The following is a 479,434-nucleotide window of genomic DNA, read 5'->3' as shown; positions in this document are numbered from 1 at the left end:
TACAAAAAATTCAAAAAAATGCAATCCAAACAAAGATTCTATATTTCAAAAGAAGAACAATTTTCCATCACGACCATATCATTCTTGGTAATTTGGTTCCATAAATACAAGTAATATGAACAGAAATCGAAGGACATTAGCCCCAAAATTTGTTAATGCACTGTATCTTATTATTGCATCGCAGGCCACAATTTTCCACAACAAACATTTTCTTTCTGAGTAACCCTTTCAAATTCAATATTAACTTCAAAGTTGCAATTATAACTTTTCCATTCTTATGTTGCCCCTTTATGTTACGAGTTATTGTGACCATGCATCATTAATTTGCTATCTCCAAGTTTCCAAAAAGAAAGTCCAGTTATTATTGTTTTTCAACAATCGAAATTACTGGAAATCACACAACAAAATTAGATTAACACTCAGAGGTAATCGAAATCCTGGTGCAAAGCACAATCTAAGGTGGAGTCCACAAACCAACACCATCCAGCCAATTGGTGAAAGTCCAGTTATTGTTAGACTCAATTCAATTGGTAGAGACAATAATAAAATAATTCTTTTCCTCTTCTTCCTTGTATTTTCCCTTAAACAACAACCAAAAAAAAAACAGGAAATTGAACAATTAAATGACACGGAAGTGTGAAGTTATCTTACTAATGCACAGTAGGATTGGAATCATTGACCACCATGCAGGCAGAAAAAAAAAAAAGCAAAAAAAAAACTTGAAAGAAACACCGGACCAATTGAGATGACGCCACTATGGTGGAAGCTAAGATCCTAGGTAAAAAAGTTAAATGAAGCCCCACCTACTCATCCCATATCCGCCATAGTTCATGTTGCCATCCCAGAAATTCAGAACGCTTTCAAAGAAAAACAAAAAAACTTTTCCCCAAAACGAGCAAAACTCCCCAGCCTGCGGGCCATGCCCAATTTACCCACAGTTTTACTAAATTCCAAAAGGTATAAGGAGGTTTCTGATTATATTACTGGTCGCTCTCCATATTTTGAAAATTACACTAATCTCAAAGGAGGTTTATTATCTTATAGTAATATTTAGGTTCAATCAATAATTAAAAAGTGATATTAAAAAAGAGAAGATAATATGATTTCATAATTGTTCCTCATTTATTCAATTGTTTAATTAATCTTATACTAGCTTAAATATTAAAGAAAACACTTAAATTTACTGTTTATCATCAGGGATTAAATCACATATGGTATCAAAAACAGTATATCATTCCATATATTTCACTTAATGCGAGATTTAAATTGTTTTTTTTTTCAATTACAAATCCATTATCAAACGTGATTAATAACAAATAATAAAAAACATCTATAACCAAAATATTACAAAGAGCGAACTTTAATACCATAAAAATCTCATTAACTAATCTTAATATATTGATAAAAATCTTTATGATGTTGAAGTTTGTTATTTTGATTGCAAATTTTTTGATTATTTGTTATCGATCATATTTGACAATAGGTATGTTATCGAAAAAAGTAATTTAAATCTTATATTAAGTGAAAAATATAAAATAATATAATATTTTTTGATGTTATATGTAACTTGATTCCTAGCTAATGATAAATAGCAAAATTTAGTATTTTTCTTTAATGTATGGGTTGATATTAAATTAATTAAATAATGTAGAGATGAGAGGCAATGATAAAATCATACTATTTTCTCTCTCATAATATCACTTTTTAATTATTGAATGAACATAAATGCTACAAGATAATTAACCTCAAAAGAGGTTAGTATAAATTTTAAAATGTGAAGGGAGGCTAGTGAAATATTCGGAAACCTCAGGGGTGGGGAGGTTTCTGAAATTATCTCATTCTCACTCTCTATTTAGCTGCTGCTACTCCTACATTACTTACGGCTACTACAACAGAAAGAAGAGCAAGACTCACGACTCGTACACTCACGCCTTCCATACAAAGCTACACACACTTCACAAATCAAACCCAAACCAGGCACCGAAAAAGGCTTTTGATTTCCCCCATTTCCGTCTTCTACCTATATATTAGGGTTACTAGGGTTTTGAGTTTTCGATTTTGTTAGGAATGGCGGCGACTAGTTCCAAGACGGAAGACCAACCGGCTGCTGCGGCTGGGGGTTTGAGGAAGCCGGTGTTTGTTAAGGTGGACAATCTCAAGCCCGGGACTAACGGCCACACTCTCGTCGTCAAGGTCCTCAGTTCCAAAACAGTTTTGCAAAGAGGTAAGTCGGTGTCTCCGCACCTCAGGAATACTAACATTGCTGAGTGCCTTGTTGGTGATGAGACTGCTTGCATCCTTTTCACCGCCCGCAACGATCAAGGTATATTCACGTCTGGATTTATGTTTAGAAAAATGCATTCAACTGTTTTCTCTTTTTTGGATAATGTGATATGGAAATTGTTGTGTCCGAATATGTCTGAGGTATGTTATATGATTTATTCTTCTTTTTCTTTTTTTCTCCTTCCATTTTGGCTGAAATACTAGTAAGCATGCTTTGGAAATTTGACTATGTGACCCTTTTTATTCAGGTTGATATGTGTTAATCTCTTTTTTTCTTTTCACTCGCATCTTTTTAAAGATTTTTTTTTTGTTTGGATAATGTGATATGGAAATTTTTGTACAAATATATCTGAGACATATTATATGATTTTTTTTCCTTCACATTTTTGCGAAAATACTAGAAAGGTACAATGTGACCTTTTGATTGAGGTTGATATTTTTGGTTTTAAATATTTAGGAAATACCGGTGTCTCTCAAACTTTTTCTCGTATGTGTTTGTCCCCATCAATCCGACAACTCTGATTTGTTGTTGTTTTTGTGTTTTTCTATTTTAAGCATGCTATTAATGTTACTGGAGTTCAAGATGGTTTAATCGAAAGCTCCTTATCAATTGATGCTAATTGCAGAAAGGTCTTTGATTGAGTACAAATTTATGGTATTGTGGTCAGATAGCACTTGATCTGGTTGAAAGGTGCCTTTCATAAATCATCATGGAATACAGGTGTTAATGCGAGTTGATTACAAGCTTCATCTATTATTATGCTTTCAGGGTCAGAAAGTTCTATTCAGTAGAATTTTCTGCTTAAAACCCCTTAGAACCTGGAAACAAGGAGGAAGCGTTTTATATTAGACGTGACTGCATCACTTGTTATCCTGTTGGCTGGTGGCATCTTTTGCTTGATCACTTACTGGGTGGTTTATTTCTATTCCTTTTGTTGCTTAGATTTTGATGAAATATGTGCCTCTGATCATTCATTTCATCGTGTTTAAAAAGTTTTTTAATGTAAAAGCATGCTCAAGTGAGAGGGGAGATATAGGGACAAAAAAATGGAGGAGGATGACAGACAGGTTTGTGTATGTTGAAGCAGAACAAGACCAGGAGGAGGAGAGATGAAAGAGATATAAAGTGGGAAGGAGTTTTAATAAGCAGGAGTTTTATAAGCAAGAGGTGGAGGACCGTAATCGTTCTCTAGTTGTTTCTTAGATGGAAACACTATTGATCAGTTGCAATTTAGGGCATGAAAATGCATAACGCTTTACACATACGTAGTGATACCTATTTGGATTACATGCAACAAAATTTTTTTTTTCGTTTTTCTATGATGACATGATATCAACATGTAGGTAACTTTTGCAGCTTATGATATTCCTAGTTATGTAGACTGTAATAATACCCAATAAGAAGGTAAGTCCATCCAAACTTTTTGAAGCATATTCCAGCTATTCGGATGCAGCCACTTTACATGAAGTAGAATAAGAAGCAAAGAGTAATATGGTTGCCTGAATATCTCTTTTTTTTTCTTCTTTTAGTTTGCAAGAAGTTTCTCTCATTCATTTGCCACTCCACTTCTCTGAATTAACGAAAGTCTTTTATGAGACTTAAAAGTGCAACTTTCCAAGCTTTTGTGTCTATGCTACCTGTCACCTATTTACCCCTTCCTTTGAAACGAGGACCTTTAAGAAACTGCACGCTTTGTAATTTGGAATATTGTTGATACATCTAGATGAAAACATCAAAGAGATTTCAAAGTCAAAGTTTTGCATGCCTGCTAAGGATCCTATGAATGCATTATTGGCAGCCAGCATTCGTTACCATGTTACCAGGGCTTGAGTTTCTTTGGCTGTTGCATGGACTTTACCTGGAACATCTTTAGCCAACAAAATTTTTATTGTGACTAACCCTGATATTATGAATGTTAAAATTTTATGATTTTATATCTTCCACAAATTTCTTTATAAATCTTAAGCATGTTCTTTGTTTTGACAATGTGCTTTGGTAAACTGTATAGAAAATGATATGTTTCATGAAGTTAATCCTACTCATCATCTTTAAACTGATCAGGCCTATCCTCTTTCTGTGGGGCTGTGGGAGAGAAATGGTAAATTTATATTAAGCAACTCTTATTTGAGTTGATTCTTGAAAAAATTGTTAAAAAAATGTTGTAGAATATAAGAAATTTCTCATTCTCAATGTGTACTCAGCAATAAAATTTTCCAAGTTTGGCATGCATGAAGTGTTCAACCCAATTATGCCTCATTGTATCCTTCATCCTTAACTTGAAGAGGTACCAGGATATGATCAATACATCTATATCATTATGTATCAGTAATCCAGGAAAATGTCAAGATTGCTTTTTCTTTTCATTGTGGATCATTTTGTGGACTACTTGGCCAGTAAATCAGATTGACTAGCCAACACAGTACGGTTCATTGGGTGACCATATGTGATGCTTGAAGGAGATCTAAGAGTTACCTGAAAAATAAGATGTGCATTGAAAAGAACAAATTTCTACTGGTAGAGTTTGTTTTTTAGTGGTAATGCCTGTGTCTTCAAGAATAAAACTTGATACTGTCCTATGATATCCTTTTCATTGTTTGATGAGTTTCCTTACACGTGTGATCATAATGAGTTGTTTCTGGTTACAGCGTTCTTTATATCTTCTGGCATTACTCTCATTTATTGATTGAAGATGTACAGCATTCTTTATGTTGTAAATTATGCTAATCTTATTGCGGTACTCTCATTGATTGATTGAAGATGTAACAAAGTTTTGTGGTTGATGTGCTTTCATGTTTAGTATGACCTTGAGTTCTTTATTGGTGTTTGAGATGGTAATTATCTTCGCTCTTCCTAATGTTGTGATTTCTGTACTCGGCTGCGGCTATCCGTCATCTGCACTGCTCAGTTGATGTGATGAAACCTGGTACAACTGTCATCCTGCGAAATGCAAAGATTGACATGTTCAAGGGAACCATGAGGCTAGCTGTTGACAAATGGGGCCGAATTGAGGTCACCCAGCCTGCTGAATTTGATGTGAAAGAGGATAACAATCTCTCTCTTATTGAGTATGAGCTGGTGAATGTTGTTGATGAGGAGTAACAGAGATCTTTCTAAGAGTCAATCTTAAACATGTTAAGGTTACATAGTAGGAGTCATTTTCTTATCTAGTTTAATACAGTTACATCCTTATCTGGATATGACAGTTTCAAGGTGGCAAAAAGTTTCTGGGAATCTTTGGTGAACCATCTTCCTCCTTTATGACTATGGCTGTCATAGCTGGGAGATTGGCAGGCAAACTTTTTATCTGTGGATATGGAACTGTAGAAAAGAAATATTTTGTTGTTATATTATGCTCTCTTAAAATACATTTGTGTTATCTAAACTTGGTTTTTGCATGACCTATCTTTAACGATAGTTGTTTTTTTTTTTTTGGGTTGGGGGCCGGGGAGAGAGGAAGGAAGGGGGTGCAACGGATCTTCTGTCTCACACCCTATGCCACTCCCTGTCCCACTTTTTATTATATTGCTATTTCTCCTACATAACATCATATTTTAGTTCTTTTTTATTTCTAAAGATCCAATAACTAATTGATTCCTAAAGATCAATTAATAGTTATTGGATCTTAAAAAAACAAATAAGAACTAAAACATGATATTTATGAATGAGAAATAGCAATATAATAAAAAGTGGAACAGAAGATTCGTTGCGGTCGTGTAAGGGATAATTTCACAAATTTCCCTTGAAATTTTTGGCAATTTCACTTGGATTTTCTCTAATTTAAAAAATTACATTAACTTCACTTTTCGACTTAATGTCAACATCAAAAGGGATAAACGGACACAAATACCCTCAAGAGAAATAGCTGTAGAAAAACTATAAATCAACAAACACTATTGGGTTTCATTCTTTTGTTAGATATAATAAGTGTAGCTAGTGATGTATAATTGAGAATATCACGCAAGAAAGTTCGAATAAATTAGAAATACATATATTAAATTCTACTCCAATCCAATTAAATTTTGAAGGTGTAAAGTTTTGGTGGAATATTTCAATATTTTGGATGACTTTTGTCGTATATTGATAGTTGGTTAAATATGATATTTAATGGTCAAAGATGGGCACTTGGGCTCCTCGAAATTGATATTATTTATTATTGTTATGAATTTCATAAAATGTTATTTTTCTATTAGTACTTAATAGTTGCAGTTATAGTTGGTTGCTAATAACCTTCTAAAATACGTGTTTATTCGTGAAGAGTGACCTATTTAAAAAGAGATGAAAACTCATTAAAGGATGTCTAAGGTACTACAAATTAAGGGTTTAGAATCATTTTAATACTTCTCGTTCTTCTTCTTTTCTTAATCAAAACAAAACTCTTTTTAGTCATTCTTGGGAAATTTTAGTTTGGCTTTTAAATGATGAAGAATGTCATCATTTATCGAGCAGTAACATAATGGGGACATGAATTGTTAAAAATAGCATCATCACCTGCGAAGTCTAATTTTACATTTTGTTCTTTAAAATTTTTTAAAAATTTTTTTACTAAAACATCATGAAGACTTTACATCTTTGGGTTCGGTTATACAAACCAAAAAATGCCATTTAGCACTTAGCACAGCCAATCCTGCTTCTTATTTTAAGATTTATTCGACGTATTCCTTTGTGAAGATTCGACGGAGCAAAAAGCAAAGTTTTGAAAATCCTTACTTGTAAAATGTTGCTGGAAAATGTGGATCATTAGTGAAATCTTGGCTCCATACAAGCTATACAGGTAAAAAAAAATGGAAACTTTTTGAATTTGATGTTTGCATTTACAAGTAGAATGAGTTCATTTTTTTTAGTTAGAATGAGTATCTAATTTCTTTTGGACTTATAAGGGTAAGCCTGGAATAAAAATTGGGATAATTTCAGAAACCTCCCCTGAGGTTTCTGACATTTACACTTACCTCCCCTGTGGTTTAAACAATTACACTGACCTCCCCTGAGGTTACTAATCCTATACAAATTCAGTCCAAATAATTAAAATATTATTTTAGAGAGTGAAATTAGAATTTTGTACCTGATTTGTGCTTTGTGTTACATGTCCAATGAATGATAAAGTGTTACAAATTAATTAACAATTAATAAACTTTAAGAAGCGTAGTTTATATGCAAATACGTATTACATATTTAAAATATCAACTTTTTACGGGTATTTTACTTTCAAATATTTACTTTATTACGAATATTTATTCTCAAATACAGATTTGTATTTACTCTCAAATATTTAATTTTTGTTAAACACAAAACCTACCAGTTTTTCTTCCGTAGAAATATTAATATAACACTTTTTTAATTTTAGTTATAAATATTTATGTATTTAACATAAATTAAATGATTCAGGATAAAATATCCATAAAGAGCCAATACTTTACTCATGTAATGGATAAAAGTCATAAAAAATTAATATTTTATGAGGCCATTTATTTTTTAAAAAATATTTAATTTATATTAAATAGATAACCTACTGATTTTTTTTGCAAGAATATTACTGTAACACTTTTTAATTTTTAATTACAAATGTTAATATATTTATCATAAATTAAATATTTGAAAATAAAATATCTGTAAAGAGCCGATACTTTAAATAGGATATGCGTATTTGCCTATAAACTACACTATTTAAAGTAAGGAGTATAGTTTATTGATTTAAGTTAAGGAGTGTAGTTTATTGATTTAAGTAAGGAGTGTAGTTTATAGGCAAATACGCATAACTTATTTAAAGTACCGTCTCTTTACAGGTATTTTATTTTTAAATATTTAATTTATAATAAATATATAAAAATTTGTAATTAAAAATTAAAAGGTGTTACAATAATATTCTTGCAAAAATAAAATCGATAGGTTATCTATTTAATATAAATTAAAATTAAAAAAAAAGAAATGGCCTATAAAATGTTAATTTTTTATGGCTTTCATCCATTACATGAGTAAAGTATTAGCTCTTTATGAGTATCTTATTCTGAATCATTTAATTTATGTTAAATACATAAATATTTGTAACTAAAATTGAAAAAATGTTATATTAATATTTCTACGGAAGAAAAACTGGTAGGTTTTGTATTTAACAAAAATTAAATATTTGAGAGTAAATACAAATCTGTATTTGAGAATAAATATTTGTGATAAAGTAAATGTTTGAAAGTAAAATACATGTAAAGAGCTGGTACTTTAAATAGGCAATACGTATTTGCCTATAAACTACGCTCGTTAAAGTTTATTAATTGTTAATTAATTTGTAATACTTTGTCATTCATTGGACATGTGGTACAAAGGACAAATCAGGTACAAAATTCTAATTTCACTCTCTAAAATAATATTTTAATCATTTGGACTGAATTTGTAAAGGATTAGTAACCTCAGGGGAGGTCAGTGTAATTGTTCAAACCACAGGGGAGGTAAGTGTAAATGTCAGAAACCTCAGGGGAGGTTTCTGAAATTATCCCATAAAAATTTGCTAGTATTAATGTCAGCATTTTAGGTGACTCTATCTCATAGGGGCTAGGGGCGTGCAACGAATTCAAATTCGGTAATTCGGAAATTTGAATTCGGAGTTTTGGAATAGGAATTACCGATCGATTTCGATTTCGAATTCACCAGTTCCGATTTCGGTTTCGATTCCGAATTCAATTCAGAATTCGGTAAATTCCTAATTCACCGAATTCGGAAACCTTTTTTCCTTTTTTTGTTCTTTTTGTTAGATGTATTGTTATATATTATAAAAAATATTATTATATATAAATATATATTAATCTAATATATTATAAAACGAAATTGAAATAAAAAATATTATTATAAATATTATATATATTTATAAAATGAAATTGAAATAAAAAAATATTATTATATATATAAATAAATAATATTAATATATATATTTTATAAACGAAATTGAAATCGGAAATTTTCGATCTCGATTTCCAATTTCAAAACTCCATTACCGAATTCGAACCAAATCGCTTAATTCGAATTGGAAATTTCGATGTCAGTGCCGAATTCCGAATTACCAATTTCGAATTTCGAATTCATTTGAATTCGGTCGGTAAATCGAAATTTTTCGATTTTGCATACTCCTAATAGGGGCTGATTTTGTTACTAAACTTGTCAATCAAAGTGAAGTTATTGTAATTTTTCAAATTAGAAAACATTTAAGTGAAATTATCAGAAATTTTAGGAGAGTTATTCTAAAATTACACGGTTTACACCTTAAACTTATTTCTTTATCATGGCATCGAATGAAAGAGTTGAAGGGGGAGGGATTGGGTTGGATGATATAAAGGAAAAAAATATAAGTGAGAGATCTCGATCAAGACTTCAAGACTTTATCTACATTAAAAAAGAGTTGAATGTGACAGTGCATCCAACTTCCAGTGATTATAAGTAAATATGCATATATCCTAGGTATAGGTTTGTTTGTATATGATCATATTTGCTAAAAAAATTTTACTTGTATCGTAAACATGTTTTTTTAAACATTTTTTTTAAATATTTTTAATCATATTTTTATTTCACATATATCACATTATAAAAGTTACTACAGTGTTATTTCAAATAAAATTTCCAAATAATCTCCTATCCAATTACATTACATACTAAACACCAAGACAATGAAAACATTTATGAAGTGCTCAAAACATTTGAAACTTCCCAAAAAACAAACACTCATATCCAATAAGAGCCAAACTTTGCAATTGGCTAGTCATAAATCAAATTCAACTCTATAGTATTTTACTAGTAAAAGTGGCTTGTAAGATCATAATAAACATCAATTACATGTAAAAATCTTTAATATGGCGCAGAGTTCTTCCCTTTTTTTTTTTTTGGTTTAAGTAATATGGAGCAAAGGCGACATACGATAACTTATTAAGAACTCATGTTTAAACTCGAGTACCTTGTTGTTATTCTTGTCATGTTATTACAAGTTGATCTCAATCTTATTTGAAAAGTTCTTACTGATGAATGAATATTATTCCTTTGTTCATAAAAAAAAAATTGAATCATAAAATATGTGTTTTCACTTTTAAGGTACTCAGTAGTTAATCCTACTGATACTAGCCATCCCATTGAAAAGTGTTTTTTTATTTCCAAACGATAACACATTGAAAAGTGTTTACCATGGTCAAATATCAATCTCGATGGCTAAACCCTTTTCAAAATTTCAGTTCTCCAAAATAGGCGCCATTCCAACTTTAATACAACGAACCCCTTTTTTAACTTCCGAGGGCATTATTGTCATTAAACAGTACAACTTCCAGAATCCAAGGGGGGTTAATAATTAAAGATTTAAAGCTGCCTGCTTTGATTTTTTAAATGAGAACAGTTACTTTTTTTTTTTTTTTTTTTTTATTATTCCTTTCTCTCCTTCTTCTTGCCTCCCTTTACTCTCTCTTCACGTCTCTCCGCAGTCCTCTCTCTTAGAAAATGTTATCCGGTTTTTGATTTTTTTCAGAAGGGTTTTTAGGTTAAAGGATAGTAGTCTTGTTTTTGTTTCAGAAAGGGCTTTACTTTCTTCATCGATTGCTACATTCCTTGGGTGAAGTTGAAGAAAGGAAAGAGCTATGGCGAAGTGCAGGCCCTTGGGGTTCTTGATTAGCTTGCCTTTTGCATTGCTTTCATTGATTCTAAGCCTTGTCGGTGCCGTTGTTTGGGTCATCGGGTCCGTTTTTCTCTAACCATTTTTCCTTTATTTCATTGTTTTTAACATTCTTTTTTCATGTTAGTTTCTTGAATTCTCTGCACCATCTCTTCAGTGGGCACATTATTTCAATATGATAAAAAGTTCAATCATTTTTGCTCTTTATACACGATTTTTATTTGATTGATGGCATCTTGTATTCCATTCTAATGTATTTAAAGTAGGTTTCAAGCTATAATTTTGATCTGTAATTGCTGTTTTCTGTTTCTGCATGTTCATGGCTCGAACCCAGCTCCCTTGACTCTGTCTGGCCCCTTCACCAAAAATTAATACCGAAAAGGCTTCCTTGAAATTTGATGAATCCATAGCATTGTCAGTACACATTTAGGAAAAGAGGAGTCCTTTTCCAGCTTTCTTTGGTTTTTCCCTTTCTAGTGTTTATATTGATCTTGAATCTTGATTTTTATATCAGGAAATTTTTGTTACAATACGTTTATTTTTTGTAATGGCAGGTCTTTCTTGAACTGCATTTGCCCTTGTTGCATTTGTTGCACTGGATTTGTCAATATGGCTGTAAGTTTGGTGAAGCTGCCTGTGAAGATCATCAGATGGTTTACTGATCAGATACCTTGCTGATGATTCTTGGTATTCTTGGCGCTTTCCTTAGCTCATTTGGGAACCGCGGGGACATTGGAGTGACCCCTTTATATATATATTATATATATATATATATATATATATATTTACTGATTAGATAAATCAGCATAAGGTAGAGCCAAGAATGCTATTCTTCTTATTAAGAGTTTCATTCCTTGAATCCACTCATGCACAGCATCAGAGTTGTTTGGATATATCCGCAGTAGCAATAAACAGCTTTTAGCGACTTGATTGTAATTGCTTCATGGCATAAATGTTCTACTTGAAGATCTAAAGTGTTAGCGCCATCAAGTTGGTATGAATTTATTTTGTTAAATATCTTTTGAATTCATAGATTCATAATGGTCTGTCCTTAACCATTGTGACATATATGCAAGCCAATTTTTGGGGTGGGCGAATTTGACGGAGGAGAGCTGTGATTTCTTTGGTCTCTTTAAACAGCATTTGAAAATTTCAAACTTTCTTGAGAATTTGACTAATGAGAAGAATGGTTCTAGAAATAGGTAGGTTGAGGTGATGACCAAGGAACAAAAAAATGTATAGGGAAGAACTACAAGAACTCGTAGCAGCGGCAGCTAATGCAGTCCTTCGTCTTGTTGGAGTGATAATTGTAACCTTACACCTCATCTTCCAACCAGTCCTTTTCAGTTTTCGCCACTAAACTCTGATTGATCTTTATCCTATCTATGAGACTGTGGCCTTGTTTTTCTGAAGTGAGGATTTTCATATAGGGCATCTTGTCTCTTGGCATCACCATTTTTTCCAGTGCCAAGGAGGCATGCAAGGACCAAAGAGAAAACTTGATAGAGGAGGTGAAATTGTTACATCTCTCATATGGGTGGCAGGCGCAATTAACTCAGTCCACCGCTGGCATCAAGGTTCACCAAAGAAAAGGAAACTACAGATATGATGAGAACCAAATAAATTATAGGCATCAGATCCCTTACTGTCGCAAAATTAAAGCATCTCCACTCTTTTCCTCTGCTGTATCAGACTATCAGTCATATGTAACAGGTTCAAATTAAAGAGTAGAAAGTCCAAATAAATTTGATAAAAGAAATCTTAACTTAAACCAGATAAGCTAACCAGTGGTTGGACAAAATGATGATAGTATTTTACGTTATCCCATGCAAATTATGAAGGTTGGTCAATGGATACACTATTAGTACCTTGTTCTGGTACATGTAGTGTACCTGCCAAAGTTAATGTATATGTCTTTTTCTGAAAAGAAGACTCGTGATCAGCAGTCTCATTTTTATTTTTGCTTTTGACCCTACCACTCGAACTTTGTTTCCTTTCTATTAATGTTAGTATAGTTGAGGATTTTCTACCAAAAAATTTTTACGTTTTTCGTTAATACATTTTCCAATCATCTTTTACCTCACATACATCAAATCGCTAGAGTATTTTCCTACAAAAAATTCTAAAAATAGCAATCCAAACATGATAGATGTTATGCATCTTGTCATGAACATGCAGAAATCTGAGGATTGAATAGAGCCCTAAGCATGGGTTTGAATTGAAGTCCTAACCGTTTCAAATCTACGATTTGCTTTGATGTGATCAACAATTTACAGAATATTGCTCCTACACCAAGTGCAGATTAGGAAGATTCGACAGACTAGTAGGGAAACCAATCCAATTGCTCATAAATTAGGAAGTCATGGGAGCAATGTTTTTGATTATACAGAGTAGGAGAAGGAGGATCCTAGATTTTTACATGCACTAGTTTATAGCAAGTCCATTGTCTGAAGTAATTTAAACTCATTCCTAGTTATGAAAAAAATTATAGAAAGTTTCCAGAAAAGATTTTTACCATTGGCCAGTTGATATAGCAGGAGTGCAAAAATGTGCATGTCTTGTCGAAATACCTAATTGGATGCTTAATTGTACTTTATTATCACAGGTGCATTGAACAAAGATTTGAGTCTTAAATCATTAAGCATGTGTGGGATCCTTGTGTCCTTCCAACGGTGTACCAAATTGATGTTACTTTGCCATAAAGAAGAAGACGAATAAATTAGAATCAATTTTACTATCTTTCTAGTCTCCGACGGCAACATACTGGAGAAAATTCTAGATTGAAAACTGATAGCTGTAAATTTAGGACAATGGTTGGCCAAAATATTGAAGTCAGCACTCGAACACCTTGCGCCATCGGTACGTTACTATTTACCTTTGACCATTTCAAATGTGACAGGGGAGGATCGGGTTGGGTTGGACGGTGAGGTGGGAGGAATTGTCAACTCAACAGATCTTCTATTCTATGTGGGGTTGGAGGTCAAGGGTTCAAACCTTGCCTTCCATCAATATGCCTCTATATGAGATTTGTTCTAAATCTATACGGGTACGTGATGCACCTGTCGGGTCTGATGGTGGTTCAGTCCCCATCAGGTTCCCCCGACTCAGTTGGACCATCCCTTAGAGTAGGCTCCCCCCAGAAGGAGTAGGAGTAGGTTAGGTTAGGTTAGATGTGCCGTTACATAAAAAAAAAAAGATTGTCTATTCTATTTTCTGTCTCACTTTTTTATTATATTGCTATTTTTTCATTATAAATATAATATTTTAATCCTTTTTCGGGACCGAAAATCCATTGCGGAGTGTAAGTAGGGGGTTTTGATTAAGTATCTCCCATTTACACAAAAAAAAGGAAGAAAAGAAGGACTATTTCAGCTGTGGCACACACTCGTACGAAAGTGAATGTAACAAAAGCAAATCTTACTGCTAGTAAAGCAAGAATATGCATTCCCTTTTGCTTCCACTAATAGCTTAAATTGAATAGGGTCATAAAAGACGACAATCAAATTTACGATACTGTAAACCCTTTTAGAATCAATTGCATAAGATAGGATACGCTAACTGATGACATGTGAAAAAAAGGGAACATATGAAATTTGAGAAGCTAAAGAAAGTGTAGTAGTGAAAGTCTGATTAAGATTTGCATCAAGATTCCAAATAAAAGTGTTGGAAATTTATTCAAAAGTCTTTTGAAACTTTTCTCTTGGAACGACACAGCTCTGTCAAATTTGAAAATTTCTAGTGCCTTTTGTGAGATGATTTTCATTTTTTGGGGGTGAAAATTTGGTGTGAGGTAGAATATTTTCAAATTTAAGGAAACTTGTATTTTGGGTTTCACTTAAAATATAATGTTCCTTTTTATAATAATAATAATATTGCTATTGATAGACAGAAATGATCCTGGTATTCTGGTAATCATTATTCAGCAAGGCTTAATATTATTATCTTTTACCATGTATATATGTCAGGAACATGCATAAAAAATTAACACATAGAACAGAAAATACTCATGTTGCAGAGGGGGTGTGCTTCACCTCGTAAAGAAGCATGCAGTCCCCAAGCATATGGGTTTAGCTTGTGCAAGACATAAATAAGGATGTTGATTTCGACAATAGATTCATAAGATATATATAACAGGATAACAATAGTACAGACTAAGATGTCAAATTCTCCAGCAATGAATATGAATATATGCAAGGGTTGTTTTCAACTTTTAATAGATTCCAAAAATTGGAAAAGAGAAAGAGGTGCTAGCTAGATTTCACTTTTCCCCTTTTTCTTTTCTTTTCTTTTGCATACCAAGAAATAATTATTATTAACTGATTGAAATGGGAACAGAAAAGGTGAAGTTGACAAACAGTCATTAGTCAGTAGTTACTACTCAGAACTCAGAAGTTGTTAAATTATCCTGTAAACCACTCTAAGATGTGCCTATTGTTCCGCAGGTGGATTGAAAATATTAGGCTTGATCCGCTTTGTTAAGGGAACTAATCGTGCCTTCTCAAGACTTATGAGTACTGTTTTTCCATTAGAGCAGCATCCTTTTCTTTATATTAATCCCACCAAATATTGAATGGTCTGGCATCTAATGCAGAACCTGTGATCATTGCGAGCAAAACTTGAAGTTCACTGGAGTTGTGCTCTCTGCAGAGGTGATTAACTGCGTCCATTCTTCCCCAAGTTGCAAAAAGGTCGCCTCAATTGATGGCTTGCTTGACCTCAAGGCCATGCAAGCCAAATTTCAACACATTCATTTCTCAGAACCATTTAAGAAAGGACTAAAAGAGTAGAACAACAGAGATGATTCCGCAAAATGCTGTGTCTGTAACCTGTCATTGTTCAGGATCTGATCTTTTTTTTCACGGAGACGATAAACCTATTATATCCTACACTAAGGGGAGGGGGCGGACCTAAAGAGGTCCAAGGGTAATTCGGAGAGGACTGAACCACCACCGGATCAGATGGGTGCACTACGCACTAAGCTTTAATGCTTTTGTGGTGGCCTGGTGGTTGTGTAGGATCTAATCTGGTCCATATGTATTTTAAACATCCAAAACTCAGCGCCTTTGTGTATATTTTATCCCCATCCAAGCGGGAAGGAAGCTCCAGATCTACGACAATATTCATGTAGTATATTTTGGAACATAGCCAAGTTCATGATCCTAATTTGGTACTTGTTTGTGGATAACGTTATTAATATTGAATATGTGATTCAACTTCTTAATCCAGAACAGATAATCTTTTATACAGGAATATTTACCAAAAACTAAACATTATTCTGTACTTGCATGGTAGGACCAACTCCACGTGAACACCAATTGCAGTTGCATGAGAAGTCAGCAGGCCCCATCTTTCCATTTTCCCCTTTCTTTACCCCATCAAAAATTTCAGAGCCAGCGCCATAAATAGAAAGTCATAAAATAAAAAACACACACATCAAGTATCTTTAAAAAAAAAAGAAAAAAAGAAAAAAAAGAGAAGAAAACACATATCAGAGGACCAAACTTTCAACACTTTGAATCCCTATATAAGCCCACAATAATCCTCATTTTCATCTCAAATTCTCTGATTTCATCACATAGAGCAACTTGCCTCTATCAACATGAGCTCTGCTCAGAACCTGAAAGGCCATTCCTTGAAACATTGCAAGAAAAGATTGAGCCAAGACCAAGTTAGGCTACTAGATGCAAATTTCAGTTCCAACAAGAAGCTTGAACCAGAGAGAAAGCTCCAGCTTGCTCGACAACTAGGCGTTCCACCGAGACAAATCGCGATTTGGTATCAAAACAAGAGAGCCCGGTGGAAGAATCAAAGCCTTGAACTTGACTACGGTGCACTTCAACTGAGGCTAGAAACTGCATTGGCTGAAAAGAGACAACTTGAGAAAGAAGTGGGGCAACTTCAAATTGAGCTGCAGAAGACCAGAGAAAATTTACTTGCTTGTACGAAGCAAGCACAAGAAATTCTTCCATTTTCATCCTTTTCGAGTTGTGGTGACGAAGGTGGAGGCTCTAGTAGCTTGAGCTTGCATGAAGATGTTAGCTGTTCTTGGCAAGATGGCCGTCAGGGCTTGCAACTTGAGGAGCTTTATGCCTGTTTGATGGGATCAGAAGGATCGGCCAGCGGTTCAGTTGGGCAAAATGAAAAAGTATTTCTTGTATAAGACAGAAAAAGTGTATCTTATGTTATGATCATCAAATGGTCAAATAAAAGTTAATTAAATACAATATAGATCACTATATGATTAGCCTTTGCAGGTTGTAGAATCGTGTAAGTGGTGCCCCTAGTGGCTAATGCTGTAGAATATGGAACATGTATTTCCAAACTGAACTTCGTCTGCAAAACTTGTTCTGTTTCATCACTTGATGCACTAATCAAATTTTCTTTAACTTTGTTGCTTTCGAGGTAAAAGGAATAAAAGCTGGACAGGATAGCATACATTTCAGATCAAACAAGAGGGCGAAAAGAGTATAACAGAGGTGTTCTTGCCTGCTAGATCATTCTCTTGTTCCTCAACCTTTTGTTGAAGAGATTTGACAATGTTTAAAATTAATTTGGATCTCATTATTAATTAGCATATCTACCAGCAGATTGCAAGTCATGCAAAAAAATTTCTCCTCCTTTCGGGTGGCAACTAATTAATTTCATGTCAGTTGTCCCATCCCAGTTTCTTGACGATGTAAGACGAAGATATCTGATAATATTTTTATTTGCCAATTGGGCATGCATCTACTGTCATCGATGATATCTTACTGTCTTTTAAAAGCGATTTGGTCTGCATTATTATCAGCATTGATTAGAGCTAAAATGGGAAACATGTTAGATTATGGTAAAACACTTTCCTTTTCTAGTATAGTAGTGAAGACTTAATTAAGCACTTACGCTAATCATCAAAACGTCAATCAACACAAATAGTGAAAATGTCAATCAACAATTTTGCAACTCTTACGGGATCCTACGCATTAGTACCATGCACAGAGGATTGTAGTTTATCGTGATATTGAAAGGGTTCATCGTTTGGACACAGATGTATTATTTGTAACTGGAATTTGTCCCAATAGCCACTCGTTGGATAGATCCAGATCATTTTAGGCTGCTGTCTCGGAAAAGTTCTACCATCACCCGATCTAGTCAAATGCTATGACATTTGAAAGTCACCGGGGACTTTTTATCTCATTTTAGGACAATAAAGACGTTCAATACAAGGACTGATTAAGAGAGGCTCCAGCATATGCAACTTGGTCTCCCTGGCATGCCAATTTGGAACTTTGTCGCCGGTAGCCGCCTGTCCACCGTCAACAGCCCGACTAGTTGGGAAGAAAATGAGTCTCAAGTACATGACAAGATAGCATTAAAGTGGGGGATTTCTTCCCTTGAACAGAGGATGGAGGAGACTTTGGGGGTTAAGGGGTCACAATCACGGTGGCTATGCAACAAATTAAATGGCTATGGCCACCTTCATTTAAGCTTGTTTCACATACATGCAAAGCATGTCATGTGTGGCATGTGTCTATCTTATATTTTGAGTTTTAACGTGTAAGCAAAGATCAAAGGGTAGACAAATTGCAAGTAGCTCTCATGAAGTCGATTAATTTGACAGTGGCCTCAACTGCTACCTAACAGTGGCTCTTAAGAGGTTTGAAGATTTCAAAGTCAGAGCATCCAGCTTAGTTTGCTCTCTTCTTCTTGGTGCAGAAGAATTGAAAGCAGAAGCTATCCTTATAAAATATGGAGCTCTTGAGTCTCGCTCGTATCATTGGCACTAGAAGGAGTAATATTTTATGGTTTAGTGATACGTTTTGCTGTAATGCTGCCCAATTGCACGCTGGCCGGAGGATTCTCTATCCATTCCCATGATTAGATTATTTGGATAAATAACCCTTATGATTAGATAGGCGCTACGACTGGGGGAGACATCCAAAATCTCCATTGGCATATTGCAACAAATATATGACGTAATTAACCACGTTATTAGGTCAACACGAAAATCGAGGCCAAAACTAGACAAAAGCAAGAATCATAAAAAATAGGTTTTAAGTTTCAAAATATCTTCAATGTCTATGAATCGCTATATTGTCCTTGTAGATCTCTGCATGTATTCTCACCATCAAATTGAAAAGAAAAAAAAAAACTGTTTCGAATAGCTTAATCAGCGAGTGATGCTGAATCATCATTGGCAATTCAAAGTTTTATTTTCTCCCGCTCTGGAGAGATTTCAAGCTTTGAAGAAGGTAAAAGTAAAACAAAAGAAAAGGAGGAAGATTTGGAATTAAATTACAAACTTTAGGGGTCACCTGATTAATATTACAAATCAATTTAAACCTCGAGGATGAGAAACTTTCCAGCCTCTATTAAAGGGCCAATGTCTCCGCCAGCCCAATATCAGAGTTCATAGCGCAGTAGGCTGATCTTTACATTTAGGCGGATTGGGCTTTTGACAAAAGCCCAATAATTGAAAAGCCTCATCACAAGCGACGGACTTGACATCAGGTTCGCCTGCAGAATTTGCACCACCTTATGTGTGTGTTTGATAGAACTGAAGTCTGAAAATTAAAATCCGAAAGATGACATATGAAGTTTGAATTTATTAAGTTATTGGATTGTTAAATATTAAATTCAATACATTTGAATGCATAACACATTCAGTGATAAGTGAATAGATTATCACTTACTTTTAGGAGGAAGTTTTGCCTAAAAAATTCAGTGCTATTTAATTAATTCAGATATTCAATTTTTTGTTATCAAATGTATCTAACATGTTAAGATCTGTATCCATTAAGTTTAACTGCTGAATAGAGTTATCAAACAGGGCCTTACAGGAGTTGGGGTTCGAAAAGGTTAACGTCTATGATTTGAACAAAAAAAAAAAAATTTAAAACTCAAATTACATATTGTGCATCCACTTTAATATCATGTATGGGACTTACGAAATTTTGTTATACTTTTACAAGTTATTGAAAATGAATTATACTTTGAACAAAGTGAGTTACATCCGATGAAATTGAAACAAAATCAGTCCAACGATTTTTGACAACGGTTTGGACCCATGGTGCCCCTCTAGTAAAGTAGCAAGTATTGGAAGTGTAACATATCATCAATTCATTAAAACATTTAATCTATTCTAGAGGTTTTAAAACACCGTTCAAGTAATTAACCCTTATTTGTGTAATCATGGGAGTCACTCTAATGATCAGGAAATGGCTGTTAAAGTTTTTTTTTTCCGTTAAATTCAGAGTTCAAATTCAGGGCCTGTTAGTGGTGAAAAAGGTCTGAAGATGATTCCAAAAAAAAAAAACTTTTATTCGAGAAAGGTGTGAGGTTTTTTTTTTTAAAAAACCCCCTTGTTTATATATCATCTCCTCCCTCGTTCAGCTATTGCTTTCCCTCCAAAAAAGAAGCTAGTGAAGCCTGAAAATTGGCACACCCAAATTAAAAAATATATGTAGTAATTATCTTTTGAGTGCGAATTAATTAAAAGATGGCATCGACCTCAGCTCCTCATCGGAGCAACGCCGGCGGCTATAGCAGAATGAAGTCGGCAGCATCCAAGCTTTACAACGACAATCAATCTCTTATAGCTGTAATTACTTCTCAAATTCTCCAAACCCTACTATCAACAGCAACGCCCCCCCTCCCCCCCAAAAAAAACCATTTTTCTTTTCTTATCTGTTTTTCTCCAATATGTAAAGATATTTTCTCAATTTTTTTTTGGTTTTCGTTGCAGGAAATGAGGAGGGCTTTCAATATGATGAAAGAAATTGCGGTTGATTTGGAGAAAGATAAGAAGTCAGATTTGGTACATCTTATTTATAGACCTTAGTTTTTTTTGCTTCTGATGCATATAGAATGTGAATGTCGTTGTTAAACGGTTTAGCTACATAGTTTAATAAAAAAAAATGTAACAGTCCCCCAAATTAATATCAAGTTTTTTTTTTTTAAATTTACATTTAAGCATGTTGAAGCTGCTGGGGAGTTCCATTATAGGTTTCCTTAGCAAATTCACTAAGTTGGATGGCTTAGTTTGCTGATTTCGAACTTCAATAGTGATCTGGTTAACCTTGTCAACAAATGCAAATGCATGGTCGCTGAATGAATTTTAAATGTTGCATAAAACATGATTTAAGGTCTAGTGTTTGGAAAGGTATGATCTGTTGGTGTAATTTATGCATATTAGAGCAGTTGATTTTGAAGCATGTATGTGGCTAAGCGTCAACGAACCCATACAATTCAGAACAATGGGATATAAACATAAGATTCTGAAAAGTTGATGAAGCAGAACAAATTCCAATTACATGATAGGTGCATTTGTGCAAGACGGTGGTCCTTTATTTTTGATATATGATGAAGTCATTTATCGAATGAAACCTTCTTAGAGGTATTTACAAACTTTCTTCTCACAAGTTCTTAGGGAATTGGTTTTCAATATTGACACAGGTTAAAGAGCTTGAAAGTGGAGTAGCAGAACTGTTAGAAGCTTCTGATGACTGCATGCATCTTTCAACTGCTATTCTGTCTGTTGGAAATGAGTACCAACCCAGGCAGGAGGTATATCTCTTGCTCTAATCATAAATCTCCTTTTAAGTCATTGCAGTGACAAAATCTGTTCACTTTTTTTCACTTCACTGGTCATCTATCATGCTCTTTGAAAAGCAGCTAACGGATTTTAAGAAGTTACTGGATGATGAGATTACAAAATCAAAGTCAACTTCATCATCAACTTCACAAAACCATCAGTTTTTACGACAATTTAGGGAAGCTGTCTGGGTATGTCTATTTAGTATAGAATTGTAATCTTAAAGCATTATTTGTATCCACTTTGTGCTATTATCTTCATCTCTTGTTCAATATAACTGCAATTATGAAAGTGTCATGCACTTGATTGTAATTTACATGATTACCAGCCCTTCCTGCAACTGTGTGATATGCAAAATGATGCTCATGCGACATTAAGGTATACTTGTGCAGTCTATCACTCTACAGCACATGCAAATTATGAAGTTAAATTACTTAAAAAATTTTGTTCATTTTTTGGTCTTGTATGACGCTTGGCCTTGCTTCATTGTTGTTTTTCAAAGCGCCCCTAACTGTTAGTCTCTTACAGACGTTTTTCTGCTAGTTTTTAACTCTTCAATACTCTTGGGAATGTCCTACATATGTATATATATTTTCCTTGTCATAGTATAAGCTTTTTTTTTTTTTTTGGCTGGGCAGAATGTTCATCATTCAGGCATCCCAATGCCAGGTGAGGAGCAGGAGGACATTGTGATGACCAGTACCGAAAGCAATATTCTCAATAAAACTTGCCCAGTGACTGGGAAGCCAGTCACTGAACTAGCAGACCCAGTGCGAAGGTCTCTGAGTATACCTCTCTTTTCCGTCTATAGGAGTGGTCAAATATATATAATTATTGTTAAATACTAAGATAAAATAGAAATTTCTATGTTTTGTCTCGCTATCTGTGGTCGGATGAATATGAAGTCTGGGCGAATGCATCTTTACATTTCCACATGTATTCTAACAAAAACTGTTTTTATTTATTTTTGGCTATGATTGTATGACCTGGCTAATTTTTTACTCTTCCTTTGCAATGAGACATTATCTTTGTGTAGCATCTCATGGAAGCAGCATAATATTTGATCCATCCAGCCTTGCTGGTTAAAGGCTGCAGTATTGTTGCAAAATATTGGCATAGCATTCCTATTCTTGCTTGATGAGGGGAGTTATACTGTTGGTATTGCTTCTGTAGTGGAAGTAGTTTTGAAACCAAAGCCATACGGATTCATGGTTAATGAACTGAATGTGTATCAACCAATTACAGCTCTAGTATATTGCACATTTTTGTTTTTGTTATATCATTTTTGAATTACATGCCGAGGGAACCCACATGGACTGAGTAAAAGGAAAAGACAGTGGCAGATGAGATTACAAATTTAGATTGAAGTTGAAGGTTTACCATCTTCTGTGTGTGCCTTGTTAGGAATCTCATGCAAGTGGTCTGGTTCTTATTGCCATAAGTACTCCTTGATTGCAAATCAGCTCCTCAGATTCATAATGAGCGTCAGTGATGGTTTTTGTTATTATTTTCTGAAACTGAATTGTTTTGGCTGCAATAAGACGTGGAGGGCTTATAGTTTTTCCTTGTATTGTTTATTCTGCTACCTATTTGTTTGACTTCATTCTTTTATCCATTGAGGCAGCATGGACTGCAAGCATGTTTATGACAAGAACGCTATCATGTATCACATGAGATCCATGAAATCCAAGTGTCCTTGTCCTGTAGCAGGTATATACTTCCATATCTTATGTTGCAAGTATTATTATGTTACTTTGTTCCTTCGTTCCTTTGTTCTTTATTCATATTCCTTGGGTTTACCTGGATGTTTCTTCTTGCAGGTTGCCCTAAAGAGTTGCAGGTGCATAGATTGATATGTGACCCTCTGCTGTTAGTAGAAATTGAAGAAATGCGCACGATGAGCAAAGGAACTGCTCAACCTGGGGTTATAGAAGATTTTACTGGGTGACGAAACTGACCTATCAAGGTTTGGTAATGGTAGCAAGATTTATTAATTTCAGATATTTCTTCCAAACTCCCTGAAATTTCCCGATCAAATTTTGAAACTGTAACGTAGAATGTTCCTCTGTCACTTTGACAGTGATGGAGGTGTTAAAAACTTAAAGGGCCTTATTTTTCTTGTTTGGTGCTTTTAAATCTGACTAGCAGTTTCAGGATGGGTTACTGAAAGTGTCTTTGGTTGTATTGCCAACTTCATGCACTTCAGTTTGAAAAGAGAGTCTGTCCATCACGGGCACGTTCAAGATCGAGCAATCGGGGTCCGTTGGCTGTTTAGTAAGGAAATGCCACGAATACATTTTCAGCCCTACACTCGAATAATTGTGCCTCTTACTGCTCGGATCAAAGCTACTTTCTATTCGTCATTCAGACTTCTTAGTTAATAAAGACATTAATCTAGATATTGTGTGCACCAGATCCGAATAAGGCAATCCTTTTCTTAAAAAAACCAAAAAAAAAAAAAAATCGTAACCAAATATGAAAGTAAGGATACGTATATATTACTTTGCGTATTTTTAAAAGAAGTGACTGATTTATTCACGACTATATAATATCTTTTTGACTACATCAATGTAAAGACTAAAATAGTTACATATGTATATAGACTTAAATTTGAGGTCACCTCAAAATTGGCTACCATAATTATGGCAGTTATCCGCACAATTTTTAGCAATTTATAGTGATTATTATAATATATTACTATTATAGGTGGGAGTTTTTGACTGTTGGTAGTGAGATTCGAACCTTCATTGATGAAAGCTATAATATGTGATTTGAATGAATGAAACATTTATTTCATCCTAAAAAATGGGATAATATCAGAAACTTCCCTTGAGATTTTTCTTAATATCACATGACACCCGTAAAGTTTTAAAAATATCACTTGCCTTCCTTACTTCTGTTATTTGTGTTACAAAATTTTTAAAAGCCCTAAATGACCCTTTCACTTGCTAAATAAAAATATTCCTAAACTATTTTGTCAATTTTAAGAAACCATCATCTAAAAACTAATCTCTTGTAGTACCATCACATCATAATGCTATACTCCATAAAAATATAAATTTGAAAAATAAAAAAAGATATTTGAAAAGAAATGCACTTGCACTAATTTAATTTTATATGGTCAAAATCAATTTCTTATGAACTTTTATATTTTTTTCAACATCTTCTCAACCCTTGCCCAAATTATCAAATTGTACTAATTATTATAAAAATCAACTTAAAATAAGCAAATAAATCATACCTCACTTTATCACAATCACAAAATAAAAAGATAAACAAAATTGAATTTATTATAATTTACAAATAAAATATTGCATAATCATCAAAAAAATGAGTAATAGAGAATGATGGAGAAAAGGGAAAAAGAAAAAAGTGACTTTAGTTTTTTTTTTTTTAATTTTTGAATTCCATTTATTTGATATGTGAATCATGTGTCAAATGAGGGTTAATATAGTCTTTTTATAATTATTAGGGAAGGTAAGTAATATTTCAAAAATATTAGGCGCGTCAAGTGATATTAGGAGAAACCTCAAGCAAGGTTTCTGATATTATTCCAAAAAAAAAGAAGAAGAGAGACTCTTAATGCCTAGTTTGGGAGATGAGATTTGAGCAGAAAAGAAAAGAAGGGAAGAGAAATGTAGCATTTCCCACGTTTGACAGTTTTAACTGAAATAGAAAGGAAGAGAATCTGACAGATTTGGAAGGAAAAAGAGGCTGCTACAGTTTAAAAAAATTTCCAGCCCAAATCGGGCGGAAAGTAGAGAAAAGCTAAGGAAAGGCTGCAAAAAATTTTTAGATTACCCATTCTATCCTTAAAAAGCTATTGAATGAAATATTTATTGACCAATGTATCCAAAATCACCTCCTTTCTTTCGTAAACTCCCAAACAATACTAAAATCTCTTCTTTTCTTTTCTTATCCTTTCTTTTCTCTTATAACTTAACCTTTCTCTTCTTTTCTTTTCTATCCTCAACTCACAAACTAGCTACGAGGGAGTCCACAAGCTGAGCCACCATTAAAAAGGCAAAAAATGTCCTGAGCCACCCGGCCCTCCCCATGAGCCTGGACCCGTCAAATTGTTCTGGAATTCTGAGACTTCCTCGGCGCTCAGCGGACACTAAATTGACATGGAACTTCTACCGTGAGACTGTGAGAGTCAAATAAAAGGAAAAAGGGCCTTTCCTAAACCCACACTCCCCGGTACTAAAACCCCCCCAATTTGAATAAAACAGGGTCATCATCCAGATGACGTTTCCAAGATTTTCTTCGTTAGTCCGTCGTGCTCCTCTTCTATCTCCCGTACTTCCACCTCTCTCAACACTCCCTTCTCTTCACCCCAAACGCAGCATTAGCCTCGGAGCCTCTGCTTTCATGGAAAAAGAAGAATCCACCTCTTCACCAATCCAAGCTTCTGCTCCCCTCAAAATCAACCGCTGGAAGCCCTTATGTTTGTACTACACCCAAGGTAAGTGTACTAAGGTGAGCCCTTTTGTCCTTTTGCTGCTTTTAGTGTAATAGTTCCCTATGATTTTTCTGTCTTTTATAGTATTTCTGTTTTGTGCTTTATGTGGAAAAATTTTAGTAAATTTTATGGTTCCCCCCCCCCTCCCCTCCCTCCCATTTGGATAGACAGATGACCCTGTTCATTTGGGGAAGTTTAACCATAATCTCTCATCTGGGCTTGGGTTGGAAGCATGTCAGTTGGAGAAGCTGAAGTCCCAGGAGTTCGATTACTTTCTTGTGCTTGATTTGGAGGGCAAAGTGGAGATTCTCGAGTTTCCTGTGCTCTTACTTGATGCCAAAACCATGAATTCCATCGACTTCTTCCACAGGTTTCGTTAAAAAAAATTATAAAAAATTTAATTTACTGCTTTGGAAACATGATCCCGTGTAATGTTGTGGAAATATCCTTCATGTTTTACATTAGTCCCTTTAGGTATTAACTTTACATGAGCTCATTCTAAGGCAGTCTATCAACACTAGAATAGTTGACATGGTTGAAAACCAAAAAAAAATGATCCATTGGTTTATGTACTGCAATAACGAGGAATTTGATTCGGGTAGTGATTTGACTTTGAGTGTAACTGTGAAGAAGTTTGCTTCATACGCCGAAATGATTACTGGATTCATGTTATGGGTGTTTGCATCTAAATGGATTTATTTTCGTACTTGGAGTTTGTCTTTTTGATAAAATGGGTTCTACTGTAACAATAGCTTGATATAGCTGGTAATGTGAGTGGGATACATGTGAAAGTAATTAGAAGGATGTAGGATTTGATATTTGGTATGGAAAACTTTCCTTTGCAGTTAAGGACGTAATATCTTCACCGTCCAAAAAGGGGACTTGGGAAAGTAAATGGTAAACCATGGATGGAGTATATTGTGGCTAGTAAATTTATCTTGACATCTTACGATGCTAATTGCTTGCTTGTTAGCAAAATTTGTTTAATTTTTATGTGATGAGTGTGATTTTAAATGATTAATGCTTCTTCTGGTTTTCCTAAACTTTTGACAGGTTTGTGAGGCCTTCCCAGATGGGTGAGCAAAGAATAAATCAGTACATTGGCGGAAAATACGGAAAACTAGGAGTTGACAGGTACATTACTAATTCTCTGTCCAAGTCGCTAAACTTAGTTTACTTGCTGGCCTGTTTGATTCAGCTGATGCTATTTTATATCCGTTGAATCTATTACCTGGGCTTGTCTGGTGAATCTTGATTCTTGATACTTTTTTTTTTTTGGACTGATGATATACTTGATTCACCAGATGAATGCTCTGTTATCTAAATACTTGATTCACCGGTGAATCTAGTGATTTCACTTGTATATCCATATGCTTTATTTTGGAGTTTACTCATTGTGGATTGATGTATTTGTCAAACTATATTGCAATTGAAGGAAAGGTTGCTATAAATTTGAAAATTCAGTTGCATAACTTGTTCACTTACACATTGGTATTTCTTTTTCAAGGGCACACGTTGGTAGCTTTAGTATTTCATCTTCACATTATAGTTTCCAACTATGAATCTTACTTGGACTTAATTTTTCTTTTCCTAAAGCATGTTTGTCCTATTTTTGATGAGATTAGAATTTCATTTCCCAGAAATTATGCTCCCCCCCCCAACCCCACCCACCAAAAAAAAACCAAAAAAAAGGAAAAAGTATACTATCTTGAGCCATTTCATGGTTCTTTATTTATGCAGGGTTTGGCACGATACTGCCATTCCATTTGATGAAGTGATTCAACAATTTGAAGAGTGGTTGGGTAAGCATCATTTATGGGTCAAAAAGCCAGGTGGTCGTCTAAATAGAGCTGCATTTATAACTTGGTAAGTTGCTTGTCTTAGTGATGTTGACATAACCCTTGAGTCATTTTTATCAATGCCCTACTTCGCTGGATCAAATTGTCATATTTTATCAATGCCTTCTGAGAGGTGTAGAATAAACGCCTATGAATTCTGTTGAATGGATAAACTTTGTTTTTGTACTTTTACTTGTCGTTTTTTATGAACATTCAGATGTTAAAAGTTTGAAACAGTGAGAGCCTAATAACATATGGGTCCTCTGCTGAAATCCAAAAGCTCCTTTTTCACTTAAAAAAAAAAAACTCTGTTTGTAGCATTCTATTTCTCTTTTGATTCCCCTATCATTTAGTTTTAAAGTGTTGATGATATTGTTGAGGCCTACATTACTTAATCAGAAAGGATAAATATGTAATGGCCTTCATTAGATGTAGAATGTGTCTTCATTGTATTTTACTTCTCTGTAAATTGGGGATAGGAATAATAATAATAGTATGATCCTAAACAAAATCATAAAACCACTAGGATTTTGGAGATGGAGAATAAACAGGACTTGATCCAGTCTGAGAAGGAGTTGCAATACTTGTTAGGTTCTGAAAACAAAGCAACAACATTCTTTAGTTTTTTCTAATTAACTATAGTATTGTTGGTTTACATGTACCAGCGGAAATTGGGATTTGAAGACAAAGATCCCTGCGCAGTGCAAAGTATCAAGGATGGCACTTCCATCATATTTCACTGAATGGATCAATCTAAAGGACATTTTTTTGAACTTTTATAATAGAAGGGTGAGTTTGCTGTACTTACACATTTCTGATTTCGAAATGATTCCCTTTGGATTCAGCTGAGTTGATTACACTCTGTGAACCATAGGTTGGCATGATTTAGTTGTGTGACCGCCATGTTACTGTACAATTTACTTTCAGAGTACGTTGCATTAGTGTGAGATTGGTTGTGTGTCTGTGAGTTTATGCATTTTATAGAGTGTTTCATCTCAGCCCAATGCTCCTCGTTTGCAGCTGCTGCTGTTGATTAGACCAAGTTGTGTTATAGTGATAAACTTCTCAGATTGTTGCCATCCTCCTCAAACCTCTCATAGTTTTGCGTTGCCCTTAGTTCCTGTTTTACACAAGTTGGCTTCTTTTTGATTGTCAGGCTCCAGGAATGGTTTCAATGATGAGGGAACTCCGAATTCCACTGCGAGGAAGTCACCATCTTGGAATAGATGATACCAAAAATATTGCAAGAGTGGTACAACACATGCTTATAGATGGTGCTCTTTTGCAAATTACTGCAAGGAGATTATGTGGTTCTCCTGAAAAAGTTGAGTTTCTATTTGAAAATCGTATCTAGTTGCCACTCTACATCTCTTTACGTTCACCTTCCTTGTTATGATCTTCATTTCGGACTAATTTCTTTGTGCTAATTGCATATATATATATATATATTCTTCATGAGCTTTCCTTCTCCAACAACAATTTCAAGAATTCAACCAGTGTGTTGATGGGTTGATCGCTGTTCAAATTATTCCAATTTTACCATTCAAATTGCAATTGAATGGCATGACAACGTCATCTACCAAAACATAATGGGATAACAGAGCGGAAAAAAACTATGCTTTGATTTTTCTGAATTTTTATTTGGGGATGTTTAAAAAAATTGAAAGGTAAGAGAATACAAAATTTATGCAATAATTTTGCGTGTAACATAAAAATGATGTTTTAGGAGAATCAACTTTGTTGTGGTCAGCAAATTGCTGGTTTTCTCCAGATTCAATTTGTTATGGTGATTCAATGATTTATTAGTAACTAATGTTTGTTATGGTCGATCATTAAATCAAATTCCAACACTTTGCTGAATAAGAAAAAGAGAACTCTCGATTCATTTGTAGCTATATATTTATATTTATATATATATCATATGTTCCAATGCTCAGAAAATTATATTAAAATACTTCATCCCACCCACCCAAATAAAGTAGAAAAAAAATTCAGAAAATTAACATCTATTTGGCGGTAAGATTTGGTGGGAAAAAAATAAAATTTAATTTCAATTCCTATTTTCCTCCACAAGCCCCAGCCTCACCCAATTAGCGCGTGTGAACATCAGCACCATCTCCTTCCACGTCAGCAATTCCTCGTGGGACCAAAAGTTTTCCCTTCCTCAAACGAATCCCAATTGACACCGATCCTTCTTCGCGCGTGAAAAAAATAATGTGCCCGAATATCAATTACCTTCACCGGTTCTGATATACATATAACACTCCACCCCTTGAACCCTCTCAACCCCTCCGCCCTAGCATCATTCTTCTGCGCACCCTGTCATTTTAAAGTTTGAAAAATCGAACCCAAAAATCAAATCTCGTTTGTGATTCACGCTCCATAAGCTAAAACTTAGCTCGAAAATTAATCTTTCCAAGGGGCCTTTTTTGGGTTTTTGTTTTTTCTCTGCTTTCGATGATCAGCTGATCAGAGGTAAGTCCCTCCTTTGCCAATTCGTATTAGATGCTTAATCTGGGACAATAAAATTCAAGACCCTTTTGCTGAATTTTTCGGAATCTAAATGCCCTTGACTTGTATTTGAGCAATTAATTTTTATACCACTTAAATTTTTTATACATTGGGAATTAGTGTCATGCGATTTTCGAGGTCGGAATCTGTGGTGGAAAGGAGTGAAGATAATGTTTTGAGAAGTTCTAGGAGTAAGAAAAAGCATAAGAGATTAGATGCAATATGCGAAAATGTTTATACTAGGAACCATAGCGGGGTGGAGAAGAGGGAACTGTTAAATGCGGGTAATGTGGATGGGGATGGAACGGAGCGTCGCCGGAGCACTCGGGTTCGAAGGGCTCCTGAGGTGCTCGATGCTTCGCCTTTGCCACCAAAGAAGAGACGGAGACTTGATAAGAAGGGAAGGGTGAGTAGTGTGCATAAAGGGAAAAGAGTTGTCCGAATCGGGGTGAAGAATGAGAATACGTGTTCTACTTCAAAGGAGTTGGAGGAAGAGGAAGAAAATTTGGGTAGTTGGAGGTCACGGTTGAGAACTAGGGGTAAATCTGTGAGCTTTGGAGAGTATGGAGGAAGGGAGAAGGGGCATTTCTCGCCGAAAGGGAGGAGGAAACTTTTTCAGGATTTTGATGGTGTTAAGGAAGAAGGGGCATTGGAAATTAAGGAGATTGATATTAAGGAGGGATTTCTAGGTGCGGATTCATCTGCTGCAGAGGGGAAGGTTAAAGTTTTGAGTCTTTTAGAGAGTGAGCAGCAACAAGTTGGTTTGGGTGGTGGTATGGTGGATGAGAAAATGTTGGATGAAGAAGAGTTGGCGCAATTGAGTGATAACGGAAATGATTTACTGTTAAAGACTGAAAAAGGATGTGGTAATGATGATGGAACCAAAGATGGCCTTGGATCCTCAAAGTCGGTTGAAAAAGAGCAGATAGAAGTTCAGACTGGTTCACAGTTAGAGAAACATGATAGCAATGACAATGTTCAACTGCAGGTTGATAAGGTAGCATGTGTTATGGAAGAGCACCCAAATAATGCTCTGGAAGTTGATGGAGCAACAACAGACCAGGCAAAAGTTGAAGAAGCTAATTGGAAGCCTCTAGAAGAAGAATATGGAGCCACAGCAGACCAGGCAAAAGTTGAAGAAGCTGATTGGAAACCTCTAGAAGAAGAATATGGAACCATGGTAGACCAAACAAAACTTGAAGAAGCTAATTGGAAGCCTCTAGAAGAAGAATCCTCTGAGAAGTTTGGCATGAAAAATCATGTTTCCAATGGTTTACTTAACAGTAAACTGAAACCAATTCGTATAAAAGAGGGAAGGCATTGTGGTTTGTGTGGAGGAGGTACTGATGGAAAACCACCAAAGAAACTTGTACAAGTTGGCAATGGAACTGACGATGAAGCAAGTAGTGGGGGTTCTGCTTCTGAAGAACCCAACTATGACATTTGGGATGGTTTTGGTGATGAACTTGGCTGGCTTGGACGACTCTTGGGTCCTGTTAATGATCGCTATGGTATAGCTGGAATTTGGGTGCATCAACAGTGTGCTGTCTGGAGTCCAGAGGTATGGTCTATTTTCCATGTTTCTTTTCCCATTTTCATGAGGCCACAACTTTTCTCTCCCTAATAGAACTCTTGTTTATTTATCTCACTTGGAAATGCTCGGTTCAGTTATTCTTTATTCTAGAGATGAGAATGGGGAAGTTTCTTTGGAAAAAAAAGCAGAAAAGATTGTAATTAATCATATTTGGAATGTTTGCATGTTATGATCACTACTGCTACTAATGAATGTAGATTTGAATCATTTCCTAGTTTCTCCTTATTTTCTATTCCTGGTTTATCTACGTGTAGACATATGTATAATAGTCACCATATATATTAGAAGATCTTATTTTAGTTTTGAGTTCATTAATAAAGTTGGAGATGGAAAATTTGCCAGTGAGACTATTTACTTGAAAACTACGAAGTGTTAGCTATGGATTCAATGCACACATTGCCTCTTTGGTAATCTTTCCTGTTCAGTAATGCCTATACAAGCATGGACTGTGCCCACAGTTTAAAGTGAGATGGTGATCAAACCTTTGGTCATTAACGGCCATTACTACATGGCAGTTTGGCTTGAGTCTAGCGTCAGATGCACTTAAGTGAGGTAAGAGGTTATATCTGCAAAGGTCCTAGAGTAACATAGGGAATTTGAGAACAGGACAAAGTTCATGTCTGACTATGCTGCTTAGGTACCACAGAACTCTTTTTTACTTGCACAAAGAGTAGATATCTTTTTCGCTGGTAGATCTATGAAGGTACACCTTTGGTTTTTATTTTTCCATGACACTATGTTGGGAATACTTCACATTCTGAATGAGCAGGCTAATAGTAATTCTTATTGACTAAAGCTTAAAGGTCCTTGAGTTACAGCTAAGCTGAATGTGTAATGGATTATAAGCATCTTGGAAGGTGAAAAACTTCATTTCCATTTATACTGTACACTCCCTCCAACATGTTTTATCTTTTCTTATCTAAACTATACATACATTGAATTAATTTTAGTTCTGAGTTCTGACTAATACTCATTAGCTGGCAACATTTCTTTTACATTGTTGCCTTCAGTTTGGTGTTGGTCTTATTACTAGTATTATTACTTAGGAAGTTGTAACAAGGTTAAGATTGGTAAAAATTTTGTTCTTTTCTTTGAATTTCTAAATCATGAAAACTACTTTGGAACGGACAAATAATAACCATAGCATATAAAGTGGTAGGGGAGTTTTGCCCCTCTTTACTCTCCTGGTAGAATTTGTTCCATTCACTTGTGCTTGTAATTTTGCTGAAGCACCCCGTTAGTTACTGTTGATTTCAGTTTCTTTAGCATTTTCTTCCCTTTTTTAGCTGTATAATTTGTTTGATTTGCTAACTTGAGTGTAAGCCACTCTGCGATCTATGCTTTCCTGTAGTTTTGTTTCTGTGGCTGATGTCCCTCTGTCTTTTTTATTCCTTATTTGATTTCCTTTTCTTCTTTGGTTTGTGGCTATAAATTGTTTGTTTTACTTCATTTACTGATACTGTGTGTTTATAAGGTTATCAGGACTCAACATTTTACCATCTCAGTTCTTGCTATATGATGGAAATTTTTGTAGGAAGTTAGCAACAATAACTGGTTGATTTTATGTACACTTGGATTTTTTCCTTAATATGTATGCTGACTGGCCTTTATGTACTTTCTTCTATGTGGATTTACTGTTGTATTTATCATTCATTCCTTTAATGCGTTTCCTGAGCCTGTCATCATGGTATATTCCCATTCTTGTTTCTGTTTTCAGGTTTATTTTGCTGGCTTGGGTTGCTTGAAAAATGTTAGGGCAGCACTTTACAGGGGAAGGGTTTTGAAGTGCACCCGCTGTGGAAGGCCAGGAGCAACGATCGGGTGCCGTGTTGATCGCTGTCCAAAAACTTACCACCTGGTCAGTTTTCCTTCTTTTCTTCTTTTTCCTAATTAAGGCCCATCTGTGGTCTTTTATGTTTGTTTCTCTAAGTCATTGTCATATGTCCTTTTTCCCTTGATAGTTGTATGTTCCTCGATATAACTCTTCTTCTGCCTCAATTGTGACATTTTGCAGCCATGTGCACGAGCCAGTGGTTGCATCTTTGATCATCGCAAATTTCTGATTGCTTGTACAGATCATCGACATATCTTCCAACCCCAGGGAAGTCAATATTTACTCCGACTGAAGAAAATGAAGTTAAAAAAAATGAAGTTGGAAATTAGAAAGATGTCAAATGATGCATTAAGGAAGGATATTGAATCAGAAGAAAAATGGTTAGAGCAATGTGGGGAGGATGAGGAGTTTCTGAAGCGTGAGGGCAAGAGACTTCATCGGGATTTGCTGAGAATTGCACCCACATATATTGGGGGCTCAAGCGGTGACAGTGAGATTCAGTTTCAGGGTTGGGAATCTGTTGCTGGTCTTCGTGATGTCATACGATGCATGAAGGAAGTGGTCATTCTACCACTGTTATACCCCGAGTTTTTTGGTAGCCTGGGGCTTACACCTCCCAGAGGAGTTCTGTTGCATGGATATCCTGGGACAGGCAAAACTTTGGTTGTACGGGCATTAATTGGTTCATGTTCTCGTGGTGATAAAAGAATTGCATATTTTGCTCGCAAAGGCGCGGATTGTTTGGGAAAATATGTTGGGGATGCTGAGCGTCAGCTGAGACTTCTTTTTCAGGTTGCTGAAAAGTCTCAGCCTTCAATTATTTTCTTTGATGAAATAGATGGCTTGGCCCCTTGCCGTACTAGACAGCAAGACCAGACACATAGTTCAGTTGTTTCTACTTTGCTTGCTTTGATGGATGGTTTAAAATCTCGAGGTTCAGTTGTTGTAATAGGTGCAACAAATCGTCCTGATGCTATTGATCCAGCTTTAAGGCGGCCAGGAAGGTTTGACCGTGAGATTTATTTCCCACTGCCATCGACAGAGGACAGAGGGGCAATTCTGGTACTACACACTCAGAAATGGCCAAAACAAATTAGTGGCTCATTACTTAAGTGGGTAGCAAGGAGAACTGTGGGATTTGCTGGTGCTGATCTGCAGGCTCTTTGCACTCAAGCTGCCATTATTGCTTTGAGGAGGAACTATCCTTTGCATGAACTTCTATCTGGTGCTGGAGACAATGCCTGTTTGGATAAACTCCCTCGTCTCCCATCTTTCACTGTTGAAGAGAGAGATTGGTTAGATGCTCTTTCATCAGCACCACCTCCTTGTTCCCGCAGAGAAGCTGGAATTGCTGCAAATGATTTGGTAACCTCGCCTCTTCCAGCCCATCTTATTCCTTGTCTGCTACAACCACTGTCCAAATTGCTTGTTTCCCTTTATTTGGATGAACATGTGTGGTTGCCACCACCTCTTTATAAAGCTGCAACAGTAATTAAACATGTGGTTCTTTCTGCTTTGGATGAGAAGAAAGTAGTGGGTGATAACTGGTGGTCGCATCTTCATGATTTTCTTCAAGATGCAGATATTGTTGGTAAGATTCAGGATAGCCTGTCAAGTGCTGCCGTTTTAACAGATGCTATGGACTGTTCTGATCCCCTGGAAGATGTTGCCGATGACAGATACTTAAAGTTTAAACCTTCAAGGGCACAGTGTGTATATGCTCACCCTAGCCTGCTTCACACCATGTCCTATCAACCAGGAACTAAATCAGGATTTAGGATTTTGATTTCTGGGGAAGCCAGATGTGGCCAGAGGCATCTTGCTTCTTGTGTTCTCCACTGTTTTTCTGGCAATATTGAAATACGAAAGCTTGACTTGGCTACTTTGTCCCAGGAAGGGCATGGAGATGTGGTTAATGGGCTAACACTAATACTGAGTATGTTTCTTTACTGACATCTTTACTGAAATTTAGGTAAATAGAACTGTATTATGAGATTTTCGGGTCTACTAGATTGAAAATTGCCTTGCCTGTGCATCTTGTGTCTTCACATAGATTAGGAAGCAAATCTGCTACTTTTATTTGTATTAGCTCATTATGAGTTTGCCTTATGGTTGATTTATAGGAAATTTAGGAGGTCAATTATAACCAAAGCTCTAGTAACCAGCTGTCCTGATTGTTTAAAGACCCTCTAGCGCTTGATCGAACCTAGCCTTATTCTCATTCATGTATGATATTGGTTAATTTTTAAGTTTGCAGCTTTAACTATTAATGTTTTAAGGGATGAGGTTTACATGCCTGTAATCCGTTTTGTGCTTGTGGTGGTGTATAAAATTTAACAAATTTGGCCAAATTGCCTGTACTGGAAAACAATGGGATGAACTTATTCATTTTGATGCTTGTGTAACTTTGTCTTTTGAACTTATTCATCTTGATGCAGTGAGATGTGCCAGTTTGGATTCATGCATGTTATTTCTGCCAAGGATTGATTTATGGGCAGTAGAGACATGTATTCAGTCTTGTGAAGGACAAACTGCTTCCCCTTCCTCTAGCCAGAGTGCAACTGTGGAGTTTGCGGGGAATTCAGAGTCCCAAGGTGCTGTCAAAAATGTCTCATGTCTATGGAACTCATTTGTTGAGCAGGTCGAATCTATCTGTGTACGTACACCATTGATGATTCTGGTACGTCTGCTTGTAGTTCTTTAGTTGCTGAATCCCAAGTAAATATCAAATTCTTTTATGTTGATAAAGGCAAAATGTCTTGGTCTAGCTTAAGATCTTGTGAAACAAAGTAGTTACACTGCAATCTTTCAAAGAATAAGTTGGACCTAATCCATATCTCCATGGATGTCACAAGGAAAGAACACGCAATGTAGTGGTCTGTTTTTTATTTAGTATCGTCTATTCACTTTGACTGTCCGTTAAGCTTCTATGTGTATTTCTTAGTCTGCAGTAAATCTCTTCTAGCCGCTAACTTTCAGTCTCTGCATAATGAAGAGCTGGAAAAAGCTCATCTAAATTCTGTATTGTTTTCAAACAGGCTACCTCAGAAGTACCATTTGTAGAGCTTCCTTCTAGAGTGAAGCAATTTTTCAGGTCTGAGATGTTGGATTGTGCTCTGTCCAATCCCTGGAAAGATACAATGCCCCGATTCTTAGTGGAGGTGGATCAACATTTGAATTATGATTCCATAATTGATACCTCTGCAACGAAGTTATTGATGGATCTAGTTCAGTACTTCATTCATTTGAGTCGTCACAGTATTCATGCAAACTCATCCAGTCAGAAGAAATATCACAGTGTTGGTGAACTTAGTCTTAATGCTATACACCAATGTTCAGGTCCAAAGTCAAACTTTGAATCTTCAAGCAAGCATCCGATTGCTCCTGTTCCATCAGTCGCAGCTTGCAATACTGTAAAAGGGAAATCCAACTTGCTTGCAGCAATATCCACATTTGGTTATCAGATTTTGCGATACCCTCATTTTGCTGAGCTTTGTTGGGTCACGTCTAAGATGAAACAAGGTCCCTGTACTCACATAAATGGACCCTGGAAGGGCTGGCCATTTAATTCTTGCATTTTTCGTCCTCTGAACTCAACTGAAGGGGTTGCTGTTGCTTCTAGTTCCAATGCTGCTAAAAATACAGATAAGTCAGGTGTAGTGAGGGGGCTAATTGCTGTTGGTTTATCAGCATATAGAGGTGAATATGCATCCCTTAGGGAATTTTCCTTGGAGATTCGTAAAGTTCTGGAGCTTCTGGTTGCACTTGTTGAAACAAAAATTCAGGCTGGTAAAGATAAATATAAATTCTTCCGTCTACTATCACAAGTGGCATATTTTGAAGATATGGTTATTAGCTGGGCATATACATTACGGAGGTAATCCAATCCTGTCATGAATCTTAGTATCTAGATTCATTTCCGATTTTGTCATCACTTATCATTTACTAAATACTTTCTTTTGTGTCCTTTTTTGTTCTTAAGCTTAGAGGTGGATGCTCAGTCCTTGAATGGAAGTCCTAGTCTAATTGGTGCGGGATCTTTTAGCAATCAAGTTACCTGCAATGACAGTCTTCCTGAAGGTAGTGGTTGCAAACAAACTATTCCCAGTGAAATCTTGCATGAACCAGTGGGGCCGGGAGAAATTTCCCAGGAAGTCAAAGCAAACCATGTTGGTGCCCATACTATGGCAGATGATAATTTAAGTTTGCAGAACGGGGATGATACATCTGTGCATAAGGAGGACTCGTCACAAGGTTTCCTAGATCATTCTTCCTCTGTTGAACGTTTGCAAAGTCATCTGCAAAATGGGATTAGTAATGAGCATTGCATACTTATAGATGCCAAGAATCCTACAGAAATTGTTGAAGATGAGGAGTGCAATAAACATTCTAATGGATTTGTGGAGAGAGATTCTTCTGTTCTTCTTAAGGATGGCCTTGGTGTTTTTGGTGATAAACATGGTATGGAGCTCTCTGATGCTGGGAAAACTGGCAACCAGGAAAGCTGGCCCTTGGCTCCAAATGGTTTGCCATTTGACAATGGGAAGGAAAATTCTTTGGGTTGCTCTTCAAGGATATCTACGGGCTCAAGTGATGCTGTTCTGGTGTGCATTTATCGTTGTTGCACCCAGTGTCTGGTCAATCTTTACCAGTTGTTGCTAAAACTTCTCAATTATGAGTGGAGACTTGAAGGAAGCACTGCAACTGTAGAAGATTTTCATGATTCCATTGCCTCTTTATCAGTTAGTCTTCAATCAGCAGTGAGGAAATTGTTCGCAACTGACAGTTCTAACGATGTCGGTGACGAAAAGCTGGAGGACAGTAAATACAGTCGAAGCACAGAAATGTGCGCTTGCCAACTAAAAAGCCCAGGAAAGAGGTTAGTTGTGCCAATGGAATGTGGTTGTCATCCAGCAAGCGAGAGTTTGACAACGAAAGCAAGATTCTTCCCAAACTCTCGGCATGGTTTTGATTTTAAGTATGTATTCAAGGACGGTGTACTGGTGACAACAATGGACACAGATTACAACGTCCCTTTTCACTGTAAATTTGAGAAATTATGTCTTTGTTCCCTCTTAGAGTGCATAGTGACGACCAAGGATCCTTCGGGTTGAAAGGCAGATTACCATAATCAACATAGAACTGCTTTGCGAATTCTTCTGATCCTTGCGGAATTTTGGATGGACACCTTACTGTAGAGTTGCAAAAAAAAAAAAAAAAAAAAGGAAGTTTGGGATTCGATTTCTGTTTTGCTTTTACTTAAAGATTTTACTGCTGCATTGGCTTCCGAGGCAGAAAGTGAGGATTTATGGTAAATCTGAGCAATCTTCCACTCCATTTTCTGCCGGTGGGTAATTATATGTCTTGTAGGTTATTCAGTACTGTGTCTACTTTGGGATTCAAAGTGTATTTTTTTTTTCACCAGTAAATAATAAACACACACATCCAGAATTTAAGGTAATTTCACAGGTTTACCCAAAAGGCAATTGCTGACTTCTGGGTAAATCCTGAGGACCTTAAATCTTATGGTGAACAAGCTTATCACCGATGTGGGAACAAGCTTATGGGGAGAAAGGGAAGTGGGGAGGCTTAGGAGCCTTGAAGAAGAACTCACCACACACCAATAACTCCTCTCTGGTCTTGCTTGTCTTTTCACCAGTAAAGACTGGACACACACACTTAGAATCTAAGGTAATTTCACAGGTTTATCCAAAAGGCAATTGCTCCTACACACACATACTTATCACCACCGATGTGGGAAACTGTATGATTCTTGGTATTTTGGTTGGCAGAAAACGTTATAGTAGTACTTCACTACTTTTAGCACAGCACAAGTAGACGCGTTCGTTTCTCTGCGACCTTTTAGAAAACCCACCCAACTTCACTAAATTGAGCCAAATGTGAATGTGACTGCATCAATAAATATGCACATGACCTTCAACCGAATCAACATACATAAGCCAAAAATCTATTGTACGTCATTTTTTTAATAATCAGAATCAGAATGTCTTCATCATGGGAGGAGATTCCTCGTCCTGAGGGAAAAAAGCTGCATGTGGCCATGTTTCCATGGCTAGCAACAGGCCATATGACACCATTCCCTCACCTGGCAAGCGAGCTAGCTAAAAGAGGCCACAAAGTCTCTTACTTGTTGACGAAAAAGGCTAAAATTCAGCTCGGATGCGGCAATCTTTATCCTGATCTTGTCACCTTTCATGTCCTTCCAGTCCCTCATGTTGAAGGGCTTCCTCCAGGAACGGAAAACGCTTCTGAAATCCCAATTTTCTTGAACAGTCTTTTTGCATTAGCATTCGACAACATGAGTGATCAAGTTGAAGCTGTGCTGAGTGATCATAACCCTGATGTGGTGTTATATGACACTGCTTTTTGGATCACAGATTTTGCTCCCAAAATTGGGTTTAAAACTGTGTGCTACAATGTTGTTTCTGCGGCATCCATTGCACTTGCACTCGTCCCCGCTCGACAGATGCCCAAAGACAGGCCTTTAACAGAGGAAGAATTGATGGAACCACCTCCTGGCTATTCCATCTTCCTCTGTGGTGCTGAGAAAACACGAGGCAAAGGTTTTGGCCTTTATGTCTTCCGAATTCGGTACCAGGACTTTCTAGAATCGAATCATAACCACCTTAAAAGGTTGTCATGCAATTGCGATAAGGACATGTCAGGAACTGGAGGGACAATTTTGTGACTACATTGGCGGTCAATATCAGAAGCCAGTTTTCCTATCAGGCCCTGTCTTGCCTGAGCAGGAGAAACAACCTCTGGATGGCATGTGGGCTGAGTGGTTTTCTGTGCATTTGGAAGCCAGATAATTCTTGAGAAGCAGCAATTTCAAGAACTTGTTCTGGGATTTGAGTTAACAGGGCTGCCATTTTTTGTTGCCCTGAAGCCACTTCTGGGGACCTGTTCGATAGAGGAAGCTTTGCCTGACGGGTTTGAAGAGAGGGTTGGAGGAAGAGGAGTGGTTTATGGTGGTTGGGTGCAGCAGCCACAGATATTGAGCCATCCATCGGTTGGATGCTTTGTCAATCACTGCGGATTTGGATCCATGTGGGAGTCTTTGATGAGTGATTGCCAGATTGTGCTGGTAACGCATTTAGGTGATCAAATCTTGAATTCCAGATTGCTTTGTGGTGATCTTAAGGTTGCAGTGGAAGTGGAGAGAGACGAAAGTGGTTGGTTCTCTAAGGAGAGTTTAAGCAGCGGGATCAATGCTGTAGTGGGTCCAGACAGTGAAGTGGGGAGTTCGCTCAGGAAGAGTCACTTGAAGGTGAAGGAAATTCTCTCAAGTCCTGGATACATGATTAATTATGTGGAGAGTTTCATTCAAAACCTGTATGAGCTTTAGTTGGAGGGTAATTTTATTTCTGCTGAATGATTTGGAGAGGTTTTCTCTATGTCTTCAATAAAATTGTTAGAACCTTTGGCTCCTTTTCTTGTAGCCGCTGTAGATAGTTTTTTATTCCAAGTGTTAACAGATTACTTTGATGCAGATACCGTGTTACTGTCAATACAGCACAACCAAATAGCAGTTGGTTTCGATTCGAGAAACCCTGCTAACATGCTTTGAATTTACGATGTCTAATTTGTAAGAGAATAAAGAACAATCAGCTTTAAAGAGAGGATACTTCCAGGATAGTACCATTTCAACTACCCTCTCTGTGTTTCTTCCGCTTTAATTACTTGGTAGAGGGCACAATTGTTTTCCATCATTAATCATAGGTCTTGTAAATCTTGTATGAACTTTTCAATATAATCTCCCATAAAGCTTGGACTTGCAAGGACTTCCTTCCACTTTGCATGATTCTCCCTAATTAGGCCACCAACTTCACTGTCTCTATCCATAGCAGACTTGATTGCCCTGCACAGACTCTCCCTAGAAAACCATGTGCTTTTGTTATCCCTCTCTACCTCAACTGCAACCTTCAACTCTTCAGCTAACAACCTAGTGTTCAAGATTTGGTCAGCCAGGTGTGGTACAAGCACAATCTGGCAATCGCTCATCAAAGACTCCCACATTGATCCAAACCCACAATGATTCACAAAGCATCCCACTGATGGATGGCTCAAGATAGCCGGCTGTTGCACCCAACCTCCATAAACAATGCCCCTGCCTCTTATCCTCTCTTCAAATCCTTCAGGAAGAGCCTCTTCGACAGATGTGGTCCCAAATGGTGGTTTTAAAGCTATCAAGAATGGCAGACCAGTTAACTCAAATCCCAGAACAAGTTCTTGAAATTGCTGCTTTTCCAAGACCACTTGGCTTCCAAATGCACAGAACACAACCGTGCCTGGCTCAAATCCCTTCAGCCAATTAGCCCATTTTTCTTGTAAATCTTCCTTCTCAGACTCGGGCAAAACAGGCCCTGTTAGAAATACTGGCTTGTGATACTCTCTTGCTATATAATCGCACAAAGATCCTTCCAATTCTCTACAAGTTCTGATAGAGATCGCATGGCTTCGTTTCATGGCAATTGTGATCCTGTCATAGAAAGTTATGTCCTTTCCAAATTCAAGAAATATAAATGACAATCCCTGAGCTTCGTGCCTGCGCAATAAAACTGTAGATGAAGGGTAACCTTGTGGCGGTTCCATCAGCTCAGCTCCTGTAATTGTCCTGTCTTCAACAGGTTTACGCGACGGAACTAACGCAATGGCAATTGATGCAGCAGATACAACATTGTAATTCACAGTTTTGAAACCAATTTCTGAAGCCAATTCAGGTATCCAATGTGCCATATCATAGAAGACGATGGAGGGCTTCAATTTTTGCAGCAAGTCTTTGACACGATCGCGCATGTTGTCCATGGCAGTTGCCAGTAGACTTGTGAGGAAAATGGGAACATCAGAAGCTGTCTCGGTTCCAGGAGGAAGGCCTTCAACATGAGGAACAGTTAGTGTATAGAATGTGATGAGACTAGGATGAAGATTGAAGTGCTCAAGTTGATGTTTAGCCTTGTTTGGCAACAAGAATGAGATTCTGTGGCCCTTTTCAGCAAGTTTATTGGAGAGGTGGAGGAAAGGAGTCATGTGTCCAGTGGCAAACCATGGAAACATAGCAATGTGAAACCCATTTTCATCAGCCATTTTTGCGTTAGAGTTTCTTGTCAGTAATCAGAGAACTATGGCTTCAAATTTTTTTTTCATGAATTATCAGATTTTCAATCAAGTGAAATACTAGTTTTTTTTAGTAATCCATGATGGTATGTGTTTTCCAATAACGAAATGTTAGGGCTCTTTGACTTGACTAGTTCCTGATCCAAAGAAAACTACAGTGGCTTCCTCACACACACAATCATACTTCACTTTCATGAAGCCAAACTTCTATGAATAGTTTTTTTTTTGGTCCGTTGAATTATACAAGTTATTTTCTTGATTCATTTATCTCTGTTTTTTTTTCCCGCGGTGGTTAAGGTCTCGCTAATTTACTGCGTTGCGGTGATTGGCAAATCGATTGAGTCCGGATCTAAAAACAGGCAAACTTTGTCGGCCTTCGATCCCGATAATGAGGTAGTGGGCCAAATGGGACATCCCTTTCGGGGACGATGGATGTTCTTGTCGATGATTCATCGAATAGTACCAAATGGAAACAAAATGATCCTTTTCGAAGAGTCAAGAGCGATGTCACGCCGCCTTCACCTAGGACAAATGGGTTGCTCAGTACATTACATCAATAATACATTGTTCTGTTCCAGTGAAAACAAAACAAGCTGATGATGTTCCAGTGAGAGACCTGGGCATCTCAACTAAATATGGTGGCTGAATTGTGAAGCAGCATTCGTGATGCAATGGACTCCAGCTTGCACTTGATCATCTCCATGGGGAACCTGATTCACTTGCTGCCATTGCTTTGTTAGACAAAGACCGCTGCTCTCTTGATCCTCACTTTCTTGAACCTCTCATCTTTGACTGCAGGACGCTGATCGAACCGATGTGCGGACGAGCTTGCAAAGATGGTTGGAAATATTTTGTCTATATGTTTTCACTTATAAATTCTTGCCCTCCCCAGATAGGATCTTTTGTTAATGATGATTGTAGAGGGACTAGCTAGCTTCCCTAGAGCCTCTGTAATTGACTCTCAAACTACTGTCTTTTCATTTTGCTTTGTTTTATCCAAAAAAAAAAAAAAAGGACAAGAAGAAGAAGAAGAAGAAGAAGCTGATGATGTTCACAAAGGAAGACTTGACTTGGGTCTATTTCCACTGCAAAAAACGACAATTTTCAAAGTTATTTTTCTACAAAGCACACACAGGGATGATGGCTCCACAATTCGAGAAATATTTGCAAGTGACAACAAAACTTGTAGTAGTAGTAAATTCAAATTGTTTGAATTATTATTACAATCTGAAAGTCATTCTCAATCTTCTCAAAGTCGATCGGTTCTTCAACTCTAAATTATCAGTAGTGTAACATTTGAAGGGCTTCCACATTTATCGTACAATATTTTGTTGAGATAACTATGAATGACAGCAGCAGATGACATGGTTTAAGCAAAGAATGGATGAGGGCATATGTAGCAGTAGCTATACTCGTCCCATCCCACATATTAATTTCGACTTGAATATCTCAATTTGCACTTATTAATGTCTCCATTGACAACTTGTGGTCCTTAGGAATTCATGTAGGAAACTATTATATGACTATGTTAGAGAGCAGCAAACATCTTTTTATTATTATTATTATTTTTTTTTGTCTTCTAGATTTCCTGTTTAGAATGGAAATACCTGCATACGCATGTGCAGAGAAGTCACCTCCAATGTATCGGCAACTACTCCGTTTATGTTAGCTGTTTTTGAAAAATTTTACTGTAACAGTGTATATGAAAAATTTTATTATAAATATTTTTTGATATATTATATGAACGCGATGTTTTTTGAATTATTTTTATTTATGTATTATTATAGCATTGTATTTGAAAATTTTATTTTTAAAAAAATGACTAATCCAAACGGAGTCCTTGTTTTTTTATTTTCTTGTGTCCTTTTTCTCTATTTATCTTTTAAGAGTTAAAACTTAAAATCACCCCGAGCGTGTCCGATAAATGTGCTGCTATCCCAAATCTGATTTGTTTGCATTATAGAATTAATCCCAATTTAAAGAAATTTAAAAAAATGTGTTTCTAGTGATCTGGCCTTCCATTTTTTGTGGGGGGGTTTTTTTTTCCTTCCCATTGATAGTTGAATTGGTTATTGATCCCATTTGAGTTGGAACTCAAATTAATATGCTTAGATTGAGTCAAGCAAGCTGGAGCAGATTGGCTTCATTTGCGCTACATTCGATGGTGGGTACAGATATTCGATGGTGGTTGCAATTAACAGCTCCTCATTTGCGCTAATCAGGACTCATTAAACAAAAAAGATTGATTGGATCAATTAGGAATTAGTATAAATGTGTAATATTATAGCCTCGGCAACACAACGCAACTGGGATCTCCATCTCCTCATAATTATGAAGGCCTCAAATCCTCCACATGGCCCAAAAAAAAAAAAAACAAGGAATTAGGCCTAGGTTCGATTATCATCGGTAGTTGTCAGCATGTAATTACGTATCTAAATCAGTTAGCTGTCTCATAAGTATATAATCTGAAGGAAATTTAACAAAACACTTTTGGACAATCTTCTTTGTCCGTATATAATTAGTGGTGAGCAAATTATTTGGATGGCCACTAAACTTTTAGAATCATTAAAAATTTTGGTTATTGAACTATTAAAAATTTAATTTGGACCACTGAACTATCTAAAGTTTAGGTTCCGTGCCATTCCGTTAAATTTGATCGTTAACTATATCAGATCTGAGTGTCTGCATGATTTACGAGATAAAAGAAAAAGGCATACTTAACGATCAAATCTAACGAAATGACCCGAAACCTAAATTTTAAATAGTTCAGTGACCAAAATTAAACTTTTAATAGTTCAATAGTAAAAATTTGATGATTCTAAAAATTTAGTGACCATCTGAATAATTTGCTCAGTTAGTTATCCATAAACAGAGGGCCAGCACATGGGTTGGGGGGGTCTGTGCTGTCATAAGCTCGTGTTCCATCCTTCCATCCTTCAAGCAATTAAACCCTCTCCATCTGTGCTGACTTGTTCCAATTAAATGTGTCCACCTCCCCTTTCTCATCAAAATATAATTATATTATATTGTCTCCCAGATAATTATTATATTAGTCCAAGACTTCACAGACTTGCGTCCACATTATATTGATTGCGTAACAATCTAATATAGTATAGTATAGCATAATATGCCCAATCCCACATGGCCTTCCCAGTCAGCCCAGACAGCAGCTTTTTCTACAGAAGTCGGATGAAAGATCAAGAAATCCCATGTGGGCTTGCTGCAAGAACTTCTGTTTCTGCAGGTATGGAGGTGATTGATGATTCTTCTTGCGACTCCTCAACTTGTAAGCATCAAGAAATGGCGGAGGAGGAGCCTGGAGATCTCCTTGACAAGTCTTGGTTTTTTGGGAACTTGCTTGACAGAAAAACAACCAGGATGTGTAGATGGTATTCTGATCCTTGTCCTTCCTCTGGCTTAGCTGATGAAGAGATTTTGGTTGGAAAATCATATGAAGAAACCTTCTCATCGTTAAACAAACTACCACAAGGGGATGAGTTAACTCCTTCCGGGTTGATGAGAGCGCCGTCCTTGCCAGAAGAATCGACTTATCATGCAGGAGGAGGTACCTATCCTGCGCGCAGGGGAAGCAAATCAAGACTAGAGAAATCGAGTAACAATCTGTTTCGTGCACCTTCTCTTCCAACTTCTCTAGGAAGAGAAGAAACTCAAGATGAAGAAAGTGATTTTTCGATGAGCAAGTTGATTAGGCAAGCATCTTTGAATCAATCAGGCCTGTTGCCCCCACGGCGGGTTCCGATTCCGAAGGTAGAAATCTTGCTTTTTTTAATCATCAATTTATACCTTGATCTACATGGCAAATCTTGTTCAACCTCTAGAAGGGTCCATGCATGAGCAGTTCATCATTTCATAGGAAATATTAAATCGCTATCATGATTGAGTTCATTGAATTTTGCTGCTGCATAGTTCAGAATCAAACCCGTTCTCTGAACGACTATAATTCCGTCTAACGACTATAATTGCCTTCCAGGGTCTAACACAAAGTTCAAGCACACCTAGGCTGCGGCCGCGAAGAAAACCAGATTCGGAAAGCTGCAAAACAGAGAGCCCCGAAGGGGTGATGATCAGAAGGCAACACCCCCTTAATCAGGCCAAGTTATCAAGAAGCTCGAGTGACCTTATTGTAGAACTTCAAGGTCTTAAGGACTTGAGTATCAAATTTGACGACAAAGATTTAGGTCCAAGTCTGCAAGAAAAGAAGCAGCAACAGTTTTGTCTAAATGAAGGTAAGTTGAGGAAGTCCTATACAGCTGATCAGGCATGGCAGCCTGAGAACCCTGCATCTCCAATGGGCAAGAGGTCGGCAGAAGATATGAAAGCACAGATCAGATTTTGGGCTAGAGCTGTAGCCTCGAATGTGCGCCAGGAATGCTGATAACTAACCATACAATCATACATGTATGCTGATCATCATCTGTGCAACTTTAACTTGAGAATATGGGTTAGATCCTTGGATAGAATCATCGATTTTGGTAAGACTCTGCAATTTCTATCATATATTTACAAGATTACTGCTGTAATTGATCTAAACACATTCTTTGGGTTTGGGTTAAGAAGGATTAAACTTTTGTCATTTATAGCAATAAATTCTGATTCAATCAATCAATCTTTATGCTTATGATTGTTGCTGGGCATTATTGATGTATGAGAAGCTATATAATATAACTCAGCATGTGATGAGAGGATTGCTTTCTTGACTTTTAATTAATGACCTGGAAACTGGCTGCCATCCCTACAAAATGGTAGAAAAATTGTGAATCAAACGAGCCATGATTGCCAATGCCACCCACTTGTCTGGCTAAATTTGCTCCCTTTTTCTGCGACAAAGGCAATAATTTGTCAATTCAGTAGTTATGAAAGAAAGTGGATAAAGACAAAATGACAATTGCAAGTCCAATTGCCAATGATCTGGCCCTTTTTTTTTTTTCTCTTCTCCTCTCTTTTTGTGTAGATTCACATTCTCTGTGTGTGGTTTGCTCTTTTAGTAGGTGAGTTAGTACTGGAGTTTGGATATGGAGTCATAAATGTCACATTAAAGTGCAAAGAAATTGAAGCAGACTCCTCTTTGTATTCAATGATTTCAAGAAGTTGGCCCGTGAAGATGAGAGCATTTCAACTGCTTCGAAAGGCAGGAATCATTCTTTCATCTTGTAATCCAACTGCTGCAACTGCAATGCATATAGGCCTAAGATGTTTGAGGATGAAGAGGTATATTGGTCAGGTTGCTTGTCAACTAGAAGGGTTCAAAGGGAGGATTGGAATTGGATAGAACAACAATTTTTTTTCTTCTTTTTGTTTTGTGGGTGTGCTTCATATCATATGGAGTATAATTCGAGTTCTAAACCGAGTGCTGTATCCCAGACCAAAGCCTAAAGTGAAACCTCTGTTGGGAAATTGGGCTTCGGCCTAGTTGGCAGTCTTCTGGAAGGGAAAGAAAAAACCTTTGTTTGGTACATTGGAATACTCAGAATGTAAAGGTCTTTTCACCAAAAAACGTTTTTCGAGTCAGAATGATATTAAAAAAAATTTCCGTTCCAATGTCTCAGTATTTGGTACAATCAATTTTTAGATGTCGAAATGGAATAAATAAAATTGATTTAATTACCTTGAAATCTGTTATTAAGCATTGCATATTTTTGTTTATTCATGCTATGCTATTTGTTATCTTATATGAGGAACTTTGATTCCTTTTTTTGTACATTATGAATAAATTATGTACTTATTAAAATAATTTGATTTCAACATTTTATTATTTTTAAAATATGATATTCATTTCAAATTTTTTAAAATAACAATATAATTACTAACTTACAAAAAAATAAATCACATGAAGTTAAACATTCATTTTCTGTCTTTATTATTTTTTTCACTGTTTATGTCAAGTGCCAAAACAAATCCATATCCATTTGCACAAAAGTCTAAAAGAACAATATTATAAAATTAGCAAAGGAAAAATATTTAAAACCAACTAGAATGGTTTGTTACAAAATTATGGTAAATTACTGATTAAACTAACAAACAACCTACTAATTGGTAATAGAACATAGAGATGTAAGGATAAACTTGACCCCAGTCATTCGAAGATAAAGGTGGAAAGAACTTTACTTAGAATTTTGCAACGAACGGATTTTAAAAAAAGAAAAAAAAAAGGTTAGAATGACCTTTTCAGTGAAAAAGGTTTTTTTCCAACTCAAAAGGTTCATATCAAACATAACAATGGAATAGACAAACTGGAAAGGTCTCTCCATTTAAGGGAGAAGCGAGAAGATATGAACTTATTTAATATAGTCTGTTCAGGAGGAAAAGAAAAATTGTTCAGAAGATTTAAGGAGATAATAGAAGAAACCATCATATCATGCATATGTTTTACCAGTTGACATATCCTGCATTGACACTATTCATGCTCTTCTCCTCTCATCATCATTTAGAACTGCTAAATGAGTGAAACTCTTTGGCAGGGCTACAAACGAATCGAGCTGCTCACGAGCGGCTCGAGTCAAGCTCGAGCTCAGAATATTAAGCTCGTTAGCTCGCGAGCCGGCTCGTGAGCTTGAGTATATATATATATATTTTTATTTTTATTTTTATTTAATAATAAAATTACGTATATTATATATATATTTTTTTATTTTTTATTTTTATAATAAAATTACGTATATATCCTTAATATTTTATTATTTATTAAGAAAAAAATATTATTTTATTTATTTTTTTCGAGCTCGAGCTCGAAAATTGCCGGCTCGTCGAGCTCGAGTTTGGTAAAATTTAATCGAGGCTCGGTTCGATTAGCTCAAAACTCGATTCGACTCGGCTCGTTTGCAGCCCTACTCTTTGGGACCATACCATCTAAATTATCATGCATGAAAAAGTAACGTATGCTATGACCCTGGTGACTCTCTTAATTCTATTCTAAGTCCTGTATTCTTTGTTGCTAATGATTTAAGGTCAAGTTTAGGGTTCCAAATTCTGGAACTTGGGGGAAAAGTGCAAGTAAAATTCTAAGAAAACCAATTCCCTTTCATATCTTCAAACCAAATAAAAGGAATTATGTAGTAAATTCTGACTAAAACTAACAGGAATAAATCAAGAAAACAAGAAATTGTTAGAATCAAGACATTCATATTCTTTTGCAATGTTCAACTCCATTGCTTTCCTCTACCAATGGGGCATCATGGGACCGCGGAGATTTATCCCTGGTAATACCCAAGGGTTTTTTTCATTAAAAAAAACACAGAAAAAAAATCAAGAGAATGAATTATGATTTTGGTAGTAGATCTCGCATAAAGAAAAAACTGAAAGTACAGAAGCAGAATCAAGAAGCATCACCGTAAACACCTCCTTATCACTCAGGCCTCACCATGCCTACTCTAACTCTAAAATCACCCCATGCTCAAATCTTCCAAACTCCACCACATTGCTTCTTCCCCTTCCCTCAATCTTCCTCTTCCCTCCTCACCTTTTCTCCTCTGCCCATTTCCCTTTCTTCTCTTAACTTCCTCTGTAAGTCCCTCACAGCCACCATTTCCCGCTCTGTCTCAGCCCACAACCACCATACAACCACTGAACCATGGCTGGCCCAACTCCCAGAACAACCCAACACCACTGCCACTGTAGAAGAGGCACCTCCAGAAGAGGGCCCAATAGAAATCCCATCTTCCAGTCCTTCCGTTTTCGCCACCTCCGACAAGCCTACTCCCATCCAAACTGCCACCAGTGTCCTCCTCACTGGCGCCATCACTGTCTTCCTCTTTCGCTCCATCCGCCGACGAGCTAAACGCGCCAAAGAATTGGTATGTCAGTCCAACTATAATTGATGCCCCATTCTGTATGATGAATTTGGTAATTCTTTAACTTTAATTACTAATCCTGTATATTAAACTCTAATTGTTTCTGAATAGCATACGTTTTAATTTGCCAGTGGGATGATTATCGCTGTGTAGCAGCTGATTATTTGGGTGTTCTTGGTTTCTTGAGTATATATTCAGGTGTAAAGTTGGGATTTTTTTGCAGCTTTAGAGGAGTTTTTTAGCTAAAGTGTTGTTACTTTTAGGATTGAGGACTTGATGCATGCACTTTTATGAGAAGATGATGCCTTTCTGATACTGATAGGACGATATATAAGCTTGTATTGCAAGTTGTAATGCGATGAGTAGTTAGAAGAGGCATGTAATGTTTGATTATTTGTATCTTTGGGTGTTCTTAATGTGGAAATTTTGACTAACTCTTGGTGGGATTAGAAACTTAGGTCATCAGGAGCTAAGAAGTCGTTGAAGGAGGAAGCATTGGAGAATTTAAAGGTAATGGTGCCAACACCGATTGATGCTAAGTCTTCACCTTCACCTGTTCAAGCATTGCTGGGAGGTTTAACAGCGGGTGCCATTGCGTTGCTTCTTTACAAGTTCACCACCACTATTGAGGCTGCTCTCAATCAGCAACCACTTTCAGATAACTTCTCAGTTAGTCCTTTGATTAGCTTTAGCTTTATTCACGTAGGTTTGTAATATTGACCTGGTTACGTTTAACATGATATGTGTTGGGAAAAAAAACAGGGGTATGAAAGGTAAGAATTCATGTCCAAATAAGATGCGTTTAAAAAAAAAAAGTCTCAAATGAGATGGTTGCTCAAAACTATTGTACGTGAATTTTGTGACAATTTGCTTTATAGATAGTAGTTTGGTTTAGCTAGTGCATTTTGTCTCATTACATGCAATGAGAGAAAAAAGGAAGGAGTTTCAGTTTTTATTGTGAATAAATAACACACCCATAATCTATTATCACTACTCAAGTTCCCCTATGCAAGTCCAGAGTTGTGGTAAATTTCTGTGTGATACTACTTTTCCAACTCAAGAGTCAGCAATTTTTAGAGAAAATTGTTTGCGATACTAATTTTCTGTCTGATACTATAAGCTAATATAGTTGTGTGCTCAGAAGTGTTTAAATGATGATTCATCATTGAAATGAAACTAGAGAGCAGTGTAACATTGTCATTAAAAGTTGTCCTAATATAGTTGTATGTTCAGGAATGTTTCTGTCTGATACTAGTTCTGGTTCATCTTGTGTCCTGTAATTAAGCATCTCCACAATGTAATAGTGCAATTGCATTATTACTTGCCTTCTAAAACCTTGAATTGTTGTTGACGCTTTAAAACTGATTAATCATGTTGAGATGCAAGCTACAATTATATGTACTCTCAAATTGGCATCCCTGCCATAAGCACTTTCATGGGACCCAAAGGAAAGAAGCACCTCGTTTATCATATTTCTGAACCTTCTTAGTAGCTTGACTCTTTTCTTGATTATTTTTCATCTTCGGGTGTTGAGATTATCTTTCTATGTATTCCAGGTTCGCCAGATAACCATAACCATCAGGTATGCTCTGTATCTGTATTATCTCATACAGCTATGTCCATTTAGCTGAGAGATCTACAAACTCTCCAAGCCACAAAGAAAAAAATGAGGCAAGATCTATAAACTCTTCTTATCATCTGCATGCAGGACTATTGTCAACGGTTTGTGTTACCTTGCTACATTTGTCTTCGGCATAAATTCTGTAGGATTACTTCTTTACTCTGGCCAGCTTGTGATCAACTCCTTTATGGGAGATTCTCCACCAAACGAGTCAAAAAATGGAGGTGAAGCACAGGTAAAATCATCAGATGAATCACCGAAAGGTCCCATTGACAGTTCTGGGATAAGGAGTCTTAATGAGGATCCAAGTTCAGATAGTTCACAATAATTGCAGATTAACAGGTTGGTGGGAACAGTTTCAGTTCCTTATGTGTGCAACAGGCTCTCATATATGTATTAGTTTTTCTGGTAATGATCTACATCTCTGTATAATGCTTTTTATCTCTGCAGTCATTCCTAATTCTATTTTTGGTTATCTTAGTAGTCAATCTTTCTTCTTCTTTCTCTTTTTTTCCTTTTGAGTACAATTTACGTCTGTCTTGTTTATATATGTAGCTAGAGTTTCCAATCATTCTTTTTTCTTCTTTATTTCCTTCTCCCTCCCCCAAAACAAATGAGAAATATTAAGGCAAACTTTCCTTGCCCTATTAACTTGACACTGATATACATGACAAGTTTCATGGTGAAGATCAGTATATGCCATATTGTACATGATCTTCTTCTTGCAAAAATAAAATAATAATAATTATAAGCTGCAAAGCTGGTTTATGTAGCCATTTTTCTTCATTATTTTTTATACTTCTGTGTGACCATTTCCTAACTTGTAGAATTTATCCTTAAGATGAATATCTTCTGTTTAAAACTAATCTGTCAAGAAGCTAAATTCTTCTTTCATATGCAGACACCAAAGCCCTCTAGTAAACGAGATTGAATTTAGACTATAACAGCAGGGCAGAGGTTAGCCATTGATTTTATTCAAGCTGAAGAAGGAAAATGCTGTTCTTAAATAGGTGTGCTGACATTAGTTTCACATGAATTTTCCCAGATGTTGTGTTTTTGAGAAGGTCTATGGAAACGGGGATCCCAGCGGTTGTAGTTAATTTGCCTCGTCTAGAACAGGCAAAAGGAAACTACTGATTCCCTTGTAAGTTACAAATTTGGAAGGAAATGAATGAACTGGAGACAAGGAAACTTCTGATTTGCTTGTATGCATTGTGGATCTTCAATCTTTGTAAAGGTAAAAAAATCTTTGATAAAAACAACTGTGTACAATTGTGAGTTACAATGTAAATTTTTTGGGTAAATTCAGCAAGAAAAAGGAGAGGTCGTGATTACTCTAGGTAATATTGTTGTATAGGACTGAAGAGTTGATTGCGTTTGAGAGATTCTGCATCGTCTGTAGTTGACTAAGCTTTCAGTCAGGAACCATATATCCAACTGGGAATCACCCGACTGTCTACTTCCTTCCTTGTGGTCGTCTTTCATGATGCTCAACAGCTTTGGTGACTTTAGACACGTCCTGACCAATCCGTGGATAGTGATACAAAACTGTTCTATTTGCGTCCAGCCTAAGCAACAATCCCACCATGGTGACAGAGGAAACAAACATTGGAATTGGACCAAAGACCCACAGCAGAAAAGTGGTGGCTAAATAGAGCACCCTCATGCCGAATTCGTAGAAAATACTTCCTGTTATCATTTCCTTTTCAATGTAGCTCATAGGAACATCCGCGTTTGGCATGGTCATGAGAAAACTAGCATTAACCAAGCACCTTGAAGTTTGTACAAATGAGCCAAAGGCCACCAGGAAGCAGACAAGTAAAGCCACATACTTGATAGAAATAACTGAAGGACTTGTGGCTCCATATATAAGGTTGCTCGTAAAGACTGTCCTGTTAGAACTCCCCAGCCATGCTCCAATTAAAGAGCTCAGCACTAGAGAAATTGAAGACAGCGCAGATGCTGCTGACATGGTGTTGGCAATCACTGATAATGCCGGCCTGTCTTTGGCATCAATCTGCAGAACATTTTCAAGGTGCTCATAAATGAATGTGCCATATCAATCTGCAGTTTATTTTCAAGATCCCAGCAGAGAACCAAAAAGGTAAAAACTACTTGCACAAAGAAATCAAGAAAAAGAAAAAAAGGATGTGAAGTTACTGACCTCCATCATTCTTTCAACCCAAACTCTTCTGTTGTGATTCTCATATCCGATGGTTGTGGTGCTTGGATATCTGAGGTACCTATACAGAAGGAAGAGATGGTACCCGAACAAAATGAATAAACTCGCAGGTACCAGAATTACATCCAAGAATTCCTTCCTCCATGCCCCCCACATTCTTCCAGCTATGTCTTCTCCAAGAATACGAGTGTTTTTGCAGACAAAGAAACTATCACTCAACGTCAACCATCACTGCTAGTTATATTCTCCGCCACTCCAATATGGTATAATTGGAAAATGGCAACTCTTATAAGTTCCTCGTATCACCCTCCCGGTATTGAAGGTTTGAGCATGCTTTTGGCTATATTTTATTTCACTTATTTTATTATAGCTACACTCAACTGGAGATGATACTACTAATTAAATTATCATGTCATGTTGCAAAACTGCTATTGGATCAAAATGTTATGCGTTCCTTCACAGATGTTTTGTGAATAGAATATAGGACTGGTTGTTGTTGTTTTCACCATTGATAGACTTTTCCTTATGGTACCTTTTTTTAAAAAAATATATATATATATCAAAGTGGCTATAGAACCCAACCTGATTGGTTCTTTTTTTTTTAGTTGATCAAGCTTGCTCATGCATGAGTCATGAAACGACGTGGTATCCAAATCCAGCTGCTGGAAAGTTATTATGGAGTATGGACGATTCCTTAGCGTGTCAACAAAATATTTCTCCTGTGATGCGTGTGGCGATTTTTCAAGCGTCCACTGCCAGTTTTTTTCCGGAAATAATGGCCATAAAGTCATATTTTTAAAGCTTCGAAGTATTAAACAGAAGTTGAGTTCTCACTCAACACAAAAAGCAAGCCATTCAACGGCCAAAAGGGTGGGGGGTGGGGGAAAGCTACTTTTATCTTTACTGGTTGCTGATGCAAAAAATCACCATATCCTTGATAAAGGATGAACTCAATTGATATCTCTTCATTTCAAATCCACATTTTGTACAAATCTTGAGCATAAGTATGTACAATTTGATGCGTGGCCAATGGTGTGGACTCACTGCGAAGTTAAGAGTGAGTCCAAGAACTGGCTTAAGCATCAAGCACATCAATAATAATTCGAAATACAAGAAAGTTGTAACAAGTCATAGATAAGAGGCCAACACTCAAAAGCCATTGTGAGAGGTAAGAGCCGGTGCTGCGCTTGTAATACTGAAATGAAATAGCTTAGAGCAAGTAATATAGCAACTGAATGATGTGATACTTATTGTTTTCTGCTCTTTGTGTGTGTGTTTTTTTTCTCCCCGCCTTCAAGAAGAGAAAATGTGACAGTTCTTACTTGTGCTTGTGGAGAAGTTCCGTAGTGGTAAATGCATGATGATTCCATATGACTATGCCATGTATAAATACCCACTAATTGTCATTTCTTTCTTGCTCACTATCTTGAGAGAGAGAGAGTTGCTATTCTTCAAGCTTAGCCAAGAAATAAGGATGGTATTTACATCAAGGAATTGAATTATTATTGCTCATTTTTTTAAATGCTACAGTAATACATAAAATTTCAACAACTTCAAAAATACCAAAAACACAAAAAAAAATAACTTCAAAAACAACCTCATCTACAGAAAAAAAAAATTCATCTACATTGCTACAGTAAAATATTTCAAAAGCACCCCTATAACGGAGCCATTTTGTTTTTTTGATTTGATTAATGGGTGCCTAGTAGCATTCATTTAACTAAGATGCATCTCATTTTTTTAATGCAGGGAGAACAATGAATATGAATTTAGACAATCACATAATAAAAAATGTAATTTAAGTACACCGAGTGTTCATAGAGCAACCATTAAAAAATTCTTACTTTTTTATACAGCAAATGTTATATAGGTACCTTGACATGTTAGTAAAGTTTCCTATCTCCATTTTCTCTTCCAATTTTGGAGATAAAACTTACTTTTCTTTTCTCTCCATCCTTGCCTACTAGAACTTCCAAGTAAGAGAAACAATAAATAGAACTCTTTCTTATTGTTCCTTTTCTTTAAAGTTTCTTCCCATTTGTTAACTCCCAAAGGAAACCAAATAAGTTTACAAAGACTTTTGGAAAAGGAAATTTCTTCCTTGTGCTGGAAACCAATCATTCGTTAGTATTTCAGTCTCTCTCTTGTGTAATTTTTTCTTGGTCAACCTTGATTCCCGTTTTGTATGTACTGGGGTGGACAAGGCTGGCAAACAGAAAGTCAACGGCTAACTATGCCAACTGATATACAGACGTACGTAGCTTGTAGTATAAATTTGGGTGCCATTTCCAAATCCAAATTGACAAGAGATCCTTATTATGCAATTAAACGCTAGGGAAAAAAAGGTCTTAATTACATTGAAATTTCAAAACAGCAAATAGTTTAATGAATCTCAGATATGCAAAATCCCATAAATCAAGAAAAAAAGGTATGAATATTGCAAAGATGTTTGAATTGTTACTGAAATTTTGGATGCAAAGACTCAAATAATATTAGAGTATGTACTGAAGTCATTAATCTACTCTGAAATTCCAAAAATATATCTAAAGCCTTGTTTGGGATTGCAGTTTTTCCGCAAAAAAAACTTTTGAGATTCCATGAGAATATTTTTATCGCATTTTTTTGTTACTTCTTTCATAGCAGCACACGTATATCGGAGTCCTACAATATATAAACGGGCCCTAAGCTTCTTTAATCCAAACCTTATGAATATGTGTGGGGGGACTAATCTTGGGCCAATCATTAATCATTTGGATTGCCTATCTGCAATCTGGGTCCAATTTCGGACCATGATTCTTTTACACAAAACTCTCCGTAAATATGTTCGAGCTAGCGTAGCTGCGAGGGAGGTAGGGGAGAAGAGAAGGACCCAACCCATTTAAAGACCCAGAATGACGTCCAAGCAATCTATTGGAGTCAGATTGGGTTGGGCGAGACACGTGTATCATCCAACACAGGTTCTGTCCTCCTCCTTTTCTTTTCTTTTCTTTTCTTTTCTTTTTTTTTCACTATTTGGTTTGTGTGTCGAACAAATAGTTATGATTCTCATATTTATGAGAGAAAGTAGGTTATTGTATATGAATAATTTTTTAATAGACTATCAGTATATATACACACGAATGAATGAGTGGGTGAGATGTATGTCACATAATCTGATTTCAAATTTAAAATTCACTTTATGCATATGACATACATCTGCGTCTATTAATATAAAAAATCGTCCACACTAACAATATATAAAAATGTAACCCAATATTCACCTCTCTTTGCAACAAATGTGATGATTTAGTGGCATAATTTTTAAGTTACTCTCATAATTCTTATGCATTAGTATACGTCAATATAGATATGATAAATTGTTTTGTGGACAATACACACTTGGATAAGATCTCTCCTCGTTCCAACTTGAAGCAATTTGCCAAGAAAAAGAAGAAAAAGTTAAAGTGCATAACTGAAAAGCCAATTGCAAGTCTGACGCAAACTTCACGTGAGGCTTCCCAAAGCACCAATCCTATGTTTGGACGTATGTTGCCATGCATTAATACACAGCAGAAGGTGCCAATTCGTTACTGAGGAGAAAAAGAGAAAAAGGCAGCTTTCAAACTTTTAAGGCTTTAACCCCACCACTGTATATACAGCATTGGCCACTCCGCATTGTAAACCGGCAACAGTCCCTTTCTGCTTTTGCTGGATCTTCACTTTTTCCATCCATGGCCTTCTCCAAAGAGAACGACCCGAAGCATAGCATCAAAGTGAGTAACCTGGGGAAAAAAGGTAATATGGGAATGTAAAGTTAGGATCTTTAGACCTTTTAGAATCTAGGACGAATTGGTGGATAAGACTGGCAATATTGGAAAAGACAGCAATGCTTTGATCCTTTTCACAAAGCAAATTAAAGTTCCGGGGCTTGGAGATATTCATGTCAACAGACTTTTTGGTTAGGTAATAATCTGCTGTCTTGCTAGCTTCTCCACAAACAAATTTCACCACAATTTTACATTAGACTCTGTGTATTGTCGGACCCACTCCAACACATATTCCATGAAAACATAAATTTGTAGTACATTGGTGAACAAAACCTAAGATGTCATATACTACATAATCCACTAATTATTTTACGAACTTGAAAACAAAGGATTTCATTTCTTCTTCTTTTTTTTATGCTTATGTACCATAAACATATATTCTAAGCATGATTTTCATAGCCCATCTACACAATGTAGCAAAAGATCCAAACTCAGATACAAGACTTGCATTTAGTTCCTAATTCACTTTCCAATCGGCTATGCATGAAATGTATGTTGCTTTCTTGATCTGACTCTAGTTTAAGGTTACTTTTGTATAGTTGGCTACCGTTCCGGTGCGATGATGCCTGAGGATCCCTGACCGTTCTTCTGCATGAGATGGCGAGTTCCGGATGGCTGGTACTGATGCAAAGGCGTGGTATTTGTATCTAAATGATGCAAAACTGCCACAGTGATCACCGAAGAAACCAGCATTGGAATCGGACCAAAAATCCACATGAGAAAAGTGATGGCAAAATAGAGAGCCCGCAAGCCAATTGACCAGAAAGTACTTCCTCTGATCACTGCTTTCTCAATCTGGAGCACAGGAATGTCACTATCGGGCGTGGTTATGAGGAAATTTGCAAGAACAAAGAACCCTGCAGTCTGAACAAAGCATCCAAAAGCCACCATGAAGCAGCAAAGAAGAGCTATGTATTTGATGGAAGCAGTTGACGTGCTCGTGTCTCCATAGACGATCCTGCTCTTGGTGATGATGGTGGAATTGCCCCCAAGCCATGCTCCAATAAGAGAGCATAAAACCAGTGAAATTGAAGACAGGGCAGTTGCTGCTGACACTTGGCTGGTGATCACAGATGTTGCCATGCTTTTGTGACGACCTTCAACCTGCAATTCGTTTGCCAAAGTGATCAGTTGTTTTTTAGAATTAATCTTCTATATATTGACAGTGTATGCACTTTCATCATTGGATGCATGACATATAATCTGAATTTGAATTTAAAACTCAAATTTTGCATATGTATCGTGCATCTAACCGTGATAATGTATATACTACCAGTTCATATAAGATTTACTCATATATATATATATATATATATATATGTATGTCGTTAGCATAAAATCAATTCCTCTTGGCTTCAGGTTACAATTTGGCATGTAATGTGATTAGGGCAAATACGGTTGGCTTTCGATGAAATTGATACGGTATATTCATCTCAAAATTAGAAATACACTTAAAGATATATGTTAGGTTTTGTACATGATTTACACGTATAATAAAAATAAAATAACATTAATATACACCAAATCGTATAAAAATACTACAATAAAGGCACAATCACATCAAAATTTCTTGCTATTACAATAGGGGTGTGCATCGAATTCGAATTCGGTAATTCGAGTTTTGAATTCGAATTTTTCGAAATTTTGGTACCTGGTAATTCGACGAATTCGATTCACCAATTCCGAATTCGAATTCGTACCGAATTCAATTCGGAATTCGGTAAATTCCGATTTCACCGATTTCACCGAATTCGGAAAATTTATATATTATTATATAATATAAAATTTATAATATTATATAATATTATATAAATTTTATAAATTTTATATTATATTATATTATATTATATAAATTTTATATAATATTATATAGTATAAATTTTATATTACATGTATAAAAAATATATTTATATATTAAAAACGAATTTGAAATCGAAATCGGAATTCGAATTCCGATTTGAAAAACTCCATTACCGAATTCGAACCAAATTCGAAATATATGAATTCGGAAAATCCGAATTCGATTCCGATTTCCGATTTACCGATTTCGAAAATTCCGAATTCAATTCGAATTCGGTCAGTAAATCGGAATTTTTCGATTTTGCACACCCCTAATTACAAACGAAAAAGTTGTGGGGAAGGGGGTGGATTTATGTCCCTGACCTGTACCATTCGGTCGACCCAAGCTCTCTTGTTGTGATGCTCATAGCCAATGACTGTGGTGTGTGGATATTTTAGGTACCTGAGGAGAAGGAAGAGGTGGTATGCAAACAAGATGAAGAAACCAACTGGCACCAGCACAAAATCCAAGTATTCCTTTCTCCATGTTAGCCCCATCAATCTTCCTGTCTTGCTCCAAAAATCCAAGTCCTCAATCTGTGTGGAGTTTGCGAGTGAAGTGCCAATCAATTTGATAATATACACATTGATTAACATTAGAAGCCTTTTTCTTTTTCTTTTTTTAAGTTTAGTTCGAAGCTAGTGGGTTTGGTAATTTCCAAGGAGTCAAACAAATACTTTACTTAAATGTTTGGTTGAGGAATGATGTAATTGATGTGTTCGTTTGAGTATGAACAAATGGTAACTCCTAAAATATTTCATCACACTGCTTGATCTCTCTCTCTGTGTCCCGGCGGCTAGTGGTTTTTTTGCAAACTTTTCCTCTTTCTTAAACGTTACTGGCTGATAAGGTAAGATTTCAGTTTGGACCTCCTGTGTAGGTGGGGGATACTGCTGAGGAAGCCTGCCTAAATATGATTAGCAAATCAAGAAACCAGTTTAACAGCGTCTAATTACTCTGTTACGGCTAGCTCACACTAAAGAAATGTTAATGCAGATGGGGTATAATATGATTGCTTGGCTTGTTTTCTTGTACTGCTTCTCTGGGCTCTTTTTTATGCTGCTCTGGAGTAAGATATTTGTAATTCTAAACTTGGGAATTGGAGAACATGCCAGCGAAGTTGCTACATATGGTACTAGTCAATTCCCGGTAGTTTAAGTAGAGAGCAGAGAAGATGCCGGAGAAGATTCCCTTGCATGCAGGGTTTATCTGGTAAAAGAAGCTGCAAAGTGCAAAAACACCAACTTAATTGATCCTCATCTCCCGATATAGTTTGAGGGATCCTCAATAAATATATTTTTTTTAAAGGGATCCTCAATTCACTGATGCAATTGTGTTTGGATTGCAAGTTATAAAAAAACAATTACTATGTTTTCGTCGACGTATTTTTCAATTACATTTTTACCTTTTATATATCAAATCGTTACAGAAATTTTTCTATAAAAAATTCAAAAAAATACAATCCAAACAAGAATCTAACTCGGCTAGTCTTCTCTAACCTTCATACACCAGCAAGCAATTGCCATGGTTGAGGGCCATTTACCACGGTTGAAGACAAAAGGGCCGATTGGAGCTTTTAAAAATTTTAGATAAAAGAGAATTATTGTACTGTAAAAATCTCTGTTTGGATAGAGGATTATTAGCCAAAATTTATTTGCTTACATCGTCATTACAATTTCCAACACACCTTTTTATCTTCCCAATTACCTTTTTATCTCACATACATCACATCACAAAAAGTGCTACAGTGAAAATATCTCAAATGTCACTGGACCTTTGGTCCAGTGGTCATCCCAAGCCTTCTTAGGCTTGGTGGTGCGGGAGGTCAAGGGTTCGAATCTTACCTCTCACAAAATTTGTCACATTATGTGACGGTCTTCATTGACCAACTTCGATGGAGTTTCTACTCACATCGAGTCCCCTCCCCCCTCCCCCCTAGAATAGGCTAACTTAGCTTATAGGAATTCTATCGTATCGACAAAAAAAAAAAGAAAATATCTTAAATAATTTACAATCCAAACCGAGCCATGTGTTTTAAAGAAATTTCAAGAAAACTCGCAATCCAATGCTACCATCTTCTGCTGCTGCTGCTGCTGCTATTTGGTCAGCAATAGAATCCGAAGTCATGTCCCAAACATTCATTCCACTCTCCAATGCCAGTTCTATCCATCCATTAATTTCACATATGGCAATTTCATTTCTTTGAAGCTATCATAACCACGTTCGTATTGATTTTACAAACCAGCAAAAATTCAAGGGGTAAAAAAAAGAAAAAGAAAGAAAAGGTGAAAAGATTAATAATTATATTAGTAATTACTACTTTACTACTCAAAAATTCATTACAAACGAAAAAAAAAAACAAAATTGCTAAAAGGGGAACATCTCATGTACAAACATGCTAAATAAAGTACACTACCAAGATACCTGTGCAAAGCAACACTGACTAGAGTTTTCGACTATCATAGAAAAGGAAAAAAAATGAAACTAAAAGAGAGAAAAACACACTAATACAATTTCCAATACCACGCTAACCCACACACTACAGATTCGCTATCCTTTGCCACCTCAGCTTGGCTCGGCTCAGAACCCAACCCCAGCCGCGCCGACCCCGAACGTGGCACTACGATGCGGCTCAAGCTTCCTATTCTTCCAGAAACAAGCCTCCGGCATAAGCTTAGCCGCCGCCGTCCTCATGGGCTCGGACTTACACCTGGTCAGCACAAACGGCTCGTAACCCCCGGCGTTCACCAGCTTCTGTTCAATCATGGCCGCCATGGACACAGCTGCTGCCGCCGGCAGAGAGCAGGAAGACCTCGGTGGCAGAAAAATCTCCGGCTGCTGTTGCTCTTGCTGTTGGGACATAAGCTCCTGCGGCGGTGGGTGTGGTTGTGGTCCCATTGGACGAGGGGGAGGATGATTGGAGTCCGTGCAGCTGACTTCCTTCTGGGGTTCCTGTGGAGCGTTGACAAATTTCTTGTTGGTGACAGCTGCTGCCGGCCGCCTCTCCGGTAACCATCGGACGAAGTCCGTACTGCAGACCCATGTCTCCTTGGAAACTTCCATTGACAGCTTCGGCTCACACATCATCAATAGCAAACATTCCGGCAGCGCATTTGACGATGATGATGAGTTTTCCTTTTCTTTATCCTCCTGGATAGTCTCTTTCTCTATGGTGGTGCCTTTGGCTTCATCATTTTTATCAACTTCCACATCTTCGTCATTCTCCTCTTGAGGCGGTTCTTGGCTTTCTTGCCCATCTGCTGCTTCAATTTGCTCGACCTTTTCACTTTCAGAGGCGTTTTCTGCATCATCAGGTTCAGATAACAAAAAGGTAGTGGTCATCTGTTTTGTTTCATCATTTTCTGTTTCCTCCTCCTCCAAAGATGTAGATGTTTCATGTGGGATTTCTGCCTCGTCTTCGATGTTTGACTCGTCTGTTTTTGCTTCATTTTCTTCTTCCGGAGCAGCTTCTTCTACAGGAAGGAATTCTACCGTTGCTTCTTTCTTCAGTGCTTCGCTTTCAGAACCCTCCTCCTGTCTATCTGAGCTTTCTTCAGAGGACAATGAATCACAAGAAATTGGCATGCTCTGTTCGTCTTTCTCCTCTTCCACAACCTGTCCTTGAATCAGATTTTTCTCCATGTTTTCTGCCATTTCCTCATCCAATAAATCATCTTCAAATGAATGTAAACCTGTTTCTACTTCTTCTTCTTCATCAGCCTCTTCACTTACTATCAATGCCTGCATTTTCCCTTCGCTCACTTCCAATCCCTTGCTGCTATGCTTGCTTGGCTTCTCATCTTCAACTTCTTCTTGAACAAATTCTTGCATTTCATTTGCCAAGATTGCTTCTTTTTCCAGCTCCTCCTCTGCCTCTTCATTGCTCTCAGCTGAAACCAACTGTTCCACCACTTCATCCCTTACTTCCACCTCTATTTTGGCGTCCTCGTTTACAATTTCAAGATCCTGTGCAGGTACTTCCACCAATTCGCCATTTCCTTCACCATTCTCCTCCTCTGCTTCATTTTCATCATCTTTTGGAGCAGGGGACTCCCAGAATCTATTAGCAAGAGTAGCCACCTTCATGGGATCAGATCTACACCTCATCAACAAAAGAGCGTTCTTGGGAGGGACACAAATGCTCACTCTAGCTTTCTCTTCTTCTTCCTCGCCCTTCACTGCAATCATTTCTTCCTTAAACTCCATATCCTCGAAAACATGCCTTCTTGAACTCCTCATTGACGCCCTCTCCCTCGCCTCTGTTCTGACCTCCTCATCTCCACCACCTACAACCAACTCTATTTCCCTACTCTTCCCACCCTCGCAATCCTGCAATGCAACAAACCATCTGGCAAATACAGCCCCACATGAACTCTGCCCACCATTATCATTACCATTATTCCCCTCTTCCCCGTGCCCTTCCTGCCCAATATTACCAGCCTTCTCTTCTCTCTCCCTGTCATTTGTCGAAAAACAAGATGACCGGCAAGGAAACAAGCAGCTAAATTCAGCTCCAAATGCCCTTAAGCCCTCACAAATCGTCACAGGCAAATGCACCCACCTCTGATTCCTCTGTGGTAGACATTCTTGCTGCTGAAAATGGGAGCTCGAGTTCGCCGGTGGTGCATACCTCTGTTGTTGCTGAGTCCTATTAGAAGCACCTAATTCTTCACCACTAATTTTCAAGTCATCGTTCGACAATTGCTCTACTTTCCTAAAACTCGCCTCCCCAGTACTTCGCCTCCTTGACAAACTTCTCGTTTGCTTTACTTTCTTCTTGGTCTTAACTCGCACCTGCCCAATGCAAGTGACCTTTGGGGAAGAAGGTTCCGGGTTTTCGAATGCGCAGCCTCTTTTTTTCCCTCCCGTGGGGAACATTGGAGAAGCTTGGCCGCCCTTGATGCTTCCATTAGTCCTGAGTCTCCTGCTGAGAGATGTAGGCAGAGAAATTGGAGGGTCACGAGCCCGACCTGGGCTTAGAATAGATTTGGCTATTTTCATTGAAGATGAAGCAGAAAGGCGAGATGTGAAGCAGACGAAGAGCTCACTGCTTGTGCTAGCTGTGCCTGGAGTTGTTCTATGATGGGGTCTATCTAGCTCCATTTCTTCGGGTGTTAAATTTTTCTTTTCTTTTCTTTTTTTTTACGGTTTTACCGATCTATCATGTAGCTGGGGGTGGGGGCAAGGAGGTAGAGTTTTTGTGCTGTCTCGGGGGGCATGAAACTGTGAATGAAAGTGATTAAAGCTGCGTGGGATTTTAATGGTGGGATGCCAGAAGTACACAGCAGCAGGCAGAGAAGCGATGAGAGGAAGACTGTGAATTCGTGCGCGTTGTAGTGGACTGTATAGTGAAGTGAAAAGTTGGAAACAGACTCATGATAGATAGAGACATGAAAATCTATCAGAGTGAGTGAATGAGAGAGGAGTAATGAGAAAGAATAGAATAGAACAGAACAGGATAGGCTGTTGATGAGGATGACGATCTGCTCTGTTTGTCTTATAGCTAAAAAGTAAAGATTACGTTAAGGAGCCTTTTAAGGGGCATTCGGGTTTCATCACAAAAATGTAATGGAGTGAGTGATAGATGCCCTTCAACCAACTCATAAATTCGGTTGCCATTCTTCCCTTCTAAGTTCTACTACTAAAATCTGAGGGTTGAGGGGACGAATGGGCAATGCAGGAGGGAAGGAGCTTTCTGAAGATACATACATGCTGACAAGTCACAAAGAACACAATAACAAAGCATGTGATGCAAAATTGCAAATACTACTACTATCAATTATCTCTGCTATCATTAATATTGCATTCTTGGTATCATTATATGCATGAGAATCTTCAATTGCTGTTCACTCAAATGGTTTCATGTAAAGCTCCATTATCATCTGTGTTAACTACAGAAGTGGCAAGATTGCGCAATGTTTTTTATTATTTGGTGGCTTACATGTTACTCAATTTTGAGACCCTCTCGTGCATTTCGCTACACTGAAAAAATGACACTAATAGCTAGTTTGGGAGGAAGGAAATTGATAGAAAAGAATTAATGTAGCGATTTGATATACTGTAGCGATTTGAATTAGTTTGTGTTTGGATTGCATTTTCCGTCATTTTTCATGGAAAAATTACTGTAGCGATTTGATATATGTGAGGGAAAAATGTGATAGGGAAATGTGATCACGGAAAATAATAATATTTTTCGACGGAAACAAGCAATCCAAACAAGGTAAGGCTTTGAAATGATTATAAATTCTTTCCATCGTTTGAGAGCCAAAAAGAGAAGGAAAAGAAAGGATTTGGACTTCCTTCACTTCTCTCTGTGTATTGAAAAACTTTTCACCCAAAGTTGGGCGGAAAAGGAAAGAAGGGAAGGTGCTTTAAGTAATTTTTTCAATATGACAATATTACCCTCAAAATCATGATACAAAAATTTTTAATTTCGGATGAGTCCCTCAGCTTACTTGATTCACATTTATTTTCAAAAAGGGCAATTTTGTAAAATAACTTATTTCAGCATCTTTTCTTTTCATCTGTTTTCAACTCTCAGACAAAAGAAAATCACCTACCTTCTTTTCTTTTTTAAAACTCCCAAACAATTTAGATAGAAACTTAAATCCTTTCCCATCCTTTCTTTTCTTTTCTAACTTACCATTTCTCTTCTTTTCTTTTCTATTCTAAACTCCCAAACTAGCTATAAGGTATATTTCAAAACTCACGAGTCTATACATTTTTTGGCCAAACACTCGATAAATTTCCATGTTATGAAAAAATATGTTGGGTGCCATTGGCCTTTTTGCCTCAAAGTTTAGCTCAAAAGATAAGGCATTCTACCCCTTTCACAACTACTACGGGGGTAAACTCAACAATATTCCTCTTACACATTGGGACCTAGGTTGATTCATTGGACGGGCAAGCAATATTAAAGTGTCTATTGGAAGGAGTTATCATTTAATTGTTTACTAGGATGATTTGTCGTAATCGGGTTTTGATACCAGTATTGGGTGCTGTTAACTTGGTTCTAATACCGGTGTTAAGTGCTATTGAGCCTTCTCGCTCCAGACATTAGCCAAAGGGGTGGTGAGACTATTTTCACATTTATAAATAATCAAGTATCCTATTCATTTCATGATCGATGTGAAATAAATTCAACAAAATATACCGAACCCATTACTTTATGACCACGTACTTGCCCTATTTACAAAAATTGAAACTTGAAGTTAAGTATTACCTAATCATTGATTAAAGCCCTCCTTGGTTTCTTAGGTCATCATCCAATACAGTGTAGTCAATTGGTAAAGCCACTGTATAGTCCACAGAATAGTTGAGTAATGATCAATAGATGATTATGATGGAGAAGCAAGTTGAGGGAGTGACAAGATCATGGAGGCACTTTGCAAAAGGACTAAGGAGTAGCCAATTAATAATTATGTTACTCTAGTAAGATAAGTGGAATGTGATGCAAAATCCTCCATGAACGTGGCCAGGTAATCTCTCATATGGACAATTAGCAACAGGACGAAAATAACAAAAAGATGATAGTGGCCTCTCGTCACTCACGGCTGAACTGGCTGCCCTCTTGGGAATGTCAATCAACACCACCTCCATCCTTTCCTTGTACTATTATTTAGTACTAGTATTAAATTGTGTTTGGGGAGTTCATCCATTCCTCTGATTCTCCTGGTTTTTACAAGATGAATGGCATTTTTGGTATTATGCCCTAAATAGAAGGGTAATTTGGAAGTCAAATCACATGGCTGGTCGATAAGGACGAGGTTGAAAGAGGAAAGAATCCAAGGGTGCACGTGACTGCAGTCCTGTTGGGAAGAAAGAAGCTATATTAAGCTGAATGTTTTACCAAATCATAGACCATGACTTCCTGGACTCACTCGACTTATGTCACGTGCAAAACAATCGCGGCAACGGTTTAATAATTATTACTGCTACTTAACTAGTAAACACGAGTTAATATGACATTAAGCGAATTAAATATTTGACACGCGCTTGACCGGAGAGTTGGTCTGAGGATGTGTCCAAGACCAAATGCGTCGTTGGCAGAAGGGATCTGTTGCTTTGCTAGTTTGCTTCACCCTTCACGCACAGCATGGATAGCTGCGCGGACATGAGCGCGTGAGGTAGAGAAAGTGAGCGCCATCATCATCCTCTACGTCTGTGCCCAACTCTCCTTGTCAAACTTCAATTAATAGCACTTGCCCACGTCAACAATCATTTTTTTAAGGTTGATCTGACGTGGCATTAGCTTATTAGTTGGTCTATTACTTTTAAGGTAGAGGTTGTGCGCAGAGTATTTTAGCACTGGCAGAAGGCAAATGAAACAATAATGGTTAAGAAGAGGGTAAAACATGGGTTCAAACTTCTAAGTGAAATGATGACTGAAATAATAATGTGGGACAAGTGTTCCTTGAAGAAAAGGGCTTTTGACCAAGACCACGGAAAGATGACAAGACCAGTTATGAATTAAGTAAGGGGGCAAAGTGATGGACCAAAAGTTCCTACTTTTGTTAAGGGGGTAAGTACTGCTAATGAGGAGTGGTAGACAGCAAAGGCCATTTTTGGTTCTCTATAAAGAAAGCCCAACTGCCACCAGGACAAAGCAGCCATCTCGCCTTGTGATCACTGCCAAGCACTTCCTTAGGCCTTGTTTGGATGCCGATTTTCGTCGAAAAATTGCGTCGTTTTCCGTGATCACATTTCCGTATTACCTTTTTTTCTCACATACATCAAATCGTTACAGTAATTTTTCTATGAAAAATCACGGAAAATGCAATCCAAACACAACCTTAAGTTTTGATCGTGCTGGGATGTCAAATATTCAAACAATTGTCCATCAATTTGTCATTATATGTTATTATCTTCAGTGACTTTCTTCCATGGAGTTTCTACTTCCATCGGCTCTCCCTTTCCCTAGATTAGGATAGATTAGACTATAGAAATATGCTGTGACAAAAAAATAATAATAATAATAAAGAAAGCCCAACTGTAAGTGAAAAGGGAGTTTTATTCCACTTTAATTAGTTAAGTGAGTGATCAATTCCACCTCACATGGAAAAAAGGATCACGCAGTCCTCACATCACTAAACGATTTTGCTTCATTAAAGATTAAAAATGACTCTTGATGGAGAATAAGGACCAATTGGCAGCATCTGCAAAAGAGAGGGGCTTCAGCAATTCTCAGCCTATTTCCATGCCCAACACTTCATCACCAGGCCGATTCTTTTGCTAACTCAACACGTAGACTCAGGCCCATTGCTTGGAGTGCTCATGCAAGCAAATTGGGCTCTTGGCACTAAACTAATAGAGCCAAAATCTTTTTTTTTTTTTTTTTTTTGGCACTTTTGGTGCAAGGAGAGGGACTTGAAGCATTATAAGAGATAAATGAAGGGTTTCAGTTGGAGACCTGGTCAATTACGGCTTGTTTTTAGTTGGTTATTTTAACTAGTTTTAGATTCTGATTCTAGTTACTAAATTTTTATGATGATCTCGGTTGCTTCTGTATTTTGATTATAGATTTTGTGAATCACTACAAAAGTTAAAATCTATAATCATCAAAACAGTAACTTTTACAGATTCCAATTATTTTTAATAATTATTTACCGATCACTAAAGCAACCGAGAACAAAGTCTTAGTCAGTGCCTCAACCAACTAAAAAGGTAGATAATAAACTAGTGCCTCTCAATGCATTTTGGCATTCGAACAAGTTCAAAGTTAAGTTGAAACTTTTTTGGCTATCTGCTCTTTTGAGAAAAACATCGGACAACACTTGTTTAAGATTAGCTCCATTCAAATTATGGTTCAGGGCCCCAGTTTTAAAGAGGAAGTGGTGGCAACAAACCCGAAAACATTCTCAAGTGTATTTATTATAATTATTATTAGGCCCAGTCCAGTAGCATTTTTCTATGGGTTGGATTGGGTGAGGGTGGTGGGGGGGGGGGGGGGAATAATGACATTGATGAAATAGACGATAGCGCAGAGGCATAGAGACTGAGTATTGATTCTTTTTTTTTTTTTTTTTTGGGCTTTATCTCAACCCAAACTTTGAACTAAATATCATCGGAATATGCAACACAACAGTTGAACATGTGATCAAATTAGTTGCGGCGTAGAAATTTGAGTAGAGTAAAGCAAAACTGGGGACAGTTAAACAAAACAACAATGATCATACCAGTTATTAAGCTTGGAACGCTTGCTCTGAGGACCATCTCAAAGCCAATCGCTAATAGGCTCAAGAAAGATGCCGGTTTGCACCCCAAATTTCGTGATTTCATCATCAACATTGCTCAGGTCTAATTTTTCCAACCCACATCATCTTGATTTCATCCTACTTTTTATGTCATTTAAATATTTGTTTCGGCTTTTTACGTTGGCTCAAGTTTATCGTTTTTTTTCCCTTTTCTTGCTTGCATGTAATTCCAAGACGAAGTATCGATCATTGCTGCATATTGCAATTTCTTTATTAACAAAACCATGGATGGATTTTTTTTCTTTTTAATCAGTAAACCAGAGAAGTACGTACCATCAATTGGTTCGTGTGACTGGCAAGAGGCAGCTGATTAACTAAAACCGAACCCATTGTCCTTTATCTCATGGTTTCCTTTGTAGTTGGAGAATAGATAGGCATTCTACTACTATATACTCTGAGGCTTTTCTTTTCTTGTAGTTTATGATATGAAGGTCCCTTTTCAGTCATAAAAAAAAAACTCATCCAACTGTGGTCTAACAAATATAGGATGGTGTTGACGGAGAACTATAGTATACAACAGAAAATGTGTTCTTTATTTTCAATGTGGTCACTCCTGGTTATACTTTTGGAGAGATGGTTTAGAGTACTTACATTTTCCTTTTATCTTTTATTGGGCTGGGAGGTGTTTTCTTCTATATCCGAGTGCAGTTAGGTTGAGCTTGGAGGGTAATGTCAGATTATTTATGCACATTCTATGCTAATACAACCCCAATGCAGTTTTGATCCTGATTTGTTTTTCTGTTAAATCAGGCAAATCACAGATTCTCGACCATCATGCAAAGGCGAATTTATGGATATTCATCAGATCTTCTGATCCGCCCGCTGAATGAGGAGAGGGCTGTACAAGCAGCCGCAGATATTCTTGGAGAACTCTTCGTCTTCTCAGTAAGTTCTGCAACTGCAATTTGATCATGCTCTTGATGAGATGGCTAATAGACTGATAGTTAGTAGTCGTAACTTGGTAAGATAAGATCCCTAAAAATTCCAGGTATTGTTCATTAGCGTCTTTCACGGGACAGTTATCACAATTTTCAAGTTCGTTAGTACTTCGTTTAGGTAGCAGGACTTGCTTTAGTCTATGAGGTGCAAAGAAGTTCAAGAGCAGAGGCTAGGAAGGAGGAAAAGAGGAAGCAAGAAATGGAGGTGATGTCTTTTAATTCTTGTGTATAATCTTCGCATCACTTGCCAAGGATGGTCACTTTTCAGCTCTTGCTTCTGGAAATTTGAGTCAATGACAATTAACTCGGTAATTTTTTTGATTAGGCGATACAGCAAAAGAACCAAGAACTAGCGAAAGAAGTTGAAACTCTAAAGAATAAGGTGGAAGCAGTTGGAAATTTGCAGCGCAAATTGGAAGAGGTGGAGCAGGCTGCCAAAAGATGCAGTTCCCGGAACTTGTTCAAGTTGTGGAATGCTCAGACACCTGCTTACAGATCGGAAAGCAGACTCAAGCAAGCAACACAGGAGAGTTCATGCACTGACTTGGACACAATTGGATACAATTGACACACAAATGTTGCCGCCTTGTTCGTCAATAGAAACATGCTCTTTGAAAGCTGTACTACAAGTTGCCCTCTGTGTGCACAACTGTTTAGCGTATTTTCCTAGCAATTACTATGGTGTGAAAGTGAAAACTTTTCACCACATTTTGATGAGAGAGGAGAAGTTTTTGCTAGTAATTTGCTGATGCTTGCCCTCCATACTTGAGCTTTCAATCTGTGAAGCTGGTTTCTAAGCTGAATTGATTTTGTTCGGATGGTTACCGAGTATACTTGGGTGAACGTCCGGCATGCAATTTTTTTCTGTTTGTTAAATTCACAAAGCGACATTGCAGTGCCTTTCCTTTAATCATATAACACAAGCACTCTCCTTGGCTTATGTACTTCCAATGATACGTGGGAGCGGGCATTGCCAAGTGAGTTTAAAACTTGAAAGCAAGAAAAATTAGTCACTGGAATTTTGATTCACCAATGTTAAAAGTGCCCCGACGATGCTTGTGAAACTCTTTTATCCCAAAGACCAAGTTTTTTCTTCTTAGAAGCTGAAGGTGCCAGTTCGAGCTTGGGCAAATTGACAACTTGGAGTTTAGCGAAATAAAAATTAAGCTCTAAAGTAAATGACGAACTTAGCAACCCAATCGCATGCCTACTTATTAGTTTCGCCTAAACAACTACAAAATTAAGAACATCCCAATTATCTACATATCCCTTCGGATGATCATTCACAATGTCGTATATAGCATATGCACACTTGCATTTCTGAACAACAATCTTCGAATCACATCTTCCTGTCATATAACGGCAAGAGCAATTAAGTCGGGTAGACTCACTTTCAGTTTCTGCAGCCCTTTCATTTTTCAAGCTCCAGCACAATTTTACCAGGAACATGCCCTTTTCTATCCTTTGCTTGATGGGCCTCTCTAACCTGTGTGATGGAAAACGTTTTTTCAACTGGTATTTTCAACCTTCCAGCCTCAGATAGCCTGCGGATTTCCTCTAAACCTTCAGCATCAGCCCTCATGTAAGTCCACCAGTATTCTGTACCACATCATACCAAAGAATTGGTCAAGTAACCGCAAATGGTTATCTGGAAATTGAATTCTAGGAAACGTTAGTTCCAATGACACAAACTAGTTTTATCTAAACTACCAAAGAACGACGTACAGGTTAATGCTATGAAATTCCAAATGATCATCAAATTCATTATCATATGGGAAGCATCAGTCAGAAACCCAAGCATCATATAATAGGAAGCTGCACTTCATCCATCGACAAAATCCCAAGCGCACATATTTTAGGAACCTTGTGCAATGGGATATCGAGCACATATATGAACTCTTTACCATGAGAATCCCAGTTTTCCCTCTACTGATGTGGTGTAACACACTTCTAGGAAATTGAGTGTCTTCCAAAACAAAGAAGTCTGGCATGAAAGATGATTTTCATCCTCACCGTCCATTTGAGATATAACCATCTCACCACAAGTAGATGAGAAGTTCTCAAAACTCAAAGTGGCTTCTAGAAAACAATTCATGAAAGTTGGCACACATTGATCAAAGAGTTTCATGCCCAAACGAACAACGGGTGATATGGAGCAACTCTTCCAGACAATGCAGAAATCTATCACTAGATATTCTAAAACTTTCTGATGGCACCCTGCTTCTTAGGCCTTTTGTCATACTTATCAAAGAAGTTTTAGTAGAAAAGAAACAGCCATACTGTGGTTTCCCTGATACAAGGTGAATAAGAACTAACTGAATATAAGGTGATGCTCAGGCACACAAATTGATAGATATTGTGCTTAGGCTCAAAAATTGACACAGCATTATAATGTAAACCCACACATAATTATGCTAGAAAAAATTTCAAGTCAGCAAGCGAAATTGATACATATATCTTGCTGTACTTCAATTTGAGCAATAATATCTTCAACACAGATTCTTATCTATTGGAAAACATTACCTATTCCATGAGAATATCGATACTGTATTTGTTTCTTTAACAAAATTCCTGTTGCCAATGGGAGGCCAATAGCTAATCCATACCTATCAGTTAGTGATGCAGCTTCCCCCTATGCAGATAAAAAATAAAAACTTCAATATCATTATGTCCAAAATCAATTAGAAAAGAAAGAAAAAATTTTTTGTCTAAGGAAAACAAAGGACAACTAAAGTATCATAAATCTAATACCTGCAGTGTCATGTAATGTCCTCCCCTCTTTAGAAGATTTATCCCTATTCTTTCAGTCTCAGGCAGACCAATTGTGTCCAGAACAGCATCAAAATAGCCTTTAATTGCTACTTCAAGATCCTGAAACCACCAAAATATCTCAATTTACATAAGGAATTGTGCAAATACTCTAGCCCATCAGAAAAATACATTAAAAGTAGAGATTGATGAAATATATATAATGTAATTGATGTCATCACCTCCATGTTATAGTCAACAGCGTCCTCAGCACCAGCTGCCAGAACACGATCAATACTTTCACCTCCACAAGTGGTTGAAACATGGCAGCCAGCAGCTACTGCGAGCTGAATAGCAGAAAGACCAACTGCACCCCCTCCACCCACCACTAGTACTCTTTGCCTAAAAGATTTGGTACAAGAAAGCTAGTCATGCAGGTATATAGTATTACGAAAATTTTAAGGAACATTTAGTGGCTAGTTTTCTTATGATTTAAGCTTTATTCAATTTCAAACAATGATTATTTGCTTTTAAGTGGAATGAAGTATGTAGACAAAAAGAAGATGATTATTACATCATTAATACAATCACAGGGACCAGTTAAGAGCTTAAAATTCATTGGCAACTTGGGCATACACAAGTAAAAAATCATCAGAGAATGACCTGACATCCCACTCCAAAATTAATGGCTGCTGCCATAGAGTCTAAAGAAAAATAATTACCCCTGTGCAATTCTGGCTGTACTCTTCAATGCACGCCAGGCAGTCAGAGCTGCAAAAGGAATTGCACTTGCTTCCTGTGGGATATTAAAAGAGTATGAATACTTTCCGCTAAGAAACAAAAAATATGAATATAAACATCACAACAGAAGGCAATTAGGATGGGATCAAATGGAGGAAAAATAAAAGAAATGAAAAGCTGGATGAAGCCCGATTAGATTGGAGCAATAGTCAATTATCAAAAACTATATAAGCTCTCAGGAAATTCAAAGAGGAAAAAAGAAAGCACACACGGTAGCTGAAAGATATGCATCATTTTGTTGTTTGAGCACATAGATCAGAGTGCTTAAAGGAACAAAGAGATTTCCATCAATGGATTAAGTAGCATACTAAACAGACAAAAAGACAAGACATACCACATGTGAAATAGGAGCTGGTTTTGGCGCAAGTTCATCTTCTGCAAGAATGGCGTAGTCAGTGTAAGTACCCCTAACAGCGGTTGGGTGCAACGCACCAAACACTTCCTGCCCAATTCCGAGGGAGCGTACAGAGTTTCCTATAGCTGCAACTTCACCACTAATATCACGGCCCAAAATCAAGGGCATGAGTGGCTCAAAAATTGAACGACCATAGCCTGCTCGCATCTGAAAAATAGAAGATTCTGAGAGAGTAAAATTTCTTGTTTAACCTATGAATGAATCAGAGGAAACATGGCTATTAAGAAAAGTTGCTCCAAAATACATCCACATCTTAGATGAATTAAACCATGCAAGGATTTACATAAAACTTCCCCAACATATGTTGAGGCGAGATTGTCTTTATTGCAGAAATCAGAACATCAATGTTTATTAGATGATTTTGAGAATAAACAACTTGTAGTGGATATCTTCCTGTAACCAGTCACTTAACCTTTTAAACAACAAATTTTCACCCAAACAAATCTGCACGAAAGATAATATGCACTCTAAAAGCATCTTTGAGGGAGTCATGACTTGACAACGGGCTACAAAGTCCGACTGATCTTTGTGCAGGTAAATAAATAGATAAATTTTGATGTTGTATCATTTGTCTTTCTTCATTCATAATCTAATTAAATTTATGACATAAACAATCAAGTTCGTCCAAAATGCAATCTAAATCACCAAAAAGCCTAAAATGCCAATCTCAAGCTTATCAGATGAAGTGTGATTCCAGCCATCATTGCATTGTTGTCATGGTAATATTCGTGGCATGCCAGATCCAGAGTGTTGACAAATATCTTTTGCTCCAGTTCTTTGAAATTTTTTACCATTTAACTGCAAGAATCTGTCTTTTTTTTCTCATTAATAGACCCATCCATGAAATTTCAAAATCTTAATGAAGTTCGTCTCTATGAGTTCTCTTGTCTATTCAATGATATTCAACCCAGCCAGATGCTGTAAGCTACAGTTCCTCCCCCCCCCCCCTTCTTTTCTTTCTGAATGACATTGCGACTCTTTCAATCGAGCTGGCAACGATCTAGTATCGTTTTAGCGTCCTCCAAATCCATAACAGGACACGTAATACAGCCCTTCACATTATTATCCACAGACGCGAAATTCCTGACGAGTAAAGCGCATCATCTTACATGCACAAAATTTCATATACCTATACGTGTATAAAACACACCATCTTTTTCTCACGATCCAGACAACAAAACAGTGCTTAAAGGATAAATTAACATTCAGCCTCCAGAAAAAATAAACTAATGAAATAGCGTAAGCAATTCAAGCTTTAACACTGATAGTCGCAATTCATATACTCACTCGAGTGTCGAGCGGATTAATAGAGACGGCGCGAGCGCGAACGAGAACCTCATTAGGCTTCAAATCAGGAACATTAACATTATCACGGAGCTGGAGAACATCGGGACCGCCGAATCGCGGCAACAACACCGCTCTACAGCTGGTCACAATGCTTCTATTACAAGTCTTAAACCCTTGCCTACTCCGTAATGATCCATTTCCAGTAATTCTATCACTAACTTTCGTTATTTCAGGCTTTCGCAGTAGTAACCGCATCCTCCACCTCCGCAATTCGGAGAAGCGCTAATATTGCAGCTAAAATTTTTAAACGAAGCTAAGAAATTGCAATTTACAGGCGGAAATGCGTGATGAACATAGAAATTTTAGGTTTATATTGGAGAAGGTTTATTTGAAAGAAACAGCTAGAGAGAGAAGAGGACGTGTAAGTGTTATCATCCGCAGAAGCGCGAGTTTTGGCATGGCAGCGATGGCAGTCATTCGTGGACGCTTCTCAACTTAGTTCAGTTGTGAGGACTCAGCAGAAGGCTTGCATTCCATTTTTGGTATCTACACCCCCGAGTTTCTCCGAGGTTTACACATCACACGAGGGGTGCTCAACGACGTCGTTTCGAATTGATATTATTTCTTCCTTTTTTTATAGGTTTTTTGCCCTTTTTGGGTTTTTTTGGGGGACTTGGGAAAGGAATAAACGGTTTCAAAATTGTATGGGTTTTAATTAGTTAAAATGTAGAAAGCAGGAATTAACCATGGGGCACTTCGAAGCAATGAATCAAAGAATGGATAGCAAATTGAAGTTTCTTTTTTATCCTTTCTCATGTTAGATTTATGGTGTTTCAAATCTGAAGTCTAACCAACTAATTCTGATAATTTAGCATCACAAAATTCAGGATCTTGACTATACATACAATTAAAAAAAAAAAAAAAACTAAAGAGCTATTTTCCTCATTCTCATCCAGGGTACAACTAAAACAATGTAACCTCTACTTTGTGTTCAAGGCAAGTTTGCCTTTCTCCTGAAGCAGTCCTCAGCAGCAGTATGTTTGAACAACTTCTGCCCCAATCCTATCTCCTCAAAAATCATACTACTACAACAAATTTTTAACACCTTCTAATCCACCTAGAAGAACTTGCATGGTGAAATAGCCCCCAAACACAAGGCCGGAGATTGACAGCTCTAAGTTAAAGAAAAAATGGAAGACTACAAACTGCCAGAACTACCCTTGCAGAGTGTTTTCATCAGAGCTCCCTTCAACCGTACCTGTTGTGGCAGTGTCAGTTGTGCTACTTGTCACAGCAATAGTAGCTTGTGGGGTGCTTGTATTTTCTACACTGTTACTTGCACAAGCCCCAGAAACATTCTCTGGTAAGCCTTTAGGCTCAGTATCTGGAAGAACACCTGAATGACCAATAGGAGCCACACCTGGAGCTCCAGAGAAGTTGGAATCTGCAATAGGGGAAGTGGTAGAGGTTACAGGATTAGCATCTACAGTGTCATTGGAGTTTGTAGCTGAATCCATGGTATTGGCTCCAAAGACATTACTGTTATCCCTCAGAGTTGTGGTAGTCACTACAGAAGAAGTGGCTCCAGAGACATGGGAAGTTGCAACTGGAGCTGCGGTAGAAATAGTGGCTCTAGAGTCATCAGAATTGTCAACTGGAACAGTGGTACTCATTCCTGAAGAAGAGGATCCAGAAACAGAAGAATTTGCAACTGGAGTTGTGGTGGAAACAGAGGCTCCAGAGACATTGGAATAAGTAACAGGAGCTGTAGCTTTGTCTGTTGAAACAGTGGCCTTAGATACACTGGAATGAGAAACTGGACTTGTGTTATTGGCTACAGACATGGTGGCCCCTGGAACATTGGACTGAGCAATTGGAGCAGTGGTTGTGACAACAGGAGCAGTAACATGAGCAACAGGAGCAAAAACAGCAGCTGAAGTTATATTGGCATGAGCATGAGACACTGCAGCTGTTGTTGTGGATAAATTGTCAACAGAAATGGGTGTCGCTGCAGGTCCAGTATTAGCACGCCCCTCATTGTTATGCTGCTGTTCTTTTACTTCAGCTGGAGCCTCTGCCTTATGCTGCTTCTGTGTTGCCTCAGCTGGAAGAGAGACCTTCAAAGTGTTGCCTGTATGAGGTTCGCTCCCTGCTTTATTTTGGTTCCAATTTGCAGATTCAGCATGAAGTTGCTGCAACCTGTAATCAGTTTCTGGCCGACGACAAACCTTTCTCAATGGAACAATTTCCTGCTGACAGCGAAAAGAACCAAATGTTCTTAACTACCTAAATAATGTACCAACACGTAGAAAAAAAGATACTAACCTAAAGAAGAAGACAATATACTCAAAAACATAACTCTACCAAGAAACTTTAAGGAAAACTCTAACAATAATAATTTCTCTTGACAAATACTTCCAGTATGAAGCAAAAAGTTTTGGGCAAAGAACATTCTTATGTATAATTGGATCCAATGGAACCAATCTTCCAAAGTGAAAGCCAAAGGACCAAGATTACCAGTAATTACTTATTGTTCCTCATTTCTATATTTCTTTTAATTTGAGGGGCTGAAAGCATTATCCTATCCACAGAATTTGGACTTCACTATAGTTAATGACAGGTATACAAGCCAAAATAGGAAAATTGCAATTTTCAAGTACCTCTGCTAGTTGTTAAAAAGATATTTTGAAGTCCCATTTCAGAAAAGATTGGGCACAGAGATAGTGATACAGTTCCAGGATAAGGACCCACGGCATCAATAAGAAAAATAACATATAACATGGTCAGGCATGATATCAAAGTTAGGTTCTAAGGAGTAAGAGTATTGTACCTCAGTCTGATCATGATCATAACGCACCAGAAATCGACAGCGGCAACCTCTTACATCATGCCTCCGCCGTTGTGCATCCAGAACATGCGCATCAAAGTAGAGAGCCTGTTCTTTACCTTCCTAATAGTTGTTCAATAGACATCACAAGATGAGTTCAATATCTAAGCAAATATTTACTTCCCCTTGCACCTTATTTCTTTTTCTCTAAAATAGGTGTAGAGCATGAACCTGAAAGCAGAGTATCAAATCTCCAGGAAGCACTGCTACACATTCAGAGGATTCACATGGGAGAGAACGTTGCCTCACATGTTTGCGAACATTGACCCACTCATCCTCCTCCGGTCCAAAACCAGCAAAGCGAACCAGAACTTCCTGAATCAGCAGGACTAATATCACACAAGGTGGAAAATGTAAAACACAGCAGCATAAGATGAATTGACTTGAAAGCAGAATTGCTTAGTGCAGGTGAAGCTGATGAAATCTACAGTACACACACACACACATATATATACACGTGTGTGTGTGTGTAAGAAAAAATGAAGCATAACATAGTCATAGAAAAAGTTCCACTATAATCTATCAGTAGCAGCATGGTAAAAGCATACACTAAATTCTGAATTGCCCACAGAATCAGGTACTGCAAACTAGAACCTAGTAGGTCTGGGATTTGATAATTCAGAGTTGAACCAGCTACTTCCCATGAAACCCACTAGACAATACTAGTCACAGAAACATCAGTATGATGCCATTTATTTAATGCACAGTCAAGTCACAGCCGCAAAAACAAACAAAACAAGTCAGGTTTCCAGAAGTAAACAAAGCCATCTTGGAAGAGACCAACAAGAAAAGAATTGTCAAACAAAAATATCTCCTGGTTTCTAGGTAGTTCAAATTCAGGAATTACCGGATCACTAGTCTCCACCGATCTATGTGATATGAAGGTTGCCACATCATACCTAAGATAGAAACAGCAACTTATCAATGTGTATTTTTATACACAAAATAAACCAGTTTGGTTGGGAAGAAAAGGCCAAAACAAACCAGTTGGCTCCTGTAATTCCTAAACTGGTGTAAATGGAATACTAACCAAGCACCATCTCTTGCAGATTTCGCTTCAAACTCCATCTGTGAGTTATCTGAACCATTTTTGCCAGCACTTTGAACTGTTAAAAACATGTGATCAGGTACACAGAAGACAATCAGCGAAATAAAGCTATGGACAGATTTTTCTTGAGAAAAAGATGAACATCTTCTCAAACCAGGCAATAAACACATGTAGAGCTCAAGAAAAATGTAAGTTCACGCATACATATAGCCTGGATAGATAAAGACAATCAGCAAAATAAAGCAAAAGACATATTTTTCTTGAGAAAAAGATGAATGTCTTCTCAACCAGGCAATAAACACATGTAGAGCTGGAGAAAAATATAAGTTCATGCATACATATAGCCTGTATAGTGATGCTAAAACAGCATGTGTACCTTTTTGTCCAAATATGAGATAAACAAAATGTCACACAGAATTTTGCAGACTATATGAGATAAAGAAAATGTAATACAGAATTTTTAAACTCACTTATCAAGGATGATTAAGCCTTTAAACAAGCAATGGTCGTTAATCTTTGGAAACAAAAGGTGAAACAATATATTCATTAAGGAATTATAATGCTCTGCTTGACAGTTCTACCTGAAGGAGCAGATACAGGTTGTGAAACTTGGGGCACATTCCTGACAATAGCTGAATCAAGAGATGAAGTTACATGTCAAAATATGGCTGGAACTGCACGAAGCCAAATAAGGTGAACAAATGTGTCCAGGTAAGTAGCTACAAGCTACTTCCAGCAGACAAATAAACTGTACCAGGAGGAACAGAAATATGTTGAGGGGCTTGAGGTACATTTCTGGCAGCAGCCAAATCATCACGAGGCACAGGTGATGGACCCACCTTTGCTGGAACCTTAGTTGCTTTGGCTCTAAGAGCATATCTCCTGTTTTGGAACCAATTCCACACCTGCAGTGGATGCTTCAATAGTCATAATTTATCGAAGAAACATCCAGCTGTGGTAAATAAATGCAGTCTTACCTGTTTCATTTGAACAACTACTTTCCCAGATCTTTCAGGTGAATTGCTGGGAAAGGAAAAAGGGGAAAAAAAATTGCATCAAAACCCAACTTTTAGATGCTAATAAGTTCATCAAAATGTTGAACATCCAAGTAATCTGGAAGCAAATGCCAATTAGATACCTGAACTTCTCAGCAAGAGCAAGTAGAATTTCACGTGACGGTACAGCAGTATTATTATGTGCTTGCAAGATAGCTTCCATTTCCGCCACCTATTTTGTTCAACAAAATGACCAGAATTAGTTAAAATCATTCCCAACCAAAGCATAACAAACCTAATCAAGGTAGTACACAGATAATCCAGTTATAAAATGAAATTCCATCACTCAACACGATGCCTCGACCTCGACCTATTTGTCGGAAGATTTGCAACAACTTTCTTAGTCTTCTTAATGGAACAAGAATGAACTTACTCATAAACAATTTGTCAAAGCTTTTCCAAAAATATTTTGGAACTAAAATTTGAGTTAAATTAGTTCAGTATAAGTGTATAATCGTGCCTGCGTAATTTTCTGGATTTGCAACAGCTTTCTTGGTCTTCTTAATGGAACAAGAATGAACTTCCTCATAAACAATCTGTCAAAGCTTTTCCAAAAATGTTTTGGAACTAAAATTTGAGTTAAATTAGTTCAGTATAAGTGTACAATCGTGCCTGCGTAATTTTCTGATATACGTATTTATTAGCTAAGCTTCTTAAAAAAACCCATCTTGAAACAACCCATAAATATTCTGACGAGCCAATAATTGATGATCATCATCATCATAATAAGGTGTTTGACAAGTTTCAAACAACAAATTGTATTACAAGGCATAAAAAATTAAGCTAACACTACAAATACCCGTCATCGAATACAATTATTAGAACTAATTAGAAGAAGAATTCCAGCTTTTAAGCTTCTATATCCACAACCAAATTTTTCATTAGCACGCTGTTATAATTCAGGTATTCTATCTAATATAGGAGAGAAGACTAGTAGTTAAGTTTAATTCGTCGTGTAAAAAATTACAGAGGTTCTTTTAGGCGTGTAATTGTGCCCCAAACTAAAAAGAAAGGGCGGAGAATGATAATTAACCTCAGCAGGGTTGAAGCGGAAGGAAGGGCCGCCATTGCTGGGTGGTCTTCCCATGGAAGAGCCGCTCTTCTATTCTCCTCTCGCGTTTTCAGCTGCTTATTCAAATCTCGGTTTAATTTGGTTTGTCCTCTCGAAAAGTAAAAGACGCGAGGGGAGGAGGAGATAACAAAATAAAAAGAATATGTTACGAAGACAAATAAATAAACAAAAATATTAGCATGAAAGGTTGGTGCTACAAGTATCGAACCCCAGACCTCATAGGAGAATAGACAATTGCAAATTTGATGTTTCTGATTTTTTATTTTTATTTTTTTTAGTTTGTGGTCAGATGCTAAATTCCCATAAATCTCACGTGTACCTTAAAATATTTTTGTACAAAGTGAGAGCATTATTTGGAATTTGGAAAGATATTTAGGAATAACACTATACTTTTGGTGATACAAAAATAAAATTGTGGTTGAAATATAAAAATTGAGTAAAAAAAAAGTGTCTATGACATCACTAATCAATTTTTTTTCACAAATAATAATGAGCACTAATCAATTTTTTTTCACAAATAATAATGAGCGTTGTTAGATAGAGTATTATTTCAGATATTATTTAGAATAATTATTGTATTATATTTTATTATGATATGATATAAGTGAAATATTTAAAAAAATAAAATACATTGAAAAATATATTTGTGATGCAATCAAAAAAATTTTTTTTTTTACAAATAATCTCTCATCTCAACACGCCTATCGTCCAAACACAGATCCAATAGCATCTCGAAACTATAACAGCTCCAAACTTCAAAACTATCTTCTTTCTCAGTTAAAAGACCGAGGGCAGCCGTGGATGTAATGTCTAGCTAGTTGCACGATCAGTTTTCCTAAAGCTGTCAAATTTCTACGTTTAGTAAAAGAGAATAAAAGACTTCCTTAAACTTTTCACACAATCCTTTCGTCAGTTTTTGTTCTCTTCGTTTCCCTGTCAAAGTTTGGATCGAAAAACCAAAACGGTCATCTCATGGCTAATCACTTGTGGTTCTCAATAAGCCACAACAATCTTTTCTTCATTTTTTCGGTTTTAATCATTTGTAGTAGGCCAGAATAACCAGAGCCGAAAATAAAATTCATTCATTAAAACACAAAACAAATTATCCTTGACAAACCACACAGACCAACTTGACACCAATCTACCCGCTTATGCTATATATACATAAACATCTGCGTACATATTGCATCACTAAATTCCCCCTGCCATCCAGAGTTCCCAGTTAGAAGGCTCCACGAATGCCATGATAATACAACAACTTCCAAGCCTTTCTACAAGTCCTCCCACATTACACCAGAACTCAGGAACCTCTGAACTCAACCCTAGGCACCTTCATCTTCAAGGTTATTGACCCGCTCACATTCATCAATCCATTCACTGTAAATATCTATAGGCTCGGTTAATGCTGTCACACTGGTGCTGAAGCTCTCTTGGCAAATCCTGCATACAGCCTCGCCAATCAAGTTCTTCATGTCACTGAAACAAAACAAAGTTCCAAAGTTACCAAAATACTCAGAACAGTATCACAACACAACTCCAAAATAATCCCATGCATCAAAACTGATAGATCAGCTAGAGAACAAAAACTAAAAAAGAAATAACTAAGTACTGACATTCGGCACTCCACGCTTGTGCCATGGTTGCAGAATGGACAACTGAAAACAGTATCAAGCTTGTCCATTCTCTTCTTTGGTGGTGGCTTTGCCCTTGACTTCCTCTTACCCATTCTCTAAGCTACTCTTCTGTTCCTTTCTTTACGTACTGTTCAAAGTATCAACTATCAGCAACTAGTTCAGACATAAAAAATCACAATAAAAAGACATCCAACACAAATTCCAATCAAATTGATGTCCCAGCAGCTGCTTAACAATATATCAAAACAGACAGTCATATAGATCTCATCAATTGCCACTTTGTCTAGATCTTGGAATTGGTCATCACAAGTGCTGGAATGATCCCTCCTTTTAACTTTAGTGCTGTAAATATCACCTAGCTATCAGCACCTCACATCACACAGAAAGAAATACATGCTGAATTGTGTTAAAAGTAATCCAAACAAAACCTCCAATCAAATCCATAGTTGTAAGCAGCTACTTAGCAGTAGATTCACACAGCTAAGACATAGATTTTTACCAATCAAATCAGTTTAGTTTAAATCTTGAAATTAGGCATTGCAAACTTCACAACAATCCTCTTTCTTTGCAAATATCAACTACCAGCACTTCTTGTTTCAGGAAAAATATGAACGATCGGACATCTTTACCACCAAAAAATCCATTTTAAGTCGATTAAATTGACATTTCTCAGTAGCTATTTAACCATTACAAGTCAGGTATCTCGTAGTCAAACAATGGGTTTCATAGCAACCATTAGCCTGAATCTTAGAATCAGCTATTGTAAACGAACATCGTCACTTCACACAATTCTTTTCCTTCATCCTCAAAATTTTTTCCCCTTTGATTGAAGAAAAAAATCCCTAATCTGCGAACTACGAAAAATAACAATCCTGGAAATTAGATTGCTCAAAAAAGCAATTGATGGGCTTAAACTTCAGGAATCGAAGTCAGAAGCTAAAAGCATGCATTCCAAGAAATACAAGAAATCGGGAGGCGAAAAATCTCGTAAAGCTTTTTTTTTTTTTCTTTGAAACACTAACCCTAGAAATACGAATTCCTAATAATTGATCGTATATAAGAAGATGACTAAATTGGACCAAGGTTTGCAATAACATCAAGGAAAAACGGAATCACATCCAGAATAGTATACCCAATTATAAACAACAAATACAAGAAGAGCGATAAAAGGCATACCTTGCAAGAAGAATTCTCCCGTTTTTCGATCGGGTCTCGTCAAAGGAGAGCAGCTACAAAGTGAGTGAACAAAGAGGCACGGGTCCTATTTATAGGCCCTTTTTGGCTATTGGCAGAACAGATTTGCTTTTTCCATGATGCAGTACGACTTTGAGAGCTCGGCCGGCGTGTGAAGTATTGGATGGAGAATTATTTGCCAGAATTTATTTGTTTATATCATCGTTACAATTTTCAATACACCTTTTTATTTTTTCAATTACCTTTTTATCTCACATACATCATATCACAAAAAATGTTACAGTAAAAATATCTCAAATAATTTACAATCCAAACAGAGCCATTATTTGGGCGCGGCATAGTGGTAAGGAAAATGTAGTCGTGGCATCATCCATGGTACAATATCTGGTGCGCATTGTACCAGATCGTGTGTGCAACGGGTGGAACCGCGTTCTATATTTGCACAATTGCACCCTCCCCATTTGAAAATATTACTACATAACAATCTAGAAAAAACTCAATTTTTTGCAAATTACCCTGTAGTTGCATGCAGTAAAATTTTTTAGGGCATACGGTGTATAATCCATCTAATATTTTCCATTCTCAAAAGTAAAATAATTTTTTTCCTCCTTTTTAACACTCAGTTATTTGGTTTTCTTGTTTCTTTTGACACAGATTTTCTTTTAGTTGACCGCCAAATTCGATGGGCATATAATTAGCATGCGAAGTGAATTTGACAATGTTGACAAGGGATTAGTAGATATTTAGAGTTTTAGCCAATCAGTTTTACTCGTAAAGAAAAATCTTTGGTCTTCAAAAGTTGGCAAACATCTTTGTCCTATAGTGTATACATACCCCACCCACTAATCCAGGATGTTGGTATTTCAGATGATTCTGCCAAGACAACATAAAGCAAAAGCGAATACGGAGGATACCATATTGACATATTACCAGAGAGGGTTGCATTTTGTTTTCGATGTAATTGTTTCGGGAATGACATGCATAATTTTCGTTAAGCAAAGGAAGCCGGAAGAGTAGGCGCACCAGCGTTTCTGCAAGCTGCCTCGAGAGGATACACTTGCAACTATGAGGGATATCAGAAAGTTCACAGGAACTACAACCATGCCTGCCTTTGTCAATTGGTGCAACTATATCTCATACTATATATAGAAAATTCAGCCACCATTTTCTTCTTAAAAGTTTTTTTTTTTTTTTAAATGACTCTAATTGGGCTTCCGCTCATTATGAGTACCCCAAGAAAGGGGAAAAAAATGCTCACCAAAAAGAACACTGCTGCATCTGTTGCCTTTGGAGCTCAATTCAGAATAAGATGCAAACTCCTATCTTCTATTAGTCATAGAAAAAATCTGCAACAATTCGAAAAATAGGATCCTTTTGGTGGTTCAGTCCTTGTGTCTGATGATGCTTTTACCTCTTGCTCATCTTGTAATTTCTTGAACTGTTGTCACGACATCTTAGTATCATCAAACACATTCTACAGCTGGCATAGGACGGATGCCGCCTGCGAAGCACTTGCAACTTCTACACATCTGAATCACCTTCGTTCGTCTTACATTTCTGTTTCCTTTTCTTCTGCTTTTTCTTGAGCCTAATGAAATCTTTAATGCTCCTTTCCCATTGTTTCCTGTGCTTCTGGTAAAGGAGCATTGCAGCCCTGGCATCCTCTACCTGAACATACATACCAACATCAGTAACTATAGAGAAGCGTGCGCCAAGGAATGTGCAATGTAGAAAGAAGTAGAACAATTTGCAGGAACAGTAGATACCCTCAATAGAACAATAGTCACATAAGAGATGTATGCAGCTGATATTGTTGGAGAAATTGCTTCACTCGAGCTGTGTTATTTGAAATCTAGGAAAACCGCATGTAAAAGTAGACTTAAAAGTGTTCTTTTTCTTTTTGCACATTGCAATTACATTTCAACATTTGAAATCTTACATACATCATGATGCATGCTGTTGAAGTTAGGGAGATACTTTTTTTTTATTATTATTATTAAAATTCCTACCATTATGATAAAATGAACATCAAGACGAGAATCTTACTCCTGTAATCGAGAGGCATTTATATCTTGCGGACTAATAGAGAATTTATGCTATATTTCAAGCCCACTATCAGTAAACAAACTAATTGAAAAGAAAAAATAAATGTAACAGCAAAAGGAACTAAACTAACCGGGCAATGCTCCCCATTTTGTATTTCCACCCCGAGATAGTCAGCTGCAAGATAACGAAGTGCCCGGCTACGCCCTTCTCTGATTCATCAGTATCAGCATATATTAAACAATGATCAGCGTTCCTGAAGAATGTAATAGCAATTGAAGGAAAAAGGAAATCATACTTTAAAAAGTGTTGATACTCTGATGTATCTCGTATATCTTTCTTCGGATGACTTAAAAGCAATGCCTACACAAAAGCTCCCTAGTGTTTCAGATTCACTCAAACCGGTCAAATATTACATCTACAAGGTGTTGAAGAATTTGATACTAGCCTTAAGATCATTGTGCAAGGCATGGCCAACAAGAATCCTTCCCTTGAGAAACTCCGCCACTTTCCTCTGAACTGAAATAAAGTCCTTTGCTGCAGATGAAATCAGTGTCAAATATTTGATAAAAGACAAAAAAGAAAAGATCAGTAAATATATTTTTAGAATAAAATTACAGGTCATACTTCAACGACTGTTAGAAATATTTATATCCAGAAGTTGGATGTCCAATAGTAACTGAAGTAAAAAAAAGGCTCTTAGCTGAGCACTGCAATAAAAAACTTTCTTTGGAATTCAGTTATTACTCCAAAAGCTTCTGGAGTCCATAACATCTAACAACACATTGCTGATAAAAAAAAATGCAACTAATCATAGGCTTCAGAATTCAAAAATAAAGATTTTGATAATTTAGTTATTTTGCTTTTTAAAAAGTAACTATAAATTCCATTTTGAGAAATGTGCAATCCAGATTCTTACAGCAAAATTTCAAATTTGGCCAAACCTTTCCTCAGATCACGAGGTCGAATTCCGCTAATTTTTGTACGGAAGTCAACAACCTTCTCTACTGGACGGACATATTCATCATATATAACATTGCCCCATTTGTTTACCTGTAAGAAACTGGAAAGCATTAAATAAACATTTACAACCAAAGCGGCCAACATTAAATTGATATGGAAATTATTAGCCTCTTCTAAATCCTACCATGTAAAGCATTTCCTTGGCATTCTTCGCCAAACAAATTTACTACAAAACTTGCTTAATACTGCTACCTTAACCTTCTTCAACTCTTAGATTCTGACCATGACAGAACAAGAACATGTACATGCCAGAAGTAAAACAGGCACAAGCTAAAATCTCTGTTTTAATCTGAAAAGAAAATCTGACCAAATGCTCCAATCCTCCACTTACAAGCATTGATCAACACCCAAATACATCTCGTCACCCCACATTCACAGCATACATGCATAAGATCAAGAAAGCAGTGACTGATTTTCACCCAAATTCACACGCGTGGTTTACACATTTTCAGTCTATTTTCACTTATTCCCAAGGAGCCTGTAAACAGAAATTGGTGATAACTCTATCTTCACACCATATATAATGTATGAGGGACACTTTGACAAAATAACTAGTACTATATGCAGACCTTTCATTTAGAAATATGGATGATGTAAGAAGATAACAACACATCAAGTCGCTAATTTTCAATTCTGATAGCCAAAGCTTCTTTCCTTTTCATGCTATACTGAAAATTTATGTATTTACTATAATTCAACTTGTTCAAGTATATAAAATAAACTTAATAGTAGTTTTCTATTACACACAGCTAAAATGAATATTTCTTACATCAACCTCAAGAGAGAAAATTTAAAAAAGAAAAATCATATAAAAGATCAAAAGGAAAAACTTAATAAATTTTTTTTAAAAAATGCAGTGATACACGCAAAAGTTGTAACCAGGGATACCAGTGTAATTCGTCCAAGAGCACTTTTGTTTCCCATAGAACTGACGCCGACCATTTCGCAATCCATGGCTAAAACATCTGTGACACTGCAATGTGGTTGATAATTGTCAAAAAATAATAACTTTGAACAAGACAAATAAAGTATAAGCATACCATTGAATGAAGTATGCTTCTTAGATCCCACCCCTCCCCTACTACCAAAAAGAAGAAGAAGAAGAAGAAGAATGAAGCGAAAACAAAATGTTACCAACGAACAAATGCCAAAATTGGAACCACTACATAAAGGGCTAACATTTCCTTATTGTTTCTTCTGGATTATTTGAAGATTGAGAATTCATTCACTATCATAACAGCTATAACTCGTTAATTCAAACACATAAGCTCGCTCACATATTCTATAAACATAAATATTAAGAAAACATCCGCACTTCACTTGTTAAGCATGCTGCTATTTCCCACATTACCACATCATAAAGATTATAGTCAGCCATCTTCCCCGCATCACCTACCCCTGCCGTCCCCCCCCCCCCAAAAAAAAACCACATATCAAGCCCAAAAAAGTCCATACACTGTTTAGGAGGATTTTTCAAGTTTATCCTTCTCTTTATGAAATACGGAAACTTTAGCCTAAAAGCTCAAATTAGTCAATACCCGACCTGAATTCCCTTCCTCGACTGAAAAATTCATTTAAACATAAATTTAAGAATAAAAATTATAAATGAATAACTAAATAAATAAACCCCACAAAAGGATACTACAACTTAAAGTAAAAAGCTTTTCCTGCACCTGGAATCAGAGGAGCTTGGGATCAATGGGTTAGGCTTAGAACCATCAGTCTCAGTCACTGGCCTCTCTTTACGCTTCCCTGAGATTATAACCAACATGAGAACATAGAAAAATGCAAACTTTTATCGAACATTACTGTGAATGGACACTGCAATACCTAAAAAACCAGTGAATCAAAAAATTGTGTAGAATCATACTTTAAAGACTAGTATACATCAGACTCAACCACTTAAAGTACCAGCAAAAAAAAAAGTGGGATTGACCTAAAATGGAATTCTGGGATTCTGGTTCTGATTTCTGTTGTTGGCTTCTGGTGGACTGTTTCTTTGGGCCATTGCTCTTTATCAGCTTCTGCATATACGAGTGAATTAACAAAGAAATACAAGCAAAAAAAAAATGGTAGAAGAAAAGAATTAGTATTTGAATAAGTTAATGTGAAAGTGGAGGAACTATAGAGTTGTAGATTACTTGACGGAGCAGCTCCCAGTTGGGGTTGAGCTGATGCTCCTTAGGATTAGGGCTTCGCAGCTTCCCCTTCATCTTTCTCTTCTTCGTTATTTTTTATCAAACAACTTCCCAGGCACATTTATTTCAACACACCGGTTAAGCGACGTCGCTTGGGATGATGACTTTCCAGTTCTCACTCGTAATCCGGCCCCGGTTGGGGAGTCGGCGGGTTTGGTTAGATAGGCGTTTATTTGTATGATTTATTTGAGATAATTACTGTAGCACTTTTTGTGATGTGATGATGTGAGATAAAAAGATAATTGAGAAGATAAAAAGATTGTTGAAATTTGTGAAGCAAATTATTTTATTTGAAATCATGCCAATTATTTTATCACCGTGTAAGAAAATCGTTTGGATTGTAATTTTTTTTAGCATTTTAGCGTGTATATATCTATATATATATATAGTGTGGCACTTTTTTAAACATATGATGCGTTTTAAATGAAAAAATAACAATTAGGAAATGTATTACTATTTTCACATAATCTCAAAAAGAATTTCACAAAAAAATACAATCCAAAAAAGGCAAAGTGTTTGATTTTTTTTAGTTTTGACTTTAAGATAGTTAAGGCTTTAAGCAAATAAAACATTGGGCCTTCAAACACATTTAGGGAGTAGTTTTTTTTTCCTTTTTGAGGACCTTCAAAAATTTAGGGAGTAGTTTGAAATGCTTCCAATGGAATGATTACTGATAACATAATGTGTTTTGGTTTGCTAATTTCACAAGCATTAGTTAGGTTTAGTTAGAGAATTAGTATGTACAACATGGATTGTTGTTGAAAGAAACAATAAAATTGTTCGAGTGCAATGTAAAGTTTACAAATTAAGCTAGATAAAAGTAAAATTTTAATCCTTCTATCTCTCTTCATATTCTTCCTACCTAAATTACCAATTACAAGATTCGAATTCTGAACCTAACAGTTAGACAAAGTTGATACTCCCTCCGTCCCATTTTGATAGTCCGCTTTTCCATTTTCATCTATCTCAAATTGTAGTCCACTTCCCAACTGAATAATATAGTTATCTTTTAATTTTCTAAAATATTCTTATTCAATGTAGGTTATTATTAATATAAACTAACTTATTTACTATAGATTGTTATTGAGTATAACCTATCGCATTTAATACATTTAGATTTTCCAAAACATATTGATATATAGAAATCCAACTTTTGGCACAGCTAAACATAATGTAAAATGAGGATTGATTATTTCTTGACCATCAATCCAAGTTCCCATAAATCATCAATTCAAGTTTCCATGAATAATTAATATAAAGTTGTACTATATTTAATATAAGGGTATTTTAGGAAAATAGCAACCTAAATTTATTTTTTCAATTGAGTTAACTATTTTTTCTTAAATTGTGTGGAAAAAAAAACTATAACTATCAAAATGGGACAGAGAAAATATTATGTAAATGGATAAATATTTCTCGAAGAGACATACATGTAAGTATTCATAATGACCCTTGGTATTAAAAAAATGCATATATCCTTATACTATAAGAACGAGTTTAGGAGTAGATTTCAACCGTAGGGGTGAGGCTATTTTGGGAATGTGAGAGTGTTTGAAGAGTTATTAGAACATTGAGTACAAGTCATTATAGATTTAATTTCACTATAATTACTTATATAACCTTTCAGACATTTAAGGTTAGGGGCATGTTTGGTATGTTACAATGTTTGGTACCAAGTTGAATATCAAGTACAACTGAATAAAACTTGTATTTTGATAGAATTACATAAAAGTCCTTTTAATCATTTGTTATACTAACATCCAAGCCTTCCAATTTCCTGAAACCTTTCTCATCCGTTAAGGAATTAATTGGATGTTTACATAATTGAATTTTAATTAAAATTAATTAACTTTATTATTATCTGAATAATCAATTATCATATTTATGTCCCCATGTTTAGCTGATACCCTTTCTTCTTTTTTGGTTTCACCTCTTTAATTTTATTATGGCTATTAAATATTTGGTGGAATTCATAACTTTTCCTTTAAATTGAGGTGAGTTCTTTGGGTTTGTCTTCTTCGATTGTAGTTTTTTTTTCTGATGATTGATTTATTCAAGAACTCCATATAGTTTGCCTTTTGATACTTCTAATTTCAAAAACTGACTAATTGTATTGTTTTTCTTAGTAGATCCCAGAGATTCTATTTCTGGTCAAAGTACAATTTGAGATAATGTTGTCACTTTCTAAAATAATCAGAAAAGTAATTTTATCATATTCTCCCTCTCAACCAAGGTATTATCTCTTTATTTAAGTCAAATAACCTTATTTTTCATGAACTTTCTCCTATTATTCTTGACTCCAGGGATCTATTGACTACATTCCAACAATTATGGTTCAAGTAGTTATTTTTTCATGTAATATGATTTGAAATTTAGCTTGTGTTTATTTTAATTGGGAATTTTATGATTGTAAAATTTATTAACTTAGAATTTTGTACTTCATTGAAACTAAAAAAGAAAATTAATCATGCTACATAGTACTAAGATGTCATTTGCACTCTATTTGCTTTCCATGTTATGATCTCGTTCTTGTATTATACTGTTTATATAGTTTCAAATACAAAAAATTTATTTTTTATGCTATCTAAAAGAAATTGTAGTGGAACTTGATGAGTTTAAATGCTTTAGCTACACTACCATTTTTATTGCATTGTATTAATTCATTTACTCATAATTGTATGTTGTACAATGATAAATAATGTTTCTTGATTTGATTGAAGCAACTATTATCCATAGTTCAAACGAGTCAATTAAGTAGAGATGTTATATTGAATACTTATACAAGTAAACATTGAAAAAATATCATTAAGCAGTTTCTATCTATAGTTTGCAATTCGAATTCATATGAGAAATTTCTTTTGATTTTAGTTACCATTTTCTACAATTTCAAATTTAGAAAATATTATTTGCACCAATTTTTTATAATCAATATAGTTTCAATTCAGATCTTTAACAATTATGCAGATTTGAACTTATTTATAAGATTATAAAGAAATGCCCCAAGCAAAAAACACCAAATCTGAATAGTTTCTACAAAATTTTGAAAAAGACCACTTAAGTTTCTTATCTATTTATCATTTTTGGGCATTATTATCTCTGTAAGAAACATGTGATTAAGTCGTATTATACCCACCAAATTATATAAATAGTTACTCAAAAATAAAATTATTTTAGATTAGATTGGACGCAAAGTGATTGATGGATAAACTTGACTTGATAATTCAGGTTGAGGTTAAGTCGAGGGAGAAATCAGAAGCATTGCTTGAGGGATCTTTCACGAACATATATAGATTCGAAAGATGAAGGGTCCAATTGATACTTTAAAATGTTTTATCATCTTGGATAAGTTTTAGAAGAGACCTTTGGATACTTTTTAATTGCACTTCAAACATTCTTACATTTTCAAACTACCCTTATCTTTGCAGTTGAAATTCAAACATAACCTTTGATCACAACGGATTCTTATATAGTATAACGATAAGGATGTCTCATTGCACATTATTTTTATTGACTCACTATGTAAGTTATGATTTTTCTATTAAAATCACATGATAAAATCATCATATTTCAGTTCCTATACTACAAAATATTAAACAATAATTATTAATTATCTTGAATCACAAGCACTAAATTCCCGCGCGTCGCGCGGGCTGTCCCTCCATAGTATATATATATATGTGTGTGTGTGTGACTTGGAGTTTAATGTCCTTGCAAGAAATACTTATTTTTGGCTAATTACTCAGAATATGGATCAAAAAAAGAAAAGTCGCACATCTATGGTTCTGACAGAGGCCAACTGCAAAACTATGGGTGCCGGGCTGATACATATATATGTGTGTGTGTGTGACTTGGAGTTTAATGTCCTTGCAAGAAATACTGAGTGCGTTTGGATAGTGGATTATTTGGAATAATTGTGCAAATATTTATTTGTTGACTTTTTGAAAAGTATGGGTGAAAGATAATCGTTTGGATAACATGAGTATATTTCAAATAGGTGTTTGGACACTTTAACAATTATTTGTCGAATTTATTCCAAATAAGTGTTTGGATAGCTTAACAATTATTTGAGTGCAATGGGAACTCATTCCATTCATTTTGGAGCACATTAAGTAAATTGTTTATAAATAAACTTTCAATTTAGGATAAAAGCAGATTAATACAATACAAACCACACACATCTTATCGAATATTACATGGAACTTCCGAAACTTCTATATCTAGGAATGGAAGCTTATTCGTTATACCCTCAATAAAAGCTTGGCAACCACCCATTTCCCTTGCAAAAAACAGAAATGCAACTAGAGCGGCCCCGGTGCAGCCATTATTTAGTATTACGCCGGTCCAAATTATGCCCCTGACTTTCTAACGCCTTCTCCTACGTTGCGCGCCATACATTTCAGTTGCAATCGCATCTCGCCTAGCTTTCCAAGCCATAACCTCAGCTCGGGATGCATTCAATGGCTGCACGTGAGGTAACTCACCGCCACCCTGTTGGTGCTCTAATCCAACATTGCCGTCCTCAGCCAGTTGAAAATGGGCGTCACCTGGTTGGTGTAAGCGAAGAAAGTTGTGCAATGCACAACAAGCTATAACAACATTGACTTGAGTGGTCATATAAAAATTTGGAACCGGTCCCTTCAAAAATTTAAATCTGTTCTTCAGAACTCCAAAGGTTCGTTCAATGACATTTCTAAGTTCCGAGTGGCGCGTATTAAATAAAATTTTTTCTGGACCGGCCCGTGCTGCATTCTTATACGGCGGTAAAAAGCCTGGAACATTCTTATATGCAGCATCTACAAGGTAGTATTTACCTTAAATCGAAAAACGACAGGTGTCAGTTTTATGATGGCAGTTTACCTTTTATTGCTTCAACTTTATAGTACTATATGTTGACCAATAAAATACCACTAAAAAATATACTACCTTGTTTAAAATCCAGCTAATTTAAATAGAACAAACAGAGATTTATAATTGAAAAAATTATCGTCTTACTGAAATATCCGGAATTTTTTTAAAGTTCTAAAATTACTTTTCAAAAATGCTATATTCGTAAGTAGTTGTTAATAGCACAAGCCAAAAAAATAAATCCACTATTTTATGGACTTATGTGTGACAAAAGTGTAGTAAATGATTTATGTACACCATCCAAAAAGTAGCATATACTTAAATAGGTGCAGCAAATATAATACAAGAGAGTTACCTTCAGGTGCCATTGGGAAGTCTGACGGGTGTGACAGAGCATCATCTAACACTCGGGCATCGTGTGCACTTCCCTCCCACCCAGCATATATGTACGTGAATCGCATATCGAAATCACATACTGCCAGTAGATTTTGCGACTGAAATCCATGTCGATTTGTATACGCCATTTGATGACCTGAGGGTGGGCACGCCGGAATGTGAGTGCCATCAATTGCTCCCACTGCATCCTGCATAACAAGAGTTTCCAGATGGAAGATCACTGCCAAAATTTGTCATTTTGAATTTAGATCATTCACAGCTTAACCTTGAACCACGGGTAGTATTTTGTCGAATTCCCGATCCTTGGATGCACCTGATCGTAGTCAAAAGGGCGAATTATTTGTGAAGCAAACATACAAAGACCGCGCAGGACCTCCCTTACATTGCGGTTAATTGTCTCCGTTGATCTATTGAAACGCTCTGCCAAAACTCGTTGTCGGGCACTATGACTTACCATTACCAAAGCCATGGCCAGTGCCTCCTCAATTTCCACTCGTTTTTTTATAGTTTTGAGGTACGTAATTATTGTTCTTTAGTATGTCACAAAGTAGGAGGAAATTGTCAACCGAAATACGACAATTTTCGATAATTCGTCTGTAGTGACCATTGATCAACTCCTCAACCCATTGACGCCCTGTGAGTAAGCCATCATGGTGTGAAATTTTGAGTTTCGGACCTCCATACCTTTCTGCCTCCGGATGTAGAAGTATCAACTCAGCTGCAAGTCCAAGTAGCAAGGCATCCTGGTCATCATCTGATGGTTCGTCATTGCTTGAACTACTATTTCGGAAGCGATTCATATCTCCTGGAGTAAATACACAGCAAGAGAGTATATAGTTACACCAAGTGGGCTTTCTCCTTCGAATATTACAACAACGGAGTTAAGCAAGAACTGAACAAGGGAGCTTTTATTAAAAAAAAACTGAGAGCCGATACTTAAACCTTCTACTCACGGGCGTTCTGTTATGTCGTTCGACGAACGGCAGCTTTGTCTTCAAAGCAGTAGAGTGCTTCTTGCTGCTTTCCCCCAAAGTAGACAATTGTAATGTATGATATGCATAGACACGGGCTCTTGTTAACATATAGAGCTCTAGAGACTTGCTATCTTTTCAAAGCACGGGCGCATTATTGTTCTTGTACCCGGGCCCTTGTTGACAAAATATGCCACCGTTCCAACTTTTGGCCGTTGGTGTCATTCCTTTGGACAATTGTTTCACATGCCAAAGCTTACCAGATATGACCACTCCCACCAGGCTGCTTTTGCTATCATTGTACAGGTTGTCGGCTCTTTTCCCCCAATGTGTATATATTCCTGATTCTCTATGGTGACTACATTGAATTTTGTAGAATAGACAAAACAGTAGTGCTTTTTTTTTCCCCAATGTGTATATATTCCTGACTCTCTATCGTGACTACATTGAATTTTGTAGAATAGACAAAACACTAGTGCTTTACATGCGTGGGACTTTTGGTACGTAGCTTGAGTGCTTTAAGATAAAAGACAAACTAATGTACATTGCCATTTTAAGTTGAGGTTCGTACCTTGAGTGCTTTAAGAAAAAGCACTCATGATTCCCAGACAAGATTTGATCAGGAGTTGTAGTTAATTTGTGGAACACCTTAATTTTTTAGTCTCTTCCCAAAGGGTGAAAAACACATTCAAGAAATGCGTTCTTCCAAATAAAAATGCAACTTTCAAATACGTTATTTTAATTTTCGTAAATTTGTTTAAATATAAAAAATTGGTTAAATAGCGTATTAAATACAAAACCTACTAGTTTCCCATAAAGAGCTGGTATCTTATGAGTAATTTCTTTTTTTTTTTAACTTTCACATATTTAATTTATGTTAAATACAAAACATACTAGTTTTCCTTTGGGCGCTATTTAATCAATTTTTTCCATAAAGAGTTGGTATGTTTTCCATAAAGAGTTGGTACAAAACATACTACAAAACCTGCCAGTTTCCCTTAAAGAGCTGGTATCTTATGGGCAATTTTTTTTTTTTTTAACTCTCACATATTTAATTTATGTTAAATACAAAACATACTAGTTTTCCTTTGGGCACTATTTAATCAATTTTTCCCATAAAGCTGATACAAAACCTGCCAGTTTCCAATAAAGAGCTGGTATCTTATGGGCTATTTAACCAATTTTTCATATTTAAACAAATTTCCAAAACATAAAATAACGTATTTGAAAGTTGCGTTTTTATTTGGAAGAACACATTCCTTGGATGCATTTTTCACCCTTTGAGAAGAGACTCAAAAATCGTCACCTTTTGGGTGATTGTTTAAAAACTCCTTTTTTTGGGAATTTACTCCTTATTAATGCAGCCACTATATTTATTTTCTGGTATTAATTTTTTTATTATTTATGATTTTCTTATGTTTTATCAAAAAGTTAATCAACTATTGTAGTTACAATTATGAAAATGTTAATTTGTCGTATGTGTAATTCTTTTGTTTTAGAAGAATTGTTATATCAGGGGTAAATTTGAAATTTAATTGCATTTAATTCCGAAACACTCATCAAACCAAGCATCAGGAATTGGAATAATGCTAAGTCCAATGTGTGAACCAAGCAAGATATTGGAATGAAAAGTTTTAATTCCAAAACCAGAGTCTATGATTCCAATTACAATTCCAATTCCTAAGCTTGAACCAAGCGCCCCCTTAGATATGCTAAGCAAACAGACAGGAAGAGTGTGCAAAAATAGATATACCAACTTATATCTGCTTGTAGTAGCCTAGTAGGGATCTTGCAGCTGGGAACAGAAAGGGAAGAACTTTTCAGAAACAGAAACTAATGCTTCTTTTTTTTTGTGGGAACTAGCAAGTATCCAGCAATCAGTCAGACCTAAAAATAGTGAATAAAAATCAGACACAAATCAAGAACCTCGAATTCTCACAATAAATTGAAGTTAAAATTGAGAAGGTGTGGGACTTTTGGTGCAATTGTACGATATCTAGCCTTGAAATGTCCTAACACTTGCAACCGTACTTTTGGGATTACACAAATCCTTCCCATGTCCCCTTTATAAAGACCAAGCAAACATAAGCCACGTCACTATTCATTTACCAATTTCACAATTCACTCAAGCACCTGCAATAATACACAACAAGTGGCCGTTCATTCTTTACGAAAAACCTGTACAGAAAATTGGTGGCTACAAGCCTGATGCCACCTATTTATAAAAGTTCAACAAGCTGTCGGCAGCCACCCCATAAGTACACTCAATTGTAAATACATAATAGGATAGTCCACTGCCACCCATTAATTCTACAATGACCGCATTTTGAATAACCAAATAAATACGCTCAATATACACTCATTCAAGAAAGTACACTCATTTGTTTTTAACAAATGCTACATCTCAAGACACAAGTCTAGGAATTGCAGTCCAGAACACATAATAAAGAAGCAACCGATACAGAAGCTAAGTAAAGTTCAGCCACCATTCTAGAAATTTCAAGCAAACAAAGGAAATTGACACAAGCTGACAAAGGAAATACACAGAAGCCGTTGTGCACAGATCTGATGCTTCACTGCGGGGGCTTGCCATAGCGAAGCTCCTCCATAATGAGTTCAATGTAATCATAGCGCTCGGCGTCATCAAAGCGTACGAATGCACATCTTTGTCCCGCATTTCTTCTTTCGGCAAAGTACATTGTCGCTTTCAGCTTAACCGATTTTGGAAGTTGCATATTTTTCACCATGTCTTGAACTACCGGTACACTGTATTCTGCTTCCTCTTCATACCGACTTTGATTAAATTCATGCGAAGCGGTGGTGACGCGAGAGATTTTGCTGATTGCATCATCTAGTCTTTCCCTATCACTAGATGATCTTGTTGATTTAGCACCTCTAGATCCCTCACGATCTCCGGGAGTGCCAAGACTTGAGGCAGGACGCTTTCCAGATGCCGCTCCAGGTACCGGAGGTACGTAGTATACGTCCTCTCCCTCCCAAGGGTACTGCTGGTAGCCAGAGGCAGCTGAACTTGAGGCTGCAGCCTTTCCTTTGCTGTTTTGTGGCTTTCCAACAACTGGCCGTCGGTGTTCGCCCTCGGGGACAGGTTGCTTTGCAGATTGTGCATAGCTCCCTGTTGCAGTTTTTCCCAATGTTGTTGGAGTATACAGATCATATAGGAAGCAACTTCCAGCCAATTTGAAGTCTTTGTACTCTTTGTTCACCTAGACAATGCAAAACAAAAAAGTTAGTTCTCCTTCAACATTTAAATTTATGAGAAGTAGGAGGAATGTACGGCCCTGTAATATGATAGAAGCTTTCTCAAATAATATGCTTATGTTAAAAAAAACGCAACGATACAACACGCTGAAAGTGGTTGGTGAAAGCAATAAACCTGGTTTGATTATTAACTGCCATCATCTAAAAATTGATTAAGTGTTTTTGGTATACACTTCGGCTCAACACTAGTCTGCATAGCTATTAGTATGGCAGCAAGTTGGGCACAAAAAAAAAGAAAGAATAAGCAGCAGGTATTTCAATAAAATATTACCGCTTCCATTTGGGCCCAGTGCTCGTCTGAAGCCGTAAAGCAGTTATTCTCTTCATCCCAGCCAATCCCAGTCTCCGCTTTCGATGACAAACCACGAAGATTGGCAAACACGTTCCACTTCTTCCTAAACCTATACATTCTTGATTGGCATTGGCCTCCGGTGACTTGCATCTCAAATTGTTCCCGCAAACATGTGGCAAGCATATCATAATTCTGGTCATTTGTCTTGTGATTGTCCCATTTCTTCGTTTGCTTCCACTCAACATAGGTGGTGATGAAGTTGAAGTCCATGGTAGAAGTCCACTGCAACTTCTCGTTCATCTGCTACATATAAGCGCACAAATTTTGCCATTAAAAGTTAAAACATGGCAGGTAAATGTGACTAATTCTGCCCCAAAAATTAGTAAATAGAATAGTAGTAGTGTTAAGGGCAAACGTGGTTTACATGTTGATTGTAGTTCTCCATACACAGTTGATAGTTATTTGAAGCGATGGATGAGCTGGAAGACTCAAAGGATGTGCAGCTAGTAGGAGAGGCTACAAATACAAGAATTGATTTCAGTTATACACGATTGGTACGAATATTTGATACTTATAAAGGTTAGAGGGACTTACAATGGGAGTCAAATTTTTTTTTAGCTGCGGTCATTGGTTGAATGAGCGCTGTATTGAGCCAATCGAACACATAGCAACGCAAATTGCAATACCTATATCCAAAACAGGTGCAGCAGATGTCATTTTTTTTTTACTTTTACTACTGAGCCCACTTTTGAACAAAGTCCACACCAAATATCCGTTCAAGCTAAAGAATGAATACAGCAAAGGAAATTTATTTTCATAAGTCCATTTTTTTTCATTTTTCGTTCTGAGTGTAAGCGGAAATGAATGAATGCATTTTAACAGATGCTACAACAGTCTCATTTCTAAGCAACAAAATAATAACTTAGTGCCTCTTCAATTTCAATTAACTTTTAAGCAATTTTAGCTTCAATGACCTGGAACAAATATTTGTGCAGAAATAATAACAAACCGTTCCATCTCGCTACATATACATTTCCAGACCTATGGATCTAAAAACGGGATCTTTCAAGTCTCTTAATTTCTGTTGATATTCGTTCCCTGGCTGCATGCAAATAGAGATGACCCCTCAGACACCCATGCCAATCACACCCATTTACAGGATAAATAAATATTGTACAGGATAAATAATCGGACACCCATGCTACCACAGAGTAGCGTGCAATTTATAAACTCTCTATTAGACAACCAAGCAATCTTGAGCCGTTTGGAGATAAAAAACAGAGCAGCAGTATACAAAAAAATTAAAAAAATATCCGCCACAACCAGAGATAGAATTTACGACCTAGCCTCTCCATTCTCTTAGGAAAAAACTGAGCATAATAAACTAGAGCCACTCCCATTGATGTGTAACATGTACCACTGGCAATCAAAATCCTAATACCACCATATGCCACTTAATAGGTATTTGTTTTTAAGCAGAAATTCTAACATGGGGAACTACTAGTGAAACAGCCATTGGTACTGAAATAAATTATTAGTTTTATCCACATAATATCAGATAAGATTCTATCCAGTTGATTCAACTAATTTGAAAATCTGGCAGCCAAAACACAGAAATAAGTTCAGATATGGCCTACTTCGGATTGTTTTTTCTTTCCTGGTGCAAAACGAAAAAATGCACTACAATGTCAAATCCGTTGATATGTAATTGTTGGTTAATTGCTTTGCGTAACAATTATGAATAGCAGATCTTTTGTTAGATCCAATTATTTTGTTGCTAACTGATGAACTTCAGAGAAATATGAAAAAACTCTAGTACCACGATCCACATTCAAACAAGTTAAACAATTTAAATTATATCCAGAATTTTTAAGGCATCAACAATTAACAGGTCATAAATGACCAACTTAATACAACTACACTAGATGATCAGATCCGCCACTATTTGGATCTAAAAATAGGTTTTTTGGTCTATACTTCATCAGAACATCAGCCCATAACAACAGGTCAAAACATGCAAATCTGGGTCGGTGCAAATTAGTTGTTTCGAAGAGTAACTTCCCAGCAAGCTAAAAGAAGGTCACCTGCAGTGCAGCTATAGAAAATGAAGGCTTCTTGACCCGCGGAGAAAATAAAAGTGAAAGATTGAGGAAATACCTTAGATTTAGCTGGAATTTTTCTGCCAAAACCTTTTTTTCCTTCGCCGAATTAGCAAATTATCCGTCGATCTCGCTAAAAATTTGTTAATTGATCGGTGCTTTGCCTTGAATTGAAGAAATCAACTCTTCGTCCTAAAACTTGAGGCTTGCCAACGCCTGCGAAAGGTACTTCAGATGCACATGCTTTCGACGGCTATGGATATTTGGTGGAGAGAGACGACTGTTCTTTAGTTTTGTAAATGCTCAAGCTGCCGGGTGGTTGATTCGTAAAGAGTAAAGCGTCCTGCAGCTTTGTGTGATTTGCACTGTGGCACAACGTGCATACACAAAGGGACAAAAATAACGGGAAGTAATCTTCAGCCGTTCATCCATTAAGTGTTGAGGTAAAGTACTAAAAAAATGCTTACGTGGCAAGAGTTGGGAAAAAAATCAGGTGTGAGTACATTTGCTGGATTATTTAACCTGTCCAAACATCCTTCGCCGCATTATCAGTAATTTATTCAGATTAGAGCAATCCAAACGCACTCACTTATTTTTGGCTAATTACTCAGAATATGGATCAAAAAAAGAAAAGTCGCACGTCTATGGTTCTGACAGAGGCCAACTGCAAAACTATGGGTACCGGGCAGTATCAGCCCGACACCCAAAAAGACAAAAAAAAAAATTTTTTGACCTCTGACATAGAATTCGATGGCTGCCAGGCTGACAAGCCTGGCAGCCTTCTGCAAAAAACTGACTGCCGGGCTCAGGATTTGTCAGCCCGGCAATTGGTAGCCTTCTGGAAAAAGCTAACTGCCGGGCTCTCTCAGCCCGGCAGCCAGCCCAATTTTTTTTAAAAAAAATTCCAAACGTTGAATCGGTTATATTTTATTTTAAATTGAGTTTCATATTTGAAATAATTGAGGCGTAAATATAAATGAAAGAGTTGGGATATCAAACATGATTAAAAAAAAGCAACATGTGCAATTTTGGTCCCCCCAACGTTTGGTCTATCAGTTAAACTAATCCGTGATATTTTGACCAAAATAATTATGATAGCAAATATTTTATTTTAGCCAAATTTAAGACAACTAATACAAAACTATAATATCAAACGGTCAAATCAAGTTAGAATTAGTCAAAAGTTTGACAAGGTTTATATTTTTTGGTCCCTTATGTTTTAAATAATTATATTTCAAATGAAATAAAATGTGAGTTAGATTGAATGCATAAAAAATGTGGTCTAAATCTCATTAAAATCCTTAAAAGTAATCCACATTATCAAAACATATTAGCCTAAAGAGCATCTTTTCATTAAATTAATTACAAACAAATGATAACACATAAATCATATATAAAAGGATATTTAGTGAAAAAAAGAAAATTTTAATTTGAGTATATAGTAACTTTAGTTGTAAATAGTATGGGGACAAATCGTTATACGACTTGTGGATATGAATTTCAATCGGTTATGATCAGGTATTATGATTATAATAATAAATAAAGGTGATTACCAAAATAAAGGACTCACAAAATTTTCAAAATCTTTATTTCAATTGAAACTTAATTGACAATTAGTTCAAATGCCAAAAAAAGAAAAAAGAAAATATTATTCAATCAACTCAATGACATATATTTGTTTATATTATAATAGAATATTTAATTAACTATTTTAATTTATCAAATATAAGTATTGGGCATTAGATGATGAACAAATTTTTAAGATAATTTTTATTATAATTTTAAAATATATTACATTTTTCATCCATGTATAACCCGCTTTCTCTAGTGATGTCCGGATATCCTTCTTTGTGCATTTCCACATAGTACAATTGGCCTCTTGCATTGCTTCTGCCTATTATGCGCAGAAAAGTGAACTTTCCACCGTAGACGTAATCTATGTTCATTCTCATATCCGCTTTAATTCCGTGGCTTGTTGAATTCAGAAATGCAGGTCTTCTTTTGCCCCATTTGTTTTTCATGTTCATTGAAGCGTATCATTCTACTTGAACAGCCCGGCACGTTCAATGTTTGGAATTTTTTTAAAAAAAATTGGCTCGGCAGTCAGTTTTTTGCAGAAGGCTGCAGTCAACCCGGAAGCAGTGTCAGAGGTCAAGAAAAAAATTTTGATCTTTTTGGGTGCCGGGACTGACACTGCCCGGTACCCATAGTTTTGTAGTTGGCCTCTGTCAGAACGATAAACGTGCGACTTTTCTTTTTTTGATCCATATTCTAAGTAATTAGCTCTTATTTTTCATCCATGTTTGAATTTGAAAACTTATCACTGGCGATAAAATAACTTGTTAGAAAACTCTCAATTACTATTTGGTAATGAAAAGGTAGATTTTCTAACAATTACGGCAATTTGAGAATTTTTTTTCACGTTACTTTGCTGAAAATGAAAATTATGTGGATTGTCATTTTTCATACAAAATTTTTTACATTTTTTAAAACATATTTCTCTATCATTCTATTACCTAACATACATCAAATTATTATAGTACATTTTTTTTATAATAAAACTTAAGATAATCGCAATTCAAATGGGCTCTAAGTAGCCTTCCAACATTGAGAAAAACCAGCTCATACCCTACTAATTTGGGCTTTGGAGTTTAAGAATCTAGTCTCGACCGTTGTATTAACGAAATTGCGACTCTTAATAGGTGGAGAAGCCGAAAGGTGATAAATTTGAACTTTTGTCCCCACGGTAATTACGGTGGATGGCTATAAGTTTTCTGGTGTGTGTATATATATATATATATATATATTTGGTCAACAGAGTATGTAACTCATAATGAGTGCTTGACTCTGAAAAGAAAATTAAGAAGGGTTTGTGAAGTGTCTGGGACAGCTGTTAAGAGAGGTCTCCAAGTATTAATTTCTTATAGGAGAGAAGTTAATTCGGAAAAAATGCCTAAATATAAATATGCAATAGTTGTGAAAAAATATATATATTCATATAATGAGTGCACCTAGAGATGACAAAATGGCGGAATGTGCTTTTGGGTATGAGATGGAAACTAAGCAATAAGGACACAAGTCCAACCCTACCCCTATGTATTTTGATACTTCTTTGGATGAGATCACTTTGAAATGGATTTAACTTGATTTCATACATTATCTAAATCCATTTCATGTGCTCATTTATTTATTTATTTTAGTGTTCTTTTTTGTTTAATTCTTCTTTAGGCTTCATTTGAATCAGGGAATTTGATGGAGGAATTGAACACTACCCAATGACAGGTTGTCGAAACCTGTGCAATAATAAAACCTGCTCAAACTAAAATTAATTTCTGTAGATAGTGGTAAGCAGGGTCGAATCCACAGGGATTGGGAGTAATTGTTTCTTTTTAAATTCACAGTAACAAAGGGGGTGTTTTTATCTCAGGGGTAACAATTTAAGCAATCCAACTAAAAGTAAAATAATAAAAATAAAATAGCCAACTAGAAATTAAATAACAATTTACTAAAATCAGAGGATCTAGCCAAGGAATAACTTCAGCAATGGTTCACCTAGTTGATCATTGAAGCAAAGGCAATTCCAACTATTCATCAATAAATAGGTTATAACTACCAAACAAGCGATGGCAGTCAACCCCTCCTTACTGTGTCGGTGATCAAGGTACGCCCGTTAATCACTGCTCTAATTGAGAAATAATCCTAGGTACGCCCATAGAATTTAATTCCCCAATTACCTTACGTATTAGAGGAGCCCTATTCTAACCAAATAACACACTACCAGGGTTATTTTAGATTAGCCCGCGTACCCCCCTGACACGAATCCAATCATGCCAGTTATCACTATTTTGAGACAATTAAACAATTACGGATTTAACGTCCCAATTGACAATAGATTATCGAATTAACTAATTATCCGGACCCAAGACAATCAATTAATTAAACAATCATGAGCACTGTAACCAGGGAATATGCGAATACCAATAAATAAAGGAAAAAGATTAAATTAAATCGATCTCACAATTTTCAGGCAATCCAGAGCCTTCGTTGCTCCTTGACTAGAATTGGAAAATTAGTTCATAATTGCTGAACTAAATCCACGGGAAATTGAAAAGGGAACAGCGGCCATTGTCCGTTGAAATTCTGGAGAATCCAACTCGTCCGAATGTGAATAAATAGAAAAGCTACGAAAGGCAATTCATAGTTTCACTTCGTCTCACGCACAAAGGAAAAGAAACCAGCATTTAGAGAGGAAAAGTCAAAGCCAGCAATGGCTAAGCTCCTGACATTCGTAAGTCCCAAAAGCAAAAGGTAAAACTTCAAGGAAAAGTCAACAATTTGTGCTAAGCTAAAGACGAAAAACTAAGCATGAAGCCGGCTGCCTCATCCACTGTCTCCCAGGGAAAAGTGAAGATCTGATGCTCAAGAACTGCTCTCCTTGCGCGGCGGCCCCCTTCCGGAGAGGAAGAAGAAGCCTCTCACTTCAGCCCTTCGTTCCTCCTTTTAATGCTGCGCTCTGCGAATTACCAAAAAGACTTGTATCTCCTTGTTCCAAAAATGCCCTGGATGCCTGCTACTTGAACTCTTTCCTGATAACTGTCAAATCGGCACTTATTATGGTATTTTCGTTCTACTCCCTGAAATATATGTAAAATACTAAAAGTGAGTAGAATCTAATAATTAATTCACATTGGGTTAAGTAATAGGGAAAATTAATAATAAAATAAATGATAAAATTGCAACCTATCACCCAAATTGCTCTTGTTGTTTATACTATTTAAGAAATATTATAATTTGTAATTCATAAATTATTAAAATACATTTTAAACACTATAATAATTGATAATTTGCATATTCAAATATCTTATAAATAATATAAACAATTAGAGGAATTTGAAAAGACTTCAAATATTTTGTTAAATCTCTCAATTCAAATGCAACCTTGCTATTTTTCATATATAACTTTTAACATTTTTTATTTATTAAATTTCTTTGGTCTTATTGTAAATTTATATTTTCATGAATTCTCTTTTTCCTCATTTCTTCTTTTACTTGTTTTGTGTGTGTGTATATATACATATATATTATATTTGATTTCCAATGTTGCTAAATTTTTAGTTGAGGAAACACATGTACTATGAAAATGCAAAAAGACTTGTACTTATTATTACTACTAGGAGTAAAAGCCCACGCAACGCGTGGGAGTTTAGTACTTATAATTAAAGATGATTAATAATTATTATTTGGTATTTTGTAGTATAAGAATTGAAGTATGACAATTTTAATATATGATATTAAATAGAAAAATCATAACTTATATATTGAGTTAAAAAATATACTAATATGCAATGAAACAAAATTATAAGATACAATCAACTATTTTGCATCTAACCTAATAAAATAAAAGATCTATTTATATCTGCTCATGCACTTTATGGATATTAAAATCTATTGTTTATTTTGAATTTGATCTTAATATAGGGGCAATCCACCACATTATCTTGTCATATAAGTGAGATTTGAACAATTAGCATATTTGAAGAAAATCATTGCTAGTGGAATTTCAGTTCTTGCAAGCCAAATTCTTCAATTTATATTGATTTCAAGGACATATCATCATGAAATCTCCACATTCACCAATCCATCAATTATGATTTATTGTATGATTTAGAAGATATAGTAAAGCATCTCCTTCTGGATAGGGATTACAATCATTAAACATCAGTTTTTGATCTAGTTGCAAAGATATACAACAACTCAAATGCTAATTTAGAGGAATAACCACGTCAAATAAAGTACTAAAACATCTTAGACCACTCAATTTAAGAAAACAATTAAAAGTAATGAAGTACATACTTTAGATCTGCAGCCAAATAGTTTTAAGTAGATAGTTAAACCTATTGGCAAATCAAATGAAGTGAAAAATTTGCCTAAATGGAATCATCAATAAAATAACAAACAATTTGAAAATTATCATAACTAATAATTAAAACAACAAAAGTAGATGCAATCTGCATATGGACAAATTTATAATGATAAACTTACTTTAAACCACAAATAATAATTAACAAATGCGATCTCCTCCCTATCATGCCTATCTAATATGGACAATTGAATTAAAATACTAAAAAATTATCACACATACAACCTTCAAGATTACAGATTTCTTACAACCAAAAAGTAGATTGGTTAAAGAAAACATACCTATTGAGATTTTTTACAACAAAAAAGTAGATTGGCTAAAGAAAATATACTTATTGAGAAAGGTGTCGCAAAATGGGGAAGAGGAGTAGCTAATATAGCAATATCCAAATTTAATAGGCTACATGATTGTGGTGGAAGAAAGTTGTAAGTAAATGAAATGAATATGAACAGATGGGGGTAACGGCCAAGAAAGCAAACTTCTCTACTAATTGGCATTAATTGTGTCTTAATATCTATATATCATATGTTTGCAGATAACTGATGAGAAATGCTTTGAAAATTAAGAGACTTGGATGTTAATACAATTAAATGATTAGAAGGGCTTTTATGTTATTTCACTAAAACACGAGCTGAATTTAGTTATACCCAATGTTCAATCGGATATCTGTCACCCCTAGTTTTAAATGTCTAAAATGACATCTAAGTAATTACAACAAAACTAAATTAGCTATAGTGACTTGTATTCAATACTCCAATTGCACTTCAAACTCTTACATTCCCAAAATAGCCCTACCCTTACGGTTGAAATCCAAAGAACATCTTTACCCTAAACTCATTCTTATATAGTATAAGGATAATGATACACATTATCAGATTTCTTTTTTTTTTTCAGTATTATGACACAAAAGTACTGGTACTTAATGAAAATTGCACTGCGTATTCTTCTTTTATTAGGCCCGTATTTTTGGTTTGCAAATTGTTCACATAGAAGTTTTTTGGACACTAATTAAATTTATGATGAGATATTTGGGTCCTAATAAGTACCTAAGTATTTCTCAAGAATTCCTATAATTCATGGATGTAAATAGCATTAATCCCATGTCAAGCCCAACCTCAAAATTAATAAACGCATCTCGCTCAAAGTCTCTGTGGACATAGATAGCCCATTGGGATATGGGACATATTACCATGTCTACGTGCACCAGAACACCATTGAAAAAAATATAATTAACAAACTAGTTTCTTCTAATCATGCACTACATTTGGCAAGTCCACTTTATCTATTTTTTTTTCCTCATTCAATACCAAATTGCCAAGTAGTATCCACTTTCAAATTGGTCCATGTAAATGCATAAAGCATAAAATAATCCACTTCTATTAAAACAATATATTTTACAAGCAATCACAATTTAAAAAGATGCAAGTTGTAGTTTGTTTAGACAACTCACCAACCTGAGCTATACTATAATTTTTGTGCAACAGTAATATTAATACCCAATTTGCTTTGCTCTATGACGGACTCAAATACTTGGAAGAAGTGCCATTAGCTCTTTGTTTAATTTCTATGGAAAAGAGAGTTTGGTTATAACTTATAAGCCACAAACAAAATTAATTATGGGAAGTGTCAATTACGGGTTCTTCATTTTGCGGGAGTATAAGCATGAGATTTGTACTACGACCATTTGAGATTTCGAAAAATTATTTCAACTATACCACGGTGGACCGGACACAAAAGAAAATCAGGAGGACCACGTTGACCAATTGTGTAATTTATGAAACGTTGGGGGTGTGCGTTGAACCTGACAGCCTATTTCCCGGCCGCAAACATTTGGAAGTAGGGACCACCCACCTCCCTGGCTGACGGCTGGGTGCACCGCGCACCTCCTCTACATTGAACCTGTTAAGAATATTCCTTTTTATCGAACCATTTGAATATGGCCTTACATGCTATTACCTTTTTAACAATTTTTTTTTTATAGCGGATGTGACATTTAAGAAGTTAAAACCAAGGAACTTCGGTTTAGTGGGTAAGTTTGAAATTTGGAAATCTAAAGTTGTGTTTGGATTGCATTTTCTATTTTTTGTAGAAAAATCACAGATTTTGGATTCAAACAACAATGTGTTTATCACTCCATTCACTTCATAAGTTTCCATGTAAATCCTAGACAAGTAATTATGGCATAGAAAAAATTTCAATATCAAGATAATGATTCTTTGTCTTCTTTGATTGTAATTTGCCAACTCGTCAAATTACTTCTTAGAAGTTTAATGCAATATTAGTTTGTTTTGATAGAAAATTATTTGAAAATTAATTTAAAATAATATTATAAAACAAGTTCTTTATAATTTCTTTTTATAGTAACTCTCTAAAAGTATTTTAAAAATTTTAAAATATACATTCCAAAATATCAAAAAACATTAAAAGTTTTTTTTCTCTTTCCTTTATTCTTCTTCATTATCCTCCCCTGCCTCAGGCCATCACCGTCATCCCAAATTCCATTGGCATCGTCGGTCGGTGCCACCACCATCGACGTGGTTAGGTGGTTGCCGGCGATGGTGGTGGCCAACGGTGGATGGGGGGCATTAGGGGTGTGAGAAGAAAGGAGAAGAGAGGGGATACGAGAAAAAAGGAAAGAAAATAAAAAAAAAATTCCCAAAGCCTAAAATACTGAAAAAATAATCATTGAAACAAAAAGAAGCACCATGTATTGGCGAAAAATTGTAATCAGTATATGGTAAGTTACTGTATGCAAATAATTTAAAACCATTAGATATGATAAGGTTTTGATAAAACAATGAGCTTCCTCCACTGTGTGCTAAAATGTTATCATACCTAGATACACCAGCTGGTCCAATTGAGGATAAGATATCAACATTCTTCAGAATATATAAATTTTTTAAGAATATCCATATTTAAAGCAACATATACTACAAGAACATGCTGAACATTGCCGTAAATTTTCTCCATTATTTAATTGTCTTTTCTAAAGATTTGAGTAATTTTATCTGAAATTTAATTAGTTTGTCCAGCCAAACAAAATGAACAAGAAATTATTCAATTTGTTTAACTTTTTTTTTTTTTTTTTTGTATATACTCGTCTAGTTGGATTCAATTATTGTCTTCCATTAAAATCCTGGAAATAGATAATGAAGTATACCTATGCCAGTTGAAGCAACACTACTTGTTATGTTTGTAGGTAAGTTTAAACAACGCTAATATGCCAATAAACACGTTTGGGATGCAAGAAGTAAGGTAGAACATTGGGTATACAAGAGTCGCAAGTTAATTACAAAGTAGATGATTTATAGGTAGATTGAGGGTTGAATTTCACATATTATAGCCTATTATTATTTTTTCAATTCATGACAACCAATTATTTTAGTTCAGGTGTACTATGCTGATCAATAGATTATTTTACGAAACACTCACCTTTGTTTACATTATAGTGCCCAATAAATAAATAAATAAATAAGAAAAACAAAACTGCAATTAGATAAAACACGTACCTTTCTTCAAAAAAAAAAAAAAGTACACAGAAAATACAACAAAGTACAAAATATATCCCCTAGTGCGAATTTATTTTTTTGGGTATGATCGGGAAATTTCATAAATTTTGCATATTTCTACTGCAATTGTTTATCAAAGAATAGCACGGACGAGTTTGTCAACTAATCAGTGTTTGGATGTTCAAAAATTAAAACCCAAATTAGAACAATAGTTTCTTTTCTTTTTCCTTTTTTTCATACCACTAGTGTTTGCATTAGCCATTATTTGAAAAGTAAAAATTATTTAATTGCATCATGTGCACTTTTTCAAATAATTTATTTAATTTTTTTTGTTGATCTTATATATATCAGTGTACAAAAAAGATCTATAATAATAATTTTTAAAAATTTTCCAAATAATTCTCTATCCTTACACAAAGTGTACCGTGTTTGGACAGAGATTATTAAAAAGGTTTAGATAGAGGTTATTTAGAATCTTTTATTTAAAAATTACTATTTACATTTTTTTTGTGATACAATAAGCATGAAATAAAAAGATAATTAAAAATATAAAAAAATTGTTTAAAAATATATTCATGTTGCAAATAAAATAATATCTGAAATAATTATTGTACACAACCGCAATGGATATTCGTAGCTTGATTTCCATTCCAAATCCTTAAGAATCCAACATAGCAAACGCGGGCGAAACGGATCCTTATTGATTTATTTAGCACAGAAAAAGAAACTCACTCCTTCCTTTTTTTTTTTTTGGAGGGGGGAGGGGGGGTGGGTATTATTTTATTTTCCTTTTATTTTCTGTACTGTTACCAGTGCACATTACAAAGAACACAAACAGGTCAGTATTTTTTCCATTGTAACTCCCAAATTCTCTCTCCCTCCCTCTCTCTCTCTCTCTCTCTCTCTCTCTCTCCGTATTTGCAGAGATATATCTCTCTCTGCCTTTTCTCTTTCTATACTTGATTTCACGATCTCACTCTGATCAACGCCTAATTGGGGTTAGTTTTGATGAAACTTTTTTCTTAATTGTCGCAAAATTCTGAATTTAAATTGACATTTATTTATTAATTCACTTGAAAACATGCAAATGCAAATGCAAATGCATGCACATGCCCTGGAAAGAAAATTTTTTTGGTGGGTTTTTGTTTTGATGATCAATGATGATCAAAATGTTAGTTGTTTTGTTGGGCTCAAATTTAGGGTTCTATTGAATGTATAATGCTTTTTTTTTTTTTGCCTTTTTCTCTGATGATACAGGGCGTGAAGATAATTTATTGAAAGGCTATTCGTGGTAATTATTAAAGGTGAAAGCCTTGGCAGCCCTGGATCTTTTTGATGATAAAAAGGTGAGATTTTGATTATGAATTTGTTTCTTTTTTCCCAGGAATTGCAAGCTTGGCATGAGCTTTTAGGTGACCCACCAAGAAGTTCTGGTGGAATATTGTTTTTTATTGTGTTTCAAGAAATGAGTGTTTAGTTTTTTCTACTATTTTATTACCTGTGTTGATGGACAAAATTAAGGAAATTAAAGTATTTTAAAGCTGTTGTTTGAGAAGAATGTTGGTAAGCAGAATAGTATATTTGTCTACATTTAATGACCTTTAGTAGTAGAATGCATGGAGGCTTATCTCTTTATCTTGTTTTGTAGAAATATTCGAAGTTCAACTGCTTGTTGCATTCATGTTCTACGCCGAAGAACTGCCCTATATGTTTGATATATGGAACAATTTTCCTTGAGTATGATTAAAAGCCTCAATGCATCTCTTGCTATTGTTGGTTCCTTTTTTTTTTTTTTGGTCTTTTTACTTCTTGAAAAATCTGTGAGTTCGTCATAGAGTCTTCACTCTACTTAGGCTGTTTATGAGTCGAATTCCTTTAACAATGTCCGACATCTGCTGGATTGTTTTGGTTACATTGCATGTGCATAGTTTTGAAGGTTATTTTATTAGGCCATTGTGGAGTTTTTTGAAGTTTTGATGGTTCAACAGTTAGGTGCTTTCACAAAATTATGCGTGTTTGGACTTTGATGGCGTCAACATAGTAACGTACTAATTCTGTCTTGATGCTTTGCTCCTTGACTTCAAGGTGTGTGGAAATTTCAGTTAACTTCAAATGTTTTGGGAACTATGCAGCAGAAAAAGGTTAAGACATCGATTTGGCAGTTGTATTTCCCAATAAAGTGTTTCCTATCTGAGATTTGGCTTTATTCGAAGATATGTGTTCGTTTTATTTTTTAGACACCTGCCAGATGTGCAACCTATATGGAGAATACTGATCATAACTTCACTTGCTCCATGGAAGGAAAGCCTTTACATTATTGACGGGTGGCTATTCCATGTGCTGCGGATAGCTTTTGTAAACAGAGCTGCAGAAGTGGGACTCAATGTTTACATTTTGGAATTAACTATGCTGGTTTATGCATTTAAATTTGGATCATAAAAATACATTAGATTTATTTTATATTTTAGACATGTTGTGGAGATACGAGTCATGAAATGTTTATGCAAATTCATTTATTCAATTGAAGGAAAGCCTTGAATTCGTGGTTAAGTGGTTGCTCCGTGCTTTTAGGATGGCTTTTCAGCAAAGAGACCTGCAGATTTGGGAAGTTGATATTTCAATAATATGGCATGTGATTGGATATCCAGAATATTCTATTGTCAAATCCTTTGTAAACGCATCTAGGATTTTGGTGGTTTGTTCTACAGTGTTGAGATTCACGACAAAGAAAGGCTGCTTCTGTCTTTATTCTTAATTGTGATGATGTATTTATTTTATTATTCTTTATTAGTAATGAGGCCTTTGATAATTTGTCTTTGGCTTGTATTTGCTGACTTGAGTGTGACTTAGCAAATAGGATCATCTGAGCTAAATTTTGATACTTTAGATTGAGTTCTATGCTCTCTTTATGCTGTGTGTCTCTTTAGGTTTTGATAATTTGAGTATCATATTCAGTTTCAGACACCTTTGCTCAAATAGGACTTTGGGAGCTTATTTCTCTTGTTGTTACACCAATCTTCCTTTGCTTCAAGAAGACAATCATTAATGTCATAGTGGCTTGCATTTTTGTTCTTCTTTTCCTGCATTCAATTTGTGGGATGTGTTTCAGATTGAGATTTTAATTTTGGATGAGGTAGAATTGCAGTTAGCTGTTGGGATGCTTTTTAATATGCTGAAAATTGAACAAATTTAGTCATTTCTTCTTTGGTACAGCTTTTGATCTTTCTGTATCAAATGTTGGCATATGATAAATGACTAATGTCAATTATCATTTCTTGTTGCAGGCATCAAGGACACAATATTTTTCACGAATATGGGGCAAAGAAATATGCATATGATTGATTTAGAATCAGATCAGCGAGGCCAAGACTACATCCATCCTGAATCATGCGTCTTTTATGGTGCTATGACAAATTATCCACAGCCTAATGTACACACAGTAGTCCCACCTCCAGGAAATGCTAGTAGCTTTAACTTGCATCATCCATCAGAGCATCATGAAGTTGCTTTCTTCTATGGCATGCCACAGTACAATCAATATCCAGCTGCTAATGTTGACCTAGCCGGTGGTTCATCATCCAATCTGTATAATCCCTTTATGATTCCTCCGTCTGCTCCCAGAGATTTCCCTGTCCCAGTAAATCATGGGACACATGATCAGTTTTCGTTCCCAAGTACGCATAGGATGGTTGGAGTTCCTACAGACAGCTATGGGAGGACCAATCCATATGTGGATGGTGTCAGAGGCTCGTTTAAAAGAAAGACTGCTGAAGGCCTTCCATGGAATATCCAGTATTGTGACTCCTTAGCAGGTTCTAGTTCTTCTGTTGCTCCTGTGAGTGCAAGGCCTCTTGAATCTGATGTAACACTCACAGATACTATGCCATTTGTACCACCTGAATATGGAGGGAACGAGACTTCAGCCACCATTGAAAGTGGATCTAATAGAAGTGTGGGGAACAGATCTGGTGTTGTTGGTCCTGATTCCGTATTAGCACATAATTCTAATCATTTGATTCAAGGGAATTTTGTCAGTCAACCCTTCCAGTTACCTAGCAATCCTTGGTTGGGCCCAGATGTCAACAGTGTAACCTGGAATCAAGCATCCTCTGTACCATATCTACATGGTAGTTTGTTATTAGACATAACTTCTTTTAATTTTTAAATGTCTTTGCCAGGTGGCCTTATAGTTCCTAAGATCAAACCCTCCATATTTCTTATGCTCTTGTTTAAGTCAAAACAGTTGAGAAGTTGTCTTTTGTTTAGTTGATTGCTTTAGTTCGTTTTACAATATAGTGCTTTGCTATTAAAGGAAAGACAGAGCATAACCTATGAGACTTGTCATAGCCATTTTTTCAGACTCACTGACTGTTCCTCCATTCCTCCTTCACCCCTGCCGCCCTTCTCCTCTCTCATTGTTCCAGGTAGCATGAATGGAGGTTCTATGGAGATTGGTAACATGGGTTTACATGGCTTTCAGCTGCCAAGTAACAGAAGTTCCACTGGATTTCTGCATACTCCTGTTCCTCAAGGACATCCTGGTATTCATCATCCGCTACCACCTGTGCAAGGGGCGAGAGGCCAGAATATGAATTTCAGTTCACAAGTGGTAACCTCTTCCCGTCGATTTTCAGCAAATGGTACTGCTGTAAGTCCTTTTCAAGGTGTTGTAGAGGCCGGACCTCGATATATGGGTCCTGTTCCGCCAACTGGCTTTCGGCTGTACAGGCCTCATCGGAGAGAAGTTACACCTGAGATGAATACTAGGCACCGCAACCTTCCGAACTTGAGATTGTTGCCAGAAGATGTAACATTTTCTTCAAATTCATTGACTACATTACACCTTTTGTCTCTTTTAATTGTGTTATCTGATTAACTCTATGGTTGTCATATTTAGTATTGTATATGCTTTGTAAATCTGGCTGGATGATGTAGGGGGTTGCCATATTGGAAGTTCCTGGTTTCAATGAAGCAGGGGATCCAATGGATCAGCACAGAGATATGCGCTTGGATATAGATCACATGTCTTATGAGGTAAGTTTATTGGTGGCACTTTGTGATAAATTACAGCTTTTATGGGTGCTTATTTTGCAGCTTGATATGTTGTGCAACCCTCAATGGATTAACCTTCGCTGTAGTAAGAAACACACTGAGATTTTAGAGTTCCATTCCAGGAGCTGCTTGCATTGGGGGAACAGATTGGCAGTGTAGGTACTGGCTTATCAGAAGACGCCATTACAACCAACTTAAAAACAAGATCATTTACTCTATCAGCAACCTGTCTTGATCTGGATGTGGCAGCATCCATGAATCAGGAAGTAGATTTCTGTGTGATATGCCAGGTATTTCAAGCAGAATTCCCTTATTTGCTATGCTTGAATCTCTAGAATAAGGTTCCAAGGATGACACTGTTTATGGCATGACTTGTTATAATTATTGCATTTACCCTTGTATTGTGCGCGTCTTGCTCAAAGAAATCACTTCCACAGGTAACTGTCTGTAAGGTTTTGTTTTTTGTATAAGAATTAGACCCATAACCCTTTTTCATTACACTATGGCTTCTTCCTGCACATGAGAATGTTGTAAAGGTTCTTCAAAACTTGAATGTTAGCTCTCGAAAGGTGTGATTGGTAATTAGGCTGCTATTTCGAGTACTGAGAATGTGTGGTTAACTATTACTCGTTAACCTTATTTGTCAAGGTTTTTTCCTTGCATCAACATCTCCAACTTGGATTGAAACACCCTAGTGCAATTTACAGTTGGCTATTGAGTAATTACATGAAGAACACATCATTTCCTCCCTCACCTCTCATATTCTAGCTATTCCTTTAGTATTATGACTTTTGTTGGTGTTACCTTGGATGAGGCTTGCATCTTTGCTTGCTGATGAAGAAGGCCATTGTCTTGGTCTTTCGGCAGTCCACTTAAGTTCTCGTTTTATTGTTTTTTCCATTTTCAGACTGATTACAAGGATCAAGAAAAGGTTGGAACACTAGATTGTGGTCATGAGTACCATGTAGACTGCATAAAGAAGTGGCTACTTGTGAAGAATACTTGCCCCATTTGCAAATCTGCAGCATTGACCGCGGGAAGGAAGGATCTGCGACACTAGCTAGATGGTGTTCAGAAGATCTAGTTAAATAAGTCACCTTTTGCTCTGTGATCCAGTATTTATTGTCCAAAAAAGAGGGATCTTTTCCTTTTGATGTATTCTATATATATATGTGTATATGCTCGCAGAGATAAGACTGACGGTCAACGTTGTTCCAAACATTTATCTGTTGGCTTTATGTCTCTCTGGAAAATTGTACAGACTTCCTAACTTTTGTTGTTTAATCTTGCATGTGCACTGGATTAGTTTCCGGTCATATATCCCATGTGTACTTAATAGGATATTTATAGCTGAAAGTAAAATATTGCTGTAGTTTGTATGTGACAATTCATTGATTCTTTGTTTTACTGCTGATTTTGAAGACAGAATTATACCATTCTTACTGTTGTGGTGATTTTGCTACTTCACTTGTTATTGCAGAATTGGTCTTTGTTTAAGCTGATAGCAGTGTTTCCCTTTTGGACAAAGTGGTAGTACGGATTTTGGTAGAAAAGCACTAGTTGGTTTTAGGGAAACATCCAAGCATGAGCTGGCATGAATACCTCTCGGATGGAAAGGTACTGAGGGGTGCTTTTACCCTTTTCGAGCAATCAAATGCTACTACTCTTTGGATTAAAAAGTAAAAGAAGAGGTTATGGGACAGTTTGTTGTTGTTCATTTATCCATTCAGTTTTGCTTTTCTAAAACTGTCTGGATGAAGTAGTTCATGGGAATGAGAGATGTGGAGAGGCTTTTTTTGCCACCCTAATCTTGGAGCATTGGAAACTCATCATGGAAGAGCACTTTAGATGCTTTCCGAAATAAAAAGTTCTTAAAACGTAGGTTCAAAATGAATGGAAGGTTAAGTGGCCTCTGATTTTATGGGACTATCCTACATCACCATTTCTTATTAGCTTTGATTATTGATTAAGCATCCAAGCTTCGGTTCCAACCATTCTTTTCAAGTTTGGTTTCTTTTGCGGCTCAACAGGAGGGAGATAGGGGACGATTGAAGAGTCAAAGTGGAACTTTAATACCCGATGTTTAGTACCTGTTTGATTATAGTCCTTAAAAGTTTCGATGAAAACAAATTTGGTCCCTAATGTCTAGCACATGCGCAGTTTTAGTCTCTGTAATTTTGACAAAAATAAATCTAGTCTTCAGTGTATCGGATTTAGAGCAAACGTAGCACATTTGAGGAATTTTTTTTTTCCAATTACTGAAAGAAATTAGTCAGTAAAAAAGAAAAAAGAATTTAATAAACTACAAAATTGAAACCTGAACACTTAATTTTTGCGTATAGTTTAACAAAATTTTACCCGCGTTCCTTAGTTAGTTACGTGCCATTAGATGAGTTATTCTTATTATTTAAAGTTAGTTGTTGTTTTGCTTCTTTTTTTTTTTTTAAAAAAAAAAAATTTAATATAATGAACACCCGATTGCATCTGACTAGGTCTATCAATAATTGAAAAAATCGGTCAATTGTCTTGAATCTGTTTCAAAGGGGAAAAATCAGCTCTTCAAAAGGCAGAATCAGCTCTCCAGATAAATCAAATCGGACAAGAATAATAAGAGCTTCTTTCTTGAGTTAATCAATTGCACTTAATTCATAAACTTTTCTTGCCAATACTAGAATAAAATCCAACAGAATTCCGATCATGCATACGCAAAATAGACAGCGATTCAATATTTTTTTCCCTCCCTAATTGTTCACTAGCTTTAACAACATATCTGAATTCCCGTCCATAGAGATGACATGCAGCCGCTGCCTTGTAGGTTATGAGTTGCAGGTCTCCTGTCACCAGAAGAAAATCATTAACTGAGATTCACACTTGCACTTTCAGTAATAAAATCAACTTGTTAAGAGGTTCATGACTTTTCCATCAGTAGATTAATTTTGACAGCCAAGAGCTGAAAATATTTGGTCGTGTGATGAATACCATGTCTCATTTTGAGTAAAGTTAAAAGAGGAGCTAGTAAACGCAAAGCTAGCAACTAAGAGGTTTAGAAGCTTCAAGCGAGAGAAACGAAAGATGCAACTGATGTATACGATACCTGCTGCAATTTCCGATTCAAGTATCTTTCGACTGTAATGACGTTTCTCCCACCACCTGCACCGTAATCTCCAAGTACATTGGGATTCAGGGTTGGTAAAAATTGCTGGAATTTGAATAACATTGCATGAGAAGTTCTCTTTCTTCCCAGCTTCATTGCTGTCAAAACATGCTGATACTTGATCTCCCACAGTCTGCGAGAGCTCCAGAAAGCAGGAAGCAAACTCTTTCCATGTACTGTACTCTGCAAGCACAGCATCCAAATGCCATGCTATCATCTCAACAAGCTTTTCAGTACCGTAATACCCTGACAATACAACTTTGAGATAGTAAGAGTCTACAAAATAAAATTCGAATATATTGCAGCAAAAGGAAGAACTCCCTGGGGGCTGCCTGCACTATCAATATCATGCCGTCAACGATCAACAGGTTGAGAAAAGTTAAGCAATAGCACCCATACGCAAGGATATATGGATAAAGGATGAAAAAAACAAGCAAAAGTCGATAGATTAAAAATGAACTGAAAAATTATATAATGCTCAGTGTGTGTTATTTGCATGCAAGATGCAGTTAGATTCCTTTTCCCCCTTCCCTTCATTATAAAGAAGGGACAAAAGCAAATGTTTATGACTTGAGAGGAGAGATCAAGAAAACAGCATCATTATAATTTCATAGTGAAAACCGTCTCAAAAACCCGCCAGAAGAGCAGACCACATAAAAAGAATTAAATGAGCAAGTATGACGCATAGAATAGATTGACACCAAATAAGAACCCAGGACGTGAACTTACAAGTGTGACAATGGTGACCAGATAGGCTAGTGCACTAGAGATTTAATTCCCACAATGTCAATTCAAATAAAATCATCAGTTGTACTCTAAAAAGTATACCTATTCGATGCATATTCACAAGTCTAGCCAATGAGTAGCTACATGTAGGGTCCTTCTTCAAGATGTCCTCAAAATGCGTGGGAAGTTTGCCATAGTTGCCATCATTAAAGTATTCCAACAAACTAGTCTTCAATCTGCAACCAAAATAACCAAAAGTAAACACGAATTCTTATTGCAGGATTCTTAGAGCACTAGTCACTGATATCCATGCTCCCTATAGAGCAACAGAAAACAGGCAGCAATTAAGAGGTTATTTTACCATATCTAACAAAGATGTAGTCAGTAACTGGAGCCAAAAAGTATTCCAGACTTTTCAACACACAATATGAACGGTAGACTTTTTGAATTAAAGAGATCTCAACTTAAAGCTTAGGCTCCATTATTTCCGCCAGAAAACAGGTGAAAATGAAAAGAAGTAGATATGGATTATCAGATTTTCGTTTCACTGAAAATTTTGGAGAATTCGGAAAATCTTTTCAACCCCCAAAAAGTGCATTTTTTTTTAACAGCAATTCTGCATTTTATGACTACTTTTTCTTGTTTCAAACGCTTAATGGCATGCCCACATAAAGAAACCACTCCATGTCAAGGTTTTACAGAAGTCATCACCTTAATTGAAGTGCTGTCTCTGGATTACAAGAAAACTTTTCAACCTCATTCAAGGCCTCCTGAACCTGATCTCCAACCAATAGCATCTGGTACAAGAGTGCCACAAAATTAAAGTTTATAGGTATCCGAAACTCAAAATTCTGTAAAAGGATTTCTATTATCAAATCTAGATCTGTATTAAAAACTTAGATGAATTGTGAATTCGCATTTAGTTCACATAATTGCACAAACTTGCAATACCTGTATCAGAGGATGAAAGGCCTCATATGCTGGTGGCTCTGAGTAAAGAGCAGCACGGAAATATTTCAATGCATTCTTGTAGTAGTCATTAAGTGAGTTTCGATGCATATAAATGAAATTCTCCAGATTTTCAGTTGAATGAGGGAGTTGCAAAGGCAATAGCCATGGCGGTAGACCTGATATTTCAACAGATCAATAAAAGCTCAATCTTAATTTTGACCCCATCAAGCACAAAACAAAGCGGGAACTACAGATACTGAAACAATTTAAAGTCAGATCTTTCTTAGAAGCACTTCTAGCAACCAACTGAAACAGTAGAAGAGTAAATCAGGAGGTCCTAGCAGGTTGGTCAACATTATAGTATACATCTTGATTATGAAATTACCAAACTTCTTAAGAAGCATCACAAACATAAAAGTTTTGATCAGACAAAATGGGGAAGTTTAGACTTGTGAAGACAACTATCATTTTCAAAGAAGTTTCTTTGGAATAATTTCTCATCTTCATAGTATAGCATGCATTTTGATTTGGATGGAGGAAGGGCTGGTTTTGGGGGAAATGGAGAGTACTCAATTAACTTCTTCACTTTTCAAGCCATTAGTTGCAATAGCAAATAGTTATCTAGAGCTACTTTCTTAAACTCTTGCAAAAGATCAAGGTACTTAAATAACTTTTTTTAAGTTATATTAACACCAAAAAGAAAGAAATATTAAAGCGCACCACAAGTATAGAAAATGGAGGTCCTAGGTACAACATCACCCTGAAATGGAGATGTAGATTCTTCATCTCCACTTCTTTCCACAGAATGCATGTAAAACCCTAGTGCCTGGAACTGGTGGGGAGATTGTCCGCCCATGTTATCCTCAAAATTCATTGACACTTCTCCATTTTGATCAACATCATCATTTTTTGAATAACCTTTGTAGTTGCCAACAGAGATGTTTGAAGCACATTTGGAAGGAACATTTGTTGCTTGAGATTCAATAGCATTGTGCTCCTCAGAATTCTTAAGTGACATAGAGATTCTACCTCCAGAGATCTCCAATTGCATGGGAGTAGCACACTTACTCAAACGCCCTAATTGCATTTCTTTTGGGATACTTGAATACCATAACTGCGAAAATGTCAATCCGACAACCAAGTTTGAGACCGCATCACTATCAAAACCACATTCCTGCATGAGACTGATCAGAGAAATGTGGTCATGACTTAACTCATCAAACATTCACATACTGGAATACCATAACAATAGATAATTGTGGCCAAAGTTATATCCATCCATAGCACGTGTGGGATATGAACTGGTTTTTCTGCATGCTCTTTTGTGCCTCCCATTAGGTCTCAAGGGAAAGGTGTATATCCTGTTGTGCCTCCAATTATGAACCAAATGAAATTCCAAGTTCAAATTTATGGGTCTAATTTTCACAGTGGCCATTTTCAACTTTATAGAAGCAAAATAAAACAATTCTTTGGAAAAAAAATAATAAGTTGCAAGCGTATGCCTCTGTCATCAGAGAAAACATGCTGAGCAAAGATTTCAAAACACAACCGGACCTTGCAAGCACAGATTAAATATTGACACTCGATAAAGCTGAAGACATTAGGAAGGTGGAAAGTTATAAGGAGTTTGATAACATAAAACAAGTTGCTTTTTCCAACTATATTAGATTTAGATTAAGAACAGTCACGGCATCCCTAAGCTAAATCATTTATTTAAAATCTAGAACAAACAATTTTTAGATCCATTTAAGTGGTTAATTTTCAATTTAGAACAGGACGCAAGTTGCTGGATAAAAATGTTACTACTTGAGAAATGAAAACAACATAGAACCAACAAACATGACATGCATACCAAACAGCAGCCGTGTGTGCATCCTCTGTATCCCCTCGAGTTAGACAGAAAAGTATATATTCCTTTAGAGCAGCAAACCTGTCCTGCCCAAATTTTGAAGATGCTATAATTCAATACCCAAGATAGTCAAACAAAGCCAAGTCTGAAATAAAATGCATATTAAAATAACAATACTAGCAAATAATGGTATTCCGGTCCAAGAAACATTTAAGTAATTAGAAGGATCTTCTGTAAAATGTTCTTCCACATGAGTAATTTCAATGCACATTAACCGAGCCTCTGCCTGGTCGCCTCTGTAGTCTTGGTAGCTACTAATTCCATATTTAAGAAAAAAAGGTTTCCATTTTCCATGTCAACACCAAACACATAATTATTCCAGATTCTCTTCAGCAAGATTCGCTTAAGCTATTTCACATACAAATTTCAATCCAAATTCTTCTGATTGATCTCTTTCTTGTCGGTGAATGTTTACAAAAGGAAGTGAATAAACTTCTTCAATGTTAGATCATTTTTTACAGTAGCACTAGCAGTTCATTTTCAAGTATTCTTTATAGGAATGCATGTTAAACAAAATATCATGGTCAAAAGAAGTCCCAAAAGAAGGCAACAGAAACAATTATTTAACTTGAAATTGTTGTTAACCAAAAAGATGAGCTTCTCTTCTCATGTTGTGTAACAGTGAATAATATCCTACCATTATGTGTTCAAAGCACTGGCTCTTAGCAACAGATCTCACTGCAAGTTAGCCACACAAAAGTAGAAAAAAGAAAGCGAAATCAATGACAGTGTAATTCAGGACCTGGCTTTCTCTTAGGCTTTCCCCTTAAAATTACTCATGTTTAATAATTTCAAAGGTTTCCCTACAAAGAGAGGCACTTCTCGTTGCCTAAATTTCCTTTGTATGGAGACCATTAAATTTCAGATTGATAAGGAACACTTCAACAGAAGAAAGCAACTTAATCAGATAAATGATAAGCAATGCTCATATCTGTACCTCTGCTGGCCGCATTCTCATTGGCCCTAACCTCATCATCCACAAGTCATAAACAGCCTGCATTCTTCTTTTGTTAATGTTATCACCTTTTATACGTTGGAGAAGCTCTAGTGTAGCCTGCAAGGATTGTGTATATGTAATTAGATTACATCAACTCTGATCCATTATTTTCTTATGCTATCCTTAAACTGAACTGAAAAGAACAAGCCAACTCGAAATCTACCAAAGAAACAAGAACTCACAGAATGGACAAGAACACTAACACCAACAGTAAGTAACCGATATACTCTTATAATAGCTTAAAATGGAAATTGATTACCCCCTCCATCACTAACTTTTCTAGGCATCAAAGAGCTTTTAATTAAACATGTTAAGGTGTCCAAACTCTATGAAAAGATTAAAAAAAAGAAAGAAAGACTGTTTCTTTTCCAATGTAACATTATCTGACATATAAAGCTTCTCTTATTTCCTCATTAATGCCTCAAAAACATCATCACTAAGCACCAGAACTATTTCGGTATATTCAACATGACTAAACATTTACAAAAGAAACTTTAAAATCTGCCTACAATTGACGCGAGAGAGAGAGAGAGAGAGAGAGCTCAAGTAGTGAATTCGTACAAAATATTTTATTCGATTTCTCGAAATTGATTTTTCTTTAGCAGTCCCTCTAAGCAAAACACTTAAAACACCACTGGCCTCGGCCCAATTCTGCATTCTCATTAACTTCTTCAGAAGCAACCAGAGTTTTTTCCGGTGATGGTACCGAAGACTTTCACCATCCCGGTTTAAATTCCCAATGCCCATCTCTAAACAGTAACTGGGGTTCGTAACAGCCCGTATAGCTCCCTTAATGCCCCTGAGGTTCTTGGATTTCATGGAGGGAATATCATCGTCGTGATCCCACGGCTTTATACTACGCCTTGGGTTATGATTTTTGGCGCCCTTCCTGGTCTTCTTTGGCGGTTTTTTAGTTGGTTTTTCTGACATGTTTGCTAATCACTGCTGCGTGCTGAACCACTTCAACATATATAAGAAAACGGGGGGAGGGCGGCGGAGGCGGTAGCAGCTGCAGAAGCAGCGGCAGCGAGGCAGAGCTTGCACCCCGTTTAGACGGCCCGCCAGAACCCCTGAGAAAACTTGGGCTTTTATTGGGGCGTCATGTATTGTTGAAAAGTCCCTATATATCCTCAAAATTTTACTTTAGCTCCTATATCTTTTAAAAATAACCTGTCTTATTCTTAACATAGTAGAATTTTACCGATATGGTCCTTATTCTATTACCCCGTTTTCCGTGTTTGACTTTGGGTACTTATTCTGCACATGCTTGTAGTTAATGAAATTTATAGATTGCGAATTGGTGAATGGGATAAATTATGAATAAGAGCATGATTACAAATTCACTAAAATTTATACTCTTGTTAATTTGTTTTTAGAAATGGAAGAAAAATAATTTAGTACTTGTGTGCAAAATAATAGTTTATGTTTATACACCTATGAAAGGCTAGAGAAGTTGCAATAACTCTGGGGTAGTAGTTTTTTTTTTTTTCAGGGACTCTGAGGTAGTTGTTTGAAATTTAAATATTGCATTTTTTTTATTTGAGTGTTCTGGGCACTCATACACTTAAATACCATTTAATTAATCATTTCAATGCATATAGCATGTTTATTGTCTTCTCTTACATTAATGTTTTATTGAATTAGTTTCGCTCTTATAAAAAAAAAACACTCGAAATTATATGATGTGTGTCTTAAAAGCACTTGTTAGCCAAACATTTTATTAATGGTTTGGGCATGATGGTATCAGGTGTTATTTTTTTTCGAAAGAGTACAGTTAGTTTAGAAAAAAGTAATCTGTTTGGATTTGCTGTTTTTTCAAAAACAAGTTTTTCAAATACAATGTTACAGTAATACATAATAACTCAAAAAAGATCTCATTCATACAATATATAAAAATTTTCAAAAATTTTTTATAGTAAAATTTTTTAATATACATTGCTACAGTAAAATTTTTTAAAAACACCCCAAAAAACAACTAATCCAAACGGATAATTATGATTATGTGTATTCAAATAATAATTTAGCCATATTAACTAGTGTTTATTCGAAACTCATGAAAAATTTGTTTTTATCAAATGTGGCTTATTATGTTAGGCAAATGCATATCTGGCTATTCATCTTTAGGTAGTTTAGGTTATATTTAATAATCCAATTCATTATTCAATTTTAATGGATTCAGATCTATCAACCGTCTATGAACATCGTAATATTTTTTGAATGTTTTGTAACTCTGCGTAAACTTTTTATATATTCTTAAAATAGAAGTGTGGTATTTTGTTACTGTTCATGTGGGTTATATATGTAATAATTGTGTCTATGTTATTAAATTTTTATAAGTAGTTAATGTAGAGTTAAACCTTATTCAAAAAATACTATATCGTTCAAAACAGTTGTTGCTAACAACCGTTGGTGCAATTGGTCCCACATACAGATGTGTATGATAACAAAAAATTGAACATCTGAATTAATTAAGTAACACTCAATTTTTTAGACAACATTTGTTTCAAAAAATAAGCGATGAACTATTCACTTATTACATAATACGATATATACTCAAATATATCAAATTTAATACCTAATAATTCAATAATTTAATGAATTCAAATTTTAAATTTTAGAATACAGTTTTATCCAACGTATTGGTAATGAGGCAAAAGTAAGTGAAGTCTAAATTCTAAAGAAGAGAACACGATTAACACGAATTAAACGGCTGCAAAACTGCAAAGTATCCATGGATGACGGTTTAGTTAGTTTAGTGCATGGAAATTGATGATTGAATTTTTTAAGAAAAAATCATTTTCGTCATAAAATGTATTAGATTGGGCGTGTAAATTCTTATCCCTTCACATTAATTTTAGTAATTGCGCATCATTGACCAAACTATATAGGTTTACACCCATATTTTCAAATCTATTTTAAATTAACTTTGGTAAATGTCAGCTTTCAGGTCAATCATTTTACTTGAAATGATCCTCAAGTACGGTTCATTTGGTCACCATCATTGCGTGCTTAAATCGCAATCTTCTACCCAAAACAAAAAGAAACCAAAGAGGACCCATTTTGTTACAAAAATTTGTGGCCACGAAGATGGAAAAGCTTTTAAAAAATACATTTTTATAAAAATTCTAAAAAAATATGCTTTTCTATTTACATCAAATCGATGTACTATATTTTTAAAAATTAAAAAATTATATTTTTATTTCATAAATATCCAATTATTATAATACAGTATCTCAAAAAAAAAAAGAAGCAATATATCTCAGTTTAGTAAACAAATTGAACACTTCCTCGGCCACCTCGAATCCGGTCATATTGATATAATTAAACTCGCATACGTATCTCCAAGCTCAAAAGAGATCACCATGACAGGATGACACTGCCACGTCACTTCCTACTCTTCCATTCGAGACTTGTCTCGCCTACAAAAACATATAATTCATAGCTGCTACTGATCACTACGTATCAGAGGCTAGCAAGAATTTGTCATGGAGAGCAAGAAGGCTACCACCAACGCCGGCGCCGCGGCCGATTTTGAGAATTTGGAGTACGTTTCGGGCTTCGGCAATCACGTGTCGTCGGAGGCCATCGCCGGAGCTTTACCACAAGGGCAGAACAGTCCTCTCATCTGTCCTTATGGTCTATACGCTGAGCAGATCTCTGGCACCTCCTTTACTGCTCCCCGCAAGCTCAATCTCCGCAGGTTTTATTTGATTCTTTACCGCAAAAGTTGTCTTGCCTTTTTTTTTCCTTTTCTTTTCTGATGTTCATTTCTGTTGTGTCAAAATTTGAACTGAATTTGAGTCATATTTCTGAATTTTCTTTTGGAGAAGCTTTCGAGTTTGAATAATTTTTTGGAGGCAGGATATAAAGAAGGCATCCGTTTTCCTTTCCATTTGTGTCTCCTTCACTCTAAATTCATGATTTTTTTTATTTTTTTCTGCGTGGCAATATTTGGATGATTTGGTCTATTTTTTTTAGTCGATACATATTTTCTTATCGTCTTATTAATGTTTTATGCGTGATAGTGAAGTTTGGTGTTTTATATACAATACGGTCGACCAGTGGCATGCAATCCAAACTCCAAAACTCTGGCTTTACATCTTTAAGAGTAGGGATGGACATACCTAAATTTTTATTTATTTGAAATTCCGATCTTTGAGAAGTTATCACATTCTCTTAAAGAGTATTAACATTTGGAGCATCCCTACTCTTATTCTGAATTTTACTGTTGCCGAAAATTTTTTGCATATGACGTTTGAAACATGTAAGATTAGTATTCTAAGTCATATGAATCTGATCGTTGTGATGCTTCATTTGCAACAGTTGGCTATACCGGATTAAGCCATCTGTGACACACGAGCCATTTAAACCTAGAGTTCCGACCCATGGAAAGTTTGTAAGTGAATTTAACCAGTCAAATAGCTCGGCTACACCAACTCAACTACGGTGGAGACCAGTGGATATTCCTGAAGCACCAACAGATTTCATTGATGGTCTGTTCACCGTATGTGGGGCTGGCAGTTCATATCTCCGACATGGTTATGCTATTCACATGTAATTGGTTCTCCTAACCTGATATGTTCTGTTAATTGGTCTAATTGGGCTCCAATAATCAGTATATCTCTTTGGACTGGTGTGGTACATAAAAGTGGAACTATTGAATCCTGTCAAATTACTTATTTTAGGTAGATAATGTTATGTACAATTTGCTCTTCAATAGTTTCTTCGGTATTCCTGTATTATAGGTATACTGCTAATAAATCTATGGAGAATTGTGCATTCTGCAGTGCTGACGGTGACTTCCTTATTGTTCCTCAGAAAGGAAGTAAGTGATAATTTAACTATCTCTCATGTATATTTTGATGTTCAATTGGTGTGCTATCTTTAAAGAAATTGCTTATATAATTGTCGGTGATTTATGATCATCTCTCATTTGTAATAGTATTAGTTTAACATGAATGCCTGTTGAAGGGTACTACAGAATGTGTTCTCTGACATTAACTTGGTTATAGACCTGTCTATTCACTAGAATTACAAGTAAGAGTAATTTATATTTCTCTACCAATTGTCTGACAGATGATGATGTTTCTAAGTGCATCATGGCCTTCTACATTTTGTATCAGTGAAGATCTTCTTTTATCATAGGAACATCTGTTTTTGCCTTATAATATTCTGGTTAGATATAATTGCTGCTTGATGGATTGATGCTTAACATTTTTTTCATTCATACTGCAGGTTTTTATAAAAATAAGTTTTCACGCATACTAAAGGTTGGGATAACTTCCTGAAAAGTAATGTATAGCTAAAGAAAGTTGTCTTCCCTGTTAAAAAGTTACAAGAAAATAAGCTGAATTAAGCCTTCAAAATTTTCCTGCAATCTACGGATAGTTCTTCATGAGACCTCACAATAAATGGAGTGTTTTGCAAACAGGAACCATGGGGCCTCTCTTGATGCGTGAAAAATTCTATTACATCTCTACTTCCTGATAAATATGCACAGATGCCAAAGTAGTTTCATTGCCTAGGCAGTTACCCAACACACTCCAAGTTAACCGTTATTTGTGCGTAGTAATCATCTGGGAAGGTGGTCCAAATGGACAGATTGTAATGGTTTCAGCAGCTTTATCAAGTTGCATAGTTGAATCATGGAACCTTAATCATTCCCATCAATTCTGCCTCTTATATGCCTTTTAGTTGGATTATAATCATTTTCACTTTCATATTTCCAGCTGATATGCATTTTTGTTGTAGATGCTGTTCATTCATTTATATTGAGCATGTTGTCTATGTAGAGTTATGGATCACGACTGAATGTGGGAGATTGCAAGTGGTTCCTGGTGAGATAGTCGTTATACCTCAAGGGTTTCGCTTCGTTGTTGACCTGCCAGATGGGTCTGCACGTGGTTATGTTGCTGAGATTTTTGGAACTCATTTTCAGCTTCCTGATCTTGGGCCAATAGGTGCAGCAAAAATTTTGAAAGTGATTATTTCTTGTGCAATCATTTGGTATTGATTGATTACGGTCTATTGTTATTATGTGTAGGTGCCAATGGTCTTGCTGCTCCAAGGGATTTTGTTGCTCCAGTGGCCTGGTTTGAACAGAGCACCTGTCCAGGTTATACCATTGTACAGAAGTTTGGTGGTGAACTTTTCACTGCAAAGCAGGATTTCTCTCCATTCAATGTGGTTGCTTGGCATGGCAATTATGTTCCTTATAAGGTAGGTAAGCAATAGGCTGGATATTAATCACCTTCAATAAGAAAGAAATTTGTCATCCATCTCTTTCCATCTAAGTATGTGGGTAACATGTTAAGTACCATCTAATGCCTCACCTGGCTAAAAAAAGCAAATTCTTGCTGCTTGCAGTATGATCTAAGCAAGTTCTGCCCTTACAATACTGTTTTAATTGATCACAGTGATCCATCAATAAACACCGGTAAGTGATTGCTTGTATTTCCATAGCTGTCTTTTGTTACCAGAATGGTGCAGTTTTCCTTATTATTCATATGCATTGGGGTAAACATTGAAATTCTTTCTTGTACGTGCAAATGCAGTTCTAACAGCTCCGACTGATAAACCTGGTGTAGCATTACTTGATTTTGTCATCTTCCCTCCCCGATGGGTCGTTGCTGAACATACTTTCCGCCCTCCCTATTACCATCGTAATTGTATGAGTGAATTTATGGGTCTAATTTATGGAGGATATGAGGTAAGGCTCTGTTCTGCACATTTATACTTATTGTGTAATTGCTTTTAAAAGAATGATACGGTAAGAATGTTGAAATTACTACCTTTCTTTATAACGAGGAAACGAGGATCTCATTTACACGTTAATCAATTAGGAAGTGACCATTTCTGACTATCTAAATACCAACATGTCAGAGAGTCATTAGGTCCGGGAAATCTAGTCGGTGGGAATGTTTAACTTTACAGGGTTCTGCTATTGACTTCTAGGCGGCACCTGGAATCTACTAAAAGCTGAATATTAAAGAGCCCAAATGCTAGATTTTACCGTGGGGAAATTGAGTTTTAAGTATGCTGTTTCAGGCAAAAGCTGATGGTTTTCTCCCAGGGGGTGCTAGTCTTCACAGCTGCATGACACCTCATGGTCCTGATACCAAATCGTATGAGGTAGCACACTTTTGATTCTCAAAGAAATCTATCGCTCTGTTTCTACCAACATCTTCCCTTTCTTACTTTTTTTTTATTGTTATTATTATTTTTTTGGGGGGGGGGGGGGGGGGGTGGGGCATGGACATCTCTGCAAACTATTCACCCTACTATTACAGCCATTTGCTGTTCTATTATTTTTTGGTTATACTAAAAACTTTTCCCATGTGGTTGGCAGGCTACAATTGCTCTTGGCAGTCAAGCTGGACCTCAGAAAATAGCTGACACGATGGCTTTCATGTTTGAATCATGTTTAATCCCGCGAGTGTGTCAATGGGCACTTGAATCTCCCAACATGGATCATGACTATTATCAATGCTGGATTGGTTTGAAATCCCATTTTACATGTGAAGCTACAAAGGTGGAGAATACAGACTTGCAGAATGGGCATAATTAGGAGAAGTATGGAAGGCTTTTACTCTCTGATGGATTTCTTAAGAGCAGAAGCAGAAAATGCCATCCCGATAGAACATCGCCTATAAAGGATAATATCTGAACCGTCTCCTTCTTGTGGTATAATATTTTAAATAAGCTGTTGTACATATACTTGATGCTTATAGATGGAAAGGTATTTCGCATATATGTATGTTTAGCTAGTCTACCGAACGTCGGAGCTAATAGAAGTATTACACGTTGAAGTGTTTGTAACTGAAGTAGATGATGGCAATCTTTGAATGAAAAACATGCCATAGCGGGCAGAAAGTTAGAGACATTATACGGGTGTAAGGTAGGCCTTTGTGTTGTGGATGATAAAAGACGCGGAATTTGTTAGGAACACAAGACGTGATCTATGACTCTAGATCAAGGGGATTAAGACGTATTGATTGTTTAAATTCGCGGTTCTATCAGTGGTTTCTTTGTTTAGATTCGCGGTTCTATCGGTGGTTTCTTTAATGCTTATATGAATCTTTTTCTGCAAGCAAAGAGGACAAAGCATGCTGCCTGTAAGAGAAAAAGACTTACCAAAGGTACAATTTTACCATTTATTTTGTGTTCTTGGATATAAAATTATTTGAATAAATTTTTTAAGAATAATATCGTAGCATCTTTTGTAACATAATAATGTATGTGAAATTAAAAAAAAAGTGATCGAATAAAATGAAAAAGTTGATTATAAAATGCATTTAATTACGTAACCAAATTTTCTATTTGGCTCTCAGGTCACCCCTCTTTGTTTGAATGTAAGCATTGATATTTAATGTACCTTTTTTTAGAATTTTACCAAATTAAGATTACGTTTTCAAAAAAAAAAAAAAAAAAAAAAAAACACTTGGAAGCGGCTATGCATTAACATTTAATGCTTAAAAATCCTACTAGTGTTTGAAACATCTGCACAAGGTCATAAAAAATCCAAGAGCCTGTCCAATGGGTGCATAAGGTCATAAAAAATTCAAGACTTTGTCTAACGAGTGCCTATTGAGCACTTGTTAAAATATATTTTTGAAAATATAAAATGAATTAGAAAAAGTAAATAAATATAAGAGAGGAAAGGTAAAATTAAATAGAGAGAGTATATAAATACAAAGAGGGTAATTTTAGATATATTTGGAGCCCGTTAACAAAACTAAAAATCCACTACCATTTTAATCGTTTAAATGCGTGGAGCCCAAGTGGCCTTGTGAAGTCTAGACATTCACATTCAATTAAGGAACTATTACAGTTAGTTAGTTACCTAAAATGTTGAGAAGCTGTTAATTGTGCCTCTTCTTCTATCTCAGACTATGGAATGAATGATGGTGAATTCAATGTAAACCTAGGCTTTGGATAAGCAATTTCATCCAAAATTTTGGCAAGGGTAATTAAAAAAATAGAAAAAAGCTTTGCAAAAAACTATTTTATGCACGCAAAAAAAAATGTATTAGTACTATTGATTATGAAATAGACTACGACAAATTAGGGGTGGTCTATGTGACAGACAGAAAAGACTCTAATAAAAGAAAAAAAAGGAAAAGGTGAAAGGGAAAACAAAATGGAATAGCTCACATTGCTGCCGGCATTGCAATTCACAACTAGGCCCCTTTACTTTGTCTCAATTGTCGACATGCCTCAAAAGCTTCCTTGTAAGTTGTAACCCTTCCCCTCCTATCCCAGCCTTCAAAAATCCCCTCTTCCCTCTCCATCCCATCCAAACCCCCTTCACAAAACCCTACACTACAGACCAGGAAAAAAGGAAAAAAAACTTGAATTTCATTTTCTGGTTGTAATAATCATCAATGGCCAAGGCTACTGATGATTCCATCGATATAGGGAAGCTCTACGGGTACGACCATCGGCTCAGCGAGGCGAAAGACAAGTCTCAAGTTCGTTCCCAACTTCAGCGCTTTCAATTTCATCCTGTTTTGTTTCACTAGGTTTTCTTTTTTTCGTTTGTGCGGAAAAAAATTTGATTTTGGTTTTTTTTTTTTGGGAAAAACAGCATAAGGAGGACTATGAGTGCATTCTCGCGGCAGCGAACGGCTTAGTGAAGGCGAGGCAATTGGCGGCGATGCTAATACCGAAGTTCTTCAAGTATTTTCCTCAGATTTCCGAGCAAGCACTCGATCAGTATTTGTATCTCTGCGAAGATGATGAGCTAGGGGTTAGTTGTTTAACTTTTAGCTGTTGGTGGAAAATTTGGGTGATTTTCGTTGTATTTTGCCACCTGAGGAGATTTCTTAGCCACTCGAATTTACACGGATTAAATTCCTTGAAAATTTGAATTTAAGTTCAAAAGCTTAGAAGAGCTGAGGTGCTAAGGGAACTAATTAAAACGTCAAATGAAATTTTTTTTAAGGAAAGTTGCACGGATTACTCGTGTTTACCTATAGGAGCTAAAGATAGATATGGACGAGAGTGCAAATGTAAATAAAATACTTTTATTTTCCTGTTTGCAATTTTTTTTTTGTGGGGTTGGGGGGGGGGTCGTATCTCTTTGGCTAGACGTTTTAGTCAGCTCTTCTTGTCTTTGGGCGGAAACAGCTAATGGACTTTGCATTGAATACTACTACCAATTAAAGAGAGTTCTGAGTTGTATGTAGAACAAGAAGCCGGGAAAGGAAAGCAATATAGAGGTAGTAGTTCTCTAAATTTGATTTCCGTGGAAAGGTGGAGGGAGAAGGCAAAGATATCATTTCTTGCCTTTTTTTGGGGGAAAAAAGCATTACTGAGAAAATGGCAGAAATTCTACAATTTTGCCACTAGAATGAGATAATGGGTATATCATGTTACAAGTTCATCTGGTGCAGTTCAGTTCAAGATTACATGCTGACTGGCATTTATTTTGGTGAACTTTGGCATTTCACTAGTTAAGTGTAAAATCTCATGCAGGAGTTTATGTAGAATAATGTTGTGCTACTGATTTTCCTTGTATGACATGTATTACTTCTTTGAGAAGATTATCTTAAAGATTACGTGACTATGAACATTGCGTTTATGACTTTTTTGTTTCATAGGTGCGAGTTCAAGCAATCCGTGGGCTACCTCTTTTTTGCAAAGATACACCTGAACATCTGTCTAAAATTGTTGACATTCTTGCTCAGCTTCTAGTGACCGGTAAGTGTCTTTGCAAAGCTCTTTATGTTAATGGATGTCCTGGTTACTCATAAAAGCATCTTCAATATGTTCCGTAGGAGAAATTGTGGAGCGTGATGCAGTAAACAAAGCTCTGATGTCTTTGTTGCGGCAGGATACAAGAAGTAAGAATTCAGCTGTGAAGTTTATTTTTATAATTTTCTTGTTTGTTATCATGCTTCTTGTTTCAAGGCATTATAATTACCATGTACTACTCACTGGAATTTATTATTGCTGTTAGTATTTTACTTGTTCCTTACTTGTTAAAAGAAAGACATTTTCAAGTGCACAACCGTTAGAATTTAAAGGATAATAATGATAGTTCATTCAGTTCTTCTGGTTCTCTTATGGCGCACGTTCTCTTTACTTTGTTTTGATACTGTATCAGGTCTCATGCTAAGGTTCTCACATCAAACTGGGGCTGTAAATTCAGTTGGGGGAATGCTTGCTGTCCTTTATAGTCTTTTCCTTGCTTATGTAGTTTCAATCTTTAAGTTATGTCAAGCTGCCTGTTGACGTGGAAAAATCCCATGTTAAATAACATGATTGACTTCTTCATGACATACATTGTCCTTGAGTTGGTTTTTATAGCTTAGATCATTTACCATGTCTTTCTGTTTTATATAATGTTGGTCAAGCTTTTCACGGATTATTCCTTTTTCCTTTAAGTCTAGGCAGGTGACTCTGTACTCCCAAAAAACAGTAGTGTGGGGTCGTGGGTGAAGTTAGACTTAACCATTTCTATTTTGCAAGAAGCTTCTCAACATTTTGAGTTTCAGTTGAGCTGGCCTTTCTTTATTGGAAATCAGTCAATATGGATGAACATTATTTGTTACCCTTTATGTTGGATAATTGTAAGCTGAGCTACTTGTTTAATGCTTTGATTCGGAGTTTGCAATATGACTTCTCATAATAATGCTATTGCTACTGGAGACCGCAACTTGTACGAAGCTCTTTGTTTCATGGAGTTTGGGCCAAGTTTGTATAAAGTTCTTGGACTGCAAAGGCATCTAAAATTGTGAAGCTTGCATTTGTGTTTCCTAAAATTGTTTTCACATCCTTCATACCATCTGCACGTTTTTGCATTCATGAAGATTTTTGCTGTACTCAACCTAGTGCCAAGATGAGATAAAAGAGTGAAATGTTGAAGTTTAGTGCTTGTTTTCAGTCAGACAAAATTGGGGACTTCATATCTTACTCTTTTGTGCCTTTTATAGCCCTCATTGTTGGTACTGTAATGAATTTTAGTTCTGCTTTGATGGCTAATTTATATCTAAGCAAATGATTTGCTGCAGCATCCTTGACAGCTTTGTTTAAGCATGTTGGAAGCACTGAAGAACGGGGTGCTGAGGAGCCTAGCACATGGGAGAATGTTCGCGAAAAGGTTCTTGGCTTTATCAAAGAAAAGGTGATATTTTTGTAATTTCCCATATCCCAAGTATCTGATATTATGAATTTTTTTTAAAAATGTTCTTCAAAACTGAATGAGACATCAAATTTACGTACCAGGTATTTCCCCTCAAGGCTGAGTTGTTAAAACCACAGGAAGAAATGGAGAGGCATATAGTTAATTTGGTGAAACAGGTATTCAACATTTGTTAGTCCTAGTATTCCCCAAATGTTAGTTATTTTCATCAAGGAAATTGATTGTGTTTCCTGTAGGTGTTGTAAACTTGACTGGATATTTATGTTGACCTTGAAACTATGTTATTTCTTTGCAGAACTTGCAAGATGTGACGGCAGGTGAGTTTAAAATGTTCGTGGACTTTTTGAAGAGCTTGAGCTTATTTGGACAGAATGCTTCGGCTGAACATGTTCAAGAATTGGTTGAGATCATCGAGGGTCAAGCTGATCTAGATGCTATATTTGACGTAAGTGCTTATTTTTAGTTTTGAATTGATTGTTTCAGGTCCATGCTCTATTATCTTTTGTTTTTGCATTATGTAATTTTGGATGTGGTCTATCTTTCATGTGGTTTCATGTGTTTATATTGCAATAAGTTTTGCTTAAAGTTGTGCTGTTCTTTTAGTTTTTTTTTTAATTCCATTAATTTTCTATTTTTGAAGTTTTTACTTTTTTAATGCAAAAGATATCTACTTTGCTGCAAGTATAAATTAAAGGTAATTGTTTGTATTGGTACTGAAGCTATAAATTTGATTTGTCATGGCCTCACACTGCATGTTTGATTTTTTACCCTTGGGATTTTGCTTTCATTTTGATTGTCTGACGATCGCACTACTTAATGTCCTCTTTCATATTCACCCCTTTGAGTGAAATATGTCTTATTTGTGTTTGTAAGCTTTTGCCTTGAATTTTATTTAGGTCCAAATCTGACATGTTTCTTCCTTTTGTCCTCCCTACTCTCTCTATCTCTCAGGTCTCAGATGTTGATCATATAGAACGATTCATATCTTGCCTTCGTATGGCCCTTCCTTTATTCGTTGTATGTACCATGCCTCTATTCTATATGCATTCCACTTTATCATATTCTGAGTACAAATCGTGTTAATCTTACTTTTTATAATAGAGGGGTGCATCAAGCAGCAAGTTCATTAATTATCTGAGCAAACAAATTGTACCTATTTTTGACAAGGTAAGCAGTATGATACAATGGCACAGACTTATCTTTTTTTTGGCTTTGAATGAGCAGCTTATAACATGTCATTCTCCGCCTTTGGTGTCTAGAATGTCTGGAGGGCACTCTTTCTCTCCCTTCAACTTTCTTCTTGTATTTGTCAGAGCATCTTTTGCATCTGTATACTCATTTATCTCTCTCTGTGTGGTTTGTATGTTTTGTTGTTTTCCTTGATTCTGGCTATTCATTCCTCATCACATCACAATCACATCAATAGAAACGAGACAGCCTGCTTTTTATTTTTTATTTTTTCTTGCCATCTACTTGTTTATGAAAGTTTTGGATAAGGACCGTAGCAGCATTCACAATGAATTTTGAGAATGATTTAATTGTGCTTTGTGCTCTCTTTTTCTCTGTTTCATTATTATGAGTTTGAAGCTATCAGTGCAACTAAACAATTGTATTCCTGTCAGCTTCCAGAAAAATGGACGCTGGACCTGCTCAAGACCTTGGCCGAATGCTCACTTTATGCGACACCACAAGATTCTCGTCAATTTCTTCCATCAGTTGTTCAACTTCTTAAGGTACTCTTTTGGATGAGAACCCCTCTTGTAATTGTCATTGATTAGGTTAATTTCATCAGTGAAGTATCAAAGCATTGCTTTGCTGTTACTTGTTCTCACGACAAGCACTTTTTGAAAAATGTTTATATAAATGAAATGTGCTTTTTCATAACAATGCCCTCTTGTTAATTTTCTTTGAGACAAAATACCATTTGAAATATATAAATAGCTATCTTTCATGAACCTGTTTATAAGGCACTTTACAAAAGCTAAAGCTTACTAACACAGACCCAATATGTAATATGTTTTGAGAGATTAAAAATGAATAACTGGACCTTTTGAACCAACCATTACTCATAGATTTTTGTATACATATTGACTCCACCCCTACGGTTTTCCCTCTTAGAAATACATGGTTCGGAGGAAGATTGAAGAGATGAATTTCACATATATTGAGTGCCTGTTGTATGCTTTTCACCATTTTGCTCACAAGGTAAGATAAATTTTGTTTTTGCGTAATGCCTTTTTTTTTTTTCGCTTTAATTGTAAATTGTAGTCAAACTTATTATGATATTACTTTGGTTTCTGTAGACTCCTAATGCCACCAACAGTCTTTGTGGCTACAAGATAGTCACTGGACAGCCATCTGATAGACTTGGGGAAGATTTTTCAGAGCAGTTTAAAGACTTCACAGAAAGGTGCTGTATGGTTATAGCCATATATTGTTCTGTTGCTGTTGTTCATCTAAATATGAAAAGTTTTGGCTGTTAGACTGTTAGAAGAGAAGTATATTGGAATTATATTAGAGTTCCTATGGAGAATTTCAAAAGATTGAGAGTTTTTTTAGCTTATAGCAGTCTGTGTAGGTTGTCTCCTTTATCCCTCAATTCCCCTTCCCACTTCCTCAATCCTCTGCGGAATTAGGTGGGAACATGTGGGTATGATGCTTTTTACATACTTTTTACATATTTGGTCAGTTGATGGGGGTCTTGCTTGGAAGTCAATTTCATGCTCTTAATTTATCTGACACTTACTGCATGGCATCTGAATGGGTAATTTAGGCTTCATTAATTTTTATCATATTTGGGTCTCCATATGGTATGCAAAAATTGGTCGTCTTTACTTGTTATAATTGTCAATAAATCATTATCATCACAATTTATTTTAAGCATGAAAGCGACAAATACTATACTAAATGTTTGTGGTTTATTTATGTATTTTCGTAAAAAGCATGAGATTGACATGTCTAGAGTTGATGATGAGACAGATTGAGCACCATTGAAGATTTAACCAGATCCATGATAAAGAAGTTAACTCAAGGGATGGATGATCAAAACAAAGCAATGAAAGCTGCTAAAACAGAGGAAGAAAAAGATGATATTGTGAGTTTATGTCTGCTCCTCATTCTTTCCTTTAAAAATATTACTGCCACCATGACTGCTTTTTTAACTTACTGGTGGTTCATATACTCTCTAAATTCTCACTTACATCAATTCATCTGCTTGACCATTACCTGCAGAAGACACAAAAGCAGAGTGCTACCTCTGGGCTCAAAAGTTGCAATAACATATTGGCAATGGCTCAGGTGAATGCAATTCCTTTGTCTGCAATTTCTTTTCTGAATTATTGTGTTCTTTGGAGCTAATTTTTTCAACTCTCTAGCCCCTGCATTCCAAATCACCTTCCTTTATTGGGGATCAGAAAATCAACTTGTCATGGAAGGAATTAGCTAAACCATCAGTTTTACCAACTGCTGCTGCTGCTGGGTAAGAGATAACGCACTATTCTGCTTGGAACTGTGGCTATTGCATTACCATTGTTGATTATGCTGAAGCTAATTCTCTCTTCATCTTGTGGTGAATTCAACTTGGTACTGGCAGTCAAAAGCGAACTGCTGCTGCTGTTAATGGAGTCAACACTAGTTCAATGAAAAAGGGTCGAGGAGCTGGTGGCTTTCAGAACCAACTTCTAAACAAGGCATTTGAAGGTTTGTCTAGTGGTGGCAGAGGTGGAAGAAACAGAGGTTGGCAGGGACGTGGCAGAGGAAGGGGTCTTCGCTAAAGAAGCCTTCCTTTTGTAAGATTTATCACCTATCAAAGAACATAATACCATTTTTCTCAGTAGGATCTGGGCTGTTTTTTATCATATCATTGTAGGTTTAAGCTAACTTGCATTTAGTTATAGCTGATCCATTCTGACAAGTCCTTCTTGTTCTCCCTCCCTTCCCACACTTGCAAATACCCTACAAAGTCATCTGTATCTCCTGATTGACGCAGAAATCCTACAGATTAAATGTTGTTTTTTAGTGCTTAGAGATTGACCATATTTTTTTCCCCTGGCTGTTTTTCTGTCTATTTCTGATTCAATACTACTATCTGCTGCACAGTGATTTTCATTTCCAAATTTGTTGAAATGCTGTATGCGATAATAGATTCATAGTCAGTTGTCAATAGTGGTTTAATTGTCTTCGGTTCTACTGGAATTTGTCAACACACTGATGTCGGTAAAGAAATATCCACTTTGACGTCAGATGAGTTTGGCGGTTTTTTTTTTTTTTTTTTTTTTAAAATTTTTTCCTGTGACTACCTTTTTCTCCTTTTTCAATCAGTGTGTGATATTGGTTTGTCAATTACGTGATTGACGTGGGACAAGCACGTTTCATGTTTTAGGCCATTTATAGCTGAAACCCGGACTGGGTGTAAGTGGCTTTAAGTAGTTGTGAGCTACATTTTTCTTATTCTTGAGGAAGGCTTTAAAGAAGCAAGGGAAAACATTGGCTACAGAAGCAATACATAGCTGCAAAGTTGTAATCAAAAGATGTTTCGTGTGGAATCTGGCAGCTGAACCAGGGTTGATGCCCCAAAGCGGTTGCAGGAATTTTTGTAGTTCAGATGGTGAATCAAGGCAGGTGCTTTGGATTGGAAAGTGAGGGATTGAGACTTGCAATCTACGTAGTCATCCTTTATCAAGACCGTTCAGTTCCTTATGCCAGCATTGTAAAATTTTCTCCTTGATAGCAGTGGAGGGGTGGAATTTAAGAAGCGATAAGAAAGAGGGGGAGTTAAAACTCAATACTTGGAAGTTTCGGAATTTCAATTTCAACCATTAGATAAGGTCTTCCTGAGATTGCTACACTTACGGGAAACATCAGGAAATGAAGATGAAGAAATATGGTAAAGCAAGTTGACAGAACACCGAGGGATGAGGACCCTGGTGTCCTCCACCACAAACTACTAGTATTTAATCGTAATGTGTAAGTTGTAGACTTCTAGTCCCCTTTGCTGGGCATTTGCATTGTGGGTTTTTGAAAGCAAAACAGGTAGGGTCTTTCGTGGCTCCTCCCTCCCACGTGCAATAGTTCTTCTCATATTAAGAAAAGTCAGTCCTACAATCTCCTTTATTTCCTGTACGGAACCTTGGAATTTTTTGGGATCCCAAAATTAAGATAAAAGACAATTATGGAGAGTGACATTAGCTGATTTTTGGGTAAGAATCTTTGATTCTTTGTTGCTAATATTGGGTGGTGCCTTGATTGTGATTGTGTCAATGCATTCACATGTTTAATAACCCTTTGGATTGGCATCCACATATTACGGGAGGAACAATGACATGATATGTGGTCCGGTTGGTATTACCCTTAAACGTCCTAATTAGTTACAATAGCATTGGAATGCCCATTACCCAATGATATTTGAGGCCTTGTTTCCATTAATGCAATTTGGTAAATCTATGAGGACCATAAAAAATCAAAACCAGAGGGACTGAAGCAGAATAATGATTGTGCAAGACTGCGGTACTTAGAAGTACTTAAGCTCTCTCGGAACTTTTTCGCTAATCATTAGAATTCTTCGAAGTGTACTTGATTAAGAAAAAAAATCACCATTAATTAATTAATGGCTTGATGGAGGCTACCAAGAACCTTATCAAGGAAGAGAGAGAGAGAGAAGCAAATGGGACCTATGCCCTCCATGTGAGTCTGATTTGGGGACAAAGCGAAGAAAGGTGTTGTTTTTGGGGTTCTTAAAAAGAGTTCACATGGGGGAGGAAGACATTGTGCTCGCTCACACCCTTCCTTTTCTTTCACAGCTCATCCTCCTCTAGATTGCTATTATGCTCCCACTCTTCCACCGTCCATTATTTTTATCCGACTGCCTCCTCCGGCCTTCTCATGGATGGCTCCTGCACGAGCCCATTCAATTGTATAGTTGTAGGCAGCTACAAGAACTTTGCAGAATTTTTTTTTTTTTTTCACGTTCAGTTATTCTAAAGCGAAATTTGCCAGTAATAGTCATCATCAAAGATATTAGTGCAAAAAAAAGGTGAGAAGGCATTTAAACCAAGTTGTATGACTTAGGCCCCGTTTGGCAAATGAGTTTTTTGAGTGTTTGTCTAAAACTTTACTGTAATTTACGGTAGAAATTGTAAGAAAAAATTTTAAAGTGTGTAAATTTTTGGATGTTTTGAAGTGTATAGTTTAAAAATTTTGAGAAATTTTTTGAAATTACTGTAACTAAAGTTGTTAAAAAACTTGTAGCAGACAAACTTGACAAAAAACTTGCTTGCCAAACAGGCCGTTAGTTTGACATTTGATCAAGGAGGAGAACAAAAGATTGAAGTGGATACACGTAATCCACATTTTTATATATAATAACAAAATGTACACCGTAATAACTTCGATCATAATCCAATCTAAACATATTCAATCGAATTTCTAGAGCTCAAAAGTCATCTTTCCTAATCAATGAATAGTAACTTAATAAAAAAAGGATTAATCATCTAATATACTGACAGTGTATACACTTTCACCATTGAATGCATGACACATAATCCAAATGATGAAAGTGTATACACTGTCGGTGTATATAAGATTTACTCGTTAAAAAAAATACCTTCGTCACATATTCAAAGGCTAATATTACAGTTATGAATGGATCTGTGTCTAACAGATGTCTTCATTGATTAAGATGATGTAGTATTGCATGTATTTATCATCTAATTATTGAGAGGCTAAGGGATGATGCGTTGGAACCGCCCAAGAAATAAAAACTCCTATATGAATGATCCTCTCCCCTATCATATGTGATCTTGAATTTGCATGCTAGTAATAATTTTAATGGAGCTGAGGGTCATAGCCCATGGGTCACATTGGCACGTGGTGGCTGATTCCTCCTCCAGTTATTAAACTTACCACTGCGACTTTCGTGTGAAATCCCTCCCAAATAGCTGTAGCTAGCTGTCCCAATCCCACCATCCCATGTGCTTTCCCCGGTCTCAACCTTCCCTACCCATCCCCTCCCCCTCCTTCCCCAACCCCTCCAAAATCTCTGGGCCTTCAAATTAGTACCACCACCAACAGTTAACCAACGTTACCTACAAAAAACCAGAACCATTGCAAAATGTCCTATTATTGCACCACTTTTTGACCTCCCCCTTCGTTCCAAATCCAATCCCAATTCCCAACCCATATATATACCGTTCACCACCCCTTCCTAAATTTTCTCAGGACTCAATCCGTGAATTTCTACCCAAGATCTTGTGTCATCAAATCAGTCCCTAATTGTAGTAATTCGATTCTTTTCTTTCTTTTTTGTTTGGCCAAATTTTACACATTAATGCATGGCGCAGCTTCCGCCAAAAGTTCCATCCATGACACAAAATTGGTATCCTTCCTTCCCTTTCCAGATGATGCCATTGCCTCCTCCTCCAACAACTGCCCAGCAGAATTCTTGGGTTGATGAATTCCTAGACTTCTCGTCCGCTCGGAGGAGCTCTCACCGGAGGTCCGTGAGCGATTCCGTTGCCTTCGTGGAGGCTCCATTCGTCGAAGAATGCAGAAACGCTGATAATCCAACAAACATCAGTGTTACATGCAACGGTCATAATTTTGATGGATTGGATGATGAGCAACTCAGGAACATGTTCTCGGACGATATTGCCACCAAGGAGCTTCCGCCTTTGTCATCATCCGATCCAGCCAGCACTAATCCGTCCACCCCATCTGATCAAAACAGCGAAAATGATGAGAAGAATGCAGCAGCTCAAGAAAACCAAAATTTGCAGCCAAAAAATGAGCCAGGTGAAGTGGACATCTCAACCAAACGGGAAACAGAAACACAAACGGAATCCCCAGCCAATCCTTCCGCAGATGCTATTGTCGATCCGAAGAGAATAAAAAGGTAAATTCTTGACGGCCCTCGTCTTAAAACTACCAAAACGTCATCTCACAATTATGTATATACATCTATATCCAACGTCAAGGTGTAATTTTTATCGTGCATGGACTGTATATTTTCAGATTTTCTTTTACTGTTAACTAAAGTAGCTTTTGTTTGCATTTATAATGATCAGAATTCTTGCTAATCGCCAATCAGCTCAGAGATCAAGAGTAAGGAAGCTGCAATACATTTCAGAGCTTGAAAGGAGTGTCACAACACTGCAGGTATATATATATATATATATCTTTACAATAAAGCTTCAAAATTAGTTCTTTTATCTTCTTATACTGATTGATTAACTTTTGTCGACTTTAATGAGTCTTCTTGTGTATTTCTGGTGGGTTATGCAGACAGAAGTATCGGCATTATCTCCAAGGGTTGCATTCTTGGATCATCAGAGATTGATTCTTAATGTTGATAATAGTGCTCTTAAGCAACGCATTGCTGCTCTAGCTCAAGATAAAATTTTCAAAGATGGTAAGAGCTCAAATTTACCATTTGACTGCCCATTTTCTGCTATGTGATAGCTGATAGTTTCTTATTTTACGAGCCCAACAAAGTTTTCATAATCGATGAAGGTTCCATCTATGCTTTGTAGTAAAGAAGCCAGATGGACTTGCATGTACCCAAGTTAAAAATCCCTCGCACTTTTAACGTCATTAATTAACATATATTACTCTTATTATACTGACACAACAAGTCAATTAATCACATTTTCAATTCAAATTCCAATGAGGAAAATATTGAATAATGCATCATATATATGTAGTAGTTAAGTGACTTAACTTTGACGTGAAGACATCACATATATTTTTTACACACTAAGATAGATCTAGGCTACATGCATATATATAGGTGACACAATACAACAGGATTTTGCTAGTAGTGTAGTTTTTACCTTTCTTGGTTTTGGTAAGAGCGTTTTAGTCAACTTTTTATTGTTGATTAAGAGTAATTTGCTACTGTGTGCACTTACACAGCCCATCAAGAAGCATTGAGGAAAGAGATAGAGAGATTAAGGCACATATATCATGAGCAGAACATGCAGATGATGTCTAAGAAAGCCGCTGATGAAGCATCCCCGCTACCGCTACCACAACCAAACCTTAACAGGAGTGGTGGTACGGACCAAGAATAGTTCCTCTTGTAATTATGGAGAATTGGAGAAGAGGAGGAGATGATAGAGCTTAGTAGAGGACCCAAAGTGATGAGAGGCCATGGTTCAATCAGCCAACCTGCTCAATCACGTGATGTGTTCTACCCTTCCAGTGTTAACAAGTGGACCCTTAGACAAAGCTTGCTGGAGTGGGGATTGGAACTTTTTTTTTTTTTTTGCTTTTCTTCCCACCCTTCTTTCCCTACTTTTGGGTGATTGTGTTAGAGATTTATATGTGTGCGCTCTTAGCTAGGATGGCATGCATGGTGATAAAATGATTTCACAAAATGATTTTGTTCTTTTTTTTTTTTGTTATATACATATATATGTATAACATTAGGAAATGGTCACCACTACCTCAAATTTGTATGGATTTATTTGGGTAGTTGGTCGCTTGCTGAATTGCAAGAAAAAAAAAAAAAAAGTGATGAAAGCTTTGATTGGCTTCGTTTGTGATCCTTAACCCTTTTAAATTGTTCATCATCCGCCTGTTTCCCTTTTCGTTTGTTTCAACTTTTGGGGATAAAGATGATGGATATGTAGGGTTGTAAACTATTATGGGGTTGCAGAAAGAAGTGGGAATGTCAGAGTAGGATTAGAAATTTAGCTTTTGGAGATTATTTTTTTTTTATAAAGAAAAAATTTATTCTGGTATTGTAATCTTGGATGCCTTCTGGTTATTATTTCCACCCTGGTATCATGAAAATAGAAGGGGGGGAAAAATGGAGAAATCTTTTGTTTGCTTGTGAAATTTACAATAATGTATATGTCTTTTTCATTTTTAATACAGTTATCATTAATTCATTGTGCTGAGGATCTCCGCAGATTGTTGGTATTATTTTATTATGCAGGTAACGGATCATCTCCGCATGTTTCTTTGACTCCGTTTAGCCCACCCCTCAAAATCCACTATTAGGCCCTCTTTGAAATCAAGGATGATTTTACGGCCCAATCTGAACCCTTCCCCTTCTCAAACAAATCCTGAATCCAATTCCTGTCGGGCCCGATATGTCGCTTTGTAGTCGTGTTTCATTACAAGTTGCAATGGTGGATAATTTGTGAATACTCCGTAAGTATCCTATAATTTTACAAGGTTGTCATCAGTTCTTAGTGCTAATCATTTTATTGAAAAGAAAATTACAATCATAATTTCCGAGAAAAAAAAACCACAAATTACAGCGTTGATATTTAAACATTGAACGAGATGATGATTGGAAATCTAAAATTACATTAGCAGCACAAACTCTGTACATGAATACTTTCATAACTTTGTATAGTGTATATTGTATGGGGATGGGGCGAGCATATGCTCCCCCACCCGATTTTTTGGCAGGGAAAAAATCCCCATCCCATTTCTATCCCCACAGGAATTTGCCCTGTTCTCATCCCTAAACATGACTTGAAGCATCTACGGGGGTTTCAGCAAGGCTAACATTTCTTGGAAATTGGGCTTTTTTATTCCTCCAGTGTTTCAGCACCAACAGAATTAGCAGCCAGATTCGTTTATGTTCACGCATAGCAGTGTTGTCCACCTTAAATTTGGAATGAACAAAGTATATTGCCAGGGCTGCTGTTGATGTTCCTCCTGTAAACATGAATAGTATGTAGAAGCTGCTGGGGCTTAGCCTTAGAGTTTCACTCTCTGATTCAATCTCCACACATTTCTCAAGAGCTGTCATATTGTCCTCCAATTCTTTTAGCCTCCCGCTTTCAAACACCTTCAGCAACGCTTCATCCATGTCCGCAATCAGTGGAGATCCTTTAGAAAATGCCTGAGACAAACATGTCCACAAACATTGCCCTCAAATTATTTGAATTAACTGTACAGATTATAGAGTATCTTATATAAGATGCTAATTGTCAAGATTTTGAAAGTATGTTCTGCCCTTTAGTATGCCATGTAACCTAAATAGACAGATAGGAAAAGAGCATTACAAATCCATAACCTCCAGCTTTGTATGTTGGACCTGCTGTCATAAAGCTCTTGCAGTATTTGGCAAGGAAAACTTTAGAAGTAGGAACCTCAAGAAATGCTCCAGCAATTCTACCATTCTTAAGATCTTCAGCACATTCTTCGAATGATGAAAAATTCTTGATGTTGTTTGGATTGAAGTGTAAGACATTCAATAGATAAGTTCTGACAAAAGCTTTCGAGGAGTGCCCAATTACTGCATTGCTATTTCTTAGTGTCTCAATGTTTGCCACCTTAGGTTCAAGCCTAGGGAGAGTTAGCATGCTGGTTAGACTTGCCGTGTAGCTTTGTGATATGATAACTGCAACAAACAACCACACCACTGTTGCCATCCGTGACAAGTTGCTATGCAGCCTATCACCTGTGCTTGAGGTGAAAATTTATTACTATCATGAAATTGTTATGTGTTTCTTGTTGCAATCAATTGATTTCAAGAAAGTTACCGTGTAACGAGAATAGTGTCGCAAAGGCCAACCAGAGCAGTGTTCCCATCTGATTCAGAGGGGATCCTTTGAGTTCTGGGCAGTAATTTCGTTCTATCATCCATATGACAAAACCATTATAGATATGTACTAATGCTGTAAGCAGCCACATTGCACTTGTGAACGGCTCCAGGAACAGCCAACCTTTCTTAGATTGTGATTGAGTAGGGACTATCAACACTAGGCCTGATTCAGTGTGAGGTTGAGTGAAGTCTGCATTTACATATCGCTCAGATACAATTGCTATGTCACCGACTGCTGCATCAAAGTTCTGCATGCAAGTGTTGAAATTACTGTTAGATTCTGCCACCAATAAAAGAGAACCTTATTGGAGATAGGAGCAGTTCATTTTTAATGAGTCTAATGTTAATGAATTTTTGTACAGAATTCTGAGTAATTCAAGTATCCAGTTCCGTACAGCTCCTGACATTCTGACTCTGCAATTTCCTCAGTGACACTTTGAAATTTAATACAGTTCCATTTGGGATAACGTTAAAAAAGTTCGTTCTCAATTACAAAGAACAAAAAATTCTTACCTTTAGTCGAACTTGCTCCACCAGAGCATCATAGGTGCCCTCAAAAGGAATGAAATCACAGCCTAGAAAATACGGCAAATTCTTGACAGATTCTCTGAATACATCAATTGAAAAACCTGAGAAAGAGTAACCCTTCGTAATAGGATCAATTTCCACTTTCACAAAATACTTGACAAGGGGTGCACTGGGCACGCCAATTCTTAAATGAGTGGAGGAGACTGTTGGGATGTCCCATCCTTTAGGAGTATCTGGAGGTCCTCCAGGCCAAAATAACTGTCCCAAAACTTCCATAGAGACATTCCATTGGGCTGTCTCATCAACAGACATAGAAAATCCTTTGCCGTATGACCAGAATCCAACTTCTCGATAACTCCTTCCTATAACATTAGTAATTTGAAATACATTTGCCGGAGCTAATCTTTGCTCAGAAAAGTGAATTTTTCCACTTACTCCAGGGAAATCTGCCGTTGAAATTTTGTCAAGAAGAAGTTGGTGATTGATGTTGCCTTCCTGCAGTGCTAAAGCCACTGTCCAGATGGCATCATAGGCTTCCAGTGCAGAATTGCCAGGCTCATGGTTCTTCTCTTCAGGGTGCTTCAAGCCAAATTTGTATTGAAACCTTTGGTAGAAATCCTGATACTTCTGCCCTTTGTCATCATAGTAGCTTTTTATTCCAAGTACACCTTGCATTGATGAAATCGTAGAGGCATCCATGGAATGGACAAGGCTTGTTAGACTGTCTGTAGTGATCCATACATAGCCTCGTTCCATCATCTTCTTCTCCTTGACCATGTTAAATAAGCGTACCCCAAGGGCCAAAGTGACATGAACTACAAAGACTCTACACTGGTCTCTTTTGAGCATATGGAGCTCTTCAGACAGTGTTGAAGCATTAGCAAGAGATGGAAGGGCAGTCAAGTGGCTGATTTGAGCTCCAACTTCTTTCAAGGCATCATAGAGATGAGGTGTAATTCCATCTGCAGAAGAATCTATGTCCTCATATATGACATTAACCCGGCGCCATCCCCAAGATTGGACAATGGCAGCAACTGCTTTCATTTGTAAATTTTTGCTGGGAGAGGCTTGAACTAGGAATGGCCAACGTTTTGTCCCCCATGAAGGACACGAGTCAGCTAAAGATAGAATGGGAACATCAAATTGAGTGCCAACCTCGGCAACTGAGAATGTTTCTTCCCCTGACCCTGGTCCCAAGATAGCTAGGGCTTGCTTCTTCTTGATAAGATGTCGAGCTGCAAACTTAAGATTGTTAATCAAAACTCTATTTAATTATTAGATAGCTGTTCGTTTTGCAATTTGTTTACTTTTTGTCTGAGCTGAACCAATCAATAAGTACAAAAAAAAAAAAATTCAAGATAATCCAAAGTATTACCGGCGAGAACTGCCTGTACAGCTTCTCCTTGAGAATTTTTCAGTAGCAGAGTTAAACGTTGTCTTGTCTGGTTGCGTACATCTTCAGCAGCCATCTGCATTGCTACTGCTTCTTCTTTACCTATTCGAGCACTCAAGTCCACAATGGCACCGACGTCTATGCCTTTGACAGCCTCGACATTTTCTGTTTTCGAATTATGCATACCTCCATTGGCCATGCAAATTTGATCAAGATTGCTAATGGCCAAGGCGGAAAGGAGGAGTAGAAGAAGATCGGCATACGTGGGAGCCATTGAATAGAGCTGGTTTTACCTCAGACTCTACAGTCCACACTTAACATCTCCTATATTTATCCACAGGTATTGGAGAATGATTCGTTTGTTGATTGTTCAAAGGATGCCAGTTTCGCGGAAATTCCCATCAAATTGGAGAGGTAAATACTCACCTCAACATCCCTACTTTCTCCCGAAGACTGGGAAGAACATTTGAAAATCTAAAAATATATACCTTGGTAATATCTAGTGTACAAGTTGAATTAGTGAATACTACTACATTATTTTGATTGCCAAAATTGTCATCGAATTAAGCAAGCAACACGAAGAATAGGAGGCGCTGCGACGTTAAGAGACAATCTAAGACAAAAATTACCTAAGAGAACAGAATATAATTTGTGTTTACAGGAGAATATAATATATATTCAAAGATCATGACCTGTATTTGAGCAAACGTTGAAGAGAAAATTCAATTCAGACGAAATGAAATCGGTTTTTTTTTTCTTTCTTTCTGTTTTCAATTATTTAAACTACTAGACCTTAATTTGGAAAAGAGTTCAAAGATGACCAGTGTGAGTTACATATCGTGTAAAATTCACTGCTTCGGCTTCCAGAAGAAGTAACTGATCGTGTGCAATACTGCAAAGATGAAGCAAAATAAGCATAATCCAATGATCCAAGTCAATATATAGCAGTGACCATAAACAAATGCATGGGAAGTTACATGAGATGTAACGTTCGTAAAAAGCAGAAGCTCAATGAAAGAACTGATGTAGAGAAAATTCCAGGTAGCTTTCCTTGAAGAAGACTGATGTAGAGTAGAGGGGCATATATCATATCCAGACGTGACTTTGACCTACTATTGGTGTTCCTGCAGGAAGCTCGTAGTGAGATGCATAATTAAATCCAAATCGGGTTTATAGGGTTGGTTAGGTAAGTACTACTACTCATTGATATGATGATCCAAAATTTTGGGAAATTAAAAAAAAAAAAGAAGTAGTTTTGATGCTTGTCTTCAATGTATAACATGAAATAACATCACATTCACACCGTTAAAAAATCAAGCTTAGATATTTGATTTCATTGTAGTCAGGCCATGCAACTTTGAAAAGTCAGACACATTAAATCTCTTTCCGTTGTTATTTTATATAATTTCAGATTTTAAAAATTCGGGAAAGTATTTACAGAAGAAAAATTCTCTTTTTCTCTCTTGAACAATTGAAATTTTTTAAGGAAAAAATTCTGCGTAAAACCAAACTTTTGTCCTTGCAAAAAATTTAAAATATTTCAGGTTACATATTTAAGTATTAGTCGAATTAGAGTTCCCCCCCCCCCCTTTCTCTGTGGATGGAATGATAAATATATCATAAACTAGAGGGATAGGAGGTTAGAATAATGATATAGTTGGAAAAACTAGTTTCAAAACAGCAGCATCTGCAATTTGCTTTCCTTTATTATTTCGCTTTCAAAATAAATATTTCCACATAGTAAACACTTGAACATATCAAAGGCCGAGGAAAATGTTGAGCAGACTCAAGAATGAAGAATCTTGTCTGGTTTAGCCAAGACTATCTCTATCCACCAGCACCCAATTTTCTTGTTACAGTCATGAAGTCTCACTGCTAACTACCATGCACGCATCTTTCTCCATTACAGTCAATCTTTTATAGTAGTATTATTTTGCCGCGGAAACAAAAATTCGTAAGCTCATGTTTATCAACCTAGGATAGGATTCGTTCAGTTGACGAAATGAGATCGATTATTAGTCTTGTCAAAGACAAACTTCCCCATTCTACACTCCAGACTGGTTTCACAACTTCTCATCCCAGTTCATCATCTAGTATTTACAAATGGCTCGGGAGAGAGAGAGAGCTGAGAGATTGGCCAAATTTCACCTTTCTTGTTGCTTTTAGAAGATTATTAATTGAATACTTTGGTAAACCTAAATAATTGAACAAAAGCAAAAAGGAATTTAAGATGCTTGGAGGGTCAGTCCCCAACAAACACTTTGGACCACCAAAATTATTGTTGTTTTGTTCCCTTTTGTTTGCTTCTCTCGCTAGATTTAACGTTAAACTTTAAATTTAGAGGACAGGAACTTCAAAGTCGGGACACAGTAAACTCTTGAGAGACCTCGGACTTTCGACAGTAAGAATTGGTCAAAGTCCGCGTTATGCGGAGAAGTAATCACCTCAACGAATATCCCATTTATGGCCAACCTCAAGAGTTTCTAAAACTACAAGAATAAGTCAGTCAACATAAATACGGCCATTCCCCCCCTCTCCTTTCCATACTCAACAACTCATAACTGTTGTTCAAGTACCTTAGTAAAAACCGAAGGGGGAGACACAAGATTAATGCACTCCACACATTTGTGATCGCGTTCATAATGTGCATGAAGTAGGGCATGAGATTTGATCAGGAAAAGCAAAAATCATAGGCTGAGGGCTCAAGCCCATATACATTACGAGAAAATGAAGAAATAATCACAATCCCATGAATGGGATTAGCCCTTCTTCTGAATATTTTCCATATGTAGGCTATGTCCGAGTCATAGACTTGCCAAAAGAAAGCAAAATGGTATTAAAAAAAAAAGATAAGAAAAGATAAGAAAAGTGTGCAACCCTTTGATATCTGAATGAATCTCGTGTGATTTTCGTATGGAATGAGACTAGGTCAGAAGAATTAGGTGGAAGCTGCTTGAATGAAGCGCAAGAAATAAGTTTTACAGGGACAACTTAAGAGCCAGAAATTCAGTCCAATTTATGTCATGACATTGTGGGGAGAAAGGTTTAAGAAGGCGTTAGTAGGTCAAGTCCGGCAACTCTCATCCCGTTTTAGAAAGGTCAGTAATTAACTATGTGTTGTGTTCATATAATTGTAGAAGGCAGTATCTAATATCGTCATCTCTCTTCCCCTTAAAGTTACTTAATACTTGCCACTTGGGAGTGAAATTGTGTTGTACTTATGACATGGAATATCTACATTATTGGAAGACAATATCTACATTAGCAATACAAGGTACACATGCCATCACTTTTGTACAAACTTCTAGTGATGCATCTAATCATGCAAGCATCTATTTTGTACATTACACATATGCATATGTTACAAAACTATACATGGAAGTAGTTTTAATCACACCAAGTTTCGAGGATTGCTTCCTTGAGTGTGATGCAATGGAGAATCTCTGGAACCTTCAGCATGGCCAACTTTTCTTGAAAATTGGCTTTTTTGATTTCTCCAGCTTATCAGTACCATCAGAATTAGCATCCAAAGTCGCTTATGTGCAGGCGTGGATTCTTCCATTTTGTATTTGGAATGAAAAAAATAGATTGCCAGGGCTGCTGTTGATGTGCCTGCAGTAAACAGAAATAGTACACAGAAGCTGCCGGGGCTTAGGCTAAGAATTTCACTGTCTGATTCAAAGTCCTCAACACATGTCTCAGACGCTGTTAATTTGTCCTCCAAATCTTTCAGTGTACCGGTTTCAAACACCTTTAGAAGCGCCTCATCCATATCTGCAACTAGTGGAGATCCTTTTGGGAATGCCTGAGACAAGAATAATCTCGTTATGACGATAATGTTGGATGCAGATCTCAATTTTGCTAATGTACATGTGAGCATCTCATTGAAAAAAAAAAATAAAGGTGATCTAGTCAGGTTTTCAAGGTTGATGTTTCAACATTCAGATAATTGAGCCCATAACCCACCTAGAATTGTTAGGATTAATTGTTACAGATTTTATTATGTACAGTAGGCATGGATCATAGTCTTCTAGGCTAACAAAAATTGTAGTAGGCAGAGAAGGAATGGGAAAAATAGCAAACATATACTTCAATGAAGCTAAATGGGTAGAGAATTACATATCCATAACCTCCAAATTTGTATGTTGGGCCTGTTGTCATAAAGCTCTTGCAGTATTTGGCAAGGAAAACTTTAGAAGTAGGAACCTCAAGAAATGCTCCAGCAATTCTACCATTCTTGAGACAATCGGCACATTCTTCGAATGATGAAAAATTCTTGATGTTGTTTGGATTGAAGTGTAAGACATTCAACAAGTAATCTTTAACAAAAGTTTTTCTCGAGTACCCAATCACTGCATTGCTATTTCTCAGTGTGCCAATGTTTGCAACCTTTGGTTCAAGCCTGGGCACAGTGTGCATGCTTGTAAGACTTGCTGTATAGCTCTGTGATATGATTAGTGCGACAAACAACCGCACCAATGTTGCTGCCCTTGACAGGTTGCTATGCAATTTTTCACCTGTCCTCAAAGCAAAAAGATATGTATTAACATTTTCTTATGTTCTCTCTTTTCTTTCAATTAGCTAAATTAGATTTTGAATGTTTACCTTGTGGTGAAAATAATGTAGCAAAGGCCAACCAGAGTAGAGTTCCAATCTGATTCAAAGGTGATCCTTTCAATTCTGAGCAGTAATTTCGCTCAATCATCCATATGACAAAACCATTGTAAACATTTATGGATGCTATAAGGAACCACATTGCTTTTGTGAACGGCTTCAGGAACAGCCAACTCCTGTTAGATTGTGATTGAATGGCGACTATCAACACAAGCCCTGATTCAGTGTGAGGATGCGTGAAATCTGCATCTACACATCGCTTGGATATTATTGGTATGTCGTCGCCAACTGCTGCATCAAAGTTCTGCATGAAGCATGTCATGTTCAATTGGATCCAAAGATCAATTATATGAACATTAAATAACTATTAGTTCATTTATGATGTCTGGTCTTCCTATTCACGAAGAACCAATGTAATAGGCTGACTGCCTGTGCCTATAAAGAGCTGAAGATTAGTTATGGATCCGAATCATTAACAGGTCCTTCAATGTTGCCTCTGCAATTTGCTCTAGGAGACTATGAAATGTAGTAGTCCAATTTAAGATAAATTGGTCAAAAAACAAAACATTGAACGAAGTTTAAAAAAAAAAAAATAGACTGACCTTTAATCGAACTTGCTCCACTAGAGCATCGTAGGTGCCGTCAAATGGAAACTGTATGGTAGAAAATATGGCAAATAACTTGCAGTTTCTTTAAATACATCAATAGAAAATCCAGACACAGCATAACTCTTTGTCAATAGATCATATTCCACATCAACGAAGCGCTTGATCAGGGATGCATTAGGCACGCCAATTCTCAATGCATTGGCGACAGTTGCGATGTCCCATCCTCTTGGAGCATTCAGAGATCCTCCAGGCCAAAACAACTTTCCGAAAATTTCCATCGAGACATTGTTTTTGGCATTCTCACCAACTTCCACGGAAAATCCTATTCCATCTGACCAGATTCCAAGCTCTAAATAACTCCTTCCAACAACGTTGATTATTCGAAATGTATTCACAGATGGAGCTAATCTTTGCTCAGAAAACTGAATTTTACCACTTAATCCACTGAAATCTGTGCTGGAAAGCTTGTCAAGAAGATGTTAGTGATTGATTTTGCCTTCTTTCATTGCTAAAGCCAAGGACCAGATGGCATCGTAGGCTTCTAGTGCAGAAATTCCAGGCTCGTGGTTCTTTTCTTCGGGGTACTTCAAGCCAAATTCATATTGAAATCTTCCATAGAAATCCTGATACTTCCGCCCTTTATCATGATAATATCTCTCTACTCCAAGTACACCTTGCATCGATGACATCATGGAGAAGTCCATCGAATGGACAAGGCTTGTTACACTGTCTGTGGTGATCCACACATAACCTTGTTCCATCATCTTCATCCCCTTGGCCATTTGAAATATGCGTTCTGCTAAGGCCAAAGAAGCATGAACTACAAAGACTCTACATTGTTCTGCCTTAAGCTTCGCAAGCTCCCCGCACAACATTGAAGCATTCGGAAAAGATGGAAGGGCTGTAAGAGGACTAATTTGAGCTCCAACTTCCTGCAAGGCGTCATACAGATGAGGTGTTATTCCATTTACAGCAGAATCTGTATCCTCATATATGACATTAACCCGGCGCCATCCCCAGGACTGGACCATAGCAGCCACCGCTTTCATTTGCAAATTTTTGCTGGGAGAAGCTTGAATAAAGAATGGCCAACGTTCGGTGGCCCATGAAGGGCATGGATCAGCAAAAGAAAGAGTAGGGATGCCATATTGATTCCCAAGCTCAGCAACTGAGGATGTTTCCTCCCATGATCTTGATCCCAAAATGACTTGGGCCTTCTTCTTGATAAGATCCCTAGCTACAATACGATGGAAACAAGACATTAGTATCGTACTTAATTAATTGCATGGAGTTGTTCTTTTCTCATCGTTGTAGTTTATATATATTCCGGTTACTTTAATCGTATTATAAGATGCTTTAGCTCAAGCAATCATTCAATGTTCACGACAAACACTTCAACAGTATCCAAGGAAAAGAAAATGCATTTATACCAGAAAGAGTCGCCTGGACAGCTTTCCCTCGAGAGTTCTTTACTAGAAGAGTCACCTTTTGTTTTGTCTGGTTGTAGACATCTTCAACAGCCATGTCCATTGCTACTATCTCTTCTTTACCTATGCGGATACTGTGATCAACAATTGCACCTATTATGCCTTTGGCTTTGACAGCCTGAATATTTTTTGTTTTCTCCTCATGCATACTTCCGCTGGCCATTGAAACTTGTTCAAGATTTGAAAATGTGAGGACTCGCAAATTTCTTATATTTTTCTCAAAAATGCCTTTTTATTTAGAAATTATTCATTTATTATAGCCCTGCTACCCAATCATTCCCCAATAAGTGTAAATGAACCTAGAAAGTAGGGTTTCACTTTTCGTTTTCAGTTGGAGCAAGTTAGGGTTTTCGCAATTTTTCGAAGGATGATTTTTCGGTACGGAGCAAGGATTCAAATTTGGTGATTAAGAGTGACTTTTAGGTGAGAAATAATATGTGATTAGGAGCAATGATAAAAAGTTAGTGATTGGGAAGAAAAAACCCTAGTACGTGATTTAAGGAAAAACGGTGCGAACCGACGTGTACCGCGCACTACCGATTGAACGCACCACTGGATCACCACTTTCTTACCACATGAGCTCATTGATATTTGAGCAAAATATCCCCTCATTTCCAGCTGCCTTTGACCGAAATTTGTGGCCAAAAATGCAAGGGAAAGAGAGAAAAATTTCAGCTCTATTTTATCCGGTTTTATTGCACCATGTTAGAGGCCGAATTAGGTTTGGCATAAAACATGAAAGTTGTAGAGAATGGTATTTTATAGGTTCCAACAAAATTTCAGCTCAATCAGAGCAATGTAGCCTATGAAAAGACCAAAATACCCTCGCTGCTCTAGATTAAATTCCAGTGTTCCGCGTAGACAGTTCAGTCTATTTGGCTGTGTTTATTCACTATAATCCGTTCGGATTTAGCCATTTTCCAAAATATGAAAGTTTTAGTAATCTGTCTTAGCTTTTCAACGCCACCAAGAACACCTTAAACGGACCTTGGTAGACTGAGATATGGCCATTGGAATGTAGTACGGTTAAATAGCCGATTAGTTGGAATTAGGTTATGTGAATTGGGAATTTGATTAGGTTACACTGGAAATTGAACTAAGTGATCTTCACGAACATTGGAGCCCTGTGTCTTAGCTTCTAAAGGGTATAAGTTTCACCTCAATTCGATAAGCGTAGCCTCGGATGTGCCCATTCCGCAAGAACCCGTCAAAACTGTCTTTTGTAAACTTCATTTTCACACTCGATATTAGCTTAATTTTTGTTCTTGTATTGTTTTGAGCCTATGGAATGCCTATTGAAATGAAATTGTGTTATGGATAACCTTGGGTTTGATTGAGTAAAAGAATGAAGCCATAAATGGCTGGAAAATAGGAAAATACAAAGGGCATGCTGCCCAAATTTTTGCTCGAGGACTAAGTTTCTATTTGAACGGGTATACTTACGTTTGGTCTATGAAACCCTAGTTATTTTTGTCCACGGGTCCAAATGTCCTTGTTTCACTTTAAAGTCTTTTTGTACGTTCTACTCAATAATTGTCGAGTTTCTTTGATTGCACCTAATTGTTGTGCTAGATGATCTGTAATATTCTTTCTCGTTTAATTTAGGTTTTCTCGGTGACTGAAAATAATATCCGGAAGGATATTTTACTCGTTGTTTTGCGTACATAGGTGAGTATTCCTTGTTTGTTATATTTCCTTGACTTATTGGCTTGTTATTATGGATTGATAATGTGTTAAGTGCTTTCAATGATTGTTAAAACGAGTTTTCTAGGCGAGTGTGTACTTTATCGCACTCGACCTAAATAAATGTGAAACTTTTTTGATTAAATGATTAAACATTAGTTGCGCATAATGTAAGCCTTTTGGCTGAATTGGGCCCTGCCCTTCGTTACCGATCGATTCGAGTCAGAAGCGGACTCGGTCGGGCGATATGGTGACCCTGGGTGAATTTGGTATACTCGAGTATTACCTTGTAGTCCGGCCACGTCCGGATGGGTGGAGTCCGGCCAACGTCCGGATGGGTGGAGTCCGGTCAATGTCCGGAAGGGGATGAATGAACGAACGAAGGCACGAGGGTTTTACTTCTCAAAAAGGAAATTTTCAAATAATTGAAGGAATAAGGGAAAATGTCAGGGGAACGAACGAACGAATAACTCCATGTGAGCTCGTATCCTTTTAATGAATGTGTTACTATCGCTTTCCATTGTAAAATTTCTTGAATTATTGATACTCCATGTTTAACGTATTGAATTGACTGTCTGACTATGTGTTCGGAACCTCACTGAGTTTTTAGCTCACCCATTTAGTTGTGTTTTCCTTAACAGGGGACGGCGAGCAGGATGAGAGCATAGACTAGCCTAGTCTAGTTCTTTTGTTATTCTTTGTAATGGTTCTCGCCCTAGTGTTTGGCATGGGTTGGACGTATGAAGGATTAAGAACCTTTGTATATTCGATCTTTATACTCCTTTTTGGGATGGCAATGTATATAAGTTCCGCTTTAAATTTGGATCGCTGCCCTATTTATTCTTGTGATTTATTCCGATTTTAATTGAGGACTGTAGTGAACGACTGAGTCCCGGCGAGAGTTGGGCAGGCGATCCACCGAACCCTTTGATTCGCCTTAGGTGAAGGTGGAGCCGTCACAGAAAAGGCCAAGGCGGAAAGGAACAGTAGGAGATAAGGAGATATTTCCATTGGGTGGCTGGTTCTAAGTTCCAACTAAAGCCGCCACTTCCTCCTACATACTTATAGAGCACAGACAATGATTGCTTTTTCAACTTTGAATGAATGGAGGGAAGAAAATTTCCTGGAAATTCTACTGTAGATTTAAGTCTTGTTATTAAATTGCACTAAAATTTTGTCCTCGTACTTAGTCCTTTGAACTTTCAAAACTGTACCTATCAGGTGCCATCTCCACTTATTAAACTACTCCATTAAACTCATGAAAAGTAAGAGCACACGCCATGTGTAGATAACTAAATATATTCATGGTATTGAATGGATTAATAGTTGATTTTCGAGAGTTGTAAGAAACTAGGATTAGTGTCAGTGCCAGTAGGTAGATATGCCAGAATAAGAGGCAGTCCAGGATAGAATATTTACCTCATCGAGAAGAGGCGCAAGGAGAACATATTTGAAGTTATTTGGATGCTAAGAGATTAATATGCATACAGATACAATTTTGTGGCGCAAATGAATTTAGTAACTTTGGTGAAGAAAATCTTTTGAGGAAATACATTACTTAAAACGACTGATTAAAGTTCAAGCTGGAGAGCAGTTCGTAGATGAAGGTGTGATGAGTTATATACATATTTGTACAGTTTCAGTGCTTTTGATGCAGGATTCCTAAACTATCAAGCCACAATCAAAGTGAGTGGCATTGATAAGTGAAACAAGGGCCAATAACGTGGAATTTCATAGCAATCCCAAATCAATGAAACTTCTCCTGATCTCCAGAAATTTCCACAAAAAATCCAGTGCTGCAGGCATAATGCAGCACTCCTGCATCAGCAAGATTGTCAGCAAACCAATCTACGCACTCATGTACGTGAGTATGTTTGTTTTTGAAAGCTTAGCTATGAATTTTTAATGGCACATTTTTGTGATATAGCTAGTTCAGATCAGAGGTACAAATACACAATTCATTCTGGCGTTAGGTAGACTTTGCTACGTAAGTTTTATATTATAGATTCTTGTCATTAATGCCATATATAATATACCAACAGTCTTTGTTGGATCAAGACTTTCCTGCACTGAGTTTCCAAGAAAAACTGTTACATTCAGATGCTTCAACTTTGACACTTGAATCAACGTCCGTAATCTATCAATGTCCTCAGCACTTGAATCCAAGTTCAACTTGTTTACTAGCCAAAGTCTGTCTTGATTGCATGCAGTTGCTTGCTTGACATGTTTATACACAACTTCCTAACTAATTGCCATCACTATTCTTTATTCTTCTGCCACGCAGGAAAATTTGGCAGCACATGTTCTTTAACCGCGCATTCTTTTGGTGGCCCAAATGAACTTTTCGTCTCGACAATGACAATCTCAATCTCGCTATTTTACACAATTCAGTGCTTCGACATCTTCCCATCAATTTCTAAAGTGCTGTCGTTCCATATGGGCTAATAAAATTTGACCATTCACACCTCAAAGCATCGTTCATATATTTTTAAGTGTACACATGGACTTGAATGCATACGTATGCTTAAAATTTAGAGTTGAATTTGGATGCATGCCATACGTATAAAATTTAAAGTTTAACATACGCGAATTTGAGTACATATCACATATGTAAAACTTAAAGTTAATATTCAAATTTAACACGTGTCATGTGTGATATATCCTAGATTACTCTTGTATGCGCTATGGGCGTAAGAAAAATTAATCCTCTTTATTTTAATAGTTGTGTACATTATCAAAATAAGAAACATTAATCAAGATGATTAATCTATTTTATAGGGTAAAGAAAGATGAATCTTTTTTTATAGGGCAGCACTTTGTGGGAAAAGTATATATTTGCGATATAAACAAGGTGATTAAAACAAATTTAGAATTTTTTTCTTTAAAACAAGTTTAAAAAAAATCCAATTGATCAATATTTCAATAGATAACTTAGAGGGGATAAATAGAGTTTTATCCATCAAATATCAATTAATTTTAAAAAAAATTTTAATATAAATAAGAGATTTCGAATTCAAAACTTTGATCTTAAGATTTCTGCAGTCTACGGGTTTACACAACTGGTGGATACTTGATTGTCAGCCCATATTAAAACATTCCAATATCACCCTGATCAGGAAAATCGAAGTCTTCTAATTGTTGCTTGACACGGGAGGCAGTCCTGATTCCTGATTAGGCTTTCGAATGGGTAAGGCTCTGGCCTTGACAAAGCTTGGACTTGGACACTAAAAATTACAAGTTTAGGCCCAATTTTTACCACAAAAGGCTTACGAATCTAAAGGCCTAAACTAAACCCATCTAATATCTGAGCTTTATGAGGTCTGAGAGCCCGGACTAAAAGCTAAAAGGTCACCCAGTGGGAATCTTATCCTTCATATATATATTCCCAAGAGTAAAAAATTTGGGGAGTCTTCAAACTATCACCGTTGTCAATTTCTGGCCTCCGATCTAATTTTTATCTTGGATGAGCCCTTAAATAATAAAAAATACATAATTTAAGCGCTTCCGATCATTTTATATGTGAGTCAAGCCAGAAGCAATTGATATTATTGTCCAACCACATTTGAAGTATCAAGAAAAGAATTAAAAGCACATAATTTTCTCTCTCTCCGCTAATGATTTCATCTACAGGTTTTAAGTAATACTAGTTGAAGTAGCAGGAGCTGGATTTATTATTATTATTATTACTCAAACATCTATAGTTATTTTATCATCCACCAAATCCAGACAATCAACATCAATAGCTTGTTCCTTTTTTTTTTTTTGTTCAAAAGTTTAAAGTGAGCTGCAGAAGGAAGACAACAATTCAACTTGTCTGCTTACAACTTCAATGCTTGCAAAACATGAAGAGATCCAAAAATTCACCGATAGGCCATAGTGCTTCCTGAGTTAGATTGTTAATCAGGAGTAGAAGAAGAGGATAGCATTTCCATGAGCTTCTTGTCCCGTCTTTCCACGGCCACATCCCAAACGTCGTTATCGATGTGCTTCGGCCAGCCATGGGTGGCTTTGTGGATAAAGTCCTGAGCATTCGCCATCACGAAAAGCATGCCAACTAGGATTTCCAATGGTACAAATGCTTCCAATACCACCCATGCCATTTCCGCTACCACCACCACCACCAAGCATGGTTCGAAGTCTCGGCCGAGACCGAGACGATTCGGCCGAGTCATCACCGTCTCGGCTCCTACCGATACGATATCGTGACGAAACGATACCGAAATACTTGACTCGCCGAAAAATCGGCCGAGTCGTCACCACGACGGATTGACTCGGCCGAGTCACACCGAGTTATTCCGAGTCAAGACGAGAAATCATCCGAGTCACACCGCGACGGATTGACTTGGCCGTTTCTTTTGCTATTTTTTTAATTATTTTTATTTAGCATACTTTTTTATATTATTAAGAATTTTTAGAATATTAAATACTTTAAAATTTACGTTTCACTGAGACCGCAACCGATATGCCGAGACCGATGTGGAACGTTCCGGGTCACGACCGCGACCGCAACCGTGACTTTGAACCATGCCACCAAGATGCTTGATTGGCTGGGTTGCTAGTCACTGTGTTGTTCCCCACACCGCTGGTAGAGCTTTTGCTTGCAGAGGTTGGATTCTATCTTTAGGTACAAGGAGATTATTGGTAAACGGTTCAAGGTGAAGATGGTCTAATGCTTTTTTATTAGAAATCTGTCTAATGGATCTAAAAGGGTTCAAGGTGAAGATCTAATGCTTTTTTGTGTTAGAATTCTTGTCTAAAGGATCTAATGCTAATTTTGGTCCAGATGTTTCAATTATGGTTGGACGAAATTGCCCTTTAATTCCAGCTTGACTTCGGTATAAAATGACCGGAAGCACTTAAGTTATGCATTTTTAATTGTTTAGTAGCTCATCGGAAATAAAAATTAGATCGGGGACCAGAACTCGACAACGATGGTAATTTAAGGGCTCCTCAAGTTTTTTACTCTATTCTCAACAAATTGTATGTACTTGAGTGATTAGAACAAGTACGAAAAGAGATTGAAAATTTTGTCAACAGATACAGATCATTACGTAATAATTGCGGTTATTAATCATAGGAATATAACCTATATACTTGATTTTAACTCCTGTATATATTGCATGAGGTAACAATTTAATGAACAACCATGATATTAGTCTAGTTACATCTAAATTTGATAAATCTGATTAACCAATTGATCAATTAATTCTCTTCAATTCTTTTTTTTTTTTGGTACGCGAGAGATCTTGAATCCACCCTACTTACATTACCTCTACTCCCAACCCCACAAAATTGTGTTCTCTGTGATTAAAAAAAAAAATTTTTTGAGTTAAGTGACAGATTCGGTTTTATAGACTTGGCCCTAATAAGGTTCGTGGAGGTGTGTTGACAAAATCTAAGGTGACGGGCGGATAAGTTCATCGGTTTCACGACTCTCCGATTCTAACTTTCGGAAAATGATTTACAGAACGTTGAAAAGTATACTGCTAGTGTTGTATATGGATAGTATTAGGAATCTTCCTAGGAGCAATACAGGTAGAAGTTTCAACTTCAAGAAAAAGGCCTGATCAACACATTAACTTGCAAGAAACAAATTACTTGTAGCCTACATATTCAAAATTTTCTAATACCTGTTTCAACAGGCGGCTATCATATGAGCTTCAAACTCGGATTCTGTGAATAGAAGCTCCTCCTGTCCCAGGTCAACTGACCAAAAGTAGGTAGTATTATAAGAACTTGACAAATTCATTGGCTCATCAAACTTCATTTCTAATCAGCATTCCAAGCTGCCAATTCTTGAAGATCAAAAAAAAAAATTTTTTTTAACAGCTGCCTTGCTTCTTTAGGATCAACGGTACTCGTGATATCGATCGGATTAATGGGAAAAACTGCAAGTCTTGTGGATTTTTTTCTTCTATTGCTATTGACAGCCAACGTTGCAGCTGGTAGAGTATTACTAGGCCACGACAACCATCTTGAATTGGTTTCAGATGGCGTTGATGACTTCCGTGAAAAGGAGTCATCATCCTTTATAGCTTTCAAAGGGATGGATTCTTCAGAAGGATGTAAGCAACTGTATGGTTTCTTACCATGCTCAAACACTCTTTTGGGGCATCTCTTCCTTATCGTAGTGTATGAATACCTGCTGTTTCGGGGAGAATCATTAGTTGCTTCTGGAGGGGAACGAATTTTCAAAATTCTAGGCCCTGGCATTTTTGGTGCAAGTGCATTTCATGTTCTAGGATCTCTTCCAGAAGCTCTCATCCTTCTTGGTAAGCAGACCCTTAATCATCTGAGTTCTCGACCAAAATATTCTAGATGAAAGGAGCTAAGCTAACCCTTTGATTTGTCCTGGTTTCTTTTCACGACTGTTTTTATCAGCATCTGGACTGTTGAACAGCAGAGAAACTGCCCAAGAATATGTCCTAACTGGAGCAGGGCTGCTGGCTGGATCAACAATTTTGCTGCTTACAATAGTTTGGGGAACTTGTGTCATCGTTGCCAGTCAAGAATTCCCCAATGGCAAGAAACGTACTTCTTTCGCAAGTTCCAGTACTAGCAATCGAAGCCAATTCAAGAGATTATTTTCCCGATCAAAGGGTTTATTCCTAATTTCATTTTCCACTTGAATAGCTTCTGAGTGCCTTTAACATCTACCTAAACTAGTGCCATATATTTAGCTTAGCATAAATTGTTGCTGTCGCAGGTTATGGCTTGACAATGGATACAAGGACATCGCACACAGCAAGAATTATGGTTCTCTCAGTGATACCCTTTATTACCATCCAAGTTCCAGTAGTCTTTGGTCTATCTTCTTCGGGGGAACTAGCTTTCATCATTATCTCTCTGCTTATTTCTGTCACATTCTTGCTCGTATACTTCTTCTATCAGGTAATTCATTTGAAGCAGAGATTATTGTTTTTTCCCCATTTAACTATGTACATTTCAAATTCAGCTTTCTCTTATCTATTTAGTGCTTAATTTTTGCTACATTATGATAGCGATTAGTTTTCTTCCACAATGTTGTCAACATTTTCGTGGTGATCTTGACTTGGGAATGCTATGCAGATCTTTCGGCCATGGATCCAAAGAAGACGATTAGAATACATAAAACATGAACATTTGGTGGTTGACATCCTGAACCATGTGCAGAATCATGAAATAGGCGCGGTACTTACCCCTAAAGGGGCACCTAATGTAACAGCGATTAGAAGGTGTGATGTCAAATTCAGATGGAAACTGAAATTTCCATCTATTTTGGTTGAAGAAACATTAAAATACTCGTACTGCTCTGCTGCAGGCTATTTCGAAATACGGATCATGATGGGGACAACTTCATCTCTGTTTCTGAGCTACAAGAATTGCTCAAGGAAATCAAATTTAGGAATGTAGAGTTGGACAAGGATGAAGCAACGGCAGAGATGTTGAGGGATTTTGACATGGACGCTGATGAGAAAATTAGCATTGATGAATTTGTCAGTGGCGTTACAAAATGGCTTGATGACACAAAACAGGCATTGGGTAAACGATATCTCTCCAAAAAGTCACTGAAACACTTGTACCAGGTACCATCTTTTGCTACCTGGTTCAAAATATTTCTCATTGCCTCCATAAAAACAAGTTTTAAGTTCATCAAGAGTCTAGCTAAAGCAGATTAATTTGCTAGATCACAGAGATATTCATGAAGGAGTTTTCACTAACTACTTGATTCATCCTCGTTCATGTTCAATACTTGTACTACATAACAGGTCCTCCAACCTTGGATTCAAAAGAAAAGGGAAGAACGCGAAATAATGAAGCATATAGTATCAGAAATTTTGGAACACGTTCAGAGCTCTGCACTAGGAACCCTTTTGACAGAAGATGGAGAACCAGATATAATTGCTATAAAAAGGTCAATTAGTTTCAGATTATACAATTCATTAAGCATTCATTTCACCCCGACCCTTTTTGCTGCAGGCAGTCACTTCCGTAGGAAATAAGTCTGGAATTATAGGTGCTGATGAAATACTTGTGCATTGTTCCCCTTTGTTTTGTATTCCAGGTTGTTTGACAGCATTGATGAGGACAAGGATAGTCGCATATCATTTTCCGAGTTGAAAACACTGTTGACTGAGATCAAATTTGGTCCTACATCTCTAAGTGTGGATGACGCAGTGGCCAAGATGATGGAAGAACTCGATACAGATGGTGATCGTATGCTTAATGAGGAAGAATTTGTTACAGGATTGTCAAAATGGCTGCAAAAGAATGAAAATGCATCTACCAACTCAAAAGAAAGCGAGGATGAAAATTTTCAAGTATGTGGGGGCTCTGATCTTTGAATTGATTACATTTGCTTTAACGTTGACTAAACTAACATAATGGAAAGTTGGAATCAGCCAAGTTTTAGCAAAGTAAAAGGGGACTTTTTTATCTGCTTCGGTTGTGTATAATTTTGGCTTGGCTGGTAATAAATGGCAAACTGTCTATAAAATTGTGCAGAAATCATGGGAGCAGACGGACCAACTATTGGAGGTGAAGAGCATTAACAAATCTCTACTTGCATGGACCAAGGCCATATTTCTTTTGGTGCTTGGCACAGGCATGCTGGGAATTCTAGCTGAACCCCTCATAGAAAGTGTTCAGAATTTTTCGGAAGCCGCAAATATGCCATCATTTTTCATCTCTTTTATCTTAGTCCCACTGGCTACTAATGCTAGGATAGCAATTTCAGCAATCAGCGAGGCACGCAGAAAGAAACCAAGAACCACTTCTTTGACATTTTCAGAGGTTTGTTAATCCAATTCCGATGCTTGATTAAAGCTAAACTTCACACTAAACACCGGATATAAAGAGCTGACGAGGCTTTGGTCTAAAATTGACATTACGAGGTTTTTAAATACATAATGCAATTAGAACAAATAAAAACAAATGAACATGAATTATGTCGTGCTAATTCCAAGTCCATTATAGTTTTGTCAACGTAGCGAAAAAAAAGAAAGAAAATTATATTCAAGTGATGAGTTATTCACTTATCGAGAGAGATTGACATTTTTAAAGGTTTAATAATTAATGCAGATTTATGGCGGAGTTTTCATGAACAACATGCTGGGCTTTTCTGTCCTGCTTTCTCCGAGGAGGCCTGACATGGATTTTCTCAGCTGAAGTACTGATAGTTCTGATAGTCTCGGCTATCGTGGGCTTGATTGCAAGTTTCAGCTCCATCATCCCGCTCTGGACCTCACTCGTGGCCTATTTCCTGTATCCATTATCTTTGGTCCTGGTTTATCTGCTTCACGCATGATATTTGCCCATCGAACCACACTTGATTTTGGCCCTTGGAGACGGATGAATGTTCATGCGCATCATCAAACTGATTGTACGTGTGATTAACTTTAGATCAGTTAGCTGCGAAGTTACGTGTGAATTATGTTTGAATGCCTTAGTGTATATTGTATAGATAAGAAAGATGATATAACTTAGCCTTTGAAATAATTGATTTTTGTAGAATGTATAAAGATTATCAATTTTATGCAGAATCCGCAATTTAACATGCATTTTATTTATACATAGCAAATTTCTAAGTTTCAGGCAGAGCGTTTTCCATACAATGAGCAATATGAAATGTCAAAGAATAAGTATAAAAAAACTACAAAATCATAAGGACTTCTTAAAGATAAAATCAGTATCCCTTAACGGTAAGTTAGTCACGTGATGAGAGTAATGGTCGATTTTCTGATATTGTCGCAGTAGGATTCTTCTTATAATTATTTTGTATTCAATTTGTTGAAAATAAATTTGATAAAGCAAAGCGCATCAATCCACAATATTCAGTGAATTAACCAATTCGTCCGTGGAATGTGGACCAAGAAGCCGACCGAAATTTGTAATCTGTGACCGCGATAAAGTCTTGAGCTTTACTCCCACTGCCATTGGAGCTAACAGCCTGAAACCTTTGGGCTCTTGACCCACAAAACAACTCACAAAATTTGCTTTTTCGTCAATTCAAAGAGCAGGAGGTGGGAACTAAAAGAGTTGTAAGTGGAAAAATTGGAAGAAAAAAAAATAGCCATCTGTTTTATTTTGGCTTTTCAGCTTTTTAAGATCCTTGCCTTTCGGCATCCTTCTGTCTCTCGTTACTTGTCTTCATCAGTCATCACCACCAAGTAGTCTCTTCCCACCAAAGCAAAATCAGCCAAATGGTCAATGAATGGATTATTAGGAAAAGGACTTGGTACGCTTGTTTTGGTGACCTAATCAACTGATGCGACCTTACACCAACAGACCAACCGATGCGTGTTTTAGAACTTAGGAAATATCGCAAAATCAAAAGCTGGGGTCAGGCTTATTTTCCCCTCCCGGCCCCCGCCCCGGGCGGGGCTTCTCTTTTTATGCTTTTACCAAATTGCTAAATAGTTCCCATGGTGAATATTGTTTTAATTCATTCAAGATCCATAATACTTATGCTAAGAAAGTATTAAATTTCGACGTCCTATATGTTGGACCCAAAAGCTAGAAAATCATAACCTGAAAGTTCATGTAATATTTGGCATGCAGAACAATCTTGACTTTGCGATAAAATTAAAATTTGAAAACTGAAACTTGAAATCTAAATCTATTAAATTATTAAATTGATAAATATTAAATTAGATACATTTGAATGTATATCATATTCAGTGATAAGTGAATAACAGCTTATCACTTATTTTTTAAAGCAAATTTTGTTTAGAAAATTCAACGTCATTTAATTAATTCAAATGTTCAATTTTTTGTTATGAAACACATTTATGAATTCATTAAGTTTAAGTGTTGAATTGAGTTAAATAGTAATTATTGTTTTTGTTGCACAGTATTATATAGTTGACTTTTTTCCGATGACATGAGGAGGATAAGATCGTAAAGAGAGTGTTTCATCTGTTACATTGCATTATTAGTGTTTATTGGATCGATGGACATTTTAAAACTGCCCTCTCAAAAATGTCCAACTGTGGGCCCATTTTTGTAATTTTCATCAAATTTTGAATGGAGTTTGTGACGCAAGTCTTTTTTTCATGCATCCAAAAAGGAAATTTGTAAATAAATAGTTTATTCTCTAGACAGCGATAATGTGTCTCATCGTATTTAAACATTTGGCACTTAAAACCAAACATGATTTTGCCGACAGATAAATGGATCAACCCATACTTGACGCAACTTGATACTGGGCCATGCATCCCAACTAACAACTAACGAAAAGGATAAACTTTACGGCGTCCTGGCGCAAGAATGGGCATCCCATTCCTGGGTGGTGGTCCAACGCTTCAAGGCTCCCATGGGCCCCAAGCCCTGAAGCCGTGTTCATCATCGCTGTTCCTCTCCTCAGCACTACACTTGTACGGCCACGCGACCTCACGGGAAAACTTAAAAGGACGAAGGAAGATTTCATCAATCTATCATTCTATTGAGAAAAGAACAGCCGGCTTCGTCATCATGTTCCACATGGCAAAGGATCAGTCATCCCCAGTTGAACTTTGTTTCTTTTTTTTTGTCAATCCAGTATCCCAGCATTGCCGGACTAATTTTTGTCAACCCAGGAACTTTTGTTTCATTCAATCGGGTTATTTGTACAAATATTTAATGAGTAAATTTTATACAGACTATCAGTCAGTGTATACATTATTACGGATGGTACATGAGTAAATTTTGAATTTTAAATTCAAATTTTGTACATGTATCATATATTTTAATGATAATAATGTATATATCGATAATATATACAAGATTAATTTATATTTAATATTATAAAAATATTACTGTAATTTTGGTATAAAGATAAATTTTATTAAATCATTTAACAAATTTACGATTATCATCTTATATTAAAATTGTACGAATTTACGTCGAAATTATACTAAGAATCACAACAAATGAACTGAATTGAATGAAATCATAATAACAAATGACTACGATTCCTTTGGGGAGTTGTCACAACTCGGCGCGGAAAGGAAGATATCGGATCGCCACCTCATAAAAGGACAACCACGGAAGCCTTGCTTTTCAAAAGAATCTTTTTTGTTATTATCTATAATTGTTTTTCTAGTTCTACATTTGAGAACAAACATGCCCTTAGTAATCTATAATTGACGTTTTTCATCATTTGCTCAAATTGGATGACAATTAAAATCATTTATTTATGAATAAGCAAAATAGCAATTCACGTCATTATTGACTTTCCTGTCTCTGTCACCGTTCTTTTCTCCTTCTTTTTTGTTTTTTATTTGGCTAATTGGAAATAGCAGCCTTTGGATAGTGACAATATAATAAGACTATGGGAGCAAGAGACTTCCTTGTTTGATCTTTTCTATGGACAAACTTTCTAGTATGATTCAAAGAAGGTGCTTATTAGTTGACTTTTGTTCTTCTGCTTTTTCCTTGTTGCTGATAGGAGGTGGAGAAGACCATCGACGGAGTATTAATTCATTTCACACACTATGAATAATATGCTTGTTTTATCTCTCTGCAAAAATATAATTAATTGTAACATTAATGTAAAGTTTTCTTTTTTTTTTTTCTTCTTCAAATTTTGCCTAACATATGTTACATACAAATCTTAAGAATCCCGTCAAGAGAATCATATAATAATAGGATTAATTTTCTATACACTGACAGTGCATGCAGTTTCATCATTAGATGCATGACATGTAATACGAATTTGAATTTGAAACTCAAATTTTACATATGTGTCGTATATCTAACCGTAATAATATATATACTGTTAGTGCATATAAGATTTACTCGTAATAATACTTAAACAAATAGGCTGAATTGTCTATTTGAGGATACTCAGTGGACAAATATGAAGAGATACATATAAAATTGCACAAGTTGAATATACTAGTAAAGTAACACTACTACTAATTAAGTAGTAATTAACATTCCTACCCCCACTGCTTTCTCTTTAATTAAACCTGATAATGCCAATCGTCTTCACCAGGAGTCCGTCCAACGTCCACGTAAACTCCTCGCTTCCGACCACGGATCTCACACACATTTTACACACTAAATAATAGTAATGCATACTCACACTTCCCGACAGATATACATTCACAGAATTACACACACCATATATAAATAGATAGGGATAGATATATCTAACATTTTTCATATATAGGAGTAATATTTATTTATGTGTATGTAATATATAGTCAAAAGACATCAAGGGCTTCGTTCCCCCTTAAACCATGGCTCGAAAGCACAAGCCTTCAATTTCTCTCACGCTTTTCATATGCCTGATACTCTGCGGTATAGCGTGCGGTCGTTTCATCGGTGACGACGGTTCAGATCTCGTGTCGGATGGGGTCCACAGTCAGCAGGAGCAGCAGCGGCTTTCGCCAGTTATCCGGATGTTTTCAGCTGCGGAGGAGACGTGTGAGCAGACCTACGGATTCATGCCGTGCACCACCACTATACTTGGAAACCTCTTCTTAATTGTGGTCTACGGCTATCTCATGTTTCTCGCGGCAACTTTTCTTTCCAGCGGGAGTGAGCTTCTGCTGGAAATACTCGGTCCCGGTCTTATCGGCGGACTCTTTCTTCCTATACTTGGTGCTCTTCCTGATGCTATGCTCATTCTCGGTAACAATTCTTACTGTGTTTCTTTTCGTCACTTTTTTTTAAAAAATTTATTTCGAAAATCACAACTTTTATTTATTTATTCCGTTCCTTTTATTGACTTGCTACTTTTTTGATGTTGGTGATCTGGAGTTCTTTATACTTTGTAATTTTTGGGAAATGATTTGGTGTTTATTTGCTTTGAGAAGTGTGGAAGGATAAAGGATAGTTCAAGGATTCAAAGTTGTATCGTGGGTCTAAAAGCTGGTTATCGAGTTGCTTGTCACTCTATGAGGGAAAGTTTGTTTGTATTTAAAAAAAAAAAAAATTTAGGAGCGTGGTGGTGGAAAATACTGAATTCTGATCCTCGTTTGTTTTTTCCCCCCCTTGTTTTGTGTTTTTATTTTTAATTATGATGACTTGGGTGCTAACTGCTGGTTTGATTGAGAGTCAAAAGGAATAAAGGATAAAACTTGCTTTGGAGATGTGAAATCTTGACAAAGTTTAAGCATTGTATTCATGTTATACTACAATAACATGATCTGAACTGAATGTTTGGCAGACTACATGCAGCAGTTGCTTTTGGTTATGTAAATGACTCGAATGTTTGGCAGCCGTTAACTTGTGAGATGTGAAACTTAGATTTCAGGTTGAAGGAAGTTCTGAAGTGAATTCTTTAGATGCACTCATTTATAAATGGAGGTTTCTATTTATTATCGAAACTGCATCTTGGATATTGGTGCAAAACATTTGCAAAGTTGAAGGATAGTTTGAACAATCTGATAAGCGTGTAAACAGAGGTAATCATGATGAAGTGGATAAGAACTTAATTGCCATGGTTATTTTTTGATTCCAAGGGTTGTTGCGCTTCTTACCTCAACTGTCTCAAGTAATCACTGAACATGGTTTTCTCTTGGTGTCTTTAACTAATGAAAAGTCCTTTATGTTATGTTTTGAGCTTTCAGGTCTTCCACCAATAAGTGCTGCATAACTATTTGTGATCTCTACAGCACTTTTTTCTTGTCAATTATTGTGAGACTATTCATGTCTTCCAAAAGCCATTATTAATTCATACCTGTATTGATTTATACCTTTCTCTGGTCAATCTCCTTTTGTCTTTTTTTTTTTTTTTTGCCTTTTTAAGTATCTGGGCTATCTGGAAGCGCTGAAACTGCTCAAAGCCAGGTCTCAGTTGGAATAGGCTTGCTAGCTGGCTCAACAGTCATGCTTCTCACGGTTATATGGGGTGCGTGTGTTACTGTAGGCAAGTGTGACATAGAGAACCATGTTGCCAAAGATTTACAGGATACAAAAGGATTCAGCTTGACTGGTATGTCTCTCGGGCTCTCATTCTTTCTTTCTAATGGCATGTTAAGGAAGGCTTCCTACTTACTTTTGAAGAATGCTATATTGTATTTATTTTCTTGATAAGTAAATTAGACTAAGTTACTGAATTGATTAGAATTTTGCTCCCCCCCCCTGGGTTTACACTTTTGCAACTATAAAGCTGCTTGTCTCAGCGTGTGAGTGAGATCGAGAGAGAGTCTATTTGTGCATGTCCATTCCAATGAGCCTGTGGAGGGATTCATGTTTGCTTGAGCCATTCATTAGCTGCTCTAAATGTTATGTACACTGAACTTTTTCCATAAAGTGGAGGAAGAGTTGGTGTCGAAATAGGAGTTTCTTTTTTCTTGTGGATTGCCTTATTGGACGTGTTTAACATCAAATGTAGCAAATTATGTTGAAGTGAGGTTTGGAAGATGATATGTTGTTTTCTGTTTTTGGTTTATGTTTACTACATTTGCTTTTGCTGTATTTTGGAAATTTGAACTTATGTGTGAAAACAGAAATGTAGTTAAGGTCTATAAGGAGTATGTTTTCAATAGTTTTCCTGACTCTTTAGGCTTGCTATAATGCGACTTTTTGTCAAAATTAGCAGCTGTTATGCTCCTCTTGTATCATTTCATCAGCTTTGATGTGGCTTCAGAAGTAATCCTCCCAAATAGGTCATTGAGTGTGAGATGGTGCTGTATTTGATTTTCTTTGAATTTATTTATACATGCAGGCTCTGGTGTTAGTACTGATATCTGGACATGCTATGCTGCAATCATCATGGCTGTTTCTGTGCTCCCATTTTTAGTAGTTCAACTACCTCAAATGCTCAATTCAAATTCTGGAAGACACTTAGCGGTCTTGATTGCTCTTATTGTCTCCGTTGCACTTCTGATTTCCTATTGCCTATATCAGGTAGTTTTCTTCTTCCTATTTTCTATGGCAGGAGAGGGTTGGGTTATGACTGCATGCTAGCAGTTCTCCTCTACATCCTTGCTTGGTCGAGAAAGATAGTGCATCTTTGTGTGTACTTGAGAGTGCAAAAATCTTGAACTTTTGTGCAAACTTTACACTTGAATTGTCTGATGATGCAAAAAAACTTAATTGTCACCCTTGTCATGAATGCATTTAATGGTCACCCTTGTTGTGAGTTCATAGTAATTAATACTCTGGATTGGGTGCAAAGCAAGCTTAACATGCCTAAGCCCACAATGCATATTAGCAGCTTCTTGTCTTTGTACAGTAGGCTTTTCCAAAATACTGATGAATTGATCTCTGTAAAGATGAGTTCTAATGTGGAAAAGTTGTACTCTACTGCTTGAGAAACAGAATAATTTCTTTTAGGATGCTATGCTATTGGAGACTTGGTATATCCTAACACTACGCAATGAAATTATATGTTAGGGAGCAATTCGTGTCTTGAATTTAATAATTCTGCAGTAGGGCATCAGTATGATAGTTGTAGCCAAGATATCGTCTGTTCTCGGTTGATTTATATTTATATTATTCGATAGAAGTGTAAATAAGTCATTGTTACATACATACATACATATATAGAGTGAAAACATTCAAGGGTGTTTATTTTATTAAAAAAAAAAGGAAAATTTAATGAAAATGCGTCAGTAGAAGTTAAGGTAAAATCATATTTGTAAAGCGAAGAAAGATATTTTAAATGAAATTGTAGCTTACAAATGCTAGTATCAGCCCTTTTTTTTTTTTAACTTGAAACATTACTGGAAGGTAGGAATCTCTGACTCTTTGGAGAGCAGTACTCAATTGCTTTTGCTGCATGTTTAATGACACTTGAGATAGTCTTCATCATTGCCGCTTCAGTCTGTCTGTCTCTTTGTCTCTCTGTCTCTCTCTCTCCACTTTGAAATGATGTCTTTATCTTGAATACCTGATTCTATTTCCTTTTTCCTCAAACGGAGCTTTGCAGGTGTTTCAGCCTTGGATACAGAGGAGACGGCTAGCATTCGCAAAGCATAAGCGTGTGATTTCAGGCATTCTGAAGCATTTGAAAATGCGAGCTTTAGGGAGGCTTTGTAATGATGACGGGACAATTAATACGGAGGTCTTAAAAAAGTATGTGCTGCTTCTGCTGCAGCTGATTTTTAGTTATTGAGCATTCTGTATACCTTTCAATGGCTAAACATCTTTGATTCATTGTCCATTTTCTTTCTGGCTTGATTTATGAAACAGGCTTTTTAACACAATTGATGAGAATAAAGATGGATGCCTCTCTTCTTCTGAATTAAGAGCACTGGTCATAGGAATCCGCTTTGAAGAGATAAATCTGGATGAGAATGATGCCGTAGAAAAGGTGATGAAGGATTTTGACACGTCTCGAGATTCTCTAATTAGTTTCGATGAATTTTTTTATGGTATTTCAAGATGGCTTGATGAAGCCAAGGGTTCCAGAGCTTCTCAGGCTGGTCCCGGTACAATGAAGTATTTGGAAGATTTTCATGAGGTATGTGCTTTTTCCGGCTTTGACCAGGGAGCTTGATCTCCAAAATGATTATGACACTATTGAGACATTTTTGCAGCAAACAAAGAGAGAACATTACTTTTTAGGGGAGCAGAGTGATGAAATTGTTGAGGGTGTTGACAACCCCCGGTGGACCACAATTAAGGCTGTATTACTGTTGTTATTGGGGACTGTTATTGCCGCTGTATTTGCAGATCCCTTGGTTGACGCTGTTGATAATTTTTCAAGTGCTACAAGTATTCCTTCTTTTTTCATCTCATTCATTGCACTGCCACTGGCAACCAACTCTAGTGAGGCAGTATCAGCAATAATATTTGCCACCCGCAAGAAGCTAAGATCTGCTTCTTTGACATTTTCAGAGGTCTGATTTTCCATTTGTTGTTTCTTATTCTGATATTTTACAACTTTTGTCCTATATGAAGGTGCATTCTTATGTCCCTCCCCGACCTACCCCTCTTCCTCCCCCATAAAAGAAGAAGAGCGATTAAGTGCAGATGTTTCCTAGCATACCCATAACATGCTCTGGGCAATTACAAGGTTAAAAACTGAGGTGCTGGAAAAGGGATTGATTAATGGGATGGGAGCTCCTTGCCAGCTTGTGTCTGGTTTATGGTTTTGTTTTCGAAGTGGCTCAATCAGTATGGACATTCTCTACTATTTTTTAGAAAAGAGTGCTTTCTATTAAATTCTAATGATCAAGGATAGTCCTGTCTATTCTCGCACCAGGCTTCAGACACTATGAAGGCTATGAATGCTAGATACAGGCAGCCATTGCAAGCATATAGACAGTCTATATTGCATCAAATGCATGGCCATCCCTACTGATAGTGTATTCCTTCAAGCTTTTCTTCTTGGTTTTTCTGTTTTTGGTGAAAAAAGGGAAGGGGGGTCTCCAAAAGGTGAAAAGAGGGTTCAATATTGGAACAAATGCTCACCAACCTCACAACAGTCACCTCTTTCTTCCTCTTCCTCCTCCTCCTCCTTTCCTTTATTAGTTATTTATATATTTATTTGTTTTTGAATCCCAAGCACGCAACAGTTGCTGTCTTGCTGAAAAACTTTTCATGGTATTTTTGATACTTACAAGTCTATTACTGGTAGATCAATCCCAAGTCTATTCTTGATACTTTTGTGGGTGCTGAAGTTGACTTCGTTGATCTTTCTTGGTTTTCTTTATCTTATCCCCTTCTTTGTGACCTGTCTCTGGTATTTCATTTTCCTTTTGGTAGCATACCCCTAGAAAAGTTGTTCAAATATCTTCTGACTGAAATTCGGCTTTATGTGCAGCTCTTTTATTTCAGATCCTACTTGATAATTCTGATCTCAAACTTATTCTGTCCTTGCAGTTGTATGGAGCTGTGACTATGAACAACGTGTTGTGTCTATCAGTCTTTTTGGCCCTTGTATACGCTAGAGGCCTGACGTGGGACTTCTCATCTGAAGTGTTGGTTATCTTGATCGTTTGCATCGTCATGGGAATCTTCGGCAGTCTTCGCACTACATTTCCTCTTTGGACCAGTCTGATAGCTTTCCTGCTGTACCCATTTTCCCTGGCACTTGTTTACGTTCTTGACTATGTTTTCGGTTGGTCATAGATTGTTGTGCTGGTACCCTCGTTTGGCTCTTAATTGACGAGAATTCTGGGTTTAAATATGTACATCCAGAGTGACTTTTTTTGGATCCTGATCACAAACACACACGCACCGGGAATTTATATGTAGCAATGGCTTTTATACTCTCTATATGAACAGCTGTACCGGCATTACCTTCTCCCCTCTTTGTATTGGGATTGTTCTGTTTTTCAATATCTCCGGACTTCAATCTGATGATATCTTTTTAATAGTATGATTCAATTTCAATAATGTAATGGATAGATTTTATCTAAAGATTTTTATTATGCCATCCGAGTATTGTTCCGGATACCCCTCATTGCAATAAAACTGTCATAAAACTCCTATTTGAAGCTGTCTAGGATAAGTAACTTGAGGGCATTTTTCGGTCGTGTAGACCGAGTTTTGACCTTTTGTATTAAAGTCGTAAGATATTTTGAGGTATCGCTCTTGGTTTTTTGCCTTCCAAGTATTTCAACATATTCTAAGCTGAAAAGGTCGATTTAGAGAAGTAAGTAGTATAATGTGCTGTTAAGATGCTTTTAAATTTTCAAACATCTTTACCATTGTAAACTATAATTTATAGTACGGAGAACGCTCACCCTTTGGTTTAATGTATCTAAATCTTGACGATCTAATGATTGAATAATGACCTATGGGGGACCAGAAATAAATTAGTCTTGAAAGTGTTCAACGAAAGTAATTAATCAATTAAAAACACAGACGAAATGTGTTAAAAACACAATTCGCAACTTTGCCAAATGATTATGAAAATTAGTAGTAACTTACAGGCTCCATGTTTTCATATTACCTCAATATATCCTCGACACTTTCTACAACCTAATTAGATAATTTTTGCCTTGGGGAAGTCGGAAGAAGGGATGGGGGGCGGGGGAAGAAGTTGATTAAAAGCTTTCTGTAGAACAGTAGAAGGCATGATATTCATTTTTTCTCCTATTTAAAATTACTCTCATCTATTTTCACTTCGTTGGAGGAGCTGGTGGGATAAAACAACTTGGAAGCCATCCAAACTTCCACCCCACCAAAAGCCCCCCCAAAAAAGATAAGTCAGCAGAGCCACCAAACTTCCATTGCGTAGAAATTAAAAACTCGAGATGTGGAACCACATCCGAAACTATCTTCATTCTTTTGTCTATCAACGTGCCTTACATATGGAAGTCGAATTACCACTTGGAAGAGTAGATTTCTTCTGTACCAGGTGATCCATCAACAAGGCACTAACAATCGCTGCAAGAAATGAATAGCCATATCAAAGAGCAGAGCAGGGCAAAATGGCCTACAGTTGCGATTCAGCCAAAAACCGGGGATGGCGTCTATAGCCTCAAACTAAGATCAACATTTTCTCCTACATCACCATTGCAGTTGTCTGCTGGGGTTGCCACCTGGCCAACCTGCTTCTTAGCTGCAGGGAAGAAGCTAAAGAAAGGCGGCCGCATCGATTTGCTTGACCCTTGGCCTTGGATGGTATCGTCACTGCTTCCCTACAATATATGACAAACGCAAACTATTCAAAGACGGTCAACTTGAGACCATAAAAACTGAAGGAGAAACCTAAAAGAAGCCACTTAAGTGGAGTATGATCTTGGTCCTCGGGTTTCTTACTTGACTTGGCTGAGATCCAAATTCAGATAAGCTCTGGGGCCCTGAATTCGATAAAAAATGCCTGTACTGTGAATTCAAATTTGGGGCAGCAGCTGCTGGAGGCGCCAATGTAAGAAAATCTCCATCCAGGCCTCCATTTTGTCTGATGTTCACTTCCTTATGGGTTGCTTCAGCCTGGGTGCTTGATCTTGAAGGGCCTTCTCTGAAACTGATACAAGGATACTGTCAGACTATGGTAGTAACTTTTGACTGACGCAGGAAATATTATGCTAGATCAAGGTAGACCTGGTAACTGGAAATTCTGGTTCAGTAGTGGCAGTGCACCTGTTGCTGCATGAAGCAGGTTCATCTAATCGTGGTATGGGAGCAACGTAGCAAGGAGGATATTTGAAGTGAAAAGCAGGGGCTGGTGGAGTTTCCATAGGGAAGGGATATGGCCTCTTCATGCCAATCATCTACATTACATCATAAAAGGATTACAATCATCTACATATGAAACATAGGACTGAACTAAGAAAAGAAATAGCAAAACAGAAATGCCATAAACCTAGACGGAATGATTCTAATGTGCAAACAGGAGGAACATTACATTCAGTTACTCAATTTGGCAAAAGAGGAAAATTTTACTCAATTTGTTCACACGTCACAGGTGCAATCAACACTAAATTACAGAATTTCAATAGCAAAACAAACTAAAAATCTAGAACAACTAAGAAAGCTGTCCTGGGAATCTCATTACTAGATGTTGACATATTCCGCTTGGTTTCAAAAACCCAAAGAATCTATTTTCAACAGTTCATTGAATAAAGGAAAGAAAACTATTACCTTCTCTTCATCTGGCCACAAAGGTGTGTAGTTGCTCGCACAAAAATTTTGGTTTGAAGGGGGCTCCATCTGGAAATTCAGTATAGGTGGAGATGAAATCGCTGATGAGATATTCACCTGCAATTACCAACAAATCATTTTCCTAAATGATCCCTCCAAAGACAAATACAACAGCTGATTACTAACGCAGATGGCAAAAAAAACAACAAAGAGCTTCACCAACCATCGATGAAGAAGATGGTGGCTGAAATTGTTGTGATCTTTGCAACACATTTGGGAGGGACAAAAAGGGAGTGGGATTGCTGGAATCAAAAGGCAAATTCGCATTGGACCGGTACGCGAATCCAAGATGATCCAACCTCTGACTCTCCCCATCAGTACTAAATTCACCGTTCCACACTTTAGGCAGAGCAGGGACAGCGGACCATCCTATCTCACCTCCTCCTTCAACGTTGAACGGTTTCGACAGTGGAACAGAGTTTGTATGCATAATATCAACACTTGGGATTGATGGGGTTGGCCTAAACAAAGAATTCGGCGAAGGAAGATCACCGGGTGATGGCGGTGGCAAAGGCACTGAATGACAAGAAGAAAAACTAGGCCTAAATGCGGGACATTGAGCAGCTAAACATGGAGAAGAATTACTAGGCGATATAATCTGATTAGGTGGCAATACATCGGCAGCTTGTAAAACTACCCCTTTTTTCTGCTGTTCCTCCAATCTAATCTTCTCGAGCTGGGCAACACCTAACCCTCTTTGTGGGACCTTCTTCTGTTTCATCTTCTTCTGAGATCTACCGCTAGTACTACCACCACCAATATTACCACCACTGCCACTTGCCCCACCACCACTACTACTATTGCTATACTTTTGGCCATTGTCTTCTTGAGCCATGGTTGTGGTCAGCCATACAAAAGATCATTTCAGAGTCATTGATAGTAGTAGTACTGAGCAAATTTTAAAGAGAACCCACAAAATAAAAAAGAAAAAAAACCCATTCCCTTTTATACATAGACCATCCAATCCCCATTTGGCAAACAAATCAACGCCCCGTATTCTTGAGATACACAGAATCTTAGAAGAAAAAAAAAAGAACAGAACAGAGAAAATGGAAAATCTTGACAAATTAAAACAAACCCACAAACAGTGAGAAGAACCGAGAAAGAAACAAAATCTGCATAAATAGATTGCATATAATCTCGCAGGTCATGGAGTTATGACCGGCTACTTATATGGAAACAAGAACTTCCCCAAAATTCAGCAAAGATCACAACTTTTTGAAAAAAAAAAATGAAATGTTTTTCTATTTACTTACAGCACATCTTCCCCAAAATGTGCGTAGACAGAGAGAGAAAAAGGCTTTTTGAGAACAGAGAGAATCTGAAAGCTTCGGATTTTTCTCAAAACCCAGTTGGTAGTGTCTGAGAGACAGATCTCAAAGACAATTTAGCTAAATATGTTTCTGGGATTTTTAATAAAAAGTCGAGTACTACTACTACTACTGCTACTACTACAACAACAAAAGAACCCATATTTTCTTTTGCTCGTTTCACAGAGGAGAAAATAATAATAAAATAATACTCAATAATAATAATAATGCCAAATCTAATGCATGGTCTCTTTTCACATTCTTAGTCTAATTAGTCGCCCAAATCCTCGCTCCACTCCTCCTTTTATTCCTAGACCGACTCTCAAGAAGGTACTTTCTCTGAGCTATAGATACCACACCACTGCAGCAGCCACTGCCACTTAATTGTGCTCGCTGCATCTTCCTATCTTAAGACTTTCCTTCCAATTTGTAATTCTTCCACATTCCTTTCTTTACCCTTTGTTTTTTTTTTTTAAATTTACTTTCCATCCTACACGTCAAAATGTGGGTCCATATTTCAGTGGGTAATCATATATATATATTTGTACTATTATAAATAAATCTAAAATCTATGCATGCAATGCAATTCACCAACAAGAGAAATGTCTCTAGTTTAGTCCATGGCAGAAAACTTGGCCATGCTTGGATTGCTTGTTTCCGTCAGAAAATATTATCGTTTTCCGTGATCACATTTCCCTATCACCTTTTTCCCTCACATATATCAAATCGCTATAGTAATTTTTCCATGAAAAATGACGGAAAATGCAATCCAAACACAACCTTCATAATTACAAAATCCCTAGTATTTACAAGATTTAATTAGTTAGGTTGAGTTCTGAAGCCATAATTCTTTAATTAAAGCTAGAATTAAGAAATAATCGTCTGGCTGTAAATTTATTTTACATAGTACAATTTTTTTGGTAAGTTGGAACATTTTTCCCGTCATCAATAGTCGGAATAAATATTAATTGATTTTCTTTCTTAGAATATTTTGAATCAACAGTTGGCATGTCGCAAATTTACTGGAATTGATTAAAAGTTTTCAAGTCTTTCTAGAAAAGAGGTTGGATTTTCCGGAAATCATATAGCCATTACATCATCGGTGGGGATTGGGGACGAGTGCATTCATTTTTACTTTTTCTTTTTTTTTAAAATTTTTTTTTTCTGGTTGATAAGAGTATGATAAGTTTGTTAACATTTCAAAAAAAGGTAGGAAGAAGAGAGAACTTAAAAGCGACAGCCCAAAAGAAGATTCATGCGATCCCTACATTGTCCAATGAGATATAGTAGTATTTGATTGTGGTTTATCTAAGTCAAAAAGGGATGGATTATGGATATAATCTAACGCCTTGAGAATGAAAATCTTCTTCTTGATTTTTGCTAGGTTCATACAAAGAAAAAAAAAAAAATCCATTCTCTTTAGAAAAGAATCCAAACTGCTATTACATACAAATATACACCCCTTGAATTTCTGAATCAGGATTGTGGGATGTGAAAATTTTTAGCCTAGACATGGAAATTGGAATGAAGCTAAGCATGCAAAATGCAGTGATGATTTTTGACACAACATACTAAGTAAGCATGCAAAATGCCTGCAGTGTGTAAAACTCTCTTCTTCTTCTTTTTTTTTACGGCAATGATAATATTTATATAACATAATCTATTCCAATTTAGGGAAAGGAGAGTCTTAAAAGAAAGATCGTATACAAAGGGCTAATAAGTATAAGAACCTACGGCTGGCTGTGTGCGTACAATTCGAAGTTCAACATTTAAACCTGAGTTATCAAATATTTATCCCTGGCCCAATCTATATGTTCCTGCAACAAAATCCTGGTGAGTAACAACTGGCTTTAGATTCAGCAGTTTTACTTGAGTATCAATCTTTTTTTTGAAAAAAAAAAAAAAAAAGGGGAATCATCTCAGAGGTCAAGATAACTGAAAACATCACCAAATCTCCACTAGCTTTTTATGTGCCAATGGATTTGGCTTTCAGAATGGTCCCACCTTAGTCTCAACAAACTGCCTCTAACTTATTGAAAAGAAAAGAAAACATTTAATTTATAGTATCTGGAAGAGGGCCATCCATCGGCCAGGACAGGACTGTGGAGCCTCCATGACATTGACACCAACTCCATTGTCATTTGTGCATCCAAGATCTTGTTACATGTACAAGATTTAAAGGGCATCTATTTCTGAAGATTCTGTCTCTCTTTTTTTTGCTTTTCTTTTTAGGCTTTTACATGTTAGTTTTCTTGAACAATTGATTAGAACAGTGACAAATCTTTAGTGGGATTTTTGCCATTCTCTTATTTTGTTTCCTATATAATTTCTTTGGGGTTTGAATCATTAAATTCTTTCTCTTGTTTGGTAGGTTTTGAATACTGCAAAAAACTTTTTATTAGGGGATCCAATGATGAGGATGAAATCCCTTCAGGGTTTTTCTGAGGAAATTAAGGAGCATGCCTGGTCACAAACTAGTATAATTTGATTGCCATTCCTTTTCTCAGTTAAAAAATCACTTAGAAGAACATGGAAAGAAATATACACAGAAAGGGAAAAACCAGATACTCTACTACTAAACAAAGAACATGGACCATCATCTATGGCTTAGATGCGATTTAAGTAGAAAATCACTTAGATTTAATTTTTTTTTATTCAAAATCTAATGATGCAAGGTAAAAAAAAAAAAAGAATAGTTATTATATTATGCTACATTCATTAAAGTCATGTGTGGGAAATCACACACACACAAGGAAAAGAAGAAGAAGAAAAAAATTTTTGAAGAAGGCCAATCTATCTTTTTCAACGACTTGGATTGGGATTTCAATTTGTTGGCCATTCCTCTTTTACAAATCTCAAATCTTTGAAACTTGGCCAAACAAATGCACTTACCCTTTTGTGCAACCTTCACCTCCTCTCCTCATTGTCCCTCCTAAAAGGGAAATTATGGTAAGTGCACAAATAAATATCAGATCTTTGTAGTGTAAGTTTTAGTTTTGAATATACGTCTTGATGTAACGCCTTTGGCTTTCTTTGAGGCAACTTTTTTGGCATAGGTTACTTGGGTGCTAATTTAAGTTTAAAAAAAAAAAAAAAAAGCCTTAACTTTAGAGTAAATCTTTCCTACACTGACGGTGTATACACTATCATCGTTAGATTCATGACATGTGTGCAAAAGTTGAATTTCAAATTCAAATTTTGCATAGTTATCAATCATCCAACACTGATAGTGTATACACTGTCAGTGTAGGAAAGATTAATCCTTAACTTTATCAATCTATGGGCTAACTTTTATTTGTCTTTTTTTTTTTTTTTGGGGTTGGAGCATAATAATATGATCTGTGTGCTACCATGTCATGAACCAATACGGTTTCCTCATCTTTGGCTGACGTTCAATTTCAATTTTGGACATTACACATCTGACAACGAGGGGTCCCGTAGCTCAGTTGGTTAGAGCGCTGGTCTTATGAGCCGGAGGTCGCGAGTTCGAGCCTCGCCGGGACCATTTCGTGACCTATTTTGATTGAAAAAAATTGGTTCATTGGAACCAAATTTATTGGTTTTAATTAGATAGTTTTTTATAAGGCAATCAGAAGATTGCTTCCTTCATTTTATTTGCTAGTTTGGTCCGGATATCAAATAACGATCTGTATAATTTTTTTGTCACCAAAACTCTGATCCTACTACCACTTTTGGGTCCCCAGTGTAGGTCAATGACAAAAGAAGAAGAAGAAATTAAATTACATAATTGATTGAACTGGACTGCCAACTGAATACTATGTGCTACCTTATTCCGGCCACCCTCTTTGGTGACAGCTGAGCTTCTTGCAGGTCACACAACACCTTCAATTTAGTTGGCTTGTCAAATTTTACCCAAGCACTTCTAATTTTTTTCTTCTTTTCTTTTTTTTTTTTGGGCCAAGTATTCATTCAATGTTTCTCCTCTCGCATCAGCATATTTTTCTTATAACTCACCATTCTTTACTTCTTTCTGGAGAGTAACAATACTCTTGCAGCTTAACTGTGTCCTGCTTCTAACTTCCCATCAAATTGCATCTTCTTTTTTTTTTTTCCCATCTTTGTTGCTTCTCAACAACAGCAACAAAATTTTCCCTTTTTCCTGCTTCGTAGTGGGAACAATCTGAAACTGAATTCAGGGATTGAGGAGAAGCCTCTGATCAAGTCAAGTATGGGATCAGGTGATTGGTTTAAAACATTTATTAGCTTAAAGAAAGTGAAGGAAGACGGATCTAAACACGGAAAGGTAACTTTTCTACCCAATCATTGTTCTATATCTCCAAACAAGTTGTTTAGAACGTCCTGATAATTTACTTCTTGTTTAGAACGTAAAAAAGTACTACTATACTATTATTTAAATAATATCCCCAAATTTTTTTTCCTCACTATTAGCAGCAAGGTACTTTCTTCACTAGAAAAACAAAACTACTGTTTGGATTGGTCATTTTTTCAAAAATAAATTTTTTAAATACTATATTACAGTAATACATAAATAAAAATAATTCAAAAAATATCTCATCCATACAATATATCAAATATTTCAAAAAATATTTATAATAAAAGTAATTTATATGTGCTGCTATAGTAAATTTTTTCAACACCATCCCATAAAATAACTTCTCCAAACCCCCCGACCCCACATGAGTAAAGTCCTTTAATTGGCTGCTTACTGGGCTCGCTTTGCACGTGGACTCTATATACTTTTCGCACATCTGGAATATGAATTTGTTTGAAACAGGGAAAATCTGCGCCGGCCCAAAAAGCAAATGGGTCTATGTGGAGGTATCTCTCTGGTAAAGAGTCCACGGCTCTGGCTATCGCAAATGGATCGTCCAGTAAGAGGTCCAGAAGGAGGGGAATTACAGAGGATACTGCTGCCACTCGAATTCAGACTGCCTTCAGGAGATATGTGGCAAGTGTACTTTAAAGCCTTATTATCATTATATTTCTTTCTCTCTCTATCATGGAAATGATAAGCTCGTCTAAAAATTATTGATCTTGAATTGAAAATGGTGTCCTAAGGGTTGCTGCTATTGTGGAAAGGCTAATGGACTGAAAAGTAGTCACCGCTGTACACAAATCATTTGAATGTTTGGATTTGTTTCAAAATATATACTGAATCTTTGTAAATACACAATCCACTTCGACCCCAGAAAAAGTTAGGAGACGTGTAGCAACATAATCAATAAAGTTGAAAGATGAACTAAACTACTCGATATTCAAATCGATTTTTACTTGGTAAGAACTCGTTGGAATTTGATTTGTCAAGTAGTCAAGCAAAGTTTGAACAACCTTCTATTTTTGATAACATGCAAATTCAATAATAAAAAAAACTCGGCCAAACTTGATTTGGCAAATAAACAAGTCAAATTTGAACAAAATTTCAAGTTCATTAAAATAATCAAACAAACTTGAACGCTAGAGTATTTGGTTTAATTAGACTCGTTTATATCCCTAATAATCAATCGTCATGCATCATTGGCGACAATTTGAGGCTATAATTGTAGTGAACTTTTGTTTCTATTTGTAAATTAATTATGAAACACACCCTCAATGGATACATATTTTTGTGACGTGTGCATCTAAAACGATATGTCTCAATTCAATTTGGTTTTGCAAGGTTAATTGTATCATATTAGAAAAAATTGAAAAGTTCAGCAGACGTGTTGATCCAACTAGACAATGAGAATGAGGAAAGCAATCGGAAAATTATGCATGCTTTGGGGTGCATTTTGCTATTAACCCTTTTCAACTTTACAATAATGTAGGCAAGGAAAGCGGTACATCGACTAAGAGCAATAGGAAGATGTAGAGGTGCTATAGCTGCTTTGACCGCCGAAAAGCAAGCATCTTCTGCTCTGATCCATATACATTTTTGGAACAAAATGCAAGCTGAGATTAAAGCTCGTCGACAAGGGATGGTCAACGAAAACCGAATACAGCAGAAGAAGCAAGAAAACAGGCTGAAACTTGAGGCTAAGCTTCAAGAACTAGAGGTAACGAACACAGTTCTCAGTCCAGCTAACTATCAGTTGCCATCCAATTGAATTTGAATTGGCCACGTTGTATTAGCCCGCCCTTTATTCATTGTTTCCTCCAGTACAGACTGCAGAGCTCATTAAATTGTGAATCAATGTGATCTGTGTCTCTTGTCTCTTGCCAGAAGGCCCTGAATCCATTATCATCATGTCTTGCTTGTGTTATATAACGGCCTAATAAAGGGACCCTTATGCATATTTTGAATTTCGAGTCCCGAAATTTGGCAACCATGTACTATATGCTTTGCTTTTGAGGAGCCAAGAGAATATTGTTGACGATGCTTGCGAAATAGGCATCACCAATGCCACCTGATAGGAATATTAACTTGACATTATCTACTAGTAATGGTTGTATCATTCTAATTATTACAGGTTGACTGGTGTGGTGGCTCTGAAACCATGGAAGAAATTCTCCAAAGGATACAACAAAGAGAAGTTGCAGCTGTTAAAAGGGAACGTGCCATGGCTTATGCCTTTTCTCATCAGGCAAGCTGCTAAAATCCATCAAAATGATCTTTGTTCCGGAACGGCATTGGCTCGAGTTAATAACAACAAACTATTATCTCATTTTGTAGTGGAGGGCGAATTCTAGCCACTACTTCGGCCAGGCTTATTATGATCTCGGAAAAGATAGCTGGGGATGGAGCTGGAAAGAGAGGTGGATAGCAGTTCGTCCATGGGAAACCAGAGTTCTAGCCAACTCAAAGAAAGTTCATTCCAAGCAGGGAGACAGAGTATGGAAAACCACAAGCCCTGCTGCCATGAAACTCGTTGTCACAGTTAAACCCTCATTATTCAACGGGAAAGGTTTGCATCAGGCAAGACAACTCCCTGACCATATCATCGAGAAGCAAGCTAGCCAAAAAACTTAAAAGAGCCAATTAATGATTCAGAACATGGGGCCAAAAAACCCAAAAAAAAAAAAAAGAAGAAGAAGAAGTTACAATACCGGTTCTGCGTAAATTATTCTGGCTTGGTGTGCGACGAAATTGAAGAAAACGGCCCATCATTTCTGTACAGAACAAAGGGAAGACCTGTTGAGATAATCCTACATTACTATTATATACTATATTGCTAATTATGTCGATGATGATATTTTACGTCGTTTTGTGAGATATTCGTACATGACCTGGATCGAGTACAATAAGTGTGTACTAGCGTACAAACATTTGTTCGACTGATAGATACTTCTGCAATAATCAGGTGTTTTGGGTCCTTGGGAGGATGGATAAATTAATTTCATGTCCTGTTTTTACCTGATTAATGGTCCAACCCAATGGAAAAGATAGCTCTTTTCGCATTATTTATGTTGTCCATATTTCATTTAAGAACCTAAAAGCAGTACGATCCAACTAATAAATTCAGCACATAGAATCTCGTACCGCTTACTGTTGTGTTTCCATTCAGTGGCTGCAAACGAGTACCAAACATCACCTCTCCAACAGCATTTGAGGGTATTTTATGAAGAAGAACTAATAACATTTGAGGGTCTTTGCTAATACGAACTGCCCTTTTCTCAATCTACATAATCTCTCAATCACATATATTCTGCAAATCCAAACGAGGTACACACCCTCCTGTATAGTACTCATCGACCATAAAGAAGTACCAACAACCATGAGCAATTGTCACCATCTTAACAGCAGCCAAGTCCTATATTTTTCTTCCTTTTCCCCAAAAGAAAACGAAATTCCAGCGAAATTTTGAGATTTTTATGAGGCACAGAGATTTGCAGATGTAGGGGACCATGAACCGTGCCAAATACTACAATTTGGTGGCATCCATCTCTATATCCTTCCATAATTGAGCTTCGTCATCTCATTTCACCCATAATAATTGCTAGGTTCCTCAATTCCTCATGCAGCTGACCTTCACTTGGCCCCACAGCTTCTGTTCCCTCATTTCATCCATCTACCATACCCTTTAATTACAGAACATTACCTTAGATTCCTCAACAACCTGACTTTGATGCTAAACCAACCTTGACGGACCTACAACTATGATTCAAATCCACCTCCCTCTTACACAATCTAGATCCTGCAGTGAAAGCAACAGCTAAAACGTCTAAATTAATATTCACTTTTTCCAGTAATCGTAAATGGACTCGAGAAATTAAAGGCTTTCAACACCTCTCCTCAAATCACTTGCTGCTAAAGAGGATATTTTGGGACTCATTCAATGTGGTCAATCTATACCAGAAAGGCTCAATGGCTTGTAAGACGAAATTAATGAGAATCATTGTGCCAGAATGACTGTAAAAGATACAAAACTTCGAAGCAAATTGAATTGTATGCTCAGCTATCTGCAGTAGCCAGGTACTCTTGACTCTTAATGACTCCGCTGTGCATTGAAAATGACCTGTCTTGCAGTGCTCCCAAAACTTCAAGCATCGATAGAGATGTAAAACATCAGTCATTCTATCAATTCTCTTTGTGGGTTAAGGAAGTTGCTGGAGCATGAAATAATGCATTACAAAGCTGTATTGCATCAAATTGCCAAGAAAGAACCTTTTTTTCTTTTTAATAGAAAGGACTGTTTCATCTGCATGATGAATTCACCAACCCCATTCGTTAATTGTCCATCTTTTTCGAGTTGAGAAAGCAAGAACAAGCCCAAATACATGCAAACTCATCCATCCTTTCACCTCTCTTGGATTGCCTTGTTATCATAGAAAACAAAATGCTAGTTATGGTAGTCGGATATGCTCTAGGGTGTGACATGAACGTATTCATCAAAGACAGTAGAACTTGTTCAGCAGGTCTAATTCATAAACAGAAATTTAAGCAAACAGTGACAAACATGACAGCAACAGCAATCTGAAATTCGCTCTAAGGCGTCACATGAACATATTCATCGAACACATTGGAACATTTTCAGCAATTCTAGTTCATAAAGAGAAACTGAAGCAAGCATCACCACAAAACCAACAGACACAAAGCAAATTCCAAATAACTTAACAAAGTTGAGCTACAAGAGCTCGTTTAAACATGAAGCTAAAGCTGGGAAGTTAAACAAATTTAACATAGCATGCTAAACCGGGATTGAAAAACCTGAAACTACACTCAGAATTCTTCTTCCCGTGGTAGGCGCCATTATTGAGTTAAACTCACTGAATTCTCTCTGCTCCAATTGCAGCAATTTTGAAGCTCTAGCAGCGACAAAGCTGAAAACTTGGAACTCCAAGATTGCCCACCGCAACTGCAATTTAACTCCTGCAAATTAAGCTTAATGTAGCAGTATAACCTTTTCAAAAAGATTCAATCTTTCTATCAACTTAATCAGCAATATCTGCAATCAAATTATTGAATTCTAGGAAAATTTACCTGTAATGCAAAAAGAGAGGGAAATTGCAGTTGTTTTGAGCTAACTCAATGGCGAGAATCTGAGGAAGCAGAGGATGGCTTGTCTGATATGCCATCGTGCTCCTCTTCTTCACCTTGAATTCGTGCAGGAATGCGGAACCCTGAGAATCCGCCTACTCCAGGGGCAAATCCAATGCCAGATATCGACGATGGATAAATTGGCAGCACTGCCTGATGGTGTGGAATGTGATGATCTGCAGTGGCGATGGATATAGCTGATGGATCCATCCAAGCACGAATTGAAGGTGTATTACTGGACTGAAGGGGTCCCCTCTGAGAAAAAAGCTGGTTTTGGCCGAACAATTGCTGCAGGAAAGGCTGAGGCGTCGCCTGCGAATTGAACAAGTATCCTCCTGCTCCTGCACCACCACCGTCTCCACTGGCATTCCAAGCACTCAGTCTCTGATGAAACCGGCCTAATTCTGCAGGCTGCTGGTGGTGTTCAGCCCAGGCTGCAGCATCATACCCACCAAGTTGAGTATTTCCAGAGAAAAGGGCCTCACCTTGTTCAGGGTGTTGGCTTGTGGGATGGTTCTGATGATGCTGAGCTTGTTGTTGGTTGTGATGGTGGAGCAAAATGGGATCTTGAAATGACTGCAAAGAAAGCCGCAGATCTTGGGGGTGACTACTGGTTCTTGAGAGCAAATCTGGAGGTGGAAAGCTCTGAAATTGCATAGCTGAGGAATTAGCCTCAGCAGAAGCCCCCATTGGGAAAAAGGACTTGATAGTATCAGCAATTGAGTCCGAGTCCAGAGAAGGAGGCAGAAAACTCGAGCTATTTCCACTTGGATTTGCAGCACTATCAGTTTGGTGCAAGCCCTGTTGGGCATTTTCACTGCCCAACATTGGCATTACCCTTTTACTAGAAGGGCCAGCAGCAATAGCAGCGCGCACCACATCATCATGGTGGGTGACACCTAAATGTTGCTGCTGCTGGTTTTGAAGATTATCAGCTCGACTTTTTTGGGCTTGCTGGTCTTGCTCAAAACTCGTGTTTGCTGCCACTGAACCAGTTGTGGGATGCCAAGCAGGTAGTTCGGCAAGCTCATCAATAGCAGACTTGGCTTTCTTGATGAGCCAATCGACAGCTTTACTGGGGCGGTCGTAGCCAAGGCGGTCTTGGACATCGTAGAATTGAATGGCAGTGTGGGCAGATAGCCTCACACGGCGGTCCCTTGGGCCTTTGGCAGTGCAGACCTTGCTGTGGCGGTCTTTGCGCCCCGTAGACCTCACAATGTGCCCGCCTTGGACTTCCACGATCTCGCCGGCCCCAGTGCTGTTCCTTAAACCGCTTAGTCTTGAAGAACTTTGGCGGGTTGTGGGTTGCTGCTGCTGCTGCTGTTGAAGTTGGTGGTGGTGGTGAAAATTTTCTCCCATTTTCTCTCGCAATCTCGCATGTTCGTAGTCTTCCGGTTCGGTTGAAGACGAAGAAGGGAAGTAGGAGCGTTTCTTTGGTGGCTGGGATGTTTCTGGCGGTGCTGCTGATAAATAGAGCAGCTGATGGTTTAGGAGCAGTTGGGATTGTTGGTGGGCTTGGTCTTGTTCTTGTTCTTGTTCTTCCTCTTCTTCCACGTCTTCTTCTTGTCGTCCTGCAGAGATAGGGACTTGGGATGGTTGGTTTGGGTTCGGATAATGATGATGATGATGATTCCTCTGAGGATCCAGACTCAGACCCTTGTGATGCTTTTGTTGATGTTCCAGCTTTTGATTGATGGTGAGAAAACTTTTTATTCTTAGTGGGCTGTTGCTGTTTGCTCACTCTGTTCTCCACTACTTTCCTCTTCTTTGTTATGCTGCTTCTGCTGCCACAATTCTGAAATCTGATACTGCTGCTGCCTCTTCCAAAAGGCCCTGCCATTCAACCTTCCTAATTCCATCACCCCTCAACCACACAAGAAAAACTCAAAAATACTAGACCCAAAAGGCTAAGCTACCCTCTCACTTAGCCTAACCCATCTCTCTATATTTCTTTTTCCCTTTCCAGAGAGCCTTTATTTATATAGGCTGCTGCTGCTCCTGCTCTGCTGCTCCTGCTCTATTTGCTCTATCTCTACTGCTAGTACAACAACTATTACAACTACTGCAACTGCAAAGAAGTACTTATGGAGAGATAGTACCGAGTAAGAGAACTGATAATTTTGCTTTTGTACCTTTCGGTTGAAGAAGCAGAGAGTCCAAATTCAGGAACCCTCCCAGTAATTTTCCTGCAAAGTTTTCATTTTTTTTTTTTTTGATAGAAGAGAAAGAGCAGGGCAGGGCAGGGCAGGGCAGGGCAGCTGTATAAGCAAATGGGAGGGCTGTGAAGGATAGGAAAAAGGGGGAAAAAGAAAAAAGGTGACTTGTTTTTTTGGCTATAAGAGCCTTTCTTGATGCCACTGGGAAGAGTGGCAGCGTTTGGTCAGAAAGGAGATTAAAGATATTGGTGATCTCATCACTGCCCTCCTCTGCTGTTTTTGCTTTGCTGTGCTGTGCTGCTCTCCCCTTGTTTTTGTACAGCCTATACAACAAGTACCAGACTTCCAAATTTTTATTTCATTTTTTTTTCTAGTTAAAACTGAAATGGGCTTATTAGTTTTTACTTTACACTACTAATTTCCTCATGTCTCTGGCACCTTCTCTGGTGTCCAGTAGTAGTAATCTACTATTATTTTTAACTTGTTCAGCTTAATTAGTTAAATACAGAAGAGGATGGATGTCTTAGGCTGGAATTTTATATGGTGGGGTTTTGGGGGTTTGGTTTTGGTTATAGAATTGTTTATAGTTAGTTCAAAGGGATGTGTGCTTTGGTTTTTGTTAGATTCTACTTACTTACTTGTCCGACTAAATTATTCTATCTTGTTAAGATGGATAGAGAGGGATGGATTACTTCAAATGCCACCACCACCCCCTTCCTGAAAATGACCTCGTACAGCTTTTGTGGTTTCTCTGGCTCCCTTTCCTTTTTTTTTTTTTTCTTTCTTCTCTCTCCCCCTTTATTGCTTCACTTAAAAGAAACAAAATCATCCATCCCTTCTCTCAAATTTCACTCTCCCAACCGACCGACCTTTTTCTCGTTTACTGGATTACTGTATCTGGCATCTCTTTCAGCCTGTCTCTTTATTTTAGCTTCACTTTTCGAGTAAGCATATTTTAAGATTGATGAACAAATTGTTTATTAGTATTTATTTCCCATTCCCAAATCCTGATAGCAATTGACTGCACTTTTCCTGCACTTCGGGGTTGGATCGGATGGTTTCGAAATAGTCTAATTAGGTCGTGAGATCGTGTGTTCGAATCATCTTTCTATCGCTTGTATATTCTTGGGGTCGCGGTGTATAAGTACAGGAAAATTAGTCTGATAAAGTCGGGACACTCCCTGTGTTTAAAAAAAAAAAATTTGACTACACTTTTCCTATTTCACCTTCTTTTGAAAAAAAAAAAAAAAAAAAGAAGAGGAAGAAGAAGAAGTTGTTGGCAGATAAAATGAGAAATGAAAGGAGGAGGCCAAAAATAACCAGTAATGATCAGCTTTTGGCTGAGGGCTCAGATTTGTCTGGCGGGGTTTTGGCAAAATCATCACCAAGACCATACAACTATATGTCACGACCTCTTTTTTTCTTTCTTTTTTGGCAGTACAATCTTTTTCAGCGAATCAGTGTACTTATCTATCTTCATCATGATGGCTAAACTTCCATCTACCTTTTAAGCAGCTCTTTTACTGCAATTAGCACTATGCCTGCTTCCACTCCAAACATACTTTTCACATGCAACGACTTCAACTATCCAGTTGGCTGCCCCTTCAGTGCTGTTCTAAAGTTGGGATGGAGAGGGAAGAAAAAACAGTAAAGTACTCTTATTAAAGTATCAGAATAAAATGATCTTCAGAGAGGTGTTGACTAAGTGGTGAGCAGATTCGCGTGAAGAAATGAAGCAGAAGACCGAAGTCAAGTCAAGTAAACCAGAAAAATATCTATCAACTAGCTCGTCGACGGAAACTTTTCTCCGTCCAGAGCAATCGTCGAGATTCTTTATTGGCATCCCCCCTCCTCCCCCTCCACCTCCCTAATCCTTTTTTCACTTTTCTTGGCATGTTAAATTTTTTTTTTAAAAGCAAAATGGTGTATATGTGCGTTTTTATTGTGTTTGTTGGGAGGGGGGGAGAGGGATAGATTATGTACCTGCAAATTTTTATTTTTATTCTTCTAACTACAGTTGCAAATTTTGGTCTGATTGAACTGGATTTCGACTTAATTTTAACAAACTCGAAATTGAATTCAAACTCTTCAAGCTCTCAATATAAAATTTGAATTTGAATTCGCCTTCAAATTCAAGTTTAGCACGTGTTCGATTTTAAAAAATGAAAAATAAATATCTTAAAAAAATAAATAAAATAATAAAATAATATAAATATATATATAATTTTACTATTAAAATAATATATATGAAATCGAGTCAACTCGCAAGTTAGAATTCGACTTGATTAGACTGAACTCGAGTCGAGCTTTTGACTCAAATTAGATTGCGAGCGATTTAACTCATATGCAACTCTACTTCTAACGCTAACTCATCTCACACATAAATTGGCATTGGATTCCATTCTGATCCGATCAAATTATGTGGATTGGGTATCCTATCTTTTGGAGGAAATCATATTGGATCTCAAGTGTTTTGAGTCAACGGGTATTTTGCCCACCCCTAATGGCCTTACTAGCTGAATTAACTAGAGTTATTATCTAAAAAATTATGAATTCTAATTACTTGAAAGGTCTTTTTGTACCCTAAGGCTATTCAAATTACGCGCTTTTTTGTGTGCCGGTCTTCATCACGTCAGCAGGGCATTAGCTAGGACTAAATAGAATCAAATAGAGCTTAAAGGACTTGAAATTAATCAAATTAAATCATCAAAAAATATATATATATATATATATTGGAGAGCAAGGGAGGAAAATGCGAAAATTTGAATTCAAAACTTATAAATTCTAAAATCCCAACTTTAGATTACTAAATTAAAACATCATCGCCAATATGTGAATGAAGAAAAATTGTAGGCAACCTTCGAATGCAGAATTTATGGACTCCCCAAGGGTCACGGCATTGTCTTTGATAGCAGTAATAAACCACTGCAGTAGCTCTGCATGACAGACAGTCAGTCTTGCAAACAAGATAAGAGTGGAATTTAACTCCACGCTTTACATCCACAGGATTTGTACTTTATAGCGTCTGACAAATATTTCATCAGTTTTGGATTATTATTAAACAGATAAGAACAGGAGTATCGTTTGTTTATAGATTCCAAAAACTGCCAACACGCTTCAAAAATCACCACTGCCCAATTTCCTATCTCAACTCTCCAAAATAATTTCCGGCCAATAATAATAGAATGAATCTTATATACACTGACAGTATATATACTATTATCACCGTTAGATTCATGACATGTGTGTAAAAGTTAAATTTCAAATTCAAATTTCACGTAGTTGTTATTCATCCAATGCTAACATCGTATGCATTGTCAGTGTAGAAAAAATTAATTTATAATTTAATATTCATTCCGTTTTTTTACCTTTTTTACTTCGATTAAATAATAGAAAAATCCGAACATATCAAGAAAAAATAACCTCTTTTTTTTTTTTGGCATACCAACTAGCAGAAAATGCAAATGGCAACGACGGCATTTGGCAGCGAAGTAAAAAGAAGCATGTTATAGATGCATGATTTTTTTTTTATTTATTTTTTTACTGAACCTTTGTATGATGGATTTGGGACAATTTAGAACAGTCCATTAATTTTTCACTGAAAAACGCTGGGCGCTGACAATCCTCGAGCACTTGATTTGTAATGTCTGCTATCACCGCCACCGCGAACCCTCCGTGCAGTTCTAAAGGGAACACTACTGCATTAGTTCAGGACCAAAAATACTCAAATCTCGGGTATACATTTCTTTAATTCTACGTGCTCCAGATTATTATCTAGCATTAGGGGTTGTTTAAATTTTGGAAAACAATAAAGAAAATTGGCCGATCCGATATAGATTGGATTTCAAAATTCGGTAAGACGGAATTTGGTAATATCAAAATATATTAAATTATAATGTTTAGTAAAAAAAATTTTGGGAATAAATATTAAAAATACGTTACCAAATTATATGATATTATATATATTAGTTATATGTACACATACACACATATTATTACTAAATATTAATTAGTAATGAATAAGTAATTAGTTGACTACTGAATACTAACTAATAATCTAGTACAATATTACCATCTAAATTGATTGAATTTTATTAGAAAAACATATGGCATATTATTTTAGCTCAACAATTTTTTTTAGATACAATTAAAATATGTTAGCTTATTTTTTACATTTCTAATTATGGATATTATCGAATTGCCAGTTCTTTGGCCGAAATCTAGTTACTAATATCTAATTTACCAAACTAAAGTTTGATTGGTAATCAGATATTGGCATTAAAACAAAAAACTAATTTCCAAATTCCCGAATTTTTTTTTTCATTGAATTCCCGCTTACTAGCCGATGAACACCCTTGTTTAGCATATCCGCTTTTCTAGAATAATTCAAGCACATAAACTTTCATAAATTAAATGATCATTTTGGCTAAATAAAAAGTTTAGTGGCCAAAAATATGGAATTTTAAATAACTTATGATTATTTTTACGATTTGCTTCAATATCATATATATATATATATGCTTGTTTCACCAGCTTCGTTCACCTACATACTTTTACACCCTTCATGATGTATATAGAAATAAAATAACCTGAAATACCATTGAACCAGAGAAAAAAAATTAGTACATATAAATTGTGGAGCTCTCACTAACAAGTAGTAACAATTCACAAAGCTGTCATCTTGTACTTGAGGGTTGGTAATTAAGGAGACAGAAACATATTACTAATTAACAAGTGTTTGAGGAGGAGGTACAAGTGAGAAATGTGCTGGGATTGTGAGGCGCTCTTTAATTAATTATAAGATCAATGCGTGCCAGTATAGGATGGGAATTGGTCAAAACAAATGTTGGTGAACGTGTTCCCTTTAGCACTTAGAAATCTCCAAAAGAACTGTTCCCTATGATTCAATGTCTACCTTATCCTTGCCAAGGTTTTCTCAACTATTAGGATTTGGTCGACAATTGTCCTGCAAATCCTGTATTTCCAGATTTACTTAGTACTGCGATTTAAGATTGAGGTTGCCCATTTTCCCATACCTCTTGATTGGAAATTGCCATCGTGCATGACCGAATTTTGAGGCCCTTGTCTTCCATGGATTTGCTTGGAGCTTTGAAATTATGTACTAGTAGTACTACTTTGGATCGACAAACATTCCGTGACCAGAGTCACGCAAGCATAGGGAGAGTTGATTGCCTTTTTTTTTTTTTCCCAAAGAATTTCTACATTATTCATAAACACATTCTTTTTATCTCACATGCATCAAAATAATTACAGTATATTTTTTTTTTATAAAAATCCCAGAAAATAGCAATCCAAACGAGCTCAATATTTTTGGGTTTCGCCTTGCCAATGGCCGTGTGAGAGAATTGAGATTTGCATGATACTTACGTACTAATTCATTTGATAAAGACGTCAACGATAATAATCAATCATGCTTAAGTCGGTGGAGAATTTCTTAAACAAACATCGCCTATTTAATTACAGCACTCGTTGATTTGCGACCTAATGGCAATTTAGATGTTTGGACAATTCTCCAATGCATTCATTGAAGCCTACGTACGTTATGATTCCTATTTCCTTTGTTTCTTTAAGGGATTTTCTCACCTTTTATTGCTTCAAGGATTATATGTAGCATTGATAATATACTCACCTCTCTTCTTTTTCTTTTTTTTTTTCTTTTTCAATTTTTGAGTTGTAAATTGACAGGTCAATTTTTGCCCCGCATGCGATTTGCGTTGTTCCCAATCGAGTGCCGTCCTTATTATCAAATTTTGTCTCACCTCCAAACAAATTGGACCTACTTAATCTACGGAGGAGTCCACATGATTGATCAGATAATGACACATACTTGATCTAATTGTGTGATACTAGTTGTCCTCTATGAATCGTTAGCTAAAAAAACCTAAATACTCCCTTCAGTACACTTTGATAGTCCTGTTTTCCTTTTTTGTCTGTCTTAAATTGTAGTCCACTTTCCAATTAAAGAATGTAGTTATATTTTAATTTTTCTAAAATACTCTTATTCAATGTAAGTTGTTATTACTATAAACCTACCCCATCTAATGAGAGCTGATTCTTTTTTTACCATCAATTCAAGTTCCCATAAAGTTATATTCTAATTAATGTGAGAGTATTTTAGGAAAATAGCTACCTAAATTGATTGTTCCAATAAAGTTAACTACTTTTTCTTAAACTGTATGAAAAAAAAATCATGACTATCAAATTGGGACGGAGGGAGTACTATATAAGGTACTGCCTTCCTAGGCTTTATGAGTATATGTATCACATTTTTAACCCTTCGTCCAATTGATTGAGCATACAAGACAAACGCTTTCATGTGACTATGATATAGCATGTCCTCCGTTTAATTCACTAGTTAGGTGTTTAATTTCATAAATACCTTTCATATGTATCGATTACATTAGATATAAAAACGAACAAGGACATCAAAGACTTGATTGATTATCTAAAATTAGAATTTATAATCAATCAATAGTGACAAGCCCTCGTAGGTGGCTTGTCATTTATATATATATATATTAAAGAAAGTAAAAATACCCATCAACCTTTAAGCTTTCTAGCAAAAACGATCCACTACGATTCTTAAGTTATTGGTTATAAGATATATTACACGTACGAAGTAAATAGTGATTAATTTTGTATACATTGACAGTATATATACTTTTACTATTAGATGCATGACACATAATGTGAATTTGAATTTGAAGCCAAATTTTACATATATATTGTGCATCCAATCGTAATAGTAGTGTTTAGACTGTTAATGTATATAGGATTTATTCAATAAACAAATGCATCACATATCACCCTAAAAAAAAAAGCATCACATATTATTGTGTACTGTCCGACCACCAATAAAATGAGTTATTGCTGTACTAAAGATTTCCGACCAAACAAAATAAAAAAGAAAGAACAATGCAAAAGAAGTTAAAAGTAATGGCATCAAGTTTTGTAAATGACAGCGACGCCGTGACCGTGAGATGGTGAAATTTTCAGACCATAGCACAGGAATAATAATAAGAAATGAAGGAATTCGTTCATTTGCATCAATCAATTGACCCGCCCGCACGCGTATGTAAATTGTGAAGTGTATCATTTTCATAAGCTGTTTTTCATTTGAAGCCATCTTCCCAAGTCCTGAACGGAACTACATTAAATTAAATTACTTGGAAGGGTAAGAGTCTTTTTATTAATTTTTTTAAATCTCTTTTTCTAGCTGCGCTGGACCAGCTAGAGCCGACATGAGTTTTGCAATTTGTTAGTTCTTAATGCATCCTAACCTCCGAACATTCTCAAATTCCCACCGTATATGACTAATCTTTGATCGAGTTGAACTAAGGGTGACAATTTCTGACACGACCTGAAAATACGATACGAATCTAACACAAAATTAATCAGTTTGGATTGGAGTTTTGTGGGTTCGAGTCAGAATTGGGTCGAACCCAAAAAGAAAACATGTCGAATTCGGGTCAATTCATGGGTGACCCAATAACCCGTTTATAAATTAAAAATAATTTATTTTATCTAACTAAACTAGGTTATTCTTTTTTTCCAAAGGCATTAACCACTTAATCCTAAATGAATTTGTTTAACTTGTGTAAAGTTGAAATTATTATATTTGAACAAATAATGTACTATTACATTATTTTCTAATTTTATACTGTTTTAATTTATTTTAGATTTGGTTTGGAATAAAACACTTTTACGGTGTTTTAATTTATTTTAGATCAAGTTTGGGATTATTTTATTGAAATTTTTATTACTTAATTATGTAATTAGTCTTGTGCGAAATTGGTTTTATTAGAAATTACAATGATAAATTAATAAATTAAAATTATGTTTCAGGTCATTTGGATCGACCCGCCAACTCGCTAACTCGAAATTTTCGAGTTCGGGTCAGGTATCCTGACATATCTGACCCGTTTCGGGGTTGGCGGGTCATGTTCGGATCAGCAAGTTTCTTGTTATACCCGACCGGCCAACCCGTTTCTGGCTCGATTGCTACCTCTAGCTTAAACCATCTTCCAAATGTTTCCGGCTTCTTCCTACATGTTTAGGGACCAACTTATTATAATTATTATTATTGTTTGAAATACTCCAAAACATCTTCGATCTTCTAAAAGGCTCCCTTTTCCATCTCTTTACCACTCGACACACATCACCGGCAATCTTTACCGTTAGTATCCTATTTAATGTACGTGTGTGTATATTTTAAACTTATGAATAGGGGTGCAAATGAATTGAGTCGCTCGCGAGCGGCTCGAGTCAAGCTCGATATTAGTGGAGCTCGATCTGGCCGAGTCGAAGTCGAGTTCAAAATATTAAGCTCGGCTCTCGAGTTTGAATATATATATATATTTATTTATTTTAATAGTAAAATTACATATATATCCTTAATATTTTATTATTTATTAAGAAAAAATATTATATTATATTTATTTTTTTTCGAGTCGAGCCGAGCTTGAGCTTCAAAATTGCCAGCTTGTCGAGTTCGAGTTTGATAAAACTAAGGCAAGGTTCGGTTCGATTAAGTTAAAGTTCGACTCGATTCGGTTCGTTTGTAACTCTACTTATGAGTGTTTTAGAGTATTACTGTGAATGATGTTTTAATTTGTTTTTTCTAAAATAGATCATAAAATAGAATTGTAATCTTTTTGAAAGTAACGAATCTATCCGTTTCCTTTGATTAGTGAAAAATACATACATAAAATTTTCTCTTCCGGAGAATTCTCTCTTGCGTTATTGTCAAAATTTAATTCTCCATCAACACATCGCATTTTCATTTGTTTATTCACCATGTAACCATCCATGACCCGCCATTAACATGACTAGCCAGAAGTGTAATATATATGTCCATTACTAGTTGAAAACAACCTTTAGCTCGTGAACTCCGTCGAAAGTATTGCATCCCACTTTAGTATAAACTACCTTGTATAGTATCAATCTGCTCGATGGAACTCGTTAAGGAGTAGGTTTCATCCGGAGGCAGGTATTTACGTTGACGACACGCGGATACTAATTATAATATGCTATTTGTTTACTAGTATGTATGTACGAAGTTACTAACGTAAGAAAGGCCAGCGAAAATTGACTGGTGAAGGGATCAGAAAGGTGGGGATCTCTTGATCATTTTCATAACATAATGCGTTGACTCGTTGTTTTCCGCTCATAGTACACCAAGCATTTGATTATTAAAGTCTGCTAAGCATTAATTTATTAGGTCGACGCCCAATTAGTGACTTGCTTTTAAGCTGGAGGCTGCACTATAATAATCTCGCATTGTGATGGAATGACGTGGATGGCATGCAAAAACAAATGGATGCAAAATTTTGCACATTATTTAATTGCAATCATTTACAAAAAAAATGGCAGCGGTTTATCTCATTATTAGAAGAATATTTTGAAATTTTATTACTTTTTTTTTAAAGTCTGTTCATAATTTTTTAATTATATCATATCTGTTAAATTGTAAATCTGTTATTTCTAGTGCATGTTTAACCTTCGTTAGAGCAGTAATGTAAATCAAATCGTGTTGGATGATTTTTAATAACCCGTTAATGAAATTTACCTTTCAATTAATATAAAAAAAAAAAAACAAAGTGGGAGCTGTTACTGGTTAGTATTTACTAACCGAGGCGGCTATAATTGGTTTACTGCTGATTACTGTGAAATTAACGTAATTATTATACCTCTGGAGTCGCATGCTCTCGCTTTCTTGCATTCCATAATATGTAATTTAGCCACTTGAAAGATCAAACCAAGCTGTGCATCATCATTCATACGCAGGTGTGATCGATCAGTTGTTGCAGAAAAATGATGCAATTTGCCTAATCACAAGTCATAATTTGACCATTTTTTGGTTTCTGTCACAGACATCAGACTAAGGCGGAAACGAGATCCGCAATTTAATTTATTATGACCTCATGTACAAATCTACCAAAAAAAAAACGTAATCTACATAAAAACTTGGTACCAGATGCTTTTCTCCCATATGATTCAAGAGGCCTTTGAATTTCACATGAATGGTCCCAAACACTGTACTGGTACTAGCAATTACTCCAATTTGCAGCTTTCTGGGTAATGGTTCGTACCATGTCAAGCTCAAACCATGTCCTGCTGCCGCTAGATAATTGAACCCTCAGACCAGGAGCAGAATAGCATAATAAACCCAAGACACATGGTAAGTTTTGTACGACCATGAAGTATCCATATCGGGGCAACAACCAGCATCACCACTACGCTGTACTAAGACCAGACTACGCTATCAAGGGAAAAGGATTACACGAACAGTTTGTAGATAACAAATGCAAAACGGCCATTGATATGCTTAAATTATACTTCAACAAATCTATTATAAGTACATTAATTACTGGGACATCACATCATTATACAGACAAAGTTGCTCATCAGGATTAGCTGGTCTTTACGTAGATGAACAAGCTTGTAGACTAATTGTAGCTTTTCTGAAGATGACAGTAGTGTTATGCCTAGTTGCTTGATAGTAGTCCTTCATGTTCGGTTGTTCGTGGCGCCATCATCAACTGTATTCAAGGCCTTTGAAGGGTCTTGAATCATTCATGTGCTGTGTGGCCGTGTGGGACTGAAAAAAAAGAAAAAAAGAAAAGAAAAGAAATACTATAGATCGTTCCCTTCAAGGTTATCCACCCTCTTTTGCTTCATTGGCATATGTTGTTGTTTCTTGCTACGTTGTGCCCATTGATATTGATATGCTGCCCCACTTCCCACACAACCTGGAGTCCACATTGTGTGTTCTTTGTGAAAGTGATAGGAGCAATTGACAAGAATAATCATGTAGAGGACAATTAGCGGCTCAACTAAGAAATGAAGGGTTATTGATGTGGTGTTAAATTTTGTCCAAGGAAAAAAAAAATGAAATAATCAAACTCTGAAGAGATTTGGCCACATAAGTTACTGTCATATTTGTGAAACCAATTGCAGTCTGCCATCGCAGATAGACATGCAATAATTGATTGTTTTTGTGTTGATGTGAAGAAAGTGTAATTTAATGGGAGTGGGGGTGAAATAATCAGTTAGTCTCTCAGGTAACATTTACCCTTTTAGGTAAATTCCAATTGAAAGAGACATTGACAGTGATAAATAGTCAACTAAAGGAAAAATTTTAACATTTTCAGTGAAAATATTTTTCAATCAAATTTTTTACCGTGCATATATCAAATCGTTATATTATATATTTTTTAAAAAATTTTGCAAAATAGCAATCTAAACGGATGATGGCATGCATGGTTAGAAAGAATTGAATCCATATTAAGTTGTTGGAGCATTGGACTAGACTGCAACTATTACATTAGTGCTATTAATCAAGTCCAATCGAGCCGAATATTTAACTATCGAACTCAACTCATGCTTAGTTCAAGCCAGGCTCGAGCTCGCTCGACCAAGCGGACGAGACTTGAAGTGTGCTCGAATTTGGCTCGCCAAACGAGACACGTGACTCGACTTCGAGTTCGAGCTCATGTGAATTGATCACAACAAAAACCTATAAATTTCAGTTTCTATTCTTTTGATTTGTAAAATAACATATATATTATTCCTTATTGAGTCCAAGCGAGCTATTCGAATAATAAACGATTCAAACTTATTCAACTCATTAATTAATCGAGTAAATTTCTAATTCGAACTCGACTCGTTTACTAAAATTGACGAGCCGAGTTTGAGTGTTATCGAGTCGAGTTCAATCGAGTTTTCGAACGGTTCGTTTTGTTTAACAGCCCTATATTACATGCACATGTACAAGCATGCCAGTATCTATCAATGCCATGACATGAGAATGAACTAATGATCGCAGACAAATTCTTGGATTCATTAAACCTACGAACTAATCTTGGTTCTTAGGCCTTCAAATTGGTAGTCTCGCCTAAGACTACGAGGGTGACTTGGTGTTAAGCATTTCGTTAAGATTTTTCCTTGTTGGAAGCACTGAAGGCAAGAAAAAAGTGGTGAGGTCAGTGCTTAGCAAATCAGCTCCTGGCCTGTGTATCATTTGCCAATCAATCTTAGTTCTTTTCCTATTGACATTGACAGTTTGAAAATCCTGCACACGCGAATGAATGAAGAAGAAGCATCGATCTTAAAAATCAAAAGTCACTTCTCAAAATACGACTACTACAACGTGGCTATTCGGTCTGACTTCAAAGGAATTAGATTACGCATGGGAATCCGACTTGACCAAGAAAGTGATTCGAGTTTGGATTACTGACCAACTCATCCATTATCACTTCCCCGTTATAACGACGAAAAAAGCAAAAGATGGCCAGCATTCAAAATTAGCAGCTGCATGCCAACTCGTGGGATGGCGGGTTTCGTGATCGGGATAGACCTTCCTCCCATTGATTCTGTGGACTATTCATTTGGTCATTAATTATCTGCTTGTAACTACAGGGAACAAACTACACCATGATTTAATGCTTTATTATGTCTCTCATTAGGTGGTTGTTGAGATAATTCGGCACATTCAGAAATATCTTGTTCTCGTGAGATTGTTTAACATTAATCATTTGTCCACGGATGATTGGTAGTTTGGCACTTGACACCAACGTTCTAAAAATCGGACCGGACCGAACGGTTTGACTGGTCATTCTTTCGGTTCGATTCAATGATTAGTCCAAAAAATTCAATTAAATCCGTTAAATTCGGTCAAGAACTAATTGAGTCGATAAAAATCGAAGGGTTCAACTGGTTTCACTACTTTTTAATTTTCTAAAACAAATATTGCAATTTATTCAAAATTTTTAATATTAAAATAAATAAAAATGATTAAACCTTTAAACTGGAATTGTATCAATTGAACCGATCAAACTACGAACCGAAAGCTCTTCTAGTTCACTCCCCTATCCAAATTTAAAAGTAGACACCTGTTTCAATTTTTAGGTAAGCATGGACATGTAAGACTTGGTGCCAAAGCATTCAAGTAGTGAATGATCTGTTGAGTAGTGCAATAAATAATTCCAAAACTGGGCCACGATTTAGGTCTCCCATTTCTGATCAATTTCATTATCAAATCATGACCAGATCCGGGCAAAACCCCCATTTTGTGGACAATACTTCAATTACAGATCATTAACCCCACTTGAAGTCTTAATCATTTACTGACTGCTACCAAATTCGCCCTTTTTCGTGAAATATCTTCGGTCTTTCCTTTTGGAAAAATCTGCCTGGCAGTAATTGAATTTAATCTGCTCAAATTTGTCCAAGAAAAATAAAGAAACAAAATTAGGCTCCCATTAGCCCAAAGAAACATGTTATGTGTCTTAGACAGTTCAGAGTACTCGGGCCACTAATCTCATGTAAAGAAGCCTATGAAGTTTACGTCTTTGTTTTTAAAATCAGGCCCAAAAAATTTTAGGCCACAAACGGAGAGGGACAAAAAAAAGAAAAAAAGAAAAAAAGAGAAATGTAGAAGTAAAAGAATATTCTAAACGAACTAAACTGAAAATACATATTATCCATTTCCCCAAAGAACCCATGAACCCAAATTTACCGCCAAAATAGATCCCCCACCCCACAAAAAAAGAAAAAAAATGCTGTTTTCTTCGACTCCCCGTCTCCAAAACGCCCTTTTCTACTACCAAGTTGAAAACCCATTAAAACCCTTCATTTTCCTCCATCTCAATGGTAATCCGGACCAAAAGCTTACCGGGTTGGCGTTGAACCGACCCAGAAAATTTCGGGTCCTTTCTTCGGTGAAATCTTCGCCGCCATCATCATCATCATCATCTTCTACGGGTTATTGTTATTTGAGTGACGATGATTTCGATGTGGAATTGGGTCGCTTATTGGCACTGTTGCCGGAGGAAATGCGTCGGAGAATTAGTGAACATCAGGAGCTCCACCACCTAATTGAGGTGGTCATGGATTTGGGTCGGAAACCGCTAGCCCGCTTTCCTTCGGGTGACTTTGTCTTATGGGATCATCCCATTACTATGGAAGACCTTGATTATGCTATTTCTCAGGTGAAAAAGTTTTAAACTTTATTCCTATTCTAAACATTACTAATTTGTTTTTATATTTGCTTTTTCATGTTGCTGGCAGTTTTGGGATTTTTTTTTTAATTTTTTTTTTAAAATTGTTGCAGGTTGGGGACTTTGCAGTTGATAATAGAGCAGGAGTTAGCAGAACTTTGCATCGAATTAGTGCTATTAAGAATAGGAAAGGTTCTATTATCGGTCTAACCTGTCGAGTTGGCCGAGCTTTATCTGGAAGTGCTAATTTACTCAGGGATTTAGTTAAAGATGGAGCTTCCTTATTGCTTATTGGCCCTCCAGGAGTTGGAAAAACCACGATTATTAGGTATATGAATGTTCATTCTGCTTCTTAAGTTTGTATGGTTTACTGCTATGTGATCCTTACTTAGTAGGGTATTCAAGGTATAGAAAGATAGAGTAATTATCTTCGTATTGGAGGTTGATTAAGGTTTATGAGAATATACATGCTTGTTTATGCTATTTTAATAAATGCCTTAGTTGGAGGTAGAGTGGGGTTCATAAGTTAATGCTTTTAAATATTTTTATGGGCTCATTTACCTTCTTGGTTGTTATATTTAAGAGTATCTGATTGCTCTTTGCGTTACTTCTGTGTATGCAAGGGACATAGCACGGATGCTTGCAGATGATTACGATAAACGTGTCATGATTGTTGATACCTCAAATGAAATTGGTGGTGATGGTGATATTCCTCATGCAGGGATTGGAAATGCTCGGAGGTTGCAAGTTCCTCATGCTGATATGCAGCACAAAGTATGACGTTGATCTTTTAATCCCTATCTACTTATGTAAACAGAGGATAAGAAAAATATGAATTAAGTAGATAACAACCGAAGGATGAAATAGTAGTGATTCGCTAAGAAGGTAGAGTTGCAAGCTGTCCACATCTAAAAAAGTTGAGTTTTGTAGTTGAAAGAGACAAAGTTTCTCTAACCCAAACAACAGGCAAAGCAAAATTTTGGTCTGGCTTCAAGTTAAGACAATCATCATGGATTAGACAAATTTAGAATTGTTTGTCTTTCATGCACCATAACACGCTACAGTACATTTCTTTACACTTAATGTTTGTGAACTCATTCTAAAAATTGGTAAGAACATTGATTTTGGTATTTCAGTGTAAAAACTTTTGCTGTTATAACTCTCGATGTCCAGGTGTTTCAGTGTAAAAACTTTTGCTGTTACACTTAACGTTTCTTTACACTTATGCTGTTATAACTCTCGATATCCAGGTGTTGATAGAAGCAGTCGAAAATCACATGCCACAAGTGATTGTGATTGATGAAATTGGTACAAAGCTTGAAGCAGTGGCTGCAAGTACAATTGCACAGCGTGGAATTCAGTTAGTTGCGACAGCTCATGGAGTAACAATAGATAATTTGGTAATGAATCCTGCACTAGACATGCTTGTTGGTGGAGTACAGGTATGGTTTAATCTGCAACTTGGTTTCTTGCCAAAGAGAGCACCTCTCTCTCTCTCTCTCTCTCTGTGAGATTGTGTGTGTGTGTGTTGGGAAGGAGTGGTGGGTTGGCGGTTTATAATTACTGAACAAATTTTTTCATTATTGTGTTACTAATAGTAGATTAGTTTGATCGTATGGTCACCAATATTGTGAGCTTCACCAAATAATGACATTAATATATTTCTCAGAGTGTGACCCTAGGGGATGAAGAGGCAACTCGTAGGGGTGTTCAGAAAACAGTTCAAGAGAGAAAAGGACCATCAACCTTTAGCAGTGCAGTGGAGATAATTTCCAAGACAGAATTGCGAGTTCATCGTAGTCTAGAGGCAACGGTTGATGCCATTCTTTCAGGTTTAGTTTCCTTCCTCTTCCTGCAAAAGATGATGATGTTGTTTTCCAGCTTTCTATAAATTTGGGTAGTGGGATTAAATGTAGCTTGGCATTGTATCATTATGTTGGAGAAGGTCGCCACCCAACTTTTCAAGTTCGCAAGATCAAGGGAATAGAAGATGGAGGAGAAGATAATTCATTGTATCATGATCCTTTAGACTTGAAAACTGACAGTATGCTTGATGATAATGCATTGATGGATGATAATGACCTATCTGATCATGATGAGAGGTCATTAGAATCTCATCAAAGCAATGAGGAGAACTCCTCTGAAGATAAGGAAGCCCTTTGTTTATTTCTGTATGGGGTAAGATATCATCTCTTTGCCACAGTAGAGTAAATTACAAAGTACAACGCGCCTGTCCACTTTGGATCATTTCTTTTGCTTTCCCACTAAAGTTTCATTCACCAATTGCTTATTACTTACTAATTTGCTGCTTTCATTTTTCAATATAAGTGATCTGTCTGACATAAATTATTTTAGTGCCATCCAAAAAACCATAATTGGGGGGAAAAAAAAAGAACATGAAGATCTAGTGACTTTTTTGTTTCCTTGCAAGTTTGTAGATGGAGTATTTTGAATTTGAAATCATGTTCATGAAATTATAACGTTTTCAAGCTCATGATTTGATTAGATTCAGCAGAGCAAGGGAACTAGTTTAACTGTAATAAGCACTCTGCAACACCTTGTCCTGAAACTTCCTTTCTTATTCTTATGTTACTCATGTTTTCAGGGGATAAAAGTAGGTTGAAACGGAGCTGTCCCATTTTTTATGCCACACATCACCTGTTGATCTGTATTTTAATCAGTTTAACATCTGAAATATGGCAAAAGTTGTGATAGCTGTTTTTTGAAAGCAGTAGCATGTGAAACTCATATAGTAAGCAGGTGTTGTAGGTCTCTGAGGCGACTATGATACAAGGGATGAAACAATTAAAAATAGATGATGCCATTGAGTTCACAGATAATATCAGTGAAGCAGATGCAATGCTAGCCATGCAGTCCAAGCTTAAAAAGAATTCTCGAATTCAAGCTGCTGCACATTCTCATGGCATTCCTATTTATGTCACGAAAGTACGTGTTCCAATAGAATGCTTGATGTGTTTTCACTGTTAAGTTGTTAATATACTGATTTCGACTACTTGAGTTTGGATTTCTCTCTCTTCCTCCATGCGCACCACTAAGTTTTATGTTTCTCACAGGCAAGCTCATTTGCACAGTTAACAAAGGCTATTCAGGCGTTAATAACTGACTATAAAGATGGTTTTCGCTTTGCTGAATCTCAAGCTACGGTGAATGAGTCAGAAAAGATTGATGCGCTGGAGGTAAAGTTTTTGACTTCTTGTTAATGCTTATGGGAATAATTGAGGATTCCATCATTGATTGAAAACATCCTGAATCAGTAAGGGTTTTCTCTTCACATTAATCTTTTCCCTGCACTGGAGGGGAGGGGGTGTTGTTCTCACTGGTTTTGGTGAGACAATACGTAAAAATATTTACAAGTTTACCTGTTTCAAAACTTTGGGATCTGTTAGTTATCAGGAAGCTTTTTAGATGCTTCACTATTTGGTCCACCAATTAACTTGTTCTGGTTTCTTAAAATGTATTCACTGCATTACTAAGATGATGTAAGATTGCATAAAACTACATCCTTGAATTCTATAATTAGCCTCTCTGCAATCATGTTAGAGGTCTAATGAGGATCTTGTATCTTTTTGATTGGTTCAATGAGTACATCCATGAAAAGAAGCTATCCAGTTTAGGCGGTGTGCCTCAGTAGGCAAATGGCAGAGATGGAGTTGCACAAGACATAATTGAAGTGCATTTGACATAGCCCAGAATTGCTGTGACATGAAAAATGGGCTTATTAAACTCGTGTAATATTACAAAGCTGCAGCCTGAAACTAATTAGTGCCTTGCGGATGCATCCACTTCCACTTTCACATTTAGTTTAAACGAAGTTGATGCCTGGATTCAGATTTCATCAGTCAAGTTTTTACTTATTTACAGGAGGCAAGAACAGCTATAGAGACAGTTGTAATCCCAAAAGGGGAAGCAGTGGAGCTACTCCCTAGGCCACTGAATATATTGCTGCTCCAGAAGGATCTTATCCGTAAATACAAGCTAAATTCAGAGAGAGTTGGTGAACCTAACGCGAGGCTTCGAATTCTTCCCTTTCAAAGCGCAACACATGAAGACGGGCATTCTGATGACGGTTTGGATGAAGATGATGAATTACTAAAGCCCGCTGCTGAAACAAATGGTTCGCCTTATACTATGGATAGGCTGCCTCTCCTGCCTGATAACTAGGCATCATATTACCTATCACAAGTTTCTCTTTATCTTAGAGCAGACTTTGACATTTGTTGGTGCCCATATCATGTTTCTGTTTCTGAACAGGGCATAGAATCCCCAGACTCTTTACAATGACCAATTCCTAGTTTACATCACATTGTCTCCATGATATTCTATATTCAAGTCAGATTGAGGTATATAGCATAGAAAGGCCCTTACAATATCAATCAAGTTTTTGTATTATCGAAATGGGGTGATAGAGAGTGACGGAATCACTTTCTTCTCCAATACTGGATCCCGTCCTTCTCATTGCAGTTCCTAATGTTCATCCGCCCTATTCTTTTTAATTGCCGTCCGGCATATTTCTCACTTTTTCTGCTTGTTGGGTTTACGCATGTTTTTGTGCATAATTACTTGGAACCGCCCCACTATATTTTTGCTCCCGGCAGGATATCATTTTCTTCTTCGCCCCAAATATTCGGGTTGACCGGTGGGTTCATGCTACCCAAATTTATGGTACATTGTCTTGCGGAATGCAATGCTTCTACCCGGAATCAAACCATATACTGTATCAATTGGCTGGCTGTGGAATTTTGTAAAGGGTAGAAACGATCAAATATGTGCATTAATCTATCTTTGGAGATGGGAAAAGAAGACGAGGGCTGCCATTTTTGGAAACTGAGGCACTGTAGAATACGGAGAACACCATTTTCGTTGGTTGATTTCTTCAAATCTGTCTAGTGAAATTGCCCCCGTTATTTTCAAATAATTCTTTTTCATTCAAGCCCCAGCCCCTTTAAATTAGCACAAAAAATCGTTAACAACTGACCTTGATGCCAATTTACAATAAAATTCTGACACTTTTTAGCAGTCACATTCATATAATCCTGACCAAGAGAATAGTCTAGTTCCCATCTTTTGGCGATTCTTTTTGTTCATTTGGGTCCAAATTGTTCCAGTGGATTAACACGTGGGGGGGGGGGGGGGATTTTGACTGATATGTTCATGGCGTTGACGTGAAACCATTGATTTTATGATGGCCACTTTTACTCTCAAAGAGGCTAAGATAAACATACACTATATGATTTGTGGCTGAACTTTTCTGATTAAACTGGATTTGCTCGATCATAATAAGATAGTGCCGCCAAAAAACCATGGATCAATCGTTATCTTTCGTCCATGTCAGTGCTCTTTTTTACCCTTTAAGCATTAATGTTAATTAGTAGTGCTTAACCGACTATTAATCTCTCCAAGTCAAACCATTAAAAATGATGCCCAGAAGCAAGGACTTAAAGATCATCATATCTATCTAATTGTCATCAAATGTAAGCAACCGGAATTGGAATAGATTTCGAAACATTTATTCTTCCATTTAAGTCGTGGACATTCCACATTTGTGGCCGTTACTGAAAACTCATGTACAAAACTACCTTAGTTCTTGGCCATTCCTTGGAGAATTTGTGCAAGAATAACTATATACAGTACAAGCAATTTCAACATGTATTGTTGAAGAAGGACGAGGTGGTGTTTAGTTGAAATTGCTGTGTTGTTGAGGAAACACAAATATTTTCCGTGCGACAAAAAATTGTACAAACAATAAATCTCTGAAATGCATTAAAGAAATATAAAATCATACATAGACCGAAAGATGAGTAACTTTGGTTCGTTTGTGCACTGAGGTTGACCACAACATTTTATATATATCCGAAAGCAGATTGCACTTGGAAGATGGAACACTTTTTTCTCCTTGTCATTTTTCTGCTAAAGCATATCATTTCGTAGTTCTTAAAATTTAGCATGGAAAGCTGCACAAACCTTTTGGATAGTTTTCTAGTGATCACTTCGTTTGTCGTTGCTCGGAATTTGGTTGGTTTCGGGACATTATCAATTATTATTTTCCAAAACCCACCACTCGTTTCTGCTTCGAAATGTGATGATTTGAGGCAGTAAATGTCCCACAAACAGAATAAAAGGTTGTGCCTTGTAAATGATTGTACCTGAAAATCCACTCGAGTCCGACCGACTTCTAGCCAGTAAGCAAATTCTAGTTAGTTATTTGTCTACGAAAATGAACAGAGAAAGGGCACATGATGAGAAGAGAGCAATTAGGAGATGAAAATTTACTATCCAGTAGGATAATATGAAACTGAAAGTAACGTTTCAAATCATGAAAGGTTTCTGGGGTGATATAAATATTGGTTGGTCGGGCACTTTTTGGCTGGACTGTTAGGGAATAAAAGTGAAAAGAGTGGTCATCTTTTTCGACCACTTAGTACGATCAACTCCTAAACAAATCTTCATTTGATCATTAAAGCTAGTGTGTTCTGCAGAGGTCAACTTCTGTGTTAATGATTGCTTGTGTCGATCACCATTGTCCAATGACTTCCAAACTCAACCAACATTTTCCGGTTCAGTCTAAGCTCTTGTGGTACAGCACACTGCATGACCTAATTTGCAGTTTGTCCATCACAAATGGTTTTCAAAGCTGGCTGAACATTTTTTAGTTCATAACTAGGATTTGATATATCATCAACCAATCGTTAGGATAAACTCCTACTTTGGACATTCATTAGCAACATATACGTGGTCTTACCTTAGCACGCACTTAATCGAAACATTTCATGGTTAGGCGACTTTAGAATGAAAGCGTATGAATTTAGACTCTACAGGAAGCTTGCTCGTTTGGATTGCTATTTTTAAAAGTTTTGTAGAAAAAATGAAATGTAACGATTTGACGTATATGAGATAAAGATGTGATTGAAAAATGTGTTCACGAAAAATCTAAAAATTTTTCTGCGGAGAATCACAATCCAAACAAGAAGATATGACCTTCAATTTCATCTAGAAACCGACAATGGATAAGTTACTTTATTGAATCCTTGCTTTAGTTTAGGGGAAGATTGCCTGGTAGTATGACCTTCAATTTCATCTAGCTAGGTTGAACGGAAAAATTAGAATATTGTGAGACATATTGTCTTAATTGGACTATTAACAAAAGCGATCAAATTGAGACTTTAGAGGAAAAGAAAACATCAGCAGCAACATATGTACTCCAGACCCTTGTGACTAGGCAGAAGTTAACTCTTCTAGCAGCTTTAAAGCAAAATTAAAGCGATGGAGCGGAGAAGTATTCGTCTGCAGCATATCTTTAGGATTATGATGTGTGATTATATTATCACTTAGAAGAGGATACATTGGTGCAATGGCTTTCTTTGAATATGAAGAAATTAAAGGCGGCAAATAAATCTGCGCTGCATACATATGGCAATCCCACATCCAAGAACTATATAAAGAAATCAAACAAAGTTTTCAACCCACGTCGGTCATTGAATATGTCATTTTTGGAGGTCAAATAGAATCATCAACACGAAGAAAATTTAATTCAAGAAAGATAGAAAAACACAAACTTTCATTTTACTTAAGCAAGCATTATGAATGAATGTGCTCCCGGCCACTTTCATCACTCTCAAGTGGTGTCCAGTAACCCTCAATATGAATTGGTGTCCATTTGACCTGTTTCATGGATTAAATATCATTAAATTCTTGTCAATGGAGGCTTATATAAACCCCCATCACCCATTATAATCTCCACATGCATTGCCAATAATTAGTCATATACTTCCAAGGATGGCTAAACTGAGGTTCTGCTTCTGCTTCATTCTTGTCCTACTAATCTCGCTTTCGAGCTCAGAAAGTCGTAGTAGTGATCCTCATGTATTTTCATACAGTAATGGGAAAGAAACGTCGATGGAGAAAGCACAAGAAATTCTCAAAGCGAGTTCAAGAAAACAAGGTACATTTCCACGTCGAGGCATGTATGATGCCAATCGTTTTGCCCCTGGAGGACCTGATCCCCATCATCATTGATTCATCACATCATATATAGGGTCTTCATCTTGGCCTACCGCCCTTAATATACATCCAATGCACTCGAGAAGATACAAGTGAAGAGGGTACTCAAAGCTTTGGATTAGGGCAAATCAATTATCCATCTCTCTCGTATTCGATTTTTCTCCTCTTATCTCCATTCTACTTTTTACTGTTTTCGTAGTCTTTTTTTTTTTTTGGCTTTACGTAAATGCATGCATGGTCCGATGTACTGGTCATCTTTAGGCTGGATTGAGATGTAACTCGTCATTTGCGGGCAATAAAGGATTCTACACTTTTCAACTTTGATGTTGAGCTGTTACAAAAGGGATGACGAATCAGAGGACGTTTATTTTGGATATATATATCTTTGATCGATCTCCTGTATATATGATGCGCTATATTAAGGCTTATATATTAGTACTAATATTACTTTGTGGTCGGCCCTTCATGAAGATACAAAATGAAAATGGATGTTAAAATACTAATTCTTTCTTCGTTTTCTTTGGCATCCAAATCTAATTACAATGGTGGACCTTGTAATAATCGATCTGTTAATTAAACTAAAGGCCGTCGATGCAATGGCCACATCACCCCCAAGTATTTTATACTTTTGGCTAAAAATTTACTCACTGGCAAGATTGTTTCTGGGTCAGACAGTGACCTACTACGTTTGCCAATTATTTTTTCCTAAGTTGGAGTGGATAGCCTTTTTTTTTTTTTTTCCAAATACGATAGATATATTCTTATTCTATACTATGGGGAGGGAGGGTGATCCAACGGGGCCAAGAGGGAGATCCGGGGGTATTAAACTATCACCGATCTAAATGAATGCTTTCGCATCCGCTGGTAAAATATTTTATGAAATTTTGGATTTTAAAATGCATATCCAAATAGAGTTTTAAACCTCTCTTGGTGATCAGCTACTCTGAGAGTAGTTGGTTGAGTGGATAGCCAATAAATTGGTTTTCTGATTTAGGCCAAGCTTGTGTAATAGAGTACCCCCAGCTTCAAATCATGAGGAGGAGAAAGCAATTTACATAATTAAACTGATCAATGCGTCACGTTTTCATACTAAATACTAGTAACATTTTCCACATTTAAATATCCTCTAAAACCATAATGAATTTAATTTTGAATTTTTCCCTATGAATATAAACAACTTAGGGCCAAGTGTGTAAATTAATTTTAAATGATACGGCCAAATTTCTAGAAGTACATAAATTAGCCGAGCTCCATAATCAAAGGTCAAATAAAAAAAAATTTCACAAAATTATAACTCTTCTTTTGCATTTGCATTTTTTTTGCCCCTTTGAAATGAAACAGAATCTAGATAGTTAGTATGTGAAAATAAGAAAAAAGCAAGCAACCCAGGAATGTAAATGCATTAATGAATTGGAATCATAAACTACACTCTGAGTATGGGTTTTGGCCATTCACCTATAAGTGTTTAGTTTTGGAGGGTTGAATGAGCCTCTCCTACTATTAAAAAAAATTTTAAGTTAAAACCCATAGAATGATATGGAGGGGTGGGAATCTAACTAAGATGTTTTGAATTCGAGACATACCATTTACATATATTAAAAAAAAAAGGTTAAAAGCCCGTATGATAAGTGGGAACGATTGAAGGTAATATCTTTGATTTTCATCGATTAATTCTCATACCACTTTGCCAAACAATAGGCATGGAAATATTAAACTCTAGGGTAAAATATAAAAAAAATTCCCTGTGGTAAACCTAATACATAGAAAAACCCCCAATAATTTCAAAATGTACAACATGGCACCTCATACTTTGAACTGAATTGTAAAGGTGACCGAATCCATTAAACTTTTATTGGAACCTAAAAAAATTTCTTTATACTAATTTTTAACAAATATACCTATTCTACCTCTTAACCCTCCATTCTCTCTGTCTAGAGAATAAAACAAATGATTTTTTTGAGCTGTCTTTTGCTTAATAAGTCATTTCCATTAAGTTTAACGGATTCAGTCGCCTTTACAATTTAGTTCAAAGTACGGGGTGTTGTGTTTTATATTTTGAAATCACAGGGGACTTTTCTGTATATTAGATTTACCACAGCGAACTTCTTTAGTTTTTACCCTAAACTTTAATATCCATTCTTACCCCTCGAACATTTGCCAAACACCCCCTCGTCTCATTTTCATTTTTTCTTTTGCTTTGCACTGGAATATAACGACTCCTGCTTTTCATTCTAGTGGTGCATAGTGGAAAAGCAACATGACGTACTTATCCATTCGAGTCTCCGGGATAATACTCCTAATATTTGCACGATACAGTCCAGATGGTGCGCGGCGCGGACGATGGAGGAGTTGAACCAACCAAGTAGATTTGATGACTGCAAAACCACCATCAGCGGACACGATCATGCCTCTTTTGACTTCTTACATAATGTTTCATGATCCTTGTCTATCTGGCTTACGTGGTGGTACGTACTATATGATTACCTCTTAAGCTATCCTCGAAGAATCTATCTATGTGCAAGAATAAAAATATGAGAAATATGTAAATGCTTATATAATTGGTTATGTCTAACGACCAACTTGTGTTGTCAATATAAATATGTAAATGTTTCTGAAAAATCTTGATGTCAATCGGGCTGATGTCTTATGAATGAGTAAAGAAATGTGTAAGGTAACTCATTAATGGCCATGTTATGGTGCAAGTTCTTTGCAATATTTGTGGATTGGTTCCGATTTAAGTTCTTCACATATCCTTTTTCCAAATGTATCGAAAACAAAAAGGTTGAAAAAACGCAGAGAGAATTGAGAAGCAATTAAAATCATCAGAAACGAAGAATGATCCAACCATTTTTTCCCACTTTCTATACACGACGATGACGATTTTAGGAAGCATCTTCCGATACCGAAAACAGAAAGATGATGAGTTGCAGATGATGCAATTCCCTAGGGTGGAATAAAGGGTTCGTTGCCCTGTTTTGCTTTTGTTGGTCAATCCAGGCGAAGCTTATGCTAATGGCGAAACTATAAGAACAAACCCATGACTGGATGATTGACTAAAGTCGGCAGCCATACTGTCAGGGAAAGGTTTAAGTTTAAGAGGCAGCACTAAAGTTTTTGGGACGAATAACAGACATTATTCACATGTATGGTACTGCGGATGACTTGGGAAAAAGCAGAAAATTGCATATAAATGTAGGGAGACGACAAACTTTTTTCTGTCGGAGTTATCTGCTTAGCCAATTTTTAACAAAGCAGCCTTTAAAATTGAACCTGGTGGAAGAATGTCCCATCACCTGATCTTCCAGCTTCATTTGTCTGTCTAGCTTTGTCCTATATATGGGAGAATTGGGTCACTGGATAACTACTCAGTTCACTTGTTATTTAGACATTGCCAACTCTCTTGGCTTACTTGATAACTATAGGAATCAAAATTTGCTTGTGCTGATCTTTTCATTCTGATGTACAGACAGAACTTCGAAAGTATGTCGAAGTTGCATAGAACTGTGAGATTTCTGTTGCTTGGTATGATCGTATCCTTCATGTTTATTGCGACTTCAGGGGCTCGTCTTTCTCCTGGATTCGAATCTACTGCACAAAGGCCTGGAGGCAACCCTCATTTGACATGGCATGAGTTTGGGATTGATGAAGCCAAGTTGGAGTACTATCGGAGGAGGAAAATCCTGGATGGTGCCACCATGAGAATGGCACCAGGAGGACCAGACCCTCAACATCATTCTGGAGTACCACCAGCATTGTCGTAATTATCATTGCAACTCAAGCTACAATTCGGACCAACCCAAATCTTTTGTTTGCTCACCTTTTTGCTCTCTGTGTGTGTGTGTGTCAAATTCTCTAAAATTTCATATAATTGAACTCTTGATGTCATGGGGATTATAAAAATATGATTCACATGGTCATAATTTTGTACTACTATTCCTTTTACTCTATTAATTACTAAGTCTTCAATTTTTGCTTGTATATTGTGCGTGATGTAGTATTTGTAGTGGGATGGAAGGAATAAATTAAGAGATACATTGTTTAATGAGTGAATAAAATTTGTTATGTTTTACCACATTATCCTTGTTTTTAACTCTATTTGTTGTTTTAGCCAATAAAACATTGATTTAATGGTTAAAGTTAAGACAATAGGTATTAGAGGTCTTGAGTTCAAATCCCCCGTCACCTTTCTATTTTTTAAGTCTCGCCCTTCCTATATTTTTGTTGTTTGGGTGTTTACCTATGTGGTTTTAGGAGCTATATTGAGGATCTGATAGCTGGTACTGGTGATTGTCGAGACACAAATACAAAGTTAAACTCAGAACTGAGAGTCTGCCAAAGGGCTATCCTCTTCATCCACAGCCGACCCACAAACAGAAAATATCGGGTAAAATCTGGTGAAGTGCACAATGAGCAAGATGATACTTCTGATTCAAGCTACAAAACAAGGTCAATGACACTTGGTCAAGTTACAACGTGAATATCCAAGATCCAACAACTTAAATGTTATTCTCCAAGTAGCGTTCGGGAAAGCAGGTTCATGCATGATTCAAGCTCTGTCACATTGTATGAGACCATCAATACTTTCCAATATCTTTGCGTTCTCAACGAAATAATTCCGCAGCTTCCAATGATCTTCAACATTTTCAAAGTTATCAAATTCGACTTTTTTTAGGGTATGGTGCCAACATTTGAAGGGTACGGATGGGCAACAGGGGACACCCTCCACTATCAGGGGAGATTCACGAGTGAACTGAATCAGAAAAGCAAATGAAAATCAGAACCAGCAGCCAGTCTAAAGAATGAATTTATGACAAGGCTAATTATAAGAAGTTTTCTAAGAGAGGGCAAACATTAAACCAAAAGAAAAAAAACAGAAGATGTATGTTTGCCAAGATTCTACCTTCGTGAGTTTTAAGGACAAGGTACTATATGTTTTCAAAAATAGAAGGTTCATACTACTGTGTACCCATACCTTCTAGTATTAGCACTAATGACCAATAAGAATTTCAAATTTAGGTAATTTTCGGGTATTAGCATAAATTCACCAAAAAAATCAAAGTCGAACATATATTTTTTTTCCTGAAAGAAACAGTAATTAAAAACCAATAATCATCCACCACTCACTTCCAAGAGAGAGATAAGATGCTTCATCAATAGGAAACATACAAACATAAGACCATACTTTGGAAGGGAAATTGCATACCTTGACAGTTTTCTCATCACAAGCAAGATTAAGGTCTAGAGTATCCAAACAAGGAGCCATCCAAAGAAGAGAATCCAAAAGGTCCAAAATCTTTGATTTATCCACTCCATCTGAATTAACAGTCAAATGCTTGACATCATAGAGTGGCGGACACAGGTCTTTTGGGAGGGACAACTGCAATATAAAAGCAAATAATGGCATCAGATTAATTGCACTACTAGAGAATTAGCAAGATTAACGGTTGCAATAGGCTGTCCCTTAAGGATATCAACCTTGTTATCTTAACAAAAAATAACAACAAAAGATAGTGTATATATAAGCATGTCATTCAAGATATTGTATGTCAAACAAATGTAACTAATACCTTGAGTAGCTCGCCAGTAATCAATCTAATGACCTTTGAATGATTGAAGTTTTGGAGAAACTCCACAAGTTCATTATTCAATAGAACCTCATCAGTTCTCTGCTCTATATCCAGGGAAACCAACTCTTTAGCTACAGCTTCTATGGAAAGAGATACTGAAAGGCTGCCACAATAATGGAATTCAGATAAAAGAGGGGCATCCACTTCAGTCTTAACAAGGTTCTTGCATGAGTCAAGCTCCAATACTTTAAGATGATTACTCGAGATCTTAACCATTTCCAGTCCCTCACAGCCAATCAACCTGAAAACCTCAAGGAGGGGAAGATTGCAAAAAAGGTCCTCTACCCACTTATTATCGCAGGTTAGAGAATATAAAACTAAAACCTTCAAACTTTTGCAAGAATTCACATCAACCAGGGATAATGTGCCCAGACCATGGTGATTGAGGCACTCAAGATTTGGTGCTTGAATCTGAATTTTGTCAAAATTCTGGAGGCAGTTACGCGTTCTGATCTCTTTCAATTTCAGTAACCCAAAAATTTGTAGACGATCCAAACCAAGGCAATAATCAACACTCAGAAACTCTAGCTCAGGGCAGCTCATGATCAGAAGCTGAAATACTCGATGATCCATATCAGTCTTGTACAATCGCAACTCACGCAAAGACGAAAGGCTTATTATACCACCACGTGAAGGCAATTTGAGTTTGAATCCTCCTAACTCAAGCTTATGCAATGAACACCAAGTATACACAGCTTTGGGCAAGGTATAACACGGCTTGCCCCGGTACGTTCCGACCTTAAATACCAATTCCTTTATGTTGCAGGCACTAAGTTCTTTCGTCAACCTGATAATGTAAGGTGTCAAATCTAACAACTTATAGCTATGCGACAGTCGAAGACAGAACTTTTGCACGCCTACATTCTGCTCCTGCCTTTTCTGAATCATGGATTCAACACCATTCAGTAGCTCTCTTATTTTGTCGAATACAGCTTCCTCATTTTCGTTTCTTTTTGCAACAGGGAAAAGACTCCCATCTCCATAATTCAATGAGTGGAGCATGGCAACTGCATTATTCCAAGTCTTCGACACAACAGACATTTGAATTGCTTCTTTAACCTCAAGGAAAGACAAAATATGCTGCAAAATGGGTTCAGGCAATTGCGAAATTTGATCCGTCGCATCATCAAATATCCCTTCTTCCATTACTTCTTCAATACAGAAATCTACATAATTAAATTCAATCCCATTATTCCATTACAGTAATTTTATTGCGGAAAATAAACTCTAATTTCTCAATTCATCAAAAAAATTAAGAATGAATCAGGAATCTATACCTTTATCTACATAAACAGTATCCATAATCCAACGCATAGTATATGAAAATGGTAAAAATTGCCGAAAAATTATTCACTCAAATTTCAACTACCATGAGCGAGAAAAGAAAGGGTGTGATTGATTAACTTGATTGTGAAAAATAAAAAACATAGAAGCGTGGAATTAACAGGAACAGAACAAGGCATGAGAAGGTAAACAAACTATTATAACAAGAGATAAAAGCAGTACCTTCAGCCAACGACGTTGTACGCGCTCTAATTCTCTGGCTGCCCTAATCTACAACGGGGAGTTTAAATTTTGGGGTGAAAAGAAAAGAGATTTGGGAAGCGAAAACGCCGGGCACTTGGGCTTCAGTACGGAAAAGACGGGCTAGTATATAACTTTTTCGTGAAATTCGTTTCTTTTTTAGTTTTGACAAAAAAAAAAAAATTCAATTTCTAAGCTCGTCGTTTAAGAAAATGAATTGACAAATAGGCCCCAAACTAATTCGAGAAGACAAAATGATATGTCGAAAAATACGCTTGTAATGTAAATAAATAATTTTTTGGATAAACAATTCCTGTTCGAGTACAAAGTTCTAATGTTTGATAAATCAACTTGAAAAAATGCTTAGAAGTGCTGAAATAATTTTTCAAATCCTAAACGGAACTTAAGATTAAGTATATAGTAAATCATATTACGTGACGAGGTTAAAGACAAATAATTCCTCCCCAAATACAAAGTTTTAATTTTATATGAATCAATTTTTAAAAATGCTTAGAAGTGTTGGAATAATTTTTCAAATTCCAAACGAACTTAAAATCAAATTATTTAGTAAATCATATTATGTGACAAAATTAAAGGCAAATAATTCCTATCCAAAATACAAAGTTCTAATTTTATATAAATCAATTTTAAAAATGCTTAGAAGTGTTGAAATAATTTTTCAAATCCCAATTAGATCAAGTCACATATTAGTAGTATTATGAGACGAAGTTAAAGTTGATTTGGAAAACTATTCCGTACAACCAAAGTGCGTCGGACGGGAACAGCCAACGACAGAACAAAACACTTACAATCCAAAAAAAAAAAAAAATTTCCCTATAAATAAAAACAAATTGTCGATACCCTTCGCACGTGGAGAACGAAAAACAATCGCACAACCAGCGCTTGTGAATCACCACAACTGAGACTCCGCCCTCACAGCTGACGTCACTCAGCCACCCGGCCGCTAGAAATATCGTGAATCGTGAGCGCGTCTAATAAATATTTTTCCAAAATTAGGAGTTTTAACCCCAACAAAAATGGAAAATTAAAAACCGGGCGAGTAGCGTTCGGATCTACCACCACCTCACTTCTCAATCGCACTCTCTCTCTTCGCCTTCTCTCTTTCTCTCTCTATTTGCCCCTCTCCTCTGTTTCCTGAAAACAAACCCTAAAATTCCAATTTTTATTTCGATTTTTCACCCCTGTTTTTATTTTATTTTTATTTTATAAAAATATTTTCTAAAGGAAAAAAAAACTTGCAGATCCACCTGTCTTCAAAAAATTTCATCTTCTTTCGGTTTCAACTATTTAAAACAAAACCCTAGCCCGTAGGATTCCGATTTTTGTTTGGTTATAATTATAATAGTTTTTTATTTTTGTTATTTTGATGGTGTGTCAATCGAACTAGGGTTTTTGGGAATCTGATTTTGACGTTTTTATTGAAACCCTAGCTGTTTGGGAATTTATGTGATTTCTTAATATCTAGGGTTTTGAGGGCTGAAAGATTAGGGCTTTTTTTTTTCCTGATTTAGATGTTTGTATGGATTCAGGGACTTTAGGGACTAATGATAGTAATTCCGATTTGAATGTTCGAGAGAGGGTTCGGTGGGGGGATAATAGCAAAGTCTATACCCGAAGAAATTTCAGAAAAAAGGCCCAATTAGAATCTGCAAATAACGATTCTGCCACCACTTCCACCACCGCTGCTGCCGAGCCGACCGCCGCCGCCGCCGCAGCAGCAGCGTCCACCGCCGGTGACACAGAGCCCACCTCTTCGTGCCCCGCCAAAAATGAATCTTTTGGCAAGAACGCGACTTTAGAGCTCTCCTCGGCAGAAACCTTAGCTGCCCAAAATGGAATTTGTTCGCAAGAGCAGCCGCAGTCGAGATCCGAGGGGGAGCCTTCGACCTCAGACGTTGTTCGACCGCTGCCGGAGGAAGGCACCAGTGGCCAAGAGTTGTTGCCCAGTGGTGGAGAAGACCCGATATCTAATGGTGACAGAGAAGACCAAGAGGTTCTGCCTGACGTGCCAGAAGCCGTGCCCAGTGGTGGCAGAGAAGAGCCTTCCCCGAGCAGTGGCCGTGAAGCTCTGCCTGAGATGCAACCTACTGGTGGACAGGAAGAAGTATTGCCTAATGGTGGAGAAGATGAGCCGCCCCGGTGCAATGGCCCAGAAGCTGAGCAAGAAGCGCTGCCGAGTACTGCTAGAGAAGACCCTCCTGAGCGAGAGCAATCAGAGGTGGCAGTGACTGCGCCAGTTGATGAAGTACCAGAGGTTACTGGCAGTCATGGGCCCGGGAATGGTGCTGCCTCTGGGGCTTTGGTGAATGGGTTTCGGAAGCCCGTTATTACTAGGGTTGATGATAGGGTTAGGATTAATATAACAAGATCGAGATCGAAGGATGAGATGAGGAAGCTTAAGAGGAAGCTAGAGAGCGAGCTTGATCAGGTTAGAACTTTAGTGGGGAAGGTTGAAGCCAAGGAGCATCAGCTTACTGCTTACAGTACAAGTAATGTTAACACTAACTCTAGGTATGTCGGTGGCAGTGTTGGTAATTTTGGCGGTTATAATCAGCCACAGTTGTTGAGGGCAAATTCGGAGGTTGGTACATTGGGACATCAATATAGTCGGCCACAGTTACTGAGGGTGAATTCTGAGGCAGGTTCTGGGGGATATCAAGAAACAAGACCGTTTCGGCACTTGAATGTTTCTGTGATGGAGAATAATCATGGGGCGGCTGAATTTGTTGAGAAGGAGAAGAGGACGCCTAAGGCTAATCAGTATTATAGAAATTCAGAGTTTCTTTTGGGGAAGGATAGATTGCCTCCAGAAAGCAATAAGAAGTTGAAGCTCACTGCAAAGAAACATGGAGGTGACTCAGAATATGGGTATGGCTTTGGTTTTGATAGGAATAGAGATAAGGTGTTCAAGAGCTGTAGTAATTTGCTTCAGAGGTTGATGAAGCACAAGCATGCCTGGGTGTTTAGTGAACCAGTGGATGCCAAGAAGCTTAATATACCTGATTATCATATTATTATTAAACACCCAATGGATTTTGGTACAATCAAGACTAGGTTAGGTCAGAATTGGTACAAGTCTGCCAGGGAGTTTGCTGAGGATGTGAGGCTTGTATTTCGTAATGCTATGACATACAACCCGAAGGGACAAGATGTCCACACAATGGCAGAAGAGTTGTCAAAGATATTTGAAGATAGGTGGATAGCTATAGAGAAGGAACATTTTCCCTATCAGATGTATTATGATGCAGGATTGCCTATTCCCACACCAAGAAAGGCCCCTCCTCATTCCTTTACTCATATTCCTGCCCCCATTCTTGCTCCTTTTTCAATCCCTCCTGCCCCTTCAATGAGGACATTGGATAGGTCAGAGTCGATGACTGTGCCTGTTGATTCCAGATTAAAGCCCACCTATTCAAATCTTCCTCACACAGGTAGAACACCGGTTCCAAAGAAACCTAAAGCCAAGGATCCAAATAAAAGGGATATGACTTATGAGGAGAAGCAGAAGCTTAGTACAAACCTCCAGAGCTTGCCTTCAGAAAAGCTAGATGCTATTGTTCAGATTATCAAGAAAAGGAACACAACCCTTAGTCAGCATGATGATGAGATTGAGGTGGACATTGACAGTGTTGATGCAGAAACACTATGGGAGCTTGATAGATTTGTCACCAACTACAAGAAGAGTCTGAGTAAGAACAAGAGAAAAGCTGAACTTGCTCTGAAAAGAAGAGCTGAAGCTGCACAGGCTGTTCCAACAACAGTAAGGAATATAAGTCTTGTTTGTTTTTGTCTCTTATTTTCTTGTTCATATCATGAATGCTGTAGGTAGAGGAAGGCATGTGAACAGTTTGTTCAATAAAGTTTATTGTTTTTACAGCTTTTGATTTATATCTCCCATAATTCCTGGTAGAAACTAGGTCTTCAAGTTTTCTTGACATGTGTAGAGTATTGAGGAATTGTAACTCCCCTTTCTAGGATTTTTTTCCCTTGATTTTCTATGCCGTCCCTGAAAACTCGCTATTCTGGCATTGCAGAATCCAATCCCAGCAGTTGTGGAACCGCAGAAAGAAAGTAAAGCAGGTATCATCTTGTCTACTTTTCTAGTCAAAATTAGTATAACATGGCTTGTGTCAAATGTCTAATCAGTAAAGATCTTGCATTTGAATGTTCGCTTATTAACACAGATGAGAAGAATAGTCCTCCTGTTGTTGAAGTCGAAAAGCAAGGTGACAATGCCAGTGGATCTAGTAGTTCAAGCAGTTCTAGCAGTGACTCCGGCTCAACTTCAAGTGGTACTGATGATTTAATTTCCTCTTGCTATCTTTATTGCTCCATTCTGTTACTTGTTTTTGCGTTTGATACTTTTGGTGTCATAACATTTTGTGCTTGGCTTTTGACTATGTATGTATTGAGGTATTATGGTATCCTGCCTGCAGATTCTGACAGTGATAGTTCCTCTGCCTATGGATCAGATGCAGGCCACTCACCCAAAACTTGAATGGTACCTAGCAGGTAAGAACAAGCCAATTGGCTGGTTTTTATAAACTTTGGAAGCATTTGTTGCAAAAGTTTGGTAGCTTGCTCTACTTTTTTCCTTGTTCTCCCACTTCCTTTTCCTTTCTTTGTAATATTTTGTGATTGGTAATTGGACCAGGAAATAAGTATTCTTCCATGTTCAAAACATGTCTACTCCACGCAAGCTTGAGTTGGTTTGTTGTGGCTGAAGCTTTTTCAGTATGGACGAACCACAGCCTATGTGTACCAGGAATTGTGTCGATAGGAATCTCACATTTGTTGTCTATTGTAAGTAGGTTTTATTGTTGCACGCAACTTGCTTTAGGTTGCAGATTTGTTCTTGCTTTTTGCAATGGTAAGACCTGTTGCTCAAGTTAGGTAATTTATTAATTTAAGGGTGTAAGCACAATTCATGAGGCTGTTGATGGGGTCAGGTTGTATGTAGCTTGTGTTAATCAGGAATGTATACGTTCTAATTGGTTATTATTTCCTCTTGGGATCAAGACTCTTGGCTTGTGAATGCATTTAAACCTCCATAATCTTGTGAATGGATATCAATTAGAAGGTGAAGGGGATCTCATATTTTGTTTGCAAATCATCTCCACATGCATAGGTGTAGAGTTTGTTGAAGGATGTGTGTATTGGAGTTGTTTGACTCTCTGACATTGGGTAGTAGCTGCCTCAAATTTAGTATATAAGTGTACTCATATTGTGAAAATTAGTGCAAGGGATATCAAGACAGTAAAGTCACAACAGCCAACAAGTTTTACCTGATGGGTTCTGCTTTTCACATTTTGAATTACAGCGTGCTTCTAAGTTGATGGAGATTTTCATCCCCAGGGGTTGGTATGAGAAGGCTCCTATACCATTGAGTGTCTCATGTAGGTGGGCACGCTCAGTTGAGATTTGGGTGCAGAAGGAGCCGGGGGAAGATAAAACCACTAGGGTGAATTCTGAAGTGTTTAATAAATATTGTTTGAAATTTATAGCTTTCCTGCAATGTGTAGCTTGATTTGATGTACTCTTCCATCTCCTAATGGGTTAGTGATTTAAATATTATTTTATGTTTCTCTACATTTTGGTTGGACAATGCCAGAGATACATTTTTTATTTCAGGAAATATTTGATTATTTTTTGGTTGTGTGGGGCCCCTAGTAACTCCTTGCACAAGATTAGGAGCAATTAAGAAATGCTTTCCTGGCCAGACTCTGTAGATTTGTGAGAAACAACTTTGTGTTGAATTCTGGAATGCCATTATCAAACTGCATTAGTCTTCCCTAGGGTAACCAAGGCGTAATGAAGAAGGTAGTTTGTATATCTGCTTTCTCTTGTGAGTCGAGTCAATTTCAAAAGTGTGAATTCCTACTTTCTGTTGCATATTGGATTTTGAGGTCTTGTTGCTTTGTATTGCTTTTCTCAAGATATATTTTTCTGTAGTCTTTGAGATTCAACTTGAGATGGAAGATGATCTGATTATTTTTCTTTTTTCCTGAGAAAGCTCTGTTCAAATATATATCAAATTATGCATTTCATGTTTTTGCAGAAAATTTCATATACGGGAGCTGGAATCTATCTGATGAATACTTCCGAAACTACTACTGCCTCTGTTTTGGTGATTTTGTCCAAGATCTGTTAGATGATTTCTTGGCTGGCAGAAATGGTGCCGCATTGTTGAGACATATAGCTGATGTGGATTTCTTTTTGTTCTCGGCATTTTCCAACGTTGATCTGTTAAACTGGTCTCTTCAGTTAAGAAGATTGTGTATGATGTTTTTGATTGATAATGGTGCCATGGAAATATATCGAGATACAGGTTGCCAACACTGCTACCAGTTTCACTTATCAAGTCTCAAGGTAGGATTTATCTTATAAATTCGGAGCTTGGTTACTGTTTGATTTATTTAGGGCCGCTAGTGATATAAGCTAGTTTAGGATCATCATTAGAGCTAGACCTGGATGGAGGAACGTTTCAGGGCTACTTTTAGAGTAGTTTGATGTGTAGACTGTATTGCCTGCTCGGACGTGTTATTGCGTATTGTATCATACTACCAAGCTGTTAAAGTAGAAAAAATAGTTTTTATGTTATCTTTGTACAGATTTCAACTCGAAAGCACGTCTAGCCACAAAACCTTTATGTAAATTATCAGTGTATTGAGCGGGGGTGAAAACATTTATGTGCGTTGTTATGTTCAATTTGTGTGGCTGAACTGTCCTCGTGATTCTCAAGAAAATACTCTTAGTATTTGGTTCACGTTTAGGAACATGAGAAACAAAGAAGTTTCTCGTGCCAAAAACAAAAGAAAACAATTAAGAAAAGAATTAATCTGCTATATATTGATAGTATTTATACTTTCACCGTTAAATATATGATAAATCATCTAAATTTAAATTTTAAATTTTGCATGTGTGTCATGATTCAATTATAATGTTAGTATGTATTGTTGGTGTATATAAAATTAACTGGAAAAAAAGGAAAGAAAGAAGGGAAGGAGATGTACTAATGAAATCATGAGAAAAAAGAAATGTACTAATGATGTAATGATTGAGGAATTAATAGTTTTTCTTTACATTCATTATTTTCTTGACCAATTCATTGAATATGTTTCCAACAAAACACATTCCTCATGTGGGAGCTATACATTCAAGTGGTAGATTCCAGTGTTCTACACACTGAATTAGATAATCCAAACGGCTAAAACTCCAATTATTTCTCCCAGAAAAGTTACTCTGAAGAAGATTAAACAGTTCGTGTTGTAATTATATCGTAAGAGGATTCTAAAATAGTTTTGAGGGATCAAAATGGCTATTTATTTTGCATTCCTCCAAAATCGTAACGTTGTCTTATTTTGAACCCTCCTAGTTGTCTGAAAGATGGTCAAGACGGATTCTCTGCATTCTTATCGCGCAGCTTGTTGCCATTTTGTCTGGAAAGATGGTTAAGACGGATGCTTTGAATTTTAATTCCGCAACTGGCATAAAACTTCATAAAGTTTCATTAGCCACCAAAAATATTTTACAAATCCAGAAACGTTTGGGAGGAGACTTCAATTTGGTTGTGGATTCAGAATTACCGGCTTTTTGCACTTGCACAGAATTCAAATTTAGGATACCGGTCGTAATGAAATTACGAACTAAGTTGCATGTAAGACCTCAGAATTTTAATCATAAACCTTCATTTCACTCGGTAACGACCCAAAAATGAAATTGCTCACAAACGTCTTGCTAGCCTATTATCAGGAGACATTGGCAGCAGGTGAGATTTTGTCAGGGGTAGTCTAAAGGCAACATGTTAGCTAATGATATAAATGCATAGATCGAAATTTGGCTGACCATTGTAAATTGTATAGTATTGGACATAAGTGTCCAATAATGTAAAACAAGAGGCACATCCTCATCGAGTTTGCTAGGGGTATTATTTAAAGGATATTCTGTCTACTCTGATTCCCTACATCAACTATGCCCAGATGTCCTTAGCAGCAAACAGGGCACTCCAAATGGATACAACATTTGGCACAAAAATGGCAAAATTGTCATAATAAAGCATTAAAAAGGTCATTTCAACTCTGGTTCGCGAACTTGATTCCCTTCTCAATGGATGATTTAAGCTCTGGCTTCAAAGCCTCGAGGCCTTCTTTCTCATAGTCTGAAAGTGGGCCTAACCCCAGCACTTCCTCCACACCATTCTTACCAAGTCTCACCTGATAGAACAAGCAATCATTTCACAACATCCACATAAGAAGAACACAAGATAATGCAAAAGCACCATGAACATCTGATGGACCAGTGTAAAGAAGGACAAGAAACAACAATTTGAAACTGCTCCCTTTGGCCTAGAACTTGTGAGATTCTCTGACTTATGAGGAGACTCAGAATTTCCCCGTTGTTATCAGAAGCATTTCACAGATAAGTAAAAATGGGTTGTAACCTAGCTACAGACTCAAAACACGTCTATGACTCGAAGAATTAATGAAAAAGCATACATCTCCAAAAGAAGGAAGGTTGCCTAAAGAGGCAGGTCAGGCTAGCTACATAAAGCTTCCCCTTCCAAGTGAACAACAATTTAAAACTACTCCCTTGGGCCTATAAGTGGTGAGACTCTCTGACTGATGAGGAGACTAAGAGTTTTCCCTTTATTTATCAGAAGCATTTCACAGATAAGTAAAAACAGGTTGTAACCTACCTACAGACTCAAACGCGTCTATGACTCAAAGAATTAAATAAAAAATCTTATATCTCCAAATGAAGCAAGGTTGCCTAAAGAGGTAGGTCAGGCTAGACACATAAAGCTTCCCTTTCCAAGTTAAGAGGGGCTAGTATCAACAAATGAAAAGTTAAAGAGGGGCATTACCACAAAGGACATCAATGTATGTACCTTGGATGCAAAGAAAGGTAGCTCAGTGACACTTGACTGCACAAATGAACACTCTACAACATCTGGAACGCCATTAAGGCCCTTCAAGCAGGCATCGGCAAATATCGCACCAGCATAGCTGCAGAAATATACTAGTTAGGCAAAGGACAAATCATAAATCTCTTAAACATTGCCAATAGGTGTAACATGAATCACATGATAAATTTGACAACAAAAATATGAGATCAAGCATGAAGCTGCAAAAAAGGGATTTCTCAAGGTGCACACACAGCCACTGAACTTTAGTATCATGACCTGCAGACAATATGCTCTTTACTAGTCTTCCAATACACATTTCAATAATAACTGTGGCAAGATAATAATAACTACCTCATGTTTGCAAGCAGTTCTAGCACGCAAGCTTAAGAGAAAAAATGATCCATTCTTTAGAATAGAAATATTATGCTCATTATACATAAGATCAGCATATGCTTATATCTATGAGCATTCTAGTGCAACTAAGCTGATGGTTTGAAACAATTACAAGAAGCAAGGATGTGGGAAGAAATAGCACTTGAACACACAACTACCACTTAGCCACCATGAACCATGTGCATGACCAAGCTACAGCAGGATTTTCGAATCATGCAAGAATTTAGACCTGATATTAAACTGATATTATAATTTCAAAAGAATTCTTGTACACTTTCTTCACCATACAACCAAAGAAAACCAACCTCCGTAAATCCGTCAAACATCATATCGATATCTTCCATTGAAACACAGCATCATGAAGACTTGAAACAACAGAAGAATGAAAGACAACTTACGCCATTGAAAGGGTAGCCGAACCCTTTCCAGCCTTAGCTTCAACCACCTCTGTTCCACCATCCTGTGTTCTTTTTGTCAAAGCCTTTATATCCTCATCTGGCAAATTAGCTTTAGGAGTTGCCTATAGTTGTGATGCAAATCAGCCACACATGGCTCAGCCAATGGCAATGAAAACATCATATGTAAAAACAAAGAAAAAATAACAAAAAGAAAATCAGTGATAGCAGCAGCATGATGGCACCTGTGAGAACAATGGTAGAATCGTTATACCAGCGTGACCTCCAACAACAGGTACGTTAACCTCTGGAGGAAAGGAGCAAGCATTTAAAGGTAAGATAAGGCCAGAATAGACTACTTCCCAAAACCAAAACATGACAAAGAACGAGTAAGACACTATTACATACACCACACTATAATCCAAGGCCTAGCAGATATACCTGCAACATTGACTTTGGCCTTCCCAGCATAGAATGTCTTCGCCCTGACAACATCGAGTGTAGTGACACCAAACAACTTTTTTTCATCATAAGTCCCTGCTTTCTTGAAGACCTCAGAAGCTATGGGGACAGTAGAGTTTACAGGATTGCTAATCATATTAACAAGTGCCTGATTCATACAGAACCCAAAAAGGTTAGGACCGTAGCAGCTTTTCACTCGAGTATTAAATCAATCATGAAGCCAAATAGATCATACTCACATGCGGGCAGTACTTGGCAATGGCAGTGCAGAGAGATTTCACAATCCCAGCATTGATGTTAAAGAGATCATCGCGAGTCATACCAGGCTTCCTGGGCACACCAGCTGGAATGATCACAACGTCAGATCCCTCCAGTGCCTGTCCTAGTTGCTCTTCTCCCATAAAACCAACAACCTGCATGAAATACAACCCAATCAGCCTCAGCAGCCAACTATAAACTTTGGAAAAATTTACCAGGAAGCAAACTCAGAACTTCAGTCAAAAGAAAAATACAGTCGCACATCCAAGTTACTTATCATGCAAGAAAGTCAAATCCTCTTTCGCGACTTCTAAACACCCCATCAACATCATGCAAGCAACAAGTTAGAGACGAAATTTGATCCATATCTAATTGAAATTACCAATTCTATGTGCCACGAGTAAGGTAACTAGAAGCTACTACACTACCTCAGCAGTCATCTGAATTCATCTGAAAACCGCACCGACTGCAACCAAATGAATAAAATCCAGCAAAGCTAGTATGGCGTATATTATTAGAGTGGCGTGGCAATGAACGGAAATGTGCGTCAAATAAAACTCTAAATCCCCAAATTGTACAAAATCATAAACCCTAGCGTTCAAATACAACAGTTAAGGAATTTCCATAATTCAAACAATCGAAATTGAGAAACTGGTAAATCGAGTTTGAAAATGAAGAGGAATAAAAGGACCTCAGATCTGGTATTGATGTGGCTAACATCGGCGGCAACACCAGGAGTGCCAGCTATATCGTAGAGGGCGAGCTTGGAGACGAGAGGATTAAGCTTCATAAGCAAAGCCAGAGGCTGGCCGATCCCTCCGGCGGCACCCAAAACGGCGACTTTCCTCTCGGGAGCAGATTCCGATGCGAATCCACGGCGAACTCCGTAGGCTGACGTCGTAGAGCTCATCAGATTAGATGAACTTCTCTTGAGTACGGATCTCAACATTGCTGTCCTCATTTTCACTCTCTGCTTCAAAAATGAAAGCAGAATCTCAGCTCCAAATTGTGCAGTGGCGGAGAGAAAGTGAAAAAGGAGCGCTTTATCGAGCGAGCAAGTGGGGGTGGCTTTTGATACTTAAATGGGGGCTTGGGGGTCTTTATTTACTAGGAAGATAAAGTAGAGGAGGGGACTTGGGCCGGAAAGTATTCGACTTTCGCCTTCGAGGAGTCCGCCTTTTCTTCTCCACTCTACTTTTGATTTGATAGTCATCCAAAATTTGCCAACGAAGCCTTAGGTTGTGTTTGGATTGCATTTTCTGTCATTTTTCATGGAAAAATTATTGTAGCGATTTGATATATGTGAGAAAAAAAGGTGATAGAGAAATGTGATCACAGAAAACGATAATATTTTCCGACGAAAACAAGCAATCCAAGCATGACCTTAAATGTGAGCAGTACACTACTTTATTTAGTTTAAGGTAGGAATTCCTGCCAAAAAAAGGGCAAAAAAAGGGAAGAATTATGTTGAACTACTTTATGTTGGTTTCATCTGTAACAAGTCAAATACCTTTGCTCAATTCTGTCCATGCTCTTTGATATAATTAAAAACAGCATTTGGTTAATTAATTCTGCGAAGATCAAGTTTATGAAAGATATTCACAGGGTGGTGCAAACTTTATTAGCTTTGCTAAGAGTCATGTTCATGATGATTATATTATGTTAGCTCATGATGTACACAAATAGCAATTTGGCCCAATATTATACAAACAACTATATGAAGTACCAACAAGAATAGCAAAGCAAAAAGGTACTCATAATTGTAGATTACTCCTGCTTAATATATTCTTGGCACTCTTTAGTTGCTTCTTTTTTATGAGAAACACTTCCCTAGTTTTTTTTCTGGGTATTATGAGAAACACTTCTTGATTGATTTGTTGCTATTATGATTTTGTCGAAAGTGATTTTCGGGCCAGTAATAGAGTCCTCAAGAAAGCGCCAACCATCTATGCAAATTGAATGAGGCCTTGAAGATCTTGATCTTCTGATGAAATGGAAGAGAGCATTACAGGAGCTGTTACAATAGACTGAATTTCGCAATTACCAGACCCAATTTTGCAACATATTTTGTCCTTCCTTGGGGTTAAACCAAGCTTGACGTGACGTGACTGGGTTCCAACTGGGATAACCTTTTGATTCTTTGCGGGAGTTGTATTTGCCAAGGGACATATGCTGACGATCAGCTATTTAAGCTTCTGATTAAGAGGTGTCCCGGGATGGAGGTATTGCCTCTTTGTTGGTGCCATGGTTTTGAAGGTCCAGAAAGTTTTGCGTTGCTGAAATTGCAGAGGATCAGATTGGTAAAATGTGTTGTAGGACTCGACAGGATTGAGGTTCAGTGAAAATATTGTTCCTGCCCCTTTTATTCAGTCGGCTTTGTATTGCTCCTCGTTTGGATACTCTATCCATTTTCACTCAGTCGTTCTTCTAGGAAAACTATACAGGTAAATTTCTACTTGGAAAGTTTAATCATGCTTTTTTCTCTTCAATGTCGAGGAACCATATCAGACTTGTAGCTCATTTTTAATTCCTTTGTGGATTATGGCTCCGCTGGTTCTTATTTTTATTTGCTTCTGATTCGGTTTGCTTATGGAACTTCCAAATGTCGAAGAGGAAGACCCCTATTGCACATCAAAATCTTGCAAAGCAGTTACAAGGAAGCTGAAGAACTATTTTCTTGAGAGCGCAAAGATGCTGGAGAGTATTGATGGTCTCCTAGAAGATGAATTTTTAAGTCTTGCAAATGCTTCTTTTTCTCGTTTAGGGCCGCTATGAATGGGATTCAGGAAACTATGAACATTCTACTTTGGTTGAAGCAATAGGTGATTAGGCTAATATATATTGGGCTTGACTAGTTTTGGTTGAAGAAGCGTAGCGTCTATTGAAAGTTGAACCTAAAATCACGCCATCTTATTCTGAAGGAGCCTTTTATAGAGTGTGTCGTTTCCAAAGCAATATGCAAAATCCTGTTCACCAAAATTTCGAAGATTTTGACGAACTTGAATGTGTTCACGGATTTAACAAGACTGTAGTAGTGTTTTTGCACCTATTGCTAGTCTGCTCTGTGATCTGGAATGATCCACTTTTGAACACCATCCATGGCAATACTTTGGTCTTCGCAAGACCATGAGACAAGACGGCAGTGACGTGGGACTCGCAGTGGCTGTTAGCAATTGAGTTTCCAGTTACTTCATTCCCTCCATTTCTACCTGTCTTCCCTCTTAAGAGAGACAGAACAGAATGGCAAATTGATACTTTCCATTCCACTTTCTTTTCTTCCAATTTCTCAACTAAGGAAGCATAGAGATTGCTCATTTCTTGGGGAGGCTCAATAGAATATCTACAGAGACTACATCTTGTATATTGTAATAGTTCACACTTGGTCTAGCATCAATTAGTTTTTGATTTTTTTTACCTTCAAATCCAGCCTTTCCACGGAAGCTGTACTTGACAAAATCTTCAAGGCCCAGGCATTACAGATAAAAAAAATCCTCTTGAAAAGCTTTGCCAAATGGAGGTCTTCAACCCTTCTGCACAAATAAGTTTAAACAACCTTCACTAGGAGGATATGCAATTTTTTTTTTTTTTTTTAAAAGGAGGCAGACCTAAACATAGAGGGATAAGAAATAAGAAAAAGAAGTCCCAAACCAACCATTTGTTGTCCTTATTGGAACTTGAAAGCTAACCTTCACAAGAATCTAAAAGGTTTTGAGATGTCCAACGGCCAAAGGTCAGAGATGAGGCACTTTTGTATATCATTTAACAAACAGACAGACTTGGTTGCCGTTGAGTCCTCCTTATCCAGTCTAGAATATGCGAACAATCTTCACGTTGAATGTATTGCCTTCACATGGGAATTAAAGGTAAAAACCCATTCCTCATTTGCAGTAGGACGATCATATACAGACAGCACATACCTATTTTTTGTTCGATATGCCTTCAACTGTGAAGCTGCCTTCCGATTTGATACATCCTTATGCATTGCAAGTGAGTCAGGCACCTTCAAGTTCCCGGTTTCATCATGATATGAATCATGTATCAATTTTAAAACCTTTTCCTGCAAACATGCTGATATTTAACACGTAGCATAGGGATATGAAAGTGCTCCTTTTTTTTTTGGGGGGGGGGGGGAGAGAAAAAAGATGGAGGGACTAGCTGTCCAATTTTGAATATAGCATCAGCCTCCATAAGCGCAAGTTCCAAAGAGTGCTGAAAGGAAAAAGTCCAGTGCAAATAAAAGCCACAATTAGTAAAGGTTGATCACATTGTCCTTCCAAGCTAGGCAGAGTTACTGCTATTCCACAGAATTTATGTGACATCCTACATTGATGGCAACTCCTTTACGGCCCATCTCATCTCTCTTACAGCAGATAGAAAGCCTCTTCACTATGGGATCCCCATCCTCCCTTTTTGTTTTTATCTCTAAAAATCTTTCCTTCTCCACCAGTGACAATCTTCTAATTACATTTCAAATGCCAGAAGTTAAGACTGCAATAAAGCTGTTTCACTCTTACTTCCGTTCACGACAAAGCATTGTGATGTTACTTCAGGCATAAGAAGGAAAGAGAAAGCCAACCAAGTTAGTATGAAATCATGTTGAACCATGAGGACAATATGAAACTAACTTCAAAGATTCAACCTTAATGAAATATCAAGGTTCAAGACCCGTGAACATCGTTCCTGTGCTTGAATTTGCTAACCAAGTAATGCTTTTCTTAAAGGCTACAGGAGGATTCCCAATTTGGCTGGTCAGGTTCATCATAAACAGTCAACCAAAAGCAGCTTCATTGCCACTTAGAAAGTAATCTAATTTAGAGAAGCTGTTAAAACTTTAAGGAAAGAGCTAGAAATGTATATCTTATGAGAAACTCTAGTAAGAACTCCCTGGGTAAGACATTATTGGTCTGCCCTCAACATTGGCCCAATCAGATGAAAGAGATCCCAGGCATCAAGGCCTTTCAAGTTGATAAGGATGGAGATACTAAAAGTTTCACAAGGCTGTACGGGTCAAATATCCAGGTCCTCAAATCCACTCCCCATTGATGATTGGCTCTGTCTGCTACAATCTTAACAATCTAAAATGTATTTGGTTGGAAAAACATTCTTTTTTTAGCGCGGCTCCAAGAAGTATGCTTTTCTAGTATCTTGCTCAGGAATCCAATTTTTTACTGCTAAGTATTGTAAAGAAGTTTATGTTAAGCAAAGTTAGATAATTAGTGAAATGATAAACAAGAAGTTAGGAAATACAGATGACATACCAGAGACTTAGATGCATCAATCCATTGATAAATATGTTCATTGCGGAACCATGTTAACTGCCTTTTCGCAAAGTTTCTGCATTGGGAAACAGAAGAAAACATGTGGCTAAGGACTGTGGCGCAAAGAACAATGCACATCCCATGTAACATAAACAAACTCAGGTTAAGAGATACAAATATTTAAGCAGCAAAAGCTTTTATGAGCAAAATAAAAAAGAAAGATCCAGCAAATGTTCTGGTGCAAAATTAAGGCAGTAACTTTTGAGAGGACTCATGATTAACATGCTGGTTAAGTTCCGATAAAGATATGAAGTACCTAGATGCTTTCTGAAATGCAGATAGGAAGGTATAAAAATCTCGAGCAGAACTCTGACCATCTTGCTCTCTACAGCACAAAAGGTACTCCATTGCCTGAAGAGTCAAATAAAGATCAAGGGTCTCATTTTTTTGTCAGCTCATAATTCAGGATTAGCTTAAAAAACATGATTTTTACGAATTTATCATAACAATCTTGAAAAAGAGTATACTTGTCGGTAACCAATAGCTCGGGTTGCAGAACTAGAATTAGGCAAGAGACCCAAGTCAAGAAGCCAACTTGCTTCAGATAGTAATCCATCATCTCCTGTGATGAAAAGCCCTCGTCAGAATCGATACTAAGAAAAGCCACTGGCAAGAGTAGAAGCTGAGACTGTCAATTTGATCAATTTGAAGAGTAACTACAATCACAATCAAATAGTATGTGTCTGCATTGTTGAACTTTGCACCTCACATTGTGCACCACAGGTTAAGGATCATTAGTAGAGCTATTTACAAGTTGCCGTCAAACTTCAAACTGTTTGAAAAGGCAATAAAGATTTCTTTTTAAAACTAGATCAACATCAAATATTTTCTAGAATTTCCAGGAATAAATAGATTACACAAAGGCAGAAATGAATAAAATAGATAATCAACAAAACACACAAACAGTTCACAAAATCAGCCAAACGGAAGTAGCAGAGGAAAGTTCCTATGTCCCAATAGACAAGGAAAGCTACACAATTAAATTTTGAGACACCTCAAGTTCAAAAGGCAGGGTCACTATGAAGTTTCATTTGCACCTGAAAGCATATCTTCACACCGGAAATCAATTGATCTGTAAAGGTCCAGCCTTTGGGTGGAAAGGAAAAAACAAAGGAAGCCATAGTCCAATTTCTTCGAGTTATCTTCCTGAAGTCCATCAACAGAAGACTTGATGTCTGAAGAGTCAGTCAGATGAAAATCCAAGCTTTCCCTGAATGAATCATACGGCACTTGAAAAGCTGATGTAGGTGAACCACTAGACTGTGATGTACACAACCATACATGTAAATATGGTGGCTAAACCTACTCGGAAATATCTATTCTAGCATTGTGAAACAGATGAAACAGCAAGTTCTAGATTCACATTACAGAGATCTCACACAAAACTAATAAGCTTGCAAACCAACCTTAATGATCTCAAGTCTGCGACGTAAGCGATACCAATCATTTGGTGCTAAAAGTTTAACACTTGGATCTCCTGCTTCAATTACCAACTGGACAGCTGCATCCCAATCACCATCTCTCTCTAGATCTGCCAGTTCTGAATAAACTTCAGAGGTAATCTCACGAGAGGCTTTGGGAACATCTGGCTTTCCATATATGAACCTTATATATCAAAGAGAGAAATTTATCATTATGTACCACATAAGCAGCAAGCAGTAGAATCTGTAGTAGCAAATCCAGTTAAACCACACCATCCAATGTCAATAGCCACAGCAGCTGAGGAATAACTATCATGTTTCTTTTCCATATGGAGATCTAGGCGCCACAATTACATTTAAATTAACATAATGGGTGCTATGGGTGTCACTAAATAATTTCAGACTGGAGTGTACTAAAATCTGACCAATTAGCCTGATTTTAGAAGCTAGCTGAGAATTGCTAATGCAACATCCATGTACATCTATCTTGACCTTTGAATCAACACAGTGAAGTCTGGCAAGGAGGGCTAACAAATAGTTGTAAAGGACCAGAATTTCCTCACTTAGGTCTCATAAATATGTAGGTCAACCAAGAAAAATGAGATGGTTTGAGGAATCAGATCCTCAGCTTTCCAATCTCAGATTCTAATTTCTATCTCCCATAAACCATTATTTTTAAGCCCAAGAATAAACAAATCAACACCTGCTTCCCATTCCTTTTACTCTCAGATGAGGTAATCAAGTGAAGCTTTTGGTACAAGTAATAAACATACCATCGCAAGTAGAGTCCAGTACCGCCAACAACTATTGGAACACGGCCAGCATTAAGGACATCTCTTGTAGCTTGCCTTGCATCCATGAAAAATTGCCCAACGGAATAATCTAATTATGCAAACATAAAACAAAATAACATTAGAGATAAAAATATAACAAGTAACTGCAGTACTAGACATATCAAAAAAGATGTGCAAAATCATTAACTCAAAGAGTGCTCTTATTTAAATTCCATTACAAACTCATATTGATTTAAAACAACAAAGCTATAGCAATCAGCTTTTCGAGAAGTTCAATCATTTCATGCATTATGCCTCATCTCTATTTTACTCCAAGATAATAGAAAATAAACATCCATGGAAATATATTTTGTACCATCAATATTGATAAGTAATACCTTCAGATGGATGCAATATGTCAATCAGATGGTGTGGAACTTCCTGTTACATAAAAAAGAATCACAATCAGAATAAACTTGACATGATACAGCCTAATGAAATGACTAACTAATCCCAAGGGAAAAAAAGGTAAGAACAATTCTGGAGCAAAAAAACCAAAAATGAGCAACAAAAAACTGAATATGCATATGAGAAGTTTATCCAGGAGTTGCATTATAAGAATTCAATACCTTTCTTTCACTTAATGAAGGCTTCGCTGATCCAACATCGAGTCCTTGATAAACCTGGTTAAAATAAAAGCCGAATAGCTCAATACAGAAACTCTGAGGTTTATCAACTTAACATGAATCATTTAAAAATTGAGTTTATCAAAATTAATTTCTTCTCCCCAACAAGAACCCAATGCAGCAAAATAAATTTAGCGTTTTCGTCCTTGTCTCTGATGGAGGGATCGATTTCAACCCTCCCGAGCTTCAAAGCAGCAAATAGGGACAGAAAAAGAGAATTTTTCTCCTTTATGAGTAAATAAAATGAAATTCTTGAGTATGGTTGTTTTACTTGGACCTGAACAGAGTCGGCACTGATGATTTCCCCATTGAGAAGCTTAGCAAGCTCTAAAGCCAGCTTACTTTTGCCGGCACCGGTGGGGCCGGAGATGACAATCACTTTCTCCCTCTTATCCACGGAGGAGGAGGAGCAGGAGGTGCTGAAGAGTCGCCCGATGCGGCGGTGGAGATGAAAGGGACGAAAGCAGGGGAGGTGAAGCGGCGTCCCCGCCAAGTACGGGAGAAGGAGGCAACTCATTCGAACTCCGACGCCGCCAACCATTGTAGTCAGGAGGAAGAAACGGGATAACGCATAGTGAGACGACGTTGCAGTTTTACAGATTCTTTCTTTTTCTTGTCTTTTTTCTTTTTCCTTTTTTGGATTCTTTTCATTTATTTTTCTTACGTAAAAAATAGAAAAAAGAAAATTGGTTATCCTCAATCCACATCCACAGGGGATATCAAATTATCATCATCATTGGTATACCTTCTAATCCCTCGTATCAAATTATTTCTATGCCACTTCAAAAAATGTATGAACTAAATGTTTTCACTTTCACTCACCAATAAAAGGAAAAAAAAAAAACCCTTTTCAACATATTGACTTATTTCTTAATTTTCTTTTATCTAACTCTACTAGCATCATAGAGGGATTTTGGGAGGAGTCATGGATATATAAACAATTTTGAATTGTTATTTTTTTGTCCAGATGAATCTTCTTATAATCAGAAATTATTCATGACAAGCACAACATTATTAGATTGAAAATAGATCTTCTTATAAATGACTCGTCCAGGGAAAATAGATTGAAATTCGGAAGAATAATTAGGAGTGTAACCAAAAAAAAAAGAAAAAAATATTTTTTTTAAAAAAAAAAAGGAAAAAGAGAGAAAAGCTTATGACATAAGTTATCGAAGGTGGGTTGCCATGCAAAAGGAGAAGGAAATGGAAAATATGAGGCAATCAAGGTCGAGAGTTGCGTCCGATTATTTTGGCTGTTGGATCATCCTAAGATGCTACTCCTGTAATTTTGTTTTATTTACGTAATTTTGTTTTATTTACGGCATGTAGTTAGAAGTACGGGATAATTTCAGAAATCTCCTCTGGCCCAGTTTGTCAAGTGAGTTTTTTGGGTGTTTGTCTAAAACTTTACTGTAGCTCACTGTAGAAATTTTTTTTAAAATTTGTTAAGTGTGTTTTTTTTTTTTGAATATTTTGAAATGTATAGTTTAAAAACTTTTGAAAAGTTTTTTAAGATTGCTGTAGCTAAAATTTTTAAAAAACGTTTAGGAGGCAAACTTGGCTGCCAAAGTTGAGAAAAGGTTTGCATAAGACCTTGCGGTTACCAAACCAAGAACTATGAGCAATAGAGCTAGTCCAAGTTTTTGACTTAATGAGACAGTCGTTTTTTCTCACAGAATTAAGGAACATTATTGATATTTGACACATCTCCAGCAATTGTTTATATTTGTGAAGCTGAAATTGACAACCAAATTCCACAGCTCAATTACAGTACACAAGTTTGCTTGAGACACACCTAAACTTCATAACATACCAACTTGCTGTTGCATATTAGTTGCGCAGAATACCTCAACTATGCTTTTATTCCAAGATATTGCACCTCAGCTAATGGTACAATACTCGTCTTCAAGAATGACTACCAGAAGAATAGCAAAGGATGATGATCTTCTAGAGAATTTAGCTCCCAATGACTACTCAGCCCATTCAATATCATCGCCGAATGCAGCTGGTTTTCCCGGTTGCCTTGGCTTCTCTGCTTGTGCTAGGAGCCGTACGAGTTGCACTCGATAGTTTGAAGAACAACGAGTCGTATTTTCTTTGGCAATCCCGTTTGGCAGGAAGCAGAAGGCCTAGACTTCCAATTATTGTTTCTGAAGATGAGCTGATTGAAGATGGCTGCGATGTGTTTGAAGGAAAATGGGTATGGGATAATTTAAGCTACCCGCTTTATAGAGAAGAGAGTTGCCCTTACTTGGTTAAACAGGTTACCTGCCTTAAAAATGGAAGGCCTGATTCTTTGTATCAAAATTGGAGATGGCAGCCTAATGGATGCAACCTGCCTAGGTAAAATCAAACTGGTTATCTTCTGAACCACGTTGTTCTATCGTACAACCTTTTCCGCTCCCACTGCATCGTAGCATTCACTTGCCTATTAATAGGTGGGGAAAAAGAATGTGAAAGCACAAAGTAATATAGGAGATTTCAACACTATCATTGAGATAAATAACAGTTGTTCTTGAAAACAGTCGACACTATATATGATATGACAGGACCTGCTATGATTCTGGGCATTTTTCTTTTAAATTACCCCTTTCGTATAACTGATTCACTGTTAAAAATTTCAGGTTTGATGCATTGAAGTTGCTAGAGATTTTGAGGGACAAAAGGCTGATGTTCATAGGGGACTCAATACAGAGAGGAATGTTCGAGTCTATGGTCTGTTTAGTACAATCCGTAATTCCAGAAGGAATGAAGTCTCTTGAAAGGATTCCTCCCCGAAAAATTTTCGTTATTGAGGTACGACTCGATTCTTCATTCAATCATAATGCCTAAAAGATGAGAATGTAAATGGAAAAAAAGGACAATAAAGAGCATGGCATACCTTAACAGGACTAGTCAGTTGAATTTGTTTAATGCATTTGCTTCAGGGGGTTTGCTAATTGAAATGAAACAATCTCTTTTTTAGTGCATCACTTACAACAAGTGAAATTGATTAATCCCTCATCTGATTCCAGGAGTTTAATGCATCGATCGAGTACTATTGGGCACCCTTCATTGTTGAGTCTATTTCAGATCATGCTACGAATCACACTGTACTAAAACGAATGGTCAGGCTTGATTCCATAGCTAAGCACAGCAAAGAGTGGGAGGGAGTTGACATTTTGGTTTTTGAGAGCTATGTATGGTGGATGTACAAACCTTTGATCAATGCAACGTACGTACTCCCATATTTCCTATTCATTTGACTCACATCATTATTCAGAGTTATGGCTATGGATTCCAGCTAAAACTTTCAGACCATCTTCGTTTAGATATGGATCTCCAGACGATGTTAGAGAATACAATGTAACAACTGCGTATAAGCTGGCCATGGAAACTTGGGCAAATTGGATAGAGACCAGAATCAACCCTCGCAATCAAAAGATCTTTTTCATGACCATGTCCCCGACGCATCTGTGGTGAGTTTTAATCTACCGATCATCCATAGTTTTATAACCATGCCTGACTTAAACGTATCAAGGGGCAGTTAATGTACAATCACAGCAAAATTAAGACTTACAAAATCTGCATGTAACATAGACCAATTGTCATTTCATGCTTTTTTCCTGACTTTTATTGTAGGAACTGGGAGTGGAAGGCTGGAAGTGAAGGTAACTGCTTCAACGAGTCACACCCCATTGAAGGGCCACACTGGGGCACTGGTTCCAGTCTTGACATCATGGGATCAGTGAAAGATGTTTTAGGAAAATTGAAAGTGAATGTTAGATTGTTAAACATTACACAGCTATCAGAGTACAGGAAAGATGGCCATACTTCAGTATTTGGCGAACGTAAAGGGAAGCTCTTGACCAAAGAACAGAGGTCTGATCCAAAAACGTATGCTGATTGCATTCACTGGTGCTTGCCAGGCATCCCAGACGTATGGAATGAGATTTTCTATGCAGTTCTTTTGCAGGATTACCGTAATAATTCAGGAATTGCATGATTTGTCCTCGAATTTTTCCATCTTGCTTTGACCAACTTCTCAGGTATTTCAACATTAACATATGGATATCCTAGTAGTAAGACCAGAAATATTCAACCGAGAGCTTTCTCAGTTATGCTAGAAATGAGTATGCCACATACATAGCAGATTTTCACGTTTAACATCATTGAACAGACTTGCAAGTCTCTGCAAGAAGACTATTGAGATGCTTACTGTAGCAGAAATCGTGTAACCTTTTTAGCTGTAGGACGCACCAATAAAGCATGGATATCGTTCTAAAGGCTGCATTTTGAACGGAAGTTGAACTGTTGCACTAATTTCATCTAATGCAATTTAATTGGCGGCAAATTCTAACTTACACTTCAGAAAATAGTGTATTTAAACATGGTCAATTTGAATGCTTGACTGAAAGAAACAATAGAAGAAACCACTTCAAGGATTAGAAGAACTTTTTGTATTATATTTTGGTGTGTGAATGTGTGTGATCTTAACATTTATTTACAATCCAGTCGCTGCCAATGCTGGACTGGCAAAAGAAGAACCATCATCTCATGGTTTAAAGAAGAAGTTTTTTTGAGTTGTTTACTCTCAGTTGCTACAAAAGACCTTACAAGAAATTGAACCGCCTCAAGACGTAGGATAGCCGGAGATTCATCAGCCCATGAAAGAAAGCTCCGAGCATCTTCACTGAGGAGCAAAGGAACTTAGAGAAGCTCCCATTCTGACTCACCCAAATCACGTGCTTGTGAGGGTCTTGATGCAGATGTCATATGGGGTGAAAGATGCTGATCTGAATGGAAGCTGGTATCTGAATCAATGTCTCCATACCAAATTGACAACTGCTCATACTCCTTTATTATTCTCTTTCTTGAAGCAAAAGCCTCCTGTATCAGTTTCTGGGGTTGGGAAGGTTGGGAAAAAACGCAGGACAAGATAAAAAAAAGGATTAGTTGTGCTCGTTTCCACCTGTTCAGCAGATCAATCTACAATAAACCGCTATTTCTCTTCAAGCAGGGAGGTCAAAAGGATCAAAAGCATCAAGCCCATCATCACATGCTTAAGGAATGACTAACGATGCTGCAATTTGAAAGCATTAACAATATACAGAACCAGATGACTCGATATACATACAAACTAACCAAGGAAAAATGAAAAAATGAACTACTCAGTACAACATTGAAACTCCTACTTGATAAAAGAATTCACCTTTTATTCTTTTTATAATGTGGTAAGCTTGTTTCTTGGAGCATAACTAATCATAACAATTATGACAATGAAGCTTGTCGTAGTAATAACTTTAAAATTCATGACATGGAACTCTTCTAGAAAAAGTATTGAAAACTTCCAATAAGAACATACAATAAGTGTGTGCTTATCAAAAATCAAGCAGTGATTCATCAAAATCGTACTCAGCTACATGTTTTAAAAGAATACTTTAATCAACTTCAGCTTAATGTACAACTTTTGCTTTAACTAACTCTTAAGATGGCACGCATGACAACAATTAAAATAAGAGTAAGGCACTGCATATTTCAAACTTCAACAAATACTATAAGCCACAAAATAAACCATGCTCTGTCAGATCTAAAAGATCTTTGATCAGCATGAGCACAAAACACCACACCATCTCAAGCTGCACACAAACATAGAACCCACCAACCCAGAAAGAGACAGATAGAGACAGACAAAATACCCTGTATGATCTAAATTTTCTTGGTCTGCAGGAGGCGGCATACAGTAGCTCATTATCCACAATAACACAGCTTTCCTCAAGTTTTGCTTTATCAGAGAGATCGATAGTCTCCATGTCAGCATCGGAAATATCACTAACAGAGTCATCCACTATCCCTGTCAAAAGCATTTGAAAGTCAGGAACCGTGTGATACATATTGCTGATATAGACACTTCGTAAAGAAAGTACAGTTGTATCCAAACTAGTGTTTGCAGTTTCTTTTTGAGACTTTCACAAACAACAAATAAGGTCCATTTGGATGATGCTATAATTAGCCACTAACTAGAAGTTTCATGAAAACTATTCAAACCACAACCTTCCTCCCCTTCTAAAAATAGAACAATGAAAAAAGAACAAAACTGTGAATAGTTTGAATGCATTAGAATCCTCAATGAAGACATCAGCTTCTAATTGACTACCTTCGAAGGATTGTTGAAGCTTATTCCCAAAAGAATCAAGCATAGATTTATCAGTACTGGAGGAATCTGCACTTAAAATGGTCATCAGTCAATTTGAGGAAAACAAAAGAAGGGTGAAAGAAAGGAAAAAAGAAAAGAAAAAAGTATGTGAACTGGAGAAGATTTCACAATTCCTGAATAACACCAAAAGCTTGTAACACCCACCTGCAGATGAGGAAGTCCTTGGGAATGCAGGAACCAGGTTTACATCCTTGTTCCTAGAGGTCAAACCAAATAAGGATGCACAAGAACTGCTGGATAGTGTTGACGCAGAACCACCGGAATCAGTATAATCACAACAGACTTCCTCTGTCTTCTTAGTACAATTTCCATGTGAAAATTCTGGCGGGTCTAAAAGTTCTGTCGACATGGAAGAACTTGAAGCTTCTGTCTCAGCTAATTTATGCTTCCAAGAAATTCCTGAAGACGCTAGTTCAGATGATGGGTTAGTACTCAAAACATCCGAAAGGTTATTGCACATCGTCTTATCCTTCTGGGAGGCACTTAACCCTGCATCATTAACTGAATTAACTGGTGACATCTTAGTGGGCATGGTATTTCTATGACCTTCAGTCCTATATATTAGTGATAATCCAGATGAATATCCACTATTTAGAGAACTCAGCTCATCAGTCTCCACGTGGAGCTTCCTTGAACATTCAGGAAACCTTAAATGTTCTGAAGATGCATGTTTCTCCACCAAGCAATTCTTGTCAAAACTGAAATCCGAGGACATGCATGAACGGTAACAATCTAAAGACAAGTCAGTTTTAGTTTCATTAGAACATTGTGGGCTATTACATTCTCCCTCTTTCTGTTGGAAAGGTCTGAGAATTTCGTCATTAACTGAAGTTTCCGGTGATAACTTGGCTGGAATGGTTGACCAATAATCTTCATCTGTAGAAATAGGTAAAGATTTATACAAACTTTTGTCCTGCAGCAAATTTGAATCCTCAGCATCAGGATGCTTCTCCCTTGGATGTAATGACAAATCAGACGAACTTTCATGACTAAGGCAACCTCTATTATCAACCACCAAATGCTCCTTTCTAACATTTGCTTCAAGACCCGTACCACATTTTATGAATTCTACATGATCATCATGTTGTGAAGACAGGTTCACTACTGCTTCATCAGCAGGTTCTGCATTATCATCAGCTACCTGTTTGACTGGAACAACTCTAAGCACAGTATTAGGAACCAAAGTTTCTGGAGAACATTTCTCTAGATCAGGAATTTTATGATCCTCATCAGCTGAAGACCTAAAAGATGAATTTTTGTCTTCCAAACCCACTGGATGCTGTTCCTGTGTCCATAATAGCTCCCACGAATTCTTACCCTCAAGAGAACTTGCAAGTTCAGAAGCATGATGCTCCTTAACTTTGGCATTCTCTTCAGCCACTATCTCCAACTTCTTGTATATTGTAGATTCACCGTCTTGTTCAAGAAACAAGCCAGTTTCTGATTCCTTAGAAAGATCTGTGCTACTGCATGTCATCCTGTCCATCTCCGAAGTCCTAAGACCCACACCCTGAACAAAAATTCTTGAAGAAAACTCATCCAGGATACTATTTCTCAAGTATTCTTCATTAGAAATTTCTGATGGCCCATATAAAATTCCATCAACAGGAGACTCCAAATTATCAATAAGTAGATTATCTCTCGGACACAATGGCAATTTAGATGAATATTCTGCTCTAGGAAAATTTAGATAACTACTTGCAGAGTAATCCTCCCATCCCACATTCTCCTGAAGAACCAACTCCGTGTTACTACAGATAGCTGCATCACTAGTTTCTTTCCAATGTGAGTCTTTTTCTGCAACTTGAGCAGAATCTGAAGCAGGAGGAGGGCTGAATTGCCCTAGATGGTCCACTTCATTTGGATCACAACCTTTAACATCAAACCTGTCCTGCTCCTTAGATGATTTCTTTTCACTGACATGTCTATGCTTTTCTTTGAAGGCTACCCTAGATTTAAAACTGGTCCTTTCGACATCATTTTGCGTTCTGGTCCCTCCTTGAGCTTTTGCTTGTTTATTATCCTCCAAATAAGGGTGAAAATCATGCACCACATTAGGACATATTTTATTCACACTTTCACCAACTGTTTGCACTTCATTCTCCACATATTTACTGGTATCCTGTAAAAGCAAGCAATTCAATGATGAGAGAAAACTCCGAATAGATAATCATATGTATCACATGAAACAGGGGGACCAGAAGGATTAGAATGAGTGACAAACACGTCAACACTGATTTTAATCCTAGTATTCCAAGGAGTCCATCATTAATAAGCCAAATTATGATTATGATTTTCAGATAGAAGCAATCATAAAAATTGGGTATGACAAATAAAAACAGAAAGGGAATGAATACCTTATTCACAAAATCATCAACCTCCTGGCAGATAGCCTCAAACTTGTGGTATATGTTACCAACCCATGTTCTACCTTTGGATTTTAGATCCATAGTGCATATATGCTACCTTCCTCAAACAGGGATGAAAATTCTGTGTTTTGAAAAGATACCATCACCCAATTCAATGAGGATACAGCCTGGAAATATTTTTTCGAGATGTCATTAACACAATATAACAAGTTTGCAATTAAAAATTTTTTCTCATACAGTTACTTAGCTCCAGCAAACCTACAACCCTCAATCTGCTGTTAAAAATCTACAATCAAGGCATCTGCTTCATAATTCCCATTAGCACAGGCATGCACGGATAAAGATGCCTCAAAGATACGCTTTATACTACTTGGAAGAAGAACAAATAAGAGGGATAAAAAAGAAGTCTTTGTCAAAGTTGGGCAATAACAGTATGATGATCAACTAAATGGAATCAAGGATATCAAGAACCTGAGTTGAATTGAACCGGCCTTTATCTCATTCTATACCCTATTTCAGAAATTTAACAAATTCAACTAATTTATAGTATCATCCACAATATTCAAGGAAAGCTCCAATTTTTGAACATCAATGAATAATTAACATGAAGAACCACTGAAGTGCTAAAGATCGTTTAAGCTTTTAGAACCCAGAAATTACTTTATTTTATGTTTATTTTCAGCTAAATTAAGCTTTTGATCAACCTATATACTAGCACACACGATCAGCAGCCAGGCGGACATACATATACAACTTTCATAGGAATAATATTATAACTCTGAAGACATTCTAGATATTCTAAAACTTACCGGCTACCGAGGCTGCTGCCGGTCGGTGGGTGGTTATGATGATAAGCTGAGAGACGACGACGATGACGATGATGATGGTGGGGGGAGGCGGAGTTGCTTTGTTTGTTGGGCAGGAGAGCTTGAGGGACAAAACTCAGAAGTTAATAGGGGACTTTTTGTTTTGACAAAAAAAAAAAAAAAAATAGGGGACTTTTTGGGCTGCCGGCGTATCAATTATTTATACTGATATTCACTATTGTATATTTCGTTTCCATTTTTAGTTCTGCTCAAAAGGGTTCCTTTTTTGTGGGGGTGGTGGTAGTGGTGGTGGTGTTGGTAAATTTATTGTGGCCCCCATGAATTATTGAGCAGGAGTGATTTGAATCAATTTAGCAATTACTAATGTCTAAATTAACCATATATTTATCAGAGGGTTATTATCAATTCCTCAATAGGTTAATCATTTGGAACTGGAAATTGATACTCTATTAGATTAGGCTTTTGCTGTTTTCCTTTGCTTTTAATTACCATGTCGTGGTATATACCATATAGGGGTAGACTGGACTCTTTCTTTTTTTTTTTTGGAATTTGCTTTTGGCCTTTGGGAATGTTCTTTTTACCTTTAATTTGGGTCAAGCAGAGGCTAAGGACCTACCCTGCTTTTTTTATTTATTTGTCTTCTAGATTATTTTTCGTCTTTCTAATATTTTTCCTTCGTGTTATTCTTAATTTTTTTCCCTCCCATGAGAACAGAAAACCTAGTAAAAATGTGTGTTCACCGAAAACGAAAATTTTTTTTTTTTAAAAAAAGTCACAATCCAAAGAAGGCCAACTTTCCATCACGAACCCAATAGATTTGACTAGCTAACATCTATAATTCATCTAAATTAGTGATTTCTGCATAAGTTGCAACAATCATGTTTGGAAATTTGAAGATAGAGAAAGAAAATAAGTTAGGTTTCCTCTCTTTCTTTAATCATTCTGCCTTTCAATGATACAAGTCGTAACTACAATTTATCATACCCTCTTCCATTACACATTCTGGTGACATTTCCTCCTACATTTTTTTTTTCTCTTTTGTCATCCTCCAAGCTAACAATTAATGCAGAGAAACCAGGATGCATGTACAACATATAATACGAGAACAAGAACAACATAAGTAGATGTACTTGATCCTTGCGCAATTGATCCAATTATTATTTAAACGCAGTATATCTCCCTTTGTAAAACTTTACTAGGCCAACATATATGCGTGTGTTTATGTATATATATATATATATATACTTAATGAAATAATATTGAACAAGCATTTTCAGCCAGAAAAAAAAAATCCCTCTCATTTGTGCATGCTATCTCTTAAGCAATACCCTCAATGCTAAACAAAAATAAAAAAGAGGGCTACAAAATCCAAAAGAACCTGGCTGTGTACCTCTTCCTCCTTAATGTCAATAGCTAATACTGATATACTAATACTATCTCTTAATCACATCTTTAACGCTGTCACCAAGTAAAGATTAGAAATAGTGCTCTCAACTCATTCTGCTGTACAAGATTGACAACAAACCAGCCTCAACATTTTAGTCCTTCAAAATCTGCAGCACGGACTCTATCTTCCAGAAGGCGAAGAAGCTCCAGAATTAGCAGCACCAGCAATCCGAGGAGCAGGACGTAAAGCTGATGATGATTGTCCTTGAGTCCAAGGCCCCAATTGGCCGCTACTGCCGCCCATAACAGGCTCATTCTGATAGTAATAATTGTAGGGAACCAATCGACGAGAATAATAGACACAATAGTAATAGGAAACAGGCAAAACCAAAGTTCTCGGAGGCGAAGGCAGTGGCTCCACTATATCCGTTGGGTTCCTATTACTTTTCTCCCTTTCCCTCAACACCATTTTGCAAACCAGCCGGAAACCATCAACAAATTTCACCCTCTCAGCCAAAGCAGCTTTTGCACTTTCCTCATTCTTATACAAAAGATAAGCGAACCCTCTTGATTTCCCTGTCCCCATATCAAACCCCCAAGGCCCTTCTTCAATTTCACCGTACTGCTCAAAAAAACTCAACAGAGTCTCAGAACTCATCTCGGCTGGCACATTCTCCACACGAATTTTCCTTTTCATTCTCATTTTCTCCATCTCATCGGTACTGATACTAGTATTACCAGTCTTCCCTGATGAATGATCGGGCCCAACGCAAATGCTGGTAAAACTGACGAATCCATCAATTTTCTTACTGGGGTTTTCCAGGGCAAGCAAGAAAGACTCAGCATTCTTGAAAGTAACAAAACCATAGCCCTTACTATATCCAGTGGTCCTGTCAAAGATGACTTTAGCTTCTTCAACTTCTCCGTAATTTGAGAAGAAGTTGTGGAGATTTTCAGGGGTGGTTTTAGGGCCAAGACTTCTGATAAAGATCTTGCGGTGGGATGGGTTGTCATCAACGATGGAAAGAACGGTATGGAGAATGGTGGGGTGGGCAATGGCAGCTTCCTGAAGGATTTCAACTAATCGGGATTTCGTGAAGGACTGCAAAATGTTGTGAAGGATTTGTTTTTCTTGGTTTTCGACGTTCAATGAAGCTTCAAGTTTTCTGGTGTCCTTGAGATCATCAGGATTTGGGTTAGCGGTAACGGTGGAATGCATCTGATGGAGTCGATGCAGGGAAAATGACTCAAGATTGACTCTAGGAGGAGGGGGTGGAGTGATGGAAGAGCAGCCATTGGAGAGCTTGAGCTTTGAAGAGAATATTCTCTTTCTTTCAGAGTCTAAATCCTTGGAAACCTTGATTTGGTTCATTTTTGCAGTTTGCCGAAGGACAGTTAGAAATCAGAAATCAACCGTTGATCTTTGTGAAAAAATGGATAAGTTCAGCCTGCCTGAGGTGTATGTATTGCTAATAGTGGAAACGTAAAACCCTGGATGGAGTAGATGGCCAAATTGGGAAGAGGGTTGCCGGATGACTAATGTACTAGTAGTATATGGTGAAATTGGCAGGTTCTGGAGGGAGCCGGGGTTGGGGCGGGGGGTATTCTTGGTCTCCAAGTTTTTGCAAATTCGAACAATCTGGTTGCCGTTTGTGCTCTTCAGTCAGGAGACGAGGGCATTTTATTTTTGGTGGAACTGACGCTACTGATTCAGAAATCACGAGAACTGCTGTTAAAACGCTTGTTGATTTAGTGCCATAGCCCGTCAAGTAGTACTGATCATATCCCATAAACGAGCGGTATCCTCCTGAGTCTAAGATATCAAAGACACTCGACCTTAATGTAAAATACTTCATTCTCCCCGCTGGCACGAAATAGAGCTGGAAACCTGTTAAATACAAAATGCAATACATTAACTCGGTATGTTTCAGCTTAACCCAGACCAAAACCCATTTCAGTGTGTAAAGGAAAAAGCGTATTCTAGAATTTATGGGTTTATATTTTAAAAACTGTAGTATTATTTTTATATCACCGAATAACGCGAATTTCTTGCAATATTGTCAAAAATAAAAATTGTCACAAAATTGGTGCTGTTTGAGGGTGGGTTTCGAATTAGGGGTCGCCGCAAATTCGACGTGAGGCTTCCAATAAAAATGCTTTTAATTTTCATTTATTTTTGATTGCTTAAGTTTTCTTTTTGCAAAAATTCGCCGCTCATGAAAGGTTTTTCTTCTTCTTTGTTTTCCATGAGTGGCGATTTTTTTTTTTGTATCGCCACTCCTGAGCAGGCGATAGATTCTTTTTTTTTTTTTTTAATAAAACTAACCAGCGAGGAAGCTTTTTTTTTTCCATATAACGTAACCTTTTTTTTTAATTAGGGTTTAGGTTTAACGTTTTACCTAACATGAAATCTCAATTTTCAGGTCCTTACAGTGTAACCCTTAATATAAACATAAACCCTTTAACCGTAATCTTAAAATCAAAATCCTTAAACCATATTACTAAAAACCCCATTACTAAAATCCTATTATAAACCAGAATTGTCAAAAATTTAATATGCGATACTATGTTAATTTTATAAATTTAGATGATAATCAAGTATGCTATTAAAATACTAATAAAATTTGCCTAAGTCATATTTTTGAAATTTTTAATGTTAATGTTAATTTAAATAATGATAAATAATGCAGCGTTGAACAATATTTATAGGATGTAATAATTAGCATATGAACTTACATGATAATAAAACAAAAGGTTCGATAAGAAAAATCCAAAAAATCTAAATATCACCTATTAATGCCCCTCTTGCCCTTATCGATAGAACAGCTACATTTCCAATGAATCCTTTCGCGTGGTAGAATTCGTCCTAATTGTAATCGTTCGAACCTCCAAAGTGGTGCATAAACTTGTTCAAAGCGTGTGGTCATTGTCATTGTCATCGTCAACAGAAGGATCGAACACCGGGGTTTGACCGTATCTAAGACAAATATCGCCGCAATTGAGATTTACGATTTTACTTAAAAAAAATGCTGTTTCACTTTTTAAAAAATTATTTTAGACAATTATTTTGGCCTCAATCTGCATCCATTGATCACATTGTGATCAACGTTCCATAACTGACGCAACCAATCAAATTTGCGGCGTTAGGAAAAAATAAAAAAAAAATTTTAAAAAAAAAGAGTACCGCAGACCAGCCTGATCAGATCATGATGACTGGTCCCGATGGTAAATGCTTCGCCGCTCATTAGCTTGCCAAACAAACAAAAAACAAAAAAGAGAAAATTGAGAAAACTAAAGCCAGCCAAAAAAAAAAAAAAAAAAACCAGAAGCTTTTGCAATTTTTTTTTTTTTTTAAAAAGAAAACTAAAGCAACACAAAATAAATGAAAATTAAAAACATTTTTATTGAAAGCCTCGTATCGAAAGTGCGATGATCCTTAAATCAGAAACACTCCCCAAACTACACCAATTTTATAACAACTTTTTATTTTAACAATAATATTCTTAGAAATTCAGCCCGCATAACACAGTAATTAATATACGACTTTGTTTGCCCGGTATACAAAACCACACCAACCCCAAGCCCAAGAAACCCCGCCGCCAACCCCCCTCCCCCCCCAACAAAAAAAAAACCGATAACCAACCAGCATTTGTCTTTTGACAATCCAACAATTTTTTTGATATTTTGTTTATTATGTAACGTAGCACGTTTTAACCTTCTGTCATGACTCACTACCGAGATTTAATTTGCAAATCAAAATCACGAGTGACAAAATTTTGAGAAATTTGAGCTAGCAGCAAGTTCAACCCCTAAACCACAGTGAACGTGGATATTTTTACACATCCCTCTTTGTCCCCACTTCCTCTCTTGTCCATCTGGAGAGCTTTTTTCCCGCATCACTAGGAATGAGCCTTTCTAGTCATCCAGTTAACAGCATTGCTGCTTCTGCTGCTGCTTTATTTCTTCAATCAAAAGATGACGCGACTACACAAAAATTCAACATCCATACAATCGACTAGAAGATATTCCAAAGAGGCAACAATCTGGGAACATTTTCATATATGGTAACAGATTACATCCGCCCAAGAGTTTCTCGAAATGTACATTACATTCAATGACACTCTTATTCCAGACTTCCTCTATAACCGCCCCATGATGTGATGGTATACTTTCTTCGGGCAAACAAGTCGCCCAGATGATTGGCAAGTTGCCGCGACCTTGATTGCTCCAGCAGATTTATGCAAAGACTGTTTCACAATCTCAAAGAGGAAAGGGACTTCTGAACCTTATAGGATAGCAATTTCAAACATACCCAGATGGGGCCAATATAGCATTAGCCATTGTTAGCCACCCCAAGTCAGTTATATGACCAAAGGGTGATTCCAAAGGACATTTACAGCTTATTATTATAGGACAACGGCATCATCAAGTCATCAAGAAGGGAGTAGCACACTCGGACAATTACCGATTCAGTCATAGGAACACTGTCATGAGAGTAAATCAACAAATAAAGCAACATGGCAGAATTCCCCGTTTACCCAAAAAAGGCACTAGACCGAACTACAAGGCTAACAAACTTAAAAGACTATAATGAACCCTCTGACATGTCCATTATTGATGTCACTGGAAACTAGGGAGGAGAGTTTTGGCCACAAATGGAATCACAAACCAGTCAACCTAGAGACAAACGGCAGGGTGCAAATATTTTATTACCCTCTTGAATTCCTGCAGATTTGACGTCTTTTTAGGGTTAGTGTGATAAAATGACTAATGGTACAAAGAAGTGACTCCTAAAATTTCTAATTCATTCTTATTATCAATCTCAAATTTTCTCTGCTTTCTCTTTGCTTTTCCTGTTCTGATTTTTGTTGATCATTTTTCCAGCAGTTTCTGCCATAGAGATACGAGTTCTCGGTCTTAGATAAAGTCTACATACGACTATTGGCTTACCAACAGGTTTGCTGATGTGTCATCTTCTTTCCAACTTGGGCATCTAAAGAACTTCTCCAAATGATTACCAGTTCAATCTCATCCACTTTCAATAGAAAATTTTCTAAAACAGAGAATGTATACCAACCAACACATTTCACCAAAAGAACATAAGACTAAGAGCTTAAGGTTCCATTTGAAGGAGACAGATGAGAGAGCAGAACTTGAGTAAAACAAAATGCCTACAAGCGCCACTTCAATTTCTAAAAACATGTCAACAGGAACACATAACAATTAGACCATAGTTTATTTACTAAAAATCCAAAATTCTTCAGAGTTGAAGAATAAATAGCCCGATTAAGAAAGCAAATTCTTAAGGCCAGGCATTAAGATACACCACCTCTCGTGCTAAGCATCAAAAAGATGCATCGGTACTCAGGCTAAGCCACAAAATCTACTCACAAAAACATCTTCTGATGCCTAAATTGTAAATAGAAAACAAAAACTATTAGCAAAATATTGTGTCCAATGATAACAATTCAATTTGACTAGCTTGCTAGAACACTGCATGATTTTTACTCATGTTGAGACCTAGGACAAGCCAATCAGGGGTTGGTTGACCACTCCAAGAAGACACAACTCAAAAACTACAAGAATTTTCCACAAGAATCGGAGTGCAAAAAATACCTGATTAACAAGAAAACTTTCATCCAATTTGTCCACGATAAATGATACCGTCAAGCAATCAGAGTTCAAATGTCAGTGCAACACATAAATGGTTGTCTTTCCAAGTGCAACACATAATTGTATGTTTTTTCACTAGATGAAGATAATTCACTTACCTAACATTTAGCTTCCAACTGAAATTTTCAAAATTTAATGTAGACAATTTTCCTTATCGTGCCTCCGTTTTCATTTCCTCCATTCTTTTTGCCCCAAAGAGAGAAACCAAAAAATGCTCTTTTAGTCTAATTCACCTAATGCACACTCTAACTCACTTCAAAGAAAATTATCAAGGATTTGTATTTGTGGTGGATTACTAGATTACGCCTGGAAGGTGACAACTGTAAATGCAATGTCTAATTGACAGAATACTACACAAGGAAACCAAAAAAGGCAAACAAATACATAAAAAATAACATAGCATCTAAACATATGGCAGATGCTCCAAAGACAGATCAGAACCAATTAAAGTCAAATGCCATAAGCAAAAGTCAGCTGCACCCGCAGCAAAACAAACAACTAAAGTCAAAGTCTAATTCATATCTTTTTCCCTAAAAACACATAGCAATCTAAATAAGTTCGTACAGACTCAAATTGCATAGAAGCTCTAGATCAGAAATACAAAATACTCAGTCACTTAGATTACTAGCATTTCACTTGATGACATCATGAAGCGCAGATGTATCGAAGAGCCAAACTACACAGCAAATCAAAATCATGAAGCCAGAGTTCATATTGTCTGCACGAAATCACCAGAACCATAAAAAGCAACTGCGCCAACAAGCTCTCACACACCTGAACCAAACATCCATTCACAACTTAAAATGTCAATCCACATACACCTTGCAAAACAAAGCTCAAACATCATAAAAACTCAAGAAAGAAAAGGCAAGAATTTAAGCCAAGCAGCAGCAGCACCATGACAATATAGAAGTAACCAAACGCACCATAATTCTCTCCAACACTAGAGATGATACACCCAAAAAAAAGGGTCTTGTCACAGAGCAAAACAACAATGAATAGTGACAAAATTCAGACAACCAACAACCAAGCGCAAGAAGGAAAAATAAAAAAGGAATTATAATTTCTAGAATACGACAATAAAGGTGAGAAAAGCTACTGCTGTTGTTACAAAGAGAACGAAGGTTAAAAATATGTAAATCATGCATTATTGAAGATTCACACGAATAGCATAGGTTCATGTGATCAAAGTAGATGCACATAAAATACATATCAAACACAGGTCGAACCAGGAAGAGAATTTGAAGATTTACTGTCGATTACCCCTTTCTTTCAGCTATCAGCTTAAGGCAAAAAATTTGTTAGTTTACAATCCAAATGTTGTAAAAGCATAATTCTCATCCGTAGATGGTGCATAAGAAAAATGAAGCAGAAGCCTCCAAAAAAGAACTTGCCCATTAATTTAGAATAGTAGATAAATAAAACATCTCATAGGATGTATGACTTCATATGAACCAGCACAAAGAAAAATACAACAGACTACAACAAAAGAAGACTTTCTCGCTGCGTAGACTAACAAAAGAGGATCGCTAAATGAACCCACAAGCATGGGGACCAAATCGGAGGCTAACTCCAAAATTACATAACAAAAACGATCAGGATGAACAAAAGCACATAAACAGGTCAACCCCTGTAAATATGGTCTATGTTGCGCAAAGATAGAGCAATACTGTTATTCTTACTAATGCCGCACATTGCAATCATCAATTCTGACTCATTTACACTACATGAAAAAAACATATCTCCACCAATTACTTCCAACTATTATCCGAAACAAATTGAACCATGCAACCAATTCAAATGGTAACAAGTTTCTCAAAATTCAAAAAAAATCAAATCTTTTAAGGCACATTGGCGTACGATATTAACTCAGCATGCAAAGAAAAAGCTGGTAGAACTCAGAGGTAACACTTTCTTAAATCTGGAAATTATTATAGGAAAGTCTTCTACAATGTATCATTCAGCAATAAGTTCAAATAATACAGAGTGGGGAAGAAAGGTAACAACAAGCACAACGATAAGCACTAAACCATCCATGATGCACTTTGTATGAAGCACCAGTTCATCACATACAAGTATGAAAATGGGACAGTGTAATAAAAAATGAAACAAAACAAAAAATGCATGGTACTGACCAGACATATTAATGATCACCAAAACAAAACCAAAAACATGCAACCTCCCAAATCATGCAGAAATCCATGAAAGAATTCACTGTCAAACAAGTTATAACTCCAACTAAAAAAATACAATAGAACATGTTCACTCCAGATCACGTGATGAATGGTTAAACAATCACTAAAATTGACAAGAATCCCTAAAACAAACCACAAAAAGAGAGTACAACGAGAGAACGGTGAACCAGCAGAATGTAGGTAGAAAGGAGTGACACATTTGTTCAAAAAATGATGCAATATTTGAATAAATTAGAAAATCTACCTCAATAGTAAGGAGGCACCCCTTGGTAGATTCCCCCAGTTGGAACTCTGGGAGCTGGTGAGGTTCCTGCTGTCTGATGATGCTGGCTTTGATATCCAGACGAAGATAAGCCATAGTGTGCCCCCTGTTGATAATCTCCAGTTGGCATACCACCTGAGCTTGGTGGCAATCCATAAAAAGAACCACGACCAGCACCACCAACTCCACTCCCAACACCACTCAATCCTCCACCAGCTCCACCCAACCCACCATATCCAGTAGAACCAGGCCCACCATAATGCGTCCCGCCACCATAAGGACCAAGTCCACCACTAACACCTAAATTAGACCCCATCCCTTGGCTGCCAATACCGGACATCCCTGGACCACCAACACCAACGCCGCCACCACCACTACCTAATGACGAATTCAATTGATTCCCACCCACCGAAGGCACGGAAAATCCACTATATCCAGTTACACCACCAACTCCACCGTGCCCACCATATTGCGCAGCAATCCCACCAGGCATCCCCACCCCAATACCATCATTGTTCCCTTCATTACCACCCTGAGGCCCTCCAGGACCTGGCTTCTTCTTCCCATCAATAGCAAGTTTACAGTTCAACTGATGCCCATCTATATTCTTCACAGAATCCACCAAAGACGCCCTCGCAGCATTGGCAGTTTTATACACAAATAAAGCAAACCCTCTCGATTTCCCCGTTGCCTTATCAAAGCCTAATGGTCCCTCTTCTATTTCGCCATACATGGAAAAATGAGCTAACAGCCTCTCAGCCGGCATATCATAAGGTACATTTGCCACATAAATCTTCCTATCCGAAACATCCACCTGATTATTCCCCCCTCCGCCACCCGGCCCACCAGACACACCAGCAGCCGCTAGCTGAGTAACCGTCATCCGACCATCAATTTTCTTACTAGGTTCCTTAAGAGCTGCCATTGCCCCATCAATATGCTTGAAAGTGATAAAGCCATAACCTTTCGATTTTCCAGTGACTTTGTCGAGAATTACAACAGCTTCTTCGAGATCACCGTATTGGGAGAAGAGAGCTCGTAGCTTGTCCGTCGTGGTTTCCCAACCAAGGCCGCGGATGAAGAGCTTCCTCTGTGCTGGGTCCCGGTCGGCGATGGATCGTACTAGGTCGAGAACGTCCACGTGGCGAAGGATGGCTGATTGGACGATCTCGAGTAGCTGTTCGCGGGAAAAGGGTTCGAGGATTTTACGCGCGTCTTCGACGGAAAGCTTGAAAGGTACCATTCCTGCGGCGACGGCGCCGTCTGGATCGTGTAATAGAACGCCGTTTTCATCGAGCTTCCTCTTCTTAATCGGATCCATTGCTGATGTAATAGGAAGGGAAAGTGAAAAAAAGGAGATGTTAAAACCCTAATCCTAGACAGAGTCAGGACCGAGAATTGAAGTGGAAATTAGACGGGCGTTTCCATTTATACGGATCGAAGATGACGTGGAGCGGCGGAGAAGAATCCACTTGAATTGGGTTGGGCTGGGCTTGTTGGAAGACGAAATTCTGGATTAAGATTTTCAGCCTATGGGTTGTTCATGTTGCTTTGCAGTTAAAGCTACAACTAGCGACCCAAAATGCATGAAATGTTACACACACACAGGTAAAAAAGGGCAAAAACAAGGGCAATTTTCATGCTTGCGTGTAAAAATTAGATAATGATTTCCAACACCCGCTACGTGGTGCGCGTGTAAGACAATCGTAGGATTTTCCTCATTGCTTGCATCGAGCATCTAAACTGTTCACTCAACCAGTGCCAGTTCTCCCCTCCTCCATCTGACGATTGCTTTTGGAATTCTGGGGGCTATTCAATAAGATAACTATTCGTAGTACATTTTCTTTACTGCAATGCTCTTGTCTCCCTGGTAAGGCTCCCCATCACTTGCCTCTGTATTTTCTGTCAAATTCTTGATGTGGGTTTTTGCAATTTCAATTCATAGCTTCCCAAGTTGCAATCTTTCATGATCTCCTGTCATGTTTCCTCCACTTTCCGGAATTTGCTTGCTAATTTAATCCCACATTGTGCATTTCAAGTTATAGAACTCCAAGTAGATTTTATGTGCTCTTTTCCCCGGCAAAATTGAGTGGTCTGGATGGTTTTAGTGCAATTACTGATACCTATTTATACAAATGCAGAAAATATTGGAAAACCAGTTTGGAAATTTGCTTTTCTGCTTGAAGATTATGGCTAACATATTAGCATGTGTGGTGACGGTATTAAATAGGATGTAAGTAGTTGAATACAACCTTTTCCCTGTTTTGTGTTTATTCAGATAATTAGGGACATTTACTTGGGAAAATAAAAAGTAGGTCTTGGTGGCGCTGAATATTGGTTGATATGAAGCTTAAATTGTCAAAAGATTCGTTTCCCATCTGAACTTGCTAATAAAGCTTTTCGCGTCACTGGTTTCTGTACTGTCATTTATGTTATGACGTAGCCAGATAGAGAAAATTTGTGCCCTGATGAATGTTTAGTTTATTAGTGACACAACATTGCTCTCAGGAAGCTCTCCACTCCTATTCACAAGGACAACAGTCTACTAGTACCAAATTCTGGTTATGCAGTTGAACACATACGAGCACGATCAAGCACAACAGTGTTGATTGTTGGTGTGTCTCGTGTGAAGAAGGTCTCTTCCTTGGTTACCTGTGTTAGTTCGTGCTTGGTGCCTTATCATTGTAGAAGTTTTCCGGCCAGCATTAGTATTGCGGAGACATTTCACGTTGTGGATTCTTGTCAAAAAAACTGTTCTAGTTTATTAAAGGACCAACCTTTAACTGAAGATACTCGACAGGATAATCTTTCCAATCTGGCAAAGAATTCTAACTCTGAGAATGAAAGGGAAATGCAAAGAAGAAAAAGGATTGGACTAGCAAATAAAGGAAAAGTCCCATGGAACAAAGGCAGAAAACACAGTGAAGGTACCATGTTTAACTCCTTGACAGCATTAGAAATATTTCTCCTTCAAGCTTTTGTCACTCTAAATTCTCTTACTACATATGCAGAGACACGGGAGATAATCAGCCGAAGGACAAAAGAAGCCTTGAGAGATCCCAAGGTGAAGTCATGTAAGAACCTACTAATTTAGAAAATATTTATTACTTCATGATTACAGTCTGCCAATAAAGTATGTGTTTGACATCAGATGGCTGCTCCTCTGGTCATACTGTTACATTTTGCACTAACTCTTCCCGTATATTATTAGCAGCAAAGGTCCGTGAAACCACATTCTTTTACTGCTATAATTTTCTGTAACATTTTCCTTCTCCGTAAAAATTATCAGGTAAGAGCGAAAATGTCTGAATGCCCTCGCTCGCTTAGGTACTTTCTATTTTCTCTCTCTCTCTAAATAGTCAATTTGCTTTTTTGATACTTATGCAGTATATTTGCTTTTTTTTTCTCTTCTTTAAATTTAAAATGCAGATTATACAAGTATGAAATTTGTTGTGCATTATTCCCAAACTTGTAGTCCAATATAGTCAGGAGCTGCTAAAATCCTGGAACGCTACTTCAGGTGAATAGTCATTAGGCACCAGTATTGTGCTTTCTTGTCTTTGACTGGATTAAAGATGTAATTCTTTTGTTATCCGGTGGTTGACAAACTTTCTTCTTAATTTAACATGTGGCTACATATAAGAGCTAGAACCTGCCATAGAAAGATTGTGAATGGCCTATAGCTGCAGTTGACTCACCCAAGAGAACTAATTGAATGTATGGTGCAACTTTGCATGATTTATATTCAGCTTAACGTGTTCTAGTGCCTACAATTTTATGTAAGATCCACTGCCAAGATATTTCATAACTTAGACCTTTTGAATTGAGATGCATCATTCACATCACAAATACTTTGTTTCTCCATTTTTCAATTACCCTGTTTTTCCTTGTATTTGACCCCAAAATTCACCCTTTTCATACACAGCATGAGCTCTCTAACTGTTTGTACCATTGCATGGATGCTTGACATACCATGTTCAACATTGACACTTAAGACTCTTGAGCTTGGGAGATTTAGAACTAAAGTGTTATTCTGTTTTGCAGTAATCAGACTAAGACAAGAATAAGCAGGTCACTGCAGAAGCTGTGGGGACAACGTTTGAAATGGAAAAGGTCAGAGGAAAAACTTTTGCAGTTATGGGCTGAAAGCATTGCTAGAGTTGCTAAGACAGGGGGTAGTGACCAACAAGAACTAGATTGGGATAGCTACGAGAAGATGAAAAGAGCAATAGCTCTCCAACATCTTGAGCGTGCAGCACAAATGGCAAAGGAAAAGGAAATGGCACATGTACTAGCAGAAAGAGCAGCAAAGGAAAGAGATGAAAGAAAGAAAATACTTGCTCAAAGGAAAAGGGAACTAGCGCAGAAGGCAAAAGTTAGAAAAAGGAAAAGGTCAAAGGAAGAGAGAGAAGAATTTGCTGCCAATCAAGAATCTAAATTGAAGGCAAAACTGACGAAGGTACAAACCTTTGAAACCCCACGTGAATGAAGCTAGATATAGTTTTAATTTTGTTCTCTAGACATGAATTTGCCAAAAATAAATGACAATTCGTTTGCACTTTAGGTTTTGAAAAGGACACCACTCTATGCCTTCGTACGGTGCTGATGTTTTAGTTACTGATACATTTTGCTGTTTAGAAGAATTTAAATGAGGGGTTCATAATTTAGTACATATGTTGCATTTAGGAGCAGATTATTTGTACTGATTTGTTTCCTTTGAAGAGGACCCATGCTTTGGAGTTACCTATGATGAACTCTCTAGTTGGGTTGTATCAAATTTCAGTCAGAACTGGATGCTGTTGTCTGTACTCTTTTTCTTTTTGTTTCAGATCTTAGATCGTGTTATCAGTGTAGTGGTTCATAGAGGTTGTTTTGGCTGTTTTCAGATCCACAAACTGAAACCTGCTATCAGTCATTTCAGCAGTCATCACCAACGAACCTGGAAGAACGTGGATGTAGGAAAGTTGGATGCATTGTTCACAAGAACAGAACAACACCAAGTCTCTCTAGCGGATCAAATCCGTCTAGCCAAGATCAAAAGAGCTGAATCTGCAACTCAAGACAACTCCGAAATTAATTCCTGGTTACAGACCAAAGCAGAGGGTTGGTAGAATAAACTAAGATCCTAATCAGTCAATGAGAATGGAGCACTTTACGCATTATAAATATGATCTTTAGCTCAATATATGAATGTTGTCATTCTCCAATAAGTGAACATGAAAATGAAATAGATTACTGTAATCTTTTAGAATTCTGCTTTGTAACCGACAATTCTCATTCTGAATTAGGGGTTAGAGTGCGTTATATTCCTGGCTGACTCATTCCCATGTCCCAACCCGCTCCCTATTTTTGCTCCATTTGATTTGTTCCCGCCGCTCTCCCTATTTTTCTCCATATTTCTCAGAGAAGCAGGAACTGCGAGCAGTTAAATTACTGAATTAAGGTGGTAAAGAAATCGACAAAGAAGGGGAACTCATTTCCATTGTCAATGTTTAACTCTGTTTTTACCAACTTTTAATATAACCTAAGATAAGAGGAGACATGGACACGTCACTGGTTTAACATCCTCTCTCCACCAGTAACCTCTCCATTGATATACAGAACTCTCGTGAACAGCTGGTAAGCCATGTTGGACAAGTATGCAGATAGCTTAGCGCTTCAGTAACATTCTGCGCTGTATTTCGAATTTCAGATCATGATGAGAAACTAATATTGGTTAAACAAGCATGATAGGCTAACAAGTTTCACCTGAGCTCCCACGGACATGAAAAATACAGGTTTGGGTAACTTGCCTGCCAATGATATACCAATTGTACATCACATTCAAGGCAGCAGGAGCAAAATATTCTTGCCTCTCCTCCCAACTGTTATACCACTTCCATTCAACCAAAAATAAACATATCACCAAACTAAACATCCATCTCACTGGTTACCATATAAGCTTAGGCTTTCAAGACAAAATCCTAAAGATAACAAATTTCATTTACATCCAGTCTGCCTATTGATAGTTTTGAGGCGGTGGAATATCCCTTCCAGGCATGTTCTGGTTCTGGTAAGGATTTCCACCAGCCACGTTTGGTGCATAATTGTTCTGATTCGGCCCAGGACCAGGTTGATAAGGTGCTCCTCCACTCTTCGGTGCATTATCATATTGGAAATTTTCTGCATTGTTTGGCACACCTCCCATGTTGTGCTGATTTCCGCCCATATAGCTTGATGGGGGCTGTTGTCCCCCATAGTTTGGTGGCTGTTGTCCCCCATAGTGTGGTGGCTGCTGTCCCATGTTGTAGTTTGGTGGCTGTTGTCCCATGTTGTAGGATGGTGGCTGTTGTCCCATGTTGTAGTTTGACGGTTGCTGTCCCATGTAGCCCGGTGCTTGTTGTCCTCCCATGTTATTGGATGGCATGCCACCGAGGTTGTTGGGTGGCATGCCACCCCTATTGGGTGCACCACCTCCCATGTTATTGGGGGGTATGTCCCCTGTATTGGTGGGACCAAAGTTCCTAGGCCCTCCAGGCCCCCCTTGGCCCATGTTTCTTCTCTCAAAGTTTCTGCTACGGTCATGGTTGCGTGGTCTGTCATTGCGTCTATTTCGCTCATTTGCCCGAGCATTGTTTCTCACCCACTCCTCATGATACTTGGGGTCATATGGAACAGCCTGACCATTAATGAAAGGTTCCCCTGCAATATCCAGTAGCATTGGCAGTTTAACATTATAAACAGGTAAACATTAATGTAACAGGCAAACCAGGATGCAGCATGAATGGACAAGGTAACAGATCATGCAGATGCTCAATGAGTCCAAAGCATCGTAGCAGTTGGATGGTAAATGGTTAAAAATATGTTTATCTATCAGAAACCAAGCAAGCAAGCTTGAATCAGAAGAGCAAAGCATCCCAAACTCACAAATCATCAAAATCATAGTAGCAGGACATATGTAGGTGAAATGAAATAGAAACCAAGAAAACAAGTTGGGACTGCTGAATTGTCACATCACAGCAGAGCAGTATCAAACAGCTGGAGCAAACTTGCTGTCACAAGGAACTAAATTTGCAAATAACACTAGAAGAAAAGCACATATATAACTTGAATAGATCGAACCATGCATGCCAAAAGTAATCATAGGGAAGTAACTCTTGAATAGATCAAACCAACTAGCAGAGAAAGTCTAAGTATAGCAGTCACTTCAAATAATTGTTTTCCAAACTACTAGTAAATGTAAAAGGTAAAATTAAAAGAAACCAGATAAGAAAATAGTTTAAGGAAAGAAAATAGAAAAGAAAATCATTCCCTCACAAGTCAGTTAATTCAATAACATAATAATCAACCAAACTGCCAAAAGAACAAAGTTTCACTGTTGAAGATTCAAATGGCTCAGCAACCAAACACAGACACTAGTACCTCCATAATCCTTGTTCCTAACGTCCAAGTAAGAATCTGGAAGGACCCAGCGGACACGAGGCAGTTCTACACATGAACAAAAGAAAGAAAATGCTTAGGAATTAGATTCTTTCTCAAATTTTGGCAACAAAATTGCTAAGGATACCATATTCATCAAAGCTTAACAAGAAGCCACATAATTCAGTTACCTTTCAGCTTATAAGAAAGCTCTTCAGACACAAGGGCTCCAAATGCAAAGTAGTGTCTAGTGGAGACTGAATAGATCTTCATTCTTGCTTCCTCCTCACTGTAACAACAAGTGCAAGTAAATAACCACCAAAATGAAATGCTAGCCAATTGAAAATTCAATTATTTCCAATTGTACCAATCACTGAAATACCATATGAGGGTAGATTTGCTCAATCCACAAACAGATACCCGAAAACAGAAGCGTATCTAACACAGACAATGGGCTTGTTTGAATGAATTTTCAGATAATCACACAGACCAAGATATTCTATGGGCCACATAGGTTGGTGGCACATACACCAAAAAGCATAGGCACTCCTACACACTAATCCATGTGGCACAAACCTAAGGACACTCCTCAATGAGGGCAACCTAGTCTAGGATTATCCCATAAAACATAGTAGAAATTTCACTATCATCAGTGTTCTAGAGCAGTTCCTCATTTTTTAAATGTTAGTTGCAATTTTTTAATGGCTAAACAGATACACATTATCCGTCAGAAATTTGTACAACAGTAAAGAAGAACAGGCTACGTTACTGGGAAAAAGAAAGATAATAAGCCCCAAAAGTATGTATCTAATTTAGCATTACAAACAGCAAGAACTACACCACCCTTCAGTCAATGTCCCTTGGACTCCATACTCCAGAAATGCCCATCGGATGAAAAAATTTCACAATCAATGTCATCAGAACTTCAGAGTCAAGTGTCTCCAAACATCTTAAGCAATTAAACAAAGACAACCAACCGAAATCATTTCCAATCCTAGTTTCTCCTGAAAGACATCACTTTTAATTGTCCATGGCTCATCGGAAACAATAAAGTCAAAAATTTTCCTAAACTAATAGCTATAACTCTCCTACTTTAAATTTCCGACGACATGCAAAAAGCGATAATAGACCTCGTCGTTCATATTAAATATAAAATGACGCTTATGAGAATCCATTACTATTAATTTAATATAATATATAATAGGAGGCAACTTTATGCTAAAAAAGAAAAAAAAAAAACAGAAGTATATGCTTTAGATCAACATACATCTATGGAGTTTTGAAAAATCTAAACATCTCAGACCTAGATATAGAGGTCGGAGTTTCTCGAAAATCTACTAATAAAATAAATACTGAGTATCTATCAAACACTCACAAACTAATACTAACTTCAGTTAAACGAAAAAAAAAATTTAACAAACAAGTAATTCAATTCAGAAAATTCTCGTCACAAACCTTCCAACAACTTCTGCTAGGGTTTTGATATAGCTATCGATGATCTCATCTCTGGTGGGATCCCCTTCAGGCTTCTCCATAACCACAAGCCAGTGTTCAAAATCACATCCATCAAGCAAAATCGTCTCTTTAGGTGGGCGATTGGACCAGTTAGGGTTTGGGTCGTTGAGAGACGACGATGTGTGACGAGTCGCAAAACCTCGAAGGCCAGTCGCGACAGAGGTGCTGCTGCGGAGGCTGCTCGCGACGGCGACGAGAGGGCGGAGACGGAGAAGGGAGAAGGAGGAAGCGGTAGTGGACAGAGATTGCGAAGGTTAGATAGAGAAAGTGAAGCGAAGGACCGAGAGAAGAAGGAAGTTAGGGTTTGTTTGGTGGGAGTGAGTAGAGACGACCGAGTGAAGATCCGAGTTGCCATTTCTGTAGAAGCCCTCAACTCAGCGGAAACGAAGAGAGTGAGATAAGGAGAAAGGGTATGAGAGGGGGAAACAATGGTTTAGGGTTTTGTTATTTATATAGAGCGAGAATTCTCAGATTGCCCCTGGACTTTGACAAAATGACATAAATATCTTCTTTTTTTTATTTCTCTTTCTGTTGCTTTTGTTTACACGTGTGAGTTGAAAAGTTCTTGAAGTTTTCCCAAATTAAAAATGACTTTTTATTTTCACAACACAATTAGAATTTAGAAGTATGATATCTGAGGTAAAAAAATAATTAAAAAAATATGTTCACGGAAAGTTCTAAATATTTTTGTAGAGTAAAATGGCAATCCAGCCAAGATATAAATTAGATTTTTTGGATCAGCACCAATTGGTTCTGTTACAAGTAAATAGACACTACTCACAAGTCATTAACCTTCCCTATCAGGTGAATACTCATCCCTCTTAAGCCACAAGGCAATAATAAGGAAGACAATTAGACAGATATCAACAACATCAGCAGTTTGCTTGGGAGGGAGGGAGGGAGAACAAATGGACGGGAAACATTAGCTGGGAGTATAATGCGTTGCTTGTCACTCAAAAGTCTACAATAACACAAGAATCATTATCATCCAATGCAGGGGCCAGAGCTTACAACATCCATTTCAAGCAACAAGCAAAGTTTAGTAGTCTACTACTGGAAATCATCCACAAACTCAGACAAGATTGTCATCAGTAAACGTCTAATATATACACAGAAGTCCTTCAAAAATTACAATTGTAGCGCAAAGGATAACGTCGATGCAACATCCTTTGGAGCCATCTCCTACGCGGTTCTGCTGGCAAGCATATAAAACACTCTCTCTCACCATCATCCTTGAGTAGTTCAAAAGCATCTAGGTACATTTCGCTGGATTGTGGAATATCTTCCATTTCATTCAGGCACCTTAGAGCAGCAGCAATGGAGTAATCAGGAGCAGTAACAGCTAAACTAGATTTGATGGAACTACCGTTTGGCATCCTTTCAGTTGTGAGATCAACAAGTTTACTTACACAGGCACGCAACTCAGTCATCCATGAATCTCCTCTCGATTGACGTTTTAAAGCAGATTGTTGAGGATATTTGACACTTACAGGTGGTGATGGTTGGCCTACATAATCATCCTCCAAGACTTCACGAGTTTGACGTTCAAGATCTTCTAAACCCGCTGATAACAACTCATCCCGCATATCAACGGATTCATGCCCAGCCTGGTCCAATCCTTGGTTAAATTTCCACGACGTCATGTTATTTCTTGGCTCTGAGCTCCCTCTCATATAATTTAAAATGGTTGGCGGCCTATCTTTCTTCCCTCTATTATACACGGGACATATTCCTTCTGTTATGTGACGAAGTAGATGGGTTGTCCCACTTCTACTCGAACATGTAAAGAGCTTGTTGCAATGATTGCACTGGCATTTTTCATACGTTCCATCCTCCTTTATGAGTTTGGTGAAATGCTCCCAAGCTTTAGATCTTAACTTTACTTCTCTTTTCCGTTTTTCTCCAGTGCTTGCTTCAGATAGGTCGTTGACATCCACAGAGAGCTCATTATTTGCATCTGACATCTAATCGAAAGAATTCAACAAATCACAAATATAGTTTAAGATGTTCAGTAGAACCACTGAACAAGAAAAAAGCGAAGCAGCTTAATGTCCATGCTAGTACGCTTGTAGTATATGATACCTCAACTTCACACAGTCCTTTAAAATGCAAACATATAGCCTAGCTTTGATGAGTTGATCCAAAAAGAAACCAGGTTTCTGATGCATGTTGTGACCAACTAACTAGTAAGGCCAACCACCATGTTTTGACCAAACTCAGCCCGGAATAGAATGCACAATGTCAAAGCATTTTCACTTTCTGTTTTAACATCAGCACAAAAGCAATCTTTTTAATCTAGGACGTATAAATTGCAGAGATCCCTTTTGTGATAACTACGTGGTTAACAGTTGCGGGCATGCAAATTTCTGTTGAGTTAAGACTAGCATAACTACATATAGACCAAATAACACACTTCAGCAAGTTATGGTTAAAATCTATTTCAACATGATAACCTATGATTTGTCTTCAACTTGACATTCTATAAGCTATACAAAGACATTCCAAAAAAGGCATAAAAGAAAGAAAGAAATCCTCTCATTTTTCATTTTTCTTCTATTCTAAGACTGTACAGCTGCAATTTTCCTAACCTGCAGAACACAGAAACTAAAGGCTACCACAAAATAAGCTAGACCATAAATAAATAAATAAATAAATAAAGTGGGACAAAAGAAGCTATCTTTTCTGATTTTTAAGGTGATCATGCTTAGAAGGATGAGCAATCAGCAGCACAAAAATTGCCCTAATTTTTCTCCAACAATAGTGATTGCATGATAAAAGATTGCCGAACATTTGAACAAAATAAAGAAATTGAAACAAAATAAAGCTCGACCGAAGCTAAAAATGAAAGGGCGAAGCACTTGCCGGAGTAGGAGGAGAAGCCACCGCAGCAGCCTGCCGCCACCGAGGTCAATCCGGGAGGACTGGTACAGATACGTTGGGTGGTAGCAAATGCTAACGATTAAACTAGAATCTGGAAACCCTAGTTGAAGATCATTGATTGGAACGGGCCCATTTTGGGCTGAAATGAGTTGCTGTGATATGATTTTGTGGGCCTAATTCCAAGTTCGGGCTTCAAAACCATCGTTGGAATCGGCCCGGCTCGCCCAAACATTCTTTTCTTCTCGTCCATCCTTTTTATTTTCTTCCTCTCATTCTGTCGGCCCAATAATGCAACATCAGATCACGCTAGCAATCAGCTTAGAGCCGTGAGCCGTAGCAGTGCCTGGAACCACGACTTCAGTCACACTAGCGTGTAGGAAAGGGAAGAGTCTTGAATCTTTTGATTAGGCCTCACGCCTTCAGCCAATAGTAAAGCTGTAAAAGTAAGAGGAATTGCCTTTGAGTAATTTAATCAATTTGTAATCTTCTCTGCATGTCATGCAAAACCCAAACTTTTATTGGTTTTAGAATTGAGTTTTTTGCCAAAATAACACTCTTGCTAAAAAATATTCCCAATGTGATTCACTTTCAAATTTTATTCCCATAATGATGTTATTATTGACATATAGTTATCTTGATTGCCATATAAGATAACAAGAAAGGAAAGTTCTAATGTAGTTTATAGTTTCAAACATAAACTAAAAATTTTAATTTTTTTTATTATAGAGGCACAAGAAGATTGCATAACTTTTATAATTTCCTTATAATTATTTAAAATAATTTCTACCATTATTGACCTTGCTATTATTGGTCTTTGATTTTTTTTTTAAATGTATCAAACCTATTGCATATATTTTTTCAAAAAATAAATCTTAAAAATACAAAAATTGCAACGAAAATTGTAAGCAATTACAAAAACTTCAAGGTTGTCATATTTGTTATGTTATCCTTCCTACTCGTTGAAAAGACTAGAGAATAATTTTCATTTGCCTTGAGATTATCGACTCGAGAAACATATTTTTTTAGACACTATTAATATAAATATTAGTTTCTTCGAATTCCGTTTGACAAGAGAAAGATAACCAAAGAAAAAAAATGCAGGAAGGTATAGGGAGAAAATTGGAGAAGATATTAGATGAGAAAGAGAAATAAAGGACGCATTTATCTCCATCGTGGCACATATGTAGCTTAAGTGACAGAAAAAAGATCATAAAGGTAATAAATTTTAAAATTAGGTTACTTTGGATATAGGTTTTGGAAGAAAAGTATTTTGGCAATAAATTCTTTAGATTTAGAAATGCGATTTATATAAAAATATATATAGTTACCAATTACTTCAGAGAAATTGGAAATGCCATTTAAATTTAAAGTCGTGTTATGTGGCATGATCTGAATATGCTAGTGTATAAAAAATTTACCCAAAGATAAAAAGGGGTAGTAAAAAAATTGGTGATTTTTAAAGGGTAAAGCTTTCGTTACCTTTGCATATGCATAGGAAAAAGTTTATAGTAAAACTCTTCTTGGGCTTTTGTTAATGGCTAGTTTGTCTTGGCAAATTTTAAACCATAGGTTCGTAAGTTTTACCTAAGGGTAGACTAGAGTTTGGAAATGGTTAATAGGACTGCTAATGGACTTGAGCGGCATGGCATGGCCACAATGTCAATTTTCTAGGTGTAGCGTACCACATTTTTATTCGGCCAATTCTTTTGCCAGACTTTTCTGAAAATTCCTAATAAGATTTGCTTTTATTTTTATTAAAAAGGAAAAGAAAAAAAAGTTCAAAAATTAAGTGACCAATATTCTTCACCTAAAATTAAGTGATCACATTCTTCTCAGTTATTTCTAAGGCAGTAGCTTGAACAGAGAAATTAAAGTAGATCAAGTGACCATGTTCTTCATCTAAAAGGCCAGGTGTTTAGGAGAGTTGTGAAAGTCTGGGAAACTGCAGGAAGCACAAGAAATTTGCAGGTTTGTGAATATCTAAAAGGGTAGGTCAATCTCAATGTTTTGGCATGGCAGAAGAGATGGGTTTGAATCATATGTTACAAGTTACTAATGTCTAACTATGGGCAAGAAAAAGGGCCAAAGACTACCAAACAAGGAATACCTTTTGCCAATTCTAGCATTAGTTAAGTGTAAATACGACGCTTAAAATATTGCAAAGCTAGCAGTTAGAGAAGATTTGATGAGACAACCAACAACAACCCTGCATGGTCAACTTATTGTTTACCTGCAAATGCAAAGACTCCAGGAGCAAAACTTGTTTTCTTTTCTCTCCTGCTTTCTAGTTTCTTTGATACTTTCCAAGTCTTCAAGCTACAACACTTTGCTTCTGATCAGAAGAAAGAAGAACAAGTTAAAGAACACAAATTTTTAACTCCAGTGCTGATTTTTGTTAAGCCTTTATACCAATAATAGAACTAACTGCTGGCTCCTAAGTTAACTTGTAAAGGAATATAAAGTTTGGTGCGTTAGCTCATCTTTCCTTGCTGCTTTCTTTACCAATGCCGCCTTCTTTCTAGCTTTCGCTTCCCCACTCTCACTTCTGCTCTTTCCCTATGGAATTGCCTATCCGGACACCAGATTCTATTGGTCGGAGAGCTTCATACATCATTGAGACCAAAAATCTGTCCTACAAACTTCTCAGTCCATGTAATGAGTTCAGTCTTTTATGTTGCAAGAATCCCAGGAAAGCTGCCAAGTTCATTTTGAAGGATGTAAATTGTGAAGCAAGGCCAGGGGAGATGACTGCAATAGCTGGCCCAAGTGGGGCCGGAAAAACTACACTTCTTGAAATCCTCGGTGGAGAAATATCACCAAGAAAGGTATCCGGAAAAGTATTGGTTAATGGTTGTTCAATACATCCAGAGTTTTTTCGCAGAATATGCGGGTTTGTCACCCAAGATGATGCACTGTTTCCATTGCTTTCTGTTGAAGAAACTCTCATGTATAGTGCTCTTCTTCGGCTATCAGGTGGGAAAAAGGAGGCCATCAGCAGAGTTAAAGTGCTGATAAAGGAACTTGGGCTGGACCATGTAGCTGGTTCCAAGATCGGGGAAGGATCAAATCACGGGATTTCAGGTGGCGAAAGGAGAAGAGTGTCAATTGGAGTTGAATTAGTTCATGATCCATCTGTCATTTTAATCGATGAACCAACTTCAGGGCTGGATTCAGCTTCTGCACTTCAGGTGATTACATTGCTCACACAAATAGCTAATAAAGAAGGTAAGACAGTTATCCTAACCATACATCAACCTGGATTCAGAATCTTGGAGTTGATCAATCGCCTTGTTTTGCTTTCAAATGGACATGTCGTCCATAATGGTTCATTAAAGCTTCTTGAACAGCGGCTTAAAGATTGTGGTTATTGCATTCCTCCACGCATCAATGTGCTTGAATTTGCCATTGAAGTCCCAAGCTGTATCATAATACAAAGTTCAGAACAAGCTTCCAAATCTCTTGATGGCTCATTCTTTCCCAAGGATATGGTTGTAACTGAAGGAAGGTACAATAAAGATGATAGTTGTGTGAGAAATTTAAACAACTTTGGGGTCAAGCGCCTTTCCTGCTCAAATTCTCACTTGGAGGAGATTTTCATCCTTGGAGAAAGGTTTTGCAAAAACATATTCAGAACGAAACAACTCTTTGCAGCACGGATAATGCAAGCGTTGACAGCAGGACTCATAATTGGGACCATTTTCATGAATGTCAGAAATGATCAAAGGCAGATTGCCTTACAAACTCGGATAGGATTTTTTGCTTTCACTCTAACCTTCTTACTATCTTCCACAACTGAAGGCCTACCAATTTTCTTGCAAGAGCGAAGAATTTTTATGAGAGAAACTACAAGAGGAGCATATAGGGTATCTTCTTACGTTATTTCAAACACCTTTGTCTTCCTTCCTTTTCTTTTAATGGTTGGTCTTCTCTACACAACTCCAGTTTACTGGCTAGTTGGTCTGCGGCAAAACATTGATGGCTTCCTCTACTTTGCCTTGGTGGTTTGGATGGTTGTGTTGATGTCAAATGCCTTGACAGCATGCTTCAGTGCACTGGTCCCAAATTTCATCATGGGAACATCTATTATTGCAGGATTAATGGGGTCTTTCTTTCTTTTTTCTGGGTATTTTATCTCAAAGGAGAATATACCCAATTATTGGATCTTTATGCACTATATAAGCTTGTTTAAATACCCATTTGAATGCTTTATGATAAACGAGTATGGAGGGAAAGGAGGGAGAAGATGCTTAGAACGTGAAAGAGGGGAATGCAGTTTATATGCATATGAATTCCTGAGACAAGAAGGTCTGCAAGAGTCGCATAAGTGGAGCAATTTATTGATCATGTTGGCTTTTGTCATCGGCTATAGAGTTCTATGTTTTCTGATCTTGTGGTGCAAATGTTACAGATCCAGAAACTAGGCCTTTTCCATTTCCTAAATGAATGTTTGTAGAAATCATATATTGTTTCGATAGAGTTCAATAATTTATGGACAGATAATTTAATTGTTCATGTTTTTACCAGAAATTTTCTGAGATATTGTCAGTTTAGCATAGTATAACAGCACCCTTTTTGCATATGTAATAAACAAGAGACTGGATTGTTGGCTACTTCAAACAATTCATACTGGTAACCATTAAAGAGGAAGTGTTTAGCAGAAAAGGAGATCATAAATTTTATAACAGCAGCTGTCCCAATATGATGTGATCCGAATATCATCTGACACCTTAAAAGATGAATTTACTCTAAACAGAGTGAAGAGTTTGCAAATTTCCTGATGTTCATTTTAATAATTACAGCAAAAGAACTGAATGTACTCTAACAGAGAAACAAAGGCAAACCAAGTTACATCCTTCAACAAAGGTCCCCAAATGTCATGGTCAAAAATGGAGCAACAAATACAAGAATGGCAAAGAGTAGGCATCTACTTTCATATCAAATCATCACATAGTGCTTATGAATTATCATTTATCACCATATTTGTAACAACACCGTGCTTGCTCCTCCCTTCATCAATTTTGGGTTTCAGAGTTTAAAACTGATGAAAACTGCCGGAGATGAATCCATCCAAAAAGCACCCTTCACATTATCTTTACAAAATTTGTTGGATTGAAAACACCCAATGTTACACATCAAGAATCTAGTAACACCACTACCCCCACCCGTCCACCCACTCCCCCCCCCCCCCCCAAAAAAAAATAAGGGAAGAAAAAGAAGCCTTAACTAATGTACAGAGATTCAGTGCTCAAAACTGCAACCTAGAAGGATAAACAAAGCTGCTGTTTGAGTCTTCTAGCAGCTAACTGTCCCGGTCATCTATTGAAGTGTCCCGGTCATATATTGAAGAGAAACTCATGGAGGGATATGTCATGGTTGTGTTCTCAGAAGATGATGAATTTCCCTTCTTTCCAGAGCCAGCAGAGACTGTATAAGTTGTGGTACTGTTATGCCTCAGAATCATAAGCTCCTCTATAATCCCAGGTTTTGCTATCTGTTTTTCATCCCAATCTATCTCTCCAGTCAACATTTTCACCACGGTAGACATGGATGGCCGGTTTTTAGGCACATCTTGGGTGCATAAAAGACTAATCTTCAGATACCTGGTAGCCTCATCAACATCAATATCCCCTCCCAAATCAGGATCAACCATTTGAACTAGCTCTCCTTTCTCAAAAAGAACCCACACCTGCAAATAAGAAGTCATTCAGGGAATGGAAAGGAGAACAAGGGAAAAAGGGAAGGCCAATTATCAGCAGAAATAACTAGACAAGAAAATGAATATGGAACTGCACACATGAAGAGTCAGTTTCCAATTGTTATTATTGTGAACTCCTACTTGAGATTTGAAACATTAAGCTGCATTCAAACATCATCATCTCATATATTAATTGTGGCCAAACAACATTTCATCTCTCCAATAGAGCCATCTGGCAAAAGAAAACATAGTGATCAGAAAAATGCCAACACGAACCACTAAGTTAATACACTTGTAGACCTTCTTGATACAACAAACACTTTCAAATCATGAGTGAGGTAGACACTTGCACATTCAACTATAAGGATGATAAGGAATTCAACTGGTAATACATGGTGGTTAAAGGTTGTGGAACGAGAGAGTATGGTGATTATATAATGCAAAGAGCGGTTTTACAACTATCCCGTCAAATAGATTACAGATGTCAGCTACTCCCCATGTTGATAAATAGTTCAGTGACTACTTTCACTTATCTCTCCTCAGTTGTCATGACCTGCTTGTTGACAGAAAATGAGCAAAGGCCCAGAATCAGGCTAAAAGGCATAGTTAATGGATAACAGATGAATCCAAAGGCATTCACTAGTAGCATCAAGACCATGCATTTTGCTATCATCAGCTATACCTAAAATGTGTGATTATATTACTTAGATATGTTTACATTGTAGAATGGGAAAAAAATGAAAAGGAAGGACAGATAGGTTGGCAACTTGAGTTTCAGTAGGAACTGCTTCATTATCTAATATTGGTTTATACTCATCATTTCAGGTTCTAAAAGGTGGAGGCTAGGTATCTTAATCCATTCTTCCATAGTAGACAAATTAGTACTCATCTACTCAGCACATCAGTTAATATCCTACTCATTTGTTTCTTGTAGCAAGAACTTCTTCAGATGGTAATTCAAAAATATATTCTACTTATAATAGTCCAAGGAATAAACCTCTCAGTATGAGCAAATGAAGAATTGCATACCTTTTCAAGAAGAAACTGTTCACCGACAGGCAACCGCTTGTTTGTGTTGCATCTACCACTGACAAGCTCCAAAAGGAGAACACCAAAGCTATATATATCAGCTTTCTGTGTCAACTGGCCTCGAATTGCATACTCAGGGGCCAAATAACCTCTAAGAACATGCAACAATGTAGAAATTATAAGTAAAAAATACATTAGACTTTGAGTCATATAGATTAATTGCATTTGTTGCAAACTCTTTGCTTTCTTTGTCCATTTTCTTCTGCAGTACATTATATGAGAGGAAGGAGTTTAGATATATACTGAAAATAAACTTACAGAGTCCCAGCAACGCGTGTGCTAATATGGGTTAAACTAGACGGAAAGAGCTTCGCTAGACCAAAATCTGAAATCTTTGGTGTAAGGTCTTTATCAAGAAGAATGTTGCTTGCTTTTATATCTCTATGTATAACAGGGGGTTGGGCTTCCTCATGGAGGAATGCAAGCCCTCGAGCAATCCCTATGCATATCTTAGTCCTCGTTTTCCAGCTAAATTGAATGCTGCTGCGGTGACCACCTATATATAATGAAATTTATAACCTACCTAAATCAAATAAAAATTACAGTTTTCGAAATGACAAGAGGCAATGAGTTACCAAGAAGAGTCTGAGCAAGGCTATTATTTTCAAGATAGCCATAGACCAATATCCTGTGGTCCCCTTCAGCACAACAGCCATGCAACTTTACCAGGTTTTCATGTTCTAGACCTGAAATTGTCACTATTTCCGTCAAGAACTCTCGTACGCCCTGAGTTGAATCAGCAGAAAGCACTTTTATAGCAGCCAGTGTTCCATCTTTTAGCCTCCCCTGACAATTAGTAGACAATTCAACTACATATCTCAAGCACCAGTAGCAAAGTAATTCCCCAAAGAAGGATGATATGAAACAAAAAGTATTACCTTATACACTGAACCAAACCCTCCTTTCCCAATTTTATTTACAGGACTGAAATCTTCAGTTGCAATTCGCAAATCTTCGTAGCTGTAGAGCCTAGCATTGTCTACATTTAAACCTTCTGTATAAATTTTGAAGCTACTCAGAACAGTTTCATGCATATAAAAAACGCATCATTGTATATAGTATATATGCCATAAAAACATGTTCAAGAGCTGTTGCAAGCATTTATTGAAGAAAGTGATCAAGAATTAAGAAATGTGAGCTCATCATTGAAGTCAAGAATTAACGAAGGACCATTATCATGCTTCAGACAACATGAATTTATCCAATTCGGTATCTGGATAATGGATTGGATGTTAAAGTACCAAGTGACTCTTCCAGAAACCCACCTTCCTCAAGTTCTATTGTTCCCCTAGTTGGAGAAGAAGCTTTTTGTTTGAAACAGAAAGTAAAACAACTCCCTGCACCCATCTCGTGTGCCAATTAAGAATTCGAATCAGAACAAACTACCTGTCAAGAACAACTGTGACAAATAAATTTGTAAAGTTTAGAACTTTGTCAAGTTCTGATCTGACATTACAGGTCAGGTAAAGATTTATATAAATTAAGATTACTATTTTGCTATCGATAACACATAGTGTAACTATAAGATAAGTGAAGCAGAAATGATCTCTTTGAAGGTACAAATTGAAGGAATAAAAAGAAAAGGAAACAGAAAGGCTTAAGTTCTAATTCTGAAATTGATCAAGAAGTGAATCCTAAGACCTCTCCTGAGAAGACCCTATCGGTATTACCAGGCCAAAGGCAACGTTTGCATCATCATTTAAAAGAGGAATTTGCGAGGCACAGTACCTCAGGACCAAGTCAAAGCCATCCGCAAGAACTAATATGCACCAATGACGAATGAAAACTACATAAATTCTCCGTAAAAGGGAACAAAAGGCATCATAGCACCTACACAAGCATTTACCATATTGTTTTGCGCATTGGTTTTAGAAAAGCAGGATTCAGCAAACACACATTAGATTATAATTACTGGTTACTGTTCATAATTCATATCCAATTGAGCCAGATTCAACAGGGCCAATCAGCTACCTTTGCAAAGACATCATAATAATAAATTATTTGCCAATAAGGATATAAATGACCTTTAAACTAGCTATAAGAATCACTGAAACCAAGGATAACATGCACTTATCAAGCTACAAACATAAGAATATGGTCTATAACAAGATTCACAGAAAAATTCACAATTCATCAAAGGTGCTTGACTAATCAAGCATGAAAAGGATTGAGAGAATCGCCGAAGTTCAGAGAAAAGCTATCCACTATTGCACATGCTAAAGAAGGCCCAAAAATATCTTCAAGAAACAAAGAGATGGAAAGCTCACCTTTACGGTACTATCTTGGTGAACCAGGAGAGAGCTGGTGCAGGAGAATTGTAATGGCTTAAACGTGGGCTGGGATGCTTTTATTTTCGCAAGACAGACTAAAATAAAATTAGAAATAGTCAAGTTTGAAGTTTCATTCCAGCATTTAGTTTTTACCTGGTCAGAGCCGTTAACTGATTTTGTTCTGTGCTCCAGTTCCAACTTCCAACTCCAGTTGTAGATTGGTAGGAACTCATTAATACACAAGAGCTGATGGGTTAATAGCTACGCGTAATTCTTGTCTTTGTTTTGTTTGGTTTCGAGGGAGACAGCAAATGAAAAAACGAGGAGAAAGGTAGGGATGGCAACGGGCGGGGTTGGGCCGGGGGGACCCCTCCCCCATCCCCCGTTCCCCGCTCCCCCCGCCCCGTCCCTGCCCGCCCTGCTTTTCCCGTGCTGTTCCCGCGGGACTAATAAAAATTTGTTATATAATTTTATTATGATTAAATTTTAGTAAATAATCAAGTACTAAAATATCAACACATCATCAAATTATTATTCGTTGTAATTTTACAATTGAAACTTATAAAAACAATCAAATAAAAATTATTTGAATACAATCCAACATGATGAAATAAATATAACTAAAGTAGTCAAATTTTCACTTTTGACACAAATACAATCACTAATTCATTATTGTGCTTGTGCTTTTTTTTAAAAAAAAATGTTATTGTATTAAGTGTAATTAGGGATTTAGTATAAATGTATTAGTAAATTTAGTATAACCAATTAATAATTTGTATTAGTACACATATATAATTATTAGTATAATTAATAATATCAATTATATTATATATATTAATAGACATTATATAATACATATAACTAAGAATATCATTATCATAAATTTGTAACTAATTAAATTATATATTATATATATAATTATATACATATAAATTTTATATATTTATTTTTTTAAAGCGGATGGCGGGGCGGGGGTACACTCCCCTGCCCTCCGCCCCCACCCCAATCCTTTCCCCATTAGTCCCCGCGGGCACCCGCCCCTATTGCCATCCTAGGAAGGGAGAGCCCATCTGAATAATTGTCACGACCAGCTCAATATAGTGAAGATTCTTTGCAATGACAATTCTACATTCGAAAAACAAATTGGGCCAATCTTAATTTATTGTCATTGCAACGATCGAACAAGTGCAGGCCAAGGTCAAGAGTTTCAACAGTGGAAATTCTGTACTCTAATGGTTATATAGTAGTAGTAAAAACCGAACAAAGGTAATCGCAAATGATTTACAGGCGAGAGCTGTCACGTGTAAAAGGGACAAGAATTTTAGACCATTGACCTTCAACATGAATGAATAACACGTGGTAGTTTTACGTTAGCAAAAAGTCGTAAGACAACACCGGTCAGCGAAGTGTTTGGATTGCAAAAAATTGTCACATATATCAAATCGTTACATATATCAAATCGTTACATTTTTAATTATTTTTTTATTTATATATATCAAACCATTACAGTAATTTTTATAAAAAATTACAAAGAAAATGCAATTCATACTCTTTCTTAATCATTCAACTCATCCTTCTCTCAAACTTTTCATTATCTAAACTTTGCTGCAAAATGGGTGATTTTTATTATATATAAAGCATGAGGAAGGAATTTCGTATTAAAATTTTGTGTGATTTTATTATTCTACTTTCACAAAAGCAAAAGTTTGCTAATAATAATTTTCATTTCTATTAATTTTTTATTTTAATTGTTTTCTTAATTTGCACGCCCATGAAGTGCGATTTTCCCGCTAGATTGATTGAAGCACGTTGTAAGGAATCAATTACTATATTTTTTGAACTTTTATACATATGCACGAAAGAAAAGGCACTTGATATTTAATTCAAGAAATTTCTGATAGACGTTGGAAAATACTACTACTTTTAGTCATAAAGATTAATAAGATCCCAATAATTTGCATGCACAATAAATTAATGACCAAACATTAGAGAATCCAACTCATTGCACGCAGACTAGCAGAGTTAAGGTACCAGAAACAAAAACACACATTACATGTCCAAGAGTGCAAGTTTTCTTTGACAGCATCAAATTCTTGCTTTTTTTGTAGCCAATTTCTTTGTAGGTTAAAACAACGGAGGACCCAAAACCACAACAACAACAACGGGAATTTCTCGAGCTCATAATTTGTACATGGGGAAATTTGGCACGTGCAAGGTTTTTCTTTGGAAAATTCATAATTTTTTCCAAGATTCATTTGCTTAAATAACAAAATGTTATCCCTCAATCGAAATTTTAGAGACGGCATTCAGTCAGTGTCCATCTCCCGCGTGATCTTGCTGTTTTCCAAATCGGGAGAAGTAAAATTCGCTACATGAACAATTTTTGTGTTTTGACTAACAAGAAGAAGAAACGTCAAAACTCGTGTGCCCACCTCAGCTTCTCGCTGCAATCGGAAAGGGCAGAGCAACTTCAAAACGGAAAACGGTCTCAGAAGTCCCAAACCAGTGAAACCACTGTCCCAACCCCCAACACATCAACCATTGAAAAATGAATCTGGTTGTTGACTACTCCGACATTAAAGGCCCAAATGACAAATGCAACCAGCTCGTTTGACTGACTGCTTAAGCGCGTTGTAATCTTGGAACTTTAAAAACTAGTGCAAATGTTTTGACCTCTGATAACCAATATAAGCCATCCCATTGCAAAGACAACGTAAAAGCCAAAAGATACGAAAACTGAAAATCTCAGAACACCCAAGCTCCAAAATTTATTCTATATCATACACGTCTACATACACAAGGTCGATTAGTTCATCATCGGATTTCTTTGGGGAAGGGGACGAGAAAGGTCAGAGGGAATCCGGTTCCAAGCCCACTAACGAACAAAAACCAAGAACTTTGCAAGTTCTAGAGCCTTCTCGCGCCCAAAGAGCTTCTCTGTAATAGCAAAAGCGAACTCCAGTGAGGTTCCTGGCGCTCTACTAGTGATGAGATGGCCATCCACAACCACCCTGTTCTCTGCCTCGCTTGGATCAGTCAGTTTGTCGCACAGTGCAGGGAACGCAGTAGCCTTTTTACCCTGAAGAGAGCAAAAGACATCATATCAAGGTGAAAAAGAATACATACTTAAAACTGAGTAGGTATTAGTGACAAAAACGGACATGAAACTACCCGGTGCCGGGTAAACCAAATATTTTGACATCAGAATGGAAGCCTTCAAACTAAACAAGGTACACAAAGAAGAGACGAGGCTGATGGAAGCACTACAAATTTCGAGGCAAAATTTCAGGAATTCATGAATTTGTTGACTTCCAATATGCTTGAATTTTGGAGAAAAGCTTTATACTCCTTAGCTGCATATACCCAAATTGAACACTAAACACGCAGTGACGCATCTCAAAATGCTACCTTGAGCAAGCCATGTGGTTCCAAGACTAAAGCAGGGGAAGCACAGAATGCTCCATAAGGTCTATTAGATTCACGCTGCTTCTTCAGCAAATTAACCAAGTTTCCTGATTTCGCAAAGGCTTGCGCGCCACCAAGTCCTCCCTGAATATGTACAAAATGTTATAAAAATCAGACTGCATTTTCAGGTGCTGGTGGCTTTGATAGAACAAATGTAGCTCTCATACCGGCAACACAATAACATCATATGAGCCATTAACAACATCATCAAGGAGCACATCTGCAACGAGTTTCACTTTTCTAGAAGCCACAACTTCTAGTTTATCCTCAACAGATGCCACCAGAACTTCAGCATTTGTCCATCGGAGTACATCAATAATAATGAGAGCTTCCATTTCCTCAGTGCCATTAGCAATAGGTACAAGAATCTAAAAGGCAAAAAGAAGAGGAAAACTGGATGTAAGCACATGATTGTGCAAAACAAGTTAATGGCTGTCAATTGCATATTCAAAACAGTCATTGATTTTGAGTTCACAAAGAATACAAAGAGGTGGTTTGACACAAAAAGTCAAATTTTGGAATGTGAAAGGAAGAGAAGCAGTTTGGTTACCTCTAGAAGTAGGAAAAAATTTAACCTGAATAAGGTCTATGATAGTAGAACAAGTTGACATGAATTATCAGCCTAGACATACTGTGACAGAAAAGGCAAAGTATATAATCAACTATGCAACCTAACTGGCATGCCTTGGTAGATAAGGAATTATCACATCATAGGCCCCTCAATTTGTCATGGACATGCATGTGAGATTATTGGAGGTTGAACGAATTGAAGTACAAAAATAAACCTACATAGTGATTCAAGTCGAGGCAGGGGTATGATATCCTGGCTTGGATGAGATGTACCACTACAAAAAAGTATTAAGCAACAACCTACAAACCTAGACATAAATTACCTTAGGGGAGCCATCACATGTCCAATTGACTCGATTAAATTCAGCAAACACGAATTCAGCCCCGTGAATGGTGCGCATAACCTAGGAATAAACAGCTTGTGAGAAATGCTTATACAAAAATTATGCAAGAAGCTAATTATGTAAAAACAGCCGCACAGAATAGATAGATGCATCAGGAAAAGTAGTAAGCCAGATAATAACAAAATGGTCGATTGTGATCCTCTAGAGTCTATACTAAACATTAAAACGCCTTATGTCAGTGAGGAAAGGTAAGAGGCAAAGAAACGTGCCAATGGCCCAGAAACTTCTTTAGCTTTTTCCTTCCCAAATAATTGTTCAACTAGTGCAACGGCATACTCCATGGCTGTTCCAGGTCCTTGAGTCGTCACAACATTGCCATCCTGCTCAACTATTGAGTCGCTAACAATCGCAGCAGCGGCAGATAACTGCTCCCTGAATGATGGATAACAAGTTGCCTAGTCAAAAAAATCATTATCTGGTTAGAAGTTGATCACTAGATAGCACTATAACTTCATGGAATATCGTTCATCACCTTCTTCCCCTTCAATAGGCCCCATGAGCCAAGTGCAACAGCAGGAGATGCACATACTGCAGCATATAATCGGCCTTCTGAAGCCTGCTTTTTCACTATGCTTTCCAAAGTTTTATTATCTTTAAGCGTTGTTGCACCAGGCATTCCTCCCTATACCAAAAACAGATAAATGAAGAATAAATTAATTTGTCAGAAACAAATTCAATTTTCTCGACGAGAGGCCACTATAGTAATGAATCACTCAAATGAGACACCAAAATATAAATAGCTGTTTCTAACGGTATGTTTTAAGGATCAGTTTCAAAGTCGATTTTTAAAAAAAAAATAAAACCAACTATATTTGTATAAATTTCTAATAAAAATGTCAACTGGAGTAAAGGAGTCATTGAAATTAAGAAGCTCACTCATAAAGCTCTATGGTATTCCATTTTGATCACCACTTTTCATACAATTTCCTAATACCCCGCTCTCAACAGGGGGGAAACTTTAGAAAAATGGCAAATAAATAAGAAAACCAACACTGAAGGCCACCAAAAAACAGGGAAAAAAAAGCAATCAATAAACCAAAAAAAAAAAAACAATTTTAGTCCATACGGTATAAGCCAAAAACTTGTCGATACCGGAAGAGAAATGAGGTCGAAGACGTTATCCGCGCAGTCAGAAATCAAGGCATCGGCAACGATTTTAACTCCGCGGCAAGCCTCAATTTGCAGCTTCTTCTCCACCGAAGCTACCGTAACCTCCGCGCCAGCTCTCCTCAACACATCTATTGGCACCACCGCCTCCACTGGCTCGGTCCCATTAGCAATCGGCACCAAAACCTATCACCAAAAAGGCAGACAGACAAACAAAAAGCAAAAATCAAGCTCAAAAACGAATTCTAGTGGTAGAATTTTTTGTCAGCAGTGAAATTTTGAGTATGGTTCTTTGCCTTTTTGTTAACGGAAGCCATGACTGAGAACGAAAAGCGCTGCTTGTGAAGAGTGGGGAAAGTGAGGAATGAATAACACAAGTGCTTGGGAAGTTGAGCAACAGTCGCGAAGGACGACACGCGCGTGAGGTTGCGGGCCTCAAACGCCAACGCCTCCATTTCAATCAATCCCTTGTATTATATAGTATTACTGCAGCTGCTCTGCTGCTGCGTGACTCTGTGTAAATGTGACGAAGGCACCAGGGAAAGGTGCCGCTGGCTCGCGTCATTGTGATATTCGTGGCAAGCCTTTAGGACCACAGCGTGGGCAAGTATCATTTCAGGGATTGGTATTTCAATTTGGCCTCAAGAAATGTGATTCTAGTTCAGTCCTTAGCTCCATTATAGTTACTTTCTTGACCTACGATCTAACCGACCTTGCTTGTCCCCAAATAATAGGTGTATTTGCGTGCATAAATTATTTTAAATTTTTTTTATCATAAATATATTTTTTAATCACATTTTTATATTTTTAAATATTTTTACATTTCACATTTATCATATAATTAAAAGTGTTACAATAATCATTTTAAATAATACATACACGCACAATATATGAAGCAAAGACCGAAGAAAAAACATGGTGTTGACTATATTCATTCTTTTTTTTTTCTTTTTTCATCATTTACCAAGTTTTGGAAAGGTAGTTTTATCGATTTTTTTAGGCATAAGATGGCCTCTTTGTACAATTTTAGCTCTCAAACTCTTATGTATATAGTTAATAGCTTGAGTGTTTACAAGAATGAAAGTCAAATATCGTCTTTAAAATTTTTAAAAAGTACTTTAAAATTTACTCTAAAAAATAGTTTAAATTTTTTTAATATTTAAAAAAATCCCAAAATATATTCTAAAAACTCTTTTACTCTTAAATATACTATAAAAACTCTACTACAGTAAAATTTTTTAAAAATACCCCCAAAAACAGCTAATCCAAAAGGATTAGCGTTTGTGATTTTAATCCAAAAAATACCCCAAAAATGGTAACTTTACGTCCCTTATAAAATCAAGTCGATAAAATTTGGCTTTAACCTAAATTTCCGACCACTTTTTACCCTGAATTTATCACTAAATCCACACGTGGTCACTTTTTTGAAGCAAAAACGTTAGATCTCATTTGTAGTTAAACAGAAGATGATCCAATCAATGTTCATTTTTATCCCTAGAAGTAGAATTTGATCTAAACCATACTAGTAATTTTTTTCCTAAAAAAGTGTGATCTAATACATTTTATATTTTTTTTGTTACTAAAAAGTTGGGAGCCGACCTTTTGTATATAAAAAATAATTGCATGTGGGTCATGTGGTGATTTCAGGCTAAAAGGTCGTTGAAAATTTAAATTGAAACTAAATTTTACTAACTTGAATTTATAAATGACATAAAATTAACATTTTAAATAAAAAGACGAAAAAATTCGTCTCGCAAAATGTGAGATTTTCTCTTTAGTAAATTTGCTGTATCAATATCTATATTGCAATTGCAGAGGTCCTAAATCCCTTTGGTACTTGAGCAACTAGTCAAACAGGTTCCTTCCAAATAGACTTGTCGCCTCAATGCAAAATATATGAAACATTACAATTTTGAAAATTAAGAAACTAAAGACTTGTCTGATAAAGTTGATCTTTGAAACATAACTAAACAAATTGAATACTAAGAAAGTAAAAGATTTGCTTGATAAAGTTGACCTTTCAGAATGATCCTAACTGAGATTATAGACATTATTCATGCCTGTTACAGATGCTCTTTCATAATTTTCCGCTCGCGTAAAAGGAGAAAATTGACCGTACATATACATGTGTAACTTGGAGTTATGGAACTCTGAATATCCAAAACATGCATCATTTGGAGTTCTAGAGTGTGCGATGTACAGTATTTGCGGTTAAAGAATCGCAATGGACCAAAAAAAAAAAAAAAAGGTGTTTCTTCAAAAGTTAATCTTGATTTGTCTCTGAATTACTAGTAATAAGTCACCTGCTTTACACGTGATTATAGGGTCATAAAATATAATATCACTTATGTATATAAATATTTTTGTGAAATTTTATTGGTAACATCATAATTTAATATTTTCTTATTTTTATCTTCTTAATCTTTTTTTCGAGAAATGAAAATTTTGACAGATAAACCTAATCTCAGGAGAACTCCAAAAGCCGGTATCTTTTGGAGCCTCCCAGGGACTTATTAATCTTTTGGAGTCTCCCAGGGACTTATTAATCTTTTGGAGCCTTCTTAATCTTTATCTTCTTAATCAATTGTCCTAAAAATGTTGTTTTAAATTGAAAGAGATTGGAGGTATCCTTATTTTTAAAATTTTTTTTTTAGCTTTTCAAATGTTTTATCAACGTTATCATGCACTCGTAACGTTGTTATACTTAAACAATAGTAGTATTTAAATTTTTGTACACAAAACAATATTCTTAGATTAAAAAATATAAATGCACATCTCAAGTGTGGGAGCACCAACTGGCGTATATAAATACTTATAAAGTAAAGGTATAAACTATAATATCAAAATCTAGAAGAACATTTGCTTCAATGTATGAAGTACTAATAGTTATAAAATAAAGGTTTAAACAATAATACAAAATTCAGAATTTGTATATTTTCCAAACACTTGAAACTTCCTACCTTAAAATTTTGAGATATACTCAGCCTTGAAAATTTTAAGAATTTATGCACCAATTATTGTAGTCTTTGATTTCAACTTTTGACATTAAACATTATCATGATATATTAGGATTTATTAACTTGCTAACGAATAGAGAGAAAGAAGTGTAAATGGAGAGAAAGGTAGAGAAATGGAGGATGACAAAGTAACAAATAGTACTCGAGCTATTTTTTTTTTGTCAGAACTTTCATCTTACCGTTCAATCCAATCCTCCACAACCAGGACTCAACCTATTTAATAATCAACATAAAAAACTTTTGAAAATTTTTTATAATCGATGAAACGGGGCCATACGAACAAGTAATGATTGGCCATAATAAGTCAGATGAACACAAAAATTTAGACACGTAAACATGGGCTTTAATTTATAAATACTACAAAAATTGACCTATGCATAGCTTTCCATCATATTTAAGGTTATCTTGCTATGAGCTAGTAGTGGTCATTGGGTCCATGATCGATTGAGGAGCCTGATTTTCTGGTTTTGTAAGCAATAATTTCGATGGATTGAGATTATCTCCGAATTAATAAAGCTCCTCAGCCACCCTCTCGTAATAATAAAAATATATGCAAAATGTGACACTCGTTGTGTGACGCATTGGATGGTCGACACTTTCAGGGTTTTGACTGTTAATTATCTCCTCCATCATACTCCCTAAATATGATTTAATTCATTTTTCAAATAGCCATGCCAAAATCATTTACACAAAACACAAACGATAAAAGCTCCTTAGGACAAAGGGATTTGTGCAGGCATGGATTGGCCTTTTAGACCCCTCGGAAAGGTCATCTATAAGTAACAAATAGCAAAGTCACAAAGTGGGGCTATACGCCGAATGTAACTCCAATGTTTTAAGTTAACTATTGAGGTAGAATGTAACAAGCTCGAGAGTGAGTAATGGTAACTTTAAGAAAGATTTTGTTACCTTCAAAGGACGGAACAGGGGTATTGATAGGCAGAAAAATAGTACCGATTATTGGTATCTAACCCTCATACGATAGTCGACCTATCCCTATAGGACAACGGATGTCAATACGCCTGTTAAAGATCATATCAAATAGTTTTTGTTCTATTAATCTTGTCCTCCCAAACTTTCAGGGTTTTGACTGTTAATTATCTCCTCCATCATACTCCCTAAATATGATTTAATTCATTTTTCAAATAGCCATGCCAAAATCATTTACACAAAACACAAACGATAAAAGCTCCTTAGGACAAAGGGATTTGTGCAGGCATGGATTGGCCTTTTAGACCCCTCGGAAAGGTCATCTATAAGTAACAAATAGCAAAGTCACAAAGTGGGGCTATACGCCCAATGTAACTCCAATGTTTTAAGTTAACTATTGAGGTAGAATGTAACAAGCTCGAGAGTGAGTAATGGTAACTTTAAGAAAGATTTTGTTACCTTCAAAGGACGGAACAGGGGATATTGATAGGTAGAAAAATAGTACCGATTATTGGTATCCGACCCTCTTACGATAGCCGACCTATCCCTTTAGAACAACAGATGTCAATACGCCTGTTAAAGGTCATATCAAACAGTTTTTGTTCTATCAATCTTGTGCTACCAAACTTTCAGGGTTTTGACCGTTAATTGTCTCCTCCATCATACTCCCTAAATCTGATTTAATTCATTTTTCAAATATCCACCCCTAAATCATTTACACAAAACACAAACGATAAAAATTCCTTAGGACAATGGGATCCGTGCAGGCATGGATTGGCCTTTTAGACATCTTGATAAGATTACTCACTAGCAACAGAGAGCGGGGTCACAAAGCAGTTGTACCCCTGGTGTAACTTCGATGTTTAATTTAGCTATTGAAATAGAAAATAAGAAACTCAGGAGTAAGATAATGGTAAAATTTAAGAGACTCAGTCACCTTCAAAAAATGGAATGGGAGTATTGATAGGGAGAAAAATAGTACAGCTTGTTGGTATTCGAGCCTTCTACGATAGTTGATTTATTCCTATAGGACGGCAGATGTTAGATAGACCGGCTAAAGGTCATATCAAACAGTTTTTATCCTATTAATCTTGTCACACCATATTCGAACTGCCAGAAGCTCGAACTTCCCGAATGGCTAGAAAGGGAAAGAGCTGCCAAAAACGCTTCTCGCCAACTTGGAGCAAGCCAAGGAGGGTGTTCCAAGGTCCCACAGGATGCAAATAGACAAATTAGATTGGAGTGTTTTATTTTGTATTTATTGTCTTCATAATTCAAATTTAAGTAAATTTACAAATTTTTCCTGTTTAACTGCTACATTTATTTATCATCATAACAATAAAATAAATCTAATAATTAGAGAGAAGGGTATTTTGGACATAATAAAAAATTAAGACCACATCCAACTTTCATCATCTACCTAGACCCACGTACCCGCCCTACTTTTATAAGGAGTATAAATAGATATATATACTCATTGGGCTAATAATTTCTTCTTGTGCTTGGTCAAACTGAAACTCCAGTTTAACGGTTAGTGCAATTAACAAAACCCAACTTAGGCTCATTTCATCTTGAGTTTGGTCAAAATCAAATTCCAATAGGACATCCTAACATCTATTATCATGCCAAATGTTATCACTTTAACCATGTTACACAAACTTATGTATACGCAGGATCCAAGTCAAGCAGCCAAGGTAAATTGCGCCTAATATTCCAAGAGTAGATGTCATGTTGGCCCCAGATGTACATAATGGCCTTGGGGACAGGGCATGTTGGGTGAAATTCTCAATCTCTGCAGCTAGAAACGCCTTGAGAAAGTTCTGGCTCTAATTGGCTTGGATACCGAATTTGGCACCCCAAGAACAGTCCTCACAAGCTTAACATTCAAAGGAAATTGCAACAGAAAGATCAAATTCATGACAGTGGAAGTGAAACCACGAAATGCTTTTGGTGATGCAAGAAAATGCTCCCATCCATCTATTCCCATATCAAGTCACCCCTCTTATACAGTTTGTATGACCTAAATACATATCAAAAATCATATCCATAAATGACAACTAAAACTTGTGGATCCCTTTTTGTTCTTTTATTCAGTCAGGACATGTTTCTCTTGACAGAATTCTTTCACATAAACTGGGACTTATTATCCAAGCACAAGCAGTAGCAAACAACTTTACAAATATAGTCTCTTGCCACTCAGTTCAAAATTTCCCCTCCGAAAATAGCTCGCTTTTCCCAACAAATTCGGTCGATTTACAAGTAAGAGTATAAGCAAATTCCTGGTGGTTCAGATTCAGTATTTGGAACTTCACCGATCCGAAAGAATCTTTAGCAATTTTGACAAAAAAAAAAAAAAAAAAAAAAGAATCTTTAGCAATGACTAAGACATTAACCAGACAACCAAAATATCCCCAAGCTGATTAACAAATTCATGCATGCAACAGCCACATCTCAACATTCCTTTCTCCCCTGAATCAGAGTAGATTCAAATGAGCTAAAGAAGCCCTTAAAATACACTCCTTTCCACTAAATCTTCTATGCCAACTGGCCATAGCAGGTCAGCATGACAGTACAGGGGATACAGCAGTATTCATGGTTCAATATTTTCTCATCATGTCACTTGCAAATATCTATGCCAAAAGTCTGTCTATAAGGCCAACTACAACAGGAATTTGTTTTAGAGGTACACCAGAAAGCAGTAAAGCAAGTCATATGTAATAAACAATCCTATCAACCATGGTAAGACTAGAACTATGAAAATCTATTTCAAGAAAGGGAGCACAAAGGCCTTCAAATATATAAACAAATAAATATAAATATAAATTTATAAATATTTATAAATATAAATATTTATTTATTTATTTAAATATATAAATATATTTTAAACAAAATATATAAATATATTTATTTATTTGTATATATTTAAAGATTTATTTTTATTTATTTATTTAAACAATATATATATAAATATTTATAAATTTGTATATATTTATAAATTTGTATATATATATTTATATATATTTATAAATTTATATATATTCATATATATATTTATATATGTATATTAAATATATATTAATATACATATTATATTTATATATTATATTTATATTATATATATTAATATACATATTATAAAACAAAATTGAAATAAAAAATATTATATATATAAATAAATAAATATTAATATATAGAAACAGAGCCAGTATATATTTTTAAAAAATCCCAAAAAAATTATAAATTATAAAAATACTCAAAAATATATTTTAAAAACATCTCTAAAAACAATTCAAAAAACATCTACAGTAAAAGTTTTCATATACACAGTTACAGTAAAGTTTTTAAAAAATACCTCCAAAAACAGCTAATCCAAACGGAGCCAAATATTTTAGTGAATATAATAGAAAGTGTAACAAATTGTGACTACATAGGTGAAACATTTGTCATGGTCTATCATGGCTTTTAAATGCCAATTACAACATTTTTCCCCTAATGAGAGAATGGCGAACCACTGAGCTTGGCTCAGTGCCCATGTGGGTGGGACTTAAGTCTCTCTTTGGACTGTAGGTGGGAGTTCAAATTTCACTTGCAACCAAAAAAAAATTAAAAAATGGTATCAAAACACTCATTTGATCTAATAAGATCTGTGTCTCTGTTAATCCATAACACAAACTTCCTTAAACTCCCTCTTCCATATAGTTTAGGATATAATAGAAAAGAGAGAATGACATTTTTTGAAAACTGAGGATGAGATATTTTCAAATCTAATTTCTGAATCTCTAATTTTTGAATTTTAAATCTAATTCACTTGATGAAAACCTCCTCGATATTCATAAATCTAATTTTTGAATCTCTAATTTTTAAAATTGAGAATCTCTAATTTCTGAATTTTAAATCTAATTCACTTGACGAAGACCTCATCGATGTTCATTTCTTAAATGACTTGTGTAAGATGTTAATTCCCTTGAGATATTGTTGTTTCGGTGCTCATGCTCTGTCTAAGTTACATCAATTTGCAATTACAATAATTATAACATAGAGCCTACTTTGAACACTTTTTATTGTTTAGGTGTGATACCAACTTTGTTTTTTATTTTTTCTAGAGACTCGGTTGATAATTTTACTACTTTTGAGGGTTGAACTGAAATTAACGTTGGATGTTGCCACGTCACTTGGGACTGTGATCGAGATTACTATGGGGTTTGACCATGCGAAGAAGATCAGGAAACACTAGGCTAATGTCTGGCCCATTGCGTCAAATTGACTGGGCTTCCTCGTGTGGGCTTGAGCAAGGAGTCCGTGCAAGCAGGATAGAAGCGCTCTTTTTTTAAAATAAAAAAAAAATTATTAATAAGTAAAAGTTTTAAATTCAGACCTCTTACTCATCATTCCTTTCATTTCATCATCCAATCCAATTTTTTCCCTCTTCAAACTTGCTTGTTTCTAACTCACCATTGTGATGTTAACAAGGGGTTGTCGGTTCCAATCAAACATTTCAAGAAACAAGTAGACATAATTTATAGTCCTACACTAGAAACATAATTTTTTTTGGGCTACTTGTAATGATTTAGTAATACCCTACTTTACTAGCTCTCGAAGGCAAAATCATGAGCTTCACTAATATTATTGTCATTTGAGCGTATAATAGATCTGAAAATTTGGCAATATCTACGTTTGCATAAGTTTTTAAATAATTACTTTACACAAAATTTTGGGAACTGATACAATTGAGGATTAGGGGCAAGGTAAAAAAAGAAAGAAAGAAAGAAACCATAACCATTTATTGGAAGAAACTTTTGCTCTATTTTTTTTTTGTCAGACTTTTTCAAGTAAAACAATTAAATCTAATCCCAAAGTCTACCTCAAAAGCCGGCAACTCTTGAGGCAACCTTGTCAGACTTTTGCTCTATTATTTGACCCTTTTATGAGATTTACATCATGAAGTACTTTGTTATTAGTCATGATACATTTTTTTGCCCCCGTGAATTCAGTAAAGAAACTACCATATCCATGTGTGATGCAAACAACGGTACAAAATACAATCCTACTACACGATTATCTTAGTGCACTTTTGCACCGACCACCGAATCCAACCTGTCGCAATTCTTCACTAAATATAGTAAGCGAGAGTGAAGATTGATCATAAACTTTGAAAGTTGTAGCCGCCTGCAGCCTGCAACATGGATCCAACTAGTAGCAATTCAAATGAGCAGGTATAAGGTAAAAATATGGTTGAAAAATATGTTAATAAAATACGTAATTTTTTTTTTTTTAGAAAATCACAATCTAAAGTCAAAAGAATGAAATGTTGGCTTCTTTTTTTAAAAATAAACCTTTTCATCATAGTTTTAGGAATTCCCCCACCCCCCCAAAATTTTCTTTTCTTCACTATTTGGTCCTGGACTCTTTGGCCTGCCAGCAAGATGTTCGGTTGAGATTCAGGCTAATTACGTTTTTGCCTACAATGGATAATCCAATAGCTAGAGAAATGTAAATCCGGTTGCCACTGTTAGTAATATTACTAACGCGAGATATAATATATATATGTATAGTAAATATTTCATACACTGATGGTGTATACACTATTATCGTTTGATTTATAAAATGTGTGCAAATGTTGAATTTTAAATTCAAATTTTGTATAGTTGTTATTCATCCAACGCCGATAGTGTATATACTGTCACTGTTACTAACGTGAGATATAAAACAAGATGCATTCTATGTCAATTATAAATTCTCTTGAACCTCGAAATTTTTGTGTATTGCAATCTATCTATGCTTTTATTGTAAGAATGTAACTATATCTGATCTTTTTCTGGCCAAACCTTAGGAAATGTCATATGAGCTCAAATGATGCATTTCACTCAAAAAAAAAAAAAAGTGAAAGTAACTTCAGTAGCAATGCATCATCAACTACACTAACTAAACACTAAAGACAATGAAAGTACAAAAGCTCATGATAAAAGTAACCCTGATTAGTTAGCAACGTTCAGGGATTGAAGGGCAGTCAGTAAAAAGTAAAATTAATTTATCATAGTCATCAATTATTACAAGTACGTACTCCATAAAATTTCACTTTTATGGATTTGTTTTGTTTAGACATAATAAACGAACTAATGCATTGGTTAACTTTGTCACACTTATTTCATTTGTTTGCGGCAGTCGTTATTTAACACTGTTTTAACTTTCCACGCTGTACTCTTGTTACATATGAATAAGATTTTAACTTTAAAACTGTGTGTTTGGACAGAAGATTATTTGTTCAAATTTATTTGCTTACATCACCATTACAATTTTTAATACACCTTTTTATCTTCTCAATTATCTTTTTATCTCACACATATCACATCACAAAAAAGTGCTACAGTAATTATTCTAAATAATATTTCAAATAATCTCCTATCTAAACAGTATTTCATATGTATTTCATGTAATAATGAATAGGAATTTAACTTTTAAAATATTTATCTTAGTGGGACGCTATGTTAATTTGAGAAAAATTATGAAATTGTGCAACATACTAGTATAACATGTAAATGAGTCACAAAAACCCCAAGCCTCTTGATGATCAGCCATCATGATTCGTCCTAATTAAGAGAGGGAGCAGGATCCGAGTTAGCGTTTTTTACGAATCAGATGTTTTTCTTTGCCTATCTTCTTTAGTTCTCTTCCTTTCCGACCACCGCCTCAGATTCAAGAGACCCCACGCTAAGGAGAAAAAAGAACAAGATAAACAGTACTTTTCAATCATACACATATTTATATGCAATTAACACCAATAATTGTCTACAATATATTTTACATTGACATTTGTTTCTGTTTTTAAGTTCATATTTTTTTTTTTTTTTTTGCATAAAATCTCAAGCAATCTATGATGATGTCGACTATTACATTCAACAAACTAATCACAACTTCAAAGGCCCTGTTTGACACATGAGTTTTTTAAGTGTTTGTCTAAAATTTTACTGTAACTTGCTGTAAAAATTGTAGAAAAAAATTTTAAAGTATGTAAATTTTTGGGTATTTTGAAATATATAGTTTAAAAATTTTGAAATTTTTTTTGAGATTATTGTAACTAAAGTTATTAAAAAACTTGTATAAGGCAAACTTAGCTAAAAACTTATTTGCCAAACAAGCCCTTATTTATGAACATAATCAAATTTATTTTCTCAAAATTTTTTTTTTATCAAATTCGTGAAAATCAAGAGAGAGCCACATTAATTTCATAAACTAAAATAAGATTGAAAGAGGAGTGACTCCTACCCAAAACAAAACAAAGGGAAAAAGTATCCGTTGGCATTGTGGCTGTTGCCTGTTGGCCAATCCTACCCAAAAGGAATGGCTTTTGAAAGCTGATTCTATACTTTTCAAAAAAAAAAAAAAAAAAAGCTGGTACTATAAAGTTTTGAATTAAATATTTATGGACCATCAATGTAATGAATTCTTTACACTAACAAATGTAAATATATATATAACTTATACAAAAAGTGAATTTCAAATTTGAGATTGAATTATGTATATCCGCTCATATATATATATACACACACTTACAGTTCATAAAAAAATTACTCCAAAATTTTTATTATTAGTGTATTCTATTGATAAAAGAGATGAGAAAAGCAACTGAATTTCATAACAAATAAATAAATGAAGGAAAGAGAAGAAGGGTAGAAAGCGGGAAAATAAAAAAACAAAAAAGAAAAAGAAAAGGGGGAGAGAGAAAGTGGGAAAGAATGGGTAAGTAGTTAGCGAGCGAGTGAGGAAGTCATGCTGCTTTTGCTGTGCTTGGCTTGGCTTTGCCATCTGTTGTTGTATAGTAGTAGCAGACTTTTTTTTTTTTTTTTTTTGAGCACCATTTTTGGCCTTCCCAAAGCCATATCTCCTCCCCATTTCCTCCACTTTTTCCTCAATTTCAACAGTTGTCCAGCTAAAAAGCCTAAAAACTCAACCCCTTGTTTATAGTTTTCTCTGTGGATTGGATTTTTCTCTCAATCTTAGGCGTTACCGATTGCTGGTGGCCAAATAAGAACCCTAATCTCAAGATTTGTTGATTTTGAACCTCAATTGTTCTCGTACAAATCCTTTACCTGCGGATAATTAGATTTCATTTCAGCAAATGCGGAGCTCCCCGTGAGTTATTTTGTTTTTTTTTTTTCCCTTTTGGGAAATTCTGATTCGTAGGATTTGAAATGTGATTTGGAGCTTGATTTTTTGGATTGAGAAGCTTGGCTTCCTGTTCTGTTGTTCGGTTTTTGTCTAGAAATGTGGGAATTTTGAGATGGATTTGCTAAATTTTAAAATTTTTAGGGGATTTTTCGAAATGAGAGATCCTCGAGTGTAAAGGGAATGTGTACATAAATGACTGCTTTCGCTTTCATTTCTGCATTTTGGGCAATTAAATTCAAGTTAATTCCAAATTCAATTGTTACCAGAAATTTATTTGACGGCAATTTAGTTTTTCTTTCATTTCTAAAGATATAAGATTGCTCACTGGTACACATTTTATGGATGCAAGTTTTTGACGTTATTGTGTATACTCTCTATTCCAATTTGTTGTTCCATTTTCTATAGAGCCTTATTTTAAGACGTTCTCAAATTATTTCTGATATTAGAAGTATAGTTATATAGCTATGGTTTTGCAATTTCCTTATCTGTGCGAGTGGAATATTTCAATGGCTTCATTTACTAGTCGAAAATCTTAACTGCCTAGGTCCTTTTAACTAAAGCCACACTTTAGGAGTATTTCTTCGTCTTCCTTCTTTTGTATGCTTTCTTTATTGGAGTCTTAATTTGGATAGTAAATTTGATCATAAAACAGCTTCACATGATTGTCTTGATCTTTTGCACTGTTTTCTAAGCGAGAAATCTGGATTTTAATTGATATCCTGCCGTTTACAGATCTCTTCCTTATTAATCTTCTCGCCCAGATATGAAAGTTTAGTTAGTCATTATGGGAACTGGAGACTCTTCTTTTGTGCATTTTATTCCCTTCCTTCACTCGTGTTTCTAATTGAATAAATGTGTCTGGCTATCTGAATCTAGAAAAATTGTAGAGTTTTGTGCCAATCTCGGATAAGCTATGACTTTCTTTCTTGTAAAGCTTTTCCCCCCCTGTTTCATTTACATTTCTTCTTTGTCATTGCAGGCAACAGTGCCTGCTCTGAACACTGTTCTTATCTGGATTATGGAAGGTAGTATTCATCATTTTCCTGCCTTGTTATGGTTCAGAAAATCTGTCAAGTGGTTTGGTAGAATCTTCTGGTTAAAATCCACTTGAGTTTAATCTGTTGATCTGGTTTTATTGTAAAATAAAGGGGAAAACGAGATATACCACAAAAACTGCATGTACAATAACATGACAAGTATGCTATTTGGAAAAGAATTTGAGGGGTTGCAGGATGATACTTTAGAGGGATCACTTGATGAACACAAGATATTTACAGAGATTTTTATTGAACCTGATAGTGGAGGCAGAAAGAAACGGTGTCTTGTTTCTGGTGTAATCAATTTTGAAGTCGACGGCACTCAGCAAACCGATGGAACTTTCTGTTCAAATAATGCTAACTCACAATTAACAAGACCAGAGGATCCTTGTGAGCTTAAAGAGGATTCTTGGGGAAATCCTGGACAAGGACATGGCTCCGAGGATTTTACATTTTCTGTGTGGAGTAACAATGATATGAACTTTAAAAGAGCTAGGTTGTCAGGTGGTGACTTTGATGCCAAACCATCTTCGGGAGTGATCTTGAAGGTATCTGGTCCTTCAGAAGGAGGTGATTCTGGAGTGTCGCAACCCACTTCTCTTGCTGTAACTTGTCATTTGGTTGAATCATCTAGTCAGGGGGTGACAAGTTATTCCTATCTTCTGAAGCATCATCAGGCGGTAAATGCAGGAGATGTAATTAGCGAAAATGAAGCCTTAAATTGTAATTTATCTAGCTTAGATGGAAATGAGGGAAAGGATATTGCTGTCAGTAATGCCTTGGCTTCACCTGTTTTTCAAGAGAACTCTGCAACCAAAGTTTTGGCTGCCACTCCACCTGCCATTGTTGCAAATAAGTTAGGTCCTGGTCGGCCGGCAAAACCGAGGTGGAAAGACTCTTGCTTTTTGGAACTGGATGAAGCTGAACTATTGCTGCCTAGAAATAATAAAAATGATCCTCGCCCTCTCTTGAGGTACCATATCAGTTGCTTACTTAGGGCAGCGGGATGGGTGATTGGTAGGCGCAAAAGGAACAATAAACACAATTTGGTTGGAGAACATGTTTACAAGTCCCCTGAAGGAAGACCAATTCGTGAATTTCACAGAGCTTGGAGCATGTGTCGGGAAAGGTTATTCTCTGATGCAAATAATGTTATGCGGGGAACTGACTATATACAGTGGACAGATATGACACAGTTCTGGTCCGATCTTTCAAGTATAACATCAGCGATTGAAAAGCAACTGGATAATTGGGATAGTACTGCTGCATTAGCTCATTTGTGGTGTCTTCTGGATCCCTTCGCCAATGTGGTTTTCATAAAGAAAAGCCTTCGTTTGTTCAAAGAAGGAAAAGCAGTTAAAGCAAGGAGGAATGTAGTGATTCATCCATTTGGAAAATGTGATTCTTTTTTCTGCTCGGATGCCATGCAGGGTTTATTATCTCATGACTCTTATTATTCCGAGAAAAGTTGTATGGATAGTCTGAAGGCTGTCAGCGGAACTGCTACTAAATCTAGGAGCATTTCAGGCAATGAAAGGATCACTTTGCGTCAGAATTCCTTGCAAGTTTGTGGGCCTGATTGCTCATGTGAACAGACTGGCATATGCTTATTTGATGTTCCATTAAGTTCTGGAAATGCAAATATGTCTCTTGGAGAACATGAAACTGTTTCCCCTGGTCAAGAAAGTAATAGGAGTTCAGTGACCTGTGACAAAGAAAGATACGAGCATAATGAGGATTTACCCGTGAGAGGTGCCATATCTATGCAAAGAGTAAAGGAAGAGGATCAGACTTTTGACGTACAAATGAACCCAATTGGGTGGAGTTGTGTTGGTGCTGATTCAAATTGCAGAACCTATTCTTTGAAAGCTAAGATAGGCGATACTTCTTTTGCTGGAGCTGGAGTTCGAAGGAGGAAAACACCTAAGAAGTCCAGAAAGATATCTGAAATGAAGCTGACTACGCCTTACAAAGGTGGGTTCAAAGAAATAGATGGAAATGGCTTTAAGATAGATTCAGGTGCTAAGGAATCTTACCTTGGGGAAAACAGTCTGGGACGTAGATCAAGAAAGTCCAAAAAATGTGGTCTTAAGGATGATGACCTATTGATCTCGGCAATCATAAAAAACAAAAGCTGCAAATCTAGCCACAAAAGGTCTATTTCCAAAACTAAACATCTGAGGAAGCGGAAAAGCCAAAAGGGCAGTTGCAAGTTACTTGTGCGAAGTCTTAATAGAGGTGGAAAACATTTGATGGAAGGAAAGTGGTCCCTCTATAGTCAGAGAACAATATTGTCCTGGTTAATTCATTCAGGAGTTATCTCTCGTAAGGAAGTGATCCAGTATCGCAATCCAAAGGCTGATGTTCTGGTAAAAGATGGCTTTGTAACTTCTGATGGGATATTGTGCAAGTGCTGTAATAAGGTGCTTTCAATCTCTGAGTTCAAGCGTCATGCTGGTTTCACGCTTAACCGTCCTTGTTTAAATCTTTTCATGGAGTCCGGTAAGCCATTTACTTTATGTCAGCTTGAGGCTTGGTCAGCTGAATACAAGGTGAGAAAAGGTGCCCCTCGAACTGTACAAGTTGAAGAGATAGATGAAAATGATGATAGCTGTGGACGCTGTGGTGATGGTGGTGAATTAATCTGCTGTGATAATTGTCCATCTACATTTCATCAGGCATGCTTGTATGCTCAGGTCAGTGTTTCTTATTTCATTAGTTAACATCCTCCTCCTTCATTTCTCCTCTGATATAATTTTGTTATTTCCCTCAAAACTTGTATGTTATTTTGCGATTTTGGAGTGGTGTCTGAAATTCTCAATTCTGTGATTTTACGTTTTGTCTGGAGTTCTCAACTAATAGGTTAAAAAAGTTGTTGATTTCTAAATAGAACAAATGTGTTTAAGATTTCATTCACTTAAAATTGGGTGCTGAATGATAATCGGCATTCAGAACATCCTTGATTTGTTTTGATTCCTGCTATTCCAAAGAAATTGAGCTGTATTTACTCCACAGTGGTTTTCTGATTCTGGGCATACTTCTATGTGATGGATATATGATGCTTTTTAGCATTCTCTAGTTTGTTGCTGTTCCTTCAAATTCCGAACCTTAGTCCACTGGCTTGTAGAAGTTGCACTGCTTGTTCTGTGGTGTCGGAGTCAATCTGCCTAGTGATCGTTGCTCTTCCCTATTCTCACCTTCACCCCAGAATAACTTTTAGTTTCAGTAGTGGTGTCAGTTAGGAAAAAGCAATTATTTTAATATTTTCTTTAAAGTACAGACTGTCTGCTAGATTTACAACATGCCCCATGTACTTTGTTGTGTGAAGAGTAGGAATATTAATGTATCTCTAGTATTTGTTCACATCCTATTTTGAAAATAAAAGCTTTTTATAGATTCTCATAATTTATTTAGGGTGATGGCTGGTTTTTTGAGGAATTATGTTTCATCTATTAAGGTTATTTATTTTTTATGTTCAGGAACTACCTGAAGGAAATTGGTATTGCCCACAGTGCATTTGTCAGATCTGCACCGACTTAGTTGATATTAAAGATTCATCAAGATGTCCTGGCACTCTCAAATGCTTTCAGTGCGAGAACAGATGTATACTTCTTTTCTCAACTTTTGCAGATTATTTTGGCATATGAGGACATATTCAATGATTTGGAAGGTGCAAGGGTGGAGGGAGGATTACTGAACTAATGGGCGTGTTTAGTGGAATAATAAGGATTTCAAACTCAAATTTGTTTTCGTGTGGTGATATAATTCTTTTCAAGGTGTAAAATTGAGAAATGTTTTGAATATTGGGTAATATGTGTCAAGTTTATAATGAATGAAGTCTAACTGTAAAATGAAACTAAAAATTGTTAACAAACTCTAAGGAAATGTGTCTTGAAACTCTAAGATGAGTTTCTGGATCTGAATCTCAGATTGAACCTATGGATTTACAAATGGATCCATCTCTTCTGATTTGATTGTATCAACATCAATTCTGATCAACGTAAGCAAGAATTTTGTTGCTTCATAGTTAAACTTGTATCTTCGTGTTGGAGCATTTAGATAAGCACACGTACTTGTCAGTTGACAAAAATGACTGTGTTTGACTTTATTCAGCGAACATTTTAAATTGTCAGTTAATGGTTTTTCTTAAAATGTAGTATTTTTTTTGTTATATCTTGGGATGCAATTGTTTGGTTGCTTGTTTACAGATCATGAGGCTTGCTTGCAAGGAAGGGGCACAATAGTGGAAATGGCTTCTGATACTTGGTTTTGTAGTGAAACCTGTGAACAGGTATACTAAATCCTTTTTTGACCAGTTTAACGTAGAAGTGGTTAAAGTATTTGACACGTGTGCATCAAAATATATTAGGATATGTTTTATGAGTGCAATTTTGTTGACCATATCTTGAGGTCCAGAGTTGTTTTCATTTTGGTGAAGATTTATTTTCTGATTTTATTGTTCAATTTCTGAACCTCACAATGAGGTTGGACAAATTTGTACAGGATGGTACTGGTGTAGCTTTTTATAAATTAATCTCTGACCTCTTTCGTCCTCTCCCTCTACCTCACCCAATGCTCCCAAAAGGAAGCAAGAGATGCATGTTTCTGACATATGTAATGTTCTCACATTTGAACTTCAAATATGTTGTGGTAATTAGAGCTTCCAAGGTCATACTGTCAGAAGAAAGCAGTGAGCGTCTCTTTCAGACTTGGTTGTAATAATAGTATACAAATAGGAATCCTCTGGTTTTGGTTTTCATGGTTCCATCTCAATTACTTATGCACTGCCAAACTAATTCCTTGTCCTATTTATGAACAATTTCTTATAAAACAACGATAGAATACTCATCCTATTGTGCCATGCAGATCTATTCAGGTCTTCAATCTCGAATTGGGATGATGAATCTCCTTTCTGAGGGCTTTTGTTGGACACTTCTGAAGTGCATTCATGGTGATCAGAAAGTTCATTCTGCACAGCGCTTTGTTGCTTTAAAGGCTGAATGCAACTCGAAATTAGCTGTTGCCCTTACGATCATGGAGGAGTGCTTTCTTCCTATGGTGGACCCTAGAACCGGCATAGACATGATACCCCAAGTTGTATACAACTGGGGGTGAGTTCTTTTTGGTTTTCAACAAGGATTTTACTTCTGCTTGACGAGCTGTCTACTTTACACTTGGCCTCTTTTGCTTTCAGCATCTTCTTGACCCTTTTTTTTCAAATTACCGTTTTTGTTGGATGATTAGTCAAATTGCACCTTTTCCTTCTTTATCCCACCCTCTTCTCCCTTACTATTGCTTTAAATTCCAGGTTGATGCTCTATCTCAGCTGACTTGAAAAACACTGCAGCTTGTAAAAGCGGATTTAAGATATTATTTGTTCTTCTCAGTGAGACACATAATCTATTGTCAAGAGAAAGCTTGAACTTCGATTTCTTCTTTTGCTTTTCCAACTTATTTTTCTTTATGATATTGCTGATTATGGTGTATTCTTCATTTAGCCTAGTTGATTTACGATTATTTATCCTTTGCAATGGAAAAATTTACTATAATCTTTTTTCTTATCTTCTAATTCTTTTTTTCATAATTAAACCTCAGAGAACATGTGATTGTATTCATTATTAAGACTGCTTTTCTTTTCTTGCAGATCTCAATTTGCACGTCTTAACTATGATGGTTTCTACACTGTGGTCTTGGAGAAGAATGACATATTGATGTCTATAGCATCAATCAGGTAGTCACTAGATCATTTCTCCTCTGTAGAAATATTCAGTCTTGGCTTGGTCATCACTGCTATTGTGCTTCATTGCTGTAATCACTTGTAAAAGTCAAAGAGTTGACCTTCTTGCGTGGCTTGGCTAAATTTTTCATGGATGGGGGGCCTCTGTATTTGCCAGTGGCAATTGTATGGTGCAATGCAGGCACTGATACAACAAATGTAGACTAATACAACAATATGAAAAAACACAACAAAAGTTTTCACTTGTTGAAATTTGTGCCCCAAATTCAATAAAAACCATCCAATTTCAAATTAGTCCATCTATCACCATGAACCGTTCTCTGCAATCCATACTGTGATTGCAAAGAATCCCCACCCATTTTTCATATGGTCTCGATATTCTCTACTCTTGACGGTTAAATTTAATGAGGATAAACCAGTAATCTTCCTCAGTGATGCTTAAGTGGCCAAGTCTTATGGAGTTTATTTGATTAATGCTTCAGAATGTTGTTTAAGATTGTTATCATCAACTTGAACATACTGAATTGGAATGAGAAAGGTATTTTAACTAAATATACTAATTCACTTCTGGCTTTCACCGTTTAAGTTTACCATAAAGGCGCTGCTGGTGATTGTACTTTACAATTACATGATTCTGGAAATGTTTCTCTCTGCTCCGTTGCTGTGATCAGGGTGTTTTTTTTTTAATTTTTTTTTATAGTGTAAGTAGGAGGACTTGAACTGGAGACCTCTTACTTACACTTCCTCCCCCAGAACCACCCAACTCATCCCTTCCCCCTGTGATTAGGGTGTTATTTTTAGGCATTACCCGGCAATTTAGGCTGAATGAAAGTAGTAGTATTTCACATGCTCCATGTATGAAGATCAAAATTAAAATTTTTAGGCATTATATTATGCTCTGAGGTGATCTGCATAGTTTTTTTTAATTTGGTTTTGTTTTTGGTTGGGGTTTTTTTTTGTTGTTGCGGGGGGGGAGGGAGGGAGATAAAACTCTGGCCTTCGTCACTGCAATGGTTGTGGCATGTGGCTAGGATGCTGATTTGTGATTTATGAATGATTTGTTTCATTTCTAACAATAACTTTCTAGCCTGTTTCGAGTGCTATTTGCTTGCTGGCCTAATACTGGGGGAGATGGGTTCAATATTTGTTTTGATTCAGGATCCATGGAGTAATAGTTGCAGAGATGCCACTTATTGCAACATGCAGCAAGTATCGTCGCCAAGGCATGTGCCGTCGCCTACTTAATTCGATTGAACTGGTAAGAATGTAATTTATTATTGTCAATGGCTTTGATTTGCAAGGAACCCTTTATCCGTTGCTTATTTACAAAAAAAAAGAAAAAAAAAAGGACTTTCCTCTCTTGGGTCAATTATATATATATATGCCCGGGGAGGACTGGGGAAGGAGTTTGACAATGGAGCTTGGAGGACATGATAAGCAACTGGTTACATAGCCTCTTGAACATATAGAAGTTCTGGTCTACCTACTGACCCCACCACACTGCTCATCCAGTTATTGGTATTTAAAAAGTACCTCTTTCTAATCGAAACCTAAAATATAAATACACTTGCATTACATTTGCCAGTTTAACTGTTCATTATAAGGGAATCAAGAGATCACCTCCCGTTTCCTGTCCTTTTATAATTTGAATGAGCATTCTTGTTTTTGGCTTCCCTATCAGAGTATTTAGGATCAATTGCTGCCACCTAGCATGTCAAATAGTAGATTGTATTTCATTGAAATCCTTTTTGATCTGCGATTCGTGCATAAAATGTAAAGTTCACAAAGTTTTTACTTTTATAATTAACGCAATCTAAACTTTGTGGCTTCAGATGCTAAAATCTCTCAAGGTCGAGAAGCTTGTGATATCTGCCATTCCTGGTTTGGTTGAGACTTGGACAGAGGGTTTTGGCTTTAAACCCTTGGAAGATTATGAGAAAAAAGGTCTAAGCAATATTAACCTGATGGTGTTTCCTGGCACCGTATGGCTTAAGAAGTCTTTGTGTGAGAACGAGTCGGACCAAAAACCAGGTAAGTGTTGAGTCCTCCATTCTGGTGGACGTTATTCATTTTCTTTTGGTTTCTTCGGAAACTGATAAAATTTTGTACTGAAAACAGGACCGTCTGCTGCTTCAATTGCAAGAGTAGACGATCCAACTTCATCAGGAGGATGCTCCCAAGGAGGTTTCTCTCAGCAGCCTGGTCAACAATGTGATCAGTACCCTTTTGAAGTAGCCAATGGCGTAGAAAATTTTGGGTCTGCTGACCGTATGAAAGAACTAACAGTTCAAAATCAGGAAAATGGAAGTTTGCGCCATGAAGAATCTCAGCATGGAGATTCTTTTCTAGTCAGTGAGCCTGCACAACACTCAGATCAGGGTGAATGCCATGAAGAAGCTCATCCCGGTGGAGAAATTAGACCTGTTGACTCTGATTTTCAATTAACTGAAGGTCAGGATTTTAGCTGTATGGATAATCATCATCCTGCGAAGGTTTCCCTTGATGAAACTGCTCCATTGTTGGAAAATGCCCAACTTCATATAGTTAGTTGTGTAGAATCGCAGGAGATGTATGATAGACAAAACAATTTTGTTGAGATTTATAGTCTTGCAAAATCAATGTAGTAGTGGTCTAATTGGAAATGAGATATTCTTTTATTCTTTAATGTCATTCGGAAATGTGTTTGTCCGGATCAGATGGATTTATTTTCATCATTTCCTACTCATAGTGGGTGCGCTGTGCTGTAAATAAATCAATCAAATCGAGCTTTAAAGCGAAGGCTGGATGCGGATGCCAGCTATATGATTGACACGTGGTGCACTGACGCCTGCTTTTGAAGACTTCTCGCGCTCTTTCTAGAGTCAAGTTTAAGCTCGGATTCAAATCTTGTACAAACTTTTAAATTAAAGTTCGAATTAGAATTGATATAATAGTCTATAATTTTTTTTTTTTTTTTTTTCGACACTGGGGTGTCCGGGTCAAGATCCGAAGGCGGCCCGACTAATCCCCGGCGGCCCGACTAATCCCCCCAAGCACGGAGGAGAGGCCCCATCCCCCCAAGCACGGTAACCCTGCACGACTCGAACCCCTGGCAAGCGCTCCTAAGGAGGCGTGCGCTGCGAGATGAGCTGCCCAGGAGGGGCCGATATAATAGTCTATAAGCTTGATTTCGATTTGATGACTCGAAATTTTATTTAAATTTTTTATTCTCAATATAAATTGTCAATAACAAATATATAACATTTATATAATAAAATAACTAAAGTAAAATATTACTAGTATATAAAATATTAACAAATATAAAAAAATTATGCTAATATAAACGAGCTGAAATGTGTACAAGTTCAAATTCAATTTGATACTTAAATTAAATGCTAACTCTCATCTCATTCAAATATGGTACGAGCTTGCGTTCATTAATATCGTACTCAGTAACAAATCAATCTCAAATTATTAGTACTATTTATTATAAGAGTTCCGTTTGTTCGTGGGGGTAATGCTAACATTGGACCAAGAAACGAGATGCAAGAAGTGGGTTGGGTAATTAGCAATCTTAATGCTCTCTTTAAAGTGGAGATGACATATTGGCATTTTCAGCCATATGAAAGTGTAGTAGTGCTACAGATTAGAGATCAAAATTCTCTGAATATTTGTTGAGACATGTTGGACAACACTTTTCCCTCAATGGATATTCAGGTCCAGAAATAAAAGGCTGTTGGATGGAGTGGATTATCTTCATCTTATCGTAATTTACTAATTGGGCTTTCCACAGCAGGAAAACAAAGAAAAGCCAATATAATTAACAGTTAAAACGAAAAAACGTTTTCAATTAGTGAAGTGACTCGGAGCGCTTTATTATCTCTTTGAAGAGGGAAAAAAAAAAGAGTTGAAGAAATTGAATTGAACGAAAAATGGTTTCAGAAACTGAATTGAGTAAAGGAAGAAAACCATGCCATGCATCTCTCGACTGTTATGCCTACAAAAGACAACATCCTTAAGCAAGCTTACCTCGCTCGACTCGACGACCTAAAAAACCTACCACAAAACTTGGGCACTCCCATGTCTAATAACTGAAAATTTGTCAGAAACCAGAAAACCCATATTTTAGCTATGCCTTCATCTCCAAAATTCTTTCCTGCCAGACCTTCATCGTCCAAATCCAGGAGATCAACGGTCCTGATCCTGTGTCTTCTAGTAGGCCTGGCCGGATTTTTCTTGGGTTTTCTTGTAGTTTCCAAGCAGGGATTGGGATATAGCTGTAAATACGCCAAGCCCATTTCAGTTTCTGTTGTTTGGGATAGAACAAATAGCGGTAATAGTTTCAGCAGCAGTAGTGATGGTGATAATGGAGCTAACGGGAATTCAGTGCGAGGGCAAAAGAGGTATAAAGTCACGGGCTTTGTGGGAATTCAAACCGGGTTTGGATCCGCTGGTCGTCGCCGGGCTTTGCGCCAGACTTGGTTTCCCTCTGATCCTCAAGGTCTTCAACGGTATAGTAAATTCTTTAACATTTCTTTAATCAAATAGTTTTTGTGGTAGTAAGATCTTGTTTTTGCTTGCACCAGTTTTTGTTGCATCAATATGTAGTTAAGTAGGCCTTGATAATGCTCATGATTTTGCTTATGGTATAGCTGTTGTATGCAGTAAGCATCTTCCTTTATTGTATTCGACTATGGAGATCTGATATCGTAGATTGATGGGAAAAATTGGTCTTGATGCAGTATTTAGTCTCTTAAAGAGTTATTTGTACCAGATTTAAGCTTCACTTACTTGGATTGAAAGGAAATTACGTGCTTTCCATTTTTGTTATTGTTATTCTGTTTTCTCCTTTCTTTTGTGTAGGTGTGTATTTCTGCCCCCCCCCCCAACACACACACACACGCACACACAAAACCCCCCTTTCAAATGTCTATGTCAAGTGGACGATAGATGGTGGTGTTAGCTGTCTTGACATTATTAGTTTTGTCTTATGAAAGTTGCATGGCTTTATGTTCGGGGTCACGGGAGTGATTTGTTCTTGTATTTTTCTGGTGTTTTCGGAGATCTTTAGATTGCAGGTTGTCTAATCAGGTGGCAAACTTGTTATGAAACTATGAAAACCTACATTTCATGTGAGAGAAGATGTTTAGAGTTGTAAATATTTCTATATTTGAATCAAACAAGTCATGCAGCTAAAAGATTTTGTGCTGCTTAAGGAGGTTCGTGTACTTGGTGTATGAGTAGACTTGGAATGCAACAAACCGTAGGCCTTGAGAAGTTTGTTTGTTGCAATCTCCTTTTTGAGTTGGTGAAGCGTCATGAAATTGTTCTGCAGAGTATCTCTTTAGTGAGACTTATTGAATGCTTGTAAGATACCAGACTAACATTTAGGTCTGTGATTGCCACTTAACTGCAGCAGTTGCACAGACATTCGTATCAGTAGATGAATTACTGTGGTTCTGGAATGTTAATGTCTGCTCTTCCGTTTATATTAATACTGTATATTACTTGCATTAGTCCATTTTCCATGTGTTATGGGGTACAAATACTCAGTCCAATCATTTGATATTCTGTCCATGTGCATGAGATGTTTCTTGTTAAAACTGCAGGTTGGAGGAAGCTACTGGCTTGGTATTTAGATTTGTTATTGGTAGGACTAGTGATAAATCAAAGATGTCAGAGCTTAGGAGGGAGGTAGCCGAATATGACGATTTCATGCTATTGGATATTGAAGAGGAGTATAGTAAGCTCCCATACAAAACGTTAGTGCTGACTGATTATAAATCTAATCACTGGTTTTATCAGGTGATATTTACATTGACGTGTGACTCTATTACAGGCTAGCTTTCTTCAAAGCTGCTTATGCTCTTTATGATGCTGACTTTTATGTTAAGGCAGATGATGACATATATCTGAGACCAGGTCAGTGGCTTTGACAGCTTGTTTGTACCTTGGTTTTTACACTTCTATTTCAATTTGCAGCAATTTGATTACTTATTTTCTTTTTCTATTTTTATGCAATCTCATTTCTTTTCGTTAAACAGATCGTCTCTCTCTTCTCTTGGTTAAAGAGCGTTCTCATTCTCAAACATATCTTGGATGCATGAAGAAAGGCCCAGTTTTTACTGATCCCAAGCTCAAATGGTTAGTCTTTGCATTTTGATCATTGTATCTCGAGTTGCCATTTATTTTGTGCTTTCTTTTTCTTTTTTGAATCACAGAATAACATGTCTGCCTCGTTAAAATAAGTCAAACAGAATTAGAAAATAAAAAACTAAGATTATAAAAGTCAATCAAGAAAACCTTCTAGTTGCACATAGGTTGAGACCTGGCTTATGTTGACAGTATTGCTATATATGATTAATGTTACATCTTGTTGGCATCTTGCTTGTTAGAAATGAAAAGCGCATCTTATATATGACTGATATTGCATCTTATATGAAATGGCATAGGAGTGTCAAGGGGAGTGGAGCTACCCAACCTTAAGATGCATTCAGAATAATGCAACCAAGCGATCAATTCCAGCATGCACTTCCTATATAGACCATAGCGACAAAATTTATAAAATCATTTAGACCTTCCACCATTCCTCTGTTAGCCAGTTGAATACTCAGATTTCCTTTGCTACAATTGAAATAATAAAACAAAATAACCAGAAATCAGGTTTGCTTCCTGATGTCTGCCCCAATTCCACCACTGAGATGAATAGAACTGAAAGTGAATTAAATTCACTTTCTGCAAGTGAGGTGTAAGTCTATATCTTTGTTTACTTCTTGAACCTAACAGTATTTTATGGCTTTTCTTTTGTCTTCTCTTCTTTCTGTTGAGGGATTATGTTCCTATTACTCAAGTTGTAGTTGTGCTGTTCTCAACCTAGGTGCATAATCATCTGCAAGGTCATACGTTATTCTGCTCCTCACCAGTCCAGAGTATTGCGGCTATCATTTTCAGTAATATTAGGCTGTTGTAGCAATTTAGCTTCTGTTCCTTTGTGGGAAAAAAGAAATTTTCTTGTGTGAAACGAATTATGGAAGGGTGTGAGTGACCAAAATCAAAACTGAGTTTTAGCTTTGTATTTTCTTACATTTTTAGTTCAAGGATGCCAAATATTTCTCTAATGCAGGTACGAGCCTCTAGGACATCTGCTTGGAAAGGAATACTTTCTCCATGCTTATGGTCCACTTTATGCTCTATCTGCAGATGTTGTTGCCAGTTTGGTTGCTCTGAGAAACAACAGGCAAGCTGCTTTTGTGCCCATTATAACAGCGTGCATTTTCTCTTTTTGTTCTTCAGCTGAAAAGGACTCTCATATCAGTAATAGAAAAATAATCCAATTGCATTACTACATATGTTTGATGGCTAAATGTAGCTTTGCATTTAAATTGACCTATGAAACAAGAAACAACAAATTGCCAAATTCTATAAATCTACCTAACAAAGCTTGTCAGGCATATTATGTTGTCCTTATCAACCTTAGTCTAAGCAGCAGTAGGATTGAATACATCTAATCCTTCGTAGACCTTGTAGTCTCTGGAGGTTATTTTTCATTTTTTTTTCGATCTCCCAATTTTGAGTTACCAAGGTTCATTTAGGAACTAAAATGTGGCTAAAATGGAAGGGGAATAAAGGCTTACTAACTTTGGCATCCAAGCTATATTCCAAAAAAAGTGTAATCAAGTTATTCAACAAAATCCTGGAGACTGTAGCACTGGTGCCATACAAACTTACACGGAGTAACGCGCAAACAAAGAGCTTTTTTTCATCTTTGCATATGCTTTTTGTTTCTCTAAGAAGTGAAATTGTTAAGGGTAGAACAATGGATTTAGTTTTTATGGAATAATTGTTTGTCCCCTATTATTTTTTTTTCAGCATCTCCTCACTCTGGCTTGCTACAAAAGTAAAATTTTATTTCCAGACTAGTTCATTTCTAATCCAGAGTGCATTCCATTTTTTACTTTTGCTTGTAATTTACAGTTTTCGGATGTTCAGCAATGAGGATGTTACAATTGGTGCTTGGATGCTCGCAATGAATGTCAACCATGAGAACAATAAGCTACTATGTCAACCAGAGTGTACTTCCTCATCCATAGCCGTGTGGGATATTCCCAAGTGTTCCGGTTAGTCTTTAAAATTTTTAAAGCACTGCTTTCAGGTTATTAGTGGTACATAATCAAACTAGTTCTCAGATAGCATATTATGCGGATATAAACATGCTTTAGGGCGATAGACTAAAAGTTCTAGATAATTGTATCATCTTTCTATTGCATAGTGCATGATAAATTTAAGTGCTCTTCTGCTGGTTTTTTCACCTTAGGGAATTCAAAATTCTTTTATCTGGCATTGTCTAAGGATAGATTAGATCATACCTTTGTGTCAGGCAAATTATGTGTGAGAGGATGAGCTTTGGGCATTGCACAGAACACAGGATTTCCAAGGAATTCTTTTAGGACAGAAGTTTGCTACTTTTCTTTTGAAGTTTGGAAATCTACGTGCTCTTCTGAGTGGGAGTGGAAATCTTTGCTCTTGCTTGCTATTTGGCATTTGTTAGATTGGCTTCTTAGAGCATGTCTCAAATCTTTCCGAGGTGGTCTAAATAGTTCAAATCCATTTGACATTTGATTAAAATGGATAGCTAGGAATTTTCATTCTCTCTCTCTCCCTCTCTCTCTCTCTCATCCTTTACATCAAAAAATAGACCTCATGTACTTCAGCTAAATCATGATGTATATGGCCATCATCTTTCAGGACTCTGTGAGCCCGAGAAGAAGTTATTGGAACTCCATGCAGAGGAAATTTGTTCGAAGAGCCCTACTTTGTCATCTGATGAAGATGATTAGCACCTTTGCACTGTTCAGATTCGTTAGACTGCTGAAAGTCTGAGCAAAGGAATCCATTTTTGCGATCTTCTTACAAAATTTTGACAGCAACGAGCAGTTTTTTACATAAATCATAGCATATGAACAGCATTCATTAACCAATTGGTCACCATGTTGTTAATGTAGAAATTTCATTCCTTGATTGCTTCCCATGTAATACATACACGCATTCTCTGTACCATATGTGACCATTTAGAAGATCATGATTGTACTCATTTCTTAGCAGGCACAACTTCAGCTGACTGTCTATACAAGTGGAGTTAGAGAACCTCTCTGCAATGATGAATGACTGCTTATGTATGTTCCTAATGCAAATGAGTTTATACTCGGCGCTATCATATTTGTTCTTCTATAAGATCGCTAAAGTTGTAATCGTTGCATATATTATTAACTTCTTAAATTTCGTACATCCATTCTTGTCAGATATTCTTTGTAAATTGGGAGAATTTAGCACTATAACCATTACCGCCTTAATAAATTGTAGAATGTGTCAATGGAGATGACTTTCGAAGACAATTATTGAAGAACGGCCAAGGAGGATTTTTGACATGTGGGCAGGGAAATAAAGAGGGGGCTGTTTTTTTTTTTTGTAAAAATGAGGAAAGCGAGAAGCTGCTTGATTTGTTGACGGGTTCGGATTGGCTTGTAAAATGGGGTTGAGGGAATGTGGGGAGAAGGGTAAGGAATGTATCGGGTTTCGTAGGGTCATTAATTGTATGGCTCTTCCATATTTGGTTCTTCTGTAAGATGTTAGTTTTGCTTTGCGTCATGTATAAATGCATCTTTAAGGTATGTGCTGTGGCCTTCTTGATTCGATTGAACTAGTAAGAATCTATTTTATTAGCATCAATGCCTTTGATTCGCGAGGAACTATTTATATGTTGGAAGCTTAGGTAGTTTGTTATAGCTGAATAGTCTAAAATGCTCATTTCATCCTTACAGTGGTGTCGAATCTCTTTTCTGACCAAAACTGAAAAAACGCATTCACTAGAATTACAGTGTTAGACTCTGCATTCCGCTTGTACCTTAATCTGGTATTTCCTAGTTTTAACTAAATGCAGGAAATTTGGATTAGTCGCTGCGTTGTACTGCCATTTCTTTGCTGATGTAGTTATGTCTAAACCTGGCAAGCTGGAGCTACATTCTTAAACTCTGATTGATAAATAAATTTGTGATGTGCTGCAGCCTGCAGGAGTCCCTCTTCATCGGTCGAAGCCTCACAAGTAAACTGAATCAGAAGAAGATGAAAGCAGTCCCAACAGTAAACGAATAGCAGATAAGCTTTAATTCTTTTAGAAAGCTTTGAGAAAACGGGAAGACAAAATTATTCACACATATGGTTCATACCAATATTAGCAATACTGCTGTCAAAGAAAATACCTGCACAATTTTCTTTGAATGATCATGGGTAAGAGTTAAAAGTGTCCAAACAAGCTATTGATAGCGTGCGAAAACATTGACTAGTTCACTCCATAGAATAAATAGAAGGGAGGATGCAAAACTTTACTTTCAAAGGAAGTGCCTTCCACCGGCTGGGATTGGATTAATGGTTTCTTGGTAGAATACCCCATTTGATTACTAATTTGCAGCTAAAAAAGCAATTCTCCACCTCATATTGGATGACATATGGCCTGTCCGTCCATAAAAGCAAGGAGCTTCATTGTAATATTTGGCCTATTCTGTATCAATTTTTCTCTCTTCCTTCCCTTTCAACACCATAGTCTTTTATTTGAGTGGTCCATGATTGACCTAATCCGCAGAAGTATCTCACAATTATGGCTACTTATGAGGCATTTGAAACGAAGGTATGGCCATATGGCTATCTGCTGGGGTACGTTCATGCATTGCGATCACCTTTATTTCTACATCTGGTGCAATGCAAAACTCCAGTCTGGTCTCTGCTGTTTGCTTAGCCCCTCGAGATATATTCCTATTCCTCTTTGAGAAATGAGACGATTGGGGTGTCAAAGATCGTGTCCACAGTTCAAAGACCATGGATGGCTTACACGGATCAATCATCAAATGGGCTTCACGTGTTTGTGTATCTAGTTTCATCTCTCTCAAGTTTCAACTCAAAAATAGTAATCCCACTAAGAAAAACAAAAGACACATAAAGAGTAGATGCTCAAGGCACACTGCTGTTTATTGGAGTTTGTCAATTTGATATGGGCACCAGGATCGAAGTTCGAAGGGCTACTCAACTCAATAATATTAGAAACTCTAATTGAGTCCCACTGGAGCTAAAACTCCATTGACAGGATGATTTTCTGCAAGTCGTCTAATGTGTTAGTGACATGCCTCGGCCATGAAATGGGCAGGCCTCTTTGTAATCACCAAAGAGCAATATGTAAACTCGACTAACATGATACGACATTACTCTTTTTTTTTTGCTAGGAGCTTTGTGCTCGGAAATGGACTGTTCATTAAAAGTAAACACAGTAATTGGAATAGTTAGACACTAAATATATTGCTTCGCCTAGAAACATATGCAAGGAGTTAATCAGATAGATACAGGGTGGGGTTCTGAGTTCTGATAGGTCTTTGCTGTGAGTTCAAATACAAGAAGAGGCCCATACACAATGGTACAGTTTTTTCTTGCCCCAAATCCCAATAGTAGTAGGTCTCTGACCTCCTCAATTTGGGTGTCTGATCTCTGCCAACTACACATATGAAAGCACAATTGATGAATGTAATCAACACATTTGTTCAGAGACTGAAAATTCATGTCGAATGTATAAAGAAAGGTTTTAGAGAAGGCATCTCAACACAGAAACAAACATTCAGATATTATGCAGTGTAGTAAAAGAAAATTATTGATTGGATGACAAACTGTGACTTAACATGCTAAATCTGCAAAGGACAACATATTCATTACAGCCCACAAATGAGGAAGGCTCGGAAAGTTATATGTACTCTTGTTTACAGCATTATATTAAAAAAAAAATGCTTGGAAAAGTCATTCACTTCCCTCTGTCTCTCTGGGGAATCCAATGCTCTCCTACTCCTAGGCTTGGGATAACTTGCCACCCTGGCATCATAAGAATGCGCATGTGAATCATGCTAAACAATTAAGTTCGTCAGATTTTAGCTAAAGGTGCCAGAAGAAAATGAAACAGCATGAAAAGAGAAATAATGGAAGAGGAAGAGGGGAACATTTGCTGAAATAAAAAATAAGAAAGTGTGATTCCCTTAGGTTTTAAAAACTTAAAAAGTCGAGAATCTTGTAGGTTGTTCGACTATAATGTAAAAATTCGGTATAAATAAAACATCTGGTTAGACTCATAACTCAGATGATTAATTGTGAATAAATGATTAGAGAACACGTTAAAAAGATCTTCGCAAAAAAAAAAATCAAATAGAAGCAAACCAGTATAAAGATGATGTACTTTACGTTTTCTTTTCGAAAAATGGCAATAAATCCATTAAAGCATCTCGAAGGAGGAAAGGTGGAACAATAACTCCCTGACAAATATGATCCATCTTGTCTGGTTTTTCCTTAGAATTTTGCGACCCGTACTATTAACCCTTTTAAGCTTCACACCTCTTTGGGACATTCTAAGTTGCAGCATCCCTATTGGGATTTTTCACATGGCCTTTCAGTTTCCATAAAAATGATAGGCTTCGACAGCCCACACTCAAAGTTCACTGTTTCCAATGTCTAATAAACATTGTAGCTTCTTGGGAAGTTGATACAATTTCAAGGTGTGCAGACATTATAGTAATCTTGAGCCCTCTATCTTGATCAATACAAATTTTTTTCTTGGTATCCATTTTTAAGCATATGAATACTGTCAAGGGAGAACATGCTGGATAAGTAAATGGCAAATACATGATATCACCATGTAATTTTCTTGTATAGGAATACAAGATTACAATAATAATAAAAAAAACTACAACATAAATTCTTGAATTAACTTGAGATTATGTGAAACAAGGTTCTTGTGAGACAATTCGTGCATGGTGACAGATGAAAATAATTAAAATTCCTCCACAATTGCTTTGTGTTCGCTAGCAAGGGAAGCAAATGCGCTGGACAACAATATATTTTCGAGCAATGGATAGAGGAAAGAAGTTAGTCAGAAGAATCTACCATGTTTCCCATCTTTGCTTGCCTATTTGCTTTTGGTCCACACTTCAAAGATAACTAGTGCTCTAGTGACTACATCTACATAGTTCAGAGTTCAGAATCGTAGTGATTCGTGTAAATTTGTTGAATCAGGAACGTAAATATCTCCATCTGTCAAAAGCAATTGCCACTATTTTAAGGTTAGAAAATTGCACATTAGGAACAACGAATAATGAACATACAATGTGAGCTCTGCTGGCTGCTCAGCACATTAGATTTGGCAAAATGGGGACCTTAATTGATTGGAGGCATGTATTGAAGAAAAAGATGGATGGAAAGAAATACAAAGGCAGCATGTTCTTAGATACAAGAAAGATAAGGTTAGAAACATCAGAAAACAAAAAAGAAAGAGTTGTCTGCTGCACATTGACACGAGCTTTTGAAAAGGATTCCACATTACACAGGGGTAGTACTGCTGAAAATAGCAGCCCCCCCTCCCCCCCCCATCCAAAAGAAATCATGCTTCCATTTCCATGTGGTCATCACGTGCCGTCGCAGCGCAGTGACAAACTCCTCTTCTTCCTATCCACTTAACGCTTGCCTTAAGAAGCAGTAGTAGTACGAGTTAAAAAGATTCAGCCCTCAATCTGGATTTGCCCATTTGCTACCCATGTCTTGTTTTGCTGCTGCTTCATTATTTCTTTCAGGCCGTTCGTTTGGACCTCCATTTCCTTCTTCTCGCTTTGAATGTGTAGCTCAATGTTCGACCTCATAATTATTGCCTTGTCTATATGGTATCAAAATTTGGGACGCATTGAATCGCAAGCTTACAATTCATCATGAGAACAAGACACAAATGAAATCCAATATATTAAATGAAGCTTGATATATTACACATTTCTACATTATTGTTTAGCAACATTTCACTTGTTGGGTTTGAGAAGTCGGGAATGCCTGTTGTTGTCTGATGATGCTAGCAAGAGAATCTGATATTCCAACCAGCACCCCAACAGGGACTTAAATTCTCCTGTTGGCATTGGCCTGATGGTTTATAGTTTGTACACTCACGTTGCTAGTTTGGAAAGATTAAACAGAACAAGGAACACTACCAGCAAATTAGATTAAAATATTGAGCACTGACCCGCACGTTTGAGGACAAATTTTTACTGCAGTGCAGATGCGAAGGAGAAAATTCGTCACCCTTTCCATCTTTGAAGTTCCAACTCCAAAAATGTATCAATTTCTCTCTCTCTCATGTGACGAACAATACATGGTGGGTTGTAAGCCCATGATTGTTGGGTCTGCAAAAAAAATCCTTGAAAATTCTTAATAAAAATGATCCGTACATTCTTACACCCTCTGACGTTGTAACCCTCGAGACATTCTAATAAGTTGCTTCAGTGCCCTTTTACGTTGCTCACATGGCAGGTCAGACTTTCGGAACTTTCAACTGTTTAGCTGAAACTGTGCCGTTTTGGGGACGTCTTATGTTTCAAACTTCTCATAATCAACGCACTGGCTGCTAAGATGGATTAGCTTTGGTGGTTTTAAACTTCTCTTAATCTGTGGGCTATAGCTAAGATTAAGGTTTCCTTTAAAAAGCTGATTTGGAAGTCCTTTTTCAGAATGTAATTCGTACGAGTGATGCATAAAGTGGAAACAGGCTAGCAGCAGGCAATGTGGGCTGATTAACTAATTATGCACACCAATATTCTTCCTACCCTCAATAAATAAAGAGAGAACTGTCCTAAAATCCAGAAGAAGCTGATAGGGACATTAATTAAGTAGTAGCAATTACTAAATTTCCTCTTTTTGGATTCAAGAGTTTTTCAAAAATTAGTCTTTCAAATACTATTAAAATTTTTAAAAAGTACTCTAAAAAGTAGTCAAAATTTTTTTTAATGTTTAAAAAATATCCCAAAATATATTATAAAAACTCTTCTACTCTTAAATATCCCAAAATATTTTCTAAAAATATCCCAAAATATACTATAAAAACTCTGTTACAGTAAAATTTTTCAAAAACACCCCCAAAAACAGTTAATCCAAACGGAGCCATGTGTAGGATAGAGTCTCTCTTGAACCAAAAGAGATAAAACATAATAATAAAATAAAGGAAGAACCTTGGGTAATTGTTTTTATCAATAGTTTCCATCACTACAAATTCTTGACTAATCTCGTGCCAGTTTAAGGGATTGATTAGTCCAATTCTTCTGGAGTAAAAGGGAAAAAAGAATGGCATTCTTGGTCATCAAAAAAGAAAGAAAAAAAGGAAATCTGAAGCCCTTTTTCACTTTTTTTTTTTTTGAAACATGATTGTCCCTTTGTCCTTCACGTTTACATCAATCTTGAGTTTGAGTCTTGACCTCTCATATGGAGGTTTTTCAAGGTTATGGTAACATGATGAAAAGAATTCCGAGGCCTTGTTACATCAAGGCATTACAAAACAAACAACTTTTAAAGAGGCACGGGCCAGATTAAACAGTCGAAATTAGTAGACCAATAGCCCCGTGTAGTTGATCACGTTTTGCCGCTAATGTAGTAGTATAGTTCAGAAGTCTGCACCTCCTCCACATTCCATTCTTCTACTTGCAGTTTCAATTGTAAGGTTGTAGGGACATGAAGAGTAAATGCGCCAGCTTTGCCTAATTGATGAATTATCCTCCCCCCTCCCCCCCCTCTTAATTTGTTGCTATGATTAGTTCGACTGCAATTTAGACTAATCCAAAGTCTAATTTACTGTCCACGGAATGCTATAGAGTAGCCTAATCAGTAGTATTATTTCATGGAATTACAACAGTGGCGACAAAATGCCAGCATGTTGAAGATCACGATATGGCCTATGTCCTCATATTGCTTGGCTAAATTTGATGGAATGCCGCCTTAGCTTGCATCAAATATCCTTGGCAGTATCGCTGGCAAACATATGTACGTAGGTTTTATGCTTTATACCTATGGCTGTCCTCTTCTTTTTCTTTGACAATTCCCTACACTGTCTGACTATGGAGGACTTGTTCAAGTACATAGGGAAAGAACAAAAAAGAGAAGATGATGGCATGATTGATCTGGTTTTTCATCTCAGAATCTAATATCATATTATTGTACAATCCCCCGTCATAATTTGGGTTAATCACAAGAAGTCCCCGTAAGATTTGGTGTATTTTGCAGTTTACCCTCTAACGTTTTATTTTTATTTTTCTCATTTTATCCCCTCCGCCAGTTTACCCTAACGAATGGACCGTTAAATAGTTACAATTGACAAAAATACCCCCATTTTAATCGTTAAGATTTCTAATAAAAATGACAGTCTTCATGTTTTTATAAAGAAGTTTGCATCTGAGGAGGGCTATTGATAAATAAATCATTTTCGATTTTTCACGGGATGGATCAGAGTAATTGCAGCGAAGAATCGACGGGAAAAGAAGCGCTTCGTCTTGAGGCACGGTAGAAAAAGGAGAATATGACCCCTAATCATGAAGAAAATACACCGTACCATTCCTAGGCAATGACAATAATGATAGATTTCTTCTATCCAGACCAATATATTTAAATGGTTTCCACTTTCACACATGGTTTGTTTGGATTGGCTTGATTTCAAAATTAAAAATTTACTTCACAAATTTCAACCACCTTTTTATCTTCCCAATCACCTTTTTATCTCACATATATCACATCACAAAAAGTGTTACAATAATTATCTCAAATAAATCATCCAAATAAACTATTATCCAAACAAACTAGAGTCTTTCACATAAATTAAAAATGTCAATCGTCCATTTGCCATAAGACGATGAGTTTGAGACGATGCCATCACATTGTTGAAGTGTCAACACCATCATCGTCGCATTTCTGTAAGAAAGAGAAGGTTGGGAGTAATTAATTTGTCATCCATGTTCCTATGTGAATGTGATCGCCATTAATCACATCGTCGTGTTAGCCCTCCTCCCCTATCATTGGTCGGAATTCGAAAGGAAAATGCTTTTTTTTAAATAATAAAAAAAAAACCCTTTAAAACCCGATCAAGGGAATATTTTTAATTCGCATTTTAAAAGAACTTATGTGTGAATTACGATTAGCAAACAACTCAAGAAACGACTAACCAATCTGATTATCCAAAAAACTATGCAATATAATATGCAATGATCTTTATAATGAATTTCGTCGAACATATATATGAGGTCGTGCATTATGGTGAGTGTATAGTGATTGAGCTTTAATTGTTGTTATCTGTATTATATACAGACCATGTTTGAAACTCTCTATTTTATGGATCACTTCACATGAACACGTTAGAGTATTTAATCCGGAAAGAGAAGGTGGCCATAGTAGAGTGATTGTAGTGCAGTGCAGTGCAGTTTGTATATAGTATTTGATTTTACAGCGCCCGATGGAGATTAATCTTTGGCCACCTTTGTACAATGAACATATGCCACTAAATTGATAATGCAGTAACAGCGGGAAACCCCATGACTCGAACATTGTTATTATCTCCTCCTCAACCATTATTAGTTTTTTTTTCTCTTTTATAGTAATTTTTTCCTATGTTGTTGTACTAGTTTAATAACCTCCAATGTTCAACACATTAATTTTCTTTTCTTTTCTTTTTCTGTCGGGATTTAAGGCCTCTCTTGCATTGTGTAAAGTGATACTAATAAGATCCGTAGAGTTTAACCTGCAATATTTAGTCCAGCTGTTGTAACTCAAAATGAGACTCATTTTTTGCCCCAGAAACTTCATGTTTGGATTGCATTTTCCATGATTTTTCATGGAAAAATTACTGTAGCGATTTGATGTTTGTGAGGAAAAAAGGTAATTGAAAAATGTGATTACAAAAAACGATGTAATTTTCTGACGGAAAACCGCAATCCAAACAAGGCTTACTAGAAATTGATTCTGATGCTGCATATTTGAAGAATTTCCTGTTTCGGGAAGGAAAGATTTCCAAGCCTGTGAAATTTGGGACCATATATAGAACTATATATATATATGGTGTTATTACTAATGCTATAGTCAAGATCAAGAATGGAGGGCTATGTAATCTGAAGTGTAAAACAAGTTATAATCACGAGTTCATGACTTTGTACATTTTTATTAGTTTCATCCTACACAAAATCATTGGATTCCAGATGTAAACAAGAAGCAACAAGAGCCCCCCCCCCCCCCCCCCAAAAACAAAAAAAAAAAAGTGTTTAATTAGTCATTATTATTAATAACATGGATAACGTTTGGATCTTAATACATCGGGCTTAATAGAATACTTGCGTTTGGTTCAGTGGTTTTTCTGCTTACTTTATTAGCAACATGTAAGAGAGCAAGCTTACTCAAGGACCAACTAATCAGATTCATGTACATCATCTAGTTTATCGTGACCTGATTAAACCCAGTCAAGATATCTCTAAACTTCTGTGTTGGTTAAGTTAAACTATTACATTCATTCATTGTATTCACACACACACACACTACATCCATTATAAAACTGGAATTTTATTCCTGTATCCATGAAAATTGAGAGTTGAAGGGATTCCCCCCAAGTGTCACAGTAAATACTAGAGCAACCAACCATGCATGTAATCTCCCTTAAAATGTTCTCTCTGCAGAATTCAGTCTTGGATGTCTCTGCTCTGCATTTCTATTTTCAAATTGAAGTGATCCATCCCATTACTGGACCACCAGAATCGTAACTGGGAAAGCCAAAAAAAAAGCTTCAAAGTAATTGCCAGCTTCAAGAAAAGCAAGCAACAAGGAATTACTACCATGCATGAATTCCAAATTTTGAATATCACACCGACGGTGCTCGTGAGTATCATTGACAAATCCCGCTAAATTACAAAGACAAAACCATCCATCATATGTTTGGCATCCGATCGGTTAAAACTCACTACTGTCATTTATCCATTTCACACGCTCAATTTCAACCCTTTTTTCTGGTTTGCAGTGTAACTTTGTCATCAGGTCAGAGTTACAATCATGTTCTTTTGTCATCTTGCACCTAGCTCTTCCACTAGAAGACACATATAAACTAATAATTGTTTGACGAAATACAGAAAAGTCCAGCAAAACTTGCTGAACAGCCATTTAATATTACTTGTAACTCAAGCCAGCGCTTCTGAAATCCTATGAGGATGTTGAATTAGTCAAACTAGACAGGACATATAATAATACTAGTATAAAATTTAACAGCGTTCCTGTTTGACAAGTGTATTTTTCTGATATTTGTTTAAAACTTTACTGTAATTTACGGTAGAAGTTTTTTTAAAAAAATTTTTAATCTAGTTTTTTTGAATATTTTGAAAATTTTTTTGAGTTTACTGTAACTAAAATTTTTAAAAAATTTATAGCAATTAAACTTGACAAAAGAAACTTGTCTGCCACAAACAAACAAGGCTACATTTCTTGGCACAAGCGATGTCACAGGTCATGAAATTGAAAAGCACGAAATTTGTTGAAAGTGAATAAGACTATGTCTTTGTTATCATCAATTTTGTAATTGGTGAAGTTCCTATGTTTAGGAAGTGCAGATTTCTTCCTTCCCTCAAGATTTTCATGGGACAACCACCACCGTGATGGGGTAGAGCGCTATACAATTTACATGGGGTGCTCTTTTTCAATCATCGTATGTAGCAACTGGTGAGTCTCGTGGACCCCTTCAATTCGATGCATCATTGCTTTCTTGATCATAATAATAATAGTGGGCTAAAAATGTAAAACTGACAGTCTTGCCTTCCATTGACGCAAAACTCAGCATTGAGAATTATTGAGAATGGTCCGTCCATCAGCCAGTGTTTAGGTGAGTGCCTGTGTGTGTTATACATATGCTGACTACAGCTTGGGAAATAGTATTAATTATTAAAGAGAGACCAAAATTTCACGTTCATAATTGGCGAAAATTGTTGGTGCAACAATAATGTCATTGATGTTTGCAGCAATAGGATTTGGTGCATCGATTACGAAGGTAAGAGATTAAATGAATATCGAATATGGCGAGGCATTCGAAAATGACCATAGAAAATATTTATAAGCTTAGAAAGTGTACATATATTCCGGGGTAAAAAACAAAAAAGCCCCCTGTGGTAAACCTAATACACAGAAAAGTCCCCCATGGTTTTAAAATATACAACACGATCCCTCATGTTTTGAACTAAATTGTAAAGGTGACGGAATCCGTTAAAGTTAACGGAAATGGACAAAATGACCAAAATACCCTGATATAATTTAAGCAAAAGACAGCTCAAAAAAATCATTTGTTTTATTCTCTAAATAGAGAGAATTGAGGGTTAAGGGGTAGAATAGGTATATTTGATAAAAATTAAGTATAAAATTTTTTTTTTAGGTTCCAATAAGTCATTTCCGTTAAATTTAACGGATTCCGTCACCTTTACAATTTAGTTCAAAGCATGAGGTATCGTGTTGTATATTTTGAAACCATAGGGGGCTTTTCTGTGTATTAGACTTACCACAGGGGGTTTTTTTTTTTTTACCCTATATTCCGAAGGTAGGAGATTAAATTAGTATCAAATCCGGCGAGGCATTCGAAAATCTTTATACGCTTTGAAAGTGTACATACAGACTACGAAGGCACCAACTACTAAAAAAAAGTGGCCTCCGTTTGGTAATTGAATTTTTTTGGATGTTTGTCTAAAAGTGGCCTCCGTTTGGTAAAGCTTTTTAAAAAAATTTTGAAGTACGTAAATTTTTTAATATTTTAAAGCGTATAGTTTAAAAATTTTGAGAAGTTTTTTAAAATTACTACTGTAACTAAAATTTTTAAAAAATTGATAACTTATAAACTTGGCAAAAAACTTACCTGCCAAACAAGGTCATTAATATTGAGCTAAAGGCACAAATCTGACTGCCTCCATTGTTTTCTTTATTATTTCAGTGAATTGAGAGCTAGATGTAGTTGTTTGGCTTAATATGCATGTTTTAGCTTTGAATTTGATTGTTGTACTTTATTCTCCTAAGCAATACTAATGAATAAGGTCCAAGGCCAAACCAATTAGAGCCCGTACGCATTTACTTGCCTTGCCATAATGTCATCAGCAAGTTGGCTCAGGACAGGGAAGTAAATGTAGCCAGGAGGGGCTATGTCAATCTCAATTTACACATACTAGTACTTTATTCAATCGCTTCAACCAAATTATCCAGTTGATAAAAACTGAGCGGGCATTTGGCCTCTTACGTGGCAATGACTCAGGCAATCACCCCCACTTATTTTACTGTGAGCCTGAGAGCATCTGATGGATATCAGCAGTGATTCTTGATGACCTGGCGGGAATGGGGAGGATCGCCCGGTCATCATTCCAGGCAACAGCCACCACGGGATGATGGCCACTCTTCCCTGCCGTCACCATCGTTACCCCACTACGGGCCGTCAGATTTAACGGCATATTCTCCTGCACCCTTCCAGATTCTGCATATCGAAATTAACGTCGTTAAGCCTTTTCTGTCATCTGCTTAGCTGGACGCCACTGTAAAACTCTAGGGTTTCCTGAATGGGCCAGCTGGCACGGCAATCTCTAGCACATGGCCAGCTTCTGCTGTGCTGTTGAGAGACACGACAATAAATTGACTGAATTACCCTCGTCCTCTATCGGGATTCGTTGCTATGAGCTGCCATGAAGCTCTCTCTGCATGGCTCCGCGGTTGACATGTTTGCCTCACTTTTTCTCAAATTTATCAAAGTAGTCCATTCCACTCGATGAGTGTGCTTGCATATTAAATTATTTGAGATAATTTTTTTTAAAAAAATACTATAATATTCTTTAGATGTAAAATAAAAATATAATTAAAAAATTATTCTAAAAAAAATAATTAAAAAATATATTCATGATACGAGCAAATAAATTTATGTAAATAATTTATTGTCCAAACAAACTTAATATCATGAACATGTTTCTTATTACTTTTTGTCGAACATTCACATAAATGTATTATATATCGGTAAAATTTTGTTTACATGATCAGTGTATTTGTTAGCGATTTGAATGCATACGTACTAATGATCTAAATGCATCATACTATATGTGCGAAATTTGATATTTAAATTTAAATTAAAATGACATGCCATGCATTTGAATCTGTTAATATATATATTATTAAATTAACAGAGATTAATCCAAATATTATCCCACAAAATTTTTTCAAATAATCTACTGTCCAAACATAGTAGCAGCAGCAGTAGCAGTATTACCTCATTCTCGGCCAATTTCGTGGATAAGGACCAAAATGGTGGTAAAAATGAAAATTCACACGCAATGGGATTGGGTAGTTTGGGCAATTGGTTTTGGGCCCCTCAAAATCTTGTGTTAGCTCCTGGCTTGCGTGCGAAAGTGGAAATCTAGAAAGTACAGGAATCCAGAAAAATAATTTCCAGAAAATATGGAAATTTGCAAGAACATAGGGGAGAAATGATTCGGTGTTGTGCATGTAAACTGTTGCAAAATGGGCCATCTGCCAATTAGTAGCTAATTACCTGGACATGTGGGTCCCCATTTACAGTGCTCGTAATTGTTCGCTGCGGGAGAACCCACGAGTCGCTGCCACTTTGCAATGTGCTTTGTCTGAGCTCTGAACTAATCTTCTACCACTTGCAACTTGTCCGTTAGGATTGACCTTTTTTTAAAAACAAGTTTTTCTAAATACGATGTCACGATAATATAAAAATAAAAATATTTTAAAAAATATTTTATTTATATAATATATTAAATATTTTAAAATTTTTTTATATTAAAAAATTTTCGTATACACTGTTATAATAAAATTTTTTAAAAATATCCTATAAAATTTCTCATTTTTTCTTCATTTCCCTGTTTTTCTTCTCTTTTTTAAATTTTTTGTCATAAATAAATTCTACATATATAATTAAACAAGGAATTGAAAAGCAAAGGTAGAGAATATAATTTGCATAGAGCAACTTTTTTGCGCTAAATGTTCTACTTTTTATAGCAAAATGTCGGATGAAATTATGGAGGAAAATTTCTTTGTTTGAATAGTAAACTTATCCCAAATAATATTTCGCTTGCATCATAAACACATTTTCTAACCCACCTTTTTATATTCCCAATCACTTTTTTATCCCACATACATCACATCACAAAAAGTACTACAGTAATTATTCCAAATAATATTTCAAATAAACATCTAGTAATAGATAAGCAAAGGCTTTCTCTTTTTTTTTTTTTTGAAAATGAAACTAATAAGTCATTTGTATTTACGTCCTTTTGGAAAATGTTTAGGAAAGACAGCGTAAAAGTTTACAAAAGGCAATTTGCATTTTTGCAATGTTTGTAACTGTTAGGCTTCTAAGTTGTGATTTCAAAAAATAGCAAATGAATTGTTTCGCATGAAAATGCTTTATAAGTCAACAATACACCACCAATATTTGAGAAATTTTATGTCGGTTTAGAGCAATTATTTGACATGTCTAATTGTTAGACTCAAAGCAATGAAAAAAATTGCATTTGGACATATAAAGACCTCGCTTGTTAATTCACTTGCTAAGTAGGATCTACAATACTTGGGAATCAAATAAGACACTTTTATATGTTTACATGAAACTACTCTATTGGTTCTGAAACAACTATTAGCCATGCCAAATAGTTAGTTGTTTGGCATTGACACAAAATTTCTCACCAATTTTTTGTAGAAAATGTACTGTAGGATTTTGATATATATGAGGTGAAAAGATGATTAAGAAATGTGTTCGCGAAAAACGTAGAAATTTTTTGTTGGAAAATACCTTTCCAAACTAGATTTTAGTTTCTCTTGCTCACAATGACAATTCCATTGTACTCCCTCCGTCCCACTTTGATAGTTCTGTTTTCCTTTTTCGTCTATCCCAAATTGTAGTCCAGTTTCCAATTGAATAATGTAGTTGTATTTTAATTTTCCTGAAATACCCTTATTCAATGTAAGTTGTTGTTACTATAAACCTACCCCATTTAATGAAAGTTGATTCTTTTTTTACCATCAATTCAAGTTCCCATAAAGTTATATTATAATTAATGTGAGGGTATTTTAGGAAAATAACTACCTAAATTGATTGTTCCAACAAAATTAACTACTTTTTCTTAAACTATGTGAAAAAATAACTAGGACTATCAAAGTGGGACGGAGGGAGTATTAACTTTAACGAGATGTGTTGTAACTCTGGGGATCAGATCACATTAAAATTCTTTGAAATTCTGCACGAAATATTAGCACCGCCACGTCAGCAAACAACCCTTGCTATTCTAAAGAAGACTAAATATTAGAAGCTTAACAAATCATGGTTTGGTATGTGATGATAGCATCAATTTGCACATGGAAACTGATACTATCGTGGATAAGCACAGACCTATTTTTTTCTTCCAAAAAAAAAAAAAATGTCTTGAAGGCGTAGGACCCTATAATTTCAATTTGACAATTATACTGGCCAAGTCAGTTTATACCATATCAAATAAATATTGCAATCGAAGATCGAAAACCAGCTAAATTGGATAGATAATTGTTTAATTTAAGGAAACGTAATGGTTTAGCATTTGTTTGTTAGATAAGATGTGAAATAAAAGGAAAGTATTAGCAATCCATGCGTACAAAGAGAGAAGATATACACCCTAATTAAAATTAATGTCCACTGATCAAGTGATTATGCTTTCTTTTTTCCTAATTCTGTCACTATATACTTTTACTTGGATATGCTCAATATTTTTACAACTATTATAGATTATTTTTTCATACACTGGCAGTGTATATATATTTTAGACTCTGGATTCTATGTCTGATAGGTTTTGGAAGTCACAGTTGCAGAATTGGAAAATCCTACAAAATAATGCAATAATGTACTTGTGCATTAAACTGGACATGGAGAGATGTAGGAAAATGCAAGATTAACCCAAGAAATAAATTTTATTTGAAATATTAGAAAAGTTCAGTATAAAAAGAATGCATTTGATTCTTTCGTTTTTCATATTTTTTTCTCTTTTTACTTTTGTTGAAACATATCAATTTAGTTATATATATATATGTATATTTCTTGAGAATCATTACCAAATATACGCACCACACTAGTTGCATTATGGCTATCACAAAGTAATTACCGTCTTGGTAATCTTGACTAAATTGATTTTGTTAGATCTAGGAATTACCTGAATTTCAATTATGTAGTTATTCATTCAATTATATTTTTGCCATCTTCATTAAGACGTATCCAATACAAAAATGAACTATAATGCTAAAATTGTATAACATGAATTATAATGCAAAGTATATTTACTAGTTTTTTCAATGTATTGATTAAAAAGGTCTAAATGGATCAAACATGAGATTTTTTTTTTTTTTTTATGCTTTCAAAGTGAAACTATTTAGCTCCCAACTCAAAACAAGATAAAAAGGGGGAAAATGTTATTCAAATTATGAGTGAGACACTCCACAGTACTAAAAGATGGAGATTTATTTGATAACCACCTCCATTAAAATCTCAAATATTCATCTTACCACTGCCATACTTTCATACTTGCTGATATATCATTAAAACCATTGACATTATTACTCGTAAGTTGTAATTAGACATGCAAAACTTAAAGTCAATCAAAGACATTTTGTTCTTCATTACCTATATTAACATTTACATTATACAATTGTCTTGAGTTCGCATATATTGACACTTACCTATTAATAAATTTTGTTGTATATACTCATTTACATGTGTCATTTGTCAAAAGAAATTGTCAACGTCATCTTAAAAGGAATTAAACTAAAATCCATTTTAACGATTTTGTTCTTTCGATATTTTTGTACGTATATAAATGTCAAACATGTACTTAATGTATCCGATAAATGACAAAATCAGTGATTAAAATTTAGCTTTGAATACCAATTAGTCACAAATGTATCTAATTACTAGCAAAAAATTTTTAAAAAAATGTATGTTAATTTTACATATATGGATTCTTATTCATGAATTTGTCGCGTATAAACTGCATTCAATTTACATATAAATATTCATATATTAGCTTACACATGTTGTTCGTCAAAAAATTTGAGCAAGCATTGAATTTTCATTGTACATAGAATTATACTAATTTACAATTTGAAAATTATACTAATCCTCCATTTCCACTTTGAAAATTATACTGATCTTCCTAACTTAAGTGTTATAAGACTCCACAACAAAATCTTTAAGTTATCAAACCAAAATCTTTGATTAGGTTTAGTGTAATAAAATCGTTTAGATATCCCTTCCAAGAAATAAAGAGCAAAGAAAAGAGTGGAAGAAAGAAAGAGGGCAGCTAGTGCAGTGAATTTGTATGGCCTTTCATTTCACTCTTGTTACAAAATTCATGTCCCCAAAGCAAGCAAGGTGAATAATAATAATACAAGAGAGAGAGAGAGGGAAAGGAAAGAAAAGAAGAGTAAATAGGGGAGCAAAAAAGAGAAGACGACTCCCTAAAGTCCCCCTCCTCCTTAATATACACAAGAGCGAGAGAGTGGGAGGAGAGTAGCCAACCAGAGCTGTCTCGTGAAGCAGCAGGTGAAAGGAAAGAAAAGAACAACCCAAAAGAAAATTAGGAAAACGAAAAACCCAAAAAATTTCTTTTCTTTCCTTTCCCTTTCTTTCATCCTCTAACTATACTATTCTCCCCTTCTTCAACTCTCACCTCTGCAAAACCCCATCTCTCTCTCTATCTATCTACTCTCTAAACATTCACATTCATTCTTTGCTTCCTCCTTTTGAATCACGAGATCCCCATCTCTTTTATTTTCTCTCTCCTTACTTCCCCTATTTCCTTTCTCTCATGTCTTCTTCAAAAACTTCTCTTTCTAATTATTTCTTCTTCCATTGCTGCGTCCTATTTACTTCCACCGTTTAACATTGCTCAAAGACTGAGACTTGAGAGGAAGGAGGTGGAAAAGGGGAAAGAGTAAGCACATTTGTTGTATATCGTAGGAAATTTTGCAGGGGGGGGGGAGAGAGAGAGACAGTGTGTGTGTGTGTGTGGATTGAGGGGAGTAAAGATTGAAAAAAATGGCTCAGTCTGGAAAACCCATTACGGATATTAGGTTGGATTCCTTGAATGATCGGTTAAGAAACTCATTGAACTGTGTCGAAGACGATAATGATAACAACTTTAACAAGCCGGACTTTCGAGAACTCGATCTGGGTTCGCCGGTCTCGCCGTTGAGGACTCGTGGTGGAGCCACTGCTACCACTACGACGACAACTACTACTACGAGCAGTAGCTCCAGCTCGTCTGGATCGGTATCGGGTCGAAATGGGCAAGGCCAGGTGGTTAAAAAGTCGGATTTAAATCATTCCGGCGAACTTTCCGGCACGGCGGAGAGTTCTCCGACCGGTGGCCGGGGATTTAAGCCGGGTCATTCCCGATCAGATTCGGGTGGGACCCACCCCTTGATATACTCCGGTGGGAGTGGGAGCTCTGTTACTTCGCCGGGGGTCAATGTGCTTCCCAGCGGGAATATCTGCCCTTCCGGCAGGATTTTGAAGACTGGCATGGCGAGCCGGTCGTCCAAGACTGATGTGTTGGGGTCCGGGACTGGTAATTACGGCCACGGAAGTATAATGCGGGGTGGCACCGGAGCAAAATCCGCCGTTGGTTGCGGCGGGGAGAGAGAAAGTGTGGGCCTTGCCAGCCCAGCACCGACAAATTTAAGAGGCGGTGGCCTCATGGTTGGAGAGCCAACAAGAAGGGGTGGGGCTGGATTGTTGAATAGTAATGATCCAGAAGAGTTGAAAAGATTAGGAAATGAGAATTATAAAAAGGGTTATTTTTTGGAGGCTTTAACTCTTTATGATAAAGCCATTGCGATTTCACCAGGTAATGCTGCTTACCATTGCAACAGAGCAGCTGCATTGATAAGTCTGAAGCGGTTTCCAGAGGCAGTGAGGGAATGTGAGGAAGCTATTAGGTTGGATCCAGGATACGTGAGGGCACACCATCGGTTAGGGTCTTTGCTTGTTAGGTGAGTTGGGTGAAGAAAGTGAAAATCTTGATTTGTTTTTCTGTTAATTGGTTATGCCAAATTGCAATTTTGTGTTATTTCAAATCTTTCGTTTTGTTTGCTATGTTAGTGTTGCAGTTGCTATATGGTTCTTTGCTGAACTTTTGTGCTTTTGACGTATAATGAAGGGCTGCTTGCTTTTTTAAGCTTGTTTTATTCGTTCTACTGCTTTTTTTTTTTTAGTGTGATCCACGTCCTTTGTCAGATCTGATTTGTCTGAAAGATCTCGTGCTGTGATTGTTTCTTAGTGTCTTTGAGTGCATCATGCTTCTAATTGGATTAATGTTGCACTTCATATCTGCTCCTATGAGTTCGAAGTACATTAGAAGATGGGAAGAAACTTGGGTTGTAAATTAGCTCCTTACTTGTAGAAGAAGCAAATGCCGAGTAGATTGTCATTGCTTAAGATATTTATGCGTGAATTTCATTTCACTTTAAATCACTAAAGTCTTTACTTGTTTACCGTATTGTAAGTTTGACAAAAAAATAATTCAACATTTTGGAATTGAACCTGCCCATTAATGAAGTCCATCTTAAAGTTGTACTTGCTATTAAATCATTCCAAAAGGAACACAGTTGTGGGGGGTTAAAAGTCAGTCAGCCATGACTATTGTTCAATTAATTCCATCTTAAATCTGGTTGAGGTCTTTGCCTTTTTTCCTTTTGTGGTTTAGGTTATTGGAATTTCCATTGTTTATCCTGCATTGTGCAGTAAGCAATCTAATTCCTGTAAGGGTCGCAGTTTAGGACAGGTTGAAAATGCCAGGAGGCACCTTTGTATTCCAGGGCACCAGACAGATCCAGTTGAGCTACAGAAGTTGCAAGTTATTGAGAAGCGCCTAAGTAGGTGCACTGATGCTCGGAGAGTTGGTGATTGGAAAAATGTGCTTAGGGAAGCAGAAGCTGCAATTGCTTCTGGAGCTGATAGTTGTCCTCAGGTAAAAAAATGCTTAAAACTTCTGTCTTTTGGAGAAGTTCTAGTGACAGGAAAAGGAAATTGGTTGAACTGAAACAGTTTAATTGAATTGGCAGCTATTGGCATGTAGAGCAGAAGCCCTTTTAAAGCTGCACCGAATAGATGATGCTGATTCAAGTCTTTCAAGCACTTCCAGACTTCATACATCAGACAATTTGAACTCCCAAATAAAGTTTTTCGGAATAGCATCTGATGCATATTTACCCTTTGTTAGAGCTCAACTGGAGTTGGCGCTTGGAAGGTATGGCCCAAACTATCCGCATCTGAAAGTGAAATTATGGATTACATGGGTTGTGATTTGTATAAATTTATTCAGGTTTGAAGATGCACTTACAGCCATTGAGAAAGCAGGGCAGATTGATCCTCGGAGTGTTGAAGTCTCTGTTTTACTCAGCAATATAAGGATGGTCAGTCAAGCTCGTTCCCGTGGCAATGCTTTATTCAAGTCCGAGAGATATACTGAAGCATGCTCAGCTTATGGGGAAGGTCTCAGACTTGATCCCTCAAACTCAGTTCTCTTGTGCAATAGAGCAGCATGTTGGTTTAAGCTTGAAAAATGGGAGCTATCTGTAGATGACTGCAGCCAAGCTCTGCGTATCCAGCCAAATTATACTAAAGCATTGCTTCGAAGGGCTGCCTCAAATAGCAAGGTGAATTGCCTTTGTTTTGCATCTCATGCACTTTAAACACGCTAGAGCATTTTTTTTTTTTTGCATTCGTGTATTTGCTTTGCAATCACATAGGTGTAGGTGTGACTTGATATTGTTATTTATAGCTTGAACGGTGGGCTGAAGCTGTGCAAGATTATGAGGTTTTGAGAAGGGAACTTGCATACGATAATGAAATTGCTGAGGCGCTATTCCATGCACAAGTTGCCCTAAAGAAATCCCGGGGAGAAGATGTTTCCAATATGCAATTTGGTGGGGAAGTTGAGTCGGTTTCTTGTCTTGAGCAGTTTCGGGCTGCAATTTCTTCACCTTGTAAGCTTCTGCCTTCTGGCACTAGCGTCCTTTTGATTATGCATTAGAGCTTGTACGTGCATTGTTTACTACTGCAATTACGTGAAATTTTTTTTGGAACATTGCAGGTGCTTCTGTTGTACATTTTCTAGCATCATCAAACCTACAATGCAAGCAGATATCTCCAGTCCTAGACGCATTATGTGCGAAATATCCGTCCATAAACTTTCTCAAGGTACAAACTGCCATTGCTGTAGATATTGCCAATTCTTCCTGAATGCTTCTGAAACATTCCCTGCCTTGAAAATAAAATTAGCAAACTTGTTACGTGCATTCACATACTTTGACTGGAAAACAAAACCTACATTGTCGTTCATTGTTGACTGAAGGTTGATGTCGAAGGGAGCCCTGCAATTGCTAATGCGGAACACGTAAGAATTGTACCTACATTCAAGATTTATAAGAATGGTCGCCGGGTGAAGGAGATGATATGCCCTAGTAAAGAGCTGTTGGAGTCCTCGGTGAGGCATTACAGTAATTAAATTCAAGATCAGAATGTTTACTCCAGCTTCTCTTCTTCATTTCTTGTGCTTCCCTCTTTGCATTCCAGCCCAGCTCCCCCTGCTTCAGTGCAAACGGTCATTCCTCCTGCCATATAGTTCTGCTGAACACCTGTGACATAAGCAGAGCACGGCATAATAATCTTGTTAGATGTCAATGTCAGGCAAGGGCCAGAAAGATCCAAAAAGATAGCTTAGTTCTCTTTTGCCCTTTCATTTATTCATTCATTCATCCTTTCTCTTGTTCCATCTTTTCTACCGATCTTACATTTTTCCGAAATTTTAAGTTCATATCTTTTCCGGTTTTATATAGCCTGGCCTGTGTTCCTGATATTATCTCTCCTCCAGTTGAGGGTAGAAATAGTTGAGAGAGGATGTACAATCGATTAAAGTTGTTTAGTTGAATTCTAGCCAGAGAAAAAGAGACATGGCTGGCCGGGTTGGCTGGCTTTAGAAGCGGATCCTGTACATGTACATATTGGTGAATGATACATACAAAACCATTGGAGGCCATTTGAGGGAGATTGGATGTCATGTCTGGTGGGTAGTTAACCGGGTTAGTGAAAGAAGGATGGATATGATGATGATGATGATGTTATTGATATTAATGTTTATCATTGCTCAACCATTTCATCAATAAAAATTCTTTATTATTGTTGTTGTTATTTTTTTTGTACTTTGATTTGTCATTTGTTAATGGGCTGTTTTTCTTAGTGGTGGTGTTCAGTAGTCAATCTTGTTATTTACTATAACACATGTACATTTTCCTAGAGAGCAGCCAAGTGCCAAAGTGTTTTTAATTGATGGTCGGCTTTCTCATCAAGTTATTGGTGGGAGGGTCGTTGATTCGATTGATTACTGCAAAAATGCACGGTCCCCCGTTTGATTCTTTGAAAATCTTTTGTTCTTTTTTCCCTTCAAAAACACTTCTACACCAAAAACTAATGCCACGTTTTAATCATATCCTTGTATGTATATAGTAGTAGTAACTACTTAATTGTGGCTTAATTATAGCTTCTTCCGATGGGAAAATCCCGTTAAGAAAATCCCATCGGCTATCCCTCTCCTTAGATAAGGCTAGAATAGGTACTCTCCTTAGATTAGGCTAGAATGTGATCAAACCCCTCCCGCATTTGTAAGCCTTTGATTGATGATGCAATAATGTTTGAATCCTTGACTTCTCACGCATAATTTATGTGGTGGCTAACTCCTTTTAAGGAAGTTGGTTATTTGTAAGCCTTTGATAGATGATCCAAATTTTTTTTCCCTTGACGGGGCGGTGTAATTTGGATAAGAGTTATGGCCATTAATTGAGGGGAGAGGCTTTATATGATTTTATGAGCAGGCAGAAGAAGCCCTGTGGTCGAGGGCTTCTTTCCACTTTTCATTTTTAAAAATCACATGTAAGCATTTAAGTTTACTTACCAACCTCCAATCTCCATTCCAAGTCATCACCATCGCAAAGGGAATTTGTCCACAAGGTTGGATGATAGACAGAAGATGATGACGATGATGATGAAGATGATGATGGTCGGTGCTAACATGCGCCTTGCTGACAGATAGGGCTGTCCTGTCCTGAGCGACTGTATGTACCTTTTGCAATGAATTCTTGGGTTGCCCTTCCATTTTGTTTGATTCGGACAAAAAAAGGCCCCCTGCAGCGGGACTCTAATCTTTACTCCTTTGATTATTGGCCTATTCTATTATTCGCTATTTGACTATTGAGTGGTGTCGCTATTGACTATTGAGATTTTAATGGACGTCATGGCAATTCCAGTAATTATTAGTGGGATCTGATTTTTTTATTTATTGATTGATAATTAATTATTTTGTGGTTTGATGATTGGTCAAAGAACCTTGAAACAATAATTTTCATATTACAGTATATAAAAAAAAAAAGATTTACAGGACAATTATATCTTGGATAAGATTAAAAGTCATGCAAACCCCCTTATTCTCTCTTCCTTTTTTTTCTTTTCCCTTTCATTCCTTGATCTGATAATGCCACGGCCTTAGCATGTCTTAAGCAATCTATCTCAAATATTTGATTACATTAAAGCACCTCCAAAACTGATTCAATTTCATACTTTATTCCCATAACAACTTTTTCTGTTATCCATCAGATCAAATTCAAACGGAAATGAGAAAAAGGGTAAAACCCTTCATTAGCCCATTAATATAGTCCAAAAATTCCCTACATGACTATAGTATTCTACTCTGAATCTATCTTCTCTTTTTTTACTATAATACTATACTCTGATTCTACTTGTCACTCCACTGTCCAAAAAAGTCTTGAATACTTAACATGAATCTGATGATATTTCTAAACATGAGAGCAAAAGTCTTGAATATTTAAATAAACCTGACAATATTTTCAAAGATGAGAGCAAATCTAAAATTTGACTGTTCATCTTCGTTCCAGTTGTAGTAATTTTCTCTTTGTGATGCTATCCTTCTGATTAAAAAAAATAAAAAATAAAAGAAAAATTCACTACAAATCTAGGGAAACTGGAATTATCACTAAACGTGAAAGCAAAATCTAGAATTTTGATTATTCACCTCCATTCCAGTTGCGGTAATTTTCTGTTTCTGATGCTCTCTTTCCTGTTAAAAATAAAAAAGGAAAAACTCACTACAAATCTAGCAAAATTGGAATTATTAGCATGTTTATACAAAAATTTTCCATCACTTATTAATTCAAAATTTTCCGTCACTCTCTCCATTCAATCAATTGTACAAAACTTAGTTTTGATTTTGTCATACTGCATTGAACGGGAACTCATTGTGCATGTGGCTATATGGGAGGAATAGCATGTTGGGTTGAGGAAAACAGTTAGTCTTATGCTTTTATTTGGAATGGATACTCGTCAGTCTGGAACCTTCTATGTTAATAATGGTGGTAACGAGAATTTGATTGAGTTTGAAGAATTTGATTTAGAAAGCATGGAGGAGGCTGCTCCTTATTAGGGGATAAGGTCAGAAGATTAGATTAGTAATAAAATTTGGAGTTGAATCATTGTAGGAATATTTTTTGAAAAAAAAGGTTATTTTGGCAAAAAAAAAAACTCGTAATATGACATTGAAACTGTTTTGTGGATACTAAGGGTAAAATTTCTTATCCGATAGCCCGATACTGCCAGCAGAATGGGAAATCTAATGTGTGTGTTTGGTTGGGGGTACCATCCGAAGTAGGTGGGTGTGTGGATACATCTCTATCCATGCAAAGAGAAAAAGGGACGCGACATTCAAATGATTATATGATAATGATGGAAGAAATAAATGATCCTTGTGGCCAAAACTCCAATTAAGCAAAAGGGTCAATAAGAATCAGAAAGTAGAATAATGCTAAGAAAGAAAGGTGTAGAGAGGAGGAGGAGGAGGCTGTTGGAATTTTGGGATCCATCCAAAAAGACGAGAACAGGGAGACGTTATTATTATGATTGGTTGGTTTCCGTTTACAGGTCCCTATAACAACAGTGGCAGATATATTATTATTGTTACAGTACCACCTACGGCTACGGAGCCCGTAAACGTAATAGAAGTGTGAAGCTACTACTGTCTATTACTGTATTACTGATCAAAAGTGAAGTGTCCTAAAAGTCTGACCGATTTTTGACCAAAGAAAAGAAAAAAGTCTGACTGATGATGGATGGACACATTGATGGATGGATCGATTTTATTTTTATGATGAAGATTGAAGATCATCATTCAATGTCCTGCAGAAAATATAGCCGTTGTTATGTTCAGTTCCAAAAACCCCAGATGAGTGTGTGTGTGTGTGTGTTTTTGCTGAGGTGGGACAGCAACGGTTGCACAGTAGATTCATTTCATGATCAAGATTTTGTTTAAATAAAAAATATATATATATATATATATATAATTCAGGTTGCTTGCGTCTTGAAATTCATAAAATTTTATTCTATAATTACACGTTATTAAAAGTGAATTACACGATATGCATATAAAATTACATATTATAAATTTTACATAAAATCGATCTGAACGATTTTTTGACAAATCGTTCGAGCCCTTATCCGTGTGTTTGTATGTGAGTTACTGCTGTTACTTACTCTGAAGCAGACGTCTTTGGCTGGTGGAAAAAGTGGGGACTAAATTACATACAAACAAACCATTCAATAAAGGATGGTAGGATGAAATGTATGGCTTTGGTTCGTTTTCGTTTGGTTGGTGGGGTTACAAAATAATTTTGCATGATGAGGTAGCATTTACCTTTTTTGCTTGCCTTCAATTCAATTGGATTTTCATTTCACCCTTTTTGTCTTCTCTTATAGGCTTTTTTGGGGTTCGACCCTTTGGAATTTAATTTTAGTCAAAGACACCTAACCGTCCCATGGCCACGGCCAGTATTCGGCTTTAATAGTCTTGCCCCAACGCCCGCCACCGAGAAAAGATGGTTTGAAAAGTTGACCAATTGGGGCAAAGTTTCACAGATCGAATGACCAAATTTTACCAAAAAAACTGACCGACACTTAATGCTTTTAGTGGACTGTCGGTCGGACGACATGTGGACTTTGGGGCGAACACAAATCATGGATTTCCACGCAAGAAAGGCAGAGCGTTGTTGTGTCGTCTTTTGTAGTAGTATTTTGTTTTTCTTACTTTTTTTTACCACTTAAATGGGCTGTTTTTGACAGAAGCTTGGGCTTGGAAAGCGCTTGTAGGGCCTTATTCAGACCCAAAATTTTGAAGAGGATTCGTACTCTGTGTGCTCCATTCTATTTATGGATATATTATTACCTTGATTGTTTTGCCAATCGAGATCGACGATGTGTATACATACTCCCTAGGAGGTTTGTGCGTGCGTGGGGAGGAGGACTTCGGGCTCGAACGGTTAGTAGATGAACCGTTGTGTTGATAAAATGCAAGTTTATTTGTTTAGAATGTAAATCACTCTCAACACGATGCAAATATAGAACAAATTTTATGAACTCCAAATGATATATATTGTGTAATCAAATCCCTTTCTATATATATATATATAGCCAATTTTGACCTTTAACCTTTCAAAGACAGTTACTAGAAGAGGGGGAGGGTAGGCCGGATTATCTTTTTTTTTTTTTTGAAGAAAAAGATTATTGTAATTTGAGAATTTTTTATTCTCTCAATTCACAGCCATCCTATGTATCGTTTTAATTTTCTTGCATGTCAAAATCAATTATCTACTAAGAAAAATGGACGACTCCATAAATTTAGCGAGGAGCATTGCTATACTTTTTCTTATCACATCAAGAAGACGGTAGGTGGTGATCATTGGAACCATGTGGTTGGACGAAGGAAGTTTACAAATGTGGCAATCCCTTGATTCTACAACCAAACCTGTTAAGTGTTTCTTTATTTGTTGAAACATCCCACTGAAACACGAAGGACATAATGATATAAGACTCTGTTTATTTATTTATTTTTGGGAGGAGTAAGACACTGTTTATGCTAATCAGAAATGGATCAAACATAAAAAGCAGACAACAATTAAGGACAACAAACATGTGAACTAAGAGGTCGTTGCTGGCCAAGTGCAAAGGCTTCAACTGGGAGTGTCTTGGTGATGCCCGCAAGGCCCTTGAAGTGGAACTTTCCAGTTACTGGATCGTCCAGAATAATTTCACAAACTTGGAGGCCAAAGCATCATCCCCTCCTTGGCCTTTACACCCTTGAGCTTTTTAATCTTCTTCTTCTCAATATAACCAGGGATATCAGTATCGTAGCTCACGAGCTTGCTGATCTTCTTGAATTCGTGTTCAACTTTCTTTTGTTGAACAATCCACACATACCCTGTGCTCTTTAACAAATCCTACTTCCACCACGTTTGCAAGAGGAAGAAGACCTAATGGTAGTCCAAGCTATTCGAGGAGAGCTATGGCCATTTTCAACACTTCCTCATGACCCTTCTTCACAATGCCTCCTTCCTTTTCTGCCATCACTCCTGCAGCATGCAGTTATTTTCCTACCTGCCAGCTTGGGATATAACGTGAGATGGGAGCCGTAATTACTATATATAAACCCTTGACTAAGATTTCAAAAGTTGTATGCATAGTTTAAGCCGTATGAGTTTGTAATTTGCCCTCAAATTGACCGCCAGGAGATTAGTCTTGTCCAGACGCGCTTCTATTTTGTTACCATCATACTCTCTGGTTTCGATCGACCAAAACAGAACCCAAAATTCTGCTCCTAAGTTTCCCGTAAGCACCAAATTTATATTTTTTGTTCTTTCACTGCTCCTAACTATTGGCGTTTGATTTTGGGTTTTCTTCTCCCCCCTTCCCCCTCTGGCTACAGATCCCTGTACTCGTCCATGCCATTATGCTCTCCTTCAAGTATGCATTTTTTTGCAACACGCGATTCGTGTTCTCGGACAGCAAATATCAAGTAATCAGCATGCTACTAAAATCAATTTTGAGTTACAAGTTTGCATGCAGATTCTTGTCATCTCCAAGTCAAAGACATCGCATAGCCAACACTTTCAACTCCTACATGGGCATGGGCAAATTCAAGAAGAAGGCTGCTCTAAATATTTTACAAGTTAAACCCTAGTTCAACTTCAAACTAAAAATGTAGAAATTCCTCTAACAGGGTGATGCAAACACGGATAAATGGTACGTTTCATTTAATTATACAGTTTGAAAGACAGAGTTCATGGCAAGAAAACAATTTAAACGAAGTAACTGGAAGCACTGAGAACATTAAATTCCCCTAACCAAGTATCAGCCTTTCTTCCAGATTCCATATGAATTACCAAGTCAATAAAGTACATTGCACATGTTACTTTTTGGAAGCACCAGGTCCGGAAAACTTCAGGCACCGCTTGCATATAGACGCGTCCACTCCTTAGCTGCAGTTTATTGGATATACAACATTTTAAGTATAATATGAGACTCCTGGCTTCCAGCCCAAAATGGAAAAAGGAAACTAATGTTTAAGGGAAGCAGAGAAGAAGAAAGCTTGTACAGTTTACCTGTTTCAACAGCTTCAGCCTCATTTGACTTCCAATGCTTTGCAATGTTTTCGGAAAGTGGGTCATCCGGGTTTGGAGCGCTCAGAAGAGCTTGAATGCTAGAAAAGAGAAACAATTACATAATGTAATTGTCATCCGCTTGTCGTAATAAATACAGCCTTGAAATTAATGAAAAAGAAAATCTTAATGCAATTCTCCCTAACTCATTTTAGGAAGAGTTTCAAAGAAAATCAAGACCCTGATCATACCTTCAGAATCCCAACTTGTTCAGCATACCACAACATTCCTTAAATGTAAGAATTTCCTTTAAATACAGAAAAAAATAACTTCAGTACCTTAAAAGTACAGTTCGGATCTGAAGAGCAGGACTCCATTTGTCTTTGAGAATATCAAGGCATATCCTTCCAAGCTACAAATAAATGCTTATCCTGTAAGACATAACTATATTTAAGCCTAGAGGGTACTAGGATTATAGCCGTAACTACTAACCTTATCGATGTTAGGATGATATATTTTGGTCAGGAATCGAACCTGTTAAGAGATGTAATGGACAAAGAGCATACAAGTCAAGTGCCTTTCGTTAGAAAAGATTTCACTCCAAATAAGTAGATTTATTCCTTCAATCAACATAGAAAACAAAATTTCAGATAATATAGTAACTCTCAAACAACCATTAGGAAGACCTCAACTCCAATAAGCCCAATCCCAGGTCAAGCTAATAAGAGAACACATGTTTAATGTGGCAACGAGCCTCCAAAATGTTTAATAGTTCTGCCAAACTATGCTGATATTTAACCATGTACAAAAATGTTTTTAAGGTGACAAGGTTTGACATGGACCAAAGTAATGCAATATTTTTTAAGTTCTTCCATTTGGCAGGCCAAAAGTTTACACCTAATAATCAGCCAAATTTGCACTGCTACGCAACAATTACAGAACACACAACCAACAACACGCAAGAAAGCAGATTTTAAAGCTGCAAAAAAGAATGTATAGTTGCAAGCTACATCACAAGTATCGACGACTTGGGTACTCGCAACTCTGTTCCATACAAGCGAGTCATCCAAGTGATAGAGAACTATGAATTATCCATCTACGGGGGGCCCGCTTTAAAGAGATGGGGCTCACAGAAATGGAAAGAAAGGAGACTGGGTAAGCGGGCTCCTTTCCACTTCGATCTCCTCTGTTTTATGATGGGGGTGATCACTGGATCAGGGGACGTCGAAATCATCTTTGGCTCTTTTAAGTTTTCCTTCACGGCTAAACGAGGGAATGAGAGATTTTTCTTTTTAGGGCTACCTACTATTATTAAATATAGTTTTTTTTTTCCTCTTTTTATGAATGTTAATGTACTTCTTTTGATTGCTCCTTTCAATTGTTAGCTTCTTTGCTTTGCCTGACGAGTAAGAAGGAAGGAGGCTAGTCCCCGAAAATGCCTCCTTCCTTTCCTTGAAAGAAAGTTGGGGTTTGAGCTCCTTAGTTCATCTTTTGGTAGAAACAGCTATTAAAGAGAAAACTCCTTCATGCTGTGATATAGTTGTCATGCTCTGATGAAACAGCTATTAAAGAGAAAACTCCAATACAGATCAGCATATCATGACTAATCATCCAACAATCACTTTAACATTAGATACAAATTCCACATCCTTCCGTGCAACACCACTTAAATATTACAGTACAATAAAAGCAGATAGCAAGCACAAAAAAGTAACAACTAGAGTCCTTTCAGTTAACAGATTCACAATATTTCTATCCAAATGTTTATGAGCAGATCCAAACTTTAGCATGGAGCTACAGTCCTCATTAAACAAAAAATTTGAGCCTGCTTCAGGCAAAACTACTAAAGCCAACAGAATAACCACGAAACTCCTGAAAACTCTCTCTAGCAGCAACTAACAGTGAGGATGTGACCCAAATGAAGATTACAATTGATTTGTAGAATATGAAGAATGCAGAAAGAGCATGCAGCCCCTAAAAAAAATTACTTACAACAATGGTGCCACATCAACCATGTTACTATTAAGAATCACTTGAAAACAGAAGGTATAAGATGGACAACAAGTTCCTGCTCTTAATTACTTACATGGGCAAACAAAAGACTAAATTGCCTCAAATCAAGTCCATGAGATATCACAGTGCAATATGTACACCTTTAAAGCTGGAAATTCATAGCAGTATGCAATACCTTTGGAGCTGCCATTGGATATTCTTCAGGCAAAAATAATTCCAACTTGAAAACACCTCCTGCAAAGTATGGGTACCAAGTAAGCAGACTGAACCAAAATACAGTGGGAAAATCATATACCATATAAAACTATCCCAACGTCTTTAAGCCAAATTTAGATAGAAGAAAAAATCAAGAAAATCAAACATGGGGCAAAGTATGTAATCACTTATGGACAAAACATGGGTAAAAGCTCTTAGTTCCATAACCAATGACATGAGAGGGCTTAATGACCCATACCCACTCTTCCTCCCCTCCACTGTGAAAAGCCACACCAAACCCCCCCTCTCTCTCCCAACAGCAACAACCCAAAAAATAAAAAAAGGATAAGAAGTAGAAAGAGATAGAAAAGACTCACACAAAACCTTGACTTGACAACCACACATTTACAATTCTACAAAAGTAACAAGTTCATGTACATCTTTGACCATGCACAAGGAAGCTGGAATAAAGTTATCACTTGTACTCCCTGCATTAAAAGAGCCTAATCTGAAATTATTTCCTTTCCCAAAAAATTAACAACCCACCTCGATTCCTCCCTCTACCCCTTTTTAACAAAGGTACAAAAGCTGAAGATAACTAAAAATAGAAAACCAAAAGACGATAAGTTGTTTGAATTGTACTCTACAGGAGTAAACAAGAATAACTCGTGAGAAGACTCGTGTTCCACCATTCAACAAACCAAACATGGCCATGCCTTAGAAGTCCCAACATGATCGTCCAGCAAAACTATGACCCCTATGAAACAACTTTGACTTAATATTTCTGTCAAGACTTTACTCTCTTGTTATTTTAATCATGGGGAAATGTATCAACACAAATGCTTTTTAAGTTAGAAATTTCACATTTAATCTTTTTTCTCACATTCAAATTGCAAGATGCAAGAAGATACCAAAACCAACATTGATGGCCAAATAGTGAAAGAAGTTCTGCATTTAATTCTTAAAAGCAAAAAAAACTAATAATTACTTAAGCATCTGTTTACACCAAAGGGCAACAAGATGCAAGGGCAGCAGATTAATCCATTCAAAGAGGAAAATAAGATCAAGCAACCAACCTTCATAAGGCGATTGTGTTGGACCAAGAATCATGACATTAAAGTATCGCATATTGTCCTCAGAGGGGGATGCACTTATTCCCGGTGCTGCACACAACAATCAACACAATGACAATAATTGACCTCCAGGATAAATGAGCTAATCAACATTGGAATGACAGGAAATGGAATGGTTAACTATCAAGGAAATGCTACATCCAAAACCAACAATGTACAGAAGAAAAACACAAACAGCTAATAAGCACTGCATAAAAAACTACCAAATGTTAAGCTGACAACAAGCTTCAGCATAATAAACTACCAAATGATATAGCAGTTGCAAAAAAATTGCTTTCTCCCAAAAAAAGATGCACAATCTACATAGCTGGTTTCCAAAGCCTCTAGTAAATGTTACTTGGAGGATCATAAGTTTTTGTTAACCAATAAAGCTAAACCAAGTGCACAAGGAATGAGTGACTTCTGAGTCTTGTATCTCGCATGACCTCACCTATGATCTAAAGAAAATGTTTTTCCACTTTAAAGAAACTGTTTTCAAGAAAAACACCAGGTGATCACCAGAGTAGACTCATTGGCGCTGCAACACTCCAGTCCACAGATGAGAAATAAATTCGAAATTCACATTTAAAAAAACTTTGAATAACCGAAAAAGGAGAATGTAAGTTTTCATAAAGCTCAAAATTTAACACCACAAATAACAGGCTATCAGTCATGAAGACATAGGAAAACTTCTATAATTTTTTAAACAAAACGAGGAAATAAGATCATAAAACGAAAAAAAAAAAAAAAAAACAACAGCCTTCTCAATTGGAAAAAGAAAAGAGGGAAAAAAACGCATAATAAGATAGCAGAACACAGAATCTGAAGCTCAACTTATAGATTAAAAACACAGCTAAATAATGGAGGGGGCGCTTACCGGGTTCGCTAAGAAGACGCTGAGTTTCCTGTCACACAACGGAAAAAGAACAAAAACCCAAAAATAAAAACTTAAGGAAATGCAAATTTTAAATAAAAGCAAGGAAATGCAAATTTGAAATAAAAGCACCGATCAACAAAAAAAAAAAATGAAAAACCCTAAAAAAGTGATCACATGTAAATGGGGTGAATTGAGAAAGGGATCGAAGAGATCAGGAAAACTACCTTGATGATTCTACGAGGTAAATTGCTATTAGCCATCGAATTGAATGGGATTGATTCGGCGAAGATGGCTGAGAGTTTTTGCTTGATGGGTTCGCAGAGTCTACGCAACAAGGGCTTTTTTTAGAGAGAGAAAGAGAAGAAGGTTTTCAGAGTCTAGAAGAGAATCTCCACTTTCTCTCACTAGCAATGAATTATGGGGAGACTGGAATGGGGTAGGGCTTCTTTGAAATTTTATATATCTGATGGGTGACAAAAATAATGTGTTATTATTACATACTAAAAGAAAAATAATAAAATTGTATGAATGTTATTTGGGAAAAAAAACTTTTGGAATAATACTGTAGTAATTTTTTGTTATATAATTTGTATGAAATTAAAAATTAATTGGGAAAAAAATTAAATTATTGAGAAACATGCTTATGATGTAATTGAAAATTTTTTAAAATTGATATTTGAAACTCAATTCGTCCTAGTACCTTGCTCGAATGAGAAAAAGCTTGCCATTGTTTGCATGTAGATTCATATATTCACTCCAATAAAGTCACATACTCGAATCTTTTGGTCTATACGAATTAATATCAAGTAAAAACAACTTCATTTTTTTGGTTCAATTCATCCTAGTGCCTCGTTGTATGAGAAAAAGCTTGTCATTGGACATATATGGATTCATATGTTCACTCCAATCAAGTCACATGCTCGAACCTTTTAGTCGATATGAATCAATGAGTTTTTAGGTTCGAACTAAGAAGTTTAGTGGATATATTTATTCTTAAATTTTGACACGTGAATTGCAGATATTTGATTTATTTTTTATAATTAAGAGTAAAATCCAAAGAAATGATCACGGATACATTGATTAGTTAGTTGAGTGGTTGAATTGAGACGGAAAATAATTTGATAATCAAAAGTAGACGCAGAAAACAGTAACATGTAAGCTATGTTGAATTGGAGCACTTGAGCTACTGAAATTAATCCAGTTATGATATCATGTCCTGCTTTGACAAAATCTAGCGATTGAGCATCCGGACTACCATGCACGTACAATAGTTCAAGAATTCGTGCAGATATGGATATGGAGCCAAGGACTATCAACTAAAATTGACATAAATTATGCGAAGTTCAAATGGAAAATCCACTTGCCTTCCATTCTTCAAGTAAACTTTCAACAGCCACAAACTTTGAAAAGGGGGTAAAGCTTTGAACAGCCCAATTGAATTCAACCAAAGACCTATAATAGAAAGACCAACGTATTCAGCAAGGAAAAGATAATGGATTTGCAAAGAAACTCCCTTCTCCCACCTCGATTCTTAAATTCCACCCTTCTTCCACTAAAAAATTTAAAATGAAAAAGAAACTATTTTCCGAAGAAACAACTTGCTTGTAGTTGATGTATTTTCATGATCATAATAAAGGAGATGAAGGGCACGGGGTAACAAAACCAGTTAGTTTTGTTTGGATTGTAAATTATTTGAGATATTTTTATTGTAGCACTTTTTGTAATGTAATGTATGTAAGATAAAAAGCTGTATTGAAAATTATAATGGTGATGTAAACAAATATATTTGGAGAAATAACCCACTATCCAAACAAGCGCAGTGCGGCAACGAGGAAAAGGTCATGCCTCCAACTCCAAGCGGTCTCAGAAAAAATGCTGAAGGCGTGTAACAAACGAACGCAATAGAGACCCCAGAAGCGGAAACCTTGAAGCCGACCATTTTCAAGAAAGGCGTGAAATATGGACCGTATAAAATTCACGCCTTTATGATGAAGCCTTCACGATTAGGCCACAACTGAAAGTCATCTGCTTGCCCTTGTAATTTAACAGCTAAATTTGACATCTCCAGACTTGAAGGTGGAGAAACCATGACCCTGTATTTTTTTTTTTTTTTTTTTTTTTTTTTTTTTTTTTGAGAGAAGTCCACTGCTCTTTGGCCAAATCAAGAAGCTTGGATAAGATAAAAAAAAAAAAAAAAACTAGCCTTGGTTGGAGCTCTGCCATTTTGAGCTAGCATTGCGGTTGTAATGCATCATTAAGCCAGATTAGGTGGATAATTAGGTTCGATTTTCTTTGAATCTAACAAAGACTTTAGATGGCTTAAGATGTATCATCAAAAAAGCAAAATATGACTCCTGAATCCTCTACTAATCTCCTCAATATTACTTCCTTGGAGTTATAAGAGTACATTTCAATGGATCGATAACTCTTTTCTGCGCTCGATGTACAAAGGGGAAAAAAATTAGAAAAAGGAAAAAAAAAACAAATTCAACAAGAAAAATGATTAGAAGTGATAGAAATTGCTGTCTTCGGTATTAAAGATGCCATGCATGTGGTGAACGATGCAATAATAATCAGTTTGGCCTTAATTTATTCCCACAAAAATCAAACAAGAAACTTCAAAAATCTGTTTTAACACAGATTGCTTACGGGCTGCATTATTAACTTGATAATTCAGTACACGAGAAAAATAAAAGGGATATTTTCAGTTAATTAATCTTGCCAAAGCATCACAAAATCAATTCTCTAAATAAGAATTGTATTTTATTTCTCCCTCAGGCTCAAGAACTTCTCAATAGAATGAGTTGGATACACATACAGGAGAGAAGTCAATTTTTATTGATCAGGCGCCTAGCTAGGCAAGAGGCTATTTTAAAAAAATTTCCTATAGTCCATTCTCATCTGGGATGTAGCCCATTTCTTGGAGGATTGCCTTGCAATCGGGATTAGCCTCAGTTGTCTTGTAGCCAAGAGGGTTGGCAAAGCGATCAGTGCCTTGTACGCCATTGTTTTGGGTCAAAAGGATCCTTGCCTTGTTTTCGCCAAAGGGAACATTGCATTCCTGTGAGGGGCTGCTAACGGACGCCACGTCGCAGATTTCTTCCTCATGATCTCCTTGTACGGTCAACTCGTAGTTTCCATTAGCATCAGTTGTGGCCTTCTGTGAAACTGTCACTGTTCCGTTTTCGCGTACCCTGCACTGCAATTCAACCTCAGCACCTGCCCATGGTAGCAAACAACGTTAATTCTGCTGCGCTCGAGGTCATTAACCTTAATCCTAAGAAACAAGAAAAATGTAAATTGATTTGGTAATACATGATTAAAGAAAATTAGTTTACCTTCGATGCTTTTGCTAAGGCTTGTTTGGAACTCGACGCGGCATGGATCGCAGTAGACCCGGCCTTTAACGGTGAATGCTTCTTGAGCATGAGCAAGGCTGGCAAGGGCCAAAAAGCAGAGAGCAGACACAACAGCAACAGCCTTTGCCATTTTTTTTGGTTTTAAAGATTTTTTGGCTTTTTGCTTCTTCTCTTGCTTGTGTATCTACTGGTTTTCTTGGATGTATTATTAAGGCCTATTTATAGGTGATGGAACAAACAGAAAATGAGGTTCAGCGGTTATTTCTCTAGCAGTTTATGGACCATCATTTTTTTTGCGGTTTGGAAGAAGAGATTGTCTCCTGCATTTGTTTCACCACCATTGACAGATTCAAAAATTTTAACCCACATATTTCGGGAAGACTTGCTTCTTTGACATCAGCCCCCCATTGGTTTTAACAAAATTACCTCCTATATTGGGAGGTGGTTATGCTTAGATCTTGATTTGGTAGTTATGTTTTTCTCCAGTTATTTTTTTACTCAATAATTTTCTAACTTTTTTTTTTCTTTTTTGGCATGGTTCCTCCTAGTTCTTGCCTGATCAGTGAAAACTTTGTACCGTAACTAGTTACTATAATTCTTGAGTCTGCGCAGAATAACTAGTGTAAGAATTTTCAAGCCATGCATGGAGAGCTTCGCCCATCACCTACACTACAGATCTTTAGTGTTAATGGGAATTAAAATTAAAGAAAGTGTAAAATTTTTTGACTTTCAACCTGATTTAAAAAATAAAAATAAAAATCAAGGACAATGTCATTAGCAAGTATGCCATACCGTATATTAGCTCCTTAATTTTCGTGACATTTAAATCCAATCCTAATTGCCAATGCTATTATAGTTACACATAAACAATTTCTTTGTCTCAACTCTTAAGTTGTGCAAAAGAATAATCCTGAATGATAACATTTGTGCAAAACATACATTATTGTTATCTCCAATTCCAATTATGCTTCATTTTGGCTGAAATAATTGAGATATTGTCACCCTAATTTGTACGTTACAAGACTTGAGATGATCATACGGGTCACTGTTCTTTAATAAGTGTTTAGCTCAACTAAGTTTCTGGCCATTAATATAATGAAAATGCAGAACTTAATCGTCTTAGGTGCTATTTTTACGAAGGGTAAAAAAAAAAAAAAGAAGCCTTTTTTTTTTCTCTCTCAATTTAAATTGCCAAGGTATGTGGACAAGGTGTACACGCGTATAGATACAAACGTATAATGGTTTGCTAGAGTGTTTGTAATTGAACAATTAATAAAAGACTAATTTATCGAAAGAAATATACATTTTTTTTAACCTTTGCAGACTAGTGCTGATACTATCAAAGCTAAAGAGATTAGTACCGAATCCTAAGTTGAGTATTCATATGTGTAAAAATTAATACTTCTTCTTTAGGGTAAAATCAATGTAATCTATAGTAATTAGCACTCCTTGGATAGGGTAAATTAATAAGATCACGCTTAGTAGCTAATGGTGAGTGCCTTTCTGAAACAGTACTCGCGAATGAAGGTCAATGAAGTGTCGCTACCGTCTAATGGATTTGGGGCATGTTGGTATGGTTGGCGTTAAGTCCTGTCGATATGATTATTGTATTTTTTTTATTTGGTATACACTTATGAAATTTTGTATTTCATGAAGTACAACAAAGTTACGTGAATATAATAACACTAAATCATAAAATATAATAAAATTATATGAGTGTACATCAAATCATAAAGAGGTAAAATAACTGCACCAATTTTACCTAAAATTAACTGTATTTGCTCTGTTCCCGCATCTAAGACATCATCGTATATGCATTATCTTTCTCCAAACCCAGGCTCCAGACTGTAATATAGGGGTATAGGACACCTCTACAATTTGTCACCTCTGCAACTCGTGATAGTAGTTTGTCACTAATTTCTCACTATTTAGAGATTTTACTATAATGGATTTTATTTTAACAAAGGTAGTTATTTAAAATCTATAAGTTGCTTCTATTATCGTATCTCTTTATAAAAGAGAAGTTTATCAGATTTGTAACTCTTATCAAAAGAGATATGTCAGTTTCCATTACTGACAGACATTTCTCTTCATTGGTGTCTCAATAGAGTCTATAAAATCTCGTTGACAGCCGTTTTTCTTCATTGGTGTCTCAATAGAGTTTATAAAATCTTAATCAATACGTAATTGACATATACTTGTCATATACAATTTTGAGAGAGTTTTATATATTAAGGCTTTGTTGTATCCTGGGGTATCAAATACCATTAGGAAAGTGAGATCATCACGCCTCAAAGCCATTACTGTGCTAACAATCTAAAGGTATTTGATAATGGCAATTGAGGCAAATTCTGGAGTGAAAATTCATATTCAAGATCAAGAAGCCATCAATTTGGACGGGTTCGATGGAACAAACTAGACCAGATTGCTGATGAATTGAAGTGTCGAGGATACGTTCTCAACTCGCTTACCAACAAGCTCTATGATCTTTAAGAGTACGAAAGAAATTTGGGCTACATTGGAAGCGGAAGTATAAACATGAAAAGAAAGGTACTAATAAATTCCTAGCACTCGTACTCAAATTTTTTGAATACAAAATCTCTAATGATATGCCAATTATGGATCAAATACACGAATTGGACATTTTGGTTTCTCAATTGAGTGAATCACAATTTGTTGTTCCTGACCCTCTCTAAGTGGGAGCAATTTTGTTAAAGTTGCCTCCTTCTTGGCATGACTAAAGGAAGAAAATTCTGCATTCTATAGAAAGTTTAACTATTGAACAATTTACTGCTCATATGCAAATTGAGGCAACCAATCGTGCAAGAGAGGCTATGATTTTGAGTTCTACTTTAAAAAAAATGACATACACTTTGTAAGTGAAAAAGCTTCTGGTTCTGAGAAAAAGACTCATAATTCTTTGAACGTCCAAAAGAATGGAAAGAGCTCAAAGAACATTAAGAAGAGTAGAATATGCTTTCACTGTGGAAAGCATGGCCATTATATCAGAGAGTGCAGGTTCAAGAATGTAGCAAAATGGAGCACTTTAAGTGCTGAAAATTAGAACAAGACCAACATGATTGAGAATGCTGTTAAAGAACTTATTGCTATGGTGTCTCAAATGGAAATTGACATGATCACTGAACTACATATGGCTATTGCAACAAAGTCCGAAGGCTGGGGGCTTGATTCACGTGCAATCATTCACGTGTGTCATGACAAAGCCTTTTTCAAATCTTATGAAGAGCTGAAAGAGTTTGAGGAAGTGCTTATAGGGAATCACAATGCTCCCAAAGTTGTCAAGAAAGGATCAGTGGAACTAAAGTTCACCTGTGGGAAGAAATTATCTCTCTTGAATGTATTTCATATTCCTAATCTTAAGAAAAATTTTGTGTTTGCTAATCTATTGTGTGAGAAGGACTTCAAAGTAGTCCTAGACTCTGATAAAGTTGTAATAACTAAGAATGGTGTATTTGTAGGCAAGAGGTACACTTGGGATGGCATGTTCAAATTTAGTATCAATGAAATAAATAATTCCTTTGCTTATGTTGTGAACTGTTCTTTCTTCTATATGGCATGCAAAATTAGCACATGGCCATTAACGTGCTAAGGTAGTTAAAACCTCTTGGAAAGTAAGATGAGTGTAATGTGTGCTTTGTACTATATTGAGAGACACATTCTTTAAGCATAATACTTGTCGTGTGAAAAGAAAATCTAAACTAGTGACAAACTAGTGGTGGATTGTTAGTAGTTTGTCATTAATTTACATATTTTGAGCTTTTACTATTATGGATTTTATTTTAACTTAACAATGTAATTATTTAAGTTCTATAAGTTGCTTCTAGCATTGTATCTCTTCATAAAAGATAAGTTTATCACATTTGTAACTTTTATCAAAAGAAATATGTCAATCTTAGGAAACCTCTTGTGACTTTCATCAAAAGAGATATGTCAAAAGAGATTTGTAACATGCTAAGGCAGTTAAAACCTCTTGAAAAGTAAATGAGTGCAATGTGTGCTTTGTACTACATTGAGAGTTGGAGTTCAATCTTAGAACACTATGAACTTTATAGTCTTGTGCATTAGGAAATGGTTCAAGTCAAGAGACACTTTCTTTAAGCATAATACTTGTTATGTGAAAAGAAAATCTAAACTAGTGACAAACTAGTAGAGAATTGTTAGTAGTTTGTCACTAATTTACGTATTTAGAGATTTTACTATTATGGATTGTATTTTAACTTAACAAGTTAATTACTTAAAATCTATAAATTACTTTTATTATTGTATCTCTTCATAAAAGAGAAGTTTCTCAGATTTATAACTTTTATCCAATGTTTTCAGAATCGGACCGGATCGATCGATTTGACCGGTTGGACCGCAAATCGGACATGTCACCAGTCCAGTTTAGTGTTGAAGCCACAAGTTAATGAAAAATCATTGAAAACCGGACGAACCGTATGAACCGTTAAAAGACGTTCAAACCGTAAACCGGTGGTTTTTTAAAATTTTCAAATATTCACTTTAAACTCAAAACAATAATAGGAATGGAGCTATTGGGATTCGAACCTACGTCTCCACAGTCACAACAAAGACTTGTTACAACTGGACTATATTCATAGGACAAGCTTTTTTTGTATAGAATGCTACTTATCTTAAGTAAAAAACTAAAATCTAATTAAACAAAAGAAAACCCTAGCACTAAGACACTGCAGACACTAGATAGCACCTTTTGGCTTTTGCTTCACTTCCTCAATCCTCGGTTCTCTTGTCTTTGCTTCTTGTCTCATTTTTTTTTCATTTTTTTCTTTGTAACCTTTGCACCTCCAAATCAAATACCCATGACAAAATCTTTCTCAAGCCTTCCCCATGATGATCAAGCTATTATCTTAGCTGATTTATAAGCAAGTTGGAAGCTTCAACTTTCATAAGAGTTTTTTCGTCTTGGTGAGTTTAATTTTTTCCTTTTCAAGATTTTTGTTTTCTATTTCCATTTGCAAATGATTCAGTACAAATATTTGAAAATTTTAATCAAAAGAAAATTTTCAACTAATCTATGACAGAGATGTCGTTTGTCTTGTAATAATTGTATTATCTACTACTATAATTTTACAAATTTTTTGAGTTGTAATAAGATTTTTCCTTTTTTGTCTTTGGTGCCTAACTTGTAGTAATTGTTATGTAGATTTCTCTTAGGACTAGTATCAATGGAAGTTAATTTGGATTATGTTTCTTTTTTCTTTTTCTATTTTGAAATCGTTTGCTTTTTTGGTTTCCGTGACTTATTTGGCATAATCTCTTTGCTTACTAATAAGGTGTGACCTTCAAAGAATTTTTTGAAGTTATCAAAAAAAAAGAGAAGCGGTGAACCAGACGGGACGTCAGACTGGTTGGATCGGTCGAACCACAAACCGACCCCTTTTCCGGTTCACTGGCAGGTCAGAGTTTAAAAACATTTTGCTTTTTTATCAAAAGAGACGTGTCGGTTTCCATTGTTAACGGACGTTTCTCTTCATTGCTCAGCTGTCCTTTACCAATTACTAGTATCCATCTTATCCGCTTTCAGACTTGGTTTAAAATCTCAAGACACTGGCATTTTCCCCCAATGGCGTCAAGACTGAACTCCAACAGCCACACTCTCCCTCCTTCCCCTCAAAATCCAGCAAATAAACCACCACAACTCTCCTCTCATTGGCCCGAAAACCTCAGCCCCCTCCCCCCCACCTCTAATTCTTTAACCCCAGAACCAAAACTCATCATTACAGGAGGCTCAAAGCTCTCTGGCCATGTTAACATTAGTGGCTCCAAGAATTCAGCTTTATCAATTCTTGCAGCGACAATTTGCTGCTCTGGGACTACAAAGCTCACAAATGTACCTAATGTATCTGATATTCGAACAATGGCTTCTGTTTTGGAGTCATTGGGTGCTGAAGTTGAGTTTTGTAGGAATGAAGCTGTCGTTAATGCTAATAGCATTAGCTCTGTTGAGCCAGATTCAAACGCGGTTGGGAAAATTAGAGGTGGCTTTTTTGTCATTGGGCCGCTGTTAACTCGGTTTGGCGAGGCTGTGGTGGCATTGCCGGGTGGCTGTGACATTGGAAGTCGTCCTATTGATCTTTATATCCGAGGGCTTGGTGCTCTTGGTGCTGTTCTTGAGTTGAGGTAATGTGTGCAATTTTTCGTATGTAAGTTAATTTTTGTGTGTGTGTGTGTATTTTTTACTCGGAAGGACTCTGTTCAGCAGTGCCACTTAATCTAGGCTCCTCGTTTTAGGCCTTGAAGAATATTTACTTTTTGAATGCTCTGAACTACGAGATTGGTTTCACTTAGAAATACAGGGAGATGTAATGGGAAAAAGTTTGATAAAGGAACCAGAATGCTGTTTTTGGATGATTTGTGGTATGAGCCACCATTTGCTAGCTTAGAGTTTTGAATGGTTTTGAGTAAGAATTTACGAGTCTATCTTGTTTCATTAGGCCCAAAAGGAAAAAGGTTTGGCCCAAAACTATAAATTGCTTTGTAAATTTCTTACTACTTTATTTCCTTTTGTCTGCAACTTTAAGTCCACCTAAAGGTTAATGCGTTGCATTTGCGGTAGATATGTCTAGAATTAACCACTGTCAAAATGTTCTCTAGCCAAGACATGTAGGTGTAACAATTCTCGACACGATTTAAAAATTCTAATCGAACCTAACATGAAATTAGTGGATATGATTTTACTTTTCACGGATTTGGATTAAATTCAGGTCAGATCTGAATGATCCACTAATCAAACAAGTCCAATTTAGATCAACACGGATTGATCCGTCTGACTTGTTTAATATGTATTTTTATAATTTAATAAATAAAATAGAGGCATAAAATAAATAAAAAGAAAACTAACTAAGACTATAATTAAGTATTACGAGAACGAAAGAATATTATGCAAAAATAAGGTATTTTATTTGTGCAAGTGTCGTAGTTTTTTTTTTTGTTCATTTTTTTTTACAAAAAGAAAAATAAAAAAATTACTACAGATTGGGCTACAATTTCTATGTTCTGATGGAAACTTCATTATTAAAAAAAATTCACCATACTACCAAAGTGAGAAGGTTAAAAAATAAAAAGAAAATTAAGCGAACAGGTTATTTAGATAGGATTCGGGTAACTCGCGAAATTAACAAATCTTATTTGGGTCAAGAAAATTGACTCATTTAAATTTTCGGATGGTGTTCGAGTTGACATGTTATTCAGAAAACGTGAGTTTCAAGCTGACCTGCCAACCTACGACCCGACCCAATTATCACCCCTAACGACATGTGGGTAATTTGTGTACTAGCCTTTTAAGGTCTACAACTATAGTTTTGCTCAATTGCCAACCCTGACGATGAGACTCAAGTTTTGAAGTAATGGTGGTTCACGCAAAGAGATTGATAGTGTTTGACTGCTTGCGGGTGTTTTCTCCATGAATTTATTTATCAGCAGTACCTCATAATTCGCTGAAAAGAAATTTCTCTCTCCCTCTCTGTCACTCAAAAGACAAAGAATTGCCCTGCTTTTGTTAATACTTCATCTCTGTGTTAAACAACTGAAAGCTAGGCAAGCTTTTGATATATCTGTATATTTGTGTCGTGTTGTATTTGCAATCATCGTAGCCGTTGCTTCACAACAAGCATAGTTGCTAGTCATTCACAAAATAAAAAGCAGACTGGTGCTAGGTCATGCATGTATGACAGGAAGCCCAGTGGGTGGTTCATATTTGCAAGAATTGACACATGCTGGATAATGTACATGAATGAAGTAAGCTTTGGTTATCATCCACAGAGATGAAAAAGTACAAGCCTACGCTTCAAATGGAAAGGGATTGGTTGGTGCGAGGTTCCAACTTGATTATCCTAGTGTTGGGGCGACGGAAACTCTTATGATGGCAGCATCTTTGGCCGAGGGAAATACAGTGCTTTCAAATGTAGCTCAAGTATGGCAGTAGAAGAATCTCTTAGATATTCTATTCTGATTTGAATAGTGGTTTTGTTGTGCTAAGTTTCTGCTGCTTCAAAGATTTTGGACCTCAGTGAATGACTCAAAATCTTGCTTATTCTTTAATTGGATATTCCCTCTGCAGGAACCGGAAGTGATAGATCTGGCTCATTTCCTCACAAGATGTGGAGCTTCCATCAGAGGAGCTGGCACCCATGAACTTTATATTTCCGGAAGGGGTCAGTTGTATGGTTCCTGTTACAGCATTATGCCTGATCGGATAGAAGCAGGCAGCTTCATGCTTGCAGCTGCGATTACCCGCTCTTGTATCTCGTTGTCACCCATCATTCCTTCAACTATATCCTGTTTGATTGAAAAGCTTTCTAGTGCAGGCTGCAAAATTGTATCGTACACTGATGACACCTTGGAGGTATAAGAACGTTCTTAAATATTTTAGCATTTAATTTTCTTCCAGACCCAAATCTGTTATTCACAGTTCCGAGAAATATATGATTGATGACCAGGTTTCAGCTATCCCTGAAAAATGTGGAGATGATTTGCGAGGCTTTGACATTAAAACAGGCCCATTTCCTGGTTTTCCCACAGATCTCCAACCCCAGACTATGGCATTCCTTTCAACATGTAACGGTCTAAGTATGGTGGAGGAATCTGTGTTTGAAAACCGCTTGGGTCATGGTATGTAGTATGGATAATGGAGCGATCAATCATTGCACTGGAATTCATGTCCACTCTTGTTCACATCCTTGCTCAACTGCATCAGCAAATACATATTTTAACTTGTAGCTACACACGTATTACTGTTCTAATCTAGGGTAATTTTTATATGACATATCCCTTCCCTAGGCACCAAGCCATATTCTTCTTTTCAAACTGTCAGCTATTTACACCTAGTTCTGGCTTTTGGTTCTTGTAGTAAAGGAATTGAGGAAATTTGGGCCCAGAATTCAGGATTGTGGAAGCACCGCTTTGATTTTTGGAAAGGAGACAGGAAGGTTAGCTTCTACTCTTTTATGATGTAGCTGAATATATCTAAATTTGGTGTATGACTATGATTTATGAAGATTGACAACTCTAAATTACTGTTCCATCAGTAGTTTCAAAGGTTCTCAAGTCATGGCAGCTGATTTACGTGGTGGAATGTCACTGGTTTTGGCGGGGTTGGCTGCTGAAGGAATAACTGAAGTAAGCGGAATTTCTCACATTGATCGTGGATATGAGAATATGGAGATGAAGCTTCAGAATCTAGGAGCTAATGTCAAGCGTTTCGAGTCCTCGACCAAAGCTTGTACAATAACTTCGTACGGCATTGCCCAGTCGGAATGATTAGTTGAGAATGTTCATCTGGAAGCCCGTAAATCATCCAGGTTGTGGCATTGCTAACCATTCATATCTGACTATCTTACTAACCTATCACCAATTCTCCAACTGCATTGAGCGCTTAATCTCTACTTGTTCCCATACTGGCTGGATCAGAATGCCGATCAGTTGGTAAAAGTTTGAGTTCTGCGGTCCGTTGGATTTGAGTTTTATCTCACCAACCAACCGTTCAGTTTGTTGGGTTTGGTGGAATAAAATCCAAATCCAACAAAATGAACAGTTGTGGGATAAAACTCAAACCTAACACGGTCAATGTCAGCAGGGTTGATAAGTTTAAATTTGCAAATTCAGTTTATCGGATGTAACTATTCGGGCTAGTATGAATGAATGATTAAATGGTTGATGTATCTTTAAGGGGTTACTGTTTATCCCTATTCCTGTGGGGTTTGTTGTAATCTTCATGAGTTGGCTATTGTATTGATCTCACAAGTGCGGGCTACATGTAACCATATCAAAAAGTAAATGGAAAGAGTGTAATTTCAATCTACCTGAACCGCTATGTGTTGAGTTATTCCGTGCACTTGACAGTATTGCCATCAATGTCAGCAAACATTGTGAGGGTATTTGTTAAGGATTTCATCACCTTCTCATTTGATTTCGCCAACTTTCGTAGTAGTTTTGCAAAATGTCTTTGGTTTATTTTCGAATTCCTATCATTTCAGAACACCTTACGCTTCTACAAGTTGGATCATGTATGCTACTCCAGAAGAACATACGCTCCCTCTCCTTGATCACAGATAGTTTCTCTAAGAAAATGCATTTCAGTACCCTTTGGGAAACCTCCAACCGTGGAAGCAATTGTACCTCAGTACCGCCACTCTGCCATAAAACCACATTGCTCAAGACTCTTGCGTTTACTTCATTTTTTTCTCTTTTGAGTCTCTCCTCCTCTAATCCCCTCTCTTCCCCTTGGACGAAAACAGTTATAATCGATACATGAATCTTACTTGTAGTAACATTTTCAGCGTCAAAAGAGTTTCCCGGTCAAGGAGATGATGATATAAGCATTAATTCTATCGAACATCAAAACCATGAAATATCTCCAGATTCCAAATTTGCCTGAAGGTGTTCATTTGAATATTGTAAAACATTCAGGACCCTTGGTCCGAAATTAGAGAGGCATCCGTTGATAAAGCAATATAATCGCGCATCATCACCTCCTAGCATTCAGTCACCGTGAAGATTTCCACTAGCCACAAGAAGAGTGGAGAAAATTTTTCCTGCCAGTACCACAAATATGATCTTTGAAACTCAGCTGAGTCCGGGGCATGATTTTCCAATTCAAATTTGTGCGAATTAATCTATGAGAGGTTGCATAAAACCCAATTTACCATCCCCCTTTTACCTCCCTTCAAATAAAAACAATGGCTTGCCAGCGAGTAACCAACAAATAGCTAGTTTATGACCGATGCCATGAGACTCCACAATGGTGGCATGAGGAGATCAGAAGAAAGATCAGCTACAACTAGACACATTACACTAAATGCCACGATCTCACTGAAAGTATTTGCATGTAGCGGTAAACAGAGGGAGGGTGACATTCTTGAAAACAAACTGGGGTAGAGAGCTTTCAGCTGGAGTGTTCCTAATCTCAATTAGCAAACTGGGTCTTCAGAAAACTTCTATTAGTAAAAGCGTAGAAAAAGTTAGCACTACTCAACTAATGAAAGGTTTCTCATAATCTGCTAGCTATTTTGGTATTCTCTTCAGCAGCTTGTATAGGCCAAAGACATTCTTCTGCAGCCAAAGATGGGGGATAAAGAAAGAGCGGTAAAGGGGAGGCGACATTTCCCTGTCGAGATATGGTAATGCTGCAACAACCTACATAAGAGAAACTCCCAGTCAGAAAAACAACCCCTTTTTGGTATTTTATGTATCTGCATATGGTGCACCCAGTTGTGTGCACAAAAGTCTGAATATGTGTGTGTGTGTGAGAGAGAGAGAGCGGCTGTACCTCCCACTTCGACAAGTCACTTCCACGGGAAAGGACTGGCCGTTGAAGCTGAAGCTCTACAAGGAAAGTGCACTTCTCAAGATCCTGGAGCTGTAATATAGAAGGAAACAAAGTAACCAATTATAGTAACCCATTGAACAATTCACACAAAAACAAAGATAATAATCTTTTTCTTTATAACAAAATAACAAGTGAAGCTAGTGAAATATGTGAAAAAGGAAGGGAAAGAGAGATGCTTATTCACTAGAAAGTCAAAGTTTGATTACATATTGGCCATCTGATGCCTTGTTCTTATTGTTGAAATAAGGCGGTGCTGCTGAAGTTCCACCCAAGGTAGAGTTAAAAGGGAATGGAAGAAGACCCCTGAACCCATCATCTATCCACTGAACTTGGGCCACATAATCAGGAATGAAAAAAGATGAAGGAAAGCGGTGCCACTCACTCCCAACACAAACAACAGAACCTGTAAATACATGAAACAAATAAGTAAGGCACACATGAAATTAGGAGGAAATAAACATCCAGATTTTTTTTTTTTTTTTGGGAAGCAAACACCCAGAATAAACTTGGCTACGATTGTTTCTAAATGTGAACAATTAAATTAACCCCAAAAGCACTGACAATTTTGTCAATAGCAAGAAAAATAGACCAATTCAGGAAATCCCGTACTTCAATTAAACAGGAAGCCTTGTTAGAATAATTTGATACTTGTTTACCATGAAAAGGGAAAAGAAAATTCATATATCATCTTAGAAGGAAATTAAAACGGAGGGAAAAGGGATGGGGGAAGAAGGCAATTTGCTGGAACAATGAGGAAAAATTTTAATTTGACAGTAAGCAGGCATACAAGTTTTGTCTAACCAGTTCCATAGTCTTCTTATATTCTGTAGGCCTTGAGGACAGATGATTAAGAACTAGCCATGATACTAAAGTAACATAGCCAGAATTTGACGAAAAGCATCAGATCCCATAATCAGATAAATGGATTCTCACCAGTTCCTACATCATCATGATGCTCAAAATGCTTGTAAATCTCCAAAGGTGCGGAATAGCCATGAATCAGGGAAAATGTCCGAGAATGGGAAACACACAAAATTAAGCCAAGAATCACAGGTCTCAGAAATTTAGCAACCTGCATTAACAAATCAAAGGTAATTTTTCACCAGGAACAGGCACTGAACCAATATAAAGCAGCAGTTAGGACTCATATTACCTTGACAAGCACGGATGGGTTGCGTGGATCATGCTTATCCCGGAAAAAATCAGGAAAGCTCTCAATGACAGCTGAAGCAGCAACACAGATAAGGGGATAAATTGGATAGAGAAACCTAGCAGAAAGTCCATCAGAGGTAATAAGATGAGTATACTTTAAAACTTTGAGCTTAGCTTGTTAAACAATGCCACAACCATTAATATCCATGCAACACAATCTTTTGGAATCTACAGGGTTGCACTGATGCACACCACCAGGTCATCCAAAAATACAGCATTTTTCCATGGAAAACTTGTAGCAGGTGGTAAAAGGGAAAAGGGGAAAAACAAACAACTTGCAAATGCATTATGTGGTTGTGTTCTTTCAGTTGAATAGAACATTATAAACTGTTAAACAAATTCTTCACTTTTAGCGGTAGGATGAATATAGTAATCCTTTGTATCAGTCCTTTCACAAGTTCTTCACTTCTAAATCATTCTATCAAGCTTTGATGTTCTGAATTTTCCTTCAGTATGCAGCCAACAGAGAATACATTTCACAGACCTAAAAAGCCTGAAAAATCTTCAAAGAACAACTCTTACTCTCTAAGTAAGCAACCTAACAAACCTTCCATAGTTTCAAATCCTTGATGATTGTACAACCCATTAGTACAGTAAAAACAACATGTTTGAAGATAATCTAAGCCAAGTGGAGAATGTAATACATCTAGGTTAGAGAACACTAAACAAATGCCATCCAGGTTATAAAACAATACAGCATACTAAGCCTTGATAGTAGACCCAAAAAAAAATTCAGATTCTGCATGTTGCAACCAATAAACACTTCAAAGGGACTGACTATGAAAAATATAGATGCAAAAAAGGACAAAATAAAGCCCATTGTTAATTTTCAAAATACAAGGACAACAAATCAAGCAAACCTTTCTTCTTTGTGAGACTGCTGCAGAGACATGAAACCTATCCATATATAGATAGGAGAGATGACGACCAATAAATCTGGTTGATACTTCTTTCTTGCAACAGGAAGAACCACAAGGAACAGCAGGGCAAGAAGGAAGCAGAAGTTAAAGTTATTAAAGCCATTCTTCAGGTAATACAGCGGCCCTTCAGTACCATACAAATGACTCTCCCCACCACCTAAGACATTATACACCAAGAGATTCAGAACCGATGATGTCCACTTTCCATAGTAGTAGTAGTCAAACACGAGGGAGAGCACCTGGAAGAGATCAAATTCCTTATAATGTAATTCAACAACAACTTAAATGATCAAACTTGGCAATTTATACAAAAAATCAGGATATTAAAGAGTTGAGGAGCAATACTAAAGTTATAACCAAATCCACTCACCAACAGTGCAAGGGAACTGATTAGCCCTGAAAGGAATGCTTCTTTAAACCTTTTAACGAGGGAGTAGATAGTTATTGGAAGAAATGCCAAGATCGAGAATGGCCAGCCAAGAATAACTCCAGTTGCTGCAATAGCAACTGCCATGGCAGGCAGGCTTCTCAAAAAGAAAAAGTGCTGAGGAAAGAGACATAGCATACATGGAGAACGAACTAGGCAGAAAACCTGCAAATTTAGCCCAATATAAACTTATGCTGTGAAAAGACCAAACAAATTGAACGTGAAAACAATAACAAAATCAAAGCAAGGTCCAGAAAGATGCTAATTTGTTCAACCATTTATAAACACGCTGGAAGCTTGGATAGAGATCACTGGGAAAAGCTACCTACTAGTACTAGCAAAGAAACAGCCACTGGTTAGGCATAGCATGGCAAGCGCATAAGATGCAAGACGTTTTCCATACTTTCTGGACAGGGCAACCACAAGAGCAGCATCTGTTGCGGTGGAGATGAGTCCAAGAAAAATTCTCACAGCATAAAATACCCTGACCTGAAAGTTATACACGTGTACCAGTTAAGACAGATTCAGGGAAAACAACAAAAAGAAGTCAGGGAAAGAAAAACAAAAAGAAGCTTGAGGTGTTCTTACTTTTTCCTCACCAAACCACCAGGAAGCAGGGGATGCGATTAACTTGTGGAAAATAATGTAAAGATACGAGCGCAGTGCAAATTGGGAGCTGCAGGATGCAAAATATCAATTTAACGACAATGCCACGTGAAGCAGGCGAAGATGTGGTGAAACTCGACTTATACCCCAAGCCTGTTTTTCTTTTACTCCATAATAAGTGTTGCTATTCCTTTGTGCAGAAACAGATAATGTCCTACCGTATGCTTAATATCAACTGCAAACTTCCACTTCAGCCAAAATTTAAAAAAAAAAAATTGTTTAGAAAACTCAATCAAGTTTGAGCACGTAATAGCTCTGCTCTGTAAATGAAAATCCGAAAAAGAGAAATTTAGCTCCTAGAATTTCACTATTTTACGGATGCAACTCATGAAGAAACATAGATCAATTCTCGATTAAAACATTAAGACCAAAAAACAAATCCAAATTAAGCTACTAAAATATAAAAGAAAAGTTTTACACAACTATGTTTAAATTGAGCATTGAGAAGAGAGAAATGGACCTATATTCCCAAGTTTGGAAGCCAGACTTGTAAAGGAGATAGTGAAGAGGCTCCCAATAATTGAAGACCTCATCGCAATCGTGAATTATATTCGTCGTAGAGCTCATGTATCTCAGCATTCCGAGAGAAATCAACGGCAACAACCATCCTAACCCGCGGTCGACCTCATCTTGTCCGGCGTCGGATTTCTTCGGCTTATCGAGCTTCGTATACGAAGAGGACGACGAACTTGACGACGTCGTCAAGAGATCGGTCGGTAGCGTCCGCCTTTGCCTCGTCGCTAAAGCCATTGTTCTGGAAACTTCTGTGGTTTCTAATGAGAATTTACGACTCTGCTTTTGCTTTTTTGCCGTCAGCTGGTGGTGCCGTGGTGGTTTGAACATGGGCGAGAATCATTTTTTCAGTTTGACCAGGTTGGATTTCCGGGTCGGGATGTTCCTTTCTTCGGGTTGAAGGAACTATTTGGGCTGCGGGGATTACATTCTGGGCTGAAATCGCGAGGGGAGAATCTCAAGCTTTGAATTTGAGCCCAATGATATTAAATAGGTGTGTTTGGATTGTTGAATTATTTTATATAATATTTTGCTAGTATTATAAATTTATTTTTTAATTTATTTTTTTATCTCATATACATCATATCATAAAAAGTACTATAGTAATTATTTCAAATAATACTCTATCCAAGCACACTTCAATTTTTTCTAATTTGAAAAAAGGAAAATCAGATCTACAGTTGAGCCCAGCGTTATTTTACATCGCCATTCAAACATTTTTTTATTATTTAAACTCATCTTTCGATTCCTAAAATTCAATTTACTTAAAAATTATTTTATAAAAAATTATAAAATTATGCCAATAGTGTAGAATGTGACACAAGTTAGTCAAAATTCCTATATGTGTGTATAGACAATAATTTAGTTGTTGTTAAAAATGATGCATCAAACTTCTAACCACCCTGCACGTGTTTCTCAAAAATGATATGTTGGGCATTAGTTAAGTAATTAGGAGATTAAATAAATTTTTTTCCCTTGTAAGAATTCCGAGTGGCTCTTTATTGATTATATATTTTTCCCTTGTTAAAATTCAGAGTGCCTATTTATTAATTAAAAAATTTTCCCCAATAAGAACTTAGAGTAGTGTCTCTTCAAGCTAAATAGCACCTACGTTAGTAGGTATAGGAAAAGATTATCAACAATTGTTTAGGTGTAATTGATCAAATTCATAGTTGAGATTTTCCTTTTTAAAAATTGTATGGTTCCAATTAGAATCTGGAAAACTTTTATAGGATAATGGGCACTGCCGAGCCCGACCATCCACTGTTTCATTTAGAGTAAATTACCAAGATATTCACTAAATATTTTGAATAATAGGATTTTGGCTATTTGACTTTTGAAGTATCCGTTTATCCTTTAAATTATCAAAAGTGTATTATCCATTTTGTCTGTTTTCAACATTAAAATTTTCATGTCTAAAATTCGTACGAGCCATGAGATATAACCAAATCTGTTAGACTTAACTGTAAAAAACGGATGAAATTGTCCAATAATTAAACTTTTGATATTTTAGTGGGTAAATTCATTAATTTTGAAGATTAAATGGTCAAAACTACACTATTTAAAAAGTTTAGTGACTAATGGATAATTTGCCCCATCATTTATCACATCAAGGACTAAAGCATCCCACGTGATCAAGTGCTGTACTGTTTTCCCAACCGACCGGTCCCTTTTACCCTTTCTCGGTTTCCTAAATCCAAATACAGTGACTACTGCGCGTTGTCCGTCTAGGAACAGGAAAACTGCTTAGCCATGATAAAACAAGACTTCCTCCGTTGTTTTCACTGTACCAAAAAAAAAATAAAAATAAAAAACTCCCTCCATTCGAGTAATTCAGTCATTCTTGCCAGAATTTTTCCAAAAACTCAATCTTGAATAGTTGATCAATTCAAGAGAAGGGAAAAGGACTTGAAGAATGGCCATCAGGGTAGGTGATTCAGTGGAGATATGCTGCAACGAAGATGGGTTCTTGGGTTCCTACTACGAGGCCAAGATTATTGCCAAACGGGGTAAAAACAAGTTCCTGGTGGAGTACAAAACTTTACTCAAAGAAGATAATGAAAAAGAGTTGCTCAAGGAGGTTGTTGAAGCTTCAACAGTCAGGCCTTTACCTCCTCAGATAAATGTCTCGGAGTTTCATGTTCTTGAAAAAGTGGACGCTTTTGATAATGATGGTTGGTGGGTTGGAAGAATCTCGGGTAGAGCTGGCTACAAATACTACGTGTATTTCGAGAGTTCAGGGGATGAGTTTCTGTATCCGTTTGGCAGCCTCAGAATTCATCAGGAATACGAGAATGGCCAGTGGATTCCTGCTAATAAGAGGGCTGATACCTGAAATTAACGTGTTTCTTGTGTAAAATTTCGTCTATTTTTGCTTGTATTTTGGCTTTATCCCCCAGTTTCTTGATGCTTTCATAAGTTCATGGTTGTTAGAGATGCTAATATTGGGTGGCTCAAGCACTTCTGTAACATATTCATCCGAGTAAATTTCTTATGTTTTTTTTCCTTTTGGTGTTCTTTCCCTTGATCATATTAATTTATTTCACCTAAAACTTTGAACCGACTTATGTTTGTTGAAACTTGGAAATCATCTGAGGAATATAAAAGCAGCAGTTTCCTAAGTGGGCTGAGTCCCGTAGGATTCAGGTTCTTGATCAGGTCCTTGTTACTGCAGAAGCTGGATTAATTTCCTCAAAAGAGAAAAAAAAAAAAAAAGATGGATTAATCCAGATATCACAACCCTTCAGCTATTGAAATTAGATTTGTGACAACTTATACATCGTTAATTGTTATTTCTGCAAGATTGGACCAAACTGGACGAAGTCGATAGAGTTCAATCCACAGTTCGTCTCTTGCCACTACGCCACGCGAAAGGATAGATGGTTGAACATGCCAAGCCAAGCAAGAATGAGAACCTATTGGGTAAACTTATGTGCTTTATGCGTCACAACAACTAAGTAGAGGATACGTGAAGATTGTTCAAGTTCGAAGATTGTATAAGCACAACAAACTGATGATACAAATTATTCAAATTAACCATACAGCCTGGGCAACCATGGAAGGCAACCTTCAATATTGCTGCTGGTTTTTTAGGGAAAGCACATCTCTTACAATGGTTAGAAAGGAAAACAAAATAAGTTTAACCGGTGTTCTGCAGTCCAGCAGCAATTCCCTTCATTGTCAAGATGAGAGTGTCCTCCAAGCCAGGGGCATATTCACTTGTTGGATTCAGCTGAATATATTCAGCAGCAAGTTTTGATTCCATATACTCCTTGGATATATGAGGTCTGAGCTCCACATGGTAGTTTGGATCGCGAATTCGTTTAAGAGTATAAGCCTGAAGAAGATTCAGAGTTGTGATGTATGAATCGCGCAAGCGAAGCTGCTGCTTCAAGTAGGGGTCTCCTTCAAGAACATCCTTGTGTCCTGCAATCTGCAAAAAGCAAAACAGCATGTTGTCTTTACTTATGAAAACCATTCAATGATTTGATCTGACTTTTTCTTTAAAATTCATTTCCCAAAATTTCCCTAAGATAACTCCAACTCCAACGGGACTTTAAGTAAAAATTAGCCGTAAAAATTTCCGGTAGTACCTGAAGCAGAAGTGTTTTTGTTTGCTCATAGTTTGTCCTCAAGCGCTCTCCAAATGCCCACAAGTCTTCTGAAACTAGGAGCTTATCATAAAGAGCAGCAATACCAGGCTCACCCTTGGCAAACACCATCTCAACTAAATCGATAGTGACTCTAAAGAAAGGCCACTCGTTGTACATCTCTTTCAACATTTGAAGGTTCTTAATGTCCTTCTTGATTGCATATCTGAAAGCTGCTCCAACGCCAAGCCAAACTGGCAGATGAAATCTGGTTTGCGTCCATGCAAAGATCCATGGAATAGCTCTAAGTGATTCAATGCCTCCACTTGGTTTCCGTTTTGAAGGACGGCTACCAATATTCATACGACCATACTCCAGCTCTGGTGTTGCCTAATCATGGGTAGAGGGAAAAAAAATCAAATTCAACAAAAATTTCACCAAAAAGAGCAGATAAAATGCAGATATTAATGAGGAGGTGCATGGTGCACGAATTCTGCATGAAGTACGTACAAGGCGGAAATACTCGACAAAACGAGGTTCTTTGAAAACAATAGAACGGTACTCCTCTGTAGCAATTATAGTAATTTCATCCATTAGTGCACGCCATTCAGGTTTTGGAGAGACTGGGGGATGCATCCCATGCTCAAGGGTGGCAGCAGTGAATCTCTGGAGGGTTCTAAAACACAGGTGCTCCTCACCAAATGATTGCTCAATAACTTCTCCCTGAACCGTAACACGAAGGGATCCATGAATTGTATCAGGAGGTTGAGATAATATAGCAAGATGGGTGGGTCCACCTCCTCGTCCAACAGTCCCACCTCGACCATGGAACATTGTTAGCTTCACACCATATTCCTTGGCTACTTTTATGAGTTCCTCTTGAGCCTTGTATAACTGCCAAGCTGCTGAAAGTCGTCCAGCATCTTTGCCAGAATCTGAGTATCCAATCATTACTTCCTGTTTACCATTAATCCGGTTTCTGTACCAATCGATAGAGAAAAGTCGTGCAACAGCAGCAGGAGCAGCCTCCAGATCATCCAGTTTCTCAAAAAGTGGAACAACTCTTAAAGGAATCTTCACATGGCATTCACGCTGTAGAAGTTCAACTGCTAGAACATCAGAAGGTGCTGTAGCCATTGAGATGATATATGCACCAAAGCAATCTGATGGTAGTTCTGCCAGGACATGGAAAGTATCCAAAACATCAGCAATTTCTTCAGTTTTTGGAAGGTCGGGTCCAAAAAGAGGTCGTTTGCCACTTAATTCAGACAGAAGCCACTCCTGCCTGCGTTCTTCTGACCATTCTTTGTACGAACCAATTCCCAAGTGATTTGTAATGGCGTCTAGAACATCAGTGTGGCGGTCTGACTCTTGTCTTATGTCCAGTCTCACAAGTGATAGCCCAAATGTAGAAACTTGTCTCAGAAAATCCAGAAGGCTTCCATCAGCAATGGGTTGGTCCCCACAAGCACAAAGAGATCTATAACACAGTTCCAGAGGCTCCAAAAACTACACGATAGCACAATCTTTCTATCAGTAAGGCGACAGGTATGAGTTTTTCTCTTTTTTTTTGGATTTTTTTTGCTTTTTGTGGTGGTGGTTCGCCGGGGAGGGGGGGGGGCGAGTGAGGGGGGAACTTCTGTTGATCAGCAATCACATATAGTGCCAAATAGACTCAGAGATCAAACTAGAAGAAAAAATATAGATAATAGGCAACAGTGTGATTCAAAACTTTAGGTGCTTAGTAGTTAACTTCAGAAGTACTACCTGCTCAACATTGGTATAGGTTCCCTCCTCTGGAATATCAGAAGTTCCATGAGCTAACATATGTCGAGAGCGCTCGCGTGTCTGATACAACTTATCCCTCACATCAGCAAGTATAACACGATATGGTTCATTTGGTGGAACGTGTTTCCAGAATTCTGCCATGTTAAATTCAATGTTCATAAATCTTGAAGCAGAAAGTTTAATTTTAAGACACATAGCCTTCTTATTCATTGTCCAACAACTAGAGACCAAATGATGGTTTGAGCAGTTAAGAAATAGCGACAATGGTTCTGATGCATTTTTGTTTTATGAGAATAAAAGGGATGGTTATTATACTTGAACCTCAAACTCAGTTTCAAAAGGTTGTTTGGCAGAACGAATGGTCCTTATTGAATAAAGGTCTACAGCAAATTCTAGGAGTTACTTCCCTACTCACCTATGTAGTGCTTTGCATCTCTCTTTAAAGATCGGTGAAGTATGTCAGCTTGAACATGAAGCTCATCGCTGCAACGCCACATTGACAACTGACAAAAAAATTATAATGTAAAAAACTAGTACAAGCACATATGTTTCATAAGACAATGGAAAAACAATCAAAAGGATTCAAAAAGGTGAACTGGATAATAAAAACCTCAAACATGAGATCCTCTATCTGGGAGTAGTACAAGTTAGCAGCCATCATTCTAGCTAATAAGCAAACATCCCTTGTCACCTCAGGAGTTACCCTCGGATTACCTGCATTAAAAACAATAAAATCTCAATCAACAAACCTGGTGGGATGGCATGCATGAATAAACAAAAAATGTGGCCAACACCTTCTTCTTCCATATTCTATTTCTTAGGCCAAGGCATCCTTAGAAATTTTTAAAAGGTTAATATCATCTTTTTTATTTTATTTTAAAGGCTGACATAGCAAATGCCCATCTGTATAACATTTCATTACAGAACTCATGAAGAAGCATTAAGCAGTCCAATTAAGTGTCTTTTCCTGTGTGTGCAGCACAATGCATTAGCCATTTGAATAAGCTGGTTTTTTGGGAGAAACTTTATACCATCACGATCACCACCCATCCAAGAAGAGAATTGAATGAGAGGGGCATTGTAAGGAACACGTTCATTAATCCCAATGTTTTTAAGAGCTGTGTCAACACGTCGTAGAAATTTTGGAACACCCTTCCAAATTGTTTCATGAAAGTAGCTCATTCCGCCTCTCATCTCATCTTGTGGTGTTGGAGGAGTCCTTCGGATCTCATCTGTCCGGAAAGCAGCTTGAATCTGTTTGAAAACATTGCACAGAAACAAATGTGAGTGGTCAACCATTCTCTCCGATCAATTATCAGTTTTCAGTGATCACAATGGAGTCTACCTTAAGACTGGAAAGAAAAGAAGCTTAGATCATTTTCAGAGCAAGTATGAAAACGAGGTTCGAGTCTTTGACAAAAAGAAAAAACATGGAAACCAGAATATTTGAGTCTCAGAGTAAATATACTGGAACAGCTCTCATATACGTGACCGTCTGAAGGTTTGTTGAAATCAGACAAAGAAAAAGTAAGTTAAATGTGAAGGGCTTTATATACAGGATGCTTGCGTCATGATATTATTGAATGTCACAGGATAATAGGGGATTGAGTGAGCATCTGATCCTAATCGTTGATGAGAAATGATATAAAGTTGCAATAGTACAAGCAGAGAAATCAGTGACAGATTAATAGAAGAAAATAAGTAGCTGTAACCAGTTCAGAAACAAGAAACAGAAGGGAAAGAAGCTGTGAAGTCGATTTGACAACATCAAAGTTACTATTCTGAAGATCAATCTATATCCAGTAGAGACCTTTTCTTGCTAATCACCCAAGGAATTTGAATGCTTTTAGCTACGTCAGATCTAGTAACTAATGGGTTGCATAATTTTGGCAGAAAAATGGATATGAAAGATACACTGAACGATGCAAAACCAGAGGAATTTGTTCTTGACTGAGAAGATGCAGTAATGTTGTCAGATAGTTTGGAAAATGTCTTGTGCAGAGCATGGATGTCAAAACTCCATCAGGCACAAAATAAGAGCTAACATTACCTCCCTCTGCAAGGCCTCATCAAGCTCCTGCTTATCATCTGGCGTGATGTCTTTGGCATATAACTGAGCCAAACAATTGCGTATCCTGACATAAGAGTATTAGAGTAGGAAAAGGAAAAGAAACTAAGAGAATTATACTCGTAAGCTTGTGGATAGAAAATAACAAGAGAGCAGTTATAGGACAAACCTTCCATGCTTTTGAAGCAATGACCTCCGAACAGATTGAGTAGGGTGAGCAGTAAGGACAAGATCCACAGTCTGATTTTTCAATGCATCAAAGACCTCTTGAGGAGACTTCTTCAAATCCAATACAAGTCTTTTCAGAGTTTCCTCTATGTCTGATTCAGTAATTGCTGAGTTTTCATCAGCAAAATCACCTTTCTTCAACTTGTTCCTCCTTCGATATGCTATCTGAACCTCCTCAGCCAAATTGGCTAAGTTAAGCGTGTGAGAAAAAGCTTTTGCGATGACAATGGAATCCCCAGGATCCAAGCTGGTTAAAACATGACCAAGCTCTTCCAGCTTCTTTGGATCCTTCCTGCCTTCATATTCGGCGGAAAGTTCATAACATTCTTGAACCTATAATAATGAGATTAAAAGAACAGAACAAACTACATTGAGCAGACCTTGCAGACTCTGCAGATTATTTAAGCTAATGAACAGAGCAATTCACTACGAGATACAAATATGCACAAAGGCTTAAAGGATCTAAACATTACGGAAGCCAAATTACTGAAGGGCCATACACTTGACACTTCAAGTGATAATGACTCACTGGTGAATGACTGAATGGTATACTAAGATTGAAATCGGAACTTCTCGTTTAATGTCTATAGCAATTTTCTTCCGAGGAACAGATTAAACAACCAAAATTGCCATAAAAACACAATCTTGATCATTAAACATAACCTGGGTTTTTCAAAATTCTGATATTACTTCCCTCACATTGGAATCATCGAAAACAAACAATGCCCCATCTAAAAACTGAAAAAAGACCGAAAAAAAAATTCCAACTGACTTATTATATGGATTGTCAATATAAAGATCAGATTTTTTTCATCATAACCAAAATTGGATCTTGATCAAAATCACCTAAATACGAGCTGGAAAAATAAAATCTATATGCATACCGTTTCTTTAAGGTCCTCGCCGTGTAAGTCCTGAAGAATGTCAAGGAACCGGTCTAAAAGCAAAGCATCATATTCAACAAGCTTGTCATCATCAGACACTTTGGCAGGCACCAAAAGCCTTAACTGGGCATCAATCGATGCCAACTTCTCTAAATTCCTATCAGGAGCCATAATCTCACTCCCAGGTCTCAACCACTCTCAATTTGATAAGTACAAATGGCAGTCCCTGCAGTGAAGTGAGCAGAAAAGTAAATTGATTTGGATAGCATGAAGTTGACCAAAAAAATCTGATCATGACTCATGAACGCAGATAGTAGGGGCCATATGAAAACAAATGCCAATCAGCTAACTTTCGGCTATTCGTCACCGTCCAATTAGGAAACAAACAAAATGCAGCCAAAATATACTAATGGTTGATACATCAATGGCTCTGTGTGCGTGAGTATGTGTATATGTGTGTGTGAATCCAGCATCTCATTTTTGGTTAAGCCCAGAAACTGAAATGTAGTGTCAGAGTAAGATAAGAGGTACCTGAAAAAAAGAAGACGTGAGAATTTGGAAGAGGACTTTGGGGAAGAGCTCAGAGATGGGGGGCAAGAGAGTTGATGTACAAAGCTGCTTTTGCAAATGTTAGCTATTTATAGATTAGAACTGAGAAGGAATTAAAAAAGGAAGATGCAGCGAAATAGTTCTTCTATTTCCTTGAAATTTTGTTTTTTAATAATGTACCCTTTAATTTGTTAGCTATTTATAGACTGAGAAGGAATAAAAACAGGAAAATGCAGCGAAATAGATCTTCTATTTCCTTAAAAAATTTCTAACTTTTTGTTTTTGTTTTTTAAATAAAATGTCCCCTTCAAATTTCTACCAACTTGTTGGCTGGATCTTTAAGTTTAAGTGCAGCCTCCACCAAAGCCAGCAAGCAAATTGGCTCACTCTCCGCCTGAACTCAAAAGAAGAATTTCCATCAGACCCGCAAAGTCAAATACACGTCTGTCTATTTGCTTGCTTCTCTCTGGTAGCTTTTGTACTGTCTAGTTTGCTGTTCAATGTTCCAATACTCCTAACATGGAATATGCCTTCCTCGGCCACCAAAGATTCTTGATTTTTTCTCCAAAGATGGTCAGATTTTGTATTCTTTAGTTTTTGGTAGTAATTGATAGCTCCGCTATTGGAGAATAAGATGCTTCAAATTTTGCAGTTAGAAATGGCCAATGGGAAGGCTTTGTGCTTTTAATTTTCACTCTAAGGTGTTGTAACAATTTGACTCAGAGAATACATCAATGATTTGATTACAGCAGCATATCTCCAAGTTTTGTGGTAGTAATTTGGTACTACTAGTTAGTTATATGTATTTTGACAAAAACAAAAAAAAGTTAGTTATATGTAGGTAGCAGAGTATATCTTTCATTTCATGGGCACAGCATTCCTCAATCACGGATGAGATCCTGTAATAGTGAAAACCGTAATTGTTGTCCAATTTTCTCTATAAATTTGATGAATAGTAGATCCCACTGGTTTCGTGATTGGTTCAAAGTCCACATTTCAAGGTCTACAATTACGACCTGTAGCTTTCGAATAGTATGACCTACCAAATACGTAAATCAATCAATCAGCCCCAGAGAAGGTTCAAATCCCGAGTAAAGCGATCAGTGAAAAAGCTGGGCAGCCTTTCCCAACCCGCAGATGATTAGTTGGGTCATTAGGTATTACCAGTCCGAAAACTCAGATACCTCTGTGTTGCCAAAAAAAAAAATCAATTATCCCCAGGGCTAGAGCTGGTGGTAGTAGCATAGTTAGGTGAGTACCACCGCAAATGTTCGAATCCTGGGTGCAACGGTCGGTGATGTTGGGCAGCCTCTCCCGATCCGCAGAGAAATAGTTGGATCGTACGATAATCAGTCCAGGACGCCAGATACCTCTGTGTTGACAAAAAAAAAAAAAATCAATCACCCCATTTCCCTGCTCATCAATAAATATAAATAAATCAATACCTTTTCGTGTCACGTACTAGTACTTTGCTAATATATACAAACTGAGATGTAATTGCAAAGAACCACTCAACTGAAAGTGGCCACAAAAGAGAAATTTTAGTCGCAGTGAAAAAAATTAAAAAGAGGTATCAAAACATTTCTTTGATTTAATAGGTTTATATATCTATTAACCTCTTATACATAATCTCTTTAGATTCCCCTTCCGCCTAAATTAAAATAAATTAGATTATAAAAATATTATTTGTGTTTGGATTGTAAATTATCTGAGATAATTTTGTGAAAAAGTATTGTAGCACTTTTTTGATATGATACATGTGAGATAAAAAGGTGATTGGAAAATGTGTTGATGATGCAAGCAAGTCTGTGTGTAAATAAGGTGTAAATAAAGTATAATTTTTTACCATTCAAAAGAGATGTAATTGCAAAGATGAGATGATGACTATCTAAGTTCAGAGGCATAATATTTATCCTCAAGCAAACCTGAACTTTTGCTTTGGCATCAGCGCGATGAGAACTTTCCCAGTTAACAATTCATATGTTATTGGTTCGAATACGTGGAGGTGGAGTTGTCGACCTTATATTCCTTTTTGTTACGGCATTTTTTAATTGGAACTGCATCAAATTTCCTTTTCAGGGGTCACCTCCTTGTGGGCAGTGATTTCTTATCAATTTTCGGAAATAATTATTGCTGAAGATTTTCTATTTGAATTTTGTATGGTAAAGATTAAAAGTTGAAGAATTTTTTTTTAAAAAAAAGTAGGTTAGTATACTTATTTGTGATTTAGTGTCAGATATTTCAATTTGAACTCAACTAATTTATTAATTTAGAACTAAGGTCAATCAAACTTAGCATAATCGAACTCAATTGAGCTTACGCTATATTTAATATTTTATACGTTCTAAATAACGGAAAATAGGAGGGACATTTTAGATTAATAAATATTAAAAAAATACAAACAGATATGCATGTGTACGAGATTAAATTAAGTTCAATGAGTTTTCGAATTTCACGTATATGTATTCGAAGCAAATTATCTGAACGGCCACCAAACTTTTGGAATCGTTGAGTTATGATTATTGAACTATTAAAAGTCTAATTTTGGTCATTGAACTATCTAAAATTTAGATTTCGAGCCATTTCGTTAGATTTTATTGTTAAATATGATAGATCGGAGCGCTCGCACAATTCACGAGACAATAGAAAAGAGCATAGTTAACGATTAAATTCGATAGAATAACTCAAAATATAAACTTTAAATAGTTCAATGGTCAAAACCAAACTTTTAATAGTTTGATAACCAAAACTAGACGATTCCAAAATTTCAGTGACCATCCGGATAATTTGCTCTACCTATTCATGTTTGAGCTTGTCTAACCATTGGAGTTTCAAACTCAGCTGAAACTCTGTCAAATGCAAGGTGGAGCTCGAACTCCAACCACGTAAGCTCCCAAATAACTTTTTTTTGTAGTTGGACTCAATCGCAGTCTTAATCTCGTATAATTGACACTAACGGTTGCTAAAACCCTGAATTTTGTTGGTAAAAAATGGAGACGATTGCTCCATGGCTATTCACTTAATTAATTATTATGGATCCCTGGGGACCATGATGCTGACCACCTATCGCACGGCAGACCTGGCCCTCTTCTTTTTCATATAATTTAACATTTTGTACGTTCTAAATAAGGGATAATATGGACATTTTACATTAATAAATATTTAAAAAAATAAAGCAAATATATATCTATGTTCGCGTAGTCGAGGCTAATGGTCCCACCATTTGAGATTACAATAGATTATAAAGAAGACACAAATAAAAATACTTTTAGATTACCAAAAAAATTGAGCTCCTTAAATTACGAAAACACCCTAAAACAAATTTTTAAACAAAAACATAATATGAAAACAAGTCATCGTCTGATTAGTAGCTCGAAGAAGTCGAGTTTCCTCAGTTGAAGCTCCTCAATGGAAAACAATTGCAAACATCATCTTGATTCATGACCGCACGCTTCACTCAAAGCAACAAATAATTTACTGGGTAACCACTCCAGACAGGATTTATTGCTGAAATCTTTAGTCCAAGTGGGATGGATGAATCAATTAAGAGATGCCAATAATGAGATGATTATTCAATTGCATTCTCCAGCAGAATCTATCTGAAAACAAGTATGCATGATCTGGTGCCACAAGAACTAAACCCCAAACCTGCACCAGTTATAACAATATGCTCCAATCAATTGCTTTTGCTTCCTTCTCGTACCCGGGGAAGGTCATTGCAAAAGCGATTGCTTATTTTTTGTCACTTCATATAACGTTCAGTGGGTTCCTTTTCCTATAGTTTATGGTTTGTTGGGCAATTAAATTGGCATTGGAATGGTTTAAAGCTATGCTAGGTGAAAGGAATTTTGGCCCACATCTGTTCATTTGTTTTTCTCAAATAGTTGTTTGGACTCTTTGGATGGTGTTTTTTGTTATAAAAGTTTATTTGTTTGCATTATCAATAAATTTTTAATATTTTTTTTATTTTACATATATTATATCAAAAAGTGTTACGATATTTTTTCAAAAATTATCTTAAATAATCTAACACACTCCATCCATCGAGTTGCCTGTTAGATTAGCTATGATTTTGAAATTCGCATCCTATTCCTAGTATAGGTTCTGTTGAAATTTTGCGCAAAAGTTCGAGAAGGAAAGGAAGACATGCGAGTGCCAATTTTAGTCATGTCATATCACATATAAATTCAACATGTACGATTGGATCATGTCATGCAATAATAATTTTGTTTGTTTGGATAGGGTATTATTTGAAATAATTACTGTAGCACTTTTTGTGATGTGATGTATCTGAGATAAAAAGGTGGTTGGAAATATAAAAAGGTGGGTTGGAAAATGTGTTTATGATGCAAGCGAAATATTATTTTGGATAAGTTTTGTATCCAAACACTCCAATTTGTTAGTCACGTAAACCCATATTAGTGATTTATTTTGAGTTTTCTGGACACTCATTAATACGTTTAAATCATATTCAATATATCATACATATATATATATATACACACGTTAATATTTATTATTATACTACATATTTATACACCTGAAATATATCTTAACGGATGGGTGCCTATCCATTAAATAAACACATTTAATTTAATTTTTTTTTTTATCAATATTCTGTCAACCTTTTGTTTCAACCGGAGTATTATTTTCCTTGTTGGCCTAGTAAGGTGAAAACACCACACCTTTGCAGTCAATGTGAGAAATATTGTAGTGGTTTTATCACGCTTGAACTTCCATCATCAGATTTCTAGATTTGGACCACCTTGATTTTGGGCATTCTTGACTCTTTGATCCCCGAACCCAATACAATAATTCAGTTTTACGTGCTTATTCGCTTATCTAATGAAAGGTTCAAGTTTCAACACAAACTTTTAACTCTTACCCCCTTGTCAAAAAAATAAAAAAGGGTGAAAAATGCCGGCTAAAGCTCTTTATTTAATTTATATTTTCAACAATTAAAGGTCTCGTTGCTTCATTTTATTGACTAAACGAGTCTATGATCTTTTTAATTAACAATTTTTTAACAACCTGTTGAACTAGGAGTTAGGGTGGTTGATAAGTAGAGTGAATTGTTCTGACCGCCGGTTATGAAATTAGTTCTAACTACGTGTGGGTTATGACATATGACAAGATATATGAACACTAATTCAAGCCAAAGACTTGGAATCCCTAACATGGAAGTTGACTTCCAACGGTTATTCTAAAACTGCAATTTTACAACCCTAAAAAAATGCTGTAGGAAAAATCATATTCTAAAAGTCTTGCTTGACTATATAGTAAAGAAAAACATGAACACTGTAATTCAAGCTAGAGACTTGGAATCCCTAACATGGAAGTTGACTTCCAACGTTCCATGTGGTTATTCTGAAACTGCAAATTTTCAACTCTAAAAAGTGTTGTAGGAAAAATCCATATTCTAAAAGTGTTGCTTGACTATAAAAGTATAGAAGAGAGAAGATTTGGTTGGATGGATAGAAACGTGGAAGGAATAATATGTTGAAAATATTGCGTCCATGATCTTTTACTTAAAAAAAAAAAAAGAAGAAAAAGAAGACAGCGATGATGACTATAAAATAAAGAAAGATCGTATTCTACAAGTCGAATAATTTTCAAGCTTCAAGTCTAAGATTGCAGTATGTATGGTGGGGTTTGAGCATATTCGAACCTGTCTATTGGATAATTAGCCTGCAAAAATTGACCGGAGGAAAGAACAAATAGTCGGAAACAAGCCAGCAAAAACATGATGAATTCCTTATTTTGACACTCAACAATAATAAATCAACATTTTTGTTCCATTAATGCACTTCAGTTTGACCAATAAATAATAAATAAATTGTCATAGCAAGTAGTGGTATATTATGTAACTTATAGAAGTAAAATAAGACAATAATGAGGAGAAATGAATTAATAGATTAACCAAATTATTGGGACAAAGAAAAGAAATGTGACTAGGTACATTTGATGTTTCGTTTCCTTAATTCTTTGTTTGGAATTGACTTTTTCTTGGGGCAGCCGTGGAGAAAATGATAGACGGTGACACATCGGAAACTTCTACGGTGGGTGGCGTGTACGAATTCCAGCTTTGTCAATATACCACATGGCGTGGAGAAGAGGAAAGATGATAAGCTGCCTCAGTTATTGACTGCATTTTGCTCTTTTACATCGTGATCAGTCGTACAACTGATATTTGAGTTTTGACCAGACTTATCAATTCGAAAACTTTCTTTTTTTTTGCATCCCTTCTTGGCACATTTTTCCTCTCCCTTTAAACTTAGTAGTCTATTTTTTTTTCCCTTCTTAAATTCAAAGTCTTTATAGCTTATTTGACCAAGAGTACTCAACCAGAGTTGAAAGTAATAAACCGTCGTAAAAGAGTGAGAGGAATGTGCAGATTGTATTGTACAGTTTGAGAATTTATAAAATATCTTCTATCGTTTCCGGAAAAAAAAAAAAAATGTGCAGATTGTGTTGCGTGTTGGGTGGAGGGAATCCCATCACTAGCTCTCTTTCAAGCTGTCGGCTGAGGGTGTTTGAATTGCTAGCTTTGTGAGACTTTTTTTTTTTTTTTTTGACTTTTTGAAATTTTTTCTAATAAATTTTTCAATCATTTTTTTGCGCAAGATAAAAAAAAATGAACTTTATATTCATCGCATCTAAAAAAAGGTTGCTTTTTAATGCTATTTTCTTGTAAAACCTGCCCAAATTTTTGAAAAAAAAAAAGTCCAGTCCGAACGTGCTCTTATCAAGCTAATGCACATATTTTCATATGAAAGCTAAACTGTGCTCTCAATTATGGCATGAACATAAGACGCTTTATTTTTGTTTGTTTGAATTACACATTATTTTCACCTTATTTACACACTGACTTGCTTGTATCATCAATATATTTTTCAATCATCTTTTTATTTTACATACATCATATCAAAAAAGTGCTATAGTATTTTTTCACCAAATTATCTCAAATAATTTATTATCCAAACACATTTGTTTTTTAACCACCGGCCAAGACAGTTGATAGGCATGAAACAGATCTTTCGTCTTCTGTTTTTCTGGGCATAGGCAAGTATGAAGCATGAAATTACACACTTTTTTACTACTTTTTTTTTTGGCCCCTCCGGGGAAGACGGTTGATAGGCATGGTATGAAAGCATGAAAAATACACACTCTTTGATTCTTCTTTCTTTTTTCTTGTGGTGAACAAAACATAGAATTCTTTCCAAAAAAAAAAAAACATAGAATTGTTTTACCCAATCACAATCTTCCTATGGTCAAAGTTTTCTCTTGATTCAAGGATATTCAGGACAAATATATAAAACTAGCTAAAGTGTCGGATCCGCGGCAAACTAGGAAACCTGACATGTTTGGGTCGGCCCATGGTTGTCGGCACCAATAAACTACCTATTGTTGCTCTGATGACCCACGATGATATCAACTTTCTTTATTTTCTGGATGGAGTATTATTCCAAATAATTTTTTGAAATAATTACTGTAGCACGTTTTGTGATATGATTTATGTCAGATAAAAAAAATAATTAAAAATATAAAAAGGTGGATTGGAAAATATGTTTATGATGCAAGCGAAATTTTTTTTAAGAAAAATTTGCTATCCAAACATAGCCTTTATTGCTTCAAGTGGAATAAACCTTTCAAGTTTAAACTTCACAAAAAATTTGTAGCACTTTATTTATTGAGGTCTTATTAGTAGTAGCATTGACCTGGATTTCTAAATTTGGAAAAGAAAAACAAAGAAAACAAGCAAGCTGATATCTACCTCAAGTTAAAAAAAAAAAAGAAAATATTTTCAGTCAACTCTGAGACAAACAAAATATAAAAAATAGATGGTTTCGTTAGACTGACTTAAAAAATGTGGGATTTCCCTATAATTTGCATCCAATTAGATCCCAGGGAATTGATGCAAAGCGAAAGAAAAACCTAGCTAATGAGTGATTAAAGCATGACAATGGAGATTGTCAAAGTGCAATAAGCTTGAGGGTTAGGTTTCAATTGTAAACTAAGTACCAGTAAATTATTACTTGTGCCGCATTGTGATTTCATAAAGAGACGGAGTCCTCCTTAGCGGGCTGGACTGCCCAGTCCAAATGAGACTGGTCTAACAAGCCTCTTAATCGACAGAGACACAGATCCGTTATTGGGCTTTTGGTTCCTTATGTTTGGGCTAATAAGCTATCGTCACATATAATTTCCAGATTGGCTCTAAGAAGACTAATTGAAGCTGCAAAGGGCTTATTGTCTTCTTTCTAAGCCCATTTACTCTCTTCGTAAAACAATTTTGTTGAGCATTTATTGAGCTTATTGATAGTACTCGGATTGACCAGCAAAAACCTTAAAATTCACGAATTACAAATTCCCGCTCCTCTGGCTTAGCGCTTCAAAGCTTTCCGCCGGTCGCAAAGACCTCTCGAGATTAAGAAGGCAATTTGTTGAGGTAATACAATTGATATATCCTGGTTATTTGTTGTCTTACTTGATTATGTTCTTAAATTGTGCAGATTTATGAGTTTTCAAGAGCTGAATTTGGGATTTTTCTACTGACGTTTGTTTATCGTTTATCTTTAATTCTGGGCCTTTTGCCTTTTCCCCCAGTCCCCAGTCCAACTTGTTTCAGGTTTTTTTTTTTTATTTAAAATTTGTATTTGGGTTTGATTTTAATTCTAGGTTTTCGTTTATTTATTTGCTAGCTGAAGGAAAAATAAAAAGGAAAAATGGATGAATATCAAGAAATGGAGAAGTTTGGGATGGAGAATGATTTTGAGGATGGGCAATGGATTGGTGGAGAGTTTTATTATAGAAAACGTAGAGAAAAGCACACACAGACGAAAGATGATGTCTTGTATGGTGTTTTTGCTTCTGGGGATAGTGATTCTGATGATTATGGAGGTTTAGGGTCTTCGAGAAAAAGGAGGAAGGATAAGGGGCTTTCCTCGAAACCTGACTTTAGTAAGCCTGTCAATTTTGTGTCTACTGGTACTGTTATGCCCAATCAGGAAATTGATCGAAATTTAGAGGAGGAGAAGCTAGATGATGAGGGTGAAGTTGATCGAGTCCCAGCTGGGCTTGGTTTTGCTGCGAGTTCTTCTTCATCAAAGGAAACAACTATGTTGATGGAGGATGGTAGTAAAAATGATGATGAGGACTTTTTACCAAGTGCGTTTGGGAAAAAGATCAAAGAAGGAGCTCAATTGAGACGCGAGAGGGAAAAGGAGAAATCTATGTTAGCTAAGAAGTCTTCTCGACTGGGGAGGAAGGAACTCGAGCCAGGCGATGTGGGTTCCTTTGAGAAGCACACGAAGGGTATTGGGTTGAGATTGTTGGAGAAGATGGGTTACAAAGGAGGGGGGTTGGGTAAAAATGCGCAAGGTATTGTGGCACCAATTCAGGCTAAATTGCGACCAAAGAATATGGGGATGGGTTTTAATGACTACAAAGAGACTAATCTGCCAGTGCTGAAGGAACTAGAAGAGAAGATTGTGACTTCTTCTGTTCAGCCTGCTGCGGTTCAGTTGAAAGAGAAGCTCTGGTCCAAGCAAGCCCGGATTAAGAAGAAGGTTTATGTTACAGCTGAGGAGTTGCTGGCGAAGAAGCAAGAGCAGAGCCTTGAAGTTGTGCAGAAAGTTTTCGACATGAGGGGGCCTCAGGTTCGTGTCTTGACCAACTTGGAAAATCTAAATGCTGAAGAGAAAGCAAGAGAGAATGACATACCAATGCCTGAGCTTCAGCACAATATTAAACTGATTGTGGATTTAGCTGAATTAGATATACAGAAGGTAGATCGAGACTTAAGAAACGAGAGGGAGACAGTTGTAAGTTTGCAGAAAGAGAGGGAGAAACTCCAAAACCAAGCATCTAAGGAGAAGCAGGAGCTTGATAGCATGGGAGATATACTTAACATATTGGAGCAGATAGGGGAGCAGAGCTCTTCGGGAACACTGACCCTAGATTCTTTGGCTAAGTTGTTTGTGGACATGCAGAAACGACACAGAGAAGAATATAAACTTTGCAATTTATCATGCATTGCATGTTCATATGCCCAGCCCTTGTTTATCAGAGTATTTCAGGGTTGGGACCCTCTTCAGAATCCAACACATGGGAGAGAAATGGTATCCCAATGGAAGTCCCTTTTGCAAGAAGACACTTTAAATTTCGCTAACAGTTCATCTCCTTACACACAACTGATTATGGAAGTTGTGTTTCCTGCTGTTAGAATATCTGGCACCAATACTTGGCAGGCAAGAGATCCCGAGCCAATGCTTCGATTTCTGGATTCTTGGGAAAAATTGCTGCCAACTCTTGTTGTTCAGAAAATTCTGGACGAAATTGTCATGCCAAAATTATCAGCTGCTGTGGACTCTTGGGATCCACGTCGAGAAACCATTCCTATCCATTCTTGGGTTCATCCATGGCTTCCTTTATTGGGACACAGGTTAGAGGCCTGCTACCACACAATTCGTGATAGATTGGAAAGTGTTTTGCATGCTTGGCATCCCAGTGATATGTCAGCATACTACATTCTTTCACCTTGGAAGACAGTGTTTGATTCAGCCAGTTGGGAAAAACTGATGGTTCGCCATATAATTCCCAAATTGTTGACTGTCATGCATGAGTTCCAAATAAACCCTGCAAACCAGAATCTTGATCAGTTCTATTGGGTTCGGACCTGGGCAGCGACTGTCCCCATCCATCACATGATTCACATAATGGATATTTTTTTCAACAAGTGGCAAGAAGTTTTGTATCACTGGTTATGTTCCAGTCCAAATTTTGAGGAAGTGACAAACTGGTACTTAGGCTGGAAGGATCTATTCCCACCTGAACTTTTAGCTAATGAGCACGTTCGTCATAGACTGAGTGTTGGCCTTGACATGATGAACAAAGCTGCTGAAGGCATGGAAGTGGTTCAACCTGGTTTGAGAGAGAATATATCCTATCTTAGGGTGCGTGAGCAAAGGCAGTTTGAGAAAGCTGCTGCTCAGGCTCAAGAAAGAGCTTCTCAGCTGCAAGGAAGTAGTGGACTTGAGTTGAGTTTGAAAGAAGTTATTGAAGTGCATGCACAGCAGAATGGTTTGCTCTTCAAGCCAAAACCAGGAAGAATGCAAGATGGTCACCAAATATATGGTTTTGGTAACATTAACATTATCATTGACTCCCTCAATCAGAAAGTCTTTGCTCAGATAGACGATAGGTGGTCTTTGGCATCTTTGGAGCAGCTCTTGGAGTTGCACAGCCGTTCTGGTTTAAAGCGGCGCTAAGCAGCAATATTATCCTATTGTAGGATAATTTTGTTGTGGTTTAGGCAGGGAACCAGTGGATTTTTGTTTGCTGTTGTGTGAATAGGTTGGTATGACTGTATCACTTTATTAAATTTCTGAACAAAGTTGAATTGGCCAATTGCAAAGTTTCAAGATCATTTTGTAGTTCTTGGTTGTCTTATTTAATTTCTTTTGCTGCCATTCTGCCTTTTAGCTTCTAGGATCAGTTGCTGGAATTACCATAACATCTATCTGTATATTTTGTGTTTTCAGCAGGATATGGCTTTAAATAGCTGCTCTTTATAATATACAAATTGTAATCGATTAAATTCTCTGCATCTTTTGATTTCATCTTAGTGAAGGTGTGACTAGACAAGCTGATTATACTGGATGCAGAATATCTCATCGAGTTGTCTAGTCATGATTCTTCTATGATTAGTGCTCTCTCTCTCTCTCTCTCTCTCTCTCTCCATAAATCTGGCTGGAGGTTGCACCCTAGAAAGAGATATTCTACTGGAAATTATGAAATATCATCAGATGAACAATCAGAGGATGTTGACATGGAAAAGCTTAAAGCATCAACAGCCGAAATTATATTAACCTTTTCAACATGAGATCGCCTTCCATCAGAGAAAAATTTGAGTAAAATGTTGAGGAGGTTTGGGCTGCTGAAAGAATCTGAGACTGAAGTCTGTCCTGATTTTCATCGAGCCAGGGTAATTTTTAAGAGGCAGAAGTTGCTTGTAGTAGATCAGGAAGGATCAATGTTTTTGGGTCAATGGTTGTCACTTACAGCATGGCTACTCTCTATCAATTACTCATGTTGCAAAGATCAGAAGACGCACCCTGATGTCACTGCCTTAGACAAGGGAGTAACAGGTACTTAGATAATTAATCTTCTTTCAGTGTTGACTTTTTTCAAAAAATTTTCTGCTTTAATTACATCCAGTGGATTCTAGGAAGTGCTAAGTTTCAGATACTTTATTTTTTATTGCAATTTGAAGGTGGATTATTGTTTCTCATTGATTATGGATGGGATTCTGGGTTCTTTTAATATTTGAGCTTGAGTGATGGTTAAATTTGGATAAAAAGAAGTAACGTGTGAGTTGGTTATGTCTAGAATCATTAACTTCGGTCTAGAAAGGACTCTACAGGGTCAATCCATTTGAACTCATTGCCTCCCTAAACTATATAAATTTGCTGCAGAAAATAAATGAGACATAGTTATCTAATAGAGATATCATAACACTGAAATTATCAATGAGCTTTGTGTCTTCTCATGCCGCTGATTTGTACTTTGATTGCTAGATGACGAACGTCATTCTATATTGTTACTTGCCTAGAACATGAAGTTTCTCATTTAGGTCTATATCTGTACATTTTTTTTTGTCCCATTTATTTCGTTGCGTATGGTTGAAAGCCCAGACAGAGTGCTGCAGATTCAGCGAAGTTTTTTTTCGAAGAGCCAACTGATGGAGGAGGTAACCAGATTAGCTTTTCTGGTTATTTCTTCTAATTGCTTTATATATGTACAATAAACTAAGATGCATGGTCTGGTGCTGCCTTTTGATTCTGAATCCTAGTGCTGTCTTGCTTTGCTTGAAATTGACCTTCGGTGTCGTTTCTTTGTTGCCATGTAAATCATTCATATTGGTCTTTTAAGTTTTTGACTTTCATTGTTGTATGTAGTAGTTATACATATTGTTGGTGGAATGGGGATTGGGGATAATTTTGCATGCTACAGTGGGATTGAAATCTGGTCAAGTTCTGTGTGGGTAAAATTTGCATCGTTGCATTCTAAGAACCTTATGCCATGCTGGAGCCCTACCTTGTTGAGCAAAATGCAAGCCCGTAATCCTTTTTGCTTGTGCTTTTTCTTAACATTTTCTCTTAATTTCAATGCGGATTAAGTCATTTTTACTTTATTCTTATTTGTTTGTTTGTTCTTTTATTTACTCTTTGAGAAAATAAATGTTTACATGCTACCTGTGAATGGATGCCTTGTTAGGTTCTGCTCGTGTCTTGATTATGGAGTACAAAATTATATGTTCAGATGCTATATTATAAGCAACTAGACTTGCGAGAGCCATGATCAGTGTTAATATCTCCTGTCTTCTTCTAAGGGAGCCATGTTATGGATGAGAATTTGGAGTCTGAAATGCGTGCTCATATATCCACAACTTGGCGTCTTGAACTCTCTTGGATACTAGTTCATACATTTGAGCAATCCAGGATGATAGATGTGAGACAACCTACTTTATCCACGTAAAACATGAGTGGGGGTTGCTGATTACCGGATGCCCTGAAATTATTTTGGTTCTAACTTCTTAACTCTAGAAATTTAAAGAACTTGCAGAAGTTTGACAGAAACCGTGTCGTTGAATAAATTCAGGTGGATTACCATTGTTTTTTTTTTTTAAATCAAGAATCACTTGCAAGGGAATGGGAGGTAGTCAAATCACAGTGGATTTGTGGACTCTTTGGAATCGAACTCCAAGCCTGCTTATAGTGACAGATAGGGAGATCCTCCCTCACCATCTGCATTAAGTGAGCTGGTTAGAGCCGTGTAACACTTTTATCATAGTAAGATAAAGTATATTCTGTTATGGCGTACTTCATCTATACTTGATGATATAAGATGATGTGGACTGCAGACAACAAATCTTTATCATTTATCACTTCCTTTTTTTTTTGGTCAGCGATACATTTGTATAACTTACTCTATCCTAATTTAGGGGGAGGGGGAGGGGGAGCCTAAGGAGGCTGTGGTATGGGTTAGTGGGTATACAGATCAAGGGAGTGCTATGGCACAATCTTTAGATTTTTTTCGCTGCTGGTGAGGTTTGAACTCTCACCAACAACTGAGCCATTGGCCCAGTGGTTTCTCATTTATCACTTCCAATTTGCCCAAAAATTTAATGCTTAGGCCCCCTTGATGTCATTTCTGACGCAGGGTATATGTCAATTGTCATGAATGGATATGTTATCTTCGTTTTGTACACTACTTTTTGGGCAAGTAAACGAATCTATTCTGGGAGCCAATCATAAAGCCATCGGGCAGTCAATTCAAGCATAGACGACGGTCTTAGGAGGTAGGCTGCTGCATTGCATGTACTGTAAGGCACTTAGGCTGGAGGAGGGGCAAGAACAGTAGTAGGAAAGCAATCATTTCTGAAGATTCATGGTCAAGATTTGATCAAAAAAATAGAAAAGTAAGGTTTAGATTGCATTTTATACATAGTTTTGTATATTACATATGGAGCTTATAAAATTTTGTTTTATATTTACACGTTATTAAAAGTGAATTATACCGTGTGCAATGCAGGTTACATATTGTGAAAATACACAAATTCAGCTCGAATAATTTTCCTAACAACCGTTCAGCTCGTGTCCACTTGGGCCACTAAAGCTATGATTTTTTTTTCCCAATCTGGAAGGATGATACTCAACTCAAGTGCAGTTACAAAATTTTTAGAAAGGACATGAAAACCTGATCAATCTGAAGTTTTAATTATTGTGTTGTTAATTGCTTAAATTAGAAGCTGGAGAAACAAGCTTAACAATAGTCTCTTTTACCACGGGGAAGTGCAAGATTTATTGTTGTTTTAAAGAGGAGAAGGGTGTCAACTCTCAACCAAGGAGCCTCCCCAGCATAACCATCAACCTGCTAGGATAATTGGTCTAAAACCGTGATCTTATCCAGTTGTTAAACTTTATCAACTTCATCACGATTGCTAGAAACGTTACTGATTATTCTACAGCCCAAAAGTGCAAAGAAAGTAGACGCGTTTTCACATCTTCTGATCCGAAAGGCAGAAGAGGAAAGATTTGTCTGCAAGATAAGGGGGCCTCACTCACTCAAGACGAGGTGGATCCCGGACCAAAGAGGATGACAGCACATGATGTGATTGGCTGCTCTCTGGAACTTCAAGCTTGTAAAACTGGACTTTCAGTCTAACGTATACTTGAGTTAATTCCAATAAATCCCCTTGAACTTACTTCTTTTCTCACCTCGCCCCCCTTAAAAGTTCAATTGAATTAATGCATCCTTTATTCTATCATAGTATTCCCAATCAAATGCAACTGATTGAATCATGTGCAGCTCAACGATCATGTCAATTGACCAAATTATTTCAAAGAAGTCTATGCCATTTTGTATGCCAAAAATACCTCTTGGTAGAATAGAAACGCACACAAAAACTAGACGATATGGAGCTGTCATATTCCTTGGGCAAACTTCTTAAATTTCTTTATTGACTTAAAAAACCTAGGCTCCGTTTGGATTAGCTATTTTTGAACTTGTTTTTGAAATATTTTTCTGTAATAATGTATATGAAAAATTTTTACTATAAATATTTTTAGTAGTATTTTTGAGATATATTTTAGGATATTTTTAAAGTTTAAAAATTTTTAGAATAATTTTTAAAAATTAACACTCCACCCACCATCGGTACCATCCTCTCTTTCATTTCTCCTCCCTCTATCCCCTTCCACTGTTCCCTTTCCCTCCCCTTTTTCGCCACATCCTGCCTCTCCCCTTCCTTCCCCTCCCCGATCTAACCTCATTGAGACTAGATCGTGGCCTTTGGGAGGAGGAAAGAGAGGGAGAAGGAAGAGGAAGGGAGAGCAATGAGGAGGAAAGAGAGGGAGGAGGAAGATGGTGGGAGGGGGTGACGGTGGTGATAGATGGAAGAAGAAGAAAGTGTAGATTTTATTTATTTATTTATTTTTTTGTATATTTGGAATTGTATTTGATATATTGTATGGATATAGTGTTTTTGGAGTTATTTTTGTTCGTGTATTACTGTAGTATTGTGTATGAAAAACTTATTTTTCAAAAAATGGAGAATCCAAACAGAGCACTAGAAATCCAACTACCTGTAACTAAAATCAATCAAAACCAAAGCCGCCTATTATGTACCATAAATAGACCTTTGGCCACTCTTGTTTCAGGTTGTTGGATTTTTAGGGTTTTTAAGGTCTTTTAATATGTCATTATAAAAATTTAGGAAGTTTGCTTGAGGAAGATGACATCTCTAGATCACCTAGTATTTGCATGTGTTTCTATTTGGTCGAGGAATATTTTTAGCATACGAAATAGTAGAGATTTTTTTTTTTTTTGAATATGTATTGGTTAATTCACTTAATCACGTGAGTGCACATAATTCAATCAAACACAAAATGGGTTATCCGAACAAATTACAGATGATTGAGAATATTGTGAAAGAATAGGAGGTATATTGGTTCAATTGATCAACCTTCGTGTATTAGTTAAAACTTGCTGCGATTACACTTCCGAGTTTGAGATTGTATCTTACTACCGGTATTTCCTGAGTTGTACGCTGCCAAAAACTGATGGGGCAGAGAACGTAGGGTATATGCAGTACCATGTTACTGGATGCACAATCTCGTATGCATGCAGGTTACCAACTTTGACTTTGAAATTCAATTTCAAGTTTCAATAATTAAATACAACAAAATAAATAGATAAAGAACCAACTCTCAGTTGATCATTCAATGCATCAAAAAACTTCTTGTGAAAAAAAAAAAAAACTTCTTGTGAAAAGCAGAGCTTAAAAAAATCTATAAATACCAAACGGTTACAACCCTGTCGGTATCTCTCATTCCATTTCCAATTTATTCCTTATTACACAAAAAGAATTCCAATGGCTCGTCGCACCTTTCCATTTTCACCCTGTCTTAACATTCTCCTCCTCCTCCTCTGTTTCTTGGCCATTAGCACCAGAGCTCAAGTGCCAACAAACAATACCTTCAAAATTGTCAACACAGGTCCACTGGGAGAATTCCAAAATTTCGTACCCACAGCTGAATATGGGGCAACTTATCGCATCATAACCAATGATGTCTATGATTTCTACACATTCCCCTTCAGACTGTGTTTCTACAACACCACCCCAACTTCTTTCGTGCTTGGCATTCGTGCTGGCATCCCAGATGACAATGGCCTAATGCGATGGGTTTGGGACGCCAACCGCAACCACCCCGTGAAAGAAAACGCCGCCCTTTCTTTCGGCCGGGATGGAAACTTGGTCCTAGCCGACTCTGACGGCAGCCTAGTGTGGCAAACCAACACGGCTAACAAGGGTGTCACGGGCATCAAATTACTCCAGAATGGCAACCTTGTGCTGTATGATAAAAAGGGAAAGTTCATTTGGCAAAGCTTTGATTATCCAGTTGATTCGTTACTAGTTGGGCAGTCCCTTCGCGAGAGTGGCGTAAACAAGCTTGTCAGTCGAACTTCTGATGTTGATGGCTCCGATGGAAAGTACAGCTTAGTGCTTGGAGATGATGGCCTCCTCTTGTATCTAAACAACGCTGGCCAACAAGTTCGCTACAATGGTTGGCCGGGGAATTTTGGAAGTACCGTAAGGTTTAACACCCAACCTTCGACGTGGGAGCCTACTCCAATAGCTTGGAACCTTATCTTTGAAATATTCGAATCGCCAGCACCAAAACCACAGGTTGATGGGATTCAACAACTCAGTAAAATAAATTACAATGCAACGTACTCTTTTCTGAGGCTTGAAACTGATGGCAATGTCAAGGCTTATACTTACTATGACAAAGTCAGATTTGATAGATGGATGCAGACCTATACTTTCTTTCCAAGTGATCTTGCAACAGCATGTGCTTTGCCGACAAAATGTGGTAATTTTGGATTGTGCCAAAATGGGATGTGTGTGGCATGTCCTACACCAAAAGGGCTCTTGGGATGGACAGAAAATTGTCAACCACCAAAGTTGGGCTCGTGTGGGAAGAAACCAAAGGCAAAATATTTCAAGCTTGATGGGGTGCAATCCTTCTTGAACCACCAGTGGTCTTCTGATAGTCAAGAAGTCGAAATGGAATTTGGAGCATGCAGAGACAAGTGCACCAATGATTGCAATTGCAAGGGATTTGTCTACAAGCAAGACACTTCGAAGTGCTTGCTTATGCCGGTGCTTTTGACTCTCGCCAAAGATGTCAACACCACTAGTGCATATGTCAAGTATTGATTTTGTGGAAATCCTTAACTTAAGAGGAAAAAAAAAATAAAACTGTTAAAAGTTAAAACTTGGTTTGGGTAATTGTGAGCATAGCATTAAGTATGATTTGAGAGTTTTATGCACCGAGTAAAGAAGCTTCGTGTTGAGCTTCTGCAATATTGTATTGATTATGGCTCCTCTGGTTTGATCGTAAGCCTTGTATCCTGTTTGCAATAAATCCAAGCTGCCCAGATTGGTATTTTGCTTTTTCTTTCCTTGTTCTGTGAGGGCCCTTTTGATAGATTGAGCCGGAATGCACCCATGCCTACTTTTATGTCTTGTCCAGCATTTTCTAGATCAATAATGCTTGTCTAATAGAATCGAGCATTGTAGCTCTTCCTACATATGATATTCTTATTTTTCTCAATTAAAGCTGACAAAAAAACATCTTTTCCTTTATAATTTTCTGCAAACTTACATTATCTTGCATGTTTATGAATATTTTAGTTCGTTTTTGCTGAGCAATTTTTTAAAATCTGGGACTTCATTTTGTGTAAAGGTAACACTTGCCTCTCCTAACGTATCTTTCATAGAAATATCTTTAATAATATATTCTCTTTCTTGGATCATCCTCCCAAATATCACTGCACAAGTTGGTCTTGCCAAATTTAATTAAACGACGAGTCCTCTCACAAATTCTATTTCTCACAAGTTTATCCTTTAGCTGGAAAGATAATATAATTAAAGATTAGATATGATCCGATTGCATTAAAATATGGTTCTATAACAAAAGTTAAAAAAGATCATTTTATTCCGAAATGGAATGAAATGAAACTTGTGTGGCCACAAATCCATTTAAAGTGAAGCCGGCTTAACCCATATAGAGACGGACTAGGTACATAGCTTTGAGGCGATTTTGAGGGGACAAAGGGAAGGGGAACAGAAGGTGGTGAGAGAGATACGTGTCCCTTTAATTTATTTACTAATTTTTTTTTGCTTCTGTTTTGATTTTGTTTCATAAAAAAATTAGGATAAAGGGATAATCAAGTTGAATAACTAGCAAAATAGCTAATGATGAAACCCTCAGATTCGGCTTTTCATACCCATTGATTCATCCAAAAAGGTTTTAAACAAAAATTGTATATGAGTATCATTTCGGGTCCATTTGTTTCAAGTGAAAATATTTTCCTAATTTTCCGTGTTTGGTTGCACAAAAGCTAATGAAAATATTTTACTGTGTAAAAGATTTTTGCTTATCTTGTGGAAAATAACTTCCCTTCCGGACTTACCGAAATTGTTTTTATAAATGCATGCATCCCGCTTATTAAAGGTATTTGATAAACTTTCAAAGCTTGTAGTATATTCAAAATAAAAAAAAAGGCCTCACCCTACTGACTCCGATCTCTTTGACATCGTGTCTTTGATGCTGATGAATTTACCGGTGACGCAAACACTACGAATTTGTTAACAATTTGGATTATTATCAATTCTCATTGCCTTTCTTCAGTCATTTTAATTTTCTTTGCAGTGTTTTCTTAATCAAAATTACATATCTTTAGCTCAAATTTGTCTTGGTTTTAATGCCTTTGAGGTTGTGGTTTGATCGCTGGTATATGATCCTTAAACCAAATTTCATATACGAGTCAATAAGAGCACTAATCATACGAAAAAGAACAGAGCCTATTTCTTCAACTTGAGAAGATATTTATGCCTGTTCTTTCACTTTCATTGATTGACCTTAATCACCGGTCATTTCATGGTCTTGATATGTCTAGCTTGGTAATGTCTTTTATGGCGCCAATAATTACGAGTCAATGAATTGTCCTTATGCTTGACCTGGATTCTTCCATTTTGAGCGGTTCTGCTATTTTTAGTGATAGGAACTTGGAAGATCGGCGGAAGGAGTTGAATTTTGATAATAAAAATGTAGTTAAAAATTTCAACCAAACATTAGAAAATATTGAAAAATGTGAATATTTTCCCAGAAAAGAACTTCCATGGAAAATATTTTCTTAAGGAAAATACTTTACATCATACCAAACAGAGCCTTAGCCTGAACTATGTTCCTCTCCTTTAAAATCAAACTTTTATTTACCAAAAATAAATAAGTAAATCAAAATCGTGCATCTAACAACCAACCGCAAGCAAACTTGTCGATGTTGATCATTCTTGCGCGCATAACAAAAAGAGACAGGAAAGAAAGATTATACATGCCATTAATGATAAGCACACAATTATGTTCAAAGAACACATATCGAAATGGTCCAAGACATCAGAGAGGAACCCACAAGTCTTCTGCAAGGACTATTTGACATTGATTGCTAATGACTTTATATCATGCATGCATGTATTCAATATTTATCCATTCGCCCGACCTTTCCAATCACTCAAAGCTAGCAACGCGCGCAGGTCCACTCCACAGGACCACAACCAATCTTCAAATTCTGGCGCATTCCCACTTTCCCAGCCCACAAAGCTACCACACAATTCTTGACTGACTTGATAAATTAAAAATCATGCGCGGTTTGAGGTGATGAATCTCTTGGTTTTGATGTGATCAATCTCTCAACAAATAAAGAAAGCCGTGCATGGCTTTTCTCATTGCCAAGCAGGTAAACATGAAACAAAGCCATAAGGATATATTAATACTTTGATCACAATTCATCCAATATGGAACTGGAAGCATCCATCTGCTGATCTGCATCAGCATCTATTGCTACAGATTGCACCCATGCAAAAGAGAACCAAAATGGATCCAACAAAAAAAAAAAGGAATGGATACAAAATGGACTGTCAGCATTTAATGCTGGTTTTCAATTTAACCGTGCCAAACGTTCTTCGCCAATCTTTGAGCCTAGCGCACTCAAACCGGGAGCCAAAGATGTAAAAAAAGGTCCTTTATGGTTAAGGCAACTGGAAGGTTTGAATCTAGGATAATTTGTCTAAAACCTTGATGTTATCCTTTTGTTAAACTTTATTAACTTCATTACAGTTGCTAAATGCTGCTGCGTTACAGCCCAGAAGTATAGAAGAAGCAGACGCGTTTTCCCATCTTCTAACCCCGAAGGCAAAGAGGAAAGATTTGTCTGCAATGTGCTCAAGTTGCTAATTAGTGAAGAGTGAAGACGACACGGAGCCCGGCTCTAAGGGGATTACAGCACATCTACAGGCTGCTATATTGACTTTTTTTTTTTCGACTCAGCTGCTATATTGACTTCAAACTTCCAAAAGTGGACTTTCTCTTTCTACCATTTATTTTTAGTAGCTTAATACTTGCCATTTTTTGCATATTATGACCCACTGTATCCTACCTCTCTTATCGTATGTCACATCTTAATTATTTTGTCATTCCTCCTTTACAAATATTTTATTTTATTTCCTAAAGTTTCAATGACTACTAAAGGGTAAAACACAAAATTCAACATATTAAAAAGTATAATATAATAGAAAAACAAAAAGTACAACAAAAAAATCATAAAAATCGCATTTTTTAGTGATATTTTTTTTGGTATGTTTAAATTTGTGTTTTACAATATGTTAGTAGTTATTGGAACTTAAGGAAATAAAAAAGAAGTAGAATAAGATGTTTGTGAAAGAAAAATGACACTATAATAAAAACTGAGATATGGAGTGAAATAAAGAGCGGGACAGATGATGTGTTGTGATATTGTAAAAAAAAAAAAAAAAATAGTCGCATTTGTAGTTATTTAATCGCTCATTATCAAAATGATGCAAATTCATTCCTGACACATACGAATCGCACCATAATCTAATGTATTTGTTTAAGCACTATTAGAATTGCATGATCGAATGATTAATATTATTCCTTTTTCAGAAAACAAAAAGAAAATTAATTAGCATACAAATCCTCTATTCTGTATGCTTATCAAACTATAGAGGCGGTGGTCTTGTTTAGCGGCAGCAATGAGGCCTTTGTAGCAAAATCTCCGTAGTTTACAATTTCTGGATATTAAACAATATTTGATAGTGTTTGTTATCTGGAAATTGCGGACTATGGTGGCGGATCTAGGATTTGCTGTTTGAACGTTGGTGAAGCAAAAACAGAGGAGGAAAAAAAAGAAAAAAAATGGATAAATCATGAGTATGTAATGTCTTTTTTATCTTTGAAATATTATCATTTGGTAGCCACATGGCGTTTTCAGATAAAAAAAAAAACTCCTAAAATGAATTTTCAGACAAACATGATGCAATTTATATATTGGGATAATTTCAGAAACCTCCCTTGAGGTCTCTAACAATTTCATGAAGCTCCCCTTAGGTTTCAAAAATTACACACACCTCCCTTGCTTTCACTAATTATGCTTCAAAATAGGTTCAATAGGCTACCAATTCCTTCAAATATCCTAAACTACCCTTTTTGTCAAAAAGATAAAAAAGAAAAATAAAAGAGCTTTGTTGATTGCTTTTCTTCCAACACCAAAGCCAACAAACTCTTTCTACCAAAAATAAAAGTTTGGAAAAAAATTCAACTATGATGATTGCCTTCTTCCAAACAACTCCACCCCAAAAGCCAAGCAAACACCCCAATTTAAATCAAAATAAATTTCATTAATTATAGCACTCAAAACAGTATAACCTAATTTATGTCCAATAACCCCAACCCCTACATGGCTACATTTACTACACAAGTTAATTAAATCCGTCACTTGGTGCTAAATTGGATAAAACTCAATCTCAAACTTTTACCCAAAACTAACACTTCATCAACAATCAATAGCACAGATCTTTCGTCTTTCTCTTTTTGCAGCCTCTTTTTTTTTTCAACAACCCATTTCTAAAGCACATCCATCCCTCAAATTCTTGACTTTTGACATCACTAAGTTTTATCACCCATAATCAACCAACATTGGATAAAATAAATAGACGCAAAAAAATCAAACCCATTACACTTAGAATTAAAAGGATAAAAAGGATGAACTTGATCATATTTGCAAAAAAGAGATTGAATAGAGATAAAAGAAGAAGAAAAAGAAGAAGAAGGGAAGGAGGGGGATAAATACGGGTAAGGGATAATAGATAGAATTTGGTCGTGAATTGGAGGAAGAATATTAGGTAGAGAGGAATGAGTGGTAGGAATTTAGCAAAAAAGGAAATGGAAGAAAGAGTAAGGTAGAAAGAGAGAGAGAGAGAGAGAGAGAGAGAGAGAGAGAATAAGTCAATTTTAATTTTTCTTGAAATTTCTGAAATTTCCAAAAAGAAAAAGTCATTAAGTATCCTATATAGGGGTAGTAGAGTACTTTTACAGCAATAGGGGATGTATGTGTAATTTTGAAATATTAAGAGGAGCTTTGTGAAATTATTAGAAACTTCAGGGGAGGTTTCTAAAATTATCCCTTATATATTTAAAGGATGAATTTGCATTTTTATGTAAGTGAATGATTAAATAAGTAATATGTAAGGGATTATTTGTTTCGTTTTCCCTTATAAAAAATTGTGTTGTACATTATAATCATTTGACAACCAATACGAAATAGAACAACATTATATAATGCTATCATGTTACTAGATGGATGCTCAATCTTGTTTGCAGGTTACCAACTTTGACGTTGAAATTCAAAATTCAAATTTAATATTTTTTGGATCAGTTTTCAAATTTCAACAATTGTATGCAGAAAAACTAGAAAAACCGTCGAGTTGATTTTCCTATCCACAAACCAACTCCCTGAGAAAAGCCAATAAAAAAAAATCTATAAATACCAAATGGTTACAACTTACAACCCACTTCATATCTCTCATTCCATTTCCAACTGATTAGCTTGCCCTTTATTCCTTATTGCACAAAAAGAATTCCAATGGCTCGTCGTACCTTTCCATTTTCACCCTGTCTTAGCATTCTCCTCCTCCTCTGTTTCTTGGCCATTAGCACCAGAGCTCAAGTGCCAACAAACAATACCTTCAAAATTGTCAACACAGGTCCACTGGGAGAATTCCAAAAATTTCGTACCCACAGCTGAATATGGGGCAACTTATCGCATCATAACCAATGATGTCTATGATTTCTACACATTCCCCTTCAGACTGTGTTTCTACAACACCACCCCAACTTCTTTCGTGCTTGGCATTCGTGCTGGCATCCCAGATGACAATGGCCTAATGCGATGGGTTTGGGACGCCAACCGCAACCACCCCGTGAAAGAAAACGCCACCCTTTCTTTCGGCCGGGATGGAAACTTGGTCCTAGCCGACTCTGACGGCAGCCTAGTGTGGCAAACCAACACGGCTAACAAGGGTGTCACGGGCATCAAATTACTCCAGAATGGCAACCTTGTGCTGTATGATAAAAAGGGAAAGTTCATTTGGCAAAGCTTTGATTATCCAGTTGATTCGTTACTAGTTGGGCAGTCCCTTCGCGGGAGAGGCGTAAACAAGCTTGTCAGTCGAACTTCTGATGTTGATGGCTCCGATGGAAAGTACAGCTTAGTGCTTGGAGATGATGGCCTCCTCTTGTATCTAAACAACGCTGGCCAACAAGTTCGCTACAATGGTTGGCCGGGGAATTTTGGCAGTACTGTAAGGTTTAACACCCAACCTTCGACGTGGGAGCCTACTCCAACAGCTTGGAACCTTATCTTTGAAATATTCGAATCGCCAGCGCCAAAGCCACAGGTTGATGGGATTCAACAACTCAGTAAAATAAATTACAATGCAACGTACTCTTTTCTGAGGCTTGAAACTGATGGCAATGTCAAGGCTTATACTTACAATGACAAAGTCAGATTTGATAGATGGATGCAGACCTATAGTTTCTTTCCAAGTAATTTGGCAACAGAATGTGCTTTGCCAACAAAATGTGGTAATTTTGGATTGTGCCAAAATGGGATGTGTGTGGCATGTCCTACAGCAAAAGGGCTCTTGGCATGGACAGAAAATTGTCAACCACCAACGTTGGGCTCGTGTGGGAAGAAACCTAAGGCAACATATTACAAGCTCGATGGGGTGCAATCTTTCTTGAATCACCAGTGGTCTCCGGATAGTCAAGAAGTTGTGATGGAATTTGGAGCATGCAGAGACAAGTGCACCAATGATCGCAATTGCAAAGGATATGTCTACAAGCAAGATACTTCAAAGTGTTTGCTTCTGCCAGTGCTTTTGACTCTCGTTAAGGATGTCAACACCACTAGTGCATACGTCAAATATTGAGTTTATGAAAAACTTTAACTTAAAAAAAAGCAAAATCTATTAAACGTCAAAACATGGTTTAAATTATTGTTAGCATGGTTTTGTTTCTCCCAGAAGGCTAGAGGAAGTATGATTTATGGGAGTTTTATGTGCCTGAAGAAAGAAGCTTCATGTTGAGCTTTTGCAATATTGTATCGTGTTCTTTTTTTATTTTTATTTTTTTTGTCTATACGATCGCTTCCTACACTATGGGGAGGGAAGGGCCTGAAGAGGTTTTGGGATAATTCGGAGGGGACTGAACCATTATCGGACCAGATGGGTGCACTACGCACCCGCCTGAATTTTTTAAACAAGACCACATTTAATTGTGACAAATTGGCCACCCCACCAAGCCGTAATGCATTGGTGGTGGCCATGGTTAATATTGTATTGTGTTCTATTTTGATTGTAAGACTTGGATGGTGTCTTTACTATAAATTCATGCTGCCCAGACTAGTATTTTGTTTTTTTTTTTGAGGGCCCTTCTGATAGATTAAACCGGAACGCATGCATGTGTACTTGTATGCCTTATTTATATTCTATTTTCTGGATCAATAATGCTTTTCTATACGAATCTAATTAAAATTGCAATGCTCTTCCAAGATATGATATTGCTGTTTTTCTCCGTTAAAGTTGTCAAAAACCTTTTTTTTTTCTTCGCATTAATAGTTTTCTGGAAACCTACGTTTCATGTTCATAAACATTACTGTTCATTTCTACTGAGCAATTCTCTAAAATCTGGGACTTTGTTTTCTGTGAAGTGCACTAGCCTCTCCTAAACATAACTTTCAGGAAATTTTCTCCAATAAATACAGGTTCTCCTTCTTGGATAGTCCCCCCAAATAGAGCTGCAGCAAAATGGCGTTGCCGATTTTTATTTAAGGAAAATAACATTTAAAATCATGCTTATAATGAATGATTTCCTGTTGATCACTGGTTAGACAAATATCACTTCATGTTTACTTGCAGCCGACAAACTCATCAGACATGGTCATAACTGTGGACATCAGATTTGGGTTTCAGCCTTAGAAGAGAGGTTGGTTTGGTTCATTATGAGAGCTTCAATGCGCTATACTTTGATGCATCAATTATGACCCCTCCGGCCTCCACGTCCACCGCCACTTAAAGTCGTTCATGATTGATGCTATATAGCAGCACTCGGGATGGGTCTCTCTTCTTCTTCTTCTTCTTTAATACAAATGATGGAGTAAGGCCAAGTCTAATTTTTATAATCGAAATTTATACTATCATTCATATCTCTTAGTATAATTTAATAAAAAAGGAAAAAAAAAGTATTTACAAATTCACGAGGTTACTATATATCATACTTATATATATATATATAAAATATGACATGTTGTTAATTGGCGAATTTCTGAGTATATTGTGAAAACAAGAAAATATCACAAAAGTGATGTTGGTTGGGATTGATTTCTAGTTTAAGAGTCGCCGCAAATGATAAAAGAGACTTCATTAAAAAATTATTTTAAATTTCCTTTTTTTTTTTGTTGCTGAGGAGGTAAATGGAGAGATTTTTTATTTTTTTGGTTGCGACGAAGCCTTTTTTTTTTTAAGAAAGGGATCGCGGTTGATTGAAGGTGCAACCAACCTTTAAATTTTTTTTTAATTCCTAAAAAATGACAAGCATCTAACCAATTGTAGCTCCTTTCCCCTTCCCCTTTCCCTTAATTTCATAGTTTAATGGGATTTAATGGGATTTAAAGACGTTAATTTAATTAGCAGATGCCAATTAATGTTACAGCGCTATATTCTGGACTCCTCCTTAATTTCATAGTTTTAATATATATGCAATAATCAGAGACTTTTTATTTTTTTTTTTATGTTGCTGACATTTTCCTTCTTTATTCATCCATCGTTGAGGAATGGCTGACAATTTTCTTTGACAAAGAAATGAGGAAAAGGCCAACAATACAATACATACAATCCCACGCTACGCCAAACAACCAATTACCTTACCTTGGGCTATGACCTTCGCAGCACACAATTTTGCTTGCCGTTGCTTTCCTATACTTTGACGGTTTGGTTTTTCTCAGAATCATGAATTTGTTGATTTTTCTTACACTGCATTGCCCTGAAAGCCTTGCCTTGTGTACGTATTTCCTTGCCGTACATCAGACGTTCGGTTTCCAAAACAAAATAAAAAATAATAATAAAAATTTCAAACCGCCGCACATTAGTTGTGCAGTTTCCAAAAAAAAAAAAAATTTCAAATCGCCGCAGATCAATTTTCCAGCCGTTGATCAAATGGATCCATCTGCGGTTAAAATAAAATATTCAACCAAAAATCTTAAATTAAAAATTTCTTAAGCTGTTGAAAAAATTTTTAAAAATAAATTGATTTTTTTGTGCGCCGATATTATTTCACACACAAATCCTGCAAAACACTACATTTGTGATGTTTTCGTATATCAATATTATTCTGAGAAATTCGCCGCTGTTAATGTCACACTCCAATTCTTATTTCTACAATAATTTTCTCTAAGACATCAAATCTGTCATTCTCAAGTCGAAATGCAACTTGTACTTCAAAGGGAAAATTTTGTCATCATTTGCTGTGGAAATAAAATTTGGGTTGGGGGCAAAGCATCATCATTTGATGCAGATATCAGATAGTAGTAAGTAGCGTATCGTTGAGAAGCCACCGTCAATCATGTATGCAGAAACAAGGGTGTGGATAAGTGGGACAGGCCAGAGTCAGAGTCCATGCATGCATTATCCCATTTCTTTATCGTCATCGTAATTGATCTCAAAGACCATTCACGGTTGCCCGACCCGGTCCTCATCTGAATTGTTGTGCTCAAGGCTCAATCAATATTTCCTCCTTTCCTTGTTATATTACAGCTCATTGGTGGTCCATTTAGACAATGCATTGCAGTTTTTGTACGTTGGATTGCCAGAAAAGCATATAGGAATGGGAACATAATGGGATGATGTATATATTAAACTTCCAAAAGAAATGCATCCAAAAAGAACCAAAAAAAAGAGACCTTAATGCAATAGGATGTCAAGAGAACTCGACATTATGAGAATTGAATTTTCTCTCATGCACGTCTAGATTTTTATTTACATTGCAACCCCTGAGATCATAAGATTTGAAGAGAGAAGGTCGTAATTAAATATATATGTATGCTCTTAATTAGGGATGTAAGCTCGCGAGCAGCTCGGTCAAGAGCTTGACTCAAACTCGGTCAAACCGAGTTCGAGTCGAGTTTCGAGCAGCTCGATAAGGTTATCGAGTCGAGTTCGAGCATCCAGAAGTGATGCTCGAAGGCTCGACGAGCCTTATCGAGTATTTTAATTTTAATTATTTAATATTTTTAATTTTAATTATTTAATATTTTATTATTATAAAATTACCCTTATACCCAAAAGAATTATCGAATTTACGAAATGTTTCAAATCATATAAAAATTTTAAAAGGGTAATAATGTCTTTTCGCTCAAAAATTATCAAAAAAATGAAATTTAATAACTCGAGCTCGATAAGACTCGAATGGACTCGAGCCCATACGAGTCGAGCTCGAGTATTGCGAGCAAGTTTCGAGCTCGAGCTTGAGATTCAATAATACTACTCGCTCGAGCACCCTATCTGTATGTCGAGTCGAGCTCGAGTATCGCGATACTCGAGCTCGACTCGACTCGATTACAGCCCTACTCTTAATCAACATCTCTAGAAACTTGTTGAGCTAATAAGGACGAGCTTACTTAGTTTTTTGGGCCATATTTAATTAGTTGACAAAATGTACAATCCCAGCCTATTTAATTGCCAAAGGGGCAAGCTATTCAGCTAGAAAGAGACCAAGGTTAGATTGAACACTAATTAAATACTCAGATTTTAGTTCCCCGTATCTATGTTGACTAGGGCTGCGGAAGAAATTTCGTCGTTCTACACACTTTGGAGGTACAGAGTCTACGGACAACAACTGTAGAGGATGTATAATAGAACTAAGTGATCTGGCTTGCGCTTGGCAGTTGTCAACATTGACTATTCAAATCTTATCCTTCAATTTGACTTTTCAACGCGCCAATAGCTTCCGATAAAGGTTAAACTTTCTGGAGAAGAACTATAAATACCAAAACTTGAGACTACTTTTGTCCCACAAATCTCAATCCATTTCTTTTCCTCTCCATTGGCATTCTACACAAAAAGAATCCCAAAATGTCTTCTTGGAGCTTTTCATTTTCAGTCTGCTTAAGCAGTCTTCTCACTCTTTACTTCTTCACTGCTAGCACTGTAGCTCAAGTGCCAGCTAATGCAACCTTCAAGATCATAAACGAAGGTGAATTCGGAGATTACATAACCGAATACGATGCAGGGTATCGTGTTATTTCCAACGACTTCTTTGCATTCCCATTCAGTCTATGTTTCTACAACACCACCCCAGGGGAATTCATCTTGGGCATGCGTGCCGGCCTCCCACGCGACGAAGACCTAATGCGCTGGGTTTGGGATGCCAACCGCAACCACCCCGTTAAAGAAAATGCCACTCTTTCCTTCGGCCGCGATGGAAACTTAGTCCTCGCGGACGTTGATGGCACTGTCGCGTGGCAGACCAATACTGCTAACAAGGGCGTCACGGGCATTAAACTGTTGCCCAATGGCAACCTTGTGCTGTATGATAAAAAGGGAAAGTTCATTTGGCAAAGCTTTGATCATCCAGTCGATACATTACTGGTCGGCATGTCTGTCAAGAAAAATGGCCGGCTTGTTAGCCGTACGTCTGAAGCTGATGGAAGGGATGGAAAGTATAGCCTTGTGCTTGATAATTCAGGGTTCAGCTTGTATTTAAACAACTCTGGCCAGCTTGTTAACTATAATGGCTGGCAAGGAAGCGCATATAGTTCTGTAAGATTTAATACAACCCCCATAGATGAAGACCCTAAATCTGCAGGCTGGGAGCTGCTGCTTCAAACATTTGAGGATTCAAAATCACCACCAACTCCAAGTCCAACGCCGAGCGGGCGGCGGCTGCTTCAGTCATTCCCTGTTGGTTCTGCTAACACAGTAATTCTCCGAAAGGTGAATTATAATGCAACACTCTCATTCTTGAGGCTTCAATCTGATGGCAACGTGAAAGTGTTTACTTATTTTGATAAAGTCCCGTATCTGAGATGGTCAGAGACATTTGCATATTTCTCGAGTTACTACGTCAGAGAATGCGGGTTGCCATCAAAATGTGGTTCCTTCGGTTTGTGCCAAATGGGAATGTGTGTGGCGTGTCCTAGTCCAAATGGTCTTCTGGGGTGGAGCGAAGATTGTCAACCACCAAAACTGAAGCCGTGTCCGGCCAAGGCTAAGGTGGATTATTACAAGATTGCTGCGGCGGAGCATTTCTTGAATAGGGAATCTACCGGTGATGGAGAAGGTCCGATTAAAGTTGAAGCTTGCAGAGATAAGTGCAGCAAGGATTGCAGATGTAAAGGGTTTGTTTACAAGGAAGATACTAAGAAGTGTTTGCTCGTGCCAGTGCTTGGGACTTTCATCAGAGACGTGAACACTTCTACTGCATACGTTAAATATTCACTCTGAATAAGTTAACTTTGTCGCTTTTTAAAGAAAAGCCAACAGGGGGAGTTGCTGTAGGTTTTCGTGGTTTTATATTGTAATTGGGGTTAGTGTTATGCATGTCCCATTAACAAAGGAATAAGAATAGAAAAAAAAATGTTAATTGCCCTCTGCAATTATTAATAATGGTGTTCTCAACTAGTACATGTATTATGTAGGACTCGAAGGTCTGTTGTGAAAATTTTTTGATTTGCTAAGTCTGATTTCTTGGATGATTAAACCGAAATGAATACCTTGTATCGATACAGGTCCAGTTTCTTGATGGCTCCGTACTTACTAATTTTGGGAGGCATTTGTACAGTAATCAAAGGAATATGTTTTGCTAATTAATGCTTTATCAAAAAGCGATTGAAGTGGAAATAAATAGGGTAGTTGTCTTCAACCAACTTGCAGTTGCAGCTAATGCTAGATATTTCTCTGTTTTTGGCAAGAGATATATAAGGGTTGATCTGTGGTTGAAATCTTGTGGTTGAATCAAACCTTCCGTAGCAAATTTGTCAAGGCTCCATTCGTTGTTTACATTACATTACATTATTTCATTCTCTCCGGTTTCCTCTATAAAATAGTGATTGATCATTGATATGCTAAATCGAAAAAAAAAAAAGAAGAAGCTTGATCTGGAATTAATCTGGTTTTCAGTTCTTAAGATATTGGTTTGTTAAACCCAAAAAAAAAGAGGTTTGTGCTCTTTTGTTTCCTATTTTCATAGAAAAAAACTCGACAAATTTCTTTTTTAAATAGTGATTGTGTTGCATCTTAGAACAAAATCGATTGAATGTTAAAAAATCAGACTTCTCTCAGTTTTGCTTGGACTTGGCTCAAACAAGGTTTCGTTCCTCATGGACCTCAAGGGCCTTTAGTGAACAAGCACTTGTAGTCATTGGGACTAATTGATAATCTCATTATTGGGCTTCATATAAAGTATTAGGCGGATTAGAAATCGTCAACATGCCAATTTTCATGACCATATTTGGGCAAAGAAACAAGCGTGTTCATCCTTAATGCGCTGTATTCCCTTCCATTCAAAAACTTTCATTGACAACTGTTATTGGTCCCGTCCGTTATTGAAATTTTGATTGTTGACCTATAGGTTTTACCGAGATTTTTTTTTTTACCCTATGAATTTTCGATGGGAGTTCAATTTCAATGAAATCTTTCAATTTCTTATTTTATTATGTTGAACTCTGCGTATTCCTCTATCCGTAGAGTAAATTGAATGTACAGACACCTAAAATTCAAATAGGGATTTTAAACCCCTTCTAGTAGCCGAGTTGTCTTTCACAAATGGATTCTACAAGTTTATTAGAAAATCCCACTATTAGTTCATTCTTTGCCGAATTATATAGATGATCTAGCAACGCGATGAAATTTATATTATGTTTACCGAATTGCATGAAAATTTACCCATCGAATTAATTAAATTAACTGATCGACGTGCTATTGAATATTTGTTTTGAATTCGATAATTTGATTTTTGCAAAAAATTTGACATATTTTCTTTATAATTATTATGAAAATAAATCCTACTACTTCTGGTTTTGAAGTTGCCACGCTTTGGAAAAAAAAAAAACATGGGGCAAGTACTAGCAAGCCGCATTCGCTTTTTGTAAGGGAGATTAGCCTACAGTCCCCCTCCAATTTAATTTGTTTTAAAATATTAATGAAATAATGACTGGCATCCCATTCGAGGTTTTAACCCAAAAAAAAAAAAAAAGAAAGAAAGAAAAAAGGTACTAGGAAGTACTATTGTCTTTGACACACAAACAGAGTGACACTCTAAGCTGAGTTGGCCACTAGCTAAGAGGGCCATAATTTAAGGTCCTTTTAGGTGCAAAGTTAGGGGTTTCCAACCCCTTGGCCCTTGCTTGCAATCGTACCAAGTTTTCCTGGTAAAAGTTCAGCCGATGTCTGTTACAGTTGGATTTCTTCCCCTCCATTTTCCTAGTAATTCCCATGAGATAGTCTTTCATCTTAACAAATAAAGATGGCAAAACTTCATACTTAGTTGAAGGTTTGTCTTCTTCAGCGGTTTCTGTTGATCAATAGCGAAATATTGTTTAAGTGAAGTGAACCAAAAACTTGAAAGAAAAGATGTGGACTTGAGATCAAATCAGGTTGACTACTCAGGTTAAAGCAAAATAAAGTATGATTCGTTTCGTGATTGTGGTTCTTTACCAAAGATCCTCCCAGGTGCTTTTGCTGGTAATCTAGAAGTTACTCCGAATTCACCTCGTCCAAAACTATTTGTGATAGCGTGGTGTGATGTGATGAAAAGTTTGAAACATGTTCCTTAACCCCAACTGTTTCAAAGTAAGCATAATGAAGACCACAATGTTGTATATGCTATTAATTCCTTATGGCTTATATCTTGCCAAAAAAAGAAAATAAAAGAAAAAAGAATATATGGGAAAATTCAACACATGGTTTATGTACTTTTGCATATGTGCGTAAAGCTCATATATGAAACATGTTCATAAGATGTGTAAACCATTTTAAAGATGCTAAATTATGTGATTTTCGTCCTTCATTTTTCATTGTACACATCGAACAAACTGCAAAAACTCACGCTAGCATGTATAACTATCTCTCTTACTCATGTAGAAAAGGGTTAACAATGTATTTTACTTATTTAATTGCATAACTAACATAGGCAATAACGAATTAAAAATTACTATGTTGAAGGCTAAATTTTACTTTGGATCTTTAAACCATAGATGCACTTCTACTTTAGTTATTAAATTTCAAATTTGGACACCTTATCTTTTATAGTACAAAATCTATCACACTTTAGTTTTTAAACTTTGATCATCACTTGTTTACTATTCCGTCAGTTATGATAAATCCATAGGATGAATTTCATATCCTTATACTATATAAAATGAGTTGTGGTTAAAGAGGATTTGAATTTCAACCATATGGATAGGTGCTTTTTGAGAATGTGGAATGTTGTGTAGTTTTTTAAAACTTTTGGTACAATTGAGGGCAACATGTATTTAGATATATTTACCAAAATGCCCTCATTTTGGTACATTTAAAGCTTTGATTTCTGGAGACATTTGGGTGTTTTTGGAATATGGAATTATTTTGCAATCGTTTTACATCGAGTACAACTCATATAAGCTTATGTGTTGGTGTAATTAGTAAAATGGTGTTATAGACACATTTAATTGAAGTGTTGTTTCTGTTGTGCAATAAACACAAAAACATATTAACATGTTGTACAATTAACACATTGCTATAACTAGCCATTGGAGGGTATTCCTTCGTTTGAAACAACTTATGTCTTCTCTCGAGCGATTTTCAATTGACATTTGTTGAGATCTTTTGGGAAAAATAAAATTGTAAAACCATTAATAAAGTGAAGTGTGCAAGTGTGTGCTGCAATTAGAATGTACTATTATTAATTTTGTCATATTTGATGACTATTTCTTTCCAAAATATACTATTATTTGTCCAATGAAAAATCTTCTTTAACCACAAGCACCAAACGCCTGCGTGATGCGCGGGTACTCCCCCTAATTTTAGAGAGTAAAGTATCTATGATCCTTCAAACAGTTTACCGGGATGTGATGAGTGGTCAAAGCTCGTATTTAAACATGCGAGAGGGATGCCCGGCCCAAAGCCCGGTTACAACAACCCGACACTCCCTTTTTTTTTCACCAATTTGATCCCTTGAAAAAAAAAGAGAGAGAGAGAGAGTAAAGTATCAAAAGTTGAAAGTTTAAGAATTAAAGTGGATGAATTTCATACTTTTGAGGATAAAGTATCCAAAAATCAAATTTAAGAACCAAAATAGGAATGCATCTATAATTTAAGGGATCAAAGTGAAATTTAGCCCCATTTTGAATACCACTAGGAAAAGACTTTTAAGTTTTTCACCCTTTAGTTTATCTCCACCAAGTTTTAGAATGTTAATTGTCCTCTTAGACCGATTAAGTGAACCTTTACTTTTCCCAGTTCTAATGCAAATTAAAAGTTCGTCAAATTTGGCCAAAGACTTCCTTGGTTTATTAGTGTTTTGTTAAAATCTTAAGATCTAGTAATCATCAAATAGGAAACTAACACACGATAAAGATGAACTAATATATAGTAATTACCAAAATTCATTCAACGGTGAAACCTGGAACCTCAGATAATTTACTCTTTCATATTTCCGTTCTACTAGTTTCTTTTACTGTTGATCTACGTGTGATGACCGGATGATTTTCGACAATTGATACTTGGGATGATGTGTAGTTGAGAATATGAATGCTTCCAAATGTTAACGTGTCTGGCAGTGACAGATCCTTGTTTTCTCATTTGTGAAGCATCAGTTTGCTTTCAAGTTTCAACCACCTCTCTCTCTCTCTCCCCTCTTTTTTTTTTTTTTTTTTTTTTGGGTTAGGGCATCTACATTTTGCCATGGCTGTAGTTAGGGTGCTTTAGAGTTAGACATAATAGGTAAGCATTTTTGTAAAGTTGATGAGATTTTGAACCCCTAATTTTAGATCAAAATAAAGGAGAATTCTATCGAAAATATTCTATCCATTGATATCTCTCAATGATGATGATGATAATCTAAAATTAAAACCACTTATTCTACAATTCAACAGAAAATTTAAGACGAGGGTATGATACATAAAAAAGACGGTAGAATCTCCTACAAATAAATTCTTGCTCTTTCGTTTGTCTCAACCCCTCGAAAAATAGCTTCCTATAACATCAGTATTCAGTGGTGATCGCTACATATATAAATATATTGAGAGAATGTGTGAAAGAGTAGTCCAGAAAATACACAATAGTAGTAACATGTTTATGCGGTTCAAAAGGAGGAAGTAATTACCAAAATCAGCAAAATGAACAAGACTCAAACAGTCCGTAGCCAGTGGATCTTTGAAGTGGACATCAACAAATTAGCACACTTTTTCAGTATGCACTGATTCTCTAATTAATTAAGGCACCAGTGGTTAAGTTGATTGAAGCTCCTTAACTCTTAATCTTTTCCGCATTTGGGTGGTTGTTAAGAAAGCTAGACAAGGAAGCTTTCTTTTCACATCTTGCCTATTAGTGTACAGATACAGTAGTAACTGGCAAATGGTGGTGTATAGCATCAGACGGAAATTTTGAAGATATACAAAAAAACATGGAATAAGGACCTAAGTTGAAGCGCTGATGCATATAAGTTTGAACTTGTTAGAGAGCAAAGATTGTACTCTACAGAAAAATTGTGAATCTGATCATTTTGTGTACATTTTTTTTTTGTCGCAACGATAGGATTCTTATAACCTAATCTAGCATAATCTAAGGGGAGCGGAGGACTTGATGTGAGTAGAGATTCAATCGAAGAAGGGTTGAACCCTTGACCTCCCACACGACCAAAGACCTAGTGGCTTCATTTTGTGTACATGATAGGTTTTGAGGTGCGAGGTAATATTTTATACCATTGTTTTTCATATTGTATTGACATATGATTCACATTAAGACTTGTTTTTTCAATTGTGCTGAATTTGTTGACAACGTAATTATAATGAAATTTTGGGTAGATCAGCTTTACCAATTAATTATTCACTCGTACGTACGTAGTGGGTAGGCGAATTCATACAAAACTCAAACTTCTCAAATATCATACTATTGAGTCTGGTACACGTGCATCAAGAAAAGTTTACTAATTGACTGAGGTGGTTCATGAGCTAGTGACCTGTTCATAACTGAAGTAAATTGCTAAATGCTTTTGTTTTAAATATTACCTAGTGAAACGGAAAGTACTAATCCTGTTTGAGGAAAGAAGTTCAATTTTATAACTCGAATCTGCAATATCATATTCACATCTCAGATTTGTTCTAATCTTGCTATTTTAGAAATTGCCAATTGATCCAAGAGAAAAATAAGATGAGCAAGGGAGGGATTTTTATTTTTCTTCTTCAAGAAAAAAATGGGGAAAAGAAAATGGACCCTATGAGGTACTGCGAAGGGTCATTATACAAATGCATGCATGCACCCAAAATGGAATTGACAAGCAATTAGCTTGAATTCAGGGGACAGCTAGTAAGGGTACGCAAGAAATTTCAAATCTTATGCGTTCCTTTCCAGGCAGAAACTCCAAAAAGCAAACTAATCAGAAAGCAGAAAGCCGTCAAGCAACAACAAAAACGTCACTAACAACGGTACGTACCATTGGATTACATTATCTCTTAGCATTATCACCAGTCGTTTGGTGATGGCAACGACTATGTTGACAATTGATACATAGGAAAAATTGCTAGGGTAACAGTCCTACTAGTCACTTTTAAGACTGGGATCGATCCTTGTTTAAACAAGTGGCAGCAATTTGGCTTGTTACTTTTATGTGTTATACTGTGATAGGGGGTGCTAATGATGTTTGTTTAGCTTAGTGATTTTTATAGAGTGGGATCTCCTTATTATATAGTGCAAAATCTTTGAGAGTCAACCAAATCAGCTAAGATTATGAAATATGCCTACCATTTAACCCATAGCGTCAAATTCCAAAAGGGTTTTAACTAAAATGGTTAAAAACAAGAGTGACATTCAAGAAAGTGTTTTAGACCCCTTTTCTTTCCCCGTCTGCTGGCCAAAACACACCCAAAAAGAAAATGCGAAGGACGCCAATGCCAAATCACTGATGAAAGTTTTATGTATATATATATATATATATATATGTATAGATGTGAGTGTCTGCAAAAGTATATAATAATCTAACCAAGTTGACACTTCTAAAGAATACTAACATTTTTAAGCTCAACCTTCTGTTAGGAAAGTTTGTTAGGGAGAAACACCTCGAGAGAGTCCACTAAAGAGCCAAATATGTAAGTCAGGAACCCAACTCTGACCCAAAAACTTAAACTGTTAGGTTTTGGGCCCTTACTTACATATTAACTGCTCTGTCTCCATCTCTCGGATCAATGTGGGGCACAACCCTTTACTCATGAGTCTAACACCTTCCAACTAGGACAAATCTTCAGTGAAATCATCAAACCTTGTTCATGAAAATCTTATTATTCCAGCTACTGTTCATCTTACTTATCACAAGGTTTACTATAAATATTATCAATCGTTTGTTCCATCTAAACAACTATTATCTATGATCTCTAAAATACAACAAAAGCAGTCACAGCTATATTACAATTATTGCCTGTTTAGTCTTTTTCCTTCTTTCATTTTCCGTGCATCATTTGAGAAGAACGGAGAATTTCATTTTGTAAATTGAACCATAGAAGAAAAACTTATTCCATTTTCTCAACTTGTTAAAGGTTCTAGATACTTTTCCATACTATTTCGTGTTGGCAATACTCCCATGTCAATCTTACAATTCTCTTTCTAATAATGTAACTAGCTACTGACCTCCAAAACAGAAAAAAAAAAAAAAAAAACTTTTCATTTTTCACGTTTCGACCTACTAATGGAGGTCTTGGATTTTCAATCGAACCAAATCTTATATCACAACTATAATCACTACTCCAGCAATTAAAAACTAATAGGAAGCCAGTTGGAAATTGAATTACTCGATGACTGAACCTTAAAATCTTAGTTAATTAACAAGATGACGACTGTTTTCACCACTTTAAACATTTGCACTAACGAATAATTATGTACTTTTGATTTTGTGACACGATCTCAATCACCACTTGTAGTATAGTTAACCATCTAGAATTAACCATGGCAAGCTCTAAATCTAATCTACTAACTTGAGTTACGTGCGGTGGCCACCTAGTCACTAAGGGTTCAAATCATAGTGCCAAATTTTGCTAATATGCCTGACAATGATTGCTCTGATGATGCCAGTACAATTATAAAAATAATGGAAAATATAAAAAATCATTCTTAATACTAATAGTACCATTAAAGGAAGAAAATAATGCGATGTAGGAAGAAAAAGAAGAGCTAAAGCACTTTCCTTGGTCCCATACCATGTCTCCTCAGTAGTCCCATGATTTGATCTGCATCTAACTCCACTTGCATTTCTCTCTTTAGTCTTTCCCATACACAAAACCTTCTCAAATTAAGCTCCTTAATTCCCCAAAAAAAAAAAAAAAATTTGTGCATCAAACATGATGTCTAGTAGCCATGGTCACCAAGGAATTATAGAATTAGGAGAAGGATCATCATCATCATCATCAAGATCATCAGCTTCAGCGGTACAAGTACCAGCAACTCATGATCATCCTGATCAACAGCAGCAACCAGCTCAAGGCCAATTGAGCAGGTACGAGTCTCAAAAACGTCGCGATTGGAACACTTTTGGGCAGTATTTGAGGAATCAGAGGCCTCCAGTTCCGTTGTCGCAGTGCAGCTTCAACCATGTGTTAGATTTTCTGAGATATCTCGACCAGTTTGGGAAGACTAAGGTGCACTTGCAAGGTTGCGTGTTTTTCGGCCATCCTGAGCCAGCAGGGCCGTGCACTTGTCCACTCAGGCAAGCTTGGGGAAGCCTTGATGCACTCATTGGACGCCTCAGAGCTGCCTACGAAGAAAATGGTGGTTTACCTGATAAAAACCCTTTTGCTAGTGGTGCCATTCGTGTTTATCTTCGCGAGGTAAGAGATTCCCAAGCTAAGGCTCGTGGTATCCCGTACAAGAAGAAGAAGAAGAGGAAAAGTATTCCCATGAAGCCAAACAATGAAAGCTCCAATTTTCAGATGCAGTCTTCTTGATTGCTATATGTGGTAAAGTAAATTCATATAAGTTTTGCTGCTTTAAGAGATTGAGTATGCTATTTTCTTGTGATAATATAGAGATGGGCTAGTACTATATTCCCAGATCTTTATCTACATAATTAATGTGTTTAAGTGTCACATATACTTTTATTCCAGTATTATGTCTTATACTGCTTGGTAATGCAACTATTTTGAGCAGAATTTCTCTGGATTATTGTGTGAAAGAGCCCAAAAATGAATGAGGTTCGAACTAGTTAGGCTAATCTGATTTCTTTCTTGAAAATCTGGGATTCATTGCCTCATTACAAAACCCTAATTTGCATACTTGCTCGTTGGACTTGGGAGTAAGGCAGGGTTGTATACTAGAATAACCAACAAATTAAAGCGCTATCAGCATTTACATTCAAATTAACAAGAATTTAGGCTGCTTCTTGTTTTACCTCTTTCCCAGGCAAACACGAATAGGCACTCATGCAACGCTTCCATGTTTTATTTTGTTCCTTTAATTCCCACACCCTTTTCTTTTTGGTGGTTTTCTAAAATTAAATCTTTTCCTTTTGTCAGCCTTGTCTCTTCTATGATTCTGCACTATCCTGTGCTTGCCATTAATTATGATAGGGCTAACTATTAATATAATTAACGTGCACACTGTACGTAGGTTTATGTTTTTCTTAAAAAAAAAGAATACATTTGCAAATATATCAAGTGCTTCTGTTATATGCATGTTTGATGGTGCAGATCAGAAGTTTGCAAAAAAAAAAAAAATGAATGGAAGATGAAATCCAGTTCTTCTACTTGTCTCCCTGTTTAACAATCTTCCATTCTAAGTTCAAATTAGCAGGAGTGTCATTTTCTTTGGTTTTTGCTGTACGTCATTATAATCTAGACCTGAATCATATTGTCCTTTTTGTCTTCTTAAGAAGAGAACGAAAATTCTATTACTCAACAACTCAATACCTATGGCTATGGAGTCTATGAAGTTATTGCCAAAAGTCCTGAAGAAATGATGAAATTTTGTGGTTAAGAACTATGCTGAGCCTATTTAGCTCGAAGCTGCTGTTAAAAACTATGTCCAGCCTATTTAGCTCGAAGCTGTAATATCTAATATAGTGGAAACTCCAAGCAATTCTCGTACTATTACTCTTACAATCCCACATTTCAAGTCATATCCGATGTTCAATTGTGCATCCTTTTCAACATTTTAGGTCCATTTTTTTACTTTTTTTTTGGAGCAAAAGAGATGAATTTTATTGATAGAGCATTTAAGTTTGTACAGCTTAGGCAAAGAAGCCTGAATAGATGCAAAAGTGTACCTCCATAGCTAACTACAAGAGACTACAATTATACAGTACATGAGCTAAACACTATCAAAGCATTCATGGGAAATCCTCCATTCCATCACCAAGTCCCACTTAGTCTTGGGTCTAGCCACACTTGTCCAAGTCCCAGCCACTCCTCAAACCTTAGTAATGATATTAGATATAATTTGTACAGCAGACAAAGAGTTTTGAGATATCCACTCAGAATTTCTTGCCCTCCATAAATGATACACTGTGCATGCAAGAGCTAACATTTTGAGTTGATCATCAAAGGATGTAGACTTCCGGTGTTGACATACCCATTCAAGTTCAACAACTCAGGGTTAAGTACCCCTATACGCAAGACATAAGGCCTTTTCGGTCTTTTTCTCTCTCATGTTTTCTTTGTTGATTTTATTTTGAGGGGGACTTTCGTTCTTAAACACGAGATTGTTGCCTTGAAATGCATGACATAAGGAATGAAGTATTTTCCCTTGATTGTATGTTTTCAGTTAGTAGTAACCTAAATCCAGCTAAACTCCACTTGAAGAGTTGCTTTGGCCTGTTTTACCTTGGGGTTTTGGGTTGGGGATTTGAGGTTTGCAACTGTCAAGAATGGAATAAAGGTACCAATAATCATCATTTAAATCTTTTACTGATCGAAATCTGAGTAGTTTCTGTTGAAGAAATGATTATGCGAATTCTGAGAGTTTCTTGAAACAATGGCGAGGGAATGATACTCATTGTGATTTTAGCATATAGAGAATAAAACTGGTTTTGATTCTTAAAGGAATTGTTGTGCAGAATTTTGTTACTTATGGTGAATCCATTCTACTAGACAAGAACTCACTCCAATTGTGTTTTGTGCGGATTCGTTTCGGTCGTTATATATGTATATTTAAATTTTTTTTATGTACAAATACATTATAATGTTATGCTGAATATGTCAAATATTTTATTCATATACATCACTTTTATCCTAATATAATAATGAACAATTAGAGCGAATAGTACCAGACCCTAACCGCACTGACCCCTCTTCCATTCTACTCGCTATAGATATTATTCTCTCTCTCACGAAGTTAAATCAAACAATCCCTTATTTGTTAGCTTACTTGGCTAGAATTTTGGGTTTTAGTAGGTGGTTTAGAAGAGTATAATCATTTGAATTAGCAACTCCTCTTTCATTATTTATTCCATCTAGTAATTTCTGGCACGTATTCCTTTTCTTGAATGGCTCACTTCATAATATTAGTTCACATTTCTCACGTATGTAGTAGAACAAAATGGAAAAACGCTTATCACAGCTACAAGCTGTTTTTTTATAACTAGACGTGGTAGATATGAATTTCAAGGCGAGTAATGAAGCAATGTCAAATTGAAAAAAAAAAATCAATAAAACGTTTTTGTGGCTCAATTGTTTTTTCTTTTTATACATATATAGTATTCCTTCCTCTAGTGTCATGAATTTTTCTTTTTTCTTTTTTTTTTGGTCACAAAATTGTAATTAGCAAGAATATAGGGAATGGACCTTCAGAAGCCTAGAAAATCTTTTGAGAGAGGGAAAAGAAAAGCTAATAGTTTCTTTGGAATCATGATCATAACAATTTGTGAGGTTCAATTGTTGTCTTCCACGGTTAAAAAAACTTATTACAACTCCATAAGCTACATGAAACTTTCTCTTCTGAGGCAAGAAACCTATGCCACGCATTAACCTCTTCTCATGGTTTATGGTATGCAATCGCAGATAAAATTCTAAGACTCCTTGTAGCAAAATCATAAGACAGCAGCAATAATTAGAAAAGCTTTTACTTGGTTGTTATGGTTAGCCTGTCATATCACGTACGTACGTTGTATCATGATCTGGGATCATTTGGCATTCTTCGTACCAGACGACATATTCCTACTATTTTTAATTTTTCCTCGTGACCATACTCACAAGCCCTTGATCTACCATCAAAATCAGCATAAAAAATTGTTAACACCTTCAGCATTAAAATCAAGCCGGAAATCGGGAAGTTCTGCTTGAGTTAACAAATTTCCAGTTTCTGAAATGCACAGCAGAATGGCCTCCCCCTCCCTTTCTACACCCAGCTGTCAGGTACAGAATTTAAATCTCGAACCTGACAGTGGAAAGAATGTTTTGTTTCAAATTATTTACACTAAAAATTGTAATATCGCTACAGTTTTCCTAGCTTGGAGCTGTATTGCACTCAAAGCACACACAATTGGATAGAGTGTTTGGACTTTTGTCATGAGTAATTATAGCAAGTCCTCAATATCTGGTATCAGGTTGTCATAATAATTGGAACTTTCATATTTTCTAATGGGACATAAATGATGACATGTTTCTCTGGTATGGCAAATATTATCCAAAAACATATCAGCCAGGTCCACTGGGAACTGTTTAAATTGGTACACTAATTAATTCTCCATACAGTTTAAATTCTATCCAATTATGTTTATCTGTACGGCTTGGTAACCCCAAAAAATTTATGTTTCCATTTCTTCATTTCATTTTTTTTTAACCTTGAGAATGGCTACTAGGTCTCGTTTTGGAATGCGCTCACTTATAAAATTAAAAAAAAAAAAGCACTTTTGACACAAGTTCTTTTAACAAAAGTGCTTTTAAGTTATCAAAAATTAGGTTCCTTGAGTTACGGAAAAATTAGTTACTAAACATCCTAAAAGTATTTTTAGTATTTAAAAGTGCATTTTTTTTTTTTTGTAAATCCACGGCGACCCTAATTGGGGCATTAATTAGGTAGAATTGGAGTGCAAGAAAGAAAATATTAAACCTCTCAAAATATTGAAAAAAAGAACGATGTTGTGAATTTTATTCCACTGCGAATCCTAGTTATCTTAGCTAGTAAAAGAAGAAAGCAATGTAGTCTTGAATTTTTTTTCGTTGTGATTGCAGAGAATTCAAATCCTACTTACCTTAGTAAAAGAAGAAAAAGTAAAATGAAGATTACAGCATGAGTAAAAAGTCCACTAATAAGTTGGGGAGATTGGACTTGGAGTCTCCCCGAGTTTCTTTTCTTTCGACTCGTAAAATCTTGTATTAGCCATTACTTGACCCATAAAGAAGGGAGTAGTTAATTTTGTTCTGAATCTGTTTTACAATCATAAACTATATATCATTATCAGCTCTTTAAAAATTAGTGTCCACTGAATTAGATAAATGTTACCGTGCAACAAAATAGTTTCTTGAAAGCCAAGTAAAAAGTCGTCTCTCCTGCTAATTGGCTGTTTTCAAAATCCATTCTTGTCTGTGTTTATAGGCTGGTTTACATGATTAGAAAACACTGAATTTCCATTCAAATTATAAGCTATGCATTCATTCTTACTTGCTACCTAATTCAAAAATTTATTCCTTTTTTAAGAGAAAATCATAATGTCTTTTTTATTTTAGAAGATTTGTACTAATAGCAGCAAACATAACAAAACATGCAACAGATACAAATAGATTTGGAAGAATTAACAAAAATCATAATAAATCTGAAAATTTAACAAGATTACACTTCAAAGCTACAAATATATATATATATATATTTAAAGAAATCAGATAAAATGAACTGCAACCCAATCACTACTTAACTTTTCCAAGATCAGATATCAAGTTGAAATTTGACAAAACAAATCAAAGAAATTCAAATTTTGGTAAAACATTTAGGAAAAAACTCAAACCTAACAAATAAAATACCATAAAATAAATACTAAAAAAACACTCACAAGAAGATGCTAATAGAGAAGAAAATTATCACTAAAAGATCCTAATAGAGAAAAAAAAACTCTCACTAAAATATCTTAAAAGGGACTTTACAACATGCAAAAGAGAAAAAGAAAGCCATAAGAGATCTCCCTCCTATATAAGAAGTAGATAGTCTTAATAAGGAGAGAATTTGGTTCAGAGAGAAGCAATTAAAGCTAAATTTCAACTAACTGAAAATTTATTCTTTTTAATATATTTCTTCACCAATAACATTATAAAAACTAGCAAACTGTTAATAAGATGTTATCAATTCAAACTTTCCAAATCTCAAAAAAAGAACTCATTACATAAGTAAAAACAGTTCTCTTGAAGTATTACATGATAACCAAGTCTACTGTTCTCTTGAAGTGTGTGTGTTTGGACAGGAGATTATTTGCTCAAATATATTTGCTTACATTACCATTACAATTTTCTATACACCTTTTTATCTTCCCAATTACCTTTTTATCTCACATACATCACATCATAAAAAGTGCTACAGTAAAAATATCTCAAATGATTTACAATCCAAAAACATCCAAAAAGTGCTACTCTTCTCTTGAAGCGAAATAATTGTAAGGAAGCTCGCCATAAAACATCCTATTGGCCCTAAGGAGATTTTAACTTTAGAGAATCTTTTACCTGTTTTATGATATAGACCAAAGTGGGGGTGAGTTTGTTGGGGGGGTGGGTGGGTGGGGAGGGGCTTTATAGACCATAGAACCTTATGATTTGTGATATAGACCATAGAACTTTATGATTTGTTTTCATTTTAGCTAAGGTTTGTTGGTAAGCTAAGGGCTTTATAAGTTTGTGGTGTTTAGGTGCAGGATATAAGCAGTATTCACCGGAACGGACCTCCCAATACGATACCGACACATGATTTGCAAGTGAATCTGTTTTAGATGACTCAATATAACTCGGTCGATACTGACTGAGTTAACTCAAATCATCATATATTAATTGAAAACCGTCAAATTATACACGATTTTGAATCAAAAATCAAGCAAAAAAAGTTTTGTTGTTAGTATTGTTTCGGATATTCATCGTTGTTATTATTTCATTGTTATTATTCACCGATAGACCTATTTCGGATGTTTATTATTGTTATTTATTTATTTATTTTTTTGGTTTTAAGGAAGTTGAGGTCATTCATTTGGCCAGTAGAGTTGATCAAAATATGGTGAAAATTCTTGTTTTTTTTTTTTTGCCTTTGCATTCTATAATATTATTTGATGATTATCTGTTTCTTTTGTTGTATTGAATTATACGGTATTACTTCTTTCGTGTACTAGAATTCTTATTATATTATCATCAGAGTAGGATTCTTATTGTGTTATATAAGATATAATGATTTTAATCTTATATTTAAGCTTTGATGTCTCATAAAATAGAAATAGAAGATGCTTTTGATACTAAAATCATGTACTTTTAATGCTTTTGATTCATGACTACAACAGTATCACTTTATGTAAATAATTATTGAGTACATTTATGATAATGTAGGTATTTAGCAAATCTAATTTGATAATTGTGCTTCTTGTTGTATTTTCTATTTTTATTAATTTTTTTAAAAAATTTTGAAAACTCTTATATGCTATAATGTACGTATGAGTGTGAAACAATAATGATCACGACACAACAACGACCATGATGGCAAACCATGGATATAAGAGCACAAATGCTTATGCACACAGGTGCTAAGTCAACTAATCTTCTTGGTGTGGATAATTTTTTCAGCTTTTTCTATTCTATGGACCACCAAAAGAAAAAAAAAAGATTTAGAAAATGAGTTTAATATAGATATTAAAGCAAATGAAAATTTCAATTTAAGAGCAATGTTGATTTTGAAGTGGTAAAAATCTCACCACTTTAATCAATCCTCTTAAGATGATGGTAATAATATGACATGGCTATTTTAACCTAATCTTCTTTTTGTCTTGTTCTAGAGAACGCTCCTGTCCATGTCACCCGTATTTATTTTTTTTGTTCAGAAAGCATAGATAATATTATTGAAATTTGATAAACTATACAATTGTTGAGCAAAGGCCCAATTTGACTATACAAGTGCATGCTTACTAACATAATCAACTCTTTCCTCAATTTGACTAGTTGACAAAACGAATGAGCATTCCGCAAACATTGAGCACAAATTTTTTATATCCTCCAGATGAGAGTACATTATCATGTCCTTGGATTTGCTGGTCTATATCATCTTCAGCAATTGCTTTTGTTTGATTTTGACCGCAATCTTCTCCCAGTGCTGCTCTCTTGCCTTACATAATGCTAGCGTGATGGCCACTACATGATTCCTGAGAGTGTTGCCTTCATTGGTTTCTTTTGTGGCCCATTCAGCTAGTATCTGTTTGTTATCATCCTCTGCTACCATACCAAATCCCATCTCCCATCCTCCCGTCTTCTGTTTTGATGCAATTCTTAGATGAATGACACCAGTACCCTCCTTCCTCTGTTGCTGCTGTTCTTTCTGCTCCTGATATTTCCAGCATGCTCACCCTTTTCTCTTGGTTCCTAGCTTCCTTATATTCCAACCATTCATTCTGTGCCTTTTGTACAATCTTGAATGGATGTTCCTGTCTGTGGTTGAATGTGACTATCTGACTTTAACTATTTGACTAGCTTCCTTACATTCCAATCATGCATGCCACCCGTCTTCAAACACAGGTAAAATCACTACTATCTGACTTTAACTTTTGAAAAGTACCTTAGCTATTAAAGTTGGCTTTGGCCCCCTAATTGGGTGTAAAGGTGGATTAGAAGATGATTAGAATAATATCTCTTTTCTGCCACATTATGATGACATTCATTATGCTTGCAAAAGGATCAGCCTTAATATTATATTGAACCCATAACCTTTTCATCAAATGAAAATAGAGTTGAAGCCTGAAGGCGTTCCAGGGAAATCTACCACCATTAAATTGGGTAGCTGATTCTTTCCACCCTATTGTATCGACAACATTGACCACCCAAAATGATCCCCATTTGGATCGTGAGACAAAACCATAAGTAGAGATGCCGAAAGTTTAGATTCGAAGCGAAAATTTTCTGATACTACAAGCTAAAAAGAGTATTATCAGGATAGCACAAGAACCAATCCAAAGAATTGTCTCCTAAACATCATCTAACATAACATATTAGCTGAAACCTGCACGCATGGCACCACTTCTGCAAGGAAAGGCAGGCAAAAGTTAAAGGCTCGTGCTCTTCTACGCTGCTTCACAGAATTTCTATCTTCCTACTACAGTTTTAGGTGCGTTATTTTCATGCTCCACAGTTTTCTCATCGATCTTTAAGCTCCTTGCAACATTGAAAAAGTGGGCAACAGCTTCCTCAGGTGTCCCAACAAGAACACCATGGCCCAAATTAAGAATGTGATGCCTAGGCCCTGCAGACTTAACAACCCTGTCGAAGGAACAGAACCAGCTTAGTAATCAGTTTTAAAAGGAAACCAATCTGCTTAATTTTCTAAAATGCCTTGGCCTCATGTGAGATATCTGTTTTTTCACCATTTTATTTAGTCTCACCTTTTTGCCCCAGATGCAAGTTTAGGTCAAGCCCTCTTCAACCATATGTAATTGAGATGCTTAATACAGCAACGGAAAGTTCTATAATAGGCTAACCAATTAATTAACTGCAGTTGGAGGAGAACTTATTCCCCAACTGATCAGCGGCTAAATTCACTTGTGTAGATCCAATTTAAGGTACATTATGTACCTTTTAATTTCATCAGTCACAGCAGAAGGAGGACTTACATTACGTACCTTTTAATTTCATCAGCCACAGCAGAAAGAGGACTAAACAATACTGCAGGATCTACATTTCCCTGTATACCAATATCATTTCCTAGCCGTTTCCTTCCATCTTCCATATCAACAGTCCAGTCAAGCCCAATAACATCAACGCCAGTTAGTTTCATTCGTTCAAGAATTCCACCATTCCCGTTAATGTAGAGCACTAGCGGTGTTTGAGGGCATTTTGTTCTCACTGTGCTTACTATCTGCATGCAAGAATAAAAGATGTTTTAAAGGGAAAAAAGAAAGAATTTGTTCTGAACTGGCTCCCAAACCCCTCCCAAAGAAAAGTAAAAAGGAAAATTCAGCCGACAGTAATTCATAATTTTGCCATTATAAAAGTGTTTTTGAAATTCGATGAACTTATCACTAATGCTGACCAGCATTGCATACTCTCGTTAATCATATAAAAATGAACCAAACCAGGAAATGCATATCAGTTTTAAACTTACTGATACATTCTTAGTCCAAGAGATCTCAAGCATAACTTTATCAAGGCTATTACACAGCAAAAATATGAAGCTTTATTGGAGGCTGTACATTAATATGTTGAATTAAATAAGTCTCACAAAATGAGACAGTATGTTTATCAAAAACGTCAATGAGATCATGAATCAACAACCACCTTTGTGGTTTACAGGAAAGACTCTATGGCTAGATAACAGAATAATTGGATAACAATTACATTTACTAGAAAAATCATCAAAGTTACCTTGTCAATATAAGGTTTTGACCAACTATCCCACATATGAGGTGGCAATTGTCCACCCCAGGAATCAAATATCTGAACACAATGAGCTCCAGACTGAACCTGGAAAACAATGTATTCAGCTATTGCTACAGTCAAATGAGAGAGAAGAGCCCTCAATACATGTGGTGCTGTATGGCACATGCTCTTTATCTTTGTATAAGTGCGAGTTGTGCCCCCCTCCACAATATATGTAGCAATTGTCCAAGGAGCTCCCACAAAACCTAAAACTGCAGCTTGCTCCCCGACCTAATTCAAAAAGATTGATAAAGTATTGAAAACAAATAGAAGATAAAAGCATTGCATGCTATGCTAAAAGGAGCAAGCTGAAAGCTACTACGAACAGCATTCTTATGATACATTTGGTGAAATACAAGAGTACCTCTCTGCGCAAAATTTTTAAGGACTCCCCGACAAACTGTAGTTTGTCCAAGTCAATTGGATGTAGTGCTTTTAAATCCTCCTCATGATGAAGAGGAGAGTGAATAACTGGACCGCGCACCTCTTCTATGTCAAATGGGACACCAAAAGCAGGTAGCGGGGTAAGTATGTCAGAGAAAATAATAACTCCATCTGGATGGAAAGCTTCCCAAGGCTGCAAAGAAATTTCCACAATGAGATCAGTTGTCTCTGACCTCTCTCTGAAAGATGGGTGTTTCTCAGCAAGCTTCCTGTAAGCAGCCATATACCTTCCAGCTTGCCGCATCATCCAGGCAGGAGGACGATTTACAGGGTCTCCTCTTGCAGCCTTTACCAAAAGAGGATCTGGATCGCAATATTCATATTAATTTAGCGATGCAATAGTCTGCTGAATAGATTGACAGATGGGAGACATCATGTGTATGTATAGGTGTGTGAAAATCTCTCAGTATGCCGAGACATAAAACCTTCATCATCCAAAAGAAGAAATCCTCCGCATATGCTGATCTCAGGAAAATGAAAACAACCATATGCAACTGAATAAAAAGAGGAAGGAAATGAAAAAGATCTAGTGGTCACCATATCAATAAAGGGCTCAACATCAACAGACAGGTGAAGCAAAACCACTAAGCCAACAATTCAATACATATCTGTCAATTGTAATCCTAGGCTAAGAAACAGAATTTCAAGTCACCTTCGAAGCATAAAAGCAAATTAACGGCCATTTTCAACACAACACAAGGAAAAGGCAGCACAAAATCCAAAAACTACCTTATGCAACCACCAGAACGTTGTTAAAAATTTACACTTCCAACAATAACCTAATCATGAGGTCTATACCCACCATACACATTTCGTATCGACGAATCTGATGAATCTAAGAAACTAACTTCCACAAATTTCCAATTTTCAAGATCGATCAGATAAATATTTATGACGCAGGATGTGGAAGAAATCAGCCTCAGCTTCAGCTTGGGCAAAAGCATCAGAAAGTGTAACATTTTTGTGTTCAATAATCCAATAATCAATTTCTTGAGATTTCTACCAGCCATATAATATTGCAATAGCCAGTTCTTAGGGAAACTCCAATATTTTCGAACTTCCATAAAAAGAGAACTATAGACAAATTCAGATGCAAAAACTGTTCACTTTTTAGCACAAATCCTCCTAGTTCACAACCAGAAAGTGAACAACATAATCCCCCATCCCTATTGTATCCTTACTCACTCGTTCTTCCAAGCCCCAAATGCCCAAAAGTTATAATTTTTGAACCCAATTATGCTGTATCCATCAGCTAAAAGGTCCCCATAAGATTTTAAGTCCTTGAATTGTTCGCCAATACTCATTAGTCTGTCATCCCTCCTCCAAAAAACGAGAAGAAAAAAATCTTTTATCCAGAAAACTTCTAACAAAAGCTAAATTCAAAATGCAATGACAGAATGCCAGTATCTTAGCAATGTGATAGTCCATCAACAACATCTAACAACAAATACATAGCATAAACAGTTCTAGACTAGTAGGCAAGGTAAAAAGAAAGTATACCCGAAGAAGGGGAAGAAAGGCATGCCCGAGGGAATTTACAGGGAGAAATTTTTGTGGGTTTGATTGAACCATTTGGAATGAAACCCAACTGAACAAACAAGCTAGAAGATTTCCAGGCAAGACCCAGATTGCAATAGCGACTACAATAGAAACTGCAGCAAAGAGAAACTGCAAATTGTCACAATTGGTAGTATAAATTAGTACATGTAAAAGAGGTAAATGAAAGAGAAGCTAAGAGCGAAAGAGAGAACTGGCCTTGTTGATGTAGAGAATCCCATTCAGGAAGGAAGCGAAAAAAGACGTTCTTTTTAGTTCCTTCCCTCGCTCTTCCTCTGCTTCTTATCCATCTTTGCTGCACTGCGTCAAATCTGAATACTGATAAATGAGGCGCATAGAGATAGGCTGCACCTCGTTGTACTGGATAATGGTTGTGAAAATTGGAGCCCTCTATTTTCCATCTGTTCTTTTAGTCTTTTATTGAGTAATTATAAATTTATAATTCCTCTTTTTTTATTAATTACAATTGGCACTTCTATATTTGTTATTCAACTTCTGTGAAAAGACAAGCATGCCCTTTTTGTTTTATAAACAACATAACTTCATTAGGATAAATTTATATTCATAACATAAAATACATCCAACATATAATGCCAAAATGGTCCATGACCATCAGACTATTACGAAATTTAATTTTTGACTCTTAGACTATTAACTAATAAGTTTTAACCTTCCAACTAATTAAAACATATAATTCTAACCTTTCTGTCAACAAAGATAAAGAATCATGAGATGCTAGTGGCCCTCAAACTATTACAAAGTTCAACTTTTGACATTCAAATTATTAACTGATAAGTTCTAACCTTCCAACTAGGCTTGTCAACAGGTCGGGTCTAGACCCGGATCCGGACCGGATCCGTGAAATTATTACAGGTATGGGTAGGGATTTAATTCCGTTTTCCGGATCCGGATCCGTTTTGTCAAACAAAAAAACGGGTCGGATACGGAATATAGTATTCCGACCCGTATTAGACCCGGATCCGGATATAAATGAATTAATAATTTAAAATATATATATTTATCAATATAATTTGATTAGGGTGATATATTTGAGTAAAGTCAATTTGATTTCTTTTCTTATTTGGTTTTTTCTTTGCATTAGTTAGAAATTAGTTTACAAATATATTTTTTTCTCATTTTTATTAGAAATTATAAATTTTGCTAAATTTGTTCGGGTAGACCCGACCCGGATCCGGCTCCCGGATCCGGAACATAGAATAAAAGACCCGTCGGGTAAACGGGTCGGATCCGGATCCGGAATAGTAATTCGGGTCCGGGTCCAAAATAATGAATTTCGGCCCAGACCCGGCCCGTTGACAGCCCTACTTCCAACTAATTAAAATGTATAATTCTACTATTTTCATCAACTTGAGTCGTTATATCGAATAGAAACATCTATTGATAAAACTTTTGGGATGTGTCAAACCGAGTGTTTGGAGGAATCTCATCAGATAATTGATTAGTTGAGATATTTAGAAAGTTCAAATTTGGAAGGGAACTAAGACTTGTTGGAATTTCTTAGAAAATGAATTGTGTGCTAGATTTATGTCATTAAGACAAGTACATTAATCCAATGAATTTGGAACAACACCAAAAGATGAGTTAAATTTCAAATGAAGGCAACTCAATTAATTCAAGCTACCTATCCTTGCTGGAATTTCTCTATTCGGGGGTTTAGGTTTTAGGTTTTCAATTGATTTTGTTCAAATTCCACAATCGGAGATTTAGTAAATTAGTTTATAAGTTAAAAAGGGATAAAACAATTTTACTTTAACACATGTCCTGTGAAGATGAAAACACCCCTCAATTATGCCCTTAACGCGTACGTGGTGATGTTTTTGTTCAACATAACGATTCAAATTGACAAAAGAGTTAGAATTATATATTTTAATTAGTTGGAAGGGTAAAATTTATCAGTTAATAGTTAAAGGGTCAAAAGTTGAACTTTATGATAGTTTGAGAGCCACTGCTGTGCATGTCATGTTATTTTTGTTAAACAATAACAGTTTAAGTTAACGGAAGAGTTAAAATTATATGTTTTAATTAATTGAAGGGTTAAAATTTATCAGTTAATAGTTAGAGGATCAAAAGTTAAATTTTGTAATAATTTGAGGACCATTGGGACATTTTGCTTAACTTATAATAAATATACCTCTTCCGTTTTGTAAGCAACGTAATTCTATTGCAATAAATTTACATTAATAGCAAAAAAAATACACCAAAAATATAATAAATATACATTTATTCTGAATTCTAATTAAATGAAGAAGGACGTCTTCTAACATGACCCAAAAAATTAATTTTTGTTGGTATCGTGATACTAGAACACAAGATAAACACATAACAAAATGGGAGGAATGCATTATAAAATTTTAATACTATCAACTATCCACCGAATTTAGAAAGAAAAATAACTTTAGCTTTAAAATTTCAAACATGTGCAGACAATATTAAATTCAAACCCAACCCACCTCTTATAAATAGAAGAATCGAAATTCCAAAAAAAAAAATCAAAAGAAGTATCTTTAACCGCTAATTGGAATCAACGTTGTATTTTTAATCCTCGTTGTACCACATCGGTTATCAATATTTTAGCTTTTAATCCCTGAAATATTCAATTTTGATTGAATTAGTCTCTGATGTTTCGATCGATCTAAATAAATGTAGTCCCTAAAGCTTGTTAGTTGACAAAATTGGTCCCTAATGGTTTATAAAATCTAAGAAAATTTAGTTATATTTATAAAAATACAAACAAAAAATATAAAAATAATTTAAAAGTAGAAAATTCATAAAAAATTAAAAAAATAAGTATAAGCTAATCTAATCAATTCATTTGAATACCCAAATAAGACATGCGTCACATGTTCTATATTTGTTTTTCCTGTGTACTTTTTTTAGTAAAATAAATTAAGCATTAAAATTGTACATGCACTTTTGTATACTTTTATGCACTAAAATACAAATTTACATATCTACCAATTGTACTTGATCAAAAGTGAATATCTCACACTTATTTTAATTTCTTGAAATTTTTAAAATTTTTGTGATTTTTCTATAAATTCTCTATAATTCTTATAGGTTAGGTTCTACAAAACATCAGAAACCAATAATATTGGTCAATAAATATACTTTTGGAGCTATATTTATTTGGATCAAAACATTAAAAATTAACTTAATTGACATTGAATACTTTAGAGATTAGTTTTGTTTTGGCTGAATTATCGAAGATAAATTTGGTCTAACCCCAACCTTTTGAGGACAAAAAATGCATTTTCTCCAACTGCTAATTGTTTTATATAAGTTTACAGTTATAGGTGCAATTGCAAATAATCCATCACAAAAACTTCTTTCTTTCTTCTATGTAAGTGAATATTTACAATACCTTCCGTCTAACCATCCAAGTCAACCTTGCTTCAAGACTCCTGTCTTTTACTTCTACGAAAGGTACAAAAAAAAAAAAAAGGTTTTTCCGATTCTAAACACCCCTACTCCACGCAACGCAAAAACCAAGAACTCGAGGCGGGGAGGCAGATCCTTCCTTCTTGTTGTGATATTTTCCTACCTGGTCAGTGTGTAGTACTGTTCACTTCAGTCAATGCCCTTTTGAAGTTGGGCAATTGAATCCTACCTGCAACTCTTTTTCTACTCTGTCCTTTTTCTTAACCACCGCGGTTAATCTTCCCGTACAAGGCTGAGCTTGCCCATCTTTATACCCTCCACTCTTCAATTCTCGCCAGTAGCATTTAAAGACAAAAACATGAGCCAAATCAGACTCTCAAAGCAGTTGTACTCTCACAAAAGTAGAATACTTGTATTCTCTTCCAAGCTCAGTGTCTCCAATCCCTGCCTTCCTAATTCTCCTGTTACTTCTCCCAAAATCAACATTTCTTCTAATTCTACTGCTAATCCAAAGCCTAATCTCAAGAAAACCAACGAAGTTGATACTTTGATGACTTTTCAGAAACAAGAAGGAGAATGCATTCACAACGCTCTTCAGTTCTTGAGTCCATCCCAACTCCTTCAAGTCCTTGAGGTGGCTGCCGTTCTCCACCCCTTTATCCTCCATACCATCCTCTCTATCCTCGATTGCAACCCATCCCTTCGGCCTAAAACCACCTCTGAAAATCTCCAGAAATTCTTCTCAAAAAATGGAGATAGCGAAGAAGGTAAAGTCGTGATCTCTGACGAAGTCACCACTGGAAAGAGTAAAGTTTGCGGTTTTGTCAGTTTCAAGAATGGTGTGGTTGGTGGGCGTGGTGGACAACGTGGGACCCGGATTAAGGAAAATACATCATCAATTTTTGGTCCCATTCCTTAAATGGGTGATGATTCTGGGGCTTCGTCTTGTGCAAGAAAATAGAATTACAATTTGCATTGCTGACATTATTGGATGTCGGTCTCTTTTGTAAATTTTTCTTTTTTTGATTTTCTAGCAGATCAAGTGAAGAACCCTCTATTTGTTTTGGCGTCTGGGATAGAGGTTTCTGCTGTTTGGGATATTGCACATACAAGTCACTGGATTTTAGTCGCTTCAAAATGCTTATCGGTGGATATTTTAGTTATAAATTCTATGTTTCATCTGTGCTTGTATAGACCTTTTCCTTTTTAATTTTTTGTGATCTTTTTTTTTTGTAAAGTTGTTTTTCATAATCAGATGCTAATGGGGCCACGGTTAACTGACTTGTCTGGCTTAAATTGCTAAAAGAACGAAGGATCATGCTTGAAATTCTAAAAATGCAATATGGCCGGCCTACATTGTTCGTTTTGCATTAGCTGAATTGAACAAATGCAAGAAGAGCAAGAATTGGCTGTTAAAAGCATCCGGGTAGCCATCAAGATTAGCAGCAGCAAATGACAGCAATGTGAAAAGTAGTCAGCCATGAACCAGCATCTAGAATTGCTCAGAGATGTAAACTAATCAAGGAACCGATCAGACAATGAAAATAGCAACCCTCATCTCCCACTTTCAATGAGAGATACCTCTTGAGAAGAAATGCCTTCAAAATCACCATCTACGAAGGCAAGAACCGATTAAACAAATGATGCTTTTGTCTTTTACTGCAAATGTTGCTAACTTTGTCGTAAAGAATGGTGTAATTTGAGCTGCCTACATTCCTGAGATAGCAGAATTCATTATCCTTGTAGCTGTAGGCTTGGTTTGTAGTACCCAATCCGCTAATTACCAAATTCCCCTTTACAAGCATGCTACTGTTTCCCTTCTGTATGTTTTTGAGACAGCTGACGGACAATCCCTGGTCAGATTTCTTAATCTTCTTCTCGTCAAAACCCAGAGCTACATTTGACACAGAAACATATGTTCCATTTGCTCGATCCGTAACATCTGTATACAAGTAAAAAGGAAAATGTTTCAGGGATTTGATCGACTTTACTGAAGACAGAGTCCTAGCAGAAACCATGTCATTGAACTCAATTGTCTGATTTACAATCTGCCTATTAGCCTCGTTTCCCAGAACCATAAAGTTCCTGTATTTCAAGTCTTGAGTTGCCTTGGTGATGATAGTACCGTATGATGATGACTTCACCCATCCTTCTGATGTTATAGTCCTACTGGCATTTATGAAGAATGATCCATCCAAACCTGTGAAATTCGCTGCGAAGGAAAAGGTTAGGGGCGGGCTATCGTGACTTAACAGCTCGCCTTCTGTCTTCGCACTCTTTTTGTCCAACCAAAGATGCAAATTTGCATCTATGTACCAGACATTCAAAGCATTCGCAACACTAAAGCCAAGTTTATGAGTCTTTCCATCCAATATCTTGCCCAAAAAAGGAGTAATCTCAATGTCATAGGTAGGCAGATCAAACGATCCAATTCCGGTAATAGGTCTCCACAACAGGGGATCAATACCCCCAGTATAAACCACTGTAAATGGCCAGATAGAACCAGCCAAAACATCATCTAAACTCACAAGAACCTCTCTAAAAGGACCATTTCCTGCGTAACCTGTAAGGTTATTGGCAGCAATGTACTCATTTGGAAAATTTCCGTACCAAAATTCATCATTTTCATGAAATGAAACATAAACTTCCAAGACAGCCCTGTACACATTTGGTGGAATACGAAACTCCTTAGACTCCACATCGGTAGAATTCTGAATTTCAAACCATAACCCATCATTCAATGGCAAATTTCTTGATATGGGCAATATCAGATCAGCCCCAGAATTAGCAGAATCATCTATATTCAGCCCACTAAAACCATAATTTTCCTCAGCGGGATAAAAATGCACACTAATATTCACATGGTAAATACCAGTATAAGTCTTGTCAACAAGATTGCCCAGATAAACAGCAAGGGTCTGATTAGTCATAAGCAAAGAATAATACCTAGTGATGTCCTTCTCAACAGTCCAAACAATCCCAGTAGCTCTTGGTTCAGCAGTACAACTCCTCAAAATCTCCACACCACCAAGCCAAACTCCAAAAATTCTATCGAATTGCCTCCCTTTGCTGGAGGCCTTCCATTCAAAAACAATTTTTGAAAATTTCTGAGAAGGGCAGTTGGAGGGTGGAGTGTAATTTGCAAAAACTGGTGGCTTGCCATAGGTGAAGCCAAAATCATGTTGAAGAATCAAATAGGAGCAAGGCTTAGTCTTGGGCAGTTGTATAGGCTTTGTGACTTCAAAATAGGTTGTTGGAGCAGGGGTTGGAGCATTCCCATTGTCTTCAGAGAAGAGTTGTGAATTGAAAAGAGGCTTTGTTTTGTGGAGATTGTTTGCAAAGGAGAAGATAGGGTGGTTGAGAAGGAAGAAAAGAGAGACGATAAGGTGAAAGAGGAAAGAGAAATTAAAAGCCATGATTGACGGAATGGTGGTTGGGGGATTGGAGCTCTACTCTTAAAGGTAAATTTAGAGGGGTAGTTAATCACAGCTAGATGATTACTATGTTGCAGCAGCTACATGGTAGTATCTTACTTGCCTTAGTACTAAACCTCGAACGTTGTTTTGAATTGGGAAACAAAGTTCTGGTCTTTGCTCCAAAATAAATCTTGTAATCAATGGGGAAACAGCCCTGAGTAGGATTCAATCGTTCAAATCATGAATAAAGAAGATGACGAAAATCCATTCACCTCCGGATGGCTCTTTTATAGCAAATCAGTCAATTTCTTAATACACCGAACGCCAATAGATTATTTTCTATTTTATCTTGTTCACCCTGGAAAGCCGAATCAACGGACTACCAAGCGATGTGTGGAGGCATTTGCCTAGGATTATGAGGTCTTTTTGTTACATGTGTGGCATTTAATTCCTAGTCAAACATGCTTTCCTAAGCTGGAATTATGCGCTTAGAATCTTCTGTTCTCAAATTAGTTTCTGTCTCATCTGTCTTTTTTTTATATAGCTGTCACATTGCCTCTAATTTTTTGATAATCCAAAATTAAACAAATCGATAATAATCGATTGATAAGTTTATTCAAAACCAATTCATCCAATAACTCAAAACTTTTTTTCTTTGGATAAATAAAGCAATTCCGATAACTCAAAACTGTTTTTTTTCTTTGGATAAATCAAGTGGTGGTTCCCTAATCAGAATTCCTTCAACACTAGTTTACATGAAAAAGAAGACTGCAAGTCTGCAACAATACATCCATCAATTGATTCTCGAACTATTTATTCTTTTGATTCAATTGCTCACCAAATTCCTACGATATCATTGCCTTTAACTCTGTCTATCATGTTGGATTATGTCATTTACACCCGCAATTACTCACAAAAAATCGTGAGGGCTCGTTATTTTTGTTGCAAGATTAAAGATATAATGAGTGAATCAAAGTCCTTGTTAGGGTTGAAGAAAAAAATGATTTGGTGTAAAAAATAAAGAAGAGTTTTAGTTGATTTTTTTTTTTACGACCAACAAGACTTTTTTTTGTTAAAAAAGAAAATAAAAAAGTTTAGAATTATCTCTTTTAATTGATTTTGATTAAACTTATCAACCAATTATTATCAGTTTATTTGTGTTTGGATTATAAAAAAAGACGTGACAACTGTACAAAGAAAGGGACAGAGGAGGGGAGTAAAAACTAATATGAGAATAGAAGATTGGAAGCAGGAATTATGATAGTAGTGGATTTTCTGTCGCAATGTGATTCCATTGTTCTACAAATAGTGGGGAAAAAAGAAACACGCACTAACACACCAACAACAAGAAGTCAACAACCGCAACTGAGCGGTCATCAGCAGGGACTTGCACGGCCAGTTTCGTTTTCCTGTTTCTTTAGAAGGTTCAGTGTACAACAACTCGAGCGTTGGTGTCGGAGGAAAAACAGACTATAAATTACTTAAGGGGCAAGACTGTAATGGCTGTTCAATAGGATATAGTAATGGATTCGTATAATAATGGTTTAATGTGTAGATATTAGCTTTGCGTGGCCTGGGGCCCAGTTGGTTGCTCGCCGTCTTAAACTTAAAGGGGAATAATAAATGGAATGCTTCCAGCAAGCTTCTGGATGAACCAAGTTGCTCGAGTAGTAAAATAATAACCCTCACACCTATCCAAAACGGTTCTAAGAATGGTCATCAACTTGAATGAATAAAGTTCAACTTTGTTGTTCATGTCGCCTTGTACGGACGACAGCCACTTTGTCAAGGCATTGTTTCGTTGAAGGATTGAAAGCCCTGAATAAAAGCAGGAAAAGTACATGTACATATAAAGCAGTTTGACATCTCAGACTTCACCTATTCAATGAATAAGACGAGGCATTTTTTTTTTTTTTCGTTTTCTTTAGGCCCCTAATCAGATCCAGTATGTTTTCTTTTCTGCAGGGTGAAGAATACTGATCTATCGGGTTGGACCATTATGTTCAACTGCCTTTCGTCTTATTATTATCTTTTTTTCCTTCCTGCATTTCTTTTCTTGCTTTGTTGGCGGCTTAGAAGTCCAAATCATCTAGCAATTCACCCTGTTTTCATCATAAGGTCACAATTCCCAAGCAGATAATGATGTATTAAACTATACTACTTTAGAAGTGTTGTCCTAGATAAACCAAACAAAAAGAAGCCATAGTGGAAGTCACAAACCGTTTACATCAAAGCCAGTAAAAAGATTTTTTAAATGCATGATAGACATCCCCCCCTGAAATTGTAGACACCCACAAAAGATTTTGGTTGTGGTTTCTGACGGGAGCAAGGATACCCAAAGAAGCGTCTGCTTAGACCCGGATTGTAATCTACTGATGTAACATTGAATCTTAGAAGTACCCAATAAAAGGGCCTGTTTGTATGCACCAAATTTAAAAACATTTGGTGCTGTCAGACAGATTGCAATGAATTCCATACAATGAGCTTATGATATAAATAATCAGGGGGGGTCGCATTAAGACTCAGTTAAGGGATCGGTTCAATACAGATAATTGACCAGAGTCTCCGTTCAAAAAGAAAACTTCCAATGGCACGTAAGATGATGATGAAATTGATGAAACAAATCTATAGGTAGGTTGCAAAATCTTGCTACCTTTGGCGCATGGAATGGTTAAAAGACGAGGTCCAGTTCTCATCTGCCAAACCTGCAAGCAAGAGTTCAAATGACTTAATCACAAAATTTACCTATTTCTATGCAAGTCACATTATTTTTGAGAAAAAAAAAGACTACCATCAAACTTAGCTGACTGGGAAAACAACATTTGTTCTGGCCTATTATGACGAGCACTCAAACAAACCTTGGCTAATTTATTAATCTTCAACTATTAAAATAGCAAAGGGTAAGCCCCACATGGTAATTCATGACAATGTCCAGATTGTTAAACCACAATATGAGGAAATTGTTAACAGTGCGTATGATCCTAGAAAGAAAGGTCCGACTAAAATGACAAGCGTGCAGCGCAAAGGACCTAGAAAACTCCTGGTAAAATGAAAGAAAGCCTAATACGTTTAGATTCCAAAGAATGATGAGTACAGAGAATCGTTGACATAATCTGAAGAGTATGCACCAGAAATTACCTCGACTATCCCTTTACGTGGTGCATGGATGGCTAAACAAAGGCAATAATCACTCTTCTCATATTGATACCCAGCAGATCCTACAGTTGCGGAATTCTTCTTGACAAGCATCTCAACAAACAAGCAGCTCGCATCACGATATCCCTGAAAGATGTCAAAGTAAATCACCGGAAACAGCGTGTCATTGAAGATAAAATAGCTCGTTGCTAGAAGCAAACCTTCCATAGTCGCACAACAACAAGTGCCTGCGTGTCCAAAAGCAATATACGACCAAGTGAATCAGTTATTGCAGCCAGAGTACCACTAGGTGATAATGTCAGTTTTTCTCCCTTCCTTGGGTAATCCTTCAAACAAGTAAGAGGAGAAGCTGCCAAATTGAATGAATTCAAGATACGAGTCATGCAGAGTTCAACTCAGATAGAAAATGGAAGCAGACCAATACCTTACTGAAAACATCGATAACATCAGTCTAGAAAGCCCTCCACTGAGGGTTTTGTAATAAAACATATACTAGTATGCGGTAACTGTAAAATTGCATCCCATGATATGAACTAAATGATATTACTTCAGAAACACTTTTGCAGGAAAAGCAAAGGAAGCCCTAAAAAATCAGAAAAACTTTTGTCAGAATGCCAAGTGAAAAGCTGAAAGGTAATGAAAACAATAGCCTAAATCCAATATGAGCATGATATAAGACAATGTTCAACAACTAAAAGCACTATACAACCTCGAGCAAGCGGTTGGGGTTTTTCCTCTTGTTTCTTTGTTGTTGTATCACTTCGCCAAATCATTTTTGAGATAGAAGATATAGTTGAAAATGTTGCAGGCACAACTTTTGACAGAATAGCTCCAACTATTGATCTGCTTCTGTCCTCCGAAAGTCTTGACAAAGTATATTCAACAGTGAGAAGACATCAAGAGGCATAAAACATCACAGCAATCCAAGGATTAAAAAAAAATTGAAGACCAAAAGCAGTATTACAAGAATCTTATAACCAATCTTCAAGCAGTCTAACCTGTATGCTGAAATCACCGCATCATCTCCAACTGTGACTGCACAATAATAACGTTGACTTGACTGTCCAACAATAAAAGCAGCTGAATTCAAAAACCAGATTAACATTCAGAAAGTTGCCAAAAGTCAACCTATACAAAAGAATAGCACTAAGCTACACAGGCACTTCCACTAAAGAAAGCAAACTATGTCAAGATAGAGCATACAAAGCTCCAAAGGTGATGATATCCCTCAGTTAACTAAGATATAGCACACTAGATTTCTCGTACAAAAAGTCTTACTCAACCAGAATGGCTAATTGCAAAGAGGAACTAAAGAGGTTTCAGATGACAAGTGTAAGTACCTGAGGTTCCATTAGAGGAGGGGGCATGATGCCAGTGATAGCAGCATCAGCACACAATCCATACTTGCTAACATTCCATAGCTGATAAGGAAGCCTTCCAAATGAAGCTCCAGAATATTCTTGATCTCTCCTCATGTAACTCTCATCCCAGAAATTCAACTGTCTTTCTCGAAACCACCGATGCAGCATACTCTGCAGATATTCATCATCAAGGTGTAAAACAGCGTGTTAGATTCAAAAACATTAAAAGTTTCATTTAAGGACTCAACGATAAGAAAAAGGTCAGCACGGAAATTGTTAAATATTTATACAAGGCAAAAGGACTTGTAGCAACTTTGAAGACCTCAATGATAACTCCACCAGCTCAAACCAAGCAGCAGACTGGAAACTGCTATTAAGTTTACTAGTTTACTTATTTTTATCTATTTGACTTGATGACTCTTTCTCATCATGCAAATGCTATTCCTCCTAATTCTTTTGAGATTTTCTTTAATTTCCTCTCAGCTCTCAAGGGAAGAATTAACTACATATTTACTATTTTTAACATTTAAAAAGTATAAAGCATTTTAGCAGATCTATCCTTTCTTCTACAAAACAGGTTTTTTGTGATAACAGATGACGTCCAATAAACTAGATATGAGAAAAATGCTGACTTATTTGCATATACCTGAATGTCAGATCCATCAAATCGAGCAACTGTTGCTCGCATAACAACACAAACCTCCTCGGAAGATGTATCTTCCAACAGGTCCTTGTTAGTTCCACGAACTCTTAACTTGATAATCTTGGCATTGTTTACAAGCTGAAGAACAATTATGCGATCGTTAATAAACTTTTAACCGACTTAAATTCCACTGACACAAAAGAAATCAGTACATTCTCCTGATCAGGAAACTTTTAAGTGTCAATAGAAAAAAAATGAAATAACTGAAAAGGAAGACATCTATCTTGTAACTATAATCTCTCTGCGATGAGCTCTCTAAAATAAAAAGAAAAAAGAACATCCCAGCTAAATGTACCTCGCACTATTGTCTAAACTCAATATCTTCCCATGTTTTCACCCAAGTTTTGTTAATTCGACAATCCATTTTGTTCAACTCACTACGAAGTTCCAAACTTTACTCCATTTCAATAGAATCCCTCAACAATTTTGCGTCAAATAAGCTAATTCAACAATTCCTTGACTCAATTCTACCAAATAAATTTAAAGGGGCCACTCGCATAAAAAAAATGTTGAAAACTTTACTCATTTCCACTTTTCTGCACAAAATAATACTACATAAAGCTCCCAACTTTGCTCATTTTCCTCCATTGTTTCCACAAACTAATACACATAGTTCCAAACCTCAATCAATTTCGATAATCCCACAACGATTCCTCGCCAATCAGCTCCATACCCATAATTGCATTGGTTCATAAATGAATTCATACCAAAAAGTAAAGTAAGAATTTAACCTGTTTGTGAATGAGATCGCCTTGGAGAGAATAGATTAAAAGAAAACCTGAAGAAGTTCCAATAGCAAGCACCCTAACGTCATCAAACACCAGCCACTCAATAGCGGAGATGTACTCGGCCGCGATCGGGGAGAGATCAGGGACAATTTTGAGGCGGTAAGAAGAGGGATCGGCGTCGTCGTCGGACCAGTGGAGAACAAGGACAATTGAGCGGTTGGCAAGGGCTAAAGAATGGGTGTCAAGAGCAGTTAAAAGATTGGGATCGCTCACCAGCCAGCCTTCTTTACCTGCCCCAACATCCGATAAGTCTTCGCAGGCTATGCTGCCCAGCTCCGTCGTGTGGTAGCGTCGCGACATCGGTGGTTTGGAAAGGAGCGGAGCGGATTGGTGAATTCGATCGGAAGATGGTGAAAATTGACAGTTGGGATGTGAGGCAATCGACCGGGGAGAAGGAAGAATATTAGAAAGCGTGGCAACGGAAGAAACGTCTTTACATACCGAAACTCGTACAGTTAGTAGGCAGCTACGGATGTGAACATCAAAATACATACATTTTGTGACGAAGTCATCCTTTCATAGCAAGTGAGTCAACATTTATTGATATCAAACACTCTCTAATCTTCATCAAGTAAGTGAAATAGATGAACTAAATTCAAATATTCATCGTCGTTTGATTATTTGAATGAAGTTAAAATTGTGTTTAAATTTAGTTTGTTTATTTATTGAATCAAACTCAGACGAATTTTATCAAGTCGAAAGTGTCAAATCAGAGTAATTTAAATTTTTATATGCAAATTTCAAAATTGATGCAAATTGAACTGAGTTAAAAAGATGTACCTAATATAAAATATTGTTCATGTTCAATTTGATTAGATAGGATGAATGAGTTCTTAATGCACCTTTTTTTTTTTTTTTTTGAAGGAGTGCACTTTTATTGTTCAAATATCATTAACCACTTTCCAAGTGGTACCATGATAATTTGTCATAAAGTTCATAAAAGAAAGTAGAATTTGGACTAAAAATCATAGGATATGGGAGCAATAGAAGCATCCAATTACGATGTTTTGTGGATTTACGAAATTGCCCTTATGGCCAAGACCAATTTAGTGTGCAATTAGATCCTAAATAACCTCATAATCAAAAAATTTTAGCATATAATTAGATCATAAGTATCTAAGATTGAAGAATATATTTGTATCAAATATTCAAGAGGTAAAGCATTCACTCTCAATAAGTAAATATATAAAAATTTTTGAATTAATCTTTTTTTCTGACACTATCAATAATGTATTCAATTTGAATTTTAATATCGACTTTTACATATATAATATGCATTTATATCCATCAGTATACACGTATGAAAAATTTACTGAAACATTTTATCTCGGTAACTAGTAAGCAACTTTCTCATATTTGTACCAAGAAAAGTCGAATACATTGTTCATATTCCTCCAAAATTTTGAGAAGTCAAGCGTTTTAACCGGTAAACTAGTTAACCTTATCCAACTTGCCTCACTCACACTGGAAAATGCAGACCCAAAACCTCCCTTTTGCTAAAGACCTAAACCCTCCCCTCTTCAACTTTCAACCCCCATCATCATTTTTCAAGTTCTTAAACCCTCTTCACAGAAGCATTGTTCCAATTCACCCCTCTTCTGGAACCTCAAAACCCCTTAAAATCCATTGCCAAAACCCCACCCCACAATTTTCCCGCCAAAATGCCACCCACCAGAGGGACGTCCGGTCCTTTGCCGGACGGAGCAAAGGGAAGCCCGGAGGTACCTCCACTGGGCGCATCGAGGGTAACGCTGAAGTCCGTCGACAGGCTAAGCGAAACGCTCGCCGGAAAAGCAGGAAACTGGCAGAGAGCTTGTTTTACAGACTGAAGAACCCTAACAAGAATTACCCGGACAATTTATCCGAAGAGCAGCTTGAGATGATTGGTCTAGGATATGATAGAATGGTTAGGTTTATGGAAAAAGATGATCCAAATCTTAGGCACCCGTACGATTGGTACAAGTATGGTGAATTTGGACCTTATTCTTGGCGTGGGGTGGTTTTAGGTGAGCCAATTCATGGACGGATTACCGATGAGTGTGTAACTTTGATTGGTGAAGTTCGCAATCAAGAAGAGTGGGAGAAGATCGAGCAGTTTGAAATGGCTCGAGAATTTCAAACTAGATTAGATGCAATGGATAAAAATGTTAAGTTCAGGAATTTTTGGGTGTTTGTCAGGCATCCTAGGTGGAGGGTTTCGGAGTTGCCTTGGCAACAGTGGACTTTGGTAAGCGAGGTGGTTCTTGAAGCTGGGGATCAGAGGTTGGATAAGTGGAATTTGATGGGAAGGCTCGGAAATAAGGCAAGGTCCATGATTACCCAGTGTGCAGCGTGGATGAGGCCTGATATAATTTATGTGAAGAGGCCAGTTTATCAGTGTAGATTTGAGCCTCAAGATGACTTTTTTAAGGAATTGACACCGTTGCTTGATCCACAGACTGAGGGGGATTTTTTGTTCCAGTTGGTGAATGATGATGGGAGGGTGGAATTCTGTACTTATTTTGGTGGATTATGTAGAATAGTGAAGGCGAATCCAAAGGCGTTTGTAGATGATGTTGTGAATGCTTATGAGAAGTTGAGTGATGAGAAGAAGTCGAAGTGCTTGGAGTTTTTATTGAACAACCATCCAGTGCCTCTGTTGCATCCATATACTAAGGAGTGGAAGGTGAAATTGGAGGAAATGGAGTTGGGTTGTGACGCCCCAGATGATGAGAATGGCGATCATGGTGAGAATGATGAGGAAGGTCAGATAATGGACTGGATTGAGGATGATGGCGATGAGAATGGTGGAAGGAGTGAAGTGGAGGATGGTGAAGACGATGATGCAATTTTGGATGTAGAGGATGCTGGAGATGATGAGTTGGGAATCGAGGAGGAAGAAGAGGATTTCGGTCCTGAAGAGGATCCAAACTACTGGGATGCGGAATTTAAGAAGGCATTGAGAAGTAATGAAGCAATGGAAAAGCTTGCAAAACGAGGCTTAGAGATATCTAACAAAATCTATGAAAAGCAGATTAGAGCAATGGAAAGGAGGGGGAAAGGGACAGTTGAAGAAGATGGGGATGAATTGGCAATGAGGCGAACAAGAGCAAAGGTCAGTCCAGCAGAATGGAAGAATCTCGGTTACGGTCCTTTCAGGAAAAGGATCAAAAAGAGTAAAGTACCGCCTGGTTTGTTCTTACGAGCTGCTGTTAGACCATTCACTTACAGAAACCTAGTCAAAGAGATTGTTTTGACAAGACATGCCATCATAGAAGGAGAGATTGGTAGGAAGAAGTGATATGTAGGTATTTTGACGGGTCTGGGAGTATGAATATCGCCAAAACATCAATGGCTATTTTTGCAGCTTCAGTCTGCAGCTAGTACTTCATGCTTGTATGATTTCTTACCTCTGCAGAGCTTGACTCGAAGCCTCAATACTTTGAGCTGTCCTTGCAAAACTTAACACCAAGTATGCCTTTCTTAATCTTTACTTTGAATCACATCTGAAGAAGCCTCTGGATAGGGATGTATCAACTATTGTCCGAGTATATGGTCCGTACTGTAATCGAGCAGTGGCAATTCAAAGTTCAAACCCTCTGCTCGAGATTTCGTCTATCCTAGGTTAGTGAAGCATATAAAAAAAAATGTATCACTGTTTACCGTTTAGTTTGTCCGTTGATGTTTTTCAATTATTCCATTATGGATGATTGGATATAGTATCGATAAGACACCTTCACGCTGCATTATTATGAAACCAAAATAAGGGATCAGAAACTTTCACCTCCCCCCCGGCTTCTCTCTCTCTCTCTCTTTTTTAGAGTTTATGGACACTAATGTACGAGTGGATTTCAGTTTAGCAAGCAATCTCCTATCATGTAACTGTTGATTTGCAGGGCTTCAAATGCATTGAGTTGTTAGCACGCAAAACATTACAATAAGCTAAAAATTGCTTGCTAATCCTGCAGAAACTATGCTGTTATTCCTGCTTACTGGTGTTCCTAAAGGGATGCTCAGAACCATTGGTAGGATGAACCTTTCAGTGCTACTTATCCAAAGGAAGGCGAAACACGGCTCCAAAAGGAAGAAAATTAGATGCAACATAATCACCATAAAGGTCACAATAAACTGTTCACAATGAGGTCAATAACTACAATGTTCTCCCAGTGGACCATCTGCTCTTCACTATCTACAGAATGAGTTACTCGAATTATGTCCTTCAGTTGCATAAAGTCACAAGTACACTGTTAGATGCCAGATTTTAACTGTTGAAGTACTGCTCCGGTAGATAGAATTTTAATCCAATGGCCTGCAATATACATAAAACCAGCCCATCAATCCAATTTTCATAAACTTTACCAAATCACAAAAGAGGGTGAAGAGGAAGTGACTTTACCCAAGAGTACCACAGGTGAAGTAATGAAGACACTAGCATTAAAATAAGGATATTATGTTTGTTAAATAAAGACTGATAAAATTATGCATGTCAAACAAGGAATCAGTAATGACTAAAGACAGCTGAAAGATCATCCAGCCGCAAAACAATGTGCGATATTTCAACTATACTTTGGATACACAAGGTTGAATGACTGATCAAGCAATCAAGCAAGAAATCATAAGTAGCGCAACAGATCATCTTAATAATAAGTAGCATCCAGTTATGAGCTATCTAGCTGCTTGGAAGTTCAAAAGTCAAATACGCTCACTACCTCTGCAAATTTGATATCAGCATCACTATGATCATTTGGTCTTCCAGCAGCATCACCGACATAAAAGGAGCTATAAAAAATAAAAAATAAAATTCAACAAACCAATTGTGCAAGTTCTCGCAGCAAGTATAATTTAGACTATCAAGTCACTCAATGAAAAGCCATAAGCCAATAAATCCAGAATTGGCAGGAAAGAGTGGAAGGACAATAACTGATCCATGTCAATTAGAAGACCGGAATTGAAGTGCTTCTCCATGATATGCCACATCCCAGTTTTTGGTTTGCGATAGGCATCCTCTGGTTGACAGTTACTTAGTCCACAAGCAATAAAAACCTGCATATGGATTTGTGCAATGAAGAATTGAGTAGGTTTCCACAAGAAAAGGAATTACTCTTTAGTAGACACAGCAGACTCAAAAAGTCTATCATGGTGGTAGTCTACAATATCAACTTTTTTGTTTAGTTCTTTTTCCAGAAAACTAAACAAACAATAAACCATTACAAAAAAGAAATACTGGATGACAAACATTAGCATGAAATTTGTTGGTAAATGTCTTCACAAATCTAAGTCCAGCCATTTTTCATTAGAATACAGTCATGTTGAACACCTCATGCATCCTTCTATTACAAATGTTTGACATTCCAGGCATACAGTTGATTTTGGAATTTATTTTACTACTTGATTGTAAAAGAAGCTAAGTTTCAAGTAGAAAATAACCACATGCCTCCTCGCAAACAATGATGGTCTACCAAGAAAAAAGTAACAATCCATTTAAGTTACTCCATTGATAGATTTGACACCAAGACAAACCAACCTGAATTGGAACTTTTACAAGCTTTATGAAGCTTTCAATTCGCCCAATTTTCGAGTCCACTGCAACCTGTCTCTTCTTCTTCCAGCGCTCAATATTAGATTCATTAGTGAAAATAACCTAGTAAAAATGAAGATAATTCAATAAGAGAGGAAAACAAAATAGTCAAAGACAGAAACTATAGTCAACTTGATCAGCAGCACCATGAATTTCATAATTCACAAACTAGTAAAGAAAGATTAAAGATTAAACAAGAAAAAGAGTCACACCAGCTTGTAGCCTTCATCATATAATCTCTGCAGCTTCTCTGGTATTGAAGGATACATAAGAGACCATGCATCTGCACCTATTCTAAAAGAAAAAGTAAATGTCAAGTTCTTCCAATTACGCATCAAATAAAGATCCCCTGTAATACACAGAAAATTTATGGTTCCGAACAAGTTTGACACATATGACAAATCCAATCCAAACAACAACCAAAAGCTGCAAAACATGTTGCTAACTTTACTATAGTATATTCACTACCTCTGATATAAGAGCAATCCAGATTTCTCAGTTGTTGTTTCCATTCCAGTAGCACCACTTACTGCTCAGCCACTTGGCTAGATGTCGTATTCACTTACAGAGCATCTATGTTCCAAACTTTATTTTAATTTGAGCTTGATGTTTTAGAAGTTTAATGAAAGAAAAAGGTCTAGCTTGCAGATTAGAAAACTTAAATATGTCCATGTAGTCCTGATTGTAAGCACTAAAAATGCTAACAACCAAGTCAATAGATTTTAAACATCTTCACACTATTATTCATGAATATCACAACAATAATACCTTGTTAGAAGGCAATGGTTCCTCACGCAATATACAGCAACAAAGTTTGACTATTATACTAATCTAGACTTTTATTTCATGTGACATCTTTCGTTCAAGAAAATGCAAAAGTCAAAATATGGGAATCTAAATAGATATATTACTTGTGGATTTGATACTTTTAAAAGACAATAAATCAGAAACAAAAAGGAATTTCATTCAGAAAGGTTAGCTTCACCCAACAAAGTTTAACTATGGAATTGTTGCTATTTTAGCAGGCCAAATTCAACTTCCTAACTTTATTGCACAAGAGTTCTAATGAAATTTTTTGATGCATATAAAAGATGGGAAATATGACATACTTGTTCACTGCTGTCTTGGCAAGACAACCATCAAAATCAAATGCAGCAATCTTCGTTGAATCATGAAGACCATCAACCTAAGAATTTAATATGAGATTTATCAAATGATGTACTGCAGTAAGGAACTCCAGAACAAACAAGGACTTCCAATATAACAGAAAGTTTAATTTCACAAAGTGGAGCAACAGAGATGTACTTTAAAGTTGAATGTGTAGCACGAATAAAATCTTAATAATTATCTATGTAAAATAAGCCAGCTATAGCATGAATAAGTCTTACAGGGTTCTGTCATCTTCACAAGTGATATTCCATGATTCCTACTCACCCGTTCAAGAAATATGATAGTTTGGAATGCTTTCCACTGGGGCAGCAATGCAGCGTCCTGAATTTCAAAACGATATGAATAGGGAGGATGCATGATTAGAAAAAAGAAGACCAGTTGCTGGAACAGAGGTAATTCTACTTATTATTCCCTAAATCTAGAATAATTCAGCAGCTCCGAACCAGTTGCCTAAAATTTGAGCATACCTTGTACTTTTCCTTGATCTCAGTAGCAGAAAATGTGATCTCCAGCTTGCTGCCGTTGTCAGACTCAGATAGCTAATGGGAATTGGATGCAAGCGGTAGTTAAAAAAAGCAAAAAAATAAATGTAGGCAAATACTACTTAGAGGTACATCTTTGGTGCACAAGGAAGTAAATATATCGAGGACAAGTGGCAGAATGAATCACATGGTGTAGCACTGAAGGTCCGTGCGTGATATAAGGAGAACCAGAAAGCAGCATTTATCCATGTTATTTTAAATGTGGTGCTGAATAAGTCATGGATGTGGTGTCAGTGGTTGGAAGGTATCAAATATGCTAGTACAATAAAATGAAACCAACAATACCACTGTCACCATATCTACAACAACCACAGAATTAAAGAGCCTCCAGTTCATCTGAGGAGGTACCTTTTTCTTCTTCACTTTTTGTTTCTCCATCTCATAACTCTCATCTTCATCATCTCGTCTGAGAACCTATTGAAAGTGGAGGGCATTAAGGCCTTTAAGATTATTAACATATGGCAAGAGATTAACATTAGAAATCTTACCTTGAATTCCTTGGTTTCAGTAATAGAATCTTTTTCTCCATCCAAAACCTGAAATGTCAAACAGCTATTATGAGTTATATAGAGAGCTCATACTGAGGACCACATGTTAAATACAATTGAATACCTGCACCGATAAGCTTAAATAGTTTCTAAATACAAGTTTATAACATGCAAGTTGCTTCATTATCACAGTAGCATATTGCCTTACAGTTTTATAGCATATAGTTGCATAAGCCATGAATTGGTAACATTGCTAGAAACTAAATGTTTGAATTTCAGGAGTACTTCACAATGTCACAGGGCAGTTTCACTGTCCAAAGCAAGAACTCAAAAGACCCGTGAATAATGTAATGGACAATACCAAAAAACCATGAAGGATCCACAAAACAAATGCTTGACTAAGAAGAGTCCTGACAGGCTCATGAAGCATTATCTCAAGTTGCAGAATATTCTAACTAGATGTGAGAGAAGTCATTGTCCACCACAAGTCGTAACGAAGACGGACTCCACTTAAGGCATTAGTAGAGGAGATCACGCATAATCCTCTCCATCTTATGCTGAATTTCGCATTGCATATTGAACAGATGACCATAGCATCAAGGTGCAAAGAGGAGCTTATAAGAGTAAAAGACTATCTGTGGTGCAACATTTCACAAATAATATACCTTGTCTAGAGCCTGAACACTTTCCTTCATCAATTTCTTTAGTTCTTCTTGATCACTGCTCTGCATAGCCACAACCACAAAAATAACCAAATAAAATGAAGTCGACCCCACAGATTCTCTCAACTTCAAATCCAGCAGCCAAAAAAAAAAAGCCATCTTTTTTAAAAGAAAATTTCTAATTTCACGGTAACAAGATTCTACCAATACTCGGTTTTCTAATATTCAAAAGTTTAACTGTTAGTTTCAAACAGTAATTTCCACTTCCCAGTATAGCCTACTATTTTGCTACTAAACTAAAATCTTCTTAAATAAAAAAAAATAATGGAGAAATCCTTCGGAAGAAATTAAAATGCTGTACTACCTTGAGCGATGAAAATCCTTTGATGGACTCCGGCGATGCACCGGAATGGGAACTCAAAGGCAGACAATGCAAATGATGCCATTTGGTCATGTCGAAGCCTCGAGCGTCTCTGGTAACTAAACCAAGCCTTAAGGCACTTGCGGAGATTGTTTTCGAGCATTTCTTGCACGACGACCGTCCGGACTTGGCGTACTCCGCTATCATCTTCGCCGACGAAGAAGACGCCATTTTTGAGGAAAATAATGGGGAAATTGTTGTGGAGCTAGGGCTTTTAGTAACTGTGAGGAAGTGAAAGAAATTGAGGACGACGGGCACCAATATATTGGCGGACTGGGACGGCACGCCCGAAACTATTTTCCCGGAAAAATGCTTAGGAAACCGGGAAAGACCAATGATGCTTTCGGTAAACCGGCTGGTCTGTGGCCGAACAGTCCCTGTTCATTTTGGTCTTATAAGCAAGTAATTTTTCTTTAAACGATCCCATTTGGTTTCTTAATTAATTAATTAGTAATTTTAGTCTTATTATTAGTGTTACTTTTTGAGTATGTAAATTTCGAATAATGCATATTGATATGAAATTATGAAGAGTTTATTTGTGAAATGAATCACAGAAGCTCGACAGTTTTTTTTTTTTTTTTTTTGGGATCTTCATTGTTTAATTTACTTTTAATTGCAATTATCCATTTCTAGTGTGAATATATTATGTACTAGAATTTTTCATGTGACATATGAACATTTTTCAGGATTTACTATATATTGTCATTTCAAAGTTCAAATACTAAGACAAAATCTCATAATTTACCAAAATGTTCTCGTAAGTATCACAAATACAATTTTCAACATATTTTTTTATCTCACATACATTATATCATAAAAAATATTATAGTAATTATTTCAAATAATCTCTTATTCAAATAAAAAGTGCTACAGTAATTTTTTTATTTTAATTGTATCTCGCAAGGTCAAAAGATTGGTGAATTGTGTGTTCAGTAGCACTTTAACATTAGTTTTTTTTTCTTTTTAAAATCCTACTCAGGCTTTAAGGTCAATCCAAGCATCAATCAAGCAAATATTGGTTTTTTTTTAAAAAAAAAGAAAGTATCAATCAAGCAAAAAAATTGAACGATAAAGATTAAAACAAAAATGACATGGATCGAAAGAACTAAACAATTGAATAAGGAATAAAACCAGAAAAACGTGAATTGCTAAACTCCCTAAACTCTATGGCCTATGCCATGTCTGTTAGAGAGTGGTGCTTCGGCTTCCTGTAACCGCCGTTCCACCGAACATCGCTTCACTTCCGCCCATTTGGAAATCGATTAAAATCCTAGTTTTTTCATCAACGATTCCAATTTTCAGTCCTTCATGTTCTGCAAGCAATGGATCCAGACTATGAAAGAAGATTGATAGACGAGGTGATTTACCTCCACTCGTTATGGCACCAGGGGCCGCCTACTAGACCAACCCAACAGCCCACACCATCTGGCCTTCTCCATCACCCCTACAATCCCATACAATTCAAGAGGCAAGAAAGAATTAAACCCGCAAGCAGAAAAGGCAGACAGAACTCCGATAGAAAACAATTGCAAGAATCCCAGAACCCAACTCTATTGCCTTCTCCAGCTTCCGGAAAAGAATGGCCTTGCAATCCCACTTCTAATTCACCTCCGGCCACCACCTCCGGCTGGGGAACAAGCTGGCCGCAGTCGAGTCCGCAGACCCTTCTACCCTCCTCTGCAGAAAAAGCCAAACTTGCAGCCAGTCAGGCTCAATTTAAGGCTTTGCAGATAACTGAAGAATTTTTTAAGTCTGGCGATGATGATGATAAGGAGGATAGTGAGGATGATGATGATGATGATTCGCCGGAGGAGGAAGAGTATAGGTTTTTCTTTAAAGTATTTACAGAGGATAGGGAGTTGAGGGAGTATTACGAGAAGAATTATTATAATGGGGAATTTAATTGCTTAGTTTGCGGTGGTTTGGGGAAAAAGTTAGCCGGAAAGAAGTTTAAGGATTGTGTTGCTCTTGTTCAGCATTCGATTTCAATAGCCAAGACGAAGAAGAGGAGAGCTCATAGGGCTTATGGGCAGGTAATTTGCAAGGTTCTTGGATGGGACCTTGCTAGGCTTCCCACCATTGTCTCAGCATTGAGCGAAAAGCGTGAACTATGTTTGCAGAATTCACGCCAGGGTGACGTTGAGGGCCAGGACAAATGCAAAGCGCAGGTACTTTATGTTTCGTTGTCATGCATAATGATGCCCTGTTGGATATTAGTTGAACTCTGTAACCTTGTGAACATGTTTCAGGAAAAAGTTTGTAAAGGAACTGAGGGTAGTTCTGTTGTCCATGAAAATCAGGACAGTCAAATGGATGCTAGTAACTCAGGGCAGGTTGAGTGCGAGACGTGTACTTTATGCTGTGTTGTCATGGAATTTGCATGTGAAAGAGTCCTGGTGGACATCAGCTTATTGATACATTTCTTTGGAATGGTTAACAGGCAAATGTTGGCAAAGGAACTAATGATGTTTCAGTTTCTCTGGAAACTAAGGAAGCCCTTGTGAATGTTAGCAAAGGTGGAGAATATCCGCCAAAGGAGTGTGTTTGCACTGAAATTTTGCCAAATAATGGTGGTGAATCAGCAGATGCTAAGGTTTGTTAAACATTGTTGGTTTCTTAGCAATGTCGATGCTGTCCAGACAACAGATGAACTTTTTATTGAATTAAGGTGTTGTATGCCGCAGATTTCTTCCTCTGGAGCTGAGGCATCTGATAGTCCTGAAGTTTTCTGCCAGACAATTCCAGAGACTCTAGAAACTACAGAAGCTGGACTGGTCAATGATGGATGAGTTCTCTACTGCATGCTGGCATCCACTGTTTTGTCCAAGGTCGGTCTGGCTCTTTTAAGTTTGTTAAATATTTGCATTGTGAACTATTTTGCAGATGAAGAATGTACTGGGGACAATTTTTCAGTAATTGATAATGGATAGGTTAAAGTTAGGCTTCCTTAGATCTCAAACCAGATTAACTAATAATCATGTTCTGCAGAATTCTGACCATTGTTGTAGTGGATAGCCTGTAAGTTGGCTAATTTATGTTTCACTCTGAAGCATGTAGCATTTAGTATGGATTATCTGGTTCCAGGTTGACCTTGTGAATGTTGATGCGTCTCCATGTTTGTGTTTCATGTTGCACATGAATGGAACTTCTCGATGTTTTCTTTGCCAAATAAAGTTTTTATTTTCAAAAGAAGCAGAAAAGATAATGCAATCAGACAAGGATATGGTCATCCTTTATACAAAAATTATCCTTTTAAATTGCTAGCCCACTTTTACGTAGCTACTTAGAAAAGCATAAATCAGGATATAGAGAGAGAGAGTGCATCATTCCTAGAGACTAATGAAGCTACTTTTTTAGATGTCTAGAAGTTTTAGCAGTACTTTAGCTGGAGCACCAACAAGCCAGAGAAATTGTCCCTTGCTGGACAATTTATTCAGGTTGAAAGTTGCAATACATGCCACCTATCTATTCAAGCCACCATCAGTTTCTTTGGCCATCAAAAGAAAGTTTGTCAATTCCAGTTTGTAATACAGCTGACATGCTAATTTCTGGAGTTTTTTGAAGATTCAGTTCATCTACTTGCTTGCTTGCAATTCATCTTGGTTTCTGTTATTTAATAGAGTGCATGTGGTCAATTATAAGATCATAAGATGCTCTGTAGTGACATGAAACTACATTTTCCCCAATTTTTAACTTCCCAAATTTCTAGTGCAGAGCTCTTATTGATTACCTGTTCCTCTTCATCTCCCCTGTTTTTCATTGTAATCCGAAATGGGAATGGTTTAAAAATATTTATCGGACAACTATCTCCTTCCCCTCCTAGATTTTGACCTTGGCTTTTCTTCGTTTGATTGGTACTGTCTTAATTAAGTTAGCAAAGGAAACCCTCGAGTTCATAATCATGACAGTAAAATGGAGAGTGCAGCAGGCTATTGAACTGCCAATATACAGTTCAGTATGCATTTCCTTCAAAAAGGATTCAACTGCTTCTTTCACCATCAGGTGTGAGACTCGTATGCATTTCCTCAGCAATCAATCAAAAGGTGCGTCAAAATTTTCAACCGGGGTACTACAACAAAGCCCAGGAATTTGTATTTTCATCAAACACGAATCCAGAAAAAATTGATGACATTTTGAGGTTTAATTTTGATGGTCTTGGATGACATTTTGAGGTTTAATTTTCATGTCAAGTGCAACATCAGTTATAATCAAGAGAATCGAACAGTCACAAAGTGGAATATTGCTTAGATATATACTTATTGTACGTATACCCTAGAAATAGACATGTACTCTCCCCTCCTTTCCTTTCCTTTCCTTTCGTAATCCAAACAAGGCGGATGGATTCAGATTTTCTTTACTCTCCTCTCCTTTATTTTCCACTAGAGTTCTTTCCTTTTCTTTCCACCTCGTTCCTTTCCTTTCTTGTCCTTCAATCCAAACGGTGCCTTAGTTCAAAATTTATACTCTCTTTGTCCTATTGTTATTGTCATATTTTCACTTTATTGATGTTCCAAAATAACAATCGCAATTTCAAATTTAAGACATGCTTTTCAATCTTACCATTTGGAAAAGTAACTTTTTAAAATACTAATACACATCTATCAAGAGATTATTTTAATTCAGAGGATAAATATCTAAATTCACCAGTGTCATTTCATTTAGATATAATGATTACTATGTCTCCATAAAAAAGTTGAATTTCTAAAAAATGACCATAACATTGGGACAGAGGGAGTAATAAACTTGTTAAAGTCATTTTTTAAAAAAATTTTTTGATATATAAAAATTACTCTAAAAGCACCAATTTTGATTTTATACCGAAAATACTTTAGTGGCAAAAGTTCTACTATTAAATTCAAAGAATGATGCTCACCAAACATGTTAGCATTGCTTTTGTCTCCAAAAATGTTTTTGAAAAGTAAGGTTCCGTTTGGCAAGTGAGTTTTTTGGATGTTTGTCTAAAATTTTACTGTAACTTAATGTATAAGTTTTTTAAAAAAATTTTAAATTGTGTTTTTTTTAATATTTTGAAGTGTATAGTAGGTTACTGTAACTAAAATTTTTAAAAAACTTGTAGCAGACTTTGACAAAAAAACTTATCTGCCAAACAAGGCCTAAATTATCTGTAAAAGCACCGCAATTTCAAAGTAGTCTTTAAAATTTTTTAGCTCAGCAAACACGTTAGCATTGCTTTTGTCTCCAAAAGTGTTTTTGAAAAGTAAACTATCTGTAAAAGCACCATCGCAATTCCAAAAAGTCTTTAAAATTTTAGCTCATAGGTAAAGATTATATGAGGGGCCTGTTTGGAACCTGAGTTTTTTGGGAGTTTGTCTAAAATTTTACTGTAGTACACTGTAGAAGTTTTTGAAAAAATTGTAGAAGTTTTTGTAAAGTGAAAAATTTTTTTGTAGAAGTTTTTTTAAGGTGAAACTTTTTTTCCTTTTTTTTTCTTTCTCTTTCTTTTTCTTTTTCTTTCTTTCCTTTTTCTTTTCTTTTTTCTCTTCTTCTTCTTCTTCCTTCTCCCTCCCCCTTCCCTCCCCCGTTACCTCTGCCTTCCCAGTCCCAGCAGCCATGGCCCTTCCATTTTTTTTCTTTTCTTTCTTTTTCTCTCTCTTTTTTTCTTTTTCTTTCTTTCCTTTTTCTTTTCTCTCCTCTCCTCTTCTTCTTCTTCTTCCTTCCTTCCCCCTCCCTCTTCCCTCGCGGTACCAGACGACCAGCAGCCCCTCTCCCCAATTTTTTTTTTCATTTTTTCTTCCCCTCTTCTCCTTCTCTGCTCCCCTATCCCCCTCTACTCCCCTTCACCATCCCCCTCTCCCTCCCGAAGCAGAGAACCAGCAGCCATGGCAGAATACAATTTTTTTTTTTGCTTTTTCTCTCCCCCTCTCCTCCATCTCCCCCCCCCCTCTCCTCCCCTCCCCTTCCCCCCTCCCCTTTTGCCCAATTCGATCGTTCGACCAGATCGCATAGCATGCGACCAGAGAGGAAGCGGAAGCCTTTTGCCCAATTCGGTCTTTCCTGGTAGCGTGCGACCAGAGAGGAAGCGGGAGGGTGGCCAGGGAGGGGAGGGGAGGGAAAGAGAGGGGGAGGGGGAGAGGGAGAGGGAGAAGGAAAAAAAAGGGGTAGGCCGGCGCCGGAAACAGCGGTGGAGGTGGTGGTGGCCGGCGGCGGAGGTGTGGTGAATAGGGGTGGGGGAGAAAGAAGAAGAAAATGGAAAGTTTTTTGTGTATTAGATATTTTAAAGTGTGTAGGTTAAAAAATTTGATAAGTTTTTTTGGGTTCCTGTAGCTAAAGTTGTTAAAAAACTAGTAGCTAAAAAACTTGGCCAAAAAACTTGGTTCCAAACAGGCCCGAGATTCGGCGTTACCCAAATATCCACGTAAGCAGACAATCCCTAATTTGGACGCGAACTATTCCATTCCTGCTGATAGGTACCCAAATATGAAATATCTCCTCAACCAAACGCTCCAATATCTATATATAAACCAATAAGAAGAGGACAGTCACCCTCACCCCTCTCGCACAGTCATTGACGCTCAGAAACACGCACTAAACAATCGCATAATCCTCGAAGAAGTCTCCGACATAAAATTTTGACAGCGAAGATGGCCGGAATCACACAAGACTGGGAGCCGGTGGTTATCCGCAAGAAGGCCCCTACCGCCGCCGCACGCAAGGATGAGAAAGCCGTCAACGCCGCCCGTCGATCCGGCGCCGAGGTCGAAACCATCAAGAAAGGTATTATCCAATACGCTAGTGTCTTTTATTCTGCCTATTCTTCTTTTTTGATTTGTATTTTCTGCATGCGGATATGGTTTGGCATCTCATCTAGGGTTTTGATTTTTTTTTTATTCTACAAATTGTTTTTCCATTTTTCCTGTCTGTCTAACTTTGAGCTTCGATTACTGGTGAATCGGGAATTTGTATGAGTATTAGTTTGTTGTTAAGATGGATGTTTGATTTCTATACATTGATTTATCGATGTTTAATCCATATTTTTGTGTTAATTCCATTTATTGTTCTATTAGGGTTTATTCATGTAAGTGTTTATGCTTTTATCTTGTGTGGAATTTTGTTTCTGAAATGGTAATCAACATTCAGTTGATATCTGATTCCTGATTGTATTATGTAGTTCACGGATGTGTATGGTTGAGCATTCGTGGACGTTGTGTTTTGTGGTGATGTGGCTTAGGACTTCTGAAATATGTAATAATTAAATGTGTTGATGAAGTAACTTCTTTAGTGAATGGTGGGGCTCTTCTAGATGTTAAAGCCAGATAATGCGGATTAGGAGTTTTGATAGTAAATGTATGTGTTACTGGGATACTCTCTAACTTTTCGTAATTTTGGTGCTTATTTATCAGATAATGAAGCTTTGGCAGTTGTTAAATTTTTTATTTGTGTAGCAAATTTGTTATACATGCACTCAATTGCTTTATTTTGTATTGCAGCTAGTGCAGGAACAAACAAGGCTGCCTCTAGCAGCACATCTTTGAATACAAGGAAACTGGATGAAGACACTGAAAATTTGGCTCGTGAGTAGGATCTTATCTCACTTTTTTAAGCACCCTACAGATTTTTTTATATGCTTCAGAGCTGAACATACTGCTGGGAACTACTAGATTTTAATTTTCTCTTCATTTTACTGTATGAAGGTGTTATTAGTTTTGCATAAGATATAGGAACCTACATTAGGATGTGCATGAGATCCTGTGAAGTAAAATTGCTGGGCTTGGTGTTAAAGGGACTTTGGGAGATTATTGTTTTCATTTCTCTTCTCCTTTCTTATCTGTTTTTTTTTTCCCCTTTTGGGGGAAATTTGTTACAGCATTGAGGCACAATGTAGGTAGTCCTGCACAAGCTTTTGTTTTGTAGAAATTGATGTATGCTGATATGCTGATACTATGTTTCGGAAAGCCATTTGTCATCTTGATGTGATCTTATGATTTCATTTTTTTTTTCAGATCAGAAGGTACCAACTGAATTGAAGAAAGCAATCATGCAAGCTCGACAGGAGAAGAAACTTAATCAAGCTCAACTTGCACAGGTATCTCTTTTGTTTACACAGATTGACTTAAGATTATCACACCACTTAGATAGATGGCAACCAGATGTAAACATTTATTACCCTGAGTCAATTATGTGATGTGGAGATAAATGAGGAGCAATCATTTTAATCTATTGTTTCCTGTCTACAGCTGATAAATGAGAAGCCACAAGTCATCCAGGAGTACGAATCAGGGAAGGCAATTCCAAATCAGCAGATTATCTCTAAACTGGAGAGGGCTCTGGGTGTGAAACTTCGAGGAAAGAAATAAAACAATGGGAATGGAAGAAGCCAGTGTTCTGCAATGTGATTGTCGTTTGAGGCCTAAGAATAGTGGTGTAAATGAAACCTCCCCACCCCTTTCCGTTCTTACTTTGGCAGCCCTTTTAACTACTGTTGTGACTTGTGTCTCTTGAAACTATGGCTAATGGATGTGGCTCTTCCTTGTCAAATGTGAATCTTTGTCTTGTATTTGCTATATTTGCCTATTTTTCACAGTTATGATGCTTTGCATGAGTATTGGTCACGGATATGATTCTACTAGCATTTTTACCTGTGCTATGCACGGGCTTATATGTTAAATGCAGAGGTCAAAACTGTGTTACAACCAATTAGCTATGATAAACTGATAAAGGTTTTACCAAGTATTTAGTATTTTGAATGCTGGCCAAAAAGTTTTCTTCATTTTAGGGGTTTCTATTGGGAGTTGCACCGTGTTTGGTTTCCTGGTGGAATATGTTAAAAAGTATTGGAAACACGAACCATGCAAGAGTGAAATTAATAGAAATGTAAAGTAACTATTTGTATGACAAGTTGGTTGAAGAGAACCTTTTTACCTCAAGAGAAATGAAGTAGTACTTACTATATAAAACTGAATGTCATTACATGTTTCTTTTTCAAATACATGCGTGATTTGTAAATATAGATGATTGAATGAAAAATAAACATGAAGAATGTTGACAGACGAAATTGTAGGGGCCTTAACAAAAGGTTGAAGTTGCTACTAAATGATAGCATTTCACACTTTAAAAAAGATTGGTATAGGTAAAATCCATAACAGAATCTTCATGCCCGACGAAAAGAATTTTTCTAGGTGTGTATAGTCGAGCAATACAGTAGTCACAATTTAGATCTCCTCAACTTTAATTTGGAAATAAATGTAGCTTTACTAATATATATGAAAATGAAATCAATAAAAGAAAAAAGGTCAATTTCATACAGTTTTAGGAAACTTGGGACTACTAAGAAGAGTTTACAATTCGAGGACGAGAACACTTTTCTTAGCCACAAACAATTGAAAAAGTCGCGAATAATTGTGTACCTACTTGAGTTGGAGTATTATTCAAGCAATAATGGAAGGGTAAGATGAAAATCATTCTTCTCCGCTCCGCTCCATGCAGTCATTTTATTTGCACATATAACATTGTAATCATCCAACATCTCATCCAACAAAATGAATCAAGAAACAAGTGCAATAATTAAGAAACCAAAAAACTGAAAATCTTCCAATTTCGAGCTCAGGCAATCCCTCCGCTTGAGCCTCTGTATACGTGTGTGAGTGGGCGTGCATGTGCAAGGTGTGTGCGTATGCGTAGAATAAAATATGCTCCAAATTCGCTTGGGTGATGTACTCTTTAAGATTTTATTTAAAAATTTACTATAATTTATTGTAAAATTTTTATAAAATTTATTTATGTATTTAAAGTGTGTGAGAAATATTTATAAAACTCCATCACCCATCACGCGTCACCCACCTTAGTCACCATAGTCACAAGCAACCACAACCATGTCAACCACTTTAGTCACCATAGTCACAAACAACCGCCACCATCCCCCTGCCCCCACACGTCACCCCTTCCGCTTTCTCTTCCCCATACCACCATCTGCCACCTTCCCCCACTCCTTCCACACCACCGTCCTCCTTTTCCCCTTCCTGTCTTCTTCCTCCCCCCCTCCTCCACCTTTCCCCTCCACCGTTTCCCCCACCCCCTATAAAACCTATTTCCCACCTCATGCGGTTGGGCGACATTTTTAGTCCAAATATACAAGTAGGCGAGCCTAAGGATGAAGGCAAGCGGGTCTATAGCATCCCGACAAAGCCATTCTACAATTTGCATATAAGAAACATTAAAGCTTTGAAATTTCAAATAGTTATTAAGATCAGTACATGATGATCATCAGATACTAAAAATTCCACCTTTGACTAACTTATCTATACAAAATATTATGACGTGCATTGACTTGGGAAAGGCAAATCAGAATTATCTGAAGATACTTTAAAGACGAAGCATATCAAAAGAGCCTCCTCATAAACGGCAACGGTAATTAGTCTCGTGGATATGGCGGCCGCCATTCTTACTCGCAGGCCAGTTTAGTGCCAAAACTGGTAAGGCAAATGGCAAATGCCTGGAAGGCTGACAAAGGCTGCCTATAGTCCATGGTGAAAATATCATCTCCCACCTTGCCAAACTGGAGAAGAACTGTCTCCTCGTCCCCTTTTCCATCTGGCTGGCTTTGATCCACTGTTGCAACGAGTTGAAAATTCTTAACTGATGCAACTGTTACCCTACCATGAAAATTCAAACACCAACATTGCAAGTGCTCGTGCCATCTGGGAGCTTTGTTTCTCAAAACAGTATAGCTCGAAATAGCAGACAAAGAACTCTCTGTTTTTGAATCACCATTTACTTTGTCGACAGAAATGTCCTCTGACCAAGGGCACTTCAGTGCACATACCATCCTTCTTGGACCTCTTGATTTCAGGAGGTTGAACTTATATGATACTTCTCCAATTTCAAAATTACCCGCTGGTACTTGGGGGCTTATCTGCTTGCTGGCAAAACGACGGCCAGCCCTGCTGCTTGATGGTTTAGCTCCATTGTGTGGAGGTTGGCTATCATAAATGGTAAAATTGGTGCCTAGGAAATCTGACCTGCACATAGAATCTTGGTGAATATTTTGCTCTGATCAAAGAAAGACCCTCTCAGCCTCACCGGTCAGTTTTAGATATAAATAATTTCCTTGATGCACACAGTCTCTGACTTCATTCTCATCTATGATACCCGAAAATTGGATTAGAGCATCATAAAAAAGGATATGAAAGGGAAAAATAGATCTGGCCCTAGGAATATCTGACATGCAAACAAACAAGAATTACCCAGTATAGAGTAAGAAATACAAATGCAAGACCTACAGACTTCACCAAAAAGGAAACAAATGTCTCAACTTCACCCAAAAGTTTTTGAAGATCGAACAAAAAAGCTAACCTCAGTTTTCCAACATAGGCATTACTTCCTTGAGAAAAATCATCAGGATCAAGAGATATTATGTACTCAGAGTGGGTACCCTTTCCATATCGTCTTGCTGCTAAGAGAAACTTTCCCTCATCCATGAATGCTGCCAAATAGCAAATTAATATAAAGATCAGATGATAATATGACTTTGGAAACCCGCAAAAAGAAATCTGGTCAACTTAATGCTCAAAAAACTCACAAAACTTGGGAACTACTAACACAAATTAAACGACAAACAACCTCTAAATCCGTTTGGATTAGCTGTTTTTGGGAGTGTTTTTGAAAAATTTTACAGTACCAGTGTATATCAAAAACTTTTACTATAAATATTTTTTGAAATATTTGATATATTGTACGAATGAAATGTTTTTTGAGTCATTTTTATTTGTGTATTACTGTAGCATCGTATTTGAAAACCTTGTTTTTGAAAAAACAGTAAATACCCATTCTTAACTACTTGTAACCTTTTGGTTAAAAGCAAGTTAAGGCCATTTAACAAATCTTCTGTATAATCACAGTTCTCTTAACCTTAGACATAAACCACTTTACTCAGCAGCTTTGCCAGTACTATTTCTGCAAAAACTCAAAATTTTGAAAAGAAAGCATGAACCAGTAGTCTGATGAAGAACTGAAATGCAAATAATTCCTATTTACAAGAAGAAAGTAAGGTAATCTCGAACGCAATCATGGTAAAGTTCTACCAGTTATTTGGTACAGCAGCACCATTAAGGAATGTGTACTAGACATGAAACCTGATAAAGGTAAATCAAAGTGAAGAACTGTAAGCTCTAATATGATGCAGCTCCAGTAAACAACAGAAGCAAATTGTTGACAATCAGGATAAAGTCATTTCCTAATGAAAATCACAAAGCAAAAGTCCATTCCATTAAACAAATGTTGCCACAGAATCAAAATCTAAACTTTTCAATCAAAATCAAGTCCTCCCAAATCAAACCTCCTTCATCCAGCAAAACAGGCAGGTGATAAAAAATGCCAAGTTGACTTGTCTAATAACAAAGGTATGTTCCACTGCAATAGAGTTAATTCTGCATTACAGAATATAACCTCAAAATTCAAGCTTTTACTAGTCAAACAAGTTTGACAACAACCTTGCTATAAAAGAGTCAATCAAGAACAAGCAAGAGCATCAGAAAATATTTTGCATAATTGTACACGCATCGCTTACATGGTGAAAGAGCAAGGTAAAGGCGAAATGTCCCATTCTTCTTGTCGCGTTTTATAAGACATTGAAGTGGAGCATCACGCGGCCCCGGCTGCACAAGAAATAACACTACATAGAATTGGTAACCAAGAAAAAAAAACACTCTTTTTTAGAAACATTGACTCCAACCGACAGTAATGAATGGAGAGCATTCTAGCTCCCAAGTCTCCATCAAAAACCAACATCATGAGAAAGGCTTGAGACATCAAAAGCTGAGAACGCAGAGCCATAGATGTTCAGAAAAGCTTAATCGAGCCAAATACTATTTCGTTCAAGCTTGAATGAATTTTTTAACAAGCTTAAATTTGAGATCATGCTTGGCTTGATCACCATACATGCCAAACTCACACTATATTTTATCGATTTGAATCCAATTGAGCTCAAGCAACTTAGTTGATCTATCTTTAATTATCAAGTTTTATTATTGGGCCAATCTTGAAGTTGACGGACACTAAACCTTCTTCTAGATTGGTTTAACAAAAGAAGTTCGTACAAGCTCAATTTCAGCTCATATTTAGCACCTACTCCCTAAACAAAAGAGGGCAGCACAAGAAAGTAATAACTCGGCTCGAACCATTAACCCGCATATTCTTTTTGAGTTGCAAATAATATACTAAAAGATGCAAATTTTGGCTCTGACGAACGAAATTCCCAAAAAACCAGAACTAGTTCCAATAAATTCTACACTAAGAACCTTAAAAACTCATCTAAAAGGCAAGGAAATTGCAACATTAAAAGATAAAAAAAAAAATTCCAACAAAATCATATCAAGAGACAAATTGAAAACCAACACCTACACAATCCCAATAAATGCGCAATTAAAACCAGAGTTTGGACCTTTTTGAGGCAGGAAGGAAAGGTAATTTTGGCAGCGCCGTCAGGCTGACGAGAGGATGACGCCACAACATCTTTTGTAATCTCTCTCCAGCCCTTACAAACGCATCCACAAGCGACGACGTTTTGGCGGCGCGGCCACACATCTTCACTAGCCTCCACCCGCTGTATAATCTCACCTAACAGCTCCGGCAGCATACTCGACCACCGAGACGGCGTCGGAGCCATCTCTCCGGTACCCCAAACGGCAGCGCTTTGAAGATCCTCCCCTTCACCATCTCCACTTCTCATAACATTGTTACTATTATTGACGTCATAAATACGATCGCGATTTACACTATCAAAATTCTTCAGCTCTTTCACTGATTTAGAAGAAAGCGAGAAGGATCGATTCGAAATGCGTCGGGACAGAAAATTCCTTCGCAGTGACATCTCTCCTCTTCTTCTCTTTTACTATTGATGGATTCGTCGAATCGAAAAAGGAGAAAAAGCGCGTGTTTTATTTATTTGTGAAATAAAAAAAAAGGGGGAAATTGGTCGGGAAGTTAGTCTAGAGTGACGGTGATGGTGATTCTGTTCGAGTGTGACGCCCGAGTAACCAGACAATTATTAGCCTATTGGACACGAATTTCATTGGACGGCGATTTGGGTGAGTGGAATTCGATGTGAGGTTAGAATGAGGATTGTTTGTTTATTTATTGCGGGGACAAAGAAAAAGCGTGCTGTTCTACTTTGACTGAGTATTTTAAATACTAAGTAAGTTGAGTCCAAATCCAAAATTGCAGTAAGTTATTTAACCAATGGTACTGGCAGTTGTATTTAATTCGATGTTTCTTTGCGGAAAAGGCAACTCGAGAATTTATTCAGTTTACTTGATTAAAAAGTCTTTTTTTAAAAAAAAAATATATTCTCTTGTATTTATTCTTTTTTTTTTTGCAATAATGAATTATTAATTAGTCTTGTCTTGTGTTATCTTCTTTTACTTTCATTTTTTTTTTTTTTGGCTTTTATAGGTGGGATGAAGTGAAAAGATTCAGTTTAAATGGATTAAAAAATGTACCAACTACTTGATATTTGAATCGACGTCGATTCGGCATGGTAAAAATTTATTCAAAATTGGTTCACTGAGTAGTCAAGTTAAATTTAAAGAGTTTAAATTCAATAAAAAATTTGTTCAAATTCGATTCGACAACTACAAAATTCGTTAAAATAATTGAACAAATTTAAATACTAAAGTGCTAAATTTGATTAGATTCGTTTGCACTCGTTAGTTTAAGTGATGATTTGTCATCCAATAAAATTAGCCTGGTGCGGATGCGAGAAGAAAGTTAAATGAACAATGGCATGTGTACACTATAAAGGGAAACAAAAATAGGTAAAAGAGCCAAGGGAAATAATTTCTGAATTTAAGTAGTTGGAACTTGGAAGTTGAAATAATCGGCTGAAAATTGAAGAAGTTGACCGTCATGTGTATACTGAATACCGAGAGCGAATACTTTTCAAACTACAAAGTCGTATACAGAAAACTGGCGGTTCTGAGATTTGCGTATAGAAACTAGAAAGTCAAAGACTCAAAATATCTCAAGGTACAAGTCTAGTCCAACTGATTCATTGTTCAAAGCTGCATATGAACAAATTTCTGTATTCTCTCCTCTTTTCTGGAAGTAAAATCCAGCCATAAACTTGCTCAATTTAACCCCGTTTCTTCAACCTCCGGGCCAAAAAAAAAAAAGAAGAAAATATGGGAAACGAGATAGCTACAAAATCCAAAAGCAACGAACATAGAAAAAGAGTTTTGTTAATTTATAGGTTGTGATTTTTTAGAGAAAAATGCTGCTTTCTCTGTCCCATTGAAAATATTATACTTTTCTTTTTTTACTGTCCCAAAATATGTGTCATATTTGACATTTCTAATTACTTTATACTTTGAAATTCCCCTTATACCCTTCATTAATGATGCATAAAGACAAATGTGATAAAATTACTTTCTACTTTTTTACTTTGATTACTACATGATTAAGGGTAAAAATGAAATAAAAGAAATTTTTTTTTGATAAAGTATACTATGCATAAAAAATACACATCCCCAAACACAACTAAGGGGCTGCTTGTTTCACAGATTGGAATCGGAAATGGAAATGGAATCATGGACTCTGGTTTTGGAATTAAACTTTTCATTCCAATATCTAGCTTGGTTCACACATTGGAATTAGCATCATTCCAATTCTTGATGCTTGGTTTGATGAGTGTTTCGGAATTAAATGCAATTAAATTCCAAATTTTCCCATGATATAACAATTCTTATAAAATAAAAGAATTACACATACGACAAATTAACATCTCCATAATTGTAACTACAATAGTTATTAACTTTTTGATAAAACATAAGAAAATCATAAATTTTAAAAAAATTAATACCAGAAAATAAATGTAGTGGCTGCATTAACAAGGAGTAAATTCCCAAAAAGAGGGAGTTTTTAAACTAACTTCCCAAAGGATGGCGATTTTTGAGTCTCTTCCCAAAGGGTGAAAAATGCATCCAAGGAATGTGTTCTTCCAAATAAAAACGCAATTTTCAAATACGTTATTTTAATTTTCATAAATTTGTTTAAATATGAAAAATTGGTTAAATAGCACATAACATACCAGCTCTTTATGGAAAACTGGTAGGTTTTGTAGTATGTTTTGTACCAATTCTTTATGGGAAACATACCAACTCTTTATTGGAAAAATTGGTTAAATAGCGGCCAAAGGAAAACTAGTATGTTTTATATTTATAAATTAAATATGTGAAAGTCAAAAAAAGAAAAAGAAATAGCGCATAAGATACCAGCTCTTTATGGAAAACTGGCAGGTTTTGTAGTATGTTTTGTGTCAACTCTTTATGGGAAACACACCATCTCTTTATAGGAAAAACTGGTTAAATAGCGCCCAAAAGAATACTAGTGTGTTTTGTATTTAATATAAATTAAATATGTGAAAGTTAAAAAAAAAAAAAAAATAACTCATAAGATACCAGCTCTTTATGGAAAACTCGCAGGTTTTGTATTTAATGCCCATAACTATGAAACTGAAAGGTATTTAGGCAAACAATTTTACAAATAGGTACAAGGCAATCAGAAGCCCACCCAAACTATACTAGTATTCACGGATCAAATAACCAAAATATCAAGAATCGATTGACCCTTTGTTTCTGAGCTTCCATTGAATGCGTAATTCAAGAAAACACAACGAGTAGCGTGAGTGGAATAAAAGTGAGAAGGTGATGGGTCTAGAGCATAGCATTTTGGTCCAGTTAGTATTATTGTGTCAGATTCCCTTCTTTTCTTTTTTATTTTTAGCTAACCAGTGAGTAGCCTGAAAAAACAGAGAAGAAGGAAGAGAAAAGCTTGCATACGGAGAAGAATATTGCAGAGGCAACGGAGAAGAAAATTACAGAGAAAATTGCAGAGGCAACGAAGAAGAAAATTTGGATAAGAGATGAAGAAGAAGAGAGAGAAAATCTGATGAAGAAGGAGAACAGAAGGTGCTGCGTGTGATGGAGAGAAAGAGAAAGTAGGCCCGTCATAAATATTGTCTGAGGGAATCAATTGAGGGTTTTGTCCCAAACCTCCCAATTTGCTCGGGAATGAAGGAAGTCCGATTTTTTAGAAATGATTCCAAAGATTGCATTCCAATAGGTTTAACTCAAGCAACAAATAAGGGGTTTATTTCATTCTATGATTCCCAAACCCTTTAACCAAGCAGCCCCTAAATATATGGCACGGAGGAGGGAGTATGAAAATATACCCTTGTGCGCTAATGTTGTGCTGAGAAGCGAGGACTAAGGAAATGCATGCAAGCAATAATGACTTCACTGGCTCGTTACTGTTATGCCACTGTGTATCTTTTTGGTCGAAAATTATATCGCAGGCTTGTGGTTTGGGAAAATGCATATTCTACTTCTAACTATGCTTCTGTTCCCTATTTCTGGTATGAATTGTTAATTGCGTCGCAGATAAAAAACTGTTTTCACATTCGCAAAACGATGTAGGTCATATGGTTTTCATTGTCATATGATCATGAAATGAATGGTTGAATATTTGAAGTACTCTTAATTTTCTTTAAGCAAGAATGTGCGGAGATGTGTATATACCGTTCGCGGGGTTAAAATTCTTTTCACTGATATGATGAACTTATGTCATAAGCATTGCCAATCAATTAATATCTCATTAGATTTACTGGTTTAGTTAATATATAATTGTCCAAGGGCGAATTGATGCAATTATTAAGTCAAAAATCTTGCAATCCCAGCATAGCTAAAGAGAATACATCTAGATACGTTAGCATTATTTTCTAGGCACATCTATTTACACTTGCATGTTTCGTTGACATGTATGTTTGCGCTCATGTTTCATTATTTTCACATTTATTTCCATTATTGCTACATATGCCTTCATATATTTACTCGCTACTTATGCCTTCATATATTTACAAGTCTGCGCATTTATAGATGAAGTAATTTTATTTTGCACTTTTGAATTTATACACCATTCTCACCTTGCATCTTAAATTTTAATTGTACTCTAACCCTTCAAATTTGCCTCACTCGAATCCAATCAATAATAGCATTAGCAAAACACTAATAGCTAGTTTGGGAATTTGGATTTGATAAGAAAAGGAAGAAAAGTGAAACAAAAGACCTTCTTTCTAATGTTTGGTACTCTTTGAGAGATAAAAGAAAGAAAACCAGATGATTAGAATGGATGGTCTCTTGTTGCTCTAGTTGATAAAATTTTCTGCCCAAATGTGGTCAAAAAATGAAGGAAAGTTGAGAGAGCCTAACAAAAGTTTTCAAAATGTCCATTTTATCTTCAAATATGTATCAAACAAATTTTTATTGACGCGCGCGTGTATATATATATATATATATATATTTCAAATCATCTCATTTCTTACCTAAACTCCCAAATAGCATTAAAATCTTTTTCCTTCTTTTTTTTTTCTTGTCCACTTAACATCTTTCTCTCTCTTTTTTTTTGGGATAATATCAAAAACCTCTCTTGAGATTTCTCTTAATATCACTTGGTACTCTTAAAGTTTTAGAAATATCACTTACCTCCCCTAGTAACTATTACACAAACCAAAATATCTTTTTTATTTTTCAAATTTATATTTTGAAGGGGTATAACATTGTGATGTGGTAGTACAACAAGAAATTTTTTTGAGGTGATAGTTTTCTTAAAGTGAACAAAGTAGTTTAAAAATATTTTTATTTAGCAAGTGAAAGAGTAGTTTAGGATTTTTAAAAAAAAATTTTTTTACACAAATAACAAAAGTAAGGGAGATAAGTGATATTTTGAAAATCTTAGGAGTGCCAAGTGATATTAAGAAAAATCTCAGAGAAGGTTTAGGATATTATCCTTTTTTTTTCCTTCCCATCCTAAACTCCTAAACTAGCCATAAGAGATGCGAAGACTGTAGCCAAAATGTACTTTTCCACATGATCAATACACTAGCACCTAGTAGAGTAGTTGAGACTACATTGTATGAGCGATCCTTTATTTCGTTAGTTTTACTAGTGTTACTATCGGTTGGACATAAACGGAATAAATCTCAGAGGTTTGTATAAAAAGTGTCCAAAATTAAAGTTTATGATGTGAAATAAAGATGAGATACAAGTTTGAAGGGGCAAAATACAATTAATACAAAAGAATCGATCTTTTTTTAGTTGTTGAATCTCTCTCATCTATATAAATGCACATACGGTCATACATTTATGTATTGATCTATAAACGCACAATTAAAGTTCATACATATTCTCAAAAAGGTTTAGGCACTGCTTCCGGGAATATATAAGAATGCACGGAATACTATAAAACCATGCGGGTTTGCTCTTATGGGGTTTCAAGTATATGCCCGGAGAAGAAATAGATTTGATGATACGACGGAAGAAGGAAGGATAAGTGAGAAGTCCGGAGAATTCGAGACCTCCCGCTTACTCTTCCAAAAAAAAAAAAAAAAAGGCTATGCGCGTTTGGACTTTGCATATGATAACTATGTGAAGTAAAATACTGCTGCGTCGTCTTGGGAAGGACCAAGTGGCTGTGTGCACAAGTATGGGCAAATTGATACGCCACACAACAATGTCTTTCTCGAGATTCTTTATATACAATTGACACAATAATCTTCTAGGGATTATAGTGTTGATCTGCTAATTGATGCATCATGTATCTAACAATAGATTTCTACGTGTTAGAAAAAGCATCTGCCATTTCTAACCGTATCAAGAATCAAGATGGTCTTTTCACAAACCATGAGTGGAAGCCAGATATGCATTGGAACGTTAACCTTTCTAATCTCCTACATGCTGCCAGAATTCACAGTATTCAATTCAAGACTGAGCTATTTTGTTCAAAGGAAAGAAAAAGGTTGAAAATGCCAGACATCCTACCCTGATATTTCTGGTGCTTTCTTTTATATATGAGAGAGATGAAGCAGCAGAACCTGATTACCAGAGCCATCTCAACCACAAAAATCCGAGCGAGACAAGTTAATCCTGTCAAGTGGGAACTGGCAAGTTGAGTAATTAAGCTGACCCCTGAGTCGGTGGTTGTTTGAGTCATCTGCAGAATTTTCTGTTGGCAAATGGCGAATGAGCACTCATCAGCACACAGGTGTTGCCATGCATGCACGCATGAAACCTCTACGTGACACGTCACCCCAACTATAGAAAAAAGAGAAAAAAAAAAAAAAAAGTTCCTAGGACCGCAATTTCAAAGAAAAGTGTTGAATTGGAGCTCACAAAGCTAACTAAAATATCAAAAAGAATGGACTTAGACAAACAAATATTCAATAATAATTTTATTAACTTAAAACTTAATAATAATAATATCAAGTCATAATTTTATTATCTCTCTCAAACCAAACTCATCATGTGGTCACCTCCAATTCCATTTCGAATTTGAATCGCTAGGGATGATTCCATCGTTATATAAACGACGTGAAATGCCAAATTATATTTGATTTTCAATTTCATTTTTACACGTGGCAGTGAAGAAACTTGTACTTCTTGAATTATTTCTTGATTTGATCACCTTTATCAAAAAATTCAAACATGTTCGCCCATGTCTGATTGAATGTTTCAAAACTTAATTCATCCTTATCGCTAATAAAATCTTCCAAAATCACAACATCATGGTTACCATCACTAAATTTTTCAACACCCCCATAATTTTGTTTTGTTTGGTTCACATTGACAGCCATATCAATCTTAGCACTGCCACAATCGTCAACTAAATCGTTCATTCTATAATTGTTTTCTACAAACTCAATTAGTTGATTTTCTTTTTCAAATAATTCCGTCAACTCCCACAAAATCAAGAATTTCTACTTCATCACGATCTTCAATCATATCATTAATTTCACTAATAATTTCACTTTCTTTTTCAACCACTTGCAATTTTTTTTTTGGAACACGGTTTCTTTATCTTCAAGTGCACTTCAATTAGAATTCATCAAAAATTTTCAAATCTCCCTTGCCATTTTTATATGCATGAATTTTTTTGAATACATGCAACTAGACTTTGGTAGTGAGATAATGAAGTGTCTTGTGGTCTAATTGTCAATTTTCTCCAACTATTTAATTGTATTGTTGGATAATTCTATGCTTTTTGCAAGTTTCATGAACCCTTTTTGAACAATATCCCAAATTCTTATAGTTTGGAAAAAAACACCTTCATTGTCATACTTTAAATTTCAAATTGATTTTTGTCATCAAAGTTAAAAATAGCATAATGTTGTAAATAATACAAATCCATATTTCAAAATTTTAAACTTTACTCAATTAGGACCAATTTTGTGTCCTAATTTTCAACAATAAATCTTCTATTTTTGAGCATTAATTTCGCAAATAAGCCCCATAATTAAAACTCAAAGTTCTAATACCACTTATTAGCACAAAAAATCATGAACAATGGAAGTCATTTTAACATATATAAAAAATATGAGAAAAGAAGAAGAGAATAAACACACAAACAAATACTCAATAATAATTTTATTTGAGTAAATCTTTCCTACACTGACGGTGTATACACTATCATCGTTGGATTCATGACATGTGTGCAACAGTTGAATTTCAAATTCAAATTTTGCATAGTTGTCAATCATCCAACGCTGATAGTGTATACACTGTCAGTGTAGGAAAGATTAATCCATTTTATTAACTCTAACATTCAATAATAACAATATCAAATTGTAACATTTCGCTTACAAGAACTCACAAATAACATTTCTGAGAGGTTTTCCCCTATCTCATAACTCAACTCAACAAGTTCTCAAGGCTTTCTTCAATTCACTTTTTAAGATTCAACTCAACTCTTCAAAAATCTCGGGGCCTGTTTGGAACCTGAGTTTTTTGGGAGTTTGTCTAAAACTTTACTGTAGTGCACTGTAGAAGTTTTTGAAAAAATTTTGTAGAAGTTTTTTTAAGGTGAAAAACTTTTTTGTAGAAGTTTTTGAAATGTTACTGTAGACATTTTTTGGATTATTTTTAGAGGTATTTTTAAAACATATTTTTGAGTAGTTTATAATTTATAATTTTTATAATTTTATATTTTTAAACATTTATGCATTTATAATACATTTATAAATATTTAGAAATAAATATATTTATATATTTATATAAAAATATATAAATGTATTATATTATATATAATACGTAATATACATATATTTAGAAATGTATAAATGTATAATTAGTATAAATGTATAAATTATAAATGAATATTATATAAATGTATAAATTATAATTTATAAATGTATATGATGATTATGTATAAATGTATTAATATAATTAATAGAAATGTATAAATGTATTAATATTATGTATAAATGTATAATTAATATTGTTTATAATTTATAATTTTTATTGTTTAAATATTTATATGCATTTATAATACATTTATAAATATTTATAAATAAATATATTTATATATTTATATAAAAATATATAAATGTATTATATTATATATAATACATAATATACATATATTTATAAATGTATATATTTTAAATGAATATTATATAAATGTATAATTAATAATTTATAAATATATATGATGATTATGTATAACTGTATTAATATAATTAATATAAATGTATAAATATATTAATATTATGTATAAATGTATAATTAATATTGTTCAATTATTTATATATATTTATGCATTTATAATACATTTATAAATAAATATAGTTATATAGGTATATAAAAATATATAAATGTATTATATTATATATAATACATAATATAAATATATTTACAATTGTAATAATTGTATATTATTATAAATGAATATTATATAAATATATAAATTAATATATTATAAATATATAAATATATAATATTATGTATAAATGTATTAATATAATTAATATAAATATATAAATGTATTAGTATTATGTATAAATGTATAATTAATATTGTGTGTTAATATTATGTATAAATGTATTATATTATACATAATACATAATATAATTGTATATAAATATACATAAATATATATACATAAATGTGTAATATATATAATATGTATTATATATATTAAATATATAATATATAATATTTATATAAATGTATAATTACATATTTATATTAATATTAATTTATATGGTATATAATATTTATATAAATATATAAAAATATATTTTAAATAAAATAAAATATTTATAATATGTTTAAATAAATATATAAATATATAATATTATAAATATATAATATATATAATAAATTTTTGAGGGTGAGGGACTCGAAAATTCAAAATTTTTTTTTGAGGTTACCGGCGGCGCCGGGAGAGGTGGTGGAGGCGGAGTCTGGTGTGGTGGGTTGGGTGAGGGAGGAAGAAAAGTTTTTGAGAAATTTTTTGTGTATAAATTTTTGAAGTGTGTAGGTAAAAAACTTTGAAAAGTTTTTTGGGGTTCCTGTAGCAAAAGTTGTTAAAAAACTAGTAGCTAAAAAACTTGGTAAAAAACTAGGGTGCCAAACAGGGCCTCGAATTCGGACTTCAACTATTGGACTTAAAGGAAACTAAGGCCCTGTTTGGCAAATGAGCTTTTTAGATGTTTATTTAAAATTTTATTGTAACTTACTGTATAAGTTGTAAAAAAAATTTTTAAGATGGAAAACTTTTTTTGTCATTTCTTTTTCTTTTTTTTTTCTTTCCTCTTTTCTTCTTCTCCCTTCGCTCTCACTCTCTCCCTTCCCTGCCACCTCTTCCTCGAACACCAGAACAAGCAGCAGAAACAATTTTTTTTTTTTTTTACCTTTTCTCTCCCCTTTTCTCTCCCCCACAACCTCTCTCCCCATCTTCTCCCTCTGGAGAGGGAAGAAGAGGAAGGAAGGAGGAGAGGAAGAGGGAGAAGAGAAAGAGGAAAAAAAAAAAAGAGAGGTGCCTGGCCCCAGAAGAGATTGTCGGCGCCGGTTCGCCGGTCTTGGTTGGCGGCGAAGATGGTGATGGGTTGAGGTGGAAGAAGAAAGAAGGGAAAATTTTTTTTTTATGTATTTTGATTATTCTGAAGTGTGTAGTTTAAAAAATTTGAAATTTTTTTTGAGATTATTGTAGTTAAAGTTGTTAAAAAACTTATAGGAGACAAACTTGACAAAAAACTCCCTTGCCAAACAGATCCTAAATTGTGGTACAGTCAAGATTTCAATTGCCAATTTAATTAGACACAAAGAAAGGAAACAAATAATAACTACTGGTTAAACTAGGACTTCCAATCTAAACTAACTAAAAGGTAACTATCAAAACCAATATAAACACTCACGGACTCGGACACAAACAATAAACCATACTGCGGTTTGGCAATTACTAAATAAAGTTTGGTTTTGATTTCCTTCAATATTGTCAAGAGATCGATTTTTTGAACTCAAATATTGTCAAGAGATGGATAGATGCTTCAAATTTATTGATAGATAGGACTAATTTTATTGATGCAATACTTCTGCAACAATAACATTAGAGTCGACGATCATAAGTGGCACCCAATGCTCGGACACCAAACTGGAGGTGGGCGGCCGCAATCAAGAACTCTGCAGCTTGTCGTGGGGTGAACAGCTCAACCAATTTATCAATAGTCTTCAGCCGCAGCTGATCAGCCTTTTCCACCACTCTCACCAGCACTTCCATCTTTCCACCATCACCATCGCTATGCATTCCCACGAAATCACTTGCCCCATCCTAACACCAGTCCACACATCTATCCGTTAAGACGTCTATAAAGTCCTTTTCTAGAAGTTTAAGGGAAACGAAAATAAAACCAATTTCACCTATGAAGAAGGTAAGGATTTTTTTTTTTTTTGGAACAGAAAGTAGGGAGATGAAACAGGCAATTTTAAAGGATGATGCTTTCAAAATAGAAAACTAACCAATATAAGTTGCCTTCAAGATAAGGAATTTAATTCTACCAATGCAGAAAATGTAAGGAATAAGCATCTAAACAACAAAATAAAGCTGAATATAAGATAAGCTGCCTTCAAATGTAAAATCATTTGGGGGAGAATTTATTTGATATATCATGATTAACAAACTAATGCCCATTCAGTATTCTCGAGCATTGAAATTTACAGTGAAATATCGAAGCTATATGTGGGATGCATTTATTTGTAGCATACATGATTAAAGGGGATTTCCCTATTTACTCAAGGTTGCTCAACTGATGCATGAATCATCAAAATTCTTCTCATGGGAAATGTTACAAGTCAATGCTGAAAAAAGTAAATTAGAGATAGTTTTGAGTAAAATCTTAAAAAATTGCAACTACTTCACCCGAAAGAAAGTACATGAAAGTGGGGAAAGAAAAGAATTTTTTTTTTTTTTGGGCAGGAAAGAAAAGAAATCGAACCATTAAAAAGAAGGAAAGAAAGAAAGAAAACTCATCAGTTGCATGCCTGCCATTCAGAGAGTTCATCAGTGATAGCATTTTCTTCCCGGACAGTTTCGCATTGAAGCTCACTTACACGGCGGAACTGGGCTGGGGAGAGGTCACCGAGGTCCCCATTACGAAGCCCACGTAGGATATCAAAGATTTGTGACTCGAAACGGATGCTGGCCTCAGTATAAATAAGGTGGAAGGCGGTGGTGGGCCGCCAGCCGGCAATCCAATGGAGGGATCGCTCAAGGGTTGTGGCCCACGGTGCAGTGAAGACTGACAGGATATCTTGCTTGGCAACGATCGATTTAACTCGGTAATACTCGGAGTAGTGGGACATAACCTTCTGAACCAGCTGGTGGTTCTCTTCCTCCGCCGTTGGCTGACGCGGTGCTCGGTTGAGTTGGTTCATAAGCTGGTGGAGCTGCTCGAACCAGGTCTCATAAAACCGTTGGAAGCTCATTTGATTCGGGGTTTTGTTATTTTCTTTTCTGTAGTATTAGCTATGGAAATAAGGTGCCTGGAGGAAAAAGATATAGGGGAGGTTTTATTGTGGAGTAATGGGGGGTGGAAACGGTGGTGGGTTGATCATTGCTGAAGGGGAGGAGCGTGAATGGGGGTTACCTGGAAGAATATGAGTGGTTGGTTCTGCAGTCTTCATGGCAGCTACAGCCTACAGCTAGCTTCACAACCTGCCAAGCTTTCATCATGTAATGCTTGAGATTTTTAATCACTTTTTTTTTTTTCCTTCATATGCTCACGTCCAAAAAAGTGCTAAAATAATTTTTCTCCAAAAAAAAAACTCCTAAAAAATTCAATCCGAACGGGCTCTTCTGAAGTTGCAGTGAATATTTAGGGTAAATGGAAGTGAAACGATGGGCTCTAGTGGCACATGAAATGAATATGAGAAGTTGAAGTCAAAAGGTCAATAAAGCTGGCTCAGACTAATTAATTGTCTTGCATCTAGTGGCCCGATTTTGTGCTCACTGGCTGCTCAGTCCAACAACCATGACGAAACTCCAGCCTCTCAAGTGAAATTCCCTCGCTTAATCCTACACCTACTTTGACATTTTCCATTTTTGGTAAAAACAGGGATCCTAAAACATAAATTCCCTCAAATCTTCCTGAATATCAGAAACTAAATCATGAGGACAAACATCAAAAACCACAAAACTTTAAGAGTCTAGATTGCCTCACATTCTGGCTAGTCTATCAGCACTTGTATTTGCCTTCTGAAAGATGTAGGGAAGTTTTGAGTTCCTGGAACTATGAAAAGAGGAACCTGCTATCAGCAATACTAGGATCACTTTTATTATTTTTGATGAGATAGATAAGATCAGAGCAATCAACTTCCACTTCTAAGCATGTTGGATTGACAGAAAAGGCAACTTCAAGGCCATCCCTGATTCCCCAAAGTTCGGCTAAGATGCTTGAAGCAAGGCCTAATCTTCTGCTGCACTATTTTTTGATCCACAAACAAGTCCAAGCAACAAAATAGCACAAACCTGCAAACTTCATGTGAACAAGGCGGTCGCTTTTCCAACTTGGGGAGCAAAACAAAGAACAATAATAAGTCCATTCACAATATATGCATCACTAGACGTCATAAGTATTGTACATTGTCTCGCATGACCTTCGAAAGGCCAAGGACAAAAGCACAACACTTGGAAGCTGGGATTTGTTGATGGACTCCACGAGAATTTTAGTGCAATTTAGGCACTACTGTCTTTGTTGGAACAAGTTGCTACAATTCGAACTCATACTTTAACTTTCTATTAGGAGTTTGATGAAGTACCAAGGTTCTTCAAAGAAAAATCTTGCTCAAAGACAGTATTTATTGTTACACAGTCCATAGATGGCCTACCCTCTTTTAGAGGACTTTAGATAGAATGCTAAATGTCATTTAGCATTGCTTTAAAACTGATATAATCCATGTTTAGCTCATTTATCTTTTCTGCAATCTTGAACATCTTTTTATGAAGTCAAGCTTGTTTGGTTTGAGATTTGCTGTAATATTTGACGCTTGCTAGCTATTCCAGCTCAACTTTAGCAAATCCTACAAAAGTTATATGTCTGTCTTCCCATTGTCATCAATACAAAAGGAGCTTAACAGATCATTCCAGCTATGCAAAATCCTAGCTCAGCCAAAAGAACATCAATTTGATGCACTTCGAAGTCCTTCAGCAGCAATAAGCATCCTAACCCATTCCAATTGCCTAACCAGAGTCCTAAAAAAGAGTTGGGTTTACTTAAACACCCAAAATACTTGTAGATTCTAGTATTGTGTCATGTTATCCATTAATGCAGTAAATGAATCCATACTCACAGGAAAATCAGTACATAATCGATGACCAAGAAAAAGGGAATCCTATTAAGAATTAGCAAGTCCAAAGAAACCCCATTTAAATCCAACTACCATTGCTCTTACACGTAAAGCCCTGCCCTACTCTATGAATAGCTATATTCAGTAAAATGATCCAATCTTATTTTGACATGACAATCTACGTTACAACTATTTCCTTAACCTTCTTAAGGAGGTAATTCTGTCAAATAGGTTAACCAGGTAAGCTCTGTGCTAGTCTACTATTCTCCCATCCCATGACAACAGTTTTATTTACAAGGTTGTTTCAACCAAGGGAAATGCAGAGAATCGATGACGAGTAACATTGACCATCCACATCTAAACATAAATGCATATACAACAGTTAATCGTGTGGATTAAAAAAAAAAAAAAAAAGGTGAGCACAGCTGCCTTACAATATGTGATCAACACTCATGGTAATCATGGAAATAAGTTTTTCAACAAGACACAAGTGGAAGGACAAACAGTGGCTACTTAAGATAATTCTAGCCCCTGATCAAAGACGGCACCTTTGCAGGGTAAAACCAGAGGAATTACAGTATGACACTTTAAAAGAATGATGAAGAAAAAAGCTACACTCCTGCTGCACAGAGAATAAAAAGGATTTTATACTAGTCTGAAAGTTTTCTTGTCCATCATTATTGTCAATCAGTCTTAAACTTCAATTCAATTCTTAACATTAAACGTCCTTTAATTTAGTAAGTAAATGAGTAGTCAAAAGATCAAATTCTTGGCCCATTCTATATCTGTCCTAATGCAGTATAGCTTTACATTCGCACTCTCATTGTCCAACTTTTTAGTTGAAGCTATCATGATTCCCTAGCCTCTGGTAGCCACTAATCCTTCTAGTTACGATAAGAACCTTAAATGACAGTCCGTCAAATGTTCATTGGTCCTACAGATAAGAATGCTCCTTCTAAAAGGGATTACACAAACCAACAGAAGTGAGCAAAGCTCCAAAACTGCAAGGCAACAGACTAACAGGGAAGCAAAGGAAAATACGATGAAAAGAAATAGAACTATACCACAACGAGTGGAGACCTGACGCAGCAACACGACATTCTATTGATTAATTATATTCCTGAGTTATAATTCAAGGGGCATTTCTTTCGACTGAATCATCAGAGCACCATCTTAGATTGAGGAATACAACTCACAGGAAAGGAAACTAAAGATGTTCAGTGTCCATATTATTTATGTGATAACCTCTGTGACTACTGCAAGAATATAATTCGACAAATTATCCCCATAGAATCACACCCTTATATTACGGGATAGTCTAATAATACTCGATCACCAAAAAATTATATCATCCAATTCATAAAGCAAAATCACCTAGATTTCTCCAATTCAATACATATGACAAAGATCCAATTGTTATGATAAAAGGGTCCTCAAGAACCTTGAAGAGCATGTATTATTTGATTCCTAAGTCTACTCCACAGCATTTTGTACTCCATGTGAATTTGGTGATGGATTTTCCAACAGCTCTTTTTGCTGTTTCTGAATATTAGCCTTCCTTTCCAAATCCCTCCACTTGTTAATAGCTGCAGTGCATACAACTGAACCAAAACAATGAAAGCAAAACATAAAATTTCTTTCTTGAATTTAGTAAAAAAAAAAACAGAAAAAAAAACGAATTACACAAAATCAAAATATTTTATAGAAGCACAGGGAAGTGCATGTACTTACATCCAGCGCCAATGAAGTAAAGAAATCGAACCAGCTTGGGCCCCACTTCTTCTCCCACTGGTACTGGTATAGTCATCTTCTTCTTCTGTAATTCTTCGTTTCTTTCAATACTTCTATCTACCATCAGGTTCTCAGTTCTCACTGCTCACAGTCTAGGCATGAGTGATGACTACACCAGTGACCGGTGTATCCAAAATGGGCCACTAAGGAGTTTCAATCTTTTCTTGTCCAGTGGTCCTAATTAGAAAGATTTAGCCCAAGCTTATGAGGCATTAAAAATGGGCTTGTAAGGCTCTTCAATCCCTTAGCCCAAGCCTATTGAAGTTAGATCAAAATGACTATCTCACCCCTCTCGTGGATGGTTAGAAGACCACGCCTCTGTTCCACGTTCAGGCTTGTTGCTCAGCTATCATGGTTCTAGATCACGCCTCCAGATTCCTCCAATTTTCTAAGTGTAGCCTTTTCTCCCAAAAACAGAAAAAGAAAAGAAGAAAAAAAAAGGAAGAAAAAGGAAAACAAATTTTCACTCCAAAATTAGGTGGGTGCCATCTCTATCTTCCTCCTCTTGCTCTGTTGCTTTGTTCTTCGTCGTCTTCTCGTCTTACCAGCATGTATGCATATACATGTGTGTGGTGACTGACTCCAAATAGCAGTTTGAACCCGCAAAACAGATTCAATTCAGGTACTTGCATTTTGCACTAACTTTTTTCTTTTGGTTCGACTTTTCCTTGTCCGGACTTCTGTCTGATTGTCAGGTCGGATTTTTATCATCTTATGATGCTTAAGTGTGTAAATTTTTCTTGTTATTTTTTTTCCAATTTGGTAGATTTTTAGCTATCCTTGATGCTTATTGTTCTGCTTTTATTTTTTCATTTTTGTTGCTTTATGGTGGTCTGAAAGCTCGATGTATATACATGTTCTCAATCTTTCCCGAATTAAAAGTGCGGGGGATTGTTTGTTTGCTGTTATAGGCTTCAGAGACCTAACCCATTAAAAGAATCTTAATTCTTCTGAGCCCTTTTTGTGAATTTACTTTCATTCGGTCATTTGGGAGAATATTCACGTATAATGTGGGGTATTTTTGAGTGTAGAAAAGCTTAGAATTGACTTGTTTTCCATCCACATTTCATTTCACAGCTGCTGTTAGATTGTCTAGGAACGAAACAGACTGGACAAAATTCAATCTTTAGGTGTCATGAACATGCGTAGAAAGCATCTTAACCCCTTCTAATACCCATCTATAATTGTATTGATGGCTGTGATGTCTTGCTTTGGTGAGATGAGGAAATTAGCGATGCTATATCCGATTTATTTAATCTTCTAAAGAAGTTACTTTATGACATGCTCTTTTGGGAATGGGAAGGGTATTCTTTTGATAGCAGCAAGAAATGGAATTTTAAGGACACCAAAATGCTGCGAGATAGGGCTTAGCTTGGATTGTATTGCTTGTCCTGATGAATGCATCCATTTTTTTATGACCCGTTCTTTGGTTTCATTTGTGTAGTCTGGATAAATAGAGATGGAGAAATCAGGGAGCTCAAAGTTGAATGTGGCTATCATCCACCCTGATCTTGGAATTGGTAACTATATTGAAATGACTTTCTGCTTATGTATGTAATTCTCATCTAACTTATGATCAAGTGGTTTGTTTAGCGCTTATTGGTTGTCAAAATCGGCAATTGTACAATGACCTCTTTTTTTGCTTTTGTCATTGGTTTTAACATGTTGTATTATGATTTTTTTTCCATCTCTAGCTTGTCTGCAGACCTAGGATGGTAATTTTCTTTGTTTAGCAGTGGCATCTAGGTAAGAATTCATGAATGTCTTAGCTCCTGAAATTGGATGACATGTAAGTCTGAATGGATGCATCTGTTGATAAACCAAGAAAAAAGTCCACTATTTCATTTAATTTGAACAGTTGACACTTTACGTGAGATATACTTTAGAGAAATACCGGGGGTTTTAGTGAGAGAATAAATCTGTAGCATCTGTATAGAATGGGTTCACAAACAAAGGGTTGATGTACTTCTTATTTTGAATGTTTTGCACTTAATCCATGGTGAAACTTTCTCCAGTGGGTCATAATTAGGCAGAGATAGTGCTCCTGGAATGTGCACATATGGATTCATTTACATCTTCAAAGACTTGAAAAGATACATAAAATTTCTAGTCTGGTTTTTTGTACGTGTTTATGGTGCTGGACTGCAATTTTGCCTTCTAATTCTGCCTTCCTTAATATATTTTTTCCCTTGAACTTTTTATAATAACCATTTTCTTGGTTTTTAGGAGGAGCTGAAAGATTAATTGTTGATGCAGCTGTGGAGCTTGCATCTCATGGGCATAAAGTTCATGTTTTTACGTCACATCATGATAAAACACGCTGTTTTGAGGAGACTTTGTCTGGTAAAATGGGGAATTGTTCTAATATTTGTATTGCTGATATTTCCTTGGTCCTGGGCATAGACTTTATGAATATTTTTGATAAATATAAAGGCTAAGAGTGCAGTAATTACTTTCCAGGGATCTTCTCAGTTACTGTATATGGTTCTTTTCTCCCCCGGCATATTTTCTATCGTCTTCATGCAGTATGTGCATATATCCGTTGCATTTTTGTTGCTGTTTGTATGATGCTGTTCTGGCGATCGTTCGATGTTATACTTGTAGATCAGGTATCTGTTGTCATTCCACTGTTGAAGTTGAAGAAA

At 36.5% G+C, this 479,434-nt stretch overlaps 66 protein-coding genes, 2 non-coding genes and 2 pseudogenes across 99 annotated transcripts; 37 read left to right on the top strand and 33 right to left on the bottom strand.

The window, feature by feature from the left end:
• The first annotated feature begins 1,931 nt into the window (after positions 1-1,931).
• Positions 1,932-5,578, top strand: LOC113772443 (uncharacterized protein At4g28440-like). The gene is made up of 2 exons (XM_027317037.1): positions 1,932-2,323; positions 5,190-5,578. Exons 1-2 carry the CDS (start codon positions 2,068-2,070, stop codon positions 5,381-5,383), a joined length of 450 nt encoding a protein of 149 aa, XP_027172838.1. The 5' UTR covers positions 1,932-2,067; the 3' UTR covers positions 5,384-5,578.
• A 5,124-nt stretch (positions 5,579-10,702) lies between these two features.
• On the top strand, positions 10,703-11,692 carry LOC113772473. The gene is made up of 2 exons (XM_027317074.1): positions 10,703-10,979; positions 11,471-11,692. Exons 1-2 carry the CDS (start codon positions 10,882-10,884, stop codon positions 11,592-11,594), a joined length of 222 nt encoding a protein of 73 aa, XP_027172875.1. The 5' UTR covers positions 10,703-10,881; the 3' UTR covers positions 11,595-11,692.
• A 4,814-nt stretch (positions 11,693-16,506) lies between these two features.
• On the top strand, positions 16,507-17,212 carry LOC113772543 (homeobox-leucine zipper protein ATHB-52). Its single transcript, XM_027317169.1, has one exon. It carries the CDS (start codon positions 16,516-16,518, stop codon positions 17,074-17,076), a length of 561 nt encoding a protein of 186 aa, XP_027172970.1. The 5' UTR covers positions 16,507-16,515; the 3' UTR covers positions 17,077-17,212.
• A 3,074-nt stretch (positions 17,213-20,286) lies between these two features.
• Positions 20,287-23,805, top strand: LOC113770910 (E3 SUMO-protein ligase MMS21). 3 transcript variants are annotated; one of them, XM_027315537.1, is made up of 7 exons: positions 20,287-20,493; positions 20,638-20,709; positions 21,348-21,458; positions 21,564-21,677; positions 22,125-22,264; positions 23,111-23,196; positions 23,307-23,805. In XM_027315537.1, exons 1-7 carry the CDS (start codon positions 20,392-20,394, stop codon positions 23,432-23,434), a joined length of 753 nt encoding a protein of 250 aa, XP_027171338.1. In that variant the 5' UTR covers positions 20,287-20,391; the 3' UTR covers positions 23,435-23,805. The 3 variants fall into 3 exon arrangements, with proteins under 3 accessions (XP_027171338.1, XP_027171339.1, XP_027171340.1); XM_027315538.1 differs by having other exon boundaries at positions 21,567-21,677; positions 23,307-23,804; XM_027315539.1 differs by lacking the exon at positions 21,564-21,677.
• Positions 23,806-25,502: 1,697 nt separating this feature from the next.
• Positions 25,503-29,220, top strand: LOC113770810 (uncharacterized exonuclease domain-containing protein At3g15140). Of its 3 annotated transcripts, none has more exons than XM_027315396.1 (6): positions 25,503-25,951; positions 26,120-26,318; positions 27,002-27,082; positions 27,689-27,814; positions 28,452-28,575; positions 28,943-29,220. In XM_027315396.1, exons 1-6 carry the CDS (start codon positions 25,732-25,734, stop codon positions 29,138-29,140), a joined length of 948 nt encoding a protein of 315 aa, XP_027171197.1. In that variant the 5' UTR covers positions 25,503-25,731; the 3' UTR covers positions 29,141-29,220. The 3 variants fall into 3 exon arrangements, with proteins under 3 accessions (XP_027171197.1, XP_027171198.1, XP_027171196.1); XM_027315397.1 differs by having other exon boundaries at positions 25,503-25,965; positions 26,188-26,318; XM_027315395.1 differs by having other exon boundaries at positions 25,503-25,965; positions 26,116-26,318.
• An 885-nt stretch (positions 29,221-30,105) lies between these two features.
• On the top strand, positions 30,106-39,034 carry LOC113770356. 2 transcript variants are annotated; one of them, XM_027314780.1, is made up of 6 exons: positions 30,106-31,858; positions 33,609-33,749; positions 33,906-35,661; positions 36,164-36,405; positions 36,764-37,602; positions 37,708-39,034. In XM_027314780.1, exons 1-6 carry the CDS (start codon positions 30,422-30,424, stop codon positions 38,837-38,839), a joined length of 5,547 nt encoding a protein of 1,848 aa, XP_027170581.1. In that variant the 5' UTR covers positions 30,106-30,421; the 3' UTR covers positions 38,840-39,034. The 2 variants fall into 2 exon arrangements, with proteins under 2 accessions (XP_027170581.1, XP_027170582.1); XM_027314781.1 differs by having other exon boundaries at positions 37,713-37,834.
• A 668-nt stretch (positions 39,035-39,702) lies between these two features.
• On the top strand, positions 39,703-41,125 carry LOC113770880 (annotated as a pseudogene).
• A 34-nt stretch (positions 41,126-41,159) lies between these two features.
• On the bottom strand, positions 41,160-43,055 carry LOC113770879 (UDP-glycosyltransferase 79B3-like). Its single transcript, XM_027315496.1, has one exon. The coding sequence runs from the start codon at positions 42,831-42,833 to the stop codon at positions 41,463-41,465; it is 1,371 nt and encodes a 456-aa protein (XP_027171297.1). The 5' UTR covers positions 42,834-43,055; the 3' UTR covers positions 41,160-41,462.
• A 2,883-nt stretch (positions 43,056-45,938) lies between these two features.
• On the top strand, positions 45,939-48,374 carry LOC113770801. Of its 2 annotated transcripts, XR_003468425.1 has the most exons (3): positions 45,939-46,631; positions 46,855-47,356; positions 47,870-48,374. XR_003468425.1 is itself a non-coding variant. In XM_027315386.1 (2 exons), exons 1-2 carry the CDS (start codon positions 46,005-46,007, stop codon positions 47,257-47,259), a joined length of 1,032 nt encoding a protein of 343 aa, XP_027171187.1. In that variant the 5' UTR covers positions 45,939-46,004; the 3' UTR covers positions 47,260-47,863. The 2 variants fall into 2 exon arrangements, 1 of the variants encoding a protein (XP_027171187.1); XM_027315386.1 differs by lacking the exon at positions 47,870-48,374 and having other exon boundaries at positions 46,855-47,863.
• Positions 48,375-50,154: 1,780 nt separating this feature from the next.
• LOC113769846 lies at positions 50,155-53,732 on the top strand. Of its 2 annotated transcripts, XM_027314148.1 has the most exons (7): positions 50,155-50,674; positions 51,122-51,340; positions 52,228-52,253; positions 52,380-52,634; positions 53,194-53,249; positions 53,338-53,529; positions 53,650-53,732. In XM_027314148.1, exons 1-4 carry the CDS (start codon positions 50,243-50,245, stop codon positions 52,618-52,620), a joined length of 918 nt encoding a protein of 305 aa, XP_027169949.1. In that variant the 5' UTR covers positions 50,155-50,242; the 3' UTR covers positions 52,621-52,634; positions 53,194-53,249; positions 53,338-53,529; positions 53,650-53,732. The 2 variants fall into 2 exon arrangements, with proteins under 2 accessions (XP_027169949.1, XP_027169947.1); XM_027314146.1 differs by lacking the exon at positions 53,650-53,732 and having other exon boundaries at positions 53,338-53,631.
• Positions 53,733-53,748: 16 nt separating this feature from the next.
• LOC113771909 lies at positions 53,749-54,630 on the bottom strand. Its single transcript, XM_027316456.1, has 2 exons — positions 54,457-54,630; positions 53,749-54,309 (listed from the first exon to the last, which is right to left on the bottom strand). Exons 1-2 carry the CDS (start codon positions 54,628-54,630, stop codon positions 53,749-53,751), a joined length of 735 nt encoding a protein of 244 aa, XP_027172257.1.
• Positions 54,631-62,484: 7,854 nt separating this feature from the next.
• On the bottom strand, positions 62,485-65,757 carry LOC113772309 (histone acetyltransferase KAT6A). The gene has a single exon (XM_027316901.1). The coding sequence runs from the start codon at positions 65,221-65,223 to the stop codon at positions 62,701-62,703; it is 2,523 nt and encodes an 840-aa protein (XP_027172702.1). The 5' UTR covers positions 65,224-65,757; the 3' UTR covers positions 62,485-62,700.
• Positions 65,758-70,285: 4,528 nt separating this feature from the next.
• On the top strand, positions 70,286-71,879 carry LOC113771908 (optic atrophy 3 protein homolog). Its single transcript, XM_027316455.1, has 4 exons — positions 70,286-70,414; positions 71,124-71,258; positions 71,430-71,516; positions 71,637-71,879. Exons 1-4 carry the CDS (start codon positions 70,286-70,288, stop codon positions 71,877-71,879), a joined length of 594 nt encoding a protein of 197 aa, XP_027172256.1.
• Positions 71,880-72,344: 465 nt separating this feature from the next.
• On the bottom strand, positions 72,345-77,098 carry LOC113772296 (reticulon-4-interacting protein 1, mitochondrial). Its single transcript, XM_027316885.1, has 7 exons — positions 76,563-77,098; positions 75,195-75,422; positions 74,782-74,855; positions 74,302-74,461; positions 74,063-74,182; positions 73,835-73,943; positions 72,345-72,910 (listed from the first exon to the last, which is right to left on the bottom strand). Exons 1-7 carry the CDS (start codon positions 76,815-76,817, stop codon positions 72,723-72,725), a joined length of 1,134 nt encoding a protein of 377 aa, XP_027172686.1. The 5' UTR covers positions 76,818-77,098; the 3' UTR covers positions 72,345-72,722.
• A 375-nt stretch (positions 77,099-77,473) lies between these two features.
• LOC113772532 (protein SAWADEE HOMEODOMAIN HOMOLOG 2-like) lies at positions 77,474-82,704 on the bottom strand. Of its 3 annotated transcripts, XM_027317153.1 has the most exons (11): positions 82,586-82,704; positions 81,636-81,724; positions 81,475-81,520; positions 81,252-81,402; positions 81,079-81,129; positions 80,480-80,555; positions 80,297-80,348; positions 79,621-79,764; positions 79,393-79,512; positions 78,103-78,814; positions 77,474-78,006 (listed from the first exon to the last, which is right to left on the bottom strand). In XM_027317153.1, the coding sequence occupies exons 1-11, from the start codon at positions 82,637-82,639 to the stop codon at positions 77,777-77,779; spliced, it is 1,725 nt and encodes a 574-aa protein (XP_027172954.1). In that variant the 5' UTR covers positions 82,640-82,704; the 3' UTR covers positions 77,474-77,776. The 3 variants fall into 3 exon arrangements, with proteins under 3 accessions (XP_027172954.1, XP_027172952.1, XP_027172953.1); XM_027317151.1 differs by having other exon boundaries at positions 77,474-78,814; XM_027317152.1 differs by having other exon boundaries at positions 77,474-78,811.
• A 976-nt stretch (positions 82,705-83,680) lies between these two features.
• LOC113770257 (transcription elongation factor 1 homolog) lies at positions 83,681-85,554 on the bottom strand. Its single transcript, XM_027314673.1, has 3 exons — positions 85,435-85,554; positions 84,238-84,385; positions 83,681-84,100 (listed from the first exon to the last, which is right to left on the bottom strand). The coding sequence occupies exons 2-3, from the start codon at positions 84,348-84,350 to the stop codon at positions 83,947-83,949; spliced, it is 267 nt and encodes an 88-aa protein (XP_027170474.1). The 5' UTR covers positions 84,351-84,385; positions 85,435-85,554; the 3' UTR covers positions 83,681-83,946.
• A 926-nt stretch (positions 85,555-86,480) lies between these two features.
• Positions 86,481-90,761, bottom strand: LOC113770744 (RNA exonuclease 4). Its single transcript, XM_027315313.1, has 9 exons — positions 90,660-90,761; positions 90,455-90,542; positions 90,192-90,270; positions 89,407-89,491; positions 88,440-88,548; positions 87,944-88,032; positions 87,794-87,858; positions 87,629-87,707; positions 86,481-87,120 (listed from the first exon to the last, which is right to left on the bottom strand). Exons 1-9 carry the CDS (start codon positions 90,729-90,731, stop codon positions 86,974-86,976), a joined length of 813 nt encoding a protein of 270 aa, XP_027171114.1. The 5' UTR covers positions 90,732-90,761; the 3' UTR covers positions 86,481-86,973.
• Positions 90,762-95,078: 4,317 nt separating this feature from the next.
• On the bottom strand, positions 95,079-99,627 carry LOC113771907 (putative nuclease HARBI1). The gene is made up of 5 exons (XM_027316454.1): positions 99,519-99,627; positions 96,642-96,762; positions 96,271-96,487; positions 95,917-96,145; positions 95,079-95,527 (listed from the first exon to the last, which is right to left on the bottom strand). Exons 1-5 carry the CDS (start codon positions 99,625-99,627, stop codon positions 95,079-95,081), a joined length of 1,125 nt encoding a protein of 374 aa, XP_027172255.1.
• Positions 99,628-112,797: 13,170 nt separating this feature from the next.
• LOC113770675 (probable E3 ubiquitin-protein ligase ZFP1) lies at positions 112,798-118,507 on the top strand. 2 transcript variants are annotated; one of them, XM_027315214.1, is made up of 7 exons: positions 112,798-112,865; positions 113,285-113,373; positions 115,312-116,154; positions 116,452-116,834; positions 116,963-117,061; positions 117,202-117,369; positions 117,987-118,507. In XM_027315214.1, exons 3-7 carry the CDS (start codon positions 115,341-115,343, stop codon positions 118,137-118,139), a joined length of 1,617 nt encoding a protein of 538 aa, XP_027171015.1. In that variant the 5' UTR covers positions 112,798-112,865; positions 113,285-113,373; positions 115,312-115,340; the 3' UTR covers positions 118,140-118,507. The 2 variants fall into 2 exon arrangements, with proteins under 2 accessions (XP_027171015.1, XP_027171014.1); XM_027315213.1 differs by lacking the exon at positions 112,798-112,865 and adding an exon at positions 112,917-113,025.
• A 1,199-nt stretch (positions 118,508-119,706) lies between these two features.
• Positions 119,707-125,872, bottom strand: LOC113770749. Its single transcript, XM_027315322.1, has 9 exons — positions 125,378-125,872; positions 124,757-124,873; positions 123,763-123,845; positions 122,631-123,094; positions 121,911-122,086; positions 121,671-121,756; positions 121,062-121,195; positions 120,174-120,479; positions 119,707-119,913 (listed from the first exon to the last, which is right to left on the bottom strand). The coding sequence occupies exons 1-9, from the start codon at positions 125,744-125,746 to the stop codon at positions 119,726-119,728; spliced, it is 1,923 nt and encodes a 640-aa protein (XP_027171123.1). The 5' UTR covers positions 125,747-125,872; the 3' UTR covers positions 119,707-119,725.
• Positions 125,873-128,130: 2,258 nt separating this feature from the next.
• LOC113772464 (homogentisate 1,2-dioxygenase) lies at positions 128,131-132,850 on the top strand. The gene is made up of 9 exons (XM_027317061.1): positions 128,131-128,516; positions 129,140-129,370; positions 129,562-129,641; positions 130,609-130,776; positions 130,860-131,035; positions 131,183-131,252; positions 131,371-131,525; positions 131,864-131,947; positions 132,165-132,850. Exons 1-9 carry the CDS (start codon positions 128,302-128,304, stop codon positions 132,381-132,383), a joined length of 1,398 nt encoding a protein of 465 aa, XP_027172862.1. The 5' UTR covers positions 128,131-128,301; the 3' UTR covers positions 132,384-132,850.
• Positions 132,851-134,075: 1,225 nt separating this feature from the next.
• On the top strand, positions 134,076-141,115 carry LOC113770479 (apoptosis inhibitor 5-like protein API5). The gene is made up of 16 exons (XM_027314947.1): positions 134,076-134,286; positions 134,403-134,564; positions 135,418-135,517; positions 135,595-135,660; positions 136,831-136,943; positions 137,045-137,119; positions 137,257-137,406; positions 137,913-137,978; positions 138,063-138,128; positions 138,584-138,694; positions 139,080-139,166; positions 139,265-139,371; positions 139,941-140,055; positions 140,193-140,258; positions 140,336-140,439; positions 140,554-141,115. The coding sequence occupies exons 1-16, from the start codon at positions 134,200-134,202 to the stop codon at positions 140,732-140,734; spliced, it is 1,656 nt and encodes a 551-aa protein (XP_027170748.1). The 5' UTR covers positions 134,076-134,199; the 3' UTR covers positions 140,735-141,115.
• A 3,005-nt stretch (positions 141,116-144,120) lies between these two features.
• LOC113770972 (basic leucine zipper 61-like) lies at positions 144,121-146,736 on the top strand. Its single transcript, XM_027315605.1, has 4 exons — positions 144,121-144,849; positions 145,022-145,112; positions 145,239-145,365; positions 145,869-146,736. The coding sequence occupies exons 1-4, from the start codon at positions 144,290-144,292 to the stop codon at positions 146,024-146,026; spliced, it is 936 nt and encodes a 311-aa protein (XP_027171406.1). The 5' UTR covers positions 144,121-144,289; the 3' UTR covers positions 146,027-146,736.
• Positions 146,737-147,383: 647 nt separating this feature from the next.
• On the bottom strand, positions 147,384-150,716 carry LOC113771905 (glutamate receptor 2.7-like). The gene is made up of 5 exons (XM_027316453.1): positions 150,425-150,716; positions 149,035-150,284; positions 148,460-148,769; positions 147,980-148,377; positions 147,384-147,816 (listed from the first exon to the last, which is right to left on the bottom strand). The coding sequence occupies exons 1-5, from the start codon at positions 150,714-150,716 to the stop codon at positions 147,433-147,435; spliced, it is 2,634 nt and encodes an 877-aa protein (XP_027172254.1). The 3' UTR covers positions 147,384-147,432.
• Positions 150,717-150,997: 281 nt separating this feature from the next.
• Positions 150,998-157,314, bottom strand: LOC113771904 (glutamate receptor 2.7-like). The gene is made up of 9 exons (XM_027316452.1): positions 157,095-157,314; positions 156,161-156,901; positions 155,757-156,115; positions 155,659-155,709; positions 155,048-155,360; positions 154,562-154,959; positions 153,954-154,247; positions 151,277-151,334; positions 150,998-151,071 (listed from the first exon to the last, which is right to left on the bottom strand). The coding sequence occupies exons 1-9, from the start codon at positions 157,312-157,314 to the stop codon at positions 150,998-151,000; spliced, it is 2,508 nt and encodes an 835-aa protein (XP_027172253.1).
• Positions 157,315-163,358: 6,044 nt separating this feature from the next.
• On the top strand, positions 163,359-167,981 carry LOC113771903 (sodium/calcium exchanger NCL2-like). Its single transcript, XM_027316451.1, has 10 exons — positions 163,359-163,440; positions 164,765-165,106; positions 165,216-165,434; positions 165,541-165,725; positions 165,903-166,048; positions 166,135-166,399; positions 166,583-166,728; positions 166,879-167,134; positions 167,319-167,606; positions 167,895-167,981. Exons 1-10 carry the CDS (start codon positions 163,359-163,361, stop codon positions 167,979-167,981), a joined length of 2,016 nt encoding a protein of 671 aa, XP_027172252.1.
• A 3,993-nt stretch (positions 167,982-171,974) lies between these two features.
• LOC113770048 (sodium/calcium exchanger NCL-like) lies at positions 171,975-178,129 on the top strand. The gene is made up of 7 exons (XM_027314396.1): positions 171,975-172,430; positions 173,551-173,736; positions 174,472-174,653; positions 175,678-175,823; positions 175,941-176,211; positions 176,288-176,590; positions 177,576-178,129. Exons 1-7 carry the CDS (start codon positions 172,037-172,039, stop codon positions 177,822-177,824), a joined length of 1,731 nt encoding a protein of 576 aa, XP_027170197.1. The 5' UTR covers positions 171,975-172,036; the 3' UTR covers positions 177,825-178,129.
• An 894-nt stretch (positions 178,130-179,023) lies between these two features.
• LOC113772216 (WAS/WASL-interacting protein family member 1-like) lies at positions 179,024-181,538 on the bottom strand. Of its 2 annotated transcripts, none has more exons than XM_027316805.1 (5): positions 180,511-181,538; positions 180,288-180,404; positions 179,748-179,917; positions 179,463-179,670; positions 179,024-179,341 (listed from the first exon to the last, which is right to left on the bottom strand). In XM_027316805.1, exons 1-5 carry the CDS (start codon positions 181,180-181,182, stop codon positions 179,174-179,176), a joined length of 1,335 nt encoding a protein of 444 aa, XP_027172606.1. In that variant the 5' UTR covers positions 181,183-181,538; the 3' UTR covers positions 179,024-179,173. The 2 variants fall into 2 exon arrangements, with proteins under 2 accessions (XP_027172606.1, XP_027172607.1); XM_027316806.1 differs by having other exon boundaries at positions 179,787-179,917.
• Positions 181,539-185,088: 3,550 nt separating this feature from the next.
• On the top strand, positions 185,089-185,162 carry TRNAI-UAU. Its single transcript has one exon. It is a non-coding gene; the product is annotated as a tRNA-Ile (tRNA).
• Positions 185,163-185,714: 552 nt separating this feature from the next.
• On the top strand, positions 185,715-188,887 carry LOC113772182 (protein IQ-DOMAIN 1-like). Its single transcript, XM_027316753.1, has 5 exons — positions 185,715-185,921; positions 186,414-186,587; positions 187,444-187,671; positions 188,086-188,199; positions 188,289-188,887. The coding sequence occupies exons 1-5, from the start codon at positions 185,847-185,849 to the stop codon at positions 188,583-188,585; spliced, it is 888 nt and encodes a 295-aa protein (XP_027172554.1). The 5' UTR covers positions 185,715-185,846; the 3' UTR covers positions 188,586-188,887.
• Positions 188,888-190,513: 1,626 nt separating this feature from the next.
• On the bottom strand, positions 190,514-193,527 carry LOC113772113 (transcription factor TCP4-like). Of its 3 annotated transcripts, none has more exons than XM_027316665.1 (2): positions 191,037-193,527; positions 190,514-190,937 (listed from the first exon to the last, which is right to left on the bottom strand). In XM_027316665.1, the coding sequence occupies exon 1, from the start codon at positions 192,450-192,452 to the stop codon at positions 191,082-191,084; it is 1,371 nt and encodes a 456-aa protein (XP_027172466.1). In that variant the 5' UTR covers positions 192,453-193,527; the 3' UTR covers positions 190,514-190,937; positions 191,037-191,081. The 3 variants fall into 3 exon arrangements, with proteins under 3 accessions (XP_027172466.1, XP_027172467.1, XP_027172465.1); XM_027316666.1 differs by having other exon boundaries at positions 190,514-190,911; XM_027316664.1 differs by having other exon boundaries at positions 190,514-190,925; positions 191,037-193,526.
• A 13,273-nt stretch (positions 193,528-206,800) lies between these two features.
• On the top strand, positions 206,801-211,799 carry LOC113772178 (uncharacterized protein ycf45). The gene is made up of 9 exons (XM_027316749.1): positions 206,801-207,261; positions 207,384-207,598; positions 207,894-208,044; positions 208,521-208,712; positions 208,940-209,102; positions 209,216-209,448; positions 210,040-210,216; positions 210,345-210,467; positions 211,153-211,799. Exons 1-9 carry the CDS (start codon positions 206,830-206,832, stop codon positions 211,450-211,452), a joined length of 1,986 nt encoding a protein of 661 aa, XP_027172550.1. The 5' UTR covers positions 206,801-206,829; the 3' UTR covers positions 211,453-211,799.
• Positions 211,800-219,686: 7,887 nt separating this feature from the next.
• Positions 219,687-222,526, bottom strand: LOC113770819 (F-box/LRR-repeat protein 13-like). Its single transcript, XM_027315408.1, has 4 exons — positions 222,423-222,526; positions 220,857-222,082; positions 220,493-220,666; positions 219,687-220,039 (listed from the first exon to the last, which is right to left on the bottom strand). Exons 2-4 carry the CDS (start codon positions 222,060-222,062, stop codon positions 219,836-219,838), a joined length of 1,584 nt encoding a protein of 527 aa, XP_027171209.1. The 5' UTR covers positions 222,063-222,082; positions 222,423-222,526; the 3' UTR covers positions 219,687-219,835.
• Positions 222,527-223,533: 1,007 nt separating this feature from the next.
• Positions 223,534-229,063, top strand: LOC113770214 (transcription factor GTE4-like). 2 transcript variants are annotated; one of them, XR_003468399.1, is made up of 6 exons: positions 223,534-226,221; positions 226,496-226,541; positions 226,646-226,753; positions 226,898-226,973; positions 227,116-227,264; positions 228,520-229,063. XR_003468399.1 is itself a non-coding variant. In XM_027314618.1 (5 exons), the coding sequence occupies exons 1-4, from the start codon at positions 223,981-223,983 to the stop codon at positions 226,957-226,959; spliced, it is 2,457 nt and encodes an 818-aa protein (XP_027170419.1). In that variant the 5' UTR covers positions 223,534-223,980; the 3' UTR covers positions 226,960-226,973; positions 228,520-229,063. The 2 variants fall into 2 exon arrangements, 1 of the variants encoding a protein (XP_027170419.1); XM_027314618.1 differs by lacking the exon at positions 227,116-227,264.
• Positions 229,064-230,265: 1,202 nt separating this feature from the next.
• Positions 230,266-234,070, bottom strand: LOC113770139 (malate dehydrogenase, mitochondrial). Its single transcript, XM_027314519.1, has 7 exons — positions 233,566-234,070; positions 232,856-233,029; positions 232,596-232,764; positions 232,400-232,461; positions 232,158-232,279; positions 231,349-231,466; positions 230,266-230,674 (listed from the first exon to the last, which is right to left on the bottom strand). The coding sequence occupies exons 1-7, from the start codon at positions 233,833-233,835 to the stop codon at positions 230,534-230,536; spliced, it is 1,056 nt and encodes a 351-aa protein (XP_027170320.1). The 5' UTR covers positions 233,836-234,070; the 3' UTR covers positions 230,266-230,533.
• A 1,968-nt stretch (positions 234,071-236,038) lies between these two features.
• LOC113772489 (tRNA dimethylallyltransferase 9) lies at positions 236,039-241,654 on the bottom strand. Of its 2 annotated transcripts, XM_027317093.1 has the most exons (12): positions 241,350-241,654; positions 241,016-241,069; positions 240,785-240,827; positions 240,387-240,495; positions 239,599-239,797; positions 239,230-239,452; positions 238,660-238,754; positions 238,449-238,543; positions 238,133-238,208; positions 236,792-236,931; positions 236,561-236,718; positions 236,039-236,404 (listed from the first exon to the last, which is right to left on the bottom strand). In XM_027317093.1, the coding sequence occupies exons 1-11, from the start codon at positions 241,611-241,613 to the stop codon at positions 236,634-236,636; spliced, it is 1,383 nt and encodes a 460-aa protein (XP_027172894.1). In that variant the 5' UTR covers positions 241,614-241,654; the 3' UTR covers positions 236,039-236,404; positions 236,561-236,633. The 2 variants fall into 2 exon arrangements, with proteins under 2 accessions (XP_027172894.1, XP_027172895.1); XM_027317094.1 differs by lacking the exons at positions 236,039-236,404; positions 236,561-236,718; positions 236,792-236,931 and adding an exon at positions 237,091-237,418.
• A 1,373-nt stretch (positions 241,655-243,027) lies between these two features.
• Positions 243,028-245,065, top strand: LOC113769883 (protein trichome birefringence-like 31). The gene is made up of 5 exons (XM_027314198.1): positions 243,028-243,415; positions 243,697-243,868; positions 244,087-244,286; positions 244,384-244,530; positions 244,694-245,065. Exons 1-5 carry the CDS (start codon positions 243,039-243,041, stop codon positions 245,055-245,057), a joined length of 1,260 nt encoding a protein of 419 aa, XP_027169999.1. The 5' UTR covers positions 243,028-243,038; the 3' UTR covers positions 245,058-245,065.
• A 429-nt stretch (positions 245,066-245,494) lies between these two features.
• On the bottom strand, positions 245,495-250,596 carry LOC113769882. 2 transcript variants are annotated; one of them, XM_027314196.1, is made up of 6 exons: positions 250,447-250,596; positions 249,626-249,804; positions 247,413-249,390; positions 247,209-247,274; positions 246,751-246,905; positions 245,495-245,953 (listed from the first exon to the last, which is right to left on the bottom strand). In XM_027314196.1, exons 2-6 carry the CDS (start codon positions 249,716-249,718, stop codon positions 245,762-245,764), a joined length of 2,484 nt encoding a protein of 827 aa, XP_027169997.1. In that variant the 5' UTR covers positions 249,719-249,804; positions 250,447-250,596; the 3' UTR covers positions 245,495-245,761. The 2 variants fall into 2 exon arrangements, with proteins under 2 accessions (XP_027169997.1, XP_027169998.1); XM_027314197.1 differs by lacking the exon at positions 247,209-247,274.
• Positions 250,597-252,031: 1,435 nt separating this feature from the next.
• On the bottom strand, positions 252,032-253,222 carry LOC113771902 (UBP1-associated protein 2C-like). The gene has a single exon (XM_027316450.1). It carries the CDS (start codon positions 253,220-253,222, stop codon positions 252,032-252,034), a length of 1,191 nt encoding a protein of 396 aa, XP_027172251.1.
• Positions 253,223-257,884: 4,662 nt separating this feature from the next.
• On the bottom strand, positions 257,885-261,458 carry LOC113769964 (UBP1-associated protein 2C-like). Its single transcript, XM_027314312.1, has 2 exons — positions 259,963-261,458; positions 257,885-258,297 (listed from the first exon to the last, which is right to left on the bottom strand). Exon 1 carries the CDS (start codon positions 261,299-261,301, stop codon positions 259,964-259,966), a length of 1,338 nt encoding a protein of 445 aa, XP_027170113.1. The 5' UTR covers positions 261,302-261,458; the 3' UTR covers positions 257,885-258,297; position 259,963.
• A 236-nt stretch (positions 261,459-261,694) lies between these two features.
• LOC113770899 (nucleoporin GLE1) lies at positions 261,695-265,286 on the top strand. 2 transcript variants are annotated; one of them, XM_027315520.1, is made up of 7 exons: positions 261,695-261,850; positions 262,122-262,213; positions 262,489-262,907; positions 262,992-263,044; positions 263,270-263,307; positions 264,025-264,439; positions 264,867-265,286. In XM_027315520.1, exons 2-7 carry the CDS (start codon positions 262,170-262,172, stop codon positions 265,089-265,091), a joined length of 1,194 nt encoding a protein of 397 aa, XP_027171321.1. In that variant the 5' UTR covers positions 261,695-261,850; positions 262,122-262,169; the 3' UTR covers positions 265,092-265,286. The 2 variants fall into 2 exon arrangements, with proteins under 2 accessions (XP_027171321.1, XP_027171322.1); XM_027315521.1 differs by lacking the exon at positions 262,122-262,213 and having other exon boundaries at positions 261,696-261,850.
• A 424-nt stretch (positions 265,287-265,710) lies between these two features.
• LOC113770144 (multiple organellar RNA editing factor 8, chloroplastic/mitochondrial) lies at positions 265,711-269,298 on the bottom strand. Its single transcript, XM_027314525.1, is given in 5 exon segments — positions 265,711-266,661; positions 267,382-267,447; positions 267,570-267,667; positions 268,834-269,120; positions 269,123-269,298. Coding segments are annotated over 5 exon segments (1,260 nt in total). The 5' UTR covers positions 269,249-269,298; the 3' UTR covers positions 265,711-265,978.
• A 454-nt stretch (positions 269,299-269,752) lies between these two features.
• Positions 269,753-271,984, bottom strand: LOC113770526. Of its 2 annotated transcripts, none has more exons than XM_027315004.1 (2): positions 271,756-271,984; positions 269,753-270,857 (listed from the first exon to the last, which is right to left on the bottom strand). In XM_027315004.1, exon 2 carries the CDS (start codon positions 270,855-270,857, stop codon positions 270,015-270,017), a length of 843 nt encoding a protein of 280 aa, XP_027170805.1. In that variant the 5' UTR covers positions 271,756-271,984; the 3' UTR covers positions 269,753-270,014. The 2 variants fall into 2 exon arrangements, with proteins under 2 accessions (XP_027170805.1, XP_027170806.1); XM_027315005.1 differs by lacking the exon at positions 271,756-271,984 and adding an exon at positions 270,976-271,677.
• A 2,347-nt stretch (positions 271,985-274,331) lies between these two features.
• On the top strand, positions 274,332-276,194 carry LOC113770019 (ABC transporter G family member 10). The gene has a single exon (XM_027314364.1). It carries the CDS (start codon positions 274,332-274,334, stop codon positions 276,192-276,194), a length of 1,863 nt encoding a protein of 620 aa, XP_027170165.1.
• A 770-nt stretch (positions 276,195-276,964) lies between these two features.
• Positions 276,965-281,110, bottom strand: LOC113769938 (cold-responsive protein kinase 1-like). 4 transcript variants are annotated; one of them, XM_027314268.1, is made up of 8 exons: positions 280,981-281,110; positions 280,825-280,858; positions 279,823-279,956; positions 279,436-279,551; positions 279,133-279,343; positions 278,816-279,053; positions 278,498-278,648; positions 276,965-277,459 (listed from the first exon to the last, which is right to left on the bottom strand). In XM_027314268.1, exons 3-8 carry the CDS (start codon positions 279,902-279,904, stop codon positions 277,073-277,075), a joined length of 1,185 nt encoding a protein of 394 aa, XP_027170069.1. In that variant the 5' UTR covers positions 279,905-279,956; positions 280,825-280,858; positions 280,981-281,110; the 3' UTR covers positions 276,965-277,072. The 4 variants fall into 4 exon arrangements, with proteins under 4 accessions (XP_027170069.1, XP_027170071.1, XP_027170068.1 ...); XM_027314270.1 differs by having other exon boundaries at positions 279,823-279,943; XM_027314267.1 differs by having other exon boundaries at positions 280,825-281,110.
• A 2,306-nt stretch (positions 281,111-283,416) lies between these two features.
• LOC113770579 (protein DJ-1 homolog A-like) lies at positions 283,417-286,863 on the bottom strand. The gene is made up of 8 exons (XM_027315085.1): positions 286,670-286,863; positions 286,359-286,559; positions 285,739-285,888; positions 285,476-285,661; positions 285,186-285,266; positions 284,460-284,660; positions 284,236-284,376; positions 283,417-283,906 (listed from the first exon to the last, which is right to left on the bottom strand). The coding sequence occupies exons 1-8, from the start codon at positions 286,826-286,828 to the stop codon at positions 283,703-283,705; spliced, it is 1,323 nt and encodes a 440-aa protein (XP_027170886.1). The 5' UTR covers positions 286,829-286,863; the 3' UTR covers positions 283,417-283,702.
• An 11,275-nt stretch (positions 286,864-298,138) lies between these two features.
• On the top strand, positions 298,139-307,955 carry LOC113770724 (increased DNA methylation 1). The gene is made up of 9 exons (XM_027315287.1): positions 298,139-298,450; positions 299,466-302,219; positions 303,003-303,126; positions 303,732-303,814; positions 304,390-304,634; positions 305,168-305,254; positions 306,419-306,518; positions 307,093-307,291; positions 307,379-307,955. The coding sequence occupies exons 2-9, from the start codon at positions 299,664-299,666 to the stop codon at positions 307,882-307,884; spliced, it is 3,900 nt and encodes a 1,299-aa protein (XP_027171088.1). The 5' UTR covers positions 298,139-298,450; positions 299,466-299,663; the 3' UTR covers positions 307,885-307,955.
• Positions 307,956-309,160: 1,205 nt separating this feature from the next.
• LOC113770661 (probable beta-1,3-galactosyltransferase 14) lies at positions 309,161-314,383 on the top strand. Its single transcript, XM_027315191.1, has 7 exons — positions 309,161-309,750; positions 310,849-311,001; positions 311,079-311,161; positions 311,284-311,383; positions 312,363-312,476; positions 313,214-313,356; positions 313,985-314,383. The coding sequence occupies exons 1-7, from the start codon at positions 309,371-309,373 to the stop codon at positions 314,074-314,076; spliced, it is 1,065 nt and encodes a 354-aa protein (XP_027170992.1). The 5' UTR covers positions 309,161-309,370; the 3' UTR covers positions 314,077-314,383.
• Positions 314,384-331,667: 17,284 nt separating this feature from the next.
• On the top strand, positions 331,668-336,341 carry LOC113771828 (TPR repeat-containing thioredoxin TTL1). 2 transcript variants are annotated; one of them, XM_027316383.1, is made up of 8 exons: positions 331,668-333,142; positions 333,924-334,119; positions 334,214-334,398; positions 334,474-334,807; positions 334,933-335,137; positions 335,245-335,351; positions 335,506-335,637; positions 335,727-336,341. In XM_027316383.1, exons 1-8 carry the CDS (start codon positions 332,187-332,189, stop codon positions 336,042-336,044), a joined length of 2,433 nt encoding a protein of 810 aa, XP_027172184.1. In that variant the 5' UTR covers positions 331,668-332,186; the 3' UTR covers positions 336,045-336,341. The 2 variants fall into 2 exon arrangements, with proteins under 2 accessions (XP_027172184.1, XP_027172185.1); XM_027316384.1 differs by having other exon boundaries at positions 335,506-335,817.
• A 5,779-nt stretch (positions 336,342-342,120) lies between these two features.
• Positions 342,121-347,264, bottom strand: LOC113770754 (ubiquitin-conjugating enzyme E2 35). Its single transcript, XM_027315326.1, has 8 exons — positions 347,065-347,264; positions 346,841-346,868; positions 345,928-346,014; positions 344,832-344,890; positions 343,136-343,177; positions 342,982-343,055; positions 342,647-342,744; positions 342,121-342,523 (listed from the first exon to the last, which is right to left on the bottom strand). The coding sequence occupies exons 1-8, from the start codon at positions 347,098-347,100 to the stop codon at positions 342,486-342,488; spliced, it is 462 nt and encodes a 153-aa protein (XP_027171127.1). The 5' UTR covers positions 347,101-347,264; the 3' UTR covers positions 342,121-342,485.
• Positions 347,265-349,724: 2,460 nt separating this feature from the next.
• Positions 349,725-350,329, bottom strand: LOC113771901 (anther-specific protein LAT52-like). Its single transcript, XM_027316449.1, has 2 exons — positions 350,179-350,329; positions 349,725-350,059 (listed from the first exon to the last, which is right to left on the bottom strand). Exons 1-2 carry the CDS (start codon positions 350,327-350,329, stop codon positions 349,725-349,727), a joined length of 486 nt encoding a protein of 161 aa, XP_027172250.1.
• A 5,467-nt stretch (positions 350,330-355,796) lies between these two features.
• Positions 355,797-360,043, top strand: LOC113769908 (UDP-N-acetylglucosamine 1-carboxyvinyltransferase 2-like). Of its 2 annotated transcripts, none has more exons than XM_027314228.1 (6): positions 355,797-356,358; positions 358,000-358,150; positions 358,298-358,582; positions 358,677-358,848; positions 359,087-359,165; positions 359,268-360,043. In XM_027314228.1, exons 1-6 carry the CDS (start codon positions 355,802-355,804, stop codon positions 359,494-359,496), a joined length of 1,473 nt encoding a protein of 490 aa, XP_027170029.1. In that variant the 5' UTR covers positions 355,797-355,801; the 3' UTR covers positions 359,497-360,043. The 2 variants fall into 2 exon arrangements, with proteins under 2 accessions (XP_027170029.1, XP_027170028.1); XM_027314227.1 differs by having other exon boundaries at positions 359,265-360,043.
• Positions 360,044-360,819: 776 nt separating this feature from the next.
• LOC113771085 (dol-P-Man:Man(6)GlcNAc(2)-PP-Dol alpha-1,2-mannosyltransferase) lies at positions 360,820-365,644 on the bottom strand. Its single transcript, XM_027315708.1, is given in 11 exon segments — positions 360,820-361,371; positions 361,505-361,594; positions 361,771-361,967; positions 362,498-362,636; positions 362,718-362,832; positions 363,637-363,935; positions 364,067-364,219; positions 364,221-364,288; positions 364,453-364,612; positions 364,712-364,799; positions 365,250-365,644. Coding segments are annotated over 11 exon segments (1,824 nt in total). The 5' UTR covers positions 365,633-365,644; the 3' UTR covers positions 360,820-361,239.
• Positions 365,645-367,217: 1,573 nt separating this feature from the next.
• LOC113771900 (DUF724 domain-containing protein 7-like) lies at positions 367,218-367,637 on the top strand. The gene has a single exon (XM_027316448.1). It carries the CDS (start codon positions 367,218-367,220, stop codon positions 367,635-367,637), a length of 420 nt encoding a protein of 139 aa, XP_027172249.1.
• Positions 367,638-368,210: 573 nt separating this feature from the next.
• On the bottom strand, positions 368,211-374,517 carry LOC113770471 (phosphoenolpyruvate carboxylase). The gene is made up of 11 exons (XM_027314937.1): positions 374,392-374,517; positions 373,861-374,086; positions 372,918-373,309; positions 372,731-372,815; positions 371,712-371,934; positions 371,291-371,394; positions 371,096-371,183; positions 370,660-370,814; positions 369,403-370,401; positions 368,896-369,282; positions 368,211-368,735 (listed from the first exon to the last, which is right to left on the bottom strand). Exons 2-11 carry the CDS (start codon positions 374,029-374,031, stop codon positions 368,442-368,444), a joined length of 2,898 nt encoding a protein of 965 aa, XP_027170738.1. The 5' UTR covers positions 374,032-374,086; positions 374,392-374,517; the 3' UTR covers positions 368,211-368,441.
• Positions 374,518-382,754: 8,237 nt separating this feature from the next.
• On the top strand, positions 382,755-388,681 carry LOC113770877 (septin and tuftelin-interacting protein 1 homolog 1). Of its 5 annotated transcripts, none has more exons than XR_003468434.1 (4): positions 382,755-382,858; positions 383,112-385,764; positions 386,037-386,558; positions 388,633-388,681. XR_003468434.1 is itself a non-coding variant. In XM_027315494.1 (2 exons), exon 2 carries the CDS (start codon positions 383,136-383,138, stop codon positions 385,677-385,679), a length of 2,544 nt encoding a protein of 847 aa, XP_027171295.1. In that variant the 5' UTR covers positions 382,755-382,858; positions 383,118-383,135; the 3' UTR covers positions 385,680-385,837. The 5 variants fall into 5 exon arrangements, 2 of the variants coding, with proteins under 2 accessions (XP_027171295.1, XP_027171294.1); XR_003468433.1 differs by lacking the exon at positions 388,633-388,681 and adding an exon at positions 387,688-388,288; XR_003468432.1 differs by lacking the exon at positions 388,633-388,681 and having other exon boundaries at positions 386,037-387,068.
• A 2,620-nt stretch (positions 388,682-391,301) lies between these two features.
• Positions 391,302-392,941, top strand: LOC113770813 (EP1-like glycoprotein 2). Its single transcript, XM_027315402.1, has one exon. The coding sequence runs from the start codon at positions 391,346-391,348 to the stop codon at positions 392,693-392,695; it is 1,350 nt and encodes a 449-aa protein (XP_027171203.1). The 5' UTR covers positions 391,302-391,345; the 3' UTR covers positions 392,696-392,941.
• A 5,513-nt stretch (positions 392,942-398,454) lies between these two features.
• LOC113772336 lies at positions 398,455-399,826 on the top strand (annotated as a pseudogene).
• A 4,158-nt stretch (positions 399,827-403,984) lies between these two features.
• LOC113770786 (EP1-like glycoprotein 2) lies at positions 403,985-405,590 on the top strand. The gene has a single exon (XM_027315368.1). The coding sequence runs from the start codon at positions 404,024-404,026 to the stop codon at positions 405,392-405,394; it is 1,371 nt and encodes a 456-aa protein (XP_027171169.1). The 5' UTR covers positions 403,985-404,023; the 3' UTR covers positions 405,395-405,590.
• Positions 405,591-408,991: 3,401 nt separating this feature from the next.
• Positions 408,992-409,102, top strand: LOC113772691. Its single transcript, XR_003468651.1, has one exon. It is a non-coding gene; the product is annotated as a small nucleolar RNA Z279/snoR105/snoR108 (small nucleolar RNA).
• A 4,289-nt stretch (positions 409,103-413,391) lies between these two features.
• On the top strand, positions 413,392-414,255 carry LOC113772348 (protein LIGHT-DEPENDENT SHORT HYPOCOTYLS 10-like). Its single transcript, XM_027316939.1, has one exon. It carries the CDS (start codon positions 413,476-413,478, stop codon positions 414,076-414,078), a length of 603 nt encoding a protein of 200 aa, XP_027172740.1. The 5' UTR covers positions 413,392-413,475; the 3' UTR covers positions 414,079-414,255.
• Positions 414,256-422,154: 7,899 nt separating this feature from the next.
• On the bottom strand, positions 422,155-425,998 carry LOC113770250 (uroporphyrinogen decarboxylase 1, chloroplastic). Of its 2 annotated transcripts, none has more exons than XM_027314660.1 (6): positions 425,908-425,998; positions 425,653-425,804; positions 424,073-424,455; positions 423,655-423,939; positions 422,904-423,148; positions 422,155-422,553 (listed from the first exon to the last, which is right to left on the bottom strand). In XM_027314660.1, the coding sequence occupies exons 1-6, from the start codon at positions 425,928-425,930 to the stop codon at positions 422,379-422,381; spliced, it is 1,263 nt and encodes a 420-aa protein (XP_027170461.1). In that variant the 5' UTR covers positions 425,931-425,998; the 3' UTR covers positions 422,155-422,378. The 2 variants fall into 2 exon arrangements, with proteins under 2 accessions (XP_027170461.1, XP_027170462.1); XM_027314661.1 differs by having other exon boundaries at positions 422,913-423,148.
• A 4,453-nt stretch (positions 425,999-430,451) lies between these two features.
• LOC113770463 (peptide-N4-(N-acetyl-beta-glucosaminyl)asparagine amidase A) lies at positions 430,452-432,668 on the bottom strand. Its single transcript, XM_027314926.1, has one exon. It carries the CDS (start codon positions 432,522-432,524, stop codon positions 430,722-430,724), a length of 1,803 nt encoding a protein of 600 aa, XP_027170727.1. The 5' UTR covers positions 432,525-432,668; the 3' UTR covers positions 430,452-430,721.
• Positions 432,669-434,884: 2,216 nt separating this feature from the next.
• On the bottom strand, positions 434,885-438,985 carry LOC113769924 (rab3 GTPase-activating protein non-catalytic subunit). Its single transcript, XM_027314243.1, has 8 exons — positions 438,476-438,985; positions 437,688-437,822; positions 437,021-437,212; positions 436,679-436,740; positions 436,390-436,544; positions 435,881-436,029; positions 435,663-435,806; positions 434,885-435,229 (listed from the first exon to the last, which is right to left on the bottom strand). Exons 1-8 carry the CDS (start codon positions 438,830-438,832, stop codon positions 435,047-435,049), a joined length of 1,377 nt encoding a protein of 458 aa, XP_027170044.1. The 5' UTR covers positions 438,833-438,985; the 3' UTR covers positions 434,885-435,046.
• A 1,017-nt stretch (positions 438,986-440,002) lies between these two features.
• LOC113770967 lies at positions 440,003-442,564 on the top strand. Of its 2 annotated transcripts, XR_003468445.1 has the most exons (2): positions 440,003-442,135; positions 442,480-442,564. XR_003468445.1 is itself a non-coding variant. In XM_027315601.1 (1 exon), exon 1 carries the CDS (start codon positions 440,004-440,006, stop codon positions 441,810-441,812), a length of 1,809 nt encoding a protein of 602 aa, XP_027171402.1. In that variant the 5' UTR covers position 440,003; the 3' UTR covers positions 441,813-442,214. The 2 variants fall into 2 exon arrangements, 1 of the variants encoding a protein (XP_027171402.1); XM_027315601.1 differs by lacking the exon at positions 442,480-442,564 and having other exon boundaries at positions 440,003-442,214.
• A 31-nt stretch (positions 442,565-442,595) lies between these two features.
• On the bottom strand, positions 442,596-447,719 carry LOC113770968 (polynucleotide 3'-phosphatase ZDP). The gene is made up of 12 exons (XM_027315602.1): positions 447,316-447,719; positions 446,955-447,014; positions 446,290-446,337; positions 446,150-446,215; positions 445,727-445,798; positions 445,524-445,580; positions 445,199-445,275; positions 444,302-444,383; positions 444,036-444,152; positions 443,433-443,554; positions 443,221-443,290; positions 442,596-442,820 (listed from the first exon to the last, which is right to left on the bottom strand). Exons 1-12 carry the CDS (start codon positions 447,541-447,543, stop codon positions 442,773-442,775), a joined length of 1,047 nt encoding a protein of 348 aa, XP_027171403.1. The 5' UTR covers positions 447,544-447,719; the 3' UTR covers positions 442,596-442,772.
• Positions 447,720-448,526: 807 nt separating this feature from the next.
• On the top strand, positions 448,527-451,101 carry LOC113770418. Of its 3 annotated transcripts, XM_027314863.1 has the most exons (5): positions 448,527-449,540; positions 449,622-449,705; positions 449,813-449,965; positions 450,057-450,200; positions 450,730-451,101. In XM_027314863.1, the coding sequence occupies exons 1-4, from the start codon at positions 448,695-448,697 to the stop codon at positions 450,159-450,161; spliced, it is 1,188 nt and encodes a 395-aa protein (XP_027170664.1). In that variant the 5' UTR covers positions 448,527-448,694; the 3' UTR covers positions 450,162-450,200; positions 450,730-451,101. The 3 variants fall into 3 exon arrangements, with proteins under 3 accessions (XP_027170664.1, XP_027170663.1, XP_027170665.1); XM_027314862.1 differs by lacking the exon at positions 450,730-451,101 and having other exon boundaries at positions 450,057-450,499; XM_027314864.1 differs by lacking the exons at positions 449,622-449,705; positions 450,730-451,101 and having other exon boundaries at positions 450,057-450,499.
• A 2,746-nt stretch (positions 451,102-453,847) lies between these two features.
• LOC113770421 (multiprotein-bridging factor 1b-like) lies at positions 453,848-455,945 on the top strand. The gene is made up of 4 exons (XM_027314869.1): positions 453,848-454,107; positions 454,821-454,904; positions 455,334-455,416; positions 455,568-455,945. The coding sequence occupies exons 1-4, from the start codon at positions 453,975-453,977 to the stop codon at positions 455,685-455,687; spliced, it is 420 nt and encodes a 139-aa protein (XP_027170670.1). The 5' UTR covers positions 453,848-453,974; the 3' UTR covers positions 455,688-455,945.
• Positions 455,946-457,534: 1,589 nt separating this feature from the next.
• Positions 457,535-461,408, bottom strand: LOC113770417 (tubby-like F-box protein 7). Its single transcript, XM_027314861.1, has 4 exons — positions 460,769-461,408; positions 459,896-459,983; positions 458,683-458,812; positions 457,535-458,348 (listed from the first exon to the last, which is right to left on the bottom strand). The coding sequence occupies exons 1-4, from the start codon at positions 461,195-461,197 to the stop codon at positions 457,772-457,774; spliced, it is 1,224 nt and encodes a 407-aa protein (XP_027170662.1). The 5' UTR covers positions 461,198-461,408; the 3' UTR covers positions 457,535-457,771.
• Positions 461,409-471,659: 10,251 nt separating this feature from the next.
• Positions 471,660-473,346, bottom strand: LOC113770420 (protein DOG1-like 4). Its single transcript, XM_027314868.1, has 3 exons — positions 473,300-473,346; positions 472,695-473,195; positions 471,660-471,984 (listed from the first exon to the last, which is right to left on the bottom strand). The coding sequence occupies exons 2-3, from the start codon at positions 473,136-473,138 to the stop codon at positions 471,763-471,765; spliced, it is 666 nt and encodes a 221-aa protein (XP_027170669.1). The 5' UTR covers positions 473,139-473,195; positions 473,300-473,346; the 3' UTR covers positions 471,660-471,762.
• Positions 473,347-479,434: the final 6,088 nt, after the last annotated feature.

The sequence above is a fragment of the Coffea eugenioides genome, chromosome 5 (genome assembly GCF_003713205.1).
Source record: "Coffea eugenioides isolate CCC68of chromosome 5, Ceug_1.0, whole genome shotgun sequence".
NCBI lineage: Eukaryota > Viridiplantae > Streptophyta > Magnoliopsida > Gentianales > Rubiaceae > Coffea > Coffea eugenioides.
The sequence above is the reverse complement of the archived record's forward strand: the minus strand, read 5'-3'. Positions and strand labels throughout refer to the sequence as shown.

Coding starts and splice junctions, on each gene's coding strand:
- LOC113772443 (XM_027317037.1), top strand. CDS start 2,068: ATGGCGGCGACTAGTTCCAAGACGGAAGACCAACCGGCTGCTGCGGCT. Junction 2,324..5,189: donor CACCGCCCGCAACGATCAAG/GTATATTCACGT, acceptor TGCACTGCTCAG/TTGATGTGATGAAACCTGGT.
- LOC113772473 (XM_027317074.1), top strand. CDS start 10,882: ATGGCGAAGTGCAGGCCCTTGGGGTTCTTGATTAGCTTGCCTTTTGCA. Junction 10,980..11,470: donor GCCGTTGTTTGGGTCATCGG/GTCCGTTTTTCT, acceptor TTGTAATGGCAG/GTCTTTCTTGAACTGCATTT.
- LOC113772543 (XM_027317169.1), top strand. CDS start 16,516: ATGAGCTCTGCTCAGAACCTGAAAGGCCATTCCTTGAAACATTGCAAG.
- LOC113770910 (XM_027315537.1), top strand. CDS start 20,392: ATGGCATCGACCTCAGCTCCTCATCGGAGCAACGCCGGCGGCTATAGC. Junction 20,494..20,637: donor ACAATCAATCTCTTATAGCT/GTAATTACTTCT, acceptor TTTTCGTTGCAG/GAAATGAGGAGGGCTTTCAA. Junction 21,678..22,124: donor AATTTAGGGAAGCTGTCTGG/GTATGTCTATTT, acceptor TTGGCTGGGCAG/AATGTTCATCATTCAGGCAT.
- LOC113770810 (XM_027315395.1), top strand. CDS start 25,732: ATGACGTTTCCAAGATTTTCTTCGTTAGTCCGTCGTGCTCCTCTTCTA. Junction 25,966..26,115: donor CCCAAGGTAAGTGTACTAAG/GTGAGCCCTTTT, acceptor CCATTTGGATAG/ACAGATGACCCTGTTCATTT. Junction 27,815..28,451: donor AGAGCTGCATTTATAACTTG/GTAAGTTGCTTG, acceptor TACATGTACCAG/CGGAAATTGGGATTTGAAGA.
- LOC113770356 (XM_027314780.1), top strand. CDS start 30,422: ATGCGATTTTCGAGGTCGGAATCTGTGGTGGAAAGGAGTGAAGATAAT. Junction 33,750..33,905: donor GTCCAAAAACTTACCACCTG/GTCAGTTTTCCT, acceptor GACATTTTGCAG/CCATGTGCACGAGCCAGTGG. Junction 36,406..36,763: donor GTACACCATTGATGATTCTG/GTACGTCTGCTT, acceptor GTTTTCAAACAG/GCTACCTCAGAAGTACCATT.
- LOC113770879 (XM_027315496.1), bottom strand. CDS start 42,833: ATGGCTGATGAAAATGGGTTTCACATTGCTATGTTTCCATGGTTTGCC.
- LOC113770801 (XM_027315386.1), top strand. CDS start 46,005: ATGGCCTTCCCAGTCAGCCCAGACAGCAGCTTTTTCTACAGAAGTCGG. Junction 46,632..46,854: donor GGCGGGTTCCGATTCCGAAG/GTAGAAATCTTG, acceptor ATTGCCTTCCAG/GGTCTAACACAAAGTTCAAG.
- LOC113769846 (XM_027314148.1), top strand. CDS start 50,243: ATGCCTACTCTAACTCTAAAATCACCCCATGCTCAAATCTTCCAAACT. Junction 50,675..51,121: donor CTAAACGCGCCAAAGAATTG/GTATGTCAGTCC, acceptor TGGTGGGATTAG/AAACTTAGGTCATCAGGAGC. Junction 51,341..52,227: donor CACTTTCAGATAACTTCTCA/GTTAGTCCTTTG, acceptor TATGTATTCCAG/GTTCGCCAGATAACCATAAC.
- LOC113771909 (XM_027316456.1), bottom strand. CDS start 54,630: ATGTGGGGGGCATGGAGGAAGGAATTCTTGGATGTAATTCTGGTACCT. Junction 54,310..54,456: donor GGGTTGAAAGAATGATGGAG/GTCAGTAACTTC, acceptor AATGTTCTGCAG/ATTGATGCCAAAGACAGGCC.
- LOC113772309 (XM_027316901.1), bottom strand. CDS start 65,223: ATGGAGCTAGATAGACCCCATCATAGAACAACTCCAGGCACAGCTAGC.
- LOC113771908 (XM_027316455.1), top strand. CDS start 70,286: ATGATCATACCAGTTATTAAGCTTGGAACGCTTGCTCTGAGGACCATC. Junction 71,259..71,429: donor GAGAACTCTTCGTCTTCTCA/GTAAGTTCTGCA, acceptor TACTTCGTTTAG/GTAGCAGGACTTGCTTTAGT. Junction 71,517..71,636: donor AGAGGAAGCAAGAAATGGAG/GTGATGTCTTTT, acceptor TTTTTTGATTAG/GCGATACAGCAAAAGAACCA.
- LOC113772296 (XM_027316885.1), bottom strand. CDS start 76,817: ATGCGGTTACTACTGCGAAAGCCTGAAATAACGAAAGTTAGTGATAGA. Junction 74,462..74,781: donor ACAGCCAGAATTGCACAGGG/GTAATTATTTTT, acceptor CAAATCTTTTAG/GCAAAGAGTACTAGTGGTGG. Junction 74,183..74,301: donor CTGTTGACTATAACATGGAG/GTGATGACATCA, acceptor TGGTGGTTTCAG/GATCTTGAAGTAGCAATTAA.
- LOC113772532 (XM_027317151.1), bottom strand. CDS start 82,639: ATGGGAAGACCACCCAGCAATGGCGGCCCTTCCTTCCGCTTCAACCCT. Junction 80,556..81,078: donor ACCTGTATCTGCTCCTTCAG/GTAGAACTGTCA, acceptor TGTTTTTAACAG/TTCAAAGTGCTGGCAAAAAT. Junction 79,765..80,296: donor CGGTGGAGACTAGTGATCCG/GTAATTCCTGAA, acceptor CTGCTGATTCAG/GAAGTTCTGGTTCGCTTTGC.
- LOC113770257 (XM_027314673.1), bottom strand. CDS start 84,350: ATGGGTAAGAGGAAGTCAAGGGCAAAGCCACCACCAAAGAAGAGAATG. Junction 84,101..84,237: donor ACAAGCGTGGAGTGCCGAAT/GTCAGTACTTAG, acceptor GTTTTGTTTCAG/TGACATGAAGAACTTGATTG.
- LOC113770744 (XM_027315313.1), bottom strand. CDS start 90,731: ATGAAGGGGAAGCTGCGAAGCCCTAATCCTAAGGAGCATCAGCTCAAC. Junction 90,543..90,659: donor ACTGGGAGCTGCTCCGTCAA/GTAATCTACAAC, acceptor TCGTATATGCAG/AAGCTGATAAAGAGCAATGG. Junction 88,549..89,406: donor CTCTTGGACGAATTACACTG/GTATCCCTGGTT, acceptor AGTTTCTTACAG/GTAAACAAATGGGGCAATGT.
- LOC113771907 (XM_027316454.1), bottom strand. CDS start 99,627: ATGTACTTTGCCGAAAGAAGAAATGCGGGACAAAGATGTGCATTCGTA. Junction 96,146..96,270: donor GCCCTTTTGACTACGATCAG/GTGCATCCAAGG, acceptor CTTGTTATGCAG/GATGCAGTGGGAGCAATTGA. Junction 95,528..95,916: donor CTTCCCAATGGCACCTGAAG/GTAACTCTCTTG, acceptor TTTCGATTTAAG/GTAAATACTACCTTGTAGAT.
- LOC113770675 (XM_027315214.1), top strand. CDS start 115,341: ATGGGGCAAAGAAATATGCATATGATTGATTTAGAATCAGATCAGCGA. Junction 116,155..116,451: donor CTCTGTACCATATCTACATG/GTAGTTTGTTAT, acceptor TCATTGTTCCAG/GTAGCATGAATGGAGGTTCT. Junction 117,370..117,986: donor ATTTCTGTGTGATATGCCAG/GTATTTCAAGCA, acceptor TTCCATTTTCAG/ACTGATTACAAGGATCAAGA.
- LOC113770749 (XM_027315322.1), bottom strand. CDS start 125,746: ATGTCAGAAAAACCAACTAAAAAACCGCCAAAGAAGACCAGGAAGGGC. Junction 121,757..121,910: donor CCTTTCATCCTCTGATACAG/GTATTGCAAGTT, acceptor CTCTTGTACCAG/ATGCTATTGGTTGGAGATCA. Junction 120,480..121,061: donor TGTGAATATGCATCGAATAG/GTATACTTTTTA, acceptor TTGTATTGTCAG/GGTATTACGGTACTGAAAAG.
- LOC113772464 (XM_027317061.1), top strand. CDS start 128,302: ATGGAGAGCAAGAAGGCTACCACCAACGCCGGCGCCGCGGCCGATTTT. Junction 129,371..129,561: donor CATGGTTATGCTATTCACAT/GTAATTGGTTCT, acceptor CCTGTATTATAG/GTATACTGCTAATAAATCTA. Junction 131,948..132,164: donor CTGATACCAAATCGTATGAG/GTAGCACACTTT, acceptor TGTGGTTGGCAG/GCTACAATTGCTCTTGGCAG.
- LOC113770479 (XM_027314947.1), top strand. CDS start 134,200: ATGGCCAAGGCTACTGATGATTCCATCGATATAGGGAAGCTCTACGGG. Junction 137,407..137,912: donor ATCTAGATGCTATATTTGAC/GTAAGTGCTTAT, acceptor TCTATCTCTCAG/GTCTCAGATGTTGATCATAT. Junction 138,695..139,079: donor CAGTTGTTCAACTTCTTAAG/GTACTCTTTTGG, acceptor TTTCCCTCTTAG/AAATACATGGTTCGGAGGAA.
- LOC113770972 (XM_027315605.1), top strand. CDS start 144,290: ATGGCGCAGCTTCCGCCAAAAGTTCCATCCATGACACAAAATTGGTAT. Junction 144,850..145,021: donor GATCCGAAGAGAATAAAAAG/GTAAATTCTTGA, acceptor TATAATGATCAG/AATTCTTGCTAATCGCCAAT. Junction 145,113..145,238: donor GGAGTGTCACAACACTGCAG/GTATATATATAT, acceptor TGGGTTATGCAG/ACAGAAGTATCGGCATTATC.
- LOC113771905 (XM_027316453.1), bottom strand. CDS start 150,716: ATGGCTCCCACGTATGCCGATCTTCTTCTACTCCTCCTTTCCGCCTTG. Junction 150,285..150,424: donor TGTACAGGCAGTTCTCGCCG/GTAATACTTTGG, acceptor TTAAGTTTGCAG/CTCGACATCTTATCAAGAAG. Junction 148,770..149,034: donor TGGAGCAAGTTCGACTAAAG/GTAAGAATTTTT, acceptor ACTTGCATGCAG/AACTTTGATGCAGCAGTCGG.
- LOC113771904 (XM_027316452.1), bottom strand. CDS start 157,314: ATGGCCAGCGGAAGTATGCATGAGGAGAAAACAAAAAATATTCAGGCT. Junction 155,361..155,658: donor TGGAGCAAGTTCGATTAAAG/GTCAGTCTATTT, acceptor TGCTTCATGCAG/AACTTTGATGCAGCAGTTGG. Junction 154,960..155,047: donor TACATTATTTTCACCACAAG/GTAAACATTCAA, acceptor CTTTGAGGACAG/GTGAAAAATTGCATAGCAAC.
- LOC113771903 (XM_027316451.1), top strand. CDS start 163,359: ATGCCACCAAGATGCTTGATTGGCTGGGTTGCTAGTCACTGTGTTGTT. Junction 163,441..164,764: donor TAGAGCTTTTGCTTGCAGAG/GTTGGATTCTAT, acceptor TGCTATTGACAG/CCAACGTTGCAGCTGGTAGA. Junction 167,135..167,318: donor GCGAGGATGAAAATTTTCAA/GTATGTGGGGGC, acceptor AAAATTGTGCAG/AAATCATGGGAGCAGACGGA.
- LOC113770048 (XM_027314396.1), top strand. CDS start 172,037: ATGGCTCGAAAGCACAAGCCTTCAATTTCTCTCACGCTTTTCATATGC. Junction 172,431..173,550: donor TGATGCTATGCTCATTCTCG/GTAACAATTCTT, acceptor TGCCTTTTTAAG/TATCTGGGCTATCTGGAAGC. Junction 175,824..175,940: donor AATACGGAGGTCTTAAAAAA/GTATGTGCTGCT, acceptor TTTATGAAACAG/GCTTTTTAACACAATTGATG.
- LOC113772216 (XM_027316805.1), bottom strand. CDS start 181,182: ATGGCTCAAGAAGACAATGGCCAAAAGTATAGCAATAGTAGTAGTGGT. Junction 180,405..180,510: donor CACCATCTTCTTCATCGATG/GTTGGTGAAGCT, acceptor TGGTAATTGCAG/GTGAATATCTCATCAGCGAT. Junction 179,671..179,747: donor CCAGAATTTCCAGTTACCAG/GTCTACCTTGAT, acceptor TCCTTGTATCAG/TTTCAGAGAAGGCCCTTCAA.
- LOC113772182 (XM_027316753.1), top strand. CDS start 185,847: ATGGGATCAGGTGATTGGTTTAAAACATTTATTAGCTTAAAGAAAGTG. Junction 187,672..188,085: donor CTAAGCTTCAAGAACTAGAG/GTAACGAACACA, acceptor TAATTATTACAG/GTTGACTGGTGTGGTGGCTC. Junction 188,200..188,288: donor CTTATGCCTTTTCTCATCAG/GCAAGCTGCTAA, acceptor CTCATTTTGTAG/TGGAGGGCGAATTCTAGCCA.
- LOC113772113 (XM_027316665.1), bottom strand. CDS start 192,452: ATGGGAGAAAATTTTCACCACCACCACCAACTTCAACAGCAGCAGCAG.
- LOC113772178 (XM_027316749.1), top strand. CDS start 206,830: ATGCTGTTTTCTTCGACTCCCCGTCTCCAAAACGCCCTTTTCTACTAC. Junction 208,045..208,520: donor ATGCTGATATGCAGCACAAA/GTATGACGTTGA, acceptor CTCGATATCCAG/GTGTTGATAGAAGCAGTCGA. Junction 210,217..210,344: donor TTCCTATTTATGTCACGAAA/GTACGTGTTCCA, acceptor TGTTTCTCACAG/GCAAGCTCATTTGCACAGTT.
- LOC113770819 (XM_027315408.1), bottom strand. CDS start 222,062: ATGGAAGAAGGGATATTTGATGATGCGACGGATCAAATTTCGCAATTG. Junction 220,667..220,856: donor TTACTGGCGAGCTACTCAAG/GTATTAGTTACA, acceptor TTTATATTGCAG/TTGTCCCTCCCAAAAGACCT. Junction 220,040..220,492: donor GTGATGAGAAAACTGTCAAG/GTATGCAATTTC, acceptor TTTCTGATTCAG/TTCACTCGTGAATCTCCCCT.
- LOC113770214 (XM_027314618.1), top strand. CDS start 223,981: ATGGATTCAGGGACTTTAGGGACTAATGATAGTAATTCCGATTTGAAT. Junction 226,542..226,645: donor GCAGAAAGAAAGTAAAGCAG/GTATCATCTTGT, acceptor TTATTAACACAG/ATGAGAAGAATAGTCCTCCT. Junction 226,754..226,897: donor CTCCGGCTCAACTTCAAGTG/GTACTGATGATT, acceptor TCCTGCCTGCAG/ATTCTGACAGTGATAGTTCC.
- LOC113770139 (XM_027314519.1), bottom strand. CDS start 233,835: ATGAGGACAGCAATGTTGAGATCCGTACTCAAGAGAAGTTCATCTAAT. Junction 232,765..232,855: donor TTGCCAAGTACTGCCCGCAT/GTGAGTATGATC, acceptor TGTATGAATCAG/GCACTTGTTAATATGATTAG. Junction 231,467..232,157: donor TCGGCTACCCTTTCAATGGC/GTAAGTTGTCTT, acceptor ATATTTCTGCAG/CTATGCTGGTGCGATATTTG.
- LOC113772489 (XM_027317093.1), bottom strand. CDS start 241,613: ATGGTTGGCGGCGTCGGAGTTCGAATGAGTTGCCTCCTTCTCCCGTAC. Junction 240,496..240,784: donor CATATTGCATCCATCTGAAG/GTATTACTTATC, acceptor TTGCATAATTAG/ATTATTCCGTTGGGCAATTT. Junction 238,209..238,448: donor GCATTTCAGAAAGCATCTAG/GTACTTCATATC, acceptor TTCCCAATGCAG/AAACTTTGCGAAAAGGCAGT.
- LOC113769883 (XM_027314198.1), top strand. CDS start 243,039: ATGACTACTCAGCCCATTCAATATCATCGCCGAATGCAGCTGGTTTTC. Junction 243,416..243,696: donor AATGGATGCAACCTGCCTAG/GTAAAATCAAAC, acceptor TAAAAATTTCAG/GTTTGATGCATTGAAGTTGC. Junction 244,531..244,693: donor ATGTCCCCGACGCATCTGTG/GTGAGTTTTAAT, acceptor CTTTTATTGTAG/GAACTGGGAGTGGAAGGCTG.
- LOC113769882 (XM_027314196.1), bottom strand. CDS start 249,718: ATGGATCTAAAATCCAAAGGTAGAACATGGGTTGGTAACATATACCAC. Junction 246,906..247,208: donor GCTTCAACAATCCTTCGAAG/GTAGTCAATTAG, acceptor TGCTTTTGACAG/GGATAGTGGATGACTCTGTT. Junction 245,954..246,750: donor GAAAATTTAGATCATACAGG/GTATTTTGTCTG, acceptor TCCCAACCCCAG/AAACTGATACAGGAGGCTTT.
- LOC113771902 (XM_027316450.1), bottom strand. CDS start 253,222: ATGAACCAAATCAAGGTTTCCAAGGATTTAGACTCTGAAAGAAAGAGA.
- LOC113769964 (XM_027314312.1), bottom strand. CDS start 261,301: ATGGATCCGATTAAGAAGAGGAAGCTCGATGAAAACGGCGTTCTATTA.
- LOC113770899 (XM_027315520.1), top strand. CDS start 262,170: ATGGCTAACATATTAGCATGTGTGGTGACGGTATTAAATAGGAT. Junction 263,045..263,269: donor AAGCCTTGAGAGATCCCAAG/GTGAAGTCATGT, acceptor AAAAATTATCAG/GTAAGAGCGAAAATGTCTGA. Junction 264,440..264,866: donor TGAAGGCAAAACTGACGAAG/GTACAAACCTTT, acceptor GGCTGTTTTCAG/ATCCACAAACTGAAACCTGC.
- LOC113770526 (XM_027315004.1), bottom strand. CDS start 270,857: ATGTCAGATGCAAATAATGAGCTCTCTGTGGATGTCAACGACCTATCT.
- LOC113770019 (XM_027314364.1), top strand. CDS start 274,332: ATGGAATTGCCTATCCGGACACCAGATTCTATTGGTCGGAGAGCTTCA.
- LOC113769938 (XM_027314267.1), bottom strand. CDS start 279,904: ATGGGTGCAGGGAGTTGTTTTACTTTCTGTTTCAAACAAAAAGCTTCT. Junction 279,552..279,822: donor AACAATAGAACTTGAGGAAG/GTGGGTTTCTGG, acceptor AAATTTATACAG/AAGGTTTAAATGTAGACAAT. Junction 279,344..279,435: donor GGTTTGGTTCAGTGTATAAG/GTAATACTTTTT, acceptor ACTAATTGTCAG/GGGAGGCTAAAAGATGGAAC.
- LOC113770579 (XM_027315085.1), bottom strand. CDS start 286,828: ATGGAGGCGTTGGCGTTTGAGGCCCGCAACCTCACGCGCGTGTCGTCC. Junction 284,661..285,185: donor CATGTGATGGCTCCCCTAAG/GTAATTTATGTC, acceptor TTTGCCTTTTAG/ATTCTTGTACCTATTGCTAA. Junction 284,377..284,459: donor ATGATGTTATTGTGTTGCCG/GTATGAGAGCTA, acceptor GTACATATTCAG/GGAGGACTTGGTGGCGCGCA.
- LOC113770724 (XM_027315287.1), top strand. CDS start 299,664: ATGTACAATAACATGACAAGTATGCTATTTGGAAAAGAATTTGAGGGG. Junction 302,220..303,002: donor AGGCATGCTTGTATGCTCAG/GTCAGTGTTTCT, acceptor TTTTATGTTCAG/GAACTACCTGAAGGAAATTG. Junction 303,815..304,389: donor GTAGTGAAACCTGTGAACAG/GTATACTAAATC, acceptor TGTGCCATGCAG/ATCTATTCAGGTCTTCAATC.
- LOC113770661 (XM_027315191.1), top strand. CDS start 309,371: ATGCCTTCATCTCCAAAATTCTTTCCTGCCAGACCTTCATCGTCCAAA. Junction 309,751..310,848: donor GATCCTCAAGGTCTTCAACG/GTATAGTAAATT, acceptor TTAAAACTGCAG/GTTGGAGGAAGCTACTGGCT. Junction 312,477..313,213: donor GTTGCTCTGAGAAACAACAG/GCAAGCTGCTTT, acceptor TGTAATTTACAG/TTTTCGGATGTTCAGCAATG.
- LOC113771828 (XM_027316383.1), top strand. CDS start 332,187: ATGGCTCAGTCTGGAAAACCCATTACGGATATTAGGTTGGATTCCTTG. Junction 334,808..334,932: donor GGGCTGCCTCAAATAGCAAG/GTGAATTGCCTT, acceptor TGTTATTTATAG/CTTGAACGGTGGGCTGAAGC. Junction 335,352..335,505: donor CGTCCATAAACTTTCTCAAG/GTACAAACTGCC, acceptor TGTTGACTGAAG/GTTGATGTCGAAGGGAGCCC.
- LOC113770754 (XM_027315326.1), bottom strand. CDS start 347,100: ATGGCTAATAGCAATTTACCTCGTAGAATCATCAAG. Junction 343,178..344,831: donor ATCCAATGGCAGCTCCAAAG/GTATTGCATACT, acceptor ATCTCTTAACAG/GTTCGATTCCTGACCAAAAT. Junction 342,745..342,981: donor ATCCGAACTGTACTTTTAAG/GTACTGAAGTTA, acceptor TCTCTTTTCTAG/CATTCAAGCTCTTCTGAGCG.
- LOC113771901 (XM_027316449.1), bottom strand. CDS start 350,329: ATGGCAAAGGCTGTTGCTGTTGTGTCTGCTCTCTGCTTTTTGGCCCTT. Junction 350,060..350,178: donor CCTTAGCAAAAGCATCGAAG/GTAAACTAATTT, acceptor TACCATGGGCAG/GTGCTGAGGTTGAATTGCAG.
- LOC113769908 (XM_027314227.1), top strand. CDS start 355,802: ATGGCGTCAAGACTGAACTCCAACAGCCACACTCTCCCTCCTTCCCCT. Junction 358,151..358,297: donor TGCTTTCAAATGTAGCTCAA/GTATGGCAGTAG, acceptor TTCCCTCTGCAG/GAACCGGAAGTGATAGATCT. Junction 359,166..359,264: donor TTTGGAAAGGAGACAGGAAG/GTTAGCTTCTAC, acceptor CTGTTCCATCAG/TAGTTTCAAAGGTTCTCAAG.
- LOC113771900 (XM_027316448.1), top strand. CDS start 367,218: ATGGCCATCAGGGTAGGTGATTCAGTGGAGATATGCTGCAACGAAGAT.
- LOC113770471 (XM_027314937.1), bottom strand. CDS start 374,031: ATGGCTCCTGATAGGAATTTAGAGAAGTTGGCATCGATTGATGCCCAG. Junction 373,310..373,860: donor GCGAGGACCTTAAAGAAACG/GTATGCATATAG, acceptor TCATTATTATAG/GTTCAAGAATGTTATGAACT. Junction 370,402..370,659: donor CCTATACCAATGTTGAGCAG/GTAGTACTTCTG, acceptor GCTATCGTGTAG/TTTTTGGAGCCTCTGGAACT.
- LOC113770877 (XM_027315494.1), top strand. CDS start 383,136: ATGGATGAATATCAAGAAATGGAGAAGTTTGGGATGGAGAATGATTTT.
- LOC113770813 (XM_027315402.1), top strand. CDS start 391,346: ATGGCTCGTCGCACCTTTCCATTTTCACCCTGTCTTAACATTCTCCTC.
- LOC113770786 (XM_027315368.1), top strand. CDS start 404,024: ATGTCTTCTTGGAGCTTTTCATTTTCAGTCTGCTTAAGCAGTCTTCTC.
- LOC113772348 (XM_027316939.1), top strand. CDS start 413,476: ATGATGTCTAGTAGCCATGGTCACCAAGGAATTATAGAATTAGGAGAA.
- LOC113770250 (XM_027314660.1), bottom strand. CDS start 425,930: ATGGGATTCTCTACATCAACAAG. Junction 425,805..425,907: donor GGATTCTCTACATCAACAAG/GCCAGTTCTCTC, acceptor TCTTTGCTGCAG/TTTCTATTGTAGTCGCTATT. Junction 422,554..422,903: donor GAAATTAAAAGGTACGTAAT/GTAAGTCCTCCT, acceptor TTCCTTCGACAG/GGTTGTTAAGTCTGCAGGGC.
- LOC113770463 (XM_027314926.1), bottom strand. CDS start 432,524: ATGGCTTTTAATTTCTCTTTCCTCTTTCACCTTATCGTCTCTCTTTTC.
- LOC113769924 (XM_027314243.1), bottom strand. CDS start 438,832: ATGTCGCGACGCTACCACACGACGGAGCTGGGCAGCATAGCCTGCGAA. Junction 436,741..437,020: donor CTCCTCTAATGGAACCTCAG/GTACTTACACTT, acceptor ATTGTTGGACAG/TCAAGTCAACGTTATTATTG. Junction 435,230..435,662: donor CACGTAAAGGGATAGTCGAG/GTAATTTCTGGT, acceptor TCTTGCTTGCAG/GTTTGGCAGATGAGAACTGG.
- LOC113770967 (XM_027315601.1), top strand. CDS start 440,004: ATGCAGACCCAAAACCTCCCTTTTGCTAAAGACCTAAACCCTCCCCTC.
- LOC113770968 (XM_027315602.1), bottom strand. CDS start 447,543: ATGGCGTCTTCTTCGTCGGCGAAGATGATAGCGGAGTACGCCAAGTCC. Junction 446,216..446,289: donor CTGAAACCAAGGAATTCAAG/GTAAGATTTCTA, acceptor CACTTTCAATAG/GTTCTCAGACGAGATGATGA. Junction 443,291..443,432: donor CTTCTAATTGACATGGATCA/GTTATTGTCCTT, acceptor TATTTTTTATAG/CTCCTTTTATGTCGGTGATG.
- LOC113770418 (XM_027314863.1), top strand. CDS start 448,695: ATGGATCCAGACTATGAAAGAAGATTGATAGACGAGGTGATTTACCTC. Junction 449,706..449,812: donor ATGCTAGTAACTCAGGGCAG/GTTGAGTGCGAG, acceptor AATGGTTAACAG/GCAAATGTTGGCAAAGGAAC. Junction 449,966..450,056: donor GTGAATCAGCAGATGCTAAG/GTTTGTTAAACA, acceptor TGTATGCCGCAG/ATTTCTTCCTCTGGAGCTGA.
- LOC113770421 (XM_027314869.1), top strand. CDS start 453,975: ATGGCCGGAATCACACAAGACTGGGAGCCGGTGGTTATCCGCAAGAAG. Junction 454,108..454,820: donor GGTCGAAACCATCAAGAAAG/GTATTATCCAAT, acceptor TTTGTATTGCAG/CTAGTGCAGGAACAAACAAG. Junction 454,905..455,333: donor AGACACTGAAAATTTGGCTC/GTGAGTAGGATC, acceptor TTTTTTTTTCAG/ATCAGAAGGTACCAACTGAA.
- LOC113770417 (XM_027314861.1), bottom strand. CDS start 461,197: ATGTCACTGCGAAGGAATTTTCTGTCCCGACGCATTTCGAATCGATCC. Junction 458,813..459,895: donor TTACCTTGCTCTTTCACCAT/GTAAGCGATGCG, acceptor GCTATTTGGCAG/CATTCATGGATGAGGGAAAG. Junction 458,349..458,682: donor GCCTATGTTGGAAAACTGAG/GTTAGCTTTTTT, acceptor TTCTATGTGCAG/GTCAGATTTCCTAGGCACCA.
- LOC113770420 (XM_027314868.1), bottom strand. CDS start 473,138: ATGAGCTTCCAACGGTTTTATGAGACCTGGTTCGAGCAGCTCCACCAG. Junction 471,985..472,694: donor ATGAACTCTCTGAATGGCAG/GCATGCAACTGA, acceptor GACTGGTGTTAG/GATGGGGCAAGTGATTTCGT.